Here is a 560,246-nt window from a genome sequence, read left to right as displayed (position 1 = left end):
AGAAACCAAATGAAAAACTAGTTGAAAACCACACGTGTTTGGAAACAATTTTAAACCGTGTGTAAAATGTTCCTTAATCTGCATATTCCAGGCAATTTGATACTTTATATTTTATATAAGTTATAAAGTTATTTAACTTACATTTGACTGCTTTCTTGTTTGTTTATGGTTATTATTCCAAGATGGTAATCTTTGAACAAGCCACGTGGTTCCAACGTTGGCGCACTTTTCGCACCCCTTGCCATTCGAAAAAAAGAATTGAAGCTACTTATTTCTTTTCCGGGGTAGACTCGGGTTTGGTTATTTCTCCCAGCAAAACTCTTATTCTCGGTTTGTCTTTGCTAGTCTGAATGCTTCGCCAATGCGAAGCAAAGAACTGCTTCAATTAGAGTGATTTCAGTAAACCCGTGAAATAGTTATTAAACTTTTAGATACTATTACACACAATTCCATTGTTTTCTTTTGTTTCCTTTTGACTATTACGCACAAACTGGTAGATATTGTTTCACGGGTTAAATGAAATCACTCATTAAACGACCACGAAAGTCACAAAACGGGAGATACTGTATTAGATAACCCAGCAAGTAGGTGATAGGATCGAAATTCCAAACAAATATAACAAACAAAAAACTGTCCCAATAGATCCGCTAATTACAAAGAAAATTTCTAATTGCATTTGTTGGAAAAGTACACAAAAACGTACACATGAAAGAACATCTGAAATAGTGGGGTGTTATACGGTGGCCACAAGGCTACAAGGTAGGTGCCCCGTACAACACTACTCTACACATTGTCTGTGCATTTATCGATAAAAATGAATCAGAGCCAGAATTATGATTAATATTAGTTTATTATTAATTTAATAAGCATTATCCAAACCCAGTACACAGTAAATGGTTTAAAAATGTGCATGCACCCTCTCTAAAGTGATCATACAGTATGGTCCAAACACACTATTTATACTTTATAACAAAACCCCAAATACCACAACAATTGAGACATTATCCTAATTTATTTCAAGTCACAACTGTTCAGACAAAGTAAATGGGCCTGTAGCACATATGTAGCTGTGAAAGACTGGAACATTAAAAAAAAATTCACATTAGCACCAAAACTTTACACACAGTATGATCACCTTTGCTTCATATAATGGAGAAACGATGGTTTTCAAGCACTCATTTGATTCTTGTTTAAAATTGATTAAAAAAACTCGAGGTTCAAATCAATTTTAGTTCTCTCCAATCAAATCCATCCTTGTTTCTTTGGGAGATACCAGTAATTTTCTTTGTTTTGGTGTTTGAATCATATTTCCAAAGAGACATGTACTGCACAATGGTTTTAACACTGACATTGCTACAGGCCCTAAATTGATATTAGTCTTTGAAATCTACTACAGTAAATTAATTCCATTTGTACAGGATTTCACACAATACCAATATGGACTGACAAAAAGAATGAAAAACTATCTACATATGATATCTGTTTTGGGATCATTGAAAAAGGCAAGCTTAAAGTTGCCAGTACAACTGAACAAACCAAATTCACCCACAAAAATTTACAAAGCTACTTTATAGTCACATGATTTTAAATACCGCTACAGCAGTAATTTTTAATACCTCCCTGGGAGTTATGTGACAATATTATCCTACACCTCCCTTAATATAATGGCAACTAAAAAGAATTGTGAAACATTACATTGATCTGATATTTTTAGCAGCTGTGCTCTATGAAACAAATAAGAAGCATTTAGGCTCCTACTGATCACTTCTTGTTGCCCCAAAACAAAAGTTAGTTGGGAAATGATGTATCAACCAAGCACAGCCTTGTTGAGTAACAGTTTTACTTTTAAACAAATAAGGATATACTAAGCACACTCTAATCAAAACTATGTACTATATATTTACCTGTACTGTTGAGTACACTTACATGATTGTGGTCTACTACAAACTTAACACTTTCAGTCCCAAGCTCACAATGTTAATTCTCCATACATGTGTTACACATTTCTCTTAATAATAGTTCTGAGAAAATAGTGGTATATCAAGAGAATATCACAAATGATTATTTTCTTGCATTTTGTCTGTTTATGATGCATTAATGTTGCAAGGAGAAAAAACATCATGCTTGGAGTTAAACTTGCAGAATATTCTTTGGGAGCATGGACCTCAGGGAAATGATCTCTTGAATCATCTCATTTACTTGAAGCTTTAATGACTGGTTTTCTTGCTCCAATTTTGATGCCCTTGCAAACAAGGAATGGTGTCTTTCCTTTCTTGCGCGACGGAACTTTCTGGAAGCCTTGTTGTTTCTCATTCTCTTCTCTGAAGTTTCGTCACTACAAGAACTTCCAGTTGAGGAAGGAGAACCTTGGGAAACATCAAACAGTGCTGTCGCCTCCCCACTCAGCACACTTGAATGCTTAAATGTTTGTTGCTCAATCATTTCTAAATCTTCGCATTCGGCATCACCATCACCACCACAGATACCAACAGCCTGTTTCCTGTCTTGTTCCTCAATCGGTCCAACACATTCTTCAATTGCCCCTTCACCATCATTGAACAACTCTGCATTTGAACCCCAAGATTTCTCTAAAACGTTTTCCTTGCAACTCTCCCCTGGTATCAACTTCTCAAGCTCAGCAACCTGGTCAAAGAACAGTTCTCCGAGACGTGTCTGGTCCCAACTGAGATCCACAGACCAGAGGCTGCCATCTTGGTCTAGTAGTGGGCTCTTGAGAAGATCTTGCTCTTTTTGTGGGGAGGCAAGGTTGGCAACCCCTAATGTAGGAAAAGAAATTTACAGTAAATACAAAAATTACTTGTACACAGCTGCCACTCAGCCTCAAGTCACCTGTTGTTTTGATCGTCACACCTGTTTCAAATGTGTTACTTTGTGGGTTAATTATACATACATGTTTCATCGACAGGCAAGGCCCCGTCAAGCACATGCAGCCATTACAGGTATTACAGGTTACAGCCCTTAATGACAGCCCTACTTGTAGGTATATGACCTCAAATGAAATAAAAATCAGTTAATGAAGTAAAAGAATAGATCACCTTCAAGAACAGAACCTGATACACTATTCCAAAGCTGAGCAGTTGTTGTAGCGAGTTAAAAAAAAATTAAAATAGAACAAATATCTTTAAAAAGCTTCATCTTAGTGGAGTGGATTTGTGAAACAAACTGAACACTATAATCTAACAAAAAAATGTTTCCCTTTAAAGATAATTTGTATGAGATGTTTTACAAATTTAAATAGAGAAAACACTATGGAAGCTTTGTAAAACTACAACAATTAATCTAAAAAATTAATATTTTAAAACTGTCCGTTCAAAGTACAACTTCTCAGAGTTCGAATTCTTCACGTAAATATAACCATGAACTAAGGAATTAAACTTAGTTTGAGATAGACTGACAATGTAGACTCACCATTGTCAAAGACGAGGCTTGGATTCGTACAGAGGCGACGCACAGAAAGTGTAGCCGCTGGCAACGGTGGTTTCCACGTGGCCGGTGAAATTGACTTCAGCCGCCATGTTTGCTTTCTTGTTCGTCAAGTGGTTCAAAGACGATGATACCATACTCTTACACTTCCCTTTCGGACGCCCGGCAGAACTCTTCAGGTGCATTTCTCTTTTAAAACTTCACGCAAACCAGAAAATTTCTGATTTTAGATATCCCAAACCGTGAACGAATCGTTTGAGCAAGAGAATTATAAACTTCTCAGTCAATATGGTGCAACACTGACACGATATGCAGTGTTGGACGTGAAGTACTGGAACTAGTTCGGCGCTCTTACATTGCGCTGCATGATGGGGGAAGTTTAAAACACAGGTTTGCAATGCGTACGTACATACGCGTCAAGTTAGATTTAATATAGTTTGAATTTAATTTTGCACGTGCTCTAATTTTAACCGCATGGTAACCGGTAATAACGCTCCCAAGACAAAACGGTCCCTTAAAGGAATATAGATCACGTAAAAAAATAACTTGCCCCAAGGAAAAAAACTGGCTGTATATTTATGAAGTAAAATGTTTTTGAAGCGTTCTCTGGTTAAAAATTTGTTAAAAAAAATAAGCTTTCGGCTACCAAACTACTGCCAAACTACAGCCTACCCCGTTAAAGGCTGTAGTTTGGCAGCCGAAAGCTTATTTTTTAACAAATTTTTAACCAGAGAACGCTTAAAAAAAAACATTTTACTTGATTATGAATCCTGGTTACTCTTCCATTTTTAATTGTATATTTATTGTTCTTAAAACGTGTCATACCAAAGGTTTTCGAAAACAAGATAACATATTGAGTGAAGAAATTATTCTACATGACACGAACGTGGGTCAAAGAAAAAATCTGAGTCCCCGACGGGAATCGAACCCATGGCCATGGGTTCGATTCCCGTCGGGGACTCAGATTTTTTCTTTGTCCCACGCTCGTGTCATGTAGAATAATTTCTTCACTATTTATCACCGAGCTTAAAATCTACCATCTTTATTATTTACTAAGATAACATATTCTAGGTAAAATTCATAGGGGCGTAATGTCGGGGGAATTTTTTCTAGGATAGAATAAAACTTTATTTAATCACGGTTAAAACATCAGTAAAGAAAAAATGATACAAAAATATCTATAATATTGTTTTACGTGATTGCCATGTGGGTGCCCGTTGAGGCGTAAGACAGGGACCGCGGAGAGGGAGGCGCCCCCCCCCCCCCCACACTTTTTTTCAGCCTGACAAGAAAAAAATTATAATGAATTGAAAAACAAACGAAAAATATACTGAAAAAAATGGTTTCTAGACGCCATATTATTGATTTAGATTGTAATTGAAGGACGAAAGTAACAGCAAATACTATTGCCAAAATAGACTCGCCTTCAACTTAGATACATAAAAAAAACAAGTAAATGCGGACAATTGTCTTAAACGTTTTCAGTTATAATCGAAAAATGTAAGGCTACTGTAGGATCATACCCTTTATTAAAAACTGGCCTTTTAAGGGCGAGTGGACTTCTCATTAAAAAGGCCCGTTCCATCATTGGTCAGTTTCGATCCGAACAAATGGTTTAAGTTAATAAGACAATACTGTTTGTTTTCGAGCTCGATTTAAAGGTTATTCATTTTTTAACAATGAAAGTGAAATTGTCTTTTCTGTTTTCATTCGTTCCGGTAACATCTCAGTTGTGGGCACTTCAACGTGGTGAGAAACGTTCGTGTCTTGATGTAACTCGGTGCGTGGTTAAATCGAACGTTTTGTGGAGCAACGACTCCTTATCGCAACGTTTTGTCGTTTTACTGAGCAATACTCATAAAATTATTTTAAGCGTATTTTCTGGTATTTAACAGAAATTAAAATCCAAATTTTCCCGGAGGAGCATGCCCCCGGATCGACTTTAGCTCCCCCCCCCCCCCCCCTCCACTCAAATTCTTAAATTCTTCCTGCCAGGTCCCTGAACACACTTTACTCTCATGGTGCCTCTCTTCACCCAGGTGTATAAGTTGGTAGCGGCTAGCTAATGCTGCTAGCTAACCCTTCGATTTACTAGCATCCCATCCAGGGGGAGTGAAATACACCTGCTAGTCGCTTCATGCTACAGAAACCGGGATAAAATCAGGCCTATTATACATAGGGCTACGAGGCTCGACGCAGAATTTTTTATTACTCAACGTTAAGACGAAAACGGAATGCTTTGTAAGCTGTTTTGTAAAATAGCTTTTCGAATTTCATTACTGATATTTGTCGTTCAAAAATTAAAGCGCCCGCATTCACACTGCATTCTAATATAGACGTCAAGTTGATTACATTTGTGATGTAATAAGTTGTTGTCAGCTGTAAAGGAGCGCAAAGATGGGAAATTGTTGTTCAGGTTGTACGGAAAGCGACGATAGCGCATCCTCGTCAGGACGAGAGAAGAATGCCAAAGGAAAACGAAGATTCAAACTAACAAGAAGAAAAAACACCAAGGCTTCTCGAAAAAACTCTCCATCGTCAACACCGAGAGATGACCTCTCCATTACTTCAGTAGAGTCATCTAATGGTGCCGGTAATGCTGATACAAAGAGCGAGTGCTTGAGTAAAGGACGTCAGTCAATTGAGGATTTAACGATCATTGGACGTGCCCTTCCGATTCAAGAAACACCAGAAAGTCCTGGGATCGAACCCGACGCGTCAAATGCGAGTATTATCGTTGTGCAGCCATCCGCGACGAGCGAGAATTCCTCGAAGGAAACTTTTCCCGGAGAAGGCATAAAACGGCCTATCACCGGTAGCGAATCAAACGCGTCCTTGTCGTCTCCATCACCACTTGAAGAACCCAAATGCGACGCCGATCTCGAGGAGCTCAGTCTTGACGAAGAATCAAGTTCAGCACTTGCACCGCTCCGCGTATCTGAGAAGCCCGAGCGGAGCAGCCACTTGCAACTTCTTGAGTTTCTCAAGATACGTCTTGATATGGCCGTTAATAACATGGAAATCAACACGCTGATAGCCAATGTGGATCGCGCTTTAGACAGAGCAGCACGAACTCGCGAGCTAGGATTCCGACGCATGCGTGCTGCTGCAGAGGCACGGCGAGCTTCACAAGACAACCGTGAAGAGACTGGTACTGCATCTAGTGACGAAGAAGAGACTGAAGATGAAGACGACGAGGAAAGTGACGAAGGGGGTGGTACTCCTCCCCCACCCATCCCTAGAGTCTGTTGGCAATAAGAGTGTCCTGAAGAGGGGAGAAGGGGGGGGGGGGGGCAAATTAAATTCCCATTTCCCTACCCTTATTTTTCCCAAATCCCATTTCCCAGCTTAAATTTACCCAAATCCCATTCCCAGGTCTATTGTTCCGCCCCGAGCTCTAACCCCTTACCCTTCCTTGTCCCGGTGCCCGAAACCCCATTTTCCCAATAAACATTTGCCCCCAAATCCCAATTTCAACTTTACTCCTTCATGCCCCTCCAATAAGCCAACAGATTCTAGAGATGATTAGTTGAAGCTGTGGAATCGCAACTTACCGACATGCTGTCTTTTGGATGGCTCGCCTACTCCTCTCTCACAGACTGTGATGCGTAAAGGACAATTTATGTCGTCAAGACTTTTGACTATCGGTACACTTCTTTTAGGGATGCAAATGACAATTTCGGAACATTTGCTTTTTATGCACTTTGTATGGATTATTATTTTTGTTACCGATTATGAAAAGTCATTTTAAAGTTCGTTTTTAAATTTCGGACCTTGCAACTCTAAATCGTACTTGTACTTGACTGTAACTACAGCTAAATCTGAGAAAGAAGAATAAATTTGGAACAATGTGATGCATAATATCTCATTTAGCTTTACAGAATGAGAAAAGTTTATTTGGGACCAACTATATGAAATGGGCAGGGACCGCGGAGAGGGAGGGGCTAGTTTCGATCCGAACAAATGGGTTTAGTTTAGACGATACAAACTTTTTTTTCGAGTTCAGTTGCTAAAGGTAATTCACTTTTAAGAATGAAAGAAAAGTTGTCTTTTCTGTTTTCTCAGTTACCAGAACTCAACCATGATGAGAAAAGTTCGTGTCTTTATATAAGGTTAAAAGGGTCAGTGAGTAGTTTTATCGAAAGTTTTTTGGAGCAACGTTGCTTTATTGCGATACTTTGTCGTTTTAAGCAAAATTTTTAACACTGAATGTTTAAATTTATAATTTTTAATGCGTTTAGATAATTAGTTCTTGGTTTAGGTACTTGCAGAATGTTCTCAGAGTTACGGATACTGTCAGTAGGGAAACCTACGAGCGGAGAACACATCTTGCATGTAAGAGGGCGCTAGTTTGTTTAGTGTTTTGAACATGATAACTGCCTTTGTTCGGCTAACTGACACCCTGTCCCATCCAAGCATATCAAGGAGAGGATCCGCACTAGCATCATAGCTAGATTTCGTCATTATCCTTGCAACCCTGTTTTCGTAGTTTTTACAACTTATCACTCAAAGTTTGGCTGAGACAATCCCATGCGCTGCTGCAGAACATGAAGTGAGGCTCGATCAAGGCTTGATAAATTTTTGCAGCGGAGTGTGTGTTAATGAACGGTCTCACATGCTTCAAGGCGCCTGTTCCTGAGCAAATTTTCTTGGATATATTAATGATATGCTTGGACCAGGAAAGGGTCTCATCAATTGTACGTCCAAGAGACTTCAAGGAGTCAACTCTTTTGATTTCGTTGCCCTCGATATGTGCACGGATGGAAGTCCCTGCTTTGGTTTGCAGCCTCTGCCGTGACCGGATCATCTTGCGCGCATTATGACCGGCATTCGGCTGCATGCAGATGTCTCTCATTTCCTTTACTTCATTGCAAAAGCAAAGTTGATAGGAGACGCCTACATGCAGGCTGGCTATGGTTGGTTATGACACTATTTTCATCTGGATGTAAAACTAGAAAACTCAGTTCTGTTATCCAACTCCGCAGTCCAGGCTTCATATTTCTGTGTAGATTATGCTGAAGATCTTCCATGGATGTTATCAAACGGGGGAAATATAAATTTACTGGTAAAACCTGTGACAGAAGTAAATCACTTCCCATATTGACTGACCATTTTAAACAAAACAAACAAAAAACTACCAAGTAGATATTTAATACAAACTTTATTCTCTCTTTCTTATGAAAAATACAGTGACTTTTGAAAAGCTTGTTTCCTAATATTTCCATTTAACTCAGTGTTTTCTGTAAAAATCAATGATCAATTATAATACATAACATCTACTGTGGGCTGCTGGTTCAGTCATCAGTATCAGCTGTTAGTACTTCCACACCTGTATCAGTTATCAACACTGTGTGTTCAAACTGTGCTGTCCTGATAAGCAAATAAACAAAAAACTAAAATGAACTAAAACTATTAACAATAATCTTGTATGCTCAAACTGAGTCACTGACTGTAAAATTACTTCAGCAGAACCACGACATTTTGAGCCTCCAAGGGAAATAAAAATTGGTTCAAGAAATCTGGGGTCAAATTTCCGTGTTCGACTTGAGAATTTCGGAGTTCTACTGTACTTCAAAAATGGTAAATTTTGTTGTTGTCTTAATTTAAACAAAACATTGCAGTGGCGGATCCAGACCTTCAGATATGGGGGGCCCCGATGATCCAGACCCTAGAATAGGGGGGAGGGGGGGGGCGCTCTCGAAAAAAATGTTCTTGGCTCTTTGGGCCTCTATTTGCTCTAAAAATAAGGTCCCCTGGGCCCCTCCCCAAGATCCGCAACTGCCGGCATTAATAAATGTGGAGACAAACATTACTTATGAGCATGCATGTTCTATATAAAACTATATAAGAGGTGAAATGTTTAGGAGATTACATGGTTACATGGCTGGACTTGTATTATAATCTGAAGGTCCCAGGTTCAAATCCTCCTCCCTGCCGCTGGATGGATTTGTGTTCCATTGCCACGAATTCAACTCCTCCATGCTTCGTAAATAGCCAACCGGATGGATTTGTGTTCCGTGGCCACGAATTCAACTCCTCCACGCTTCGTAAATAGCCAACCGGTCAGCTTCCTGCCAGTGGATGGATTTGTGTTCCGTGGCCACGAATTCAACTCCTCCACGCTTCGTAAATAGCCAACCGGATGGATTTGTGTTCCGTGGCCACGAATTCAACTCCTTCACGCTTCGTAAATAGCCAACCGGTCAGCCTCCTACCAGTAGGGATTTTTAACAAGTTTCTCTTCCATTTCCAATTGGTGCAGCAGTGATAGGTACATTGGCACTTAAACAAACTGATTTATTTTTTTTATAGCTACATTAAATTAACTGTACCTTTTGCCATCTTTTGTAATTACAGTCCATCCATCTTCTAGAATTTCTATTTTTGGAGATCCTTCACAAAGGACAGGTTCTGAGAAAATCAAAATAAAATAATTAAATTCAGACACACCACTACAGGGATAACAACTAGCACCCATCTAGTAGGCCAGTCACAGTTGCTTTGGGAAAGTAAAAATTGCACATTTTTGGAGAATTTCTGATCACAAACTTGTCAATCCCCTGCATGGTGAGTAATTGGGATGCTAAATTTAATGCTAATTAGCATTAGCATTAGAATGCTAATTTATATAAATAATCCATTGCAAGCTATTGCTCTTTGTTTGTCAGGTATCCATTTACACTTGAGCAGTGAGCCACTATGAGAGTAGCAGGCAAGCAGGGTTAAAGGGACACTTTCACCAGTTTCACTTAAAAACTCAAGAGTCAGTAAATTTAGACATATGGAAACTACGAATAGTGGTCCAATTTTGTTAAAAATCACCTAAAAATGATTATGGTTCCCTTCTTGACCAACATTTTACTTTATATCTCCATCTTGATGCACTAGGTGCATTTCGCCAATAATTTTCAGTAGTTTTTACCAAAAAGCTTTAAAATCCCAGTGACAGTGTCCCTATAAAATTTGGGAATATACATGTACACACAAGTGGCAAAGCCAGAAGAAAGTCAAGTCAGCAAGATAAGAATGCTGGCAAGATGTGAGATCTAAAAGTCACTTTCTCTGTGTTTCTGCCTAAATACTTCTCCTCACCAGCTTGCTTAACTCGCAGACTCGCTCTCATGACTCCAATGCTCGTGCATGTATTCCTACACCAGAGCCTGCCCACAGTTGCTAGTATGAGAGTAAGTCAAATATTTACCTATGGTAAATGTCATTCCTGGTGCCATTTTTCCAGGTTTATTGTTTGCTATAAGAAATGAGAGAACTATGATATTAAAGTTGAGATGACAGTACCCCTAAGGGTTGAACACCATTTCTTTTTTTTTTTAATGTGTAAGGATTAAATTCACAAAGCTTGCTAACTGATTAAATTAATGTTGCAACGATGGCTGGGAAAAGGTTTATTACACTGGTTAAAAAAATAACTTCAAAACAAAGTACTTCCACTGATATATAAAATAGTCACTGGTAGATCTACACTTTGCAGAATATATACTAGTTATGCAACGCTTTCGAGTGGTATACTATGGAATATCCCACGAGTCACTGGTATTTTCTCGGTATACACACGAGCCTTTAGGTGAGTGTGTATACCAAGAAAATACAAGTGACAAGTGGGATATTCCATAGTATACCACGAGAAAGTGTTGTGTAACTATTTTATACCATGCCATAGAAAATACGCTTACTAAATTTCGTCGAGAATACAATCGCAGCGCACGATGGGAAGGTTGGGTTGAATACCGTCGAATATACAACGGCTTTCCTGTATTCTGATTGGCTGTATTTTCTATAGCATGGTATAAATACATATACATACACTCAAGCCAATACAGTTCCCTGACAACAACACACCTGTATGCAAAATCTCTGGAGGACAATGAAATATGGATCCAATACCATGACCAGCTAAATTAGGGCAAACTGTGAATCCATCCTTCCTGGCCATGAACCTACAGACAAATAGAACAAAGGCAGAAAATTAAAGGACCCCTTGGCTTTATAGATACTGAAACCTTACGTTACTGCAGTGATTTAATGCTATTTTAACCTAAGTCACTCCAAATGTTAAACATATCTCACTTACTCAATTGTATTACCAATCCAAGAAAACCTTATGCCAGGTTTACAGATATTAATAGCTGCATCGAGACATCGTTGAGAGCTTTCTAGCAATCTTTGTCCTTGTTTATCAACAGAACCCACTAAGTAGGTCTCACACATGTCACCATGTACACCTCCAATGTAGACCTGAGAAAATTGTTGTTGTTCAGGTAAACAATAATATTTTAAAGAAAGATTTGCTGAGTTAAGCCACAAGACATAAATGCTGCTCTCAAGGACAAAACGACTAGGAAAATTGCTGCTACTCCTCGATTGGATTTCTGACACACAAACATTCCATTTGAAGGCACGGCAGCAAGAATGGCATTTGGTTTTTGGCTTTTTAAGAAAGTGCTCCAAAATAGCTGAATTTGGCATGTGAACTTCCTTTTACATGAGAAACATTATTACAAAGTTTTTTTCTGCTGGTTTGCGCTTTGTTTTGGAGAAATAAAGTACGCAAAAAACTCCGAATTTAGAAGCCGCTTTCTTTTCAGTGTTTTGTATTCATTAATAAGAAGAAAGCTGCTCCTAAATTCAGAGTTTTTTTGCATGCTATATTTCTCAAAAACAAAGTGCAAACAAGCAGGAAAAAAACTTCGGAACAATGTTTCTCATGTTAAAGGAAGTTCCCATGCCAAAATTCCACTATTTTTGAGCACTTTCAAAAATGGCCAAAAAACCAAAGTGTCATTCTTGACGCCATGCCTTCATTTAATCTTTTATCAATAATTTAATTCTAGGTTGTTGTACCACTGGCCAGGAATATCTTTCCAAACAAGAGGGTATGGAGTGTGGCACTGCAGGACAAGGAAATTTGAACCCCAAGTGAGTGGCCTGTGGTTTAACAATAATCTGAGATTTATACAGAAACTGAGAAACAGATAAATGCTGGTACACAAGTCCATTCGAAAATCAGTCTAACTGACTGAGAAACCGAGACAAGACTGGTAACAACTTGAGCTTACGCAGAGGCATCCTCTTTTGAACCTGGTAACAACCTTGCATGATAATTATAATTATGTAGCAATATATCTTACTCGATGCATGTCAGATTCAATGTATTTTTACACTTACTGATACATCCACACTTATGATATCACCATCCTGCAAGGGTCTACTGCAATAGTAAAATGCAGAGTACAGTCACTGTTTGTATTTATTAAGATATTCCCACAACCTTGGGCATTTTTAAGCATTAAAGTTCAGTCAACTGCCTAAAGACTTCCACGCTTTCCTGCATTATCTTAGGAAATGCCATTGGATCATTAATATTGGATGCAATGTGAAGTGTAATGAAAAGTTAAGACTTCAAATAAGAGATTATAATTTCCCAAATGAAGTGGGTGTGTAGGTTGCACATGCAGTCCCTTGGCCCTCCCTCCAAATCTGTCTATGTTGGCCACCTTTTCAGTTACCGATCTGTTAACTGTGAGTAAAGCAGCTACTTATAAGAGTTACTGGTAAATGAGAATCATCACAGAAAGACATCTGTGTGCCTTATAGTTATGTGTGGTTTATATGAAACATACAAAAAAGTGTTTAATTATTAATTGTATCAGTTCTATCACTACACGTACCTATCAGGTATTCCATGAACAGCCACGTTATTAACTGATGTACAAACAGATTTGGGAAATCTTTTGTAGTTCAGAGGAGATGGATAAGCTCCTAATGAAATGGCTGCCTGATGTACAACTTTGTCAATGTCTTCTGTTGTGACTCCTACCTTAATAATAATAATCAAAAAGTTCAAGGTGAATCTTCTCCACTCAATATATTGTACTTGAAGTTTTGTGTTACTGTCTCTCATACAATGCAATGAGTGAAAATGTAAAGCAATTGAAGGGGTGACGGAAGTAAAGCCCTAAGTGACTACTGATAAATTGCTATATTCTTCTTTCAATTTCCCTGTGTAACCTTGTAAATCAAAGGGAGAATTTCATATGGGAACAGGAGCCACTTAAGGCCCTATTCCAAACACCCCTTCAATTAAACTTAGGCTCGATTTTTGATGTCCTCTCTTGCCCGTCTCTGTTTTAGGGAGAAGTGAGTGCTCATTTTCCAAATACAAACTGTACAGGAGGACTTCAGAGGACTTATTTCACTACTGGTTTAAAATTGACCTAGTGAAAAGAAATTTTGATAAAACTGCATTGATTGCACTCATAGTTTTTTTTAGTGTTTTGTAAACAACATTATAGATCTTACATGAGTCTTGGTCTTCTCATCACTTCTCTCACCTTGACATTATCTCTGGCAATGTTAAGGACTTTCCGTGCTGTTCTACATGCTGTTCTCATTGCAGCAATTTGCATGTCTGTTTTTATCTCTATGGATTTGGACACTACTGGAGGTACACCACTGTCAGCATAAGGCGGACGTTTGATGTGTTCAGGCACATAGCCTGGGGGAGAAACTTTGTGGCATAGCTCTGTGATGACTTCAAACGAAGTGTTTGTTGAAGAATTTCTGCAGTTAAAAGTAGCATAACATTAACTAAGAAGTTGACAACATGACTGTCATAAAGTTTTTAAGCAGCAGTTAAAATGAATTTTAAACAAATGAAAGATCATCACAGTAATGTACTCAACTTAAGCAGTTGAGAAAAGCAAGCCTGAAAAAATTCAGGCTTGAACGGGAATCAAACCCATGACCTCTGTGATACTAGTGCAGCGCTCTAACCAACTGAGCAATCAAGCCAACTGGGAGCTGGTCACTTGTGAGTTCGTAATATACCCGTGGATGGAGAAGATATAAAATGAATATATGAAATTCATATATTTGTACTGCGGATATACAGTTTAAGCAAATGAAAGATTATTGCAGTAATGTACTCGACTTAAGCAGTAAGTTGAGTACATTACTGCGATGATCTTTCATTTGCTTAAAATGTATATCCGCAGCACAAATATATGAATTTCATATATTCACTTCATAGTTACAATGAAGTTATTAACCCTCGCATTTTGCTCTCTACACAAGTGTAACATAACACCAATGGACATCTTCACCCGTAACATTGAGTTAACTCAGCCGTAACAGGTTTTACACTAGGTTACGACCCTTAATGACAACCCTGGACACAGCTGGTGGATACTTGTTGTTCCTTATCTTATACTGCCCAGTCTTTTGAGTTAAAAATACTAATGATATACAAGTCTATTATCACATGATATATTTATTACTCCACAAGAAGCCTTTGGGTCCATGCAGCTGGCACTAAACTCAAGTTTTAATGACAGCTTTACATAAAATAGTGCTTGGAGAATCATACATCCAGATTGAATACTTCCAGAATCACATCCGTTCATCATACTTCCAGATTGAATAAGTTCTACTTATAAACAGTTCAGATTTTTTCTAAGTAACACACAAAGAATGAGGTGAAAGTGGTAGTTATAATGTAAAATTATAAATATAATAAATTACAAACTTACCTATATAAACACTTATTTAGTATCCTTTTAAACAGTTGTACTTCTTTATCTGGAAAGCAAATTACAATCCAAATCAGCACGGAGGGTACCCTGTTTCACCTCAATGGAAATATACTTGACTTGTGTACGATTAATGCTTAATAGATTTTAATTTTCACCCCTGTAGATAATGAAGTGGTAGACAAAATTTCAATCTATTTTGTTTCAATCTATTTTGTTTTTGTTTTATTCCTTTTAAGGTAATATTTTCCCTTAACCTCCAAATTTAAAATCTGGTGAATCCCCTTTCCCCAATTTTTCACACTTCTAACAAAGTCCTGAGTCTTTCTCTACCCCACCCAGGGCACCAAGATTCCATGCCATGCCCCTCTATTCCCTAACATATCCCTGTTGCTGTCCTAGGGGTCAAGCCAGTAAAATTACCAAACAGTCTTGGCACTAATGTGTGGTTCCAGAAAATATCCATACTCCCCCCACAGAAGGGATTGGAAATTCCGGGGAGGAGGGGGGGGGGGGTTGTCACAAGGACCCAAAACTTTAAAGTAATGTATGAAGCTAAATTGGAATTTCCAGAAGGGTGGGGGGGGGGGTCATAGGGCAAATCCCTTCCGTGGGGGGTATGGATATTTTCTCGAACCACATAATCACAATTATTTATCCATCACTTTATGACATAGAGGAAATTGAGGGTACCCAACTCAGACTGCCAATGGTGGACAGATGCAACATGTTTTTCTTACAAAAATGTTTATTCCAGTTCCAAAAAGAACAGATTAATAAAGCAGGCCTTTACAATTTAGCTGGAACAGCTTGTGTGTGTGTGTGTGGGGGGGGGGGAGAAGAGCTGAGGGAGGGGAGGATGGGGAAGGAAGAACTGTCCAAAAATAAAATACCCAGAAGCAAGGATGTTGACAAGTCAAACAAATCCTGTTAAATCGACTTATACTAGCTAGGATTTAGTTTCTTGGAAAACACCATCAAGAAGCTAATAGGCGATTTAAGCTTTAATACATGCAGTTTAGCAGAAGCATATCACTCAGCTGAAAAAGCTATGCGGAAACTATCTGTATCACAGGCTAGATATTCCAGCAACATTTTGAGAAACTTGTAAAAACTTACACTTTAACTCCAACAGCCTTTTTGCCCACATCACAAGCAGAGCATCCGCAGTATATAGGAATTTATTTTTGTGTGGTGTGCGACCTGTTTCACCGATTGTTTTACCAAAATATGGCGTCCAAATCATTCTTGGATCCATGCCCCCGCGAGTAATCAAGACCGGAAGTAACGAAATCCTTCTACATATCAGCGCGCGATGAAAACAGGGAAGTAACGCGGTTGAAGAATGCGAAAGAAAGGTGAACCTTGAAGTTCAGAAGCAACTAAAATCCCAGGAAAAAATGCTTCAAACTGTTCAGTGATTATAAGCAAGTCGTGACTTCTTTTTTTTATCAAGGCGCCTTAAAATACAATACTTCAAACTGTGTACCGTAAAATTCCGGTTATAAGCCCTCCCGCTTATTAGCTCCCCCGGTTATAGGCCCATCTATCTGGCAACAAAAAAATACATCCGATTATAAGCCCTCCCGGATATAAGCCCCCCTCTGCCGGATGACAGAACTGAACAGGGCTAAATGTTGCTTTATGATGCATTTTAAACTTAAAAACGTATTTCGATCAACACTTTCGTGGCTCGTTTCGAAACGTTTTTTTCATTCCGCTTATAAGCCCTTCCGGATATAAGCCCCTCCGTTTATAAGCCCACCCAAAACCCCTTACGAAGTTGTACAAGCCCAGGGCTTATAACCGGAATTTTACGGTATGCGGAGTCGATGCAACACCTAACTTGTTCCGGTATTGTTGAAAAGGAAATAATAATGAGATCTATGCCCGATAGTGTTCACTTCCTCGTTTTACATCTAAAAACAGAAAGATTTAGAAGTATAGGTAAGCGAAATAAAATCTAACGTGTGTACGTGATGAGCGCTGTTTCAATACCCTTGACCGAACAACCCTTCAGGGAAGAATTTTAAACTTGTCAAGCATCCACTCATGCGCATCTGTAGTTTATTGCTACGCGACTGCTTTCAGTTTCTTTCAGCGTCTTTCATTCTGTGGCCAAAAAAGTCAGCATTAATATCTGCTTTCAGCCAGAATATAAACACGAATGTGAAACTAGGTTCGTTTTTTTATTTTTATTTTATTTTTTTTTTTCATTAAAAACGCACGCTAAAGGCTTCTATCAGTCCTTGATTGGTGTTTTTGAGGGAAAGAGTGACCGGCGTTTTTAACTAAATTAGTTTTAGCATAAAGTAATAAATAAACATTGAGATTTTAAAACTTTGGTCCGAGAATGACTCAGCATCTCGGAGGAATAATGGGATTAATTATTCAACAGTATTCTTGGAAGGGAAACCGGATGTTGTCTATTACGTCAGTGGGTGCTGCAATCTCCATTATAAATTGCGTTTGCCTCAGACAGAAATAATAAAACAGCCAGCTCGCAACTGTTGAGCACTGAAAGTGAAGCAGTATTCTGTTTATTGCGCTTCGTTATACGTAAAGAAAAGAAATGGCCACAACTGGACTTCGGAGAATAACTTTTTCAATGAGAGGGATTGTGAATTGTTCTTCTTTTGTAAAACAAATTAATGTCACGTTTGCTGAGAGCGATTCTATCAGATTAAAAGGAATTCTTCATCCACAACGGACAGCGGTAAGTCGATTCTCATTAGACTTAAAAATTTTAATATGCAAAATGATATTTGAAAACAATTTTTTCCAGTGCGCGAATTAAATCTCAAAGACCGGTACAAATTTTATAAAACCAAAAGAACTGTGAAATATATTTTGAACTTTATAGTTGCTGGTACATGTCATGTAAGACTATCGTAAGCTTATCATAAATATTTTGACTGCATTTCTACTAATCTGGCTGTCGTATCTATTTGACTGTGCTGATATTTTGCACACGAACGCTAAACGTGCTAAATTTTTGATTATTTTAACTGTTACGCATATTTTCTTGGCTCCTGCAAACCTTCCTCAGACTTACTCGATGCGGTTTTTGCGGAAAAAGAAATTGTCGCGACCTACTTCCTTGACACGTTTAAAATTTAATAATGTGGCGAGAAAATTGTGGTTCCAGAATTCTATAGTATTAATTAGTAGTGCAAAATAAGAACATCGATTAAATCGCGGCAGTAATGGTATTGTTTGAATGCATGCTTTGGAAAACAGTATTTCCAAAACCAAAAGTTAAAAATACATGTATGTAAATAGCACAGCTGCCAGGGAGTTGAGACGGAAAATTTGTTTTTCTTTTTACGTCAGCTGAACAGCTATGAGGTAAGTGATACTGAAAAAAACTTAACAATTTCTAAGAACAGCGGAAGAAGAATGATTTTTTTTACTCAAGCGCGCAATTTTATTAAATTAGATCCATTTTTCAAGAACAAGACTCTTTACGTACTAAGAAAGAACAGCAGAGAAGTCGCAATTTTTCCGAATGGTAAAACAGCAGCAAAATTGTGTGAGGAAAGGTGAAATATTTGTTTTTGTTTTAGCTTACCTGAGCAGCCATAAGGAAACCGAACTCACAATTTCCAAGAAAAAAGGGAATTTCTTACTTAACGGAAGGCCAGTTTCTGACCGTGTAACAGTAGGTTACTGTTATCTCTAAGGGTCTGATCGAGTTTCTTGTTTTTCAGGTATCCTTGCTATCAACAAAGGCCATCCAAACAGAACCAGCTGACACACAGCAAGCGCCACATTTTACCACTCAGCTCAAGGAAATCGAGATCGATCATTTTGGAAAAGATGGAAACACAACAGGAGATGAAGAGTACAGGATGCCACACCCTGTCTGGTACGTAAAACCTCATCCAGCATGCACCACTTTCAAGTGCACGGTTACGCCCTAACCCCTCACCCCCCCCCCCCCCCCCACCACCACCACCACCAACACCCCCAACCTCCCAATTCCCCATTCCAGCTACCCAGCTTGAGAAAATGGAGAAAACCGCTGCGTGACAATCTAAAATGGCTACAAGTGTAACCCTAAATTTTTTCTAGCAATTGAAATAATTTTTACTATTTGCTCTCCTTTGGGTTAGGTCAGAAGAAGATGTGCACAGCGTTGAAGTTACCCACGAGAAGCCGGAAAAATTTGCAGACAAGGTATACTGCAATATATAGGAAATGTGCCAGCTAAAAACAATGTTAAGGTACATTAAAGAAAAATAAAAAATCACTCTATTTAAGCGTCAATGTATTTAGCACTGCTCTGCTAATTGGGAAACTGTAAATAAACAAGCAAATATTGTAAATAAACAGAAACGTGTTAAAAATCCCAACTGGAAGGAGGCTGACCAGTTGGCTGTTTACAAAGCGCGGAGGAGTTGAATTCGGGAGCACCGAACATTAATCCATCTAGTCAGGTAGGGTGGAAGATTGGAACCCGGGACCACCAGATTACAAGCCATCGGATCAGGAGGCTGCTTGCAGGCTTTAACCACAAGGTCACGCCGCCTTCTACAAAGCCAAAGTGAAAACTACATGATACCTGACTCGTCCCAAGTCGTCTTTGAGTCCGTCTTGAGTCGACTGCAGTACACGGAGGGAATCATCCATCTTTCACGCCTTGCAATTTTCGCATAAGAGACGACTGGGGACGAGTCAAACATGATACATACTAGTTATGCGACGCTTTCAAGTGGTATACTATGGAATATCCCACGAGTCACTTGTATTTTCTCGGTATACATACGAGCCTTTAGGCGAGTGTGCACACCAAGAAAATACAAGTGACAAGTGGGATATTCACTAGTATACCACGAGAAAGTGTTGTGTAACTATTTTATACCATGCCATAGAAAATACCAAATTGATTGCAAGGCTGGTACAACGGCAGGAGGGCAAGATTTATTGGCCAATATTTCAACTAGCAGAGCTAGTCTTCTTCAGGGCCAGTACTATAATATAAGGAAAATAACGGCTCTAAAATTTGAATTTGGATAATACAGTGTGGGTTAATGTTTAACTAATACAGGCTATATAAAGATATACGGTGACAAGATATATAATAATAATAATAAAATTGAAAAAAACAAAAATAATGAAATTGTCAATGTTCATTTCTACGGTTAATACCATTAGGCGTAAGTGTTTGGCCTCTGTGTATCAGGTAGGCCTCTCTAGCCTTTCTGCGGGATGCATTATTTGTCGGTTGGAGTTCCAGAGGAATGAGTGTCATGTCTTGGATAGAGTGATCAGGTAGATTAAAATGCGTAGGTACTGCTGCTGAAGCGTTAGCGTGTTTGGGATTGTTCGTGGCTTGTCTATGTTCAGCGAATCTTTCACGGATACTACGTTTAGTTTCCCCTATGTATTGTTTCTTACATTTGTTACATTCTATCATATAAGTTAAGTTTGAAGATTTACAAGTTATGCGATGCTTGATTTCCCGCACTTCTCCCGTGTTGTTGAAAGTGTATGTTCTTCTGCCATTTTCAATGTGGGGGCAGGTGAGACATCCGTGTTTCGAGTTGCAGCGGAAGGTGCCATGAGGTTGACTAGGTTGGTTGAGTGGGGCGTTTACTGGCTGCTTGAGTTTCGCGCGAACTAACCTTCGTGACCAATTAGTTCGCGCGAAACTCAAGCAGCCAGTAAACGCCCCACTCAACCAACCTAGTCAACCTCATGGCACCTTCCGCTGCAACTCGAAACACGGATGTCTCACCTGCCCCCACATTGAAAATGGCAGAAGAACATACACTTTCAACAACACGGGAGAAGTGCGGGAAATCAAGCATCGCATAACTTGTAAATCTTCAAACTTAACTTATATGATAGAATGTAACAAATGTAAGAAACAATACATAGGGGAAACTAAACGTAGTATCCGTGAAAGATTCGCTGAACATAGACAAGCCACGAACAATCCCAGACACGCTAACGCTTCAGCAGCAGTACCTACGCATTTTAAACTACCTGATCACTCTATCCAAGACATGACACTCATTCCTCTGGAACTCCAACCGACAAATAATGCATCCCGCAGAAAGGCTAGAGAGGCCTACCTGATACACAGAGGCCAAACACTTACGCCTAATGGTATTAACCGTAGAAATGAACATTGACAATTTCATTATTTTTGTTTTTTTCAATTTTATTATTATTATTATATATCTTGTCACCGTATATCTTTATATAGCCTGTATTAGTTAAACATTAACCCACACTGTATTATCCAAATTCAAATTTTAGAGCCGTTATTTTCCTTATATTATAGTACTGGCCCTGAAGAAGACTAGCTCTGCTAGTTGAAATATTGGCCAATAAATCTTGCTCTCCTGCCGTTGTACCAGCCTTGCAATCAATTTGGTTTTATAAGCACTTAGAGTGACGTCTGGTACGAGCATTTCTTCAACAAGAGATCCGGCAGCAGAGAAGCCAAGCAGTTTTTTCTTCGTTGCGTGGTCCCCTGCATCCAAACTGTTTTTATAGAAAATACGCTTACTAAATTTCGTCGAGAATACAATCGCAGCGCACGATGGGAAGGTTGGGTTGAATACCATCGAATATACAACGGCTTTCCTGTATTCTGATTGGCTGTATTTTCTATGGTAAAAAAGTTAATATTACTATATCGCTTTATAATCTGTGTCTATCTTTACTTGCAGCTTGCATACAAAAGTGTACAGGCCTTGAGAGCAGCGTTTGACGTCATCTCACTGTATCATTTCATGGAGCTGGACGAAAACCGCTGGCTTAAGTATGTTGGTCAACTGTAACTCTGATGACTGGCAAATAAAGGAGAAAGTAAAGCCTTTTAAGCCTTAAAAGCTCAACTGGCTATAGATCTCGGCAGTGAGCTCTTGTTTCTTTAGCATGAGTCTAGCGAACTAACCATTGGGCCACTGGGCTTTCTTTGACTGGCCAATGAACCGCAATAAAAGCTAAACGTTCCTCATTAAATAAATAAGTCGCGGAGTTTTGTTATTTTATCAGAATATAGTCTTAAACGAATAATTCGAATTCCCTCTTCATTTACTGCTCCTAATCCACATTCCAGTCCTTTCACCTTGCTCGAAAATTTCGCGCAATGTTTTGGATACAAGAGATACAGATCTATCAGATCATATAGTGACCCTATAGTCTCCTTCACGGCCGAGTTCTTTTAATTTCTGCCGCTAAATAATCTCAATACCATAACGATCGTGCTACACGGCTGCTAAGTTAGTCATTTCTAGATCGTTGCGGCAATCACATCATGCCGCAAATATAACCAGTGTTCATCATTTTTGGGTTAACATGGCGAGTACTGGGATTATTTTAAAAGCTGTACAATTTGCAAATGGGGATATTCTCAGTGCCAGCTCTTACCTACAATGCGTTTGGATCAATCCACAGTCGTATCATCATGTTGGAAACAATAGCTGGAGTCCCAGGAATGATCGGTGCTATGACAAGACACTTTCACGCATTGAGGAGGCTAACAAGAGATAATGGCTGGATACACACATTGTTAGGTAAGCTACTAAAGCAAGTCAATCCGTGAAACTTTTGGTAAAAATAGATCTGGAATAAAGACGTAACGCTCGAAACGTCCATGTGGTATGTTTTTAAATGGCGGCTTATTCGCAAATTTCAGGCTGGTAATATACTAAGAGGGTATCAAGCCTTTTCACGTTACCATCGACGCAGAGCCACAATTCCTAGGGCCTCCCAAGGGGTTTGGGGAACAAGAAAACACAGTCACTTCTTTAAAGGGAATAAGGAACATTGCTGGATTATTCTGAGGGAACAAAGCTTTTAGGAAACAATTGATGGGTTGCAGTGATTCCGTGCGTTCATCATATCAATCGACAAGGTAACATGTTTGTTTGATCTTTAGAGGAAGCTGAAAACGAGAGGATGCACTTGATGACTGCTTTGGAAATGAAGCAACCTGGAGTTATCTTTCGTGGTGCTATCCTGCTTGCCCAAGGTATATATTTACAGAGAATGTTCCTGTTACGTTTTCTTACCTTACTCATGACTCAATTACTTATGACGACCGCATTAACCTGCGATTAGGCGTTCTTTTTTGCGGCGATCGCAGGTTACGAACACATCATACCATTTAAACTGAAACAGTTTCAATATTAAATTTGGAAGAGTATCTCAAAATCAAACTTTCATTGTTATTGGGTTTGCTACAATCGTAGATATGTTTTTGTGCCTCTAGAATCGCCAGATGACATTTCCCTTTAAGATTTAAAGCGCCAAAGGAATCCTTTCTCGCATTAGATTAACTGAACTTGAATCGCAAATCTTATAGGTGAAAGAGTAACCGCTTACTTCCCTGAAAGCTTCCAACTGAACCTGTTTTCTTGATTCTTATTTATCTTAGGTACGTTTGTAAACCTGTTTTTCTTGGCATACCTGATGAGCCCCAAATTCTGCCACAGATTTGTTGGATATCTGGAGGAAGAGGCAGTCAAAACATACACCCACTGCCTTGAGGTATACTCCGGAAACGTTCAAGTTGTTTTCGATTTAACTGTAGAACCCAGATTATGCGCATGCCTTCAGCAATCATGCAAAAAATTCAATTCCCGTCTGGTGGGTAGGGGCTTATAAGCATCACAAGGAACATCCCCATCGAAACATACTGGTTTCGGCAAGCCCCTCTCACCCCAGGTAATGAGTGCATTACGCGCTTCATCTCAAAATCCTCATCAATGTTGTCCAGTTCATTTTACTTACCAAGGTGCATTATTTTAGAGATTAAGATCTTAAAAGTCTTGTTATTTTCTCTTTAGTGTATTGACAGTGGAAAGTTACCTCTGTGGAAAAATCAGCTGGCCCCTAAGATTGCCGTCAATTACTGGAAATTGCCGGTAAGTGTTTGACTGAATCCATTTGTTTAATACAGTTGAATCCCGATTACTCGAGCCTTCAAAGGAAATCGGTTTAAGTTATCAGGCGTTCGTGTTATCGAGGGTAAAATTAGAAAGAAAATGACCTGAAGGGGAATCGAAAAAGGTTCGAGTTTGCGGTTGGTTCGATTTTATACCGAGACCTCAGACCAAATGAAAACAAAGTGTTCACTGACTCTTTGCTCGTTGTTTCATTATAGGAGGGCTCGACAATGCGTGACGTCATATTAGCCATCCGAGCTGACGAAGCGCATCACCGAGTTGTCAATCACACGCTCAGTTCCCTGCCATTGTGTGCTCCGAACCCATTCCTACCCGGCGAGAAAAAGCTGTGAAAAGACTGAGAGGAATAAATGGATCGGGGAAAAGAACGGGCGTATAGTGCAACCCTGAGAAAGCGAACAAATCCGGCCATTTTGCTGAACTTAATCGGCATGTATATGATGAACCACTATATAATGAACTCCTTTAGATAAATTTACTTTATAAAATTAATTAACTTGGATATTGAATTATGACCAAAGGAAAACGGTTTTCAAATCAACCAATCAAAACTCGTAATAAAACTGTGCAACTGGTACACTGTTTTTAGTTTTCAATCTAATTGGCCGTGCAAACATCTTTGATATGATTGGTTAAAGCACATTGCACGAGTTTTTATAACCAAACATGGAGCTCAACCAACGCCAACGGGTAATTACTCGTAAAAAGACAATTTGCTCAGTTTGTGGACTAGCAAGTTGAGCGAATCAATCACTATGTATGACGTAGTACATAAAAAACCGAAACATTTAGCTACAAGGAACAGTTGCACTATCAGATATAAAACAGTTTGGCATGCATTGTTCAAGTTCTTAATGACGGGGTAGCACTGTATATTCGGTTTGCTGATGGCCGGAGTTAGACTATCCGCATCGACTCGTGGCTTTTTTGTTGAGTACGCTTAAAAGAATTAGCTTCCCAACAATAACTCATGACTTCGCATTAATTACAGAGAAATTTGCTAAAAGCTCTTATTTTTTGTATTTGAAACTGAATAAATAAACTTATCAATTTGGGTAAAATGTTATTAATAAATTCACGTTGTTTTGTGAGAGAGGTTCCATGTTAGCACGCACGATGTTAGAGTCACAAAAAAAAAAAAACAGGTATGTCGGTCGTGAGGCCAAAACGTAATTTAATAGCCAAAGGTCCCAATATTTTCTGTCTTGGCCGAGTCCCGCCTTTTTACGACCCTGCAAATCAGTGTTGCTTTTGGTGTTGGTAAAAACTAGAAAACTGCAAAAAAATCAATTGTAAAGCACATAACAGTGTACAGCAAATAACGTAACATTGACGTAAATTATTTGAGAGAACGTTGTGTTTATTTATTAGTACGTAAGTTATTTAGATCAGAAAAATTGCACTTTCTTTGCAAGACAGTGCATTAGTTTCGGCTTCATTGTCATGTAACTAATCTGAATTATCAAATAAATTTTGCTTGTTCAAAAACAAAACTCCGAGTGTTGTGGTTCAATTCCCCCTCCCCCTCCCCTCCCTGAGTTTTACAGCTTGGTACGTGCCCAAGTATAGAGAACAAGAAGACTAGTCTAAAAGTTTTCTGTAAAAACATTTCAGAACAATTTTTATCCCTCGTTATAACCCTCCCCCCTCCAGAGATAAGCCCTCTCCAAACCCATAAGAAATTCTCTTGAACATCCCGAGGCTTTCGTGCAGGACTAAACGAACAGTGAAGCTAATACAGAAATCTTTGGTGCTGAGGGAAAGAGAGTTTAAAATGAAAATAATCCATTATTGACGCTATCGAGGCAAAAAAATAACACAACTTCGTGAAAACCATTTGGAGTAAATTTAATAACCGTATAACCGTTCAATTCTTCACAAAAATAAATACTTCACCTCAACGAATCTGAATATAAATATAAATTCTTTGCACTGAATTCTCAATAAATATCACTCAATCTATACTCAATCAGCAGTACTTCATTTGATGTGTAGAAGTTCTGTGATAGAAATTCTCTTCATCCGTATACTCGGAGTATCTTGATAACGCCAGCGTCTTTCAAGTCACCCCTGAGATGCTTGCAAAGCTTTACATCTTCAACTTTCTTCAGCTATGATGTTAGTCAGATTGGACAAAGGAGCACGCTTCCTCTACAAAGGAAAAGTAAATTGATGAAGTTAGTTTGGAACTGAAGCTCTATATGAGAAAAAATATAGCAAACCCTGATCGGAGTATATGTGGAGTTACCGATTTCTTATTAGGCCTGGTTCACACTAGCGACATAATGACATGGACATAACGACATAAAGAAAAGTTTAGTTCGTTTCTTATGTCGTTATTGGTGACATAAAACATCAACGTGAGATGTTTTTTGCATTTGCGTGACCTTGGCGTTATGTCTTTATATCGCTACTGTGAACCAGGCCTTACACGGCTTCAAGTACCAATAACTAAAATCAATCATTCAACATGCTCTATTGCTGGTCCAAAATGTTATAAGTGCAATCAAATTCACTAAGTACTGTCTATCTGTCAAATAATACAGGCAGTGTGCAATTTTTTTACATATTGTCTAATTACAATTATTAAAACAACCTCGTTGAGTGGTAAGTATTTTGGCAAGAGAAAGGTAATCGTTCTTAAGATCCTCAGGAAAGTGATATAGCTTCACTTACTGTGCCTCCCATTACAGGTAAACTTTTCTTCCCTAAAAGAAAGAAAACCAAGTTAGTCCCTGGTAATAACTATGTCCTAGAGAGGAGGTGGACTCTCTGCATATCACTGACGCAATAGTTATCGTACCTTTTAAGGAGTAAAAAATCAAGTTTTGGTACCGTTTACGGTTCCTTTAAGGGTAGTACTACGTTTTTCATTATAAACAGGAAGTGGCTGTCAAAAGTGATTTATTGACATTAAATAGTCTGTTTTGTCTCGGACATGACTCTTGGCCAGTCAGTGTTACTTTTAAAAAATATCGGTACCTTTAGAGCGGTTTTCAAATGAGTGTCGTAAAACCAAACCAAAGTTATCACCGTGGCCAATCACAAAGGACACAGACCACCAAGTGAACCAAGCAAACCTTAAAAAAATACATGTAGCTGACGCGAAGCGCGCGAAAACGTGTGCGAGCGAGTCATGACTGGTTTTGGTTTTACTTCTGATTGGATGAGTAAATAGCGGGAGATTTTTACACCAATAACAAAGTGGAGTAGTGCGAAACCAAAGCAAACGCGATTTACTTTCGATACTCAAGTGAAAATTACTCTAAGGGCTATAACGAAATTAGTACATTTTGGTATTGTGTAGGGTCTTTTACAGAGCGTTTCACAAAACTTTTGACAAGCGGTTTGCGAAGTTCGTTTGAAACTTCCGAAGTTCGCCGCGAACTTGGGAATTTCATTACGTAGTTGTCAATCAAATTGCGAACTTCGAAACGAAGTTGCGAATTTCACGTGCGACAAAGTTTGCAAGTTGCGAAGTTCGAATTGCTTTCAACGAGACAGTTCCAAGTCTTCCGTCTATTTTCGATTGTAATGGCAGACTTGCCGAATTGTATTGCTGTGTTTAGGGGCAAAAAGGACGAAAAACATAGCAGCTAATGTTTGAATTACTCTCAGCGAACGGAATTATTTACAAGTAGACTTCAGCTGAAACGTCTCACTTCGGATCAAGTCGATATGATGTTTTCAAAGAAACTAAGCTTACCTTTCGATGCAAAACACTCGCTGATGTATCAAGTTGATTTGCTGCAGGAAGAATCACCGCTCCCAATTAATTCGAGGTATTAAAGACTGCAGAGCGAAGAAATATTTGTGAAACTAAAACCAGCGGAGAACTGCAGTCGAAGGTGGAAATGCGCAAGGTAAGTTGTTTACGTATTTTTTATACCACCGAGAAGTTTCCTTCGTTTTTGACTTCAGTCTATGACAATTAATTTTCTTTCTATTGTGGCATTTCAATCGAAAATAGACAGAAGACGTACTTGAAAGCAACTCGAACTTCTCATCTTGCGAACTTAGCTGCACGTGAAATTCGCAACTTCGTTACGAAGTTCGCAATTTGATTGACAACTACGTAATGAAATTCCCAAGTTCGCGGCGAACTTCGGAAGTTTCAAACGAACATCGCAAACCGCTTGTCAAAAGTTTTGTGAAACGCTCTGTAATATGAGAACAATGTGTGAAAATCATCGAAAGTAAATCCCATTACGAAAGTTAATCGAAAGTGAAAAGCATCAAACATAGATTAAAAAATCGACTTACTTTTCCGCTTGTTTATCTGCGATTCTTCACCAAACAATGTGCTGTCAGTAAACGGGTCCCCTCTACGCAGCTTGCTATTTAAACAGAACAAAGAATGTGGGGTTAGAGAACACTTTGTCACTTAACGCTTTAAGCCCAGATCCAAATTCTCCTAACTGATAACCATACATTTTCTTATAGTATTAGTTAGGAGAATTTGTTTTTTGACGATTTTTTAATTCTCATATAACCTTTTCTTGATTAAGTATTGATATTGTGAGAAGAAATTTAATGTTGGTTACTCTTGGGACAAAGCTTTCAACAATAAAAGTAGACTGTGACCCTATTGTTGAGGTAAGCAAACGTCTTAACAAAATTTCACAGCACCTTGGGAGTTACAACTTAATAGATTAATTAACTATGGCCTTTGCAACTTTTCATTGAGATAGAAAAGGTGTTTTAAGCCTGGTTTTCACTAGTGACGCAAGCACAAGTGCAAGGATAACAGCTCTTATTTCTCCGTAAAAATGGCTTCAACTGAAGCACAAGTACAAGCGCATTGCATTTTGATGCTCGTGCGGCAAGCACGAGCACAAGGATTAACATTTGTCCTTTTTGCGTGATCGTGCTTGTGCTTGCACTTGTTCTTGCATTGTTAGTGAAAACCAGGCTTTAAGGCAGCCTTTGTGGCCTTGAAAGGTAACGTCCATATTCAAGGCTAATGACTCATAGGACCAACACTTCACTCCAGTTTCCTTTGCATGTATTTCTACTACCCTGGGAAAAGATGCTAGTCCATCACAGGCTACCCTCTCAGCATTTAATTTGCTGGTACCTTTTTATACACCTGGGTGGATAGAGGCACAGTTTGTCAAAGAACGAAACACAACCACTCTGGTCAGAGCCCGTCAATTAGAGTCCAGTGCACTAACAATTAAGCCACAGCCCCTCTTTGTGATTTTGTGGTTTTAAAGATTGGATATATGATCTGGTCACCTAGACTGAACAGCAGCTCAATGCTAGAGCAAGGCCACCTGTAGTTGTTGTTCCCAGGCCCTCTCTAGTATGGATCAACCCTTTTTACAGAAAGTGTGTGCCTAGTTAGCATGTGCATATTGTACAATCATAATGAAACAGGATTGGTTGAAAGGTAGATTGTTCTAATAGGCTAAAGGTAGCTACGATATAGCTACGATAATTGCATTGATACCTGCGAAGGCCTGGCTCTACGTAACTAATATTTGAGCAGCTTTTTCTCTTTGCACGTTGGCTAGCAAGTTGAGACTGGCTGACTTGCATTGCTTTTTTGTTGTTTTCCACCTTTCCATCAATGTTTTTTTGTTCTGAACTAAAAGACAGATTTTTCTCTAAACCTGTTAAGGAGAGGACAAAGTTTTATTAGCAAACATTTATTTGATAATTTTATAGTACCTCTGATGTCTCTCTCAGTCTAGGCAAAAATTAGATATAATTAGACATAAACATTAATACTATAATCAGCTTTTAAACAACCAGGATTAGAAGTGTTACAATCATGTATAGCCAATGACTTCTGCTGTTGAGGTGAACAGAAAGTGTTTAACAAAGCTTGGATACTGTGCAAACCAAGAGAAAAACATTTACACATTTATAAGTGCATTATTGCACATGCAGGCTGCACAATGTGGTCAGGGGGCTTTATAGTTATAGCATTTTGCATGCATTGCTGACCTATGGCACTAAGAGCATTAATTACTATAAACTGACCCCTGTCCAAGTTTTTCATAATGGTGTCATTGGTCTCAATGATAATTGATTGAGTTGCAGTGATCTCCATTGCTGATGGCTGATCCGGAGGAGGGGTGGTGCATACAGCGATGGATGCAGGATCCACATATGGTGACACATTGTTGTAGACTACATGAGGGGAAGTGTGCTTCTGTCCTTTGCTTGGAGTAAGAAGAGAGTCGACAAGATGTATTGCATCTGACAAAGACTGGGAGCCTTGAAGAAACTGGGCACAAGTCTGGTTCAGGAGCTTGTACACATCATGGAATATGGCCTAGAACATGTATGAAATGGTGGATAAATTAAACACTTACATAATTTATCATTGTTTTATTATCTAGCTTCATTCAATTAAGTACAAATAATAATAAACAATTTTCTTGCAAATTCACACAGAACATTGCCTAATAGTTTGCCAATGTGGCTGTATGCTGAGTTTACAAGCTAACATCAGACAATTTCTACAAGATTGAATCAGATTTTTACAGCAAGGTAAACAGCGGTTGCAAGATGCCAGATGTGTCTTCTTATAAGCACACTTTCAAGTACTGTACAGCAAACAACATATTTAACAATTATCCTGCGAAATCGCGCGGAATATCGCCTGATACTTAGCCGACGAGGCCGTAGGCCGAGTTGGCTAAAATCAGACGATATTCTGCAAGATTGAGCAGGATAATTGTTTTATTATTCGACAAATTGTCAACGAAACACATTTTGCAGAAAGAAAAACGGTAATTATGCAGCGCTTTACGAGATTTCGGACGAATCTTCGCAACCTACGTATACCGCAGGATATCTGTTATGTACGGATGACAGATATCGTTAACATTTTGACCATATATGGGCAGCGCGCGCATGTGTTGAATAATAATACAGGATATCTATTATGTATGGATGACAGATGACAAGGATATCGTGGAGGGGGACAGGGAGGCGGGTGACCGGGAGAAAAGGGGCGGGAAGTGGGATTCCTAAGGTGGCGGGAAACGGGAGAAAACGAGTAAAATTTCGCAATGTTTTGTTATATTTCACAATAGATATGGGATAAAGAGGAGGGCACTACTACGGAAAGGGGCGGAAAGCGAGAGTAAAAGGTACAGGAAGTGGGAGTAAGAGGTACAGGAGGCAGGAGGTTCAGACCCCCCCCCCCCCCCGTCCCCACCCACGATATTAGCATCTTGACAATTTGGTGAAACTGAATGTGAGCTATTTGTTCGATCACAACAAGCCATTTACCAGCCAAGGTTAAGGAACATGCATGGATGAACTAGATTAACATGATTTCACCTGAGCTGCTTTTGGCATGTTATTTTGAGAGAGCTGTTCTTGAGACTGCAGTTGCCTTTGTAGTTCACTGGTCTTCTCCACAAATAACTGATGACTGTTGGAAAATTGCTTCTTCAGTTGAACATTTTCAGACCGAACTAAGCGCAACTCAAGTTGGGCATCCTCTGTAAACAAAATATGGCGAATGGTTACTTTACTTTATTATTATTTTTTTAAAAATATGAAAAAAAGTATTTATTACAGTCTTAACAGTTCTCAATATTCAAGAACATGCATGAGGACAGTCACTTAAACAGCAAAACTGTACCTAAAGATGCTGCAAGGGCTCTGTTATTGGCCCTAAGAGTGGTATAGACAGACGTCTTGGACTTATCTGCAGAGAAAAATAGTGGGGGCCCATTTATTAAGTTAGTTTTGATAGACATAGACATAGTCATAATTTATTTATACACGAAGAGCTTAGGAGCCGTAGCTCGTTAAAACGCTCTCGCGAAATGAAAAAGGTTTAAAAATTACAAATAAAAGACCGTTAAAAAGGTAAAAAGCGTATATATGTACAAATTGTGATTATGTCATGAATAAATAGAAATCTTTATAAATATAATTCTAGGGACTGGTTGCCGAAAAGAGCATGCCATGCTTCATAAATTGGATCTATATTAATTTTTCAAGCAAACAGATGAGAAATCATCAAATAAGAAAAGACTAATGAATGCGTCAAGGAGAATCTATATTTCCAACTTGGTACTATAGTGCTAATGAGGGTCAGAGTTTACCTTGTCGCACAACTCATTAGAAACAAGGGAAAGAACGAGCTACAAGCTAGCTGAATTCGATTAAGTGGCAAGTATAAGCATAGTTAGTAACTATGGTATAAGCCACCAATCTGATTCTAAGGCAGACAATCTAACAGTTGAGCTTCACCTGTTCTTGGCTCCTTTGCCTTTTGAGAATTGGGCGGCTCTTCATTTGAAAGTGAACATGCGTCTATATCCATGCTCTCCTCCTCCACTGTTTTGCGACAAGTGCTATCGCGTTTACAAGTCACGCTCAATCTTCTCGGCTAAGTGGTAAGAAATAGTATGGAAAATTAAATTGACATGTTTATAAGCATCTCATAATCTGGGGCAAAATCAAACCAAACCTACAGAATATGAGACTATTTTCAATAAAAGCTTGCTTGACGCAGGCAATGAAAAGGAAAACAATTAATGAATCTGAGCATACCTTGGATTTTCTTCTTCTTTTATCGTTTTCCTGACTTTTTCTCCTTTCCCTCATTGTGGAAACAGTTGAAGTAATCCTTTTAAACTTGGATATACAGTAACTGCTTCTCAAACCGATCCTTCTCAAACTTTGAAAAGTGAATGCGCCATTTAAATACTTGGTAGCCTCGCCAACGCGCGAAACTTCATTCTCGTTCCCAGAGCCCATCGTTTCCCTTCGTCTTGGGGAGGGAGGGAAATGAAGCAGGAGCGTTTTGACGGTCACAGAGAAACGCCGCCGATTATAACACCAAACCAGTGGCACTTAAGAGTCTTGACAAAATTTACTCTTCCAAACAGTTGATATGCTTGTCGCGCAGCTTTCGACTTGGTGTTTATAGTAGTAAGAAAACTCCTAAAAACTCTAAGAAAATGTGATTTTCTCTCATCTTAATTCCTTTTTCATTCCAAAATCCTTCTGCCCCCCTGCACGGATCTGTATCGGTTGTGTGGGCTCCAAAAGCAACATTTCTCAAGTGCTTGTTTTCTCAATCAACTTTATATAGGTATTTTATTTAAAGGGAGTTGTTGCCCAATCTCTCGAGACAGGGGCTCATGTTAAAAACGCACGACTACTGTATTTACAATAAAACTACTTACATTACTACAGTACATTAATAAAAAAAAAGCTGGAAAAGCAAAAACCTATTAGTATCTATAAGCCGATGGGAAGGGGTATCTTCCACGTTTTCATATACTCGTCCTTTTCTTAGCTAACAAACGCTTGATCTAAAATTTTCGTCTTGGTATAATTATATCACTTACGTGGCAAAGCAGGAATTGAACGAACGTTAGCGTGAACAGTAGCAAATTGTGCAATAGTACATCAGTGACATCAGGTATATTTTGACCTATAACGGTGCAATCAATGCATTACTTAAATTCTTGACATACTCACTAATCATATTTAAAAACTTGGCCTAGCCAGTGCATGCTAGCATCGACGTTTAGATGAGCTGAGCTGTGCAGTGTTAAGGAGATTGCAAGGGCCTTACATACAGACACGTCCGTGTTTACTTTTTAATCATTTTGACGCAAACATGGCGAGAAAGACAGTCCTTGTACATAATAATACAGCGTCCAAGAAAAAGATCCGTGAATTCAAGTGTCAAACTTTAGATATCTGGAGAAAGAAATTTTAATATTTTTTTATTGCGGTTTCTTGTTTCCTATTTTTATGTTACAAGAGCGAGTCAAAGTCAACAGGAAAATCACGCGACATGTCATGCATCTTGGACCTGCCTAAGCTGCAGCATGTACAAATCTTTTGCCATTTATTAGTTCACAAATTAAATTTATTCGGAAATTATTTGGCATCGGACCGGATATTTAAATGAACACTGTATTTCGTGCCATCATAGTTTGCACCCTTCTCAAAGTGGCGGGGGGAAAAACCGCGAACGAATGGTTAAGATTTGTACCTTGGTCGCTTGCGGGATTCTCCAGTAAAGATACTTAATGATTTACGGCAAATTCGAAGGAGACAAAGAAGGTGACAAAGATTGCCCAAGGAGTACCCCCCGGAGTACCCCCATGCGCCGACCACGAGGACGCGAAAAGGAAGAGCTACCTTTTTAGAGCAAAATCTCGTAATTCTTTCTCGGTGTATGGTCTTGTAAAGTAAAAGGGAGCGTTTACATATTTAAACACGAGATAGTTTATGACAACATTTGAAAGAAAAGAATGAAAGAAATTACTATTGTGCAACTGAGTAAATATCTTTTTTTATGTATAAATTTTTTTAACATCTAAACTGTGTAAAGATGGGCCAGAGATAGATGAAGTTTGCAGACTGGGTAAAGTACTTCGCATTTCCGAAAGTAAAAATTTCCAACTTACAGTGTTTTAATTCCTTGTTCGTAATAATGAAATCAAATAAATTCCGTCTCCAAGCGAAGTATTGTTATCTTATTACAATAACTTATTCAAAGTATTGCGCAAACTCAAATTTAACTGGTTCCTCGCTCCACTCGAGTAACACCACGAACAATAAACACTCTGCATATGTTATGAGGTTAGCACTTACGAAAGGCTGGTGTTGCAATCTCTCAGTGGTTCCTCGTGTATAGAAGATCAACATTAGAGAGATAGCGGAAAATCTGCCAAAACAAATAAGAAAACAAATCGATCGGAATCAAGAAGTTCGTAGTTTATCCTAAATGTGGTTGACCTTTTTGTGACGCGCGATCGATAATCGCTTGTTTATGTGCGTAAATTGCATTCGCCTACTCTACGGGATCTCATTTCAATCTGACCCCGGCACGCGCAGCATCAAAAGTAGCAGCGAGTTATAAAGAGTCAACTGGAAAAACTGGTTTCATTCGAGCGATCAAAAATCCTGGCGCTTCTAACAGGAAGGCAATTACACCATCACCCCATGTGCTGAGTTACTCTCCGTACACAGAGCCGCCGCTAGAGAATAATGGCTAACCCGACCGACCATGGAGAGGATTTTGAGGTAAACAATAGCTTTTACTCCGTACGTAACGTAGCTAGTACTGTGGTGTCTATAATATAAATCGGATACTAAGATCACTGTTATATAGCCAACCTGTTGTAGTTGTACCGGGTATAGCTAAGAAAACAAGGAAGTTTATCCTATGTGAGAGAAATCTTTGTTGTTATATTTATTAGTTACTTTGTGTTGCCTCCGAGTCTTGGGCAGGAAACAAGGAAGGGATATAATCGGACAGACTATAGAATTCAGCTCGAATTAGAATGGGCTCGATCAGTGACCTTAATTGTGGAAAATAAACCTGACGCTCGACGACCGTACGCCAAAGCACGTTAGAAATGGAAATCGTAAGCCTGCTTGCATCTCGTCAATCGAGTATGGCAAGCTTTACTGTTGTGACTGACGAGTTCAGTTACTTTTAAGTACCATTCTCCTTATAAAATCCACAAAGCGTTGCTTTAAACGCGGTGTATTTCTAACCATCAGTCGTTGACGCGGCTTATAGCGACCAAAATCCTCAGCTTTTTTTTTAATATAATAATATTTTAATATTTTTCTATTGGTATATTGTATTGATTTTCATAGTTAAAATGTCACCCTAAAGGAAATAGTAAGACAACGTTCTGTCCCATCCTTTGACTTTCATTCCTTGCGCCGGGAGCCGCAAAACTCCATAGCACTGGAACTAGCCAAAATCAGTTGTTTCCCTTTAAATTTGGATTTTCAAAAAATTCCAGTCGACATCCTGACTGAATTTCGAGACTGATTTTGTTGTTTGTTATGCAAGAAGGCTAATACACTTTACTAATTTAATACTGAGTTTGTAAGCTGAATTTTCCCTCACTTAGAACAAGAACACTGCGGTTTTCCAGCGTTCGGAATATTATTAGACATACGACCCCCATAATATTCATCGCACATTTTTCTTGGGCCCATCCGTACCCTTGTTTCCATGTATTTGTGCATACGATGTACAACTGTGCGTATGCTGTGACAAGACGAAAACAAACCGAATTCGATATTATCCAAAAGATAAGAGGTCAAGCCTTGTCGCCAGAATAAAATCTTTTCATCAAAAAACATCAATCTACATAGTCCTTTATCTTAAGATATTGGGAATTGGGAATTGCTTGCAGCAGTAAACGTGTTTTTAGCCATGCGACTATACCCTGGGAGCAGAGGGAGCTCGGCTCGCAGGGTATATGACTTATGCAACATGACAAAATTAGAAGAGTGTTTTGTAATGGTTACTTTGTGGCTGCAGTGCGAGAGATCAACGCCAGAATGTCAGAAAATAGAAATTTATTTGAGCATATACAGCCTGAATATAGACCAATTTAAGCTGTGTGTTTCCTTTGTAAATCAACATCTGATCATAAGTGGTCACGTCTGTCTGGGACAGTGCGCGTGTTGGAACCAACGACTGGCTCCTGACGCGTGACAATCTTCACGAGCAACACAAACAAACTCAAAATGCTAGTAGACACTGATTCTTTTTATTCAAGACAGCTTCATTTTATTTAAGATGGCTGAAAAAAGGAGTAAAAAGAGCAGAATTATTATGATCAAATACTGTTTTGAGATCACCGCTGCACTGAAAGCAATCACCCATGTCACCCATACAGACCCCATCCCGGGAGTAATCAAAGCGTGCAATGCGTTGACTCATTTGCTGCCACGTGACAATGAAATTTGGAAGATCTTTGAACGAAATTGGCCTTAAAACGCATCAATTCGTGAAATGGAAAAAATGCAGGCCAGCGAAAGATCTACCTAATCTCTGAGAGTTATTCCCTAACGCAGTGATACTTGAACGCCATTTTATTAAAAGCCCAACAGATGCTGTAGTGTATTGCGTTACCTAAGTGTTACTACTGTAACGCTATTTCCTATTACACAACCTGTACATGATTGTAAAAGTACTTTCCTATATAACGAAAGTAGAATTACTGATTCCTAGTATTGTAGTGTGAATATACTCTCTTGATCTTGTAATAAACTTCAGTTGATTAATAGCAATGAAAGGTGTGACTTGAGTCGATTCCCACGACACTATAGATGCAATAACCCCTAACCCATCTAAAGAGAGGGCTCCCATCATCCCTCGCGTCTATAATTTCAGTTCCGCAATCTAAACATTGTTTCCAAAAGTTGTACGCGAGGATAGGCGCTCAAACAAGGAATTTCTATTACGGAAGTAAAATGTGATGCTTGAATTGAATGCCTGTCAATTCAAATTGTTTTGCCAGCTGGCTTAAATTTGTCATTGAAAGAAACTGAATAATATTTCTGGAAGTTTTAGCGTTTTCTGTTCGTATGTCAGTCTGTCTACGGCGGACAGTAACAAGATCAAACAGAAAGACTGTTCAGTTACAGTGCGTGGGCTGCGCGTGAATTGCATCATTTTTGAAAGCATGCGCAATATTACACTTCATTCTCGCCTCAGTTGTTATCAGAGTCTCAGTTTCTTGGTTAGGTTCTGGGATCAAAAAGAACGATCCTAAAAGAACTAAACAGCATGGCCGTGAGAGAGAATTGCACTTCACGTGTATGTATTCCAAAGATAAAATATCGCGAAAACCATTTATGACATGAGAGGGCAAGCAATGAATATTTTCAGTTCTCTTTATGTAAACAGGTCTAAACAGTGCAATGTGTTCTTTTTTCCAGTTTATTTCTATTCACGTTCGAAATCCTCGCACCCATTTAGTACATGGATGGCCAGTGTATACAGACTATGAGATTGTAGTTCTGGTGAGTAAAGTCACTTTATAGTTAATGGTCTTAATTGTATTTTTACGACGCGCAAAGAGCGGGCTTTTCAAGTTTGCGTGACTTAACTAAATATTACGACGAACGCAAGTTTATTAAGTTGTTGACAGAAATGTTTTACATATATGGAATTTGATTGGTTAGAAGCCGTGCCTCTAAAATCATACAAAATCTTCAGTATGCTGTGGGTATTATCATATTATCTAAAGGAAAAGGAGTTATATAGAAATATTTGCAAAACTTTGGGAAAACTTGAACAAGCTGTGGAAACACACACAGAGAGCTCTGACAGCTCTGTGTTTGCACAGCATTTCTCGCGCGCTTTTGTCGATAAGTTGTATTAAGTTCGCGCCAACAATTCAAGCAATAAAGGTTCCCAGTGTAGTCTGTAGAAACATTAGAAATTTTTTCTGTTTCTTAAGTACTTCATTTTTTATTCACAGACAAACAGCATGATCTTTGCAAAGCAAAAGACTCAAGTCAGAAGACGTTTCTCGGAGTTCGCGTGGTTATGGAAACATTTATCAAGACACAGCTCACTCGGACTGTAAGTACACGAAAATCGTGTTCATTTTGGCGTAGACAGTAAGTTACAATTGCAACTGGCAAAATCTTATTGCGCGTACGTGGCCGTAACGTTAAATGATCGCTGAAACACTTGAGGAATAAGGAAGATATATTGTGCAAAACGTTCTGTGTGTCACACACTCTGAGACGATGCGGTTTCTTTGGTTGCTTGGAGACCTCCCCTTCCTTTGTTTAGTGGGTCGGTGAAATTTACATACTGTAAACAGTCTAAAATTGGCATCAGTCTTGTAAAACGAGCTTTGTGGCGTGTATCGCTCGCCACTTTGGGATACAAGCTATGAATTGTACGAGACAGGATAATTCTAGACTAGTAAGTTTAATTGAATGTCTATATTCATAGAATCGAGAATAGAAAATCAGTTATTGTATCAATAATCCGATCCCCTGTGCTTTTATATATATACATGTTTAATTCGTGTTTGCTTTTCGGCTTTGATCACTTTCAGAAAGCTGCCATCTTTGCCAACGAAGAGAAGAGTTTTTGGCCGATTTAGCAAGGAGTTTTTAGAAGAACGCCGCAACTGTCTACAAGAAGCCTTGGCTAGGTAAGTTACTTTGCCGAAACAAAACATGCATGTAACAAATGCGAACACCATGTTCGTATCATTGTTCATAACGAGGTCTGCCCACGCTGTTCTTTAAAGGATTTTACGTGAATCGATAACTTTTGAAGTTCAAAACATTTTCATTTACGGTTTAGAATAATATTGTACTATCACATGTGTGTCGTTTATTGTCATATCTTTCTCGGGATTTTTTGGACGATTTGACATCGTGACTAAACTGTCGTGTTGATCTGCATAACTTTTACGTCGTTATGATCAGTTTAACGCAATTTCCATCTGCAAGCATCCGGCATTTATGTTAGAAGCTGATAGACCTGACTGTTTAAAGCTCTTACATGACACTGTACTTATTCAGATTTTTAATTTTTAATCTTCACTGACAAATCTTCACACTGTTTTGGATGATGCAACCTGTCACGCTAACCCGCGCTTTATATTACGATTGCACGTGAACAAAACGTTCTGTGATTTTTTCCGAACGATAAGGCTGTGTGTAAATAGTCTAAAGTACAACTCAAAACAAAAGCGCGCCTTTTTCTTTATCCTCTCTTGCTTTTGTTTAATACTTGGTATTGTTAGCGTGGTCCCAGAGGCTTTGAAAAATAGGCGAGGCCTTTCTTGCGTTTGTATCTGCCGCCAACTTCGTTTTGACTATCACAGACCAGTTCGCTGGTTTTCCGCCATATTGATTGAATGTGCAAACGTGGCATGCCATTACCGCCATACAGTGTTTACATGGGAATAAATAATTTCCGTGCAATTTGATTTTCTGTACATTCGCAGTCTATTAACGCAATTGATGAAACTGGTGAAACAATACAGTAGTTTCAAGAGAACGTGAAGTATTTTCTTGGTAGTTTAGGCGGCTGATGTGCTTGGAATTGAGTGGTAATGATTGGCCATGATAGCCCCCATTTACAGTGTGAATCAGAAAATCGTAAACACCTCAATCTATCTCGGATATGTAAATTTCTACAGAAAAAAAAAAAAACGAATGACAGCTCAAACTGCAAGAAATATAAACAAATGGGCGCACTAATGGAGCCAATAGGTTATTTCATGCGAATAATTTGCCAACTGTTTTCTCTACTTTATCTTTCAAACTATAATAAAAGTGTTCACGGTTTTCGTATTCCCACTGTAAAAATTGCGGATAAACCTCAAAGAAAAACTTCAATAAACGCGGAATCCCTTAGGAGGATCATGTTATAGTTTGAATGGTCAAATAGGACCCTGAAAATATATTAAATGTTACTTTTTTAAAAAAGTCAATTTATTAAAAGAGTGTTAAAGGGTAAAGGGACTATGTCACGGGGATTTCAAAGTTTTTTTGGTCAAAACTGTTCTGAAATAAGTGGTAGGCAACTTAACCCACAAAAAACATTATCGTTGGATAGAAATCAAGCTACAGCAATAAATATCGATTTTTTGAAGACGCGAGGAAACAATTTGAAAACGTTTGCCTAACGTTTACAAATTGCAATCCGTTTCCATCCGAGGCATCCGCAGCCAAAAATGCTAGTTAACAGATTCAGTGCTCTAATATAGCAATTTTTGATAAAAATGGACTTTTATTTTTAGGTTTCATGCGACACAAATATAAATTATGGTGGTTCAAAAATCTGGTAAAATCCGTGACATAGTTCCTTTAAACACCTCAACCCTCCGTCTCGGTGTTTTCCATACACCCCGGAATAACAGAGCAATGCTGCTTTCTTTTCAGTCTAACACGAATCACGCCAGTACTCGCGGACTCATCGTTCCATCTATTCATCCAAAGCAGCCTCACTGTAAAGGAAATGGAGAACTTCATTAGTGGAACAGACAAAAGAGATTTAGTCGAGATCATTGATCCTGAAGGTGCCGCCGAGTATCGTGGAAATAAGGACAGAAGATGCACCTGCCATTCCACAGGGGACAGCGGTTTCTCGGGCAGTGTACAGCCTGATGACGTCGAAGAAACAAGAAGAATATTCGATGGTAAGTCTTATTTTGCACTTCTTGTTATCGGATTGGAAACTGATCTTAGCTCTGTTTATCTCCATATTAATTTGATGAAAAAATATAATCCGCACAAAGCATTTCCCATTACGCACGCAGCAATTGAACCGCGTACCTGGCACGTCCATTCATGCGCGCTACGCGCACGCACTGGACGTGACAGGGTTTTCGTTATCGTTGGAAAATTTATCATGAGAATGAAAACGTAATTGATGCACACACGAGAAGGTTGCTTTGCTCTACCCAGTTTCAGTGGTTCTTTTCAACGTTCTTCTTGACATGAACCCTGCATGTATTTTCTCTTTATAACATCAATACGTGATCAAACAGAAAGGTGATGAGAACTGAGCAAATGATCAGCATTAATTTGTTCACAGTCTTGTTGTATTATCGTGGTGGGCCCCGTAAAAGTACAGTAGATTTTCAGCGAGAACAACTGGATTTTTAAGTTGTTAAAAGATCTGTCAAGGTCTGCAGGCAAGACACTTACGGAGAGCTCAGTAGATAACGGTATATTAACGCACAGTACGTGCTCAGTCGTTACCTTGATCGTACCATGTAAGATTATCATCACATAATGTACCGTAACACTATGGTCACACACTATGTAATGCCCTGGTCACAAGTAGCTCTTGTTTCTCTTTCAGATGTTTCAAACTGGGTAGCCTCGCAACAGAACTACGCCTCGAGTGCCCTGATGGGAAATGGCTGGAGCTCGGGATACACTTATCAATCATTACGAAAATCACGATCGAGCTCACAGCTTCGTGCTTTCTGTCCCGGATGCTCGGACAAACAGTCAAACCGAAGATTGAGTCTTTCTCACAATGTGGCATCAGTGCTACCGGGTGGGCAGCTTATGATTGCTCCCACGGGGGTGAATAACCCTAGGGATAGTGAAACAAATGGGGAGAATAGCGATGGTGTATCGGGAGATTCCAGACCTTACGAAGGTGACGACGAAACAGAATTGGATTTGTCAGACTATGATATTGTTAAAAAAGAACCTTTTATCCGCGTACGGGACTGGCTAAACTCTCAAAATGAAAAATCTCGCACAGGCTCCAGACTCGACAGTAGCGACGACGAGGAAGAAACTGTGGGAGCTTGTCCAAAAGACGTTCGAACAAAAGAATATGACATTATTAGCGTTCCTTGCTCTGGTCAACCTAGCAATTGTCTATCAACTGCAAGTATGGGTTACCATAGCAACGAAGAAGCGGGAAGTGAGGTTGCCAACGAAGATGAAGGAGACAATGATTCGGAATTTACTGTTCTTCATTCTTCGATTGGCGGACTTGATTGGAAAGACCGTGATGAATTGTCATCGTCGTGTGACAGCTTACATTCAGCGGCTTTGTTCCTGACTTATGATGTCGTCGAGATGATAGAGCTGCGTTACAATAATGTTGTGTGACCAGCTAGCCTGATGAAGTGTCGCGTGACATAGTGATCAAAACGGCTTGATGTCATCGTAAGGAGTCGGTAACGCTGTTTAAAAAGATCCAAACGTGCGAGAATGAGGAACAACACCATACCATCAGACGAAAAAGGTTGAAGAAAACCGTTGAGTGCAGCACTTGTGTGGCCCTTATTTCGGCAGAATGAGGTTGAGCCACATAAGACAATTTTATGTTAAAACATTTCATAAATAACATCTAAAGTAATTCTTTAGGCCATTGAACAACAAATAAAACTACAATCGTTTTCGGTCAAATTTAAAGAATTGAAAGACCTTCTCGTGTAAGGCTAAAATGTTTTGTTACTGAAAAAGATCAGATAAAATGCGCATAAAATTAAATGATATTGTGTGATGCAATTTCCATTGCACAGCCTCAGAAAATGTAATATTTGCATTTCAGTAATTTGAAGTAAAATGTGGAAAGGAACTAGAACAGCCACAGAAACACTGCAAACCACAAACATTGATTGCCGCTGAAGATGTTAAAGGTAATTTTACGTGAGTGTCTAGATAAACAGGTCAGGATATATATTGTTGACTGGTTTGTAAGTTCAGAGAAAAGAGCGTTTATTGGTCACTGCTCTCTTTACATTTGAAAGAAACACTAAGCTAATATGTAGTGGGTGTCGGACTCGTGTGAGTTTTTTTTGAAGAGGATTGCGAAAATATCAGTATTTTTACATCGAAATCTTAATTTGGCTACACAGAACAAAAAAGATATTTTAATATATGAAAGCGATGTAACTCGTCTAAAGATGTATTATTATGTGATCATGACTGCATACGTTAAAGGCGAAGTGTCCTGCCTGATACAATATAATAAATTGTGAACGGAAGTAAGAGTCAATTTTGTTCTTTTTTAGTAATAAGTTAAAGTCGAAGAAAATGTAGACTTCTGGTAAGAGCTGTCCTTCTGCTAATAGGAATATATTATTTATTTTTCACCTGATTTGTGTACAGTGAAAACTTGTCATAAACAGCCCCTGTTACTGTATAACAAAGGATATTCTTCAGCTCGGCCAAAGTTACCCCGGTTTCGTTCATGCTCTCTTGCCTACTGACACCAACCAGGAGTAATGCACTCCTGCACCAACCGAATACTGACATTCTAAGTTAGTATCAGAAAACATTTATTTCGACTGAAAATCACGAAATGGGCCCCTTGTTACCGAAATGATGCGATGAGCAGGGGGTAACCTAACCTGAGATCATGCCCTCCCTCCCTACTTACCACTCATCTTTGCAAGGGAAAAAACGCCTGATCGCAGGTTAGGGGTAACCTGCAATGGATTTCCCCGTCACCCCCTCCCAATTGACACCAAACCCTTTCAGTCCCATTTGTTTTGAAGGGGGCTGGGCAGTGGAAGGGTTCTTATCGAAAGAAAGATGCATGAAAAAATCTACTTTGTTTAGCGAAGTAAAATGCTATATATAAGACGCAAAAAGAAGTCTGGTACACAGAATACTACTAAGCATTACTTATAAATATACTGCGAGCGTGACGTATAAGACGCCCTATCGGATAAAAGGGTCGAGGCCACCGCAAACAAACGTCTTACAGGCTCTTAGTCTATGAACTGTGTGGCCTTGACGTTCCGGGGATTTGCACAAGGTTCTAGAATCGATTTACGAAATGAAATCAATTGATGGGAAACTTGGTCAATAACAGCTTTTACAGGGTTTATTTGCACAAGGTAAGACTCTAGGGTCAGTCAAAAGACTACTAGATAACGTCCCCGAAAAGCCAGTCTTCAAATTTATTTCTCGATCGTGTTTTTTATCTTTAAAAACCTTGTTGTGCATGTGTTTTACCGGCTACACACTGCTTTTGGTACGGATGAGAGTCCAATAAGAAACACTTGGATTTTCTAATACTGAACACTGTGGTGATTTTCAGTGTGTTGTACCTGAGAGTTGACAAATCAACGAGTTCTATTATCCATTACCTGCGTGTGGGCGGAAACCGATCAAGTGTTGTTTTGATTGTAGCTTTTACAAGACGCCTTGTATCGGTTTCACGCACTATATCTTTTAAAGCCTTGAAATTGAATTAACATTCACAGCAGACAGTTTTCAGAATATATTCAGTGAATAAAACCAGCAAATTAGTCTTGAGCGGTACTGAAGATAGATTGCACAGAGCACAGTCGTGGCATAGTAACTGCTGCTGGAATGTTCCAAAATGTTCATTAGTTACAGACAAAATGTATTTCCAGTTTAAATCAGCGCTTTTTTTATTCCCAAGTGCTCTTTTGAAGGCTAATAGTTCAACTTTCTGCTGCGTGTCATACGGTTTTCTTTGACCTGAGATCTAAATATGAAAATCTACTCAATCGATATGGCGTGACTATGCTAACATCGCGTGTTGTAGATTTTTTTTCAAACCAGGGCAGACTATTCTTCAGCACGGGATGTTTTTAAGAACGAGTATCGTTTTCTCTCATTTACTTTCTTTTTTCTTTTGAACTGTGCTCGTTCCGATTCAGATCTCTTCGATCTTAGAGGATGAAAAGTATTAGAAAATTCTGTTGAAATCGACTCTGAAATTTCAGTTTGTTTGTTGCGTCAACTGGCTTATGACGCTCAGTGGAATTATAAAACAGAACATACACATTTTTAGCTCATTCTCAAGAATGAGGTATTAGAGTCATACAGATGTTGACGGAAGTTGTTTTGCACGCGTGTGCGTGTACAAAAATTGTGTGGACGGAAGTTGTAGAACGGAAGTAATTTTACATGCTACCCCTCCCCCCTTAGTAACGTCAAAAATAACTTCAATGAAGCGCAGATGCAAATGTGAAAAGAAATTAAATCCTTGCATAGGGTAATAAATAAATTTAGATGAAATCACAATTTCGGAACTGTCTACAATGAACCAAAGATAAAGCTACGTCAACTCTTTTAATTGTAGTAATGCACGACCCGCACGCGTCGTTATTACAAAAATTTATCAATTGTATATTTTCATTTTTTTTTTCTAAGACCCCTCAACATGTCCTCGACCCTGACCCCGATCTGTCTACGTCCAAGAGAAAGTATAAAGAGCGATCTAAAAAAAATATTCAATGGAATTTATTTGGTACGTTTGAAGTAGAGTTGGTTTTGGCTCGTGACGTGACGCAGCTGATGTTCACCTGCACGCGACCCTGCACGCATTTCTGTGCATGCACAATGAACCAAAAATAAAGATACGTCAACTCTTTTTTTTTAGCTCTTTCTCAAAGAATGAGTATTATAGTGGATCAGATGTGGACGGAAGCGGAAGTCGTCCAGCGCGAGGGCAAAAAATGTGTGGAAAAAAAATGTGTGGATGGAAGTTGCAGAACGGAAGTAATTTTACATGCTACCCCTCCCCCCTAAGTAACGTCATAAATAACTTCAATGAAGCTCAGATACAAATGTGAAAAGAAATGAAATCCTTTTATAAAGTAATAAATAAATTTACATCAAATCACAATTTCGGAACTTTTAAAAAGGGAAACGTGTATCACAAAGTCGAAATGTTGACAACCTGGGGGTTCATTTTAACGTGCGCTGTTACACGCAATGAAGTCCCGCCAGGCATCCGAGCAGCACGTTTTTGTCTCCTGTCACGTCATCTCATTTCCCGTGACTCACGTCATCCGTTTTACACGACGTGTTCATGCGCATCTTTCTCTCAAATCTCATTCGCTGCTCAATCCATGAACAATGATTGTCACTGCCCGGTAGATGCGTGCTGACAGAAAGGTAATCTAAAACGGTAACAAATATTCATTTCATTTCTTTTCACATGTGTATCTGAGCTTCGTGGAAGATGTGAACTATTTACACACTATCCAACCAGAAGAAAGCTCGTAACCACAATGTCCACACGTTTTAGCAGTAAAAACATGGTCTTCAAATATGGAAAATATATTTGTCAGAAGGACGAAAAGCTATGAAGTTTAATTACAAATAGAAATACCAAACGGATGCGACCCTACGATCGATTATTAAAAGCGATGTATTGGTGAAAATATTGTGAAAGCCCTTTCCGTGTTTAATTGTTATGTAAATATTCTAGCTTTTCTGTCTATTTTGTTGTTGACTTTGTACATTTTCCATCAATAATAGCGCTAAGAAGAGCAAACAAGACTGGATGTCTTCGGATGTCTTGTGTTTGCTGGCACGGAAGGGTAAAGGAATGTGCATACATGTAAAAAACTTGACTGTTTCGCAATTCCTCCCCGCGTAATACTGATTCTCGACCTAGGATCTTCTCCTCTTATCAATTATATTTTTATTATGCTTATCGTTCCGCAATCCGGAAACGAAATACTATTTCTTTTTGAAATAACTGCTTGTGGACTTTTACGTAGCGGGGAATGGGGCCATGTCCATGGGACCCTAAGGTCTAAACAGCTCGGCAACTTGATTCACGTTGCACCATTTTTAGAAGATGTGAAATTGTGATTTCATTTCTTTTCACATGCGTATCTGATTTTGACTTTACAGGGGACTGTACTTGACTTAAGTGGACTGTACCAGTACATTTTCATTACCCACCACCACTCCCAAACCCTACCACCCCCCCCCCCCCGAAAAAATGCAGAAGAATGAGCTGGCTCTAAGGGCCCTTTGATTCACTTTAAGTTTAATTTAATAGTGATGCGGGCCATCTCCTTCACTTGTACATGAATAGCAGGCCATCTTCTAGGCTGCTTTTTTTGTCGGAGTTCTACAATTTAAAATTAAAAAAAGAATTTATTAATTCCTACGAAATTAAACAAACTGACAAAGAATGTTTGCATAGTATTGCATAATCAGTTCCGGTTATTAAGATTCAATTTATTTCCCGTGCAGTCAGGCACGTTTTGTAATTCATTGTTTTAAAATTAGCAACGAGTAATTTTAAGGTGAAAGGAGGCTTAAATTGGCTAATTATTCTATTTAATCGCCACTAGCTACTGATTTTTGCTTTTATATTACCGTAATAAGCCTTTCTAGCAGATAATCAGCGTGTTCTAGATCTACTGGAAATCTGCGAATCTGATTGGTTCTCCCATTGCTGTATTTGCTGATAGAACACGCTCGTGGGCGCGCTGCTCTGTAGGGTTTCTATTTCACTATTCGCTCATAGAAAAGTCGGCGGTCTTGCAGACGTATTATCAATCAATCAATCAATCAATCGATCGATCGATCGATCGATCAAGCAATCAGTCAGTAAGTTAGTCAGTCGATCAGTCATTCAGTCAGTCAGTCAATCAAAATTATTAATAAGTAACTTCATTTTTAAAAAATAATAAGAAATTTTTACCTCGATTGAAGTTTGTTTTTCTGACATGGTAGAGTTACTATGTTCTCCCTTCTAGTCCCCTGTCAAATAAACTTCTTCGTACGTTTGAAGGTTTTCTTGGTAATAAGCACTTGTTTTCTGGGGAAACTCGTCCAGTTCCTGTATACGGGTAGAGTTCGTCCAATTCCTAATACTCAAGGGGCGAGCTGTCTCATCGGTTTTTGTAGCACGAAGAAACTGGGAGCATCGTTTTTTTCGTTATCCTACAGTGCTTGGTCAATCTACCCTGAAAATTGTTTACTTTGGGCAAATACTAGAGCAATCCTCTTCCTTTCTTCAAAAAGGATACACCCTTGAATTATTTTTCTGGCACAGCGGTACCGGAACAAGACCCAAAGTTCTGCTTTGTCGTTGAAGACGTAATAACACGATCATAAACACGATTGCATCACGTACTTTAAAATAAGCTAAAATATTGCTCAGCGAATTTTATCGAACTGAAACCTCTCTTCGACAGCCTTATTCAGTTCCAGTGCTTACGTAACTGTTTGTTTCTCGGTAAGTGAAACAGTTTTGCTAGCAGCTTGTAGACATATTGTCTGTAGATCTCTGTACGCTCTTCGGTTTATTGTGCTTTGTTGTGCTGGTATAAGTTAGTCCTTGTAGTAACCCAGAGGTCCTTTATACAACACCATCTCAGGAAACTACATGTTCAAGTTTTACGGCAAGCAGATCTTCAGACTGTCTAGCCTGTAATAAAAGAGAAGAGAAGAAAAGGGAAGAGAAGGGCAAGGAAGAGAATGGAAGGGAAGTGAAGGGAAGGAAACGAAAGGAAAGGAAAGAAAAAGGAAGGCAACAGAAACGAAAAACCTCAGGGTTGCCAGGTAGCTTCGTGATTGCTCGTGTTGCCTGCAAATGACATGAATTTATACCAATTTGTTTTAATTCTTAGAGGAGATCAGGAGCATCGCCCAGTCATTTTCTCTTTCCTTTCGAATTCGCATATGAAGTCATCATGACGACAAAATAATCTCTTACACGTGTGAAGGAACCAATTTTAATAGATCAAAGGCGGCGAGGACCCCCTGCCTACCTAAAAAGAAATAAACACGTAACGCAGTTACGGTGGATCGCTCTTCGTTGCGGGACGCGAATGAGAGGCGGCTGTATTCGCAGGCTAATCCTTTTCCTAAGAGGGATTTAAGAGAACACACTCAAGTAGTTCAACAAAGAAGCGACCATAAAAATTCAGTTCTTCTATTTATTAGTTCAGCTTTGCAGTAGCCCTTGGACTTCTCGTTTTTTATTTCAAGTAAGTTTGATAACTGACATTGGTCAGGAGCCAAATACCAGGCAAAGACAGAAGCAATGACACAATGATGATCATTCCTTGCCCGGGTTTCTCGATGGCTAGGGATTGGACCTATAAAATTGTAATGAAATACAGTAAAAACCCGCGTATAAGAACACCTATTTTGGCGGTTCAGGCTGATTTGGTTCTTATATAAAGGGTTATAATCTGCAAAATCAGCCTGTAAGTGTTCTTAAGTGTTCTTAAAAAAAGTTTCTTAAAATAAGGAACATACTAGGCTACCAATAGGTGAAATCAATATATATGCACACAATTGTATTTTAATTTTAATAAAATTGATAAATCAAGGCAATACTGTACTGTAATTGGGGTGAAACTATTATGTGTGCAATGAAAAGTAGTGTTGATTTTTGATATTTTTCCATATAAGAACAACTTTCATTTTTCAGGCTGAATGTGTTCTTATATAAATGGTACTTTATTTCCTAAAATCAGGCCTGGGTGTTCTTAATCCACTTGTTCTTATACGCGGGTTTTTACTGTAGGTATGAAAGTGCCAAAATTGAAAAAAAGAAAACAGAAAGAAAACAGACGTTTCGGGCAATAACCCTTCTTCGGTGGTAAATAACGTCTGAAAGTTGCCTGTGGAGTGTGTTTGGGATACGGTCACCTTTATGGCACGTGTGACACGTGTAGCGTGACACATGCTTGACTGAGTTAAGTTTCCTCCTTGTTTTGCTAATAATGTTGCTATTATGATCAGCAGCACCACTTATATCGTATCCTATTTTGCTTTAAGAAAGATCAGAAGCCGATTATGGCTTCTGGAAAGAAATTATGTTTATAAAGGAAACCTTCCCGCCGATTGTGTTAGTTCCGTAACCGACAGAGAAAGCCTGGGTCGAGTAGGTCGGGTGTACAAAATGGCTGGTACGCAATCATTTTTAAGCTGCTCCTTGTATTGCTGTTCTCAGATCACATCGTTTAGGATTTCACTGGAGAGCTGATACAGTTTGTTGTTGTTTTCAGGCTCCTGTGTCACGTATGTATAGAAGACGAGGTTACAGGCTGTTCAGGCCACGATATGACTGGACTATGATTAGAGATCAAGTGAGAGAAACAGCTTACGGAGTGAGTTCGATCGAAAACTTTTTGGCTTTTTCTTGTGACACTAAGCTCTGCGTCTGAGCTTCTTGTCTTGTTTACTGATCCGTGGGCTCTTCTCATTTTCACTCATGTTGTCCTTATTCGTTTGCAGTATCTAGAAATTGAAGTGAAAAATCCTCGGACTCACATCGAGAACGAAAAGGCACAATACACAGACTATGAAATCGAGTTGAAGGTAAGATCACACACATGTTTTGTTGTAAAAGGTCAAGTTTTCAAGGTCAGTTGAGTTTCTTACCTCGAAGGACTCAAATTTCTAGCGTATTTAGTAGTCCTCAACGTTTGAGAATTACCAATCTAGGTCAAAAATTACCGGATTTGGTCGATACTATAAAGCTTCTCCTGTCTTCTGGAACTCTTGTTATGCTAATGATGTTCGTCACAACGCACACTATTGAGAAATGATCATTTATATTTTGGAAAACAATACTCCCTCCTGATTCATAAAGAAAACAATTGCTGTTTATTTATCGCGCTGGGTAAACAACTAAGTAAGGAAGAAAGACTGATCAATTTGAGCCAACTTCGTCAAAACTAAAACTATATCGAACCTACTGACGTGATGTCGCAGGCGACTCTGATCGATCGATCTTTGTTTTGAGCTGATTTGAAGAGTTATATTTTGTAATTCCCATATTCTAAATGAAATGTAAGAGCGACTTGTAAGGGAATCATCGTTTCAACCAATTTTAGTTTATCTATGTCCAAATAAAATCAAACATGAAAAATAAAACCCTGAAAGAGAAGATGTGTAAGTGTTTCAAGGGTGGAGGTGTGTTAGAGGTGTGACCACATCTTATCAATGGAAGTTATTTTGTTGGATCCTTCACCAACTCAATTTGTGGGAGGTACAGTGGCCTAATGGTTAGAGCACTGGACTCCGGATCGAGCACCTCTGAGTTCAAGCCCTGGCTGGGGTCCTTGTGTTGAGTCCTTGGGCAAGACACTTTACTCTCACAGTGCCTCTCACCACCCAGGTGTATAAATTGGTACTTGCAAATTTAATACTGGAGGTAACCCTGTGATGGACTAGCATACCATCCAGGGGGAGTAGTAATACTCGTAGTCGCTTCATGCTACTGATACTGGAATAAGCTCTGGCCTGATGGGCCACAAAGTTCAAATGCAGACTTGAACTTACCTACATGTACCTCACCAACTCAGTTTAACTTTCTTTATATACTGGTATATTACAACTGCATACATGTGTAGAAATCGTTAGCAGTTTCATTTGATTTGATTTTCAGACAAATCATCCAGCATTTCCACTGTTCCATTCTCGAGTACGAAGAAGATATTCTGAATTTGTTTGGCTCAGAAACAAGCTAGGAATTGATGATATGGTCATGGGGTAAGTGTTTGTTGTTTATTATTTATAACTCTCTGATTCTACATGATATTACCCCTGACTAAAATGCTTTAGAACAGGTTTCCTCATGATTCCACATCTCATTGATAATTTTAAAGGCAAAGTATTACGTTTAGATCATTTTCCTATTTGTACATGAAGAAGATGATTTTTAACATTTTTAACTTCATTTACCATATTATTTTATACCTGCCAACTTTTTCTGGGTCAAAGGCGTGAGATTTTCATCCTGAGAGTGCTAGGATTTCCGAAGACGATACAACAATTTCCGAAGTTTTCCGAAGACGTCCGAAGTATCCCGACGACATACCAAACATCTCCCGATCCCAGTACATGGACGTGTTTCGCTAAACACGGCCTCGTTCCCAATGCTTTTTTTGTCAAAACTCTGTCATTTCGGGGAAGGTATCGCCATTTACTCATTTTACCAGGAGTTTTATTTTACTGCATTTTTTTGGAAAATGTGTCGTTTGTGGTTGTAACAACTCACATTTTTCGACTAGGCGTGAGAAATTAGTTCCTAAGCGTGAGTTGGCGTGAGATCGAAGTTTTTAACTTGCAGGCGTGAGAGTTGGCAGGTATATTATTTACTTGCACACATTTTAATGAGACTTGTCGCTCCCCTGTGTGGCATGGGCAAATGAACTATTGTATTGTATTACTAACCCAAAGTTTGAGTAAAAAAATTGTAGCTTATCCATCACTTTTTGGTATAAATCTTTTTAGCTTTGAATTAATAATAATAAGCTCAACAATTTGCCTGTCCTATTTATAGTCATGCTCCACGACTGCCGAGGAAGCAGCTTATTGGTCGCTTCAAGGACAGTTTTTTACAGCAGCGCCAGCAGGGATTGGAGAGATTTATTAATAGGTTTGTTTTAAAGGATGAAAATAATTTCCTGGCAAACTATGATATTATTAATAAGAGCTAGCCATAATATTTATTTGGCTAGCTCTGTGCATGCAAGATGAACCATCCTATGTTATGTTCTCTGAGAGTAGTGAACTTCTAAAAGTATCAAGTGGAGGGGACAGGCGGATGGAAGGCCAGTAGAATAGGAGGAGGGAGGGAAAAAGGAGGCAAGAGAAGAGAGGGCAAAAAGCAGGATGTCCATGGTTGTGGGAACCTGGAGAAATTGAGAAAAAGTTCTGCAACATTTCGAAATATTTTGCAACAAAAATAGCACTGATAGGCAGTCCTGAACCACTTACAAAGGGGTGGGAACCAGAGTTTAAAGTACAGGTATTGGGAAGTTCAGATTCCCCCTGTCCCCCTGCCCCCACCTAACTAACAAGGGTCCATACATTTGGAACTTTCAGTATGAAAAAAAAAATTCAGTTAAATGACCTCTAAAATTAAATATTTTTTTGTTGGGAGAACTCCGAAATATTTTGTTTCAAGCATGATGGTGCCAGTGCTGAAAAAAAGTATTTCTTTTTGAAAAAATACATAAAAGTGGATCTAAGTTAGTTAATGTTTTATTTGTACTCTACAGGCTTGCAAGCATTAATATGTTTGCCAACAATCCAGCCATGCTTATCTTCCTACAAACGGGTTTGAGTAAACACCAAATGGATTATTACCTAAAAACACGAACCCCTGGTGGGATACGATCACTTATCCTGAGATTACACGACAAGAAACTGAAGAACGACGAAGTACAAAGAAGACCAAGGACAAAGACATTCAGTGCTGAGTATCCACCTACAGAAAAGTAAGTTTAATTTATGATTCTAAGCACCCAAAAAAGTTTAATGTTCAAGACGAATTTTTCCTTCACACAGGTCTGTTATTAGATGATCCTTACTCCAAAGGCAACAAATGCTCGCACTCACCCATACAAAATCCTGCCTACAGCCATGAAAGTAGCAAGAGAAAAAAGCTGCTAAGTCACAAAACAAGGAAGGTCATAACTTGAACTTTATGGTATTTTTAAAAAGGCCTTTGACTAAGGAAAAAAATAACAGTCATATTGTTCCTTGTATACTTGAAGATCAGAAATTGTAAAAGTTCACTTGGTTGCACCGTGGTTAATGATGTTAACAGTTCAATGTTAATTTTATTGTTTACTTAAGGTCCCAGACACTTGCAAGCAAGTCTTACGGTAAAGGTTGGTCAAGTTATCACAGTGACGATTTCTTTGGTTTTGGTGGTGGTCACAGATCAGATGTGGATATTCCAAGTATGCAAATAATTATGTTCAGTAGTTTTTGATTATGTGATTGATGATATGTGGTTGAATTTTACCCTTCGTACAAATTGGTATTTCCCTTTGTTCTGGTATTTTAATATGATAATGAATATAAAACAAAGGAAACTACTAGATTGTACCAAGGGTAAAATTGAACCACAATATAATTATACACATTGATTTTGTAAACTAGGAGAAATTTTGATACCTTCCACTTGTGAGGGTTAAAGTCCCATCAGGACCAAAGGTTAAATGATAATTAAAGATTGAAGCACAACCAGGATGAGACATAATGTAGAGCGACAGCCGAAAGCTCATTATTTTTAATATTTTTAGCCAGTGAACGTTTTTTTTTTTGTTTTAAAATGATAATTATTGACTAAATATTAGAACCAAAGTGACTCAGTCAATTTTTCTGCAGCATACAAAGACATGAAGAAATGCCGGAGTATCAGTTGTACGGCATACCCTAGTGGTCTGTTAACCCTTCCTACAATTCCTGGTAGTAGCGAGGATGGTTTAGAAAGCATGGGCAGTACTTCAGCTACAGATCCAGAACCACAAGTCGAGGAACATCCATTGAGTCGCAGCTGGCATGGAACACCTAGAGATGAAATAGACCTTGTACTGGAGGATTATGAAATAATTCCATTTGATTCTATTGGACAAGTGGGAGTTAATATCGATGACTCAGAGGAGTTCTTTGACATGGATTTGGACTATGTGGATATCATCAATCCTGATATGGAAAGTGCCGCAAGAGAGCATCGGTTTGATTATTAATAAATAATACTGGTCAATAATTAAACAGTGATCAATAATACATAGGACAACAGATTTTCATGAATTGTGGGTGACATGAAAATAATATTGTCATATGATTTTTTGCTGGTTAAAAAAAAAAAAAAAAAAGGTCTTCTCAAAAAGTGTCCTTTTGACTCATTCTGGCTAACAATTACTCAAACTCAAACAGAGTTTGTTTGAGAAGTGAGTTAGTCGGGATTGCGAAGGCATGAGCAAAGCCTTACCAAAGTGTCTAATAATCAGACATTAAGTGCCTTATGCATGCAGTAGACATAGTAAGGTCTTGGGACCGGCTGTGATTCCACCTAAGAGGGGTGCAGTAGTTTAAGTTTTTCAGGGGTGTACAAACTTCAAGCTAATGACACAATGGAAGAGGAACAAAAATACAACAGATTATAACTCCTAGGATATGGAATTTCCAAATTATGCTGAAGTGGCAAACTTGTGTATAGTGTACAGTCTTTAATATATAGTGTACAGGCATTGCAGTTAATGAACAAATTTGTCTGAATCTTAAGAGATATATAATTTATCAGTTTGAAATGTAATGCAAGGGTGAGCTAATGACATTTTAAAAATTATATTTTATCAACCCTCCAAGTTAAGACCATTTTAGTCGCCATGGCAACTAAAATTTTGGGGCTGGCGACTAAATTTGAACCAAGGTCGCCAGCCTGGCGACTAAAATTGAGAGGAATGATTGAAAGCATCAGCTTAAGTTGGTGACTAAAATTTTTCACTGGTGACCAAAACTTGAGCTTACGGGGGGGGGGGGGGGGGGTGGGGTGGGTAGGGTTTGGGAGTGGTGGTGGGTAATGGAAATGTACTGGTACAGTCCACTTAAGTCAAGTACAGTCCCCTGTAAAGTCAAAATGAGATACGCATGTGAAAATAAATGAAATCACAATTTCAAAACTTCTAAAAATGGTGCAACGTGAATCAAGTTGCTGAGCTGTTTAGACCTTAGGGACCCTAAACGTATTTTCACGTATTTTAACAGGCGCTGACACAAGCGATCAAGTCCATTGAGGCAGCCGGAAGTAATTTTACATGGCCCCATTCCCTGCTACTAAAAGTCCACAAGCAGTTATTTAAAAAAGAAAAAGTATTTCGTTTCCGGATTGCAGTACGATAAGCATAATAAAGATATAAATGATAAGAAGAGAAGATCCTAGGTCAAGAATCAGTATTACGTGGGGAAGAATTGCGAAACAGTCAAGTTTTTTGCATGCATACACATTCCTTTACCCTTCCGTGCCAGCAAACACGAGACATCCGAAGACATCCAGTCTTGTTTGCTCTTCTTAGTGCTATTATTGATGGAAATTGTACAAAGTCAACAACAACAACAGACAGAAAAGCTAGAATATTTACATAACAATTAAACACGGAAAGGGCTTTCACACTGTTCACAATATTTTTCACCAATACATCGTTTTAATCGATCTTAGAAGGATCGCAGTTGTTTGGTATTTCTATTGTGTAATTAAACTGCAAAGCTTTTCGTCTTCTTTACAAATATAATTTTGATATTTGAAGAACATGTTTTTACTGCTAAAACGTGTGGACATTGTGTTGACAAGCTTTCTTCTGGTTGGATAGTGTCTAAATAGTTCACATCCGTCCACGAAGCTCAGATACACATGTGAAAAGAAATGAAATGAATATTTGTTACCGTTTTAAATTACTGAATTGTGTTTTGAATAACCTTTCTGTCAGCACGCATCTACCGGGCAGTGACAATCATTGTTCATGGATTGAGCAGCGAATGAAATTTGAGAGAAAGATGCACACGAACACGTCGTGTAAAACGGGAAATGAGATGACATGACAGAAGACAAAAACGTGCTGCTCGGATGTCGTGTTTTTATCAGTGAGCTTTATAAAAGTTTATTTAAATGAGTCATATGGCTAGCCTGCAGAACAGGCGGTTTATTTTGCGGGTCGAAGCGTGAAGTGCTAGTTTTTATTTTGCGGGTTTTTATTTTCCCTCGCGCTTCCCGCTCGTGGGATCGCGCTTTGCGCGACCTCGCAATAACCCTGCAAAAAATAAACCGCCTGTTCTGCAGGCTACATATGGCAAGCGTAACTCCATAGTAAAAGTTAAAAATAAGTTCCATGAAGAAATCTTGGTGTGATATCTCTAGATTTTTACCGACCAAATTAAATGTAGATGTAGAATCTCAACAATAGGAGAGGGGTAGCGTATTAAATTTACTTCCGGCTGCCTGGCGGAACTTCATTGCGTTTAACAGCGCACGTTAAAATGAACCTTAATTACGTGTGTCAGCACATGATAAAATAAACCCCCAGGTTGTCAACATTTCGACTTTGTGATACACGTTTCCCTTTTTAAAAGTTCCGAAATGTGATTTGATGTTAATTTATTTATTACACTATACAATGATTTCATTTCTTTTCACATTTGCAACTGAGCTTCACTGAAGTTATTTTTGGCGGGGGCAGGGGTAGCATATAAAATTACTTCCGTTCTACAACTTCCGTCCACACATTTTTTGTACACGCAGACTTCCGTCAACATCTGTATCACTTCCGTCCACACAATTTTTGTACACGCACACTTCCGTCAACATCTGTATCACTTCCGTCCACACAATTTTTGTACACGCACACTTCCGCCAACATCTGTATCACTTCCGTCCACACAGTTTTTGTACACACACACTTCCGTCAACATCTGTATCACTTCCGTCCACACAATTTTTGTACACGCACACTTCCGTCAACATCTGTATCACTTCCGTCCACACAATTTTTGTACACGCACACTTCCGTCAACATCTGTATCACTCTATTACTCATTCTGGAGAATGAGCTAAAAATAAACTTGGAGGGTTGTTTATAATAACACAACACATGATCTGATTGCTGGGTAATATAATACATGCTCTGATTGGCTGGTTATATAACACGTGATTTGATTGGGTGGTTATCAATATACTTTACAAACCATGAACTGACCTCCAGCCTGGTATTCTAGGTATGTGGAGTAAAATGAAAATGTTCTCTGACACAGGGCCAAGTCTCAAAACCACAGCTTGCTAAAACTTAAATGGCAGTTGCATTTTGGAGGTTTTATTCCCATGACAATTTTTAACTCTACAAAGAAAGCGTTGAATAGTTTTTGATTATCAACAGTCGTGCTAACACACTATGCATTGAGGTTTCAAAATAAAACTATTACTAGAGAAATTATATCAACACTTACTGGGATAGAGTTAACTATTCACAAACCTGTGGTCTGCAATGACATGTCCAACGAGTTTGTAACTTAGTTTTTACAGTACAGAAGCCTTTAAACAATCCGTTTACCAAGAGGGGGTAAGGTGGGGGATCTATTTTATTAAGTTTATGATAACGTTAATGAAAAAGTGAAATATCCAGAGTATGCAATGGGAAAATAATGCTAAGTTGAATATTTAACCTGTAAAAGTTTTTGTGGGGAAACAATCAGAAAGGAAAAAGGAAAAAAGCACCATTGCATTATTAATCGGCAAACCAAATTTGCAACAGCTTTCTGGCTTTCTGATTGGCTGTATTGTTCCTGGGGTAAGAAAATATAATTTACACTTGGTTCGGGCTTGTAAGGTTTGTGGGGGGGGGGGGGGGGATGGGGATGTTTTGTAATTACAGAGTTGTTAAGAAAGTAATGTGTACATCTCAAAGTGTTTTTTTTTTGTTATATTCTAATTGGACATAAAAATTACGACCTTGAGAAAAAGGCCTTAATTTAAATTAGTGCAATTCATAAATTTGAGACTAACTCCAAATTTGATCATTCTGAAAATTACAAGTTGCTCTTTCTAGCAGCATTAGTATTTTTCTGTCCAATCTTACACTAAAATTTGGAAAATCACAGTTTAAGTAAGTTGGGATATTGAAAATAAATGCACGTTTTATTCAGGTTAAAGGGGTTCTGGTCTAATCAATAATTTTTATTTAATAAATAAAGATGTATTAATTAACATGTGTGGCTTTACTTTGAAACTAACAATTTAGAAAAAGTTTGTCTCTTTTGCAGCCGTTATGGGCTCGTCACGCAACACTTGACCTTCTTCTTTTGGGTTTAGGAGAAGCGTTGCGTGACGACCCAAAAATGGCTGCGACAGAGACTAAGGAGACGTCTGCACGAAGGCTACGATTCAGTATGGTGATAAACCAATCAGAAATATAAAAAAAAAAAGAACAAAGCGCGGGACAACCCGCCACGGTTTACATTGATTCTGCTTAGTTAAAACGGAAACATCGTGTGTGCCGTTAATTAGTAACTAGTAAGGTCTTAGCAGATGGAAACAAAGTAAACAATTTTAATCCTGAGGAACAGGATAGACCTGAGTCACATTGTAAATAATTAACATGTTTAAGAGTGAAAATGGACTCACTACACTCAGTTACCCACAAGCCTAGCAGTGAGACAGCTGTTTCCTCCTTCATGGGACTCATAAGCAATGCGTCAGCCTATTGTTTTCCCGATTTTTCAAATCCCAGTCCAAGTTTTATTGTTTATTTGTTTGTGACTCCCAGCCCCAGTGACCCAAATCCCATTTTCCATAGTGGTAGAAAGTTGTTAGTTCTCCCACCTCACTGGTCCTACACATGGTGGATCAATGGATCAGTGGAAACACTTTCAATGTAATGACCCACCATGCACCAAAGGACAGTTTATAAGGGACATAACCAGGTGACAGGAAACTAGTGAATTAGCATTTGTTATATATTCATACATGGTTCGACATTTCCTCAGTAATTCATATTGCGACGATTTTTGCTCAACAGATGTCGACCAGTGTCCTCTAGACCCTAACTTAATTCTTGTCCAGCTGGAAGCACACGAGTTTGAATCGCAGTCAAACGCACACTCGCCGGAGGATTAAAGCGCAGTTACTTTATTAAAGGAATAGGTCAAGGGATGTATTTTTTTGCTTTGAGAAAATCAAAGCCCAAAGTAAAACTAGACAAAAAGGGCTTAAAAAACTCACCAGTTTCATGCCAGTCACATGCTTCCAAACAACTAAATTCGGAAGGCCTCTTCAATCACTTACATTTGATGACGTAATGTTCTTATATTAGTTAATTAGCATTAGAAATTTATGACGTATTTTTAATTGTCCACTTAGAACTAGCAAGTTATTATAACGACCACTAATATATGACAAGCTAAACAACGCGTTTTCTTTGTAATGTTTTCAAAAAAGCATTGAACAAGGATTGTATGGTAGAATGGTCTGATAGTAATTGGCAGAAAGGTCTTGAGTGATAGCCATTGGTGAATCACAATGTGGCTGGGTGATTTCAAAATGCGATCCAATAGCGCGCCACCAAACTACGTTTTGAAAAATAATATCTGGGGTCCTGCGCCTCCTAAACAGCTATGCTCGGTAAGTATTGAGCAGTTTTAACCGGAATATCACGCCTAACCATCTCTTCGGAAATCCATTCTTTAACACAGTTGTGACGTAATCAAGAACGAACGACTTATTCGGTTTGTTCTAATTTTAATATAACTGTTTAGTAATACAATCAGTGCGTTCTATTACGATCTGCAAATCCAATTGGTTCTCCCGTAGTTGACCTTTTTTGAGAGAGAGGCGCGTCGCGTACGAATTTTATTTCTGGAGTCTGAGCTGATGAAATGTTTGACTTTTTATTCGGGATGAATTCCTACTTTGCGAGAGGCCCGAAGCTTATGTAATCTCGCCGACATTCCCACCCCTCTCCATAAAAGGTTTGAAAACATGTATGAAAAAGGTGAATTTGGAGGGCAGTCCTTCTTTTTTCCGTAGGGGCTATTTTTGTAAAAAAGTGCACATGAATGACAGAAAAAACGCGTGGATATTGAAAAGCGAATCTAAAGCGCGCGCTGACCCTCTTTTTTCACTTCTCGAATTTCAATTCCTTCCTTTTTAAGGAGTCCTTGCAGAGGAGAAAGGAGTGTGCTATTAATTTTATTTGTCTTAATTCCTGATAGGGCGAGACTTTCCGTTCGTCTGTGTTCTGTCCTGTGTCGAATCACGCTTTAAAACCATCAAGATTCTGGGATCCCTGGAGTAATGGACACAACAGACAGACTCTGTTTCACGTCAACTCAGTCCATGGTACTGAATTATAGTTAGAATTTTATTCTTTTTTGTACAATTCTAGAATTCTAGGGGTGTTGTGTTGCAAATGCTGTAACCTGATTGACTGAGCTATCATACGCTATCAGCTATCCATAACTAGTACTCAATGTAGGGCGTTTACCATTTGTTAAAAACATGCGCGATTACACTTTTTAAACAGTAGAGAAATAACTGGCATTCGTTATTTGGAGGAAATTTAGTTAGATTTCTACTAAAAAAATTAGATTAGTTGTTCTCGATATGATAGTTTATTCGGCTATCTGCCTGTATATCAGCTATCACCCCTAACCTGATTGGCTGAATGGATGTTTTATTGACTTGCACTGGGTTACCTCGCACTTTTGATTTCATAACTCCTTGTTGTGATATTAAATGATAATGATGGTGATGATGATGACTGGGTTACTAACTGGTAAATAAAACGTTTTCTGTATTAGAAAGTCTTCACTGAGAACTCAAACATGCTGTAAAGACTGTTTTGTCTTTAGCATTTTGATTGTGTCACAGGAATGTCCATAAACTGACGAAATTTATTTTTTATATGCATGATGGAAGCAGGACAGGCCCTTTGATAAAAATAATATCTATCAAAGAAAAAACAAAAACACCTTAAGGTTTCCCTTCATGTACCACTGTTCCTGCACCTTTCCGAACAAAGCTTTTGGGCCCATTTGTTATAAGCTAATCCAGCTCTTTTTTATTTCGGTTTTGAAACTTTTCGGGATATTCTATATATTGTTCCAATATTTTTTACTATGACTCCTGTCAAACTCCACTTCAGAAAAAAGGGGAAGACGATTTTACACAAGAGAAATTAAATCAGGTTGACTTACGATACGTGTACTGGAAACCGTTTTATTTTTTTCCGACGGTGCATTGCTATAAACACACAGCAACACAGCAACAACAACTCAAATAATTGGCTCATAACAGTTCTGTAATGTTCTCCTTCAAAGCTGGCTTTAATTTTTCCGAAATCGCCCGGCTTTAAATCGTTCATTGTTTAGCCACGTTTGTTTGCAACTTGTTTATCGCTCAAGGGGCTTTCTTTTGTCCTTCGATGTTGTCATAGCAACAACTTGTGTCGATTTCACGAAGGAGGCATTTCGTTCCAGATGGTTGTCTAACCAGAGGCACGTGAAAATTTACTCCAATTCTTTATCCAGCTTCAAATGTAAGTGTTTTTGTATTGTCCATGGTATTGAATGAACCTCATTTATCGTCTTTATTAACTATAAACATCAAAGAAGTCAAAAAGTCACTGAAAAGAACATTTCATCGAGGCGCGCAAAATATGGCACGTAATTTGGCGCGATGACAATTTAACAACCATCTTTTATCATGGTTTTGTGGTAACAGACATGGCATTACTGCAGCATAATTATTAAATTAAGACTGTAGTTCACTAAGTAACTCAAGTATTGTCGAATAATGCAGGGGTTCTCTTTAATGTTTAATTATTATCGGCTTACTCCTCGAATGTAAAGAATGCCTTCCTATTTGCCTGCCCGCATGCCGGTTTCACACCGACTTCCATCGTTGTTTGATCTTTGATTCCATTCTGATTTTGTAATTAATCTATCGTATTAGAGTTTGACGAAGTGACTAAGCATTCAAGAACTATGATAAACTTATCTACTACAACTTTGTACTTGCTTCAAATATTTATATTTGAACAAAGAAGGTTTATATCTGTTTGCTATCCAGACTAAGACTTATCCATGGAACGTTCAGTGCAAAATTACACCGGATTTATTTAGTTGGGCGGCGTTTTGTCAAGTACAATGTTTAAGCTTATGCATAATATAAAGTGTTTGCATGTTTTTGCATGCAAGTTAGCTTTTATAAATTCTAGTGTTCACATGCAGTATGAGTCAGTATGATGCACAAATGCCATTTTCATCAGTAGTGTAGCAGCTCTCCTTAACTTATTTTCATGCGGTATAAGCTATGTTATCATTTCCCATATACCGGTATTTCCATTTTGAGATTATTGTGATTGATTTCGTGAATTAGGACCAGTGATGATCTTGTTTTATTTTGAAACAACCATTTTCATCTGATACCTGACATACCTGACTTGTCCCAGTCGTCTCTATGGGGTGCAGGAATCGCATGCAGAGGACGGAATGTGAGAAGGGTGACTGAAGGGAGCACAGGGGGTGTAGATCTGATACAGCTACTGGAATAAACTGATCAGGAGTAAAATTTAAAAGTGGGTATCACATGTTAATAAAATAGGGGCAACAACTCAGAGTTGAAACCATCAGCCAGAACTTGTGTAACTTCAACGTTTACCCCCCAAAAAGATGATCAAATGTCCCTACCCTAGGGCAAACACGATAAAAATGCCAGGAACAGAAGAACTATTGGGAAATGTAATCTAGCTGAAATATATGACTATTAAAGATGGGAAAATGCATGTGGAACGAGACTGCTGATATACAGACAAAGTCAAAAGTTCTGGGTATTCCTCCAATTTTTTCAAAACTTATGTGTAGTGCTCTAAATATTTTATTTTTACAAGCCAAAAAATATATGCATTTTTTCCTAGTAATGTTTTGAGTCAACCAAATAATTTCTTATTCTTAATATTCCCCCCCCCCCCCCGAAAAAAAAATCTGATCTCCCAAGACAGCTGTTTACTAAGAACGTTTTTATTTATGGTGGCCCTTTTGATGAGCACAGAAGTTTTTTAGGGCAGCTGGGAAATAATCCTTCAAGAAAAAAATATCACAGAATTTTAGGTTTTATTTTAGGCTCTATCTTGAAGTTTTTCATCATACCAAGTTGGAGTGTCAGTTTCTTTTGCAAGTCTGGCAAAGTCTTGTATTTGCAGAAAATATAGTATTTGTTTCCTTTCTTGGAAATTAAGTCTTGAATTTACCGTGCGTCACCTCCACATCTAGCCATTTACTGTAGGTTTACAATGGGAAAAGCAACATTTTACATGAACACCGTATATACTGACATGGCCTTGCTTAATATAACATGCTGGTCAAGTACCGGTTTGTGATGTCCAAGACATTGTACATAATTAATTATTGTCATCATCAAAACTTTGAGAGTGTTTTCAGATTCTTTTTAATTTGCATATCAAAGGTAGAGATCCCTTGAGAAATATTAATTTTGAAGTAAATTAAGCATCATTTCATGGCAAATTTTGTGCTTTCTTTCACTGACACAACAGGGTGTTAATTAAAGCATTCATAGAAATCATTAGTGCAGCGATGCAAACAATGCCTTTGTTTAAGATCATTAATTATATTGACCTTCCATAAAGAAATCCATTTTCTGACACCTTTCAATGTGATAGATAGGAAAGGTTTTTGTGAAATGAATGAGTTTGAAACAATGAAATGTCCTTTGAAGGAGTGATTGCTAGGCATGTAAACTGTGTCATAATCAGGCATGTAGATAAAAGGCGGAAGGCGGAAAAAATTGGGGGCTAAAAGACTGTGTCTGCCGGTTAGATCTTCCTTTAAACATTACCCAAATTTTTCGCTTGTAAATATCAAGAAAATTTCGCCTGTTGGAAATCTTAGCTTCATAATATCAGTGAGGTTTATTGTCACTGGAAAAATTCCTTGTCATCAATTTTTGGTATGAAAAGGGGTAAGCATCATGTTTTTGCGTGGTACAGTGTAGTGGGCTTTCCACTGTTTTAAGATGTGATATTGACCACTGACTAAATTAGATTGAGAGCATGGTGTTTTTTCATCTGAAATTTAAAGTCGTGTGTACATGAATCATTAATCTAGGGATGGAGTTAACCCAGGGTATCATCACCATAAAACTCAATGGTTTCATGATGGCAAAGTAGCTGGTGGTACATCTGGTGCAGGGTTTGTGTACGGTTCACAACAAGGACAAAATTATGGCTCTGCTGGTAAGAAAGAAATATTTTTTTCTTACAGTCTGCACTGGGTAGCACTGTGACCTGCACTTGAATGTGTTTTTAAGTCATGCACATGTAATGAAAATAATAAACAACAATAAAACAAACCTTTGTCAGGTATTTATTAGTTACACAGTTATAAAAAATACAGTTATTATAGGACCTTCACCAACAGACGCCCTTCTGTAAGAAGACACCTTCTATAAGTGAGCACTTAGGCGTGGTCCAAGCCACATACAAACTCTAGCAGGGATGTAAATAATAGGCGGAAGTTTCTTGTCATTTTTATGGACAAAAATAACCACCTTAAGACTTGATTTTTCCGGCTAAAAGACCATGTCTGGTTAGATCTTTCTCCCTTTAATATGACCCAAATTTTCCGCCTGGTTAAAGAAAACCCTTTCGGGCGGAGCATGTTAGAAATCTTTAGGAGCTACATCCCTGACTACGGACCCATAAACAGTCACCTAGATCTCCTGATAATTTCTGGTCCCTGAAAGGTGTCTTCTTACAGGATGTGTGATGGTACTGTATGTGAAAACTGTGTGCTGTAAGGTTTTATATGCTCTTTAAATATATCTCAATTGTTCTGAAGTACTTAGCTGCACATTACAGCATATGGTTTAAGCTTCTTTGTAGTTATGTATTATTGTATTATACCCAGTAAATATTACAAATAATAATTATGATACAGGTTATAGATTTGTAAAAATATTTAGCATTTTCTGTGTTTTATTGGATCTGACATTTATTAGTCCATCAGAGTGTTAACAGTATCCCATCTGTGTTAAAATATGAGCTAAAGAACAGGCTGCAAAAACCTTCAGAGGAGACACCATAAAGACCTCTGTTTTGCAAGTCTCAGACATTTATCTCACTCGAAGAATGATTTCACTGAGTCAGATCAAGTCTGAAGATGTTATATGTTATTGCCCAAAAATTCAAGTTAACAAATTTCTGTTTTCAGTTTTCCCTGTGGAGCCCCAGAAAGTAAATCCCTCATCGATGCAGGAGACTTACAGACCATCCAGCAAGCATTATCATTTAAAAAATGCTCACAATAGTGGCTTTGAGTTGGGGTTAACTTCCACAAATGATCCGCTGAAAGACAGATTCACAAAGAAGCAGCATTTTATAAGAGGAAAGGTACGTCAGCTCTTTATGTACAGGGCATGTAAGCATTGAGTATACCTGCCAACTTTTTCTGGGTCAAAGGCGTGAGATTTTTATCCTGAGAGTGTCAGGATTTCCGAAGAGATATGACAATGTCCGAAGCCTCCCGAAGACATCCGAGGTATTCCGAAGAGGTTCCAAACATATCCGCTCCTAGTGCGTGGCCTTGTTCAAAATGCTTTTCTCATTAAAACTCTGAGATTTTGGAGAAAGTATCGTGATTTACTCATTTTACATGGAGTTTTTGTTTCTCACATTGGTTTGAGTTTACATTTTTTGGGAACTTGTGTCCGTTTTGGTTTTAAAAACTTACATTTTTCGACCAGGCGTGAGAAATTGGTTCGTAAGCGTGAGTTGGCGTGAGATTGAAGTTTTCAAGTTGCAGTCGTGAGACTCGCGCCCAAGGCGTGAGAGTTGGCAGGTATAATTGAGGTACATGCATGTTGCTGTACCCGTGCACTATGCAGTTCAAAGACTGAAATAACCCTATCCATCACAACCAAGGTCACAGAGAGGGAGTGGGCTTCAAAAGCCACACTTTTTGTGTGGCTTACACAAAGCGCAAAACCACACTGTCAGGGACCGCAAACTTCATTCAAGGAATGTATGAAGTTAAGTGTAGAATTTCCAGAGGGGAGGCGGAGGAGGCCGTTCGTACCAAACACCTTCCGTGTGATGGGTATGGATATTTTCTGAAACAATATTAATAATGGTTGGTGTGACTGTGTGAACAAGGTGTAAATCTAAACCCTGATCACATGTATGCATATATACGCCTACCTTGGAAAAAGGAGTTCAGCACCATGAACGGGGTGTGTTGAAATCTCAGACTTCAGAACCTAACCCGTTCGAAAGACAGGAGGCTCTGAGTATTTTTGGGTCAGAATTTTTGAGGTCAGAGTTTTTGACACTCCGACCAGCAAATATGTGTCCAGTACACAGGCTATTAATGTCTGCGGAGGAAATGCATCAGCATTAATCATACTCATGACTGAACACAGAAATCTGTGCATTATAATTTTTAGATACCAGGTGGATCTGCAAGCAATAAGATGATATATGGTACAGATGAACTCCTGCGACAAGCAAAATTAAAAGAAGAAAGCAATCCTTCTGGATTTCTTTATGGGACTGAAGCAGCAACTAAGGTTGGAAAACCTGCTCCAGCACCTCGTCCAAACAACATGATATGGCTGGAGGAAAGAACGTAAGTACTGACTACCGGTAGTTATATTTGTGGAGGTCAAACATTTTGTACATGTATGTACATTTTAACGGCTGGCATTTAATTTTTTGCGGCAAATCTTTATTTCAGGGAAAGAGATGCCATCAAGAATAAAGAACTAGCCATGTCACAAGGTTACTACCATACTTTGTTTCTTTTCTTTTCCTTTTTTTTTTCTTTTTTCTTTTTTTTTTTTATTGCAAAACACACAGAACATTCTTACAAGGTGACATGTTCACTACTAATTACTTACTACACAAGGCTTTACTAATAACTTACTATACAAAGCCTTACTTATTACTTACTATACAAAGCTTCACTCTACTTACAGTACAATACACTGCTTACACTACCTACATGACAATTAAATTGTTTACAACACACTACTTACAATACAATACTCAATTTCTTAAAATTTAATATTTATACTTATAACAGCGCAATACAATTTATCTCTTGTAATACATTTACAAAAAAACTACCAACTACTTTTGGCTTATTTTTTGATTGTTGGTAGTTTTTTGTTTATAATTGCATGTGTTGATAAATTATTTACATCCAGTTATTTAACAATTATCCTGCAAAATCGCGCGGAATATTGCCTGATACTTAGCCGACGAGGCCGTAGGCCGAGTGGGCTAAAATCAGACGATATTCCGCAAGATTGAGCAGGATAATTGTTTTATTATTCAACAAAGTGTCAACAAAATACATTTTGCAGCTAGAATAAACTAGGGTTGTGCAGCATTTCCAAGATTTCGGACGAATCTTGACAACCTACGTATATCGCAGGATATCTGACAGTCATGTATGGATGACAGATAACAATCACATTTTGACCATATTTGGGCAGTGCGCGCATTTGTTGAATAATAAACTGCAATATGTGGACATGCTTTTAATATGAAAAATGTGAAAAAAACTTTGTTCCTTGTTTACAAACAGATGAATTTTTAGCAAGACATAAGGAAGAGAAACAAAGGATGCGTCAGGCACTCCAGGAGGAGAAAAGAAGGGTATTGTTTAGTCAGTTATCTTGTACTCATTTAATTTAAAATATTTCTGAATAATTATTGAATGCCTACAAGATATTTTTCTACCATCCCTGTTTGTTGATTTCCAATAATCTGTCATTAGTATTTTGCAAAACAAAACCTGCATGACCAGTTAATTTACAGAAGAGATCATTTTCCCGAAGGGATAGGCCTATGTTTGTTTTGTTAAAAAAAAACAACGTTTTTTCGGAGAGAGCATGCCGACAAAAACTTTTGCGACCCCTGTCTCTTCAATTACCAATAATCCACCATAAAGTATTTTGCAAAAAAAGTTCTTTAGCATGACCAATTAATTTACGGTAAAGAAAATATTTTTCCCAACATGCCGTTTGCTTAATTATTAAATTAATGCGCAGTTCCAGAAAATGCCCATACTCAGTCCATGGAAGGTCATTGGAGGTTCAGGGTGCTGGGGGGAGGGGGCGTCTTAAAAGCGAAAGGAACTGCCAGGAATTTCCAGAGGGGTCTCCCTTATGTTTCCTATTTTCTGGAATACCATAAGCTGTCCATCAGTGATACCGTAGAATTCCGGTTATAAGCCCTGGGCTTATACAACTTCGTAAGGGGTTTTGGGTGGGCTTATAAACGGAGGGGCGTATATCCGGGAGGGCTTATAGCCATTATAAGCTGAATGAAAAAAATGTTTCGAAAAGAGCCACGGGAGTGTTGATCGAAATACGTTTTTAAGTTAAAAACGCATAATAAAGCAACATTTAGCCCTGTTCAGTACTGTCATCCGGTAGAGGGGGAGCTTATATCCGGGGGGGGGGGGGGCTTATAATCGGATGTATTTTTTTGTTTCCAAGTAGATGGGCCTATAACCGGGGGGGGGGGGGGCTTATAACAGGAATTTAACGGTATTGTATCTGTGCTATATAAAGTTCAGTTTTTGAAACCTGCTGTGGTTCTGTTATAAATTTTTTTTAGGACTTGGAAGATCTGAAGAGGTACAACCCCTGGGGGCGGCCTGGCAATGGAGCCCCTAACGTAAGTTACTTTGTTTTAATTTTATTCCTACTTGTATTTCTGGAGGGTCAAATGGCTAATTTTTTAAAGACTCCAGGGGGAGGAATACTCAAGAAAGACAATTATTTGAGGATGCATTTTAAACCAAATTGGAAAAAATCCATAATTGGACACAGATACATGTACTCATATAATTGAAAAATGATGCAGAAACAACAGTCCTTGCAAAATGCCCACCCCCCAATACTCCCCCTCCCCAAGTCTCTACTGAGTAATCAACATGCAGAAACATGGTGAAAATAAACTTTAAAATCATTTTCCATTTAAGGAGTCTTTCCATGCGCAACCATAATATTATTTTTGCTCCAAACAGCATGTGATTGTGTGTAGGAATGACTTGTTGAATTATACTTGCAGTACTTGATACTAGGTAGTCAGACCACATGCCTCCCATTGCTTCTTAAACTTCCCCATAATTTCTTTTTTCTTTTATTAATGTTTATTATCTTTTGTCCATATTTTCAGATGACTGATCAGGCAAGTGTTACCAATCATGTGGTAAATAATTAAAGGAAACATTTAAAAAGTATAACAGTAATTATGTAGTTGTATTTGCTTAGCAGCTCTGTCAAAACATGCCTGCAGCCAGCAATTTGCCACAGTGGAATATTTGCCACTTACTCACACTATTTATCAGAAATGCAGAATGTATGAAATGTACTAGTTCAAATTGTAGCCAAAACATATTAATTAAATTAGGCTAATTAGTATTCCTTGTGGTTATTTGAAAGGTAAATTTACAAACATGAATTGACCTTGTGCTCTGAGTACAGTCAACTCCCACCTTGCGGACACCTCGATATTATGGATCTCCTGTTGAACATTACAGACAGGAGTTGAAGTCCTGGCATATAGGAATTACTGAAATTTATTAACTCCCCACTATGGGCTTTCTGTTAGGTAGGTACCCGAAGGTGTCAGTTATAGTGGGAGTTGACTGTAGTTGGGAGACCGGTGCTCAGGATAGGAACATCTTGTTAAATTTATTTGTAATAATAAATTAAAATTATCTTGTTTGCAGTCTGGCAGTGAAGAAAAACCTGAGACAAAAAGAACAAAAAATGTCAAAAACCTTGTTCAAGAGGTATGTTTTAAAGTTTGTTTATTAAATGAATGAGAAAGTCGGACAAGTTGTTGAGTACAAGAAAGGCATGACAATTCAGAATAATTTTCTGCACGCTGCAAGCATTGGCCCAGCTTTTCTATTTTCGCAGCTAAAATCACACTTCTTGGTAAGAAGCCACAAGCCACAATTCTTTGTTTTTCAGCGTGTTGAATACGGAAACCACTGGCACTCATTTTGCCCTGAGGCGAGATCAGTAATTTCTTGCAGAAACGGCAAATCCGTTCCTGTTGAAAATACCCAAGTGTGCGCGAATGTAATGAGGGCCGATGCATTCGAGTGTAAAATACATAATTTTTCACAGGTCTAATTACCTTTCTGACAGGTTTGTTACAGGATACATTAATTTATTATAAGTGGGCGGATGGGCGGAATCAAACAAAGTCTACAGGCTCACCCTCATGCCCCGCTCTTCCGCTTGCTTCGCTCGCGGCAACCCCACTCAGGCGCCTTTTCGCAGGCTATGTCTTTAGTTACCTTAACATGATTATATTCTGTTTTAAAGTCTTATCAGCCATTTGGAGGCCGGCAAGGTGGAGGAGGTGCTCCAAACAGGACAGAATCAGGAAGAGTCGCTGCAGGTTTCCGTTCTGATCCTGAACTAAGATTTCCCAGGCATGCATCTAAAGCTAATGTGGAGCCACTCCTGGTGAGTGTGGCAGGTTCACAAATTTATGGGTAAAAGTTTATATCCCTGAGTACTGTGTACACAGATTGCTCTTATTTCCTTTTTTACTGAATCGCTCACTCTTTTTTTACTTGCAGAGATATGGGGGAAGAGATGAACGATACAAGCAAGAATTAGGTAATGTTTTTACTACTAGTACTAGTACTACATCCAGTTTTGTTCAAGATTAGTGGTGTGGTTCAAGAAAATATCCACACCCTCTGCACAAGATTTGTGTGGTTCAAGAAAATATCCACACCCACTGCACAAGATTTGTGTGGTTCAAGACGAAATGTGTGGTTCAAGAAAATATCCAACCCACTGCACAAGATTTGTGTGGTTCAAGAAGATTTGTGTAGTTCAAGAAAATATCCACACCCACTGCACAAGATTTGTGTGGTTCAAGAAAATATCCACACCCACTGCACAGAAGGTCACTGGAAATTCTGTGAGGGTGGGGGTCTCAAAACTAAACCCAAAATTTTTAAAGTTAAGAATGAAGCTAAATTAAACTGCAATTTCTGGAGGAGAGGGGGTTGGGAGGGGGTGGGGTTCACACCCAAAATTCCTTCATGGGGGAGGTATGAATAACTTCTGGAACAACATCTTGACAATGTACTTCAGGCGATTAAAAGTGTCTTGTAAGTGAATTACAATATTAATAAAATTATTTTATTGTTTTTGTAGACTCTATGATCGAAGGTTCAAGAACTAGAAAACTGCTAGAACGAGAAAAAAGCATTGAGGATGAACTTCATCATGTGAGTTGTTAAAACCATAATCAAAGTTTTCCATTCACTGTTTTCAAGTCCTTGTTGAAGCAAAGTGGTTAGCCTGTAAATTAACTGTCTTGCTGCATGAATTGGCAAGGGAATCACTGCTTGATTAATTAGTCTTAATGCTGAATGGTTAACGCTGGAAAATTATGTCAACCAAACAATGCCTTCTCATACAAGTTATAACTCTTATAAATTGAGTATTTTTTAATCTCTTTTTTACAGCCACAATTAAGAGTTGATTTTCAAAACAGCTTCAGTACATTCCATTGTTGTGAAAGGTCACCAGTACTTATTATTAAAAATAATTATTAAAACTTTTCTATTTAGATAAACACAGATCCCTTTGGAAAAGAAGGTGCTGGGGCTCCAAGGAAAACAGGCTCAGGTACAATCATTGACTATAAATCAGGGATTCAGTAAGGTTTGGAGTAGGTGGGCATCAGGGTTTTGCACCCGGGCAAAGTATGAAAACAGCCTGACAAAGTCGTGTTCACAGCCGATCAATTTACCTGGTGGCTGACCCTTAATGAAACCCCTGCTATAAATGTGTTATTCTTTTGTTTGATTATTATCTTATTATGCTATGCAGTGGCCAAAAGGTAGCTTATGGTTTTTGAATTGACCAGTCCAGTTTTGATTTATTTCTAGCCAGGGTCATTGTGTATGTTGTGTTTTTGGGCAAGACACAAAACATTGTGTTGCAAAGTTTTTAATACCACGCTGTAATTAACATGCCGATTTTCTGTGTTCCTTGTTAGGTACAGTTAAAGCTAGTTTTCCCACAACACTGTCAAAAGATATTGAAGAGCTCCGACAAAGGACTCACAGAAATCCACAAGCCTTAGGATTGAATCAAACAGGTAAGTTTTTTTGTACTCAGTTAGTTGACTCATTTACTTTGACACTGGTGCCCATTGTTACAGCAGGACAGGATGTTTTTTTAAGTGCCACTAAACAGGCCACTAAAAGGATAACTTTTGTCACTGGTGGCCTGTTTAGCTGCCACTAACAAAAGGCTCCTGTACATAACAATAGAACACTTACATTTGTGTCAGTAATTTCATCAGACATAAATAATTTCCATCACTAACTTACGGTGTACTATTTTTTGTTTAATTTTCAGATCCAGATGAACCTCAGGTGAGAAAAATTACCAATGGCATAATTTTAAAGCAACAGTCAGGGGAGCAGGGGTGGTGCAGTGGTGACAGTGCTTGCCTCCCAACAGTGTGGCCTGGCCGGGGAACAAATGCTGGACTTGACCTCCTGAGTGACTGAATTTGTTGTTGGTTATTGTCCTTGCCCCAAGGGTTTTTCTCTGGGCTCTCCAGTTTTCCTGCAGCCATAACCTACACTCTAAATTTCTAATAATTTGATCTTGAGGCACACACTTCATAACAAGCTCCTGAGAGCTCTTCTATGTTACATGGGTAAAGCCTATTACAATACATTACATTTTTCATGGACTTCTGAGAATACCAAATGAATTTTATAAATCTGCGAGCCAGCAAGCCATGTGAGGCAGCAAGTATGCGAGCCACGGTGTTTAATATATGCTTTAAGCATAAATATATCACTGTATGATAGTGCTGACCCAACCAACAATTGAAAGCTAACTGCAAGCAAACCAGGGTGGAAAGTTCTGACCGCAAGCAAACCGGGGTGAATTAATCTAACCGCAAGCAATCTGGTGTGAAACTTACTGCAAGCAAACAGGAGTGGAGCTAACCACAAGCAAACAGGGGCAGAACTAACTGCAAGCAAAATGAAGTTGAGCTAACCGCAAGCAAACCTGACAATCCTGTCCATAATTCCAACTCAAAAATTTATTTTGACATCCAAGACCAATCAAAGATAGAGGTTTGCAAAGCGAGGTGAGCTGGTATTATTATAATTTTATCTGTCATGGCTCGCATGCCTCACATGGCTCACATGGCTCACATGGTGGCTCGCTGGCTCGCAGATTATGCAAACCCATACCAAAGCAAGGAAAAAGAGCGCAACAAAAGAACTGCAGTGAGCTTGCCTTAACTCCATTGTAGCTGTTATTTAGAAAAGAAGTGGGTCACTAGACAGCCCAAAATACTATTACTTTACCACCACCCAAAACCTTATGCACACATTGTGTGCCTTTTTTATTGCAGTATAATCCTTGGGGTAGGGGTCACGGAAACCCACCAATGTTTGATCGACAAGGAAGAATAATTAAACCTGCTCGTGGAAGGGAAGAAAATGACTTGGTAAGGAATAAATATTAATATGGTTAATTTTGTTATTTATTAAAAGCCCCAAGAGTTTGTGATTTGTTATTTCTTCTTATAATGTCAATGCGTGATCAAACATGTGAACTGGAGACCATATAATGCATGATAGTGATGTTTACTTTACAATTTTTTTTTTAATTAACTGCGCTGCGCAGTTCTTGCTCTGCACGGGGTTTATTATTATTATTATTATTTTTAGTTTTGTCGGTGACCAGACGCAGACCTCCACTCGGTCGAGGTTATGTCACGCGATGTTTAGAAGCTATAAATCAGTAACAAATGGAAACAAATGGTTATTCTTTGTCTTTACAAAGAATGTTTAGTGTGAAATATTCGAATTTGAAGCCTTTGACTCATGAAAAATACTGAATTTCCACGCTTACAAAGAGAAATATAATTCAGCGGGCCAGAATCTGTGAAAAAATACCATTACGTTGGTGTAAAAGAATGTGCTGACATGACAAGTTTCACTTTCGATCGGCTAGTTCGAGTCACGTAATTTTTTAAAGCTATTTATATCAGCTAGCTTTCAACTCTTTGCGAATCCTTTGGTCTTTATATAAAATGGAAAAAGAATTCTGACTTATTTTTTGTCTTTACAAAGAATGTTTAGTGTTATATATATATTCGATTTTGAAGCGTTTGACTCGTGGGGAATACTAAATTTCCACGCTTTCAAGGAGAAATAATAATTCAGCGGGCCAGAATCTGTAAATAAATACCATTACGTTGGTGTAATAGAATGTGCTGATATGACAAGTTTCACCTTTGATCGGCTAGACCTCAAGTCACGTAATGTTTAAAGCTATTATAAGCTACCTTTCAAATCTTTGCGAATCCTTTGGTCTTTGCTAAACAAATTTATTGCGAAGTATTTCGCTTTTAAGGGTAATCTATTTTTTTGGGCTTGTGTCACTGAAAGGATTTTAGAGACATGAAGAAAAATTCCTTTCACAAACATGCCATGACTTGTACCGCTTTCGTCATTCGGTATGCTACGGAAATACCCTCTGTGCTAAAAACAGCTTCATCGTCCGCACGTGGGAATTCGGCCAGAATTTGCATATAAGGAAAATTCTTAATCGCGGCTGGATCAAGACAACCATGAAATGTCACTCAAAGTTTGTCAGATGCTGAATTTTTACAACCGCCTATTGTAATACGAAAACCGAAAGAGGGGCAAAATTTTGAACTGTTAAAGAGGTTCAAAAATAATACTAACAGTATAGAAACTGCGAAACATAGTCACTGGGTCAGTTTTTATTTTTTTGCAAATGGGGAATATTGTCGAAATTCTCACGGATACTTACGTTCCTGGCGTGAAGCCAGACGTACTTATGAATTGATCTTACAGACCCAGGGGCAGTTGTTGTAAACTTTCGCCCGAAAAATGGCGACGTCCCGATAAGCGATTTTTTTTATTTCACGGATCAGGATTGTGGGAATTAAATGTGGCCAGCATTAGCATATAAGAAAAATATTTAATTGCGGATGGAACTATTCAACCATGAAATGTCACACAAGGTGTTTTATTACCATTTCGTTTGTCAGTCGCAACATTGTTTGACGCAGGTAAAGGGGATAACGGGTGGGAGGGGGGTGCATTTTTTGTCCCCTACCCACATGGTTCCCCTAAGGTGGTCACGTGACCAGCGCAGTTTTAAGCTCTATGAGCTTCTTGTTTTTATTAATTTCTTTGTGACACACCTGGAAAGAGGCCCTGCCAGGGGGGATCCCGTGTCGGTTGTCTAAATTTAAAAATGCCCTGCGTCGCTGTTTAATCGCACTTCCCGTTGCTGTTGGAAGTTGAATTGAAAGAAAATTGCTTGTCCTTGTCGGAATTTAAGTTTTTCCATAAGGGTTGTCGTTTGTCGCGATTTTAATTTATGTGCTGTCGTTACTTTTTGGACCATGTCGCTTGTTGGAATTGACCCCGGCAGGACCTCTGGAAACTGTTCTACACTCTATCTTTATTCGCTGTGTGTAATTAAGGATTTATTATTGGGTGACTAATTCAGAGAGCAAATGTATATGTTAATCTTGATGGCCTTCTTTTTGGAAATGTAAATAAAGCCCAAACATCCCCTACTCTTTGAGAATATTAATATAGGCTCTGTAGCATCCCTTACTAGTTAGATATGACAGGATGTCAAGCTGAGCACAAGCAAAATGAACCACTGTTATTAAAAGTGCCCCCCCCCCCCCCGGTTGGTGGTCTGACCAGGATTTGAAACCATGAACTTCCATTCTGCAATTTGATGTCAATCTGTCTGAACTAACAAGACAGCCAATAATTTGTTCCTTTATTTTGCAAATTTGACTTTATGTTGTTGTGCTGATTTATCTTAACAGGAGGGCATTGGTATCGAAGTGAAACGACCAGGAGCTGGGGCTCCTAACATTGACAAAACTGGAAACTTGAAAATAAGAAAAGGACAAACATTGACAAAAAGTTCCAACGGACGTAAGTATTCAACAGCTTGCCCCTTTGTCATGCCTGAGGCTTTGTCAGGTCGAAAGTTGTTTTTCTGTTGCAAGAAACTTAAAGTTTAGGACCAATCTGGTTCCCAGAGCCTGCTTCACCTTGACCAGCAGTTGGGAAACTCAATGGCTCTGGGCTAAGCTAAAACCAGAAATCCGGTTTGATTGTGGGCGTGCACTGAAGATTGTGGTGAAATGAACAAGTTTTCAACAGCCAATCAGATTTGGCTGTCTTTTTGGCAGGCTTTCAGATTAGCCCAGAGGTCCCGATCCCTGGCGCAGGTCTACCAGAAGGATTGCTGCCTCGGGAAATGAGTTTGGAAAAGTACTGTCTCATTCTTCAACAAAATATTGGCTGTCATTTTGTCCACATGACATGACATGCACAACAGAATTATGTTTTGTACATACATAAACCTATATCGCAAAGTTTTTGTGGTAAAACACAAGAAGATGCCGATTATTTTTCTTCAATCAGGGAGGGGGGAGGGGATGAGGTTGAGTTTTGCTTGTTTGAAAATATCTCAATGAATCATTCTTTTCCAACTTCAGAAACAATTCAACGTGATTTCAGCCCTGTCAATCAACGCAACGTTTACGACCCCTTTGGAAGACCAGGGGCGGGAGCCCCCATAAAGGATCCCGAGGGACAAATTCAAACACGTACAGCAGGCAAAGTGGCCCATGATTCAAGTGTAAGTATAGCGGGCGTCAAACACATGTACACCTTTTGAACAGATTTTTGTTTGTTTACCAAATTTCTCCCTCAAGGCCTTGTGTGACAGCTAGTCACAAAAGAGATATAGGAACAGGTACCAAATTCCTTTGCCAATCAAAGAACTATTAACCATTCTTGCAACATTTTACCATTCTGTTGTTGCCAGACCTCTCAGTTTTGAGAGCACCATGAAGGGCACATGCTTCAGATGGTTCTAGTTTTGTGTTGTGATAAGGAAGCTGGACTTTGTAATACATGATCTACCTTCCTGTGTGACCACCTCTCGTGAGCAACCACTTAAAATTCCAAAATACCAAACCGCATTTTCCCATTAAATCACCATAGTATGTCAAACCCCTCCTAGGTGACTGCCTTTCCTAAGCATTCACCTCCCACAAGCGACCACAAATTTTCCGCAGTCAAATCACTATAGTCTGGACCCCTCGTAGCTGGGCGACCACCTCTTGTAAGAGACTGCCACCACTTTTAGGGTCGATGGGTTGAAATTTTCTAATTGTGTTTAACCCCCGGTAAGTGACCACTTCACTTGATCCAATACGAGTACCAATTAGGTAACGATATGTTTTAAAACCCTGATAAGAGGATAAAGTTTTTTTCTTGCATTTGAACATTTTGTAAATAAACCTCATAGGCAACTGTTACATTGGAGGATAATGCCCGAGTATGAAAGATTGCCCAACATTTGAACTGTTGGCCAAGAAGGAAAACTTTGAGGGCAACTGTGGAAGACAATAAATGCACTAGAAACTTTAGTATTAATCAGTTCTGTTTTCCATTTTAGGCATACTCACCAACAGGCAAGAGGGATGTAGCAGCTAAACAGGAATATCTTACCACTTTACGTAAGTTTACAACTTATAATCCCCGCTTTAAAAGAAAGGGATTTGACTGACACACAGAATGTCCTTGTAAGAAAAAGAGGTACCGGTAGTTTGTGGCTGGTTAAACTATATTAATGCATGTATGAGGAGAAGACATTTGCTGTAGACATTTGGCTTACACGGTTTGTTCTCATTATGCTCATCAGAGAAAATGTCAGAAGGAGAAAAACAAAGGCGAAAGGCTGAGCATGAAGACCTATTAACTGTAAGTATTTTCACCTAGTAGCTGTTATATGGTTGTCACGCAACGCTTCTCTCTTGGTGGGGGAGGGAGCGTTGAGTGATGAGCCCAAACAACAGCTGCGAAGGAGACTAGTTTGAGCCTAGTTGTATGGCCTAGCTCATCACCTACAACACAGTGATCCAGCGCACTGTCCAACTGATGTGGGGAAGTTCATAGGTTTTACATCTGCTGGGAGAACTTAGAATTTTTTACCGTCTAACTTTTGTGACAGTGACTGAATAATATCTTTCTCACCGTCCATGTTTCTACTGACTTTATAATATACCATCGTTTCTTAATTTTGTCATGTATATTTCCTTTGTGTTGAAATCCTTAACTCTTAAGGGTGTGTTCTTTAATTTGCGATGATTCGGATCAGGATCAATGATCTAAGATCTGTCGGATCATGGTGCGTCAAAGGAACTGTGTGAATCCGCACCGGGCAAGGATTCATCGCTTCTTTTTCTTAATCGCCGCAAGTGTTTTTGCATAACGTATAAATGAAAAGACGTGTATGTTTTTTGTTTTCAGAGTGAAAAAGACGTTGCTTCTTGGCTGAGGTCAGGTGTTGTTGGGCAGCCAAGTTATGATGCCACTACCAGAGAGATAATCGCTCAAAAGAAACACACTTCAGATGTCACATCACAGGTAAACATACATGTAAAACACAATAAAGTACCGTTAAACAACGTTCCGTTAATAAAATAATTTCCCTTCAACATCACATTTACTAGTAATCTCCCTTAATGCAGTTTTCCACTGAGGCGCAATTTTTTACGTGTGTTTACGTGCGTGAAAAAAAATTAGAGACAATGTATGAACGACTTGCGTTAACGTGTACACACGTCGTTCATACATTGTCCCTAAATTTTTTCATGCACGTAAACGCACGTAAAAATTACGCGTCAGTGGAAAATATCCACTTTTAAAGTTGTAAATTTAGGTGTCACAAATTTCGTAGTGATTTTGCTTGCGTCATAACTTGTACATGCGCAGTACCGTGAAAATGTCCCTTTAACTGGACTTGAAAGTAGCAAGTAATGGAGGCTAATTTATGCAGTTGGATCTTATGTGAATCTATTTTCCAGCATTAGCCTCGATTGCAAGCAAGCGGCAGTACAATCCCGAGAATGCGAAAAATGTCATTACTGTTAATCAGCTGTAAGCCCGGGGGCGATAAACCAACCTTCCATCCTTCTCATTCTTAATTTCTTCATTCTTGCGAGCAGGCTTTAAACATCAGAAGACTGAAGAATGAAAAAAGCCGTGAATACCATACTGACCTGGAGGCTCAAGCACAGGAAAGATATCAAAAACACAAACAGAGCCAAGAGGAACAGAGGGTCAAGTCAGTTGAGGTACGTGACTGTCATGTATAAATAATAATAATAATAATAATAATAATAAAATATTTATATAGCGCCAATATCCTAAAAGTTCAAAAGCGCTTTACAGAAGTAACGTTAAAAATATTAAAAACACTATTAAAAAAAATAAATATAAAAATAGTTAAAAGGTTACAAAAAATGCTTAAAATCTTAGACTAATAAAAAATGTTGCTAAAAAGTTATTGTACAACTTTATTGAAAAATATTTACCTGACTGTCAGGCAATATAGGTAGTAATACTTGACTGTCACACCTACAAAGTCTTTTATGCACAGCACTTAAGGTCGCGGGGGATACCAACAGCATGAATAAATTCATGAAGGGAAATTTTGCTTGACCTGCATCTTTTAAAACGCTTATTTCTCGGCTGTTATGGGTGCGATTAAGCTCAAAATTTACAGAGACATAACGAAATGATGAAAGATTGTGAATGTCATCTTTTATTTGGTAGATTACATTTTACGGCGATGTTATAGCCTCGTTAGTGCCAAATTGGGAAAAACATGATTGTGTGGCAGAGTTTGTGGAATGAGTAGAAGACAGCACACTGCGATTTTGTCAAAAACTAATCAGTCAATACCTCTAGAGTGTCATAACAGAAGCGGATTTTTTAATTTAAAGTTTGCCAGCAAGTTATGGCGGTTTAAGTGCGCAAATTTGAATTTAATGTCTTCTACCTCTTTCTAAAAGCGCTCTTTTAAAATTCCGCTTCTGTTATGACACACTACAGTATTCATAGTTTACCTATCTGCAGTGGCAAGTCATGAAGTTCTGTATCCGCGCTGTATTCTCTGCCACAAAATTGTCGGAAAAGTCCAAACTTTGAGATTTCCGAAGGTGTCCCGACCTAAATACGATCATTTTGCCAAGGAGAGATGTAATTATGGTAATTATATTCCACGCTTTTATGGTGAGAACAATGCGTTTTCAAAAAGGACACGATTGTTTATGCCGAATATTTTTGTGATTACTCTGAGTACAATAGTTGCAGAAATAGTCAAATTTAAATAAAAATAAGCTCAAAGACTTCCTACAATCTATATGAACGTATGTCGCTAAGTGTTGTTTTAAATTGGTTAAAATATCAAAGAAACAGGGATTTTTTACAAATCACGCGCACGCGCCCATATTTTTATCCAGTCATAAATATCTCGTAAAGTTGTCGATGTGAGTCGTTGTACTTCGTGCATACGCTTTAAATAAATGCATAATGATGAGCCTAAAGTGTCCCCCGCGACCTTAATGTGAAGGTAATTATGGCTGAAGTGTCCGTTGTGCCTGGTTTGAACCCAACATTGTCAGCACAAACTGCGTATAGTTTGAATCTGCTGTGTCATTTTTTTTTAATACTGCTAAATAATGTGTCGGTTTTTGTTTTTGTTTCAGCATGTGAAGACTATGGACCATGTGTGGGGAAGGCCTGGGGCGGGTGCTCCCCTCAGACGGGAACACATGGATTTTGCCAGAAAGCAGAAACGTAAGTAAATAGCACACTGTTTTACATCACTAGCAAACAGATTGCGGGCCGTCAAAGGATCTGCTCACGGTATTGTATCCAATGATGTGAAACCTGCAACTTACATAAACTTTTACATCATTAAGGAACAATTGTGTTATGAAAATGATGCCAGAAATCACAGGCATCCCAAGCGTACCATGTGAGAGAGTGGAAGCTGTTAGTAATAAAACAAAAATTCTTCCCTTTACTGTCTGTTCAGGCGACTAGCTAGCTCAAGTAGTTGATAAAGGAGGTGATATACTCATTTGTGGCTCGAATTTAAAGCACTCACATGAACTGTAGTATTGAGATTTTCAATGGGCCAAGAAGCAATATGGAAAAAAATTATAATTAAAAAGAACCTATGAAGCCTTCTCACCTTAATCTGATTATCTCTTCGTCTACTAGCTGATTTAAATGCTATTTCACCAATTTTGTTTCGCCTGAGAAAAGGGAAGAATTTATGTTTTTATTACAATTTCCATTCCCTAACATAGTACAGTTGGGCTGACTGTGCATGGAATCTGCCTCGTACCCAGACGCCTCTCTCTTGTTTGGGGACATGGGCGCGCAAGGGAGGAAGACTATGGTCCCTCGCGCTTCGCGCTCGTCACCAGTCACTCCCGCTTCGCGCTCGCTTTGTTCTCGCTTTGTCGGAGAAAGAAAATTGAGGCGCCTGAGGAGGAGGCAGGCATGGAATTATTACAATTGTCCCCCTGCAATTGTCAATATTTTGTGGTGGTTTGAATGTTTGAAAAAATTTTAGGAATTGAATTAAAAAATGTTGCACATGTGGTAAAAATTCCCCTTCTTTACACATTGCAAGCCTACTTCTGACTGAGTTTTTTATTTTTCTAGTTGGTCTTGTGCCTGCCGATTCATCATTCACATACAGAGATGCGTAAATCACGTCATTCTCCCAATTTGTATTAAACTAAACAAAAATATTTTTGTATTTAAAGCCGACTAAGCCTCACTCTAGTCAAACCTTAATGTATAGAATGAATCTTTGTATTGGTTTTTATAAGCAGTATTGTATGTACAGCAATTATTTTTTTACTTGATGCATTGTTTTTAACGTATAAGAAGTGGAAGTTTAGCTGCAAAAACTTTCCAGACCTACTTTCCGACCTTATAAACAGCAGCGTCCTCTTTTTTAATTTTATAGAATGTTACAACAGTATAAGCTCTAATGGGTCTTGAAGGGCAAGTTCTGTCATAAACATCAATGTAAAGTTTGGATTTTATTTTGTAACAATGCACAGTATTGGAGAATCAAATATATAATAGTCGTTAGGTCATTTCTTAAGTTAACATAATCCAGCTTTTACAACCGTAACCATAAAACAGTTCTCATATCTGTTTATATAATGGTAGTAATAAAATATACTCTCTGAACCACAATGAAATAAACTGGACTGCTGAGTTCACCTGCTGTGTTATAATGATTTGTGCCCGTGAAAATGGGATGGGCCACGAGCAGAGACCAGAAATCATGCAAGGAAAGCCTGACTCCCAGGATAAGCTAGGGCCGCCACAATACACATTACAGTCGAACCTCTCCATATGGACCACTCTCTAATACGACGACCTCTCTATTGCGGACAATCTCCGATGTCCCAACAAAATTCTTATATATTTTCTTTAGAAAAAACCTTTATAATACGGACCCTCTCTAATACGGACATCAACAGACACTAAATCTCGGCCCCAGGGAAGAAATTCATTTAAACTTAACCTCTTTATCACGGCCACTCCAGTTATCAGGCAATGATATTTTGTGTTGGTAATGCAATTTCCTGTTTGTGGTTAATGACAACAACGTTTTCGGATTTGTGCTTAGCGTTAAATTTTTTACCTGCAGCATTGCGTTGCAGAACATTTTGAGTTACTAAATACTTTAAGCTGTCAATGAAGTCAAAAGTGACGTCGTAGTGGAAAAAACGAACACTTTGCTCTGTCCTTTCGGTGCCTGTATTAGAGAGGTTCAACTGTATATACCTGATTGAAGAAACGTTGACCCGTGAAAAGCCTAAACGATAAAGGATGCGACCCAAATGTTTACTGGGAAATCGGCAAAAGTAATCGTCATCTGTGACAGAATGAACATTATCATACGACAGGTTGCATAAATTATGCTCTTAAAGCTCTCAAAGAAAATATTTCCTTGATTAAAAAATAAATGGGATATTACTAAGCTTACCAAAGATGTCTACCCATAATTCCATTGGGTCTTATCGTTCATGGTTTGAGCTTTTCACGGGTCAACGTTTCTTCAATCAGGTATATACCAGACATCATTGCCCAGAGCAGGTCGGGTGAGCTTATTAGTGCCCAGTTCCTTCTGCGAGATACACCTGCAGGGAATCATGGTAGTTGTATTCACCATCATCCCGCAGTCCAGGAATGTTTTGTTAAATACAAGCACCAGTACTCCTTGTACCTGCATCTCAAAAAGGAAATTTAGCATTGGAGGCTAGGAGGGGCAGTTTCTTGGTTGTTCTTTTGGTATGTCTTGCTTGCTCATATTGAGCCTGCGTGGTCAACCTGTTTTGTGGTTTCTTGATGGCAATTAAGATAATTTCGTTCCCAGATCTCGCGGCTTGTCTACCCGCGAGATCTGGGAACGAGATTAAAATCAAGACTTTTAAAATTACAGTATCACATCACGTCACCAAATAGTCTTGTTGTCGGCTTCAAAAAAATCACTTTTGGACATATTACAATACTCCCTATAAGTTTCACTGTCATTACCAATGGAAGAGGGTGGGGATCTGCATACACACAATTTCGTGTTTGTACAAATTGGATAACACTGAACTAGATAAATCACTAATTTAAAGTTAACCATGCTATATATCTAGTGGATAGTGCTGTCCAACGTTTGAACTATTGGGGCCTGCTGTGTGCTTGTGTAAAATCCATTTGATAGCAGTAAGTGCAGTGGATAGAGGACAAGCTGTGTCAACTTTTTTTTGCAGTTTTCAGTGATATGCGAACTCTTAAATTCTATCCTCATCCAACAGTTTACGCTTTTTGCTGCCGTCAATCATCTTAGCAGACCTGTCTGGAACAGAAGTTCACTTCAACCGGGTCAAAAGGTCACGTCCCCCAGTTGTAATTGGTAGATTTTGATCCATTTTGTTGTAATCTCATTCCCAGATCTCGCAGGTTGGCTAGCGGGTTGGCTTGTTGGTTTCTGTCTTTCATGGTTCGTTGGCTGTCACAATAATTATGATGAATGGCAGCGAAAAACGGAATTGTTAGTTGGATTTTATCATCCTATTGTAATTTTAATACTTGTAAGAGCATTGAGATTTTCATGTAATGCGCAAGAATTAAATTATTATTTTGAATTTCATAGTTTGCATTTCACTGAAAACTGCAGTAATCATCAGTTGGGCATTATCTTTTCATAAATTTCTCGTAGCCATTACTGTTAATAGTGATTACTTTGTACCACATTGGATTGACAACGTGCGTCTCCTGAATATACATTTCTACCAAAACCTCTCAATATCTGACCATGTATTAACTCAGTTTAAGCAAAAATTTACTTTGGTTTGCTCCCAAATAATGACAGTTAATTAAAAAGGAAGATTATCCATCAAGGCAAGCAGGGCATTAGTCAAGTAACTTTTATTCCTAAATATTCAAAAACCGGAAACTTAACAAGTGGTTGGCAATTTTATTGTCTAACATGTTTCTTGCTGTATTGACTGCAGATGTAATCAATATTACTCCCACAAGGTCAAAAAACATGGAGCCAATCTTACTATTGATAGCAAACAGTCAAGACAACTTGGTCCATGCTGTGCAAATGATTTGGTTACCAAGACAACCAACAACCAATCACACCACAAGGATTTCCATCATGCTATGTCATCAGCATGGCATTTCTTGTTTCAAGCACTTCCCTGGCTGGGGACTGAATGAGCATGCAAAAGATATGTCTGTTCTTTCAGCATATCAGGAATCGTTCCTGCCCAGGATGACTTTTGCAAGCACATATACATACACAAACCACGTTAAGCTACAGTAACTTTTAGTAATAGGCAAACAATTGATTTGCTGTCCTTAAAACTTTGCAGTCCTTGATTCTTCTTCAACGCATACATGGCTAAAATAATCACATCTGTCTCTCCGCAGTAAATACAAAGTTCGGCCTGTGCTGTTATCCGTGGTGCAGTGATAGCCTGAACATGTCATTTAAAACATAAAGTGATCCGTCAGGGTTAGGCATCAGGGTGAAACATTGACTGAAGCCATGAGGAGGGTCGTTGTCTGTCTGGATAAACAAAAAAAGAACAGATATCATAAGGTTAACTTATCAAATCAGTGTACATCTGACCTCTACAACTTACAGGGACAAAGCTAGCTTTTTGAGGGGATGCCCTGGGATATGCTCCCCTGAGGATTTGTTTTTAGATAAAGACCTTTAGAAAAGGCTTTTTCCTTCACTTTTTGGTGATGTGTATTTCTAAAGGCCAGTTTAAATGTTATGATTTTTCGGCCTGATTTGGCCCAGATTTGATAAGAAAATGAGTGCGCATTTTAAAATAGGCCCGATTTCTTAAAAATCTGTTGCAGTGTAACAGATTTTAGAAATCGGGCCGATTTCTATCCTTTCAATTTGAATAGGCAAAGAAAAGCCGGCCAAGGAATTGCAGCGTGTAAATTTGCTTGGAACAAATTGGGCCAACAAATCATAACTTGTAAACCAGCCTTGTAAAATTCATTAACTATTCATGAGGGTGCAAACCAATCCCAGCACTGTATTCAGATCACATGTACACAACTATAAACCCCAATACAAATCAAACAATAGAATTAACTTTTGATACAGACTCCTGCTCAGCTAATTGCGGGCCCAAGAGAGGCCCGCAACCCTAATCTTGACAGTGGCCAGCGGATTGCGTATGACGCGTGCGCGCCACGTTAATAGAAGACTAGCTGCAAAGCGGAAGTTGAAAATTTTGTTCTTCCACCAAGAACGATCAGAATGCGAAAAATGTGTCAATCAGAACAGTTTGTCGAAACACCGGAAGTTGAAAATCTGTTCATCAAGACGATAAGAATGCGAAAAATGTGTCAATGTCAACAGTTTGTCACATAAGATTGAGACTTATGTCACATGGAAGAAACATAACGATTTGCAGACGTTGTTCAGGCGTTGGTTTTGAGAAGATTTGCTGTGATTGTATCACAGATAAAGTAAAACCAGAGTCCAACAACAGTCATTTAATCTCGAAAAATTCCTTACAACACTGACAACATAGCGAGTTCACCGACAGAGGAAAATCACATGTTAATTGCACCGCGTGCTCATTAAATCATGCATTCCTCGCGTGACGCGTTACTTTTGTCCAGTGATTTGTCAATTATCAATCCGTAATCTTCCACCATGAACGGTTAATGCAAAAGGATCCAAAAATGCATCGTTCAAACACTGGGAAGTTGAGAATTTTTTTCCTCCACAAAGAACGATTAGAATCCGAAAACAAAAGTTTGTCGAGGCCCGCACTTTCTAACCTGTGGTTACCACTAGTTAGTATTCATTAACTTTTGATACAGATCTCTACTGATTCGCATAACAAAACTTTGCATTCAATTTATTGTTTTCATTTCACAAGTAGAATAAAGTATTCGCGTCCGATCTGTATGGGCGTTTACAATGGCGAGCCGATGTATGGCCGTTTACAATGGCTCGCCTATCGGCTCGCCATTGTAAACGCCCATACAGATCTCCCGCTCATATTTTATCTACTACTTAACACTTCATAACAGAGAATGGGCCAATTTTCACTAATTGCAAAAGGATAGTTATGAGATTTATAATGCAAAGATACTTTTGTTAACAATAATTATTGCTTTCTTTAAGGTTTTTCTATTGCACATTTTGAAAATATTAGTGGGGTGGGTTAAAAATTTGACGGCCCAGGCCTATAGGCCAGGCTAGCTGTGCCTCCAACTTAAAAGTGTCATTTATTTGAAACCAGTTTAAATCCTTTTTGATGACATTTATACATCTAAATAAATTTCACTCTTGATCAATGCAAAAGCAACATGACTGAACAACTTAAAACATTTAAGAAGCATGTGACCCCTGTGCAAACAAGCCCACTGAAATTATTAAGGGGGTCCCTAATTCCCCCCTTCCCCCCCAGCTATGGCCCTGCTTTATCCCAGGAAATTTGAACTTCATTCTATACCTTCAGTTGGCCAACTACAAATACAATCACTCCACTTCCTACAGTTGGCTGGCAGTCTGTTGTGGTTATTATGTGGGCAACATTTGTAAATGGTAATCCCTGAGAAGAAGTAAAACAGTAAATTAATAAGAATAAATTAGTAATAATAATTATAATTATAACAATAATCATTATTATCATAGTAATAATACTAATACTAATAATCATAATCACAAAGTAGAATGGCAACTCAAGGATAAACAAGGGTACACTATCAAGTTGAATTTCTAAGAAAAAGAAAATTCTGAGTCCCAAGTGGGCATTGAGCCCATGACCTTCTAGAATACTGGTTAGATGCACATTGTAACTACTAAGTAATGGAAGAGACATGGCAGACACTTCCATTATATAAACACTCAGCTCAAACCCTTCCAGTGTCTGTATAAAAGAGGTTTCACTGTAACTTGAGTGTGAACATCACATCTCTATTTTGTCATAAAAAACCTCACATTATTTCAATCTAACCAGTGTTATTAACATTAATTTTTAAACAATACAATCACTGAAATGTTGAAACTTACTACAAGTTTCTGTGTTATTGCTTCAGTTCCTTGGAGTTGTTGCCCTTCGAATGTCAACATGGACTGCGCAGTCTTCAAGAACAACATAAACTACATTAGAATATACCAAAACAGTGGATAGCGTTTTTGGCACGCGCTGATTGACTACTTAAACTCGGAATATCCTTTGCTATTCACCTCTGAGCAACTCGCTCGAGATAATTGTAATTTTGAAGGAAAAGAACTGGTCAAAAGTCATTCTTTCGGGCTATTTTATCTCACTGTTGCAGCTCGGCAAATATCCACCATTAGCCACCTCCACTTCAGTGAATAGTTGTTAAAAAACCAAAAAAAAAAAAAAAAAAAAAAAAAAATATTAACCACATTAACAAAGAAAAATATTTTTTCTTATTTAATTGAAATTGATACATTACTGCCAAAAATTTTGGACGTTAAAATTTTTTATGTTTTATTTCAGATGTCTAATTTTCAACACTTTTTATCTCATTTCTGACAAAAATTTCAAACACTTTGCTGAAAAATAGCTTAAGTAAATTTACGCCTACAAAACATGAATTAGACTGAAACAACATCTGTGAAAATGATTATCATAGTTTTACTGCACCCACAAGATTTTACAGATACATTGACGCAAAAAACACAATCTAATACTATCCAACCCATTACATATCTCAAGCTGTGTCTCAACTAGAGTTCACTCCATTAATGAAACTAAAAGATAATGATCGTTTACAAGATCTTCAAAAGGATCATCTGGTTCTAGGTACTTAGTTACAGCTCCCACTATTTCTGCCATCTTAAAACCCTTCCTTGTCACACCAGGTCTGTTTGTGAAATTTAAACAGTTGTACTGCACAGTAAATATTTCAGACGCTTAAAAATTTTGGAAGGTTTTATTTTAGGACACCTTTCTTTTGTCGCAAATAAAAATAGTCTGAATTTTTTTTTCAAGTAATGTAGTACCCTCCAAATACAACAAACAATGAACAAGATAATGTAAACTCAAAGCAGATACATGTAATCAGCGCAGAGACTGGGAAAATTCCTGTGACCAAGTCGCAACCGCTTTTGTTTTTGCATCTGAGGGTTTTTTAGAGAAAAAAAAAAAAAAAATTTTAAAACAACCAACAAAAAAAAACCCCAATCAATATGTTTACAAGTCAGAACTTACGTGACTGTGTCTTGGAAAATTTAATGTGTTTGATTTAAAATGCAAATTGATGTCCGACCAATTTTCTAATATGTCTGTTCAAAATAAAAGTTTGGAAGGACACATGTCCTTTTAAGTAAGAAAAATTATTTCCAGCACTGGTCCTACTAAGACACCATCTTAATCGGACAAAACAAAATTTTGGTCGGACGTTACCAAAAACAACAGTTGAATATTCATTGTTGCTGTAAAATGATTTACACACAAAAGATCTCAAAAAATTTTGTCCAGACATCATGTCTGACCACACTTGGAGTATTGTCAGACATGAATCTTTTAAATTTTTAAAAAAAAAAAAAAAAAAAAAAAAAATGAGCAATTTTAGTCGGCCAATGTTCAATGACTGACTGTTATTTGCAGCCTTGGATACCCCTCCCATGGAAGTTTTTGGGTTGGAATCAATCCACCCCTCTGGAAATCTCAATTAAGCCTCATACTTCCCTTTACAAATTTTTGGCTTTTGAGACCCCCTACTCCTCGGAATTCCAATGACCTTCCATGGGGTGGGTATGGATATTTTCTGGAACTGCACATTGCAAAAAACCAAACCTAATCATTGTATTGTTGTACATTAACGTTGTTTTAAGAAATGTACTGTTGCATGAGACACAATACAGACATGTCAACTTTACTTTGGCATGTAACAAGATACCCAGGCTCCATGTATGAGCTCTTGGAAATTATGCACTGGGGGCATACTACACAAATCTGTCAGCAGACTGATTATTCCAACCCCATCTTAGCCATAATAATTTGTGGAAAGAACGAATCAACATAGCTTTAATCAAGTTATACATCATGTTTGATAAATCTGTGCATACTTAGTCCTGTTGCGAACTTAAAAGTGCTTTGGCAAAGCACTTTTAAGTCAACATTAAACTGTGCTAAATGACCAATAGATCGGAGAGGGAATCACTCAAGCAAGCACAGTGTTATCAGCTGGTTAGAAGTGCTTAAAAATCTGAAAGTTTCTATGTGAAGTAGATTGTCTAGCCGAGTTTACGAAAGCTTATCATGTTACCTAGTTTATACTGATCAAGACCTAAGTTGTCTCAGGTTTAGAATTAACTGTCGAAAAGAAAACCATCTTGCAACTACCTTGGCAGCTATGGCAGCTTTTAAATATGAAAAGGTTATTCTTCGTTATATAAAGCGAGGAAAAACACAAAGTTTTAACATGAGAGAGCCACTAAATGCGCAAAATGTAAGATTCCAAGCTCACTGTAACCGCAAGCTCAGTTGAGCTAACTTATAAACAACAGAAAGATACTTACATAAAACTTCGCCAGTTCTGCTCGGTTGGAGTCGAAAAGCGGGTAGTAAGTCTTCACAAACGTTTCTCCTATCGCGATAAAATTAGCCATTTTTGCTGTTTGAATGATAACAAACCGCTTCGAAAAAGCGCTTGTATTCCAAAACTCCACATGCACACCCCGAAACGAATGACGCATACCCAGTCTCTCGCGGCCGATCCTTGCCGACTCCATGTCCAGAAAATTAGAAATGGAAAAAAAAAATGAAAAACAAAAGGCGGGAAAAGCAGAAGTTGGCGAGCAATTTTTAGGCGACTTTCTCGCTTTCTAGCAACTTTTGTTGAGAGTTTTTTCTTTTACCAACTTCCATATTTGAAAGCAACGTTTTTTTTAAAAAAAATGACCAATTTTACTTAATTAGTAGTAAAGTTTTATTTTGAGTTGAAAGCACGATGTGCATGTGCACGTAAAACATCACATAAAGATATCTGACTACCTTACCTTACCTGATTGTGTGAATCATGGGGAAGCCCTCTTCTCATCCGCAGTTACGCAGAGCTCAAGGATCCTTCACCCGGGGGGGGGGGGTACTTGGGTAAATTTTTGTTGGGTATGTGCCGCTGGCCTCTCAGAACCCCTACCCCATTATAGTCATATTCTATGGCCAATTATAGACCCCATCTTAGTCACTTTTGGGTAAATTTACGACCCCAACTTAGTCACTTTCTGGGAGCCGTTTGTCAAATATTGAACAACAGCAATAAATACGGTAACATTTTTTTCGGCGAATATTTCCGTTCATAAATCACAACTTGCCAGATTTTCGTACTCTCAAAATCCCGGAAAAGTGTGACCCCATTCTAGTCACCCTATAAAAAATGCTTGAAATGGCGACCCCATTATAGTCAGTCCAGTCGTGAAAATGCGACCCCATCCAGCGGCACATCCCCATTAGCCCATTTATAGGAAGTGCCCCCCCCCCCCCCGGGATCCTTCAGTAAAACGGAATAATACGGAGCCCCAGATGTTGCCCCTGATAAGATAAGAGACTCCTCTCCCCAGTCCCTCCTCTGGCAATTTTTCCAAATAAACCGTGGCCGTGGTTCAAAGAAGCCGATTAAAGATGATCGTGGGTTCAATTTCTCTTGTAGTGTTTTTATTGCCTTTGTTTCGTGGAGTTTAAGTTAGGTCGACCTCAAAACTGAAGGACAAAAAAATATAAACAGAAAGACTCACCCGGCCCATAGGGACGGCCTCACCCACTTATGTAGAATTCAGTACTAGTAAACTAATGAAATGCCGCAATCTGTTTGGTTTAGCTATCGTCGATATCGTTAGTGTCTAGGTAATTGATCTGCTTTCCCCTGTCAAATCACTCAACTTCGTCAATAATGATCAATTATAGTGCATAAAAATAAAATGTGTGGTATTGGATTTTGTGATTTCTCCAATGACAGTGTAATACGTTGCTACTCCTCCTTAATCCCGAGGAGAGAGATGAGGCGGAAATGGTGGAAATGAAAACGGAGGAAATTTGCGCTTCAAGTTGGCACTACACTAGTAAAATAATATTTTGTTATATTTTATTTCATTGTATATTCTTCGTTATAAGTTTTTTCACTTCAAATAGTGGATATAACCTTTAGTTACAAATTCATATTTCCATAATATAGCTTTACCTAAGTACTGGAATTCCGTTAATTTACAAGATTTATACAGTCACTTTTAGTTCACTTGTGTGTATTGTGATAATAAAAACTATTTACAACCCTCCTTTCATTACGATTAGAAGGCTAAATGTCTTAAAACTGTCGTCAACTTACTTAAAGTTCCACGCGCTTTATCATATAATAATTTTTGTACAGTTTTTGAAAATCTATCTGAAAAATGCATGTTGAGTTCCCATTGCTTGGCTAATCAAAAATCACATGTGTGAAATACAGAGATGTGCGCGAGTGGCCCACGTGGTTTATCATAATGATTTTTTAATTATTTTCTTGTACAGTTTTTGAAAATCTTTCTGACAAATTTATGTTGGTTCCCATTGCTTAGCTAATCAAAAATCATGTGTGTGAAATACAGAGATGTGTGCGAGTGGTCCGGGGCGAGTGCAGTGTTTTTTCGTCCTTTGTTTGGCTGAGAAGTTCGGAAAACCAATAAAAAGCTTTCAAAAAGTTGAAGGTGCGGTTGTTGTTGATTTGATTGGCTGAGAAGTTTGGGAAACCAACAAAAAAATGTCAAAAAGTTGCAAGTGCGGTTGTTGGTGATTTGATCGGCTGAGACGTTTGGAAAAGCAACAAGGAGTGTACGCGCAGTTGTTTTTTTTTTTCTTTTCTTTGATTGGCTAAGTTGTTAAAATAACAACGATGTCCAAAAGTTGTCAAAATCATAAAAAAAACTTAAGCGAGTGACGCTGTAAGTTTAAACTATAATTTCATTTAGATTTTTATGAACAGATTTGAAAATCCCTTTTCTTCAAAGTTCCTTCACGTCACAAATAACATTTGATGTCGTGCCAATCAAGTAAAATATACAGCAAGGATTAAAATGTGCTATTCTGAGATCATCTCAGCGGTTCGGAGGTCCCTTGCTTTTGGAAGGAGTGTAGTCTGCAACGTATCCTCTCCAGAAACCGTCCCTGACATGTTCCTTTAATTCACCGGCAGAAGACACAAGGTTGTGTCTTTATTGTGGTCAAAGGTTTATCCTGTTTTAGGGCACGGTGTTCTTAAGGCAAGAGACACTCCATTTAATGGTTTCTGTTGGTAAAAGTGAATGAGCTGATGCAAGGTTTCAAATGCTGGTCCTTTCCCGAGACTAAAGAACAATTTGGTACCTTCACCAATGTCCTGAAATAAGAAGAACAAAACACTTGGTTTAGTATGCAATTTAGACTACGAACAGACTGATGTCTAACTTCTTAGTCCGCCGAGAATGAAGCGATACAAAGGGCGAGAGGAAAAATTGCGAAACGGGTGACGAAACGTACCGACGTGTTAATAACGCGCCTTTTTTTAGCGCATCTCGCTCCCAAGTTTCCCGCATGCGCTTTTTATCACTTCACGCTCGATTGACCACGAAAAAAGAGTGGCTTTTCGTAGTATGTAGAAGACTTTTCAGTTCTTATTTCCAGTGCGCAATTCTCTCGCATATACTTATTCGTTTGAGGATCAAAGCGAACAGAGCTTGTAGTCTAAAAAACATTGATCGCGAATTGACAAACTCACCGTTGCTGTACATTTTATGTTCTGATTATTTATTTACAGCTAACACCACATACCTGAACTAGTTGGCAGTGGTAAACTTTTCTGTTCATGCAAAATGTCAGCACAAACACACCAGCTACACTGCTACTTTCACGAACAAGGAACAATCTGCAAATTAAATAGGTCAAGTTTTATAAGGTAACGAGACCGTTACAATCGAGTTATACATAGCTTGGGGCTGGTACCTAACTTTCGGCTTGTCATTCTTCGGACAGTCAGTGTTTTTTGAAGGTAGTAAAATTCTGTCCTGACAAACTTGTTTAAATAATCAGATTGCATTGGTGGAAACGTTCTGTAGACGTTTTATGCTTAAAACATGACATATTTATACTGGGGTTATTGTGGTAAACGTGTATAGCGTGTAACAATATAGGAGAAGGTTTCATTTCAGAAAGAACAATTGCTTTCAGGGATGTGTTATTTTCAGGGTCCCATCTTCAGGATCTCCCAGAGTCGTACCCAGATGAACTCTTTAAGCAGCTGTTTAAATTAAGTAACAATTACGTCAAATACGCGTCCTTACCCGTCCTTTACTCCCGCAGCCATAAGTAACTCGAGCGAGCGTTCCCTTGTAATCCTTCCGTGGTACCAAGGCTCATTCACAAACTGGTGCCCTGCAGGGAACAGATTACACAAGTTCTGCATTAGTTATACTTAACACTAATTCTCTTGTGGTCTTAAACTGGCTAGGTCACCTTACCTTACGTGACTGTTTAGCAAAAAACTGGCGTTGAAAGGACAAGGTCACGTGGTTCTAGGTGTCACGCTATTGTAGGTTTTGCTATATATTTTCAAGGGGTTAGGTCACGCTATCTTAGGTGATTTTGTGACATACAAACTGGTCTTAGCTTGAACGGTCCAAGTCACGCTAATATTTTTGATTCTGTGACCAACAAACGGGTCTAATGGGTACTAGGTCACGACATTTTTGGTGATTTTGTGACACACAAACTGGTCTTCAACGGACTACGTCACGCTATTGTAGCTGATTCTGTAACCAAGAAACTGGACTAATAGGAGCCAGGTGACGCCACTTTTGGCGGTTTTGTGACATAGAAACTGGTGATTCTGTGACACACAAAATGGTCTTCACGGAACCACGTTACGGTATTGTTGGTAGTTCTGTGACCAAGTCACGCTACAGTAAAAACCCGCGTATAAGAACAAGTGGATTAAGAACACCCAGGCCTGATTTTAGGAAATAAAGTACCATTTATATAAGAACACATTAAGCCTGAAAAATAAAAGTTGTTCTTATATGAAAAGATATCAAAGATCAAACTACTTTTCATTGCACACATAAAGTTCCACCCGAATTACAGTACAGTTTGCCTTGAATCATTTTATTAAAATAAAATAAATTGAGTGCATATATTATTTCATCTATTGGTAGCCTAGTATGTTCCTTATTTTAAGAAACTTTTTTTAAGAACACTTAAAAAATTACAGGCTGATTTTGCAGATTATAACCCTTTATATAAGAACAAATCAGCCTGAACCGCAAAATAGGTGTTCTTGTACGCGGGTTTTTACTGTATTGTTACAAATAAAGTAACCATAAAATTGAATTAAATCTCCATTGCTTTTTTGAATTTCGAGAAGAGCGATTTAGTAAATAAGAAAGAGCCACAAATTTACTTCTAATTCCTGATGGAAACTGAAAGGCATTATGGGTAAACAAAATAAGTAATTTTCTTTCCACATACCTGGGATCCCTGTGTCTGTTGGAATGAAGTGCTGAGATGAAGTGCGACGACTAAGTTTCTGTGTAATAAAAAAATGAAACGTGAGAACCTTGCCTCAGATCGTTCCGTGACTCTACCCGTTCTATCCTTCTTCTTCGAAAATTTCTAAATTCTTGAAAAACCCTGTCCTAGGCAGAGATGAATGCTGACACTTACCACTTTATTCCTTGTGTTGGTCAGTTGCTGAATTTCTTTCATATCCGTGATGACTTTTCCTCTTTCACCACTAAAATCCATTGCTACTTGGCCTTCCCTCGTCATTATTTGAATCTCTCCTTCCTCCCGGCTGTCGCTTATAACATTCTACAAGTTAAGAAACAAAAGTACAGTGACAAAGATTACAGTACTGTCATTTTGTTTTTCAAGGTGTCCAGTGCCTTGGAAGGCAACACACTGTGTATTCTCACACAACGGATACACTCGTCAAGGTGTCATGTAAACGACAGCGATGTGACGCCATTCAAGTGGGACAAAATGTATACTAGCTTTAAAAAAAAAAACACCAAACATAACTAAATACATTATATATGCCTCACTCAATTGTCATCACCCATTTGCCACAAATGCCACCACAGAGCTGCGGTGGATGTTGATAGGGGAAATTAGTTTCCATGAATTACGATGGGTAATTATTCCTCTACATGAAACACGATTTATACCGTAACAGCGGTGAACAAAAAACGAAAGCGAGTCTATGTTAATAAAAGCCGCTGTTTTGTGAACCCGTCTGTTATTATTACTTTTCTTAGTTGGTATTTTCCGTGCGTGATTCGTGACAATATCAAGATAGCGATCGCTCGAAAATGAACACACACAAAATTTATAGGAACGATGAAATCGGCAGGTGAGACTTACTCACGAGGAACAATAAACTGATTTTACAACAACTAAAATTAATTGTAAGTATTATTGGAAATTGAATCAAAAAGAACAAGTACATTTTTAAAAAGGGAAATCACTAATTAACCTCAAATAATTACCTTGAATGGCATAATGATCTTGTACCGCACAAAAGAACCTTTTCACTGGAAGTCACTTTTCATTCCATCCACATTGTTATAAGAAGGATTTAATTCCTTATCACCCGTTTTTCCGTCAGCTATTTTGTTCACTGTCACGAGATTTATCGAACTGCTATGCACATCAAGGCCTTGTGTTAATATTTGTTCATTGCTAGTCGACTGAGTTAATGACAGTTTCCTTATGTCTAACGGTTAGACTATATATCCACGTAAACAGACAGGCAATATTAACGGAAATACTTCACACATTCTGTCACGATCGTTTTCGTAAACAAGCGCTTATGACATGAAAAGTCTGGCTGTATGTTTCTCACAACACAGAAGCAATATAGCTTGGCCGGTTTCTGATGTCTTAAATACCTCTGAGTAGAAAGTCTGGCAATAAAATGTATTTTATTTCTTAACTTAGCTAAAGCATCATCATCTAAAACAAATTGCAAATTGGTAAGTATTATCGCCGAAGCGCAAGGATTCGCGTAAAATATAATTAACGAGATACTTGAATTCTGTTCTACTATAAATAAAGTAAAACCCTTTATATCTTAATTCTATATATAAACTGAAAAGCAATTTACTTAAGGTACATTCCAATTTGCAACAAGATATTTTTGCAGAATTTCAAAGATCTTCCACGACAAATGTGATCCTATCGTTGGGAAGTTTGTCCCGGGTTATATTGAAATTCTTTTTACATCTTCGCCACGGTTTAGTTATCCTCAATCGTAATGGCATCCTAACACTTGTCGAAATCAAAGTATCACCGTTGGGTCTATGTCTGTGTTAAAAATCCTGATAAACTCTATGCACTCACTAGTATAATATGTTCAACATGCTTCGATAACTAACCGATGTATACAGCAAAAATAAGTTAAAAAAACATTCGTCGGAAATGTTCTAGTTTCGGAGGGTTTAAAAGATGGGAGTGACGTCACAAATCGATTACATACTAGTTATGCAACGCTTTCGAGTGGTATACTATGGAATTCCACGAGTCACTTGTATTTTCTCGGTATACACACGAGCCTTTAGGCGAGTGTGTATACGAAGAAAATACAAGTGACAAGTGGGATATTCCATATTATTATTCAACCAAGCGCGCGCTGCCCATATATGGTCAAAATGTTGTTGATATCTGTCATCCGTACATAACAGATATCCTGCGATATATGTAGGATGCGAAAATTCTTCCGAAATCTTGTAAAGCGCTGCATAATTACAGTTTATCTTTCTGCAAAACGTGTTTCGTTGACAATTTGTTGAATAATAAAACAATTATCCTGCTCAATCTTGCGGAATATCGTCTGATTTTAGCCAACTCGGCCTGCGGCCTCGTCGGCTAAGTATCAGGCGAATTCCCGATTCGCAGGATAATTGTTAAGTATACCACGAGAAAGTGTTGTGTAACTATTTTATACCATGCCATAGAAAATACGCTCACTTAATTTCATCGAGAATAAGATCGCAGCGCACGATGGGAAGGTTGGGTTGAATACCGTCGAATATACAACGGTTTTCCTGTATTCTGATTGGCTGTATTTTCTATGGCATGGTGTAAAAGCTGATATCAAACTACCGTAAAATTTCGTCAATAACCCTGGGCTGATATTTTTTTCAAAAAGGCTTGCATCCGGTTGTTCAAATGAAGATTAATGTTAATCTTGGATTAAAAGTCGATTAAAGCTTTTATTTCTGTTGTATAAAAGTGTTACCGAAGTCAAAACTGAGGAACAAAAAAGATATTAACAGAAAATCTCACAGAAAAGTTACAAAATTGAAATAAAAACTAACGCTCGCTAATCCTGGATTAGCTCAATCGTGCTTTCAACAATCGGGCCTTGGTGTGTGTGTGTGTGTGTGTGTGTGTGTGTGTGTGGAGGAAGGGATAGGAAAGGGATTGGGGCTTAGTACCAGTCGTTGGGACCTTTATTTGGAAGGACTGTGGGGTCTGAAAATTACAGTAGTAAAAACTGTCCTATTATGATGATATAAAACACAAAACAAGTAATAAACTGGTGAACTGAACCTCGCAAGTCTCTGAGTTTACTGTAACGACGTAAATTCTACATGCTTGGAAGGGGGGGGGGGGAGGGGGGAGTATAAAATCAAAAAAATCATTTCTCAACCCTAAATTTCTCGAACCTGCTGATAACTCGAACCAGGTTTCCTTTTCTCAGCTGAACATTCACCCTCGATTTCACGAGCCAACTTTCGTTTCCCTTGGAGGTTTGAGAAATCAGAATTCCACGAAAATCTAAATATAATCTATAATCTGCATCAATCTAAATATAAGTCCATGGGTTTTTACACCGGGGAGATGGCTTATTGGTGGAAGGATTTTTGCGTCCAAAATATAGGGGGGGGGGGGGATTATCGGAAGTTTACTATATTTCTGTAGCTCTAAGAACAGACACTGTATGTCAATCGATATTCACGGGCATTAGCTAGTAACTTTTGTAAATCTATTAGCACATACATGTAACACTGATAAAACTGTCAACTGAAAGTGACCCATGGCCGCATAAGTATACAATCTTGCTGACTAGTGAACCTGGTTTTATTCTGAGATGAGGCAATGAGTAAAACGCTCTATGTATTCAGTAGAAATTTGAAACAACTGCCGAATTCAGTTCGCTTACGATGAATTTAAGTCATGCCTTGTTCTCAAGGGGAAAGCTTTAACCTTTTTGAATGTAAACGTCGCACAACAAAAGCAAAGCGAGGAATCATAAGTGAGCTTACCTGACTATCCGAAGTTTGTTCGCGATACTTCGTTAGCTTCGCAAACTTTCGGATCATGTCGTCGTAATTCTGCCGGAGTTGCGGACCGAACTGAAAAGAAAACGACAAGAAAATAACTTGACACCACTGTTACACTTCAGTAACCTGAACACAATGATCTCAATTTATACAATCGTCCTAAAGGTTTTCATTCAATTCATTTGCATGTCAGCAGTGGTTGATCAGACCACCCATTTGCCTTAGTTTTCACAAATTATAATATTTGGCTCGGTGGCAGAAAATCTTTAACCGTTGGAAGAACACCAGATTCATAAATTTCAGAGTTAAGATTAAAGGGTTAGGGTTACACTAGTTAAGTTAAAGACATCTTGCGTATCCGGTATGCTAGACATGGCAACAGCTATTATGTCTGTAGGGTATGCGAGCTTTGCCAAACGATTTGTTAAACTCTGTTGGTGTCCAAGAAATTACTCTCAAATTAGGAAATTCCACTACTAAATTAACTGGCTTCCTTTCCGTTCAAAACAAAAATAAAAATTTCGAATAAAATTGAGGGGGTCCAATGATTCTTTTAGGGTATAAATTAGCGCAAACATCATACGCCCACACTCGTTGCTAACCGTTATCTAATCTGGTTGTCGGTGTTTTCAGCTCAGCTGTGCTTCACTGATTACAAGAACACTTAAGAATAAACATCGAGTAAGTTCATCACAGTTGGTCGTATAAATCTACAACTGTGAAAATTAAAAGTATGTCATGTTCAATTGTTTCTCTGCAAGACAACAACTTCACATTTTGTCCCTAGCCAAATTGGAGACATTATTTGGGTAATTCAAAGAAATTTTAGCTGTCCCTCATAACGTGATCCCAGAAACATATGCTCACAAACAAACGGCGATCTTGAAATCTGTTTTGGCTTAATCCCATATTGATATACTACAAGAACACGTTTCTTGTAATTTTTGCTCTGCAATCATCGAAACTATTTGCACGTTAATTGTCGCCGAAAAATAATTTTTTAGGGAAGTCAGTTTTCACTATGGCATATCACGACATCGTTGCTTGTGGCCAAACCTTCCAAACACACCCGCTTACTAGCATTTTGTCTGGTTTAGGGGGTTTTGAGATCAAGTACCGGTACATTGACGATGGTTTCACGTTTGTGTCTGTTTTGTACTTTGCGGACCGCCAATTATTTCAAGAACCCTGCGAATTTTAATGGATAACATTAGCTAAATAGATAAAACGTTAGCACAGTTGCGGGCCTTTGTTTACCATAAGAGCCACAATGAATTACAAAACGTGTATGAACAGGGAATTATGGCCGCTCCTGGTATGAAACATGCACGGACTGAAAAATTGGAGTCGTGTTATTCTTAATGCTCCCTAGAAAGCTTCAACTGTTAAGTACAGTGTATATATACAGTAAACATTCAGTGGATTAATTAACTTTAGGTAACATCTGGCGAAAAGAAGACAGAATTGCAAATGGTAACAAAAAAATAATTCAAGCTGTACTTCTATGTACCCTTTGCCGAAGATTCTTTGAACTGCTACCGACTTCTGCCGCACTTGCACACATCCTTACAAGAGATATACACGAAACAGCTACGCAGAGACATACCACGGTAAGCCGATTGTATAAGGATTAGCTTGGTACATTTTCCTTATAAGACCTCTGTATAGCACAGGAAGTCGATAACTTAAGACGTAGATGACGTCACGTGCTTTTACTGGAAGGAAGTCAAGAGAGGTCAAGTTATAACGTTAGCTTGGGTTTGTTCTCATTTCCGTGGCTCCACTAGATCTGGTTTTCTTGAAATTTTGCCCAGCACGTCAGGTAAACAACCGTTTGGTCACGTCTAAACTTTTTCTGTTATTTTAACGAGTATGTAAACCCTTCACAAACACAATGAGGCCAAAAACTATGTTTCACGAAAGTCGCAGGCCTGACCGCAAGTGTCACGGTGTTTTGTTCTTGGGAAATAACTTTTCTCTCACAATTCCTCTTTCGTCAGTGCTACCCAGGAACATAAAGCCTAAAACGGGTTGTGGTGAACAAAATGCTAGAAAGCAGTATATTGTAGAGGTCAGAAACCACAGTAACTGAGGCATAAAAACGTCGTTTAGAATTCTCCAAAACTCCCATTTTGTTGCAAAACTACCACTTCCCACATTTAAAAATACATATCTCCCTTTTTTTCTTATTTAAGTTTAGTCCCTTTAATAAGAAGGAAACAGTTACCCAGCCTTGCCAAGTCCTTCACACTTGATTGATGAGGAAAAGATTAACTTTTGCGCCGTCATGCAGACCAATTTAGATTGGTTACCTAATGCTTAATAAGGCGATTTACCCGTTAAAAATAATCCGGCCACGCCAAATTTCGTTTCCTCTCGTTTAAGAGCTGAGTAGCTAAGTAGCTAAGTAGGGCAATGTTTGTGACTGCTATACTTATATAACTAGTAAGAAGTCAAACAACTTGTCAAATAAAACTGAATAAATCGTTTCAGTTTGGTAAGAAATATAAAAAACTATCACTTTTCGTCAGCCGGTTTGCTGACTTCAACAGATAAAGATGTGTGATAAAATCAAGCGTTAAAAAATTGAATATGACGGCAATTCGCATATATAAATTAGAAAATTAAAAATATATGTATAAAAAAAATGCTCGTAAGAAGGTTGAAAGTGCTAAAATTAATGCTTGCTTAAAAGAATGTTGTATTGTCTCGGAAGAGGGCATGAATTGTTGTTGGCCTCAACCGTTTTCGCCGTGTACAAAGATTTAATAACGTGTTTTTCTGGTGCGATTGTTTACTCTGTCAATTATCACAGAAAGGCCAAAAAGGGGCATGGATAGCTGGCATGGATGGGCAAAATTCGAGAAGATTAAAACGGTTTGCGTTCGGTAAACGTCGCCCTGACTTTTTCAAGTTTATCTCAATTTGTTTGAAAGGGTCATTCACAATGCTCGAAAATATCCTTGTTTGTTGTGTAGCCGTGATTTTACCAATAAATGACTTTTGCTCTGCCACTTTGAAGTTTACAGCTCTTAATTAACGAAAATAAATAGAATTACCTGAAATATTTGGAGTATATATATAAATATCATGATGTGCAGAAGCTTACTAATGACTTGAATGCCATGTCTTTTGTGGAATGTTACTTCTACAAGACGAAGTGAGCTACACAGAAACAAAGAAAAACTTCGAGGAATATAGACAAATCTTCTTTATAGGCTGTCATAAACTTGACTCAAAGGCAGATTATATCGACAAAATAACGCCTGCCCTTAAGTAAAAGAATTTAAAACGACCTTGGCCGCTCCAAATTGACAATTTCCTCGTCACTCAAGAGTTGAGTAGCTACTGAAGTAGGTTGCTGATTCATGTCTGTCTTCTCTAATTAAGAGATCCGAGCTAAAAATGTCAATAAAATATTTATCCAATTTTTAGCTGCAGTTACCTATGCAACAAGCATATTACCAGCTAATCAGTCTAAACTCCAATTTTTCGATCCCCCAAAAGTGGCCGTTATGCTATTCGTAATCGGTTTCCAGCTTGATCCTGTACTTATAATAATCCACACTGCTCTACAATATTTCTTTTTCGTGTTTTTATCAATTTAACTACTATTCATTTAGGTTTGTAACAGAATCGCCTAAAACAGCCCTAGTGCTCAGAGTGTTATAGCAGCTTTTGAAAAATCACTCGTTGATTGAGATGTTTGGTATTCGGTGAAAAATGTCTGAGTTAAAAAGATTTATCAACGGAAAAAGAACTGAGAATCCTCAATAGCATGAATTTCTCCCGTCACTACTTCCCTATCGTTGCTCGTTTCAGCAGCAAAATATCAGTTCGATATCAATGTAATACTCCTTCACAAAAATTAGGCAAAACGTCAACATAACCGAACTTCAAGACACGCAGAGTCTGGAATCTAATTCTAGGTAGACTGCGAACAACCTAGAATCTGGACCAATATTCACAGCTGATCCGCCTTCCACTGTTCTTTAGAAATCCGCAATTCCACTCAACTTAGCACAAAAAAAAATCCGCAATGCGCTTTTTAAGGGCAAATCCGTCGATCCTCGAACTTCTGGAGTAGGCCGGGGGGGGGGGGGGGGGCAGCAACCCATCAGGTGGGAGTAGCAATGCTCCTAGTCGCTTCTAGCCTGCGATCAGGCGGTTTTTTTCCCTTGCAAAGATGATCTCAGGTTAAGTCGCTTCATGCTACAGAAACCGGAAAGTTAAGAACCTGCACCAATTAGCCATCTGACTTCTACGATCCTTAGGATCAAAATGCTTACTGACCTTGGACCGTGATTTTTTAGAAGGAATGATTCTAAGAACTCATTCTGTTCCCCTGTCGTGTTCTTTAAATAGCTGGTCGACGATTTTGCCAAAATTAATGTCAAAAACCCATCACAAAAGTTCAGACTGTAGTAACAAGACCTAAACATTACTTGTGTGGCTTGGTGTGTTGCTTACTTTACCTTGGCAATCCTGACAGCCATAATCCAGCTCACTAAAGATTTCTCATCGTCTGTACAAATACACTTGAGTTCCTTGAGCTCTCGCGCTCTGTAAGGCTGACAGAAATGTGAAAGTAAGGCTGTGTTCACACTTGGTGCCAGTTAGGGCACGGTGTCGGAGTACGATTTTCGCTGGGCATTAGTGTGAACATGTTATTTTTTCAAGTACCCACTTGGGTACTTTGGTTTTCTGTGTCTGAACACGACGCTAACATTTAGCAATGCACTGACGGTACGATAGTCAGAACAGATAATTCAACATTTTACTATTCAATTCTCTGGGGTGTAAATGAGTTTGGTAGAAAGAAACTTATTTTTCAGGTCTTTAACATTTTATTTTTCCTATAAGACCTTGACAAACCTCGTGCCAAGTTTACAGACAAATGGCAAATGTGAAGAAAATCGAAAAAAAGTGATTGCGCAAGCTTTCTCAGCAAAATTATTTCTCGAACTAGACCAGTAAATTTTTTGTCAGGAAACAAAAGTCTCCAAACTGAAAGCAGAAGTCAAATTTAACCAGAATTTCATGATGAAAGGTAAAAGCTTTCTGTACAACCGAGATTGTACTTCACGACACTATTGTGCCTCATTCAAATGGTCAAAGAAACGTTTATTTTGGCCTATGAAAGTCCCAATAACGATTGATAATGTGTACACTGTCCGTTACAAGCACATGGTCTTCTAAATAATAAACTCTGAAAAAATAATTAAAATACCACTCACGTACCACGATACAGAAGCAGAATTCTGTCGGCGATTTGTGAGACTTTTTAGGGTTAAGAATGTTGTAGAGGTTTGCTCCATCAAATTGCACATAACATTCCAAATCTTTAGAAGCCTAAAACAGAAATATTGGAGACATTTGCACTTTGCAGACAAAAATTTAAAGGTGAAAAATAAATATAAGAATAGCATACAAGTCATCAAGTGCAGAGAAGATAAGTCTCTAATAAAAAGTGATGTGCATGGTTATCAAACGAACATGTTTTATCATTATAAAGGACAGGGGAGGGCAGAGATTTCGGCTAAAAGTGGCCTGTGAAAAGGATTAGATAAAGATTCGTGCTCTGCCAGTCTACATGTCCATATGCTCTTAGATTTTTCTTAGAATGCGAAAAAATCAAGTCTTAAGAGGACGATCTGTCGTGCTCCGAAAATTTTAGGGCTACATATTTTGATTTGACAGAATCAGTAAATAGAATAGGCTCTCCTAAAAAGGAGGGCAGAAATTTTGGCTCAAATTGGTCTGAAAAAAAAAGGGGCCAGAATGATAAAGGTTTAAACTCGGCCAGTCTTCATGTCCATACACTACAGATTTTTCTTAAAGGAGGAACAGTTATCCGCCTGAGAGTTTTGGATTGAAGATGTTGGCGTGAGGGGGGCGGGGGTCAGGGGAAGAGGAGGGCCGGGGGGATTATCCTATTCTTATTAACAGTACTGAGCAGATTATAGTGGTATCACCTAGATGATTGTGATACCTTCCTACCTTTGATTTTCCTTTACTGGAGGAATACAACCCTGATCCTCTCAAGAAAATAAATTTCTTGCTCCAGGACTTCTTTCCAAAATCCTTACAATGTAAAGTGCCTTCTATTTCAGGAACTCTGGTACACGTGCTAAACAATTTCTGCAGGGATAGAAAAAGATGAATGAGACGAACACTAGGAATTGTGCTCCAAAGAACACGCTTTCAAAAAGGCTCTCCCGCTTTGCCCTTCTTTCGTAAAGCTGTCCACTGCATGATCACTTCGGACAGGTATTTTAACAGGTCTCATTTAACAGCTCACTCTTACAGGTAACTAGAATTGCACACCCAGACGAAACATGTTTTCACGGATGACGTCTTTTAGGTCTAGGCTGGCTCCATTCGCACTGTTAAGACTATTTATGGCAAATATCTAGTGACCTATGACTGACCTTTGGAATGTCAATCTGTAAAAAAGCCACCTACCAGATAACTTCACTTCGAGTTCTTTCATTTGACTACAAAATGTTGATGATTGAATTCACAACTTGTGATTCATTCATTTGATGTTATGATCTTGCCCGGGGGGGGGGGGGGGGAGACTCCCATATGAAAGGAACGGGGATGCTCGTCGTCTCGCTTAGGGTGTAAATTTCGGACGTTGGATCTCATTTAGGGTGTTTGGGGGGAAATGGCAATATTGTTAGCCTTCAGGGTCTCGTTTAGGGTTACACACGATAAAAAATTACAAATACAAGTTCTTTTTTCAGAATTTTGGTATCTTTTAGGGGTCTAAAAAAGCTTGAGTCACGCCCAGATTGGTCTCTTTTAGGGGTTCATTTCAAAATTTCCGACGAGCATCCCCATCCATTAAATATGGGAGTCCCCCCCCCCCCGGGTGATCTTGTAAAAGTCAGTTATTATAATTCTGCACATTCTAAAGTTTAATAGTAAACACTACCTGCTGTAAAATAGTCTTGGCCCTCTGTGCTTTCTCTGTGACTGCCTTGTCTGAATGTTCAGAGTCCAACAAATGAGAAGGAAAATAGTTCTGCAAATAATAAAACAATCAAAATTACAAATAGTTAAAAAGTAAAAGGGGCACAGACCCTTAACAGACAAACCCAGGTCAAGCAATGCAATCCTCTTAACATCACGACATGATGTTCATTACATCTGGCTTTATGGCATCTTTACTGACATCTGCCAGGCACATTAGTAATTGTCAGGTTTCCCAAAATTGAGAAGGTCACTGGCATTTTTCTTCTTATTTCTTCCCACACTGCTCACTTTGTGTGCTGACCCTGGTCACTGGAGGTTAACCATGTGTGGCTACTTGGTCTGTGGAACTCACCCCTCACATTTCAACTCCTTGACCAAGCAGGACGACTGCTTCACTAAAAGAGTTAAGTTGTTACTTATATTCATTATCATTTGTTACATTGATAATACATGCAAATATTGATATTAACAAGTAATGGTAACTTACAGATGTATGTGAGAAGAAGTGATATTTTTTGGAGTCTTTTCTAAACAACAACTTGTTGTTAGAACCAGGTGCCCATGTATTCAATATAGCCATGACATTTTCGTGATCCTCTAGATTACGTTCTTGAGAAAAGGAAAAAAAACAAACAGGAATTCATACATGAAGAGTACAATGCAAGGTAATCAAAGGCAATAAAATATAATAGCAAAATACCGGTACTGCAGCAGCTGTGTCAAAAATGGATTTATAATTTACAACTGGTGGTACACACAAAGATCTTGATGTTATTGTAGGCTCGCAATTTAAATTGCCTGGAGAGTGGGACAGGGACCTTCTTTATTTAGCACTAACTTGACACTTGTTTTACTTTTTAGGGATTAATATTCTTGGCGGGAAAATGAACCAGCTGGCAACAACCAAAATATATAAATAAAATTATATTAAAAGACAGTCTGGTCAACTGAAGATTAGACTTGGCATTTTATTACTAACTAGTTTTGTACCGCACAACTTGTACGGCACTCATCAGATAAAATTGCTGAATGTATTATTAATAATTATATATAAATATAATTATATATGTAAATTAATTTATATTATAAATCCCAGTACCATTCCTGAAGCAGTGCTTTTCAAAGTTTCTGACGAGCATCCCCATCACTTTCATATCCGTATTTCCCCCACCCCACCCTGGTAAGACTGATGTACTTACCTAGCCCTAAGTCAGTCAGATGTTCTGTTAACACCCAGTGTGGGTCGGCATCAACTTTGTTTAACAGTGCTAACTTGTGGCAAGCCTCCCTGGCCTTCATGTTGGAGGAAACTGTTAATCCAACAGGATTGTTATCCTCATTAAAGACCGTCACTGTCACTTGCTGCTAAAAGGTGAAACAACACACCATGTGACGAATAAGCCAGTGATTAAAAAGACAGTGTTCAGGAAGTTTTCAACACTAAAATTTACTGTTAGTAGAGACAAAAAGCTTCAGTCTGTTAATTCTTTCAATCCCCAATTAATCTCTGATAACCAGTTTCTTTTTAAATTTCATTGATAGTACATCAAAAGCACCATACATTATAATTCTAGTAAGTAAGTAAGTACCGGTAAGTACTTTATTTAGACACATATCACCAGTGAGCCTGGGGCTCGTTTCAATGTGAACGTGTATGCTAAAATTAAAACATAAAATTTAAATAATTTATGTAATCTATTCAGTAAAAATTTAAAAACTAGACAATAACAATTTAAATATTTAAACTAATTGATACAAAGATTACAGAAACAGTTGACCTCCGTAGTCAGGTTAGCAGTAAATTTTTAAAAATTTTAAGAGAGGACACTCCTCGTAAATTTTCAGGCAGGTTGTTTCATAAACGTGAAGTAATGTAGCGATAAGAGTTATGTACTAAATACTTTGATTTAAAGGTAGGCTGATTGAGCTTACAATAGCCTCTTAAGTCATAATTGCTGGAACGCAATGAGAACAATTCCATGATGTAGTTTGGCCCCATAATAAATAAAGATTGATTTTAAGTTACTTTGTAACTCTTTTATTTACAATATATTTTTCTTAGATTACTTATCTATGATACCTCCAGACACTTCCTGAAAGTAGACACTTTAAGTAGTCAATTGGTCCCACTCAGGTGTGAGATACAGTAGAATCCCAATTTCTTGAAGCCTCAGCTTCTTGGAACTCCCAATTTCCTAAGCCAATTTTCATTTCCCTTAGGTAGAATTTCTCTGTGATTTTACCCCTGACTTCTCAAACCTCCCAGTTTCAAATCTTGGAATTATAGGTGAAGTCTGGTGTCTGCTTATGGAAGGTTCTACTGTATTTAGGGTTACATTTAAAGAACACAAATCATCATATTTTTTGATCAGTTGAACTTGATTATCTACCTGTGTAGCACATTTTTCTTGTCTTATCTGTTGACAGCTGCTTGGAATGCCATTTGTACCAGCACCTGGTTTCGCGTAGCCATGACTGGATTTCTGTAAACCCAGGCCACTGTGTGTGACATAATGATTAGGCTCTGCCTTGCTATGAGAAGCTGAAGCATGTGCAGTATTCTTCTGAGCTGCAGCAGTTGATGGTCCATCGCTGACCTTTTTAAAACTTCCCTGCAGGTCCACGCTAAGGGCAACCTCCTTGAAAGCTCCTTTATGACCACTCCTGCTTGGTGGAATGGAATTGTCATGATGTTGTGCCCTTAAGGAAGCAGAGTTCATATTTTGTGATTGTAGGAAGAGAGGGTGAAATGAGGTCATTGGTTTGGCACCACCCACCGCACCCTCAGTACAAAGTGAATCACATGGCTTGTGACTGAAGTGGCCAGGTGGTGATTTACGTACTGGTGAATTTTCACGAGGAATGAGGTACTGATGATCATCATCCTCAAACTCATCTGTGTCAGCTAGCAGAGCTTCCAAATGTACATCAGCTGTATTAAAACAAAGATAAGTAATGAGATAAACCTTGGATACATTCCAGCCTCTGTGCATCAGAAGATACCACACAGCTGACTAAACACAAAATTTATCATTATTTGTAAAATTCATTAACTATTCATGGGGGTGCAAACCAATCCCAGCACTGTATTCAGATCACATGTACACAACTATAAACCCCAATACAAATCAAACAATAGAATTAACTTTTGATACAGACTCCTGCTCAGCTAATTAGTATTCATTAACTTTTGATACAGATCTCTACTGATTCGCATAACAAAACATTGCATTCAATTTATTGTTTTCATTTCACAAGTAGAATAAAATATTCACGTCCGATCTGTATGGGTGTTTACAATGGCTCATTGTAAACACCCATACAGATCTCCCGCTCATATTTTATCTACTACATAAACTGCAGTGGTATAGCAAGTGGTAGCAAATCGATAAAAATGGTATCACACATGTGTTAATAAAAATGATATTCACACGTCATGTGTGATATCAATTTTGACCACTCACCTCGCAGAGTTTGCAAATTTTCGGAAACGTTCAGAAAATTTTCGGAAGCATTCGTACGACCTTAGGACAACATTTTGAAAATCTTCGGAAATCTTCGGAATATTGTCAAAAACCTCGTTTTTAGTAGGTTTATTTAATAAACAAAATAATACATGGTTGCTTGGAGAAGATTCATTCGACAACGATAAATTTCATATCTCTGCGCAACTATGTATTTTCCTCCATATAATATACTTACAATTATGTTGATTGCTTTCCACTTCATTGACAATGGCCTACAATTAAAAGAAAATAATTTATATTTATCACATTAAAATATTAAAGGCAAAGAAGTATGAAACATTTGTCTGAAATTATTTAATTCATACTGCTACAGTATGTATACGGTTATGTACAGTGACGTATCTGGGGTCTAAAAAAAATGTGAACTAAACTAGTAGGCTTATTCAACCTAAACGATTTAATAATTATAATAATTTCTTAAAGAAAGGCTTATAATTACCACTAATGGTTCACTGGCTGCTTTTTGCCTGAGGATATTTTGAAAAGTCGACATCCAGAGGCCACATGCGTAACCCCCCAATAACTACAATTTTTAAAACATGGATTTTGTGTGATATTTTTCTCTAAAAGGTAAAGTGCAACCATATGACTTGCAACAAAAGGCCCAGGTTTTGACTAATAGTTTCAACTAAGGGATCTCACTGCTTTGCAATATTATCACTGACCTTCTCATCTTGAACTTCTGGAACACAAGCATCTAACTCTCCAATCAAGCTTCCTAAACTTTCCAGGACTTGGCTGATATCTGTTGGATCACTACTGTTGTAGTTTCCTTGAGCTGATGCCATTGTCAGATGTTCCAGGGAATCTTCAGTTGATGTAACAGCATTATGATAAGAAATTTTTTACAGGAATCAGTTGGCTGTAAATTCTCTTTTGTTATTTATAATCACATGATCTGTAAAATATGCAAAAGACAGAAAACAACAGAATATTAGATGTCATACTATGTTTGCAGAGCAAACTGCTGTATTTGTTGTCATATCATCACTGTCTTGAAACCTTGTCAACACCTGACCTCTGCTGTTTAATAAAACCTGTATTTAGTAAACTTTTCTTTTTCTTTATTTGTACAAAAATACAACTTGGTAATCTGGTTTTATTAAAAAATTAGCAATGTATCAAGGTGTAAAATGGCTGAAAACCAGTAGCAAAAAAAGGGCTTTGTTATGAATAAATAGGTTTGTGAGAAGGCAAGGCAGGGAAAAAAGAGGGTAGAAATGCCTTCAATTCATCCACACGTGAAATCTTGAAGGATCTTTAATGTAAAGATCTTCAAGATCTTCAAAGACCTGTCAAAGGTCCTTACTAAAATCTTTGCAAAGATCCTCAATGATGTTCCTTGATCCGCAATAATCCTCAATAGGTCCTCAAATTAAAACATGTTATTATATTATCTTTATTTAATGATAAAATATTCTAAGAACACTTCTCTCCATCAATATCAACCCTTGCATACAAAATTTGAGTATTATATTTTACATGTAACAACAACAACACAATCCAATAACATCAATAACCAAGCCACCTTGCGAGTTAATTACAAACTTTCGTTTGTTTCAACTATTTGATACAAATTAACTCATATCCATGGTCAGAAAGATGCTAATCAAACTACAAAGAAACCGCGGCGCAAGTAAAAACACAATCTGAGCGGCACGTATTTATACTTTACTTGTAGATGAGAATGATACAAATGCAGCAGTCAAAATGAAAGCGGTTTACACAGCCGTGTACCTCAATATCATTAACCGATCGCAAATTTGGCGTGTGCAGCTGCATTCGATTCTCACCTGAGATGATTTACTGATGTGGAAAAGTAGCAGCACGACCGCGTATAAACACATCTACTTTTTGCATGAATACTTTTAAAAGTGGGTTGGCCTAATTTCCGCAGGAACCTAACCTCGACACTCTTATGGTTAATGTTTAAGACACTTAGTTATTACAGTAAATAAATAATCTAGCTGAATTATTATTACTCGGCGTTCTGAAGAACTGCAGACATCACATCCGCGCGTGTGATCGCCATTTACTGAAAGGCGTCCACGATTTGCACTGCGTTATGAATTATATTTTCAGTGTGATTGCATACCTTCAAAATCCAGTTTATTTCCTTGACAAAAGAAAGCTGTTGATGAAAAAACACCCTCTCAAATTCAACTTTCTTTTTCTGACAAACTGACAAATATTTATTTTTCTTTGGTTAATTAGCCCGCGATTTATTGCTGTCAGCGATATTGGTACCAGTCTCCATCGTCTCCACCATCCTCCTCACCAGTCTCCACCTTTCCTGTCTCAGCCGTCACGTCTCTGTCACGCCTGGCAGTTTTCATCAAAACACTTGCAGCAATGTCGAGTTCAGAGAGATATTTTGAGAACAGATTCGAAGATTACGATGGAAGGACAAGCCTACAAAGCCCAGATGGTAAGGTAAGAAGATTTATGTACCATATGCAATAAAGATGACTACTTTTGCATTCCGTCAAAACATTATTTTTTTTTAATTTGTTACTTTATGATTGTAAGCTTGTTTATTCTGCAGATTGCTGAGCCATATTACTCAAAGATAAGAAATGAAGCTTACAAATTGTTGAGACAGTGTGAAGAAGGTTTTGACCACACTAGAGATGAACATGACTGTTCTGTGTACACTGGGACTGGAGGTAAGATTTTCTCATTGTATAAATTTATTTTTAAATTCCAGCTTTATATTTAAAAAACACCCTCTCAAATTCAAATATTTATTTTTAAATCAATTTTTAATTTTAATTTTGATTTTTTGACACTTAAAAGAGTTTTTTTCTCAAATTTCTTTAATATTATCCGTGTTTTGTTTCAAGGCATGGCCCTTTTGTACATGCATTTATCTGAAACATTATTTAAGGATGATGAAGCCCAAAAGCAGCAGTACTTGAAAAATGCTTTAAGGATTCTTGAACACAGTCAACATGCTCTCAGAGGGAAAAGGTTGACATTTATTTGTGGTGATCCAGGTGAGATTAATTATATAATTTTAAAATCTGCAGAGTAATCTTTACTCTGATTGCCATTTGCGGAGTGAAAATAATTATGTTAAGTCCATTTCTAACAAGGGTATAAATGGTAAACATATTAGCCTGGAATTTAACTCTAGTTTTGTAATATCAAGTGACTGAATCAAGGACTTGACTGAATATTGCTACTCCTCCTGTAGTCGACCGGTTCAACTACACTGACACATACATACTAGGCTTCTATACAACACCACCCCCCCCCCCCCAACTCCAGGATAAGATACAACATTCTTCCTATAAGGTCAGCTAAACGAATTCACTTTTAACCAGCACTTGGATAGAGGAGAGCCCCAGGGTCCACCGTCTTATAAGAACTTGTGAGCATGTTGTGGTTCAATGAAAGCTGGGTGCATTATTACTGGAAAATCACAGGCTGGCTGGAAATCTCCTCTTGCTGTTGAAAGATACACCCCACAAATGACATGCTGTGCCAGTGTGCATGCACTCCAAGCCAACCTCAGACTGCTAGCACTGTTGGCACTTATTGTTCTTAACTCCTTTTAATTGCATTTAAGGTCGCGGGGGATACCTACAGCATGAATAAATTCATGAAGAGAAATTTTGCTTGACCTGCATCTTTTAAAACGCTTATTTCTCAGCTGTTATGGGTGCAATTAGGCTCAAATTTTACAGAGACATAAAGAAATGTAGAAAGATTGTGAATGTCATCTTTTATTTGGTAGATTGCATTTAACGGCGATGTTATAGCCTCGTTAATGCCAAATTGGGAAAAACATGATTTTGTGGCAGAGTTTGTGGAACGAGTAGGAGACAGCACACTGTGATCTTGTCAAAAACTAATCAGTCAATACCTCTAGAGTGTCATAACAGAAGCGGATTTTTTAATTTAAAGTTTGCCAGCAAGTTATGGCGGTTTAAGTGCGCAAATTTAAATTTAATGTCTTCTACCTCTTTCTAAAAGCGCTCTTTTAAAATTCCGCTTCTGTTATGACACACTACAGTATTCCTAGTTTACCTGTCTGCAGTGGCAACTCATGAAGGTCTGTTTCCGCACTTTATTCTCTGCCACAAAATTGTCGGAAAAGTCAAAACTTTGAGATTTCCAAAGGTGTCCCGACCTAAATACGATCATTTTGCCAAGGAGAGATGTAATTATGGTAATTATATTCCATGCTTTTATGGTGAGAACAATGCGTTTTTAAAAAGGACACAATTGTTTATGCCGAATATTTTTGTGATTACTCTGAGTTGCAGAAATATTCAAACTTTAATGAAAATAAGCTCAAAGTCTTCCTACAATCTATATGAACGTATATCGCTAAGTGTTGTTTTAAATTGGTTAAAATATCAAAGAAACAGGGATTTTTTACAAATCACGCGCACGCGCCCATATTTTTGTCCAGTCATAAATATCTCGTAAAGTTGTGGATGTCAGTCGTTGTACTTCGTGCATACGCTTTAAATAAATGCATAATGATGAGCCGAAAGTGTCCCCCGCGACCTTAAATACATTTAATCTGATTTTACTGCTAGGTGTTTTGTCCATGCTGGCTGTTCTTTATTCAAAGCTGGGTCATGATGATAAGAGTGGAAAATGTCTGTCCAAGCTGCTACGCCTGTCAGATCATGTGTGTGGAGGGGACCCTTCACTACCTGATGAGGTGCTCTATGGTCGAGCTGGTTACTTATTTTCCTTGTTGTATGTACAACAACACCTGGGAGCTGAAAAAATCAACCATGGTATTATTAACCAGGTATATAATAAATTATATTAAATATTATTTACTCAACTGAGGTAGTCAGAAGGCAGATAACTATAAAATAAACCAATGCGATTGCTCCATTGCTGGTCCAATAGTTTCTAAGTATTTGGACTGGGATTGATTCCTTGCAAATTTTTGACCAAAACACCCAGTGAGTCTGTGGCCAGAACACTGGCGGATACATGAGGGGGACCCAGATCCCACCTTATTTTTAGGCCAAAATGAGGCCCAAATGGCAGAGAAAAATTAGTTTTGAGAGCGCCCCTCCCCCTCCCCTTATTCCATGTGGTCTGGATGATTGCGCCCCCACTTACCTGAAGGTCTGGATCTACCACTGCAGAATCCTGTTCATTTTTTCTTTTGTGTTTTTTAGGTACTTTATTCAAACTGTTATTGTATTTGACTTACTTAAATGACTTACTTAATTTATCAATTTTAATGTCATAACAGGTGTGCGAAGCCATTTTAGATTCTGGTGAAAAACTTTCTAAGCATGAGAGGAGCAGATCGCCACTGATGTACACATGGCATGACAAGCATTATGTTGGTGCAGCACATGGTATTGTTGGCATCATGTTCATGTTACTTCAGGTTAGCTCAGAGACAACCTAACCTACAATGGTATAGTACCATCATAGCAAGAACTTCTAAACTTCTCTGATCTTAGTATATTACACAGACAGACATTAGTACAGTGCTTCAAGAACTACATCTAAGTTCTAAATCTGTTGAGGTTAGGGAATGTACCACTTACTGGCAGACCCAGAGGTGTACAAAAGGGGGAAGGGGGAGGGGACAGTAAATGTTGATTATTTCCTTGCTTCATCAAGGTTGGAGGGGGAATTTTTATTCCTTTGGGTTTTTTAGCAGTCGCTGCCCCCGCTGGTCAGGTCCCTCTCCTAACTAGATCTTCCAAGTGATGCATGTAGACTTATGTTAGATTTTTCCACTTTCAAGATTATCACAAAATTTAATTATTATGACAAATGTTTGCCTTTTTCTATTCCTAGACATTGTCAACCCAATCTGTACAATCTAACTTAAGGAACATAGAGAGCTGTGTTGAGTTTCTTATGTCGCAGCAGTTTCCGTCAGGTAACTTTCCCTCCTCACTCGAGAGTGAAACAGACAAGCTCATTCACTGGTGCCATGGGGCTCCTGGAGCAGTTCATCTTATGGTCAAAGCATACCAGGTAGATTAATTTTTAACTGGTAAATAAATATAATTATTATTATTTGAAATATGCAGGTTACATGATATAACTTGTGTGTCCGTTGACTTGGTATGTGTATAAATAATAAATATTAATAAAGGGCAGGGAGGGCACAGTGGTGAGAGCCCTCGCCTCTTACAGATGTGGCCCAGGTCCCATTCACAGACCTGGACTCATGTGGTGGGAATTTGTTGTTGGTTTTTGTCCTTGCTCCGAGGGTTTTTCTCTTGGTTTTAAAGTTTTCCTCTTTCCACAGTACAAAAACCAGTACTTCTATAAATTCCAATTCGATCAGAAATGGAAATGCCACTAAAAATGCTTATTAAATAAATTAATTTTTTAAGAGTAGTTTTTGATTGAGTTCAAAAAGTGACAAATAAGAACAAATGTGACTTGAAGTACTACTCTTACTATAATTATATAAACTAAACAATTTGCTAATTAATTATAGTAAGCAATCAATATTTATAATGCCTATGATTATAGGTCTTTGGCAAAGATAAGTACTTAAGCACAGCTCTCAAATGTGGTGAAGTAGTTTGGAGCCATGGCCTCTTAAAGAAAGGCTACGGCATATGTCATGGCACTGCAGGGAATGCATATTCATTCTTGTGTCTGTACAAACAGACAGGGGATCCAAAGTACCTTCATCGAGCCATCAAGGTCAGTTTCCTGCCACTAAGATTGCACCTCACAATAGCTGGACCTGGATCTAAGAGGCGCACGGAGTAGTGGTTAGGGCGCTGGACTTGTAATCCAGAGGCCCCGGATTCAAATCCTCCTCCCTGCCACTAGATGGATTAGTGTTTAGTCTTCTGAATTCAACTCCTCCACACTTTGTAAAATATAGCCAACTGGTTAGCCTCATGCCAGTTGGGTTTTTTAACAAGTTTCTGTTCGATTTATAGTATTCAGCAGTTTGTTTATCTATCCACAGTGTCCTTAATACGCACAGCAGTGCTAAATACACTGACACCTAAATAAAGTGATTTTTTTTTGGAAAAATGAAAAACTCTCAAAATGAATCATAACTTTCCAGGCTGTTGAATCAAGGGTTAAATTTGTAAAAACTAAAATCAAGCAACGTGTACAGCCTAATGTTCAAATAAATTATCTTTTTTATATACATTTCACTTTCAGCTTGAAAGTCTGTCTAAACTTTGGACTGCTGTTTGTTAATCATATGAAGTTATCCCAGGATACCAGCCAAACATAACAAAGTTCTGAAGAATATATTTTTTAACTTTAGTTTGCAGAATGGTGTTTTGATTATGGTAAGCACGGTTGTCGGACCCCAGACCGCCCTTACTCATTATTTGAGGGTAGGTGAACAAACATAATTTATTTTCTTCATGCGAGTCAAATTTAGAGGGCTAGGTATCTGCAACCCTTTGCATGCATTATGGACCTACGATACTCTGCACTCATAACAACAACAACAACAACAACAACAATAATTCTTATTCTTTTTATCAACATGTGCATTTATTAATGGTTATGTGAAATAAAGTTATTGACGTATAATAAAATTTTATAATAATAATAATACTAATAATACAACAATTATTTCTTTTTTTCTTTTGCAGGAATGGCTGGAACAGTTTACTTCTTAGCTGACATGTTGGAACCTAAATCATCAAAATTTCCTGCATTTGAGATTTAGCTGCCTCATTCTCAGTTTCTGATAAACTGATTAGATTGATTGATTGATTGATAGGAGCAGGGAAAGTTTAGTCCAACTCTTATTTGCACTTTGCAAGAGACAAGAAGCCGTTTGATGAGATGGCAGGATTTTTATGTGATCTTTATAGATGACCAGTACTATTATAACCTTTTCCATCAAATGGAAGGATCAAACATTAAAAAGTACACAAAATAAAAATCTTAAAATATGAATCATTGTTACTGTTTATTAAATATTTTTCACAAGAAGTATTTTTTGACTACTTAGACCAATTTTATCAGCCACACTGACAATCCTTGACCACAAGTTTTCTAGCTCAGTAATTACCGGTACTGTCCTAGTTGCTTCCAATGTACCACCAGAGTGGCTGGTTAATGCAGGCATAGCTGTGTCCATCAAGTCACTTCTTGTTTCAACTTTCTTCTCAGTTGTCTTACATTTGACTGTTAAATCTCGAGTGTCCTTAGTTTTATCTTGTATATGAAGCATTTCAAATGCTGAAGATAGTTTATGTTCATCACTGCTGGTAAGCGCCTTGTGATGATTGACTGGTTCAGTTTTCACTTCCAAAGGTTCCAAAGAATGTTGAGTCTGGTTCATTCTGCTTTCTAAAGCACATTGCATAGCTTGTATGTCAAGAGCATGCTTCTCCATTTGACTGACTAGTGCAAGTAGTTCTGTGATTTCAGCAGTGACATTTGGATTTAAATCATGGATAGATTTTGCACTTGCAAATGACATCAGGGCACTGTTAGGGTGAAACCATAAACAAGAAGTATAAAAAATTATTACCGGTAATAATCTAACAGAGCGGGTGGGGAAAATCATGTTCCCATTCTTGACTGTATGATAAAAAAATTTACCTCAGAACTCCTCTCAATTTTCCCCATTCCCTTGAAATGTTGGCACCATAAATAAATCCCTGGTTGAAGCCTTGTTGTAAATTAGTTTCTTTTCCTGATTCCAGACCCTCGCGGTAGCCAGCCTGAAAGAAACATTGACATCATCAAAAAGGGGTGTTGAATGGTATATGCAAGACAATGCAAGGCGACAAGACTGATATCTTTTCTGCGAGCCTGAGACCTTTTTAGCCTTGCAAACGAAATTGAGGCTCTGAGAAGGCGTCAAAGAAAAATTCGAGACCACGAGTCCCCTAGATTTTTGCTGTCGGTACCTTTGAAGTTTGCATCCAAGGGGATAAAATTTTATTGGTTTCCAACAGGCTTTGTGAGGTTGGAGGTTAGGGGGGGGGGGGGGGGAGGTGGCATCAGCTAAAAAATAAAATGTCCCAACAGGATAAACTTTCTAGTCTTCAATTTCTCATGATCAGATAAGGACGATAAACCATAGGTCCCATCCCCTGCATGTTCTCTGTCATGGTTTAGTAGAGAACGTTAAAGAACGCACATCACTGTTAGAAAAGAGATAAGGGTACTCTCGCTGGTGATTATTGTGGTCTGTCTGAAAGGTTGGTGCTTCATGCGATCACATGGATTAAAGAATTAAACTTTGCACCTTTACCTCGTAGACAGCAATTCAAAAATTGTCCCAGAAGCATTGCAACAAATAAGAAATAGATCAACTAGAGATACTGTCTTGATGGAGAACTTAATTCTCAAAACTAACATAAAAAGAAAATGTATGTCAATCAGCAAGAATTTTCATGTTGAAGCTTGCGCTAGCTTGGGAATTAATAAATTACTGAACAGTTAATGTCGGTAATGAGCAATGTAATGTTAGCAAAACATAATTTTATAAGCAGTATTGGATGTTTCTTCTAATGTATAACTTGTCTTTTACCACTTCATGAGTTTGCTTCATCTTTCTGAAGTCCATCTCCGCCTCGTTTGCTCCCCATATTTCTTCCTGTTCGTCCGCCATATTGGAAAATTAGTATGCCGAATTGGCATAATTTATGCAAGACACATGCGCATAACAATTTGCGCCAAATGCCTGTACAATCCAAAATGGCGCCGGTGCCAGAGCAAAACATCATTGGAAAATCCACTTTCATCTTGTTTCCTGCACCATGAAAATGCGTTTCTCATAAAAGCTCTTTATCCCAATTTATTTATCTTTTATTTTACGGGTTTAGTTCTCAATGAAGTGAAAAATGTAGTGACATTTCAGCCAAAATTTAACATCAAGATGCCCAGTTCCCGAAATCAAAAGGAATCGAGCCCTTCTGCTCGAAACCATAGCAAAAGCAAAAAGTCATCCCATAAACAAAAGAGACATAAAAAACGTCCCAAACCTGATGCTTCGGCTGAAAAGCTAAAGGGACAATATGAAGATATTTCCTCAGCTTCGGAAGAAACCGAACAGTTGCCTGTTCAAAAGTACAGCTCGATCTCACGGAGCCCCTCGCCCGTAGCGTCGAAAAAATCAAAGACTAATGTAAAGAGAAAGAAGTCAAAAAAGGATAATTCAATGCAAGGATCAAGCAAAAAGGGCAAGAAACGAGGCAAGTCGCCCATGCATCTTCCACATCCATCAGAGGAAGCTACATCGCCAGTGTCGAGATCGAAATGGAAAGATGTGAGGTCGCCATCTCCAAAGCTGCCACCGAGCAAGGACACGTACCAGCAATACTCGCGTTCTGTAACAAAGAAGCGAGGCTCCGAGTCACCACCTCGTGTTCCAATAGCTTACAGACCAAAGTCACCGAGTATGAGTCCAAAGAGGTCTCCTTACAGTAGAGGAAGGTCTCCTTTTAAAAGCAAGTCTCCTTTTAAAAGCAAGTCTCCCATGATGAAAGCCTGGTCAAGATCTCCTTATAACCACAAGTCAAGATCACCATCACCTTCTTACAAATCAAGAGGGAGGTCACCCATGAGAACTTATAGGTCTCAGGAGAGATCTCCTTATCGATCGCCGGTAGGACGCTTCTCACCCTATGGTCGCAGCAGGCCCTTTACATCGTACAGTGGCAGGAGACGGTCCCCTTCACCTTATGGGCGTCACTCACCCTCACCTTCATTTAGGAATTCTGGACAAAGGAATAGGAAAAACCAAGGAAGTAGGGCACGTAGTAGGTCTTTGTCACCACTTCAGCCAGTTAGGACAAACAATCGAAGTCGCTCACCTCCAAAGAGGTCCCCACATAGGGGAACACCACATAGCCCAAATGTACCTCAATCGGGATACAAATCTGGTAACAAGAATTCGTCATGGCAAAGATCAAATTTGTCAAGAAATGATACAAGGCAAATGGAAACCAAGTCTGCAAATAGAGACTCTAAAGAGAAACTATCCACTACAGAGGAAACTTCGTTTAAGGGTAAAAACAGGATTGAAACTGTGGATGGTGTTAAAAAGAATTTAATGAAGGATGCTGTCGGCAAGCCAACAAAGCAAAGTTTAGAACCTAATGCAAAGGCTTCACCAGCAAATGGACCTACAAAGGGAGTTTTGAATTCATCTGGAGTTAAAACCGAAACTCAAGAGACCAAAAAAGTAAATCAAAGTAAATCAATGCCAGCACTTCCTCTTCCTCCTTTGAATGAACCTGTACCACCACCCCTCCCAAGTGAGGAACCTCCTCCATTACCTCCAGATGAGGAAAAACCGCCACCACCTCCTGCGCCAACATTACCACCGTTACCTTTACCACCGGAACTTCCTGGTACCCCAGGTGAATCTCCTACTTCCTACTCACCACGCTCTCCAGATGGAAAACCTCCTGAATCCCCCAAGTCAGACCAACAGTCCCTTCCTGTATTACGACCTCTAAAGGATGCTAATGGCTCTGGTATACCGTCAATCTCTGGCCCAAGCAGTCAAAGTGGAACACCACTGTCGACGCCAGACACCACACCAAAGACACCAGCAGAAAGTGAGTGGGGGGAGAGATGTGTGGACATGTTTCAAATTATTGACCAAGTGGGAGAGGGGACATATGGACAAGTGTACAAAGCTAAGGACAAGATAACAGGTATGACATGTGTGTGTTGATAGTATTGTATTCACCATGTATAATGCAGCCAGCATGCAAAGAAAGTCCTTCCCGATTGCCCGGGGCTAGTAAACTTTCCTGTCAGGCTAGTGGACTTTTTCATTGACTTGCCCAATGGGCAAGTTACTTTTTTGGATTTTTCTGTTTGCAGATGAAGTAAGGCCAGCAAGAAAGGCTTAAGACGGGCTAGCACACAATGTCGCCAACTTGCCCGAAGGGCAACCTGGAAAATGTATTTTGTTTGCACCCTGTGCACTAGTAATTTTCAAGACTTTTCAATAAATTGAAGAAAAATATTTTGTTGAATGCCCTGAAAAGTGGAATCTCTTTCCACGTGAGAAAGAACACAACATACTTCATGCAAACAGTTTAATTACAAATAAATTAAAATAGTACATTGCAAAATCCAGGTTATTTATATTGCAAGATAAAGAGATCAAAAATACAAACTTCCTCTAGTTTGCTTGGTTCTCATCTCTTGATTGTTTTCCTGATTTGTTTTGTATCACTTCTTGTCAATTTAAGTGATATTGTTCAACTTACATGTACATGTACATTGATCATCACAGACAGTGATTTCCTTTCTTGCATAGGGTTTTTATTAATTTTCATATTCCTTTACCAGGGGAGCTAGTTGCTTTGAAAAAAGTACGAACTGACAATGAGAAGGAAGGCTTCCCTATTACAGCAGTGAGGGAAATCAAAATTCTTCGGCAGCTAAATCACCCCAACATTGTTAACTTAAAAGAGATTGTGACAGACAAACCTAATGCTCTGGATTTCAGGAAGGACAAAGGTCAGTTATATTTTTAATATATAATTTTAGCACATGTATACATGTAAAAGTTTATTTTGTTTAATAATTTTATTGTGATCAATGTAATTGGGAAGGAATTTTTTAGTGGTTTCACTAAAATGTAGAAAACAAAGGACTTGCTGTTTAGTCAAAAATGTTAATTTCAGCCAGAAAAAAGTGTTAGACTACACAGTTTACAGTAACATGTTACAAAATATATAAAAAAAAACAGTTTTAAAGTAAAATCAGACTGTCTAATATTATCCTTATCTATGGAATATTTCCTTGATGTGCATGTACTGTACTCACCAAATATTAGTATTTAAAGAGAATTGTACTTTAGAAAGGGTAGATCTACACTGTAGCTAACTTTTGTCTGCAAATTTAAGAACTTTTTTTGGTCTATTGCAGGAGGGTTTTATCTTGTGTTTGAGTACTTGGATCATGATCTTATGGGTGTACTGGAATCTGGTTTGGTTCATTTCACTGAAGACCACATCAAGTCCTTCACAAAACAGCTCTTGGATGGTCTTAACTACTGTCATCGCAAGAATTTCCTTCACAGGGATATCAAGTGCTCCAATATTTTACTCAGTAACAAGTATGTATTCTTGTTAAAACTGATTGTCAAGATTTTAGAAGGCCAAGCAATAATAACAGCAGACTTAATTTGAATTTATTCTAACTTTAATTTCAAAAAAATTGGGGTTTTCCAAAACAAGCCCCTGTAAAAAGAGACGGATCCCGCCAAGATTTTGCCAAAACCGTGATCCCGGCAGGATAGCAGACTTCCCGCCGGGTTCCCGCCTGGGTAGAATTTCCCGCCATAATCCCGGCTGGATCCCGGTCCCGTCCCACCAGGATTCCGGCAAGATCCCGGTTGGTTTTTACAAGGGAGTCACTTTTAATATTACCATGATTAAACAGAGGGAAAGGCAAGTGGAAATTTTTTAACACAGTGGCCTTATAAGATACAGTGTATACTTTGATTTTGATTTTAATTTATTTATTTATTTATTTTTGTAGAGGAGAAATAAAACTGGCAGATTTTGGATTGGCAAGATTGTACGAGGCAGATGAAAGGTGTGGTCATTTTTAAAGTATACCCCAATGAATTACACACATATGTACATGTACCGGTATACACAATAATGTTATTCATTAGGTTCATCCATTTTTTAGTCAGAACAGATGTTGCGTGATACAGTATGGCTAACAATTGCCGCATGGTAGACAAATATTTATTGCTCAAAATACATATAGACTCAAGATTGGATTTTAACTCCAAGAACAAACTTGCTAACACAGAAAAGTGCCTAAAGTTATAGAGTGGTCACCACTAATCAGGATGGGTCTGAGTAGAGTTAGAGCTTGCTTAAATAATTTATACTTCTTTTATATGGGGAACAAGGGCTTTTAAAACAAAATGAGGCTTTAATGACATCACTGAACAATAGCTTTTACTGTATTTAATTTTATAATGCTTGATTTTAGGAGGCCATACACAAATAAAGTTATCACACTGTGGTACAGACCACCAGAACTACTGCTGGGAGAGGAACGCTATGGACCTGGTATTGACATCTGGAGTGTGGGGTAAATACTGATTATATCTGACTAGTGCACTCTGATTGGGTTGTTAGATGAGTTTGGCTAAACAACAAATTATTGTATTATGTCAGTTACATATATTTCATTTAAGCTTCATTATCTATTACAAGAAATTGAAAACTAAAACTCAGCATTTTGTCCAATAAGTATTTTGTTGACTTGATTGCCAATCAACTGGGCTAGGTTAGTTTTAAGAAACACTCATCTGGTGCAGGTAGCTACTCAGAACCTGTTATCTTCAGAGCTAAGGCAGAAATGTCTTCATTTTGCAACCAGTCCTTTACATTCTTGTTCTAGTTTTTATTCTTAGTTAGCTTACCGCATAGGTTTTGTCTTTTTATTGCATTTTAGATTTTAATGTATTTTAAGGTTTAACATTTATTTTCTCAGGGGACCCTCCTGAAAACCACCCTTAGGTGATTGGAGGCCTCCTCTTAAAGTATTATGTATTATGTATTATGTATACTGTTTCAGGTGTTGATGCACTCAAGTGCTTTCTGCCACACTGATATTGTTTCTTTTCTTAGGTGTATCCTTGGAGAATTATTCACCAAGAAACCAATATTTCCAGCCTTGCAGGAGATAGGACAGCTTGAACTCATCAGGTGAGAAGGACAAGCCTATAGCTAGATCAAGTAAAACAAAAATATAACAAGGTAGCTATTTTGGAGTATGAATCCTGAATCCTTTAACCATCGACTGGTTAGCTCAGTTGATAGAGTGCCAGATTACCGTGCGGGAGGTCTGGGGTTTGAGTCCATGAGCGGACCATTGCTCAGGGTCTTAAAATAACTGAGGAAAATATACTGCCTTTGCAATGACATCTGGAAATGGTTAGATATTCTAGTCTTCTCTGATATGGATGATAAACCGAGGCCCCGTCTCCTGCATCTTCAGTGTCACAGTCAGCAGGGGACGTAAAAGAACCCCCGGGGGGCACTCCCATACATGAGCTATATAGGTATGTGCCGCTGTGAAGGATATGGTTTTCAAGCAGTTTAGTCTGGGATAGGGTATAGAAATCAGAGAGATTTAGTCTAGAAAAGGGTAGCATTTGCCGGGAAACGGATCGATGGTATGATGAATATAGTCCAGAAACTCGGAAGAGAAAGAGGCTTTCCTTAACGTAAATGAAAATCATCGCGGCATCGTTGTTCACAGATGGTTTTCCATTAAAACACTGATAATGATACAGTTCTAACAAAATGCAAGTCTGGGATAGGGTAGGGATTTTCAGTGTCTAGTCTAGTATAGGGTTGCAAAAATCAGCTGAACATGGTCTGGTATAGGGTAAGCGCTTCAAATTCCCAGCGGCACACCCCTACCCAAAAATATACCGGGTGCCTCCCCCCGGGAAAGAACCCACATACTTATTGTAAGGAGTAGGGCATGGAGTTCCCGGTGTTGTAGTCTGGTCTTTGCCCATTGTACTGTTCATACTGTTGAAATGTTTGGAAAAATTAGCTATATAAAGCTATTCTTCAAATCCGAGGGTGAGTAAATAGGATGTAAGAAAGTGCTGTACAGCCGAATCTACGCAGGAGATAGGGACACATGAATGTCACTCCTTTGTATCTTTGGGAAAAAAAAACACCCTGTGTGTTGCCACTAGTGTCAAATGTACATGCATTTTATGGTTACTATTATTATTGTTATGCCATAATGGCGTTTGCTTATTTTTTTCTCCATAGTCGTATCTGTGGGACTCCCATGCCTGCAGTATGGCCAGATGTTATCCACCTGCCCCACTTTCACACAATCAAACCCAAGAAACAGTACAGGAGACGACTGAAAGATGAGTTTTCCTTGTAAGTACATAAAAAGAACATCAATTCTTAATGGTTTAGGTGTTACAGCTGTACATGTAGATTTTGCCTCCAGAGGTCTGGCTACTGCACTTGTTGACTTCTTATCAAGTCGTCCCTAAAAATAAATTTGTTACTTTGTACAGTACATGAACATCTCCCATTCTCCTTACAAGTGTATAAAATAATTAATGAGTACTTATGTAGAAAATTGTTGCAGCAGGACTACAGCTGCAGAAACCCATGCAGGGAGAGCAGAAATATTCCTGGTAGCTCACATCAAGGAAACTGGAATTTTGTGCTTCCTGGTGGAGCTACTAGGATTAAAACACACTTAATAATTGCTCCTTTTACTTCCAGAGAAAGACCGTGAGTTATAAAGCAGCTTTATCTTTGGGTGAAACCATAGAACATTCAAACAAGAACAATTGAGCAGTATTTTCATGTCATGCTCCTTGTTCTCCAATATTTGACAGAATGAAGTTTACTATAAAATTAGCAAAATTAGGCCACAATGTTTCGAAGTCATCTTGACTCCATTATCAAGTAGATAAAAATAACGGTGGAGTTTAGAGTTTAATAGAAATTAAGTTGACTGACAAGTTTTGTTTTTATTTCTTCCTAAGTATGCCAGCTGATGCACTGGATCTGTTTGATCGTATGCTAACGTTGGACCCTTCAAAACGAATTACGGCAGAAGAGTCACTACAACATCCATTTCTGAAGGACATTGTCTGTGAGAACATAAGCCCTCCAAGGTAAACACTTATTTCTTACCAAACAAGCATGCAGTGTCTTGCCATTGTCCTTGTTGGCTTTTGGCAAGATGTTACATTAGGTCGACAGTAGGGATGTTTCTTTATTTTAGATGTTGTCAAAAGTTGCCAAACTGTTCTTTCCTTCACAAATGGTGGTAAAAAAGCAAGTTCACAGCCAAAATAACTGAAGCACTCCAGAAACTGCTTACAACACACACTACAATAATATTTATTGCATTACACAATGATCTTGATATGTGTAAAATAAATCCACTGAAGGTTTAGGCCAACATTAATCAGTTGAACATTCAAGCTTTGAATTAAAAAATTAAGGGGAAAAAAGTATTTTCCACTTTCTGTCGAAACACAAGTGGATGTTCTGAAGAACAAGAAATGCTGAGGGAACTCAAACCACAGGCTAATGTTTCTACAACAGGGATGTCGCTAAGGGCTGGCTGCCGGCTAATTATAAGAGCTGAAAGAGAACTTAAATCTGGCAGAAATTAGACATGAAAACAAAGACTTAGGTCAACTTTTAGAGCTGTTAAGACCAGAAAAGCCTTCTGGGCTTGTTAATGAGCGGGCTTTATGTTTTCTTAGCTACATCCCTGCCACAGCTAATTTCAATCCTCTTAGGCTTTCACAACTGTTTCAATAACACTGCAAGAAAAAGAAAAGATTTAATCACTCATTTATTTTGACCACAAAATGAAAATTGTCTTTGTTTGTGCCATCATTACATCAGCAGCTTATGTTAGTTCTGTGTTTGTATCAAGTTATAAAAGTACAGCTTTTAGAGCACACCTTATTACAGGGTTTTTTTTAAACTTGTTTCTTATGCAAAACATTAATAATTTACTTGTATCAATGGTTTATTCAGCTTACCAACATGGCAGGACTGTCATGAAATGTGGTGCAAGAAACGCAGGCGCAAAGGAGAAGGGAAAGTTGCCGAGGATGGTGGCTCAGCTAAACAAACAAGAAGAGAATCTGTAGCTGACAATTTGGAACCTTCAGACAACCTCCCTGTACTGCCGGCAACAGGAGAGCAGACAGAGAGCTCATTAGCGCCTCTTGAAGCATCAACATTTCTGCGTAGACAAAGCATTGAGACAGTTGAGATGGAAACAGAAGATACAGCAGCAGCTAATGCTTATGCTTCTAAAGACAGTCATTCCTTCTACGACAGAGAACAATCAACCCAGTATTCATATACTGGAGAGAACCCTAAGGCCACGTACTTAGAGGATTCGTATTATCAACATGATGAACGAAGAGACTATCCAGAAGGCTCTAGCAAGAACTCTTATGAGGCCTCTCGGGATGATTATTCGCATCCATATTCCAGGGAGGAAACTGATAGCAGAGGAAGAGACAGGTACTCGCAATCTAGTGTGCACTATGAACAGTTGTCACCACCTACAGATCAAGGGAAGCAGCGTTCATATTCTGATCAGTATAGACATTACAGTTACACGGAAGGAAGCAGTAACAAAGAGTACAATGAAATGTCATCAAGATACAGGGAAGAATCAGCTTCATATCTTTATAGGGAGCGTTATCCAGAGGGTTTTTCTCAAAAGCGTGAAGTGTTTGATTATAGTGACTCACAGTATGATCGCTATCCTGTTGCTGCAGAAAACAGAAGATCGAGCCCGCAACGTGGCACAGAATCTTACCCAAGGTGGTAATGAACATGTACCAAGGGACTTGCAAAAAACAGCAAGTTCTTTTGTAAGCAATGACCAAAAGTATGTCACTACATTACTAGTAACAAGAGATAGTCAACAAATTAATTTCACCCAACAAAAGACTTGTACATACCGGTACTTTAATTTTATTTTTAAGAGATTAGTAGCGATAATTTTGCCCCAAGGAAAATTATCTTTTTCTAGCCAATATGAAATGTTTCTAACAAGGCAAACAAGTTTTTCAAAGTTATCAGTGTGCAGCAATCATGATAACTTGGTTGATTTGATGACGTTTTACTCTTGCAAAAGAAATTTCATTTGTTAAGTTCTTGAACTTCAGCCTAAATTTCCTCTGTCTCCTCCAGTCGCGTACTCGTCCCAGGGGGGGGGGGGGTACTCCGGGATCAAAGTGACGGGGATGATCGAATGGAGGCAAAACTCAGGACCCAAAAAAATCCCTAAGTCTCCCGACATTACCCAAAAAAATCCCTGGACCAAAAAAAACGCCCAAAAAAATCCCTAGTCAAATTACCCCTCAATTGCCAAGGCACTTTAGTTTGATTTTAATACCCAAAAAAATACCCTATTTAAATCAAGTCACCCAAAAAATACCTGCCAAATTCTCCTACCCAAAAAAATCCCGGAATCGAAAATTTCCACCCCAAAAAAATCCTTCCCAAATCCCGTCACTTGGATTCCGGAGTACTCCCCCTGGGGTACTCGTCAAAGAAAGCTGAAATTCAGGCTTGCTTAAGGCTGTTGATCTCTTTTATTCCCTAACCTGCGATCAGGCATTATTTTTCTTGTGGCTGGAGGGTCATCAGGCGTTCTTTTTTCTCGCAGCGGGAGGGTCAAAAAAGAATGCCTGATCGCAGGTTATTAATTCCCATAAGGGCAAGATTGATTTGTCAAACATCTTTTGAACACAACTCATAAACAGAAAACAAAACTAAGACATTAAAAACGTCAAGAAATTGCATAGTACATCTTATTCAGGCAAAACTTTCCATTTGTAACATAATCTTCTGGAATGAATTTTGTATAAAAATAAACTTTTTGATGGTTCAAGAGAACTGTTGTATTATTCCTTGCACTGGAGTGAGTGTGTGTGTGTATTTCTGACACTGTTGGGTGAGGGGTAAGGATAGAAATGACTAGTGCATCTTCCTTCCTAGTTCATTGAGTGTCCGTGAAAAAGTTCTGAAATATGCAATTTTTGGTAATAAATACAGTTGAACCCCTGTTATAAGCACCCCCCCCCCCCCGCTAACCCTTAAAAAACCCAATAAAGCGACCATCATTTAAGCAGTCACTCCCTTTAGCAATCCCAATGAGGGTTTTTCGTGCTAGAATAAAATACAGTGGAGCCCCAGTAACTCAAATTCAGATAACTCGAACGACCTGCTAACTCGAACTAACTTCCATTTTCTTTGGATTTGACCCAATTGTTCAGTCATACTTGACCTCGGATAACTTGAAAACCCCGCTAACTCTAACTAAATTCCGTTTCTCTTGATCAGAATTTTGAGTCAAATTTACCCTAACAACTTGAATTCCAGTTCCCCCCCCCCCCCGCTAATAAGCCACCCCCCGGTTATAGGCCCATCTACCTGGAATCAAAAAAATTCATCTGATTATAAGCTCCCCCGGATATAAGCCCCCCTCTGTCAGATGACAGTACTGAACAGGGCTAAATGTTGCTTTATTATGCGTTTTAACTTAAAAATGTACCGTATTTCGATCAACACACCTGTGGCACATTTCGGTACATTTTTTTTTAATCTGCTTACAAGCCCTACCCAAAAACCCTTATGAAGTTGTATAAGCCCAGGGCTTATAACCGGAATTTTACGGTATAATTTGCAACTCATCATGGATGCCCATTTATTAGAGTAATGAAGTTGAACAGATCACATATTTGACAACAATTTTTCCCTCTTATAAGAATTTATGATAGTGTTAGAGTTTCTGACGAGATACCGTAAGTTTAATTTGCACTGTACTGTATACTGAAGTGCTGAAAAATCAGTAAACTATCAATTATTAACTTGGCAAATTAAATATTCAAAATTATCGACCCTGGTAACTCGAAACCCCTTTAACTCGAACTGGTTTTCGTTTTAATTCAGAGTTCGAGTTACCAGGGTTCTACTGTATACAAAGTTTGGCTTTGTTTTTAACAAGCTCTTTCCTGACGAGTCTAAAAGAGAAGGTGACAAATGATAAAAATCAAAAACACAAGTTTATTGTCATCTTCATGTGATTCCTTGATTCCTTTCCAAGCTATTTTGCAATGAAATAACGTGATGCTTCTAAAAGGCCTTACACTAATTCTGATGAGCCCCAATCACAAAGTAATAAGTGGCCACTTTCATTTCCCCTAAAGGGTTCTACTGTATTTTGAACAACGTTTGGCACAAAAGAAAAGTGTGGGGCATGCAAATTTTGTGAAAACAGGCCTGACTTATTCATCAAACAATGACAAAATGTAACAATGGAGAGCTCAGCAGATTTCAAGCATGCATGATGCTGCCCTAACCCCCCCCCCTCCCCCCTCTGAGGAAAGACTAGACTTGTAACTTCAAAGAAACAAGTAACCCACCACTTTGTGATAATAACATTATTGGTTTATTTCAACAAGATGTTAACTGAAATAAAGTGCTCAAACTCACTGAGGTTAAAAAAACTAAAATGTCGCATTTAACTATTTGCACCCATAGCAGATTCTATGAGTAAATGAAAGGCCTTGGACAATAAACCTTTGAAATTCAAGTTCACTGATTAATATTTACAATGTCACTGTTATTTATAAACACTTTCAATACACCAGGAGTAATCCTTTAACTCCCAAGCCCATTATGTAAATTCTCCTCTGTGATTCACATTCATTTCACTGAGGTTAGTTATGAGAACATGATGATAGATCAAAACAAGAGATCACTCTTGGGAATTCAAGGAAAAATATTTTCCAAATAAATCTAATTAAATTTACATGGTTTAATGTTTTCAATTTACTACAGAAAACTAAAAATATCTCTTTGAACATGCTTGAAATTTGTACATAAGCTTAAACCTGGCTAGCTTAAAATGGTAAATCACTTAAGCATAGTCCAAAAACATTTCCGCAACATTTTAAATCATACATGTAGAGACACAAATTCACGTCACTCAGACACAAATCTACAAAATTACACACTTCTTTTTCTTCTTTCCAGTTTTTTGCTTTACCGGTTTTAAACCATCTTCTTTCCGCAATTTTATTTCCCTCATCAGATCAAAGAAGACTTTGTCAACGTTCGCTTTGGTTTTCGCTGACGTTTCGACACAATCTACGTTCCATTCCTTTGCTTTTGCTTGAGCTTCGTCCGCTGTAACTTGACGTTTGTCTTCTAAATCAGCCTTGTTTCCAACCAGTAAGAAAGGAATATTTTCATCGTCTCCTTTCACTCGCAGGATCTGCTCTCTAAATTCCGATGTGGCTTCAAATGACTCCGGTTCAGTGATCGAGAACACACAAAGAAATCCCTCGCCGCTTCGGAAATAATTGTCGCGTATCGCTGCGTAATCTTCTTGCCCAGCCGTGTCCAAAATATCAATCTGGCACTCTTCACCGTCTAGAACAACCTTCTTTCGATAACTATCTGCTTTTGTGGGCTCATAGTCTTCTACAAACTGGAATCAACAACGACAAAATCAAACACTTCAGTAAGTTTATCAACAAACATGGCATATATGTGATAGCAACCAGCACAACTCTCTAAAAACGCTGATAATTTAAAATTTTTACAGGATCACTATTTCTTGTTACAACCTAGCATTTTATGCTAACCGTATTAAGCTGAACTACCAAAGCCGAGTTTGAGTAAAAACGGTTTTCTCTAAGTGGTGTTTCATACCCACCTCGTCATACATGAACTGTAAAGTCAAGGCTGATTTTCCAACCCCACCACTTCCCACCATAATAACTTTATGCAAGCCCAATTGCTTCTCCTTAGCATTCGACATCTTGGCAATCTTTTTGCCGCCTAAATTCGTCTAAATCTTCAAGAATATACACCGATCTACAAGCACCTTTCCTTCCTCTGCGAGTTCAACACCCTATGACACTGAGCAACCGCGCCTAAAATCTGTTTGTGTGACGTCGTGGGGAGTAAAATCTAATCACGTGATCACAGAGATGTCATGGCCATTTCAAGTAAGCTTGGATATATAGGAGCTGCATTGAGGAAAATATCTGTCTAAGCAGAAACCAGGAAGCTTAAGAGGCGTTTTTATGAGCAGCGTCATCAGGCAGAAAAATAATAATTTATTAACAAGCCTAAACAGGATACAGCTTTTTAATCGGGCGTGGCCGATTTAAGGTTTACCCTTTGGTCGTCCTAGAGCGTAGTCTCCTGGCGCGGCCAAAAAGACGGGGATAGCTCGGGGTTGCTACAAAACCGCTACGGGTGACGCATACCGCAATGGTTTTCATTTTAGTTTTGACAGGAAATCGTTGCAGGCACACTTGGTCGACTTTTGGGTTAATGTGTAATCAGGTTGTGTTTTTTTGCTTCGGCGGAAGGACAGAGAAAAAAGCTTACGGTGCAAAGTACAGTATGGGGCCCAGTTCTCGGCCACTTTTGACGTAAACTTGTATTTCTTACCTCAGAAGAACCGCAGGAACTTGAAATTTCTCGCAGAGCTAGCTACATTATTCAGCTTTTTGGTGTAAAGCTATCGACCGGTCAAAAATTAATTTGCCCGAGCAATAATAAAAATAAAAGCTCCATTTGTGGGCCCAGTTCTCGGCCACCTTGGCCCAGTTCTCGGCCACTTTTGACGTAAACTTGTATTTCTTACCTCAGAAGAACCGCAGGAACTTGAAATTTCTCGCAGAGCTAGCTACATTATACAGCTTTTTGGTGTAAAGCTATCGACCGGTCAAAAATTAATTTGCCCGAGCAATAATAAAAATAAAAGCTCCATTTGTGGGCCCAGTTCTCGGCCACCTTGGCCCAGTTCTCGGCCACTTTTGACGTAAACTTGTATTTCTTACCTCAGAAGAACCGCAGGAACTTGAAATTTCTCCCAGAGCTAGCTACATTATTCAGCTTTTTGGTGTAAAGCTATCGACCGGTCAAAAATTAATTTGCCCGAGCAATAATAAAAATAAAAGCTCCATTTGTGGGCCCAGTTCTCGGCCACCTTGGCCCAGTTCTCGGCCACTTTTGACGTAAACTTGTATTTCTTACCTCAGAAGAACCGCAGGAACTTGAAATTTCTCCCAGAGCTAGCTACATTATTCAGCTTTTTGGTGTAAAGCTATCGACCGGTCAAAAATTAATTTGCCCGAGCAATAATAAAAATAAAAGCTCCATTTGTGGGCCCAGTTCTCGGCCACCTTGGCCCAGTTCTCAGCCACTAAAAAGCTTGTGCGTAATTATCTGTAAAAAAATGCTCAATTAATTTTCACAGTCATAAAATCACTCTGTAAACCTATTTATACTATATCGATCCCAAATTATTTTTATGATGCTTTGTTTTACTTTAGAAAAGAAGGATTTTAACGCGCCTAGTTGCCTATGTGCAGGTTCTGGCAAAACCGCATTGTGTGACCCGTGCATTTAGATGGTTTATTACTCCGGCTGGAGGCCAGGAGTAGTAAAATGGGTTTGATTTCTTTGTAGTCACAAATCTGCAAAATTGCGCAATCGAGTGACGTAATCCCATTGTGCTTTGCGTACCATCTGCTTGACCTCGACAGGGAAAAGTCGCCATTGAAGTGAAGTCATTGATGCGGAGTCTTTTGTGCCACGGAACGGATTACAAACTTTCAAGGTCTTGTTTGTTATGCTAAACACGTAAACTTCCCTCTCTGGGGAAAGTACAGATTGCTAAAACCTTGGTAGTGTTAAGAAATCCATCTTTCTTTCGTGGCCGCGAAGACTGTGTCGCGACGTACTTTATATCAGTGTGTTTTGAATACAAATCATGGACTTGATCAAGGACTTTCTGCGGCTTCTCGAGACTTCAGAAAGCAAATGTTATGTATATTATTGCTTTGAATTTTAGATGACATTTTTACAAGGATCAGTAAAAGAAGTCAAGTAAAAAATTATAATGCAAAAGCCGTCCGCTGCAGTACAAGAAATGCTTTTGCGTGAATAAATTTAATTAAGCGTGCAAGGGTTGTTTCACGAGTTTTAAAATTGACGCTTTTGAGACCTTTTGAATACATTTCTTTGCTTCACCTTCTATGAAAATTAATCTGAAATAACGTTTCTTTCAAGTTTCTTTCATTTGTCCATCTTTAGTTCGATATTTTAGGTTTTGAAGATCTAGACATCGATCTGTTTCGAGACAGACGCGGTGTTATCTGATCATCTTTCAACGGCGACCAGACTTTTAGTTTTGTGTTTTATAAAAGATTTAAAAAATTACTCCAGTACTCCAGAAAAATGCAAACAAGTAGTTTGATTAATAGTTAAGTAAATGAAGAGCGTAGAAAGTATTACCAATTCAGTTTTTGGAAGGAACCATGTAGTTTCAGAGTTGTGTAAACAATATTCCAGTCTCCTTCGCAGCCGCTATTTGGTGGTCACGCAACGCTTCCGTGATTCGTAAATAACTCCCGAAAAACGCTTTTCTGCACCAAGAAGTACCACATTGAGATGGTTTTATATTTTGACAAGTCTTCATTAGCGAGTCCTTACTCCAGCGGAACGAAATCCCGGTTTAAGACGTTTAACGATTCCCCGATATAACGATATGGTTTCGCCAGTCCCTTGGTACATCATTTATATATCGGGGTTCCACAGTATTGTCTAAGTTTACTGGTCATTTTGTTTATTTGTTTGCATTTAAGTCTTCACACTGTAAAACAACGTCTATATTCCTAGTTTTATCTAGGCAGCTTTTCTTTATTCTTTATAGGGAAGATATTTGTTTACAATCATTGTCTCTGTTATTTAAATGTTCGATAAATGTCCAACAAGTTTACACAAAAGCACATTAATAACGATAGGTGACGTCAACGATATCTTTGCTATTGTATTTTATGTTTTATTTTAGCCTCTTATACCCGGGAGTTCCGATACGTACCCAATCCCCTCCCTAATCCTCCACCCCTATGTCACTTCCAGGGCCGGAGTGAACGCTCTGCTAGCGTCTTGTTTTGCAGTGAAAAGGTCTTGAAATATTTAGGTGTTGTAGAAATAATAGACAAGACAAGAGTCAGCTCAAAACTTAGAGATAAGATTGAACTTTATTTTTAAAACATTTATTTCTTTCATTCTGGCAGCAGCAGATGAAATTATATTAAAAACCAAGCGCTAAGCTGTGATAGCGAGCAGGGTGGCCGAGAACTGGCAAATACGCAAACGTCGCAAGAAAAAATTTCGAAGTAAATTAAGACCAAAAAATACAACGGTTCAACGAAAAGTTAACTAAAGCAGAAAGCTGAATTATTCTACGTTTCACATGCCAAAAATTAGCTCGTATGGTGGGGGCTTTTGGATAAAATACGAATTTAACTACATCCATGAATTTGGAGCCGTAAACAAACAACTACCTCCGCGTAAACTCGACGTGTGAGCTTTCTATATCGAATTGAACGATCAAACTCAAGATACTTAAAGCACATGAATCAGTCTATCGTTTGAAGGAAATACCTTTTCTTTTTGATTCAACTGGAGTGTGAAAAAACGCGTTAAACACAAAGTGGCCGAGAACTGGACCCGGCCGAGAACTGGGCCGATATATTCACCATTGTGAAATTGCACTTACTTTGACAAGTTAAAGTTATTTTTGTAAATGAAAAAGGTAACGTCATTGATGTCACGCAGTGTTTTTTTTTAGCAAACTAGATGGTTTGCTGGTTTCTGACTATGAATGGGGGTGTGATCTTGCGGTATATTTTTTGAGCCTGACTCCGCCGTAAAACTTTTTTTTTATTTAGGAAGAACTGTGTCGATTTTCATTTCGAACAATTGGTCGTCAAGTCGTTTGTCACAAAGAGTAGAATGTTTGTACAGCATGTTTTGGAATTATTTTAGATTTGGTTAGTAAGACGCTTCTGAAGACCTGAGCAAAACATTGGGAATGTACAGTATTAATAGGAACTTGAATGGAATTTTTCACAAGTTGGATAAAGGTATCAACTGAAAAAAATGGAATTCAAAATGAGAACTTTTGGATTTTGTTGTAATTAAATTTTATCGCGGATTGGATGCATAATATCACGGCTTTGAAAGTCTTCAAATAATTAGAAAGGTTCCTTTCTTCCTTTTGATCTTATTGTTATTTTCATGTATTGATTATTCGAAAGTGGTTTTCGTTGATACGAAAAAAAAACGGGTTTTCACTGAATTGCTTGAAGTATTTTTAGACGTGATAATATTGGCTTAATCAAATTACATTGTGCACGAAATATTTGTTATTCTTTTGTCTTGAAACTTTGAGGAAATTAAAATTTTTGTTTGACAGTAGTGTATGAAAGGCATTTTATAGAACTGAACAAAAAATAAGAAACATTGATAAAGGTTATTTCAAAGATTTATTTTGCCTGATTTTGAAGGGTTTCAGGAGTTTTAAAGAGTGCTGGTAAACGGCTGTATGTTGTTTGTGATTACGGATCTTATTTAGTTTCGAACGCTCTAATTTTTGAAAGGTTAAAACAGGTTAAAACCGGGCGGTTTCATGAGTTTTTTGGGTAGAAAGGTACGGTGGTGGTAAAAAAAAAAATGTTTAGAAAGGAATGACTGTAGTAGCACGTAAGTCGGAGGTTTGCGTGAGTCACGGGGTATAGTATGCGTGAGCTGGATTTCCGGCGTCATAACGGCATGTTTTGTTTACTGAAAGATACACTCGACGTTTAGTTAGCTTAGTCGGCTTGGGAAACTATTTTAAAAATGAATGTTGTAATAGTTAATTAATAGTAATCTAGAATTAACCCACGCTCGATTGGAGTCTGTTCTGGATTCGCGCTACCTTTTCGCCGCGAAGGAATTTTGTAAAATTTCGCTAGTGGAAAGAGGTACTGTAAGAACAGTATCAATAACTCAAAAGGAGGAACTTCTTTGTAGCTCTGAATTAAGACGTATGATAAAATTTTAGAATAAGAAACTTTCGATATATGGTTTTCATATTGTTTTTGTCAATTTCCTTTTGTGGCAGATTTTTTGAGAATCAGCTTTTCTTTCGTGTGATGACAGACACAGGACAGAACGAGAGGTGGATGAGAAAGATGCCGAAGATGAATAGGCACCGAAAAACGACAAGAACCGTCAAGGACTTATCTTTAGAGGGCGGGGAGTTTTGGCATACTGTATTTCGAGGACTGGACTGGACTAGTAAAACGCGGACTAGTAAAACGCAGACTTGTAAAACGCGGACTAGTATAACGCGGACTAGTAAAACGCGGACTTGTAAAAGGCGGACTAGTAAAACGCGGACTAGTAAAACGCGGACTTGTAAAACGAGGACTAGTAAAACGCGGACTTGTAAAACGCGGACTTGTAAAACGAGGGCTTGTTAAGCACGGACTTGTAGAACGCGGACACTAAACGGAAACTAAACGGTTTAGCGAGCGAAACAATTTGTGTTTGAAGCTCTTGTGTGTTTCTTCGACGGCATATTTCTAGCTTTTTTGAGCACTCTATGGTCTGTTTTAGCGTGGAGATGTTTTTGCAGTATAGCACATGTTCGTTCTGCAAACCCCTACTAAAACAACGGGATTGATGCTATGAGTTGTGTGCATATGTTTCTTTCTTTCCACTACTTGACGTCTGTTGAGTGCAGTCGTTTGTATTGCTCGCACGAGGTAGAACGGGGCCCGTCCAGAAATCAACAGTCAATCGTAAATAAAGGTGACGGGCCTACACGACTCAGGACTACGTTCGTGACATTAGAATATTTGCTGTTAAATGTTTAAATTCGGTCTTTCGACCTTATTTGCTTCTGACTTCTTTCTGAGGGTACTGTTTTAATTTGGGGGCAGTATGTGGTAAATAAAGGTGACGGGCCTACACGACTCCTACGTTCGTGACATTAGAACATTTGCCGTTATATGTTCAAATTCGGTCTTTCGACCTTATTTGCTTCTGACTTCTTTCTGAGGTTACTGTTTTTTTGAGACATTATGTATTGAAGAGAGCCGTAAGATGATTGTGGCCAAGGAATTCGAAGTGTCTAGAGGCGTTTTACAAGTCCGCGTTTTACTAGTCCAGTCCAGTCGACAAGTTAAAGACACATCAAGACCACCCCACTGTGAATTGCCATAGCACAGACAAAATTATAGTCAATATCTTATGTGTTTTTAAGAGAATTACATAAGAACCAAGGCATGTCTTGTCTTGCCTTACATTGACATGCAATAATTTGGAAATACTAAGCTCGTAACAGTTTAAGACAGAATCCATCAGGAATTTGAGTAACATTAATTTTAGTTACGCAAAAATTGAGCACCAGAATAATTTAAATCCTTGTGTTCTTTCATACCTTGTTAAAGGCTTGACATGTGATAACACCAACATAACACCAACAACAGTTCTTTATCAGTGGGGATTGAAGAAAAAAATGGAAACATCATCACACAGTTGACCCCCATGCAAAAACACTCCAGGATGTCACGGGACTGTTTGGTGTCCGTCTGCCAATTTCTAACTTCAAATTCCAATGTTAAATTCACATTAAATTTTCAATATTTCTTAGTTGTCTAAATTTTACTAATTCTTTTAAAAAAAACTATCACCTGCCAAACATCCCCAAAAATCACTCAAAAAATTACAAAATACCGCAATACATAGATACATGGGATGAGTGAAGTTTCCTTGTATTCCTTGAAACACCAACAAGATATTTCCGTTTAAGGTGGCTGATAATGGGTTTCAGTATTTCCCAGTCCTTATACTTTGGTTCAGTACTAAAAGCCTTCATCAATTGCTATTACAGTAATGGTATGAAACAAATGTTCAATCATTCATCAACAAGTTGTGATCATTTTCTTGACAATAGTAGTTCCCCGGTAAACAGTTGTAGTACTGTCCCATCAAAGTGCAATGCCTGGAAAATACCGAAAAGCACACGACCGTCAGGTGAAACCGCACCTTACAGTATTACCAATACACTGCACTTTGCTAAGTCAAACTTTACATTGTCTAGTCGTCTACTTCAATCTTTTATTTGTATTGTGTGAGATACATTTATAAATTGAAACCATCATGTCATTAAGTAATAATGCAATCTCGACAACGTTCTAGATATTATATTATGCACACTAATACAGCTCATGCAAGCCCTGTGACTTACACAAACACAGTCGGACTGAGTGCTACTTAAGTGACTGCTTCGTGGTTTCTGCTGTACTGAACCCTGCCTTTCAAGGCAAAGCGCCCGATTTTAAGCTTCTCAAGCTTCTCAATGTTCTTGTTAATTTATAAATAAGGCAGTTCCAGGAAATGTCCATAAATGCCCCAAGGAAGGTTGTTAGAAATTCCAAAGGGGAAGGGGGTGGGAATTAAAAGCCAATTTTGTTAACAGAAAAGTGTGAAGCCACACTGAAATTTATATAGCGGTGGGAAAACCTTCTGTGGGAGGGGTATGGATATATTTTTCTGTAACAGTCACAAATAAGTTATAGCAATAAATAGAAGCCATTCAGAAAACAAAAAAAATGGAAATTTTAACACTACTTTCCAACTTCTCACAGAATGATGCCAACAAAATTTTCACCCTCCCATCTGTATTGACAACTACAAAAAAAATTAAAATCCATTTATTGGGGAAAAAAATTAAGCTACACTGGCTTCTGAAAGGGCACAGGCTGAAAGTCCTATAAAATGCAGCAAAAAAATTCTGACCAAAATATGCATACACTGCTAATTACATAAGCAGAAAAATCCCCACCAGTGCTCTTTTATCTAAGTTGTATGACTTCTATCATGAAATTCAAAAATAGAAAGATGAGTCAAACACTTGTGCAAGTAAAGCAGAAAATTCATATAGGCAATAACAAATTGACATTTTTGGCAAAGGACTGCAAATTACAGCATGGCAAAATCAGGTCAAAGGACATTAAATCAGGAGCTTATCAAATCCAATTTTTATAACGGGAAAAAGTTTGCAATCAAAGGAACTTTATAGAAATCAACAGCTACAAACTGGCCCAGGGGGGGTACTCCGGCTTGTAAATGACGGGAATGATCAAAGGATTTTTTGGGTTTGAAATTTTCAATTCCAAGATTTTTTTGGGTTGGAAGATTTGGCAAGTATTTTTTTGGGTGACTTGATTCAAATAGGGGATTTTTGGGTATTAAAAGCAAACTAAAGTGCCTTGGCACGGCCTTGGCGTATTTATGGTAAGATGAATCATCAAACTCAAGCATTATTGCCCCTCCTGGCAATTTAGGGGTAATTTGACAAGGGATTTTTTGGGGGGTTATTTTTGGTCCAGGGATTTTTTGGGGTAATGTCGGAAGACTTAGGGATTTTTTTGGGTCCTGAGTTTTGCCTTCATTCAATCATCCCCGTCAATTACAAGTCGCAGTACCCCCCTGGGCAAATTTGTCTATGGGATTCACACACATGACTTTCACTTAAACAAGTCACTAGTAAGTTCAAATATTTAATTATCTGTTGAATTCTATGCGGAAAAGTGGAAAGAAAGTTTGAATGTTCGCCTTGGTTATTTTGACTTCACCAGTGGATGCTATGCCAGAACAACTTAAAGGCTACCAGTAAACAACAGTCCTAACTATCTTTGAAAAGTTTAGCTTTATCTAACAAGTCAGCTACACTGGCAGTAAAATAACTATCCTTCCAAACTTCTTTGAGTTTTCCAAGCATTTTTCCAAACTCTGGTCCTGGCTTGACTCCTAGCTTTTTCAAGTGTCCTCCATTGATGGGAAACTCTGGAATGTGCCATGCTTTAATTTCCTGCGCATGATCATGTCTTCCTTGGTAATGCAAGAGTTCTGCTACATGGCTTTTTACAAGATTCTTTGTCTGTGTATTAGGTGCTGAGACTATCATGTCCTGATATGGCTTCAGAGCATGCTCATGGGATTTGGGCTGTCTGTGCTCCGTTGTAAATTTTCCCAAGGCTTTTTCAGCATTGGAAAGCTTCCATCGTTTAGCTAGGTCTTCAGCTTGCTCTGCAGTCTTGACAAGAGTACACAACAGAGTTTCAGGTTGGAGTGGATGGATTTTGTGTTCATTCCATGCTCTGGTCAACTCCTGCATGCTTTCTTCAGAATAATCAGGAAGGCCTGAAATTAAATAAGCAGAATATCTTAAAGATATTGAGAGGGTTTATCATCTAGAATAAAAAAGGGTAACTGCATCATGCCAGTGTCCCATACAGCAGGAGTTTATCCCAGTTTCTGTAGTATTATAAAGCTGTGTTCACATTTAACCGGAAACATGTTCGCAATAAACATGTTTCAAGAAAACATGTTTCACCTAAACATGCTTGTTATTGCATTGTTCACATTAGGTGTCAGTTTCAAACACATTTCATGCCTGGTGAGTAATTTATGCAGTTTTACAGTTCATGCATAAATCTTGTACACTTTAACCAAAAAATATACATGTCGCTCAAAATTACAATAAACTTTCCATTAAATCTTTGTCTTTCTGTTTATTTTCAAGCCCTTCGATGGAGCAGGGTTTTCAAGGAGACAGTATTGTCAGTGTTTGCGGTATCTTCAGTAAAAGAAGAATTTTTTATGAAGTTTGTTTTTGCATTGCAATGCTGTGCGCTTGTATCTGCCGTTGTAAACTTTTGTGGCTATGTTCTGCCAAATATTCTGCTTTCTACCCATCGCTGATAATTCACAACGAAACATGTTTCATTCGTGATCAGACTAATCATGTTTCGGCCTAGTGTGAACACAGCTTTAGTGACTAGGAGAATTTCCTCTCCCCCCTCTCAGATAGGATGCCATACTATTGCAGGGTTACCCCCAGCATAAATTTGCCGGTACCCATTCATACACCTGGGTGGAGAGAGGCACTGTGAGAGTTAAGTGTGACTGTGTCTTGCCCAAGGACATAAGACAAGTGACCGAGAGCAGGTTGAGCCTGGACTCAGACTGCTCAATCTGTGCCTCCTTCATGTAAATGGTTCCCTTCAAATTAAAGAGATGAACAATTTTCTTTGGTATAGACTCAACAGTTCATATATGAACTCACTGATATTCATGACTTGAAATTTTTATCCATCACTCACCAATGGACTGAGAAACATTCAGCTCATACATTCGGCGTAAAAGATCAGATGTGTGATTCCCAGTCAAGATTTTTGAGACTTCCATCCAAATACGTTCCACAGAAATATTTCTCAATCCATCAGAGCATTCTTGAATGACATTCAAAGTTGTTTGGTCGTGATTGTCTGCTTCCAAAGCTATTCTCCCGTAGAAACGAAAATATCTCAGAATTCGTAAGTAATCCTCTTTTATCCGCAACCTTGCATCACCCACAAATCTCACGCGACGTTCGAATAAATCTTTTCGTCCACCAAAATAATCGTACAAACTCCCGTCCAGCCCCACACTCATGGCGTTAAATGTAAGATCTCGCCTTTCTGCATCTAGCTTCCAATCATGAGTAAATTCCACTTTTGCATGTCTGCCGTCAGTTTCAGTGTCAATTCGCAAAGTTGTCACTTCGAAATCTCGTTTGTTGACGTGTGCCGTGACGGTACCGTGTTGTAAGCCTGTTTCTATGTAATGGATCTTGTGCTTTTGGAACAACTCAATCATTTCCGGCGGCGTAGCATTTGTACTGAGGTCTACATCTTTTGGTTGTATACCCAAAAGAATATCACGCACCGCACCGCCGACTATTCTTATGTCAAATCCGTGCTCTTGGAATGGTGCTGCAACAGTAAACAGTTCTTGAGTAAGAACACTTTTGAATTCGGGCGAGTCCAGTTTTTCAACCGCAACGTTAGACATATTCCCACGAAATGGCTGAAAGATGTGACGCGAAATGAACGGTGATTGCTTTAAACTGATTCTCCCTAACAGAAATCGTAGAGAGTAAATCGTTTTGAACACGGTAACAACCATGAAACTGTTTTAGTTTCACCTTCGCCACATTCACGTTCACCTTCAGTAAACCGCCATTTTGATACTGCCGCTGATATTTTGAAAAGTACCTCAAGTATGCTTCATGAAGATTACACCAATGCGCGCGTGTCGATCCGAGTCACGCGATGTCACATGCACAAAGAATAAATACCTATTATCCGGGGGGGGGGGGGGGCGTATTACTACAAGCGGTTCCTTCGTTTTTCTAAGTCCGAAAGAAAGCTCGATTTTTTGCTTCACACTTGACGGACTAAGAAAAAAGGGGAATGCTCTTCATCACTTATTGATTTTTTAAAAAATATATTTATGAATTATTTATGTAAGTGATGGAAGTAATAAAGTTGAAGATGAAGTAGCCCGGGTAAAATCAGTCTGGTCGCTGATCAAGCCATCTATCGACCGAATAGTTTACGGAAAGTTATATCTTCCAACTACAAATGACTTGTTTACTAAGTAAACAGTGGCAATTTATTTTAATCAACTAATGACACTAATAGTCTCTTTAGTTATTTGGTTGCCTCCGTGCAAAAGAGCCGAGGAGGTGCGAATGAAGCAGTCACTGAAATGATAAACAAACCCCAAACTTGCAATGTCGCAAACTTTAAATCTCAAATCGCAAGAATTTAAGAAAACTATGTGATACACATTAATGGGAACAACTCACCCAGAAAATACGGGCAAACAACCCAAAATATCAAAATTGCTAGTTTTATGTGCACAAAAACATCTTGATCTCCTTCTTGTTTTCGTTTTATCTTAGAATAACACTCTATGACAAATTTACAACACCCGAAACACTCGAGAAACACGCAAAATTGAAAACAACAACAAAAAGTTGACGGAATTATACACCGGCGTATATATAAGATATCCATCTAGTACAAATGTTTTCGCGAGTAATCTTATAAATGGAGTTCTTCTACAGTCTGTGTTTAGCACTCGTTTAAATCAAAGCCTGTAAGACAGGATTTTTAAACAAGGCTCAGTATCGTGATAGCAAACCACTGCATGTCCGTCAGTGTTTATTCCGATGCTAACAGGCGCCTCATCCAGAACTATCTTTCCAACAAATGCGCCATTGCTGGTATTGAAAGCTTGAACGCTGTCAGTGCCTGGGTCTGCGACCAAGATATTTGCCGTGCTTCCGTCAATAGCTATTCCTCGAGGGCATTCTAGATCCTCGCCAATTTCACGCTGACAAGCGCCTTTTGCGTCAAACACTTTGACAACTCCATCATCCCGATCGCAAACAAAGAACTCTTTGTTGTAGTAAAGCGCTTTTCTGGGGCAAAGGAGGTATCCTTTTCCAAAAACAAAATTGTTCTTTTGTTGGCTGGTCGGCTGAACATTGATGACTGCAACACAACTCTCATCCAGCGCCTCAGAAGTAACAATAATTTGTTGGCCGTCAGGCGTGGTGGAAACACTTGAAAAGTTCCCTTTTGAAAACTGCGAACTGAAGACGCTCTCATACATGCTTGAATAGAACATCGGAGAAAACCTTCCACTTTCCCGGTGGTAAGCCAAAAGACGGTTGTGTGAGCGATTCACGACAATAACACCGTCAAGATATTTATCATGCTGGAAGGCAACGTCGTACAGATCGCCAAATTTCACGCCAAATGATCGAAGATAGTTGCCGCTTTGTGTTAAAATGTGGACTCGGTTGGACTCGTCGTCTAAAACAGCCATTTCTCCCTTCTGAGCTGACAACGCGATCGTGTAAGGATTGAAAGATGTTTCACCAATATCGTCAGCGGTGATGGTTTTCACCACAGTTACCTTTGCCAGATGCTTTGTCGCTAAACTTTCTTCGCTTTCTTTTGCCAACTTTCCGAACCATTCCGCCTTCAGCCGCTGCTCGAGGTCTTCGTTTGGAAAGAAATCCAAGTCAAAAGCGTGTGAACCTTTGGAGGGCATCACGTCAAAATGACAGCTTGCTTCCAACATCTTTACAATAGCCGCTTTTGATTGCACTTTCTTAGAGTTGTTTGGCTGTCGAAGAACTTCTTCTGCCTGTTTAACGGACAGCTCGAGCCTTTCAAGCAAATGACTAATTTCCTTGACAGGATCTTTGTCTGCGTACTTTTTTACGTAATCGTTTACCTTTGCAATCATAATCTCCTCTTGCGACTTTATCATCTTTGTAATCTTGCTTGCCTTGTCATTGATGATGCGCTTCAAGGCTTCTCCTTTCGCTTTAACATCATCATCAGCAGCAAAGCTTTGACCAGGCTTCTGCGCCGATTTTCGCAGTGCTTCTATCTTTTCCTTGCTTCTCTCCAAAGCTTTCATAATTTCTTTCTCAGCTCGTGGGACAGAAGCTTTCTCTAGCAATCGTTTGATCATAGTGTTGGTTGGTATTGCAGATATTCCTTCACGCGGAATAGGAACATTTCCTCGGCAAATTGGGCAATTGATGTGTCTTCTATTAGACGGTCGTGCTTTGATGATGTCCTCTAAGCAACCTTTACAAACGTTATGGGCACAATTTGGAAGACATTTGGGTTCCTCGAAATCTTCTAAACAGATCGGACAGGACAATTCGTCCAACACTGCATCATTGAACGGAGAGGACGACATCGAGAATATTTCCCTTGGCTTCTCGCTGACTAACGACCACGAAACACTTATCAATGCGAGAGTGGAGTCTGAGGTTTTATACAAAATTCTCGCACATTTTGTCGCATTTTTTCGCATCAATTCCTTCACCCGATTGGTTAATTATAGCGACTTTTACTAAGTTCAAGGAATGTCAACGTAAAAATATCCGTTCGACGTGAATTACGCTAACGAGAAGCTGCGATTTAAACATTCTTTTTCACAATACGTCTTTTTTCAGCAAAACGAAGAAATGTTTGAAACATGTGAATATTTGGTACTTAAAAAAGGTCATAGCATGAAGAATATTTGCGGCGCATCTGCATATGTGCATAAGAACGAATTATAAAGCTTTACACATTAGAGTGCAAATAACGTGCCAAATGGTCAATTGCCTAATGTTTTACGTGTGATCAAAAACATTTCCCTTTTTAAATATTTCTAGCGCATGACTTTTAATTTTAGGGAATTTACGTTTTGAAAATGGCTATTTCTTTTATTTTTTATCACTTAAAAGCGTGTTTGAAGAACCCTGGCCATATCGTTTCACTTCCCGAGACGCCGGCGTAGAGAGAACCATCTGAGGGAGCGAAATGACATGCTATGATCTTTAACAGAGCCTAATGATAGGATTTATTTCTTTTTTGAAATTGCCAAGGTATATATATTATATACAGACTGAGAAGCGAGGTTATGGCAACACACATGTATTTTATTTGCGCGCACAAGAACTGAAAATTTGCGCTAACTTATAACCGATACAAGATACGGAATTTATCTTTTTCTGATAAAAAATTAATAACTTTTTTCTGTAAGAAAGATACCCCGAGAACCTCAGCTATTATATAACAACTAATACAAGTTCACTTCTTCATGAAAGTTTTTAGATATACACCTAAGCATGTATTGTGAGGAATTTTTTTTATGGGAACTTAAATCTTCTAGCTTGGTTAAGTAGATTTATCGAAGTTTGATTTCCTGTAAACAAAATGAACTTTTTTCATTTGGAGTTCGATCTGCAGTGCCCTGGATAACGCTCGCCGTGGAACCTTCTGCATGCAGTTTATGACTCTTCCCAAGGCTCCACACGCGTTGGTCAGTCGTGATTTGAAGAGACTGGTTCCAAGCTAGTTGTTTGCATACTTAGTACACTTTGATTGGCAATTGTTACCATTTTCGTGTGTCGGCGCTGACGTTATTGTCTCCTAAGCACAACGGGAAAAAATGGACGGCCCTCAATCTTCATTCTATTCATTTCTGAAGGAGCCCATGTTAGATCTCGAGCCAGGTGTCTCTGAAGGGCATGATAATCTGGCCAGGTTTAACGTTGAACTGGAGCAAAGCATAGCACAAAACCTCGGTAAGTTAGTAGCTACACTAACACTGCTTTGTCGCGGCGTGCGGCGATCTGAACCTTCGCCGGCGCTCATTTTTTCACAATTCAGTCACTTATAATAACTTTGACGAAACAAAGGCGTGGGAGCGTATGAACAAACTGGCCACCGAAACACTAGTGGTCCAAAATGACAAGAACTTTTAAATCTCAAGTTTGTCTGCTCAACGGATGTGTAATACAAGAAATGATTTTTGATTTTTGCGCCATTCAATTTTCAGGAGCACCCAACGAGAAATGTTTCAGTAAAAAGTGTTGGAATCCCTTTGTTCTGTTTCCCTGTATCGTTTAGAATCTTTTAAAGGATATCCGTGTAAATTAACGCACTTAGATCTTTTCGCTGAATATTTAAATGGAAGAAACTTTTTGAGAACAAAGTCTCGTAACCCAAATTTGCGAGCTGTTGTTTCCTTTTCAAGAATCGTAGCTGTCGTATCCCTGTACCAAGTTGTTTAGTGAATGATTTTTATTTAGTTCAATATAGCTCCTTAAACCTTTTTTTTCATCATCTGGCCTTGAAGACCAAAATCTTGACCAAGAACAGTTGATCCACACTCAATTTATTGTCAATTCTTTCCTTTTGGGTGCAGGAAATAACGAATAGATACAGTTACAATCTGATCTGAGCGGTTTTCTCTGAATTAATACCAAAAAAAAAACATTCCAAATTTACACTTAGGCTACCTAAAAATTTACAAGTAAAACTGTGTCGAGTAAATTTGCATCAAAGTTTGAACCAGTTCCGTGACTCGTAAACCGTCAAAATTGGCTTCCTTGTGACGTAATCTCTTCTGGCTCTCTCGCAGCCAATCAGCTTCTTTTCGGACTGTAAAAAACAAGCTTGCTATAATTCCTGCTGAAAATTTCCGCGAGGGATGAATGAAAAGCTACCGAAAGTTTCGGCAACACAAAGTTACTATATTTATTCCATTAGGCGCCCACCCTCGAATAAGCGCCCACCCTTTAAGTAGCTCGGGGATGGGGGTTGGCATCCAACCCTCCCCCTTATACGTTCGATGGCTAAATCCTTCCCTGAAGAAGTAAAGAGAAATTTTGTTACAATGACATTTTTAATTTTCGATTTTTGAATAATATCAGTCATAGCGGCCATTTCTTTACATAAACTTCCTTTTGTTTCTTATCAGGATCAGCTAATGCCAACACTCAAGACCCGAAAGAAACTGCCGCGAAGGACGAGAACGAGTTGAAACATGTCCGGCCAGTAAAACGTGCTGCAGTGCGAACAAAGATATCTTTGCATCAGAAGCTTGAGCTGGAGTATGCATTTCACCGCAATCCATATCCTACACAAGCAGTGCGGGCTCACTTGGCTTACAGTCTCGGACTTGGCAATCAAACTTTGGTGATAAGCCTGGCCGAATCGAATGCTGTTTTAAAAATTAAATTTGCATACAAAGCTAGTAAAACTGACTGCATTAGACAATTCCATTAATGCCCTTTCGCATTTTTCAAACTCTTCGCCCTTTTTGCCGGGCATTAACTATTTTTCGAACAAGAATTAATAATGAACAAACGGAACTTGTAAGGATGTGAGGTGTTTTACTGAGGTCAATAAGCAATTCAGTCAGACGTGATGGAAATACAATTAATTTCATCAAACGCTTCATCCCTTAACAGTTAATTTTCTTTTTGCAAGGCCGCGATTTAATTATCCTTTCAAACATTTTATTCAAGTAGAATTTCGTGTTCCTAAATCTACAGAACTGGTTTAAGAAGCGACGGTACCGCTGGCGGAGAGAGCCACCAAATGCTGGTGAGCCTGTGCCATTTCCTTACTTCTCACCAGAGCAGGTCCAAGTCTTGGACCAACATCCCGCACCACAAGACACATATCCTTGCTGCTTCCAAGAAACACTGGCCCGCCATCAAGAGAGCGTGCAGTTTCCATTTTATTGAGTGTATGAGCCGGGCTAGACTTGCTCCAAGTCGCTCGTTTCGTGACGATAGAGTTACTTGAGTAAGGGACGGACCATTATTTTCTTGGAGGAGGGGGGGGGGGGGATGAAAAATTTTCCTCTGCAAACTTTTTTTTTTTAGTTTATGCACCTCTGCAAACATTTTTTTTCGAATTTCTTACTAATCTTTGTTATACATATCGTGTTTGCAAACAATTTATTTTGTCTTTCCAGGCCCTGCAAACAATTTTTTTCAATATTTTTCATCCCCCCCCCCCCTCCAAAAAATAATGGTCCGTCCCTAAGCTCGCTTTGAAATCGCACGTGAGAGACCGCGCGAAATTCATTTGTCTGTGCGTCGATGAATGGCTCGGAAAGAGGTCGCTCGTTCCGCCACGATCGCCGCCATTTTGATTTTTATGCCCGCGCGCGCCCTCCGTTTCCGTATCCAGTGGTCTCCTGCGAATCAAACGAGCGACTTGGAGCAAGTCTAGAGCCTGTGTCACAGCGGATTTTGTCCCCCCCTCAACAATTGTTATTTAAGCTTACTCTCTCAGTCTTAATCAACGTCGATATGAAACAAATTCTAAATTCTTACTTTTAATTACGCCTTAATATGAACAAAAACAGTTGCAACTAACGGTAACACAAAGTCTTAGAAAAACGCGAACTCCGTTGTACTCCAGGAGTACGATAGCGAAGTATGATCACTTTTGACGGGGGATCAAAATTCGCGAAGGGGGGACAAAATCCGCTAGCAAATATTGACTCCCGGGGGTCAAAATCGGCTAGGACACCGGGCCAGCTTGCGCTATTTCTTAAAACAATTCGTTTCCAGAGCCTTCGTTCCTCTTGTTACCTGATCCGAAGGCGGGCTCTGAGGACAAAATTGTTTTTTAATTGGGTTAATAAAACTCCGAAACTTACGTATGTGTCATCGAAGATTTGCCAAATACGGGACTTGTTCCTGCGATTGTATATGCCAGCATTTTTTAATTTGTATTTTCAACGGGAGCCATATATAAAAATAGATCGGGTACGTCCCCGATTATGGCTCCTGATTTTCAACAAATTGATCACCGAGTTGAATGTAAGTGATCATGAATGTGTAAAATTTATGTACGTCCATAAAGCTAATAAATAAAACCAAAAGAAAACAAAAACAGAAACCGTAAAAGTTGAACGGACTGTGTAACCTATTTTGAATGTGTTTTTATGTTTTATAGTGTCAGGTTAAGCTGTTTGTCGTTTCATGGTGACGATATTGTAAAATGTTTTGTCCAAATAAAACTGTTGAAAAAAATTAATGGAGTCGTCAAACAATTGACGGAAATTTTCCCATTTGCCTTCATGTCTTGTAATTTCATATTGAGCTTTTTTTGTTTTTAACAAATGGATGTTCCTTCCTACCCACAGGGCAAAAATTAAATAGCCCTGATGCATGTTTACGTCAGCCTGGCTAGTTTCACCACCAAGCCTCGCTTTCGAAAGGAAAACTTGCAAATTTTATCATGAACAAATTCCCAAAGCAGCAAAGATAAAAAGAATACCCACGTGAAAACTGCATGAAGGTGGCCGAAGGTCGAAAATAATTCGCGTAAACGAGGCTTGGTGGTGAATTTTGAGCATATGACGTTACCATGCATAAGGCCTATTGAGTCCCGCTGTATTCAAAGTCCTTTTCCCTGTTAAGATCTGGTAAGCCCGGGGGCTACCTCTGGGAAAGCCGGCGACATAGCCCAATCGTGAAATGGGTGTGGGGTGCGTTTATAAGATTTGAGGCACTATGTAGAATAGGGGCGTTTATTACAAAACTTCTCTCGACTTCCTTTTTTTTTATTTGGGGGGGGGGGGGAGGCGAATTTCATTGAGGGAAGGGGGAGGCTTATTGGTACGCGGGCGCAAAATCGAATCAGTATGGCATACCTGGAAAACACCCGCCCCCTCCCCTCGCGGGAAACAAAGTATTGCGCAAACCTCCCTGTCATGTTGTACACAAATCGAAAGATGAAATCAATGAAACGACCTTTTAACCTCGAATAGCTGCGTTTAATATATTATTCTTCGCGGTTTGATTACATTTCAGTAACAAAATACATCAATTGTCACACAAGGTCCATATACGTGTTCGTTGATAGCGTCATATCTAGAGCTACAAGTAGCTACACGTGTTTAATGTTTCTCTTTTTGCTTTGAGCTCGCTACAACAGTTTCTCGTCAAATATGTTCTCTTCGAGAAGAAAATAAGTCTTTCAGCTTCAACTAACATTTGTAACCGATAACAAACAGCTCGCTCCAATCTTTGTGTTCGCCACTTGCAATGCTCTTCTTGCCTTCAGCGTGCACCAGCTTCACTGTTAACTTGCCGTCTCCCATCGGAAGCCACATGTTTGCGGAGTTTACAGCTTTCACGCCTTGTCCGGTGGCCACATTCATGTACTGCGTGTACTGTTTGCCTCCCTTACTCGTGGAAATCTCGTAGTAGCCCCGCTGAAAGTCGCCCTCTCCGTTCGTAGTGACGAATGTATACACGAAAACTTTCTTAGCTTCAGCTGGGACTTGACCGCCAACTTTGAGATCATAGCTCTTCATTTCCTCGTGGAATTCTGGAAGAGTGCCCAAAGAAACCTTCATGGGCTCGTACTCGCACGGAGAGCCTGCCATGGTTAAAACAGTGAAGGAGCGAAGCTTGCAAATACCCTTCCTCGGTCGACTGAAGTTTATTTGTGAAAGAAAAACGTGCCAAGTGCTTCTTTATATAGGGCGGCTTCGTGCCCAAGCCGTCATGTGTTGCATCCAATGAAATTCCGCGCTCGTGTGCTGTAGTATTTCCAGATGATAGATTTTGAAGAGGCTTTACAAATCTCAACAAAGGTCATGAGACCTTTCGCAATTCTATTTTCGCAAGGCGTTAATTACTGGGCAAAGAGCAGATATCATTGTTTGTCGTGATGGCATTATGATTTTCAACACGTACTAGCGAGATCGAGTAAAAAAGGTTTTCAGGAAAGCATTCCAGGTCGTGCGAATTCTCCCAATTAGGTATAGATTACTCTAAAAATCTTTGCGTAAGGTCAAACTTTAAGGGAAAAAACACCGCATTTTACCCCATCACTGAAAAATGATTTTGACGAATGGAATAAACAAATTGCTGTTAATTATTACGCAAACAAACACGCACCGCTACACGCACCTGATTCTTTCGGTCCCAAAGGGGGCTCCCTGGAGACCTGAATGGTTGAGTTTATTTCGTAACCTCCGGGAAATAATGTTATCGAGATTTGGTCTTCTTTTTTCTGTCCTGCAGAGCTATATTTTTTTAATTCGGAGCCAAGTACCTAAGCCCTACTGGGACCATCTTTTCTCAATTAAAAACACGCCCCAGTCACGTTTGGAAATTTTAAAACTGGTATACGGTAAACGACAATGCCTCAAATTTTCATTTGTATAAGTGGTGCTGTTGCTTTGAATGTTGTTATGAAATTAAAGGTTCTCAAAAAATGCACCTGCCATGTGAAATTTGCGAAGAGAACCTATTAATCACGATTTGCATGAGGTCGTGCGAATGTTTATTTACAGTACGCTATATTCAGCAAAATTACGTAATAGAGAAGATTTCGTGATCATCGCAAACTTTGTGTACGTGTCTCTACATCGATTTCGTGCCCTGACGTTTTTCATGCATCGTGAGCACTTTGGAATAACTCTTTATTTGCTAAAAATAAAACCATCTACATTGCAGAGTAAAACCCATCAAGCGTACAAGCACGTACAAGTGACGTTTTGAAAAACACAAAAGTGCACTTCGCATTGAAAAATAACAGGTATTCCTAACGGAATACATTGTGGGATTAATAGTACTGCCCTCGACCAATCAAAATTGAGTAATTTTGTCATAAGCGTACTGTAAAATTGTTGTTGTGAAATCTGCTGCAGTGGAAGAATGTGCAATACTGTATTCCCAAGAAACATAATTAACTTTGAAGAACTGATGGTTACTCAATTCAGTCAAGTACACTACGTGCATATTTTTATTAAAACGACAACAATAACTCTTGCAAAATCCCGCGATTTACCGACAAGGAACATTAGACGTTAATTAGAGGCACTGATCAAAACACTTAAAAAGAAAAACAGCGATGGTTATCATATATATGCTGCTTGTCGATTTTATCCTGAATGTTTTGAAATACGACTGAGCAAAGTCCTTCTATTTTTAGCGCTGGATTAGTCCGGCCCTCACGTCCGATCTTGAACATGTTGAAGCAGCTATCTTGAATAATTTCGCGCGTGAACTGGAGGACTGAAAAAGGACAATATCACTCGGCGTATGGGGGGGGGGGGGGGGGGGGACTGTTTATAGCCTAAACGGTATTTTCATTTTCACTTATAACGAAAAATGAAAAGTTTAAAACAAACCATAAGGCATAACGGCGAAACAAGAAAGTTGATGAACATGGGGTTTAATGACTTGCTCGGGGTCTATGTACATCTTGGTGCAATTTATACCGTCCTAAGCTCTAAGAAAACGACATGGTGAAATGACTAAATTCTTCAGCTTTAAGAAATTTTAAACAACTGGAGACAAACTGAAGTTCTGACATGGCGGCCGTGATGTGAAAAATATAATCAATAGTTTGAGTTTTAAAAATGCAAACCTGCACGCACACACGACAGCTTTACGCCAGATCACTAGCGTGACCATGAACATACTAGTGTGACTATACTAGTGTGACCTTGAGCATGACGTCACGAATGGCACTTGCCAGTTCAGCACTTGCATTTTCCTCTCACAATTCTGACCTTTGTACCATGGGTGTATTTTTTTCGTAGAATTTCGAGGCCTTTATCTTTTTTTCGGTTTAAATTCTCTTCGTTCTTTAGGCTTGACCTTGCAGTTTACAACATTGGAATCAGGATGCCAACATGGATTGTGAATATTCGAATACTGCCGATCAAAGCAGAGGAAGGTCAATAAACACCGGCCCGTCATTCAAATGAGTCCCGAATGAAAAACAGTTCCCTCCTCCGCCCAGAACCATGATGCCTTGCGAATCTTCCCAGCAAACACTGCGGTGATTATGAAGCATCAAAGGCATCGAAGGTGCTGTGCACGTCTTGAAAGAGAAGAGAGCAGAACAACATTAAACACGAGGCTATCATTTGTTAGCATTTCCCAGTGACAGACTATTTGAAAATCACAGTCACCTACTATATTGATCGATAGTAGGCTATCGGAGCGCGCACGTTAATGAATCAGCTTTAACAGTTCTATGTTTAATAGAACAGCCTCTGGGTATGCTAAAACAATGAGACTGCTTGCTCTCCGTTTCTAACGACTTTGATAGTTGACTCTGGGATTCGCCCTTCGCCAACCGACAGCCGATAGAAACCTTGAGCACGCAGCTTAATTTACAAATACCCCATTTTACACCCATTCAGAACAATGTGAGTACGAAAAAGACAAGTTAATAAGGTTAAACTAACCGGTAGAGTATAGGATTTCCAAGTTAGGGACTTCAGATGAAGAACAACCACCCCAGGAGGGTGGCAAGAGTTTGGCGTTACACCACCAACAAGTATAAGGCTGTCATGAATAACATGAGCTGTGTGTGAGTATCTGAAAGAAAAACAGTACACCAGGATTATTAAAATGTAAACCACTTGCTCGCAGATCCAGAACACAGATTCAGCCTTAAATTCTATTTTCCAATAAACACACGTTTAAGGCTTACCGTAATCGATTTCTTACGAAAAAAAACGCCATAAAACAAACAATGTAGATGGTGGGCAAAGTTTTGTTTCTATTGTTTTACATAAAGTAGTTTTCAGTATATACTGTGGGAGAAATTACATATAAATGTCACTTATTATCGCATGTCACAAATGGCTCAGCCAATCAGAAAGCTAGAAAGCTGTTTCATATTCAACGTATCCCACTAGTTGTATGCAACGGTGTTTTCCCGCCACAATTTGCGCCCGTCCTTTTCCCGCCATAATCCAAACTGCCGCGTCCGTCACAACTATTAGTAGTTGCAATTGTTTCCCGCCATAATTTCCCGCGTCGAGGATGTAACACTTCCCGCCAAAATGCGCCGCGTTTATTTGTACCTCGGCTTTCAGTAATTTCCCGTGAAAACCTGACATGGAATAAACTACTGACCAATTGTTTTCTCGTGGTATACCATAAATATTCTTGTATTTCGTCTCAAGGTTCATTTCCAAACTGAAAATTCGCTTGTAAGCATTTTCCTGGCATACCCTACAAAAGCATGTATCTATGATGACGTATTACCTTGGTGGTAAGGGCGGTTCAATCTGTAACGTCCGTAGCGTCATAGAGTTCATCTGTTAGAAAAAAAAAAACGGATGAATTGTTTGATTTAAGGTGCTACGTCACGCTTTTGTCAAACTTCTTTTAACATGAAATGCAAGCATAAAATCTGAGAATGAAATATTTTTTTTTTGACCGATAAAATTTTGGCAAACGTTTTTGCACAAATTGATCTAAAATTAACTTAACTTGACATGCAGCGCAGATTACTTCCTTACTTGCATATCTATTATCTGAACCGTGTCAAGGGCATGAAGACTAGCATCCAGGCCTCCCGCCAGTACTACATGGTTGTTCCACGCACATGCGGTATGGGAATGACGCGACACAGCGGCATCTCCACTGAGAAAAACCTGAGGATTAATAAATTCAATAACAAATCTTTAAGTTGGTGAAATGGTTTGGATATGTTGGCACGAAAACAATATTACCGAAAAACTTGCCAGAAACGGATTAACCACAACCAAATGGACTATAGGACAGCTAAACGCAAGCTCAACTCTCGAAGTAGCTCGAGAAATGTTAATTTTAGTTTCAAAAAACCATTTGAAACTACGTTTCTCGTTATGTCCTGTTATGAAGGTACCAGTGTTGCCATATCACAGGCTATTGCTCGATCAAAAGGATTGCATCAGAATTCGATATTTTTCGGCGTATCGGCCTTTTTGTAGCCTGCGAACGCAGATGTATTTCCGGCTGTTGTTTCTCTCCGGAAATACGTCTGCGTTTACAGGCTAGCCTACTTGCTTCTGAGAGAGATCTTGTACCAAGTGTACGGAAAGTGAAACAAGGAAATCAAATAAATCCAGCAATTACATGTAAACCTGCCCTTAAGACAATAACAATACCTTACTCCATGTTCTTGATTTTATATCAAGTAAATAACAGTCTCCAAGGGCGAGGCACGTTGAGGTACGTCCGCCAAATACTAGTATGTTTTCGCTGCCTAAGAACAAGAAAGTAACATTATGGAAAAACGAGGTTATCAGGGGGGGTCGGAGGGCCAGGGTTTGCTGGAATATCTGCTACTTTCTTCTTAGTCTTCTCTTCCTCCGGCTAAGCTCAGCATTGTACACTGTTAGGAACCCTCAGAAACTCTGCTTCCAATGGAAGCGATTTGTAAAGCATCGAAATGATTACGGTACGGTTTTATGGTAAAAAATATATGTTATCGCCCAAAACATGATAATGTATGTTGCTTACTTAGTTCAACAACAAAAAGAAACTTTCCAATCTCCGAAGATTGGAATTTGCCGACGACTAAGAACAAACAGGTAAATATCAAGTAGTCTATCTCACCATGGATTGCGTGTTTGTTTAATGATACTTGTTTAAGTGCGTTGGTATTCTACACACACAACAGAAAATTGACGTACCATCAGGAAAGACAAAAAGTGTTGCACTGTGTCGCCATCTTGGTTGTGGAATATCTCCTTGACAGTTTAAAATCGAATACTTGTAACTCTTTTTCACTTCATAAGAGTCTTGGATGTCCTCACTTCTTTTATGTTCATTCTCGGGACAGCAGTTATCACTGCCGGTTGTACAATTTGAAGATTCTAATTCATTGTTCTCCTGTAGTGATAGCAGAAGTGTCTCTGCGCATGGTTTTGACGGGGATGTCCGACCACCGTATATTAAAATACTATTGTTGTTTAATCTTGTTGCAGTGTGGAAGATTCGGCCACCTGAAATGAAACAGATAAAACAAGTTGTAATGAAATTCAGTTTCAATCGCCGCTTTCGTCTCGTCGATGACGTCACCCTCATCGTCATCGTCATCATCTTTATCATCGGAATAACAAGTGGTAAACCTTTATTTTAACATCTTTTATTAGCCCTATCTATGCTTTATCGCTTTTCAGTTGACTTCGGTCGAGTTTACACAAACCTTTTTCGTTCAGTGGACGTTTTTTGTGCAAATTATGTAGATATAAATAACGCCCTTCGGTCATGACACAGTAACTCTTTCTTCTTTTCTTACCAAGTATATTGTCTGAACCTGATGTCACGTCCGTACAGTGCCAAACGCCTGGAAGAAAAATAAATAGAGTTATCTCGACGAAGCAGTCACTGTAGTCACTTCTTGTCTGAATAGACCTTTTCACCGATATAGCGTTTAAAGACATTATGAGATCCACAGGGGGGCACATTAAGCAGTATTAGCTCCCTGGACATCCCATAATAGCTATTTGAGACAATAGAATTCCAAATGGCCACCGTATTGGCAGAAAGGTCTATTGCAATATACAACTAGTGACAGAAAAATATTTAGTGACAGGAAAAAATACAACAGATAGTAAAGGTTGGTGTGAAAACAATAACTTCGTTACCTCAAAAAGAGGGTAAGGATTGTTAAAAAGTTACCTTGCACAGTCCGCAGTAACTGAACGCCATTAAGTCGCATGTGTTTTCCATTATCGAGACCAAATCCTCCAGTTAGAAGAACTACATCGTCAGACAATGGCGTGGCTGTGTGACCAAACCTGGTTAGGGAAAGGAGAGGCCACTCAGCAGGTAAAGTTTGGGTGAAATAGTATAAACATCTCCGTTCTGCATTGATTTCAGTCAATTAAATGAAAAACGCGCTTTTGCGTCTTGTTCTCCTTCAATAAAACTAGCAGTGAGTACCTTTTGAGTCTATCTCGTGAAGGTAAAACATCCACAGTATGAACTGTACACGGGCTGTCTTCAAGAAGTGGTGATTCGTCATGCAGTGCTGTTGACAGAATAAACAGAAATGAAATGAAAAAAATTCTTGTAAGACATTAAATGGACACTGTCACGGGGATTTTAATGCTTTTCGGCAAAAAGTACTAAAATTGGCGAATAGATCTTTTCGTACATGAAATGCACATAGTACATCAAGATGGAGATATAAAGTAAATTGTTGTTGAAGGAATAAGGGAGCCATAATAATTTTTAGGTATTTTTCCACTCCCCAAGGACAAAACTTGAAAAAATCAGCCTGACGTTTTCAAGTTGAGATCTCAAGTTCCTGATGGCATCACAATAATAACACTTGTTTATCGCTTCAGAACACTTGCATGGTGATTTTTAACAAAATTGGACCACTATTCGTAGTTTCCATATGTCTTTAGGCTCTTGAGTTTTTCATTGAAGTGAAACTGGTGACAGTGTCCCTTTAAATAAAGTGAAAGTTCGTCGTTGGTTAGTTGGTTGGTTGAATTGTTCGTTATAGTTAGAGTTAAATTAATTTCAATACTGGTTGGTAAAATATTTACCATTTTGCTGATAAAACAGCTCATCTTTGATATCCTGGCAGGATCCTTTGAAAGCTGAGAGGACCATGTAGTGTGAACACATCAGGTGCCATTCCTAGAAAAAAGACGAGAAGAAAATGCTACAGTCCGGGTACAATAATAATAATAATAATTTTATTCAGCTCATATTATTGACGAATAATACAAGGAATAGGTACAGTGAATGTTCAAGAGTCGTGGGCCTTTAATAGGCAAGCCTTGTTTCACAACCAATTCAGTCTAAACAAACCCTGGCTAATAGCGCAGCTAGCGACTCATCTTCGAAACTGTTATTTTGGTCGTCACACAACGTTTCTAGCCCGACTGTGATTGGCCGAATGCCGTATTGCGGGTAGAAGGAGCCGAAAGTAGAGAGTAGTGTTGCGTGACAATGCGAATACGTGAAGAGGTGGGCGAATGACAAGCTACCTTTACGTTTAGCGCCAAGTTTGATTGATAGGGTCGCGATGGCATCAGGTTTTGCTAAGAAACTAACTGTAAAGCAATGTGCTGTTTACTTCAAAATTGCTCAGTAAAAAGGAAACAGGACGTAAAATCAACACCTCAAACTCATCAAAAGGTTCCAAATCTTCCAATCGAACTTTTTCCTCCTTTGGTAACGTATCGTAGTAGAAGAAGTTCAAAGTGGGACAATGGACTAAAGGCCAGCCCTACAGAGGACGTGAAAGTTCGTATATTAAATGATGTAAGAAAAAATAAAAGAAAACTTCATAACTGTAAAGCTAAGAGAGTACGAACGTTTTTATTCCGAAAATCAAGCTATTTAATATTTACTCTGAAGTTTTTTTTATCACCGACTGATACACAAGGAACACATTCATCGCGGAAAAAAATAAGAAATAACTAATATTAATCTTTTTTAACTAACCTCTTCCATGAATCGCTGGATTTGACTTTGTCGAGTTGGAAAAGCTTCAGTGGCATGCAGAGGTGCACCAACTGAATGTTTAAAATGGTTTATCCTGCGAACCATAAAAGTCGGTCAGTTTCTACCATTTTCAGGTTTATTTTATGTAAACTATTAAAATCATATTACATTTGAACTGCAGATCCACAAACAGTGCAAGCTGTGGCGGCCCCAGGGGAGGGGCCTAGGTCCAATCTTTTCGGTAAAGGCCGAAACATTTAGTCGGGTGTAGTTTCTATCCGGGCCGGCCTCACCTTTGCACTCCGGGTCCCCACCACCCCCGTAGTTTAAATGATGGATAGATTTATTCAATGAATAATGATGACTGCCGGGAGTTATCCTCCAGTTTAAGTTATTCCTTTTTTACAACTGGGCCAAGTGTTTCCCAGAAATTAAAACTATCCAATTATGTAATTATATATTAAGCAATCACAACTGTGTTATTCGTAATTTGGCCTTGCGAAATTTAATTTCATGTCTCTGGCCGCGTAAATGACGGGAAAAAATAAAATTCGATATAACTCGACTATTTTTTGTTTACACGTGATAATACTTATACCACGTTACGCAATTGGGAATGCTTACGCGATGTAAGGCCAGATTGCACCATCATTTCGACGCTAGCGGGACTTCGAACGCGATGTTCGACGAGTTAGCTTTCACCGAAAGGTCTCTGATGAGTCTCTTGGCGGAGACGAAACATGCGTGTCAGACCAGCCACGAAAATATTAAACACAAATTTAAAAATCTGCAGAAACATGAAAAAGGTAAGCCGCAGTGCACACCCTCGCTATTTTGGTTTCCTTTTTTTATTTTTTTTGTAGCAGTTTTCTGGAACTTCCGGTTGATGGCGACATCACTTCTCCAAGAAGTGACTGAGCCCGCGGTTTTCGTCCCAGAAGTTGCTAAGCAACATAACGTATTTGCACGCGCGAAGGCTCTCGGAGTACTCGTGAGCGCTCGCGCAAGTTTTTGATTGGATGAAATAATTCGGAAATTCTTTAGTGCTTCAACAAAGATTTGGAAAAACTGGCACTTATTTCCCCGACTGGTCCAGTGATAACTTCCAAGAAAAGTTCACCCAGCTGAGACCTCTTACTGAGAAAAGACTAAATATTGTCCCTTGCTTGTGAGTGTGTAAACACCAAAACAAATATGAAAAATAATTAGGGATAGGCCGTTTCTAATAGCAAAATTGAGAATAAAAATTAACCACTGAGAAAAACGTAGGCAGCTAACATGAAAGGGGGTACAAAAAGCGAGACTTCACAAAATCGATCGCATATCCTTACAACCCACAACCGCAGTTTCTCCACGAAACATTCGCTAGTTCAAATTTTAAAAAAATCGGTCACGCACAAGACCCAGTAAACTGTCCACAGCCTCTCGATTTTTCAACGCAAAAAAGCAAAAAAGCAAACATTTTGCGCCGGCGTCCAGTTCTTTCGGCATTCTCATCGCGCGCTCATCGATCGAAAAAACACGAAAAATAGAGAGCTGTGGACAGTCTAAAGACCCAGAGGCTAGAAAATCACAAATGCCGGCGCGATTTTTTTCTTCGTTCCCCGAGACTGCAAAAATTAAATGATAGTCGTTTAGTAAATAGTAAGATTAAGACAGGCTGGGAAATAGTTCTTTCGCCAATTGCGGAAATATCTGCCAGCAATTAGTCAGTTAAGGAAATGGAGTTTTAACGTTAAAATTTTGCAGTTCAATTTTTAATGCGCAATTATAACTAGTGTTTGACATCTTCGCTTCTTTGAAATTAAATTCTAGCAAGACAGCTGTCTAAATACGACTAATTAGTATGCTCTGGGTATTAGAAATTAAATTAAGAACTTATGAAAAACTGCAAATAAAGTGTCATGTTACGGCGATCTCAATATGGGTTGCCTCCTTAAAAACAAATATTGTAAGTAAATTGAGACCTAAAGAGCAGATGGGGATATGAAATCTATTCATTGCAATTTGAAAATAGCAACAGAAACAGATTCTTTTTAATCAACAGAATGCCTGACACTTTAGACAGAAAAAGAAGCATCGAGGAATCACTCGGAAACAGAGAAACATGGATGATTGCTGCGGAGACTACTGGCGCCTTTATCATCGTAATATTGGCCACGATAGGAAATATAATTCTTTGCTTGGCGATCTACAGATGTCGGGCGCTTCGTAAAATTCAGAACTACTATATTGTGGCATTAGCGATGTCGGACTTAATATTGACTGTTCTTTGTGTTCCTATGGGTTTAGCTGTGGTGATTCTTGGAAGATGGCCGTTTGGTGATGCGCTTTGTCAGATACAAGGCATCGTAACTTATTACTTTGCGTGCTTCTCGGTGCTGACTTTTACGCTTATCGCACTAAATCGTTATGTAAAAATGATCCGGTCGGTCAACATCTATCAAAAGGCCTACACACGGAATTGCGTACTTCTGTCTATCGCAGCATGTGCCATCTTTTCTGGAGTGTTCGTAATTCCATTTGTATCGCAGAGGTTTTGTTTTCATCCCGGAAAACTAGCATGCTTCGTTTGCAAGAGTCGAAACAAGAAAGAGCAAGCCCTTATCCTCGGGCCGTACTCGGTTTTAATTGCTATGACTTATCCAGTCATAATATTTTGCTATTACAAAGTGTTCCGCAAAGTTCGTTCTCATTTTACGCAGATTGCAACTTCTAGTCTCCACGAAGACAATGCGAAATCCTTCGCGGAAGAGGTCAAAATCACGAAAATTCTCTTTGCTGTATTGATTGCGTTTGTGATTTGCTGGACTCCTGGATTCACAATCGAATTTCTGGACACACTACAAGGAGAATACAGTCTAGCTCGTCAAGTTTACCTAATTTTGCCTTTTACAGGCGCGGCAAGTTGCGCGATTAATCCTCTGATCTACGGTGTTATGCAGAAACGGTTCCGAGATACTTACAAAAAAATTCTAACCTGTAAAAACTAAATCAAAAACTGTTGGAAGCCTATTAGAGCAAGGCAAAAAAACGTCTTTGAAATCGTATGATGGGGAATTTTTTGACCATCGAAGTTTTGGAGACATTTCGGGAAAGGAATGGGGAACATAGTGATTTCGATGGGTTGATACAGTTTGTTTAAAATTAAAGCGGTTCCATGACGGAACGTTTTCTACGGTTCAAGAAAAAAAAGAAGGATGAACTCCATTCAAACACAAGCGTTAGGGTGATTTTATCAGTGGCCAGTTGTAGAGAGCTGTTACAAAGAATTATGTTCCAGTTAGAAGAAAGGCGAAGTTTTTTTTTTCTCATAAGCGTAGAGATCTGAACCTGTACCATTATTTCAGAGAATTGAAAAAAAAAAAAGAACAAAACAAACAAAAGCATAAAACGATACCGTCAAAAATAACGTAAGACAATTTAAAAAAAGAAGTGGGTTGCTGCCAAGCTCACTTTGCCCAGTTTTCGCTGGAAGTTATTATGCCTGAACAGTCTTTCCATGTGGCTAGCAATTTCAATTAAGTGAGCAGTTCCAGTGGCAAGCTGTACACAGAAAAACTCATTAGTTCTTCCTTTTTTTATTTGCTTGTCTTGCTTTAAACAAAGAAACGGTGATCAATATGACAAAGACCGACAAAGACAACTCTGAAAACAAAAATAAAATAAGAAAATATCGGAAATGGACATTCTTTGTTTGACAAAGATATTACGCCACAAACACACCGTTTGTTCCTTGCTAAGCTTCAGACAGACCCTTTGTTCGAGAGATCGAAAAGTACATCATTTTATTTTTATGTTGTCTATGTATTAAATGCCTTATGAGGGAATGTACATAACATATTTTACCGCAAGCGATTATTACAATTACTGGCACTGCTCGCAGCTAATTTGTTTTTGCGGCGACAAAGACGATATCTAGTAAAAAACTCAAACCAAGAACACCAAGTAATTGAAAACTGCCTTCGCATGGCGTGGAGTTGCGATCGCGAAATTTAAATAACACCAAAATAATGCCTCTACGTACAAAGCTAAAAAAGAGTCGATTAAGGATCTAACTGTTTTCAAATTACAACTTTATGTACTTACATTTTTATTCCAAATGGGTCACAAGGGGATACCTAGAGACAACAAAAACGAATTTATTTTAAATGTTAAATAGATTTCTTTGACAATATAAAAGATTTTTGCGATCGAAATAACTGTACATATTCGTACACATGTGAGGCCATATCTTACTATTAAAAGTATTGTAACCTACAAATAAAACAGTCCCACATTTGCACGAGCTTGGAGCAAGTCTGAGCACGAGCAGCCTGCTAACTTGCTTGAGAGAAAAGAGCAACTGCTTTAAGCTTATATTCAACTTTTCTGTGTTGCTGACAATTATACAGGAAACTAAAAAAGGGCGAATGCAGGCTTCCCAGCACATTTACAGTTTTAAATTTTGATGAGAAAGGATATTTTTAACACTGTATTCTAAAACACATGCCCCTCCATACAAGATGGCGCAAAACTGCGAAACTATGCAGTAAACAGCTTGCTAAACATAACAGATCCTTCATTCACTCACCTGCTCAAACATTACAAACATTGCAGATGTGAAGAACTGTGCCGCCCATCCAATTATGGCTGTTGAACTTCATGTAAGAACCAGAAAATTACACAGTGATCAACGTCTTATCTCTCCTTACAATATGAATACTTTGTCAAGCAGACAGGTGATGAGAATAAAGGAAATCATCAACAAGGGGGTATTGTCTTGATGTGGCACCAAATTCTTAAAATTAGCATTTATTTAATTATTCCATATTATAGAAAAGGGTAAAGTCTGTGTTCGTGCCTAGTGGCCCATCAGGTCGGAGCTTATCCTGGTTTCAGTAGCATGAAGAACCTAGGAGTATTTCTTCTTCCCTCTGGATGGGATGCTAGTCCATCACAGGGTTTCCTCGCAGCAATAAATTCATTACATACACCTGGGTGGAGAGAGGCACTGTGAGAGTAAAGTGTCTTGCCCAAGAACACAATGCAAAGACCCCGGCCAGGGCCCCAACCCAGACCACTCAATCCTGAGTCCAGCACGCTAACTATTTGTCCACCATGTCTCCCTCTCTATATAATAAATCTCTCTTATTTTACATATGTTCTGCTGTTTAAGTGAAATGGAACAGTCTGTGGATACCTTTGTGGAGGGTCCATATATGTCAGCACAACTTCAGACAGTAGCAGAGTAGGTAATGAGGTATTTAGTCCACATTTCTGTAGGCTGCTCTCTAGTGCTGGTCGATTCTTCAGGTTGCATCCCAGTAGAGAGTACTTCTCACTGTCAATACCTGTTCATTAGAACAAAGCAAGCCAAATTCATTACAAATCAACTTCATTAAGGTTACATCAATAAATAGCAGCAGTGTAATAACATAAACTCACTGGTACATGACTTAGTTTTTCTCTCAAGCAGTTTTTAACTAATTTCGACTCATCTTGTTAATGTAAAATGTAAATGTTATTTATTTACCCATGTGACCAAAAGAGCTCAGGAGTTTGTTAAGACGTGTACGTGCATCCAAGGTCCAATTGGAATTTGGAGTGTTGGTTTTTGTGGAGGGAGATAAAACCGGAGAACCAGGAGACACAAGAGATCTGGGAACAAGATTAGTTTTCAACCATTAGGAGGGGAGGGGAGGGATAAGGCAAGGAGAGGAGAGGAGAAAAGAAGAGAATCTGAGAGGGGAGGGAGGAAGGGGCAGGAGGGAGAGGAGATGAGTTACTCACCTCCCCCGAGCCACTCTTCATTTCTTGAAGTGATTGTTCCAAGTGCTTGGGATAATTCTTTGTGTTGTAGAATTAAAGAAGCTTTCTGTTTGACAACCTCTGGAAAATCAACCTGTGGATATTATTATTAAAAGTAAATTTATAGTATCAGATGAAGAAGAGATATCAACTAAATGTAAATTCAAAATTATTACCAGACATGTGATTCTACTGTACGATGGCAGTGGTAGCTTACCTCAAAATATTTTGTGTCTTTCAAAAGACCTTCACTGACAAGTGAAAAGAAAAGTGTGTCAAATCCTGCTCCCAGAGAAACAATCTAAGATGAAGAAATTGACAGAGATTAAAATGTCAGATAAAAATATACCATTGAAGCAGGGCATGACTTTGTACATATCTCTGAAATGTGCTGCACAACTCAAGAAATCTTTCAAACATTTTTTTATCCCATTTACTAAGTATTTGACAATTTTTGAGCAAAATTTCATAACTGGCTGGTATAGTTGGAGAAAAAGCCTCCCCCCCCTTTACCAACTAATGGTATCATCCAATATCTTAGAAAAGTAATGTGAATTTGGATTGAGCATGGGCCATTCACTTACACCAAATTCAAACTCTCTTAGCTATTGGGCCACCTGTGCAGTGGCCATGAAATGTCAAGGTGCAGCAGATGTGGGTGACCCTAAACTACTCCATACCTAAATAAATATTCTTTCTTTTTTTTTTTTAAAAAAAAAAGAAGTTGTCACATTTAGTTTTTTTTGTGATGACCAGCTTCAACCTACATCCCTAGAGACTGTCACATATTTGAACTTAATAAAATGAAAATGGCCTTATATATACCTGTTTGTGAGAACTTTTAAGCCTTAGGCTCCGTAGAAATCCTTTCACCATATAATGAATTGCCTTGGTCCTTATGTAATATGACCTGCAACAGGGTAGATATCAGAACTTATACACAGGGAGAGGACTGTACCTGTTACTCCATGGGGGACTATAATTTTCTTTCCCAGGGGGAAATGTGCCAGAATATACGGGGAGATTTTATGTATTACTGACCGTTTCCTTGTAAGAGTTGCCTACCCGTGGTGATAATCAATTAAGTTTGCTTATATCCTAGCTGAAATTGACATTCAGTTACCGGTAATTATACAACAATTTAATTATTGGAATGAGTCAATATTAAGTTAATATTAATTAAATACCAATAATATTAGTTATTATTGATCTCCACTAACCTATGAATAATAGGTGCTCTTCTAGAAGCTTTGGAGACAAAATACTGGAGGAACTTGTCTTCATAGTATCCTTGTGTCACAGTGGAGAACTTGCTTAATGTAGCACGATCATTTGTTCCTTGGACCTGTAGCAAGATGAAAACAGTGCTTTAGTTCCAGGAAAAATGCTCTAATCTGATTAATCATTAATCTAATAGGGCCATTCCATTTTATATCCATACACCCCCTATAGATGAGATTTTCTGAAAAGGGCTTTGAAAGTCATTTCTGAGGGGGTAGCCCTGTCGGCATTCTTTGATCTTTCAAAGATTTTTGAAGGGGTTACGGAAAAGTTGCCTTTTTTTCTGAAGGGCTTTGAAAAACCTGGGTTATTTCTGAAGGGGGGGTATCATGTCGGCACTTTGATCTTTTTTTCTTAGGGGGTAAATATTGACTTACCTCATCAATAGGGGGGGGGGGGGGGATGGATATAAAATGGAATGGCCCATCATAACAATACTTCGTTGAATAATGCCAGGTGATTAATATCTATTGATATTGATTGACTACGATGGGCGGAAAAACTGGTTTTTATAAACTTATATCGTCTAATTTTCATTCATTCAGGTTTTAAAATTAGTAAAGCTTTTATAACTCATCGTCATAGGCTAGAAAGGAGTCAAATGACGGAAACTGTAAAATATGCACGTTGGCAAATTTATACAAAAAAGATATTACTTCCTTAGAAGGCAACAGAATTTAATTGCAAAAACATGGAATCAATGTACCTGAACGTCTCTCTTGCCTTGAAACTGATCCATGTTAGAAAGCTGAAGTTGAGGAAGATTCGTCCGCCATATTAACCGCGCGAGCTATAGGAGACTGGTACTAATATACAAGCCGCTGACAAGTGGTAATCTGACACGTAGAAACAAAGGAAACAAAATGGCGTAATTCGCGGAGAAGTAGGAAGTGAAAACTTCTTAGTTTCGATCACTTGCCATGAAGAACATTACTTTTATTGGTTTATTTCTCCACCTGTGCATTTTCAAGTTTATTTTTGCCTTGTATTCCTCAAAAGAATTAGAGATCTACAGTGTTTTTTTGAAGCCTTATGGAATCAGTTTTAAAGATGACATCATCTTGAAAGTTTCGCCGGATTTTGGGAAGTGTGCAGATTTGAACAAGACTTATCAAGACTGCAAATCAGTTGCCGCTAACCTTATATCTTCTACATCTGCAAATGAATTTGCGAAACTTAAACTGTTGTCAGGAAGCTGCCCCAGTGGAAGTTATAATTGTTTTTATAAAACAGTGAAATCAGATTTGATTTTGAAAGGATGGTTTAAAAAAGTGCAGAATACAGTGAGGAACTTGTGCAAAAAGCAATGCTGGAAAACAATGCAATCTGTTGTCGACAGGTGCATTCATTCAGGACAATCAGCCGTAAAGGTAATCAAATGTTGTCTACCAGTCACATCAAAACGTTGAGTACATGGTGGGTTTCCTGGGCGTTGGGTTCCCTGTGCCTTGCCTGGAGGGAATTTGATATTATGGCTGTGCTTGTCGTGGAGAATATGACAATATGACACAAATAAGTTGTCTGAGAAAATGTGCTTCAGAAACATTTTCTTGCTGCAGAAAAGTACAATTACTTCTGAACTCTTTTTCCTGCAAGCTAAGTGGTGAAAGAATTGTACAGTCCTTTTGTGATAGGTAACACAGCTACTTACCAGCCAAGAGACATGACCCAGACAAAAAAACACAAATAACAAAACAAAAACGATAATGCTAACATTGCAACCTCTTTCTCCTCGCCCCCCAGAGCTCTCGCTGGATCTGATCTTGGGGGGGGGAGGGGGGGGAGGAGAGACCCTGGGAATGAGCTTGCTAACATTGTTGCGGAAACACTTGGCACAACAAATCTTTCCCCATTTAGCTGTGTCAGAAACCGTTAGCAGACAACTTATTTGTTGCACGTTAAAGTTACATCTTACACACTTATGGGTAAAAATTCACTTGAACCAAACCACTCAAATTGGATTGGAATATTTAAGGGTGTTGCTGTAAATTTACAGCAAGCATTCCTGATACTTTTATATGGGAGTTCCCTCCCCCCTGATAAATAGAGAATCAAAACCTTGAAACTATATTTAAGGGCCTGAATACATTAGACAAGCTACCCTGGTTAGGTAAATTTAGCTGGCTTAGTTTGCTGGGATATACTCAGCTGTGGCTATAATAGTTGCCAGTAGTGGTTTTGCATGGAAGGGATTTGCATGGATGTTGTTACTTATGTAGTGGCTGTTGATCAGTGACAATGCATGGAACAGTTTAGTAATCTTAACTTAATATGGTCTGCTTTTCTTCTATGCTTCTCCATTTTCACTGTTAGTTTCGCACATAAACCTATTTATTTGAACTTGGTCTAGGAAAGTGACAGAATGTATGTCCATTTTGTGAATGAAGTTCTCAAGTCACTGTGTATTGAGCAAGATAAATCCTCATGCGCTGACAAGTTTGTTAATGGACTACTGAAGAATTCAAATTCAAGTATACAGGTAATGTAATGCATAAAGAGAAAGTTGAGAAATATTATTAAGATGATATTATGTCTGGGGGAGCTTACTGTTTAACTTATAAACATCTGAAAACTTTGGTGGGATTTTGCTATCAACTGGTCTAGTACTTTTTCCTTGACTAACAATATTGTTGTTAAGGGATAATTTGTCATTTGCTTAGGTGACTCAGTGTTGTACATAAGGAATTCACCACAATTATAAGGCAATTCCATTTTATTCTAGACTACCATAATTTCTAAATCCTGTGATATTTGAAGTTACCAGTATATATATTTTCTGTTGCAGGTGTGTGATGTTGCCAAGAATATAAAGGACAATATGTGTTCTAGCAATTGCCACCAGGTAAGCTTCAATATCCATGTACAAATTCTCCTGACTGATCTGCACACATTTTCTTATGCTATTAGTTGGGAGAATTTGTTAAAAGAACAAAGCAATCTCCCTCTGGTGATGATTTTTTAATTCTCATAACCTTTTCTCTTAATTAAGTATTGCTAGTGGGAGGAGAAATTTGATAATAAATATAAGATGTTCAACATGACACAAGCATGGGACAAAGAAAAATTCTGAGTCCCCGACGGGAATGGAACCCATGGCCTCCCAGATACCGGTTGGGCACTCTAACCAACTGAGCTACGAGAGACTCGTTGTGAGCTGGGCCATTTACTAGGTTGATATGTGACACGCGTCCTGCACACTGCTAGGTTCTGCAATGTCGCAGCTCACAACGAGTCTCTCGTAGCTCAGTTGGTTAGAGCGCCCAACCGGTTTCTGGGAGGCCATGGGTTCGATTCCTGTCGGGGACTAAGAATTTTTCTTTGTCCCATGCTTGTGTCATGTTGAACATCTTATATTTATTATTTATTACCGAGCTTAAAATTTACCATCTTTATTATTTACGAGAAATTTGATGTTGGTCACTCTTGGGATTTATTAGGTTATGCATGGGACAAATAAATTTGATAACCCAAAGTCCCAAACACTTTGCCAACATATTCCAGAATGCTGTTGCATTTTAGTTGCAAAGTGAAAACATTCAAAATGGCATTGTGACTCTGTTGTAAGAAGTGTGAGGAGCTGAACAAAGATGACATCAAGTCATGTCCTGAACATTCTGTGTTCTGCTGTCATTTTCTTTCCTATATCCAGCCAGTGTTATATATTATAGCAGATACAATGTACCTCTCATTTAAATGTGTACATAAAGACAAAATTCTACAAAGGCAACCCTGTGGCTGAACATTACGTGGAGGTTTACATAAGAGTTAAGTGTATGGATCAGTGCATGGTCGGGGCAAAAAATCCCGGTTGTGGTAGAAAAGGGGCCACACTAGAGGAGGTTCAACTACAGATCATCAGGACGTTCTTATCCTTGTCCTTTTATTGGTACTTTATTTTATTAAAAGGTGTTCAAGTCTAAAATATTGTTCCCTTTTTTTCATTTAGGATGTGTGGGATTTTTATAATAACCTTGGATGCTGCATTGGGTCAGTTGCCAACATTTTGGATTGTTACAGGTTGGTAAATATCTTTTGTCTACTGAATAAAAAAACTTACGGGATCAAATGTCTCCTATCAGACACCTCCCATAAGTTGCCCTGGCTCTCTTGTGGTCAGTGCTGGACATTGTCTTTAAAAGAAACCTTTTATTTGTTCTTTAATATATGTGTAATCATCAGACACTGAGTAGAGGTTCAGCTATAATAAACCCCCCCAATACTTGGGTTGGGGGGGGGGCTACAATCTTCTCAATTTTTTTATATTTTTTTTTTTTTCCCTTCTTTGAGGGGTTAGAATTTTTTTTTTTTTTCCCCCCAAAAGCCCCCGGAAAAAGGAATATCAAAAAAAAATAAAAAAAAGAATAATTTAGGTTAAAAAAATGTAAAAAAAAAAAAAATAATTAATTATATGATCAACAAAAAAAAAACCGCGGGCCACAAACAACCCCCCCGGCGTTTAAATAAAAAAAAAAAAATTTGACCCGGCGGTTATACGAGGCCGGCGTTTAAACGGGGTCCGGCGTTTAATCGAGAAAATACGGTATTTCTTCCATGGCGAGCAATAATGAATAGTATCACTACAACATGTCACACTTAGATGGGACACCAGTTCATTAAAAGGGATCCCAGACCAATGTATATATACCTACTGAGAACACCCATAATTATACCAAAAATGGGTTTTCTTATTTGTACATTTGGCTAGGTAAGACGTTTCCTTTTTGTCTCCATGATTACCTTCTTGTGCACACATAACATCCTGGAAAGTGTTATGCCTACATTGAAGCACAAGGAGGATATAGAACTCTGGGAAGTTTGTGACAGTCCCACCAGTGGCATAATGTGACGTTTTGATTTTACTTAAAAGTGTAAATAAATAAATGATCTTTATTTTTTAATTTTTCCAATTTAGTTTTAAACCACAGAATGACAGTTATGGAGTTTTTGTTTATTCAAGATGTAAGTTAAAAGTGCCGACTGCATGTTCAACAAGTCCTGAGGTAAGGTTAACTTGCTGCACTTCTTGTAGCCTGCATAGCAGGCGCCTGTGTAGTTTTTCAAGCGCGTGTATTAAAAGGGCACTAGATCACGAGAAGAGGCCTCGCGTGGCCGTCTCGTCCCTTTAGCGTTTCCCATATGCGTGCTCAAAACTACACAGTCGTCAAGTTACGCACGCTCACACCTTAAAGTTAGTAGTAAAATTGTTAGTGTAAATGTTTTTTATAGTGGTCATACACTTTAATAGCTTCATTTCTCTTTGAGATAGCTAGTTTACAGGCCTGCCACTGAAACAGAGGAAACAAATATTTGAAATGTACATAACAGTCATAACATAGTAGCAGGACTCTAGCAGGAGGCAGACCAGTTGGCTATATACAAAGCGTGACCGAGGATTGGTCAGGAATTTGAACTCGGGACGACCGAGAACAAATCCAGCTAGTGGTAAGGGTGGAGGGTTTAAACCCTGGACCTTTGGATTACAACATCAGCGCCCAAAACAACTCAGCTCCCTACACGTAAACCACTGCCTCCTTATATTATATTACACTTATATTTTATGATCATTTGTGAACTTCAAATATTAATTGTAAATTTGCCTAATAACGAAGCATTAGATTGTATTAAAACCGTGGAGACAGAAAGAACCGGCTGGGGTAGTGTTAGTGTGGGGCTGCTGTCGCATCGGCGGCGGACCGGGATGGATGGCGCGTTTTCTGGCCGGCCTCAGAGTCCTCATGGGCCCGGAGGATAAGTAGTAAGTAAGTAGATTGTATTAAAGTTGACATTATTTTTTTTTTTAATATTTTCAGTGCCCATTAACACCAACTACCCAAAGTTCCTCTACATCTCCTGTAAGTTCTTCCTCAAAGGGAAAACAAATTGCAGGAATCGTTATTGCTGTTCTCATCTGCCTCGGCATGGCTCTTATTGCGGGAAACTATATGTACAGGCGAATAAAGAGAAAACAAGCGATTCGATTTGAAGATTATGGCTACTCCAGACTAAAGATGCTTGAAGACGACTTTTATTATGATGTTGAAGATGATGATGAAAATACAGGATTAGTACAGGCTTAGCTGTTAAATTGTTCACTTAGCATAACTGTTAGTTGGAAATGGAAAATAGTTCATAGGAAAAGTGGATACCTTTTTTGTAAAAAAAAAAAAATGGAAAATGTTATGTCCATGTTTCTGTTTAGTTTTAGAAACACTCGTGAGAGCTTGATACTGTTTTGCAAAACCACAGCATTTTAGACTTCTCTCAGATTTCCACAACATGGCAACGACGGAATTAAGTATCCGTCAAACCCGATTTTTTTATAGAAATATTTTGACTCACTTTATTATCAGTTTTAGTAAGAATTTATATGTACTCATTGTGATAATGACCACTTGAAAATTATGACCACGCGATTATGTAACGATAAATCATATGTAGAACAAAATTTCTTGAAACTAACTGGTCAATCCATACGCCTTCAAGTTATTTTCTCCAAAATTGAGTGGAAGCAGTATCCCATTCAATCTTGTACGGTTTGAAATTGATCATTTCTGAAGTGCACTATTACTCAAATAGTTTTTGGCTTTGTAATAACCATTTTTTTGGAGAATCGCTTCCAATCCCCAGATGCTTATGAATGTTCCGGAATTGTTCAGGAGAGATCCAAAATTAAGTCAGGGAACAACTTTAGTTTTTCGGGAATCTTCGTAAGTTTCCGAGTTTTACTGCCCAATAATGCAGAAAACAGTACGAACAGTGCGCTCGTCTCCAAAGATCCACCTTGTGTACCACAAGTGTTGGATCACTGAGGTGGGAGAAATAAGAACTTGCACCCATTATCCACATGCCTTGCACATTGCTGACGAGTCCCAAAGAGGAAAAACAGCTGTCCACTGCTAGGCTGGTGTGTTACTTCAGTCTTGAGAGGAGCAAAGTGCACATACCTGAGTGTAGTGAGTCCATTTCACTTGTCACCATCGAAACATTACGTAAGGCTTCTATCGTCTTGAAATAAATATTTAATGAGTAAGGACCAGAGAGGTTTTATATTTTTAAATACAGTACAATGGAATTATGAATAATTTGCTTAATATCTTTTTTTATATAAATACAGAGTAAGTGCATGTAGCTTATATATACATAAGAATTGTATTATTGAAAAAATAAATTATTATTAAACGTGAACATTTACACAGCAATTTCTCTTTCGACACTTTATCTTGAAGACCTTTCTTGTTAGTCCAAGGCTATGTCTATACCACCTAGCACGGCAATTGTCCACAATAAAACCTAAAATATGATCGACTCGGAAATCTTTTAAATTTTCGTATTAAATACTGTCTCTTCGTGACAACGTAAATGAAAAAGAGTGTAACAATTGAAATGGTAAAAGTTTGAACGTGGCCTCTGCACCACAAAAAGAGGCTAAATATTAAATAAAGAAGCGTTCTCGAGTCGAAAAAAAAAAAAGGCTGAGTCCCCAACGGTAGTCAAACCCATGACCTTCCAGATACTGGATGGACGCTCTAACCCTTGAAAAAGGGTCTCAAGTCCAGGTTTGAGAACGTTTCTTCATTTATAATTGGGGTACTTCAATTACTAATAAGCTGTTATCTTTGAAACCAAGGAGATCATCGAAAAAGAAAGGGCGGCGCAACTCATAAATGTTTTCCCTCGCGCATGTAACGGGCTGAAACAGCTGTAGTTATCTTACAAAGCCGATGCATGCGCCGCCAAGTTGTCTTACCCTGAACAGTACCAAAACCAACCTGTCCTTAGCGGCGGCACACCTCCCTCCCATCCTTCCAGGAAAACTACTCTAATGAAGGACGTCACATGGTCTCTGTCCTTCAGTCTTACTCGTTGCCAGGCAGGAGCAGTAATAGACTCGTGTTCCCAGGGTTTTCCTTCTGATCAGCGCTCGCCGAGACTAAGCTGAGTATGAATTATATTTCTGAGCCTTTCTTTTGGTATTCATAGAGTTTGACTAAGCACCCTAGGTTTACAAGAAAAGAAAGAATGAAGCCTTTATAGAAAATAAAGCACTTTTAATTTATTTATCGCTATATACCAATCATTGCAAATGATACAATCGTTATAACCCTTAGAGTGAAAAATGTTAGTATCAAACGATCACTCTGTGCTGATTACACAAAATCTCATATAATTCAATAAAACACAACGCTGAATAACTTAATTTTGGGAAATATGTGTACACCATAAACTTGAACACTAACACAATTTTAAAACTATACAATATATGACAACCATGAGAAACATTTGACAACCTTTTCGCATTTTAAAACCACCCTCAATATAGATACCCTAAATTGTAAAATGAAAATTGTAAAGAGGTTATATTGCAGAATAAAAGATAACATCTATGGATTGAATTTCGTTTCATGGAAAAGTATTCTTCAGCAGCTTGTGTAGCATATCCAGTCTTTAACTGTGATATCCAGTCTAATGAACGATCGAAATCGAAGTTAAAAGCTCCTTGACACTAATCAAGTAGTTGTTTCTTTTGACAAACTCGTCCACTGTTCGTTCACACAATCCCTGCGTCGTCCCTGTAACACAAAATACAACGTCAGTTTAAATTATTTTAAGAAAAACAAAATTCCTTTAAAAGAAAATTTGACATGTACCAACCAGTGTTTACTGTTTACAAATTAAGCACAAACGCCCTTTTTGCCCTAGTTATTCACACGTTGAGAAATACAGAATATATATTTTTTTTGTTTCTTAAAGATGAGACAACATAGTGCACGATTCACATTAGCTCAATACTATTCCTGAAATTTGTTTGCGCGTTACGCTTCAGGAATTATAGTTCACCTCTTCTTCGCACACACGAGCCACTATTTGTGTCGTAACGCAATGTACCTGGGGCTATCCAGTGAACAACCTTAACAAAAGTTGCACGCAAGCTGGGGACTAGTAATTCGCGTACTGTTTGTATACCTTGACTGTTCTGTTTCGCTCTCTTCTTCAAAAAGCTGAGCGGATGTTGATGGCTGCTGTTGCTGCTGTTGTCTTGTTGTCGTCGTTAAGCTGGCAACTCGTGGTGCTCCAGTCTGTTCAACCTGACGATCTCGCAGCTGAAACAGATTTGAAAAGTTGTGTCATTGAATGGAGGAATAAAGCCCATCAGCGAGTTACTATGGCTAACTGATTTCTGGGTAAAATCTCCTTACCTCGTGCATATACATCATGCTGGAATTCATGAACATTTCCCTTGCTTGAGCCTGCTGCTTTGGTGTTACAGCGGTAGTCCCCAGTGGAGTGAGTGACGGATCGCTGAGGCTCATGGGATTAATGTAAGGCAAGCCTTGAAACTGAAGGTATGACACAGAGGAGAGAACAATTCATGAATACCTTTTACAAATGTAACATTTGACAAACTCTATATCTATTAAAAACAGCACTTACACTGCCTGATCTGTAATCCGGAAGAGAGTTTGCTTCAGACATAGCAGCGCTGTGGCTCAGGTTCAGACCTTCTTGGACCGCTGAAGTAAAAACAACGTTTATACAGAATTAAAACACAAAATAATACAGTCTGTCACCTTAACAATAAGCAAAACGTGTCAAGAACCGAAAGACAAGGCAACCAAACACCTTGAAACGTCAAACTTTAGCAACAGTTTTCCAATCTGTAGCGTCCCGTAAGGTAAGGCCTCAAATCATTCAAAAAGCCTTTCATAAGCCACTTACATTATCCTACAATTCACGAGGTAATCTTTTGTTAAGTTTCCATGGAACGACGATGAGAATTTCCACTCTCTTAGCCTATTCTTTGACTTGCCGACTGATCCTAACACTCGAGCGTTCGCTTGGCGAGGGACGCTAGACAACTCATCCTTCTTAACGGGCAGAGTTGGAGTTGGCCCAGCGTGATTGCATAGAAATAGTTCGATTGGAAACCAATCTAATCTACTAGTAATGCAAATAACTTCATACTAACCATTTTCCCGAATTGTGCTGATAAACTGAGCGCCTTGTTCTGTTGGTTTCCAAGTCGGGTTCCTTATCTGCAAATCACGCAGAATTTGCGGTTAATATTTACGGCAAACTCATTCAATACACAAAACAAGAAAGACTAAAATGAACACTTACAGAAAAGTGAACAAGAGACAGTTCTGTTTTTCCGTGCTCAGCTTGTTCATATTGTGTTGCTTCTGTTAATCCTTGAGTTAGCCACTAAAAAATAAGCAGAAATAAGCATTAGGAACATGTAGATAGACAAAATTATTCTCAAAGTTCGCGAGTAATGTTTAGCGCAGCAGTCAAAAAGACAGAAAAGTTTTCATTTTCGATCTTGGGACTTACCTCTGGGTTTCCATGCCTTTTCACGTCCATCTGCGCAAACGAACAAACATCTCCAACACCCACAACATCAACAGTGAAATTTCTGAAGAAATCCACGATGTCGAGAGATTTGTAGCGCAGATTAAAACACAGAAGGAAGGGCGTCACGATAGGACTGAATAGCTCCTGAATCACGTATTCCTATCACAACATCAATAACAGAAAGACAATAAGCGTGGAAATGTTCAAACGTTCAAACGTTCAAATTTAAAATACATAAAAAACAACAATCTTTGCCCAGGATGGATCTCAACCTAAACTTAAGCACATTAAAGACGCCAGCTTTATAAATGCATCAACTTACCGCTTTGTACTGAAACACTTGAGAAAATTTTTGTCGCACCTGACAAAACAATTTGAAAAGTACATTGTACAACATTGGAAAGAGAATTGATAATGAATTACTAAGTTAGTAAGGCACTAAGATACAATACAACTGAAGACAGAGGAGCAAACTCGGTAAAAGCACTCGCCCCACCCGGCGCCTCATGGAGGCTGTGGATTTTCTCAGATGAGCAAGCTTGAAATAAACACCGGGGGCGTTTAATTGAGAAAATACGGTGTTTGCGTTTGTTTTTTAAATGATGGTTAAAATGATTATGTGCAGCATGCAGCTGATGAGATCAACATTGCATTTTACTATGCGCTATTTGTATCTCGTTTATTGAACAAATGCAAAGCTATTACAAACCTCTCTGGTGTGCGCCTTTCCTTTCCACGAATCAGGAATATAATGCGTATGGGACACAATTTGCTTTAACAGTTGTTCAGGGTCCCATACAGTATTCTAAAAAAATATTTAAAAAGTGAGATAAGGTGGTTTTTAGTTGACTGTCTAAAGTGAACAAAATCAATCTTGACTTCTTGACTTTGCTTACGTAGGTTTTCCCGCGCTTGGCACCAGCTACCTGTTTTGCTCAGTTTTTAGAGCAATTTTCAATATTGAGTGTCGTAAAACCAAAACCAAAGTAATTACTCTAGCCAATCACAAAGGATACAGACAATCCAGTGAACCAATCAAAACTCGAGGCAAATACATGTAACTGGCACGAAGCGCGGGAAAACGTGCGCGAGCGAGTCACGATTGGTTTTGGTTTTACTCCTGATTGGCTGAGAAAGTGGCGCGAGATTTTTAAGCCAATCACTAAGCGTAGTAATGCAAAACCAAAGCAAACGCAATTTACTTTCGACACTCAAGTGAAAACCGCTCTAGCATAATTTAATAAGTTCTTAAAGTAATTTGTTTTCTTTCTACAATGGTCACTGCCCATTTTGAATGCAACGAAAATAATAAACCAACCTCGTCAGGTACAAATATGTAACATCCTCGTATTATTAAACCTGAAAAAAACAAGCGCAATAACAAAATGTAAGTGATTTACGCTCGCTTTGAGAATCGAAAGGCTCTTGTAGGAGCCTGGCCGCCATTGTTCTTGCGCGAGACACGACTCGTACAGTAAAAAGAAAAGAAAATGACATTTGTTTACCCTCGGTCGTAGCACAAGTGCTAATGGGGCCGAGCATTCAAATATTGCACTGTCCCTGTAGTATAAAATGGAGCAAAACACTAACTAAATGTCGGGAATAACCTCTGATGGACTAGCATCCCATCAGGGGGTGGGTGTAAAGTAGTAGTTTATACTTGTACTTCGATCTCTCTGACCTCACCTAATATTGCTATAGCAGTGAGCACGTGTTCCGCTAGGAGAACATCCCTGTCCAGGAGTGTAAATATCGTCAACACAGCGAACAGTGCTCCAGCAAAAAATGCCAAGTTCCTGCGGAATATTAACAACATTGATGTATTACACTTTCTCCAAAATATTTACAGATTCGCTATTTTATGCTCCATATTAAATTTGTTCAGTTAGTTGTAACTCGAGGATTTCTAAAGCGCTTCAGGGCCATCTCAATAAAACGTTTCGTTGAATACGATCTAATTGGTCTAAAATGGGTCGGTCGGGCGATGGGAAACGAAACATTTTATTGGGATGGCCTTGAAAAAAAAAACGAGGTTTATCTTCTCTTATTTGCACGTTTTTTCCACTTCCAAGACTAGGCTGTATGAGCCCGCTATTTTTGTGAATGAGTTTGCCAAGCAACATGACGTTACCTAAACCCGACAAGCTGACGCAACATCTTTCGAGTGCTCGACCTATCTTTTTTGATTGGACAGGTAGACACAGGAACTCTTCGGGTGCTTCTCGAGGATCTCCGGAAAACGAAACTTGACTGTACGAACAAGCACGAAAAAACTTACTTGGCTATGATGGCCATGAAAGGAGAGACGAAAAGATTCATGTATTTGGATGCTGGTTCGTACGCTCTACTCAATCTGGAAAGCAAGAAAAAATATAGAAATAGGTTAAAACGTCGCGTGAAAGGAAAAAAAATATAAGAACTGAGAGGAAACGAGGTTTCTACACCCGTTTCAATACGTTCGATTATTGGTCAAATTTCGACAAATTAGTTATTGGCTGGTAAATTCAACCACCCAACTATCAGTTCTTGTAATAACGATGCATTTTTTTCACTTACCTTGCCTGGAGTTCGTGGTCCAATTCATTAAAATGTCGAAAAAACAGTCTGCCATAGGAGGACCTGTAAAATGTCAATAATACAGTCAGTTGGTTTTCTTTGAGAGGTTCGTCGAAAAGATGCAAAACAAATTGTTGGGAGTCAAGGTTTTCAAATTTCCCACGAGCCGCCTCAGAAAACGATATTAATAGCTCTTGTTGTGTAGCAACACGGGCAATCATAAGACATTATACCCTCCAAAATAGCAACATCTTTTGCTTCCAAAGAGACTTGAATGCCTATTTTATAGCTTACTACACAAGTAAGAACTCTTACCATTTGCGTGCTCCAAAAGTATCAGGTTCTCTTTTCACCATCTACAGACAAAAAAATACAGTGTGAGGAACATAAGACAAGCACGCAAAACTCATGCAATTTGATTTAACCAATCACAAAATATATTGAGTACGAGCAGTCCCTCTTTTTTCTTAGTCCGTCTACCATAAAACGGAAAAAGAGTGGGGGTGGAAAAATGGCCTGGGGAAATCTGAGGGATAGATGCGCGTCTGTCCCACAGATTTCCCATGGACATTTTTCCACGAGCGCTTTACTTTGCTTCACGCTCAACGAACTAAGAAGAAAGAGGGACTGCTTATAGTGAACAAAATATTCCCCTATTTTTTTATTCAGCCAGTTTATCAGGAACAAAGTCAAACAACTCGTGATTTGGCTTCCAGTGCGATTTCCCGCGCTTAGCATCCGTTGCAGGTTTTTGCTGTGACTTTTGATTGGTTCAGTGCAGTATTTGGGTTTGTCGACAGCCATGATTGGTCAGATATGACTCTAATTTAAATTTTATGTTGCACTGTTGCACAACACAATTTAAATGTTCTAAAATGTAATCGCACAGCTTGCAACGTCAGGAAACACTACCAATTATTTTCAATGATATTTTTCTTTGTTGCTAGCCGTTTTCAGGCTGCTTTAAATCAAGAGTTTAGGTTCATAGTTCGGATACCTATCAAGTCTACATGTTACAGAACAAATATTTCAAAGAAATTACACCTACCTCAGCATAAGTGAAGAATGAATACAAAATAACCCAAATAATAATGAAAGGAGAAAGAACAAAGTTTGCTATTCCAATCCAGAAAATGCGTTTAGCCAACCTACAGTGTGATGCATGAAAAATACTTAGTAAAACAAAAACTGAATGCTCCAAAATACCATCTATTCTATGCTCACTGCGGCGCATTTAGTAGCACAAAACAAATCAGTTCTAATCTTAAATTACAATCTTAACATTTCGCTGTTTTCTAGTTCACAGACCTTCTTCCTTCCTGAACAAATAACTTTATTTCAGGAATATTTATAGTAATTGACATTTACAAAACCAATAGGCCAAAAGACTCGACTTACCGGTTTGCCAGTACAAATCTGCAAGGAATTAAAAAAAAAAATCATGATTACACAATGTTCCAATTTTTTATTTTTTTCTATAGAGGCATAACAGTTGATTTAAGCCAATAATATATAAATCCCTGTTCCCTTCTCTGGTATGGGGAATAGGGGCAGACAAAGCAGAAAATAGGATGCAATAATTTCGCAATGCATGTTTGACTTGGTAAATGATAGCAGCTGAACATGTGATGTCTGTGATTAGAGCTGATTTTAATGAAGATCTTGCTGACAATGTTATTTGCTGACCTGTTTGCTGGATTCCTGAATTCTTCTCTCAGTTTCCAGTTGTTCTGGAAAGGACTTCCTGGGCCCCAGAATAAAATCAGTTTTAGGTTGTACTTCATTCCCTCTGTTAAAAATGCCCTGTGGACCAATAACAACATCGTAAGGAATCATATTATGTACATCCACTTGGCAGGAGTAAGCTACAGACATAATTTTATTGAAACTGCAGTCTGCATTAGAATTCAAAAATCATGACAACTTACCTTTCACCAACAAATGGAAAACTGTATGTACAAGAAATCACTGACTTGTTCTGCATTGCCAACATGTAGTTTTTCCATCTTAGAATACGATGATGGATATCTGAAGAAAATAATGAACTTCAGTCATGAAGCTGTTTCCAGCTTAAATCTCAGGTCTATCCCTAGGGGTTCAGAACTGGTTTCCAAAGAGTGACAATAGTTATTAACATGATAACCTGTAGCTTTCAGTTTCAGTTGTGCTTTCAGTCAACTGATGAAGTAACAATGATTGATGGTGCGTGGAAGCCAAAAAAGTGTGCATGCCAATTCTACGATAACTATGATTGACTAGCTCATAGGCCTGCAATGCGCGAAAAGGGTTACAGCTGCAACAGGTACATCTGTGCTTACATTTTATGTCTGTGTTAGTCCACTTACAGAGTTTTTTTTTTTTTTTAAAAAAAAAAACAATAATGTTATAAGGTCACAAACCAAGTTCTGTCAGTTCTTCCTTGTGTACACACATTTGATGAACTTTCTGAACTTCTATTAATCTCTTCTGAACATCCTGCCACTGAAGGTTTGTTAGTTCACTCTAGAGACAAAACATATCAATACACATCAGGAAATTCATTACAGACTTAGAAATGTATTTGCATTGAGATGTGGATTATTGGGACTGTATATGCTTATAAATGGCTACAGCCTTACAGCATTCTGCATATCATTAACTAGCATCAAAGGCCTGCGATGTGGATTGGGAGATGTGGTGGCCAAATGGTTAGTGCACTGGACCCCTGGATCGAGCGGTCTGGGTTTGAGCCCTGGCCAGGGTCACTATCTTATGTTCTTGGGCAAGACACTTATAGAGCTACCCAGGAGTATTAAAGGCCGGGTACCGGCAAACTTAATGCTCCCCAGGGGTAACCCTGCAATAGACTAGCATCCCATCCAGAGGGGAGGAGAAATACCCCTAATCGCTAAATGCTACAGAAACTCGGATAAGCTCCAGTAGTATGGGCCACTTGGCATAATGCAGACTTGCGTGTGGGTGGTGAAAGGTTACACTGTCATGTCTGATGTATTTAAAAAGTTTCCCAAGGTATACTTTTTATCTTTCTACTTAATTAAAACATTACCTACCTCTGATATTCTCAGTGCATTTTTATAAAATGCCCGTATTTCCATAAGCTTAAAGAAATGGATCACAATTCTTGCCACACGAATCAGCCAGAAAATGAATGCTATGACGAGACAAACAACTATGGCAGGTTCCATACTGCAAAGCAAAACATTAATTGAATACAATTGTATTAAATACAATTTGAAGAATTTTACAGCAAGGCGCCCAAAAGTGTGACCACTTTTAATTTATTCACATTCTTTCGTGCAGATTTAATCCAATCAAAAGCCGTGGATAGCTTGCAGTTGACTTCTGATTGGATTAAATCTGCACGAAAGAATGTGAATAAATTAAAAGTGGTCACACTTTTGGGCGCCTTGCTGTAAAATACCATTTTTAAATTATGTAATTTATTGCTACAATAGTGCAAGCACATATCCACAGATTGTACAGTAGAATCCTGATTTCTCAGACGGTGAGACCTCTATGGGAAATGAATTGTTTCAAGAGATCGAGAGGTTTGAGAAATTGGGGGTAAAACTGCAGAGAAGTACGTACCATCCAAGGAAAACGAAAATTGGTTTGAGAAATCGGGAGTTTTGAGAAGCCAGGGGTTTGAGAAATCTGGATTATACTGTAAATACAAAATGTTAAAAAAGTATGTTATATATTAAGTAACTCACTGTTGTACTTTGTGAAGATGCACCACATTAGACCATGTAGGGTTCTTGTGGTTAAACAAGGTGTCATAATCAACGCATAGAATCAGGAATGATGTAAATAAAACCACAAACACAAATTGACTGCAAGAAATGGAAATTAAGAAACTCTTAGTTATATACTGTTCATGTATTTAGTTTTAAGCCTTAAATTAACATTATCACAACTCAATCCCTTAACTGTCTCTGTGCATGTTAAGTCCTTCTAATAATCTTACATGTAAACACAGAATTCTATTCAATTAAAACAGAAAGCAGTTAACAAAGTCACTTACATTAGCTCACAGATCTCATTCAGAAGAATACAAACAAATCCATTATTCCTGTGATATTCATATATGTAATAAGTAGTCAAGGATTACAAATGAGAGTTGTTTCTAGGGTCTTATAAAATGTGGACTGTAGAGGTTAGTGGAAAATAAGTCTACCAAAAAAATAGTATATTGTCAGTAATGAAGTACAAATTTTTAAGAGGCCACCATCAGCAAAAGGAGAAACACTTGACTGGTTCACAGGAGATTGTAGAGTGCGCAGTGGTGTGTAAAAGAAGAATACACAATGGGGTGCCTTTGGTGAAAAAGGAGAGAGAAGGGTATGTTTGCTTGTGTTCCACAGCCTTCCAAGGAAAAGGGAAAGCTGCGGACAGCATAAAGATTTTCACCTATGTATGTTTCACAGAAATAATATGAGAGACTTAAATTATGTACACACATGAAACCTATTTCACTTTTTGCATAGATTCTGCTACAGACTCACTGGTCAGACCTGCCAAGTTGTCCAGTCCCACAGGAAGACCATGGCATTTTCACAGCAAATTAAAGTCAACTCCTGCCTTGCAGACACCTCATTATAACAGACACACCATTATTACAGACAAGACTTTAAGTTTTGGCAAATAAGAAATTATTACTGAAAATAACTCCCGCTACTACAGACTTTCTCTATTGTGGACACCAAATTGTGGTCCCAAAGGTCACTGTTTCATAGAGGGAGTTGACTTGAGCACATTCAGCAGCTCAGAATTTTTATTTGTTACAATATTAATACCGGTATGTCTCTCCAGATTTCAAAACAGATCATGTGGTTTTCCCCTAAAATTATGTAGATTTCACTTCACACAGGTTGGCAGGTTTCCCTGCAGGGTCAACCCTTGGACTGGCCAGTGGGGTTGTAACAAGACTAAAGCAATCTTCAACTTTCAACTTTTCCCCTACTTATATATACCGGTAATATTCCATGCAATCCTCTGTATTTACAAACAAACTGTATTTGTGTTATTGGCACAGGGAAGCCAGTGAAACAAAGCACAAAGCTTATTACAGCAATGTAAAGAAAGGGAATTCTAAAGAAAGCTATTTATTTTATTTAAACAGCAGTGCAATTTAGAAAGGATATCCGTATGAAGAATTCATCAAGATTCTCTATGTGATTCCAACGTCCTGTAGATGAAATATCAATAAAGTAAGAATAAGTGAAGAAAATACACGCCTGACTGCTTTTTACTTAGTCTCGAACTATTAAAACACAAAACGTTTTATACAAATCAAGCCGTCCGTCTCACAAATCTAAGGATCAGTAGTTATCTATATCTTTTATACTCCATTCTCCGTCACGGCTTTTCGCAGGCTTGTGTTTCTATTTTCCAAGATTTCGTGCAGACCTTCCCGCCTAAAAACCAACGGTCATTACAACTGCACAAGTAAACATGTACATAGACTTATGTAAGCGAATCGAATGTAAACACAAATCAATTACCTTTCTCGACTTCCTCAAATCCACGGGCACCAATATCGAAACCTTGAGGAGGCAAGTCCTCTTCAGGATCATCTGAATTTGAGTTCAATCGGGTGTACTGTGTGCGAAATCCAGCCATGCCTCTCAATATTTCCTAAATGTCACGTTATGTCGGTGTAAACCTTCTCCGTCTTCTCATGCATAAAACGTTACAGCGTCACAGCTGTACTACGGCTAAGAATTCACAATGCACAAGTGCTTCTTCTTAAAATTCATATCTGTAAAACCATTTTGACAGAAACATTTTCAACCCAAGTTAATTCTTTGCAACATTGGGAATGCGAGTGATTTTACAACTACGCCATTTTCACTGATGCGTCATCGCGAACACAAACTCTTCCTTGCCAATGTCGAATCTTCTGTATCTTTGTATATGTTTTCAATGCTTCCAAGCTTGCTTTTATCAAGAGTAGTAGTAGTTCTTCCGTGCTGTGTTTCCAGGAATTGAAAAGGGACCTGAATTTTAACAAAATAGTCCCGTCTTTCGTCAGCTCTTTTTATGTCGAAAATTTTCAATACTTTTGTTTATGTTGTAAAGAGCATGCGCGGGCTGCTCCCGGGTCCAGGCTCCTGGCCACGCGGTTTCACTCTCTCATCAGCTGAATGAATTTCTTTTTTAAATGCTTGATATTTTACTTCTGTACATATGAGACTACGTACTCGTCCACAAAAAGGGTACCGTAAACTTCCGAAAATAAGCTTCCCCCTCCGCAAAAATTCTCTTTCCTGACACAACAGCCCTTGTTTTCCCACTCCCTCCCTGGTGAAATTTAGCCCTCCCCGCCTGGTGGAATATGAAAAACTCTCTGTCATGTCGCCCAAAAAAGCAATCACACAACCTTACATTTACGGTCATTTTGTTCCGACGATACCGGAGGCACTCTTTCGGTGCCTTCATATGTTGAAGGAAAGTCTGTTTTCGTTATCTGATTCTCGGGGTCCAAAAGCCACTCTGGAAACACTCCGCGAGGGAGGTTTGAATAGGATTCACAACAAGCCTGTTGTTAAGTTTGTTGGAGTATTATTTTTAAGGTATGGGTGGGTAATTATTGTTAACAATCTTTTTTTCCAACTTCAGGTCGTGCAAGATTTGTCTCACTTTGCACGATTTTTCCCTTCTGTTCTTGCTGTGCGAAGCTTTTTGGTAACCCCCCCCCCCCCCCCCCTCCCTCGCGCCAACGCTGCTGGGCCGCGGGCCTGCTTTCAGCAAAACCCGCTTCTGCCCACAAAAATATAACAGTCCGTCGTTGACAATTGACATTCCTAAACAGTTTCTTCTCATCAGTCATGTTGCACTTCAATCGCCTGCACACACAACTAACAATGAGTCAACTTCATCCCCGGGAAGGAGTGACGCGAATCACGCAAGCTATAAAAGAACCGAGAAAGTATCCGGATTATCACAAAAGGCAGGACTGGGTAATTGCTCTTTGTCGATCTTTGCGACTGTGTGCAGCGACAATTAAGCTTTAATACGGTTTGGCGCATGTAACGCTTCTTTGAACATACTTCGCACTGGCAAAAGAAAAATTTGAAACGAACTACGTGAAAGTGGAAAATTTTTACTGCACGCAAAGTTGCGTGATGACCTTCATGTACTAGTACGGTCCCCAGGGTTTGCAAGTGGTCGCCATTTTGGATTTATCTTCAGAGAAGAACCTGGGCCGAGTTGTTTTCTGTTTCTTTTGAACGCGCAGCGGGGTGGAGTGCGCTACCCGTTTGTGCCATAAAATTTACTAAGAGTTTATTTATTTGTTTACTCATTTATTTATTTATTTGTTTACTCATTTATTTATTTATTCATTTTTATTTACAAGCAAATCGTACTGCAGAACTGTCTGCTGTCTTGTTGACTGGTTGTGCTATCACAGATGGTTCTCCATTTTTTTTGCTACAGGGACAACCATCCTTGTGATTTGAAAATGTCAATATGAAATACTGCCAATAACTTTAGTCGGTTTGCGTGGAAGTATGCTGTGTCTACATTAAAAATGTCTTTTGTTTTCGAAACGATTACTTGCAGTTTCCAAATGAAAAGTACGGGGGAGGGGGGGGGGAAGCTGAATTTAATTCCTAGAATGACTAATAATAAATTCTCGACTAGTAGAAATCAGTATGTACTATCTTTGTTTTCTTTCTTGTTTTAAGTAAGAATACGATCATTAAATAACTACAAATAAGTCGGTCATATTTCCCTCCAGGTAAAATATGTATCAGTGATTCAGGTGGACAAATGGTTTATCGCCCTGGAAGCTGCCTATCGCTCTCAGAGTCGGTCCGTAAGTTCCAAGAGTGGTGCAGTCAAATTGTCCGAGTTAAAACTGTTGTAAAGAAGAGTTTGAAGGTAAGGCTCCTCAGTGTGAACGCAATAGTCGCTGTTTCCTTCCAGGCTGGAACTATCCGACCACATGTCTAGACAAGAAAAGACGAACAATGTTATAGGCGGTATATGAAGTCTTTTATCGAAACAGTGGCTCATTAGATTGGGATTAAGATGCTCCATCTCGGAGTACATTGCTTCTCCCTTTTGAAAAGATGCTAGTCCATCGCAGGCTAACCTCTCGTTAGCTACCCCCCCCCCCCCCCTCCCACAACGCCTCCAGTGTGCCCATTAATATACCTGTCATGGCCGTCCGCAAAACAACTGTGAATAAATTGCCGTTCCCCCCTCCCCCAAGATCAGACCAAAAACACATCAGATGGACACTAGCGGGGTACGTACATAGAAGTATAATAACAAGTAAGAGACACGTTGGCTGGGGTCGTAAACACCACACTTTCTAATCTCTATTATGTGAGGTATTAAGTAGCAGTTATCAGTCAAGTACGTGAACTGCCCTCCACTTGGCATGGATACAAATTTAAATAGTTAAGTAACAGTTTTAAATTTTGTCAGAAAGGGGCACTTGAAAACTTAAAAGATCAATTCTCTTGCACCCTTGCTATCTTCCCATAATATTTATAATATTTACGGTAATGCTATTAAAGGATGGACTTGGTTGGTCGCGTGCAAACAACATACACTCTTACCAATGTATAAGTAGTAGTGGCGAGATTTTGCTAGAGCGCTGCAGCTGCTCTCAAACCTTATGATAAACCGTTTATAAAAGTTCGCTAGGCTCAAGACTCGTGAAAATGTATAGCTAATTTCTCACCATTTCTCGATATAAGTAGTTTGACATGATAATAATTGGATTGCAAAAATCTGACGCTATCTCAAAGTAGGATAAAAATAAGCAAGTGCTAAATTGAATTAACAAGGCGTCCTAATGGCACGACCTGGCATTAACCTGGCACTCAGTTTTATCAGTAACAGTCAGGTTCATCGAAGAGAATGCAGTCATCTAAAGCATGACTGATATATTAAAAACACTTCACAACTTCACACTGCACACTGAAAGATATCTTTACATTAGTTGTGGCACGTTTCCTGGAAGGTAGATTCAGGCCTGACTTGATGTTTTGCTCCAATTCTTTCATTATCATTTACTGATGATTTCAAATAATTATGAAGTGCTTCTCAATCTAAGACGAGTTCTAAGAATCTTCTTTACGTTGATTATCAGTTTAATCCTCACTTTAGGCAGCTTGACGAAAGAAAGTATCAATAAAGTAATTACTTTATTAATTCAATTCATTTAATCAACACAGAGCAATCTGCCAAGGACTACATTTAAGTCCAATTTAGGGTTGAGTGTTAATCTTATAAATGTAAAAATATCCAATACTTATCTATAACGATATAGTTTCCGCTTTGCAAATGAGGTTATTTAACCAACACGAGGTCAATGTATATAGAATTTTGAGGTTTTATCCTTCGCAACTGAAATCTTCAGCTCTGGGAAAGCGCACTTAGTTTTGAACTGAACTGACTCATCTTAACTTTAGAGCCGTTCGGGAACTACTGATCTTCTTACTGGAGCTGGTTATAAGGTCTTATAAATTGATTACTCGAGAATCGTTACCTGACAATCATATGACGGCTTCGTAGACCACAAGCTATCCAGCATTTTTATTTTTTTTTTAAAAAAGTGAAACGACCTGTTACTCGGGGGATAGGAACTAAACTAAACTAACACGCCAATAGTAGTTTTAAAGCCTTAAACAACATGTAAGACAAAATAGAGTCTCTAAGACACAAACAAACAAACAAAAGAAGAAGTATTTTCGACTAGTAATAAAGTGAACTCTCGGATTTCATGGGTTATGTAATATCAGATTGAAATCGAACATGAGCTGAAATGGACCCAATTTATCAGTTTGTGAACATCTGTCTTGATGACGTCACTTCTGGGTTTGGTCTTAACATTTCTTTCTAGATCGTTCAATTTAAATTTTCGGGCAGTCATTGCATCGATTTACAATCATCTAAACTGAATTTCTGGGATTGTTTTCCCAAGAGCTTATTTACTTCTGGGATTTGTTAACAGTATATTTCTAGTCTTGCTCGACGGTAAAGTCAGCGATCCTCAGTTGGCTGGTTAAATCACGGCTGACCAAGAACGCGCAAGCCCTGGGGACGAGAATGAATTCTTCTTCAAAGATAAGTGTTTTGCACGTCCGTGGAAAGTCTGGAAATGAGTAGCCAGCCATTTTTATCATGAAATAATCACTTTATTAGCAGAAACTCGCTTGAGATCATTTAATACCATGCGGGAGGCTTCACCAAACCACTGGGCTTCACAAAACAAAACCTTTTTTAAAAAACAAAACTTTTTCTTCAGCTTCAGGGAATTCTGTAAAAAGCAACTTTCTCAAGACAAACTTTTAGATTCACCCCGACTGGCCACGGTGTTATAAACAGTTAATGTAACACTAGAGGTGTAAATGCGATGAAACTGTGTCCTGGACGAGAATAGTAATTAGCTTAAGAATCCATAGATAAACTACTTGACGCCCCTCAGAACTGACCCAGGTCTGGCGGTGTGGATTTCAGTGAACTTACAGCTTCAGGATTGCAGTCGAGACGTGCAAAATGTCATTTATGTTGTTTAAATAACGATACTGTTATAAAATGTTTTTTTTTATGATATATGATTGTTATATGACGAGTATGATGATACAGAGGAGATAACACAGCTGAAGAGAATGAGGGCCAGAGACGAGGCTTTGTGGGTTAATAACAAATGTATTTTATTTGTTCAATAAAAGCTTCAGTAGAGCTAGTTCCCAGATGCACGTCGCACAGTTATTCAAATTTACTATTCTTTTGGCTTAAAAGACTTTTTAGTAAAGGATATTCTCTAGTTACAGCTTTGTAACAGAATTTGCAATAGTTATCTGTTATTTCTTCTTAAATTGTTAATTTTCAGTAATCAAATAAAAACTTTCTTGGTACAAACAAACCTAGAAGAAGAGAAACTTAACTAGCTATGAAAAGTTTTAGCGCACAAGATCGTCCCATGTGTATCATTTTTCAAGTAAATATTTCAACATAGCAGACTAATCAGTAGAGACGTGATGGAATTGTCCTTTTTGCAAGAAAATATTTTAGCAGCTTATGTTAACTACGTTAGATGATAAGCAAAACCTGCTTTTGAAAATGAGATAGGAAATAAGTTTTTTTTATATAAAATTTGTCAGCTTATACCACCAATCGGATTGTCGATCCTTTGGCAGCACTAAGATAAGGTAGGGTGTGGACTCTCTTGGGTGGGCCAGCTTGATAAAATGGAACAAATTTCCTCATAATTTAGCTAGAGCTTTCATATCTGATTCAACCGGTTTGTTATGATATAAAAATAATATTTAATCTTGCAATAAAGCTAAATAAAGATCTACACGATGTTTCGAATAGAATGTTTTTGCAGTTATCTTAAAAACGAGAAGGAATGCTTTCAGTGATTTATTGCAGTTATTTGAACATGTGGCAGTAACAGACAGTTATAATTGACAAACCGTTTAACAAGAAAGATCTTATCTCCGACTCCAACCTTCGTTAAAGACCACGCTGTGTAGAACTGATAATAAAAATGCCTCATTATTTCCAGTGTAACTCAAACTGAAGATAGACACTATCTTAGTTTACAACATGGGATTTTTATTTCGTTATTTGCTTCTCTCGCTCATAAGAAACCGAAGCGTCACCGGAAATTAACGGCGTCCCGCGTTAAGATTCCTTAATTTGTATTTAGGTTTAGTCTAGCAAGAACTATTTTATAATTTGATTTTTATGGTTTTCCACTCTAAATGAACACTGACACGGCTGGAGACGATAAATACCAATTAAGTTCTTATCTCGGCTGTAAATCATAAAGGAATTTTTAATAAAGTTTTTTTCTTGACTTTGTCCATGGAATTTAAATATACTAAGATAGGCTAAATTGTTTTTTCATGTGACTTTTTTGTAATGACTAGAGGTCATCCAGCAGACATAGCTTGGTTAATAAACAATTGGACTTGTATTTTCTAGTAATTTCGTAGTAAAAATGTTATAGAGTAAATGATAAAAATATTCCAAACAATTAGAACGAGATTTAAACATAAAGGACCGTGCGAACTGAAATGGCCGACGGAATATTCCTAAAACCTTCAGGGCTTTGAATGAGCTGCAAACTCACTACTGAACTTTATCTGTTAGGTAGTAGACAGTTAAGTAACTTCGGCCTAGACTAGGATAATCCTTATTTGCCAAGCTAATCGAGTTTGTATAAAGCTTTCATAAAGAAAAGTGGTCTTCCTAACGGAAAAATCTTTGACCACAAAACACATCATATCAGTAGACTGAAACGCTTTTAATGGTCGGCGCGTTTGATGCATTTAGAAAGAAAATAAATCTCGACAACTTGATAAACATGGGGTATGGGTCATGAATAAATTTCACGGAAGAAGGTTTGTCTGAAACTAGAGCATCACTGAAACGTTCGGAAAAGTTGTTTTTGTTCTTTGATTATCTAGCTCTACAATTTCACAAACCGATCTACCAGAAAAACACATTAAACGTTTAAGGCAAAGCTTTTATGCTTCAACTTTCATTTTTGTTTACTCGAAGGATAAGTTTTATCTATCCGAAAGGTCGATTTCTGGTTACTGGGGCAGGAGTAGTTTTCACGCGATCCAGCCATATAAAGAAGCGGGAAGCTGAAGTGTCGAAGACTAATCCAAATATAAATAGCCCAACAGTAAAAATAACCGAACCTTAAATCCACATTTTGACATGAACTCGCTCTAAGGGCATATAAAAATACGCAGGTTTTTTTTTTCTGGCGAGCATGCGAGAAAATTCTATCAAGGAGTATTCTGGGTGACTATTTGCAGAGCAAAAATGCGATACTTGAAATGTAAGACATTAGGAGTACCTTCCTTATAAGGCCGAGGGTCAAAAGCGGGAAAATAGGAATGTGAGAACCGAGTTTGGACGTAATCGATCTAGCCTTGTTGAAAAGTCAATGAAAGGCCAGATTTCTTCGTTGTTGTCTTATTAAACAGCGTGACTGACTTTACTTTGGTACTTTTAACATATCCGGAAAAACAGATTAAAATTTTGGCACTTCAAAACTGAGCGCTCTTAGCAAGCGCGTCTTTTATCAGTATTTTTAAAATCTTAAAAACAACAGGCCATGCAGACATTTTTCTTCTCAAAACTGGGAGGATACAGATTTTGCCCCTTGCACTACACCGATAAGGAAAAAAAATAAACAAACCCAAGTTAGCCTACCTTGTCCTTGTAAAAAATAGTCCTCCTCTAGCTCTCGATCGTTGATGGAAAAATCCTCTCCTAAAAGTTCGTACAATTGAGGCTCGACAGCGTACTGTGGCTCTGTGTGTATCCTTTGGTCCTGATCTAATAGCTTACTCAGGTGGTCTATCCACTTCGTCGCAACTCTCAGGATGTCAATTTTAGAAATATCCACCGTGTTAGCCACGGGAAGCGCGTTTTTCAGCTCGATAAACGCGCGGTTGACACCTTGTATTCTCCGGCGCTCGCGTTCATTCGCTGCGCGCCGCTGACGACTAACTCCTGTTAGCATACGTTTTCTTCGCCTCTTTAGTTTTCGTCTGCCCTGTTGAACGATGGGGCTGCCAACATTCTCTATGTCTCCATCACCGCTGATTGAAGAAGAGGTCGGGGAGTTTTGCTCTGAGCAAGAGAAGGGACTCACGGCATCCTCGTCACAAATACACAAAGGCTCGGATTTTACTACTGACGACATGTTTGCGTGCCTACACGTTGCCGGTGTAAATTCTCTTTTGGCAATGACAAGTGAAAAACGCTTTTAAGTGATCATACAGCGTTTGAAAGACGATACCACAATCGCAGCCAATGGATGGCGAATGGCGCAAAAGTCAATGAAGAGAGCATTTGGGGTCGGGCTTCCATCTCAGTCAATACTGCAAGGGTGTAGATTGCAGTAGATTGATAAACCTTTTAAAAGCCATTAGGTGCAGTTTGATTGGCAGTCGGACCAGACATCACTGATGACTCTGTCCAAGCCCTTTTAAGTTCCAAACATTTCACCACCGAGCCAACCTCTTGTTGGAACGAATTTTTCTCCGACATATTTTTGTCGTTACTGACATCCGTCATGACAAAGCGCGACAAAATATGGCGTGGGTGCAGGGTGAGTCGTGGGTTAATTGTTTCGTCGCGTTTATCAGAACAAAGGCGGTATTTCAGCCTTAGAACCGGTACCGCTCCTCAATTGTTCTCATAATAATTAAGCCATTTATTAATGGCAGCTCATTAAAATATATTTACCCCTAACGGTGCTTTAGAAGTCAATAGGTTACAATGAAAGAGTTGTCTAATTTTGGAATAAGTCAAGCATGCATACCAGAGAGTTATTTCATGGCAAGTCAGTTAATACCCAAAATGGTTTTGTTGATTGGGCTGGGTTTTGTTGTCATTCCACAAACGATTTAGATGCTCTAGCGTTCGAATATTGAAACTATTTACGTCACAATCCTTCTTTTACGGAAATGGTTCCTAAACAAGATTAGCCTATTGACTGTGGTGTGAACAGTGAAGAATCATTCAATTAAATAACACTCAAATTGATTAGTCTCAAGTAGGTCTACTGTACACAATTTACAAAAATTTAATTTCTTTCGCAATTAGTCTTACGGAATAGAAGTAATTAAGGTGTGGTTATTTAAAAAGAAACCGGGTGAAAGAGTATTGAAGCTCATCTCCTGAAAATCGGATAAAATATGTTACACAAAAAAAGAAAAATAGAAGGATTCGAGTTATTTTGTCTCTCATGATTTGCGTTCTATCATTCTTCGGTACGAGACTTGCAAAGAGATAATAGATATTTCACTACCTGAACGCCGGGGTGGAAATGAGACCACAAGCATTAAAATGTACGGAAAAAGGGAAAATGAAGATGATAATTAACTCTACACCCAATAACATGGTATTATTTTAAGGAGGAGGTATTGTGAAAATTAATCTGATTAGGAAAAGTAAGTTGACCTTTTTCCGCCGGCTGCTAATACGTACTTTGAGATGTACACGAGAAAAATCGCTTAAATCATTAAAACGCTACTGGAACACTCAGTTTATTACAAACAAGAGGCATATTATATCTGCGATGGTGATGTAAAATATTAGACGGTACATGATGTCTTCAACAGACATTAAACGAATAATGTATACAAATTTAACCCATCATTAAAATAAGGGTGCTCAATTTGTAAAACTCATCTTATAATGAAGTCAAGGATCAAGAAGTCGCGTTTCTTTTATCGTAACAATTGTTTTTAAAGACGTATTGATCGACTCAGTTACGGTGAATTTTTTAACATTCTTCGTGAAACACTAGAAGTGTGGAAATCATGTTTTTCCGTAGCTGTCGACAAACACGTTTTGTACGTGCTAACTTTCAGACACGCTTTAGTTTTTTTTTTTTCAACCTGCATAAGAAATGTTAACCAATCGACATCAACAACGAGATGTTGAAATAATCGTTCCTTACCGAATGTATTCTGCGCTAGAAGATTTCAGATCAGCACCACTCGACCATTTGTAGAACATAAGGGGGCTATTGAGATCTTTAACGTGTTTTAGTCATACACCGCGGCATTTAAGGCGATAGCGCACAGGAAATCATTTTTCAGTGTATGTTAAATTTTGTCAAAACAAACTGACAGATTCAAGTGGTTTCTATCATAAATAATTATGTTATCATGCAATATGTTGTTTTACTGAATCATATCTAAACATAAAACTCATGAAATCTAGTGTAATATCAAATACTGGAAGGCCCGAAAAGTCCACATGGAGAAAATAAGCGGCGATCAGCAACTTATCACGCTCGCCGACAAAGCTTAGCGTGAAACCTCCACGTCTGCAGTGATTTGTGGCGGGTTATTAAAATATACCTCGGCGCAATGAGTAAACTTTTAAGAAGACATACACAGAACAATTAACAGTTGTAATTAATAAGGATCTCTTTTAATTAATTTTACACGCTTCAATTTGTTTTGACTGTGGTTTTAAACACTGAACCCATGGCGGTTTGTTTACGATATAAACAGAATGAACAAGCTGAGAAAAAAAAGACCGATGACTAACATTATTGCCGTGAAATAGAGTAACAGCGTAACTTTGACAATTGTAAATTACATGTTCTCAATGTTTGTAGTTTTAAGCGTGAAATATTTGTCAAAAGGATTAACCTTAAGTCAAGCACGCGATTCACCAATTTAACCAACGCTAACCCCTTATGTGTTACGGTATATTTAATTATTTATTGTAATTGCAAGACTGATTGCAGACCATTTTACTACTCCACTCTCACTCTAATTAAACGGAGTATATTTATTAGTGCACAGTCTTTATAGAGCTGTATTATACTGCGAGTGAAAGGAGCAGGCTCCCTAAACTATGTTATATTTCTCTTGCACGCCGTTTAGTCGCACGTTTTCCTAGTTTGCCAAGCTGAGTAGAGTTTCTGCTAAAGCTTGAATGTCCCAGGCACTGTTCTACATTGTTCTTCAGTCTGTTGGCACACAGCTTTTGTTCACGGATCATATGTGAAAGTATTTAGCCGGAGCGAATTTTTCGGAATAAGAGAGGGCGGTTGTGATTAAGGATTGAAAACAATTCGGAAATCGATAAAATATTTTTTTATTACAGCCCTACGAATAACATGACTCTAAATGTAAATCAGCGTTGAATGTTTTGTTTTTATTTTATAAGTCGACAACAGATAAAACCAGTCTTTCTTTTCGTGTCTCTTTCCATCGACTGTTTTTTTTTTTCTAGAAAAAGATTACTGCAGCATATTTCTCGTGACACTATATTGAGTTGTTGTAATGCTAAAAAAAACAATTGTGCTTTGAATAATGCACATGCGCCGACAATTTACGACAATTTATTTTTTAGTGACTCATTCTGGGACATTCTCTTCCTTGTTTAGTCGAGCCATACCAAAAATCCATAGCTAGGCTTTGATTTGTGAACCAATTGAATAAAAAATAAGACAAAATTCCTTCAAATGTCACATCGAAAATATCTAAACTTTATGTTTTCAATGCATGCTCTTTATTTTATGGTTCGTTTACTGATATGCGCGGTATTCAGCGAGGAATGAGTATTTTTTTTCAACTAAGGGATTTTTGCAACAGTTTGTATAGTCCAGTCCCTGAACTCTCTTTTCCGTGCGCTCTTTATAGGGGCTGAATCTCGCGCCAGGGTTCAACCCCTATAAAAAGCGAGAGGAAGAGAGAGTTCAGGGACTGGACTACAGTATGTACGGCTTGAGCGCAGAAAATGTAGAGTCTACCATGTTTATTTTCAGACAAAGTTTATCTTCTTAGGGGTTTTTCTACCTGTGATAACTAGGTTTGTCGCTCAGAACTCTAATAACGGGAAACGGGCGATGAGAGGCTTTTTCGGCTGAAAACTGAATCCGCTTGACTCGACTGGGGAATATAGCTCGGAGCAATCTCGCTTGCTGCGAGAGAGGAACTTGTCACAGGTTCCCAAGTACCGTCGGATCTGCTACAACTGGAATCAGGACACAAGAACTTGGCCTTTTCATGATTATTTTTCGTCGTAAATCGATTTTAAAGCAAAAACAACGCTCTTACGAACAAAAGCTAAAACACAAACATACATCTGTCGAATGTTTATTCAACCTAAAAAGCTGCCTAAATTTCGGTAATGGACAAAACGAAAATTGAAATTAACTTCTTTTTTAAATTTTCTCCTGAGTAAGACCTTAGTTTAAACAGCGACAACTACACGCGCGGCTATTTACTTTAAGTACAAAAGTAATTTACATAAGGTGTCATTTTATATCCCCACAACAATTTCAACCCAATTCTTATCGAGCTACTTTTTTTTTATTAATCCCTGACATACGTTAAAACCTGCTATTTTAAAGTTTCTTGTAATTTGAAAGTAATTTTTAACACCAAGGATTCATCGTGCTTTTAGAATTGATCACCGTTTTTTTTTACAGTAAAACCAAAAACTTAACATTTGCCATTAATTACAGTTTTTCTTTTATATACTTCGATCAGGGCCGTAACTCGCAAGAGGCAAGATAAGACACTTGCCTCGTTTAGATTTTAACTCAAAATAGAAATAAAAGAGCGTTTACTTTCTTAGATATTGATTTGGTTATAAAATTTAACGCTACATTTTCAAGTGGGAGTAAAAATATAAAATTAGCATAAATTTATTGTAAAAAGGGAAAAATGTCACGAACGCTAAAATGCAATAAAATATGTAAACATAAGTGACAAAATATTCATGAAGTTAAAATGTTAAAAAAAAGGCTTAAAACTACGGGAACAATTAAAATAATTAAAAACCGACCTAAACAAATAATTTCGCGCGGATGGAAACGCATTGTTTGTTTAGGGTTGGTTTCTTTGATAAAAAACATTTCGACTGCCTTCAGTTTTTGAAATGTTTTTTATCAAAGAAACCATCCCTAAACAAACAATACGTTTCCATCCGCGCGAAGTTATATGTTTTTTTAACCAAAAAACGTTTAGTTAGGAAAATAATCCCCAGTTGAAAAGGATTGATTTTTCTGAAGAAATACCTTATAAAAATGTTAAAAAAAGCCGTTTTAGAGCTTCTAGATTTTATCATTTTCTGAGGGCATGATCCCAGATCCCCTTAGCAAGATCTTGCCTCGTCTATGCCTAAATTCTGTCTACGTCCCTGGTTTCGATCCATCTTATTTTTTTTACTTTTTTTTGGCGAACCACTATCCTTTGGTAAAGAAAAACTTCGATGTGTCCCTACCCCTGCCCTGAAAAGACTCTTAGTGCCTTGACGATAATTTCTGCTGAAAATAAAGCAGATGCAAGGGTTTAAAGCACAATTTGAATGAGCCATAGCTAGAGCAATACGATAATAGAGAATCACGCTGCAAGGTAATCTAGTGTTGTAGTCCCACGCAAAGATATCAAGTAAAACAAGAATGCTTGAGGGAAGCCAGCATACTGCAAAACATGACACAATAGCAATGGCCAACTTAAGAACATTTCTTTCCCTTTTAACGCGTTGCTGTTCCCCGCTGACCGATTGATTGCCTGGAGTCTTCTGTGATTTGAGTTTTAAAAGGATGATGGTGTAAAGTGCGGTTATCAACACCCAAGGGGTGTAAAAAAATGTCACATACACTGCTAAAGTGTAACTTGAAGAGGAAGAAGACTCTCCAAAGACTTCCTTCCACTGTAGTTCGCACTTTAGCCCCCCTGGGTATTCAACGAGTTTGTAGGCGACGAGAAATGGAAAGCCATTGGCCATTGCGACAATCCAAGTGGCGAGAATGAAGAAGGGGCACAGCTTTGAACTGATGAGTGGGGAATGTAGGGGAAATACCACTGCTCCAAATCTATCCACTGCTATCAGAACAAGGCTCTGAATAGATACAACACCGGAGACATCTTGGAAGAAGGGAGCCAGCTTGCATAAGGCCTGGCCAAGAGGACCACTGATCAGCCAGGAGTTGATGTAGAAGAACTGTATCGTCGAAGGGATCACGAAAATTGGCCACAGCAGATCGGACATGGCCATGTTTACGATTAAAAAGTTGATTGGTTTTCTCATGGTTTTCGTCTTGTAAACAGTTATTCCGATGAGAGAATTTCCAAGCAGGGAAACCACTAATATCAAACAATAAACAAGAGTGTAACCAATTTTTGCCGCTTCAATATCGGCGTAGCAGCTCGTTGGCTGTGTTCCATTTATCGTTGTGTTCAAGTTTGCCGGCATTCTGGTAAAAGATTATCTTATGTAGTTTCTTCCTTGGCAACTTTTTCCTTCTGAAGCCCAAAAGAGAAACTACCAACTGAAGTCTACTCTATTTATGTTTTGATGAAGGCGGAGAAAACGTTTGGCTTGAGGTTGTTTGTGCGCGATATTTTAGCAGCCGTTCTCAAACTCATTAATAATTCATTAGCTTATGGTTCAATCAAGTTGCATCAATTAGGTCAGGTGCATGTATGGTATGTTGATACCCAATGAACATACTGATCAAGACACGTTCGATTAGTTCAAAAACTGATCAAGACACTGAACAAGACACTGAACAAGACACTGATCAAGAAACTTGAATTTTAATTAGTTTTGAAATTTTTAATTCCTTTCTTGAAAATAACATCCTTTAAGCCTATCAATTTATCTTTAATCCCGGCATTGAACAGGGAGGAAACACAAGTAACACAGACTTCGAGCAGAGCAGTTTTGCGATGAAAGCCTGCCGCTTGCACATTTCAGGCAAGACCTTATTTAAGCTGTTGACGGCCTGCGGGCAGTTTATCGAACGCAAACTCACAGGAACTTTATCCTCTCTCAACCTCGGCCATTCGGTTCACAGCCCACTCGTTGCTGTGAACCTGGTTGAAACTGGAACGTGTCATTCAACGAAACCTTTTCTTCAGAAGTCCGCAAAAACGTCAGCTGTTCCAGACTCGAACTCCACCACGCAGGTTATGTAAATTTGTAAAAAAATTCTAACTTTACTTACCAGCATCGCCGCATATTTAACAATTGGTTTATGCTTTGCGAGCGTACATCGAGTTATGGAGCAAGCAGGGAGTTTGGAGAGCACGAAAGAAGCGTAAGAGTTGCCCGAGGCGATAGCCGAGAGCAAATCTGATCTTAGCTACTTGAGTGCTCTCCAAACTTCCAAAGTGCACCATTTACCTACTAGAAGATGGTTTTCCATGTCCTATAAGAAAATAATGCACGCTTGAGGTCTAGAAAAGCTGCTAGTGGATGCCCGAGCCGTTAGGCGAGGGCATTCAGCTGCTTTTCTAGACCTCAAAAGTGCATTATTTTCTTATAGGACATAGGAAAACCATCTTCTAGTGGGTTTAGAAGATAGCATTAAAAAGAGCACAGAACAAGACTCGCGGCCGCTCACGGCATTTACAAACGCACGCAACATCGGTAAAGTGAAAGTTTAGTTTGTTCTTTTCTTTAGCGGCTTCTTCATAAATAAACCAAGATACCATTTCATTCATATTTCCTATTTATTGTCCTTTCTCCGACTACCAAAAGATTCTCACACAGCCGACAAATCTAGTTAAAATTATTAACGCATTCAAGTTTGGTTAAGCCTACTTCAATAATTCAATTTCATTCAAACGAAAAAATTTCACGCGTTAGTTTCGGAGCAAGTTTTTCAAATTCGCCTCTAATTTCAATTTAAAAAGAACAAAAGTGGAGTGTTCTGTCTCAGGTTGTGGCTAAAAAAAAGGTTTTTTACCTCAAAACGTTTCTAGAGTCCCGCTTGTTTTGCTAAATAATTTCCAATCAATTTCGGGCAGTTCACGGCAAAATAGTGGCGTACACAACTCCAAAGAAAAACAACAAATTTCAACGATTCTTTCTTCATCCGTCGCTTCCTTTGGCACTGTCTTACTTCAATTTAAGCAAGTAAAACGTTTCTGATAAAAACTTGCTGCTTTAAAGCATCATTTAAACAATAAAACAAGAGAATAGAGGCGAAGTTGTTCAGCGAAATTCGACAAACAATTCGCACATCCGGGGTACCGGGCTTCTATAGTTTTCAGCTATGTTCTATAAAAAATAATGCCCGCTAGAATTCCATCGCGTGTATACAGCGGCTACATTTTAACTTCCAATATACCAGCCGCCTGCAGAAGGGGTTTATTTACTAAATATAGACTGATTCAGGTAAAAATGTACTTGTTTTGCTTCACTCTTTCTACCATCAAACTAGGGCCGCCATCTAGCACGATTCCCTCGTACGACGCGCGCCCGCGAACCATGCCGCTAGCCAAGATGACCATGAAAACTCAAATGCATGGATTTATGAGTATGGGGCTCTGCTCTGCAGCCCTTCGGGCCGCTGGGAGCTCCGCTATAAATACGCGCGGTATTTTGTGAGGAATGAGTAAAATGCCGCGAGCACTTTTTCAAATAAGGGATTTTTGTAAGAGTATATACGGCTCGGGTGCAGCGAATATATTAACTTTTTTTTATGTTTCTATGCATCTTATATATAGCTTTTTTACATGATTGAAGGTGTTGAATACGTGTTTGGTAAATACAAGACATTGCATAAGGCCGACATCCTTAACTTTCTATAATTGCAAAAAAAAACTTTCTATCATTGCCTGGGGAGATGCGAAATAACAGTTCGTGATCATTGTTAGCAAACGATTCATCAGCCAAACCCTCTAGATTGTATAGTTTGTGGCCTTTTTTACCATATTCCACGTTAAATTTAATTTATAATGACTGGAAATCAGATTTCTCTTTTGCCTCTTTCAAAACATTACACGTTCACTGACTAGAATTTGATGCATTTTTTTGTCGAACCACTGCTCTTTTTAAAGGAAATCTATGGCGTGCCTTGATTACCCCTCCACTGATAAGACTCTTGAAACCTTGACGATAATTTCTGCAGAAAATAAAGCAGATGCAAGGGTTTAAAGCACAATTTGCACGAGCCATAGTTAGGGCAATAAAATAATAGAGAATCACACCACAAGGTAATTTAGTGTTGTAGTCCCATGCAAAAGTATGAAGTAAGACAAGAACGCTTAAGGGCAGCCAGCTTACTGCAAACGCTGACACAGTAGCGATGACCAACTTAAGAACATTTCTTTCCCTTTTCACGCGTTGCTGTTCCGCGCTGACCGATTGATTGCCTGGAGTCTTCTGTGATTTGAGTTTTAAAAGGATGATAGAGTAAAGTGCGGTTATCAACACCCAAGGGGTGTAAAGAAATATCACATATACTGCTAAAGCGTAACTTGAAAAGGAGGAGGGCTCTCCAAAGACTTCATTCCACTGTAGATCGCACTTCAGCCCTCCTGGATATTCAACGAGTTTGTAGGCGAGGAGATATGGAGAGCCAATAGCCATTGCGACAATCCAAGTGGCGAGAATGAAGAAGGGGAACAGCTTTGAACGGATGAGTGGGGAACGGAGGGGAAATACCACAGCACCAAATCTATCCACTGCTATCAGAACAAGGCTCTGAATGGAAACAATAGCAGAAACATCTTGGAAGAAGGGAACCAGCTTACATAAGGCCTGGCCAAGAGGACCACTGATCAGCCAGGAGTTGATGTAGAAAAACTGTATCGCCGGAGGGATCACGAAGATCGGATACAGCAGATCGGACATGGCCATGTTTACGATTAAAAAGTTGATGGGTTTTCTCATGGTTTTCGTCTTGTAGACAATTATTCCGATGAGTGAATTTCCAAGCAGGGAAACCACAAAGATCAGACAATAACCAAAGGTGTAACCGATTTTTGCTGTGTTAATATCCGCGTGACAGCTCGTTGACTGTGTTCCATTTAACGTTGTGTTTAAGTTAGCCGACATTCTGGAAAAAAGATATCTTCTTCCCCGTCAATGTTTTCCTTCTGATTTATAAACGAGGAAGCACCAACTGTACTTTATTTATGTTCTCACGAAGGCGGAAACAACGTTTGGCTTGAGGTTGTTTGTGCGCAAGAAATTAATATTTGAGCAGCCGTTACCATGCACGATTTTGAAAGGAGGACAAAATATTTTGTGATACTTTTAGCTTAGCTCACATTGTCGCACGCGTATCCGAAAATAACTGTAAATTACTTAGCTTATCAGCAAAGTCATAAAATAATCAATGTAATCAGCAAAATTTGTATTGAACTAACTTGTTCTGGTCTAAATTTGGAAAATAATGCTAATCGGAGTGTGGGTGAATGGACCTCGTCCACGGCTCCAACCATGCAAAAACTTGCAGAAAAAGGAACTTGGCCAATATTTCTCCATAACGCACCCCACGCTAGTCAAACAACATCTATTTATTCACCGTTGCTAAACACCGAGGGAATAACTATGATTTATTGACCTTGACATCAAAACAAGTATCTAGGGAAGGCGGCACGCAAAGACTGAAATAATTAAACGCAGTGATATTTCGGACGTGCACCATAATAAAGTTATGTCTCTACGAAAAAATTGCTGCATGCATAAACTGTAGCATTTCTGAGTAAAAGGCCTTGGATTTGGTAATTGCTTGATATATATTTTTGCCTTCATCAAAGCTAGAAAATCTAATTATAATACAAGGCAGCCATTTTGGTTCATAACGGAGTTTGAGGGCCGTGGTGTAGCAGTTGCCATGCTTGACGAGATCGTGTAAAAGTGAAAAACATCTGGATAAATTCCGTCTCGAGTTTTAATAGCAAATTGCCCAGAGCAAACTGCTATTAGAATTTAGTATTTATTAAAAAGGTAGATAACGCTGTTGGCGCGCTCTGATTGGCCGCTCAAACTCTGAATATCCTTTGCTATTCACCTCCGAGCACTTCGCGCGCGAAAATTTTATCTCACTGTTTAAGTATAATATACTAATTTTGCGGCTCGGTAAATATCCACCGCTAGCCACCTCCACTTCGGCGAATAGTTGTTAAATATTCTCTTACTGCTCTCGCACACTATATAATTGCACCGAATTATAAAAAATACAAGCGAACTTCGAAAATGTCAAATAATTTGGCAGTCAAAATGAAGCATACACAACGTATTTGTTTCCGCCTCGTTAATATTATACACCGGCTTTGTATTGGCCTCTTCTCAATGTTAATTAATTTTGCTTGCGGCATTTTATATTGCTCTCTTATCAGAAATAATGTAGCAGTTTGCTTCTATCTTCACTAAGCTTTCCTTGCCACTGGTGAAGGTTAGTTTTGCCTTACTGAAATAATGAGCCGTATTGAAAAAGAAAATTTTGTCAGCATTTGCATGATCAGTACAGTCTTGCATCTTTTTTTAAAAAAAAACATTTGATACGGGAAAAGTTAAGATTCAATTAGTCTAATCCTCTTATTTGCACTAAGAACTAAAACATCCTCAGATTGACTGTATTTTTACTGTTTTTTCAGTTAAAAATTAAGCGATTAAAAGTAGGCACTGCACTGGCCGGGAATCGAACCCGGGCCTCCCGCGTGGCAGGCGAGAATTCTACCACTGAACCACCAGTGCTTTATATATCTTGGTGTCGCAATGCAACCCTCAAGAGTTTGACCAAGTCAAGCAAACCTACAAGAAATATCTTCGGTCTTATTTTGGCAAATTGTCAGTCGTCTTCATGATCAGCCCAAGTCCCGGGCGAGAGGATGAAGATATCTCCGCTCTCTCCTCCCCAGAGGCTTCTTCGCGCTTTCAATAAAGCGTGGAAGATTGGGAAGAAGGAAATTTGAAGCGCGTGGTGGATGACGGGTAGAGAGAAAGAGAAAAGCGACTTCCCCCTTTCGCATCGCTCCCCGTGCGCCTTCCTTTCCTTCCCCTGGGGCCCTTCATATAATTTCCCTTCGGAGCCTCTGCTGAGGAAAAAGATAACACCGATTTAAACCCTGATTCGAGGTTCTTTAAGATTTGAATATTTCTCCGAACTGGTCATTGTTTTTTAGAAAAGAAACTCTCAAAATAAACAGCGCGGTAGAATCCTTATTTCTCGAACTTCTGAAAGAAACACAACTGAAAATTAGCTCGAAAAATCGGAAGTTCGAGTTAATTTATTGAACTTGGCATAGCTATTTCACTGAAGTATTGTTTTATCAGTCAGGACCAAGTAGACAAATCTTCATACTATAACCTATAACAACCATGTCATTCTTGATACAGGTCTTAATTAAAATAAAGACGTAAGCCAAATGGGCAGAACCCAATGGTTACAGGCTAATATATGATTTAGCCAGAACTTTCAACTGTGTATTAATTTATATAAGTTAGTTTTACAACGCAGCTTGAAATAAACATTATTTACAAGTTTCATGTTGACTGTTTGAGCGGATCAAAAGGATCGAGCTTGATCTTCATGTTTTTAAAGTAAAGCTATCAACTTAACAATTGTTATTAACTACAATGTTTCCTCTGTATTCGATTTATCTTATTACAATTTTTTTTTTTTTTTTTTTTTTATTATAAAAATTTCTTTCTGGCGCCCCGCCCTGCCAAAAAGGAGAAAAAACATTTTTTTCCCCTAATATTTTTTTTTTATAATATTTTTTTTTTTTTTTTTTTTTTTTTTTTTTTTTTTTTTTTTTTTTTTTTTTTTTTTTTTATTTTTTTTCTTATATATTTTTTTTTTCTCCCCTTTTTTTTTTTATTTTTTAAAGGCTGTTGTTTGGCAGCCGAAAGCTTATATCTTAACAAATTTTTAACCAGAGAACGCTTCAAAAACATTTTAACAATCTTTTCTGTTTTACATTAAAGCCATAGGATGACAATATCTTTAACTTGCCTGGGATGGTGAATCATTATTGAATGCTGAATCATTATAAAGTTACGGCGAGCCTCCCCACCCACCCCTCTTTACAAAGAGTGTTGCTGTTTGGCAGGGAATACGAACCACTACATTGAGTTAAAAATACTCACTATCAGCTGATGTCGTAAGGAAATAGAAATTAACTTGAGGTTTCTTATTTCTGGGGGCCACAAAGGGCCACAAAATATAAGAACCGTGTCAAATAAAAAAAGCGCTTCCCTGATCGAATGAGTTGTACATAAGATTCCATATATCTTTATTATTTACTAAGATTCCAAATAATCCCCATATTATGTAAGATTTATCTTACCGATATCATAAAAATAAATTACCGAATCCCTTAATTGGAGCCACGTTGCCCATGTCTCCAGGCAGCGTCCGCACTGTGTTACGTAGTGCAGTTGAAATACATAAGGATTTGTCTCGGGGGATATGCAGTTTTGATATAAAATAAAAAAAAAAGTTTTTTTTTTTCTATCCCTTTTTTTTTTTTTTTTTTGAAAATTAGGAAAAAAAAAAAAAAAAAAAATTTTTATATAATAAAATAAACCCAAACTTAATTTTTTTTTTATAAAAACCCCCCAAAAAGACAAAAAAAAAAAAAAACGGAAATAATAATATACCACCGAAAGCGTTGCGTAACTAGTAGTATCCTATCCCTAAAATCTTATCCTCGGCTTAGTTTATTATGAATTTTTTTCCTGTGTGGTTTCTGGGTCGATCTCTTTTCCCTGATGCAAATTATTATATTTCGACCATTACATAGTACACAGTACGGACGCTCGAGCTTGGGGTACCTGTGGTTAAGCTGATTAGGGCACTAGCCTTGAGTGAATGAGATGAATGAATATACTGCAAGCCTTCACTGACTACACTTTTGGTTTATGTTTGTTACAAATTACTGTCCTTATATTTAAAACGAAAATTACGGTGTGAAAAATAACCCCTAAAGTTCTTAAGAACAGCTGAGAAGTCCTTTAATACCTTGACGATATTTTCCACTGAAAGTAAAACAGATGCAAATGTTTAAAGCACAATGTGCGTGAGCCATAAACCTTGCAACGGAAAAATAGAGAAGGCATTGCAAAGGAAGTCTAGTGGCGGGATCCCATGCAAATCTATGTAATAAGACAATAATGCTAAAGGGTAGCCAGCATATTGCAAACCCTAACACAATCGCTATGGACACCTTAAGAACATTTCGTTCCCTTTTTGCGCGTTGCTGTCTCACACTGGCAGTTCCAATGCCTGGAATCTTCTGTGACATGAGTTTTAAAAGGATGATAGAGTAAAGTATGGTTATCAACACCCATGGTGTAAAAAGAAATGTAATGTATACTGCTAAGAGGAAATCTTTATTGGACGAGGAACTTCCAAATACTTCATTCCACCGCATCACACACCTTGACCCTCCGGGATAATCAACGAGTTTGAAGGTGAAGAGATTTGGAGAGCCAATGGCCATCGCAACAATCCAAGTGGCGAGAATGAAGAAGGAGCACAACTTTGAACTGATACGTGGAAAACGATGGGGAAATACCACAGCTCCAAATCTATCCACTGCTATCATAACTAAGCTTTGAAAAGACACAACAGCGGAGACATCTTGAAAGAAGGGAATCAGCTTACAAAAAGCCTCGCCAAGAGGACCACTAATCAGCCAGGAGGAGACGTAAAACTTCTGTATCCTCGGAGGAATCAAGAAAATAGGATACAACAGATCGGACATAGCCATATTTGCTATTAAAAAGTTGTTTGGTTTTCTCATGGCTTTCTTCTTGTAGACAATTATTACGAGGAAGAAATTTCCAAGCAGGGAGAAGACAAATATCAGACAATAAGCAAAGGTGTATCCAATTTTTGCTGCTGCTGTAATGTCAGTGTAGCAACTCGATTGTTGGGTACCATTTGTTGTTGTCAAGTTTGCCGTCATGCTCGTAGAAGATCACTGTCGTTTTCTACGTTCTCTACGTTCTAACACTCTATTTATGTTCTGCTAAAGGCGGAAAAATAGTTTGCCTGAGGTTATATATGCGCCAGGAAATTTTATTAACTTTATAAACAAAATAGCGAGTAAGCTGATGATACCAGCTATAAACGCGTAACAAAAATGACCATGCAAAACTTTTACGATTATGGCTGTTCCTCAATACCGTTTGCTTACATTGTCGCACGCTGCATGTTTTGCTAAAAATGAATGTTGTTTATTTAATCGAGTCATAAAAGAGTCAAAAAAAATACTGTTTTGAGCAAACTTGTTTTGTCTGTTATTGAGTATTGATTTTCTTTTCTTTTCGGTAAGTGTTTGGAGCTCGCATTGGACTCCATCCCTACTGAAACGTGCAACTGAAGGGAACTTGACCAATATTTCTCCATTAAGCATCCCACGCTAGCTCAACAACATCCATTTGTTCGGCGCCTTTGCCAAAACACTGAGAGAATATTTTTCAATAAGATGTGTCTAAAAGCGGAGGAAGCGGCACGCCAAAAGAAAAATTGAATGTAGTTATATTTTAGATTATGGGAAGTCCCACTTGTTTTTATCCGTCGAGTGGAAGCTAAAATAAAACGCGGTTGAAATAAATGGATTTTTCACGGCCATTTTCCGCTCCCACTCTTTTTCCTTAACGCTGTCGGACTTAGAAAATAAAAATAAAAGGGCCTACTTGAAGTCTTTGTCTATTATATTATGAGTGTACCTAACGACATAAATTAATACAAATTATATCTATAATACAAAAACTGCTGAGTCAAATATCTTTTTATCTGGCAAATTGCTTTATATTTGTTTTGCCCTGATCAAATATCGAAAATCAAACTTTTTAACAACTCTACCTTTTGTTTCATGGCCGAGTTTGAGGGCCATGGGTCAAGCAGTTGTTCGGTATGACAAGCCACGTGACTTCATATATGCCATGCTCGAGGATTCTACAACCTTCAATTTTATCACTAAAAACCACCAAAAAAAAAAAAGCGAACAAAACGATTCCACCATCCTAAAGGCTCATACTATTTTTGACGCAGACTTTATAAGTGAACAACTATTCGGATATTCTTTTACTGCCTAAGAGATTGCACCAAATTACTAAAACTACTTATGTCGCGTGTACAATGTATTTTTTTCCGCCTTGCTTATTTTCCGCATTAGTGTTTTTCGCCTCTTAAAGTTATATTCTAAAACTACACCATTTCCTGCCCTTAACAGCCCATTAAGCCTGGCTTGCGATCATTCATTCCCAAAGCATTGGTCGTCTAAGATACGACAAAACTTTCTCTCGGTTGACATTATGAGATATTGGTCTTGCAGAGACACGTCTCACGTACAGTCGTCGTATTCAATTAGTCACAGGGATTTCGCTGAATTTTGGTCTAAACTGTTCTGAAATTAGTGGTAGGCAACTTAACCCATAAAAGAACATTATCTTTGAACATCTAAAACAAGATATAACCTTAATTTGCGGTTAGAAATCAAGTTAGGCTATTAATATCGACTTTTTGAAGACGCGCGGAAACAACTTCCGTGTCCCTTTAAGCTCGAAAAGAGGAGAGACAAAAAAACCAAGCTTAGAATATAATGAGGATATTTGTATTCGGTCGTTAAATTGCGTGGTAAAATGAAATAAACAGTGTATTAACATACGTTAAAAGGATATCTTGTCTGTGAAGATGTCGTCTAATAGTACACCTTTAAAGAAAGAAATATTTTATTTTGTTGAGAGGAAAAGAGAGCAGTTGTTGCGAATTATTTTTAAATTGACTTGCCCCAGTGTTACGCTCGGCAAGAAAGGGATTGTCAATTTTTTCTAGCAAACACACGCTAGAAACGCAACTTGTTCGCTATTAACTGACATGAAAGTAGTTAAATTTTCCTTCAGCACTCAACAACCTTAGGGGAAAACATCCGGGCAAGTACAGTGCTGCACGTGATTAAATCGTGCGAATGATTGACAGGATCCCTCTGTTCAGGCTCCCACTCAGTCAACTCGTGAAAAAAAACAAACAGTAAAATCCCAGTTTCTCGAACCCTCGATTTTTTCCAACCAAAAGTCGATAAAAGTCGTAAGTAATGAAACGTATTACGAGAACAATGTAACGCAATGTACTGTATGTGATATTCGTAAATAAGTAGTGTAGTGTACTGTAAGTAGATTAGGTAATGCAATGTCAGTAATAATACGTATTGTAAGTAGGTAATTGTAGTGTATTAAAACCAACAATAGATGTGTCGTATCGAAAAATAAGCATCGTATAGTGCTATCGTAGTGTAAAGTAAAGTAGCAAAAATGTATTTTCATTAAAAATTAAAAAAAAGTCGATTCCCTTCCCTCAGTCTAACACTGTGGTTTTACTCCCGATTTCTCGAACTATACGATTTTTCGAACAATTTTCGTTTCCCCTTGAATTGGAGGTCTGAATAAATCGAGATTCCACTGCAGCTGTATATTCCATTAATTAAGGAGACTCAATAAATTTTGTAACTTTGTTGTACGTCAGGGGGCATAGCTCAGTGGTAGAGCATTCGACTGCAGATCGAGAGGTCACCGGTTCAAACCCGGTTGCCCCCTTAGTTTTTTTCTTTTTTTCTTTATTAAGCTTAGGCGTCACTGAAATGTAAATCCATTTTACAAAAATTACCCTTAAAGCTAAAAGAAGAATGATCGAGGTGTTCGAAGGTGGCCACTTTTAGGGAATTGACAACTATCAATACTTTTTAAATAAAGAGCGATTAAAAAGTCCTGCAAAATGGTCAAACATGGCTGGCAGGCGAGAATTCTTTAATTGAACCACCGGTGCTCTGTACATAAACATCGCGACTTTATTTGACCTGAAATCTTTATAGCGGATAGATCATGCAGGTAACTAAAACTGCAAAATGTCAAGGAAACTACTTCTGAAGAAAACACGTAGGAGAATATTTAAATTGAAACTTTGAATACAAACGGTCTGTGACTTTTATTAATCAACCCTGCTTACGGTCACACAATTCTGCCTGATTTGAGGGGTCCATAACAAGTTGGAACGGGCAAAGGAACCCTGGAAAGTGGGTGGAGGAATATCCAGTCACTGCTCTGGTCAAGGCCCAAACTGGGACCCGTGTTGAACATGAAACAAGAGATTCAAAAACGAGGTTTGAAGGGCATGGGGGAAAACTTTTTAACTCAAAAGTGAAAATTCTCTTGTGTTGACTCTAGTACAAATGACAAAAAGCAACTGTTTCACAAAATAATAGATTCGCCACAAGAAAGGTCTCCATTCGTTCCGATACACCGTGAAACGGCACATTTAACACGAACAAATCTCACTTCAGCCTATTTTTCAATACGTTTTAACAACAGCTTCTTTCTACAGAATGAATTCCTTTCCTGATCATGATAGACCTCAACTCTTATTTCCAAATCGAAGATTTCTTAGCAAATTTGTTCCACGTAAAACAAGCGCAGATGCTCTAGAGACAGCAGAGCCTGTAGCGAGTGTTCGTTTGTGTTAAAAAAATATACGTCAACTGCTTACTACTGTAACAAGTGCTATTCACGTGTTAGCTATTATAACGAATGATTTATGAGAAGCTAATTCAGCTCTTCATAACGAATTGTTCTACTTATACATTACAAGCATTTTAACTGTAATGGCGATGTCTGTCAGGCCGGTTTCAGTTCTCCATCTTGTAACTTGTAAGAGCAGAATGTCTGGGCGATAACATGGATAGTAAATTACTTTCCTTGCACATGTAATCTGTTGTTTGGACCTTCCTCTTTGGAAACCTTTAGTGAAAAAAAAAGACAAATTAGGAAAAGTCAATCCCAGAACTCCTAGCGCACCGATAACGTACTGAATACGACCAAGGACAACGCCTGGCGACGAGGCCTTCTTTGTAATACAGGCAGAAAAGTCAGAAAATATTTTAAGCACTGTCCATGACCTACTGTCCGAACTGAAAGCCATATTTAGTGGATTTTATGGACGTAAAGAAGTTCTAGATTATTGTTTTAAAGCACCCTACCGCGACGTAGGATAGTCAATGAGAAAATGAAGATGGCGTGAGGCCTGGTATGTGATGCTTTGTTTGCGACGCTTTTTCCAAGATTCTGTATTTATCAAAATAATCGTTTTAACATATGTTGGACTGGTGTCGATGTAGTTGCTTTTCAAAGAGTACCGCCTAGCATCACGCGAGCGGCTGCCAAAATTGATGTGGATAAACTGGTGTCTGAAGATGAAAAAACCGGAAAAAAGGCAATTATATTGCCATGTAATAACATACAGCACAACAACGCCTGAGACATTTGTACCGCTATACAAGGTATTACTTGCAAAATGTTTGCTCTTTCTTTTGACTAGGTAAAGAACTTGATACAAAACTCTTTACAAAAGCAGTAAAGAACATAATAATTGTTACAAGTGTTCAATTTAAAAACAAAAATGAGAGACATTATTCCATCTTGAAAGCGTTAGCTGAATGGTCGGAATGATCTCTGATCTTCTGCACAGACGAGTTCTATTAAAAGCACATTAAAAGTTATAAAATAGATCTCTTTGCATAGTTCACAGCAGTATATAACAGTCTGAATAATTCTGGCACGTACTTGAATTAGCATATCATACCAATACCGGCCAATCATTCCTGAAGTCTATTATCCTAAGTATTTAATTGTTTCGTAAGGCCGCTTTTTAAACTGACTGTTTGTCCACTTTTGCAGGGAAAGGAAGTTTAAGAGGCAGAAATTATTAAATATGTGTTTTGGTGGTCTAGTGAACAATAAAGTCTTAACCAGCTGCAACAAACAGGTCACGAACAATTCGGACTCTAGAAGAGCTTCGCCGGAAGTTATCATGTAAAAACAAAAATCTTTTCGCTCTCCACGAGAGCTTTGCTACTTTAACTAGATGTATAGATGTAAATAGTAAATAGATTGATATACAAGTATGTCAGATTTTAGTTAGTAAGTTCAAGAAAAATAGAAGTCTCCAAAATGGACGAAAATTGTTAGAGAATAATAAGAATGGACGAAAATTGGAGAGAATAATAAGAATTTTGATTAATAGTGTTTTGGGGCGAACCCCTACAAAATGAAAGAAAAGCGATAAATTTGTCGAAACAAACTAGATTTTTGTGTGTGGTCTAAGGAAATGTTTGACCATAAGAAACTGATTGAGTGGGATTATAATATTAATAAAAAATTTGGTAACTATCGAGTGTTTTCAGATACGAATAAAAATATTGGTATGATAACATAGTTCGGGTAAAGATTTCTTTAGTGGTATGGGGATCTCGTTAACTTTCGACAAAAGCGAAATCGGATAAAAGTCAACGCAAAAACAACAGAGATTATCCGATTGAAGGATTTGTGATAACATCTAAGGCTTTTGTTAGTAATGATTTTTTCGCCTAATCCGGTCGCCATTTGTTTTTTTCATTTTCTTTGGAAACTAATGTTGATTATATTGGTGGGAGCTATTTCTCCTTGTTCACAGCTCCTTAACGGATTCTCATCAATATTAGCGACCTCTTCCTTTGAAAGACAACGTGAATTATAGACTTTAAAAAAAAACAGAAACAAATTTTAAATATAGGTACTATATATACCATATCTTAACTTTAGATGGCCACCTTTTTCTCGTTCAGTGTGCTGCTTATCACTTGGCAAATTACACTGTGATTAACTCCAGTCACTTGCTCACAGGAAGCAAGCTATAAAGAGGATCTACAGCTATTGGATACAATTCATTTTAGCCAGATTCTCAGGTTTTTAGACCCACTGGGTGACAATGAATAAATACTTTTCGGAAATCCCTAACCGATTTACGTATGCAAATAATCTATTCCAGCACGCTGAGCCCGTAATTATTAAAATAATGTTTATGGGGCGTCTTCTCCTATAGTCTTGTAGAACCAAGCATTGACTTTTGTTACTGTGCACTCCAGTTGAGCGGATTACAGTAACAGTACACGACTTCACAGTGTTAAGGGATTAGAACTTCTTTAATCCGACTTTGATAATGAAAACATAAGGCAGTGTTGAAGATTATGATTTCTTTGCATTGAAGGTTTCTGTACCTCGGGTCTAAATTCTTTACCGCCATCAGAAAAATTCAAAAATAACGGAAGCACTAAGAAGTAGGAAACGTTGCCCCGAGATCTAAGATGTCGTGACTAAAGGAAATGACATCGCATTAAGCTATAAGAAGTCGTTTCTATGGGAATCAGGCATTTAAATGATGCACCTATTGGTTCATTGCGTTCCTACAATAGAACAAAAAAGCAGAAAGCTTTACAACCCAAGACACAGCTAGAACTCTTCAGCTCCGGGAAAAGAGTGTATTGTTACCAAATCCGATATACATTCAATTCAAAGATTCAAGCTGTCTGGAATGCCCCCTAATTTTGTCATTTCAAAAGACAATAGTCAAATGCTCACAATACAAGAAACACAGTGGAAGCAATTAGTTGTTTATACAAAACAAAACCAGTAACACTGATTCGATGTAGAGATAGAGCTTTAAATTTTCTGCTGAGTCTGAGGTTCCAACATCCTTTGAACGACGGGGAGCAAACAAAAGGTTTCCGATAGTTAATATCTTGAAAGGGGTGATAAACGATTGAAAAGCCGACGTAAAGAGGAGATATTCAAAATAAGGGTTCTGGAGATTTTAGGGGAACCAGTACAATGTACATTTAGAATACTGTAACAATTGTACAAAATAGTACAAAAAGTGTTATCTATAACGAGTAACGCTCCAAGTCTCACTTACCGCTTTAAGTAAGCTCAAACAAAATGTACACACTCTTGATGCCGAAGACTGGCGAAATGGACCCAGAGTGTTCAACAGCCTTTGCAACATTAGGGCACTGAGTTCCACTAACGAGCATTGAGCCAAGATGAGCGATGTAGCTTGAAGCAAGTCGCAATGTCTCTATTTTGGAAAGTTTTCTGTCTGACGGTTCTGTTGGTATAAGAACCCGTAGCGCGCTGAACGCGGAGTTTACACTATGAGTTCTACTTCGTTCTCGAGCGTTGGCGGCCTGTCTCTGTTTGCTGAGGCCAGTAAGACGAGGTCTTCTTCTCTTTCGCTTGCTGGTCTTGGAGTTTTCAACGTCTGAGCCATGCTGCTTGGGCGAGGAGTCATACTCATCAGAATCCAACGCCTCGATGTCACTCAACTTTGCTCGCTGTTTTCTCTTTCGTGTTCCCTCCATTTGAAATAAAATCACAGTCAGTACAATGGAAACACAGATAACAATATTGCCTTAAAAACTTCTCATTCAGTTCTGCAAGTTTACAACAAGGTGGCGAGCAATCTTTAGTGTAACTGGCGAAAAACAAAGCAAGTCGAAATTTTAAATAATAAGTAATCAGGAAGGGGTTGTATTATAATACACGGCGGCCTTTTTGACGAACCACGGGAAATCGGAGCTTCCAGACAACTGACCAATAGGAAGGCCGAGATCAGTTACATCCGAGTCTATAAGCAAGATTCTAAGACAACATCCGAGCTTGTTGACGAGATAATTACCGTTTAGACCTCAGAGGGCACATTGGGTGTCTTGTGGAATTTGCCATTAATTTCAGTCAGAGCTCAGCGGTTCGAAACTGTTAAGGGAGAACAAATCGATTCCACAACAGTCAAGGTGTTGAAGATACCTTTTGTGGGATTGCAAGTGAAAACGATCCAAAATGATCAGGAATTCCACGACAAAGCTCAGACGCCGACATCATGTGATATTTTCATCTTCACCGATATATTCTATAAACTAACTTCCTCACTATCAACGAATAATTGTAGCAAGGAGGAGTTTAAGGAATTAACAGGGAATCACAAACATTGAACGCGACTCGAGCCATGGTTTTCAACTTTCATTTCTTTAGTTGATCTAATTAGCCAAAGTGAATTTTACAACAGACGGGTTAATAGGAACACTTGAGAACGAAGCTCGAGAGCTTTCCACTTGACTTGAACAAACACATCTTTCCTCTTGATCTTGAAATTCAAATGCCTTCTCGTCTGAATTGAAAAAGTGCTTCGTGACCTATTTGCTGCTTATGTCAATGTTAAGACCGCCGTGCTTGATCGAGAAACGTAACAAAACTAATTTTTCAAGCAAATCACGCAATTTTGTGCTCTCAAAAACCGACGACGAAACTGTACAGGATATTCCAGCGCTTCCATTTATTTACCATTTTAAAACAACCTCTAATTTGTGCTTTTGAAACCCAAACATCACATTGCTAAAGACGACCGTGGCAGGCCAGGGATAAAACTGTAAACAATCCCCACTAAACACGCAAACGTGTTAAAACCTGGATTTAATATGGGAATACTGATTCCACAAGATGAAATCACAGAGGTTAATTTAAGACAATGACCTTGAAAAATAATATATATCCGTTGAAAATTGGAATGAATTTGTGCTAAGCCGCTTGACTCAAGTACCCACTTGAGTCTGCCATTCTGAAGATCTCCGCAGCGACACAATGCACTCTGAACGAAGATAATTGAGGAGCGTCAATTACTGTACAACAATTCTCTCCATAAAGTTGTCCATTTCTCGGGTTCTTGAGTGCTTAGCGATTTATAACAAGCATCAAAAGGCTTTGATCCATTGCTACGCATTTACATATAACTTAAACTACTTATTCCAGTGAGCAAAACACACTTCAACTGAACATACCTTTCTGACACGTACAACGTTTTCCATTCACGTCGCCAATGATACTGATCCAAAAAATAAATCGAACCAACACGACAAGATCGCGGCTAAAACAGCGCCTTCAAGGCTGTAGAAAAGTCTATAGATATCTGCTCTCTTTAAGAGAAGACTATGATACCCTACAGAGCAGAAAAAGATCTCAGGACGATTTAGCAAACGGTTAGAATTGTAAACTTCTTGCTGTCCTCATGCACAGAACGTCTTGATCAATCTTCATGTGTCGAGAAATCGGATATCATGTGCCGACTTCAAGTTAAATTGACGTCATTACCAAGTTAATGATTGCTGATTCCTTTTCATATAGCGATTATCACCTTGAATTGAGGCTGAAAAGAAAACGAAAACTGACAAAAAGGCAAGGAATTGGACGGATTAAGCAGGGGGCCGTCCCATTTTTCCTTCGGTTAGTTTTTTTTATAAAAAATGAAACCAACCGTCTTTCGAAAGTTTGTTGTGGGTATGACCGAGGTTGCTGCATCGCCGAAATGTTTTGGATCCCTCTTTTCTGAATTTTCTAGATCCGCCCCTGGGAACAAATTTGAGACAGTCCCAGTCCTGGGATATGGCTTCTTGTTTTGACTTTGCCATGACAAATAAACTGTTGAAGAATGAAGGTGAAAAATTAGCAATTCTCACGAATACAGGTCATTACAACTGAAATACCGCGCAAACACCTGGACTGGCTGTTGAAATGTACCGTTTGCACCTCTCAGGCTTGCAAGAGATTAAAAAAGAACACTTGATGAAAGAAAAAAAGCAGATTAACGTCTAAGATATTTTTAAAAGCGAGATGCAAATGCAGCCCGGCCCGGGCTCCGATCATAATTTAAAATTTTTAAAAAATTGGGTGTAAGATTAGCTGACCCAAATGTTAGACCTATAGAGCAGGATCTTTTGATGAGGGTCTGAATACGGACCTGTATACTCTGAAGTGGGCTAAAGTGACCCACACCACCACAACTCACCCCTGAGTTTCAATCCCTGACTCAGTCGCTGTTAATAAGCCCCCCCCCCCCCCACCCCACCCAGCATTTTGTCAGACTGAACGCCATTCATATGCTCCTGAGTGGAGAGACGCACTGCGAGAGTAAAGTGTCTTGCCCAGCAAGATATTCCGCTGTTCTGCAGGGAAATGAATTGTATCGTTGCGTTTGGCAGATGTTCTTTGTAGTTATATGGTGTTCCAAATATAACAATTCCAGCGTTCCAAGAATGTCGAAAAGCAGGAATACTTTTACTGGTGCGACGCTCCCGCGTTTCGGATTCCAGGCCTTCCCGTGCTTTGGAATTGAGTTCCTGCGTTCCTCTTTCGGTGCAAGCCCTAACATGTTTGGTTTGGTTTTAGCTGTGCATTTTTGTTACATTGAAAGAAATTAAATAACTCTGTCAATTTTTAATATTTAAACTGTTACATAACAAGACCAAATCGTTCAAAAGATGTTATTTTTAAGTATATACATTAACAACTAATTCAGTTGGTTGTTAAAGTCTGGATAGTTTAAATGCTTGCCCAGTCGTGTTATAATGCCTTTTGAAAAATGTTCATACCTTCTTGCGACCACCCTTTGCCAAATAGCCGTCTTACTGATAATGAATATTGATTTTTTCATTATTTCTTATTTTTTCATAATTTTTTATTATTATGCATGGCAGGCACAAAGAAAAGTTCTTTATCAGAAGATAAAGGCAATTGTGTCCCCTCGCTGTTCTATTCAATCAAGGTGAAGCATTTGCATTTATCTCTATAAAAAGAATTCTTACAAGATCTTTATTAAACACCTGTCCGCATAAAAGACGTTAAACTTGAAGCTATTCTTCATTGTCAGAGCAAAAATAGGCAAGAAAATGTACACTTTGGCCATTAACTCTACCAACAAGAATTGTGATTTCAACTAAGAGGCGCCTAATTTGGATGTAAGTTTTATATTAAATGGAAAGATTGTTTACTAATATTGACGTATCACGCTGAGTCGTTCAAGTGTATTTTTTAAAAAGGTTTTCAGATCTTGCAAGGACAATCAAATGACAATGATTGTACCTGAGGTTAATCCAAAAAGCTGATCATTTCTCGATAACACAAGTCCTCTTATACATGTGATAACAAGAACAGTACAAATCCTTTTCTATAATTAAGATCTTATCTCTATAAATATCATGATTTGTTTATTTGCTTATTGTTCAGAAGCACTATCACTTAATTAGATAACGTTTTCTACCTTAAGGTAATTGCACTATATAAACTTTGCCGGAGTATCGATCTTCTACGACAGTTTGAAACGAACTTCCCAAGTAATAAACAAAATTTAATTAAAAATCATTTATATGGAGTAATGCTTTTGTTTTCATGGAGGGTTTGTTGAATACAAACTAACACTAGGCCACTATTGTGTTCTTTCTTTGTAGCATGGTGGATGCCTCGCGTTCGTGGTAGTTTATGAGTTCGACTTCATAACAAGCTAATTATCACCTTCCAAACAACTTCTCACGCCCACATTAAAACCAATTATTATTCTCTTATTGTTTAATTACATAAGTACATTAAATAACTGTGGCTCAATTTTTGACTAAGTACATCGCGATGTACAGCTAAAGAGATTTTGTCCTGTCCATTTTTACCGCCGCACGTTGTACTGGCCATGGTTTGTATACAGTTCCCGATCGGACCAATTCTTGTCTTCATTAAACACATGCTGAGTTAGTGAGCGTGTGGCGTAGCCAAAACACGCTCTACAGGATAAAAATAAATTTAACCAAAGCCGAATTTTCTTTGCATTTATGGCGTGATCTAATAAACATGCAAATTTTAGAGATGTCCGTTGTATATAAATTTGTGTTTGTAACATTCCTTAGTTCAAGCAACGTTTGGCGTCGTACTTCAACTTAGGGGATTGAAAACTGAAATGCATATTTACTGACTTTTTTCCAGAACATGAACATATCCTGACATTGCAAAAATCAAATTGTGTTTTACTATCAAAGTCTTGGCGAGAAAATTTATGTTAAAATCCATTACAAAGTCGACTAAAATTTGATTTCGTGCATCACAAAAAACGCGTTGGAACAAGCTCAAACACGCGCCGTAAGGATCACGGAATAACCACAGGGGACAAACTCCTAACGGTCAGTCTTTTACCGTGGCTGACTGATGCGCCCTTTGTGTCAAGTCAAAAGACCCATAACGGCGTGACGGCGCGTGGCTACTCTCTTATGTTTACTCAAATATGTTGATATATCAAGGCCTGCCAGTCGATAAACATATACACACTGCCACATCTCGAGAATGGACGTAGCGCCCATTGGAAAAGCCATTCCGCAGCCCAAGAAGAGACCGCGGCGACGTGGGCCGCGGCTGACGGGCGTTAGCAAGCAGCGACGAGTAGCAAACGCACGTGAGAGACGACGAGTGGAAATTTTAAACATGAACATCCAGATACTACGACACATGATTCCTCTTCCGCCGCAAGACAAAGAACCTTCCAAGACTGAGGTGATTTGGTTAGCGGTGGATTACATCACAGAGTTAACCAAAATGCTGGACTCCGCTGATCGGTGGCAAGCTGAGTTGGAAATGGTCGATATTGACTCACTTGACAGCTTAGATGACAGTCCACTTTTTAACTTTGAAGGTTGGTACAATGGAATAAATGGGAAATAAGAATTGTTGAAATAGACGGTCAGTTCGTTAGGGTGTGTATGTGAGTCAGTACGTAGTTACGCCCACATATCAAATAGAGTAGACACAAGACTGGTAAAATGAAAGCGCATGAGCTCCTTTATTTAAAAGCCAGAAGAAAAAATATATATATTTAAAGAATTGAAGTCTTCAAATACTTCATCAGTCTAATGGTTTAGTGTCATTTTCTAACCAAGGCCGAATCTTGTCGAGTAATGAGATTGTTGCGAAATGCAATGAAACCCCGCGAAATACCCTTTTTCATTTTTAGCGAATACTTTCAAGAGGTTTTGCTGTCTTACAGTCAAGGTCGCAACCCAACCTGAGCAGCGGAGCCGAAAGATTGCTTAAACAATTTTTATTTTCCTTTGTGTACTTTGCCTAACGGGGTCCGTTCAAGACTACCTATTGTGCATTGTCAGTCGAAAGTTATATACTGCTGTTTATAGTTTGCAAACCAACCGGTTCATCGGAGTAGGACATAATGAGAGGCTGGATGCTTGCTGAGTTCGAGAATGTGTATAAAGAAAGGCACAGTCTTTGTTATGTTGTTTTCTACTGATTCTATGCTTACCGAATCAAATATTTCGGCTTTCTCTCCAACGGAAGCGAACCGTATCCGTTTGGCCAAACATACGATGTTATAATCAATACTCACGCTTACTATTAATTATACATTTCTATAATATTCCTTTTTGGAACTTAATAAATTTAAACAAACCACATATCTACCAGACGGTAGCTTTTGTCGAAAGGCAGTGATTAATCATCCCCTAATTTTTATGATTGATTGGCTGACAGTGAACTTTCCTTGTCTTTCAGATTGTGCACCATTGTGTTTTTGAGGACATAAGCAGTTCCGAAATTAGGAATCATCGAGGGCTAATTGATTGATAACTGATTTACCGGGACTGATAATTCATCCCATTTCAACAATATACAGTGTATTGTCGATTGCAAAGACAATCTTTTTATATCCATGATGAGGAAACCATTGCAAATTCAATGTTCTGTTAATGACGTAATCACTGCGTTCAATATCGTTGTGTATGTTTATAAAATACGGCATTTGACGGCATAGAGTCGTCAGCACAATATATTTACTTTCTTAATTGATATATTCTGAAAGTAACGCAGCTGTACCCATCATTTGTATCTATTTGTTGTTAAATACTGAATTATATCTGCTTGATATTCAAGTGTGAAAAATATATTTACTGATATTTGGGTGTAACACAATGGTATGTCTCTAGGCACTGAGTTGTTACTTAATAAAACATGGATCTTAGAGCTTACTCGAGTTTTTTTCTTTAATCGTAACTCTATCCCGTTAATCTATTTGTCAAGTTCACGACTGAGGTAAAAATCCTTTTTTTTTTTTTCGTGGACGACCAATAATCATGGTCGGGAAACTGTTCTAATGTTTACGCCTACAGGAACGCAGGGTTATCTTGTATGCAATAATTTAGATATTAAATCTAACCCCATAAAATACAACGCCTCTGGCTACGACTTTGGCAAAACATCATTGAAACAGCATACTATCGTCTGTTAGGGCCGTGTTATACACCCACTCCAAATGAAAATAATATGTCTGATACGTTTAGGTTTTTGTAATTTTAGGGTTTCTCTCTTGTGTTGCTTTGGTTTACAAAAAAACTGTACCACAAGTGAGAAATTACATGAAGCGTCTCACTTACAAAGTGAAAACAGTGTTTTCGTTCTAATTTGGACCGACATATCTTGACATCAGTCAAAATCAAATTAACTTCAAACAATTCAGTTTCTCCTAATCTGGAAGATCGATGTTTATATTTACATATTTTTGTTTACTGTTCAGCAAATTTGATTTGAAGTTATTAACAATGCCAAGCTGATGTCCTGTGGAGGGTTATATTTTTTTTCATAAAACTTCTCGGTTCGTTACAATAGCTACCAAATATAAATTTCCTTCAGAGTAAGGTTGAATTGCATCGCAGCTGTCAGGTGAAATTTTATGCGCATAAACTAAACATCTGATAACGGATTGAAAAGATCCTCGGCTGTGAATAAACTACTTTTTTTGAAAAAATCACAAAAGCCCTGACTTGGTACAGGTAGTATTTTGACAAAGGGCTTGCTTAAGCCTTAAAAGTATGTCACTTATGCAAAAAAGCTTATAAAGGACAAAAATGCAGACGACTAATTGTACACTTTCAGACAGGGAAAATTAAGGTGAAGTCGAATTAAAGCAGGCTATAATTACTCATTATTTTCGTGGACGTAAAACTTTAATTTAAATGTGGTAGGATCAAGCATATTGCTAGCGAGAGTTTCCGGTGTTTTGTGTTAAGTCGGCCAATTTCAATTGAAAAGGTTCAAACATGCAGAACGAATCACAGGGTTCGCTTCATTCTAATTTCTCCGGTATGTCTCGGTTTCTTTAATTGAACCTTCTTTTAGAACAAATTGACCGCCTGCCTAGCGACCTACGACGTAAGCTCAGTAATTTGTAAAATGGAAAGTGTTCCTAAAGAGAGAAAATCCTTGCCCCAAAAGAAGAGACCAAAACGCCGAGGTCCAAAACTGACAGGTATCAGTAAGCAGAGACGGCTCGCTAACGCGCGCGAGAGAAAAAGGGTCCACACTTTGAATAAAAACATCAGGCTTTTACGCCGTTTGATTCCCCTCCCACCACAACAGAAAGAACCTTCAAAAACAGAGATAATCTGGATGGCAGCCTCCTACATCAGTGGACTGATGCTGTTGTTAAGAGAGGAAGGGTCTGAGCCTCAAGTACAGATAAAGACTGAGTTCTAACGTAAGTAGAGCATTATCTTTAGTAAAGCATCGTAAACTACGAGGTCATCAAAACGTTTATATGAATGGTCATAATACGCTGCAACCCTTGATTAATTTCAGTATTAACATTTTTCATTTTGTTATTTTTGTGCTTATTTGGATTCTGGTTTTGTTTCCACGTTATTTTTGACTTGATGGGCTGACTGTTTAGACGAGCGATGACAAATAGCTTTCTTTTCATCTTTTTTACCTGCAGGCAGTAGCCAAAGAATTTGTATCATTTGTAAATAACAAGGGCCACCGAAGGATACATTGCCTTTGAACTCGCACACTTGGGCCTGTAAGCCAAGTAGTTGTAGGCCCTGATGGAGAACCAAGACAAGGACAAACTAAAGATGTTCTTTGGATAAAAGGATTATTTGTTTGCAATTTTCTTGAAGCACAATCACAATTTTCCTTGTGCGTAATACACACAAATGCACTAATTACTACGGAAATTTATTTAATTATGATGGATGCGAAAAGAACAAGATAAACCGCAAAAAGCGCGTGGACAAACTTAAATTTCTCGTCTTCAAATTTAGGAAAGTATTTCTCAGTTGTGCCGCACTATTCCGGCTATTTTATCACGTCCCCTCCCACAAAGTGTTTAAATCAGCTATATTTTTACGAATAAAGCCCCCTACTGTAAATGTCTTAATCAAGGATAGAGTGGTGCATATAAATATTTACAAATTCAAGCGTGGCATTGTTATGGACACTTGACTTGTCAAAGAGCTCTTGTATTAAAATGTATTGTTTTCTGAACAAGTCTATGGGTGTATATCATGTAGCTTTTAATAGAACACTCAATATTACTTTGACGTTTCCATTTGTTTATGAATACCAAATCCAGTCAATCATTTAGAAAGAAAAAACTAGAAGGATTTTGACACAATTGCAAATACTTCCATATAAACATTAATTAATATTACGAAAATTGAATAAGGCTCTTAACACATTAACGTGCATTAAAGTTGTACGGTAAAAGATAGAAAATTATAATAATTATCCACTACGGCAAAATTAAACTGAAAGTGGATTTAAAAACCACAATTCTTAAGCATTTGGCAGTGTTAAGCCGGCATTTACTGTTTTGTTTGTTGTGGTTTGTAACCGAAAGGTCTCTCAGCTAGACTTAAACAATTATCACAACTGGACATTCTTTAACAATTCGCTTTCATCGAGCCGCCAGAAAAATTAACATTCGAAAATTGATCTTTTCCGCTCACTGATTTCAAACTCGGGGAAAAAGGGCAGTTTGATACTCAGACGAGCTTGAGACAAGCCTTCTGTGTAAAAACTATGATTCCAATGCATATTGCTTCCAGGGCCGTTTCTTCTTAGAATATTTACAAAACATAACGTCTTAAACTCCAAACCTCAATTCTACCTTAAAGCTACGTCACAGACAATGCAGGTTGAAAAAATTGGCAATTTTTTTCTAGTTTGTCCTTCGTAATCCGTCTTAATCCTCGTCAGTCTAAACCATCCTTGTTTATTTTCCTTGTTAATTTTCCTTGGATTTCCTTCACTTAGCCAAACACTGCAATTTTATTCCGATTTCTCCAACCCAATGTCGTTTTCCCTCAGGCTTGTTGGAGGTTCGAGAAATCAGGCCACCACAGTAGTTTTAAGAATTTTGTGTTCAATCAATCAATCAATCAATCAACTTTATTAAAAGAGGGTAACGGCAAACAGTAAAAACTACTGACAAACAAGCGGCCCTCGGATTACAAATTACAACTACATAATATATACAATTTAAAATTTGAATTAAAATACAGAAATTTCTAAAAATAGGGATTAAGAATTAAAAAACTGTAAAATGATGAATGTCCTTAAGGCTAGATGCGTAAAAATCAATTAGGCCATTTTTAAAACAATGTAGACTCTCACTTTTCTTTAAGAAATTGGGAAGAGTGTTCCAAAGTCTAGTTGCTCTCACGCTAAATGATCGCCCTCCTTCGGTTTTTCGTTTGAAACGGGGGCAGGCCAAGTTGACAGAGCCATCAAGACAGTATCTCTTCCTCTGGTTGTCCGTTTTCTTCATATCGCCCCCTTTCTAAATGTATTGTGAGAAAAGTTAGATCACGGCTGATCAGTAATAGTATTGGGGTTTCAATCGATCATGTCAATTGTTAAAATGAGTTTTGCCGGGAATCATAAAGACGGGGGCGTATGCCCTGGAATGAAACAAAATATCTACGTCATGTGAAAAATTCAAAGCAAAACTACAAACCCACGAGCTATCTACCTCCAAAACATTAAAACACCCGATATTTAAGTCCTAGTTGGTTACATTTAGCATTTTTTGATTTACTCAAACCGGAATAACCCAGGACCGGCAATTGCATTATACGCATCGCTAGAAATCGCGGACATTGGTCGGCGTTTGTGCATCTTCTTCCCTCGCGAAACTTGGTTGCCGCTGATTCGGCCTGACTGGGCTCATTCATCTCGTGGTCACATCAGCCTACACAGAGTATGGGCCCTGGTCATTTCCTGTTGGAGGTCTTCCGTGGCTGCGGGGCGGCGATCGTGCTCACGCGGAGGGATGTGCTGCCGCCGGGTACAGTCATTTTGTGGTTTTCTACGGAAGAGTCAGGAGGGAGTATATTGGGGTGACATGTAGTTTCTTTTAATTTTTCGAGCCGTCCCCGTTTAAACTCGGTCGCCCTCCTCTCCCTTATAATTGTCTCACTGTTCGAAACGATGATGAAATCGAAGTCTGCATTCAATCTTTACATGGTTCTTACATCAATCTATTGTGTTCCGCTTTCACATTTTTACATTTGTTAATTGTGAAAATTTAATAAAATTTATTCTCCATACATTTTTTTGTTTCTTGCGTTCCTTCTCGGTCAATGTACCGCAGGACATACTATTCCGGACTCGGAGGTCCGCGATTTCTAGAGATGGGTATTCGGAAGTCTTCGGAAATGTCCGGAATCTCGAAGGTCTTCAAACTACTCCGATACAATTGGTATTTTGTATATTTCTTTGTAGGTGGCCTAGACACTACAAAAATAATCCTTCCTGTTCCAACCATTTTTTCCTTTCTCGCGATTCTACTGAGAAAAAAGGCAAACGTGATAAGTTTTAGGAGGCACTAGGCAATTCGGTTGTCATGATCAGTTAAAACAGTTTCAGCTATTAGTAAACACATTCAATATCTCAGCTGATTCGTTAAAGCTATCGGTTAAAGCCTTTCAGATCGGCCCTCTTGTAGGTTTGGTTGCAATTTCTGGTCCACTTCGGAGTACATATCATCAAAGTTCAGTTTGACTGTGAGTTTTTTCTAGTCCTCTGAAGGAATTTTCCCTGAGAATTTTCCTCTATAAGTGTGAAAGTGTCGGTCTTTCATGACGTTCTTCGCCTGTCGCGTACTTCACGACTGTTTGGACTTAACTCGATGACTTCTTTTACTGTGGTTCAGTTACTCAACGAATCTGTCAGGATAACTCTTCAGCGCGGAGTGAATCATTTGACATAACACTCGATATTGAATTGGTGGTAAGGGAGGGGAGGGAGTGGAGGAAGAGATAAAGACATATGCACGTAATATTAATGCTTGAGGACACCCAAGTTTCTAAAAGTACACTTTATTTACAAATTATTGCCCAACATGTCTGGAAACAATATTACTGCCTTTTCTCACACGGCAGTCTATTTCGGGTCTTATTTTGCTTTGCCGGATACCACAGAAGTACAAACATTCCGCCTTGATTAAAGAAATCCGCCAAAATAACTGGAATGTCGTGGAAGTTGATACTAAAATAACAAATTTGAAAGGTGTAGATAAAGTGATAAATACAATTGTTAGTGATCTCTGATTTGATTGGATATCACGCCAGGGTTTAAAGACTTTCTTGACAAGCTTTCAGTTCAATGTCCATCCGTGAGAAAACGTAGTATTCATGTGTTTAAAATACGACCGGAACAAAATCTGAAAAAGAAATATAACGAAAAATTAGTATGAAAACGTGGGTTTGGCTTCACTAAACGTTAAGTTTGATTAAGAGATAACATCAGGACCAGTGCCGCTGTAGTTTAACTATGTAAGCGGAATGCATTACACAAAGAGAACGACTAGAACATGTATGCGAAAAACTTGCCCGTCCATTAAGATTATAAGATGATGTTGACAGATGGACATCTTTACCAGCTCAATATGCCTGTCGCATTGTCCCGCTTAGAGTGTAGCCCTCTGGAGCGAAAAGATCATTTAGTGATGACAATCAAATACTGCCGAGCAAAGACAGCAAATGACATTGTTTTCAAATAATATTGCAAAATAGGATCAGAGGGAGATTCAGTCCATGCTTAAGTGTATAAGTGCAGCCCAAAAATTGCTCTTAGAAAGGCATTTGGCAGAAACCCGGTTTTTTGCGAAATGAAAAAGTTTTAAAATAAGGGCAAAGAGTTCCCTCAGTGACTCAGTTAGAACTCAGTGAAAACTTGGCACGTAAAATCTTCATAAAGAAATGGATCAGCCCAGAATATCCGGCGGAGCTTTACGTAAATACTAGGGTCAAATTATCCCTACTGGCAATACAAAAGGCGACGGTAATCTATCCCGTTAGAGGTCAATTGTACACTTACCGTCCAATTCAAAGAGTTTTTCAATATCTATACCCAGTATGGTATCAAAATCCAGCAAGTGCTCGCCTTCAAACTCATCCTGGCTTTGTGTGTTGTGTAACATTTGAGTTAGCTCATCGATGTACTCGGCTGCGAGCCATATCACTTCCGTTTTTGTGGGCTTTTTATCGCGTGGCGAGAGGGGTAGCAAACTTTTTAAAACTTCAATTTCCTCGTTTAAAACTTGCACCCTCTTTCTCTCTCGGGCGTTGGCCAGCCTGCGCTGCTTACTAACTCCGGTCAAACGAGGTCCACGCCGTTTTCTCTTCTTCTTGTCCTCGGCGAAAATCGAAGCTTCAAATTCTTCAGCCATGCCTGTAAGTGAACACTGCTTGATTTTGACTTGGCCGGGGTCTATAATAAAACTGATCCATCCCGTAATATTTTCCGCTTGATACCTTGCACTTTGTGAGTGGAGTGGAACGGGGAGATAAAACAACACTTATCGCCAATCTCACAGACATAAACCGCCGAAGTGTTTATATAAAAAAACAATACCACCAAAAGACGATTGAATTTCTTGAAGCTTTTCCTTCGATAGCACTTTTATCATTTTATTAATGTCCTTTTTGCTAGTAAAAAATCTTTGCGATCGTGAAGGTATGTCTAATGTACAAAGTTAATCACTTTAGCTTCGTCCCAAATGACTTTGTGAATATAAAAGAGTTTCCCTATCATTGCTATAATTACAATCGGGCATTTCTTAACACCCTATTACAGTTAAATGATAAATACAAATGTTTACAATCTTTAAGACGCACTTGTCTACACGGACAATCCAGTTACATAAAAAGATAAACGCGATAATACAGTTTGATATATTTATACCTAAATAGCCCATATTAAGACTGAAAACATGCCTTAAATGTATCAGAAAAACACAAAGCACCATAACTGCCTTTTGTTATTTCTTGTAACCCAGTTTTGCAACACCTTAAAACCCTTGCGATTGCAAGAGGCGTCGACACAGTGGCGACAATTGAGTGAATATTGAGCTAATCAACAGTCCCTAAAACAACATCATTTAGACTGGACATCCATCTGCCGCAAAAACAAATACTAAGGAGTCACTCCGCAAATACTAAGGTGTCGTAAATTTCGAGACTATTGATTCTTCTTTTGAAAAAAGTAATACAAGTAGCCAGACAATTTGAAATATTGTAACCCAAACTACTGCTTTTATTTGCATGATATTATAAAGGATGTTTTGGAGAGCTAGTACAGATAATAATCTTTGTTTGAGTTCCGTCAGTTCATGCCGTGCGCGGTATTATGGGAGAACTGATCTTTCAGACACAGTTGCAATCGGTGCATGCAAGCAAAGTCGTCACGCGTAACAAATCGTTTTAACTTTGAGAACTGCATGACTGGTGATGTCTTTTTATAGAGGTAAAACAGTGACCGAGTAAAAGCGGTTAACCTAATGATGTGAAAAGTTCACATTCCGCATTATCTCGAAATCTTTATTTGTTTGTAGTTGTTTTGCTTGGAAGGCGGTAGATATCCTGCAATTGAGATACGGTCTAACCTCTGCTAATGGACACCTTCCGCCTTCAAGTCGACGCCCACTCGTGAACCCGGCCATTTTATCTTTTAGTGCACACGTCTCGTAAACGGACACCTCTTTTCTAATCGGATACTCGCTCATTGTTCCGACCATTATTTAAAGAAATAACTAAGGTAGATTTAATGATGAAAGTTAGTTTTGTCTAACCAAATATTGCACCAATAAAAAAGAAATTTAGCTGTTTTTACTTCATGACCTCCATGGTGAGTCAAAGGCCACTGACGTTCTCTATCCATTTTACGGTGTTTGAAGCATGCCGAGTTGTGCCATCTATAGCCTACGTTCTTCATTGTTCACAAAATGCAAGACAAATCATCTAATTTGGAAGAAACGGCATGTTCAGGTGGGTCATCGCATCAACAAAGACGGTGATTTTACTTCCTCATCTTCTTTCCAATCCAGCTTGCGTTGCTGGTGTTGGATTTTTGGATTTAATCCGACCGAACTTTGTTTTGACTTTGTTGATGCGAAGACCAACCCGAACAGCCATTTCTTCCAAAGTAGATGTTTTGTCTTGTATTTGATGAAAGGTATAAGAGAGAAAGGCCAGATTAATGAGGATCCACCGAATAGCGTACCTCTTGCTTCGAGTAATGCCCAGTCTCATAATCTAGTCGATAGGAAGCAAGAAAAGAAAAGAGAAACAAACCACCCTTCCTCACTCCATTTTCAATATTTAATTTCTTTGTGATGTCTCCTCCATGCAGCAATGCCACTAGACCTTTTCCTTGAATGTACTCATGATGATCAGTTTACCCTTCACTAGAGCACCGAAGTATTCCATCAGTTTCCATAAGATGTCCCTATCCAAAGTTTCAAATCCTTTTTCAAAGTAGACAAAATTCATGTATAGAGAGAGCTATTTCCACTGCTCGATGATGACGATACGTAAGGAATAGTAGCGATATTAGTAATCGGCTAAGATCACTGCCTGGCTCATTCCCTGTGGTTATTCAAGGCAACCAGAACTTTGCCTAATTGCCATTGTTTTTGTCTATACAAGCTCTTCTCTGTCTGAACCCTGCTTCAGTGTTGGCCTGGCAGAAGGTTGTTCACCGGATTTTTCTCTCCCTGGTGTCGATAATAACATGATCTTCTAGTACCTCCTTCACTCACAGCGTAGATGCCCTTTCTTGGCAACTTTACGATATAGCCCTAGGCCTCCCTCCAGATAGATAGATAGATAGAAACTTTATTAATTATAACGTGTCAAAACCTTATAGCCTGGGAGAACTCCCATACTAATAAAAATAATAAATTAATTAACTTTATTTAGACACGGTTGTTTATAAACTCAGAAGCTTGTGTGGCCGTGTATTCGCGATCGAATTGGAATTTACAAGTGTTGGTTTTTGTGGAGGGAGGAAAACCGGAGAACCCGGAGAAAAACCCTCGGAGCAATGACGAGAACCAACAACAAACTCAACCCACATATGACGCCGGGCCCGGGAATCGAACCCGGGCGACATTGGTGAGCGGCGAGCGCTTTCACCACTGCACCATCCCTGGGACACAAAAACATGTAAAATGTCTTCTTTGATGCCAGATCGTGTTGACAATTCCACTTTTAAATGCTCCTGCTAGAATATTGTCTGCTCCTGTGACTTCAGGCTACTGTTTAATACTGGCGGTATTGCTTCCCTTATTCATATTATTGGACGAACCGTCAAAATAGTTCGAAAAAAAAATTTTTCTTTTTTCGTCACATTAATCGCTGGTCTGAGAAGATTCTTTTTTTGGTCCCTTCCGGGGGTTTCCCTTCTTTTTTTTCCCTTTTCCTCCAAACGGCACCAATTACCCGGCAGCCTCTATTTTGGGTCCAAGCTAGCTTAATTGCATCAATATCAAAGTATAAGGCAACGAAAAACTACGCAATTCAGCACACTAGACTCGGCACAATTCAAGCTGCATTGTCAGTTCCTGTTAAACGGTATTATCCGGGTTCAACAGTGCATTCATTCTCATGTGTAATCAAATGAAGGATATTACAGTGTCGAAGGATCGATCACGTCATAAGAGTCAAGTAGATAGTTCCATGATTGACCACCTATGAGATATAATAATAAAGTGTCCTCATTGATAAAGATTCAAATATGACGTAATATGAAATATTTTCATATTAGTAATATGAAAATGACAAATAATACAGTAGACTGCTCACAGCCTCTTCATTTGTCAACTCATAGAAAGAACGCGAAAGAAATAAAGAGCTCGGAGCGCGAGGGGGCGTGAGTCTCGCGCGTTCAACAATCGTGGGGAAGAAAAATACCAGAAAATAGAGAGCGGTAAACAGTCTAAAATTCGAACTAAAATTGGAAACGTATCCCGTTTATTTGATCGTTCATTATTCTTGGAAAGCTTCAGAAATGGTTAAGTTCGTCAAAATCATTTGGAGATCCTTGATGATGTTAGGTGTAAGGAATAATGTGAACTTTTCGTTCAACTATAAACAAATTGAAAAGATGATTCATCGAAGTAAAAAGAACAATTCATAATTTAGGCTGGGAAATACAGAATTTGATGTTCCTTTGGAAAAGACAATGACTATTGTTCCTGCCATTCAAACATAAAATTCCCATCTTTTCGTCATCGTGTTATGTCGTTTACTTCGCTTGTTTATTTTTTGTGTGGTTAAGCTCCCTACTGTGGCGCAAAGTTTGTTTTCCCGTGGAGACAGTGATCATTGTCAAGTCAAATACAAATTTTTAAAAAGAATCCAAAAAATTTTAACAGACTCTTCACATCAGACAAACTATTAATGATCAGTCAATGTCGATAAGATAGTATCAAAGATTGTTATTAGTTATTTAAACAAAAGTCCGCAAAAAGACCGTTGCGGTAAGTTAGGGTAGTCAGAACACCAACAGATGTATTGAGTCCTTTGCTTGCTTAGGACATGCTTTTTACGTACGAAAAATGAAAACATGGATATAGTCAACCAATAAAAGTGTGCAATATCTTTAGTCCTAAATGACGCACGTGGCTGGCAAGCCGACAAAGAGTGACTTTGATGAATTGACAATTTTTTTTTTCTAAAAAAAAAAAACGCCCTTGAGGCATCGTATGTACAAGGTCTTATCTATACACGACCCATGTACTTGACTGCCCATCTAAGTAAAGACTCGTACTCATGATGAAATCAACTCCAATTTACCCGTTTTTGTAAAAATGGTCGAATTTAGTTGTGGCTTTAAAAAATTCTTACTTTTGATTTAATTCTCGCCGGACCACCCACTGTGAGGTGGTTCCTTTTCAAAGTACAGTTGTTTTCAAAAAGTAGGTTAATAAGATAAAACAAGCAAAATACGAATTAAGCGTAAGGACAGTAACAGACAGAATGTGTAAGTTAGAACTTTCATTGAGCGAAATCAGTGTTCTCAGATTTTGTTGGCCAGTAACTAACTAAAAGGTATATTTAACTATACAAATAGGATACGTGCGGTAAGGCTTGAATTGTTCCTTTGTTTTAACATTGAAATGTTCAAGGTAAACAATGTTGCCTGGAGGAATCCATTACAAGCTAATGATTTATAAGCGTGCGTTTATTTTAAACTCACTTATTGTTGACCAGCTGTTGGATTGACCTGCGATCCAAAGGCCTCCACGCCAGACTAGAGGGTGCAAGCTTGAGAACGACTGCAAAAAAAGAACGCAAAGAGTCAGTCAATCATCTTAAACAAAAGTGTCAGAGCCAAAAAGTTCCTGGCAAGGATACATAATGCCTCCATCAACTACAGAGCGATTCACAGAAGAAGACTCTCCGAGGACCTGCAAGCGAAAAAAGCGTCGAGGTCCACGACTTACTGGCGTAAGCAAACAACGTAAAAAAGCAAATGCCCGGGAAAGAAATCGCGTGAATATCCTTAATAACTACATTCAAATTCTACGAACTCTCATTCCTCAATCGCAGAACACCTACAAAGCCACAAAGTTTGATGTGATAGTTGGTGCCACTTCTTACATCTCGCAGCTTTCATCCATCTTAGAAGAGGAAGAAGATTTCAGGGTCTGCAAAGAGACGGATGTTGATGGCTTTGTGGAAAGTTGGGATGGAAATCAAGACACTGCTTAACAACTTTAAAACGGTTTTATAAAAAATAACGATTTAAATGCACGGTCGTGCAGTTCGCGTGTCACTCAAGGCGATTTTGCTACACTTATAACTGAAATGTAACAGATGACATTTAACTGACACTCGCTTGCAGGAAACGTTATTTTTGAGGTTTAAAATGAGTAAATGGATCGTTTCTGCAACAGACAGAATTTTTTGCTTTCAGCTTCACCGGGTTCCTGATCAGATGCTGTTTACCTAATTCTTGGAAGCATCAGTCGATATGACCTGTTATTACAAACATACGAGGCTCGCTGAATATAATAGCGCTGAAAAAAACTAACTCCATCCCACGCCCCTTGAACGAAACAATCTCAACGTTGCAGCAGCCATGAATGTAAAAAGTAAAAGTTTAATCATTGTAAAAAAATAAATCACACTTCTTGCGAGTTGAGCTCAAGAAATTTTAAAACTGCATAAAAGGGAAAGAAAGGTATGATGTTACGACCGAAAAATGGTAAACACAAGTGCAACTAGCCATGAAAAATTTATGTTAAGACCATTCAGTTCCCCTCAGGCTAGTTTAAGTCTATTTTTAATATGCATTCTGTATAAAAAAGTTATTGATGAATAAAGGTGACATTTGCTGCATTTTGCCAACAAATTCCAGTTGTGAATGCTTTGGTATGATATGGCATAAATGCTGATGGGAACCTTCTTTCCTCAGAAAAACCAAGTTGTAGCAATTGACACAGTTTCTTTTCAGGTTCAGACCCAATTAAAAATGACTCCTTCGGCTTCTTTCAAAATCACTCAAACAGAAAACTCTATTACGAGATAAGGCTTAAAGTGAGCTATAAGTGATAGTTATATTATTAATCTTTATCGTCTAATAACCTCTTCGACTGCGTCTAGAAATTTAGGATTCATTTTACGTTCGAGTAAACATGGGACCTGACGAAATTAACGGTATTCGCAAAGAACGCTAATATTGCACAAGTCTAATTTGTTTTTAAAGAGTTTTAAATTCTTTACCCCCTAGTTTAGTTTTAGGTAAGTAACCCGCTGTGAGAATCAAGTCGAGCAAAGCATACTCCAGCAGAAGTTGTTCCCAGCTTTTGAACGAACAGGGACAATATTTCATCACAAGAGCTTCAATTAGGCAACCAAGGTTTTATAGCACGTAGATTAAACAGCGAAGGTAAGATCTTTGATTTTTGTCTCGAGAAGTTACTCTTCAGTGATTTAACCTTAATTCAATCGTTAAATTGTTATTTTGATGGCACGCGCTGGATGCACTCATCATTTTGTCGCAGTACATGTGTTAGTGTTTCAGTTGGTAGAAAGCGATTTAATTCATTTCCAATACTTCGATTCGTATAAAGTTTTATTACTTCCCAGATAATTCAGCTTGTCTGAGAGTTAGTAAGCTTCACTTATGAAGTTCCTGCATAAGTAGGCATTTTAATTCAGCCGCCACTAATTTCAGATAGCGTTAGACTGGAAGTTCCGTTTAAAAAAAACTTTGCCAACAACTCGAACTGTTTGAGCTATGCCAGTTCAGACAACATATTCAATAAAAACCCGCGGTTAGTTTACAGAACAAGTAATTTCGAGTTGTGCTGCAATTAGAGGTACTATAAAAATGCACATTGGCGACCCCTTTGTTAACCAAAGCAACTTGGCCCTGATATGACCATTATTGTTCGGGAACAATTGCACGCTGAGGCAGATACTGAATAAGCCTTGAGCCCCCTGAAGATAATAACTCATATATCCCTGCCGGATAAAATAACTGATGTGCTGTGGCACCGATGCTACATTGTTATAATACAACAGTCTTTTTTAGTGTTTTTAATTGAGCCTTCTTAACTAGAAAATAGAAAAGTCCCTTGGAATGTTCCAGATAGATCGTCGGCCGATTTCAAACTACAGCAAAACCTACCAAGGGTTACGGACGATTAAATTCTAATTACTTTTTAAGAAGATGAAAGAAAAAAATCAGTTTCGATATTAAATATTTCTTTCGGTTGTCCTTGTACCCACAACAGTAATCCTATTAATTTACGGCCGATTAAACTTGTATGTAAAGTAGACGGTTAGCCAATAAAATGGTTCTGAATATTTGACACTGTTGATGTTTTAAAACCCCTTATTAAGTGTGACCATTCAAATTCGAGCTTTATCAATCAGCACTGCATTTGGTACTCACGGTCTGTTTTTTAATATCTTGAGAAATTGAAATGGATTTTAGTTTTTCAATTTTTTGAGCATGAGCGCAATTGGAGATATTACTGATTTGTTGACATTCGTCTTAAAACTAAGACAAACTAAATCTCATTTTCTTATGAAATGCCTCTGTTGGTACAAAGAGGGATTCCTAAAAACATATCACATCGATTTCATAAACAAGCAAACTCAACAAAAACATTTAATTAACGGCCACCCACATGATAAACTCAGGAACAAAAAAGACAATTTTATTTAAGGGGTGCTGTCTTCACACGTGACCTTTTTCTGACAACTGAATAACTATTTCGACAACTGAGATATTTTTATTTAACAGGTTTTGAAAAATGGTCAATTCAACAATGGGAGGTGGCATTAGAGTTATGAGTGCTTGTGTTCCTGTGTGCAAGCTAGAGACACCAGCAGTACCCTCCTCAATGGTTCAGAGAAGAAAAAAGCACCGACGGCGAGGGCCAAGGCTAACTGGAGTCAGCAAGCAAAGAAAGTCAGCAAACGCACGGGAAAGAACCCGCGTGCAAGTAATAAACAGTGCCTACGAGACTCTTCGAGAGTTAATACCGCTTTTACCGACTGAGAAACGACCATCAAAGATAGAGACGGTGCGACTGGCTGCACTTTACATTCATCATCTCACGGAACTGTTGACAAACATTGGAAAGCGGGAACCAACTATCAAAGGAAAACCCGAGCCGTTCAACGTCGTCATTAAAAAGGAAAATATTGACGATGAATACTTTTGGAACAACCCCCATTGAACTAAAATTTGGGGGCCATTGCTTCGAGTTTCACTAGCCCTGAATTGTATAACCAGTTGGGAAAATACTGGCAAATTTGTTTGCTGTGTATTTGATTTTCTTTTCATACTGGAATTGGAGTGTTTCGCTATTCTGCCGTGCAGATAATTTTTAATGATATAATCGTGGAATACGCACAATGAGACAACTGATTTTTGTAAACCCAGGTATATTTCTTCAAATTGAAGTATCTGTATAAAAGGTTTTGAAATGGCAGGCTGAAATTGTCAGTCCTGTGAATAAATATTGTGGCTAACACTCATCTCGTTGATAAAGGAATTTCTTTGTTTGATAAGTTAAAACTGTAACATGCAAATGCATGTTAGATACGAAGAAAAAGTGACTCGGTGCGCAAGTAAATTATCACGTTCAACTGCGAAATTGCATCGGAAATGAAAGTTAATAAGATACTGATATGGCCATTTAAGATTTCGCCTTAACTTTAATCCTAAAAAATAAAAGCAAAATCTTTCTCTTCCCCCTAGTTCCACTCTGCTGTATGGTCACATAACGGCACTTTTAGTTTTTCTTGCACCTCAAGCCTTCTGAGCTCGCTCTCGTTGGTCTACAACTCCTTTGGAAGAAATGTAACTGCCCGTACCAGTAAAAATATTAGCTCATTAATTCTGTCTTTGACGTACAATGCTAACCTCGCAGTTTTTATATAATTGTATTTCTCTCACTAACAACCGTATATGGACATTTCACACCTTTCTCCTTTACTGGAACTGGTTTAGCCAACCACTGTAGCTTTTGTCAAAACGTGCTTCAATTACATAATCGATACCATTAAAGGATTAGTTAGGGGATTAGAAAGGTGGTTTTAACTAATGACCAACAATGCGCTTGCAAGTCTCACATGAAACAACTACCCTCGGCCGCCTTGATCGGGTATACACAAACAGCGAAAGCAAGAAAAGTGTCAAAGACCGAAATAGTCAATAGACAAACAGTCGTTTTTGATTTGGAATGTTGATCGTTGAACCTTCCAGTACAATGATGGAATCGATTAAATTTGTTATTAACAAGTGGACATGGTCTTGAGCATCGTCTTGCATTTGTCGATGGAAAATGTTATTTCCAAACTACACAAACAACCAACAAAACCAGTCAAGGAGTAATTTGGCGACTAATACGGAACACTGAAATGCTTTCTGCATGTAAATCATATGAAGGACTGAGCCTTTGGGTCCTTTGGTCATTTTCGATATTTTCTCAAACCCAAAATAGCACTGAGGCGGAATGGATTAATTAGTATTTTCTTTTATTTCATTCCACGAGCCTCCTGACTTCGTTCTCGAAAATGACTTTTTGCTAGGATCGGCAAAATGAGCCCGCCAACCCAAGCAACTGTTCAAAAGCAACTGCAGCAACTGTCCAGAAGGCTTGAGCAAAGAAGATCATCTTTCACCCCCTCATCCACCCAAGCTTTACCAGACGCCAAGATTACAAAGCACCACACCCAGGTAGTTAAGATTTCAACACATTACTGTCGTTTCGTTTGTTTGTTTTTTCAAGTAGACGTCGGCGTAATGATTCGTTTCACTTACAATGCTAACTATATATCATTCCTGATATTTGAACTTGATATTTTGCCACCGAGGTTACTTCACTTCGCCCCGGCCTTAGGGTAAAAATTCAGTTGACTTTTATAGAACTGACAAAGGTGTCGTAAAAGGATAAGGATAAAGATAATAAAAAATATACGATTTTAATCTGCGAGGCATGAAGTTTCTTGAAGCACAGAACACAGCAACTTTCAGATTGATGCCGATCAAAGCCTGGGTATGACTCTGTTTAATTTAGGATACAGCCGTGATCTGTCGATTTTTTTCGTATACTTAAAATTTTCAGGCAAGTTAGGAAGATTTTTCAAAAAGTAACAAAACGATCCAGCAAACAAAATGTCTTTATGATTCGCGTTTTAAAGTGTTATTATTATTATATATTAATTCTTCGGATTGGTGGAATTGGTGGGCATGTGGAATATGCCTTCTCGTATCGTGTACGTAAATTATAAGCCAGGAGTTTTCCCACGGATTTGAAATTCCCCGACTATGATTATCTTTGATCAAATCATTAATAGCTCACAGGACAAGCGGCTATCATGATAAGGAGAGAGTAGTAGACTACAACCTACTTTGACCTGGAAAAATGAGGAGAAAAGAAACTCATGAGAACACTATTTGGGATAAAAAAGTTTATCTTCCTTTTCTCAGACTCTACTCAGTTCATATCATGTTTGCGTGTTTTTCCACCGCGAAGAAGTCACAGAGAGGTTTCGTTTAATACATAATTAACTGTTGCTTTTGACACGGAAATGTGCAATTACGGTCAGCAAAAGGAGTAGTTTTTACACAGGTAAAAATATCCCTTTTCCACTACAAATGAGGTTTTTACTCATACAATCGTATCCGTTTCCTCACCTTTTCCCTCAGTTGTGGAGTTACTTAAAACGGTCTGTTGAAAATGTTAGGCGGCAATCACCGCGGCCGACAAAGGCGTTTACGTTTTGATAAAAACAGTTTTTACAGTAAAACTACTTAACAAGCGAAAAGGTCACTGTAAACAACGACGAGTCATCAGAGAATGGAAATCCTATTTTACCTCAGTTTATCTCTTAAAAACGTGTGTAGTCACCGAGTCATGCAGCATCTGCAAGGTATGCCCACTTTTACATGTGTTCAATGGCTTTTTGTTTGTTCTTTTGTAGACTTTTCCATCTTTGTTTTAAGCCATGTAACGCGGGGTTCTAACGCAAAGGAATTGGGTTGGAAGCTATTGCCAGACTGTTGCAAATGTGGAATGACTGAACCGATACGCACGGCAATTTTAGAATGGGTTTTGTTTTGTTGCTGTGAGAAATATTTTGGCGGTTGAATCAATACCTTCCACCAGAGATTTCATTCCAGTATTGGCAGCTGCTGTAGACATCACGGAGAATTTCTGATAAAAGAATTTGTTATCTTACTTCTCTCAACGCAGTGATGTTTAATTATCCGAACATATCCTTATACTCGTGAAGGAAATGCGTGTCACCAGCTAAAATAATCAAGTTTTTAAACTGAGATCGTTAACAGCGAAAATACTTTTGCTAGATGCAATATGCTTTGAGTCTTTCAACCGCACTGACTTGTTTTCCGTGCAGTTATAAAATACGTTTGTTATCTACTGTGTAAGGATGCACTTTAAGTTCCGTGATTAGCCAATTGAAACGACTTGTCATCGCTCGCTGGGTATATATTCTCAATAAAGCCGCCTGATTATTCCCTCCTTATTGGGAGGCCTGCGGATCCGCCAAGGGCTAAAAATATCTTCAAACTATTAAAAGACTTGGTGCATTTCCTTTTTCTTTAAAAACTGAAGACAAACGGTTTAGGTAAGAAAAAGAAAACATTAGAGCAATAATCCATGACAAGAAGAAACAAAAACAGCCTTGGTGTGTTTACTTTACACAGTCCTGTTTGTTTTTTTAGCTTTTCCCCCAAAAAAGGCGCACAAGGCTTACGTCGTTATCAGAGAAGACAACCGTTTTATGACTCAAGCTATAATTCAAGGTTTTATTTTACAAAATGCATATAATTACAAGCTCTTCAAACGTGAAATGGATCTTCCTCAAACTCGAAACTTTAACGTCATGCAAGGTCGTGGGCTATTGACGTCTTTGTCATTGTCATTAATTTCTAAATTTGACGAATTTATAACTCGGCCTTTTAACATTAATGACAAAACGTTTCTTGTTGTTCCAAAGCACTAAATGGATTTTAAGTTTATATACACACATCTCCGTATTATTTTTAAAAAGTGTTCCAGCCAGCTAAGTGATGAATTAATCGTCTGTATTGGATAATCATCAGCTACTTGTCTTCAAGTGGCTCTTCAAACGGTAATTGAGCTACTAGTCATCTAGAGGAAGTCAATTTTCGCTCAAGGATGCCTCAGAGTCTACAAACAACAAAATGTAAACAATATTAACAGCATGAAAAGCCAGAAGTTGTTTAAGATAAACGAAAAATCGCCAGAACTATTTGCACAAGGGCAACATTAATAAAATGGAAAAATTACCTGTAAGAAATAAGATTTCTTCGAGATCCAGTTCGGACACTGCTGAACACTCACCAAGACCAAAAATATCGGGCACTGTAAAGAAAACACAGCATACTCAGTTCGATACCGGGAATTTACAACAGCCAAACCTTTATCACACAGTTTTAAAAAATGTACCCAAACAGAATTAACATATAACGGAAACTTAACTGACCTGCCATATCTACAAACATTAGATCCAAACTCTCGGAAGTATCATCAGCAGTTTCGGATGTATTGTCAGCAGTTTTGTCGCTTTTTTCCAGCAAGTCTGTGAGAAATTTAATATACGTTGCCGCCATCCATATAACCTCGGTCTTGGTCGGTCGCTTTTCAAATGGTGATAGTGGAATAAGGTCGCGTAAATTCTCAATGCGCAAATTCAAAGCGTGAACTCTTCGTCTTTCTCGCTCATTTGCCATTTTACGTTGCTTGCTGACACCCGTCAATCGAGGTGGCCGACGCTTGGTTTTTCTCTTGATGTTCTTATCAGGCTTGATGTCCTTGTCTTTCTTTCCTATGCTACCCATTTGGAGTTTTACGTGACGTTTGTTGGCTCTGGTGATGCAGTTAGCATTACAGTGATGTGTGTTGTCTCATGGCATGCGAGATATAAACAAAAGCAAACAATGTTCCACCTAATACAAGATCAATACAAACAATCTCCTCCCACTTTGTCCAATGATCTCCTAGATCCAGTTACGCGACAATCTCGTGCGAGTTCAGCAGGATGGACTCACTAATAAAGCAAAATACAAACACTGTAATTGGCAGAACATGACCTTTACAAAGTGAACGTTCCCAAGTCAACAATGCAGTTACCTTTTTTAAGGAAGAAACGATGCAAAAATCTGAAAACGCAGTGTGTCAGATAAAAGAATTTTACACGACAACGCAAAATAAGTTTAGTTGTTCCTCTTAACTGTCTCGACTCTTGGACAAACGAAAGGTCACTACGGTTTATGAAATAGCTTCAGTAAGAAAAGAAATCATCTCGATTCCACGACAAATCACTCTGATTTACTATATAATGTCGTGATGACAGGTTTAACAATGGAATATTGAGTTATACGGATATCATCTCCGGAAATGGATCTTCCCACACCACTTTTACAATCATTATTTTCAACGAGGCTTACGGTGCTCGACTGAGTCGGCAAGAAAATAAAAGAACAACGACGTAATCTTAGACAATTATTTCACCGAAAAATCTAGTGACTATTTTGGTGGCCAAAAAGATTAATTTTTCTACGAACTATCAAGTTCTTTCGGCTTCTCTCTTCTGTTTAAGTTAAAATTAAAAGCAGGTGGAATGGAGTTTAGAAGTCTTTCTCCATTGCGGGATTATCCTGCTTAATAGGGAATTCTGCCTAGCTTTTTGCATCTAGCTTTGCCAAAAATGCGGCCACTACACTTATTTTTGTGTAAGATTTTTCTAGATTCACCCGAGACATTAAAAAAAGGGGGCGTATTATAGTGCGATTAACCGGAATCGAAAGAAGTTGACTATTCAGTTGCCAGCGGTTAAGTTAATTGCCTTATGGTTACGTAAATGAACACATGTAGAGACTACTTAACCCACTAGTGGATACTATTAAAACGGAGTTTACAAACAGACGGTCAACTTGACCTAAAAGTACTTCCGACCAGCCAGGTTAACAAGGCGTATTACACCATCCAATATCGTTACCGGTCTTTATACTATTGTATAAGATTATTAACTGGGCAAAGTTTGGAAACGTACACATTAAAACTTATTGTAATAAGACCATTTTGGGGTGTGTCTATATGAAAAAAGTAGAGATAAGTCCAGAACTACCGAAATACTGATCTACCGGTCCCGAGCAAAGGGTAGAGTTGGATTTTTACAACCGTTCGGCTGGCCCGACCAGACTTTACAGGATCTACGTCTTTATATAAATGAAGAATATCAATACTGAAAAGGAAGTGGCGGGAAATGATGCATATAGTACCAAAAGCATTCAAAATTTTTGTAAAGGGTTACATCTAGACTAAACGTCACGGTAAAATTCTTCATTGATCTTAGTTTCAGTTTGATTATACACCGTAAAATAAACGGTAAAATACATGAAAATCAAGAATACAAGTTTAATTGTCTGAGACCCACAGACAATCACTGAATGACTTTTATTTTGCCCAATAAAGACTGATTACAACTCTGATACGACCTTAAATTAGGTCAGGCGATCGTCTCAGCATGCAGTGCCGCTAATTCGTTGCGTGGGTTTGTTGAAGTACCCCTAGCATATGGATTAAGTTTCGATTTCTTTCAGTTATTGTGACCAATTGTATACCCAAAGGATTTTTGGTACATTAAGATGAGCTAACGTACAGTTTTTAATTCTTAGTTCCAAATTATGGAAACCTTTGAACCTGTCATCACTTTATCTTGCGGCCTGACTCGACGTGTCGGTTCACTATTTGCAGAAAGTATGCTGGAATTTTATTCCGAAGTCACCCCATCACTCACAGACTGAGCCGACAAACCTCAAGTAAATTAATATGGTTCAAAACTTTCAGTTGGTGGGCAAAACATTTTAAGTCGTGTCTGACCTTTGGAATACCGGAAAGGTACTGAGCATTACTTTGATGATCTACACACACTGTGTTGTGCAAGATCTTCCTACCTTTTATAATGCGTCTGTAAAACGCTATAAAACCTTAGAAATAAAATAGCCTACCGTCCAACAGCACGGTAATATGGTGTTGTTTGTTTTTTAATACTTTTAACTAAAGTGAACATCAATTCTACCATGATGACTGATTGTCCAATCAAATACCGGTAAATGGGGGCTGAGCAGAAGTGTCTGGTGTTAAAATTCAGGTAAAGCTAGAGTCTCGACGTTCAAATGAACATTAATCTTGTGTTTCCTAATTAAAGAAGATCTTAGAACCATGGTCAAAGGCAATTTTAGAACCTGTTCGCATGTTGTCCTTTCAAATTTTGTACGCCTGTTTGTCTTTACCACACATTTTCTTCATAGAGAAGTCGTAAAAACTGTCGTGAATAAAAGAGCCTGAAGGACGGAAGAGTTTCCCAGTACTTTTCTCAGTTATTTATCTCTGCAAAGAGGAGCCCAGTACCAAGCACTAACTATAGAAATATTTATCTCTGATGTTCGTGTTCGTATGAATTAAAATGTTCTGTTGTTGATGTTGTATTTGGAGGAGGGTGTTTGTTATGCTTTTATGACATTCATACTGACCAACGCCCTCTGTTCAAACTGGACCTAACGGAAATATGCCTATAAGCGACATGAAAGCCTTAGATACTGTATTTTCACATGGTAACTTATAATTAGGTCAACAGGCATACTGATCCACTGGGTGTTATGAAAATGGTAATGTCTATGCCTACATGGTGGCATAGTGCAAAATCCGTTATGACTTTTATACGATTCAAGTAATGCTTACTTTTATTACCATTCTGATGTACGGTGTAACGGAATACTCCAGAACACATTTGACCGATCCATTATTTAATGAAACCAATTAGTAAAGTTTATTTCATTTTATTGCGGATTGATTTTTAGCCAACTTGTGCTCAATTTTCATCAAAAACTTTATTCGCTTTGTCACATAGACCGCGATTTTTTGTTTCGCAACCGAATCCCCCTTAAAAAAAGACTTAAATTTCAGTATGGCATTTCGTATTCTGATAACAAGTCAATAAGTTGTAACATGAACACTTCCTTGAAGACAGATATCGCAAAATAAAACCGGGGTGGTTGACCATAATCAATCAGGATAAGGTAATTAAATATAGATATTTATATTCTTCATATATTTAACTCGTCTAGGTTACTTTTAGGTTGCCCACAGCTTATGTTATAGATCGTTTCGTTGGATAGCGAACAAAATAAAATTGTAACATGCCCCATCCAGCCCAATTGGGCGACTCTTGTATCGACGTCGAAAAGAGGGACAATTTCAAGGCAAGTTTGCACAAACAGATGCAATGTTGATGTCTTACGAAATAAAAATAAAGACTGAGAAACTTACCTAAATCTGTTGATTATATTATAGCGTGACTAATCATCAATTATACCTTTTACCGCCAGAAACTTCCAAATTTGACGGCGGCCTTTATTAGTTTATACTTCAAATATAATGAAGAATTAAACGCTCTATGACATCGAGAAATTAACCAAAAGGCATTTAAACTATCATTTAGTATTGCTGGTTTTCACTGTCACGCAATCAAAAAATAAATTCGAAACCATTCAACTACAGAAGCTATGAATTTCAAATATTATAGATGATAAATAGATAAACAATTTCTCCAATTTCAGGTCTGTGCGGTGTACCGTTCGCGAGTTATTTTCCGAACCTTTCCACGCAAATTTATAAAGCTTAGTATGGAGCCGCCATCACTGTGTCCTGCTGAGGGACACAGTAATGGCCGCCGTGATGTCAGAGAAACCATCTGGAACTCAATTCTGTTTACAACAGCGGCCATCCTTGGCTTAAGAGCTAGTACACTTTCACATAAACACCACTTATTATATCTGAAATGTTCATTCTGCACAAAATGGAAAGGAAAGGCCTTTTTCAAACAAAACAGCTTTGTCACGGCACTCAGCTTGATGTCACATACGACGGAGAACCCAAATATTCAAAATGCTCTGTTTTAAAAACGAATGACACTATCGATCTGGAAATTTGCAAAAATATATATTTTTAGTTTATCTTTCGCCTAATGACAACGAAAATTTAGCAGGCCTAGTGAATTTTGATTTCAGAATTTTATGACGTAACATGAAAACCAAGAATAAATCAGATTACGTTAAAGCAATATGTTTTAAAATTCAATAATATCTAAACAATACCAGATGGCTGTGAACGAAAGAAGACAAGACCAACGCAATCGTATCCGTAGGAGTTCTAAACTTGGTGACGCTGGAGGGTCAGACACGTAATTATTTTCTACTTATTTTTGTAACCAGAAAAAGTGATCAATTGTTGAAAAGTGTTCAATGTGGATTCACTTTTTTTCTACTACTTAACATCATTTTAATATAAGAGTCACTTTCTCTAATCATGATGAAGTATTTGGGGACCTTTGAGAGAAATTTACTGTGCATTGTACCTAGAAAATTTGTTCGTGCAATTGAAAGATCGGGCAATGGGTCAAACTTGGTACATTACAGCTTAGCTTCTCCCAATGCAGTTAATCAGTGAGAAAAAACCACGTCTTAATAGGTACGTTGAATGACACTTGGAAAAGTGACAAAGAAATTAAAAAAATAGTTTACTTTAATCCAAAACGATAAAAAGATGTGTCGCAATGTTGATGCTATGTCTAATTGCTGTTTTCACCTTGTTTTTCCTGCGGGCAAAAGTTTATGCGGTTTGTCCTTAATTCGATTGGCTGGTATTACTGGAATGTCTACATTTTAACATTCCAGAACTGAAAAAAACAAAAAGGAAGTTTTAAGAGCTTGTAGAGCACTTTACTAAAATACAAGGAAAATTACATTGTCAAACATCGCCGAAGAAGTAACAATTTTTGCCAAGTTCATCGTACTTTAACGCACTATGACATCACAGCCAAAAACGAAATGCGCCAAGTGCAGTACTCAACAGGTCTAAAGTAAAATTAAGGCAATGTGCATCAGGATTAATTGCTAAAAACCTATTTAAGCAAAGCATCTAAACGCTACATCACCTTCGGGCTATGGGCGTTCAATTCATGAATTAGGATCGTTAATCATTGTCATAAGTTACAAACACCGATAAAAATAGAAAAAATAATAGAAAAATAGTAGCTGGTAACTATTGCTTACACACAAAACAAACAGAATGGAAAGGAACTCCGTCAAAGAACTGCGTCATGCAAGGTTGGCGCTTATTGAATTGAAAAATTTGGCTGCATTTTTTTCAAGGTCATCGTTCGAAACCCGTCTTAGACCTTTCCAATCTTGACCATGTTATTTCCTTAAAAGTTCATTAATAACTCTTTGCCGTTTGTCAATCTTAATATACATTCGAAGTTTCGGAGGATTTTGAGGGTTTTAAAGTGACTAAGTTTATTTGCAGTATGAGATGACTGGTGATTGCTGCGCACTCGACCTGAAAGGAATTGTATGGGCTCCTGGTCGTCGCGTCCACACTGAGTGTTTGAGGATAAACACTGTGAGAGTAGAGTGTTCTGCCCGAGAAAACAACACGAAAATTCACAATGATCTGCCTTGAATCCTTGACCTCTGGCACGTCAATCATTAGTCCAACGCGAAAAATACCTCACCAACAAAATCAACAAACTGCAAAAATACCTTCAGGCAAAAGACATTCAATTCAAGCTAATTCATTAATTAGTATCGTAAGTCACTTTCGTACACAGTCAGGCCGCGATTTTTCAAAAAGAACAAAGGTAATTACGTACATGACTACTATTTACAACACGATAGGGATCATTTTGAAATCCTTGCGTCAGGCAAAACTGACTTCCACTGCAAGATTAAAGAGACCTTATACATTCATGAACTACAACCTTCTTTAAATGCCAATATCGGCAGTGAGAGGTTGTTACTTTATTTACCTAAATGTAAATATTAAGTTACTGCTGAAAATCAATTGTCTCAGTCTCGGTTCCAGACCCCTTTCATAACAATATATACATAGTTGCCAAAATTTTAACGGTCTTACTTTTGAAAATGTATGTAGCTTAGCAAACGAAACGTCAAGTTTATAAAAATGCGATTTTTCATAATGTTTATCACCGCTGTTTGTGTTATATTTTTAATCAAGTTACGATGGCCTTAAACCAAGAGTCTATACGATAGGGTAACCCTAACACCAGGTTTACCCTAAAATCATCCCGGGGGGGGCACCCGGTATATTTTTGGGTGGGGGTGTGCCGCTGGGAATTTGATGCCCTTACCCTATACCAGACCATGTTCAGCTGATTTTTTCAACCCTATACTAGACTAGACACTGAAAATCCCTACCCTATCCCAGACTTGCATTTTGTTAGAACTGTATTATTATCACTGTTTTAATGGAAACCCATCTGTGAACAACGATGCCGCGATGATTTTATTTACGTTTAGGAAAGCCTCTTTCTCTTCCGAGTTTCTGGACTATATTCGTCATACCGTCGATCGATTTCCCGGCAAATGCTACCCTTTTCTAGACCAAAACTCTCTGATTTCTATACCCTATCCCAGACTAAACTGCTTGAAAACCATACCCTTCACAGCGGCACATACCTATATAGCTCATGTATGGGAGTGCCCCCCCCCCCCCGGGAAAATCATTCAGTAATGTTACCCCAAGCACTGGTACTTTCAGCTTCGTATGTTATTAAATGTTAGCAAACAAGTCAAGGTAATCCTTCCTGACCGCTGGGGTTATTATTACCCTATCAGGAAGGCTATGCCTTGCCTTTATAAAGGGTTTGCTACTAATAATTAGGGGCTTCCTGGGCATCAGTACTTTATAAATAAAGTTGGCTTTCAGAAAACAAAATATTTACAAAATACCGACAAAAAATAAATGGCGAGTAAAAACCATCCTGTTCATTCAAACATTGTTTCATTTCGCTTTGGAAGAAAATCGTTTTCCTGTGAAATGTGTTCCATACTAAAGAAAAAATCGTGTCTGGGATGTTTAGTGAGCTTTGTAAATGAAATATAATTTTATTGAAACTAATATACGAAAATCGGTTTTGGCTCTAAAATAATTTTTCGTTTCGGGTTTAAATCACCAGGTTAACTTAAAGTAACGGCTGAGTTATCCGGTCTGTAGACAGATACGTAGAGTAACCCTACTTAAAAAAACCCGGGCTAAGCTAGATTTAGGCCTGAACGTCGCCCTGCCTCCTTGTACTGGGCCTTAGAAGTGGGTACATTGCCAAAAATATTTTCAAATTTTTGAGGGCCGGCCCATTCGCTCAAGATAAAAGGTGTAAATTAGGGCCAAGGGACCTCAGACGTCGTTCGAGATAGCAAGAAGCTCGAAAATACATGAAAATAGCCGCAAGTGATCAAGATAGCCCGTGGTGACCGTGGGTGTAAATAACACAAAACAATAAAAAAAAAACTGATCCACGGAAAACGGGCTTTTGTTTGCGATAGCAAGGAGCTCGAGATAACCTAAGTTTCTGATAGTGGGATTCTATTGTAGGTGAAATTACTGATAACTTTCATACACTCCTTGGGCGAGTTCCTTGAAATTGCAGGGGTTCTGCACACATATAGCGTTTGTAACCGTCTTCAGTTATGTGTTTAAAGGAAAAATGCGTGTTCAAGGTTGAACATAAAAGAAAACTAGACTTAGATAGTGTGATTAATTTTTTACGTAGTCGGGTCCCTGTACCTTAATCCCTGCCACACCCAATTCCCCTTTGCCCCGTGCTACTTTAATTAAAATTATTAAAACCACAACCACTGTAAGTACTTCCACAAATTAGTGGAATTAAAATGATATTTTGAAAGGTCTATGTTTTGGGTTCCAAGTTCAAGGTGAAAACAATTTTCCTTTCCCTTCATAAACAGGAAAACTCTAAGTCTTCTGACGTAGTCTGAGGAATTGTGTTTCGGCATTGCTGCTAATAAACATACCACAATTTATTATCAAGTAACACTTTGGATTAGCTGCTGATAGAAGGTTACAAAGTGCCACTTCCGTGACACCCCACAAGGAACATATCCAATAACATGGACACAAAATCTCGTAAACGGTGGTGACCCTTTGAGGTATGTTTGCTTAGATTAAGACTATGGAGGAGTAGATTTTTATCATTACTGCATGACTGCACGACTCCCAACATCCCCGCTGAGGTTTGAACCGAAGTGAAGAATGTGCAGATTCAATAACTGGATTATTTTCTCTTTAAGCAAGAGCCATTTAAATTATTGGATAATAATATCATCGAGACGCAGTCAAGAAGGCTCCAGCTATGACGTGTTTGACACGATGGTTAATAGCCCAAAAATGCTTTCTGGGCGATAGTGATCAACAATCCAGCTTCTGTACCGCTGTCTTCGTTTTAAAAGAAAACAGATCTTTTAAAGCAAATTAAGCTCCAGCCAGGCAACAACATGGACAGCGAAGTTACAGAGGACGAGATTCCAAGACAAACAACTCCAAAGAAGAAGACAAAAAGGCGTGGACGCAGGTTGACTGGACTGAGTAAGCAACGGAGAATCGCGAATACGCGGGAGAGAAATCGCGTCCATGTGATCAACGAGAGTATAGATCGCTTGCGAGATCTCATTCCACTGTTCCCGAACGAAAAACGGCCTTCAAAGACGGATACTATCCGACTCGCAGCGCTGTATATTTCGCATTTGACAGAGATCTTGGCCATGGAAGAGAGTGATCATCATGCGCTGGTGGGACAAGAAAGCTTGGACGAAGACATGTCAATGTCCTCTTTGGAGTTTGATCCGTTTGACGTAGAAACTGGAGGTAGAGTAACTATTGTGCAATTTAACTTGTTTCTTTGTTGTAAACCGGAAAATGCTGTCATTTTATTGAAACTTCTCGTTTCTACTGAGAACAAATCATTTACTATAGCCACAGAAAAGCTTCATTTACGGGAAGAATTTGGTTGATGAAGGAAATACTACACCGTTGTATAATTAAAATATATTGTATACTTGCTCGACTCTTACAGCAATTTAACCAGAGTGAGATAAGCTTTTTGATTTGGAAGATAATTAAAAACTGAGATTGTTTCTCTCTTTGTTTTGTCACAGAACTGACAGTTTTCTTTTGGAAAGAGGACGATTTAAGTGGCACCGCTGGGAACGAGTTATCGCCAGTATTTTGAAACATCAAAAGTCCAAAAAGTAACCAAAGTATCAGGTGTACAGTAGAAGAAGATCTGGATGGTCTAAACGCTTCTTGAGTGCATGGAATGCACCATTCATTCATCCGTGAGAAATATCAACGTTATCAAATACCTCGTCATTTTGAAGTCGTTATTTTTTATCAAGCAGATTGTTGACGTTTTCTGCCACCCCTTAGGTCTCAATTCTAGGAAACACCTTACAGATTTCACGAACTTTCTCACATAAGGATAATGTGCAACTGAAGTAATTTTGCACATTAGCGTGCAAGTAATTAAGTTATCGGATCAGGCTAGTGTTGAGGTTTTTTTTTTTAAACTGAACTATTAACTGTTTTAATAAATGATATCCATCTTACTTAAACAAGTTATCGTGACAAAACACCCCTCGCGCGTGAGAAAACGAAGGCTAAGTAAACAACATAAAGTAAACTCGTCTAAATTTACCAACTATTGCTATTCGGCGATAAACTTATGCTGCGGCGTAATTCTTGAAGAATACCTGAAGAAACATTATCTTCGACTGACCAAGTAGGCGGAACCACGTCTCGACGAAGTCAAGATATCAACAGCACAGCACGCTTGTATTTTGCTGTATTTTTTGTATTCATGTAAAAAGACTGGAAAATATTGTTCACAAACAAAGTAAAGATTGGTTATACGCCCTTCAGTCTCATGTTATGTTGTTGTCTAGTTTTAGCTTGTATTCTTTGAGCTGACCAAGTCACACATGAAGAACTCACAGCCCTTGTCCATTATTTGATTGAGCCATGCACCAGATAAGCGTAGTAAATTTTTTTAACGAAAACTATCCTGGAATCCGAGTGGATTATGAGATTCAGCTGATCAACCTTACAAATATCTCCACTACTAGTATTTCTCCGATAAATGTTGACATAGACATATTTACCTTCTTTGTGTGCATGCATGAGTTATTTTAGGAGTGTTTTGTTGTTGTTAAATTGCGACTTATGCTTTAAAGCAGATTTTGGGTGTTTTTCTAGTATACCACTTCAAAACACGTTGAACTGTTTGCAACTTATAACGGCTTAACAACACGGGAGCTGTGAGTGCAGGTATCGGTTGTAAAACGCTCATCTAGCGATCAAATCGAAACTCGACAGTTATTTCCCATAATCAATGCAATCAAAATGATAAAACTACTTTGTCAGGATTTTGAAATCGTTCAAATAAGAATTTTTGTACCCGGGACCCCTATCCTTAATGTCGGTTGCAGTTCATAATGGCCCGTTTTAGTTCAGTCGCAATTTCCGATCCCATTTTGCATTATTTGCTGTTTTCTTGCTGGGCGCAGTCAGCGCCTACGTTTGGTGGCCCTGGTTCATTCTAGGCGGGCTGAATCAGTCTGTGTAGTTAGCACACGGTTTGTCAGCATTGCATTTTGGCACTTAACCAAGATTAAGCAAAACAATATTGATCCCTGCTTTAGATCATGAGGTAAAAAAAAATCAACTACAACAACGATGACCGGATAGGACAACAACTTGATATTTTAAAAAATGTTGATTTTAATTCTTGTGACAAAACGCCCTTATTCACAGTATGACCTGTAAACATGGACTAACAAAATCAATGACGTCTTTTTCGATGTGTTTAACCTAGCATTACGAGCACCTCCAGGATACACAAATCTGCGGACAGTTTAATTGGTCCTTGCTCTCATTTTATTTATTTGTTTAGCTTGGGCACTTCCATTCAGCGTATTAACGCATTAAGCCAAATTGTGTTTACTGATGTTACCGCTGAATTCACGTGCGTATATTATCGATTTTTGATATTTTTGCTGAACTGGTATTTTCTCAGTCGGCCTTGGAAGATATATATGATGTAGTTGACACGTTGTTTTATTACGTAAGGGCCCTGACTCATTTTTTCCAAAGAAAAACGCCTGATTAGCTGGATCTTCTCAATCATCTTTGTAAGTGCTCATTTAACACTAGTCATGGGTACTTTTACACTCAGTATGATAATGCACTTTGTTAAATGTTTCGCAACAAGTTTGCATGACTGTACTTTGGTGTATGTCGTGATAATGAGACTCATTTGTTCACACGTCAGTGATTCTTCATTTAAGTGAAATTAAGGATTCCCCTGAAGTCCTTTTACCCTCGCGTAGCTCTCCGAGAACGAGATTCATGGTTGAAGAAAACAAAAAAAAAGGCAACAACAACAACAACAGGCAATTTAGTCGCGAGTAAGAGTCGAAACGTTCTAAGCGGTGATAAAGCCAATTTTCAAACTATATTCTGTTGACTTTTCGATTATTTAAAGTTAAAGGGTTAATATCGTGGAAATTTCTGGACGTTTTAAAATCAAACCCAGGCTTGTTGGCGTGTTTAATTAAACGTAAAGTGAAACTGTATGCGATATCTCTTATTTTGATTTTACAACAGATATGATCGTGAAATTAGCGGGGAATTTTGTGACCAGAATAACACACCTGCACGGAAGATATATTCCAAATGCAATCACATCCCAAAATCACGGGATGTTTTCAGGGTATTCTTCATCGATTAAAGTGCAACCAGCAAAGACTACCAACCTAGATAATCAACCCATTTGTCCTGAAGATAGCTTATTAATTAGAGCCTTTATAGTGTAAACTGCACCCACTGAATGACAATGGGTGGGATGTGTAAGGTTCATTTCCACAGTTTATGTCAACTGCGGTTTCCTGTAAAGCCAGAAATAAAACTGCCATAAATGACCGGTCATTTATATAGGTAACGAACGTTAAAAATCGTAAAGGGTTTGCCAAAATACAACCGCATTTTAATTTATAATAATCAAATGTACAACGCAACCTCAAGTTCTTCTTCGTATCACTTGGTTTGATACACATTTCAATTTGTCAGTTGTGTCTTTAGAATATCTTGGAAACTCGAAACAAGTTAAATATCCTGTTTGAGAAAGTGGGTACTATTGCTTTGCCAAAATTATTTTGGTTTATTTCTTCAATCTGTACTGCCTAGGTGTGAGATCCACTAAACTTCTGAGTGTAATGATAACTTGTATGTTCCCTTTTCTAACATGAACCCTTTCACTCACAAGAGTGGCCAAGTTGAAAATTGGAAAACGTAAAACCCAATATATATATTGAAACAGTAACAAATGACATACTGCTTGATAGCTTTCATTTGAATTGTCACACACGTAGACCTCAACCACAGACGTATAGAAAGAGCCCCATTTATTGCCAAATTAAAAACGGTAACCAATATTTCTCATGGAATATTGCAGAGTCCTACATGAGGTCGACCATTTCGACCACACCTGTGACCCGAAATTGTGCCACGATCTTTTGTTCCACCGCCGCTCAACGTTTTCTTGGCAAACGTTTCTTATCTACAATGACTACAAAGGCTTAAATCAAATGCAGAGAGCTTATCGACACATCAACTGGTACGATCCGAAATACAATTTTACGATAAGAGGCGAAAGCGATGGTCAAATTTCGTCGAATGCCAACTGTGGAAAATAACTCTAGTTTAGTTGGTTACTGAGTTTACAAAGAAACATGCAAAAAATCTTGGCACGTCTTGTTAGAAATAGAGAATCGTGCAACATCGTTTTTACTGTCTTATCAATTTAATAGCCTTAATATCTTCAGCTTCCATGGAACTATATTTTCAGTTTGTATCTTTTCTTTCACATTAAAAAAATTAACGTTTAAAAAAATATTAAAAATAACCTTTTTGTTTGCTAGCAGGTTCCGGCTTTCGTTACCTTGAAAAATTATGCAAAAATAGCTATTTCATTTCCAAAGTGCCCTTATGTTATCAATGTTTTTGTAGGCACCGAAACCTATACGCATCGAATCAAGATATCTAAGAATCTGGTTTACGGCAATACTGGCTCCTCAAGTCGGCATAGTATAAAACATGGACTGGACTCTGAACTCTGGACTCTGGACTCTGGACTCAAACCTACTCAAAAAATCTACTCAAAAAAAAACTATTACTCCACTACAAAAAAAAAAAAACAAAAAAAAAAAAAAAAAAAATACACCACAAGAAAATTCCCTTCGGTGCCACCCCTTTAGAAATATTTTTTAGGGGGTGTAATCAGGGCCAAACTTCACTACCCTTTCTTCTCCCTTTATTCACCCCCCCCTCCCCCATTGGGAGGGCGCAACCCAAAAACCCCTTCCTTCCCCCACTAATGGCCTCCGAACCTCCCCCCCTCCCCGCTTCCCCCCTCCTAAATCTTTCTCCTCCTTTTTTAAACTTTATTACACCCAAGAGTCTCGGGCGGGCTCCACTTACACAGCATCTGAGGATAAGGCAGTAGGCACTTCAGAGAACACTAGCAATTCATTCTTTCTGTTACAACAAACCTCCACACTCGCATACTTTGACGCGCAGTCTCCGCAGCATTTTTTGGGATGTCACACACGCTCCCCCTCTTGGGGAGCGTTCAGCGGTGTCATCCCTATACGGCTGCGAGAGAGAGACTAGAAGAAATAGAGTTTTGATAGAACAAAAATCGCCTTTATATTATCGCCTTAACACAGGTCTGTATTTCAATAAATCATCGTGTGGATAATTTAATTTAATTCCTTTTGTTTTTAATTTTTTTTTTTTCATTGCAAGTCCAGGTTTTTTTGAGTCCAGAGTCCAGAGTCCAGTCCAGAGTCCAGAGTCCAGAGTCCAGAGTCCAAAGTCCAAATCCAGAGTCCAGTCCATGTTTTATACTATGCCCCTCAAGTCTGGGTTCCATGGCTTACAAATAATCTCGCACAACACAGTCTTAATTAAACACATGTCCCCTGAAGGATCTTTCAGATTAATGTTACAGGATATTGTCCATTTCCGAAAGATAAACGCCGCTAAATTAAAACTGTATGGCAAAAGCCATGACCGTTTAATTTGAACAAGTGTTGAGCGGAATGTTCAAACAAATGTTTTCATCGCGCGTTTAGAAAATTATTTCTTTCGTTTCAGATACGTCTCGCATCCTAATCAGCCCAGAATAACTTTTCATTTTGCGAGATGAACAGTTTGGATAGCAATCGTTTGGACCGGCGAGAGTGCACGCTACATTAGAAAATATAACACAACCAACGAACTCTTTCAAACAAGAGTATTTTTTTCAGTTCAAACAATGTTTATATCATGCCAAGTTGGAAGCAACAGTTGTTGTTGGGCGTGTGCATCAGTTAAGTCATGCAAGGGAGTTTTTTTTCTTTCTTTTTTTCAATTTACCAGACCCTTTAAAACATCAAAGATCATCAAAGTTGGTGGGATTGTCCTACAGGAAACCAGTCCTACTTAAATTTATAATGGAATTTTTCTTAGTCTGACAATTTTCAGAGATGGTGTTTTGCGTGATTATAAAAAATCCTTTTAAACCTGGTGTTTTTAAAACAAATAAACACGGCAAGAATAAAACATAAACTTTGCAGGGTCAAAGAGTCACCTGTAAACGTGGTAGCATGTGTGTAACTTCAGTCGTGAGCCGTATCGTGACAGCGTCTGATACTACTGATAGAAATCCAAAGGGTTTTTTTCGATGGAGCTCATATAAGCGATGGCACAGATGTGCTTAAACGTGTAAGGGTTTCCAAACCGAAAACAAAAAGCTTGAAATATCGTTTTGTTTAAACGGCACGTTTAAGGAAAGAGATTTTAAAGCTAGCGATAACAGCAAGTCCGTAAGTGTTTTTTAATTATACTGCGGAGGAGTTCAATCTCGATTCCACACAATGCACGACCCACGAAACATCATCACCGTATTATCATCATGGAACATATTCACATTTTAAATTAAATGGAAGCAAAAGGGCCTACAGGCATCGAACAACAACTACAGGAAAATATTAGTGGATGTTAAGTTGCTGTCCTTGTACAGAAATGTGCGTAAAGGAGAGGAGTTTTAGCACGAGATGCACGCACGTTATTGTGGAACACGAAAAAAAGCGTTATCTTGGGTAATATCATGTGTTTATGTTTCTGGACTTTATATAATCGTGTCAGATGAGTTCCGTTTTGATGTCTCCTCAAAATGGAAACCCAGCTGACAAGCCAAGCCCTGGAATGCTGCGATAAGTAACTCGCTCAGAGATACCCACGCCTCAGTTCGAACACATATCACTAGTGAGCAGTTCATCACATAGCAGCTATCCATGGAGGCCACAATAGCAGCCAAACCTGACAGCACCCAAGGAAAAAAGAAAACTAGGAGGCGAGGACCTCGCTTGACGGGAGTCAGCCGGCAGAGAAGAATGGCCAACGCACGTGAAAGATCCCGCGTGCAAACTCTTAATGCACACATCGAGAGACTCCGGGATTTAATTCCACTTTTTCCTGGAGAGAAGAAGCCCTCGAAAACAGAGACCATCAGATTGGCTGCAGTCTACATCGACTGTCTTACAGAGATTCTGGAGACGACACCTGAAGGCCTGGAAAGAATAGCTACAGATGAACTTCTTCCAACTTTCCCAGGACTTGACGACGGTTTGAGTCTTGCAGGTCTTCCAAGATTTTGCTTTGACTCATTCTCTGATAATGAAGGTACACCTTGAAGTTTTCACTATTATTGTGTGACGGGGATCAGTGTCATCAGTTCCGATTTCTGGGAGGTCTGATAATTTTACATATTCCATCCTTTATTTTTAAAATATTTAGCGGAAGGCTAATCCCAATTCCTCCTGTTTCGTATTTTCCACCACAAATATTTCGTGAACTGCGAGTTAGGGAATTTTGAAGATGTGTAGAAAGATAACAATTGTCGTTTTGAAACATGTTTACAAATAATAATTCGCTTTCATTGTTAATGTAAACAACCTGGATTATCCAATTTAATACTTCCTCGCTCTGTCGCCTTGAAAGATCCGCTGTCTGAAATTATCTTTTACTCGACTCATTCGGACCACGCACTGCATGCAAGGAAAAAACTTTCAAAGAAATGTTCCCTGAGAGGCCGCTCGAATCGATCTCGTAATCTCTTATCACGGAAGGCTCAAGAAAAAAAATCCGTAAAGCTGTATTTGTTTGTTTTTGCTTTATGTTTTTATTAATGTATCATTTTTCCGCCCTTTTTCAGACAACTTGATGGATCTGGACCTTGGAGAATACATTTGGGAGGAGTATGAGTAGTGAGCTATTGAGTTTATCAGCACGAAGACGCCATGATACATGAACTGCAGGACAGTTCTATTTCAAATCTTTCATCCACATATGACAAGCCACTTATCGGTAAAATTATCACCTATTCTATCAAGTACAAAGTATTGGGGACTATCTCCGGAATGTATACGTAATTCATACAATGGTTCACGGTGCTGGGCCAGCTGAGCTGAGCAGCGTTAGTAATTCACGTACCGTGTACGGTTTATGCATAATCTACGAGACAAAAGAGTAGCTATTCGCGGTTGCTTTTGATTCACTTGAGTGACAAATCGTCATGTATCGTTTTTGTTATGTTTTCAAAACCAAATATAATGGAAAATCTATATTCTTAAGTCGAGAGCCCAAGAATATATTTATCACAGGACTTTCTAAGATACAACGATCGTAAAATGCGATTTTAAATTTAATGGTTGTGTAACTGAGGTTCGTTGTTAGCATAACTTCAATTTCATTACACTTAAAGATCCGTGTAAAAACGGCTATTTGTTTGATTATACAAACACGTATTGCATACTGTGTAAGTTTTATATTAAATAAACAACTGATAAAATATTTAAAATTATGTGCATTCATTGGTTGGGAAGGGTTTTGATTTGCTTATCTTGGTGATAAAACAGCAGTTAGCGTCAGCTTTTGTGCGATAGTCTTATCATAACAAATACATACCATGCACGTTCCTGGCCCAAATCCCAGTTAACGCTAGCCGAAACCCTTCCATCACGTATAAAATGTTTTGAAGATACTTTACCACTCTAAATTCTCACTACAACTTAATTTTGCGATCTCATACTTCCCGACACTTAATTTTCCCGAATTTGGAGAATTTGTTTATCATTTTCTTCGACCACCTTTTTTCGCGACCACAAACACGCAAACTTCCTTTCAGTTATAATGTACAGTAGTTCAAATTCAGAAGAATTTCGTTATTGGGTAGCTGCCAATCTGGATCGGAGATTAGGTGCCCTAACGCAAACCTTCATGTGATTGGTGTTGGTTTCGATGTTCAATGTTTGCTTTGTTGTCCATGTTGACGAGACACAATAGTCTGACATCAGTAAAACAGGAGATAACTTTTTAACAATGAAATTTTTGTTACCGAAGGAGGCAAGGAAATCACTTTCCTTTTCACTTCTGAAAATATATGGGTTCTTGGGGCCTGAACGATCTTTTACAAGAGAGCTATGGTATTATTTCATAATTCACGGGAGGTTCCTAAACTGCAGAGACATGGTTCCAAGTTACAAAGGCCGATAACTGTTTCGCTTTATGGGCACTGCCAGGGATTCTCCCCGTTATTAAGCTATATGCCGCTAGACAGGGTGTGGTTTTGGAGCATCGTACAATGAGCGCCAAAAGTGTTGAGACAGTCGGCACTTTTGTACCGACAAATTTTCCCCTCACCCCTTCAATACCCCCTCCCCAAACAATGTTGTTCATCTCAGCTTCCTCGTTTGAGTACAAATGAAAGGGGGAGGGGGAGGGTCTGGCAGCAGATTAAGGTGAAAAAATGGGAATTTTAAATTAGTATCAATTCATCCAACTGTCTCAAGGACTTTGACGCCCATTGTAGTCTGGTAAGGTCGTAAAAATAGCGGCTTTCGTGATCTGGTGCACGGTAGGGGTTGCAGGCGTCCAGGGGACACCGACACCAAGTACACCCAACTCTCTCAAGACAGACGCCTCTATGACAGGATTTGTTGTCCCAACCTGGCCAAATTTCACATGTTTGTTTGTAACTTAACTCTCGTTAAGACGGACATCTGTAAGACGGACAGCTACAGCTAGTCCCGAGGGCGTCCGTCTTAGAGAGAGTTCACTAAATTGAAAGGGTGGCTCTCCTCATGGGAAAACACGCTAATTTTCAGATCTGTCAATTTAGATTTGACTCCCGCTTGTCACCACCTAACTGTATTGCCGCACAAATTTGTCTTTTTAAAAGGGCTAGGGCACGGTATTTTAGGTTTTTAAATTTATTTTCGTTTAAGAGCTCTAAACCTCAATTTGGAAGAGCTAAAGTCTTTTATTGGCAAAATCACTGTCACATAATAAACAAGGATAACTTTCGAGCAGTGTTAATGACACTTTCATACAAATTGAGATAAACTTAAAAAAAGTCGGGCCGACGTTTTTCAAATTTACCCGAACAGAATACGTTTTAATCTTCTCGAAACTTGCCCATCCATGCCCCTTTTTGGCATGTCTGTGTTTCTTTTGAGTTATTCTACAATTTTAAGCCGTTATTGTGACATTTCAGTAAATTCAACAACAACAATTTATTGTTCACGCCACAAAAAACCCGCAATACTCACGCTCAAGCATCGCGGAACTCAACTCGCCCCTGCTTCTTGAGGCTTCAGCTCGCTCTATCTGAGGCCTCCCGCCGCGCGCCCCGCGGCGCGCTTCCGGCGGCTCCGTCCGCGCCGGGCCGGCGGGGCCGGGGGGGGGCTCATTTCGGCGTCGGCCGGGTCGATGGCCTCCCGGGCCAGTCTGGGGGCGGGGCGCAGTGGTTGGTGTCTTTCGGTTTGTCACTCTTGTCCTTTGGGGGTCCGGTCCGCCTCTCTGCTCTCTCTGGGGGCTTTTGGGAGGTGTGTTCTCTCCTGTCCTCCTTGTCTCTCTTTTGGTCTTTTTCTCTTATTCGGTCGGTGGGGGCTGGGGGTGGACGATTGATTGATCTGTTGTCTTTTGGTGTCCATATTTTTCGCGGTTTGTGCCTGCGGGTGTGCAGGGCTCCTCGGGGATCTTCCATTTTTCTTTTTGTGGTGTTTTCTGCTGGATTTGTAAAATTCTATGACCAGTTGGTCAGTGCCGAAATTGCCTAAAAATTGCGTGACATAGCACAGCCCTTTAAAAACGGAGGAGGCCAATGCAACAACGCCTTTTCTTGTCACGTGTGTACACAATTGTCCTTATATGATTGAAGATTTTAGTCGGCATTAACTGTACAAAGCATTCCAAAGAGGTTTACGGTAAGAGGTAGTCAAGAGAAAGGCTCTTAATGAAGTAAGCTGCATGTACAACGCTCTAATGACACTTAACTACCATTTCCGGAGCTCATTAACCATTGTAAACTCTTTCCGTTTCCACAGCTCAGAGTGATGCAATCCTCAGTAAATCTGCTTCAGGTTTGTAATAATCAACTAGAGGTGAGCGATAAAGGTCATACTTCAGGGGCTTTCGAATTTTTCTATCACAGTAAATCAGGCACTTCAAGAACGCTGTAAAATGATTTTCAAAACCAATGCAAGAGGCCGTACACAATCGAATTTGTCACGTTCGCTCTATAGAAAAGGTCTTGGCCAACGAAAACTAAAATAAAGCAAAAAAAATTGACCGTAGTGAGACTGTTCTACCAACCCTGACCAGCCCTATAGTTTTCCACGGCATTGTGGCTGGCCAAGGACTGGCCTTCATCAGGTTTATTTGACAGTGAATAAGACAAATGGTTACATGGTCTGTAAAAACTGTTTCCGAAACAAATGTTACGCTGACAGTATGGTTGCCCTTTTTAACGTCCATTACAAGATGCAGACAGCAACCCGAGGAAGCGGTTAAGTTTGTCACTAGCTATAAAACAAGCTAAAACAAGTTTGACATACGAGTTTGATGACCTCGCAGATAACCGCTATGGGAAATCATTGACCAAATGGCTTAATCCGTGGCAAGCGTGGGAAGAGAGAATGAAAAAAATTTCTGCAAGAGATAGTGTAATTACTTTATCTCACTGAAAAGTATCGATCTACTGGGCTATCTGGCATTCTTTTTTACGCACATTCTTTTAGACAAAGGCACTTTCAGAACAGGATGTAACCTGAGGGATATTAGTCCATTAAAGAATTTCTAATTAAAAAAATGTCAGTTGTAGAGTGGGGTGTTAAGTATATATTTCAAAATAAAACGATTTGATTTCGGGGCTTCAGGGTACTGAGTCCTGCCAAGGGGGTTCTTGATGTCGCTTTGTCGCTCGTTTCCAACCCACCTGTCGCCTATGTGGTGAGGGAAACGTTGTCGCTGTCCCAAAAATACACCCTTTCAGTCCCAGGGGGGTACTCGGGATTTCAAATGACGGGGATGATCGAATGGGGGCAAGACCTAAAAAAATCCCTAGGGCTTCCAACATAACGCAAAAAAAATCCCTAGATCGAAAACTGATCCCTCAAAAATCAATAGCAAAACACGTTTGTTTGTACTTTATTCGCAGAACTATGCAGCCAAAGCACTACCACAAATCTTCAGATTGTTTTAAATACCCAAAAACATCCCTACTTCAATCAAAAAATACTCGCTAAATTTTCCTACCCAAAAAAAATCCCGGAATAAAAAATTTCGAACCCAAAAAAATCCTTCGATCATCCCCGTAACTTAAAATCCCGAGTACCCCCCCCCCCCCCCCCCCCTGGGCTTTCAGTGCTAGTTTCTGTCGGCTGTCGGTGCTCTGGAACAAGATTGTCGCTACATTTTTAGTTTTTTTTGGAGCGATACTGCTCAAGACGACGGCTGCATACAACATCTGAAAGGTTTGTCCACTTAAAAAAGTATTTAGCAATAGACGAGTAAGATTGTACTTTCATCTGTAGTATCCGATCATCTGACGACATAAGTAAAATTTTGGCTTTAAATCTGAATGGTTGGCCGATTGAACAAAAGATACATCACCGGAAGTATCAAAGTTTGAGGAGTGGAGCTGTTCATTGTTCCTCGGATCACTCGCCCACTACAAAGATATGAAAAGAGAAGGGACGAGCACCCTTAACACAACCAAACACCAGCATCAGTGGCCACACTGACGTGCTGGGCGCGTGCTCATGCATCCCCACTACTCATCAGTCAAAAATGTGATCGAAATAAGTTTGCCTATAAGGGGATATTCAACCTAGCCCCCAAACCCTTATCAGTCTCCCACAACATTACTTGAATAGGGGGGAGAGGGGGGTTACTCTCTATAGTCTACCAAACGGAGAGGCTCCGCCCAAAAGGGGTACCTTTTTCAGGCTGTAGGCAAATAAGGGTAAGTAATTTACTAGTTGGAGTATACAACAGGCAGGGAAAACTAACATTTAGATAGTTTTTGTCAAAAATGGTGTATGGAAGAGTAAGGGTTTGGACCTCGGGGCGGGGCCTCCCTGTAAAAAAAAAATCTTAGTATCTCCCCAAGGGGGGGGGGGTGTATTCTTAGTAAAGAATAAACAAAAAGTATAAATGAAGACTTACAAAACAAATACACACTTGCATGTTTCCAAACTGTGACCCGGCAACCAATTGATTTGAACAAACATGATTTCATTTGCATGCCTTCAAGTTTCGATAGCAAAAATCGTACCTTCGTTGGCCATGGTTGTGTAAAAGTTCGTGATTCCCTGACCTGGGTCTCTTCCTGATCGCGTAGATCCCCAGCATCCCCTAGCGGGTTTGGCAAACGCGTCTAAAATTCATCCAGAGTTTCGTATGCAAATCCGATATCAAATCATTTTTGTAACTTGAATTACAAAAAAATTTATGAATTAGAAGCTTAAGACACTCTATAAAAGATTTTACTGGTTGAATCTGAGAGATATAGCCGTGTCCTGCAGTTGCCTCTTTCATACATGTATTTTTTTTTTTTTTTTGCGTGGACCGTCATCGTTTCACACTGAAGTCCGCGGAGAAAACTTTCAGACAAATTTACTTTTATCCTCGGCAAGGTGAATTTCTCGAATTGTAAAATTGTAGATCAGTATTACCAGAAATATGTCCTTCAAATACCTATAAAAAAAAAAAAAATTATTCACGCAAAAAAGAAAAAATTTTTTTTCCCCCCACCCGGAGGGGAACAAAAAAAAAAAAAAAAGGGGGAAAAGAAAAAAAAAAAAAAAAAAAGAGGAGAAAAAAAAAAAAAAAAAAAAAATTTTTTAAAGGGGTTATTTTCTTAATTTTTAAAAGTTATTCCCCCTTTCGCGTTAATTTCCTTTATTGGGAAGTAGCTTTTCCTTTAATTCGCGTTAATTTCAAATACCTTAATTAACACAAGCGTTAATTTCCTATAATAAGGCATTAATGAGATGCAAGAGGAATATGAATAATGAAATAAATAAGCTTACCTGAGAAAAGTTTATCGTGGTGGCGTCCTGCCAGGAAAATAATAATGGGTTCCAACGGTTCCAACAATTTTTCTAAGCCACGGCAATTGAGTTGAGTTCGTTCATCCGGACCACAGAAGTGTTGTTCGGTTCCTGATCCATGTATTTTCTACTTCTCAAGCAATTTCTTCTTCTACTTCACTTATACGCCAAAGAGGCTTTTGTTGCGGAAGTTTCCATTCGGAGGAAATTTTTTCATTTGTTGATTTGTCAGCTGCACAATCCAGCACTACACATGAATAAACGCTTAATTTTTGGTCATTCGCTTCTATTTCCACTTGCAGTAATGAGTAAATGTAAATTGACAAACACTGTCCGCAGAAAGCGCTATAAGTACCATGGAGAAGCCTGTTTTATAGTCAGGTTATTTGCAGCAAACCACTTGAATGGTCGACGTCTTGAATTTGCCGAAAGCTTCCCGCCGCCACACACAACACACGTGGATAATTTGCATAAAAGAGCATGGTTGTGAGGTTTGTCACGCTCTCTGTGTCACGCCCTATTTGTCACGCTATGGATGAAGGCTCATTTTGTAAAATGTCGACGAATCGCATTATTTCCAACTAAATATTCTCAATAATTAAATTCCCTTTTCAATCTTTATGACTAGCATCAGAAAATTTCTTCCATTTTTGTCCAACTCTGCTTCCAGAGTCTGAAAACATATACCCAGCCGATGATACCCAAAATCACGGCATGTTACTTCAAAATCATGCAAAATACCAAAATTTGGAAGAACACAGTATATTTTATACCCATAAAATATACAGGAATTGGTTATAGTAGGAATGAATGATACTCATACTGAACACTTAACTTACTGAACACTGAACACTTGTTGCACTCAGATTAAGCTTTGTTATCGTACCAGAGTATTTCGGCAAGCACTGGTGGTTCAGTGGTAGAATTCTCGCCTGCCACGCGGGAGGCCCGGTTTCGATTCCCGGCCAGTGCAATATCTAACTTTTTTTGCTGAATAGCCTATTTTGGGAGTTTTAAGTTGAAAAGTGCAACTTGGGAAAGATCTTTTAGTGCGAAATGTAAATTGGAAAGCCAGAAAATACCATGTAATCCATTTTGGTTATATCCGTTGCCGAAAAGTTTGATTTTTTTACAAACTAGACTGTTAGTTTCTTTTTAATTTGCAACCCCTGATAAACTGAAAAAATACTTCTGTTCAATCTAGGAGCATTTTTCCTAAACACAGTGGATACCCATTTAATTCATTCAAGGCTAAATGAGCTAAACAAAGCAGAAATAAACAAGGGTAGAAATAATATAACACATGTAATAGAATGGACAGCACAAAGTAGCAAAATGAATATAAGAAGCAACTGTATTATGATCAAGAAATTGTTTTTGACAACAGAATACCGGAAATAAGTTACGGCTAAATGATTCCCCCCCAAAAAAAAAAAAAAAAAAAAAAAATTTTTTTTTAATATTATTTTTTTTTTTTTTTTTTTTTTTCGGGCCCCCCAATAAAAAAGGGCAAAATTTAAATTTTTTTTTTTTTTAAATTTTTTTTTTTTAATAGTGAGACCCCCCACAAAAAAAAAAAAAAAAAAAAAAATTAATAAAAAATTTACCAAAAAAAAAAAATAAAAAAAAAAAAAAATTCAAAAAAAAATAAAAAAAAAAAAAAAAAAAAAAAAACAAAAAAACCAAAACGGGGGCAACCTAGTCCAGTTATTTCTAGTTTAAATTAGTTCGCCGGCATTTCCGTTATTTTTTACAAACGTAGGACGCGAGGGGGGCAATGGTTAGTTGGCAAGCTGGACTCTGGATTGAGCGGCCCGCGTTCGAGCGTTGTCCTGGGTTGTTGTATTGTGTTCCAGGGCAAGACACTTAAAACTCTCACAGCTCCTTTTCCCACCCTCTCAGGTGTATAACTGGATACCGTTTTCAAATCAGTACCTTCTAGTCATTTCATGCTGCGGATACCGGGATAAGGGCCGGAATTGTAGGCCAGTTGGAACCACTTAGACAAAACCAGGTCAAACAAACAAAGTGTACACAACAATTTGAAGTCTCACTTTAACTCTGTTTAATTAAGCACTGTTTAGTCGGTGAAAAAAGAGCTTTGAAATGTTAAAATGGGAAGCCATAACAAATTTAAATTACACAGAGAAAAAACAACATGTCGAAGCAGCAAAAATAAGATTAAAAAACGAAAACACGAGAGTAAAGTAAATTGACGCATGAGCATTTGACGATGCAGGACTCTGTTCTCTCGGCATACGATCAACATCTGTGTTATTGACAGATGAACCCGGATGTACCGCAGCTGAGGTGGAGACTTTTGCTGTGGGTAACGTCTGACTGCTTTGGTGTGCCGTGATGCTGTTGTTAGGATCACTACCATTACCAATCACAGACAAACTCGCGTATACCGCAGCTGAGGTAGAGACTATTGCTGTAAGTAACGTTTGGCTACTTGGAATGGCCGCTGAGGTGGCGACATTTGCTGTGGGTTTTGTCTGGCTGCTTTGGTGTGCTGTGATGCTGTTTTCAGTGACTTTAGAGGTTGGTTCCGGCTCTGGTTTGCTAGTGTCTGCTGGAATCAAGGTGACTATTTTGAAACCTTGCTTTTCGTGTTTTGTTTTGTAAGGCGATGGATAGTCCAGGCTGTGGTATGCGTAGACTAGAAGCATGGGTCCTGGCTGAAACAGTTAGACAAAATGATAAGCTGAATTATAAATGAAATTATTTTGAATCCTTATAAGCAAAGGTTTAGATATACACTAGGCAAGTAAAAATAAACGATAATAACGAACGACGTTTCGGAGTCGTCATGACTCCATTATCAAGTTCACAAAAAATGAAAAGAATAGGCTCTTACTTCGTGTAGAAGACACAGTTCACCTTTAACAATAGAGAACAAAAGGACAAAAGAACGAGGAATACAATAAAAAAAAAAGGTTTGCGAGGCAGTGTTCTATGTCTTCTATTGTGACGTGTCCTGTGCTTCTACACCAAGAAGGAGCCAAAAAATAACCTGTCAGAAAAAGTTCGCTTAAGATTAACATAATAAAATATGCAATGTCACGCAAATAGTTTGGCTCGGATTGATTCTGATTGGACATTTAGAGATGGTGACAATTCTCTGATTAGTAGCATTTCATGCTCTAAACAATCAAACTTATTCTTGCATGCGCACTTCTTGATGACATAAAACTGTTGTCAAGGTCTTTCCGGACAATACAGTGTTTGTCTCTATAGTGCTTGCCAATGGAAGATGACTTGTTGTTGTGCTCGCCCAGGCGCTCGTGCAAATGCCTCAGTGTATAAAAAAAAAAAAACCAAAAAAAAAAAAAAAAAAAAAAAAAAAAAAAAACAAAAAAATATTTGGGAAAAAAAAAATATAAAAATAAAATAATTTCTTTTTTTTAAAAAAAAAAAATTTTTTTTTTTTTTGATCCTTTTGGGCACGATTTATTTCGGACCTTTCTTATTATAATATTTTTTTTTTTAAAAAAAATAATTATTTTTCCGATTTCCCAGAAAAAATTTGGGTCGCATCGTTCGCGGTTTATGCTTTTCACGGATCAACGATTCTTCAATAAGGTATATACACTGAGGCATTTGCACCAACTGCTCTATAAAGCCTCACAGCCTGGTTATCTTTGTGGGTTCTAGCTTTCCCATGAAGGAATAGATGACAGAATAAATAGACAGAACCTAACCACGGTGAGAATCGTGTCAATTTTCTTAAAATAACCTATATACCCTATATAGGTTATTAGTTGGCAAGGTTACCCAAATCATAAATGCAGTTGCTAGGTTACCAAAACATTTCTCCACTCACTTATGGCTCATATTGCTACAAGTTTGAAGCTCTTGGAAATTTTTTTTTTTTTTTGGTGCAGGTGATAGCGTAGTGCAATGCTAACACGCGCAAGTTTGAAGCTCTTGGAAATAATAAATTAAAACTGCAAAGAAGGTATTAGAGGCGTGCTTTGACATGACCTGGAGAGGACGATCTTCACCCTACCCTTGATTAGGGCAATGTGATGAGCTTGGATGTGACCTGAGTTTTTGGCTCTCATTCTTGAAGCTGTCCGGTGCAGAACGTAACGAAGTGTGGGGAGGGTGGGGTAATGTTTAGTTCGGTCATAAAACAGTCCCGCTGATTTTTTTTTTTATATTTTCAATTGCTTTCCATGGCTTGCTGCTCGATTTCTACGCCCAAGTTCCATTGTGGATCAATCCTCAATGGAACAATCTTGTAAATGGTAAAACCACAGCACTTCTCGATTGTTCTTAACAATTGCGTATGTATTACTAATTCTTTAATAAAATGCTCCAAAATCGGTGCGTGATACAGGCATAGTGCTATATCGAGATATTAGAACTCAAACTGACCAATCGTAGCGTACGCAAGTCCTCGAACATTTTATAAATGCTAATATTTAAAAATAAACATAGCACCTGTCCACATCACTGGAAATCCGCGATTTTCTTGAAAACATCTTCTTGTCTCATGGTAAAATGTTTAAAAAAGTGAAGTTTTACCTTAATTTCAATGTCGTTGCTATCCCCTGTGTCTCTTTTCCTGTGAAATTCAAGAAAGGTTTTCCCATCGCTTTCATTAGAGGCAGTTAACGTACAATCCTGCTCAAGGTCAGCTAAAGGTTCTTTGTATCCAGTAGTGAAACGATCCTGGAAAATAAAGGTGTAACTGGGTTTTTTAACTTGCTTGTCAAAGCAGATTTTATCGGTCAAAGGGACTATGTCACGGATTTTACCAGTTTTTTAACAGCCAAAATGTATATTTGTATGTAATAGTCCATTTCCGGGAGTCCATTTTTATTCAAAATTGCTATATTAGAGAACTGAAACTGCTAACGAGTTTGGCTGCGGTTGGCTCGGATGGAAATGGATTGCAACTCTAAAAAGTAAAGCTCACTTTTTCAAGTTGTTTTCGCGCGTCTTCAAAAATCGATATGCCATAGCCGTAGTATCTTCCTTTAGATGTTCAAAGATAATGTTTCTTAATTTGTTAAATTGCCTACAACGTTGCCTACCACTTATTTCAAAACAGTTCAGACCAAAAATCTGCAAAATCCCCGTAAAATAGCTACTTTAAATCAGCTTTTATCAAAAAAGACTTAGTTATATATATTCTGTAGCTGCGTGACACCAGACTCTAAAAGGAATAGTAATAATAAGTGCCATGAATCACCAGTAACTGAATTTGTTCAATTTAACATCCTCAATATAAGCGGCTGCAATTTGTTCAGTTGGTGAAAACAATTGCTTTTTAATCTAACAGCGTATCGTCACTTACACCAGTTTTACCTGACAATGAAACCTGTTTATCAGATTAGAATCATAGAGCGCGAAAAAGTAAACTGAGCTGGCGTTGAGGGTGAAAAAGTAATTGTCAATGTACATTTTAAGTCGAAATAAATAAATGCCTGAATATCACCTGATGTAATTACTGTCAGACATTATAATACGTGCGGACAGCAACAACAAGAAAAAAACATAGATATTTAATCTAAAGTCGCAATGACAAAGACTTATAAAGATTTACCGTAAGTGACTCTCTTCCATTCTGAATCTTCCCAACAATCACATCGTAGTTTTGCATTCTGTGGATTTTGAGAGCAAACCCGAATCCAACCCATCCAAGCGTTTTGACCTCCAAAGCAAAATTGACGATATCGGTGCTTTCATTGTAACCCCAACACACTTTGAATGCCTTTTCTTGATCGAGATAATCACAATTATGGTTGACGTCGCTTTGAAGAACCGCGAAAGACTTTGAGAGTGCTATGAAAACGAAAAGGATAATTCGAAACATCCTCAGTCGAGAAACGTCTACGTAAAATGCAAAACGAAATTGTTATCGAAAAGGGATCAAGCTTAACTCAATATATTGACAAGATATTGTGCTTGTTCTATATCTAGTTAATCTTTGTGGCTATTTGAGCGATTTTTAAAGTTGTTTCCATAGTTTTTGAGAGACTCTTTGACTTTTGCGCATTTTCAAATTGCCGAGATTTCCACTTCATTGCTAGCATCGCTATCTTTAGAAATCTCCGATCTTAAAAAAGTCCGAATCGCCTTTTGTGGTGCTTTTTTGTGTTTTAGAACTTCGCTTATCCTGGTTGTTTACCCAATTTTCAGGCAAACTAATTTAAATGCCTAAGGCAGGAAAATCGTAATCGCTTCCAATGGTTCCGTCCATTTAAGGCAAAATTTAAAGTATTAAATTGACGAATCAGGCAAGCAACACGCAAGGAAGCTTTTGTCGAAAGAGAGCGTGCGTGGAATGGGATATTAATGAACTAGAATTGTCCAATATGTCAATATCCTAACCGCGATGGTGGTTATTGAAATATTGATCTACTGATAATTCATATAATGAGTAAACAGTCACTTGAAATGCTTACTATTTTAATTAAATGAATCAATCGCTCGTATCTTGTGAGATAAAGTACAGCAAAAGATTCCATGGACTAAATTTGCGACTTGCTTTGTAAAGAATGTCATACAAGGTTTCATTAGTGGTATTATTTGTGGCTTGTTTTTGTCATGGAATGGATGGATATACCACAAGCTTATCGTTCGATAATGGTAACTTTAATGTGTCGTGGATGTACAACACAGCCCGCGATGAGTTGCACTTTGAAGTTAATGTGAAGACGGAAGGTTGGGTTGGGTTTGGTTTCACGTTTACACCAGAGAATATGAGCAACTACGACGTTGTTATTGGTGGTCAGACGAGAGCTGGAAGGTCATACTTTAACGTAAGTTAATTCACGGTCAACTTCGTTTTGCAAGTTATAATAATAATTGATCAAAACAACATCTTTGAAGGTGATGTAGTCCTTTTCGGTAAGAAAAGACGTAACACAGTCATGAGCCATATAAGTGTTTATCAAAAGTTTAAAATGTAATCTTTACAGAGCCCGAATGACTTGTTTTGCGAAATCACTTCATACCTAATCGACAGTCCACTATACAAATTAAACCCCGGCACATAAAATATGCAGACGTTTTTTTCACAGATTGCATGACAAATTGATTAACAACCCGTTTTATTTTTACCAGGATTTCTTTACTGTGGGGCTAATGACGCCAGTATTGGACTTGAAGCAAAGCTACACTGTAGACAGGGCAACAGTGCATGACGGGATAACAACACTTCGTTTTCACCGTCCAAGGGATACAAAAGATCTACAGGACATACAGTTTAATGTAAGTCCTTATATGTTGATATTTTTGTTGCAGTGTGAAAAGGACGTACTATTATAAATTGGCGAGTTTATAATGTACCAGGGCATCTTGGGCGAGAATAGAATAGAGAAATCGAATCTTTAATGGATTAACACTTTAACAAATTTTATTTCTAATTTGTCTTACTAGCTTTCAGTACAAGAACATTCATTAAATTGTACAAAACATAGAAAGAAGGAATATCTTACACTTGTAAACATATTTTACTCAAACTCTTTTGTAAGCAATATGGATAGAAACTTTATTAATGTGTCAAAACCACATAGCTTGGGAAAATCCCATACTAATTTGGAGACACCTAATAATTATATACTAAAAAAGACAGTCAAAAAGTATTTAAAATTGTGTAAAATAACAAATAAGAATATAAAATTTAATACTGAACATACTAATCTAATTATCTAATAAAAGCTGGTCTAGAAATCAAGAAATATGTTAAAATGTAATGTGATTGTGGTGCCTCCCGATTCAGACTCCCGACCATAACAGCAACTGCACCCTGGCAATGTATTTTTGATGAAGTTTGTTTTCGTTCTTTTTTACGACAGTTGGGAAAGTGAAAGTATTGCAAAGTATGTATCTTTTTTACCACATCTGCAGATAAAAGTCCATTTTTTTCTGCAGGTGACAACCCGAGTGTTTCTGGTGTGGGCCTATCATCTCGTAGACGATGCAAGTGATCCACATGACTTCAGCATGCATTCTCGGAGGAGTCACACAAGTGAATCATATCGTCTCGTCTACGAAAATACTCACACAGATACCACATCAGATCAAAACAGCCAGGCTATCATGGCGTCATCCCCCGGGCCGAGCACGCCTGCGACAACAAGAACAAGACGAAAATCCTTTGGGTGTCAACTAGGCTTAAGCTTTCTGACGATCTCATTAGCAAATGTTCTAAGCATCTGTGTGCATTGACGTAACTGGAAATGGCTTCATTTCGCATATTTAGCAATTCCTTGAGTAGCGAGGTCTATATAGGTTTCTTTTTCATGACAAGTCCGATGTTTTGCTTACCGTTCTGCATATCATTGATGCCGGCAGTACAACATGTTACCAGTGAGCAACACAATAACGCAAATGTCGTCAAAACAGAAGAGGTGGAGTTGAAAAATAACTCTCCAGGCTGCCAGCAAATTCTGATAGGCTTAGGGCAGTTTTGAAACAAAAGTAAACATCATGTTGAAGGTTAAACACTGAAATTGCAGTCAGGAATATTCATAACTCAAATATTTGTCTGTCACTGACTATTATCAAACGTTTTAAACAACGTTTGTTTGAAACTTATTAAGACGTTTCGGCCGAGAATCTTTGGCCTTCCTCGGTTTTGAAAAAAGCCAACGGCTTACAACGGTTACAAATGTTGTTAACCGTTGTAAGCCGTTGGCTTTTTTCAAAACCGAGGAAGGCCGAAGATTCTCGGCCGAAACGTCTTAATAAGTTTCAAACAAACGTTGTTTAAAACGTTTGATAGTAGTCAGTGACAGACAAATATTTGAGTTATGTTGAAGGTTTTCTATTCGTAAATTAAGTCGTTTGAAAAGTGTACTACGCAATAAGTTGATCAATAGTTAGAAGCTATGGTTCATGCTAAAGACTGTACCAGTTTTGAAATCGATGGAAGTACTATAGATACAGTTTTTGCTGCTGTTGTTAATAATGCATGTCATGGCTGATATCAAAAGAAATAAGTTATGACAGGGGTTCGTATCGTTGTACCAGGGTGCTGTTTGAGAACAATGTACTGTTAGGAACTTTAGCAGGGCTGGCGAATATTGTTCGTCATCCCGGGACATCCTTGTAAAGGAGTTCATTATCATGATATCGGGGTTCTCGTAATAAGCATATGGTTTATTTCTAGAAAACATACAGACACTCATACCTACGTTTACCCAGAGCATCTTCAGTAAGTATACATAATCGATAATAAATGAAGTTTAAGGCAAATTAATTCGTTATGTGAGTTGGCTGATTTTGCTGTGGCAAACGGTTTTCCACCTGAGCCATAAGGCAGGGGCATAGCTTAATGGTAAAGCTGCAGGTCGAGAGGTCACTCTCTAACCCAGTTGCCCCTTTAAAAAAATGTTCTCTTCGAAAAAAAAACTAACAAGGGAACATTTTATCAAGCAACGAATCAATTATACTCTTTTTTCTGCCCTGTGAATTGAAGAACAACATTTGGCTCTTTTAATTTTTAATTCGGCAACTACGAAGATCTTCAGAATTAAAAACAGCGACTGCTCACTTCGGAAAGGTTCGGCGGAAAGCGCAAAATAACACGGATGATTCCAAAATGAGATCAGTTCTGTAAGTAGTAGACAAAGGAAAAAAGTTAAGTAAAGTTGCACTAGCCGGGAATCGAACCCGGGCCTCCCGCGTGGCAGGCGAGAATTCTACCACTGAACCACCAGTGCTCGACTACGAGTGTTACATTATTTTTTGCGTCCGCCATCTTGGACTATTTGGCGAGTGAAATCTGGACAGAAGACAAAACTACCCTGCCCCCGTACCCTGAGTAGTTTTGTCCTCTGCCCAGAGTTCACTTGTTAGATATTCTGAGGTGGCGGGCCCATGATCGAACGTGACGGTTGAATAATTTTAGCACAAGAAATGGAAAGATTTTTCACAGTCAAGCACTGGTGGTTCAGTGGTAGAATTCTCGCCTGCCACGCGGGAGGCCCGGGTTCGATTCCCGGCCAGTGCAGTTTTGCTAAACTTTTATCCTTTGACTACAACTTACAGAGTTTATTTTGTATATTCGGTATAAGCCTAGGGCGATTTTGACTTATAAAGAAAGTTGTAAAATTTATGAATAGAAATTGGGCATTTAATTTGCTCACGTGTCTGTCATATGCATAAGACGGTCTCGTAATAGAAACTTTGGTCTTTTTAGATCTCTATTCTGTACGCTCGCCTAGAAACAATAATTGCTACTAATTCCTGAAGTTCTATTTTCTGATGCACATCCAACGTTTACGTGACTTGTTCCAACGTAGTTTTGTTTACAAAGGGGAGGTCAATTCCTCTCCTGTTGGAATCAAGTGTCTCTTAACTGTTAAAAATACGGCGTCTTAAATAGAAATAAGTTGAAAAAAAAAATGGAAAGACATTAAAGTAATTAATCTATGAAAACAATCATGGATGTTATGGAGATGTGACATGTGTTTTCTTATTGTGAAAAACAACCGATTCTTTGAAACTGTTGACTCCTGGGCTGCATTGCTTGGAAGTCATGCAAAGTCATTAATGTCCAACCATTCTGTGCGATCCGAAGTGTAGTCGCCAAGCTCGTGCTGTTTAACTGCAAGTCGAGAGTAACTGTTTGCTGTGCTTGAGCATTCTTCTCCAAACAGTTTACGTCTTACATCAAGCGCACGCTGCTTAGACTGAAGAGCTGCAGTTGTGTCTCCAACTTCCTGTTGTGTGACCGCAAGTGAATAGTAACTGTCAGCTGTGCTTGAGTGTTCTTCTCCAAACAGTTTCAGTCTAATGTCAAGTGCACGCTGTTTAGACTGAAGAGCAGAACTGAAGTCACCTAACTTATGTTGTGTTGCTCCGACAAAATAATGACTATAAGCTGTGCTAGGGTGTTCTTCTCCAAACAGTTTGAGCCTGATGTTAAGCGCACGCTGGGTTGACTGAAAGGCTGACGCAAAGTCTCCTGTGGCATATTGTGTTGCCCCAAGTGAAAAGAGACAGTCAGCTACACTTGAGTGTTCTTTTCCAAACTGTTCTAGTCTCATGTCAAGGGCGCACTTCTCAGACTGAAGGGCGGAGACAAAATCTCTTGTGGCACGTTGGGCAGCGCCAAGGTCCAAGTAGCTCTTTGCCAGTGCGTCTTTGTGCATGTCAGAACTTGGGGTAACGTTTATCTTGTCATTCCTTTCGTTGCCTTTTTTGCACTGCTCAAGTGCTGCTTGGTGGAAATTGATCCTTTTTATAGCAAGTTCGATTTTTGCGTCCTTTGATTTCGTCATCAAAGACTGGAACATGATAACAACAATCCGATAAAAATTAAATAAACCAAGCGAAACACCTTTAGTGAGTGCTGTTTCAACGTCGCTTAGCATTTTGAATGTAATGTTAGCTAAAGTTTTTTCGATGTCTACATGAGTGAAATGCCTTGTCGCTTCCTTGACAAGAAAAATTACTTGTAGTTGGAGAGGCTGGTCGTCAAGCAAGGTATTGACATTGCTTCTATGCGTTATCTTTCTTTCTTCTGCTCTCATTGTGATATTTGGCATTGCTGGAATAACTAGAAGGTGCGCATGGGTGTCTCGTACAGTCCTGCATTCCTGAAGAGCCATGCTGTAGAAATAAGTTGAGCTGATAGAGTATTTTTGGAACTGGTAGTAAACAGCAAGGATTTGGAAAATAATTATTCTAAGAATTGTCTCCTCAGCGCTTTTGTCCATTAAGGAAAGAGCCTCCTGTAAAGATTGGACTCCATTCTGTGTTTGTGCAGTGACAAGCTGATAGAAGCCTTGATAACACAACCACTTTCCTTTTTCGCCGGCAGTAACTGTGGAAGACGTAGCTTGAAGTTGCTTAGCTTCAGAGAGAAGCTGCATTGTCTTTCCTCTTGTGCCCCACGCGATCTCACTGAACGCCCTGGAAACAAGTAATCGTCTGTAGAAGACACTGTTCTCAAGGTCATTAGCTGCCTTTACAGCTGAATCATAAAGTTTCTCGAAGTTAGCTGCTTCACTCAATAGCCAAAACAGTGAATCAAGAAACAGCTCTGCTTTCACTAAAATATCAAAGACACCACTCGCTGTCTCAGCATCATAACAGCTTTCAGTTAAACTTTGAATAATGCTTTCCTTTTCTTCATAAAAACCTATATATGCCGAATTTGAACGGCCTGAAAGAAAACCGTTATTGAGCTTCTCGAACAACGAGACATAAAATTCATAGAAGCGGGATTTCGATTTGAGAAATGTTTCTTTCATTTCATGTTCTCCCTTTTCTCTTGTAAATGATTGGATGAGGGTGTGCATCGAAAACGTCTCAGACTCGGAGCTTGAATCAAGAAGAGATTTTCTCTGAAGGCTTTGCAACACCTTCTTGGCCTGAATTTCTGTTTTACCCAGAACAGCTGCAGCAGTTCCTTGATCAAAATTCTCTCGAAGAATACACAGGGACACCAGGGATTCCTTTTCTTGTGCAGAGAGTCTCTGAAAAGAGGATTCAAAGAGGAACTGTAGTCTCAGATTGCTTGGATAATCTGGGTTGTCCAAAATTTCAGCTATATTGACTGTAGAATTTATGAAGTCGTCTAAAGATTGACTGACAGACAGAGCATTGTCGTCAGAAATAAAATTAGACATCAATTTAATCGATAATGGCACATTTCCGCATATTTGAGCTATTTTTAGGCTGTCAGAAGTACTGGCGTTAGGAAGTAAGTCATGTACCAGCTTTTGGGAAGAAATGTTGTCCAATGGTCTTATTCTTACTGCGTGGTGACCTTGGAAATGCACATTCAAGAATTCTAAGGACTCCCTCGTGGTAACAGCGATCTTCACTCTCTCGTTTCGTCTGAGAATTTCTTCAAGAAGATGGATTACCTCTTCCTTGACTTTTGGCACACCACTTGCGAACAGCTCATCCGCATTGTCTAGAATAAGCAGAAAGGAACCTGAAATTCCTGTTAAGAGATTACAAAGCTCATCTTCAAGAGACAGACGCTGAGATGATTGACCACTTATGACGGGCTGTCTCAAAATGCTAAGAAGCTTTGATGCGAGATCAGCTTTTGACTGAAGCCCTCGTAATGAGAGGAAATAGACTGGCAATCCTTGACTGTGAAAATGGTGTCCAACTGCTACTGCAACCGAAGTTTTCCCGAATCCTGGTGAGCCCCAGATCGAGACGATTCGGGTATCGGATTCGGAAGTCATGTGACTTAGTATCTCTTTACATTCTTCCTGGCGGCCAGTAAAGTGCTTAACTTTCGGAGGAAGGCACGATCTTGGTAATGATACTTTAGCACCTTCAAAAGATGAAAAACGAAATCAATGTATAATACATTAAGCAGCAGGGGGAAAAGCTGCTTTGATAATAGGTTATCCTAACTAAGAATAGTGGCCTTATTGGGATTATAAATTCTGGTTGCTTAAAGGGTTGCTGAGCTGACACAAACGCATTTGCCCTAACTGAACTTTTTATAAGCCCTCGGTAAGAAAACATAACCCATCATAAATCTCATCTCGCGAGACGAGAGTCTCGTCAGATTTTTTATTACCTAATCTCCCTCTCTCGGTAATTTCTTGATTCACTTCAGTTGACTCCTTGTATTTCTCCAAGGTGCTTCTGATCTCCACTTTAAACTCCTCTTGTAACTGACGTAACTGGTTCTCAAGAACGCGGAGTTCTTCCTTTCTTTCTATTTCCGTTCTCTTCATTCTATCTAGTAGTTCTTGAGTAGACTGAGCGATATATGGCCTAACTTCTAGCAAGCCGTCTTTCACTTCTCCCTGCAGAAACTGGATTTCTCTTTGCAACTCTTTTATGATGTCTTCCTCTAATGCACGAACTCTTTCTGTAGGGAAGTCGGGTCCAGTCAAAACGTCATCAATAGGTTCTGTCTTGACTCCAAGAGCTTTAAATGCATCTTTAGCGTGTTGCACCCACTTTTCAAATATTACTTTGTCAATCCCAGCACTGGATGAGTGACAAAGTGCATTTCGTAGACGTCGAAGTTGATCAATCGCAAGTGCAAACGTTTCCGCATTGTTTCCACCCGGGCTTACCACTGATGCATGGAAATTGCCAGGAGGTAATCTTCTTGGCTTAACGTACAAGTCACCGAGTGTCCCGTGATGCAAAGCAAAGGACCGTGCATAGATAGTGGCCTGGAACAAGGCGGTACAATCCCATTCATCATAAGAGAGATTTGTGGGAACTCTGGTTTTGCCACCCTCTTCACCAAGAAACAAATTTCTCACAATAATGGAGTCATCCCAGGGTTGGTAACCAGGAAGGTGTCCAAATTTCTTGTCCCACATGGATTTGAAGGTCTGACGTAGGGCCTTTGGGAATTCATCTATTACAACAAAAGCAAATCTGAAGTAGTTCAGCTGCTCCTCCCGAAACGGCTGCAAGGCCATCTCTCTTTTTGAGTCCTGGACTCAATCAGTTAGCGTCTGGGAATACCTGCAAAAAATGAGGAATTGTCCTTTTACCAACTCATCCTATTTTTACTTGAATGAAAACCGAAGTTGCTGGGTAGCACTCAAATTAATCGACAAAAATGGTGAAACATATGTTAGAGTGCTTCACAATAAACTTAAAACGTTCAGATGTTTCAGATCTTTTTCGCTAAGGCACCAAAAAAACACTAATGAAGAGGTTATTTTCCGACAAGTCTGGCTGTTTTAAGGGTGTTTTAACAGTATTTTAAAAGCACTCCTATATAACATACATTTCACCAATTTTGTCAGTTCACTTTTAAATTTGAAACCATGCAAACGTCTTTTCCAAATTGCCGCGTATGAGAAACATTTAACACTGTGCCAACCAACGAAGTTCATGGCGACGGCGCGTTTGTCGATAGTCTGTTGCTTAAAATTAACAAAGAAAGATTTCACCTCTGTTTAAAAACTTCGTGGAATCAGTCAATTATATTTGATTAACGGATATTTTCCCGTGAGCTAGAGGCACTTTTTCGTTAAGTGACATATTGTTAAAATATATAGTTAAAAACGATTTGGGCTTAGCCCTTCATCAGTTTAATCATAGCAACTTATAGCAACACTATAATATTTTCTAGATAGCCTCTTTGTAACACACATTTTAAGCTTCAGAGACAGAAATTTCCATTTCTAAACAGTTTTGCAGTATGATAAAATACTTTCACAAAGGGAAAAAACCCGCCACAATGTAAAAGAAAAATATCGCATGGAGTGAATTATAATATTCAATCACAATAAAAAAAAGTGACAAACATATGATTTATTATCAATTATTTACCTCTTTCGCTTGAATGAGCATACAGTTCATTTCCAACTCACTATTAGTTAAAATGAATATGAAAAACTGACCACTTTTTTTTCTTCGTCGACCGGTTGCAAACGCTTAGTGTGACTGAAGGTTTAGTTCAACTAGCTACTTTAAACTACTAGGCTGAAATATAAGGAGTAACGTTTGCATATAATTATCTGACTGAACATGCAACAATTATATTTGAAAAGATGATTCAGCATTTTATATCAGTCGCACTATTCTTTTGTAATTTTTTTGGTTGATGTGAGGAAACTTGTACAGATATGTGAAACATCTAAAACAAGCATCACTTGCTAAAGGATATATTTATAGAGTTTTGTTTTATTCAAAGAGTTCTTCGGTAAGTGAATGTGAAAAATAAGGTAGCTTGCTACCCGCTTATAATTAATATATGAGGTGCGTCAATAACTTTTTCCAAATCGTTTGAGTTCTGCATGATTTAGTTGAAACTCGCTTTTCGCTTTCCTCCACTGCAGTTGCTACATTGGAAATAATGAAAAATAACGATGAAATTGTTTGCCTAGTTTCCAGACTTTTTTTCGTGGCTTTCTTCAGTTTATACTCTTCATAAGTGTGCTTGCGACAATGTATTGATTTTGTCGATCGATATCACAAGGACAACATGATTGACTTATGTTTAGTTTTCAAGTTACCTCTGATTCTCGCGCTGATAAACGTTAAAGTAACTTGAGGTGGCAACTCGGAGCAATAAAAGCCGATGTAATACATGCAACAGAAAACAGAGTAAGACTGACTGCTCCTAGTAAAAACGCCATGATCGAAAACATCGGATATTGAGTGAATAATCAGTTTGGCTAGTTCCGCATTTACACAAACATGCGTCACACGAGCTAAACAGCAACCTATGCCTTTCCCGGTACAAACGTGCGTGCGATTAACTTTATCATTGCATACCTTAGAAGACCTCGAGCAATAAAAACTGTGTGCCTGACTCTCAACATCAAATCCCTCAAATGAAATGCTTCGGCAGCGTTATTTGTGTTTATAATATTGGACCGTTAACAGAGCAATTGAAAGAAATGGAGCGTGTGACAGCGTCAGGCAACTGCAATTTGCATAAAAACTTTTTGGTACTGATACCACACACTTGACTAACAACCACAACTAAGCAATATTGAAATTACTATTGTTATTAACAGTTATTTTAACACTCGCTCAATAACATATTGGTCTGCTGGAAGGAATGGCCTCCCATTTAAGGAGTCATCGTCAAGTTGTGACCCTGGTGTAGCCGTTTTCTGTTGACGTAATTTTAGTGCTGCCCATATTTGGAACGCCCGGGTATCACGTGTCAGATCGAATAAAGTAAAAGCACGTTGTGGTTGTTTATGGAAGTTCTAGTCACATTTTGACTATATTTTACCCGCTACATATCTGGTGGAGAATCCAAAAACCGAAATGCCTACAATAGAAGAGCTTCAAGGCATCGTATCAGGTCTTACGGCGGTCGTAAAGCAACAGGCCGAGGCACAAAAAGCCACCAATGCTCAGATCGCTCAGCTCACCGAAGCATTAATCGCACATGGCGGCGGACCCCCTGCGGCTGGTCCAGCGACTTCAACTTCGAACACTTCTCTCCGAATGCCTGCCCTACAGCTACCTCAATTTCGGTACGACCACAGCAGTCACGATGACATAAACGAATATGTGGAAACATTTGACGTTCAAACGGCCCATTTACCAGTGGAAACAAAACTCGCTCTTCTTCAACAGTCGTGCATTGGCGAATGGCCAAATTCAGTCTTATCCATGGAGAAGTCAAAATTCACTGAAGAAACCACAGCTCAGCAGAAGCTCGATAGCTTGAAACAAGCCTTAAAAACATCCTTTGCGGAACCGCCAGAAGTTCAACGCCGTCGGTTGGCGTCAGAATTTTCCACAATGAAGCAGCGAGCCACAGAATCGATCGATTGCTTCGCTTATCGATTCAAGAACAATTTACACCGATTATCCAAGCTCGGAGAAGCCGTTGAAACAAATTCGCCACAGTTCATCATGTCACAGTTTATTTCGAAGACGAAAACCGACATTCAGAAACATTTAGTGCTTAAAGCTGAGGAATACAAAGATCTGTCAGAAATCATCGAAGCTGCAAAGCGAATCGAGCGTTCCTTTAGCCCTGGAGGAAGTCACAGTGGTACCAACAAACCACCGCAAGACCCACTCAGCGCCCTCAATACCACTCCAACTCCTCCTGTCCCCAATGAACGCCGAAGAAAACCTTTTTGCTACAACTGCCGTTCTCCAGGTCATTTCAAAAGCAGCTGCCCTGACAAAACAGTGAAAACACCCCCTCCTGGCAATTCTCAGCGTGGTAATGAAGTGTGTCGCTTGTGGAACAAACATCAGCAGTCACCGTGCACCTTACAGAATCAGTCATGCAAATATGGTCGTGCACATAAATGCACCGTTTGCTCCAAACTAGGCTGCAAGGCACTCGTTCACAATAATGTACCACCACCTGTCGTTAATGCATGTGATCTTCAAGCACCACAGGGACCCCACCCTGAACCCAACATCTCAACCACACCGCCTACTCCTGCTGCTCATTCCCGGCCAACCCCACCTCTGTTCATGATGCCTACTCTTCCAACTTCTTCCAGCGAATTGTCCGTCAACCTGAATCGCACTATTTTGTCTTGTCAAGTCACTTCAGCTGGCACACAACTACAACTCCCACTCGACTCTTGTTGCTCAGTCACACTGTGTAGCCTCGATCATGCACAACACATTCATTCAGCAAGACCTGAGTTGAACTACAAGAAACTTGAGAAGCCCATTCCAGTACAAATGGCTGACACAAGTGCATCTCTAACAGCCGTAGCAGTCCAAGAGGTCCCTATTACGTGGCTTCCCAACAAGGAAACAATCCATGTTGCTCTTGTAGTTCCAAATATGTCTTGGCCACTTCTATTCGGTGAAAATCACCTCGCTGCGACTCAAGCCCTGTCAGATCACAGCAACAAAACAGTCACTTTCCGTCATCCAGCTATGAATTTTACTGTCTCATGTGATAATGCAACCACATCAACTAATCCTCAGGCTGCAGTTACCTGCCTTCTCACTGGGAAACCAAGTGCCCATCCTGCACCAACCAGAACCACTGTGTATCGTGGGTTAAACCTAGTAACAGTGTATCTTACCTTAAGTGTTGCATCCATGGGATTGTTAGGAAATGACTTGTGGCTATCAGGTCACGAACTTGAACCTGGTGTGAAAGTTCTCGATGGTCTCTTTAGCGCATCCGAAGCACAGTCCATCCTCGATTTCCCTTCTGCCACTGACACCCTGGATCGTGATCTTCCTGACTTCCAGGCCTCTCGGGCCATGAACGTTCTTGTGCATTGTACCAAGAAGAAAGCATCTATTGGTCAATCAAGCTTTGGTTACCTGTCACCATGTTCTGCTCAAAGCAAAACCGACTTTGACAATGCCCTGACACACACAGCTGATGCCCTTTGTTCATCACTGGACACCTTTGACTCACTCTTCTGTCACTCTGATGACACCCCACCTCCCCTTGTGGAAACTTCTACGCCTAATAGTCTGAGAGTTCCAATGCAACCGCATTGTCCCAAGCAAGCCAGTCAAGAAATGTTTAAAGCTGGTCTTACCCAAAGTTCTCGTTTACTTCACCCTTTCAGTCAGCCAGACGAGTCTGATGATCGAGACCTACCTCCTCAGTCTACCTTCACACTTGATCCATTTTCGGAGGAATATCATGCTAAACTGCGCCACGAACTGCGCCTAGACTCTGACGAGTACAGTCATGTTGACCCCGCAGTCCTTGATCAGTTCGACACCTTGCTGCGAACATACCCACATGCATTTCTCTTACCTGGCGCACCACTAAGGCGTATCCATGGAACTGAACACCACATTAACACTGGCAATGCCCCCCCTTGCTACAAGCCACCATACAGGATGTCACCCCCTGAACTCCAGGCAGTGCGTCACCAAATCAATGACATGCTAAGACAAGACATCATTCGCCCTTCAAAGTCCCCTTGGGGTGCTCCAGCGATACTTGTACGTCGAAAGGACTTACATGGTAAACCACAACCCCCCAGATTTGTTGTTGATTATCGTGCGCTTAATTCAGTCACTAAGAGTGATGGTTTCCCCCTTCCTCAAGTCATCGATATCCTGGACTGGCTTGGTGGAGGCAAAGCATTCGCCAAATTAGACCTTGCTAATGGTTATTGGCAAGTACCTGTTCGAGAAGAAGATAGAGAAAAAACAGCTGTAGTCACTCACTGTGGATTATTCGAGTTCATCTCCATGCCCTTTGGTCTCAAGACAGCCGGAGCTACCTTCCAAAGGCTCATGCAAGCCACATTTTCTGATTTCCTAATGGGAAACGTAACAGGCAGTAGTGACAAGCAACATGGATTCTGTATGCCTTATGTTGATGATCTGATCGTCCGAAGCATGTCTCATGTTGACGCTCTCGAACATTACAGACGCATATTCGAGCGCGCTACCAAAGTTGGCATGCAGTTTAAACCATCTAAATGTACTTTCTTCTCAACTCACCTTGAAGTACTTGGTCATGTTGTCACCCTTGATGGTCGTATTCCGGACCCCAAGAAAATCCAAGCGATCACTAATTTCCCCATGGTTAATTCCCAGTCCGCTGTGCAGAAGTTCCTTGGAATGGTCGGCTTCTACAGGCATCACATCCCACGCTTTGCTCAACGGACTTACCATTTGCGTCAACTTCTTCAAAAGAACAAAAAATTTCATCTAACCGCCCAAGTTGAAGCTGAATTCAAAGACCTTATTGCGGCAATCACTGGCCCTGACGTCTTGTTACACTATCCAGATTGGTCCAAGCCATTCCACGTACACACCGATGCAAGCAAACTAGGTGTTGGTGCTGTACTCATGCAGGAAGATGACCAAAACCATTTGCGCCCACTTCAGTATGCAAGCCAAGCCTTCTCACCCACCCAACAAAGATGGGACACTCGTGAACAAGAACTTTACGCTGTCAAATGGGCAGTTGAACAATGGCGACCATACCTTTTGGGACGCAAAATTGTCATTGAAACTGACCATGCTAATTTGAAATGGTTGTGCTCTATTGCCCCACACAAAGCAAAGCTGGCTCGATGGGCATCTCTACTGGCAGAATATGACTTTGAATTGTGCCATCGCCCTGGTCACACCAACGTCGTCCCCGATGCCTTGTCGCGTAACCCAGTTTCACAGCAACCCCAACAAGAAGATGATTGTGTATCTACTGCTTTCATTGACACATTGCCACCCTTGGCTGTCTCCGTTTACTTGGCAAGCGCATTAGGACTAGCACCATATCAACACGTGACTTTGTCTCCGACTATCCTAGCGAATTTGAAGTTAGCCCTCACCCTGGCAACAGCAGACACAAACAACACTTCCCCCACTACAATGGCTGGTACCTCCACAACCAGTCAATCTGATGAACCATTTGTTCACCTAGGATCCAACAGACAAGAGCTTGGCAATCTGCAACTTCAAGACCCAACTTTAAAGGACATTCATAAGTACCTGTCAGCTGACAGCAACAAGTCAGCTCTCCGCCACCTGTCGGCCCGTGACCAAACTCGCATCCTCAACCTGGCACGCCATTGTGTCATCCTGGACGGCCTAGTTATGTATTCAGATGAATTCCTTGATGACCCAGGCCACTTTCGTATCTTTGTCCCCAATAATAAAGATCTGAAAACCAAACTACTGCGCGCATACCATGACTCTCCTATTGGAATGCACAGAGGTCGAGACGCAACCTACCATGCCCTCGCTCAAGATTTTTATTGGAGAGGGATGGGAAAGGCAACAAAACGCTGGGTTGCAAGGTGTCTAGAATGCCTAAAGCACAAATCTGCTAACCAGCAACATGGTCTTATGCACCCACGTTTCTACGACAAGCCAATGAATGTACTTGGAATTGACTTTGTTGGACCGTTCCCTAAGTCCACCAATGGAAACCGTTACATCCTCACTGCCGTTTGTCCATTCTCTCATTTCCTGGTAGCAATACCAACCCCAGACCGAAGTGCTACTACAGCTGCAAGGGCACTATTTGACAATGTATTTCTTAAGTTGGACTTTCCATCCACCCTTCTCAGTGATCGTGGAGGAGAATTCTTAAATGCTGTCCTGCGGGAAGTTTCAAACCTGCTCTCCATTAAGCAAGTGTTTACATCCAGTTACAGACCCCGAGCTAATGGCTCAACTGAACGTGTTCATCGCTTCTTGAACTCCGCCCTAGCCATATTTGCTTCCAAATGGCAGAAACAGTGGGAAAACTACTTACAACCTGCTGTGTACTCACACAACACCTCCACTATTGATGGCACTGATGGCGTAACTCCATTCTTTCTCATGTTCGGACGCAATGCAACCTCTCCAGAGACAGTCGCTCTTCAGCTCCCCAATCAGCCAATCGACAAGAATGACTATGCAAAGTACCTAGTTCAGAGGATCACAGAGGCTCATAAATTATTCTGTAGCATCAAGAAAGACTTGAGGAGACGACAAAGAGACTACTATGATCTATCTGCTAATCCAAGAGAATTTACCGTTGGACAAGAAGTCCTAGTCAGGAAACCACCACCTTCAAATGTTGAGAAAGGATCAGCCACAAAGCTCATCAGGAGATATGCTGGGCCGTACATTATCACCAAACGCCTCAAGAATAGTGACTTGTATCGTCTGAGGCACAGCGTAACAAATGAAGAACTGCCCCCTACTAATGTTGAGAAACTGATACCAATCCCTGAAGCAGAACCAAATGACCTGAGGGAATCATCTACCGAGAGTGTTCCTCGTCCGGCTCAAAATCAAGATAAAGAGAGACAATACAAACCTGGCCAGTTTCTCATGTACCTGTCCAAGAGCAATGAACAAGCAGACGAAGGAATCTCACTCGAACTAGCTCGGTATCTAGAACCCATAGGCAAGGCTCCAGTTAGCGAAGCCTGCAAGCACTTGTACTCTGTTTTCCCAGCATCGAAACAACTTCTAGTTAAACTCGGGAGAATGCGTGGTCTCACAGCACATTGTCCATATCTCTCCCCTGAAGGCGACCCATCTGGAGGAGCCTACAATCTGGTCCTTGACAAGGCCGCCTATGAACGATTTAATGCTCGACAAGGACTCCTTGTTGGAGAGATAGCGGAAACTGATGAAGTGCGAGACTCGGTTGTCGTGCACACCTATGCTCCAACGGGGCGCCGCACAAGACTAGCTAAATCTCGCGTGTGGAAACCAGTATACAACCATGACTTGTCTAAGAAATCTGTTCCTATGGACAAAAATAAGCGTTTAATTGACTATAGCCCGGACTTTGAACGCATCGAGTTCAAGCAAATCGTTACAGTGCGAGATTCACTCGAGGAACTGTTATCTGTCAGAGACATGGATGAAGCAGTCGTTCATTTATTTGTTGACTTGAAGTTATAATTCGCTTAGATCTCGCCTGCGATCATAACATTGGACTTGTTGTACTCTAGTTGTAAGGTTCTTAGCCTTTGAGTTAATTTTGTCATGTTCACCTCGTTCCTGTTAGTAAGGAGGGAATGTAGCCGTTTTCTGTTGACGTAATTTTAGTGCTGCCCATATTTGGAACGCCCGGGTATCACGTGTCAGATCGAATAAAGTAAAAGCACGTTGTGGTTGTTTATGGAAGTTCTAGTCCCATTTTGACTATATTTTACCCGCTACACTGGGGGGGGGGGGGGGTATAGCTCAGTCACCGATTCAATCCAGGTTGCCGCGTATTAGTGTTGTTTGAAGCTTTCTTTTCCCACCGCTTTCCTGTTACAGGTTTTTTGATTCGTAGAACCATACGGTCTATTTTACAGCAATTAGAACATGCACAACAAGCTTTCACTCTTATTTTTAGCATATCTAATTGCTTGTGACGTGCCATCGACGATTGTCGCGGTACACAGAAGCCTTATGAACCCAACTCATACATGAAATTTTTTCGTCGAACGCCTTTAGTTTATACTACAGTGAATGTTGACAATGGTCCATAAATGACTTAATAATGGCGCCGTTAATAATCTCAACTGCATTTACGTGAGGCATTTCTAATACAATATTCAGTCATGAACAGCTGTAGACCTGTCTGCTAGACAGATTCATGGCCATTTGTACTTGTCTACTATTTTATCAGCTGCATTTTCGTTTATAACTACAAGTGACGTCGATTTTTGAGCATGCATTTTCTTTTTGGTTGTTTCTATAAGACGAATTGGATTAGTCGAACAGTCTGAAGCCGTTCGTCACGGCGAACGCCCATAGTTCAAAATTACGTGTATGTTGGCAATCGCAATTCGGCTAAAAATGGTCTTAGGGTACGATAATCCCAAAAATGGCCTAGTTATGAAATGAATTATCGATATGTAAAACTAACAAAGCGTAGATGCTTCATAACCTCTCACAAATGACTAAATTGGATCGAAATATTGTAAACAATTATTAAAGTAGTATTTATGGTACTAATCAGCTGATTAATTAATCTTTCTTGGAATTCGAAGTCAAGCAAGAAGTCACCAATCGTCACTAATTCCCAACCATTCCGTACGGTCTGAAGTGTGGTCTCCAGGGTCATGCTGTCTGACTCCAAGCGGAAAGCAGCTGCAAGCTGTGCTTGAGTGTTCTTCTCCAAACAGCTTCTTTTTGATATCAAGCGCATACTGCTGAGACTGAAGAGCTGCGGTTATGTCTCCAACTTCATGTTGTGTGATTCCAAGTCAATAGTAACTGTCGGCTGTGCTTGAGTGTTCGTCTCCTAACAGTTTCAGTCTAATTTTAAGTGCACGCTGTTTAGACAGGAGAGCGGAACTAAAGTCGCCTAACTGACCCTAACTTGTGTTGAGTTGCTCCAACAAAATGGTGGCTATAAGCTGTGCTAGGATGTTCTTCTCCAAACAGCTTCCGTCTGATGTTAAGCGCACGCTGGGTTGACTGAAGAGCTGATGCAAAGTCTCCTGTGGCATATTGTGTTGCTCCAAGTAATTGGTAACTGCACAGGTGGCCCAAGCATGAAATTTGAATATATTAAAGTAAAATGGCGGCCTTTAAAAATATAAGAGTTTATATGGGTTTTAAACGGAAAAATTTTGAGAGATAAATAAAAGCGCAAATTCTAAATAAAGTTGACGGAACATGAAATAGTGTCGTTTGCTTTTGTTACAGCGTAATTTCAAGCCATTTTGAGCTATTTTACGTCGATTTACTGTAACATGTTTATCGTACATAATAATATGACAAGGTAGGAAACCTTGGTCGCTACTGGCGTGCGACATGTGTTGAAATTGGCTCGAATTTCGCACACAAAAAAAGCTACCACTTATATTCTGACTTCAAATACCAATGATAGGATGATAAGCGAATGCGTTTCTAAAACGTGCTTGCTCCTACCTCGTCATTCTCAGCAACTAGCCGCTTTTGAAATTCCAAAACCAGCTCAAAATCGCCGCCATATAGTCCGCGACTCCCACGACAGTAGCGAAATGACCCAAAATAGACTGGACTCCAGTCAAATTGATCCCCAACGGAGAGGGGCACGCTACTTTTGTTCGCGCATCAAGTTATTTCCACTACCACACGGCGAGGACAACATTTGCCTCTCATCGCAGCATCCACGCGTGACAACATGGCGTAACGTGGATTCGCGTGTCTGGAGACGATGCTGTCAAAATGTAAACGTAGTCACCCGGAAGAAGCAGCAGAATACCCAGGAAGAAAAAAAGAAAAAACGTTTGACGGTTTCTTGCTATACTTCCATTCGAGCTTGGTAAGTTGCACTTTAATAATCTTCACTGTTCTCAAGGTCATTAGCTGCCTTTAAAGCTGATTCAAATTTTGTTGAAATTTGTGGTTTCACTCAATACCCAGAACAGTGTGTAGAGAAACAGCTCTGCTTTCGCTAAAACATGGAACACGCCATTTGCTATCCTGGAAACTGAATAATACGTCGCTTTTCTTCATAAAAATCGATATATGCCGACATTGAATGTCCTTTAAGAAAATCGTTATTTAGCTTCTCGAATAACGAGACATAAAATTCATAGAAACGTGCCTTAGATTTGAGAAGCGTTTCTGCCATTTCATGTTCTCTCTTTTCTCTTGTAAATGATTGGATGAGGGTGTGCATCATAAATGACCCAGGCTTGGAACTTAAATCAAGGCGAGATTTTCTCTGGAGGCTTTGTATCATCTTCTTGGTCTCGGTGGTGACAGCGATCTTCACTCTCTCGTTTCGTCTGAGAATTTCTTCAAGAAGATATGTTATCTCTTCCTTAACTTTTGGCACACCATTTTCGAATAGGATAAGCAGAAAGGAACCTGAAATTCCTGTTAAGAGATTGCAAAGCTCATCATCAAGCGACAGACGCTGAGATGATTGTTCAATTGTGGCGGACTGTCTCAGAAAGCTAAAAAGCTTTGATGTGAGATCAGCTTTTGACTGAAGCCCTCGTAATGAGACGAAATAGACAGGCAATCCTTGAGTTTGGAGATAGTGTCCAATTGCGACTGCAACCGAAGTTTTCCCGAATCCTGGTGAGCCCCAGATCGACACGATTCGGGTAGATTCGGAAGTCATGTGACTAATGATCTCTTCACATTCTTTCTGGCGGCCAGTAAAGTGTGGAACCATTGGGGGAAGGCACGATTTTGGTAATGATACTTTAGCACCTTAAAAGATAAATAAAAATTGTGTCAATGTGGAAAACATTTTACGAAGGTACAGGAGTAATGCTAAAGTAAAGTTTTGGATAGGCACGAACCTGAGTATAATATGTATGATACATTTAGTAGCATGGGAAAAAGCTGCTTAGATAGGTTGTCCTAATTAAGAATAGTGGCCTTATTGGGATTATAAATTCTGGTTGCTTAGATGGGATGCCCTAACTGAATATTTTATTCGCACACGGCAAGAGAACAACTGGAAAGGACCAACATCCAGATAAGGAGGCGAAAGTGGGGTTGGCTTGGGCACACCCTCAGCAAAATAAACGGCAATGTCACCAAGCAGGCACTGAGATGGAACCCACAGGGGAAGAGGATCCGAGGCCGTCCCAGAAACAGCTGGAGGAGGACGGTAGACGATGAGGCGAGCAGAGCAGGCTACACCTGGTGGCAGCTTGAAAGAATAGCCCAAAACAGACAAAGATAGCGAGCAATGGTTTCCGTGGACCTTTGCTCCACTGGGAGCGAAAGGGTCTAAAGTCAGTCAAGAGAACATCTTGTCTTAGTTACGTAATCCCCTTCTCTCGGTAATTTCTTGATGCACTTCAGGTGACTGCTTGCATTTCTCTATTGTGCTTCTGATCTCCTCTTTTAACTCTTCTTGTAACTGGTTCTTCAGAATCTGGAGTTCATCCTTTCTTTCTTTTTCTGTTCTTTCAAGACCGTCTTGTAATTGAGCGATGTGTGACGTGACTTCCAGAAGTCCGCCTTTCACCTCTCCTTTGAGAAACTGGTTTTCTCTTTGCAACTCCTTTCTAATGCATTCCTCTAATGCACGACATCTTTCTGTAGGAAAGTCGGATGCGGTCAACACGGCATCAATGAGCTCGGTCTTGACTCCAAGAGCTTTAAATGCATCTTTAGCGTGTTGCACCCTTTGGTCAAATGTTACTTTGTCAATCTCAGAACTGGTTGAGTGACAAAGTGCATTTCGTAGAATTCGAAGTTGATCAATCGCAAGTGCAAACGTTTCCGCATTGTTTCCACCGGGGCTTACTACTGCTACATGGAACTTGCCATCAGGCAGTTTATGGGGCTTAACGTACAACTCACTGAGTGTCTTGTAATGACCTTTGCTGTCTGGTAAAGCAAAAGACCGTGCATAGATAGTGGCCTGGAACAAGGCGGTACAATCCCATTCGTTAAAAGAGAGGTGTGTGGGAACTTTGGTTTTGTCACCCTCTGCACCAAGAAATAAATTTCTTACAGCACCGGAGTCATCCCAGGGTTGATAGCCTGGGAGATATCCATAGGTGTTGTCCCACATGAACCTGAAGGTCTGACGTATGGCCTCGGGAAATTCATTGATTACAACAAAAGCAAACTTGAAATAGTTCAACTGCTCCTCCCGAACAGGATGCCAGACCAATCCTCTTGTTGGGTATTGGATTCAATTAGTGTCCATTAAATATCTGAAAATACCTGCAACTATGATAAATAAAGAAAGGCTGTCATTTGTCTGACTCGTCCGCCATTTTTTTTTAATCAGACTTTCAGCTGGATAGGAGGTTAAGCAGTTCACTATCAAAGTCGATTGAAAAAAACAGCAAGCGGAGACATCTCAACAATTCTATGAGCACATCGATGTCGATCAAAAGTATCTATGATAACAAGTCTCGAGGCGATTTATATCCGAACACGTCTGTTTTTCAAAGCCGCATAGCTTATGGACTGGATCACTGGAGAAAGAAATGGCCTGCCATTAAGAAAGTCATCATCAGTCATCATCATTTGTAATTCTTATAACTGATATCATAATTGGAATATTGATTGTAATTAGTTCTTAGTTTTACTTTCATACTTCTAACCTGTTCTGTGGAAGAAGGGGGCATAGCTCAGTGGTAGAGCATTCGACTGCAGATCGAGAGGTCACCGGTTCAATCCCGGTTGCCCCCTTTAGTTTCACTTTTGCGACATAGCTGCCTTTTCGTTGGAAATACCAAGAGCGGTCAGTTGTTCATCATTTTATCGGCCTTTAACGATTTCAGTTTTTGTTGTTTACAGACCTTTCGTTTCAGTCATGAAATGTATGCATGTCTAGACAGACAGAGCTGGCGGTTTGATTTTATTTTGCAATTCTTGTCCAAATTCACCAATAAGCACTGGTGGTTCAGTGGTAGAATTCTCGCCTGCCACGCGGGAGGCCCGGGTTCGATTCCCGGCCAGTGCAATCCTTTTTTCTACGGTTTTTATTCATAAGTTTTATTGGCTGTTTCTTGGTCGAAAAAGTGTGCTTTGGTTGCTCTGCAAGGCGCAACAAGAATTTAACTTATTTCTAGAAATAAGTCTGCCGTTTTGTCCAAGAAGTCTCCAATTCACGATTTGCCAAATAAAAAGCAAATGAAACCAATTATTCTGAAGATCGCTCACCATTCATCAAGACTAATATGTAACTGACGTCTAACCGCTTTTCACTCGTCTTGAAAACGAAAAGACTGCGCTAAACCAAAGTTCGAAAAAAAGCTGAGAAACTTATAAAAATAAAACTTTAAGGGGGCAACCGGGTTTGAACCGGTGACCTCTCGATCTGCAGTCGAATGCTCTACCACTGAGCTATGCCCCCTTGAATGAAAAGTTATAGCAAAATTTTTAGCAATTATTGCATGAGGCTGAGTATGATATGAAGAATTATGCAGATCGCCATACGAAAGCCGAATTCAATAATTGTTTTATTATTCATTCAAAATATTCCCAGAGCTCCTAATGCACAAAATGAATTTAATAGGGTTTTGACAGTAGGCAAAGTACAGAAATGCACAACAACGTTTGCTTTTAAATTTGATTTAAACTTCAAAAACTCGGTTACCTTTATTAAATTTCTTGTCCTTTATAATGTCGATATTTAGCACTTGCTTGAAGTGTCTATTGAAGTTAAATCTGATGACACAAAGCGATGTTTTCGAGTACAGATTTCCATCGTTCTTGCTTACTTCGACGTAAAATTTTCGTAAAACCGCTCCAAGTCCTCCTCTGTGGCTGGATCAGGGATCTTTTCCTCTTGAAGATACGCTTTCAAAATCGACCGACTCCCCTTCGTTGCTTTTTCCGTATTTTGACTTTCCTTGTCTACTAATAACTTTAAATTTTTTCCTCTTCGTAATGCTCAAATCTAGCGGCCATTTTTAACCTGCTCGGTAGCAAAGCCGTTCAGTCGCGTGACGTCAGCGGTCCTTGGGAACGAGGTTGCGATCGGATAATCATCCTTGGGAACGAGGTTGCGATCCAATAAATTTTGTTATTAAATTCTCAACCTCGGATATTGCAATTCTAGCTTTCGGATTGGTTCACTGAATCCCGGTTATTAGCTCGTATACCTATGTTTGGCCTTATATGGGAAATGAGTGCGGCAAGTGCCGCTCAGAGTAAAATTTTTCTGCGGGAAGCGACAGTTCCATCAGAAAAATGGTTGAAAACAGCAAATTTGGCGAGCTTTATGAACAAGAAATAATCAGCGGTGCCTACAAAAACCACAGAAATGCCATAGTAAAATTAACTAGAAAAAAAAGGTTTGATGCGGAAAGTTCAATTAATAATACTTGTAAACGCACAACAAGAGCGAGTAAATAAAGTAGAAAAGCAGCAAATAATTTAGGAAAGAACGGCAAACTGACACAGTTTCATTCATTGTACGTCATAAAATTAGGCTCAGCACTTCTGTAAAGTTTGTTACCTTTTAATCTTGGTCTTGTCCTTTTATACTTCAATAAACCTGTTCCACTTTGAGCTCAATTTCGCTTTAAATAATATAGCAGTCTTGATGACAGCCGTGGAGCCGTATTATAAAATTACAAGTACAATGTAAACACTTGCTTCGTTCTACTTGCACAAGACGGGTAGTTTCCAGAAAAGCTTTTGCTTTGGATCATCCCGTAAATCTTAACTGTTGTCACAATTTCCAGGATATATAGACGACTTTAGAGGAGATTACTGGATGAAAATCTTGGGAAGAAAACTTGCTCGCTCGTTTTCCTTGTGTGTTTCATTCAACTCAAGAAGTGAACACCACGCCACAAATTTTCCCGCCTCATACTATCACTTCGTTTACATCAAACTGAAATGTCCAGTCAATTTAAACTTAAATAAGAATTTAATAAAACAATTATTCTATTCGCCCTTGTTGGATACGAGTCGTTATAGCCAACTCGGCGCTTCGCGCCTCGTTGGCTATTTACCACCTCGTATCCAACGCGGGCTCATAGAATAATTGTTAAATATTGGACGATTGACGTCCAATAATTGGAATTTCTTCCAAATTTGGTCGGCGCTAGCTGAATAGCTGGAATTAGCCGGGGATCGAAAGCCAATCAGAAACACAGAAATATTTTGAATGAATAATAAAGGTTCTTATTAAGTACAAGCTGTGTAATAATAAATCTTTAATGAATATTTAATGCAACTGACCCCTATATTCTTATCTTAATGTACAACAGTTTGGGGTCCAGTTCTCGTCCACTTTAATTTGACGTAAACTTGGATTTTTTACCTCACAATAACCGCAGAATTTGACATTTCTCCCAGAGCTAGCTTCAACACTCAGCTTGTTGGTTGTAAAGCTATCGGCTGGTCAACACTCAATTTGCCCCAGCAATAATAAAAATAAAAGCTCTGTTTGTAGACCCAGTTCTCGGCCACCTCACAGTCCCTGTATAAAAAGGCTCATTCAGTACTTTTCTCAGACATAAATCACTTTTAAATCGTATTTGTGTTATAACAATAACAATATTTGTTTATGGGGCTTCGTTTGACTTTAGAAAAAAGGGTTTTACGCGTGTTTTTCATGAAGCTACTCAAATTGCTTATGCACCTATTAATGGTTTGCCTCCGAGGATAGGGATGTAGGCACCCCCCCCCAATCCCCCCCCCCCCATTCATAGGTGCACTTCATCGAGATTATCGTCCGACAGAAAATGTTTAAACTCTCAGCTGTAATTGATATATCTCAAATGCAAGGGACAGACTAAAAAAGAGCAGACAGGACCGTTTTGACCTGGCTGCTATTCTCTCACAACTCATTCAAGATTTTTCTAACAAGCACTGGTGGTTCAGTGGTAGAATTCTCGCCTGCCACGCGGGAGGCCCGGGTTCGATTCCCGGCCAGTGCATTGATATTTTTGCTTGGCTTTCATTTGTCCTTCTAACTCGAAAAGTGCGCTCTAAATGTTCTGCAAGACGAAAAGGATAGACTTGTCGCCCTGATTTTTTTTTAGTGTGATTAAGTGTAATAATGATTTGCTAGTTAACATGAAAAATACCAAACCCTTATTTTACTTTTTTTTAAGTCCAAAACGAAAAATCAAAGGGATACGGCCGTAGCTAAATCATGACTAGGAAAGTTGAAGAAAAAAAAAACATGGAAAATAAAATCAAAGGGGGCAACCGGGATTGAACCGGTGACCTCTCGATCTGCAGTCGAATGCTCTACCACTGAGCTATGCCCCCTTGGATAGGAAACCCTGAAAGAAAATCTGGTGGTTGTCAGGTGCAAGCTGTGTAATTATTAATATTTCATGTTTCCACTTCAATTCTTGATTTTAACTTGATATTTAACCGCTGTCGAAGGTTTTAACTCAGCGTTATGCTGGAAACCACTTATTTTACACTTTTTGTTTTCATGATCGGAGTCATTTTCAAATGATAACATAAGACTTGACAGGTTGCTTGTGAGGTTTAACTAATATTCACTTGCTAAAAAGCGCCACATTTATTGCATTTTGTAAAATATGGCACCGTATTTATTCGATTAAGCGCCCTGGGCGCTTATTAAATTTTTGGACCTTGAGAGTGGGCGCTTATTCGAGGTGGGCGCTTATTAAATTTTCGCGATTTTCAGCAAAAAGTAAGTTTACTTTTGTAACAAAACAATAAATAATAACAAAACGTGAAGATGTACCAAAGAAGAATTCTAACTGTTCATTGAAAGTTTCTGAAAAATACGAAGACAACTCGGTCATGTGGGAAGTATTCTTAGTAGCACTTAGTCAATTTCAATAATCAATACTCCACTTGTGCACTTCAGTTTTCTTTGGGGTGGGGTGGGGGGTGGGCGCTTATTCGAGGCTGGGCGCATATTATAAACTTTTCCTACCTTCAGGGTGGGCGCTTATTCGAGGTTGGGCGCTTAATCGAATAAATACGGTATTTTGTTTTCTTCATATATGCGTTTGTCTCTAATTTTGGCATCTCGGCTTCCTTAAGTTAACAACCAGCTCATAAAAAGTGATGTTTGTACGAAAGTATAATCTCTCTCTCTCTACTGAGCGGCAATCTATGTCACACGCGGTTGAAGGTTTTAGAACTGAGCGGAAAACTTTGAATAAAATTGTTTTGCCAAAAAATTGTGATGGTTCATTCCACCTCTGCTTCTTATACTTGCAGGATTTTTGTGAGTATACTTTTTGACAAAACTGTTGTTTGCAAATGGCGGCTAACTTAGTTTTCCTTGCTCAAGATATCCGTCATTACAGATCTGTCTTGATTTAATAAAAGGTGTCTAAAGATTTTGACACAGCTCTAGTTCTAAAGACATATTTTTGCAAGAAGCTTTGCATGAATCGACTAGTTGTAGCTCATGTTCAACGTAAATTACTCTAATAAATCTCTTAATGAACCAAAAAGACTGCATTTACGGCATTTTGTTCAAATCATGAATTCTACCAATTTAATTAACTTGTTTACAACATGAAATAACATCAAATGAAAACCAATTTTTAAAGCGCCGGAGCGAGAGATGGACTAAAGCTTTCTAAATCCATGCATGGTCTAAAATGAACTATCAGAAAGCATTTTACATCGACGATCGCTTCATTTTCAACGAATTCGGGATTAAAATAACTAAATAATTCATGACTCAGCGAGACCATTCGGTCATAGTTCATGTCAATTCACGGCCGGAAACCCCGCATATCGAATTGCTGCTGACTATCGAATCACAGGCCGCTCTGATTGCTAGCTTAGCCAAACGGCAAAATAATCATCAAATGAAGAGAATTCTACTCACATAAGGGTTTGAAGTGATTTCCTTTCGACCATCAGCTGCGCTCTTTGCAACCTTTCCATCTTATTCACAATGTAATACCCCGGATGTGGAAAAAATCGTTATAAAGGGAACCAATACCCCCGGACATTACAACAGAATTTTTCTAAGTCTCCAGCCAAGGAAGAGTTCAAGCCCAATATCGCCATGACCGCCTTCAAATCAGCCCTAAAGTCTAGTTCCGAGTCCTAGTTGATGTGGCTGAAGACCTTTGCCGTCTAAAGCAAGCACAACGCTATTTGTACCTAGCAAAACTGTACCGAGTCAAGAGTTCAACCCGTTAAAGCTTTGTTCTAAGGTACAATAACAGCCGACGCAAAACTTGCAAATCGTTAGACTTCCACCTTCATAGGACTTAATGATGTCCTCCGGCAATATGCACATTCGACATCGACGAGTGATTTTTCTCTTGTAGCTCCATGGATCTTCAAAGCTGCATAGATTGGAAGAGGGCACTCTCTGCATCTTATATGGTGGGTACTGTGAGTGGTACCAAAAGCATTGTCGGATTTGTCTCGAAATCGAGATATGCTGTTAAAAACCAACAATTGAGCAACAGTAAGGCACGCCTGGCTCTCTGCTGAATCATTTTTCATCGCAGGGCCTCTCATTATCATATTTAGCAATGTTGTAAGTGAGGCTGGAACTGAATCTGGCTGGCAGTTGGGCGCATTAAAAGAGTTTTTCACCTGCAGTATTTCTCTCCTTACAATCATCGCTGCCTTTGCCAGGCAAGATGCCTCTGAGTCCCTATTCTTAACCTCGAGTAAAACACCTCCGATTTCATGGCTGAGGACGAAGAGAACCTCTCGTCCTTGAGTGTGTGCTGTAAGGTCTGGAAAGGCTGCAAAATGTGCTCCACGACGAACAGGTCATGCCGACGTCTTATAGTGTACATTTAGGATTTTTGGCATTAAAAATCATTCTTGTAAACTAAAACTGTTGTTGTGTGACATGTATTGCGTGACATGACCTCATTAATTCTTTGTACCTATTTTGCATACAACCGTGAGTTTGTGGTCGGCAGGTAGAGAAAAGTGTTTTTCTTACATTTTTCTTTCTTTCCTATTTTTTTTTTTTTAAAAAAGATCGGTTCATTCCGCTATTTAGTTATCTTTACTTAGCCACTATGCAATCAAAGCGGCTGTTTTGGTCACGTGACCCATATGGGGTTTCTGTTTGGTCTAGCCCAAATTGTGAAAAGGTTTTTGCTATCTTTAAAATAAAAAGATGACAACTGGGCTTTGAAAATTATTGATAAATATAGCTACACAGGCCTCTATTTTTACCATTCCACCACAGGAATCCCAATCACATTCAGTCAGTTAAATTGTTCGTCACGTGACCCATATGGAGTTCTTGATTGGTCTAGCCCAAATTTTATTCAATCGAATTGATTACCACCCAAATAACCACCTTATCTATTATCAAAGATAATCATAGTAGCGCATGCATTATTTTTACCATTCCATCACAGGAACCCCAAACCAAATTTGTAAAGTGTAAAGAAAGGTCACGTGATCACACTAATTCTAATTTCTGCTATAAAAATAGCGAAGAAAACAACAAATGTGATCAATATATCAGTTTTAAATGTATTTTTTTTTATCTGAGACCCATTTTGAAGCCATTTCATTTGCAGCCTCGTTCCCATGCTGAGCGTTTTAGGGCATGCGCACATCTCGAGTCCAGGGCTTAACTAATCTTGGATCCATATCGGAATTTGTTTGTTATATGGTTAGTAGTAATCATGCAAAGTTTCACGCTTTTATCACAAAAGTGAACAATTTGGGACGATAGCAGCCTGACTATTTAGACAGCAAAATGAAAAACTAGATCACCTCTGTTCTACAAGTCAGCGCGCGCCATTAGAATTCAAAGTTCGGTAGATATGGCGAGTTGGAGCCTGGGTAAACTAACCAAAAGTAAATGGAAAAGGGGGGGGGGGTAGGTAGGTAGGTAGAAGGGATAAAAGCCATGAGTATAAAATTGAAAGCACTTCATTTCCACTGAAAGTAAGCCAAATAATCTCCCATGTCCTTAAAAGAAAAAAAAAAGAAAAAAAAAAAAAATCTCAACCCCATTCAATTTTCTTGACAGCCAGACTGTAGCCACCTTTTATTAAATCAAGACAGAGATATGTGTCATCTATTAGGCCATACTTCCTCTTTTGAGGCCATGTAAAAAAGAAAGTGTTCAAAAATGTCACCTGTCCCTCAGCCAGAGAGACAGACTATCAAGGATTTGTAGTCACCGATAATCATAAGAGCTATGAAAACCGGATTTCGGGAATTTTCAAAGGCCAGACCACGTTTCATGACCATTCTGTGTTTATACGTGCCCTGTTTCTTTACACATCTTTTGTGGTCGGCTCTGCGGCTTAAAGCACACCAAGATGGTCTGTTCTAACACATTTACACTTTTACAAGACTGTTTTTCTAGAAATATCTGCCAATTAAGTTATAGCGCGGGCACTGGGGATTACTCCAAAAAGTTGTCACGTGGTTATGAGATCATAACATGTCTTGTTCCTTAGCAACGTCTTATCTGAAAAACTGCGGGCTCAATCAGTCCAAAAAATTAAAAAAAGATCCTGTTTTATCGGCTACCGTATGGTATTTATTACTTGTTAAAATATTGTGTGCCGTTTGCAGTTTATCCAGAAAACCTTTTCAAATAAAGTACCTGTAAATTCCATTTGTCAGAGATGCAACAGTCGCACGTTCGCGATAGGAAACTCATGGATAAAATTTTGAACATTTGGCTCGGTTTCAAATCCTTGCAATTTCAAACAAGGTTTTTCAGTTCATATTAACCCCACGGGTATCAAATCGCCCGTTCATTTCTAAAATAAATGCCAATTTGAGGCAGTGAGCCTTACGTCTGCTGGCAACAGTGGAATTGTTTAAAATAAAATAAATTTATTACAGATCTCCAAATCAATTGACATTCACAGAAAAATCGTTTGATCCCAGATAGGAGGAAATTAAGAGCGATCCTGATTTACAGAGATTATTTAACATTTCATCATTTTTCAATTTACGGGAAAAAATGACTTTAACAGGTGTGCTCAGGTTGATGTGGCTTTTCGTGGCGAATTTTGAACCAAATAAAAAATTTGATCTTTCTCAATACTAGGTGAAAATTTAAATGAGGAACGGACGAAATATTGTAGCATTATTGATAATTTTAAGTTCGTGAGCATTTTTGCCACTGCTGAGCAATGAATAGAACATAATTGTGAATTGCCAACAGTATTCAACAGCACATCATTTTTCAATTTGTATTAAAAATTGCTTTAACAGAAGTTTATCAAACCGTCAGCGATCTTGACGTTGAAATCTTACCGGAAATTTGCCTAACATACGAGGAAATTGAATAATCTTTACATTAAGGCATATGTTCAACTAGTAGACCGCATATCTTCACATATGGTATTCAAGGTTTGACTTTAAGCAGCGAATCGAGGAGTGACAAGATGAATAATTTAAGTTTTTTAAGCGATTGCAAAGTATAACATTGACTTAAAGCTGAAAATAAATAATTTGAACAATGAAAGGGTAAATCCACGTTGGAATGAAATCCTATCATTTCTCCACCAGCTTCTGGCATACCACATTAGGTATAACTCTCCTTGCACAAAATTTGTCTTTATCTGAGATGACTTATCAGCCCTTAATTTTCATTATCTCCCTGCTTTTATAAGTACTGTAACTTCACAATGATCTCAATTGAGGAATTAAAGTTGAGTCAGTCGGATCCTGGTAAAAAGGGCCCGGGATGTCGTTTAGGGGCCTTTTTTTAGTCCTCGAATCTCAGAACACTGGAAATTCTTTTCTAATTTATTTGGCTTTGAGGATTTGGTGCAAAAAACTGACAAAATTGTTTTGTGATCCACTTTGTTCGATATGTAATCAGATTGCATGAGATGTCGACTGAGCGACTAAGAGAAACATGAGCACGCGAGACATCATATTTTATGGCTTGCAGGCTAGACGAGGAAATAAGCTTACTTGGCATATTTTTGAAGAAAAAACTGTCGGCAGTAAAATCAAGCTGCAAAATACTGATAGATAACTGAGCTTTTTTTTTCCTCTCGAAGGTGTTTGTAAAATAAGAAGATAAGCCGTGCGAAACACCGTGCCTGCTCCAAAACTGGAAATAAACGGTTAGGAGAATCGCGCATGCTCAATGGTTCCCTTACTACAGTTTGAATAAACGAAGGGTGAAATACACGCTGTTTCTTTTTATAAATATCGTTTGGCTATTTCTAGTCGTCTGTATGTACAGATATCTAAAGCGTCCCTAAAATCGAACGCCGACATTGCTTCGCGATATAAGTCCGTTCGTGATTTTCTGTGGATTGTGCAGAAATATGCCCAGGGAGGTATTGAAACTGTATATAAATGATAACATTGTACATGCTATAAGAACGGAAACTTTAAAGAATTCATAAATGGACACAGGTAGTTGAGTCTGAAAGTGTCGAAATTTGTTTTAAATTTCGTTCCTTTATTTGGAGATGAACCAAATTCAAGACGTGTAGACTTGATTTTATTTTGTACTGTAGCCAACGCGTACGAATTTCCGAGACTTTTCTAGGCGAGACATTTCAATAAAAAACCAAGTGAGTGATGTGTTTAAACCCTCGGCGGGAGATTTATACTTAACTGTCTTAAATTTACGCAGATTTTTTTCTAGATTGTATCAGCTGTTTTCTGAATACTGTGAAAATTGCCCGTGAATGCTGCGGTACCCAGGAGGAAAGATCGCACGCAGGAGAGAAAGAGTTCCACAAATTACAATGTCATTAAAAACAAGACATGCCGTGAGGCATTGTCGCTCGGCGCGCACAAATACAATGATATTACTTTTACAGATGTGCCCTTCATTACCTAAGAAAATCGTATTTTAAGCAGTTAAAATAGCAGAAAATAAACATTCATATCGCACTCGAGCATACTGTGGAATATTAAGATTCCATGCACGCTGATGAATCGCTACCTGAAAACATTCGTTAAAAATATCAAAAAGAGAATGTTTGAAAGCGGTGACTCCCTATGTATACAAGGATATTGAATGTCCTTTCTGAATACTTCTTTTAATATCATTGACCTGCTTCAATGACTCAAAATGCTTGTGAAATAAATACGATTTTTTATGCACAAAGGACAAATAAAACCAGAAACCGCAATCACAATTTTAAAGGAAAGAAATCTGTACTAGATTTTTTTCCCGCAAAGAACGTTACATTGAACCCCCATCCGGACGGGAGTTGTCGAATTTTTCAAGTGAAAATGTTTGACCAATATTTCCATGAAGACAATAGCTGTAAATATCAACTTCATCAGATGCCGACATTAAATTAAAGCAAATAATTTGTCACATGCTTTTTATTTGAGACCAAGGTTAGAGGATCGCGAAGCAATTTGCTCCCAGTTGGAGAATAAACGTAAGGAACTTATCAAACCCAGAAGAAAACACTTGTTTTTTTATTTCATTCGTTCTAAATAAAACACAGCTATATTTTTGTTACTTATCTCCCCACCAAAACATGTCCGATACCATCAGTTCCCGAATAAGTTCTCTTAATTTATCAACGGAAAACTAAAGAGCTTTATCGGCGATATCAAGATTAAAAACACAATTTTGTTTCTGCGGTGTTTTCCGGGAGTTGCCATCATTTCCTCTAGGTTAAAAGGGTGGAAAATTTCTTTTAAATTGATGTTCGTATAACTGCGAGCTCAGATCTGTGCTTAGACCTCAAAAGAGAACCCGTTTTTCTTTGAGTTAAGATCAACAGGGATTTAACGTAGCCGGAGATAGTTCGTGTTTTCACGGTGGTGCTAATTGTGACCTTAAATAACGAGTGAAACATCGCTTTGGAATGGAGAAATCAGATGTATTCAGGCCGAGTAATTATGATGGTGCCCCGCAAAGCAGTTGGCACCTCATGAGCGATTTTCGACTACAAATACGGACGAAACACGTGTGGAGAATCTTTTTGATTCATTTTTAAACACTTTTCATTACAGGCTTCAGCCTCCTGTACAAAACAGGCGTAAACATTGATAAGTAAATCCATTTTAAGTCAGCATTTACGATTCCATGCAGCAGATCTACAGATGAACATGGAACTGACACAGAAACCACACTTTCAACACAAAGGCGTCGCCGTTGAAAAACAAATGAAGCTTCCTTTCTCGCCACCTTGGCTTCCAGTCATGTCCAGTTATCAAGACATACTTCTAAATAAAATCACTGACAGCTTTAAAAGAGCTCGCCATTACAGAACACTTGACTTAGCTCACTGTTAGCACCCGGCGATTAAACCGTCGAAATAGAACGGGAAGGATGATTAGGAAATAATTACAAGGTTATTGTTCCGCTGTATAGCGAACATATGCAATGGCCTAAATCTGATGAGTTTATAACAGATCTGAGCCTATTCACGGACCGCCTATATGTAGTTTGTTTTTGTTGACCGTGGGTTAAACAGGATGCCCAAAAAACCATGTGGCGTGAGACAGGGTTTAGCTCTTACAGTAGATGAACGAAGTTTGGCTTTGTAGACAAAAGAAGAAGCAAAAAAACTTAACCACCTTGATAAACTTTGTTTATTTTCCTGAAGTAAATTCTAATACAGTTTCACAAGGTTTATATGTTATTTTGGCCCTGTTATAAAAAAAAAGTCAACGATTTAAAGAAACAGACGCCATTAACTTAGAAGTCAAAGATAGCAGGAAACAAACGAATTTTGTGGCGTAAAAGTCGGAACAAGCCGTGATGATAATACTTGCGCTAAGGAATCTAACCTGACCGATTTAGACCAAACTGTGTCAGTATAAATAAACAACGATTTCAAGCCGAAACAGAAGACAAAGCGTGATACAATAAAGCAATGTTGGGATCCACCTTTGTAAATTAAACATTAATTCTTAGAGGATTTATCTCGAAAGGAAGAAAGGGAATTAGTAAAGAACTGTTATCAGTCTAAACAACAGGAAGTCATGTTGTACCCTCCTGTAGGGTGTAGTGAAAAACTCTTGAACAAACTTCTCACGCCTCGATGAAAAGATACTCCCTTCGTCCATAGAATCAACTTTCTATTTACAGAGTTATAACCCTGTACAGTTAAATGAAAAAGATTTATGACAATCAAAACAAAGGCTCACGTAACATTCAACTCGATGTGCATTTATTTCTATCGTTGACTTCCGATGACTAATACGCAAAATATTTCACTCTGCTGGACATGAAACCTATCTTACTTGGCTAATTACCGACTTACAATTACTATTTATTGCATGTACATGCAATGCTGTTGCTCTAAAGTCAAAGCAAAACCCCAGTTACAATGAAATCTACACAACAACTGAACGAGAAGGCATATTTAGAACAATAACACTACCCAAAGTAAATGTTCTTAAACACTCATTTATAATAGATATACAATGGTGCGATCATTAAAACGTCATAGCTATAGACTCTATCAATTATAAGCGAGCAAAATTTACAATAACTATGTGTAACTGAGTTTGAAAAAGACAACAGTGATCTTAGTACATTAGTGAGTTTATAAGCTGAAACACAAAAATGTTTGTACTTTGCCGCCAACGGCAAGTCCAACAGGCATGGCCCACACTGTTAACACGCCATTTAATGTCCGTGAGAAGATTTCTCCTTGATACAAAAAACTCTGTTGCTAAAAACACCATCGTTTATCACTATTCATTCCATGTAAGCTAGCGATATTATAATACAAGGTGTGGAACACGCTATAACCTGCGCAACATGAAATTTCGTTTTCGACTGCACGAGTTCACGGCAATCAACGTGTTGAGTTCATGGAAGACTGCTCTCATTTCAATTCAATCGACAGCGTACAGGGCGAATAATCTTCTCTGTTACTGATGTTGGAACCACGCTCCTTCCATTCTCCACACACTGAAAGCATAGCTTAGCCGTTCATGTGCGATAAAGCAGCTGCTTGCTGCAGAGTTCGGATGCTTCTCGTTGTTCCCCAAAACCTGACACAAGAAGTCGATATAGCGCGCGGCCAAACGCAGCGTTTGTATTTTGGAAAGCTTGTCTGAAGGCAAGGTCGGGATGATTTTCCTTAGCTTGTTAAAAGCCTCGTTCAGTGCTTCCGTTCTCTGTCGTTCTCGCACATTTGCCACGGTCCTCTGGTCGCCTTTGCTGTGGCCATGATCGTGTGAATGAGAGCCATCTTTGCGCTTTGACTTTGAACTGCTTGATGTTCTGTACTTTCTCCTGGGCTGACTCATGGCGAGAGTCTTCTCATAATGCGGCAGTCCCATGCTCAGATAACACAGCAACGCACTGCTAACCGTTCGATTAACTGAAGGATTAAATCAAGAAGAGAGAGACAGAATTGTCGTATGATCGACCCGAGTTCAAGCTCAGCCCACCGTCAGTCAACTTTGCAAACTAACGCAACACTCGCGTCCCGCGACAGTTTTGTACGCACGGGTTAAAATAAACACGGCTATCATCTTACTTCCCCGAGCCGTCAAGTTTGTCTAATTATGTTCACTCAGCCACTGAACCCTGCCAATGAGATTACAGCGCAAAGTGTCAATGGATACTTCAAATTTAATTAATAGTTTGCCTTATCTTTAGTAATTGGCAATAAATGTGATATTTACAAACAGTTTCGGCCGACAAGGTGAAAAACACCGGACTTAAAACGAGCCGGCATAGGGTGATGAAAATGGCTCAAAGAAAAACGGAACTCGCTGTTATAGGGCACATTTCTGTCCTGGAATTTTCCTCACTTCGCTCTTTATCTTCAATCCATCAAGTTTCATGGAAAAGTTTTTTTTCACCTCTCTAAAACCAATATTTTTGCCGACGTGGAATCGTCCTTCGTTCGTTCTGAGTTCGTTCTAATTAACCTCGAGGTGCGCGCTCCTTTTCCGGAAATAGACTCTTTGTCAACAGCGGGAGACAGCGCTTGAAGTTTGCCGAAAAATTTTCCGAGCCTTCTTGCAGCTGATAGACAAGTTTGTATCGGTTACCGGTGCTCTTTTAAAGGTCAAGAACGAATGCCCTCTTCAGAAAACTCTGAGTAGAGCAAGAATTTAACAAAGTAATTTAAACAACATCAATCAAAAAAGTAAAATTTACAGTGTTAAACTTTGTGAGCAGCAGAAGCTGTGATACCCAGGTAGCGCTGAATAGCTGTGATGACAGAAGCTACCTGTTTGTGGCTGATATGCGGGAAATTTTCCGCTCGCCGGTGTTCAGCGGTCGGGAATAGAATTACACTGCGTTGGAACAAGCAATTCATGCTCTCGTTACAAACTCTTCAGAGAAATTAACACATTCAAGGGCATGCTTATATGACTCCATATCCGACGAAGGGGTGTTATATAGTATTTATTGCCCGCTCTTGAGCGCCGTTTCTCAACACTAGAGTACATTTGGAAAACCCTTTAACGTCTAAAGTATACAAGCTTTGTTTAATCTATATGAATGGAATTCAAGTTAGATGCTATCTTTGAGGCTCAGCCGAGTGCTTTCTATTTAAAACCGGCACGGTGTGTGAAAAGGAGATATGTCTTTTGCAAAATTCCTAGACTAAATGTCATGGAAGTCAACAGATAAGCACACCTCGCCTTGCTGGAGAACACAAAAGTAATTAACAAATCTAAACAAGCACCGTTTTACTGCGTGGTGTCTCCTTTTTTTCGCAACCATCAGACAGCTGCTTTAGCAATTAGTAAAGAATGCGTTATAACACAAACAAACCATAGCATTATCGCGGGCAGATAATTACCAACCTAATAACCTCAGTCTTTCAATTTCGAGAATGCCAGTTGACATGCTGAACAAATGAAGGGAAAAAAGTGTTTGGATATCAGGTAAATCGCCAAAGAAAAGAATAGACGTTTGAAGTAATTGACCCTTGTCTTTTAAGCAGCCGGCGACACACACCCACGAACAAAAATAACTCACACTCAAAACACTTCTTTGGTGGCTTATTCGGCGTGGAATAATACAACAACATTTGTGCACCGTAAAAAGGGGACAATTTGCCACCCTTACATTTCATGTGATAATTAGAGAATTGAATCTTGAAGGTTGATGATGTTCTTGATCTTTGGTGGAAGGGTTCCTTAATTCTTGCTTCTCTTTCTGACGGTGTACTCTATCTTTTTACACACAGTAAATAATAATTATTTATCGGAGATAAGTATTAGTACAGGAACCGCATGAGTGTCAACATATTTGAATATGTAAATTTCTATTAGTTTCAGGCTTTTTTGCACGTAGCCTGGATTCAAGGCCTCAAAACGGCCACTGCTCACTTTGGGAGACATTAAATAAGGGTCTGATGAAAGGGTAAAACGTGGAGTGGGACTGAATATGCAGGAAACGCCCTATACTGCAAGTTTGCGATTGTTAGCACTTTAAATACGCTTTTGTAGAGAAAAGAGGATTAGGAATTGCTCTGCAGACTGTTTTTCGTCTATCTGCCCAGGAAGATTGCACTGCGCGTCGACTGATACACGAGGTTGATCCGGCAATGAGTAAGAAAGGTACTAATTAAGAAGAGCTTGCTGTTGCCATAAGAACACTTTTTTAGGTAATTTAGTGAAGTCGATCTCCCCACTTTTAAAATTTTTTTTCTAATAGTCCTCATAATAGGTGTGAGGTTGTCTAAACATTTACCTACAATTTTAACAGCTACAACACAAAACGCTAGCTTGTACAAGTTTGTTTTTATTGATAACATATGACTCTTGGTTATGGGCTGTGTTACCTAATATAGTCAACTAGCTTGGTCAATAAAGTCAATGCGGCTTAGCTGGTTTGAGCCGGTTTGGAACATTTGCCAGAGTTGGGTTAATGAGCCAAGCTTATCTGTGAGTCCAGGACAGGTTATTTACAAGTTGAGTTAAAATCGTACAGTTTGACTTTAAGGTCATTTCCCTGTACTGTATTGCGCATCCTTACTGCGCAGAATTTTACGCGTAATTAGCGCGCGCACATAAACAAAATGGCGGCTTTTTCTATACGGCTTAGTCCGCGAGAGAAGTAAATTGTCGCTTTCTTGTAAACGAGTCTTGTGACCTATCAACTTTTTCTCATATTTTGGGTGAAGCGATCAAATTCTTTCTGTAAAATGAAAACAGATCAATTCTTGTGTTTGGAAAATAAATTATCGCTAAAAACGTGTACGTTGCTAGTACTCGCAGAGGAATTTTAAAGGAATTATATGGAATATACAAGGTCTTCCCGCTCCTAAACGAATCTGGTGAACCCCCTTTTTTATTTCAAAATTTAAGTTCCCTTAAAGTAATAAACCAGTAGGCGAAATTTGGTTAAAATCTATGTTCAGTTCTATTTGGGACCTTAAACTGTCCCGACTGTAGGGTTAATTAAGGTACCATTAGTATTTCAGTTTTCGGAAATAACCCTGGAGAATGGACTTGTGGTCTGATTTATCTTCCTTTATTTAAAAAAATATACGAGTCATATACCATAAAAAAGAAAACGCTACATAAGCGTTGCATTTTTACGAGTGGAACACGTTTCATTCCCAGCTTAGTTAAGTCGAACTCAAGCTTTGGAGATGCACTCGGGATGTGTAATCAAGAAGCATATATATATATATATATATATAGAACATTAAACATATATAGAACTATAAATTGTGTTGTTTGTGAAAGTACGAAGGTCGAGTACTGTGGAGAATGACTACTATCCGACTATGAATCTCTGTTTATAGAGAGAGACATCTCTGTTTATATATATGAGAGGCAGTTCAGCAAACTAATAAATGAAAACAAACAGCTGTACTCGAGAACTTTCGGAGGAACGCATGGCAGATCACAGTATAGCACACAGTCAACAGATCTTCAAGGTAGGAATACTATGGGTTAGATCTCAATTGATGTCATGTTCTTCCGGGTTAGGGGAGACCCGGTGGCCTAACGGTTTGCGCGCTGGGGTAAGACGGGCAACTGTGTTGTGTTCTTGGGCAAGACACTACTCTCATAGTGCCTCTTTCCACCCAGGTGAAAACGAGCCCTGCGAATTAATGCCGGAGGGTAACCCTGCGATGAACTAGCATCCCATTGAGAGAGGAGTAGAAACACTTCCAGTTGCTTAAGGCGGGGGTACACCTGAAGGCCGTTTATCCACCGCTTAAGTTGGTAAACGAATCGATGTTTTGCGATGTTTTGTAATTTTTTGGGGTGATTTTGGGGGATGTTTGGGAGGAGATAATTTTCTCAAAGGATTAGTAAAATTTAGAGAAATAAGAAATCGTATTGGGGGTCAATATTGAAGATTAATGTAATTTTATGATATACCGTTTTCGTGTGTCTCAGTAGTCACAAAAGCCTATAAAAGAGCAGTAATTTAAGATAACAAAATAAGAGGAAAGAGGAAACATTAAATATTAATTATAACACTGCTTGTACCTGATTACTATTTAAATTTAGCTATATTTTGCTATGTAAGGGGGCATAGCTCAGTGGTAGAGCATTCGACTGCAGATCGAGAGGTCACCGGTTCAATCCCGGTTGCCCCCTTTAGTTTTATTTCATAAGTTTCTCAGCTTTTTTTTAACTTTGTTATAACGCAGTCTTTTTGTTTTCAAGACTAGTGAAAAGTAGTTAGTCGTCAGTTATATATTTTAGTCCTGATAAATGATGAGCGTTGAAAAGAATGATTCAGAATAATTGGTTTCATTTCCGTTTTTATTTGGCAAAGCGTGAATTGAAGACTTCTTGGTCAAATAGGCAGACTTATTTCCAGACACAAGGAAAATTTTTGTTGCGCCTTGAAGAGGAACCAATGCACAATTTTATCGACCGAAAAACGGCCAATAAAACTAAAAAATAAAAATTTTAGCAAAAGGATTGCACTGGCCGGGAATCGAACCCGGGCCTCCCGCGTGGCAGGCGAGAATTCTACCACTGAACCACCAGTGCTTGTTAATCAATAAAATACGAAATACAATTAAAGTTTTAGCACTGTCTCTCTACACATTTCCATGATTGGAAAACTTTTTCATGATAGAAATATCTATATCAATCACAGTTCCCGTATTTCATGGCTCTGTCATTTAGCCATGTTTGGGCTTACTCCGAGAGTTTAATTGATTCATTGCGCCTTACAGGAACGGCGAAAAAAAAGGTCTTATAGGAAAAAATCGTAAAACTGAGTCAATAGTCTGCTCCTTTTATTTCCACTGAAAGGCCACTAATAAAATATTAAGTGAACTGGTTTTGTGATCACTTATTATAATTATAATTTTTTTCTTTTTTTCAAAGAACAATGGACGTGACTGAAATGAACCACATTGAGAAAGTCTCAAAAGTAAAACTAAAGCCTGGTTTTCACTAGCGACGCAAGCACAAGCGCAAGGATAACAGGTCTTATTTCACCATGAAAACGGCTTCAACCAGGCTTAAAGGGGCAACTGGGTTTGAACCGGTGCAGTCGAATGCCCTACTACTGAGCTACTACTGAGCTAGAGTAAAATTTATGAAAGGCCATAGAATTACACAACCTGATGATGACTTCCTAAATGGCAGAAAAATAACTGTAAAAAACAATACTAACGAATAACAATATTGTTTACCTGTAGTTGTGGTTGTTTTACAAGTTTGCAGAATACCCAAAATTTTTATTTAGATTGCCTGACGATACCACGCGCTCCATTTCCTTCCTACATTAATTATGCATACAATTTTGTAACTCTTGTTCTGTGGCTCGTACTTCGTGTAGAAGACACAGTTCACCTATAACAATAGAGAACAAAAGGACAAAAGAACGAGGAATATAATAAAAACAATAGGTTTGCGAGGCAGTATTCTATTGTGACGTGTTCTGTGCTTCTACACGAAGAAGGAGCCCGTTCTGTTCATGACTGCCGTTCGTCTGTGAAGGATTATATGGAATATTTGTATGCATAATTAATGTAGGGTCCTCTGCGGAAATCTTTCCCCTTGTTCTGTCGTTGTCCAATATTTGGAACACAAATAACGTTATGTAAAAAAAAACCAGGGAAGATTTATCATTCGACGTTTGGTGTTTGTCATGACGCCATTTTCAAGAGAATAGTAAATTACATGCAAAACTCAAGAAAAACTGCAAAATAAGCATAATTACAATAAACTGGCTAAACAAACACCATGGCCTAGATGGAATCTGATTGGCCGTTTAGTGCTGATTTAAGCATGTGAATGTACAGTATTTCGTTAATAAGGCAATCAAATTTGTTGCTACATTTCGCGATGACGTGAAACTGATCGATAAAGCGCTCAGGCATTTCGCTTTTGTGTTTCAGATTTTAGTGTTTATAAATGGGATAAATCGAGGATGACTTTCTAGTGTGCTCTTCTACGCCCTTAAATGTCTTTGCTTTAGCAAATCCCTGCTGATCAAACACGGTGGCCAGATGTTCCATCCGAGAGATTCAAGTTTGTCAGCCTGTTTAGAGTCCATCTCGAGTCATCGTCTGAGGTTTGTAAGTGCTGCCACAGTGTACCTAAAATTGCATCTAATAATAATAATAAACCTTTATTTAACCACGACGTTAGGCAAATTTCCGGTAGGATTTCAACGTCAAGATCGCTGACGGTTTGATAAACTTCTGTTAAAGCAACTTTTAATACAAATTGAAAAATGATGTGCTGTTGAACACTGTTGGCAATTCACAATTATGTTCTATTCATTGCCTAGCAGTGGCAAAAAATGCTCACGAACTTAAAATTATCAATAATTAATGTTACAATATTTCGTCCTTTCCTCATTTAAATGTTCACCTAGTATTGAGAAAGATAAACGTTTTTATCTGGTTCAAAATTCGTCACGAAACGCCACATCAACCTGTTAAAGTAATTTTTTCCCGTGAATAGAAAAATGACGTTTAAATAATCTCTGTAAATCAAAATCGCTCTTAATATCCTCCTATCTGAGATCGAACGATTCTTCTGTGAATGTCAATTGATTTGGAGATCTGTAATAAATGAAATTTTTTTAAACAATTCCCCTGTTGCCAGCACACGCAAGGTTCACTGCCTTAGACTGGCATTTATTTTAGAAATGGACGGGCGATTTGATACCCTTGGGGTTGATATGAACTGAAAAACCTTGTTTGAAATTGCAAGGATTTGAACGTGCGACTATTGCATCTCTGAAAAGTGGAATATACAGATACCTTATTTCCAAAGGTTTTCACGGGTAAACTGCAAACCACGCACCGAATTTTTTTGGACTTGAATGAGCCCGCGGTTTTTCAGATAAGACGTTGCTATTTTAAGAAACATGACCTACGGTTACGGCCTCATAACCACGTGACCACTTTTTGGAATAATTCCCAGTGTTCGCGCTATTGGCGAATATTTCTTGAAAAAGAGTCTTGTGAATGTGTTAGAACAGATCATCTTGGTGTGCTAATTTAAGCCAGAGAAAAAGTGCGCGTCACGTACGACCACACAAGAAACAGGGCACATATCACAGAATAGTCATGAAACGTGGTCTGGCCTTTGAAATGCCAGAAATCCGATTTTCATAGCTCTTATGATTATCGGTGACTACAAAACCTTGATAGTCTGTTTCTCTGGAAAGGAACAGGTGACATTTTTGGACAATTTCTTTTCTACATGGCCTCAATAGAGTAAGAATGGTCTAATAGATGGCACATATCTGTAATGACGGATATCTTGTGCAAAAAAACTACTACTTAGTCAAACAACAGTTTTGTCAAAAATAACTCACAAAAATCCCTGTAAGTTTGATAAGCAGAGGTGGAATGAACCATCGCATATTTTCGGCAAAAAAAAATAATTAAAAGTTTTCCACTCATTTCTAAACCCTTCAACCGCGTGTGACATAGATTGTGTGACGGAACATAGATTTTGGAACAACACAATATTCTGTTATCGTAAAGCTAGTGTATAGGTGTTTTGCATCTGCTCTTAGAACAAAGCCTTCGAATAAAAGAGCACTGGGTTTAAAGGGCGTGAAAAGTAATATCATTAGACGTTTTCTATTGGCATAGCTTACATAAGTCAAACTGAGTTATCGCATCACTACATAGATTGTCGCTTAATAGAGGGAGATTATACTTCCCGTTCCGTACAAACTCCACTTTTTATGAGCTGAGATGTCGAAGTAAGAGACAAACGCATATATTAAGAAAACAAAATACGTATACCATATTTCGCAAAATGCAATAAAGGCTGTGACTTTTAGCAAGTAAATATTATTTAGACCTCACAAGCAACTGTTCAAGTCTTATGCTATGAAACATGACTCCGATAATGAGAATAAAAAGTGTAAAATAAGTGGTTTCCAGCATAACGCTGACTTTATAAAACCTTCCAGAGCGGTTTACATCAAGTTAAAATTAAGAGTTTAAGTAGAAACATGAAATATTAATAGAACAGCTTGTCCCTTATAACCACCAATTTTTTCCCCTACGATTCTATTCAAGGGGGCATAGCTCAGTGGTAGAGCATTCGACTGCAGATCGAGAGGTCACCGGTTCAATCCCGGTTGCCCCCTTTGATTTAATTTTCGCATGTTTTTTTTTTCAAATTTTGGTGATTTAGCTACGGCCTTATCCCTTTGATTTTTCGTTTTGGAAAACTGAAACCGAAAAAAGTGTTTTTTATTTTTCATGACTACCAAAATCATTATCACTCTTAATCCCACTAAAAAAAAAGTCAGGGCGACAAGTCTATCTTTTTCGTCATCTTGCAGAACATTTAGAGCTTACTTTTTCGAATTAGAAGGAAAAATGAAAAGCCAAGCAAAAACATAAATGCACTGGCCGGGAATCGAACCCGGGCCTCCCGCGTGGCAGGCGAGAATTCTACCACTGAACCACCAGTGCTTGGCTGTGTTCATTTTCTCTCTTCTTTTAATAATAATTTAATAATAAAAGGATTTATATTCCCCAATTACCTAAAGCTCAATGGCGTTTTACAATGTTAAAAATCTATGTAAAAAGAATAATAATAAAAAAGAAATCTAATTAACATGTAGTTCAAAAATAGACTAGACTAAAACATTTATACGAATCTATGCCGATATCCAATGAAGCTTAACTCTTTTGTTTTTTCACGTCATGTTCGATCGTGGTGGTGCCATCTTGGATTACAGTCAACTCTCTTAACGGACACCTCTATAAGACGGACAAAGAAGACCTAAATGTAATAATTGAACCTAAATGTAATAAACTCCTAAATGTAATAACATTTGACCTTAAATGTAATAAACTCCTGAGTGTGACAACATTAAGGTTTAAATATATAACGTTGTACTAGCGTCATCAATATAGGTATCAGCACGTCTTTACCCTTTACCCTATTCAGACCGGGCTTTTTTGCTGTTTTTGACCTTCTCTGACCGGGGGGGGGAGCTTCAAAAGCTGAACTTCGAGAATATTTAAGCAATCACAATGAACCTTATTAGATATATAGTATGTTCAAACATCTTTCTTTTGGTATATGTCACGTGGGTTAATGACGTCACATCACGTGACAATTACATCATGATGTCAAAACAGCCGCCATCTTGGATCCGCCATCTTGGATTTCAAATTTTTTCCAAAATGCCAGAAAACCACCCAAAATTACTGCAAAGTACACAAAATCAATAGAACTGTGCTTTTAAAACCGCAAAAAGGTAAAAATTAATTGTATTTAAGTTAATTTTCATTAATATGAACGGCGAAAATTACAAATTTGGGAAAACATGCTAAATACGGTTTAACATAGAAAAGTGATTTTTTGAGCCATCTTTCACACCATCGGACAAGTTGCTGTATTCATCATGAATCAAACGAAACATCAATCAAGTGACTTCAAATTAATGGTCTCAATGGGGTGGTGGCTTTTGCGGTTAATGGTTAAAATTTAGGCGTTTTTACGGCTAACGGTTAATTTATTTCCATTACAGTTAACAAAAGTTAATAACCGGCACGCATACATGCATGCACAGGCGATGACGCTTTACAATGATCCCAGAAATTGCATTTTTCTTATTCATTTTAATTTTTATTTGCCTTGACTACAAAACGAACCTCCAATGCAATACATTACAAACTTACAGTATGATAAGATAAATACATTAAATTAATTATGAACTTCGTCATTTAGCAACAGAAAGGCCCAGGATTGATTTCCACACCTAGTCGATACTGAAGATTGTGTGACACTACCGTATTGAAATGGTCTGAAATGTAATGAAGTCAACACCGCTTACTAGAAATAGGGTAGAAGTTCTTTCTTAATTTCTTAATTCTTAATTCTGGCTTCTCGTACAAATAGGAATACAGATACCGTCACTGTTTTGTTTTTAATGGCTTGAGATAAATACCCGAATAAATATTATCAAAAGCAGTAAAATGAAGATGGCGAGTCGCGAAGGGAAAAGAAAAGAAAATTAACTTAAACTTAAATATTATCGACAACAATGCACGTCAAAGGTTAAGCAAACAAAGATTTCAGATAGCTCACCTTTGCAATCTAATCAAGATACTGCTGCAATCGGTCTCCCTTTTGGAAAGGTTTCAAAAGTTATGACACTAACCGGCCTTCACTCGTCAAATTCAACATCAGTCAAGTTAGTCTGCCATCACGTATGCCGACTTCGGTAGAAAAGTTCTTTAAGCGAGCTCACAATTATCCAGTACATCATTCTCCCTTGAACCCAAAACTCTGTTTAACTGTACGTTAGAAATCAAACGCGTTTTGCCGATGGATGCTCTTAAAGTTGATTCAGTACTCATGACAATCAAAGATGGCGTACCAAAACTGAGTAAACAACAAAGTGCCTAGTTCCCAGTGCTACTCGGTTGGAGTAATCGTAACATTGCCCGTCCACGGGCCACAGCATATAGGCGTTGCGTCACCGCCTAAAAATGAATTCCCGTTGTATTTAAAAGTTGAAAATTAATTTCCGTTATTGAAAAACATATTTTAGGTCTCAGAGGGTCTGAATGGGGTTTAGTGTTTTTAAAGTTGTGTGTATTTAGCGTTCTTTTACACTAAACATTAAACATTAAAATTAAATATTAAGCATTAAAATGTTATTTACCCATATTTTTTAGTACTTGCTGTTAAATTGGCCAATTTGTTAATGTTTGCTGTTTCCGGAGAATACCCATAGGGAAAAATCCATAGTCTTTAAAATTTTAGCATTGTAAATTATTATCTTCCCGAACATTGAGCATGACATTGAGCCCGTGCTATATGTTCTCCTCGTAAATCTTCGTTATTCTTGGGACATTTTCTTGATCAAACGTAATAAAACGTTGCAACCCTAAAAGGTGAAATTTATTGCATTCAAAATAATTTTCATTAATAGGAACACAAAAACTACAAATTTTAGATAACAAAATCTGTCAAAATGCCGTTGTCAAAGTTCCTCAACACATCCTATCCTATCTTCTAATTCGAAAAAGTAAGCTCTTATTTGGTAGTCATGAAAAATAAAAATAAAAAAACCTTTTTTCGGTTTCAGTTTTCCAAAACGAAAAATCAAAGGGATAAGGCCGTAGCTAAATCACCGAAAGTTGAAAAAAAAAACATGCGAATATTAAATCAAAGGGGGCAACCGGGATTGAACCGGTGACCTCTCGATCTGCAGTCGAATGCTCTACCACTGAGCTATGCCCCCTTGAATAGGAACGTTGGGAAAAAAATTGGTCGTTATAAGGGACAAGTTGTGTAATTATTAATATTTCATGTTTCCACTTTAATCGCTATGAAAGGTTTAAAGTCAGCGTTATATATATGCTGGAAACCACTTATTTTTTACACTTTTTGTTCTCGTTATCAGAGTCATGATTCATAACATAAGTCTTGACCAGTTGTTTGTGAGGTCTAAATAATATTAATTTGTTAAAAAGCACCACCCATATTGCATTTTGCGAAATATGGTATACGTATTTTGTTTTCTTTTTACATGCGTTTGTCTCTTACTTCGGCATCTCGGCTTCCTTAAGTTCACAACCAGCTCATAAAAAAGGGTTTGTACGCGGAACGGGAAGTATAATCTCTCTCTATTGAGCGACAATCTATGTAGTGATGCGACAACTCAGTTTGACTTATGTAAGCTATGCAAATAGGAAACTTCTAATGATATTACTTTTCACGCCCTTTAAACCCAGTGCTCTTTTATTCGAAGGCTTTGTTCTAAGAGCAGGTGCAAAACACCTATACACTAGCTTTACGATAACAGAAGATTGTGTTGTTTCATAATCTACCTTTTCACCGAAAATTGTTCCGTCGCACGCGGTTGAAGGGTTTAGAAATGAGTGGAAAACTTTTAATTAATTTTTTTTTACCGAAAATATGTGATGGTTCATTCCAACTCTGCTTTTTATACTTGCAGGGATTTTTGTGATTTATTCAATTGACAAAACTGTTATTTGACTAAGTGGTAGATTTTTTGACAAGATATCCGTCATTACAGGTATGTGCCATCTATTAGGCCATTCTTCCTCACTTGAGGCCATGTAGAAAAGAAATTGTCCAAAAATGTCACTTGTCCCTTTCCAGAGAAACAGACTATCAAGGATTTGTAGTCAGCGATAATCATAAGAGCTACGATAACCGGATTTTGGGTATTTTCAAAGGCCAGACCACGTTTCATAACATTTCTGTGTTGTGTGTCCTGTTTCTTTACACATCTTTTGTGGTCGTACGTGGTTAAGAGACACTTGGTTCCAAAGGAAGATGCATTGACCTCCTCTTTGTAAGTGAACGTACGTTTAAGAAGTCACGTTGGATTCGAAGATGGAACGTCCTGAGTCAGCAGCCATTATGTTTCTAGGCGAATGACATAGGTATCCGAACAGACCAAAGTTTCTATTGTGAGACGGGCTTACGCATATGCAAGGTGTATATGAAAAGGCACATGATGTACAATTTCTATACATAAATTTCACCACTATTTGTGTTAGTGTAAATCACTCTTGGTTTATACCGAATGAACGAAATTTTTGAATTCTGTAAGTTGTAATCAAAAAATAAAAGTTTAGCAAAACTGCACTGGCCGGGAATCGAACCCGGGCCTCCCGCGTGGCAGGCGAGAATTCTACCACTGAACCACCAGTGCTTGACTGTAATCAATCCTTCCATTTCTTACGCTAAAATTCTTCAGCCGTCATCGTCGTAGTGCAGTCCTTGAACTCTCTCTTCCGCGCGCTCTTTATAAGGGTTGACCCAGGCGCGAGGAGAGAGAGTCCAGGATACCTTGCATGCACATGCGCAAATTTTTGCCCCCGAAATTGGGGAAAACCATATTTGGCAGCACTTTTGAAAAAGCGCGCACAGATGATAAGTTTTGATTATGCGACCGTGTACTAAGCGAGATCACCGCGAATAGCTTGGACTCTCTCTTCTCGCGCCTGGGTACGTTTAACCCCTATATAGGGCGCGCGGATGAGGGAGTTCAGGGACTAGACTATCACCTTTGATTATGGGCCCGCCATCTCAGCCCAGAAATAATATAAAAATATTGAGGGTACGGGGGCAGCTTAGTTTTGTCTCCTGCCCAGATTTCAATCGCCAAATAATCCAAGATGGCGGCCCCATGTTCGAACGCGATTTCTTATAGTGCAAAAAAATAACATATCCGTTCACAGTCAAGCACTGGTGGTTCAGTGGTAGAATTCTCGCCTGCCACGTGGGAGGCCCGGGTTCGATTCCCGGCCAGTGCAATTTTGCTCAACTTTCATCCTGTTCGATTCAATAGGCTTTTAATTTTGAATTGTCGTGTTTCAATTCGTTCTTTCCCATAATTTCTTCCTGTATTCCTAAGATGCTTTTCATCTTTCCCTTCTTCTCTACACATTTTTGAAAGAAAGAAAGAAATACAGTAGTAAAAACTTTAGACTTATTGTCTCATCTTCAGTTTTCTTCTAACAAAATTAGAAGAAATGATTTCTCCTCATTCAAGTTTAATTTTGCAAGCAAAAGGGAAGGCGCTGTTAAGCGACGAAGCGTTTTTTCATTTTTTCAACAAAAAAGTTGACAGGAAACTCGTTGGAAAATCCTCGTAGAACTGTCCCTCCGTCAACACATTTTCGAGAAGTAAACGACGAGAATATTCGAAGAAGGACTTGTTTTCTTCAGCATTTTTTAAGGTGTTCTACGGATATTCGTTAGCATGCGTCGAAGCCGGACATGTCACAAAATCCTACCGGGGCTTAGACTACCTGTGACGCAGGCTAGATATTCGTTAGAAATATGAAATGTTTTAGATTTTTCGCGTCTGTGAAAAAGAGGCACGCAATTCATTTGTACAGAAAACTGATTGAGCAGCAGACCAAATGTTTAACTGTGAGTGTACTTTATGGAGGTATTTATGTTTTCCAACTAAGACTACAGTAGTTGTAGCATTTTCAGATGGTATAACACTGCAGCATCTGTAATAGCCTGTTCCAGCGAAAAAAAAAATCGAGGAGGACGCTTTTTTCCTCGCTCGCCCGCGTTTTTCGCTCTTTCGGCTCTTCCCCAACTACCGAGAGCCTGGAACAGGCTACATCTGTAATAGCATCTGTAATAAACTGACCATGATAGCTAACGGGCTTTTATTGCTAAACTTTGATTTCAAGATGAACGCAGATTACAAAGAAATCCTAAGCGAATGTTTTATGGTGTAAGTCTCTTTATGCCGGCTGCGACTAGCTTAATTTTTACCAAAGCCTTGTTTAGTTCCTAACGTACTTTCAACCCCCCACCCCCACTCCCATAGTGACTTATTTTGCTGGTAGCGCCTCGCATTGGGGAGGTTCCTCTTTTGTCTCGTTCATCCGCTGGACGAAGTTCGCAGGCGTGCTGGTGTCTCTAGGATCAACGGAAAAATCCATGACAAAGGTGCTTGGGTCTTCACCATCGTTGTATTCCTCGTACGAGGCGAAAATATAATATTCCGAATCAAGTGTGAAATCAATCGAACAGCCAAACATATCTGTAATGGTAAAACTGCAAAATAAGCAGAAAAATGAAGTTGAGTTTGTAAGGAGATCTGACTTTGAACTGTCGGAAACAAAAGCTCTTTAAACATAAAGATGCCAAGCACTAAACAAACCCTCACTTATCAGATGAACATAAAAAATGATATAGAAATGTGAACGATTAAATTGTTCATCATGTCACGAGCGTGGGACAAAAAAACTGGGTCTCCGACGGGAATCAAATTCATGGCCTCCAAAACACCGGGTGGGTGCTCTATCCACTGAGCTACGGAGAGACTTATGGTGAGCTGGGGCCATTTACTAGGTTCATATATGATATGCACTCGCAATATTGGTGCCGAAGTACCGTGTTGCTGTTGATGATGATGATGATGATGATGAAAAGTTAACATCTTTTCTTATTTATCACAAAAATGATTTAGTCTCCGTAAGAGTTAAAGCTCATAGGCTCATACTCGGGAGAGCGTATTACTGGAAGGATTTGTGCTTCTAAGATCTTGGGGCATTTTCGGGAGAGTGGGGTGGGAGGGTTAATGTCAGAATTTATGGTATTTGCCTACCCGTGCTTTATAGAAATTTCTTGGTCTTCGAAAACAGTCGCAGGCTCATCTTGTTTGAAGATTTCTTTGACTATCACATTGACCTCCAAACCAAACTGAAACTTTACCGTAGGCTTTACCCTGGCAACTACAAGAAAAGAAATCAAATAAAATCAGTTTGAATCTCACAGGTCATGCAGCTTGCTCATTAGTGATAACACAAAAAATAAACCTTGAAATCGATAGAAAAACAAGGCAATATACCAGTAAGAGTTGGTCAAGGATTAGGATTACGCTGAAGACTGGGAAACAGTTAGAAATAGGGTTCGAATTAGGGATAGCCCTAACCCTATCCGTCGACCGTTTAGCTCAGTTGGTAGAGCAACTTTGTAAATAGTTTTTATAGTATAGATATAATTTTTATGTTGTTTTAGTGATCAGGGCTCCTGTTTATAGCAGGTTGCTTTTAAGCTCCTGAAAAGTCTACCCTGAGCCTCATAATTAAATAAAGGTGTCTGTCTGTCTGTCTGTCTAAGGCGCCGGACTACCGTGCGGAAGGTCTCGGGTTTCGAGTCCCAGACTGGTCTTCTCGAATAAGGACGATAAACCGTAGAACCCATCTCCTGCATCTTTAGTGTTATGGCCAGCAGGGGACGTTAAAGAGTAGGGCACGAGGTTCCCGGCGTTGTGGTCTGGTTTTTGCCCGTTGCATCGTTGTACTGCTGAAATTCTTGGAGATATTAGCTATGTTGTAAGCTACTCTACAATCCGAAGGCAAATAAGGTATTCACTTCACAAGTATATGTAGTTCTAAGCCTACCCCTAATCCCAATCATAACCTGAATCCTAAAACTGGAAGCTATTTCCCATTTCTCAATTCTTATCTGATTACACATACCTAAGTTACTGCCGCAAAACAGCTCCGTCAGATTGAACTCTGTGCTTTCTACAAAATAACAAAAAAATTATACTTTTGCGGATATAAACAGAACAAGGCCTTTTTTCGAAACTTGCTTCCTCTGGAATATCAGCTGACAACACTCAAGGCAAAGTGACAAAATACTGAGGGGGACGGAGCTCGAAGAGGTAAGCTGTGATAACTAGCATCCGATCCGCGTGTAAGAGTCCGCTGAAAACGCCCTAGTCACTTAATGATACACAACTCTGAAATAAGCGCGGGCATTGACGAGTCATTTGGCTCATCCGATCTTTAGCATTGGAACGGACATCACCTTTTCACCAATATGATGACAAGTGCCTTGCTTGATGGTTTTCTTTAACAGGCTTCAAAGCGATTCTTGATTCTCAATGGGCTTCGGAGTCAAGGATCAATGGATGAAAATTTAGAAAGCCAACAGACAAAAAATTCTAGTTTTGAACCGTTATTCACAAGTTGCGTGCATGAACTCGTACAATGTGAGCTTAAATTAGTAACAATTTCCATTCTTTCCTTTTACGCCCTACAATTTGAAAATAACAGTCTTTGTGTAAACGCTTCTACATGAGGAATTTATCTGAAGCCGGAAATCTCGTGCAACGTTTTTCGTTCACTTATGCGTCTTTCCAAATTGATTACCTCGCTCGCAATGTTTATTTTTTTAATACAACTTTTAATTTCACGAATTCTATTTGGTTTATTCCATGATTTAACGTCGCAAGTTATTATTTTCGCTACCGCTGTTTTGACAATTACCTTCGTCTGTTGCCCTGATCGTTGCCTGGAAACCAGTGGCCACTCTGTTGGTTAGGATGCCGGAGTTCAAAACAATCTGCATACAAGTTGAGTTGCACCGGGAAACAAAAATACCAGGTGACACCTTGGATCCACAATACTTTCTCCACGGATGACGTTGCTGATCGCACTCTGAGGAAACAAAACGTTCAATGTATTACCATGCGATTAATGATGCCACAAGTTTCAAAACCATATTGTTGTAAAAAGAGGGACAATTACAGTACCCTTATACAGAGGATTAAATTTCGGATAACCTACCGACAGCCTCATTCGCTGGGGAAGGAGGGGATTGCGGATGTACACAGAGTACAACCACCGTCAACAATAAGTATTAGTTAGGCCACTAGTAGAGATACTGCGGCCTAGGACGAATTACAAGATTGCATGTGTGCATTGTCCAGAGGCTAACCTCAGTATGTGACAACCGGGATTTAGGACACGCAGCACCAAGTAGCATGCTGGGATTGCAAGTACAATTTGGAATGGAATGGACTTCAGAAAAAAGGACGATTTGTGAGGATAATCCTTAACGTCCACCATTAATGTTGAGTAAACCATTTTCTGTGGTCAGAAGTTGTGGCAGCTATTAATCTTACCATTGACAATATCCAGTTTGTCAAATGTACGAAGGTCAAAGGTTGTAAAGTTAAACTCTAGCTTCATTCCTTGTGGAGGACACACTCGCCATGAACAAGACTTTGCTTTCCTGTATGGCCAGGGATACTCCGGGCTCTGTATTGTTGCTGTCGTGTTTTCATCGACTGCGACCAGGCCTCCGCACGATGTAGATACTGGAAGCAAATAGAATAACAAAACGCACATGGGTCACTTATAGAATGACGTCATATGTCGACATGCACAACTGTAAAAAAATTTGAATCCGATTTGACTACCTTATTACATGAAATTTTCGCGACACGTTAATTTCGCGATTTTGAGCAGCGCATATTTCGCGACACTTAAATTTCGCGGTTTGCGAAAATTTTGCATTTTATATCACTTTAATTTCGCGTTTTTGAGTAAGACACAATTTGAATTTCCTTTGCAATATTATTTAACATGCCTTTGAATTAAATAAAACGACTTTATCAAAGGAAAAATTACGTCGAAATTAACAAAAACGCAAGGGCGGGACTAAATTTCGGCAATAGCAACAACAGAGTAGTTCTTGGTCATGCTTGTACGTGCATGAATAATTGTCCTTGAGCCAATTGACAACAAAATACATTTACATTGAAAATTTCTTCCGTCAGTGACACTAAACTCATTCTTTCGTGATTATTGACATATGTGAGTCACTTAATTTTCGCGTCATGTTATGTTCACTCTAATTTCGCGATTTTTTTAGAAGCGCGAAATTCTCGAAATTAACGTGTCGCGAAAATTTCATGTAATAAGGTAACTTGCAAAAACATGACGTGTGAAAAATGACTATATACATCATACAGAACACTGTTTTTAAACAAATCAAAAAGTGTATTAGAATCCAGATTATTCGAACCTCCCGGCAAAAGTCTTTTTTTTTTTTTTGCTTAACGCTGTCGAACTGTAATTTTACCCCCAATTTCTTAAACCAATTTTCATTCCCCTTGGAGATTTGAGAAATCGGGATTCCATTGTTCATGAAAGTGATATCTTATCATCTACTGAGTTTTTCCCTTGAAACCTAGCCCTCCCCCCCCCCCCCCCCAAGCTTTCCCCTTACCTTTAAATATTAGTTATTAAAAAAGCCAACTCGCCTATTTGGCCGGTGGGGACTTAGGACCGGAAATAGTGTCGATTGTGCACGCTAAGTCCCTTCCGGCTAATAGATTTGAGGCGCTCTGGGGACAAAAATGAACGTCATAAAACAAATGACAGCATTTACTTACAGATCTGTACATAAGTGTCTGCTATGTCCTCCCCTGCGGGGTTTTTAACTGAGCAGGAATATCTTCCAGTGTCGTACATGGTAGCATCTGTGATTTTGAGCATAGTTCCTCGTTGTTTTTCCAGCACAAGCTTTCCTCCTCTGTACCAGTTTGTAATTATAGGCAAGGAACCGGTAGCCCGACAGTGCACAAAGGCGTTCCTTCCTTCTTGCACTCGGTTCATAGCCTCAAAGGTTTCTACTTCAATCTTTGGCGGCACTGCAAACACCAATAACAAGAAAAGTCACTAAAATAAGAAAAAAACCTCTTAAGCTTTGGCTCAGTTGTAAATCATTAAACCGGGAGTTACTTAGCGTTTTCTGCTCTTATGAAGAATCTCGTTTCCAGAGCTAGGGTTCCTTCGGTCATGCCAGCACAAAAATGGGGGTTTGGTCATCTTTACTGGACAGCGAACGCTCAGTCATTCTCGTCCCCATAGCCCTTTCGTTTTTCTTAGCCGGCTGGGCCCTGGCACGAGTAAACGAAGGGCTCTGGAGACACAGGATTTCCAGTCTTAGATTCTAGGACTTCCGGTCTTCATGTATGCAGTCATGATGTTTCAAAGCCCACTAGATTTTCTATTGGTTGTTACAGGAAGTCAAAAATTACAAAACGTAACCAAACACTAGCCTGCGTTCCAGACTTTACAACACAGGCTATCACACCCTTGCCAAACGAAATTTTGAAAGCTTGGTTTATAATAAAACAACCGGCTGAAACGGGATTGCCCGCATAGCTGGCGGGATTAGCATAGCGGGAGAAAAGCCCCCGTGCGTGAGCGGCGCAGTCGCGAGTGATTCAACTCGACTTCTCCCCAATTCCTTCGCGGATTCATAGCTCGATTCCGCCGTTCGTCGTAAACAAAGCACTCGCATTCGGTCGCGCATCCCGCCAGCAACGCAGGCTAAACCGGGAAAAAGGTGTTGCTTCAACGGTAGAGGCAGAAAGTGGAACTGTGACGAGAAGGAATACTTATATGAAGCGCGATCGTGAGAGGATTGGAGCTGAGAGGAGGCGCGCGAAGTGGGTATAAAGATCGGGGGTCAAAGGTCACAACCAAGTAAGTGGATGGTGAGAGATTTTCGTTTAAATAGCATAACAAACAGCCATGTGTCCCGTATTTTCAATTGACAGATCTTCTATGCTGGAGGTCTTTGCCTCTACCGCTTGCTCTGCGAAAAAACCCGCCAGCTTCGCAGGCTATGGCGCTTTCCAAGGCAGTGAAAAGTTCCTTTCCAACTTGAAAGGCGGGAGGAGGGAGGAGAGGGGAGGGAACACTTCTTTCCACTTCTCAACGATCGACTCCACTTAAATACCGAGAGTAGATACTTGGGGATTAAACTGTTTTTCACGGCCTAAAGAACCCAGCTTTATCAAAGCGCGTTGAGACAAATACAAAGCCTTTCTTTCCTCCAACAGGGTCCTTTGGATCTCAAAGATAAAATTTTTCTCACGTCTGTCATATTCAGACATCTTGTTATGAGCGCATTGGGTGGTCAGCATAAACAAAAACACTTTTTACAAAACATTTCTCCCAACTGCACTCGTGTCATGTTTGACAGTTCAGACAAAGTGCTCATAACTGTAAATAACCTGCGATCAGGCGTTATTTTTCTCGCGGCGGAAAGGGTAAACATTCGTGAGACTTTCCGTGAAGTCTGCTCGGTTCGCACAGATTTTGAGACGGAAAGGAATTCTTTGAGATTTAGAACTTATAGGTGTGGTCCGTAATAGCGACGAGTCTGAAATATGCCGGATTATAGCAAAATACCATTGCAAAAATTGGCTGGCTGTACGAATAAGAATTCTGCTTTGATTCTTTTTAAACTTCCTTACAAATGCAAAAACATGTTGGGACGGTATTTAGCCTAAAAGTCTTTATATGTTAGGCACACAACCTTCAATTCAAATCTCGGCATATTCCATCGAACGAAGCCTCCTCCAACCAAAACTTTCAAGGCAATTTTTCAAGAATGTTTACAACTGTAGACCCACTGTACATGTTTCAGCTCAGGTTGAAGGGCGCGACTTTTGATGAGTTTCTGTTATCACAACCGGCATGGCTTCATATCCCTTGAGATTGAGAATCATCACGAAGTAGATTTTAGCTCTTTGTACGTCTCACAATGCCGAATGAAACAGAAAAGTTATGTTCTAGATAAATCCTCAAACCGACTGTAATAATAGGATCACGCAATTGATCTGACATGACATTAGGTCGCGCCTGTCACTTCCGCCAGCTGAATAACACGACGCGAAAATGTGGCGCGCGGCGCGCGCTTAAAGAAACAAAACATTATTGAAAAGAAAATTCCGACATTTACAGATACATAAATATTTGCTTGTGGCTATGAAAAATAGAAAAGAATCTGCTGTTGATTAAAAAGTATATGGACACAAAACAGAAATTGTTTTTGCAGCACTTACGCGACGGGTGTGAATTCTGAGTAAAAGTTGACTAAAATTTTAAAATTTGTCATATGCATTATTTCCTTTTCGCTCAGTATGGAAAATTAGGTGACTGGTTATGTTAGTTTTAATTTGTTAGATTTTAAATTATAGTTGTTTAGCTTACCGCAGTTGTCATGTAGTGGTGGCGTTTCCCCTGAGCAATAACCGCGCTCCACTGCCGACACAAGTTCATCGGTAACAAATATCGCCGACACGGGGAAACCATCGTATCTGGCCGTGAAATCTTCATTCACAAAGAACACGTAATCAGACCCCTCGAAGACATATGTCAGGCATACCTCTTGTATTCCAAATGATCCAAAGCATAACTCTGGAGGAATTTCAAACGGTGACTTGAATATCCTCTCGATTCGGACGCAAGCATCGAAGATTTGACCTGTCGGATCGTCTAGGGTTGTTGTATTGAGAACCCTAGCTTGAAAAACAATTGGTGCTAGGATTGTACGCTGAGTTGGGCTGTAAAATACAGTGCCTGGGATCAATGAGCAAGTGTGGACAAGGGGTAAAAATACGCCAACGACAAGAACAGAGATAAAATACATTTCACCAGGCCAGCCTAGCCGGATGAGCATGGTCTAAATCATAATGTCACGGCAGATGATTGTAACGGATATAAAATTCCATTCACGCGGTGTTTTGTAAGGGGATAATCTTTCATCTGAAGAAAGTCTTGATCTGACAGCTTCAGATCAACAGCCTGGGTTTCGCGGGAGATTTCGCGAAGTAAGATTAACTTCTACAGGCATGCGAAAAACGTGAAATAAAACTTAAGATCGAAACTGGAAAATGGGAAAAATAATTGATGTATTTGTAGATGGTGTTTAATTTTAGCTACATTCCCGATTTGAACAGTCTCATTCATCAGTTGCGGTTTGTCTCCCATCACTGCCACTTCCGTTGCTAACAAAGGCTGGTTCTTCGCTCAATCATGCAATGTGAAAAATGCGGAATTCCTCACTGTAGAAAGATCTGCGCTCAGTCTTCAATGTTTGTGTATTCTTATGTATTATCCGTATTGCACCACCTTAACCGCAAATTCTTATTGTCAGTTACACAAGCTGCCCATTCACCACCCCTCCGTCAATGTTTGCAGCCTGGGGGTCTTGAGATCAGTCTCGTTACAGTCTCGGTCTCAGTCTTCTCAGGAGCTTCAGAGAGCAGGTGACAAAGGGTCAACTTATTACTGTTACAGAATTTTAATTTAAACAAATGTTATGCCGGACGAGCTTCCCTCTCCCAGCCTCGCAAAATTTAGTTGAATGGCTCGGAAATCATGCAGACCATTACTGCAAAACAGCCCTTATTTGAACAAGTGTTATTAGTAAAAGTGAATCCCCTTTCTAAATCGTTGAAAGCATACGTTGTTGTGGTTTTTTGGGCGTTTTGTCGCCAGTTTGTTGTTTTCAACCGCAAAACGTTGTTCAAATTTCGTAAAGAACACACACGCCCTGGGATGGGCCTGGCCTTCAAGCATTTTAATGTTACCAATAATCATATATTTGTCCTTCAACTCACTTTTGCAGCTGGTCTCAAAGCCACAGCCGAACAACAGCAACAACAACAACAACAACAATAATCTAAACAGGAAACACTAAAAAATGAAAAAAAAGAGAAAGAGAGAAAAAGGTTTTCGCGTATGCGCGTTGCGAGAGTTAACCATTTTAGTAAAACCCTCCTGGTTACCAGTTTCCACAGTTTTTGTGAAAAAGGCGCGAAATACTTAAACTCGTATAACGGCTGAGAAGGACACTACGAAATACTGCGCTGAGTGCTACGTTGATATTAGCCTGCAGAACAGGCGGTTTAGCATGACAGATTGCGGAGCGCGATATGCTTCCCGCTCGCCTTGCCGTCACGTGTGTGTATCGCCCTCCACGCACTGCACCGCTAAACCGCTTTGCTAAATAATCGGCGTCAAATTTGATTCCGATCCTGCAATATTGACGGACGGCAAGCTTTAATTAGATACAGCTGACTAAAAATTTTACTGTTCAAATTCGAGGGGCGGTGGATTTGTTTCGTTACTTTTAGGGTCGTCACTCAACACATCATTGACGTCGTTGCGTGACGACGTAGGATCGCACAGATCTTTGGGATTGACTGTCAGTGAGGGATCTGGGGTCGAAGAAAAGCTTTCTGTTGGTTTCCGTTCTGCAAATGTCATGAGCTTCTGGGAATTTGTGGAGAAACCCTCGGCGCAAGAAATGGCTAAGATCCAAGACAAAGGTCAGGGAATATCCGCCTGCTTTTACGCTTATTTCGTTCCAGGTTTACGTACAACGATTGTGAACGAAACACGACTACTTGGGGGTCAAGTATTCGTGTTTTTTCTTGCCTGATTTTGTTGTATTTCCTATCCTTTCATTTGCTGGAACTCATTTCAGATCAGCTGTTAATTGCGAGACAAGAGTTCTAATTTTAGTTCAAAGCTTTAAAGCTTTGTTACGATCAGTAAACAAGCTATATCTTAAAATCGATTTGAAAGGATGTTGAGTAAGGTAGCTATAACCTTGATGTTTTCCTAGTAAATGTTTTTTTATTTCGATTTCAGTTTTTGATGCACAATTGATGTACATATATAAGCTTGTAAAAATTTGAGCTCTTATTAGAGAAGCATTGGGATGAAATAGCTGCATGTGGATAATGCCAAAGCACACACAGGAGTTTAACACTATTTTGTACAATAAATTACTACAAAATCTTTTATTAGAGTTATGTCTGGGCAGATCTGACACAGTCTACCATATACAAAACAGAGTCTCACAACTACACTAAGGGCCTGGTTACATCAAACCCTTAGGCATGCTCCCTTGGTCAGACAGGTTTGGAGAATGTTGAATACAAAATGGATGCTTAGCTGATAATCAATGAAATTAGAATTATTGTAATCTTATCCAGTATTTTTGGTTGCTATTTTCAGTAGCCTTCCAATGTTGTCGTCTTGTGTGTATAAAAACTTGCCACAAATTGTTAGATGAATGTCGTATCACTGCAGACAATTTTTTCACCGACTACCGCGACCTACATGTAAAATTTGTAATAATCCCACACCACCTAGACTTGTAAAACTGCAATACCGCAAAACAGCACCAAAATAACGCAAAACCAATCTTTGCAAAGCCTAACGCACCCTTCTATTTTTTTTTCATCCAGGACTTGGTGGAGGGCCTAACAACTTTTCTACAATGTATTATAATGTCGAGGGAGCTCTTAACTCATTAAGTACGTCAAAAGATGGATCCCAAGTTGTAGTGGCTGGAAGGAATGGTGAGTGACACTGCATTTGCCTTTAGCTGCTAATTCTTGGAAACGGTACTGATGTGTGTCACTGCTCTTAATAACGACAGACCTCATTACTCCAAATCTCACCCTCTTTATTATAAACTTATTCTTATGTTTTTTTTGATTTAGTTTTCAAGATCATTGGAATTGAAGAGTCTGGATTTGCTGAGAAAACTAACCTGCGTGTTGGAAGAATTAATTTGAACTTTAGCATTACAGATGTACAGTGGCACGCAGTTGATGGTAAATAGATAATATCGATATGGGTGCTTTATAAGCTAATACGTATATCCATATTATTTATACCATATATCAAGCACCCTGGTCATAGGATGATCTTGAGAGTTTTCAATATAGCTATATTTTGAAAACAATTCATTTTCCCAGTTTCCCAGTCCCAGTGTATTAGAGTGTATTAAATTTTATGCCATTATTTTTATCTCAGGACCTCCCTGAAAACCAGACTAGTGAGTGGAGCCTCCTGATAAAATGTCATATTATTATTATTATTTTTATTATTATTATTATTATTATTATTATTATTATTATTATTATTATTATGATTATTATTATGATTATTATTAAAAGTATGTTAAGTTAGTAACATGAAATGGAAATGTTTGTAGGGGAATCTGAAACCAACCAAACAAACAGACAGACAGACTGACACCTTTATTTAACAATGAGGTTCAGAGTTGTCCTTTCAGGGGCTTAAGAGCAACCTGCTATCAGCAGGAGCCCTGGGCACTAAAATACTAAATTACATCTTCAACATAAAAATTATATATACTATAAATATAACTATTTACAATGTGATTATAAAGTAATATAATGTATAACAAATTATGTCAAACCTTCTAAAAAAAGAATTTTTTATTGATATATTAAATTTATGCTGGAGTGTAAAACATGATTCTCTTTTACAGATCACATATTAGCAACAGCAGCTGGAAATGGAGCTGTTGTCCTTTGGAATTTGAATAAAATTACCAAACAGAAACAAGGTACTTTATTGTTACTACTCTTTGACTCTTACTAGAACTGTCTACTTCATGTTTTGAAAATTGAGCAAATCTGTGAACTGTATATATCTACCCACCCCATGGAAGGTCATTGGAAATTCTGAGGGGGTAGGGGTTCTCAAAAGCCAAAATTTGTAAAGGAAAATTCTAGAGGGGTGAGAGGATTTAAACCAATTAACCTTCCATGAGAGGGGTAGGGATATGTTTTGGAACAACACAGAGTAAAAAAGGTTAAAAGAATGAAATGAAAGAAAAGAAAAGGAAGAGACCACTGAGAAAAATCATGTCATCAAAAAATGCAAGTCCAAATTTTTACCTGTGCATGCGAACAGAAATTAAAGCTTGCAAGTTCCTTTTATTTGATTTTGAAAGTGCAAACCTTGTGCAAGCAGGGTGTATGTATTGCTTAGTCACTAGTCCTTTTGTTGCGCATCTCGCCTCTCCCCATGTTGCCCCCAGATTTCATGTGCCCATTTTCCCAATCATGCTTAATATTTTGCCTCATGCTTGGCAGACTAAGAAAGAAAGGTGCTGCTCATATGCATGTTAATTATTTCACTTAACATTTTGGCAACATAGTGGTTGTATTTTTGTTTATTTTTGTGTAGAGTTGGTGTTCACAGAACACAAGAGAACAGTTAACAGAATTCAGTTTCATCCTTTTGAGAAAGATGTTCTGTTGAGTGGCTCGCAAGATGGAACAATGAAATTTTTTGTAAGTGTTTTCTTATTAGTTAGTGGTGTATAGTCCTGTCTTGTCAACAAATGCCTACATTCAAAGCACACAGACACACATTCCTGCATATTTATTTCATGTTATTCAGTACTTACTACATGTACATATAAAAGAAAAATTTCAGACCACAATTTTTTATTTCAGTTGGGCATCAGATTCATCATTTCCATCTCAATCAGTCTTATTAACAATCATTATTCCTTAATGGTTTATTTCTATATTTAATTCTATATTTAATTTACCGATTATCTGTTACAGAGCAAAATTTCTTCAAAACACAGCCAAAAAAAATGTGAAATGTTTCCATTTTGACCAGCTCCACACTGTGAAACAAATTGGCTGTGTCGAAAAAGTTTTATTTTGCATTCAAGTTTAACTGGATGGCCAGATAAAACTTTTAAAAGTTATGTTTTATTGATGGTTGCAGGTCCAAAAAATTAAGTTAACGTAGCATGACTTCATTAATTACCGGTACTTATATTAGCACTGTTCCGAACTGAAATGTTATGTTAATTGTGCCGCATTTTGTTTTCCGCGTGGGGACTAGTCCGAGTTTGATAGGCGGTGCTCGACGAGAGCGATGAAGGGAACACGTTGCGCGTTGGATAAATCGTTCATTCATGTCCTTCGCCGGATTGGATTGGGAAATAGTATCGACGGGCGGGAGTGTTGGATTCGTGCTGCGAGAGTTGGTTTCGCCGCGTGGCGCCAAACACGTGTATTGCATCGGCTCCTCGGTGGAACTTCTGTGAATGTGCAGAAACTGTGTTGTTGCGATTATTTGAGGTCGGAAATTTATGGTGTTTCAAAATGCACAGATATTATGTTTATCCCTGTAAATTTACCATCACAGGATCTGAGAAAGCAAAGTGTTGCATCAACATTCCATGGAAAAGCAGAAAGTATCAGAGATGTTCAGGTTAATGCATTTTCTCATGCTAGGTGTTTTTGCAGTAAATTGTTAGTACAGTCAATCTATAATTTAACACTTGCTGTCTTTCTTCAGTTCAGTCCTTTTGATGGACAAAAGTTTGCTGCTGCTTGTGAGAATGGAAATATCCAGGTAAACTAACATTTAACTTCAGAAAAGTCAAGGTTAAAATGCAAACTTAGCTAATAATATTAGCTATGCAAAATGATTTTTTTCTAATTTGGTTTCTTAGTCACCATATTCAGTTAACTTCATAGTGAAGCCAGTGTTAAGAGCAGTGTGTAACTGTCTGTTGAAAAGTCAAAACCCTTCCCAATACCCATGCAACCCCATGTGAAAAGTTCACTTGTAAAAGTTTTATGAAGCCCTGCACCATTTTTATGTGGTAGATAAAATATGAGCGAGAGATCTGTATGGGCATTTACAATGGTGAGCCGATAGGCGAGCCATTGTAAACAGCTAGTACGTGTGAAATGAAAACAATAAATTAAATGCAAAGTATTGTAAGTTATGCGAATCAGTACACATCTGTATCAAAAGCTAATGAATACTAGTTAGCTAAGCAGGAGCTTGTATCAAACGTTAATTCAATTGTTTGATTTGTATTGGGTTTTACAGTTGTGTACATGTGATCTGAATACTGTGCTGGGATTGGTTTACACCCTCATGAATAGTTAATGAATTTTACAAGCATACTTTCAAATATATAATGTTCTTTTTCATTCACAGTTGTGGGATAGTCGGCAGCCAACCTTTCCTATAAACCAATTCATGGGGCACAATGGACCAACATTTGCTATTAACTGGCACCCTGAAGAGAGGAACTGGGTAGCATCTGCTGGCAGAGACAAAATGATTAAGGTAGCAAGCAAATTATCATTTCCTTTGCTAGTATGAGTTTTATGACTTATTAATGAGTTTGAGACATGATTAATGGCCATGGGGCACAAAGGGGTAAAACGGGAACCTGTAATTTGCCTATTTTTGCTAGGAAAATGAGATCTGGGACACTGGGACTGGGATTCTGGAACTTCCAAACAAAAAAGTGGGAATAAGGCTGGGATTTGGGTAAAAGTAAAAAGGCTGGGAAATAAGATTTGAGCAAAATTTGGCCTGGGAAAATGGGATATACTCCTCCCCCTCCCCTTTGGGAGCCTCACTTCAGTTTTTCAGAATTATCAATTAATATAAATGATTGATTAATTGATTTTCTCAGGTATGGGATGTGTATGGTAGGACGCCTCAGATTGTGAACACGATTCAAACAATAGCTGCTGTTGCTCGCATCAAGTGGAGACCGCAAAGAAAATTCCAGATTGCAAGGTAAAGTCGTGTTCTGTCATGAAGTTTATGTTTCTCTTTCAATCCTTTTTAAGATGATGCCAGTCCTCTTAAACTAAGTATGTTGATGTGTGACCATTCAAATGATAGCTATCGAGCAGTACTTTAATGTGGTACTGTTTATTATGCTGTACAAGGTTGTTTTAACTTAAAAGTCTGTAAATGAAACCCTTGTGTGTGACCATTCAAATGAAAGCCATTGAGCAGTACTTTCAAGTGGCACTGTTTTTATGTTGACATTATGATTCTCACTTTCACTTCTGTGGATATCAAACCCTTGGGTATGACTATTCAATAAATGCTACCGAGTAGTACCTGCTTGCTATCTGCCGCTTTTTGTGAGTCTGACTATCATGGGCTTTGTTTTGGTTCGTCTGATTTTTTGCATTTTTATTTCAGTTGTTCTCTTCTTGTGGATTTCGATATTCATGTTTGGGACATCAGAAGACCTTACATACCGTATGCATCGTTTGGTGAACATAAAGACGTTGTAACAGGTACTGACAGTTTGAAAAGTGAAGTTATATGCTGCAGATCCGCAGATTCCCAAAAACTAACATCTAGCTAATCAAATACCAAATTTTTTCCCATGATCTCAGTACTACATTTCAGTGCCACTTGAAAAGAACCCTTCATGAATTAACCTTATATTTTGAAGTAAAACTATCAACAGCAATGGACCGCAAACGATAACGCTGCTAACGTAGGATCCAGCAAGAGATCTGATCAGCAGAAAAATGAAATAATAACAAAGGCTGATTATATTTTGCTTATATTTTGATTTTATATTGCTTTTATTTTGCGCTATTTCGTGTAAAAATTATTGCGCCTTGTGTAACAGGGACAGGTATTCACTTTAAAAAGTACCATCACATCAATTCACTGTGAAACGATAGTTTTGTTTTGCAATTGGCGTTATATTGTGGTGGAAACTCAAAGTAAAATTGTCTTTTTTATCCTCCAGCATGAACAAGTTTATTCTAGCTGTAAAAAAACTCTTTTTGTCAGGTATCCTCTGGAGACAATCACTCCGAAACAAGGACCCGTTTGTATTCTTGTCATGCGCCAAAGACTCTATGCTCTATCAGCACGTGTTCAGTGACGCCCAACTTCCTGCTGACCACGCCCCTAGAGTTGGGCTGTCAATCAATGTCAATGGTGACGTCAGTGTAGCTTCGAGTGATCAGTTGTCAAAGAGGTTTCCTCCACAAAATACGATACAGACGAGACCGTAAGTAAAACTCCACTGAGCTACAAACCATTCACTCTCTTTCTCATCCCTTACAGTATTTGGATCGTCTCACAATGCTCCTAAAATCGTTGCGTGATGCGGACCCCAAAAACGCGGGGTCCGAGGGTTTACAATAGCAAGGATTTTCCTTTCAGCGAGATTGCTCTTTATTTAGCGCTTTTTGCAAAGTCTACTTAGTAATTGTAAAATTGTTTTGAGGTGAAAAGACCTTGTTCTCATTTTTGTCTCCTTTCCTTTTCAGAGGGAAATATCGGGGTGTTGCAATTTTTCATGCGAAAAATTTAATCATGAACTGCGGTATTGCGGTATTATTCAAACCTTTGGGATGCGTATTCTTAGCGTTTTGGTCGACGATAGTCGGTAAAGAAACTATTTTCCTTCACGTTTTTTGAGTATATTCGGGTTTCTGGTCGTTACCGGAAACAAACTGAAACGGTCAGTGTTCTGGGGCACAATGTTTAGTAAACATGGGTTAAAATCGTGATTAGTGCAGAATGGCTCTTCTGCGTAAAGTTTATCCTCGATAAATTTCATTAGGTTCTACCAAACCACCTCGGAGACCCGATCCGGGCCCGCGTTTAATTGAGGAAGTACGGTACTGGGTTTCTGGTCGTTACGAACAACCGAACGTTTGTTTCTGCCACTCGTTTTTTGCCCCCGTGATAGCAAATGACTCTAGTTTATGTAAATCTCACTGGTCTACAAAAATATGTATATTATGGAAATTACAATTGTTTTCTCGTGGTATTTCGGTATTTGCCGAATTTTTTTGCGGCATTGCGGTGTCCGGCACCCCCAATGTCCTCATCTTTTCAACCTTATGAGTTCCAAGCTCAGAATACCAATTCTCCTTACTATTTCCAATACACTTCTTTAAATGTTAGTTCCGAGAATTTAGTTTTCCATCAAGGCAATATCGCCTATTTGATGGTTGTCTTTATTCTCATCACCTTTCTGCTGGACAATGTATTTTTGTGAGTAAGGAGATTTAAAAAGTTGATCACTATATTCTTTCTTCACTGACAGGCGTGGTGGCAATAGCCTTCTGATGTTACAAAACAACGTAGCATCTCATCGCAAGTTCCAGGACATGGCTGACAATGTGTCTGAAGTCAAGAGCACACTGTTTGTTCACCAAAATAGCAAGTCTACGGTATGTTTGTTATCAATGAGCCAAACTAAAGAAGGGGCTTAATTATGGAAGGCAAACGAAAACCGCTTTCCTTGAAGAATACAGGAAACAAGACCCTTTGTTGGTCCATATCCCGTTTAAATTGAGTGTTCTCGTGTTTTCACGCTGTGTTTAATTGGATCTTGAATTCTCCGAGTGCTATCACGAAAATTCGCCAAAAACGACGATTGTTTTATGACTGAGTGAGTGTGATTTAGTTCGTGTAGATAACCACTCTCTTTTGAACTTAATGGTTTTCTTTCAATGGTTTTATCACATACAAGATACTTGGCGAAACTTTTATTACATTGTAAAACTCGCATTCACTGTTTTCTTCCTTTCAGAAAGAGGATTGGTTTCGAATTCTTGCCAAGAGTTATCAGCTGACTGGACGAAGTTATTCTGATCTCTGTGAACACAACTTTAATGTAAGTCGATAAACATGTGAGGTAAGTCAGGGTGTGCCGAACATTGTTAAAGTTAGCTTGTTAAAGAGAAAAAAGAACAAATTTTCCGAAAATCGATTGAAAATTCACTCGGTATGACAAAAAGTGAAATTCGTCCAAGGCAACGGCGTGTACTTTAGATCTTACATTAAGCCGCTTTGTTATTGGGTTTCAGTAAAATGCTCTTTTACTGACTGACTGACTGACTGACTGACTGACTGACTGACTGACTGACTGACTGACTGACTGACTGACTGCTGGCTGGCTGGCTGGCTCGCTGGCTGGCTGGCTGACTGACTGACTGACTGACTGACTGACTGGCTGACTGATTGACTGACTGACAGACTGACTGACTGACTGACTGACTGACTGACTGACTGACTGACTGGCTGGCTGGCTGGCTGGCTGGCTGACTGGCTGGCTGGCTGACGACGCTGGCTGGCTGACTGACTGACTGACTGACTGACTGCCTGGCTGGCTAGCTGGCTGGCTGGCTGGCTGACTGGCTGGCTGGTTGACTGACTGACTGACTGACTGACTGACTGACTGACTGACTGACTGACTGACTGACTGACTGACTGACTGACTGACTGACTGACTCACTGACTGACTCACTGACTGACTCACTGACTGACTGACTGACTTACACAGTTTAGAGAAAAAGAGTCATTCACTTGTATTGGCCGGCGTTTAACCGGTGTAAGTTAGCTTGTTAAAGACGAAAATGATCGGAAAAAGTTGAATATAACGAAAAATGCGTTTAAGAGTTTTTGCACCATGGTGTTACAATTCGCAATATCAAACAGAATTAAGAGAGGTTGCCTTTTGAAGTATGTTTTTCTGTCTTTCAGGTAGCAAGTAAACTTATGATGCACGAGCACGCACAGACTTGGTCCGTGTTGAAAACTCTTTATAGCAGCACGGGAGGATCTGGAACTACATCTGCATCGCTGGCACCCGGTACTAAGAATGCTCTTGTGGCAGGGAGTCATGGGAGTGGTGGGGGACTGAGCACGACAGGAAATCCTGAACCAGCCACTGGTAAAAGATAAAAATAGACGGGTTACTTAACTCATTATTCTAGATTTTTGAAATTGAAATTTAGGTATTTGAAAGTTCAGAAATTTTAATAAAGTTTCAACAATAATGAGAGCGGGAGTTTCTAATTTGTGAAATCGGGGACACTATAAGGATATGAGAAGGACTTAGAAGGAATTCCTTTTTTAGGAAAATGAAGACCAGGGGTGATTTTGTCCGGTAAGATTTCCCTATCCCTGGGAAATTCAAGTTCCTTACACAACAGCCTATTAGCATTCCTTGGGCGTCCCAATATTACACCCTTAAGGCTGGTTTTCATATAACTGCCCCGATCGTTTCTATCGCCCCTGTCACTTCAAAAAGTTTTCTTGCGATCAGGGCGATCATATAAGAACATTACACAGAAAATCGCTAACGTCTGTGACGATTGGGGCGATCGCTTGGATCGCCCGTGTGCTATCCTTCTAGTCCTTCTAGCTTCTCTTTCCCTTCTTCGCCGTAAATCTGCAATAACTGGGAAAATAGTAGGTTACGAGTTTTGCCTGTTTCACTGAGGGCTGCCATTGTGTGGGACCTAGGAATTAAATGATTGTATTTCGTTGGTCTTCGCTCACTGACCAGGCGATTGGAATTAGATTTATCCTTCTTCCTCAGAAAAAAAACGCGATGGAAACGATAGGATTGGATTATTAACGCCTTTAGGGATGCTATCCATGCGTGCATACAGGTCATGTTTATTCTCTTTGCAAGGGACGAATTATGCCTCTGAGACAGATAAGTCTTCAAACTATACATGTAAGCAGATTAATAGATGGGTATAATCTGTCTGCACTTGTTTCATTTGATCGTAAGCCTCTTAGGTGTCTTACCGGTAGATAATTCGACAAACATCGATAATCCGGATATAGGAAAATGTCTGCTGTTTTTTCTTGTTGTAGTTGGTGTAAGTACGCAGAGTAACGTTCAAACCACATCAGCGAACCCCAAGTCATCAAGTGAGCCTGCAGCAGGACAAAACACTGGGCCAGCGCCTGACACGCAAGGTTAGTAAGGCGTCATGTTATACTCACATATGGCGTCCACCTATCAGTAGTCGATCCATTATTTTGACTTGTAAACTGTGCATACCTTTTGATCGGTTTGTTTGCTGTTGTTGTTTTTTTCAGACGAGAATGATGAATCATCGTCCACAAGCAGTGAAGCTGGAAATCCAAAGTTGATGAATTTTGACGGCGGAGGTATTAGAAAATGTAACTCTTGTTTCAAAAACAGACAAACAAAGAGGCTACAATGATAGCATCACTTCCAAAAGTCGGCAAGAGCTTGTTGTCCAGGCGTAGCAGACACAACTCGCATTTCCAGCCATTTAAGAGTTTTTTTTCCTTTCACAGATTTTATGTTCAATGAAGATCAAGACGAAGTGCAGTTCTTTTATGATGACACAGTCCCCCTCGGAGATGCGCCGCAAGACTGGAAACTACGCAGCGTGAGTACCTTCTACACTTGGTCCCGATGTATCGTTGTTGGTCCAATAGTATCATACCGTATTTACTCGGATGCTCGGAAACAGCCATGAGTAAATAACACGCCAAATTTGAATTAACTCATGTTTTGATATGGTTGTTTCAGGAGGCTTTTGAACCAAGGGAAGTTCTAGATGACAGGTAAAAATACTGAAATCATTAGACTGTATTGTCCCTATGTTATGACGGTTGTGTTTGTCATTTTCGATGCAAGTTATAAACATAATTCAGATAGGGAATGAAGTAATTTATGTTGATTTTATGACTTATTTTTGAAAACGTTTGGAACTGCCCCAGAACAGAAAATTAAAGTTGTTGAATGGGTCCCAAAAATACGAGAGAGGAGAATATATTCTCTTGTTTAACTACTAATGCGTCACCTAATAAAATATAGCAAGCATTCCTTATATTGGATAGATAAAGATATTGTATGTGTGAAATAATACTGAATTTCCTTGATTTGTTTTACAGACCTACGTCTCCATCACTTGATCAGGACACAGACAGACCGGAGTCACCCACCAGGTTTGTATGTTCAATATCGCAATTCCCATTACCGGTCTGCTTTGGATGCCTATAATACTACCAGGGAGAATTGCGTGTTTCGTCAAGACACTGACAAATCAGTTCTCTTTTTCTGCTTGACTTTACCTTAAGGTTACTATTTTTAGCGGCTACTAATTTTAGCGATTTTTTCAGATCAAGATTTAGCGGCTATTAAATTAAGCGATTTTCCGAAAATTTTAAAAAGTAAGTGATGTTGTGTAAACGTGTTTGTAATGAACATATAGCTAAGATGGAAAAAAATGTTCAGTAAAGAACAAACTCACATGAAATTGAACGAACATTTGCATTGCCAGAAAGAACAAAGTTACCGGCATCTATTTAAAAGGAATTTTTCAAGTCGACTATACTTTGATCAATCCATAATTCTAGGAGGTGGACACTCTATCTTAAACTCTCTTGTTTCTTGGAGTGTGTAAAGCATGTGTTTTGTTCATTATTGAACTTCAGTTGTGTTCTTTTTTTTTTCACTTTCCAGTAATATTGAGTCTGAAACAACAAGTGCCACGAACGCCAAGTCGCTAATTGATTCAAGTATTGAATATCAAGGACCAGACACCTCCTCCAACAAACCTTTGGTAAATAAATGACGTCACAACAGAAACTCACCCGCGCGAGTGGTTATGGGATTGTTTGAAGGGCGTCGGAAAAATAGTCATTAACTTTGCGAATCACTTGGTGGAGGTCAAATTTATCATCTGAAAGATTTCATTAAAGCAGACTGAGGATAACAATTTACAGGCTTTGAATAATAATGAAAATCAAGTATCAGACGGCATTTTGTTGTCCCAGATATTCATTCTCGTCCCCACAGCCCTTTCGTTCCTCTTAGCCGGCTGGGCCTTGGTACGAGAAAGCGAAGGGCTCTAGGATTTCCAGTCCTAGATTCTAGGACTTCCGGTCTTCATGTATGCAGTCGGGACGTTTCAAAAGAATGTTCGAGAGAGTCGTTACGTTTTTGACTTCCGTTTAGGGAATTCTTTGTTCCAAACAGCCAATCAAAAAATTCGATTTAATTTAAAAATCCTTTGTTCCCAGAGCTCTCCGTTTTCTCGTGCCAAACCGGCTGAGAGAAACGAAAGGGCTATGGAGACGAGAATGCCAGATATCTTGGTAGAATTATCTGCTGCCCAGTCTCCTCAACGCTTTTGGAAAGGGCCCGGGATAACCGTGAAACGCCGATCTTTCAGATTTGTGTTTTTTGCTTTTTAGCGCGCTTTTGTTAAATTGCAATAATAATACACATCTAACGGCTTTTTTGCTTTCGTTCATTTAACAGCCGCTTCCAGAGTGGGATTTTACGACACTGGTTGTGGAAATGCTTCATCACTTAGCAGACCAGGTAACACTTTCTATAATTAATTATTACGGAATCCATCTTTTTTTAAAATTTATTAGCTCGTTCTCATCAGGCATGTTCGTTTAATGTTGTCCTGAAAGGCATGTTCACCAGTATTACTTAGGTAAGGTAAGGAAAGGAAACTTTATTTAACCAGGGTGGCCCATTCAGCAACGAGGCTGGTATGCATTGGGGCCCTGGGACAATAAAATTTTTAACAAGATAAAATATAAAAAATTTGAACAAATGTTTATAAAAACTTTAAAAAGCATTAAAACTAAAGATAAAGAACACAAACTCTAAAATACAAGATTTACAGATAAAAATGCCTAATTATCATACTTTAAAAATTATTTAAGGACGGGACACTTTTAACATAGGCGGGTAATGAATTGTAGTATATCGTTCCTGTGTACTTAACAATTTTCTTGCCCATGTTGCGTTTGGGCTTTGGTGGATGTAGATCGTCACTCCTCCTAGTTGTGTGTTTGTGCAGAGCCTGTTTTTTTTTAAAAAAAACTGGTCAAGATATTTTGGTACCAAATTATTTAGACACTTAAATACTAAGATACATTTGTGCAGTTTAAATCTATCCAGTTAAGCACGTGGAATGTTTCTTTTGAAGTTTTTCTTTCAATTCTTTGAAGAACAATTCAAGCAGCACCGTTTTGTAGGCGCTGAAGGTCTTCGTTAACTTGCACATTTGTTTGCTTGCGTCTTTACCTCAGGGAGACGTTCAAATGTGTGTATCAGCGTTGATTGTCCTTGGGGATAAAATTCGTCACGAAATAGACGAGCAAACTCAAGAGCAGTGGCTAATGTCTTACATCGGTGAGTACTGTGATTTGCCATATAAAATGATGGATTCAATCGAAACTTAAATCTTCTGATCGTCGGATAGAGGTACCCATAGAAAATGGTTTGAACCCAGGAATATCAGTAGTTTGTAGAGTGTGATCGTCCGGGTGACAGTAGTTCTGAAAAGAACTGTTGTTGGTGACTGACGTTTCGCAACCTGACCGGAAGTCATCGTCAGATTCACGTGATTAGCTGCTGTCGATGATGTTATAAGTCTGGTGTGTTGAAGCTGATTGGTCAGTTTTGCCATCTGCGCGAAATAGTGGCTGATGTGAAACGTCCTCTTTACCTTCTCTACCCCCCTGTTTTCCCTTCTCTTCTTTTAAGGCTAGTTGATCCGAATGGGAGCTGCCGACAGGAGGGGGGGGGATGCAATAGAAAAAAAGAAGAAGAAGGCAAGGAAGGAAAGAGAGAATTGAGACTGATGGGTAAAGAGCGAATGGTGAAATTTGTAGGTAACATGTTACTTTATATTTTCTTTTAACAGATTTACTCGGCCGTCTTCAGTTGTGGTCAGTGGCGACTCAGATCATCAAGCTATCCAGTCTTCCAGCAGTGAGCTCATTAAACCAGGTAAACATTAAGGGCGCAACAGGCCTAGGGGTACTCTAGGGAAAATGCACGGAGAGGTGCGAATCACACCGGTGATAAACATAAATTTCCCATTAAACTAATAATTATGTTGAACTGGAACCCTCTCCCCCAAATACATCGAAGAACACCACTCTCCTTCCTCTCCCTCCACAAAAACTCTTTTATCTTACCTGAGGTAGAAACCACACTGAGTCCGACTAACGTTCTGTTCAGGAGAGGTTTCTGTAACCTGAGTTCTGGAGTTCTAATTTTTTCGTCCTTTCGTTACCAGGCCTCCACAACTGTGTACACGTCATGTGGGCGATGTTCCAAACCGCTGACCAAGTCCGGCTGGTACTGTGAAAGATGTCGGAGTCTTGTGTTGCCATGTTCTCTGTGGTAAGTATTACTCATTCTTGAGCAGTTTTGCTGAACCATGACAGTTTCTGGAAAACGGATAAGCGGATGACCTTAAAACGACGTTTGTCCGTCCATGGTAGGGATGGAAAATAGTAGGGATGGAACCCCGTTGAGAATTATAGGAAAACGTACAATGCCATAAGAAAGTACTTGTACAGACTAAAAAGTTAGAAGCATTGATCAGCATAATAATCGCTACCACAGTACCACAGAAAAGTACTACTCAATAGGTACAAAGTCACACACTAGGGTTAAAATTTAGAGCCACCTTGTACATCATAATAAACAGTACCATATGAAAGTACTGCTCAATAGCTTTCACTCACTAGGACTTCCACCAGTACCACAGAAAAGTACTACTCAATAGCTTTCATTTCAAGGTACAAAGTCACGCACTAGGGTTAAAATTTAGAGCCACCTTGTACATCATTATAAACAGTACCACATGAAAGTATTGCTCAACAGCTTTCAATTGAATAGCTTCAATAGCTTTCACACACTAGGACTTCCACCTTACACGGCACAAAAAAGTAGCACGTGAGAAGTACTGTTCAACACCTTTCATGCGCACGGTCACACTAGAGTTTTATCTGCAGGCTTTTAGCTAAAGCTTCATTATATCCCTCGTGTTTTGATATGATAACAGTTAGATATCCGAAGAGGAGACACACTGTATACTTATTTTACATCCTGAATTTTTTGTATCATATAATATAGCTGGTGTAGCAGGCGCCTGTCTATTTCGGGCGCGTATTTGGAATACGCAAAAGGCGAGAGACGACCACGCGTGGCCGTCTCGCGCCTTTTGCGTTTCCCAAACACGCAATCAAAAACTACACAGGCGCCTGGCCGTCTCGCGCCTTTCGCGTTTCCCAAACGTGCGCTTAAAAACTACGCAGGCTACATATAATACGACATTGCAGCAAAAGACCAGCGTCTCACTTTTCTCTCTCCTGTCTATAGTCACCTGATGGTGAAAGGACCTAACGTGTGGTGTCAGGGCTGTGGTCATGGCGGCCATCTTATTCACATGCAGGAGTGGTTTTCAACACACATCTGGTGTCCCGCGGGATGTGGACACATGTGCGAGTACACGTGACAAGAAGAGGGTAGACACGTGATAAGATGGGACAAGACACGTGATGGAACGGGAAAAGGAGTCGAGTCAAATACAAGAAGATTGGTCGAGTTCACGTCACAGTTCACAAAGGGAAGAAAGAACAGTCAAACTCCTTGGAACGTTTGATGCATGGATCAGTGTAACTGAACCTCAAGCGCAGGTTTAAACTGATACAGTGACAAGTTCCATCACAGATGGCCAAAGTAAATGCGTCACTTCAAGTCGCGCGAGCGTTTCTGGGATCGTTTGAGTAGAGGCGATTCAATTCAAAATGGCGACTAAAGAAACTAAGAAACTGTTAATTAAAGTTAGTTAGTTTGGTTTGGAACGCTTTTTGCGCAATCAAGATAAAAACAATTCAGTGGCTACGGCGTTGTCTTTGGAAGAAGACGTCCCCCTCGACCATCCCTGACATTTTAGCGCGCCAAGTTACGGTGGTGCCCAGGTTCTAGAGCGAGGCATTCCTTGCCTTGTTCTCAGGTGACATTACATTCGTCCCCATAGCCCTTTCGTTTCTCTTAGCCGGGTGGGCCTTGGCAAGAGAAAACGAAGGGCTCTGGGGACACAGGATTTCCAGTCCTAATTTCTAGGACTTCCGGTCTTCATGTATGCAGTCATGACGTTTTAAAAGAATGTACGAGAGAGTCGTTTCGTTTTCGACTTCCGTTTAGGAATTCTTTGTTCCAAACAGCCAATCAAAAAAATTCGAATTAATTCAAAAATCCTATGTCCCCAGAGCCCTTCGTTTTCTCGTGCCAAGGCCCAGCCGGCTAAGAGAAACAAAAGGGCTATGGGGACGAGAATGGTGACATTATTAAACGAATAAACGGCCAACACGTAGGTAGGAAAAAATAAGGGGAAGGGAATTCCGATACGCTCTAAAACTGTGAAGGCACGAGCCTTTGGTGTCTAGGGATAAAATCACCAGGACATGACACACTAATGAAATAAAAACAATTATCAATACGTCTTTCAAAAAGATAACGAGTAGGTGAAAACTAATATTGTGTATAAAATTTTGTACAGTAGCAAATAAAACGTTTTTCAAAGTCTTGCGTGCCAACATTCGTGTGAAGGATTTAAGTAGACTGTTCACAGCCCTCTTTTGTTCGATCGATGTGCGCGGGGAAAGAATGGTGAGAGAACTCTGACTCTTTCTCTCCACCGCGCTCATGCTCGAATCGCTCGCCGACTCTCTCGTTTTTTTTTGCGTTGAGAAACAGAAAGGCTGTAGACAGTCTGGAACTAGCTTGCAATGGAGGCTAATGCGGGGGAATAGTTCCAGTCCAATATCGAGAATACGAATATGGTCTATTAAGATGAAGTTTCAATAAATCGACGAATAAAGAACAATATCAATAGAAACTTCAACAGCTTTTTTATTCATTGCTTTGTATGTATCTAGTAGCACAAAATAATTATTTTCATCTGTATCGGATCTATACAATTGTAGAAAAATCTAAATCACAAATCTTATAATTCTTAATTTTTACAATCAGTGACAAAAATCATTAGCGCATAAACTTCGTACAAATAATTCTTTTTCTCCTCCAGCATGTGGTTAATAAATTTTTATTTCAAATCGATGTCTTACATGCCTAAGCCATCGGGGGAATAAGTACCAGTTGATGGCGAAACCGGACTGAGCCCGCAATTTTCGTCTCGAAATTGCTAAGCAACTGATCACGTCATGATGGCGTGTGAACTCTCGGAAATCCTTGCGCTAACGTCGGAGTACTCTCGAGCGCTCGCGCTGATCTTTGATTGTATAATAAAACTCTACGAAACTTTACGAGTGCTTCAACACAAATTTGCCAAAAACGGCACTTGGTCCCCCTACTGCAAGACTGGAATTTGCGTTTAAATGAAAAATGGTTAAACAAAATAATTATCTTTATCTGGCGTTATACAATGGTAGCAAAATTAATCACAAATTTCATTCCACAATTCATACAAATGTCGCTACACTTGCCTATATATGTCAAAGTTTCATTGAATAATGCATGGTGAATTTACCCGATATAGGATTTCTTTATAAATGAAAACTGGATAAACTATGAAATTTCAAAAGAAAACAAACAAATTTGCGTTCTACACCCCTTTGCCGTTTCTTTTTCCTTGATATGTATAAGCAGTTACAGCTACTGTATATGATTCCCCTTCAGATAACAATGCCATGTGCATTCTTGCAAATAACATTCATAAATAAATTCTTAACTCATTATTGTCTTGTCTATCTACTTGCTCAATGATTTGTAAGAAGATAAAAAGCGTTCTCTGGTAAAAATGTTTTAAAAATTATTAGCTTTCGACAGCCAGACTGCTGTCTTCGACGGATAAAAATGAAGTGATAAAATGGCCTAAAAATTTAAATATGACTAGCGAATCGCATAAATTAAAAAGTTAAAAGTATGTGTAAAAGAATGTTAAACGGAATGCTAAAAGTGTATAAATTAATGTTTGTTTAAAAGAATGTTATATTGTCCTGGCAGAGGGCACGAATTGTTGTCGGCCTCGACCGTTTTTGCCGTGTGCCACGATTCAAGTGTCTTTCTAATGCGATTGTTTCCCTTGTCAATTATCTCCGCGTTTTCAAAGTCGATGGCGTGATCAAGAGTCCAGGCATGTTTTGCTACATTGGAGCCTTTAGCGCATTGTTTAGTATTCCTGATATGTTCTTTTCGCCGTGTGCTAAACGATAATTTTTAAAACATTTTTACCAGAGAACGCTTTTTATCTTCTTACAATGAATCCTGGTATCGGATCTTCAATATTTCAATGATTTGTATTTACATTTGTCATTTGCTACAACAATTTTGATTTCTTTACACCCATCAATTAATTGATAAACTTGAAAATTACTTACTACCCCCAAATAAACTTGAAAGTAATTGTGTTTTATCAAAGGCCATGCATGGCAAAAACCATCTTAGCAACCGCACCCCAACCATGAAGTCGACGTAATAATAACAAATAAGGATCATCTATCTAAGAGGTTACCGTGCAAGATTATAAAACACATTTCGAGTGATACACCTTTCCAAGAGCTGAAATACTGTAACAAAATATTTATTGCTTGGAAATGTTCCCTCGCAGAAAAAAAAAATTCTCCGTCTCCTCTCCATGAATGGGAGACGGAACCTTAAAAGGCTGCAATGTTGCAACATAATTGGCATATAAGCTGAACCTCATGTGGCTTTCTACACCGGACCACCTTTGCTATCAAAGGAACGCCACAACCGTACTCTATACTTGAAATGTCAGCTACATTTAACAAATTCTACAATATAACCCACGCCCACAATTTTAATGTTTTACGCATAGTATTAATACACATGTACCAAAAGCAGCTGTTTTGAAAAAAAAAACTTAATTCGAGCAAAATATATTCTTTCTTCCGCTATCCGGAATTTAAAGTGATTTTTTACATAAAACTTCTTTGTTTAGAAGTATACTAACTATTTCGGCACCGTTTCGTCTTAAAGGACAGGGCATCAACTTCTCGACAACAACAACAAAAGCTTTGAGCTTTCAACCAATGCTATGATTCACATACCGATTCTCCCTTTTATTTAAGGAAGTAAGGAAGATGCCCTTTTGCATTACTGGCTGCTTTTTCGACCGCATTCTATAAGCGAAATGGAACTGTTTAGCTTATTTTATAAACTAACACACTGTGTTGATTTCTTGACATGCTTTCCTGATGTGAACGATACAGTAGAAAGTGTGATACTTTTCAGATCCACTGTGTATGTTCAAGATCCAAAACGCCTTCCTTAACACCTGCAACGAATCAACACAAAATACTGATTAAAAACAGGTGTCAAAAACCCAAGTCACAAACCAAGAAAATGTGAGCTTTGAAACTGTTCCAGAGTGTTAGGTCTGGTTTCTACATGGACGCAAGTTATTTTTCCTAGACGTCTCTCTTAAGTCGACCATTCCCCCTTCCCCTTCATTCTTCATTCTCAGTTTCCTTCCTTGCCTCCTTCTTGTTTCCTATTGCCCCCCCACCCCACCACGCACGCACACACACCGCCCTCCTGTCAGAAGCTCCCTTTTGATTGAAGCGTTGTGTAAAAGGCGAGAAAGACAGTATCCACAGTTAACTGTAAGTGTATTTTCTAAGCTTTCACGCGTGTCCCAGAAGCTGATTGTAGAAAGATGGGACGGCGTGTGTTAAGACTGATAGGACACAACGAAAAAGACGTTCATCAGTAAGCGAGTTAGTTACTTGCTGAAGAAAATCGTTATCAAAGTAAAGAAGTAAACCTCGCAGTGAAATTGCAAAGAAAGAAGCCTGGAAAAATTCAGGGCTTCAACGGGATTTGAACCCATGACCTCCGCGATACTGGTGCAATGCTCTACTAACTGAGCTATGAAGCCACACATTGGGAACAAGGTCAATTGTAAGTTCTTATTTCCCGTGAAAGGATAGAATGACGTGTAGTTTATGAATTATTTCATATACTACACGTCAAAATCGTTATCATTGATAAATTAGTTGATCATAACTCTATGGAAAAAAGGTTATGATAAGAATGTAAATCAAAGGAAACTCCACAATAATGCATGGATTACTCTGAAAGACAAATACAAAAGACAAACAAAGAAAAAAATTGTCACAAGGATGGTTACGATGTGGAAGTCAGTGCATATTATCGGGCAATATTTCAGTGCGTACTTAAGTTATTGTTTAGTTTTGTTAAGAATTAACCGTTATTAAGTTAGTCTTTTTACTACTTATAACAAATACGAGAAAACGCGTTTAGTAGAGAAATTACGTTAATAAGTATGTTTAAATTAGGCGTGGTTAAACTTGTTAAATTGGTTAGAATCTCTCACATATGTTATTAAAAGCACCAAAGAGCTGTAAGTTTCTTGATATACTGGTGGTGGCAATCCCTCGAATGAATAAGATATCTACTTGGATATAAAGTTAAATTAAAATGAGTCAGTGGAAAAATGGATACACGAGGAAAGTAAAAGATTTTTTCACTTCAAGGAATTGGCTCATCAAAGAGTCTGCCAGAAAAAAAAAAACTTTATCATGCATGCACTTACATCATGAGATTCAAGGACATTTTCCTTCAGTCTCCTGGCAAATAAAACAGATTTCCTGAATTCTTACTAAACACACTTAAAAACAGCCGATCAAACGGCTCCTAAGTGATACAAGTTTACATTACTTAAAGCTTACAACTTAAAACATAAACAGAGCAGTTTTCAAGTGACTTAAATTGTTCCCGCTCTTTCCACTGGTTACGTAAGAGAGTTTTTTCCCGCGCTTTCCACTGGTTACGTACGGGACTTTTACAGCTCTTTGCACTGGTTACCTACGATACTTTCGCGCCCTTTGCACTGGTTACGTAAGATACTTTCCGCGCTTCGTTTTGGTTACCAATGAGACTTTCCCACGCTTTGCACTATTCAAGAACACGACTTTTCCCGCGCTTTGCACTGGTTACCTACGAGTCTTTCCCGCACTTTGCACTGTTTAAGAACACAGGTTTTCCCGCGCTTCGCACGGGTAACGTACGCGATTTCTCCCGCGCTTTGCATTGGTTACATACGCAACACTTCCCGCGCTTGCCACTGGCTGCACCCTTCTTCCTCGAGAGTGTTACGTACGAGACTTTTTCAGCTCTTTGCACTGGTTACCTACGAGTCTTTCCCGCACTTTGTACTGTTTAAGAACACAGTTTTTTCGCACGGGTAACGTACGCGATTTCTCCCGCGCTTTGCATTGGTTACATACGCAACACTTCCCGCGCTTGCCACTGGCTGCACCCTTCTTCCTCGAGTTCTGATAAGCTTGTAACAATTTTTACCGCCAAAGTGTTTTGCTTTCTTATTACTTTGGTTAAGTCAAATGAAAACCGCTCTGTTAACTTATTTTACGTCAGATACAGATCTGTACAACACTTAGGCCCCGTCAACACTGACCCGGGTAAATTCGAAAACGGAGAAATTTGAAAACGCCGGGTAAAATGTTTTCCGTCCACATTAACCCGGGTAAATTTGAAAACGATACCCACTTTGGAGAGCGTTTTTGAAAAGCTCCGTTTTCGGTGACCAAAAACGCCGTTTCAGTGTGGACGGTTGGCCTATCCGTGTAAAAAAAGATGCGTTTTCAAATTTACCCGGTCAGTGTGGACGGGGCCTTAGTGAACAATACTTAGTGAGTTTCTCTTACATCTTTTTATTATACACTGTACTTCTAATGGTATTTAGTGCGTAGTTATATTTAAAAACAACAAACAGTTCGTCTTTGTACAATTATCTTCCATGCAAATTAAGTTAGAGAAGTTCTTTCTATATGCACGGTATAACCCAATATATACAATAGGCCATTTTACAGTTGTCTTCTGAGCGACCTGGCCTCTGAATGACAGCGAGGCTGGAGGTGACCTTGCATTGATACAAACTTCTTTGCTTTTCTCATGTAAATGCAAGATAGTTAGCATCACAACAACTTGATTTACACAACAAATACAGTGAGGTCTGTATCAAAACAAAGTAACCTCCAGTCTCGCTACTATTCAAAGGCCAGGTCACTGAGCGGACAACTGTAAAATGGTCTATAGTGCAACAAAATTATAATCTGCAACTAAAGGCTGGAATTGTTACCTTCCGCCTCTCTCTTTTTCTTCTCCCTCAATGCTTTCATGGCTGCAACAACTCCTTGAGGTACCACAGTAGTGTCTCTCTGAACCTCCTCCACGATGAAATTAAACTGGAAACAACAAAACATATTTTTCCATTAGTGCGTGGAGCGAGCGAGTGTGTGCGTGTGTGTAAAAAGCGTGAACATGTGTCAGGGTTTGTACTCTTTTGAGTATTTAAAATTCAATGACTTTCCATGACCTTTTCCAAAACTTTTCAATTCAGAGTTTTCCATGACCTAAATTTGACTATTTTCTTGGAATTTTTCAAAAAATTATCTTAATATTGGATACGTTTTACCCTTTTCTCCACAAAAAATAACCTACCTAATTTAGTTTGTACAATCAGTATCATTTTCCATAACTTCCCAGGCCTTGAAAATGAAATTCTAAAATTCCATAACTTTCCAGGTTCGATGACCTGTGCTAAATCTGTGTGTGAGTGGTGCGTGTGCGCGTGCGTGTGCGCGTGAATGGGTGATCAAATTTTGAAGCAGAAATGTAACTTTAGTTTCGTTTTTGTGGGGAAAGGAAAGAAGAAGGGGGCAGGTACGGGACCGGTTTTCTTGCCTTTCGGCTTCAAATTTGAACTCCAAAACCTCAAAATGACGAAAAAATTACCCAGACTGCCTATTCCTTGTATAACATATAAGTAACAATCTATAAGATGTTCAAGAGGGTTCTTACATTGCCATCCTTGCTTGTGGTTGTCTTGACGGGTTGTTTGCCATCAGCTCCCTCGATAACGTAAGTTGGAAGAGAATGCCTCTTGGCGGGGTCCTGCTGTTCCGTCTTAGTTCTCATCACCACAGCTGGGAGAGGCTTACTCTCTGCTACTGCTGGCTTCACTTGGGGTTGCGGTTTAGCTGCGGGTTGAGTCGACGGCACGTCCGGCTTGCTGCTACTGTGGTCAGCCGTATGCTGTTTTAAAGCGAGTTTCCAAGACGGACCTTTCGGAGGGACTGTAGCAGTCTTTTTATTATCAGCCACAGGAGTGTTACTTTGAGACTTTTCATCGGCAGACAGAATCTGGAATTTGGAGCCACTTACAAAGGCTGACTGAGGCCTGCTACGCGTGACTTTGTTCTGGGGCCGTGTTTGGTCACGCAATATCTGGTCACGTAATGCAGCAGCATTAGCCGATTGCTTAGAGAAATTATGAGAGCCGCTATCAGTTTTGTCGGTAGGAGCTTTTAAAGCGCCTTGAGATGTGGGAGACTTGTCAGAGTAGATTATTTCATATTTTGTCTTGCCAGGATCTGTTTCCTTCGTTAGGGGATTACTTAATGTCCTCTCCACCTTCGAGCTCGAGTCAGCCTTCAAGGGTTGGTGACTGGAAGATTGTTCATCTCTGGGTAGTAACGAAACCGCAGGAGCTGCAGATTTACCTGCTGTAATAACTGAAGGCTTTGCTATGACTGACGGAGCTGGAATTGAAGGCTTCACAACTTCTCTGTCCGTGCTGTTGTCCACTTTGGAGCTCGGGTCAGCCTTCACCGGTTGATGACTGGAAGGTTCTTCATTCCTGGGTAGTAACGAAACCGCAGGAGCTGCAGATTTACCTGCTGTAATCCCTGAAGGCTTTGCGAAGACTGACGGAGCTGGATTTGAAGGCGTCACAACTTCTTTGTGCGTGCTGTTGTCGGGTTGCTTTGCTCCAAACGTTCCTGACACTGGAGCTTCGCTATGAACTGAAGCGGTCGAGTTTACATCTCTTGCTGATGAAGCAGAGGGTTTTGGAGCTGTGGGCGGCGCATTAAAGGACTTGACTTGGAAATCAACTGGTCGCACGCCTTTCTTTCCCTGTGCATCAAAAGAAACCGGTTTAAATGCTGAAGACCACGTCCTGGGTCCTTGCTTTGTCCCTGTCTCTGGTCCCACCCAGCTCTTTGGCCTCTCCACAGCAGCAGCAGTAGCTGAGGTTCTCCTCAGCAACAGATTCGGTGGCTTCGGAGGAACCTCTGCTTTTGATTCAGCATCGTTCGCTTTCTCTGCTGCTTTGGCTGCTGACGAAATGAAACTTAAATCAGCTGCAAGGTCGGAGTAGCGGCGGAGCGGCGGAACAGTGAAGGGTGGGGGCTTAGGCATATCCACGGTCTCTGTTGTGGTCAGTTCAACAGGAGATGACGCCGGTGAAGGCGAGGAAATACCACTGGACTCAGACGAAGTGGATGCTCTTGAATCTGATTTTACTGTTGTGTTTTTCTCGGGAGCAGCATCACTCTTTCTTGAATCTACTTCTGCCGATTTGCTTTTCTCTTGAACATCGCTCTTAAATTCTCTGAGAATTCCCGCTGGCATACTTAGCGGACGCTGAAGTTTTAAAGAAACGTTAGGGGGTCTATGTGCTGTACGTGGCTTTACAGGTTCACTAGCTGTTTGTATAAAGTTAGTAACAGCAGGCTTCGATTCCTTTTGTTCAACAGATGCTGCAGTCTTGTCTACTGAGGTGTTAAACGAGCTTGGCCCAGACGGTTTACTGTCAGGTGAAGATGGGTTCTTTTGCTTCTCAAGGGTCGCAAACCCAGAATCAGTTGATCGAGCACTGTCCAGTGCTACAGGGGAAGGCAAACTGGACGCGCGCGGTGAAACAGCTGGGGGTGAAGAAGAAGGAGGACGAGGTGGTTCAGGAGATCGTCTTAAAGATGACAAATCCAAACTCAGCTCTGGATTGGCCTCTACATGTGACGTAGAACTCTCCGGTTGAAACTGTTGTGATTCCTTGTGCTGTACTCGTGCAACCTCTTTGGAAGGTGTTTCTTCAGTATCCATCTTCAGCAGCGCTTCAAACTGCTCATAACTTGAAAACTCAACTTGTTTTGTTGCAGCCACGATCACATCTTCCGAGAAGGGGTCTTTCGTTTGGATCGCAGGTTTTTCTTCCTTGTATACCGCAGGAGCTGTCTTGGCGTGCAGTTTATTCAAGTCACTTGAAGACGTCACAGGCTCGTTATCAAGCTCCTGCAGCCTAGCTTCTAAATCCTTCAGCTTGTCGTCTGCGCCGGAAGTAGGTTTTGTTTCTGGAGTAACAGGGGCTTCTGCAACAATATCCTCTTTTCCTACATTGATAATTGCTATAACTGTCTCCTGAACAGGCGCATCAGTACCAGTTGGTGCTTCTAAAGAAATTACCTTATCATAAGTTTTCTTGAAAGAGCCGTCTGGAAGATCTTGCTGTTCCTCTTGTGGTATTTTCATACACAGTTCTGGTTTAGGTTTTGCCTGTGGAGTTACAACTTCATCAACTGGTTGCATATTACACTTTTCTGATATTTCTGGTTGGACTTGTTCCGGTTTTGCAGGTTGAATCTCTGGCTCAGGTCTTACTGCAGTCGGATTAAATGACGAAGGTCCAACTTGTTGAACATCAACCTTAACTTCCACTTCTTTGACAATTGTAACTGGCTTGACGTTTGTTTCTGGTTTTTCAGGTTTAACTTGCAAATCCGGTTTTGCAGGTTTAACCTGTGGTATGGGTTTAGCAGCTTCTGTGGATGGATTAAACGAGAAAACTGGCGGTTGAACGTATGCTTCAACTTTAACCTCTGCTTCTTGGACAAGCGGAACTGGTTTAACTGAAGTTTCTGGTTTTTCAGGTTTGACCTGTTGTTTCGGTTTTGCAACTTCAACTTGTGGTTGCGGCGCTGCAACTTCCGAGGGTCTAGGCTGCTGGATATCAACGTTAACCTCTGCCTCTTTGATGACCGTGACTGATTTAGCTATTGTGTCTGGCTTTTCAGGTTTGACTTGTTGTTCCACTCTTGCAGGTGCAGGTTCATATCTTACAGGTGGATTAAATGACGAGGGTGGAAGTGGTTCAACTTTAACTTCCGCTTCTCTGACAACCGCCACTGGCTTAGCTTTGGCTTCTGGTTTTGCAGGTTTAACTTGAAGATCCGGTTTTGCAGGTTTAACATGTGGTTCCGGTCTTACAGCTTGTGTAGATGGAGTAAACGACGGTGGTGCATACTGTTGGACATCAACTTCTGCCTCAACCTTAACTTCTGTTTCCATGACAACCGGCTTAGCATTGGTTTCCGATTTAACCGGTTTTGCAGTTGTGTCCACAACATGTTGCGATCTTGTTTGTTCGTTGTTCTTGGAGTTCTGACTCATAACGATGACGTTATTGGTTCCAATTTCGTTTGATTTAGTTATGTCTTCCTTTTGCAGTGAAACAGATTCCTTGTTCTGGTCACTGGATGAATTATGTTGTAATTCCACACTTGGCTTCGCTTCTACTCTTGGTACTTCACTGACCACAGCTTTTGCGTTGACTTTAGGATTTCCTGGTATAATATTCTGTTTGATGTTCAGTTCTGGCCTTGTGGGGTTATCTACTCTCCATGTCTCAACTTCACGAGGCACTGGATTAGAAAACACTTTAGTAGCAATCGTTGTTTCAGTGGGGTTTCCACTCACAGGAGGTGTTTCCTCAATATTTATCCTTGTAATCATCGCGTCACTCTCTGTATCCTCAGATGGTTTTTCCAGCGGTATTGCAGCATTGACAGGCGCTTGAGGCTCGTTCATCCATGGAAACAAATTTTCGCTGATGTTGAGTTTTTTCCGAGGCTGTTCTTTCTCAGGCTCCTCCTCTATCTTGCCATCTTCCGAATTAAAAAACCCAACAGGGGGTGCCACGGTAGCGTTAGCAAACTGACAGGGAGGGGTGAGTGGACGCGTTTCAAAATCCGCCGGTGGTGGAATGGCACTAATGACATCTAAACTGGACCCAGTATCAGGATCCTCCCAGCGTCCCTCTGGGACATCATGCGACGGGTCCGCAGGAGGAGTTACAATAAGGTGCTCAGGGCTCTGATCGAATCCTGAATCATGATCCTTTTCTTTGACCTCTTGGCTTGTTTGTATCGTCTGTGTTTCTAACAAAGGAGGTGGAATGTCAGTTAAGCCTGAAGACTCGGGTTCAGAATAAAGTGGAGGCGGTGGAACAAGAGGGAAGGAATCTTTTTCAGCAGGAATGGAACCTTGTTCAAGAACAGTCTCAAGGGAAGGTTCTTGTCTTGACTTGATCACAGTTTGAGCCTGCGAGTCACTAACACCACGACCAGCATACATTCCAATGTTCTGCATGCCTACATAGCCGTTAACTGTTACAGGGAAGTCATCACTCCCAGATCCTGAAAAACAAAACAAAAGAAGTTCTTTATATCACGGCAACATTACAATTCCAAGCATACTTTATTATGAATCTGTGGAAGCGCTTAAATGATACCTTCACACGAATCGCCGCCGCATCGAGCACTCTACTAACAATATATACATCAAGTATTTAGGTTTTAGGACTCAGGACGATGATCACCAATGGGGAAATCTTTTATCCCAATTAGTATCGGAATAAATTGATGAAAACCTTTTTTTGTGCGCTAGACTCATCCCACGCCCAAAAGACGTCTGAGATTAAACCCAAACGTTCCACATGAATTTTCGGGTAAAATCTCAGACATTTCTAGAGGCGGAGAAGAATTGAGGGCGCAGAGACGCCTGTTTACTTCCAATAATTATAACCGCGTAACAATCTCACTTAGTGGAGTTTTCAACTTAACCTCACAATCTTCACCTTCTAGTATGTCTGCTTCAAAATCCGTCAATGGTCCGACGGGGGTCTCACACTCATCTAGCGGGGGAGGCAAGTCGTCCGGTGGGGGAGGGGGTATAAAGATGGGTATACCCCTCAAATCACTCATGCCATCCTCGTCAAACACCTCCTCTAGGCTATCAGAGTGAGGACGCGTGTCTAGATCCAGTGACAATGCAGCACGATCAACACTTGTGGCTTCCGTATCCTGCTTAAACTGAACGCTAATTTCCTTCTCTCTTCCAGTTCCATTTACGTCTTTATTCTCCACAGATCCCTGCTTAGGAACCCTTGGCGCAGGTTGTGGGGGTGGGGGACGGTTGGGCCGCGGGGGAGCAGGTCTTTTCTTCTGACTCGGCTTTAATTTAACCTCGCTTGCAGCTGGTACTTGGGACACATTTGAACCAGCCACTGGAGGAAGGCTGTTACTGTTTTTGACGGGCAATCCAGCGCCATTGACTTGTGCATCAGATTTCACCTCAGTGAATAACGCCTTGGGAGCTGCTGGACGTGGGGGAGGGGGTGGGGCTGCTCGGCGTTTTCTCTTAGTATCTGGTGTGGATGTTTTTATGTCAGGAGAATCGTCTGATTGCGATGAAGCAGTGCTCAGATTCGGAGTAGACGCAGACATCATCGCATTCTTTTTAATTGGGCTGAGACCCTGATCCCTCAGCCCTCCATTTGACAAATTACCGGGCTTTGAAGCGTAAGGTAGTGGAGGCACTGGTGGCTTTTTGATCGCAGTTGCCTCAGAGGAGTTTCTTCTCTCTGGCTTTTTGATCGTGTTTGCTTCATCCGAGTTTCTTCTCTCTGTTGTTGGAACTGAGCCATTAGACGCCGAGTGCGTGTGAGAATCCTGAGGCAAAGAAATCAAATGAAAAATAAGTAGCTTAGGAGTGATCGCAGTAATAGCAGCAAGAACAACGCAGAAAGATATGTCTGTATAAACATGGAATAACAATGTAAGGAGAAACCATTCCTAACAAAGACTATTCGAAAGAAATCTTTTTTTATGCGACTAAAACTAGAATAGACGGCCTTATGCGCCTAATGGCGCGAAGAGACTTGATGATGATGATGATGAAAACTAGAATAGGTAACGCCCGAGAGAGAAAACAGGGTAGACCTGAAAACGGCCATTGTTAGTCTTCAACGGTTCGACACCTCTTGACTCTGAAGATCACACTAGACGAACTTTACTGAAGCTGGTTTATTTTACCGACCTTCTTAGCCACGCGTCCATCGTGCTGTGGCTGATCTGCAAGTACATCTAATGACTTGCTTCTCTGCTGCCAAGACATCTTGTTTTCTTTATCTCCCTCGCTTGCTCCAGAAGAATCTGACTCCAACTCATCACCACAGCTTTTTCTGTGGTCTGCAGAAATAAATTAGAAAAAAAAACTAAACAAAGAGTTAACTTGAATGTTAGGACCGTTGATTTTCAAGGAGCATGAATGTTGAGCTTTGTCAGGAAAGATTGGAAGGAGGAAAGCTAGCTTGAGTATTAGCGATACTGCACTGACGAGGCTGGCCTGTTCCAGGCGTTCGGTTAGTTGGGAAGCGGCGCGAAGAACCCAACTAACCGAACGCCTGGAACAGGCTATGACGAGGCTGATGAAGCCACCTACACATCAGCCACTCGAGGGAAGGGTCAGGGGAGGCCATGGTCTAGAAAGTTCTTTTTGGTTTACCTCACATTACCGCAATGATCTAACTAGAGACACCGGCTGAAAAAGGTCAGACAGACAGACACAGATGAAATCATTGAATACAAACCAGTCCAAGCTTTTGTTACCCAGTATTTTTCACAACAGACTCGCAGAACAACAGAACGTGTGAAAATGTGTGAATTAAAAGGATAATTTAAGATTTACATGGTGTAATTGCTGATTGAGGCAAGGTAGTTCCTTTTGAATATGGATAGCCTCCTTTATCTTGAGTTGAAAGCTGGTAGAGGCGTGATCTAAAATATGAATGTGAAATATGAAATGTGAAATGAATGTGAAAATGTGAATGTGAATATGAAAGCAATGTTATAATTACAAGGGTATTAGTGTTAGAGTACCCACGACGGTTATGTGGGGAATTAGATGGCAAGTCATCACTCTTGATTGACGTGACGCTGTTACGCTTTAAAACTGCATCAGGGATTGAAGTAATAAGTTAGAAATTCAAGTTAAAGTGTAACTCATACACCATAAAATCATACCATAACATAGTTATGTCTCTCATAGACAACACCGCATTTTCTCAGTGAGAGAAATTCAGAAGTTTGATATGGGGTTGCTTTTCTACAAACCCCATTTATTTATTTAGTTGATTAATGCTCAAGTAACCTGTTGTTGTGTTGCAATGGGTGAAAATTTAACTTCTTTCTACGGCCCTTGTATTGTGTTAGTAGCAAAAGCATTAGCAACAGCATTAGCGTAATGTTAGTGTTAGCGTTAGCAACAGCATTAGCGCAGTCATCAATGTTAGAGTTAGTTAGTTCAATAGTGTTAATATAATTTTCTTTCGCCTATAAAACACAGAGTCTATGTTAAGTTTAAACACTTCACTGCTGTTATCATGCCACTACTCCTGCTTCTTTACAATCACATTAAAATCAAGGTTGCTAGTCATGTAAATTGTTTCCTGGTAATTGCGATGAGTACCGGTACATATCATCATGCACTCTGATTCAAACTATTCTTTCTTCTCTTTCAGGACCCAGAGTGTCTGGTGGCACATGGGGCTTCTGTGAGGGTTCTCCACTGCTGCCAGTCTTGATTCAAACTATACATTGGCTTGTTAACCTGAACCCCCCAAAAATCCCACTTTAGCTGTCACATACAGTCAATAACACCCAATATTTACTTCTCCTTCTTCAAACTTTTCAGTTCTTACCTCTTTTGTCCATTAATCTAACTTGACTGACTCCAATCTCATCAACAGTGGTGCCTGCCTCAAGGAATTCATGTTTAAAGTCTATATACTGCAGAGAGTGATGACGAGGGTTGAGGCTCTCCCGTGAACACACTCGCATAACAAGCTGCTTCATTGTCATGTCTAAAGACACACGGTAAGACTTCTTTGCCCCACTTGGTAGGATTAGTTGAAGAATTTTATTCTGTCAAGGAAAGGATATAATATTTTATTAACTCCGATACAACAACAAAGGAAGAACAGCCACTGACAATGATTCAATGATCATGAAGAATTAAGTTTGTACGACCATAGTTTCTTAATAACATCTGGGGGTGTTTTAAAAAGACTTAGAGACAACTATTTGTGAGAGTTGGGTTGAACTTAAATATGTTTTGAAACTGTAAATTCTGTTGTTACAAGTGTGGGACAAAGAAATAGTTCCGGGTATCATGACCTTCTGCACACCAATCAGACGCTCTAACCACTGAGTTACATGTAAAGGGGAAGTTTGCATCGAGCCTAGTGCCCATACCACCCAGAGCTTATCCCAGTTTCTGTAGCATTAAAAGGGGGTATTTCTATTGGATGGGATGCTGGTCCACCGCATGGTTACCCACCAGAATTATTTTGCCGGTACTCATTTTATACACATGGGTGGAGAGAGGCACTTTGAGAGTAGAGTGTCTTGCCCATGAACACAACACAGTGAGAAGAGATGCACTGTCTGATTGGGAGTCCAGCATGCTAACCATCAGGTCAGTGCATCTCCCATTCTCTCCTTCATGTACATTACTACAATTATTATTGAAAAAAATTAAGAAAAATTTGAAACAATCACCTCCTCTCCCTCTATATCAAGTAAGTTCTCCACAGAGTCATCTTCAACCTCAATACTTCCAGTACTACTGTCTGAGGTCATTGTTCTTATAATAGCAACTTCCCTGATCTTCAGGGATCCAATGGCTGTGCCAGAATCAAATGTCACTTTTCTTGTCCCTGTTCTCGGCAATGACAGCTGATGCTCGGCAGGATTGAGATTTTCCTTTTCACAAATCATATCAAACAGTTCACTCATCGTCAAACTAAGGAAAAAATATCGGCAAATTTGCATTAAGTACAAGCAAAAACTATGAAATGTGTTATAAATTGTAAAATCTTCACTATGCTTAGCTCCCTGAGTAACAATAATATTACAATTACACAGAATGATCCAGGAACAACTGAACAGGCAGTTTATTTCAAAAGGACTGGAGGGCAAATGCTAAACAGTAAAAACAAAACTGTAAAATACAGTTTAACCTCTCTACAATAGTAACCAAGGGGCCAAGTTAAGTGGTCATTGTAGCAAGGTTTTAGTAACAGTAAAAAGTATGGATTGATGCAGTTTTCAATTCAGTGAGTGTCATAAAACCAAAACCATAGTAATTACTCTGGCCAATCATAAAGGCCACAATCAATCCAGTGAACCAATCAAAACTCGAAGCAAATACATGTAGCCGACACGAAGCGCGGGAAAACGTGCGCGAGCGAGTCACGATTGGTTTTGGTTTTAGTTCTGATTGGCTGAGAAAGTGGCGCGAGATTTTTAAGCCAATCACTAAGCGTAGCAATGCAAAACCAAAGCAAACGCAATTTACTTTCGACACTCAAGTGAAAACCGCTCTAGTCGGAACAAAAAAAAACACTAAGTCGTGGAGAAGTGACAGTAAGTTGAAGTTTGACTTTATCTTACTTTTCCCTGTAGACTACGAGCATTTTCTCTTTTTACTAAATTTATTGTGCAAGAAGCAAAAAAGAGCACATTCAAATAAATTATTGGAAAAATGGTCGCAGAAAATCTGGAGGATAAACATGCATCTAGCCTCCAGATTTCGCACAGCTATTTTTCCACAAGCACTTTAACCAAAGATCTCTTCGAGATATCGACTTTTTTTTTGAAGTTAGTATGAGTAGAAGGTTTATCCTGGGCATTGTTGTTCGAACATATCATGGAAGAATTCAAACGTCTTTCAGTTCAAGCTTGGTTAAAAATGGTAAACTTTGACGTTTGCCTTTAATCGAAATAGTTGTTCCTTTCGAGTTAGAAAGATTTCTACTCGGCTTAATGCAGGGTTCCCGATAAAGGTTACGCACGACAGAGTTACCTTTTGTCTCGTCACGCAATCTTAACCCCACATTGAGAAGTTAATTTTCTTTTGGATATTACCAAAAGCCGCTTCTCCTCGCGTTATTCTTTACCTTATGGCTACACATGCCATTTCTAACGACTACATTTCCAGTAAAACAAAACTTTGCTGTTTATTTTTCTAATGGCGATGCATTAACTTCTGAATAGAAGCAAAAAGGTTTAGGATTTACTGCTTCCACCGGAAGTAATTTCGCAACAGGCTACAAAAACACTTGTAAATATCACTTAACACATTTAATGATGTTGCAATTCTAAATTTTTTTTAACTATTAGCAACGTTTTAGTGTGTGAAAGACTTGTTCCAGTACAAATTTGCGTTGTTAATCGTTTTAAACTTCGCTGCCTTCCAGCGCTGAACCCCTTACATTCTTAATTGGTTATGTGACGTAAGATTTGGGCTACTCACGTTTTTGATTGTTATATAACGTTTGTAAATTTGACAAGTCACGTTTTTTCCACAAGAACGGAAGTGCTGAAGCATAACTATAGAGTGACACTTTACAAGTCACGCGCTTTGATCACCCACAGCGGAAAGTATTCCCTTGAGAAATTAAAACGGTCCCTTGAGAGTTAACAAGAATGTGGTTCCTTCCGGTTCCAGATTTATACCCCACATAACTGCTATTCTCCTTCTTTTTGCTTGTAAATAAGCAAAAAAAGTCGAAAAAAGGGGACTGCTTGTAGTCTATAAATAATACATCATTTGTTAACAAATAACAGTTTGACAGCTGCGATGAAACTTACAGTCCAGGGACCGACATGATTGTAGATTGTTTATCTGGTAGTTTGATCATCAGTGATACTTTGGTGTATTGTATGTTACTTGATGAGTCAGGATCAGACATCTTTCTTATCATGGCCTGCAAGCAACACACAACTCAAAACATCAATTCTCCTTACTCATTTTCAAATGAGGTCAGTTCTGAGAATTTAGTGGTACATCAAGACAATATCCTCTAATTGCAGATGATTATTTCTATATTCTCATCACCTATCTCCTTGCTAATGTATTGATTTTGTAAGGAGAAATTTCATGTCAATCAGTTGTAACAAAACACAACTTGTCAATAATGAATACTACTTTACAACACAGCTTGACTTTTCTCTAATACAGCACTACAGGGTCTGATTCATGGAACAGGAGATAAAATAAGATTTCTCAAATTTAGAACTTACATGTAATAACATACTAAAAGCAGTATGAGAGTGAGTATTGTTCATACCTTCCTTTCAGGCTGCTTCATAAGTAGCGCAGTTTTGTTTAATGTGGAAGCCATTCTCTTCACTGTACTTAAGAACTGTGAAACAGCATGGAAAACAAATGGTTACATTCTAAATTTATTGTGGCGCAACAACCAAAATAGAAATGCAGAGGACAGCTAACTGCATGACCTGAAGGAAAAGGTTGCAAAATGTGAAGAAGAATTCACAATCATGAATTAAATAATGCAGCAGGAGATTTATAATTATGACAACAGTCTACTAGTCAAGCACTTGAACAGTCTGCAATCTATGTAAACATGAGCTCAAGGTTGGTAAATTGATTGTCAGATTTCTCTGAACAGTGTCTTCAACTGATGGATATCATAAAACAATGCAATGCAGGTTAGCTAATAGAAAACTATATTGTACATCTCTGTTTGGGACAGATTGAACTTCAGCTAGACCACAAAACTGGCCTAGCTCCAGAGTTAAAATGGTCCTAACAATGTGCTTCCACTCAATCATATAGCTGTTTATTTTCTTTCAAATGATAATTAAGAACGCTGATAGTTTTTAAACCTGATGTATTAAAAGCAAATTAGAAATCACTTTCTTACCAGCTTTTATTAGTGATACTAAGCATTTTTCCCTCATTCACTGTTCTTTCACTGTTATTATTATTTAATTAATCAAATGTCCGCCGAATATCAAACCTCTGAAAAATGTATTTATGACAACACATCGCAAACATCCATGTATACTTGGCTTACACTGAGTAAACTAATTAGGAACCCAGGCCAATATTTACAGAAGCTGCATTATAATAAAATAAATTCTGAAGAAATGGATGCCAAATACATGTACCCACTGTCATGACATGCCGACAAAAGACCAAACACTATTGTTTCTTTTTATGTCAGATGTGATGGAGGTAGAGAAAGAAAGGAGAGAAGGGGAGTTAAAAATTAAGCTATTACCAATGAAACTATTTTTGGTTTTAAAGCAGTCAAGTTATGCCTTGTTATTTAAAGTGGTTTATTACACAGAGGAAAAAAGAGTGTGTTGGCCAATACTTGTCACATCTTTTTACGTCAGTGCCAATCAACTTTCATACTACCTGCGTGGCTATGCAAATTACATGTATGCAAATCTATTGCTTTAGTGGCTAGTGTATGGATTAAGTGTTTTTCAATATTTTGGCAATTATTTCATTTTTGGGGGTGTCTTGGCATGGGGATAGAGAAATAACAAACTGTTGAGTGTTGTGAAATTACTGACAATGTTTTGTCGGCAAGTCAATGTGTTCTGGTTTTACCAATAGATGATTTTATACCATGATAGAAACTGAAAGATGAAAGGAAACTCAATAAAAAAGCTAAATGTAAGTTGATCAAGAGACTATTCTGAAATGTTTATTCTGTTGCTAAAAATTGGATGTATGTGAGATGACACTGCGACTGTCGTAGTAAATAAAATTAAAGTTTTTCAAATGTAGTTTTCACTTTAGCTACTGTAGGGGTCATTTTTTGACCCAAAGGTCTGAGATGGTATCTCAATTTCATCTCATAGATTGTGTTATGACTGGCAGTAAGGAGGTAAAATAATTTAAATATGTACAGTAAAACTTGTAAAATATCCAAGAGTTTGTTAACTATCAGTAGTTGATTTTGTTCCAAGAAAGGATAACAAAACAATAAATATTATTGTTTTCCTAATCTCTTTGTGACCAATACCTGTTCTGCTTGATCTTCTTTAGCAAAACGCACACCAAACATCGACATTCCATCCTGCCACTTGACGAATGTTTTGTTTCTTGCACAAGTTGTGTTAACATTCACTTGATACTCCATTATCTAGAAAAAGAAAAGATGGAATGTGCAAATAATTATTGCTTAATATACCATCCTGGATATGATAAAAATTCCAAAACAACATGTATAAAGAAAATTGGTTTTTATGCAAGTTTTGATCACAGCTGAAAAATGGAAATAGTTATATCTAAAAATCAACAATTCCGTTTAATTAAATGAACTTTCTTACTTGAAAAAATATTTATTTGCAGATGAACAATCATAAGTAAACAAACCAAGCTCTGCTTAAGGGTTAAATATTTTGTAAATTATAATCATGGAAATATAGTATCTAAAACAGTAACAAACAAATTTTTTTAATCCACATTTTCTTATTGTTAATCCCAAATTACATTGTACATTACATGTATATACACCTGCTAAATAAATATAATTTAATTAAAAAAAGTTTTAAATGTGTTGTAGTTTGCCTAATTTAGATTCATTTGTTGAGTTATTTTTTCAAAATAGCTCTTAGTCACCGCGATGTCCCGTGAATCAGTCAGTGGGTGGGTCAGTGGGTCAGTGAAGTATGTTTGTTTGTCACACCAATCAGATTTCAGGTACTATCAGAGCCAATCAAATTGCAGTTTATAAAGGCGAAGTAATCTGACGAAATTATGTGTTGCAGTGTGTCGCAGTTCGTTTTCGTTGAAAGATTAATCGGTGAGTTGTGAATTATCATGGATTTGAAACGTATTCGTAATTTGCAAATCAAATTGTGAGCTTCGATACAAAGTTCCCAACTTCGGCCCAAATTTATTAAATCCTTCTGTAGTTATGTTATCAAAAAGGGTTTTGCTACGCTAAACTGTTGGAAACAAATGTCATAAAAATAAAAAACTTCTATGTTCAGCGAGCCGTAAACATGTTGTCTCGAACAAATTAGTCTTCCCTGTCGCGTCGCGTCGCGTTGGCTTCGATTAAAATCAATTTTACATATGGGTAAACCATCCAGTTTCATCCGGTTTACAAACGCAGAAGACTTGAAATTGAAGACAGTGAAGATTATACCTCACAGAAATCGTTAAATATGTGTTTTCATACAAAAAAGTTAAAATTTGACCAAATTTCTACATGCATGAAATTTATTTATCGGCAAATCACTTGCGTGATCGCTGATGCGAAACGTTGTTTTGCACTTCAAGCTACTTTCCTTGACAAGTTCTAAAATCTTCGAGTTCAGAAATCGCCATGACTTTCGAGCAACATGTCTTGTTTCTCCTCAACTACCAAACTTGGAAAGTTCAGTTGGGCCGAAGTCGGGAAATTTGTATCGATGTTTGCAATTTGATTCGCAAACTCGCACTGTAATTGGCAACTTCATAACAAAGTTTCCAATTTCCCAACAAACCTCGCAAAGCGGGCGGCCAAAGTAAACTGAAATCAACTGTAAAACATTTCGTTCAAACATTTTATAATGAACCGGTACAAGTAACTTTACTGTTAAAAGCAACTAGGATTGATAGCAAAAACAGAATAAGAGCGTGCCATTTCGTGACAACTTGATAACTCAATTAGTTCTTGTTTGTTGAATAGAATTTACGTTGTGAATGAACGAAAATCTTTGTTGAACAGTTTTGACAGGAAACAAATACTCCAGGTGTACTGCGCTTTAAAGAACTTTTCCGAAGAGAGTGGTTTTTTTTTATTTGATTCGTTTATTACTTCGTTTATTATAGTTCTTTTCGTTCAATGTCTATATGGAGACGTGGCGTTTTCGAGAAAAACAAGAGTATCGTGTTACGTTCGTTTTAAATAACAAAGGTATCATGTTGCAAAAGTGAGAAAAACAACGGTATCATGTTACAGTATTTGGCAAAAAGCCAAAAGTATTCCGTAACAAACAAAAGTAACCCGTTACGGTTGCTACAAAGCTAGCAACAAAATAACCGCATTAAACAGAATAAGAACGTGCCATTTTGTGACATTTTGACAATTGAATTAGTTTTGTTTTTTAATTAAATGATGAAAATTTCCGTATTAAATAAAACAGTTCTGATGTATCAAAATGCATGTAAAAATTATTTTGTTTGCAAGCAAACTTTATGCAAAAAAGTGGCTCCGTGGGGCGCCATACACAAATAGCTCAACCCATGGCATAAACCATCACAACAGGACAATCACCCAGTTTCACCCCAAGCTACCCCATAAATTGAAAAAATAACTCCTGCACGCTTAGCGTGCCTATGTTTTATATAGTTAAAAGAAGAAAAACGAAAAAACATTACACTGTTTGGAAACCAAACCATGAAAATTATCACAGCACTGGCTTTTATGCACACATTTTTTAAAAGATTAAAATAAATCAAAAAACTTACCCTTCTTGACTTCTCAACTGCAATAATTCTAAATGGCTTGTTAGCATTTCCCTGGACCTGAACAAAGCAAACTGGAATAAAGCTATCCACCTCAAGCTTCCAGTCCTTTTCAGCGCCATCGTTAGTGTAAAGCATTCCATAGAACGTTGCTAAGAGATTTTCACCAGAGTGTGCAAGTGATACTTTAACATTTTTGGATTGTGATGCACCCCCCTGAACTTGTTCTTGGTCATCAAGCTTTCTAAACACCAGAGCTTGTGGTTCTTTGGCTTGGTCCTTTGACTGTTTAAGTAATGCTTTCCGATGCGCTGTACTCAATGTTCGTGGAATATCATCTTCTTGGATCTCGGCATCTACTGGATCACATTTTATGACCTTCTGGGGTGGGGGGAGGGGCTCGCGGCTTTGAAGAAAGCACCCTGTTATAAAAAAAAATATACATTTATATTAACAAGTTTGTTGAAAACATGTCAATAACAAACAAACACAGGCACACACAAAGAAACAAATAAGAAAAACAGAGAGATGGCTATCAAGCAAAATGAATGTTAGCTACTAAATGAATTTATTCAAGTTTATATCCAGCTCATGATTCTAAAGGTAAGTCCTGTGGTATTTGCATGTTTAAGCTGTACATTTTCAAAGCTATTCTGTACTTTCTACACAAATTTCATTTGACCAAAGTACATGTAGATAACATACTGGCAACTGATAAACTTCATCATGATTTTGAAATAAAGTATGAAGCATGTTCCATTACTTGACTGTCTTGCAATATATGAAATGTTGAAATACAGAAATGCTGATCATCTTTTATACTAGTGTTATGAAATAGGACTACAAACTGTACTGTCCAATTTGGCAAGTAATTCTAATTAATGATTAAGTCCAATAATATTTCCCAAATTGGGCATTACATAGCACACATTACGTGTTAATTATATTGTGCATGGAGCCATAATTATACTGTCTAATTTGGAAATAATTGGATAGTTGTTTGAGCTTGATTTTCTACATTCATGAGCAATATGGTTACCAAGCTCCATAAGTGGAATAAGATGCTTCTTTACATATTGCTTCTAGCAAGGTCAATTGATCTCAATATTTTTTAGAGCTAAAAATGCTTTAGACTTCAAGTGTTTACAATCTTGCATGTTTCTGCTTAATCGTAAATTATCCTTACTTAATACTATACCCCAGGAGCAAAAGGATCATTGCTTTATTTCTCAACAGATTATCAAGTGAATACAGTATTGTACAGTATTTGCACTGTTGCTATATAGATCATAATGATCTATATAAAGCTGTATGAAGTTGATTAACTACAGACATACTACATGTTGATGCCAGTCGTATGCATTTTCCCAGCTCTATATCTGAAAATATTGTATTCTAAGGCAAGCACTAAAACGCAGTAAAATAGAGATTTACTGTGTGGGTAAGAAAAGAAAGGAAAAACTCTTCCAACACTCTGAAAAAAAGATCTATGTTTGAAAACACTAGTGACGTAAATACAGCTGAAGACGCCCCAAAATAACATGACACCGAGGTCAAGGAGGGGTGGCGGCAAAAAATAGTTAACAACTATTCACCAAAAGTGAAGGTGGCTAGTGTTGGATTTTTACTGAATCATGCCAGCACTGTATTAATCGGCATTGCTTAATTGACCAATCTTATTTATTGTTGCTGGTTTCAAAGGAACTCTGAATGCCTGCTGAAGTGAAAAGAAGACAGTCAGACTATTTTTGCTGACTCCGATCCTCAACCCATAAAGTGTTCCCTCATTAAATAAAATTACTACTACTACTACCCCATCCGGTATTCCCTTTGTCACAATATTCAAGATGGCAGAACTACAATCAAGCATATAGAGTCATTTGATGATTTGGCCTTTTAGTCTTAACTTTTAGTCTTAAATTATTACTTCAAATTTTTTAATATATGTACAGCTGTAAATTTTGTTCAGAAATAAAATATTCCATACCTTTATACAATAGCTTTGCCATGTATTTTAAAGGCAAGAAGTAAAGGGCCCTCCTGAGAGGTGTCTGCCGTATCGTAAAACAAGTTTATACAAGACAGTCAGACAGTCTATGTGATGCCCCCCATTGGCAGTCTTATGCAGAGTGAGTCATTGTCATTTCTTTGAAAAACTAACACCCTAAATGTAATTTATTACTGCCTTGGAATTTCCTGTTAGAAATTAAATTTTTAAGTCTCCTTTTGTTCAGCCTTTAGGGCACTGCATTGTGTGCTTTGGTTTACAACAACAAAAGATTGTGTTTTATTTTAAAATTAAAGTAGCACATTTTTAAAGGCGAGAATGAATAAACACTGAACTAATTATTAAGAATTGTACATGTATATTGTTTTGATATGAGCTATATTTAAACTTCTGTAAACTGTAGGCAAGCATAACACATATTTAAGAAACCTATCCAAGCATTAAAGTTGTCTCGATGCAATATAATTTTTACCTTGCGTATAAAAAGAACTATTAATTCGAAGCTCCAAAATAAACACTGTCTACAATACATTTTTTGTGTGTTTTTCGACCGGAAATTGTGGGAAAACTTGTTGAAGGATTACTGATTTAAGAATCTCGAAAGTCTAAAAATATTAAGATTTACTTTTGCTAATTGTTCGCTATTCTTATCCGCACAGTGTGAAATTCCAAGTTTCGAAGCAACCAACAGATTTCCCACGATTAAAATGAGCTCATATACTAATCCAAAAGTAGATATTGACCTATAGCAGGAAAAGAACATGTAATGCCCTCTTAAACCATAGCACGCTTAGATGGTTAGTATATTGGTATCAAGGGATAATTTTAACTCTTCAATTGAGCCTGTATCGTCCAAATCGAATCCAATATCTTCACCGCTTGACGAGGCTTACATTAAAATTCATGGATGAAATTGTTTTGGTAGTATTTCAGTAGAATGCTATATTTAAATGCGAAATCTCTGTATACGAGGAAAATTTACGAAGCCTAAGACTTGAAACAATAACAACATGTTTTTAGTTCGGGTAATCTGAGAGCGAAATCTAGAATAAATGTAACGATTCAAAGCCTACCTTCCAGAACTTGCGGCCACAGAGTCCATGTTTAACGATTTTGAGTGCTTGTTTCGTACATATCTTCTTTTAATGATTAAATCTAATCCACCTGACAAATGAAAGAAACAACAAAATTATTTCAATGCTGCCTTGAGTCGTGGTTTGTTTGCTCGCTTTCACGTTGTAAAACAACACAACATGAGCAAGGCGTTCGAGTTGTCACCAGATACGATGTCCAAAGGTGTTGCTATACGGAAAACAACTGTACGAGCAAATGCGTTACAGAGAAAATTAATACAAAAGCAAGTGAAAAATTCCATTACCTTTCCTCCTTTATAGTCCAATCGTGAATGAATTTTCATTGAATTAGAAGGCAATAAATAAACTGCGCGAACACAACTACTCGATAAGTGCAAACTTGACCGTCCTTATTGTTTTAACATGAACAGCCTGTTGCCTTCTTTTCAGGTAGCATACCAACGTATTATGCATAACACGAATGCTACAGTCATAAGCAAAAGGCCATTTACGTCCTTCTCATTTCTAGAAAACTCCACGGAGCAAGAAAATATGCGGCGAGTTAGACAAAATGAATGAATCAGCGAGCCGTGAGCCGCCGACTGAAAACTGTTTACCACAACTGAATCCCATGGGGCAAGTAGCGCAATACTATTTGCATAGGGGTGGGGAAAGGTGACACCTTGTCATTCAATTAATATTCACCGTTTCATTTCCATTTCATTTCGTAAAATTAACGCTCGGGTTCTAAATTTAATAAAGAAAGCCAAGACGACTTAAAATAAAGGCAAATCTCATCAAATGGTAGGTCTGAATTTACCCACCCCACCCTGCTGTCAGCTCAAGAAAGGTTATTTTGCAATGATCAGTAAATGTTCTGCCCTCCATGGGTGGGAGCCCAGGAAAAATGGGGCATGCAGGAGGCGGGAGAAGAGACGGTGGGAACCGGGATTCCTAAGGTGGCAGGAACCAGGAGAAAACGATAAAATTTTGCAGCATTTTGTTATCTACAGTAGAACCCCGGTAACTCGAACTCGAATAACTCGAACAACCCCGCTAACTCGAACAAACTTCCATTTCCCTTGGATTTGACCCCACTTTTCAGTCATTTTTACTCGGTTAACTCGAACTCGGATAACTCGAAAACCCCGTTAACTAGAACTAAATTTCGTTTCCCTTGAACAAAATTTGGGTCAAATTTACCCCGATAACTCGAATTCCTGTTCTTGCAAGACGCCACGGTTGCCCATTGATTAGAGCAACGAACAGATCACGTATTTGACAGCCATTTTCCACTCTTATCATTAGAATGTATGGCCGTGTTAGAGTTTCTGGCAAGATAAGTTCAATTTGCACTGTACTGTATACTGTAGTGCTGAAAAATCAGTAAACTATCAATTATTAACTTGGCAAATTAAGTATTCAATTGACCCCGATAACTCGAAACCCCGCTAACTCGAACTGTTTTTCGTTTCCCTTCAGATTTCGAGTTACCGGGGTTCTAAGTACTGTATTTTGCAATAGAGACGGGACAAAGAGATGGGAAGTGGGAGTTAAAGGTACGGGAGGGGGAAGGTTCTGACCCCCCAAAAGATAACTGGAACAAAATTTGTTGAAATTTCTTTCGTGTTAATTATCAAGCTATGGACTCTCATAAACATAGAACAATTCAAGTATAAATTATACTCCTCACTTTAATTAATAAGAGTTTTTTCGCATAAATTTCAGTCACAACAACAACACTTCAAAGCTAAATAGCTTGCATACTGACATCTCGGTATCTCCTATATCTCTCCTGGATCGCGTGCAAGTAGACAACATTTGAATTGTGTCCAGCCAGGCTATTAAGAAATTGCTTACAATCCTTTTTTAAGTGACTCTGGTATCAGCCAATGTTAGAAATGTAATCTATTTGTGTTGCATTATTTTGTTCTAGAAAACAGTGAGTTGCAGTTTTAATCTTTACTTTGTCAAAACTGAACAATCTGAGTCAGCTATTATTTCTTTTTTCCTTTGGAAGTTTTCTGTTTCTTTGGTTTGCAGTATTTTGCTTCCAGCCCAGCTATCATATCATCCATTGCTCCTTTTCTATCCTGCTGTCTCTTCATTATCAGCTGCTTCAAGCTATCGTCAGATTTGTCATTCAAGCCAAGCTCTTGTGCCATTTCTTCTGCCTCAGCAGCTTCCTTCTGAGCCTGTTGTAGGTAAAATAAAGTTTATTTTCAAGAGAAGTTACTTAGGGCCGGTTATTTAAACGAAGTTTAGACCGCGGCTAAGAAAGTCATCGTCTAAATCGGGATTTAGCCTGCGAATCCAATTATTTAAACAACGTTTATCATAACCCGCGTCTAGATAAAGTTTAACCGTTGACTAACAAACAATGGCAAGTTAGACCTGCTCCTGAGTAGGTTTAAACGTCGTTAAACTGTTTATTTTCACTGATTCTGGCCTGTTGCAGTCAACTTGTTTCTTGATTTGTATTTTGTATGCGCTTCCTGAACCTCCGAGCTGGTTTAAAGAGATATTTGATTCCATTTGTTTCATTTCCTTTAAAAAACACAAGTACAATTTCTTGAAAATATTTCCACACAGCTCTATACTACATTATGTCTGCAGTACAGTCCTTTTATTAAAAGAAAACAACAGCAAGACAATAGTGTTCCTTTGGGAGTAGCATGCATGCATGATGTCAAAACAATAGCTACACTTGTTAGACGTCGTCTAAACGTGGTCTTCGTGAACTTCGGCTCATCGGCGTTAATGCAATTAGTATTTAGACTCCGGTTAGCCATAGTTTATGGAGTCGTCGTCTAAACCTCGATTTAGCCTTAAACCACGTCTAACTTAGGCTTCGTTTAAATAATCGGCCCTTAGACTCTCACTGCAAGCAGTTTAATTCTGCATGTATATGGTCCTTAGGCTCAGTTTCCACCTGCGGGTATTTCAGTGCACCATGGCTGCAAATTGAGTCTATGTGGTCCTCTACATTCAATCTTATTTTATTTTTCAAAATATCTGCAAAAATTGTTTCATTGGCAGTGTAAAACCATGTGAGAAAAGATGCCTTCAGAAGCAACATTTATGCAGACTGTGTGAGAAATTTTTAAGTGTCTATTTACACATTTGGGAGGCCGGAGGGGGCAAGTCTGATGGTCCAGCCCCTCCACTTTTTTGTGTTTCCATCACTTGTATACCATTTATCCCATTCAAAAAAAAGTACAAAAAATACTCAAAATGGCAAGAGACTCCTTTCAAATTGTGGCTTTTAGTCTAAGTCCTTGGAAGGGTAGTAGAGCATAATTTTGAGGATTTTTACCATTTGGGGGGGGGGGGGGGTTGTTTAATAAATATTTTGGGACCTTTATATACATTTCTTTTTTTCTTATGGGCCTGAAGTTACTACAGTTTTTATGGAATTTCGTGAAATGGGAAGACGGTTGGTGAAGGATTTAATATTGGCATAGGAAAGTGAATTTTAACTCACTTTTTGTCTTCTTGCCTTCTTTTTCTTTTTCCCCTCATTTTCAAAGGCTGGGAATGTTGGTAAATCTTCTTTAGAAATTAACTCCTCAATGATTCCTCTGAACCTTTCATCGTCCTCGATTGTAGCGCAGAGCACATTTTCCAAAATAACGTCCATGTCCCCTTGATAATCCAGATAGGCCGACCTCAGGTCATTAACTTCCTCCTCGGAACCTTTGTAATTCTTCTCAAACTGCGCTATATCCTCCACGGTTATTTTCTGGAACAGCAATCTCCAGTATGCGTCCCAGTCGCGTTCTTGTACAACAACATCGTCGTCAACTTCACCACTTTCGTCGTACAATGCCCTCTTGTCTGAGTCTGAGAGAACCGTGTACACTCGGCTCAAACATTGAAACTTCACTGTAGCTGTTGCTTTATCTTGCTCGGCCACTCGGTCAGGATGGACTTCAAGCGACTTTTTTCGGTAGGCTCGTTTTACCTCCGATTCCGACGCGGATTTTGTCAGTCGCAATACTTCGTACAAATCTCTGGTTCCAAAAAGCGACTCCAATGATTCAAAGAAAGACATCTTTTCGGAGAAGAAATATGGCTGCCGCCACCCAGCCCGCCAATTTTTCAGACCAGTCACGTGGGACATGTCAGGCCAATGGGCACTTCCGGTTCCCCGTGAAAGGAACCGGAAATAAACTTACTCAAACAAAAAGAGGCGTTTTGAGGGCGTTTGCCGGAAAACTGTCAAGATTTTTTATCCGACCACCAAAGGAGATTGCACTTAAGGCATTTTACGTTGTCAAATAATTTATTACAACCACAGAAATCTTGTTGTTGTCCTCAAGGGTCATTTGACTTTCACAATTTCGACTGATCATTCTGACTTGATTTGACTTTCACATGTAATTCCCGGATTTTTCACCCCCAAAATTCTCTGTTTCTGTGATATTTGACCTCCCCCAAACTATGTCAGTTCCCTTTCCTCTGATTTTGTTTTTGGTTTCCATCTGTTACCATTTTCCTCAACTTTCGGTGCAATGTAATAGACCAATTTTTAAATATTAACATTCCAACTTGGCTCTGAGGCTTGGGGAAGTGAAGCAAAAGAAATTATTCATTCATCCCTCAACCTCAAAGTGAAATCTTTTGTTTTATTTCCCCAAGCTTCAAAGCCAAGCTAGAATTTTAATATTGAGAATGGTCTATTATTTTGCACCAGAAACTACAATTGGAAACAGAATTAGACTTTGAGCACTGGGTTGAACAATTTTTTTTTTTAGTTCTGTGTACAGGTAGTAGTCCATGACTCATCGCCAGAAACCCATAAGGGTTTTCAACCCGTATGGGTTTCTGTCATCGCTCAATATATCGCCCATTTTGGCCTCACAGATTAACCATGAAAACAAAAGAAAAAACTCAAGCTCCTTCTCGCTCCTTCCATCTAGTTCCTGAGTTGAGTGGCTGTTGACTGGTTATCCCAAGTGGTGATTGGAAGTGCCAATCCTTGAAATCCAGACTGAATTCCTTTTGCAATTTGACAAAGAAACTTTAGCACAGTCAGGGTGGTGTTAGTGCCACTTATTTTTGATTTCTTAACTCAGAAACAACACATTGTTTACAAAATGCAAACTTCCTCTACTTTATTATAGGTTTCTGGTACTCTCCATGTGTTAAATTTGATACGGTAATTATTTAGTTTATCTTAAAATAATCTGATTGCAATCAAGTTGTTATAATCTTTTCTACATTTCTATATCACTGATATGATAGAAAGAAAAACAGTGCTACACTACTGTGTGAGCTCTAAAATATTAACACAACATCTTTGCAATGAAATATGGTAAGGCTAAGTATCTGCATGACTTATAGATCCCCTTGTGCGAAATAATTCTCAAAAAAAATCAATTTGTGTTGCAAAGTCTAAAGTCAAGCCAGCTGACTTCTTGCTCAATAATAACAATAATTTGTAATAAGTATCTACTGACATTGCCTCTACGCATTGATAAGGCCTATTTACGTGAGTGATTTTTTAAGTTTCACACAGATTCGAAACTTCTGCGATATCGCAGCGATGAAATCGGCAATTTCATCCCCACAATACCAAAGGAGTTTCAAACCTGTTCAAAACTTGATGCAACTTTGGCATAACAAAAATTGCATTTTGTTGCATGACAAAAATTGCCTTTGTAAACAGGCCTATAATTTATAATTATAATTATGTACATTGCAGTAATATTTACAATAAATAAATCTTTTTTCCTGCTACAACTAAATAAATGAAAGGGGCATTTGTGTTGTCTCATGTTTGCATGTTTATCAAATAAACTCAAATTGCTTTGACACCATACTAATGTATTATTAAATTAAAGACTCCAGGAGTTGAAGGACTTTTTGATATGATTTAAAAGCTATCAATCCATTGATGTTGCTCCATTTCTTTCCTATGTCACTATCTGGTTTTTCATATTTTATTTCACATTTATCAAGACTTGCTTTGTCAAGTTCCTTTGTTGTTGATTTCAACGACATTGCATCACTGTAGGCTACCACCCCTCCCCCCATGGAACAAAGTATTGCATGTGCTGCACAGGTGTCCCACTTAAAGGAGGAGGCATGGGACAGAATATAGAAATCTAAATTGTCATCAATTACGTGAAGAAGTTTGTGGCCAACACCAGAAATTGGATATAATTTAGCACCCGAGGACATAAGATTCTTTTTCATTCCTTCACTTTCACTTCCACTTATAGCTATCTTAAAACTTCTAGGTTTAATATCTTTTTTAGCTTCGTTTGTTTTCCGTTTTTCATTTCCAAGAAAATAGCAGCAATGCCCAGCATGTGCGACCCCCCATAGCCTTCTCCCACTCCACTGTTTGTTGCTTGAGCTGTCCTGGGTTAAGGTACAGAAAGGCTGGTTTATAACACCAGCCACAGGCAGACCAGTGTCTCGATGAAATACACCAATGAGAACAGTTGCACAAGGCAATCCTGAAACAACAATGCCATCAACTTCCTCTCCAGGAGAATTTGACATGTATTCTGCTGTGGAATCTGTCAAAAAAATTAAAATTAGACAACAATGGCAAACACAAATTTTATGGCTGGGATCTAAAAAGATGATGTGCTTTACTGTGGTATTGGTCCATCCTAGCCTAGGGTGGGAGGTATCTCACATGAAAGAGGTGGGGATGCTTGTAAGTAATCTTGAATTAGACCCCTAAAAGAGACCAACCTGGGTATGGCTCATACCTTTTTGACCCCTAAAAGATACCAATTTTCATGCCTACACTGTCAACACAGTATCATCATCATCTGTCCTTATCGCATCATTGGACGCATAAGGCCTCGTCAACACGGTACTTTTTTATTTCTTTAATGTGCAACCCTTAAGACCTTGACAGCTAAAAAAATTTGGCATTCTGTTCTGAACATAGTAAGTGAGACCAAAAATATTAAACCACAGTTTATACCTCTGAGCAAGATGAGAAGAATCTTAATCCTTTCATATAGGAGTCCCCCCTCCCTCCTGAAGCCCTGGATAGTCCATGGCTCTGAGTTTGAATAGACTCAGGGCTAACTCTACATAACAACATATGAATTTCAATAATTTTTCAAGATGGGACTTGACCAGACCAGATCAGCTGTTTACACGGCACTGTTCTGGGACCAGTTTGGAATGGATCCAAAATTGGACCTGCAAAACAGCAGGTCCAGTTTTGGATCCATTCTGGACCAGTTCCAGAATGGTCCCATGAAAACAAAAGACCTATTAGGTCCAAAAATCAAACAAGATTCATTTGGACCTGTTTGAAACCAGTCCCAGTGTAAACATAGCCCTAAATCAGGTGCTTTGTTTAATTTACATGCTTCCTACAAATGAATATGAAATCCTACCTACTTACCAATTGGATCTATCCAAATAGCTAACTCATTCAATGGTAGCTCGAAATCTAACTGATCCTCCAAGGCTTGAGTTTCTTCTGTCTCCAAGACAATGTCAGTATGAATAAGACCTGCCAGCAGATGAGAAGCGGTCTCATTTCCACAAAGAACCGTGGACAGATGTTTTGACGTGGCAGAAGAGTCCTCTTGCACTTCTATTCTAATTTCCTGGCCAAAGCTGTTGGTAAATGCGTTTGATTCCTCGCCAAAAATATAACCACTGAAGTCAGGAAACTGCATGATTAAACAAAAGAAAGAGGTTTACACTTCAAAAATTTAAGGATCACTCTTTCGGCAACTGTATCCCGAGCTTGCATCAAACTCAACTCACATTCTGTGTAACATCATGTTTCACGACTTCTTGAACAAGAACATCGGCCAGTGTTTTAAAATCATGCACAAATCGTTGGTTCTTTTCTATCTGCGTTTTCTCTTCAACCATCAATTCGAACAGCTCTTCCTGACAGCGCCATGCTCGTGCAATTTTGGCTGATTTTTCACTGACCTGCAGCAAAACTTGCAGAAGGTGTTTAGCGGCCATTAGGGAGTCGATCGCCGGCTGGATAAACAACAGTGTCAAATCATTGAATGGGAAGGGAGGGACGAGAGGATGGGCAAGATAGACACGGAAATAAGGCTATTTCTCTTTCTGCAAATTAAAGGTTTCTTCTCCTCGTTTTAAAGATTTTTTAAAGTTTCCAACGGCAAAATTTATAAAAATTTATGAATTCCTGATTTTATGAAAACTTTTCATAATTTTCGTTCCTGTCCCCCACCCCTCCCTTACTGAATATGAAATGCCCAGTAACACCGCTGACACATTTCATAAAATTTGCCGCCATTTTCGACTGCCATGAATTTCTGTGTTTATTTCGATTTCGATCAGTTTTAGCGCCATTTCACGTTTGTATCAACGAAGTAAAACAAGATGCCTCGTGAAATCATTACTCTACAAATTGGACAATGTGGAAATCAAAGTAAGTTTTGTTTGGTAACGTTTATAAGGGAAATTTCTGAAAAAAAAATCACCACCGGAGTTGAATGTGCATATTGGCTGTAAGAAGCAAGGAAATATGCTAACTGCTACTTAGCTAGTCTAAGCTTTTTTTCTTTCTTTAACAAAGTTTTTATATTTTTTAACAGTTGGAATGGAATTCTGGAAACAGCTTTGTGCTGAACATGGAATAAGACCAGGTAATTAATATAAAGTTAGTGCTAAATCAGTTTTAGCTTCTTTCTTATTTTAAAATTCTCCTTTAGTCACTGATTTACATATTCCTTGTAGTAGTTTTAGTTCTAGAAATTTCGGTCTGGTACATCAAACAATAATCTGAACAGCCCAGGGGGGGTACTCCGGCTTGTAAATGACGGGGATGATCGAAGGATTTTTTTGGGTTTGAAATTTTCGATTCCGGGATTTTTTTGGGTTGGAAAATTTGGCAAGTATTTTTTTGGGTGACTTGATTTAAATAGGGGATTTTTGGGGGTATTAAAAACGAACTAAACTGCCTTGGCGCGGCCTTGGCGTATTTATGGTATGATGAATAAACATGCAAACACGAGCGTTCAATTTTTTATGGTTTTCTTTGTGTTATATTATTGCCCCTCCTGGCAATTTAGGGGTAATTTGACAAGGGATTTTTTTGGGGGGTTATTTTTGGTCCAGGGATTTTTTGGGGTAATGTCGGAAGACTTAGGGATTTTTTTAGGTCCTGAGTTTTGCCTCCATTCGATCATCCCCGTCATTTACAAGCCAGAGTACCCCCCTGGGCTGACCAGTTAGCTGATGATTTTCTTTAGTCTCATCACCTGTCTGCTTGAAAACATGTTGTTATTGAATGGAGAAATGTGATGTTGATCAACTTCATATTTTTATGCTTCCAGTGTCAAGTGCAGCTTATCAATATGAAACGTTTTGAAAGTGATAAATGATCGTTGCAGTGAATTTCCAATTTAAGCAATTGGAATAAAGAAGCCTGAAAAAAAAATTCAGGGCTTCAACGGAATTCGAACCCGTGACCTCCGCGAATACCGGTGCGATGCTCTACCAACTGAGCTATTGAAGCCACACATTGGGAGCGAGGTCAATTGTGAGTTCATATTTTACCCGTGAGAGGAGTGAAATGATGTAATGTATATGAAATGATTCATATATGAACTGCGGATGGATATGAAAGTGATAAATGATCATCGCAGTGAATTTTGTTTTGTTTCGTTTTGTTTCAAATCTCCAGCATCTCTTATAGGAGATGCAATTGTGTTGTGGCGAGAGGAATCTGTTTACTGCAAATGACTCACCTGCATGGCAGGCATTCAAAGGGGCAAGAGAGGGGGAAATGAGAAGCTTGAAGCTTTTCACTTCTCCTTTTTCTCTCCTTTAACCCTTTGAATGCCTGCCATGTAGGCTAGCAAACACTTAAAATGCATCAGCTTGCCATAGTATAGCAGCTCTCTTAAGCTTGTTATCCTGCTGGTCCTCTAGCGTAGTAGTTGCTATTTTGGGCCCGGCTAGGGGCATTATTCCTGTTGTTTGTTCTATTGTTTTCTCGGAGGGTAGTGAGGCATTCATGTGAGACCTCTGCTTGACAGAACCCAAAGGACAAAATTTGAACTCTCACTGCAAATCAGATTCTTTTAAGTTTGTAGTTCTCTGGCCAAAGTCACATTGGTATACAGTCAACTCTCTCTAAGACGGACACCGTCGGGACCGGCCCCAACTGTCTGTCTTAGAGAGGTGTCCGCCTTATAGAGATTTGAGGTAACGTGATACCAGAAGTTTTGAGATGATGTCAAAGCTAAACAGCTATGCACAACGAATACACGTCTGTTTTAAGTCGCTTACTTTAGCAAAACCTATAACGTGAAACAAAAATAATATCAGAAATTCAACTCGTTTCTTCATTACAAACGGTAATACTGTAAGTACTAAACTACCTCTTTGGTGCCCATACACTTATGCAGAGAAGTAACACATTATAGCAGATTGTTTTTGATAAGTTTGGTATTCTAAAGATGCTGACTTAATATGCTATATGTTGATACCAAGTTTTGAAGTATTATTCACTATTAAAATAACTTTTTGTGCGTGTCCGTTGGCGGTTTCAAAGCGTCCATTGTCCGTCTTAGAGAGGTGACTGTCTTACAGAGAGTTTTGTTACAGTGAAATGACTAAAAAACAGCAGGGACCAGCACCAGGTGTCCATCTTATGGAGGTGTCTGTCTTATAGAGGTGTCCGTTAACAGAGAGTTGACTGTACAAACATCAAAACATTTTCAAGCGAGTTTATTGATTATGACTGTAGTATACACCAAACATATTGCTTTCCTTCTGATATTTTAGTGATGTATTTGTTGTGGTTTAATTTATTCCAAACTAGTTTGATTTTTAGTTCCCTTCTGTTATAGATCATGGTAATGAATATGAGACAATGAAAAATAAAGATCAAACTGGCTTGAAAAATTTTAAGCCAAAGATTAATTTAAACCACAACATATATGTGTTATTGATCTGCAGATGGAATTCTTGAAGACTTTGCTACTGATGGGACAGACAGAAAAGATGTGTTTTTCTTATCAGGTAAAGCTGTTATAAACTCACAACCACCACCATAACTCAGACTTTAAAAGGTAATACCTTGGTGATTTTTCAGTTGATAGTGATGATTCAACTTATATTTCCCTAGGCTGATGATGAACACTACATTCCCAGAGCAGTTCTGCTGGATTTAGAACCAAGGGTAAGTGGATTTGTTACAGGGTGGTCTTAATAAGGTCTATATTTGGTTATAGCTGACTCAACATATTTCACACCATGCAGGTAATAGATGGGATCACATCTTCACCGTACGCCAACCTGTACAATCCTGAGAACATGTACACTTCAAAACATGGCGGAGGTGCTGGTAACAATTGGGCCAGTGGATTTTCACAGGTTCTACTCTAAGACTTGGTTCTTCTGAAATTTTTAACTTAAAAATTAATAAAAATTGATGTGTTCCTTCATGTAAAGTGGGAGGCGCGGTGGCCTATGGTTAGTGCGCCGGACTCTGGATCGTGCGGTCCGAGTTCGAGCCCTGGCCTGGGTCACTTGTGTTGTGTTCTTGGGCAAGACACTTAACTCTCATAGTGCCTCTCTCCACGCAGGTGTATAAATGGGTACCGGCGACATAATGCTGGGGGGGAACCCTGCAATGGACTAGCATCCCATTCAGGGGGGAGTAGTAATATTCCTAGCCGCTTAATGCTATGGAAACCAGGATAAGCTCCGGCAGTGTGGGCTTCTTGGCTCGTGGCTTCTCCTTTTTCATGTAAAGTAGTGATTTTAACTTGAAACTCAATCATTTTTCAGGCTGAACGACTTCATGAGGAAACATTTGACATCATTGACAGAGAGGCTGATGGAAGTGACAGTTTAGAGGTCCAGTGAGTCTGTTCTGTTTGCCAGGTTTCAGTTCACTGTACTTACGCTGTATTTCTAGTATAAATGAAAACATAATTTAATGTTTTTATGAATGAATTTCCAGGGCTTTGTGATGTGTCATTCTATAGCTGGTGGGACAGGATCTGGTATGGGCTCATACCTCTTGGAAAAACTTAATGATAGGTAATATTAATTAGATTAAATTAAAATAAATTATTTCTGTTAGCACACCCCAACATACATGTGTGTGTACTAGGAAATAAGCCAAAAAAGATATTACCGGTAAGACCGATTATAGAAATTCAAAACTTGACTTTCTTTCATTTCTATTTTTAACAGATTTCCAAAGAAGTTGATTCAAACATACTCAGTGTTTCCACAGCAGGTGAAATTTCTTTATTCTTTCTTTTCCATTTCTCTCACTTTTGAGAATACCTTCACTTCACTTCACTTTTGAGAATACCTTCACTTCACTTCACTTTTGAGAATACCTTCACTTCGAGAAGCTGCAGAACCGGTGTCTGGATATAATTGGCGTGCCTAGGGACACTGTTGTGCCGCTGTCCATTCGTAGAAACTATCTAACCGTCAACGAAGTTAAGAAAATCGCTGAATCAGATATACATCCTTGTAAGCACTTTATAGACCCACTTAAGGAGCACGCATATTATTTTAGATCTCTCAACCCTATATGTTTGCCCGTTTCACGTAGAAAGACTTCATTCATCGTAAGAGGAGGGAAACTTTACAGTTAGTCATTATTTAAATGTAGTTTTCTATCATATTTTCATATTTTTGTATATAACTTTTTTACTATTTTTAACATTTTTTGTAATACTGTTGTAATTCTTTTTTTCCCTAAAACAGTAATGAAGTCTAAATTATTATTTGGCTATCTGTACTGCTTTTGCAAAACTAAGGGCCTGTTTGCATGATTCCAGAATTACTTTCATTCCGGAACGAGTTCATTCCATCCCCATACATTTCTCTGTATCCGTTTACATGATACCGAGACGAAAGTCAAGTCATTCCGGAATGAGTTCATTCCGGTTTTCATTCCAGAATGAAGGTTCGTTCTGGAATGACATTTCATTCTGGTATCATGTAAACACAGAACCAATTTCGTTCTGAGATGAAACCGCAACTCGTGAAACCACATACAGACTCCACAGTTTGAATTCAGAGCGAAAAAAGGAATAGCATTTACTGTTTAGCCCAAAGAAGCAGCTATATGGTCAAATTACTCGTTAAAATTGCAGATACAGCCATACATGGGCACAACTTCATGTTTGCGCGAAACATGTGCCATCTTGTTTTGATCTCGCGCGAAACATGCGCCACCTTGTTTTGATCTCGCGCGAAAACCGCACACGTGAAAATGCCTTTGGTTGAACGGGTCGACTCTGTCATGTAAATGCAGAACGAACTTCATTCCGGAATCATGTAAACAGGCCCTAAATCACACACTTCTGTGGATGGTGATTCTTACAGTCTGGTCAATTACAAAGGTCATAATAAATTTGAATTTCATATTTTTCTAACCACCACTTTACTTCTGACACTGTCCTGTCTTTTTGTTTTATAGGAGGACATCAGTGATGTTGTAGTACAGCCATATAACTCAATACTGACGCTCAAACGACTCACTCAAAATGCAGATTGTGTGGTATGTGTACTGATTGTATGAATTTTAGTACTAGGCAAATTTGCTTGTCTGAACAACTTTTACTGAACAACTTTTATTAATGTGTCAATATAGTCTTGCCGAGGATAAAAAAAACCTTCTACTAATAGGGGACACATATAAAAGAAATAAAATCAGTTATAAAAATTAAAAAAAACACCTTAATTTGATATTTACTGACACAATAAAAAGAGACTAAAATTTAACTACATTATTTACAATAATTCTAAAATAAGTTATTTGTAAGTAGATCATGTGCTACATAAAACACAATTCTCTCATTCATGTTCAATTTTCGGTGAAAGGTTAGTTAAAGTGATCTGTCTTTTAAAAGATTGCAGAGATGGTAAGCGACATGACACTTTGGGATTTAAAGAATGTATCATGATAGAAAGTTACAATAATCTAACCTTACATCATCGGAATTAAATCTTAAATTAAATTAGATTGGCAATCAGTTGATATTTAAGTTATAATTGAAATTAATATAGTTTATCTAGAGTTTGATATTTGACAAATGTCATTAATGTCATGTTGTTTATTATTTGCTTAAATTGAAGGTTGTACTTGACAACACGGCTCTAAACAGAATAGCTGCAGACAGGCTTCACATTCAGAATCCAACATTTTCTCAAGTAAATCAACTGGTAAGTCAAGACATTTATTTGATTTTACATTAATTAATACTTCCTTATGCCAGTATGCACAGGAAACCCACCTGCTAATAAGTAAATCCCAGACTGGTAAGCATTCTCCGCCATTTTATGTAACTAGGGAATAAAATCAAAGAGCTTGGAGGGAAAGAAGAATTGGAATGTCTTGGAGAAGAGGAAAATATGAATTTCTTTTAATTATATCAGGTATTTTTTAATTAATTTGATAATTGTTCACCAGGTATCCACAATAATGGCAACAAGTACAACAACTCTCAGGTATCCAGGTGAGGTAGCATGGAAATTTACTTACTGTCGGAAATTTATTCCAAGAGGTGTACACTGTATGTTAAAGAACAAATGAATACAAAAGTATCCCCTGTACTTCAACTATTTTTAGACATCATGACAAAGTACTAGCAATTTAATTTGTTTTCATAGTTCAGGATGAGGATGGGCTGGGACCCTCTGGTAATTGAAATAAGACAATGAATTAAAAGTTTATTTGTAAAGAATGTTGTTCTTGTTGTTGTTGTTTTCAGGTTACATGAACAATGATCTGATTGGCTTGATTGCATCACTTATTCCAACACCTCGCTTACATTTTCTGATGACTGGTTACACTCCACTTACTACTGATCAAAAGGTACTCCACTTGTTTTGGCCTTAATTTGCTACAAGTTTTTATATTAAAAATAGTTGTGTTTCATAATCTTGCAAACACTTAAAATTAGAACTGGTGCTATAGCTGGAAATGGCTTTTTCCTCTTCTTAAGTACTGAAAGAGTTATTGCTAAGAACATGTAGAAAACGTTTGTGAACTCCTTTATTGTATAAGAACCAAACCTGTTTTGTTTACACGCACATACAACACAACTTGAAATATCATGTGAAAGGAACATAAATAAAATCAACTGAACATTAGATTTTGAGCATTCCTTTTTTGGAAGTGAAGACAAGAACACGAGATCACTTTTCATATGGAGTTTTCAATACAATAAATTGTTGTATATAGGGACGTATATCAAATTTAACGTAATCAAGCAATACCCATCTTGAAGTTTATTACAGAACCTTTTGACAGCTATGCTTCAGGGTGTTTAGTCATGGTTTCTTCTTTGGCAGGGGGGGGAGGGGGGTGCAAGGTAACTTAGCCTTCAGGATCATTGCCCTTATAATGCATTCTTGGGCACTACCACTCATACCTACAGCTGTAGGTGTATAAATGTGACCTTAGCAAATCCTCATTCTCACCCCTTCCCTTCCCTTCCCCAACCTTCTTGATCCTTTTACTTTCAAACCTGTTTTTTATCATTTTCAACTAATTTTTAGGTTGCTAATATTCGTAAAACAACAGTGCTTGATGTCATGAGAAGGTTGTTACAGGTAAGAGGTCATATCAGAAAAAAAAAACAGGATTGTGTATTTAATTCCTCGCGAAGCGAGGCCGAAGGCCGAGCGTTGCGGGGTGTATAATTTTGTCCCTCAAAGGGCTCAGGCGGGATGAAATCTCGTGTGGAGTTTACGGTCATATATATATATTTGTGAGCTTGGTGTCTGGCGGAAATGACGTCACACGGCCGCGCGCTGGTGGCGTAATGGCGTGAGGCGTCCAACTTGAAATCAGATCTTCGGGACTGAGGGCGGGGGTTCGAATCCGGCTAGGTATTTTTATTTTTTTTTTTTTTACTATTATTTTTTTTTTTGTGGGTTCGAATCCTGAGCCTTTCATTTTTATCGTTTTTCTTTTCGGATTAAAATAACAATGATTTCCACATAATACTCCCTCAACGCCTATTCAGGCTATATACTGCTGGGTCTGTAATCGTGCAGTTCGTTGTTGTTCAGTTTCTGTTTGTATTCTGTCTGCTGTATTTTGTCGAAGTCTCTGTAATCGTGCAGTTCGTTGTTGTTCAGTTTCTGTTTGTATTCTGTCTGCTGTTTTTTGTCGAAGTCTCTGTAATCGTGCAGTTCGTTGTTGTCCTGAAATAAATGTCCAAAATGCGAATATCCAATAATTTGTCGATGATTTTGAAAATAGCCTGCGCTTCCCAACGCTTTATACCTCTTTACGAACCAGAAAGAGCCGCCATTTTTAAAGCGGAGTAGACCCTGGGAACGAGGGTGTCGCGGCCATGTCCGTTACTAGGCAACAATAACAAATCACCGGTTCAAACCGGTTATCACTCCTTATTTATAAGACCCCCCCTCCCCCCCCCCCCCAACCCAGAGCTTCGCGAGGCCCTGCAGTCACGTATTACTAGTTTAATTATGTTTTTGGTTATCAGTAAAGAACTGAATCAGTATCAAAATCGTCTCTACATTGTTTGAAACAAAATAATTGAAACTGCTCTGAATTTATGAATAAGCCATCCTTATTTTTAAAGCACATCACTTCATGCCAAATGTGTCCCAAAATTGGATCTACAGTTTTAAACGAAAAAACATTTTTGTTAGATGTAAGGCAGTAGAGCTGGTCGAAAAAAGAAAAAACTCTACCTGAATTTCCAATCTAATTTTGCACCAGGTATACTTCATGCCATTCTGACTGTTGTGGTTTTGTTTGTTTCAGCCCAAAAATGTCATGGTATCAACCCTGCGAGACAGAAAAAATAACCATTGTTACATCTCCATTCTCAACATCATTCAAGGCGAGGTTGATCCCACACAGGTACATTGGTGTAGATTGATATGATGTCACTGTGAACTATTCCTCTGTGTTTTGGTGAATTCATATAGGACTGAGTCACAAGTAAATGGCGCTTTCCTCTTTTCATTCAAGGTTCACAAGAGTCTTCAGCGCATCCGTGAGAGAAAGCTTGCAGAATTTATTCCATGGGGACCTGCTAGTATACAGGTGATAACCACAATCACTATCAAAGACTGTTTTAGTGTTCCCAAGTTGCTTTACAGCTAAACACTACTGACAACAAGTTTGTTTGTTTGTTTGTTCGTTCGTTCAGTCATTCATTTGTTCAAGAAAAGAAAGCTTACATCTTGTTACAGTACCACCTTGAATGTATGAGTAAACACTGCATCTTCATTCAAGAGAATAATATATTACACATGAATTTTCTGGAACACATCTACTGGTATCTATTTTTTATCGAGTATAAGAAAAATCAATCCTTAGCCGTTTTTACCATTTTCAGGTTGCACTGTCTAGGAAGTCTCCATATGTACAGACGGCACACAGAGTTAGCGGACTGATGTTGGCCAATCACACCAGTATATCAACTGTAAGTATAACTCCGAATCAGCTCATATTGCGACCAGAAGAAGGTTTCTTCCTAGGCATAGGCGGCAGGGCAGGGGAGGGGGGCTGTTGCCTTCCCCCCCCCCAAACAAAAATTTGGGGGGCTTAGCCTCCCCCCAGGTTTTGTTGCCGAAAATTTTGCGAACGCAGCATGAAATTGGTTTGTCAAGATATTCCGTCTCGTGAGTGAGTTCAAACATATTCAAAGCTTCCTTAGAAGTCCCTTAGGGAAATTTCGTTTATCTTGGGAAAGCTCAAAAAACGATTGGAAACGTTCGTATGGGCTTCAAACAGCAATTGGAGAATCTTCGGAAATCGTCGGTCTAGAAACTGCTCAGAACGAAAAAGTTGCTAGCAAAGAAAAGGTTGCTCCAAATATGACAACCTGCCGAGTATTTTTAGGACAGTCCTAGCCCCCACGTTTCAAAACGCTCCGCTGCCTCTGCCAGGAGAGGTCTTAATGCAAGCCAGAGGTTAAAAATGTGGTCTTCAGATAATGACCATCATAGCACCATAGTGCTATTTACAATCCAAATTCAAATAAAGTTTATGTATGTATGTAGTAAATTGCTTTATATTGCTTTAGAAAAATGATGTCTTTTCCGTTCCTAAATGCCTGCTTAAAATAATAATATTGTCATGTTGTAGAAAACGATCATGTTTTATTTGTTCAAACTTACGTTAACTTGAAACAAAAAAAGAAAAATACTCAGTCATTTGTTTTTCAACAGGTTTTTGAAAAGAACTGCCGACTTTTTGACAAACTTCGTAAGAGAGAAGCTTTCTTGGAAAATTACAAAAAAGAGGAGATATTCAAGGACAACTTTGATGAGCTTGATGCATCAAGGTGAGAAAATAATGAGACTTAAACAGAAATTATTTGAGTCAAGGAAAGGTTTTTAAGACGCAGTTATGCAGCTTATTGGAAGGACTGATCAATTGTAACTTCTTGTATGGAAAGAAAAGTGGTGGGACTTCATGTGCTTCCTCATTTGTGCCTGTTGATAGCTTTATGTAACTTATCCAAACTTCTTTGACAATCAAAGGGCAAACTTGTGCATGCACAGTTTATTTCCTTGGAGTTTTCCTTTCATAATAGCTTGGCTTTTCATTGAAAATCATTTAGTTACTAGTTAGAGCGACACGCACCCTTCCGTTGGTACTCGAGAAACGTTTTGATGTTAAACTATTGACGTTGATTTTCAATGAAAAGCCAAGCTATTCTGAAAGGAAAACTCCAGGGAAATTAACTGTGCATGTGAGACTAAAGTTTTTATGAGTCAAATGAGTCAGTGAGTCATGAGTCAATGAGTCAAATCTTAAATTAGAGTTATAAATTTGAAAATAGTGCTACCCTTACAAACAAATTAAAGCTAACCGCAAGCAAACCAGAGTGGAACACAAATAACCGCAAGCAAACCAGAGTGGAACTAACCGCAAGCAAACCGGAGTGGAACTATCCGCAAGCAAACCGGAGTGGAACTATCCGCAAGCAAACCAGAGTGGAACTATCCGCAAGCAAACCGGAGTGGAACTAACCGCAAGCAAACCAGAGTAGAACTAGCCGTAAGCAATGTGAAGTGCTTGTAAGCTTCTTTGTATAAAAAGCAAACCATGGTTCAATAGATAATATCCAACTTTGTGTAAAAATTAGCTTGATTCATTGACTCATGACTCATAGACTCATTTGACTCATAAAACAGGGGACCTCGTGTGAGCTAGACTGTCCACAGACCTCTATTTTCTGTTATTTTTCTTGGATTGTCGCCTTCTTTTGTGTTGAAAGATACAGTATGTGAACAGCCGTGTCTGCTTCAATGAGGTACAACCTGCTAGCTGGTATTCTAGACTCGAATTTGAGACGTGTCTCTCGACTGCACCAAGTAGGTCAGTTTACTCAGATCTATTTGTTGTTTTGTTTCTTTTATCAGAGAGGTTGTCCAGCAGTTAATTGAGGAATATCAAGCGGCTACAAGAGCTGGTTATATTATGTGGGGAACTCAACAACAGGTCAGTAAACGTTATTTCCCGTATGTTTGTCAAATCTCTGGGGAGGTGGGGGTGCACGGCTGTCAAAATAATTTACCTGTTTCGCCCAAAGATGTATGATTCAGTTTTTCAGCCCTAAAATAAATCTAAAGGATGCTATCAAATCCACTAACGCATTGTTTGGTTACCTTGTTTTCTTTTCTTTCTTTCTTTCTTTCTTTTATCGCGTTTTAGAATTTAAGTGTGCCTACTTCAGCATCAAGAGAGTAAAACGGGTTGCATGTACAGTCCGATCAAGCAGTATGATTTCAGACCAAAAAGGCAAAATCTGTTATTTTGTTTCAGTCTTGAAAAGTTCAACTCCATTCCCCTTGGTGTCATTTTTGAAAACCTACCTTCAAATACAAACAAACCTAAGAATAAGAGTTTAGAAAGGGAGAAAAAACAGCAGTTTTTTTTACGAACGGACGAATAAATGAATGAAATAGCAGTAAAAAACACTAAATGGGGACACCATTTGAATTAAAATATTAAGACACTAAAATAAGGATTAAATAGTTACTTCTCTAGCCTTGTAAGTCAATTTTATATTTTGTCTTTGTTTTCTTACAGGGAGCGTCTGCGTCAGAAAATACGAAAGTTTAATTTCAAGAACATGGGACATTCTTTTGGTCCGAGCATACGTTTCCCTGGTACCATGATGTCACGGCACGATAACTTTTGGGAGAGTCATGCACCAGGATATGGGAACAGGGCCCGTATGGTCGCACATTGAAATTTCTTGTCACTATGCAAAATTTAGCATAAGATAACACGGGTGAAACAAAAATTCTAAAACAAAAATTCAAAACCTATCAGGCGGAAAACGTTCGTATAAAGGTTCGCAAACTCAAGTCAGTTAGAAAAAGAGCAGTCGCTACCCTCCCCACGTTCGTCGAGCGTGAAGAGAAAAAAATGGAAATGGCCGTGTTTGTTTCACGTTCAACAATCTAATTAAGAAACAGTCTGTAGTCTGTTAGTCAGTGGAAAGTTTTGTTAACGAGGCTTAAGTCGATAAAAGCCACACTATTTTCGCTAAAAAAACGTGGTCCCGTTGCTGCTGAGCAAGCCTACTTGTATATAAACTGAAGGACACATTTGTATGGTTGATATTTTTCAGTGGTTGGTAAGTAATTAAAGAAATTTAAAGCTGTAGGTTCTCGTATTCTTTTTGAGTTTGTAGGTGGGGGGGGGGGGGTGCTTGGTAGTATTTGATGCCTTTTTCCCGTCTCAAACAAGCGAACCTAGCACTGCCTTGGGGGGGGGGGGGGGAGATGGAAAGAACAGGCCCCAAAGTCTGCTTGTTTCGCGGCCAAACGATCTAGAGAGGAATTTTTATTTACAAGATTTGCCTCATTAGCATATCAATCAATCAATCAATCAATTCAATCAATCAAACTTTATTTATAGAGGGTTACACGTGATAGTTTTACAACTAATAAATTTGTGGCCCTCTCTAATGTACTAAAAAATTAAGAATCTACTATAAACAACAATCTAATTTAAAATCTAGTTAAAACCTAATTTAAAATCGAAATGTAAGTTAAAAATTTAAAAGCTAAGCTACAATGTTAATCCAAATTTTATTACAAAATATCACAATCTAAAAATTATTATCTAAAAAAGGAGTAAAAATATTATTCTTGAGCTGACTTAATTTAAAATATTTATACAAAGCATTCCTAAGGATATTTACAGATGAAGAGGCACGCAACTTAAAGGGGAGATGATTCCAGCATTTAGTAGTCGTTGCGGAAAACGTGCGACCTCCCTCTTTCACTCTATTAAATTTCGTTGGTAAAATGGTAAAATTAGCGCCCCGTGTATTCCTATTGTGCTGGCTGTTGTTAAGTCTTAATAAATCGTTTATGTATAACGTGCAAGCACCCATAATCCTTTGGTGAGCTATTGTACATCTTTTTATACCATGCCATAGAAAATACAGCCAATCAGAATACGGAAAGCCGTTGTATTTCGCGGTATTCAACCACCTTCCCATCGTGCGCTGCGATCTTATTCTCGATGAAATTTGTGAGCATATTTTCTTGGCATGGTATAAATAGTACACAACACTTCTTGTGGTTCTTGAATTCCCACTTGTCACTTGTATTTTCTTCGTTCACCTCGCCTAAGGCTCGTGTGTATCCGAGAAAATCAAGTGACTGTGGATATTCCATAGTATACACTCAGTTGCAACTAGTATTTACATCAGCCTCGATGTAATATGGTACTCATCCATAAGTGCTTCACTTTCTGGTCGAGCTACGAAAATCTCAATTCTGAATATTGAAAGTACATGGTACGATTAACTTTCGCTATAAATTTGAGCCCGATGTATACATATTACCGGTAAATACTTTTCTGTGACGCACGTTTGAAAACTTGATATTTTACAAAGAATGTATGGGCTTATTTAGGGCTGTCCCAAAGAAGCTCGAAATTTCTTAAAAAGTTGCTCGAAAGTTTCTCTAAAAGATCCAAAACGTTGCTTTTGAAGAAGAAAAATCTTCAGATATATGCTAATTTCCCTTTGAAGGTAAGATTTCTAAGCATTTTCATGCAATTCGTAAGTCCTTTTTCCTATTGTTTATTTTTAATCACCTGCTATCCATTCTATTGATAACATTAATTGTACAGGAAGCTAACTAGAAAACCTACCAGTTCATTTAGCTCCCCAGCTAGGGCTTTCCACAAGTTGCTCGAGATTTCCCAAAAAGTTGTTCCAAAAAAGTTGCTTCTGATAATAAAAGTTGTTCGAAAGTTGCTCCAAAAAATCCGAAACGTTGCTTCCAATAAAGAGAATTTTTCTAAATATAAGCTTATTTCCCTTGGAGGGTAAGATTTCTAAGCAGGGTTATGCATTTTTACAGCAAAAGAAGTATCTATTAAATAACATTATTAATATAACAAATTAATGGCATCAAATAAACTACACTTAGATAATTGCTGTAAAATATACTAGTTATGCAACGCTTTCGAGTGGTATACTATGGAATATCCCACGAGTCACTTGTATTTTCTCGGTATACACATGAGCCTCTAGGCGAGTGTGTATGCCAAGAAAATACAAGTGACAAGTGGGATATTCCATAGTATACCACGAGAAAGTGTTGTGTAACTATTTTATACCATGTCATAGAAAATACGCTCACTAAATTTCGTCGAGAATACAGTCGCAGCGCACTATGGGAAGGTTGGGTTGAATACCGTCGAATATACAACGGCTTTCCTCTATTCTGATTGGCTGTATTTTCTATGGCATGGTATAAAAGAACATAGGTAACCAGTGGCTTCAAGCAGCTGACAGTATAAAAACGCAAAAAAGTCGATACAAATTTCTTTTTAACAAGTTCCTCTTAAAACGTTTATGCAAGCCAAACAGTTCATCTAAAAACAACAAACTCGTCCCGGGGTCCTCACGCCTTGGTTTACTTCAGTAGTGCCAGGCCCAGGGCAGCGGAAACGGTCATCAGGAACACGCTGAAGGAAACAGGGGAGCCCGCGTTACACAGGTCATCCCTACAGCAACCCACTATACATTCTCCCTCGTCAGAGTCCTCACAGTCTCTCACCGCAGCATCACATCTTCCTAAATTGCTGCAGGAGGAAGCAATTGATGTTTTAAAGTGTTTTTTGCGCCAGATCCGCATGCACGTATCCAACTGCGGTTGACAGGTTTTCTCCTGACTGCTGCCCAGGTTATCTTTAGCGCACTTGTCTCCTTCGCCGGTGCAGTCGTAGCACTTGAGACCATAAGCTGAAATAAAAGATGCAATAAAAAATGAGGCACTTTCAAGAAAACCCCATACTTTTGTTAAATGAATCATGTATCGACATTGCTCCTGCTGTTGATGTACTAGGGAGTTACTGTAGGGGGGGGGGGGGCAATAAGTTTTTTTGCTTTGTTAGGGGGGGGGGTGAAAAAGTTTTGGTTCACCACATAGTGGCAACTGATATAAAGCTAGTAATTTAACCCAATTCAAATTTGCCAGAGAGAAAAATTATGGAATTATTTTGTACTATTTTAACAGAAAGTAATAGCTAAATATGAGACTGGTTAATTGTGCATATAAATGCACTGCAGGAGCAGGTCTACAGCATTGTGGCAAAGAATGTCCGAAAAGGAAAAATTCATGAGCACTGTCCGAGATTGTGCACAATATCACGCGTTGTTTAGATAAAAGGCTAGATAATTGCTGTGACGTGAACCAAAACGGTCTTAAGAAATGTATTGTAAGATTAAAGAATATATTTACATTATAATGAAAGTAGTGTGTTAAATACATACATACATACATTTTATTTCACATTCCCACAGGGCTTTTCAGTGAAATATTTCAATAAAAATATATAATTAAAAATAAGTGAGTGAATGAATAAATATATAGGTAAATAATAAATATTCAAAATTAATTACAAAAGTTAATTCCTAAAGTTAACAGTTCATTAAAAGTGTCTTCCTCAAATTGTTCCTGAATTGCGCTAACGATTGGCTTAACTTAAAATTTTGCGGCAGGGCATTCCAGATCGATACCATTCTATAATAAAAGGTTCTTTGTCCAGCTGCAGTTCTAAAAAGAGGAATGTTTAACAATTGCGAGTTTCTGGTTATGAACCCTAATGATGCAAAACAAAACTTAAAAACTATCATGATTGTCTTTTCGCAAATTTGTTAACACCTTCGTGTTATTGTACAGACAAAAAATAAAGCAAGAGAAAAAAGACCAAGGTAGTTTATTCTTGTTTGTGGACAAGCAGAGAACTTAAAACATTACCATTTTAATTGAAGTTGATATGGAAGGTAAATTAATGTTAATCCATGCTTCGGGGGAGGCGTCCTTCAGAAAAAAATTCAAACACACTCAACTATTTAGGAAACTGTCACAAATAAGAAATCAAAAAAAGTTTTTTGGATGAAATTTTTATTTAGGCTAGTTCTTTTCTTAGGTGACTGAAGCCTATGAACACCAGAATGGTCGTTTGTCAATCCAATGAATTAACGGGTTTTAAATGCATGGTTGCAAAAAACTTCTCAGACAAACAATTATTATCGTACAAGTATTATATCCACAGTCTCACACTTTCGACGTCCGCCATTTCACATTTTACCAAACACGCGAGCGGGAAATGTTAGTAGCATAATTTAGCAGTGATTCTGTGTGATTGCAATGGCGAATTTTCTCTTTGGCCCAGAGCAACTATAATTATTTTACCAGCTCCGTTCTGTGACATGCGTGACATATTTTAAAATTTTTGGGGACTTCAGATTTAGTACTAAATTGACTTCCAAAATAATTTGGGCTGTGAAGGGTTAAGAAACAGGAATGATTTTTTCTACAGAATCATGCTTTTTGTGGAGGTGCTGTTAATGTGTCTGTATGGCTTTTAAAAGTACTCTCAGAAATATACAGCAAAATTGAATTCTGAGGACACTAAATTTCAAATTTTCTTGAGGAAACATGACCCAACCCCTTCTCCCCCCTTAGTTAAGTTGGTACAAATCATTAATCTAAAATCCTGGATCCACCCCTGTAGGCAAACCGACCACAATTCGATCCTGTCATGGCAACCAAGAGGTCTAAACACTGAACACATTCATTCTTGACCCCAGACCTCTTCTCTTTTGCGCATGACTGACGGCGAGAAGAGCTCTGGGCAACCCTGGAACAGAGCCAATTCTCATTTGAAGTTCGTTGAAACAATGAAAACACCTCTGATTGGTCGATCTGTAACGTCCCAAAATTTGAACGTGCCTCGGATGGTTGTCCTGGCCCCTGGGGAATTGAATGTCTGTACTTTATGCAAATCAAAGATTGTGCACGCAATCGTAATAAATTATGTGCTGTTTTTGGATGTATTTCTGTTTGGAGATAACATCAACAGTCTTGGAGCAATTCTTTTTCACTTAAATAAGCATGTTTAATGTGAAATGAATATATAAAACTCATATATTTGTACTGCGGATATACATTTTAAGCAAATGAAAGATCATCGCAGTAATGTACTCAACTTTGGCAGTTCAGAAAAGCAAGCCTGAAAAAAATTAGTACATTACTGGGATGATCTTTCATTTGCTTAAAATGTATATCCGCAGTACAAATATATGAGTTTCATATATTTGTTTCAGATCTTCTCCATCCACGGGTATATTACGAACTCACAAGTGACCAGCTCTCAGTTGGCTTGATAGCTCAGTTGGTTAGAGGGCTGCACTAGTATCGCAGAGGTCATGGGTTCGATTCCCGTTCAAGCCTGAATTTTCTTCCGGCTTGCTTTTCTCAACTGCTAAAGTTGAGTACATTACTGCGATGATCTTTCATTTGCTTAACATGTTTAATGTATAACGATGTTTAACAACAGAGAATCGTCCGAAAACAGCACTAATTACAATTACGTGACACGATCTGAATTTGCATAAAACCGCAGACATGTCTAGTCTCTGGTGAATGAATGTAACGGTCGAATGACTAAATGAATTTGTGTATTTCGTTTGCGCAATTGCCTTTGTTTGACTCAAAAGCCGATCGAAATATAGCTTTCGCCAGCCCTCTTTGCTCTCTTCACGCCATAATCCTGGTGTCTTTAGAACCACTAAGTACGTCATTTCCGGTGAAGCCCGAGCGTTTGGCCGCGCTCGAAAAGGACCCACTTCAAATTGCGAAATCCAAACTTCGAGGCTCAAAAAATACTAGAAAAAAGCGCTTTTGATCTCTTAAACACGCATATTCGTGCTTACTAAGACATAAACAAACAAATTGAGCAAAATTATTTTTTACTTCATAGGCACTTTAAAATTAAATATACATTTAGAAGAACTACCTTGCTGATTTTGACTTTACTGGGGCTTTACACGAGCTAAGACTGTAACATTGATTTTTGCTGAAATTTTCAACAAAATGCTTCTGCTAGTAATCGTTGCAAGAGCCATTTTTTGTCTCTGGAATGTGGAGCATGCGCAATAGAGTCATCGTAGCCAGATTTTGGCTACGTTTGCATGGAGTTTCCCAGAGCTTTTGTCGCCATCAGTCACGTGCAAAAGACAATAGCTATGGGGTCGAGAATGTGAACAAATTCCACTGAACTTATGCACCTATCAATGTTAAGCCCGAGAGGGGGGGGGGCTTGGGCAAGGGGTGGGGATTTTGACATTTTCTATTAAAAAATGTCAACTTCCCCACCCCCGGGACAAAATAATTGGTCAAAATCCCCATGAAAGGTGGTCTGATGTCCTTCAAACCTTCATATATGATCAAAATCCCTACCCTGGGGACCTACCTCACGATCAAATCCCCGTGGTTAGCCCGACCCCCCCCCCCCCCCCCCCGCCTCGGGCTTAACATTGATAGGTGCATTAACTCAGCTTAACTGCGCTCTTGTTTTGAGGTTTGGAGTTGTAATAAACAAAGACATGAACTTACCAATTGCTAGAACTGTAAAGAAAACGAAAATACTCAGCAGAGAACCTTTCATTTTGCGTGTGATGTAAACTTCGCTGTATCTTGTACGTACGAACTTCCGCAAACTAGCGCCGACAAAAGAGATGCACGATCTGATCTGACGTAGGCGTATACAGCTATTTCAGTTGCCCGGAAATGACTCAACACAAGAACAAAAGATGACGACACGACGAACACGAATTGGTACGTTTTCATTGTCTTCTAACATGTTCGCATACCCTGGGAACCAGAGGATTTTTTCTCGCACGCGGTAGACTGTTCACAGTCCCCTATTTTTCCGTGAAGTCGTAGAGATCGACCGTTCAGTCCGACGGGCCGCCATCTTGGTTTACGAACGCGAGCGAAAACTGGGGAGAGTGCAAAAACCCCGTGGGTGGTGGGCGGGATGCTCATAGCGTGGGGGTGGGAGAGCGAAAAAATATTTCCCCCCACCCACGGGGTTTTTGCACTCTCCCCAGTTTTCGCTCGCGTTCGTAAACCAAAATGGCGGCCCGTCGGTCTGAACGATCGATCTCTACGACTTCACGGAAAAATAGGGGACTGTGAACATAACAATCTCGTTCCAAGAGTCCACGTTGCCCTTGACCAGCGGTCGGGAAACAAGCGAACGGGAAACGGGAACAACCAAAATGGTATCACGTGATCAGTGTTTTGCAAACCGCAGAGCCACAAAAACATTAATTATCACGTGACCAGAATTTTTGAACCGCAAACTAAAACCAACGGTCCGTGAAGCGGGTCGAAAAAAAAGCCCTTGTCCACGGACGTCTGAGACGAATAGTAGCGACCGGTAGAAGAGAGAGAGAGAAGGGAGAACAACAACAACAACAACACTTTATTTGCATTCCCAGTTACAAATGGTATTGCAAAAGTATAGGACAGATTTAAAAAAAAAAACAAATGATAACAATACGATCTAAAAATATAAAAGGATACTCTAAATTTTCGATCGCCTTCTGCAGTCTTCTTCAGAGAATGAAGACCGCAGAAGGCGATCGAAAATTAAGAGTATCCTTTTATATTTTTAGATCTGTTTTAAACATTTTTATATTTTAAGCTATGACCACAGATCGCTCCAGCAGTTTTATTTATAACAATACGAAATACATCTAAAGATATGTAAAGCCCGGGCCAAACGAGGATGAGAGTTAATGAGAGTTGAGTCTCATGAGAGTTTTTGTCAAATATCATCAACTCGGGCCAAACGAGAGAAAACTCTCATCGACTCTCATGAAAAATTTGAACACGTTCAAAGTCGATGAGAGCGCACGAGAGTCGATGAGAGTGCATGAGAGTTCCATGCCAAACGAGAGTGAGAGTTTGAACTCTCTTCAACTCTCATCTTCGTTTGGCCCGGGCTTAAAGGTAAGTAATAAAATCAACTAATTGACAATTGTTGCGACTGTCGACTCATTTCTTATTGTAAAAGCTTCATGAATGTAGTATCCTAATTTTTACAGAGAAAGGCATCTATCATTATTAAAAAGAAATATAATTTTGTTATTTGCATCTAAAGAACTAAATATAGAGAGTTTGTTGAATTCAATTCCCAGGTAGGTGTAATCTGAGGTATTAGCGATTTGGCATCCGATCGACTAGATATTTCTCTGTCCTTGTGTCCTTTGTATGACTATTTGTTGTTACACTAAGTGTGAAAATATTTCAGTCAGATATAGTTCCGCAGGATGTACGTTACTAATCGCTCGTACCTTTGAAATTGTGGGTTTACCTCGGTGTAAGAACCTGTGATATTTTTCTTTGTTTTTGAGCTTTAGTATTTCTGCTCTGTATTGTTTCGAGGTTCTTTGTTGTCTCGGTCGTGCTTTGTTTTACGTCACCGGTGTGCCGGTGAGTTTCACAGGTTCTTACACCGAGGATGAGCCGAAATTGTGGTTATGTCGTAATTAAGTTGTTTATCCCAAAGGAAACTCCATGTATCCTCTGTAGTTTCTATCACGTATTCGTTAGCTACCAAAATGTATATAAGAACGTTGATTTAAGAAAAAAAAAGATGTTAAGTAAATTGTACAGCAGTTTAGTGTGTTTCACTCGGTGAGTGTGCTCCGATAAGCCAGCCCAAGCATCGCAACAGTTCGACCCTATCAACCCTCGGCCGTAAAAAGCGTGACATACAGAACTATATGAATCGAAAATACGGATCTTTGTATGACCCCTTGTTGCCAAACTAAGCGTGAAAATATTTCAGTGCGTGCATGCGTGTCGCGTGGATTATCAAAACATAGTTTTTTCCGTCTTAAAACATTTAGAAAGGCTAGCTCCTTAAAGTAACAAGCTTTAGCGTAGGATTCTGCTCGCATAAACGCGTAGTTCCGCAGGATTGTACGTACTTTCATTTCAACTTGTACTTAGGAATTTTTTTCACACATAGAAAGGTGTCACGCAACAATGTAGTGAGGTACAAGGCACAACAAGAGAGTAAATTAATTAAAGCCGAATAGAATTGTCCATCGACTCCAATAATTAATGGCATCAAATATACTACACTTAGATAAAAAATTGATATATAGGCGGGAACAGCTTAGTGAAAACTATTACTAGTTATTATTATTATTGCAATGTCACATTTTGAGGCAAGAATTTGTTGAATTACAACAATCGTGAAGATGCCGATGACGTCATGTTTGGTGATTAATGCTAAATGATCCGAAAGTTAAAGCATCTTCTGAACTTGCTCGGAAATCTTCGGCAAAATTCGTTAATCTTCGGAGAAGTTCGAAAATTGCTCGGAAAATCTTCGAAAATCTTCGGTCTTGAATTGCAAAAAGTTGCTCGAAAGTTGCGCGAAAAGAAAAAAGTTGCCCAAATGTTGCCGAGTATCTTTGGGACAGCCCTAGGCTCATTAGCGCTTTTGCCACCCAGAAATTTTGCTGTTTTTGAACGCTAATATCTCCTTGAATATTGCACATAATTAAAGAACTGAAAATTTCGCCGATAATTTCTGGAGTCACTTTGTATAATTATACAGTACCACGATGCCATCTCTACGCGAAGTTGTATGCTAATGAGGCAAAATGTAAACAGATGACGTCAAATATCGCCATATACCCTCTACCTAATCGCCACTAAAGCCCACTACTGATTACGCTCACAGGCTACTCATAATAAGTCAACTCTGTCCGTGTGCAGACTTTTCCAGCTTCCAGTTGGGCATCATATAAACAAATGAGAGAGAACATAACAGATAAGTTAAAAAGCCGAAAAGGTGCATCTAGACCTAGTGATGGAAGTATGACGAGCACTACGAGGACAACAAAATTTTTGCGCTTTTTAGTTCGATTTAGTCATAACGTCAAAACTCGTCAGCGTCAACTTCTTGTAGTAAATCAGACACTCTCCAAACTGAAACAAAATACAACAAAATTAATTCGATTTGTTTTCATTTCAATTCGCTCTTCGCTTTTGAACTGTAGTCAGGATGATTGACCTATACCGGCTGACGCAAAATTTTGTCTTTCCAAGTTCCGACTACTGCTCGCAATCAGTAAAAACACGAATCACGCAAAGACCCCCCCCCGGTTCATTTTGTAGTGAAAAGGGTAAAAATAAATCGTTGGCGAAGAACATGGGAAGGGCGGGGCTCTCCCATTCTGTCCATGCCTCATGTTTAGTTGATGAAACGCATTTGCTTTATCTTTTACCACAAGTGTAGCCCACACCCCCCGGTGTTACTTATTTTCCAGTATTGAGTATTGACCCAGCAAAAGCTTAGCCGGCGAAACGGACAATTAGACACGGCTTTTGAACTGACACGCAACAAATTTTGAATTTTTTAAAACTGAAGTTCTATGTTCTCTGTAAATTTTAGAACTTTCATAATCTGAAGCAGGGTGGGGTGAATGGAGATAAGCGCGCAACATAAGAGCCTGGTACACAAGTACGATTTTGTTGGGTCGAGTAGCAGTTCTCGCAAGGTCTGACTCTCACATCATCAGGGTGGGTCTCACATGAATGGCTCGCTATTAAACAACAGGAGTAATGCTCCTAGCCCCCTAAACAATGGCAACTGGCCGGGTACACTAGAGTAGAGGGCCAGTAGAATCACAAACTTTCGAGAGCTGCTACACTACTGATTTTCTTAATTTCGTAACCTTACCCTGGAGTCTATGCCCCATGGGAGATAATACCTGTCTTATTTAGCTTGAGGCCAGCAGCGCCCACAAAAATCCAACATCTGATCCTGATAGAAGCGAAAACCAGAGTTTGGGCGCTGATAGTTTTTCGCTCGGAAATTGACTAGTGGAAATAAATAAATATTTTTTGCTGTTTTTGCTGAAATAATATTTGTTGTTTGGTTATGAGCTTGGTAAAACGAGCCAATCAAATGTTCACTTTTGAGCAACTTTTGTGATATTGCAAAGAAATTGCAAAATGCAAATAGCAAAACAAAAGGATGAATTGACCAATCATGTGACGAGATAAACACTCAGGCCACTTTTGACCAGCGGAGGGTTCAGGTCTCGAGTTATTTCACGTGGATAAAGTTGTGTTTTGGAAAGTTTGGAATTAATCGATCGCTATAATATAGCATATTTTAAAATGTCTTCTTTGGAGAGTTGTTATAGGGGAGCTTTAGCTGCGACGCCAGACCCTGCCACGTATTATCGGAGAAAATATCTGAGTGCCTCTCCGGCTGGCGGAGGAGGGAAAGGAAAGCGACATCCAGGGAAAGCTATTCTTGCGGGTAAGGAACCATTGTTTATGATAAGTTATTTCCTAAATCCGTTTAATGTAAAATATTGTTTCATAATGCAGTTTTAAAGGCTGATATTTGTTTATTTCAACCAGTATCTGCCCAAATATTTGTAAATCAGCGTTAATACGGGTACCAAACCATCCCAGTGATAGTACTGCGATCGACTTTAGCTTGCAGGGTTATAACAAGGTTAAGTAGCGTAGTTCATTGATTAGGACAAGATTTAACCGAACAGCATTAAATTTTGATACTTTAAATGTTGTAGTGTTTAAAAGATACTGTAAGAACCCAATTAGCAACTGCGAATTCCCTCGTACTTTTGTGTTTGCCTATGAACTCACCAAAGTACAAAGGTCGTTCGTTCGTGCGTCGTCGATTTATAAAACGGTAGCTTGCCTTATTATGGAAGACTATATGAAAATTTTGGCGTAGAAATATCGAAAATGTTGTTTCGTGTTAAAAGAAACGAAAGATGCCTAATCATTACACGTGGCACGTATTTCTTAATGCTGCTTAATGGGCGATCAAAAATTTTTGTAGTCGTGTTAATGTTCACAATTCAACACATTTGAGCGTTGCTCCAACAACTATTGTGATTTTCAATCGACCACCGACTAACTTGCTATTGTTGAATACAAGAGTATTGCAAGTCTAATTTCTCTGAAGAAAAAAAATGGGTCGTGTTTACGAAATATTATGAAATCTTTGTGAATTCCCAGTACAAACATCAATATTGCAATACGTGGGGGTGTCTTGGGGGGTGTGTCAAACGGGAAATTGCGTAATTCCGTGACTGCCATTTGCGAAAACGTTTTTTTCTCTCTTTTTCTTTTGGCAAGGCACAAAATATTCGTCAAAACCCTAAAATGATTGTTTTATTGCTAAGGTAGATGAATTTTCAAAATTTAAAAAAAAAAGGAACAAGTATACTTCCAGAAAATTAAAGAAAAATATCAATTGGAATTTTATGGCAATCATGACTTCTGTCATGCCTGCTTCAACCTTTAGTAAATATTCTCTTCCCCCCCCCCCCCTCTATTTTTCAGCACTTTTAAGCTGTAGCTTCTGTTGGCATATGCCCATTTTATTAACAAAACTTCACTTTGGTAGCAAAATTCAATTTAGATTGGGAAAATTTACAGGGCCTGAGAATAATAAAATAAATGTTCACCTTTATATGAATACCTATGAAGTAAGATGATGTGGATTACTCCAGGGTTTTTTCTGTCATCAAGAAAATTTTATAAAACTAAGGCTGGTTAAGGTTGAGAAATGAAAATGTGAAGTTTTAGACTGTGTCCCTGGCAATCTGTTAATTAGTTGCAAGAAAATCTTTTCCAAGAAGTAAATAAATCTTCTTATCTTTTTGTCAACAGGCGGTATCGCCGGTGGACTTGAAATCTGCTGTACATTTCCTACTGAGTATGTCAAAACCCAGGTACAACTTGATGAACGAGCTGCTAAACCAATGTACAAAGGTCCTGTCGACTGTGCTGTAAAGACAGTGAGAAACCATGGATTCCTCGGACTCTACAGAGGTCTTAGTTCACTATTGTATGGTTCAATACCAAAGGCGTCTGTTAGGTAAGAGAGATTAAGATGCCAAGTTCAGTATTAGCGCCATCCCAATAAAATGGTGGGTCGGTCTATCGGGTCATAAAACATCAACGGAATGAACACTTTATAGGGTCTTCGGTTTCATTATATAGAATGCCAGCGAGATGCAGAACCAGGCCTTTAGATGTTAAGATCCCTCTACGGCTAAAAATGATGGAAGCAATCGTTAATGCACTTAACGAATTGAAGTACTAATCTATTATTATAATTAGTATCATTTTACTATTAGAGACAAGTGTACATCAACATCAGACCAATTGATTTCAATAAGGACTTAAATTTTCCTTGCTTAATAAAAGTAAATGCCTCTAAACTAGTAACTCTGGAATTTTTTTCCTTGTGGCCATTTAGACACCGAAAAATAAGTTTGGTCGGGCCTGTGAAACGAAACATTTTATTGGGATGGCCTTAAAGTTAAAGCTCAAGCTTTTCTTGCAAACCATCTTTTCTGAATGTAAGTCGTCCAGGCTGGTAGGACTTTGGTTTTAATTTGTTTCTTAGCTTCAAAATTTTAGTCACCATGGCAACTAAAATAGTCTTAACTTGGAGGGTTGTCACCTCTCCCTTTTTCAGACACCAAAAATAAATTTTTCCTTGGAGGGTTGTGAGCCTCTCCCTTTTCTTAGACACTAAATCATAAATGTTTCCTTGGCTTATACCTGTTTATCTAACAGCTGCTTAACAAATATTTATACAGCCCTCACATGTACTAATCACCCAACAATATCTTTTTCACACTGTAGATTTGCGACATTCGAATATCTAAAAAACAACATGGTAGATGACAAGGGTAAACTAACACAGGTGCAGACGCTGTTGTGTGGGTTAGGTGCTGGTATGACAGAGGCTGTTGTTATAGTGTGCCCCATGGAAACTGTCAAAGTCAAGTTTATTCATGATCAGACGCAGGCAAATCCAAAATTTAAGGGATTTTTCAGTGGTGTTTCAACAATAGTTAAAACAGAAGGTAAGACAGCATTTGTGAAAAAGGTTGAGCATGCTTATTACCTCCTTAACTTCATTTATTGTAGAAACTGTTGCATACAATTTGTAATGTTTCCACATACACTACTGAAAATCAGTAACTCGGAAAAGTGCGCTGTAGATATCAATCCTTTTCCAAGGTTTACACAATCCACCGTACGGAAAAAGATGGTGGCTGTACATTTTACCGCAATATACAAACCTAAGATAGCCAACAGGGCTCAAAGACAGCCACATTTCTGCAAAATTCATCCTTGTACTTAACATTGTCCATGAAGGGTTTGAAGATTTTAGAGTATTTCTGTGCATTTTTATGAGTTTTTAGCGTTTTTGCGGGCTAAGAAGGTTATAGGTAAATGTACATGTATCAGGCGCCATCTTTTTTGGCAATTTGAAATAGATTCCCCATTTTGGTTGGCAAATTGTGTAAATTATTGATAAAATGCACCGTAAACATAACATTTGTTGTTACAGTTGTAATAAATAAAAAAAATTACGGTTACATGAACTGTAGAAAATTGTGTTCTACATGTATGAGAAATGTCAGCTTGAGTTAGAATTGGATTGTCAGGAAGAGTGTTAGCTTCATAGAGCTGAACTGATTGACTTGAATGACTTGATTTGTACTCATGTGTACAATGTCTTTTAGGATTGGGTGGAGTATACAAGGGTTTAACGGCAACAGTGATAAAACAAGGGACCAATCAGATGATCCGTTTCTTTGTGTATACCAACCTGAAGAGTTACCTTCAAGAAGGAGACCCGAGTGTGGACATTGGTTCTATAAAAACATTTATCATCGGTGGTATAGCTGGTGCTGCTAGTGTCTTTGGTAACACTCCAGTTGATGTCGTAAAAACGAGGATGCAGGTTTGTTGCAACTCATTTATGTGATACTCTGCTGTGGTAAGATGGGAGGTTTGGTGGCCTAGTGGTTAGCGCTACTGGACTCTGGATCAAAATGTCCAGGTACGGTCCTAGCCCTGGCCAGGTCATAGCCTTGTGTTCTTAGGCAAGGCACATAACGCTCACAGTGCCTCTCTCCAGCCAGTTGTATAAACAGCTATTTCATATTTGATGCAGTACTGACCCTGTGATTGGCTACAGAAATCAGGATAAGCTTCAGCTGTATGGGACCCTTAATTAGCACACTGTACAATGTATATGCAGACTTCGTCAGTCCTTACTTGCTGTGGGTGAGAGGGGTGGGGGTGTGGGTTGGGCTGGGGGGCAAACTACACATTGCCATTTCTTTCTAACCCTTTTGGCAAAAGTCAGAGCTTTTACGAAACCCGTCATCTTGCCCATCGCTGGTAATAATAATAATAATAATAATAATAATAATAATAATAATAATAATAATAATAATAATAATAAAAATAATAATAATAATAATGATAATAATTATTATATTATTCATTTTAGGTGGAGTCACAGGTTTTGTGTTATATTATGTGTCAGATTTTACCCTCTCATTTAGAGCTTCTTGTTTAGTGTCAGAGTAGATTCAATGTTAATAAATTGTTAAAATTAATTTGGATACAATTTGTCATTTGTGATGAATGAGAGGATTAATGCAGTTCCTTGTCTTGGTTGCAGGGCCTGGACGCTCACAAATACAAGAACACTTTAGATTGCGTTATGAGGATTATCAAATATGAAGGGCTGAAAGCGTAAGTAGAAAAATATTATTAGTTTTTTCCCTTTTCAAAATTTGAGACAATCCTCCTTTCTTTACTAATCAAAAATTATAGTCAAGAAACTAAAAATGTACTTCCTCTTATCTTTGCATCAATGCTTAAAGTGGGGAGAGGTCTGAAGAAATTGAATGACTAATAGTTTAATTTGAACAAATAGCCACACTTGTTGCTGAAACAATGAACATTATATGTATAATAATTGTAAACACATCTTTGTCAACTTCTGTAATTTCTGGATTTTAAAAGTACATGCATTTTTTTAAACAGATTTTACAAAGGAACAGTGCCCCGTCTTGGCAGAGTGTGCTTTGACGTTGCCTTTGTCTTCACCTTCTATGAAAATGTTATGAAGCTTTTGGATTATGTATGGGTGACGGAATGAATAGCTCAACAAATATGATGATCACATCTTTATTTTTAAACTATTTTACCAAGGTATTAGTCTCACAAACAATGTTGCACAAGGAATGTACAAGTTTACATGTAACTTTCTAGGAGCAAATTATTTAAGGTAAAATAATCCCAAATGTTAAATTAATTACGTCAAAGTTTCAAATGAGCAGAAATACTCCAACATATTTTTAAGGTCTTTAAATACTAACTTAAAGTTAATTAAATCGAAAACTTCCTTTAAGGTTTTCATGTAAATTAAGGGCTTTCTACAAGCAAGAAAAGGATTACAAAAATCATGACAGTAGAAAATGAAATTGTGGACAACGTGAAACAGTCATCTTACATTGTAGCTCGTCATTAACATTATATACCATGTATATGAATAAAAATTTAACCAGGGATTCGACTGTGTGTATGATTTCTTTTATGTCATAGTTGCAGTATAGTGGAACCTCGATGATATAATAAAGGGCCTAAGGGACTGGCAAATAAGTTGTGTTCCAACGCTATAAAGAGGGTTTCATTGTATCGGGGTTCTTACCTATTTAATATTTAACTATTACTAGGGTGAAGAATGTTCCTGTTATACCAAGACTTTGTATTTAGAAGTTTGTTAATTTGAGGTTCCACTGTACTGTTGTTAACAAGAATTTGTGTGATTTGTTACCAAGACATGTCCCTGTGACTTGTCGTGTTGTGTGGGCACTGACGTCCTCAAACAGGCATTTGGCTTATCTTCTGGAATTTGATTGTTTTAAGTACACACGGCATGAGGACATTCTTTTGGCTAAAAGCTTGCCTAGCTACTGTTTCAATTACATCACTAGAATAAAGCATCTGCTTTTTCACCAACATTAAATGACCTGAAACAAATTGATGGGAATAATAGACTGAAGCAAAATAAAGAGGCCTTTGAACATGAGTTTACAGAACTCCTTCACTGTAACATATAGACTTATAACATATATATCAAATATAAAATAAATTACTGTACAATACTAAACAGTTTAACTGTCTGGTATGACTGCACCATACTCTTCATCTGTTTCAATACCGATGTCTTCCTGCAAGGCAAGCAAATGGAAGATTGTGTCAGTTATAATGAAGTGGTTTTTCCACTCAGGGATGGTTGTGAAGCAGGTCAGTTGTTCAAAGGGTGGATATCGCTATCCACTGCTGGATAAACGGCTGTCATCCAGTGGATAAGTGTTGACAAAACATACTACGCTATCCACTGGGTAACAATTTATCTAGTGGAAAGCATTAACCACCCTTTGAACAACCGGGCCCAGTATTTTGCTGTAAATGTATTTTTGAAATTATCTTCAACAAAATAACCAGGCTAATGGCAGAGACTATTATTTTGAAAAAAAAACTTTACACAAATAAATTTAAACTTACAATGAGTTGTTTCTTTGGTTTGGGATATCCTTCAAGGATGCCATTTAAAATATCAGTTGCCTATATGTTGAAGAAAAATGACATCAGACAACAAAGTGAATATTAAAAATTAAAGGTAGTACTGTAAGCCTGAGAGCTGCAGCTACATGGTCGTCTGCATGCATTTTATGCCTATGATGCTAGGTAGTTGAATGGAAGCTGTGAAGAAGGCAATTTGCAACTGTGCTGTATTGCTTTTGGTTACTGTGAGAGAAAGTTGCCCCTAACATACCCGCTTAAAGAAAAACAGCTTAGTTACAAATTATCGATCTTGTTATAAGAAGAGAAACTACCCTACCATTCGTTTTCTTTTTCTCCACGTCTGTACAAATTGCTTGTGCTCTTTGTAGATCTTTATCAAAAAACAAAGTAAATTTAGAATTGGGTTTAAATATAATGAAAATAGCAAAATTACCATTTAAACTACAGTGGAACCCCATCAATCTGGTCACCAAAGGTTAAAAAAATCTGGCTGTATTGACAAGGTTTTTTAAGTAAGGTAATGACCGAGCTTTGGTTTTTGTGAGGCAGGCCATAACTAAGGCAGGGTTCCACTGTAGTTTGACAGACAAATGTTTACCAAAAATGGAAATAAGGTTGCATCCATGATCTCACCTTATCTTTTTCTGCTGGAGTGACGTGATTTGCCGCTAAGAAAAAAGATCAGTTACCGGTAAATACACATGAATACATGTTTACAGTGAAGTATAAAACTGCAACAATAAGATATACAATTTATTTTTGCTTTTTAAATGCCCTTGTAAATTCTTCAAAACATTACTCAGTTGTACAGAAAAAAAAACCATTTGACAGCACAAACTCTTTTCCTTTCAGAATTCCCTTATTATTTTTACATTGTTACAGAAGTTTCCTTTCACTTTGACATCTATGTGTGGTTATGTCATTTAGGAAGACAGTATAGACCAGAAGTTGGCAGGTCTGAAGCCTATATTTCTCCTGGCTGTGCACAGTAACAATTTACCTTTTAACCTTTTTCTGGGCTATTGTCCTTTAGGACACCTACAAATTATCCCCAGCAAGTTATTCAGTTGTGATGTTCATTCTTACCAGACTTGATATTCTTGATTCGTTCCTGGTATCTGTCACACTAAAAGTGAAGAGGATGCATTTCTTAGTTTTTACTTCAAGTGTTGGCCACAGATTAAAAAGACTCAAAATAAATCCTGAAAAAGCCTTCAACTGCAGCTGCAAAACCATTTTTCCACCTTGATATTAGTGCACTGATGTCAGAACTAGTATTTATTGCTTCTTTGATACAGAAAGAAAAAGGTTGTCTTGAAACTGTTACATGACTGTAAACCAAGTGTTTAATGGTGAATGGATTATAATTAAGATATTGCTGTACATGTACAACAGAATTGACCTTGAAAAGATACTTCCTTCCCGGCCCAGGCTATAACTTTGCCTAATTCATAATGCTTAGGGGGGGCAAATAAAAAAAACAGGGGATTTTCCCCAAAACGGGGGCGGGGGCGGCGCTTATCGAGTAAATACATGCTTATTATCATGCTTCTGAATACCTGTGTGGTCAGTTCTGCCAATCTAGCTTTTGCATCCTTGGTTGTCAATGTACTGTTGACACTACGCAACTCTAGGAACAAGGTCACAAACAACATGTAATAAATAGAAATATAACACTTAAAAATAATTATTATATCTGTTGTATATTCTGAGAAAAGGAAGATGACTGGAGGCCAAATCACAGTTGCTGGCATGTTTGACTCCAGAACAAGTGGTCTAGCTTTATTCACTGGCTGAAGTCATTAATAATAGTGTTGTGTTTTTTGGCAAGAGACTTCATTCTCAAAGTATCTCTCTGCCCCAGCAGTAATTAATAAATGAGTACTAAATAAAAAAGTATTGGGGCAGACTGACAATAATTCATTGCTACAGATATCAGAGATAATGTTGACAATGATAAGCCATCTGGCTACTGTAATTCCTATGTTTGGAAATGGATTTTATTTTTACATTCATCTTAGCCTGCATAGCAAGCATTCCCACATTTTGGCTGCATGAAAACTGAGGAACAAGGAAGGGATAGGAAGCCCCTCCCCCTCCTGTTTTATTTTTTTTTCCTTTCGCTCCAATTTTTGCATAGCCAAAATGTGGAAAACTCTTCATTTGTACAGAAATGCTTACTACACTAGCTACCCATACACCTTCACTTCACTTTCCATCAGTAATTATTTAGTACTTCCTGGTGCTACAGTGACATCACAAACTCATGTTATTGTTTGATTTTCTTTTAAATTTGCTATTTTACTATCTGATAACAAGTTAATTACAAACCCACTGCAGAAATACCTGACTCTTGATTTTTCAAAGTTTCCTGTAATTTCTTTAACTTTTCTGTGGATATAGTGATGTTTCCATCAATTTTCTTGATCTCATTTTCATCATAATCTCCAAACTGATCCTGGAATTTATTTTAGCAAAACAAAACTATTGATTAGAAATAAATCAATGCTTAGCGCTATTCTTGATTTACTTCTTTGTACACTCACACTTCCTCTCAACGAAAAATCTATAATATGGACACCTTCATAATGTGGACACTCGGCTGTGCCCCTTCAGTGCCCAGGGATGAAGCTAAGAAAACACTAAGCTGGCTCATCAACAAGCACAGCTGGCTTTTCTGGCCTTAGCAGCTCTAAACGTTTACCTAAGTCTTTGTTTTCATGTGAAATTTCAGCCAGATTTAAGTTCTATTTCAGCCGGTTAAATAAGCCGGCAGCTGGCCCTTAGTGACAACCCTGGGTGTCCATAATAATTATGGGCACCCAGGGATGTCACAAGGGGCCTAACCCTAAGGCTGAAATAGAACTTAAATCCTGCTGAAATTAATAAGGTCCAATAATAATTTATATTAAATTTCAGGATGTCTCACCTGCTTAGGTGCATAGACTTTTTGTTTTCCATTAATCTTCTCAGTTATAATGCCTTTACTTGCAAGTTTTTCTAGACTCCTCTGTACAGCCTGGCAATAAGAAGCATATAACTATTATAAATACAATTTATTATAATTATTAAAGGTTTATAAATTGTGTTGCTGGGAATATTACTAAGAGTTGACTTCAAAGTCCACTGATTGAGTAATAGACCTCTTTAGCTACCTATGAAAATTGCCCATTTTAGATCACGTGATATTTTCCAGAGAACTGTTCCTTTGTCCATCTGAAAGCAGTTGTTCATTCATTTACACATGAATTTGTTTGAATTTGAAAGAGATAATTTTCAAGTGTAGCATCACATGGTCTAAAATGAGACAGCAAACAAACCTAACTAAAGAGGTCTGTTACCATTCTTAAGGCTGATTTACATGGTACGATTTTGTTGCATGCAACATGGTGGCAACATGCTTACCACATGCCTATGACACAGGATGTGTTGTGTAAATAAAAATAATGGTCCTAAGTCATGTCATAGGTGTGTCGTAAGCTTTTCGCATGCGACAAAATCGTACCGTGTAAATTGGCATTAAGAAATCTATTAAATCTTCAATAAAAAATAAACAAAATATTGGCAGTGGTAGCAGTGGTCAAAATTATGGCATTCTGATGCCTTATAAGGAGCAAAAAAGTGACATGTAAGAGAGCTTTGTGATTATGATACAAAGAGAAACAATTCAACGCTCACCGTTTTCCCATACTCTTTGTGTAGATTTGAGAAAATGTCAACTGCAAAAAAAGCGCATAAGGCTATGTTCACCCTTGGTTTATGAGCTTGGTGCCAAAGTATCATTCTAATGCTAGTGTGAACACAACACTTTCAAGTACCCACACCAGAATTGGAACACAGTGGCAGTACCCGAGAACAAGGTCAATGCCCTGTACTAGGGCACTAAAGGGTACTTGGGCGCTTGGATACACTGTGTCTAAACGTTCACACAGCACCACTCTGATTGTACTAGCCAGTGCCCAGGCACTAGTGCTTGGTTACCAAGTTTGAACGTGGCCTAGAAGCACTAACATAGCTAGACTAACATAAACAGACAGGAAACAAAACTGAAAAGACTACTGCACTACGTAAAGTACAAGATAGAATCTTATCTTAGAATAGAGCTTGTGTAAGAGCTTGCGTAATCTTGTTTTTTGAAGCGTATCTTATCTTTACCTTGAAGCAAGTATTAAAGCAAAAGATTGACCAACCTGCGCTGTAGGGTCTGTTTTGTTTTGTGAGATAAGCTAACACTGCATCTGATGCTGCAAATAGTGCAAAATTCTTAGGTTGAAATAGATCTGTATTAAAAGTAAACAGGTGAACTATTCAATTCATTTATATATACCTTCCTCTTCAGATTTTTTACTCATTTTGGCAAAAATTTGAACATAACTCGTTTCTTTGTTTTTCCCCGCCAAAATTTGTACCTCGCGCCACAATATTTCATGAAGTCGTAAGTGACTTATATGTCAAACCGCTGTTGCTGATCGCAGGCGTTTGTATAAAAGTGAAGCGAAGTTCCCGTATAATCCTCTCTCTCCTCTTCTCACAACTCTGTGAAACCTTCAGAAATGGTGAGCTGAAATCCTTTCTTTTTTGTAAGAAAACATGACCATCGAGGCGAAAAAACGATTTTTCATAGCAGCCGTGTTATTCATTGATTAGACTGTACATTTATTACTTTGCACTTCTGACTTGTTCGGCTTGTTTTGCCCCTCGTCTCTCCGCAGGCGAAGAGAACCAAGAAGGTCGGAGTTGTCGGAAAGTATGGCACACGTTATGGTGCCTCACTTCGAAAAATGGTTAAAAAAATGGAAATTACACAGCACTCAAAGTACACATGTGTATTCTGTGGAAAGGTAAGTCTAATACTAATTTCTATTATCTAACTTGTGGTAAAGAACAACACGAGATGTTGGAAGAATACTCGAAGATTGAGCTGTTGACATGTCTAAAATTGGTTTATGCAGTTATCCCAACATTTTTTGTGGATTTGTTTAGTAAATCGTTGAAATTTGTGGTTTGTTGCTTGCATACGTGCAACAACAAGAAATTAACTGCCATAACGAGTTGCTCAAAGTATTCACAAAGTTTGTGTAGTAGACACAATAGTATTTTTAGGTAGTGCATTTAAACATTTTAGATTTTAGATTATATATTTTTACATTCTTATAGATTCTATTTTAGTTTTCTTTTATCTGTTATTTTAGTGGAACATCTGTAAACTAGCTATTCTAAGCTAAGCATGTTTCCCACTTTAAATAAAGTATTGTATTGTATTGTATTGTGTACCATTTCCAGAAACTTTTGTTGTGCGACATTGGCACATTACTACATGTACAGTAAGCTTATATGTTTTCTACAGGAAGCCCTAAAGAGAAAATGTGTTGGCATTTGGCACTGCAAGGGATGTGGAAAGACTGTTGCTGGTGGAGCCTGGGTTGTCAGGTAAATGGATTTTCTTATTGCTGATGGAGCTTTCAATTCATACAATGAACACAAAGTACCAGTTTTATTTTACTGTCATGAGATTTTCTTAATTTGAAAAAAAAAAAACTAACTTTTACTTTCTACACACTAATTTACCTATGCGATTTATAAATCTGGTTTCGTCTAAGGCTTTGTCAGTTGATCGCCATACAAAATTCAATAATGCTGATGATGTTTAGTAATACTTTTTTGGCTTCAACGAGCAAAATCTCTCAGAAACATAGAGGTTTTGTTACAGCAAGGCGCCCAAAAGTGTGACCACTTTTAATTTATTCACATTCTGTCGTGCAGATTTAATCCAATCAGAAGTCAACTGCAAGCTATCCACGGCTTTTGATTGGATTAAATCTGCACCAAAGAATGTGAATAAATGAAAAGGGGTCACACTTTTGGGCGCCTTCCTGTAAAGACATTGACGCCAGTCAGGCAGCCATGTCTGTCTGTTAGAGCTGTCCACATTGCAGTGATGTGGCTTTGAGGGAATTCACTGTATTTTCTTGCTAAATTTGATTCCCACTGAAAACAATAGTGATAGAAATGAGTATTGCTTGCCCCTTCATGTCATTAATAGACATGTTGCCTTTCATTTTAGCACAACAGCTGCCGTCACAGTTAGAAGTGCTGTTCGTCGACTTCGCGAGATGCAGGAGACATAACTTGCTTGTACAGTCTGACAATAAACCAAATAGTTTCCAGTTTACAACTTGAGTAATTTGTGTGATAAGTTAAGTTGGTGTTATACTGTTATCATGTTCTGTTGTTGTTCAGTGTTCTCTATCAAAATGGGTCAGCTAGCAACTCTCGTACAGTCTTGCATGAATGACTCGCTACCCATTACACCGCTTCTTATAAAACCGTGAACACTTAAAATATGTCTGGAATGTTCTTTGTCTTTTAACCAATCACATGCGAGAACTTCAGACCGCAGAAACCACATGGGTTTCCATCGGTCACGGAACAATATTTGGTTCTCGTTTCGCTCCAATTTACAAGTAAACACACTAATTGTAATTCCTTCCTTTTTGAGAACATTCACTGCTCCACTGAAGAATAGGTTTGAGTGATTTTTTTTATAGAAAAAGTTGAAAAACCGATGCGCCCGACGCTACGATTTGCCCCAGTTGCCGCCAATTTTAAAAAATTGTAACGAATTCGTATCTGCAGTTACCGTTCGCCTGATGGCACGTTACAATTTGTACTGAGAAAAGCTTGCATTTTCCGGTTTTTATCTCACCCCAACTATTGTAGCAGACCTAAACACTGATAGAAGGAAGGTTTGTTTCTTCGATAACAGCGAAACGATAGCGGGAAGGAAAAGCGAAAATCAAACGATTGAGCGATTGAGGTGTTTACTTTGCACCAATCACGCCAACATTTTGAATAATTTTCGTCTGGAGCCTTTGCAGTTTGCAGTCTTACGATCACGGAACCTCTAATTGCCTAAGGGTTGAAATCGTTTGCCGAAATAAATCGAATCCCTTGTTCTACCGAAAAGATTTACAATCAGTAACGAAAACTCCACAATTTTGTATTTTATATTCGGTTTATCTTGTTTACATCTTATGTCTAGACATGTCTACAACATACTGCATGCACTGAACCATGTCGTATATCGTCGCTAGAGAAACCGTCCTTTTTTTCTTTCAAAAATCCCTGAAACCATGTTCTGGATGTGGCCCTCGATACGAAAGAATAGCAGTTCTTTAAATTCTTAAAAAAGACAGAGCGTGTATCCTGAAACAAAATAAGAACTAAAGTTGCTCCGTGACCGATGGAAACCCATTTACTGTTTGTGGTTTCTGCGGTCTGAAGTTCTCGCATGTGATTGGCTAAACACAAACATTCCAGACATATTTTTTAGTGTTCACGCTTTTATAAGAAGGAGTGTAAGAGAACAATAGAACAAATAACAGTAACGATACCCCTAGCCCCACAAACAGTACAGACTGCTACACTACTGGTCAAAACAATGGTTGTCACCCATGCCAAAAAAAAAAAATCTGACTTTTCACAGAAAAATTAATCTGCATTCACCATAACAAGATGGTTGTTTTGAACAAAATACCATAACATCGTAAGTTATGATTCATAACACCCCAAAACAAGGTTAGTCTTTGATGGGTTAGCATTTTATTGGTTTATAGCAGGTCTATGTGTTGCATGCTGTTCTGGGTTTCAGAGGTTAATAATGGATGCTATTTTGTTCAAAGGGAAGTGTGGTAGTGTGGCTACCACATTCCAAAGTCTACAGATCAGAGTAAGGTCAGTTTCCTCTTGTGATACTACAAAAACTAGAACAAAAAGACCAGCTTTTATTAGTCATCACCCTGATGATAATATTACATTCTCCCGCACACTTTATGGTACATTATAAACCCTCGCTTTACATTTTCATGATTATACAAATGATAATAATATTATTATGATACATATAAAAATCCTGGAAATCTGATTCGTCCCTTAAATTGAACAATGACCTAAAATATGTCCCAGACAAAGTGTTGAATAAAGGCTGGAAATAATGAATAAATAACTTGCAAAGGTTTCCAGAAAACCTTGCTAGAAAACTGTAACTCATATAAATGCTAACTACAGTCAAAACAGGCCAAGCATTCCTTAGCTCATAATAATTATTGTAAACTTGATTCTGCTCTTGTTTCAGAAGGCATTCAAAAAGTGTTGACTGCTACATTACTCATAATTATGGTGGCTTCTGTGTACCATGCACAAATTTAGTAGGTTTCCAAATATATCCCCCATGATTTTGAAAGTATAGAGAAGCTGGTCAACTTGTACGCAATCAACAATTTTATGTAATACCTAATATTAAGGTTATTCCCTAGAAATAGAACTGCTCATAGATTTCCAACCAAACTTTGCCAGTTGGTTGTTTACCTAAAGGGAAGTTAAATTTTGAAATAAAAAAGTGGTGTCACCGTATTCGTTTAGGAGCAGGAAGACCTTGTATTTACCTTATAATTCCTTATAATTTTATTTCCTTTGCGAGTACTGGCAATGTACCGGTACACGTTTTCGGTGATAATGTATTATTCTGCCATAGAAATTGATCTGTATTCATTCTATAGAAAGAATTTGATCACTACTTTCGAACTAAGAGAAAATCAAAGGCTCTTCGAGCAACCTCATGGTAATTCGATGAAGTGGCGTCCTTCGCTTTGTTTTTCAAATAAGCGTTCAAGAATGTAACGGTCTCACTTCATTTGCCTTTAAATGCTTTTTTTTTCATGTGAGTTGCGTCAATGGGTCACTGATGCTTTGTGCTCTCCGGCTTCGAGGCGCAAATTCTATTTTTCACCACCACAATAAATTGTAACCTTTGAATATGGTTTTTACTGTCTTAGATGCGATAAATTGTGTGTTCAATTACTTTTCTGTCAGCACATATATAATATACATACCGGGTAGCGACTAGCCTCCCACGCAGTCGTTCTTAGGGGTGATCGCGTTACACGGTGTGGAACACAATCGCCCCTAAGAACGACTGCGTGGGAGGTTAGGCAGCGACAAGCGTTGTTATTTTTTGAACAGCCGATGAAATTTGAGATCTGCTCGCCTCAAAAAGATGAAAAACGGATGACGTGACACGAGGTGACGTAGCGCGAAACAGAAACGTGCTACGCATTTGTGTTTTTCCAGTGAGCTGAAACGTTTATTAAATCACGTCACATGCAATAATAATTTTCTATAACAGTTTAAGCGTAACTATATGTAGTCCATAGGTGCTATCCAGACGACGTTCGAATAGTATCCCATGATGCATTTCGTTTCATCTTATATTATCACTGCGTACGTGACCTAATCAGTATTGTTCAGCTCTCGCGAAGCGAGAAGAAGCGTTCGCCATGGCGTGTTTCCGGACTAGTTTTGATTCAAAAGCTGCTGCTTTCGAGATAAAACGACTGATTCTACGTTCACTGCGTTTCAAAGGAGAATTTCAGTGTCACATTGAAGGGATTTACCTGTGTTTCGCTAGTATACAGAGAAATACATGTTAGTATTATCGAACAATTGGACGAACGTCGAAGAGCTCTCGTTCCTGTGACAGTCAAAAATTCGGCTATAGATGAGCTATTTGTTGCTGGAGTGTTAATAAAGAAGTCCTGTGCTGATCCGAATCGGTTTTCTTACATTTCTTCTTACATCTCTATCGATCTCTAGTCTGTCCGCTTCGCAGTCGGCGGGCTCGTTCGGCGTTGTTTACATAATCTGTGAATACATATTTGAGCTTATTATTACGGTTATTTTTCACCAGTTGTAAGCATTTCACTTATTTGAAGAGTACAGTTTTAAAATTACTTTCGAAATTAGTCATTTTGAATGTAAATATAAATGGCAATGATGACAAAGCTCACGATAGAGCCCAGCGATTGTTGCCTGAAACAGACATCACACACGCTTCGCAACACGCGGCGCTGCTTTTCGATCGAAATTTCAGTCATCTTTGATCGCTGAAAAAGTCGTTAAGATGCGGGTACTTCTGGGTACTTCTTTGCAAGTAGAATAATACGGCCTTCATTAAGCAAGCGTGAGACCCATATTTAGTAGAAACCTGCTTATAATCCGAAGAATCGTGAATATTTATGACCTTGTCGCGGGTCAGTGAACACTTTGTGAAGGAGAGCTAATCAAAATAATCAAAATTGAGGGCGTTTTTTAACAAACCACGGTCATAGGACAATTGCAAATCAATGAAAGTATGACAAACAACAAAATAATACAATTTTCTTGCTTTTGACTGGATAAAAATACGAAATGTGCCGTAGAGAAAGCGGCGTTATTTTACGGTGGAATCCGCCATAACTTCGATATTGCGTGAAGTGCGCGGAGAATTGCACCATGGGATACTATTCGAACGTCGTCTGGGTGCTATCAGTAATGTCACAATCTCACTTAATTTGCCTTCGAGTGTTTTCTTGCGTGAATGGGTCATTGATAGCTTTTTTTCTTCAAATAAGCATTCAATAATGTAACACAATATCACTTTATTTCCCTGTGAATGTTTTATTTTTCCATGGGAATTGCATCATTGATGGTTCGTGCTCTCAGGCTTCGTAGCGCGAATTCTATTTCATCACAAAATATTTAAGTGTAACCTTTGATCCTTTTAAGCATTAAGTAAATTTGTTTTTTAAATATGTTTACTTTTCTGCCAGCACGTATAGCGTTATTTTAAGCAGCGAATAAAATTTGAGAGAAAGATGCGCGTTTTTGCACGACTCAAAAAGATGAAGAACGGATGACGTGACACAAAGATGATGTGACGCGAAACAAAAACGTGCATGAATGTTGTGTTTACTAAAACGCGTCTTTGAATGTTTTCTTACGTGAATGGGTCATTGATAGCCTATGCTCTGAGGCTTCGTTGAGCGAATTCTATTCTCTTTTATCACCAGAGGATAAGTGTAAATGATCCTCTTTCGATTTGTTTTGTGAAATTCAGTTTACTGCCCTGAAAGAGAGAGACCCTGGAACGAGGTTGAAGAATAATTTGTTTCTGATTGACATGTGCTGAATGCGTTTAAAAGACCTTTCCATCAGCACGTTTCTCGTTTAATGATAAATTAATTGCGGTTTGATATCAGAATCGAGTGAGTGAGTGAGTGAGTGTTCGAGTGAGAAAATGCGGCCCATAACATAACCTCATTACCATTCGGTAAAAATGATAGGTCACCGAACTTGTTTACGAGAAAAAGATGATTTCTCTTTCTCGCGAGCCAAGCCGCATAGAAAAAAACCGTCATTTTGTTTATGTGTGCACGCTAATTACACGTAAAATTCTACGCAGTAAGGATGGGCAATGCAATACTAGGGAATCACCTTGTGTTTCATCACATTGCAATACACTGAGAAGAGAGTTAAAAATATGATACACAGCCAAGTTTTTTTTTTTTGACGAACTTCAAGGTGTTTGGAAGTGTGAAGAAACACACTTTTTCTCAATTCTCAATTCAAACTAAAAATAAAGACTAAATGGATAAATGAAATTGTAAAAATTATGCTTATTAGGATCACATCTAAACCACCATCACAGCTGTGATTTCCTTTGTTTTAATTTGATGAATTGCTAATGAGTTTGAGAATTTTCAATCAAGTCTTGTTTTAAACATGAAGTTTTTCACAGAAGAGTGAAAGTGAAAGTTAAAATGTAATCAGATTTTCTGCTGAACTATAATATTTCTAGTTCAAAGTTGAAATACTTGACCTGTTTTGACTGTTATAATAAGGGAAGTGTTCCACGTGCTTTACTCCACTCAGCAAAGGGATTATCATCTTTCTGTGCTTGCAGCCAGTACTCCATGTATCTTCCACAGCTGCATGTACAGTACTTGTCAATGTCATGTTTTTAATTTTGTGAAACGAGTGCTAAAATAAGTAATTGAGTACTCTTTTCAACAAAGTGACACTTCCACTTGCCTTGTGATAAGGTGGATTTCCACTGACGCGTAAATTTTTACAAGCGTAAAAAAATTAGAGACAATGTATGAACGGCTTGCGTACACGTTTACGCAGGCCGTTCATACATTGTCTCTAATTTTTTTCACGCACGTAAAAATTTACGCGTCAGTGGAAATCCACCATTACAGTATTTCTTAAAATTTTAAATAAGAACTAAAATGCTAGTGTAACATTGCTACAACATAATTATATTATTTTTTTAAAATGTTGAAAATAACGGCTACTACTGCATTGAAATTATCGAGAAATAACCACTGACAGCAATCTCAATTAGCCAATTTCTGAGTTGTCAGGTGTATGGATCACTTGCTGGAAGGAAGTGAGAATAATATATAATAAGGGAGCAGGGCACACATTCAAGCAGTGACAAAGTACAAGGACTTTTCTTGCTTACAGTGGTGTCATATTTTACAAGTTACCCTTGTGCAAATAATGCAAAAGGGCGACATAGCGCAAGAAGTGGTTTTCTTACAGTGCATTGTGTTTGCACCAGTCCACACACATTCCATGTGGCAACTCAGAAATGGGCTATTCAAAACATGGCATTCGACATTAATAACCCAGCCACTTTCCCACATAATTTGTCATTGATCCCAACCTGGTAGAATCAACAGTGTCTGTTTCATCAGTTGGAGTCATGCCTTCAGCTTCTGACTGGTCAAGCATCTCGTAATCTGACACATCTGTGTTTCCTGATGAAGTCATGATGCTCTCTGGTGTCCCAGACCCCTGCCTGTCACCTTTGGTTTTTGGGTCCTCAGCTTCCCCTGTTTGTTTTGGCTGTGTCGGTTTATTGTCCACTCTTGACTTTCCGATTGGATGAATGGCTTCTGAGTCTGATTCAGTATCTCTGTCAATGTCCGGAAATTCTAACCCCGCCATAAATTCACCTTCTTCAAATTCCAAAGTATCTCCTCCTTGGCTTAAAGACGAAAACTGTAGATCATCCAGAAACACAGCAGAACTGTCAAAACTTGGGCTTTCAACTTCAGGAGTCTCTCCTCCAGAAATGCCTAGATAACAAGAAAAACAAAAAACAAGTCGAGGTCACAACAATGGAACACACTGATAAAGCTGAAGCTGCTGTAGTCTACAAAATGAAGAGACTTTCTGAAAACCTATGTCATGAAACAGATGGCAGGGGTTTCATTAAGTTTTGAATTAGGAAGGTTCCAGAAGGAGAGAAGGCGGGCAGAAAAGAACATTTGAAGTGAACTTCTTTAGGTACTGACTCATGAGAATCCTGGTACTAGTACCTGGGTCCCACCTTCTAACAACAACCATAAGAGTTTATGCACAACTTAAATCTAATAAAATATTATTGGAATGAGTAATCACAAGAGCAAATATAATGAGCCCTTTAGTGGTCACTCCATTAACAAATGGCTCTGAGTTTTCAGTGGGGTGACGTGTATTGTATTTAGATTACCTTTTGTTTCATGGGAATCTTGACTGGTTGCGATTGAGCTCAGGCCCTGAGTAATAGCTGATGAAATAATTCCTTGAAGAAGTTTGGCTTCTACAGACTGCACAGGAGATGATGGCTCTGATGAACTGAATTCTTCTTCTTGTAAAGGAATGGCGTCTTGATTGACAGGTGTGTCATCAGTGACTGGATGGATCTCCTTTGCAAATTCATCATCACTGTCTGCTGGCGCTCCCTCTTCTGTTGCTTTGATATAGGAAAAACAATTTATAATAAATTAATTGTCTAAAAATATGACAACTCCAGAAAATATACAATCTGGAGACTGCCAAATTTTGAGGAAAAATGAAAAAGAGTTTTAATAGTAACTATTAAATAAATATAAATTTGAAGATCAGTGGTCCTTGATACTTTGTTCAATCAAATTATAGAACATCCCACCCACAAAGCTGGTTAAACCTTCAGACACCTAAGAAGATAGAAGAAAAATAACAATATTCTTATTGAATCAGGGATATTGAACCACATCCACACAAATTAAGCTCATTAGTTGTGATAACATTAAGATTCTAAGATAAAGGAAAAAATATTATTAATACCTTTTGTCAAGACATCCCTTTGTCGCTTAGTCCTACTGTGTTGCCATTGAACAACAAATGGCCTGTAGAATGGTTCTATGGCTTTGTTAACTGTTCTGTGTATCCCATTGTGTTTTATAACAGGCCCAAAGTACAATGCACAAACTAAAACAGAAAGAGAGTCAAGAAATTTTCCTTCACTTTAATCATCTTACAAACAAAAGACACAATAAAATGTGGATATGACACAAATAAACTGTTTTTGTCCAAAAGCATCCCAACTAGCCAAAAGAAACCATTCTGTTGTTTTTGTGTCCCCTGTGGTTGTATTTTTATATACCGGTACTATCTTTTGATCTCTCTCTCTACCTCCTCTCCTGTTGAAAAATTATTTTGTCTACCCACTGTTAATACTGTCAATCAAAACGGCACCATGGAAACAAGATAATACTTGTGTGCATGCTGAATTCAAAACTTTTAAATGGTAATACAAGTGAAAATAATATACCTGTAGCATAAAATATCTGCAGCAAAGGCAAGTACTGGTAAGCAAAGACTGCCACCAATAACAGTCCAAATAAAACACCATAGTACTGCAAAAAATAAGGACCTGAATGTTATAATTATTGGTTTAATCAGTTCCTGTCCACATATGCATGTACCATGTACAAGACCAATCAAAAAGACAAAAATTATACATAAAAGCTAAACAGTGATTCCTAAACAAGCACATACAACATGGCTATTCCCAGGACAGAGCCAGTTAACCATGAGCATAATTTACAAACAAATTTATTCAAGAATCAAACTTAATTAATGGAGAAAAAGACAAGAAATCATACCTTGTAAGTGTTGTCAGTTTTCAACTTATTCAGTTTTTCATTCCAAACAGCAAAGGTACTCCAAATCAGTGCCAGTCTTTGACACAGACGATTAAATGACAGAGTGGTTTGTCGGCTGGAAATACGACAAAATAGCTAAGTCCCTGGTTTAGTCTGTTTTTGTCATTAAAAATTAAACATATCAGATAAATTACAAAGAGGTAATTTGAATTTGGTTGTGTAAGCTCATTTAAGTAGTCCCTCAGGAATACCAAAACAATGTTTAACTACAGTATTTAGTATTCAGTATTTTGTACAGTATTCAAAGCCTACATATGGTGACATGGTGTAGATATTCAGCTTCCAACGAATTAAATTTCTTTTACATTTATTCTGTGTTAGGAATTATTTTAGCATTCTGCTTGCTTGCTGGCTTACCTATCTACATCGCTGACTGCTTCAAATCCACCTATATTGTCGAGTAAAAAAATCTTGATTATTGTTTGTTAGGATCACTGTTATGGAAATAAACATCTCATCACAAAGATCCACAAACACAGGACTGCTAAGCAAGTGCAAGCATAACTAAATTATGTGACGTACCTTGTACAAATTGCCACACCTTGCTTCTAATGTCCTCCATCAGAAGCGATGACGCAATTATTACTACAACCAGCAGCACAAGACGGAATTTGCCACTTGCCATGAGCCTGTGAAACAAGATGACAACAAATGAGCGGCCCGCAATTTAACGATAATGTCTTCTTCACACTTCAGCTTACCCGACAAGAACTGTCAACGCAATGAAATAGCACAACGAATGTGAAGGGTTTTCCCACAGAAGAACACTCTGAATGTAGTCCCATCTTTTCTCAACAGGCCTCAGAAAATTTTTGACTCGTTCAATGTATTCTTGATTATCAGCATATTCAGATTCCGCTGAATTTTCCGTGGAATCCCCTGCAAGTTTGTCGGACGCCATGTTGTTTTGAACTTGTGCTTTGCCAAGGACATAAAATGTGACGTCATGGTAAACATTCTTGACTTGGCCCCAGGGAAACAGGGTCGGCCCCAGGTCACCTAATCTTCTCGAGACGTAACGTTAGCTATGCAAAAAAACAGCCCTTGGTCCGAAATTTTGTGAATTATTGTTTCCATCTTAGCACTGTAGCATGAAAATGCAGTAATTTAAGCCGCTGATCATTCGATTCCCGCTGTAATAACACTGAACGAACAAGAAGCCAGCAGCAGGCTTCAAGGTCCCTCACTTCCGGCGATTTGTCAGTGAAGGAATTTCCGGTTGTACAGCTGCATTATGGGTAGTTTCCTCTTGGGAAAAGAACCAAGATATTGAAGTGTCTCTGAGGTGAGTATTTTTAATCCCCTGACTTTTTTTCTGTTTACAAGTTCGTCCAATATCGCCAACAGCTCCAAAATATGAGACTCTGTGGTTTCTTTGAACTCCGCGGTTTTTGTTGTCTTTCGATCTTCGGAAGGAATGTGCTTTCCCGGCCTTCTCAATGTGTGAATGGCCGGCTGGCGTAGAGAGTATTTTACTCCAGACACGGCTCGACAAAATGAATTCAAAAGTTGCTTCTCGTAAGAAAAGTAAACGAAAAAGCCGACAGCTGCAGGCATTGAGAGATTTCACAGCAGCCGATACATGTTATAGTGATGGAGCAAATCCTCTGTCTTTCCATATAGGCGAAATCTTCACATTTCTGAGTCGCCGGGACAATTATTGGGTTAATGTCGAGCGAACTGTTTGGAAAAACAACCCTTTGCTCAAGACCAAGGATTACCCTGCGATTGAGCGGGGTATCATTCCAATGGACTACGTAATTGAGATGGACACCAAACAAAATGAAGGAATGTCTACTTCGCCCAGAGAAGATGAAAAATGTCTGGTTCCTAATGGTGACGAAAGTCAAGAAAACATATTCACGGTAAGCTATTGTGTATTCAAAATTCATGTGTTCGTCGACGACTTTTGTGAGACATCGTTCCGTGACCACTCCACTGTTGTACTGTATTGCTAAAGTAATAAATAAAGTACAACGGTGGAGTTTATGATCAAAATTGTTCTAATTATTTTAATACAGATTCCTCAAATGGGCCTGTTCTAGAACGGATGTCAAAAGCATTCGAATATCGCTTTTGTCAATTTTACTTTATTTCTTTTCCTTTGTACTGTTTGATAAATAAGTTTTGAATATAACGGTTGCCTAATACTGTTTTTATTTATACTCGTTGATATTTTCGGTCAATTACTATCTTTTCAATCCAGACTATATGAGATTAATTTATAAATTCCCCCTCTTTTAAAGTTTTAAGTCTTCTGTTTAGAAGGGGGTGATCTCGAAGTTTTAGAGTTTATAAATAATAAATGCATTGTGGTTCTGACTCTAAAGTAAATATTTGCTTTTTTCGTGATATTATATTAAATTAAATTTGGTAAACTAGAAACTTCGACCAAAATCGTTTTGAAACTTGAACATCCCCTTGGTAACTGACCATATCTCAGAAATATGAGAGTTCCCATTGCATACATTCAAAACACCATTTTATGGAGTGTCAAATGAATTTATACATAAACTGAATTCTGCAATATTCAGTCTTAATTATCCAAATCCACTAAGTGGAATATAAATAACGTTCAAAATGAGTACAAATATCCCTCAATATTTTGTACTCGTTCTGAAAAAGAGCACAAAAATTATATGGTTCCAAGTCTGTTTTTAAGGTTAGAAAAACACGTGATAATAAATCTCTTATAAGACATTCTTGAAGGTAATACCATAGACTTTCTCAAAGTCCGTTTCCGATAATTAAGTCGTCTGGCGGAAGACGGACTTTTCTCGCCTGCAGCGCGCCATTTTCTACCGACCAGTTTTCTGGTCGGCGGTGTGTCGGGGGTGTGTCAGCGTTGATAACCAATCAGGAAAGAAATGTGCTTAACTTCGATTATCCGGGAAATTTCGGTTGCTCTCGACGTGAGCAAAGATGTGACAATAATGAACGTGAAAGAGGCAATAAACGCTAGGTTAACGAAGCTTGGATTCAAGGAAATTCGCGAAATTCAACGAAATGTAGTGGAGGCGTACGTTACTGTATTTCGGTTTTTTGTATTTTGGTCGAGATGTTTTAATGGTCGCTCCGACAGGCTCAGGAAAAAGCCTAACGTTCCACATCGCGCCACAGCGAAAGAGATGTTATTGAAACACTGAGTTTGCCTTGTTATTTTCCCTTTGGTGTCAAAATAGTTTAAGTTAGGATAAAACAGGATAAAACAATCGTTCTTTGTCTTATAAATTTGAAATCATTTATTTCCAGAGAAATCATTTATTTCCGGTCGAACAATAAAAAGCAAACTCCAAATTATTAACACTCTAGTGATATTTATTCGGTTGTAATCAGTGCACGCATGGCAAAACTTACACAGTGATAAAAGTGAAATCTATCCGGCTATTTTGCACTCGTGGAAACATTTAAAGCGTACTTATAATTTTGTCTTATAAATTTGGAAAAATGCGCGACTATTAGATTTATTATATCAAGTCCAGACAAATCATTTATTTCCGTTCGAACAATAAAAAGCAAACAGTGCACGCGTGGCAAAACGTACACAGTTATGAAAGTGAAATCTATTCGGCTATTTTGCACTCGTGGAAACATTTAAAGCGTAATTACATAAACAGCAGACATATTAGAATCTTCCGGCCATGACAATGTTTGAGTCGACTTTTCTGTTGTCGTGACCAAGGGAATTGGTTGTGCAGTGCTGGTTTCTCCGAAGGTGAGAGCTTTCCGTTTACTGCGAACTTGAACAGTCGAGTCTTTAGTAAGTCTTTTCACCGACTCGACGGAGCCGCGGTTTTCTGCTAATCTCTCTTGCGATGATGACAATTGCTGTCTTACTTCAAGGACCTTCTTAACAACGTTCTCGTTGCTTCGAGCACAGTTTTTACAAATGATATCTGTCGAGCAGCTTTCTTTGACTATCTTCGCACCAACAAGAATTTTCAAGTTCACACAGGCTGGCGACTTAGAGAGACCCGTAAAAAGCTTTCTGCGATAGCTTGTGTTAGATATAACTTCCGCGCACAAGATGCAGACTGTCTCTTTCGATTTTGGGGATACGCTGACACGGGAAACAGTTTTTGTTGGGGTCAGGTCATCCTCATTCATTGCGAAATTCACGCGCGTATCCAGTCATTTGAGAACTGTTTATTTCAACGAGCGATCAGAGGGAGAGCTGTCAAATTTACGTCACACCCATGACTTTTCGCGCCAGCATTATGCAAATTAAATTCAATCTCCTGCAGGCGGAACAAGTCGACTCGCGACTTGCGTCGCTCGTTGATCGCGACTTCGTCGCTCCAGAGAGTCGACTTGGGGCAAGTCTAGTAATACCACAGTCTGACTGTACCTTTTTTTTTCCCCTAGAGGCTCCCTAAAAAATATACTGCAAGACTCAGAAATATACAGCAATACTACATATTAAAATGTCTTATAATTAAGATATAGGCTCTAAACCCTCAGTGTACACTTTCTAGTTGCATACCGTAAATGATTTAATAAACGCCCCGGGCGTCTTTCAAATGTTGGGGGTTTTAGGGGAGACGTTAAATATGATATGAGGCGTTTATCAGAGAGAGGCGTTTATTTCAGTAAGAACATCAACAAAACAAATTAGGATGGGTAGTGTTCTAGTGACTAGGAGACTAATCTGGGCTAATGCAGAACCTAGAAATGTTGTTCATGGTTCGGTATTGACGTTTTTATCGTCATCAGGGTCAACCATGTTGGCGGTGTTGGCCGGCCTCTTCGATGTCCATGTCAAGCAAAAAACTAACTTAATTGCGTGATTTTACTCTATGGAGCATTTCCTTGGTTTTTGAGATGATTCTTGGAGGGGGTGTCTATTAGACACGGGGCGTTCATTAGAGAGGGGCATCTAATACAAACTTTGCACTTCAGGGGAGGTGTTTATTAGATATGAGGCGTTTATTTGAGAGTGGGCGTTTATTAGATCAATTACGGTAAATATCAGAGTCAAATCCAAGTGGGAACATCCTCCTCCTCCTCCCCCCCCCCCTCCCCCGCCTCATTTTTGTTTCTCTTTGCTTCAGATTATGGTTATATTGTAAATATCTGATTCTTACCACCCCCTCCCCCCCAAACCTTGTCAGATATCATACCCCATCATTGTTCTGTTGGGAAAATAACGATATTTAAATACTTAAGTTTGTCATCCAATAACAAGTAAATTTGATGTGTCTTTATTAGCTCAAGAGTGAAAGAGATGGACTGGTAGAGGAAGTGGAACAATTAAAGAGAAAGCTTGATGAAGCATACAAAGAAAATGCCACCCTTCAGGAAAGGTTAGTTAGTCCTATAAGTAGCTTTATACCAGCTTGGGACCATTATGTCAACTATTAGTAAGAAACCTTCAGGGACGGAGGAGCATTTTTCCAGGTTGGAGGGGGGGCTGACTAGTGACTTGAAGTGGGGGGGCCTTAAGAGACTCTTCTCTTAGTAAGCCTTTATTTTTTCAGAAAAAGTGGGGGGGGATAAAGCCCCCCCCCCAGCCCCCCCGGCTCCGCCGTTCCTGACCTGTGGTGTTTTCACCCCCAAAACAGTGTATAATAAAAACTTCAAATAATATGATAATGACCAAGGAATGATCCAAGTGTCTACTATAGTGCAGTTTCTGTCTTATTGAGATGTCTGTATTGAAGTGTAATAAACGTTGATAAATACTGTAAATTTTCTAAATTTACTTACTATCCATTGCTATGGATACCCTGATCAGTGTTAAACCATTATCTGGAAAACAACTTGTCTGACGTGGTTTTTTTAATAAATAATATTAAATTTAAAACCTTGCCTAGACTTCAGCGAGTGCGTGTGTGGAGAAGTTTTTACACTGTTTTGGCCTGAGTTTTGGATAAAATCATCTTCAAACGTGATTTCATTGCTTGCCTTATAGACTTAAAGTTACGTAGGTGATATATTTATAAGAGATTGAAGTTTGTATAAAAGAAAATCTTGGCGAGGAGTCGATTTGTTTTGTAGTAAGTACCGTAGTACAATGAAATACAATGTTTATGAGTCTTATCTGTTTTAATCGCTTTCTGCGTCGGTTTTACTTCTGTGTTTACTGCTCAGTTTTTCAGTAAAATGTCTGTTTTGGGAAACTGTCGGTAACCTGTCGGTGGGCTGTCGGTGGCCTGTCGGTAGTCTGTTGGTAACCTGTCGGCCGACAGTTGACCGACAGTCGGTTAGGGGGAGCTGTTCTTCACAATTACCTGCAAATGTACACACATTTCCGGCTCTCACTTCTTCTCTCCACCGAAAAAAAATGCGTCTGCGTTCGCAGGCTAAACCTTGCCCTGCACAAGAACAGTCTATATAAGCTTAGTTTACACTATGTCTTGTGAAGAAGAATAAAACTAATGCATGTGCAAGAACCTTAATATAGATACAAGAAAAACTTCTCCAGATTTTTGCACTTGTTTCACAAGTGAAATTGTTTAAAAAATTTTCTTAAAAGATTGTATTAGAAAGTCTGATAATCAGTAACTGCAGCTAATTTAAAGATGTACAGGTCCTCTTTCAGTAAATAGTGACTTTCAGGCTAACATTGCTATTGATTTTTAAGGTCTGCACAGGAGTACAAGCACAATTTACAGCTCGTTCATCAGCTGTTACAACAGTAAGACATCAATAAACCACTTTAAACGTGATGAGCTGCAGTTATGCATACGGTCAATGCCATTCGTGGTTAACAAAGTCTTATTGATTTAACCTGATGAAAGATGCTAACAGTGCACTTAATTCTTTATTACATACTAAGCTAAAACAAGAAGCTAATAATTATTTAAAAGTATGTCCACTTTAAGTAATTTTACTGATGACTGAGTTTATTAATAAATAACAGTTAAATATAATTAAAGGAAATAATATAAATTATGTAACATAAACTTATTTTTTTATTAATAAATAAGAATTAGAAATATTGTAACCAATGATTATTTTATTAATAATTATTGTTTAATATTTATAATATTCTGTCTATGATTTTTTTGTTTTGTTTTTTACATCATCTACACAACAGAAACACTGAGTAATGTTGTGACTTAGTTTGTCAACTAGTTCAACACAAATATATTTCATTCTTTCATGAATCACGTGTAAGATGGCCTTCCTCAGTGCCAAGCTTGGAATACGATTTCTCTTTCCTAGCTGCTGTGCACATTTTAATTATTTTAATTTTAATTTTGAGAATGTAATGCATGCTGCATCAAGACAATGCCTTATAAGCATACTAACAATGATTTCAATTGGTTTATGACAATTTTACAGCAGTCTTCTTTCTGCAATCAACAGTTCAGAACCCTTATTGGTGCTCCTTGTAATAGCTAACCAGTTTAACTTGCTTTGTAACAGCATTTAAGGTGGCTCCATAGGATTTTGAGATATTACGGCGCGCGCACAAGTGATACCCATCAAGAGATCATTTTCGCGTTATTTTTTAAACTAGTTACATAAAAGCTGCCGAAATATTAAAAACAAGGACTAAAATATGTTGTGCATTATTCTTTTTTAAAATAACGGCCTTTGTTTCGACGTTTTTGCTTGTTTACAAGCTAAAAACGTAGAATAGGGGTTAGTGGACAAAATTTGGAACCACATATTTGTAAACTCTCAAGGGACTTTTTTAATTTCTCAAGGGATTACTTTCCGCTGTGGGTGATCACTTGAGATCTCGTGAAAAAAACGTGACTTGTCACATTTACAAACGTTATATAACAATTTTAAAAGTGACATGTCAGCTTTCTTATCTCAACGCACGTGTGTCTGAAAGGCGATCTATAAAAAGCGTCGCACAAACAATGGATTGCGTAACTAAAACACGCATAAATAATCACTAGCACTTACATCGTTTAAAAATTACAAACGTCAAAAATAAACCATACCAAAAAACTCGCTCTTTTCAAAGATATTATTGAAGTTAAAACAAATGCAAGAGATGGGTGCTTCTTTTAGCTTAGGAGCGGTTAAAAATTAGGCCAAATTTGGTCGCTACATGCAAGCGCAACTCTATTTCGTCATCAGGTCGTTAGGGACGAGACCTCGCGTTGACAGGGAATGACAGCAATGTTGCATGAATCGGCTTTACAACATGCGATCATATCTACGCAGTTCGAGTGGAATTTCAGTCAAAGACAGCAAAATTCTTTCTTATTTCATCTTCAAATATAATTCGAAAGCATTTACTGTATATATGGCTTTTGTTTAATCCTGGGTCTTGATATCCGACCCTCGCAGAGCCTAGACAAAACGCAGCTTGAGTGTAACGATTTGTTTACGCTGCAATTATATTTTGCTGTTTCATTTGCTAATTTCGCTGCCGTAATCGACTGCCTCGAAAGGTCCTTGCAATTTTAAAGTATAGAATTGTCAGATCTCGGTGAAATTTGCACTGTTTATTTGTGTAATGTTAAGGAATATGTGTATAAATACCCAGCGCGGACGAGCCATTTTTGACAAAATGATATGGCTGCATTTCCTCCGCGAAGATAGGAAATTGTTAAACTAAACTACAAAGAAACTGTAATGATAAGTTTGAAGAACAATGCACAGGATAAACCTTCGACTCGTACTTCATGCAAAAACGTCGATATCTCGAAGAGACTTTGATTTTTGAGCTACATCTACTCAAAAAGTCCTATTTTTTGTTGTTTTTATGGCTTTGATCTTAAATTTCTTTAATTTTCTTCGGTGAAAATTTTTGAAATTCTCCCAACGGATTGAATCTGATGACAAGTAACTTTTAAAAACAAAAAAGTAGGGGTTGTCCAGGTCGTTTTTGCGTTTTTGGTTATTTTGTGTTTTTTTGACTAAGCAAAAAAACTGGCTTACAATTTTTTTTTAAAAAACGGCAAAAAGGGCAGTTAAAAAGGTATCACATCTATGCCAAATTTTAAGGAATTTCACCGAAGGAAACTCTAGTAAATACCAGGGGAAATTTTCTATTTTCGCCCGAATAACAATTACGTCATCAGAATAGAAATTGTCCAAGATCGCTATTTGAGCATGCGCGAACTTTCGAACCATACGAGTTGATGTGTAAAGACGAGCGTTCCCCGTTTTTGTCAGTTTTTGTGCGAATATCTGTTAACCCAAAGGTTAGTTAGAGACATACCTTAATCCTTTATGTAGCAGAATCTCTGAAATTCTACTCGAAGTATCTCACATTCGCGGAGACTATTCTTTATTTTCTCTTTTTCTTTCGATCGTACGAACTTTACAAAAGCGGCCAGAAGCACCGCGGACGTTGTAAACACCTTTTTAGGGTGTTGTAATCTCTTTTATCTGCTCAACACAGGAAAGCTCGGGTGTTGTTTCATTGGCAGGAAGCAAGTCTCGCGTTTTCTCGCCGAAAACTTCACGCTCGCGTGAAGCCGCCATGTTTGTTTTGATTTGCCGGCATTTCAAGCTCGCCCTTTCGTACCCATTCTTCGCGCGGTCAATAAACCCTATGGAGCCACCTTAAAAGATGACTGTTTACAGAAAGAGGGGCTACTGATTACGTAAATAAATTTGCGTAGAAATCAGTATTGCATGTCACTGAAGAATTTCTTTGATCAAAAAATTGCTTACACAATTATCAAATAATGATATTATTTTTTCACCTTGATGAAAGTTCACCAGGTTTGATGTTTTTAGGATGAACAGAGACAAAGTTATGGACCTTGAGAAATGGTTCAAATTCCATACAAAAGTCTCTAATTTTGAGACAGTGGCCCCCACAATCATATAAACTCTTAAAAAAAATGATTATTTCGGTAATACTCTTAAATTAATATGAAGAAACATAGCGATTTTCATCTTACATGTACATGTAGTTTCTTTCAAATAGTAGGTCCATGGCAGGATTTTACAGCTGTCACAAAACTGATGAAAAAATTTTAAGAGTTTATATGGTTTTGGTTTGGTAGCACTTTTGTCATGGATATGATACTGATAACTACTTTTTCCCCTCATGATTAAATCAGTTATGATTTGATTTTCAGATATTACGCTGTTGGAGAAACAATGGTGTCCACCAAAGAGGAACTAGCAATTGCACAACAATCTTTGATAGAGGTAAGTTAACATGCAGCTGATTGATACACTTTTTTTCTCTTTGATAGTATTTTTTAATAGTTAAATTAAGTTATCACATTATTCTGGCATTATGTAACATGGCGTTTGTTCCTTTCCTGTCATTTTTAGGAGCAGGAGAGAAGTCATAAATATCAAAAGCAACTGGAAGATATCAAGACTCAAATAAACAAATCAGGCAATAAATCAGCGGTAGGTACCAGTGTTAGTCTCATCTATTACGATGCTACAGAACCTATTCAATAATTTACAGAGTATACATATCATGTACTCATTATAAAATGATTTTATGCATTATGCCTGCTAAATAAAGCTACAAATTGGCTATCAATGATAAGCTCGGTTTGCGATTAGATACAATGTGTACTATTTGCACTTTATTATTAAATGATACTGTTCATTAAATGACAGTTGCAAATATTATTGATTGCAGATTAAACTTTTGGACAAAATTATTCAAAAGGAAATGAAATCTCAACCAAATGGGTTAATACAGAGGGTAAGTGATAATGTCATCTAATATGGATAGGAAGCTTAGTGACCTCATGAGTTAGCTAAGGGCATTCAACAGTGAATCAAATGTTCTGGGTTAACCCTGGGAAATACAATTACCATGTTACTACTTTTAGGCAACATGCTTTAATCTGAGTGACAGAGTTCCATTTGGTCAGCCTAAAAATAATATTAATAAAAATTTATGTCTTTTAAATTGCAGTCAAGATCTGAAAGTTCATCTGATGATTTGATGCTTTCTTGTGCACTCTGTCATGAAAAAATGAGGTAAATTAATCAAAATGAAATTAATTAATAAAATACAGTAAATTAGGGGTTGCAGCTTCTTTGGCTGAATCTTTCCTGGAGAATGTTGACAACTGGTAATGATGCAATCGCTACTTTGCAGGGTGGATGAACTTGCTGCACATTCCAAGGTGTGTTCTCCAAAGGATAAAGGCAAGCCACCCACAACGTAAGTCTTCGTCCACGCAATCATCTAGAATATGTACCGGTAGATTGTATCTAATAATGTGTTCTTGATAATTTTCTTTTCCTTGAGTTTGTGATTACATTTAGATTCATATAATACGACAACTTTAATAAATAAATAATTTAAATTAATGTAATTATTTTGTTTTCAGTCCAACTACACCAGGCACAGAATTACTTCGTGTCACAGTAACATGTTCTGAAACAGATGAGAAAAATGCTACATTTAAAGTTGTAACAAAGGTGAGAAATTGGCCAAAAATAACCATAACTAATGCTGGTGATATTCACAAGGTTCATACAGTCTTAAATAGTCTTTAAATTGTAGAGAAATCCTTGGAATGTGTTTAAAAAATGTCTGTTGTGAGTAATTTGGAACCATGATGTATAAACACAAAAATCTATAAACACAGTACATGCAGTTGAGTATCACATTATCACTAACAGGTTAGTTGGTACTAATCAGTCATACCTGTATCGCACCACTCAATTCCACATGTTAATGGTACTCTTATTTCTCTTAATTTATGACTGCCACTTAAGTGGAGGGGCATTGCCCTGTGTTAGATGCAGTTACGCAGTCATGTAATTAATGTATTTTTTTTTTAACCTGTAGACTACTCAAGAAAACTTTAAGTTCTCTGATTATGAGGTTCACCGTAGTGAAGGTGACTTTGAATGGCTTCAGTCGGCATTAGAGGAAGCTTGTCCTGAGAGAATTATCCCACCCATGGTGTCACACTCATCATTACATGGTAAATCTTTTATGAAAGTTATGGATCAATTTAGGTTTCTGGGAAACTGCTCACCTACCCCTCCCCAGACCTAACATTTTGCCCAAAGCGATAAGTAAGGGTTAATGTTAGGTTTGGGGAGGGGTAGGTGAGCAGTTTCCCAGAAACCTAAATTGATCCAAAGTTATTATTTCATACATACATGTACTACTATTAGTTGTCACTATATACATGTTGAAGCACATCAGCAGTTAATGTGACGTCAAACCTAGTATAAATTTATCATCATTTCTTGAATCAGATGCCTTCAATTTACATGACCACCTGCCACTCTATTTGGGAACCCTTGGACTATTGTGGCAGTTTTGTAATGCTAATTATTCAAGACCTAAAGCCAACTTTAAACGTGCAAACTGACTCCATCCGCGCGAAACTATTTACATAACCATACAGCAAATGTCTATTATTTTCCACAAACTAATTTGTATTCACACCACGATACAACATTTTACCTTGATAATGATGTTAGCAACATCGAAACGTCGGACAACTTTAATTTTAATATTTCTACTGAAGTTTTTCAGTAAACAGTTTTGTAGCCATTGTTGGTAATAATAACAGTAGACACGTACACATGTATTCACTGATTCTTACTCATTCTCAAGCATATCGATCTGATTGCAGAAGTAAATTGAGTGTGCCAGACATTTTAAGGCAAATTTAAGATTGAGTGAATCATTGATTTCAGGCAAGATGAGAGAAGTTCAAAGATTTTTATCAAGAATTTGTGCTCATAAGGTAAGAGGTGCTACATAACTGTTGTTGACTTCTTTTTTTATGTTATAGTCAGGAAACTGGCTTGTACAGGGTGCAAAAAAATGAATACCGTATTTATTCGATTAAGCGCCCAACCTCGAATAAGCGCCCACCCCCACCCCCTTAAAAGAGGACACAAGAGGAGTATTGACTATTATTGACTGATTAAGATTGAAATTGACTAAGTACTACTAAGGGACTACCCAGAAGACCGAGTGTTCTTCATATTTTACAGAAACTTTTAATGAATTGTTAAAATTCAGCTGTGGTACATCTTCACGTTTTGTTATTATATATTGTTTTCTTGCAAAATAAACGTACTTCTTGCTATAAATGGTGAAAAGTTAATAAGCGCCCAGCCTCAAATAAGCGCCCACCTCGAATAAGCGCCCACTCTCAAGGTCCAAAAATTTAATAAGCGCCCAGGGCGCTTAATCGAATAAATACGGTATTCCAGGTTTCCCTTTGGGCAAGTTGGAGTCACTGTGTGCTTTATCACTGGCCTTACTTCTTCTGGTTAAACTTAGAAGTCCACAAGCCTAGCAGGGAAATCCACTAGCCCTGGGCTATCAGACAAGACTTTCTTTGTAAAAAAAAAAAAAAAAACACACACTGTTGTAGTGAAAATATTCATGTTTTGTCTCTTCAGGTGTTGAAAAAACATCATCTTCTGAACATATTTTTAACTGGTGAGGGTCAGGTGAGACACTTGTATGAAAATTGAAATTCTTTCCAATATGTCTGCCACTTACATGTAATATCTTCAATTTTTAATAAGCTATCTCTACATTAATTGTTCAAAAAATTTAAATGTGTTCTTCAAGCTTGACAGTTGGTAAAATCCAAACCACCCTTTTTTTGTTGATTCGATTATCTTGGTGTACAGAGTACATGTTGTGTACAAGCATTGCATACAAATAGATCATGAAGCATGTAAGGTTTGACTATAGGACATTACATTTTTTGACTATAGGACATTACTTTCTTAGGTTTTGCTGTGTAGTAAGGAACATAATTCTGATTAAGTTTCAACAGTAAGATGCATGTTACTAAGTATATCCTGTTCAAAGTTATTTAACAAGCATTATGCATTGCTTACAGGACATGCAAAAAGCTAAAGAGGAACTTGAAAAGAAGAAAAGGAAAGTCAACTCAACAGATGATAAAGTTATGAAGCAGGAAGCCTGTGATCAGAATGCTCCTGTCATCAAGTGTCAGGTTGGTTGATATGTGACACTGTGATTGACGCCATTTCAAAAATTTGAATTAAGTATAAATATATGCAACTATAGTTCGTATAGTGTGATCGTCCGGGTGAGAGTAGTTCTGAGAAGAACTGTTGTTGGTGACTGACGTTTCGACAACCTGAGCGGAAGTCATCTTCAGAGTCAAGTGAAAAGTTTTTGTCAGTCGATGATGTTATAAGTCTGGTCTGTTTAAGCTGATTGGTCAGTTAAGCCGTGATGTTATTGGCTGTAAGACTCGTGTAAAGTTTGTCATCAGTAATTGGTCAGTTTCGATCCGTCTATTGTTAGTCTAATTAAGTCGTTCTGTTCCATCTATTGTTAGTCAATAGACTGGTAAGCCGCGACAACAACAAAATACGAACTACAGTGTACAGAAAACCGACGCATACCGACAGATTACTGGACGAAACATCCTACAACCCGACTTCACACAAAGCTACGACTATCAAGACTTTGACGAGACGAGCGCAACTAGTTTGTGACACACCAGACAGTTTATCTGACGAAAACAAATACCTTGACCGCGTTTTCCACAAGAACAACTACAATACTGACTTTATTAGACGCAACACTCACAGAACTACTGAAACTGACAGAAATCTGACATCTGTTACTACAGCGACTTTACCCTACATCAAGGGCACTTCTGAGACTATTGCGAGGATCCTACAACCCTACAATATCCATGTAGCTCACAAACCTATAACTTACAACGTTACGACATTTACTGACCAACGTTAAAGACAGGGACGAACCTAACAACAGACAGGGAGCGATTTATAAGATCAAATGCTCCGTTTGCCAGGCCTCCTACATCGGAGAGACCGGTAGAAACTTGACCACGAGACTGACTGAACACAAACGAGCGACGAGAAATGGTGATGTCAACAATCACATTTCTGAACACCACCAACTTACTAAACACAAAATCGACTGGGACTCTGCTGAATGCTTAACCTACAGTACTAACTATTTTCAACGACTGACTCTGGAAAGCTGGTACACAAACTTAGAACAGACGCCTATCAACAGATGTCAACAACTACCGGCACCTTACAAACGACTTATTCACGACGTAAAGAGAAGCGACAAACGAACCGCCAACAGAACGACTTAATTTGACTAACAATAGACGGAACAGAACGACTTAATTAGACTAACAATAGACGGATCGAAACTGACCAATTACTGATGACAAACTTTACACGAGTCTTACAGCCAATAACATCACGGCTTAACTGACCAATCAGCTTCAACGGACCAGACTTATAACATCATCGACTGACAACAACTTTTCACTTGACTCTGAAGATGACTTCCGCTCAGGTTGTCGAAACGTCAGTCACCAACAACAGTTCTTCTCAGAACTACTCTCACCCGGACGATCACACTATACGAACTACTGATACTCCTGGGTTCAAACCATTTACTTTAATATGCAACTATATTGTAAAACAAACAACAATGGCTTGATTTTGCAATGCCCAACAAATGACAGGAAGAAATGTGGTTAAAAGTAACCAAAGACAGAAATGGAATATTTTCTGGGAAAACGTAAAAACATAAGGTTAACATTTGATTCAATCTCTGGAGGGGGTGCTTGGGAGCGGAACCCTGGAGAAAAGGGGTGGGAAGCGGGAGAAGGAAGGGTGGGAAGCAGGATTCCTAAGGTGGTGGGAACCGGAAGAAAACAAGTAAAATTTCACAACATTTTGTTATATTTCACAATAGATATGGGACAAAGAGGAGAGAATGGCTAAAGAAAGGAGAGGGAGGGGGGAGGGAGCCGGGAGTAAAAAAATACTGGAAACAGGAGTAAAAGGCAGGGGAGGCAGGAGGTTCAGACTCCCCTGTTCCCCTCCACACTTCTGTTTGAACTGCAAAATTTCCATTAGATGAAAGTAATACAGTTTTGACCAAAAGCATTATTTCACAGTTGATTTGTTTGCTCTCATCCCACAATAGAGATACCTGGAACAGTTTGCAGCAAACCTTGAAGGCTTGATTACTCACCTTGAAGACAGTTTAAACAAGAACACAATAGGTAAGCTCTCCCCCCCCCCCCCTTCCAGAACAATTAATTATTAATTAGCTATTACACTGACAAATTCCACGGTTATATTGTTTTAAATCACTGACAGATAGTTGTATCTGCATTTAAATAATTGTTTTTTAATTGCTTATTATTTTCAGATGGACCTGGTTTTTGGTTCAAATCCTTTGCAGACTTTGAACCTGCTGACACATATTTAAAGGTATCTGCATGTATTGTTTGTCCTAGGAAAACCTGATTCAGTAAAAAAAGGATAAAGGTCAAATATCCAAGTTAATGCATTGTGATTGTTCCTACATATAGGTATATAGACAGCAAATTATACAAAACAAGAAACTTAATATCAGAATTATATTTTGGTACAACTCTATACCATCTTCCATCTACAGATACCATCTACCTTATTTTTATATCATGTGCTTTCATCAATTTTCAGGTGGCTACAGCTGCTCTCAGTAAAATTTGTATTGAGTTGGAAAATAACCGAGTGAGTGCTTATAGGATAATTACATAACAATAAAGCAGTGACGGACAGTTGGGAGGTGTAATTATGGATGTACCGATGGGAAGGGCAGACGGATGAACAGACTGACTGACTGACAGATTAACTGATCAAAACATTTGTTATTGATATAAAATGCATGGTCAGTTGTGAAACTTATTATCATGAATAATGTTCTGGATAATAATTTTATCATGTTTCTAGGAAACTGCAGAAGAAAAACTTATTGTGAATGATCTGAAAAGTGTTTTGCACTATGTGAAAAGTGCTGGGGTATGTGCAATAAAATTTAAACATGTTTTTTTTTTTGATAACTTTTGCTCAAAATTTATCAGAGCCCGTGAACAAACAGGAAAAAATGCTACTATCATTCGTCCAATTACAAGTCCAGTGCTTTAGATTATATTACGGTACCTTAATCTTCAATTGCCTCAATAATATCCAAGACACGAATACCTCTTCTAGTAATAGTAGCTGGACAAGTGACAACATGCTTTTTTTTCCAGACAGAACGTTGTCATTCCCGCCTAGCAACGTCTGTCATTTTGCCTCACAATGTAATCAATCAACCGTGAAAACGAACGCGACAACTGAGATGGTCAAACTCTCAACCTGAATCGCTGTAATATGTTCGCTTATTGCGTAAATATAAAAAATAAATCAAAGCCTTTTAGTGGTACAAATAAAACAAAAGTTAACATAGTTGTTTAATTTTAAAGGGACTTCTTCAAAGAGTACGAACTGCAGTAGAAACGTTCTTATTCTGGGATGAAGAAGTCAAAGCTCATGAACAGGTGAAGGTTTGTGATCAACTCTTTTTTCTTTTTCTTAATAATGACAGTTTTAATTAAAATTAGACCCACATTTACAAACGTTATCAATATTGACTAAAAAAAATGTACAAAATAATTAAACATCCACCAGAAAGAAAAAAAGTACAAGGTAACATAAAATGTTAAAGCATGGATTACAATAGTACATGAAGTAATCTAAATGAAAAATACATGTGATCAACACACTTCACTTGCTATCAGTGTTGAAGTTTAGTTCTGACCTAGTTTGGCACGTGGCCTAGTTAGAAGATTTCAGACTTAAACCTTACTTTAAAAGCTGTCTGTAAATACATGTACCTTAAATTGTGCTTTGATTTCCAAGACCAGTTCATAGTAAAGAGGTGACAATGTACCTACAGTCAGAAATTAAGTTTGTAATTTTATTTAATATTTTATTGATATCCACAAGCAATAAGATGTTGTGTTAGGTTACGTCTTTTGCTGACTTCTTCATTCACATTAAGGGGTGTCAAATGGGAAATGCGGGACTTTGCGAGACAACAAGACTGATATATTTTCTGCGAGTCCGATAACTTTTTTGCCTTGAAAAGGAAATCGAGACTCCGAGAAGGCGTCAAAGAAAAATTCAAGACGACGAGACCCTTGAAATTGGCTAAAATTTTGCGAGACACATTTTTTTGAAGGACCATTCACCACCCCTACATTAATATCATTTGGTTAATTACAGAATCCCTCTTTGGAAGACAATACAGACAACAACAGCTGCAGTGAAACACAGAAGTGGGCTGAGGTGAGACAGAAATTACAAAATATGTTTGTTTTTTTACGGAACAAGTCCTTTCAAGCAATACAAAATTATTGTTGCTTAAAAATAGAACAAGTGACTTTTGTATTATTGTTAGACCTCTTTCTTTGTTTTCAGGCAAATTCCAACTCTGCAGATGCCAAAGCAAGCCTTGAGTTTCTTTGCAAAGACCTGTCATCTGAATTAGCACACTTTGATTGGAGAAAAGAAGTAGAATTACGAGAAATTTTGACTGAATACTCAGCACTCAGATCAGAACATTTTGAAAAGGTATTTCCTACAATAAAGCAAGAAAACAGAAAATTGAAATTGATAGTAATGTATTTATATTTTAATTTAGCAAGTATACCCTCCCAACATGACATGACCCTGAATACTGGCAACACAGAAACATTTTAACAGCGACAAGCGATATCATTATGGCACTGAAATGCGGCAGCGACACAATTCGACAGCAACACAATGGGGGGAAAATGACAGCGTTATTTACATCTGTTTGGTAGGCAAAATCGGTTCTCAGAAAGATGTTACATTGCGACACAGCTACCCCCCTTGGAAGGCCTCACTTTTGAGGGGGGAGAAGTGGGGATTGCCATGAATCTCCCCTACCCACCCAGGTATATATGTGTAATTAATGTACGGTTCTAGGAGATATCCTTGCTCACCCCACAGGCAGCTTTTTATTTTTGAATGTTTTTATCCATTTAGTTACCAGGTTTTGTCCCAACTTACAATATAATTGTTGTTGTTTTTTTATTTGTAGGTCCAGAGTAAATGGTTTGGTGTTAAGCTCATGGTCGAAGCACCAATAGCTGCTGAGGTGCGTGCAATCAAGTGCATGGAGGATTCTTGACAACAAGACTTGGCTGACCTGTCTGGCATCCAGCTCACAAGTCTTTGGGAAAATTTAATATTACAGTAATAATATATACAGTGCTCTTTTATAATAAATAATGTAAAGACGGGTTTAGTTAAGAATACCTAAGAAATAATGCTGGATAATAATTTTAATTAATATTAGATAAGAATAGCTAGGAAGGCACATAAATTTTAATCTGTTAAAAAATTATACTTGTAAACTGTAATATTGTTTATTTCCAACCAAACTTTGAATCAAATGACTTCACGTTCAGTTCCTTTTAGCATAATTTTCTCACCACTTTTACAAATATTCAACCTGTTTATGCTAAAATTTAGTAATCATATCGGTTGCCATTGGTCTTGGGGTCTTTTATGATGTAGAATTATATGTACTGTATTGAATGTCAACAAGATTTTCTCATGATATTACATTTAGTACAATCATGCGGGGCAATGCCAAGGAGAAAAGAGTAGTGGGGGTTATTGTCTGTCTTGCCAGTCTTAAAAGCCAATCAAATGTTGTACACAGTAATATTACAAAAATATGACCAGCCCAGTCAAAGTGTTTTTTAGTAGAAGGGCGATGGCAGGAGTAGTAGACAGTTTGTAACTGCAATAGCACTCACTGCTGGCCATTCACATGGCTCATTTTCCCATGAAATGTTCAAGGTGTTCCTAGGTCCCACTCAACATGCAAGGTCCATTTGTATGTGGCTTGATTCACAAGATACAGTATTTATTTTTTGGTTGCAGCTTGAACTATAAGGGACCTTGTATTTGTTGTTAATGAAATTTAGGGTAATGTGAGTGGCAGACATATCATTGTAGGCACCAAAAAAAGCCAGCTGCCAGCACATATTGACTTAGCTGGATAACAGAGAGTAGCCTTGATCCAGATCAAATGTTGGTTTTTGGGAAGATAGTAAAACATGTCTGTTTGTTGTGATTTCATTGTTAGGTTTACAGGCAGCACAGCCTGTTAGATTTGACCAGGGGAATGGGGAAGTAGTTAAATGTAAGGCAAATTAATTGCCAATAGTAGTTAAGAAATTGCAAATTATTTGTACCTACACTGTACAGTTTTAAATGAATTAACAACCAAAATTTATAATATATTTACAAGTATTTTGCATAATTTTAATTATTACACTCAAAAATAATAATATTACATTAAATGTTCCACATTTTCATTATTCTTGTCATCTGTTTTTAGATAATTTAAAGTGTACACATCTTATATCTAGTTTTGTAGCTAATTTTATTTTTATTTTTTTCACTATATTTTAGTTCTTAATATTTTGTTAGAAGAATACCAACAATGAAAAGCTTAAAAAGATAAAATAATATATACCATCTTTTATTTCCATAAATACTGTTATGTTACATCACGTCATTGTACCAAGTCTTAGGTTGATTTTTTCTTCACTCAGCCAATCCAACACCATATTCATTTGGAACATGTTGAAATCCATGTGATCTTATGGTGATTAACTGCACATTTGCGTGTGTGGTCTATGATTAGCTGATCAGTATGGAAAACTAGCAGAGATGGCTTATAATATAATTGTCAAACAATAATATAAAAGTGTAATTTATTACAAATAGGTAGCATAAAACAGTCAATTTCACCATAATGTTAAAAAAATCCATTTTATTAATATTCACAGTCAAAAATAAAAGCAAAATACTTTTTCATATTTTTGTGTTTATTATGACTTATACTAATTATTATTGTAAAGTGCAACCCTGATAAAATGAACAATCGCCTTTACTATCTTTGGGGACGACCTTGAAAGCAAGTGAGCATGATATACGAGCAATGAAGCCAGGAGTAGTGCAGGTGGCAGAAGAAAAGCAAAAAGGGAGACTGCCCTGGTTAGAACTTTACATCCAGACATAAGAAGGATTGACCTTCTGTCTTACTCCTTGTATCATATTGACTTGAGTCTTCAAATTTAATTGATGATGATGACAGCCCTTTTTGTGCAAAGTATCAAAGGCCTGCAATGCGTGCAAAGGTTACAGCTACAAAGTCCTCTGCACCAAAAAAACTGTAGGCCTTGATTTCTCCCTCCCTTGAGTCTGGTCTTTGGCTTATTTTTTTATCAACAGCAGGTGGTGGTTCTGGCTTAGAGATTGGCAGGTTATGATTTATTTTGGTCATATTTGAGTGCAGCTTGCCATAAAATTATGATATAACCAGAAAAGAGTTTTTACATAACAAGCAAAGTAGGACACACATTCAGGCTTTCAGTTTTCCTCTAAGCAAGCGTGCAAGCCCTCAGTGCTCATGCTATAGCCTAAACAACAGAGCCTGCTCACAGGGTAGCTGTCAGTCATCTTTGTTGACATGTTTTTTATTATCAGGGTTGTGTTGTATTATCATTTTTCGTTTCTGATGTAACCCATAAGCCCCAAATCTGTTAGCTGTCTCAAAGCAATGTCACTCCACCCTGAATTAGCTGCTGGGCTAGCTGGACTGGGGTGCATAATTGAATATATTTGAACATCACTGTCTTTTAAGGCTTTACGAGCTCTTTCCTCAGCAAACTTTCCAACTCCCACAACAATCTTCACTCCATTCAACTTCACAACATCTGCAAGAGACTTGTCGCAAAGTTCAAGCAGTTCTTCTCTTTGCCCTTTTGGCAGTTGAGGAGGGGTAATGTTCTTGCCACTTGATGTCATAAAAACAAGGGGACAATAGTTGTGAATGAAGCAATTGTGGAAAAAAGTCTCAGGAGATTTACTGTGTTCTTTGAAGAAACCCCAAAGCCGGCCTCCACTGACTTCAGCTCTAGTGCAGTCAAGGCCATAAATTAGTCTTTTGGGATGCTCTCTTTCAGGTTTATTGATGCAACCTTTAATTTTTAGCCAGTCCTTGACATGTTTTGTATCTCCAAATGGCACCTGAAAAAAATAAGTAGACCAAAACAATAAATTTAGAAATCTCTTGCATACATTAATAGTGCACTTTTTTTTTCAGGCTGATTCGATTCCACCCCTCCCCTGCTAACGTAGCGCTTTTGGGATGTCCTTCTCTCTCCGAAAAGAAGGAGCGACCCGATGCATCTGCATTCAGGCTATTCCACCCTCAGGCCTCTACAAACCACAATGAACATCAAACTGCCATAAATCTACCCCATAAGGCATCTGAATAAAAAAATCTAGTCCCTCACCACACTTAATTATTCTCTACGAAAAACATGAAAAGGTGTTTTTAAATTCAATATACATTCACGTAACTAAAGCAGTCACGTGACTAAAGATCCCCCCCCCCCCCCCCCCCCACCACTGGCATGTGACCAGGGGTATTTCGCCAAACTACAATCTGCAGTCATATCCCGGGGGGACTCCTTTCGGGTGGGAGGTGCGGCCCGGCCTCCTTCCTGCCCTGTTTCACACCTCTTTTTTCCTCCCTGTTTGCGTGCCAATTTTGTCCCCGTTCACAGTCCTCACTTCTTGTTGTGTCGTGTTGCTGTTCATGCCGATCACGCATCGGAGATGATCGGCTGTTCCTCTGCGTTGTCTTCTACTGTCCTCCCCTGTTTGGTGGTGTTTACCCGTTCAGCAGCCTACCATCCCTTCGGGCCGCCTCCCGTTGCCCTTGGGTCCCCCCGGAGTCATATCAACTCATAATTTAGCTTACCCCATTTTGAGCCATCCCAAACGGACCGGGATTCATTCCCAGGAAGAGGACATTTTGTCCAGCCTTGCAGTATTTTCTAACGTAATCTTCATGTGTTTCTTTAGCATATTCAAGTGGGTTATAAACGTGTGATACCGGCGAAGAAAAATTTAGGGAAGAAAGTTTTCGACACAATTCGTCTTCAAGCTTCAACAGTTCCTTACAAAAATCACTTTCTGGGTCGATTTTCCTCCTTTTAACAGATATAACTGAGTCAAGTTCCCGTTCATGTTCATCAAAACCGGCCGCCATGTTTGTTTTGTTTGTATGCAAGTCCAAATTAGGAAAAGCGATTGTTACTTTTCGAACACGTGGTCTGTGTAATTAGCGTTTTTGGCGTCCGCCATTACAGCAAATGTCTGATAAAAGCGCAGAGGAAGACCAAGGAAAGATCATGTCTTCAGAGCCTGAACAACTTCGAAAAATCTTCGTTGGTGGCCTCAACCGCCGAACAACTGAAGAAACTTTGAAAGAATATTTTTCACTATGGGGAAATATCGTAGACTGTGTTATTATGCGCGAGGGAAAAAATGGTCCGTCGCGTGGCTTTGGTTTTGTGACATTCGACAACGCTAAAGCTGTGGACGATTGCTTACAAGTTAAACAGCACAAGATCGATAACTGGGAAATCGAACCGAAGCGATCAGTCCCCAAAGGAGAGGCTCAATCAAGAACGCGCAAGATTTTTGTTGGTGGGCTAGCAAGCACTGCTACGGAAGAAGATGTCGAAGAGTACTTCACTGGCTTGTGCAAGAAATTTGGCAAGGGAAAGGTGTTAGATGTTGATCTGAAGAGAGACAAGGACAACCCGAATCGGCTACGAGGTTTTGCCTTTGTTACGTTCGATTCTGAAGAGGTGGTGGATAGTGTTTGCTCGATCAGTTTTCATCAGATTAAACTCAAGCAGTGTGAAGTGAAGAAAGCTGAGTCCCAAGCTGCCATGAGAAAGAAGGAAGAACAAGAAATTATTGCTTCTGGAGGCTCTCGTCATTCTAACTCAGAACATGATTCACCTAATTTTGGTGGTAAGATCTATATAGTTATTTGGGAGGGGTGGTGGCCTACGGAATAGGACGCTGGACTCTGGGTTGAGTGGTCCACGTCCAAGCCCTGGCCAAGGTCACTGTCCTGTGTTTTCGGGCAAGACACATTACCCTCATAGTGCCTCTATCCACCCAAGTGTATAAATGGATGCCGGCAAATTAATGTTCTGGGGGGGGGGATAACACTGCGATCGACTAGCATTCCATCCAGGGGGGGGGAGTAGAAATACTCAAAGTGACTTCATGCTACTGAAACCAGGATAAGCTCCTGTTGATGGACCACTAGGCTCATACCCAGTCTTAACCCCCCTCGCCCCTCTATATAGCACTCTATCACAAGGAATCTCAAGGCCTTAGATTTTTAAAAATCATTAGGTTTATAACGTTTCCCACAAATCTAAGCTTCTAGGATCTCAGGTACTTTTACAGAGTGTTCTGAGTCTTGGAAATGATAGCCTTTATATTGAGATGGGGCCAAGACTAAATGCCAGAACATCATGCTTATAGCCAAGTGCTACATAGAGCAGTATACGTACCAGCCAATCAAACACTAAAACGAGTAGATCTACACCAGTTGATTAGAAGTTTTTTTTTCGGCTTTACTGCACTTTTTATAGGTGGAGGGGGAGATAACTTAGTATGTATTTTTTGACTCAGCGCTATGGCTTTGACCAACCATAGCTTCACATTACCTTTTCTTATATTTTTCTAATGGAAGGGCTCTCTTATTTCCTTGCCCCCGGGTGGGGGAAAGGGCCGGAATGGAAGGGCAGTTTAGTAAAATTAGAGAGTTAATACACTTAAAATATGCTGTATTTTCATTTGTCGGCAGGTTTTCCTGGCTGGGGTTCCAGTGCAGGTTTTGGTGGAATGAATGCTGGATTTGGAGGCTCAGGTGGAAGAGGTGAGACATATACAAGCACAGCTTCCAATCACAAGCAATATTCATACATACACTTGTAAAAAGAACACACAAGTGACTATGCATGCCAGTAAAATTTCCAAGTTGGTGGACAGAAATGGATCCCCTTGTTTTTATACTTATACTTACATGTAGTTATAATATATTTCATTTCAGATCCTCCAATAAAAAAACCTAATAATCCAACTTGTTCTTCAAAATATTTTATATAATTTCTATCAATCATATTCTTTCAGGAAACTTTGGTGGCAGCAGTGGTGGTGGTGGCGGTGGTGGTTTTGGAGGTGGAGGTATGGGCGGAGCTGGTGGCATGGGTGGCTTTGGAGGTGGTAACTTCAGCAACCCAGCGGCAGCTGCTGCCCTCATGGCTGGTGGATTCAATCCAGCCGCTTTTGCTGCATTCGGTCCAGGAGCTATGGGCAACTTTGGTCCTGGTTTTGGGTTTAACAGCATGGGTTTTGGTGGGTTTGGTCCGGGTTTCTTTGGCTTTGGAGGGTTTGGCCCAGGTGGATTTGGTGGAGGTGGCGGCGGTGGAAGTGGGAGTGCCGGTGTAGAAAGTGGATATGGAGCTGGTGGAGGGGGTGGCTACGGCAGAGGTGCTTCTTCTGGGCGTGGTCTTCCTCTTAATAGCTCTAGTAGCTATGACAAGGATAGTTACAGTGAGCGTCCGGGTTATGGTATGGCAGACATGAAGGCTGCTGCTGCTGCTGTGGAGCGTAACCCCTCTTCGGTACTGCCTGGTGCATCTGGTACTGGTAGTGCTAGCAGTGGATATGAAGGCTTGACCAACCCAATGGCTGCTGCTGCTGCTGCCTACGGCAGCTATCCTGGATTTGGAGCGGGATTTGGAGGCTTCCCACCCATGGGTGACTGGAGTCAGTTTGCTGCTGCCGCTGCAGCTGGTGGAGGGTCAGGTGTCGGGGGCGGAGAAGGCGCCGGTGATTATCAGATTGGTAACTACAGTCAGATGAGTTCAAATTATGGCCCAACCAGCCGTCTTACTAGCCGCACCATCAGTGGAGGTGATAAGAATAACAGAGGGTACAGACCCTACTGAGGTAATGTGATTTGCACCATTATTTCACTTTGTATTTCTCGCATTTATATTTGCAACATTGATTACTTTTTTATATATTTTTATCAGCATTTCTAAAACATTTGAATTTTACCTTGTACAGGTGTTGGCACAATTAAATTATACTTCATCATGAGTTGTAAAATGTTTATTATTTTACTAACAATTTGGATGATTTATTACAGGTTACTAAAAGTGCAGTAAGTATATATCACTTTTTTTGGGGATGACGCAGTGGTGAGAGCGCTCGCCTCCCACCAATGTGGCCCATGTTCGATACCCTGGACCTGGCATCACATGTGGGATGAGTTTGTTGTGCTTGCTTCTTGTCCTTGCTGCAAGGGTTTTTCTCCAGGTTCTCCAGTTTTCCTCCCACTTGAAAAACCAACATTTCCCAATTCTTATTCAACCCAGATAGAGGACCCACATGAAAAACCAGCTACGGCTGATGTGGCTTCCTTTCTAAAAATGCCATTGCGACAAATGCCATTGTTCAAGCTGTTTTGCATATGTTTGGGAAATTTTTATTTAATTTTAAATGAATTATGAGCTTTTGGGGGTGAAGAGTTTTTTCATCCACTAACATTATGTACTTTTAATGCAGGAATTGTAGAAGTGAGTAGCAGACAGTAATCAGCAAGTACTTCACAGTTGAAACGGCAGAGTAGACAGGCATTCGCAGCAACGGCATCTTATTCAGTTCCTTGCAAGTGTCTAGAGTACGAAGACTAGAAAAGCTGTTACCCTAGACATTGAGATGTAGAAGTACAATAGCAACAGTTGAACACTTAGCTTGTGTGAATTTTAGTGAGCTGAACTTTTTTAATGAATCTTAGCTATGGTATCTGTAAAATTAATCATTGCACTAGTCTAGTGTATACATCTATTGAATCAAATAGCCAAAGTTAACAGGCATATGTATTTTAAATGCACTCAATACATCAGCCTTACAAGAGAATCACCTTAGATTCCCACGTAAATTCCATTCTCCTGGCACAGAACTACAGAAATCCATGTAGCGTCTATGATTGTCATCGCTTGGTAATGGATTTTAACATGCAAGTAATGCAATCAAAGGAGATCTACAGTGATCTCTGTTAGTTTTGTCATCTGTATGGAATGTTCTGGATTCTCTTGTTCACTTACGTAATTCCTTCATCGACTTTAAAAAAATAAGCCAAACACCTATACTTAAGGTAGAAACTTGTCAAGAATTAAATATAGATCAGTGGGTATGTACTCATGCAGTGTAAATAAGGAATAAAGGTGCTAGAATTCTGAGAAATAAGTCAGGTAATTCAGTCCTACTAGCTGTAACTAAAGGAAATAATTATTTAGTCTTGGAAAAAAGAGTTTTCATCAAACAACTACTACTTATTAGGAAATATTTAGGTATTAGGAAACAGAGATATTTTGGTAAATTTACAACTGGTTTGTGTTAAAATTGGTAGCATAGCAAAACGATTGATATTTATTGTAAGAGAGTAAGGAATAGTTAGCAAAGCTGTTTCGTAATAATGCAGTCATCTCCATTAGTTGTGTATTAAAAAATATAAACTTGGAGTTTTAGAATCAGTCTCTTTTTAAAATTTGGTCTAGGTTTTAGACTATTTGTTGCATCAAAACTTAAAGCATACCTACACTAGAAGCTATGTGCTTGTATGCAGGGAGTGGCACAGCAAGTATTTTAAATTGAAACAGGATATGATTAACATATTTTGGTCTTAAGGAAATCGGGGAATGGAGATACATGTAGTGGATTTAAAGTGTAGTCTGTGGGCTTGGGGAAGGGGATCCAACCTCCTCCTTATTTTTTTTTTTTTTTTTCACTCAAGTGTTTACTTTTCGCACCGTTCCTCACTAACCGAACGCCTGGCACAGTCTAATTTATATTTTAAAATGAATTTTTTAACACCTGAACAAAACGAAAACCTGATCGACTAGGGTTGCTTTTAACCACACCCCAGTTCAGTCGGGAGTAAGTACAGCAGTGCACACCCACCCAGTGAGTTTTCATGTGAGGGGTGGGGTCGGGGATCTTGGTACAGTAGTATGTATTATCAGATTATGCGGTATTGCTAAAGCAAGTCGAAAACGCTTTATATTTTGAGTTATATAGTTCATTACAGACTAGCACAGTGCTGGGATACAATTTCCAGTTTGTTGAAGTCCAGTAGTATTGTGAGTTATGGCATTACCGGTAGACTTTTAGGTGAATTTTCACCAAAAATGTCCCTATCTTGGGGAGATAAGGACTGGGGGTAGCCTGGGAATACAGCCGCCTCTCCACGCGGCTGTATTCGCAGGCTAGACTGGGGGTGGTGTCTCAATCGAATGGCATTATCGTTATTCGCGCCATCATGTGAACGGGCCGGGGTGGTGAGGAACTTGAGTGCTGTTAGAATTTGGCTTCATTTGCAAAGGCAAGGGAAAAGAGCTGATCGGCTGCTAGCTAGCTGGAACTTGGGGTTGGGTCTTTGTTCCTCCTCAGGGAAGTTGCGCTCGCGAAAACCAAATCGGCCGGGCGTGATGGCAGCTTTCTTCGAAGGCTACTTGAAGTAAAGTTATCCAAAAATCATACCAGTCTGGCCGGGTAAGGTGTAACTACCCTGGATGCCAGAGGCTTTTCCTGCGCACTGAGTTTGTGACGCCCGTCAAGGCGAAGAAAGAAACTCGTATAGGATAAGGTAAAGAAAGACTAAATAAAGTTATTTTTAGAATAATATCTGAGAGTCTTTTAAACCTAGAGAAGGTAGCGCTGATTTCTTAGAACAGTTAGCAACATCAACAAACGACATGGTACGGTGAAGGGAAACGCGGCAGTCAGACAAGGGCGATTATAAAGGTTTTTTAGAAGTTTCCTTTGTTTAAGCCAGGAGTGATTTGGCTGTCAAAGTCTTCTATGACGTTTGCAGGTTGTAAAAATAAACATGCACTACGAAGTATCGAAAAAACGAATTGGTAAGTTTTTCATCTGTTTTGTAGATGCAACTTTTATGAAAAAATAAATTTGCTTCTTTCAATAATTGTGTTGACTTTTTTGTTTCTGTTTTTAATGGATTCCTTCCTTGCATCGCTACCTATGGTCTCTTTTTAGATGAAATACCGTATTTACTCGAGTAAGCGCCGCGGCGCTAAACGCGCCTCAAGGGCGGCGCTTATTTAAATTTTGGCCGCCAGTAATTGAAATAGCGTCTTTTGGTTTTCAGTATTCGTCTTTTGCTGAAGAGAGTAGTGGCACTAGGTGTCCTGGCAAAGTTCGCGGCCTTAACAACATTTACAGAACTGACGCATTGTCAGAATGTTCGATCGGAAAAAACTAAATGGGCGAGCGGTAAAACAATCATTTTCAACTGCAAAACGTCGCTTTTGCCGGAATGAAATGTCAAAGTATGTTTTAGAGTTGCTTTGTAGGACTTGAAGTGCTGCGGCGCTTTTTCGAGGGCGGCGCTTATTCGAGTAAATACGGTATTTTTGTCCTAATGTCAAAACAGAAAGTGATCGGAATTATCTTGTCCGATTTTCTGCTGAGATTGGCCAAACCAGCCTGACCTTGAACATAAAGTCAAAGGCAATTTTCTCCCGCAGTGCAGAAAACGAAGGTGAAATTAATATCGTCAGGGTTTGTGAGATCTATTGCAGCTTAGCAGCATCGTAATACGACAAAGACCAACTCGTTGTCTTTCACCAGCTATGTTTGATTTGCAGTCTACACGCCGGGGCCGGGAGGAGGGGGACGTTAACATAGTTAAACACAGTTTCATCCGCACCTCGACCTCGTCTCTTCCCAGAAATCATTAGGGATGGGACGTGCGTAACGGCATCAGGTTTTCTCCCCCACACTCCTCCCCTCCCCCTCACACACTTTACCTTTGAAGCAAGAGATGACCAGAGATATAATCCCCGGCACCACAAGAGACAGATGATAATCCGATTTTATGAAAAAAATACCATATGACATGCAAACGTACAGTGTTCAGATATTTTTTGTACATAATTGCTGCGCTTACAAAAATCATTCGACAAACGGTATACACTTACATCATTATTTTTCACGGGCATGCATTTTTGACACTTTCGAACACTTCAATGTTTGCACTTTGAATTTGGCCTGGATTCGGCCAGGACAAAATTATACTCTGTTACGACTATCAGTCCACGTAAATTAATGCAACATTTGTTACTTTTACAAATATCTGCCTTGAAAATGTTCACCGACAGCACAGACTTTACTTCTGAAATTGAGTTTGTTATTATCAGCAAAAACCAGAAGACAGGCACGTACATATGATAGCTAAACATGATCCGGGGGGTTATGTCTTGTTAAGGGAGGAGTCACTAGAAACGCGAATAACTGGCACCTGAAAAAGTATCAAATGTACGAGATATTCCCGAAATCAAAGTTATTAAAACGTTGCCAAAACTTTTGGAAATCCTTCGTTGTTTTGCTACTGTGTTTTAAGGAATGTCTAAGTTACGTTCGCCTTGCAACTTTGTGGAAAATTTCAGCAGGGCTCCCTGTCGCATCAACTGTAGATCTTGAGGAGCCAAGGGGCGGGAACTGAACAATACCGTAACAATATAACGTATGCCAGAGTCAGTGAGCGATAAGAACTTAAACGATGACGGCTTGTTGACATTTAGAAGCAAAACACATCCATTGTGCTACAAAAACATAGGGAGCGAGGAAGTCCGGTCTGTTATAAGGTGGTTTATAATGTTCTGACAAGCTACCATAGAAAAGGTAAGTAAATAAGTGCGTTATATAACTGTGTTTAGTAAAGAAAATAAGCTACAAAAAGGTTACTTTGAATAGTGTTTCACAGTAGAACGATTTTAACAATTTGTAGGCAAGTAGTTCGGGATCGTTGAACACAGTTAACGGTCTATGGATTTTTGGAAATTTTTACCAGGGCAATTCTTCCTGACGGAAGCTTGTTTGGGGTCCACCACCGAAGGACGTTTGTTTCGTGGTTTATATTGGGGGATATTTTCCCGTGTCACGGGGAATCGAGGAACAGACTTTCAACTCTCAAGCTGTGCTCGATAGTGCGCGAAGTTTCAAAATACAAACCAGTAAACGTTCTAGAATGAACAAACTTCAAAAGGTCGCGGAAAACATGACCTTACTGCAATTAACATAAACTAAATTCTTTGGGCTATTTCCAAGCTTTAAAAGAAAAACAAACAAAGATGTTTGATGGTAGCCTGGAGTCGGCGCATGGATAATTTTTTGCCGTTTGTAATTGTAAAGTATTAACGTTTTTAATATTTAATGGCTCGACACACCACAATATCATAATGGAGTGTTCCTGGGTTTCTAGCTTCCCTCCCTTATTGTTAGATCACATTTTATATGTTTTCATCAAATTCATTACTGAACCGTTTTAACGGAATGAGTGGTCCGATTGTAGACAGATAAAAAATAAGAAAAGCCCAAATTCCATTCCATCACCAATTCAATGATTGAAGTAAACAATATGAGCTGGTTAGCGTCTGTCAGATCAGCAACAAGCAATTTATAATGCATAATTTAACCTGAACTCACCGTCAACTGACTCGAGTACATTTAGTCTGTAAGAGCCTTTCAGCTTCCAACTGCCATGTTGCAGTGTAACTGTGGGATAAGCTGTTCTACCTTTCTTGCAAATTATTCTTTGCATCAAGACCGGCCAAGCTAGATACCCTATCCATGCCCTCCCTACCGTGATCAGCAGTCTAACAGATACCATGCATACATTTTAATCCCGGATTATCGTTCCAGGAACTTTTTCCCTTCATATTGTCCAGATTTCTTGATATTCAAAACCTTTCTGACATGTAAAATTCATCAGCAAGAAAGGTGCATTTCGTTCCGTTATAGACCTTATGCAAAAATGGTTGCCATTCATTTCTGTTGTTTGGTCAAGTTTCTTAAAATGCTGATGGTGGCACTTAAATACATATGAAATATTATGCTATTCAGAGAAGTTTCAGTGTTTTGGGTTAAATGGCTGCAAAGTTATGGCTCATTCAAATTTAAGAGATTTGTATGGAAAAAGTCACCCTGGCCTGCCTAGCCTCGTTTCCATGTTTTTGGCAATAAAAATGTCCCTGTAACTTCCCATTAGATGAAAGTATAGCCTTTAAACTTCATACACTGATTTACATTGAATTTACCTTTAAATTAGAGTAATTTAATTTTGTTGACAAATTATTCTTCTGGAAGCTGAAAGTTAAAAGCCGCCATATTAGCATTGGGCAGGGACCGCGGAGACCCATTTAAAGTGGTAGGGCTAAAAACGCTGGCCAAGACAAACAAGCATTAGGGGTAACTTTTCCGCCGTTTATCATTCATTTGCGCCCCATCATATTTACAACCCCAATAAATATAACACAGCCGTCCACACTTGGTATACCATCCAAAACAGTAAATATGTTAACTAAAACTACCTAAACCTGCTGTTTTTTTTGAAGTTGCAAAAGTTTGTCTTGCGGTTTTCGTTGTGAAAAAGAAACTCCTGTGCGACGTCAGCTACATAGACAATGTCTGTTCTCTGCTTGTGGCCATTCAACACGGATAGGTTGCTAAAGCTTTCATCACCCATCCTGGACCTATTAAACTGATTAAAGCGATGTCTTCAGGTCCTTGAGACGTCGGGCAGATGAGAATAAACACTCGAAAGCAGCGCTGGTAGCAGGATTTACAGCAAGCGGCAGCTTACAGATAGTTTAGACTTCTTGAACCAGCTTCTTCTCTGGTTCTGGAACCTTCAACCTTTCTCCTTCAACTTAACTTCCAAAACACTTAGCTGCCTAGGTAGCGTACCAGTATCAACATCTTCGCTGTATGCTGCTTCAAAAAACTTGAATTCTGATCATAGCTCATAGTCGTCACCATTAGCAGCTTTAACCAAAAGGATCTCCTTTCCTGCTTTCTATAGCACTGACGATTAGATCAAGGGCCTCACCCTTCTGAAGTAATCTTTGGCAGTTTAGAGATAGCCGGTTGGTGCAGTAGCACCAACCTTCAGTCTAGCCAGAAATGCGCCGCTTTGTTAGAAGTGGGCAACACCAGTGTAGAAAAGGTCGAAGCTCTGATCAGTGCACATTTTTATGAAGGCTTTCTTTGTTAGATTTGCCAGGCGTAGTCCACTAGCAGCAGTCATCCTTGTCCCTTGAAGAGTCTTAGATAGATGATCGGTGTGAGAATAAAGCCGCTCTCAAAGATACAAACCAAAGAAAAAGTCAAATTGTTCCATTTGGGCCTTGAATCCAGTTGACTTTGTGATCCTGATAGCGCATATGCAAGAGCAGACACGTTTTGTTACTTTCAAGTGGTAAAATTCATACATTATCCATGTCATCTGGAGCCCTAAAAAATCAACCCAAGCAAAAAAGTGGTAGGGCTATAGCCCTACCAGCCCCTCCCCCTCCGCGGTCCCTGTTGGGTCTATGGTGCGCTACTGTAAGTGATATGTACGTGGCCCTGCACAGTACGCACCTCTTGAAATTCTGGCAGTGCATGCAACGATCTTTGCCACTAGGTGACTAGGGCAACGGTTTGCAGCTACAATTTTATCATTGAAGGGCGGATTCGTGGCTTTATTTTTGGCACCCGTTGCCAGGATGAATACTGAAAGCCACGAAAGAAATGGTCCTTTTATTATTATACTTTCACTCCTCACTTTTATTTAGAGATAAAAGTTTTAAAGTAAAAAGCAAACCGCGTTTTTTAATACATTTCGTGTTATTTTAATGCATTTCGTCTGCCCTTCAAGGATAAATTGTCGTTACAGTTTAAAACCTGAATTCCGGCCTTTCAACTTATCTTTGAAGTAAAAGTGCATAACTGAGAAGATGAGTGAGTCCATTTTCACCTTAAGATCTTGGATGCGCGAGTTATTATTTCGGAAAAAATGGTCAAATTATAAATTGAGATTAAAAAAGGTAGCATTGGTAAATTTTTAAAGCGAGGAATTTTCGTCTTTCAGTTATTGTTTGTTGACTTTCTCATGTCATTTACTAACTGTCGGGGTTCTTGTTTTCTAAAAAGTAGTAGTTTTGCAAATCTCACGTTGTTGTTTTACAAAGGACGGCTTAGATACTCCTGCAGATTACAGCTCCCCTGCCCCCCCCCCCCCCCTCCTCTTTGATTAGTAGTGTCGTTCTCGCTGCGTTTCGATCGTCATAGTGCTCTTTCGGGCGCCATACTTGCCCAGGGGTTTTTGTCAAAATTATCAAAACCATCAACATGCAGAAAATTAAACCCTAAGGGCTTCGCGTTGATTGGTTACAGTTTAAAATTTGTAGTCCCCTTTTAACTTTGTTTTGATCTCTTATTCATTGCAAGGACTTTTGTTTTTATTGCGCTTGTCTCATTAGAATTCTTTCTTGAAGCGATCAATTTACATTTTCATAATAGCAAGCGTTTTGCATAAAGCTGTACATTATCGAAGGCTCTGTGTTTATTTTACGATATTTTTGGGATTGCCGAAGTTTTCGCGCAGGAATAGCTCTGTTTCGGTGAGTGCTTAGTTCGTTTAACGAATTATAAATCCAATGCAAAGCATATAACCCGCTTTAAATCTGTCACTAGAAGATTTTTGTTAAAATAAGGCATTCTATGTTTTACTTTAGCACGCTCTTTTCTAAATTGAAAGCTAGCTGAAGGGTCAACAAGTCAATTTATAAATACTTGCAAAGCTATTTATGATGTATGTTCTACTGCGGACAGCTGCATGCGTTGTGTAATTTTTTAAGTCCTCGTTGCAGAATTTTCCTATTGCGAGCTCAGTCAGAAAGATAAAACGTTCACAAGGAGGTTTCATATCATCAATGTTGACAATTGAGAGCTGAATCTGTAGTGGTCAAATGTAGTAATGTGCGTTGCGCAAAGACGGAAGGTGTTATAAAATATAAGATTCGCTGATGGGTAATAGAATTTGGCTGAAAAAATTGGAAGTTAAGCAGCTGACAAAAGCTTGACTAGCATGTCGGAGTATCAGCGAAGGTTTGCGTGTAAAAATTGCCGTCATAATTTACTCGATAATCCAAAAGAAAACATAAGTGTGTGAAGACCGTACGCTGTCATCTTCGAATATCAACTGCGAAGTACAACGTATTGTACAAGCTGTAACCAGTATTGGACCGCTTTGGTGCATTGACGGGAAACATTTTACTGAATTGCATGTTCTTCATGCTACGATCCGCTACGATCTTAGAGGATTAAAAACTGAGCTCCGCTGTGACTTTCGTTTTAATGAGCAATCTTTACTGCTAGGTAAGATTCAGTGGTGATTTCGTTTATTCTTTGCCTAACACCTTTGTACAATGAAGGAACAATACCTATTCCATTCACGTTTTTTTATGAACTACTACTGGTCGTACACAGTTATTTGGTTATTCGTGCGTCACGTTCTAATTAGAACACCCTTCTTTTCAGGTGTTTACGAAAGCACAAGCATCGAGGAAAGGTATGGCTTGTTTGTTTGCTGTAAAAGACCACGAAGAATTATTTGTTTTTTGCACAAATAACATCCTTTCAAACGGTTGGTTTCTGTTGAGACAATTCAATAAACAGATTTTGCCAATATCTGTTTGTTTACTCTAGTCGCTTTACAACGAATTCACAAAGAAGGTACATTATCTCAACAATAATCTCGAAGGCTCGTGTAGCTAGGCCTTAATTTTCAAAAAAATGGAAGAGGGGTGGCTAGGGAGGGGAGGGTGGTGTAAATATGAGAGTGCCTGCAATCTGCGTTTCATTCCCGCCAGTTTTAAAAGCCGTACAAAAATGTACGTGAACCCGAACGATAACCATGTCAAATATCAATAATTTCTCCAATGTCCAACCTTTTCTTTTCTGTTTTACTTGCAGCGCTTTATAACTAACGTTTCTGTAATTATTTGCAGTTCGTAACCGACAAAATGACTCTGAGCGTTGATGGCTTCCTTGCCAAGATTGGCAGCATGGGTCGGTTCCAATGGACCCTGGTCTGTGTGGTGGGTATCATGCTGGTCCCTGTCACATTTCAGACCCTCATTATGACGTTCCTTGGTTTGGAGCCTCCCTGGAGGTGCGTCCATAACAGCTCCGTTTGCAACTTCACTCGTAAGTATCCATTAAAAAAATTGAAACAACCATTCTGAAGTCTGACGATGTGCGCTTTGCTTCCTTGTAGAGGAATTTAGCCCAACGGGTGATGATCCAAACAAGAATTTCAGATGTGACATTGACGAGAGTGAATGGGAGTTCACCAAGCCCTACACATCCATCATCACAGAGGTACGACACAATCTAAACCCCAATATCCACATACAAATTCTCCTGACTGACCTCCATATATTTTTTATAGAATAAGTTGGGAGAATTTGTTTAAAGATCAACGCAATCTCTCTCTGGTGATGATTTTAATAATTCTCAAAACACTTTCTCTTGATTAAGTATTGATATTGCGAGGAGAACTGTTTGATGTTGGTCACTCTTGGGACATTTCCTTGTCCATGAAAACGAGCCCGGGATACCAAAGAGTATTTCCCAGGTTATTGAAAATAATAGTCGCAAACGGGATTTCCGGTTGAGAAAAACGTTTTTTAAAAAGTAAGCAAAGTTTTTCCGTTAGATTTCTAACTCCCTTTTCACATTTGTCTCAAGCCCATAAGTAATTATCCCTTTCTTTGAATACCCCTCTTTGGGTACACACTAAAAAAACCTCTAAAACAATTATTCATCTGTATTCTTTTGATTTGGAACGTCTCCATAACGGTTTGTAAAGTTTTTTACAAACTCTACAACAGCAATTAAAACGGAGCTTTAAAGTCTGACGGTTCTATTGAAAGACAATAACTTGCCAGCAGCTGTTTCTATATGGACATATTTCATGTTTATTTATTAATAATTTTTTTTTAATATGTGTTTTTCTTAACAGTGGCGTCTCGTGTGTGGCAAATCCACTCTGGGCTTCCTGACCAACTCTATCATGTTCCTGGGTTGGCTGATTGGTAACGTGGTGTTTGGAATCTTATCAGACAAATATGGCCGCCGAAAGATTCTCTTCTTCTCTTCCAGTCTCGTGTGCTGGGTGGCATTCGCCAGTTCCTTTGTTCCATGGTACTGGCTCTACGCCACGCTCAGATTCATTATCGGGTTTGGTCTCGGTAAGTAGAACTGATAGAAGGAGCATTCCAAAAGCAGACTGCCTTTAAATGTCGTCCAACAAAATGTCTCTCTTATAATTATATGGTTGTATAGTAAGAAGTTTGTGGGCATCGAACAGGTATGACATTGATAAGAATGCGGACTGGAAGGCTGACCACTTGGCTATTTATAAAGTGAATTTGGGACCGCTGTACACAAATCCTTGGAAAGGGGGTAGGGGGTAGGGGTAATTTGAACCCAGAACCTTCAGATTACAAGGCCACTTTCACCCTAGACCACTTGGCCACGTTGCCTGGTCTTGCGTAATATGGTTGAGGTTTTTGGCGAGTCAGGTTTAAGTTTTTGGAGCCTTAGGTAACATTTCTGTGGAATAAACTGTTAATCATGGGACCAACTCCTAACCTGAAATCTGGGTCTTTGAATCAGTAGCGTTTGTATTGCGTGCAGTCAGGAGGACTAAGACCGATGCACTGCTTTCTGTCTTCAGGTGGATCCATCGTGTGCCTTTTCATTATGGCCACTGAGTACGTGGGTCCCAATCACCGTGCTATGGCAGGCACCTTCACATGGTACTTTTGGACCGGGGCCCTGATGATGATAGCGCTGTTGGCTTACCTGATAAGGGACTGGAGGAAACTTTCCATGATCACATCTGCCCCAGGCCTCGTGCTGTTCATCTTTTGGATGTAAGATGAAGATATCTCCTGCATAAACTGATTAATTTACGCTCGCAATATCACACTAGAAGTCGAATTTACTAAACTCGTAAATATTCCAGTGAAACTTCCAGTACGCGTATTTTTAAAATGCCGTTTAATCCCGGTTTTAAGTTAAGCCTGGGCCTACTCGTGTTCGTAAGGAACTTTGAGTGCTAACAGGTTATGATTAAGTCTTTTTGGTAGACCGTTAAAATTTCATCCACAGACATATGTTCATAAGATCCTTCGTTTGTCGGTTGACGGATAATTTTAATATCGGACCTTTTTCTTTTTCCTTTCCCAGAATTGTTCCTGAGTCAGTTCGTTGGCTGATGACGCACAAAAAAATTGGAGACGCGGAGAAAATTTTGAAGCGAGTGGCAAAAACTAACAAGAAACCAATGCCCGAGGAGGGCCTGGGTCTACCGGAAGCTCAAAAAACCACCGAACGGGAAGCGGGCTTCATGGATTTGTTTGGGTCCCGTTCAATGACAAAGAAAACTGTGATCTCCTGGATTTCTTGGTAAGCGATGACTTAAAATTTGCAATAGATTCTATCTTAGTTTTTCTTGTGTTTTTCGTGCTCTATTGGCTACTGAATTATCGAAGTTGAATGAATCTCGTACCCAAGGCCAACGTTTGGCGACAACCTCGGTCTAGGGTCGAGGTCTAGGGTTTATAGCGGAGCTCCAGCGCGCGAAGCGCACCAGCGGAGCACCACGATTAACAAATTTTGGTAAACCCATGAAGCTGAGAAAATTTGGTAGTCACATGAGCGTACGAGCTTCCGTACAAACTCCTGGGAATGGGTCAGCGGAGTCACAGCGCATTCCGACACTGGGGAAGAGTATGTCATCTTATACCGCCTTACATCTTAAAGGATCGATATTGGACACCAAATTGCAGCTGTCAAAACAAGGTATCCACTGACTAGTATCACATGACCATATTGCGGGCTTAGGTTTAGAGCTCATCGAGGCCACGTGTTTTTTGAAGTGATCGTTTGACCTTGGATCGTGGGCTCAAGTCTAATTCTTTTTTGTCTCGGGTAACAACGGAAATTTGTAAGCGGAATTTCTGCGATTGGATTTGACTATTTATCTCGGCTATGGATTATTTCTTGAGAAGTTACACACACTAGGTGTATTTAACCCGGGGTATTTAATAACTTCAGTGACAGTTTATATTCTCAATGAGAGTATTTCACAATTTATTAAGAAGCAGCAAAATATGTATATGTGGACCTCTGCTTTTAGACTTGGCTAAATCTATATATTATTCTTTCCACCTTGTTTGGCGACTGGAAGAGAAGAATCTGGAAACATGAACGTCCTTAGCAAAGATTGCTACAGGTATTCAACATCAAAGGAGGTTGAATGTTGTGCTTGACCTTCATGTAAGGCCAAACATTTTATCCTGAGTTTAGAACTTTGTTCGTCAGATGGTTTCGTTGAAATCCAGAATGACTTTTAAAAAATGAAAATAAAATAAACTCGTGGACTGTTTTTGTATAGTCTAACCGGTTTTTTTCCTGTTTCTTAACAGGTTTGTTAATGCCCAAGTGTACTTTGGTGTGTCGTTAGGTTCTGTAATGTTGGGTGGTAATATATATCTCAATTTCTTTCTCACCTCGCTGGTCGAGCTGCCTGGGAACGCCTTTGCAATTTACGCCATGAACAGGTTGGTCCGGTTTGTCAAGTTACAGACTATTTGTTTTAAGACGGAATCCACTAGGAGGTCGAGTATTTATTAAAGTTGGACAAAAATCAATTTCCAGAATAATTTAAATCCTATTGTGTTATTTCCTAGCCTTGATAAAAGGTAAAGATGTAAGTAATTATCCGTGATAACACCAACAACAGTTTCTTATCAGAGTCTGAGAAAATGAATTTCAAAGTTTACAAGGTAGGGGCAAAATCTCACGTGTAGCCATTTTGTAAATTCGTCTTAAGCGATTTAGTGGAATTCAGCGGAACTTCAAAATGTGTTTTCGATGTGTGGTGTTGTTAGAAAAGGTTTCTTTCGATAAGATATTTGAAGCAGTAACACAAAAGCTTGCAATCAGGTGGAAATAGTTTTGGTACATAATTTTGTCCAATAACTACTCGAAGTCCTGGCGGATTTCCTCTTAAATGTTTAGGAATGTTCCGTGCCAATCGCAAGAAGGGGTATCGAATGGTCTTTGTGAGCATGCGAGCACGAGCATTGACAAAAGTTAAATTTGCGAGCAACGAGCACTGTTCAAAAAGCTACCTCCACTAACATTTAGCATTTAGCGAGCATTCCGAGCAGAAACCTAACTTTGCGAGCACCTAACTTTAGGAATGTTCCGTGCCAATCGCAAGAACGGGGGTATCGAATGGTCTTTGTGAGCATGCGAGCACGAGCATTGACAAAAGTTAAATTTGCGAGCAACGAGCACTGTTCAAAAAGCTACCTCCACTAACATTTAGCTTTTAGCGAGCATTCCGAGCAGAAACCTGACTTTGCGAGCACTGCAAATTATGGGGGACCATTCATGACCCCTACAAGAGATGGTCGAAAATTCCACTGTTAGCATAAACGGTGTAGTAAGCACTTAAAGTCAGAAGAGAAAAAAGCCAAATATGGATGAATACAACGCGCAAAGAAGACGGGGGATTGAAACGAGTACCATGTCGTTACAGCCCACGCGGTTGTCGGTTTCTTGGTCATGGTCAGCGCTAGTAAAATCACGTTTTCTTCTGTTTGGGAAAATTGAAAAATAGCTGGGTATTTTTTCCGACAATCGTCTCGGGTACTCTTTCAAGAACTTGATCAGAGCCAAGTGAATAAACCAAGCAAATGATTTGTGACTTTTTTTGTTAGGTTTGGGCGAAAGAAAGTCGTTGTTATTGGCTTAGTTGTGGCCGCCATAGCTAATCTGTTAGTAACGGTCGTACCAAACGACAAGGATAACGCTGGTGAGCTAGATTTTATTCAAAATATTTTTTCGTCATATGTTCAGGTCGTTCTCTATGCGAAGCTCAGGGGTTAGTCTGTGTTCGACTGCCTAGTGTGACCTGTTAGGCCGGCGCATACCTGGTCAAGAATAAAGGGACTAGAAGTATTTCTACTTAGCCAGCGAGCAGGCTCACGTTTCGGAATACACACGCGAGTGGTAAAGCCGCGAGAACAAGTGGTTGAGCAAAACAAGCCGGTGAGGAGAATTCTGGGGCAGAAGTGCGACTTTTCTCGCGTCTCACAGGCTGACTTCGTTCTCCAACTCGTTCTCGCGGCTTCGCCACTCGCGCATGTATTCCTAAACGTGAGCCTGCTCGCATCGCAGGGTTACCCCCAACATTTAAGTTCGACAGTACCCATTTATAAACCTGAGTATAGAGAAGCTGAGCGATTTAAGGCGATTTTGGGCGACTTTGGGCGATTTTGAGCGACTTTAGGCAATTTGGTGACCTTTTAGGCAATTTTAGGTGACCGCCTAGTACTGTGGTATACATGTACATGGGAATCATCATGGTACACCATCGATTGTTACAGAAAAATATGAGCGACTTTGGGCGACTTTGGCGATTTTGGGCGCTTTGGGTGATTTTGGGTCCCAGGTAGGCCTGTAGAGTGTTTCGTCCTAGTACACAACACATTGATCCTAACCATGCTAACGAGAGCTAGAAACCGGACTACTTGATTGCATCCGTAGTCAAGTTCACTAACCATAAGTCACCTTGGCTCTGAAAATGCTTTGCTTACTACCCTTTCTAACCTGATTGTGTTCTGTAGGCTTTATAGCAGGTCGTATCATCTTCGCCATGATTGGAAAGTTCTCTGTAATGAACTCTTTTGACGCCATTTTTGTGTTCTCGGCGGAGTTGTTCCCGACCGTTGTGCGGTAAGAAAAAATGTTTGAACCTACATAACCTATATAAGAAAAAAATGTTTGTTTTATTCTAAGCACTTAGTGGTGTTTAAGACCCTAATCCCTCTGACCGTGACAAGGGTCTCGATAGTGTTCAGCGTTTTCAAACGGTGACTACATATGACGCTCACAAACAAAGAGGAAATGTTTACAAAAAAACAACCCTGCCTCCGCCAAGTATTACCCCCACTACCCCGCTTGTTTGGACTGCGGTGTGCGTGAAATCAGTGTGAGCCTGTTGCACTTAGAAAACTGGACCCGCCTAACCATCATGCCCCGCACTCCGTGTTTCTCGCCTTTGCAACTGCGCCTAAAACCGAGGCAGATAAGAAGAGAAATGAAACGTCATATGAAAACTCTCTGTAGTCTCTTGCATGGTAAAGTGGAACGAATACAGTGCATTTTTTAATTTATGATGAAGAGCAAAACAAATAAAAAAGATAATAAGCGGTTTGAAGAACGAAGAATCCTTCTTTTTATTACAGAAATGTCGGTCTTGGTACATCTTCTGCCGCAGGGAGACTGGGTGCCATAACATCTCCATTTGTCATCTGGCTGGTATGTGCAAACTTTCCTATTTTCAACAATATCTCAGTGTTAATAAATATTACATCAACTGGAGCTTGTTGTTTGAGTGAGTTTAGAACTAAAGCCGTATATACGAACATGTCCATTCTGGAAAATCTTCTTCAAGAACATCAAAGTCGCTCATTAATAGCATGCTACAGGGAGGCTCACTAAAGAAGTGCTGTGTAGCCCCGCCTTACAGCAACGCCTTTAATACGACAAACAAAAAATCTACCACTTTTCGGAGTTCCCGATCTTTATTCTCGCCACACATTCACCTGCTTATACGACCTCTTGAAATACCCAAAGAGATAAGTGACAAAACGTAAATGAAAATTGAACAGAGGACCCGCATGAAAACCAGCTAGAGCTGATGCGGGTTCCTTTCTAAATATACTAATTTATTTTAATCAGAACTCAACCTCATCTTAATGCCCCAACGGTGGTCGTATTAACAAGATTCCATTGCCATTATGAGAGGCGCGGTGGCCTAATGGTTAGTGCCCGGACTCCGGATCGAGCTGTCCGGGTTCGAGCCCTGGCTGGGGCACTGCGTTGTGCTCTTGGGCAAGACGCTTTACTCTCATAGTGCCTCTCTTCACCCAGGTGTGTAAATGGGTACACTCGAATTTATTGCCTCGGGTAACCCTGAAATGGACTAGCATCCCACCCAGGGGGGAATAAAAATACTCCTAGTCGCTTCATGCTAAGGAAACAAATAATATAATAATAATAATAATAATAATAATAATAATAATAATAATAATAATAATAATAATAATAATAATAATAATAATAATACTTAATTGACCACTCCCCCAATGGGGCTTTTCAGGGCCAATGTGAAACAAATATTTTAAATGAACATAACATAACATGGTTAAAAATCCCAATTGGCAGGAGGCAGACCAGTTGGCTACTTACAAGCGTGGCCGAGGAGTTGAACTCGGGACTACCGAGAACAAATCCAGCTAGTGGTCAGAACGGGACTTGAACTCGAGACCTCCGGATTACAAGTCTGATCACTCGGCCACGCTGCCTCCAAGGGAGGGGTTGGTGGACGCGGGATAAGCTCCGGTCTGATGGGCCACTAGACTTGAACGCATACTGTTGCAGCCAAAAATGTACCCTCTGTTTATTTTACCCAGGGTGCCCAAATGGCCCAGTTGCCTTACATCATCATGGCAGTTGACGCATTTGTGGCAGGCATTCTGTGTCTGCTTCTGCCAGAAACTAACAAGGCTCCGACTGCTGAGACGCTGGGAGGAGGTGAATCACCCGCGGAACCAGCTCTGCTGGCAGAAAAAAATGAAGACGAAGAAGAAGATCTTCAAAAAGTGACAGCAATGTAAAGATACGACTGTAGCAAGGGAGGGGTGGGTGGACGCATGCTTTTAAAAAGTCCCGCGCTGGTCAGCGGTGCAAAGTCTTCCACAAGGGATTGTTTCTTAGCAAAAAATGTCAATGCAGAAAACGGTTATCACTTTTATATTGCTATTTAGGAATAAATAAGGTTAACATCGAAGATGGATTGTTTTTAAAATTTTACATTTTTATACTGAAATGTAATTTTCGCATTCTCTCAAGCATATGCTGTAAATATAAAGCCGATCGCAAACTTAGCTTATTGTTGTTAAAAAAGAAACAGAATGCACCAGTTATTTAAAAGAAGTTAAAGTTAAGCCTTGGTTTGTGGCTAAATTAAGGTTTACAATGGGTCACTGAAGGGGCTAAATCAGTTGCACGTGGATGAAACGCTCTTCATGTCAACTACGTTTAGACACGGTGTAACAATAATGGACTTTGGTTCAAACTGGTTTAAACATAGGGCTTTCTTAAACTTCATTTAAATAGCCGACTTAGTTGGATTATCTCTCCAAATACTTTTAAGTTCATGGGGAAGCAAAGCGAGTAATACTAACCTATATCTAGCGCATCCTTGTAAATGTGTTCATGGGGAGACACCACTGTCGCAGTCTCTTCCTCTCTCCACTCGCATAGGGGACGGGACAGGAGGGGGGGGGGAGGCAGGGGAGGGGGCATTTCAGTGCCGAAAGTCTCGCTAGTGCAGCAAAAAATTGGTTTGTAAAGATTGTATTTGATATTACCTGTCGCATCAGCGACTTCAGAGCGAACATTCCGTTCTGCCCTCTGGCTGACGTCTAAAGAACAACCCCAAAAGTACCATGAACCAGGATCGTCTGAACTGCCCAGTTTTGCATTGTCACAAATCGATTACGGACATACCGAGCGTTTTGGGAAATTTGAGTAGCGGGATGCGCCCCTCCGGGGGGTATGTGCTTGGCTTGGAGTATGATGGCCCTCCTCGCGTTTCCAAAAGCTCCGCCGCCTCGGACTCAGGTATATAGAAGAGTACCGCGTAACTACAAAATGCTTGGCAGTAGCTAGCAATGGACAAGCAACCCATACAGGGATTAGCAATCCTCTTAGTTGGTTCGTGCTATGGAAGGTTAAGAGTTAAGTGCCAGCTTTGACTTATAAATAAACGGCATATATGAGTATTGCAGTACAGCAGAGAAACCGACGCCCGATGCGCCATCTTAAATCTGGCGAACTCGAAGAACTGGACAAAACTCCACTCACCCGTACCCTGAGTAGGTTTGTCTTACTTTGATTTTCAAGATGGCAGATCAATGTTCGATCAATGCACGACCATCAAGTTAGTTTTATTAGGCTAAAGTCAGTTTCAGATTAGGCATTCTTGTTCTAGAGAACAGTACAGTTAGACGAGTAATATTGTAATAGTAGTCTATCGTTACATAAGTACTAAAGTAACGTGCTATACATAAAAAAACTGAATAGTCAGCAGTAGAAAATTGTTCATACCCCCCCCGTACGGCGAAAATGTTATATTCTTTTACGCTGAATTGGAAACAATGTGCGTGGAAGGGAGCCTGGGCACGAACAACAGGAAAATAAATATGGGTTATTAACTGAAGATTTGTTATAGCCCTCTCTTAAAACTTATTTTTTCTACTACCCCCTTTCGAGACGTTACGGAGTTTTTGTGAATGTCTTAAATCTACGTTATAAAGGGCTTCGTTAAGCCAATTAATCACTCGTAGCAGACATTCGCTGAAGACAGAAATCTACAGAAATTCGCCCTACCCAAATGCGCAATGAGGCCAGCAAGAAGCCTTGTCTACTGTCCTGATTTTATGCGATATCAAGACACTGACCTAATATCGCCGGATTTGTTTGGTCGAATCTGGTTAAGATTAATACCTAAAAGTACCTTTCTGATACGCTTCGACGGCATCTCAGGCTCGTTTGGTCTCGCCATGGTTAGTTTGACTCGATAAAACTCCTCAAACTTGATATGGTACCGAAGCATGCCAAAAAGGTACGATTGAGCATAAATACAAGCAATGTACATGTAATTCATGGCTGGGGAGGTGGTGGGGATGGGGTTCCGGAACGTTAACTATGGACTGGTCCTTAGACGATACAAGTTCCACAAAATGGAGGATAATTGTTTATTATTCATCAAATCGTTAATAAATTTTTAAGTCGTACTTTTAAGTCTAAAAAAAGCGATTTATTGTGCAATTACTTTACTTATCTCATTATTGTATATTTTACTTTTTTATGCAGTAGAAATAATACTGTTAGACTGTTTGCTTCCCATGTTTACAAGGTTTGTCAGAGCCTTCAAAAACTAAACTCAATTTAAGGTAAAAAATATACTATTCTCAGCAATATATGGGCACTAATCAGGATCCCAAACGGAGGGGCGCCTCTCATGAGCTATGGAGCCCTGGCTGTTTTTCTTTGTTGCTTTTGTTGCCTAGAGAAGTACGGACAAAATGTTGATTCTCTTTCGTTGGACAGCAGAGTCAATACAATTGGGAAAGAAGCCCCTTTCTTTTGTCCCTGGGCCATGATTTTAAGGAGCAAAGCACCCTTTTAGGACCCTGACGCTCAATTACTATAGCATGCCGTAAGAGCTTGCCAAATCCTTTCCTTCTTATTATTCTTATATAAGACTACAGCAATTATAGCTAATGAAATTTATGAAATTGTTTTAGACTAATAATTTGTGAAGGTACGTTTACTGAGCACATCACCCCGCTACATTGGCTAATATTCGTGAAGTAACTGCTATGCAAAAGTTACATGTAATCTCTAGTCCGGGTCAATTCATATAGCAGAAGGATCTTTCTCATCCACAAGTACTGCTTTTGTATCCGTGGTGTCCTTCACTGTGTCAGCCATAGTGACGTTTCCATTCTCCTCAGCATTCTTTTCTTTGGAATCTGTGGACTGTAATGCAATACATGCCTCTTCAACGCTTTCAGTGTCCAATGTCTCGGGGGTTGGTATTCCCTTTGTCTCTGGCAGCGACTGACACAACAAACCCGCCAACAGCGCATTAGCTCCCATGATGCCGTACGGGAGCAACGGATGCACAAGGCGCTGTGGAAAAGTAAAATAAAGTTTAACTCGTAATTTGTGTTAAATAGGTTAAGACAAATAAAAGGTTTCACTAGGTGTTGATAAGACTGAATGTTAAGTTATATTTCCCCAGATTCGTACCCAGTCGCTTGTCTTATTCGCGGCTTAGTGAGTTCGCGGTGCATCAAGTGAAGAAAGGAAAAAAAGAGAAGTCACTTTTCCTCTCCCTTCTTCCCACCAAAATTCCAAAAACACGTTTCTCATTGTTTACATCAACAAAGCGTCTTTGTTCCCACATTCATCAGATTTCTTAAATAAGTGACGACTGGGTACGAGTCTGATATTACTCACCAGATGGACGATGTAAGGAGAGCAAAATGAGCCAACTCTCGCCGCTGCTGTTGATGTTCCCATGCCTATGTTCCTACACAGAATAATGAACCAAATGATCAACATAGAATTTCTTCCCACAATACTTATACGTTATTATAAGCAAACAGGTAATGAGAATAAAGAAAACAATGACTTGGTGTACTTCCAAATTCTCAGAAGCTACATTAAATGGTAATCAGTAATGGAAATAATGTTGTCAGGTCTGTTGCAATGATGGCTCATCAGTTAAGGCGTTTATCTATAAGCATAAAGCGTTGTGACTAGGAATTTATGTAAAAACGACTAGAATATAGCTAGACCAACTGAGAAGACAAGTCAGAGGAGAAAATGTTCAACTGATTCTCTGGCGCCTGTGCTTGTTTCACGTGTGAACAAAGGCGGTGTTACAAGCGCAAAGGCAAACAAGAAAAACGCCGCCCTTTAAAACCCACACAAAAAAATCAATCAATCAATCAATCAATCAATCAATCAATCAATCAATCAATCAATCAATCAATCAATCAATCAATCAATCAATCAATCAATCAATCAATCAATCAATCAATCAATCAATCGACCCACTAGTTAAATGTGTGAACATCGCTTGTATTTGCTACATTCATGCAATCAGATCAATGGTGTAGCCTTCTTTGCAGCAGTGGGGAGGCTAATGGCCATACGTACAGATGTGCAGGCGGGGCGTCCCTAAAGGGTAAAGTTTTTTAGCCCGTTTGGTCTTTAACAGGGCGAAGATTTTGAACATTTGGTCTAAAATAAAATATGGTTTGTGCACTCTGGTCTGGAATTGAAATAGGAATTAATTCTAGGAGAATTTTTTTTCATTATTATTCATCCCTTCAGTAGTCCGATTAAATTAACATCGGGAATTTGAAGCCATTCTCAAACGTTAAAGAAGTGTCTAAAATGTGTGGATGAGGGGAAAAGTCCCCTCTACTAATTGTGGACACATTACTAAAACCTGATTACAACTATTTACTTAGCTGAAAAAATACAGATATTAAAATTACGTATCTTATGCTAACGCAATGCAAACCGAAGCAGTTTCTTGAGATAGAGGATTGGCCTGATTTTGGGTCAGGTTTGCAGTAGGCTAGGGGAAATCACATATTTTGGTCTGAAATAGAGGTTTAGGGTTTCAAGAAGCGCACCGCACACCGGCACTAAAATTATCGAGGGAATACCCCCCCCCCCCCGGGCATAAATCTTACCTGATGACCGTGGGGAAGAGTTCCGCAGCATACACATACACGGCATCAAATGAAATGAATATAAAGAACTTGGCTGACAGCGCCATTATGATACGGCCAGCCATGAAACCTGTAGACAACAATAAAGTGCATGTTAGGTGCATGCCACCATACGGTCCGCGGACGCCATCTTATGCATTTAAATGCCGCACAATACTTACCTACATCATACATACATCACTTTTCTTTACCCTCGGATTTGTAGAGTAGCTTATACAACTAATATCTCCGAGCTTTCCACAGTAAGCACAATACAACGGACAAAGACCAGACCACATCACCGGGAACTCCATGCCCTACTCTTTACGACAAGTGTGTGGGTTCTTTTACGTCCCCTGCTGACCATAACATTGAATATACAGGAGACGGGGCCTGGACGGTTTATCGTCCTTATCCGAGAAGACTAGAATATCTAACCATTTGCAGATGTTATTGCAAAGGCAGCATATTCTCCTCAGTTATTTTAAGACCCTGAGTGTTGGTCCGGTCTGGGATACCACAGGGTAACGTGTGTAGAACCAGACGGGTTGACCTGTGCCGGTCCTAAAAAAGTAGTCCGGCTCTACGCACGTCAACGGACTGTTCATTTAGCGTGCATAATTGCGAACATTTACGAAGTAATTTTCCCAACCCTAAAACGGGTTCATGCTCAGTGAGGTATTTCGGGACGGTTCGGCCGGTTTGGCCGCTCTCGCCGCCTGGTTATCTCAGTTGGTAGAGCGCCGGATTGCTGTGCGGGAGGTCGAGGGTTCGAACCTCAGACCGGACCAACACTCAGGGTCTTAAAATAACTGAGGAGAATGTGGTGCCTTGTTAAATGCATCTGCAAATGGTTAGATATTCTAGTCTTCTCGGAAAAGGACTATAAACCGTAGGTCCGTATCCTGTATCTTCAGTCTTGTAACAGGGGACGTTAAAGAACTCACACACAATTCGCAAAGAGTATAGTAGAACACGAAGCTCCCAGTGTTGTGGTCTGGCCTTTGCAATTGTGTAGTAAATTACAGTATGTGTACAGCGATTTGAACATATACATATGAAAAATGCGCTATATAAATGCATTATCATTATCATTTTGAGTCTTGTTCTTGCACGCTTTGTTACAAGTAAAAATGTTTGACAGATTAAATGGAACTAACGTACCTTTGTCTTCCCCCGGGTCATACATTGTACACAACACTGCACCGACCGAGGCAATAGCAGCAATGATCATGCAATAAACCAGCGGCTTCTTGCGGCCAAACCTAAAGCAGACAACGCATTATCACCTTAATGAATAAACAAGTTAAAAGGGAAAGCTGGATTTGTTTCTAGTTTATCGGTTTTTCGTCTTTGTGTAACCTACTCTTAGTTGCTTACTTAGCATAAAGTTGATATACTTCTGGTGTGAAATAAAGTAAATTAGTTGAACAGAAATTTCCCGCCAAAACTATCTGCGCACGGAGTACTCACCTGCCCATGGCCCAGATGCCAGCATAATTGGCGGGAAACTCGATAATGGAGCTCAAGAAGAAATTCAAGTACATGTTGCCACCCAGTGTTGGAGTGCTGAACGCCACACCATAATAAACCATGCCGTTTACAAGCCTGTAGTAAAAATGAAAACCACCATTGTTTAATCCGTGTGAGCTGAAGGATTTATAGCCAGGAAAATCTGTTTTAACATTAAGAGTATTCAGGTAGGCCACAAAGACCTGAACGATATTTTAGCTAATGCAAATGATTTCTAAAAACCTGGGCAGAGGTAGGAAGCATAGAAAAACAAAACAAAACAAACATTGTTAGAAGGATGTCGGTGAGAGCAGCACTTGGCAGGTAGTACAAACCCTTTATTTCATGTCTTTAGACCGACCAATTATATTCGTCTATTTCAGTGACTCAAACAATAAAGGTCGGGACACACTAGGCGACAAGTCGCAGCGACAGGTATCTGCGACAAGTCACTCCGTGTGTACTGCTTCAAAACAAGACTCTAGGCACACAGCAAATTCAGTTTGAAATAGTGGGAATGTGAACTAGTTTAAACTGGTTTGAATTCGTGCGACTGATCGCGGCGGCAAAATTCTGTCGCAGCGATAAAGATTGGCGCAGAAATGACCATGTCACACAAGGCAACATGTTGCATCAACTTGTCGCAGCGACATGTTGCCGCGACTTGTCGCCTAGTGTGTCCCAATCTTTAAAGTTTGAAACAATCCCGCTGCTGCTTAGGATTGCGGGATGTATTTTTGTTGCAAACCATATTTTCAGTCCGCTACGGTTTCTCATCTAAATTTCGTCGTTTATCAAACACCCATCAAAGCCTACTCTACTCACCAGGCATACCAACAAACAAGGGTCCTGTGCGTCATTCGTTTGGTTCGAAACAAATCGAGGACGTTACCCATACTCTGTACTTTTCCTTGTGCTTTCGGATTCGAGAGAGGTTCCTCTGGATATTCCTTCTTGTTAGTGGCAGCAATTTTTCGCAGGACATTTTCGGCATCTGCAATCTTTCCTTTCAACAACAAATACCTCGTAGATTCTGGAACAAACCTGAAAAAAGAAGAGTAATTGCTTAAAAGTCCATGGGAGAATTTAGTACTTGAGTAGTAATGCTGCCCAATCCCCGGGGCCCAATCTAAGTCAATCAAGGTAACAAGTGACTTTTTTGCTCAATCGTCGGTGAAATGTTGGCACTGGGATTTCTGTGCTAGGTACCAGCTTCCTAGCGAGTTACCGTATACAGTCACCTGTTTTGTTGAGGTAACAAAGCATGTCAACAGTTCTACGGAAGTAAAAATTGTCTTGTATTAGCGGCCATTTTGTAAAGTACGGATAAACGGTTTGCTGATTGTAATTGCTAGGGTTCAAGCACATAACTGGCGAATTGAGTGTTATAATTGTCATTGAGGGGGACATGGGGGTTTCTAAGCACTGCATTACCGAAAAAAACCTCGTCAAATATCAGAATACCGCAAACAAAAATCAGAAACTACCTCAATTTCATAGTAAGCCTGTATGCCCTGTATGGCTGCCGGATTCGTTGAAGCGAGGGCGAAAGATGAGATAAAAACGAGCGGTGGGACCGTGGAAACAATGAAGGCTTAAAACTGGTTGTTTAAACAGTCAAATTGTTAATTAAAATGTCTAGCAAAGCAAGGCTGTTTCAGGTTGCTTCCGGTTAAAAAAGTGAAGGATACGTTTTCTTACCGACTGTATAGTCGACCAAAACGCTAAGAAAGCGCACCCCGCAGGTTTGGAGAATACTGCAATACCGCAAACCCCACTGTCTCCCTCTGTCATTGTCGAAGCGTTTTCTGTGATGGCGTTAATAGAGCGGTTTTTCACTTAAGTGTCAAAAGTAATTCGCATTTCTTCGGTTTCGCATTACTATACTTTTGGTTTGAGGCTTGAAAAACTCTTCTAAACCAATCAGAAGTGAAACCAAAACCAATCGACTTGCTCACGCATGTTTTCCCGCGCTTTGCACCGGCTACCTGAATTTCCTTCGAGCTTTGATTGGTTCACTGGATTGTCTGCGTCCTTTGTGATTGGCCAGACTTATAGCCTGCGTTGCAGCCGGACGTGTCACAAAATCCTCGACTATACCAGGGTTTAGTTCGTCTGAAACGCAGGCTACCAGAGTCGCAACTTTGGTTTACGACACTCAATAGAAAACTGCTCTAACCGAAGACTTTCGATTCAGTTACTTACCGCCATATAAAGATGGCGGCGGGTAAGCCAGTCGCAGCACATATGATTGACAGAATTCTCCAGTCACGCACTCCATAAGCCAGACCTGCTAACATCACGAGTGCTAAGGTCCACGAGTACCACAGTGACGTGCCAGCCACGTGACGATGCCTCCTGCCTACAAACTCAGTTGCCAACACGTACAGTCCCATGCCCCCGCCGCCTGAATGAAGAAATTAGTCACAAAAATTAATCCAGCTTATGACGGTAGAACTCAATCCAACTCCAACGGTATATAAAAAATAATCTACTTCTTCTCTGTTAGCTAAACACTACTACGTTTACTTTTGACCAAGGAACTGATTCCCTGATGATGCCGGTGAAAGCTCTGAATAAAACAAAATACATTAGCTTGACCCGTTTTCTCACTACTACTAATTTTAGCTGCTTATAAATATCGTGATTTCCTTTCGGTGCGTAAAGGGCTGCAATTGTATTAGACTAGGTTTACAAAAAAGAAATAACATCGCATGTCCCACTTGGCAGCTTTGTAATTACTGATAACCGTTTCAGAAATTTCTTATTACTCATTACTTTAACGACGAAAATGTTCGGATGAAACTTTGGACAACAAACTTTCGAACAATTTTTCTTTAAATTTCGGACATGAACTTTGAGACGGCACAACGGGCAAATAATTTTAAAAATATTCAAAATAGCTCCTCTAATAATAATAATATTTGAAAAAACAGTTTGGATGCAGGGGACCTCGCAACGAAGAAAAAACTGCTTGGCTTCTCTGATGCCGGATCTCTTGTTCAAGAAATGCTCGTACCAGACGTCACTCAACTAAATTGATTGCAAGGCTGGTACAACGGCAGGAGAGCAAGATTTATTGGCCAAATATTTCAACTAGCAGAGCTAGTCTTCTTCAGGGCCAGTACTATAATATAAGGAAGATAACGGCTCTAATAAAAATTTGAATTTGGATAATACAGTGTGGGTAAATAATAATAATATAATAATAATATAATATAATAATATAATAATATTTTGTTAGTGAAATATGTAACTCACCGATACTCAAACCAGTCAAGAGCCTGAACAGCATAAAAAGCCAAAAATGATTGGGAAAGGAGGCAAGAAAACCAAACAATGCACAAGTGAAGGAACATACGAGCACCACGGGCTTACGACCAATTTTGTCTGACAAAAGACCTCCTACAAGTGCACCGAACAGCCAGCCACCGAACACCAGAGACGTGGAAAGAGAAGAGAGGATGGCATTGTCACAAACCAAGTCAAACTGAAAGAATTAACAAGAAAACACTGAATCAATGTTACAAACTGACACACAAAAATATCAGCAAAACTGCTTATAAACAAAAATAAACAAAAATTAGTGTACAAACTAATAAATATAGACATTAAAGACAACAACATTACAGACTAATAAAAATATCAGACAGACATCTGCATGAACCAATTTGTTTTCTATTTATGTAAAAGTTAGCTGTAACAATATCAAGGTTACGTTCACTTTTGTTCCGGCAAAACAGAAACGAAAAATTTTGCGAGTTGATAGTCCACTTTAATTACTCTTTCCAATCTTTGCTATCCGCGCATTTTTATAACAATTATCAGTTTTCTTGACATTTTTCTGCCGTTCCTTGGTGTTCTTCATTGTTGCAATCCTTTTCTATTTCTATGCTCTTTTCCACACCCTCTTTTCCAGCCTTCCCAGACTGTACTACCAAGAAAGCGGACGATGGTATATATAGAGCAGTTTTCAATTAAGTGTTGTAAAATCAAAACCAAAGTTATCACTCTGGCCAATCATAAAGAACACACCAATCAAGACTCGGAGTAAATACATGTAGCCGGCACGGAGCGCAAGAAAACGTATGCAAGCGAGTCACGATTGGTTTTGGTTTTACTTCTGTGGCGCGAGAGTCAGGTTTTTAACCAATCACTGAGCGTAATAATGCAAAACCAATGGAAACGCGAATTACTTTCGACACTCAATTGAAAACTGCTCTAGTTATCAGTTATATAGGGACCAGTCAACTGCAGCAGAATTCTAATAGCAGTGCTCTAACTTAATTAACAAGATTTTGAACGTTTAATAAGTTTTACCCGTGTTACAACGGAGGTAAAATCATCGGCAAATTTCCAGGCTTCCCTCGGCATATCACACCGTCTATCATCCACTGCAGTGAATTCCCCAGTGAAGTTACAAGCGGTGTTATTGACATGAGAGACACACGTCCACTTGGGTTCCGCCGCGAGGAAGGTGGGTACCATCACTTGGAAGGTAATTACAAACCATTCTATGTAGCTGATTATCACAATAAGTCGGATTTGGTAAAACCCAAGACTACCAATCTTTTCCAACACCTCATCCACGGTCAGTCCCATTTTAATTTTGGGTCGAGCAAGCCGGAGCAAGAGTTCAAACAGGGGGCTGAAACAAGAATAACAACTATTTAAGTATTACCATCCTCACTTTTGCTTGAGATTTTATACGGTGGGTTGAACAGTTCTGAGAACGGGATTATTGTCGCTAACTGAAGGGACTGGTAACTGGTACAGATAAAGTACAAGCCTGCAGTGCAGACGTTTTCCGTGGTCGTGCGAGAGTATTAGCTCGCGATCGACTCGATTCGACGAGGGTGGAGAGAGGTTTGTGCAGTCAGCCATACTCCTACTCCCTGAGACACGTTATTTTGCCTCCACTACACAGAAAAACATACACAACAGCGTAGATATAGGGGCCTGTAGGTCAGGAAGGACCTCAAAGCCAGTATGTTGCAAACCTGAATCCAAGATGGCGCTCACCCAAACAAAATACGCCTGCATTGCAGGCTAATAAAGTACCAAATGAACAAACGAGATCAAAGAAAAAAAGGTCCTTTGTTAAACTGAAAGTTCAAATAAACCTGTTGTTGTATTGCTAGCCTTGTAGCCGGTTGATATTTTTATATCGAGTCATTGCTTTGTGATTCTTTTACCGTTTGGATCAATCACAGAATAAAAATTGTGGGTTTGGTTTGACGAAAAGCCGTAATGGAGGAAATGAGATTGTAAACGGAGATAACCAACCCTACTAGCAGGTTATTTAGGACAGACAAAGACCACAGTGGGGGTCATGAATGGTCTCTCAAAATTTTGCAGTGCTCGCAAAATTAGGCCTGCTCGGAATGTTCGCCAAAATTTTAGTGGGTGCTCGTTTGCTCGTGCTCGCATAAATTAACAAGTGCTCGCATGCTCAGTTTTTAGTGGAGGTAGTTTTTGAAAAGTGCTCGTTGCTCGCAAGGCTAACTTTTGTCAATGCTCGTGCTCGCAAAGAAAAACGCTGTGCTCGCATACTCGCAAATGCTCGCAAAGACCATTCGAAACCCTTCACAGTTGCTTTGGGAATGGAGCTTGAGTTAAAATTCGAGTACGAAATTTTTGGTTCAATTAAATTTCTAAGAAAACTGGTACATTAAGGAGAAGAATCTTCACTAGAGATCTAAGTTTTCTTCAATCCCTTAGAAATGTGTACCTTATAATAGGAAATTAACAATTTAGTTTATTCAAACGGGTCTCTGTAGAAAGCGGACCGGATGGCGGCGGATGGCGGATGGCGGATGAAAAAAGGCGGATGAGAAAGGGAGGATGAGAAAAGGCGGACGAGAAAAGGAGGATGACAAAATGTAACCTGAGTATCAGGCCTTCCTAAGGGGAAAGGAGGGGGGGGGGGGGGAGGGAAAGGAAGAGGAGATCGACCTCGAAGGATTAAGAAGATATAGAAACCCTTTATTGTGTGCGATATATTTACGGTTTGCTTTTTTGTCTGTCCAGTTTTACGTGATAAAGTCGAGCAACCATCCACAAACAATACTGCGGCCTGTGTAGGAGAAACGGAAACAAAAATATGGTCTGCTGATTCTCAGTTTAGTAACAACCCCGGTCTTATGATAAAGGAAAGTCAAGGGTTTTTTTTTATCTCTGTTTCTTTCGTCTTGTCAGACATCTTGTCTGGACTGAATGTGCTAATATTTACTTGATCAAGTTATTGAGTTATTAAAAAAGTTCTTTCTATATTTTTTTTAAATTTTTTTTTTGGTATCCGCATTTTGTCATCCGCCTTTTCTCATCCGCCTTTTCTCATCCGCGATCCGCCATCCGGTCCTCTTTTTACAGAGACCCCATAAGACCGCTATGTTCTCGACACTTGTAAAAAATTTGGCTCAGCCCGAAAGTAAGAAATATTGAAACAGAAAACTGCAGAAAACCTCACGCAAACGAATGAATGGATGAATATCTCATTTACTTTAGTAACCTAATGAGAATATTCTATGCCTGTTTAGAAATACCAAGCGATTCTTAAAATTATTTTGCTTTCGAAGCTTTCGAAGTGGACGAATTCAGGGCGAATTCTTCGAGCTTGTGCATACCGGCATGCCGAATGTCGAGAACGTAGCGATTTAATAGTATGCACAAGCTCGAATAATTCGTCCACTTCGAAATTAGAGGGCGGCAGATAACTTGACAAGTAATTGTATCAGGCTTTCCTTTTTTCGCCTTCCCTCCGCCGCGAAAAAAAAAAGAAAGCCTGATCGCAGGTTACACAAACTCAAAAGTTTATTCCCTGGAACCTCGTACTGAGGTCTATTGTTTTAGGCTGAATTTTAATATATCAAAATTGGTCTATTGTTCCTTAAAATTTTCTCTTGCCACGTGCCCTTTAATGGCAGAGATATTTCTTGTTCCCTCAAAACCTCTGATAATCCAACATAATCCCCTGGTAATCCCTTGAAACAAATGACCGTGTACCTTGGTTCCTAAAACCCCTGGGAGCCCTCATCTTTGAAGCAAATTTTTCAAACCTGCTCTGCATATAAATTTTTCTGCATAATGTTATTCCGCCCTTTTAAAACTGATACAGCGACGAAATCAATATTTTGTCATCAGTAGAAAAAGCTCCGTTTTGCACCTCTTCGTAAAGCGTTCGAAGTATTTGATCCTTTGTAATTTTAATGAAAGCCAACGTGTTGTTGACGTGCCTTCTCGACTCTCGCCGGAGGCGGCATTTTGCAGCTGCAAAGGGAAGGAGCAAGAAACTAAGTCTTATTTCTCTCAAATGCTCCAAGCATTTGCAGTTTTAAAACACCAGTCATAATACTATCATCAGTCTATGAGCTGAGCCTAGTTCCGCCCGTGACAGCTGAGCTTGTAAAAATTAGCTACAATTAAAAGCACAAGGCAAACGTGACTTTCTTCGTGCATTTGCGGTCGATTCGCTTCGTGCAGCTTCTTATCCGCAGGAATTACGAAAATAAGACATTGTGAATAAATAGACAATACATTTTCAAATCTCAATGCGTCTTCGTTACCGACTTGTGTATGTTTGTTTGAATCTAAGAGGTCTCTTACCTTAACTTCTCCAAAAGGCGTTCAAAATAGAGAGAAAGACCCTTTCTGTTGGTTATTCAATGAAGTGGAGACTAGGCCAAGGGTGATATTAAAAGCCAACATATGTTAATATTTCGAAGCTGTGTCTCATTCAATGTTACGCTCCAGTGTATGCACCCAACCAGAGACAGGGCGGGCGGCATAACAACACTGCCACAAAAGCTGAATAGACCATATTCGTATTCTCGATATTGGACTGGAACTAGCTTGCAATGGAGGCTCATGCGGGGGAATATCATTAAAAACAGCTTCATGTCATTTGCATTTGAAAAGATTACCCGCATAAGCCTCCATTGCAAGCTAGTTCCAGTCCAATACCGAGAATACGAATAAGGCCTATTTAGTGTTCATTTGAACATTAGGCGATATGTCCGGAGGGGGCAGGAGGGGGGGGGGGAGAGGGGGTACTCCTTTATATAAGCTATATAAGTATGTACGGCGCCAAATGATATGATTTTCGTGCCGTTTTAATCTGAAATAGGGTAAGATTTTAACAATTTTGGTCTGAAATAGTCTATGGTTTGTGCACTCTGCTCAGCAATTGTAATTCTTGAAAAAAAAAAACCACTTCTTTTGTGATCGTTATAATTCATCTCTTGAGAAGTGCGATTTTACGACATTGGAAATGTAATGCTTTTCTCAAATGTTTTCGCAGACGAAGCAGTTTCTTTTTATAGTTATATACATTTTAAACTTTTTTTAGCTTGTGAATTCAAATTTTAAATTTTTTAGCGTTTTTTATTTTTTAATTATAGTGTAATGCGCAATTGAAAATTTTTAAATTGATAATTGCGCAATGTAAGTTAATCATTTATTATTATTATTATTATTATTATTATTATTATTATTATTATTATTATTATTATTATTATTATTAGGGTCTGATCTGAATAGCTAGGGAAAATCGTATATTTTGGTCTCAAATAGGGTAATGGTTTTAGGAAGCACGCGGCAGACCCTTACCCATATTTTCGGAAAGTACCACCCCCCGGACGTTATGCTTCGCAGCTTTTCAATGAGAGCAGTCAATCGAGGAAAGAATGCTAAATAATCATATTTATAGGACAATGAAGCTAACGGATGAACTTTGCATAACAGTGGAAATGTTAATAACCCTGCAAGGATAACAATAATAACTTTATTATTTCTATAGCGCAAAAATCCATGCAAATATGATCTAATGCGCTTAAGGGCCTGTTTATATGGAGGAGAGTTGTCCCTGGTAGGAGGGCTACCCTCTCCCCCGAGCCATCTTTTGCCGAGCGTTTATATGAAAAAGTTGTCCCTGTTGACCGAGCCAAAACTTGGCCCTCTCGGTTCAAAAGACTGGCGAGAGTTGTTTTGAAACGTCTATTATGTCTGCAATAAGGAACGCTGAAACATCGACCACGACCATTTTTTGGACAAATTAACCGCCGACTTCGATTTCAATGTATCTGCAATTTTGTTTTGGTCGACTGCAGCGTTTGCGCATGCTCTGTATGTGTCAACTTGTCCCTGGTAGGCGAGGCGAAAATAACCAAACTGTTTATATGGAAAAAGTTGGCTCGCTCCCCAGGGTCACCCTACCTTCAAGGCGAGTGACCCTCCACCCAGGGTCACCCTGCCCCCCGAGCCAACTTTGCAATTTCTCATATAAACAGTTCGCAGCTATTTATAAAGAAACGTATGAAAAGCTCTCTCGCCCGGGGTGGCTCGGTATGGAGGGTAACCCTCCTACCAGGGACAAGTCTCCTCCATATAAACAGGCCCTAAGGAGTCGAAAGACAAATAAGACCTCAGAATAGAATAAGCAAGGCTGATACTACGTAGAACGGCTTACTAGCTGATTAGCGACAACGGCCTGATTGCTAATTAGATCTTTCACAGTTCCAACGTAAACTACCGTGTAAGAGCATTTTTGTTCACGGTCCCTTAACCTTTTGGTTGAGCGGTTGCTTTATCAATGTCAAGCCGAAGGATCTGTTAACTTCAGTGTTAAAATAGCGATATCATGAATACTCCTTGTACTTTGGATAAGGTAAATGACATAATGTTAAAATTAAATCTTATTTAGTATCTTGAACGCTATGTTTCAGTTTGCATGTATTTCAACTTTCCGCCAATGTCATGCTTCGCAGTTTCTCGATGAGAGCAGTCGATCGAATCAGGAATAATCATACTTGCAAGTGAATGAAGTTTATTGAGGGTACTCAATAGGATTCTTCAATCCCGCCATCTCGACCAAAATTTTCCCTTAATCGCGTAGTCCCTATAACCATAGGGATAAAAGGCCCTTCCATTGCAAAACATATAATAAACGCTTTGTGCGGAAATTTCTGACGTTTATGAAAACGACAACTTGATTTTCTTTGTACATATTTATCACCGGTTCTTTGAAGTGACATTTCCCGATTCCCGCCTCGTAAAATCACTTAATCCCGTGTCCCATTCATAATTGCAATCCCAAATCACTTTCCTTTTCCTCCAAAATCCTGGATCCTGGCCTTTAAATAAGCCAAATCCCGGATCCCGAAAAACCTACTGGGGACCCTCTATATTATCCTTGCCGCTCGTGATCGAACACTGAAAAACACTGAACTAAGGATCCTAAAATTGAGTATTGCGCTCTTTGACATCATCCTTGAAACCAATCTATTCTGCTCCAAGTTGTGCCCGTCAGCAGCTGTTACGCTGTTAGAGAAATTAAAGATTGATGTACAGCCAGGATGAGATATAATAAAAACTACAGTAAAGACGTTCACTGGCTTAAAATATTAAAAAGAATATGAGCTTTTGGCTGTCGCTAAACAGCCTTTGACGGATAAAAATGGAATGCAAAATGAATATAATCTATACAAAAAAGGCGAGATGAAAATAAGAACAAAAGCGAAGTGAAAATGTACGATTTAGGCAAATATACAATACAATACTGGTTTGGAATCGGCTTAGAATTATTGTCAGCATGCTTAGTAGGAGAGGTGTGCCAAACTTCCAAAGTTTTTCTAATGTGAAAAGAGCCTTTGTCAATGACGCTAGAAAAAATTGTTGCCAGCCCCTCCCCAACCCCGAAAAATGGCTGCCCTACCCCCTCCAGGAAGTCTGTCCAGTTTTGAAGGAAAGAAAGGAGCGCACTAAAGAGTTTCATTTAAATCAGCATTTACTTGGAAACCTTATTAAAGGAAAAGCTTAATTGGAATTTTTTCTTGGCACAAATTTTAGGTGAATCGTTTTACACTTGGGATGTTGTGAGAACACTCGAAAAGCTTCTCTCGTGTTCTCCCAACATCCGTGTGGTTTTATTTCGACGGTAAACCTATAATAAGTACGATCTATTGCTTAAAAAACCTTCTTATGCTATAGTTGCTTGCTCTAGCATGTGAAGGTGCGATGCAGTAAAAACCCGCAGGTAAAAACCTAATTTTTAGAACCTCTTAGGGATAAATATGCCTGTAAGACGCCCTCTATATAAGAACCGGCATTTTTTAAACCAATGACACTTCAACACATTTTTCAATGCTAACCCAATAAAACGATCCATTATATGGAAAAATATGAACAGGAACATAAATATAACAACGAAGGTTATGAAGCTACTTGGCAAAACAAGTTCACTTAATACCCACCGTTTTGCGCGCAATCTGCCTTTTTGACCTCCAAATAGTAGATGGGAGTAGAAAGTTGTTTAAAAATATTTCTATACACGCATTATACAGGCGCTAATGATATCGCTACATTAATATGATCTGTAGCGTTAGATCACCGTTTCAGATACAGATGAAAATCAAGAGAACAGCAGGTGCAAATCAACACTTTGTAACACAGACAAGAAAAAATAATTTGATTAAAGTGCGATAACTTCAACTTCAGTTCAATTGCTTTGAATGACCCTAATGAGGGGACATCTGAGTGATGATGACATCTTCACACGTTAAAAGGAATTACATATTTAAAGGAGCTTTGTTACGAACAACGCATCTTGAAAAAACTGGCAAGTTTTTTCAAGTTTGTCGTTCGTAATCCTTCTTAACCCTTAACATGCTAAGCATGAGCTATAGGATAAGTGGAGTTTTTCTAAGTTAAAAGCTAATATCTTACCACTAAAGTCTTTTCTTTAGACTTTACTACTCTGTTTACTTCTGTCGTTGTTTGATCACAATACATGGGTAACCAGGCTTTTATTCAACCGACAAGACCTGGATGCTAAACTAATTTGCATTTGGAGTGCCCCTGGCCACTCCCCGAAGAAAAGCACCATTTCATGCCTTTGGGGGTAGGCATTCCTACATGTGGACCACTAAGCTAATTTGCATTTGGGACTATGTGTATAATACCATGGGTAGGAAGATAATCCCTTCTTTCGTGTGAAGCTCGTAAGATCCAAAGGTGGCCATTTTCCTTATAAGGAATGTAAAGGTGGCCCACCTGGGGGTTATACAAAGGAAACCATTCATTCACACAGGGAGTGGGATGAGGTGAACATGGGTTTACCCGAAGTCGTTGGAGTCTTGCTTAATTAAATGGTTGAATTTTGCGACTATGAATTGGAGTTAAGAACTATTTACATCACCTTTGAAGTAAATTGAAATAATACGGGCTCGCCCACTCTTACTACTTTTCTTTATTTTACTGCCATAATCTGGCGTTATAATGTTGAGAGAAGTAGTGAGTGGAGGAAATAAAGTTTTATCGGCTACATTCCAGAAACAGTAGTGGATTCTCCGACGACAATAAATTGCACGCCGCATGTAAATAATAGTCCATTTTACAGTTGTCTGTCAAGTGACCTGGCCTTTGAATGGTAGTGAGGCTGGAGGTGACCTTGCATTGATACAAACCTCTCTGTATTATTATGTAAATGTAAACTAGTTAGCATCAAAACAACGTGATTAACACAACAAAAGCAGTGAGGTCTGTATCAAAACAAGGTCACCTTCAGCCTCGCTTCCATTAAAAGGCCAGGTCACTGAGCAGACAACTGTAAAATGGTCTATTGTATTATATATACGAGTCGAAAACATTAAACAAAGAAGCGCTCTTACAAGCTTAAATTCGTCAAAAAACCTGCATAAAAACTAACTCACCCTATGCGGAAATTTTTCTTATTTATTTTATTTCAAAACCTCAGTCGTAAAAGCCGATTTTTCGAAGCTTAAATATTCACAACAACAATTAGTGAATAGATTTGAATATTCATATTTGTAAGTTGTGACCACACAAACACACGCATAGAGTTCAACGCCTGTGTTTTCCGGCTCATGCTGCACCGGTAAAAAGTCACTCGTTGCTTGTTTAGGCAACTTAAGACAACTCCAGCTTACTCCATAGCGAAAGCCTTCAAAAATAACGACAACGACCACAAAACTATCTGAAATTTACATTTTTTCCACCGTTGAGTTGCGAACACCTCCAAAATAAACCAAAATTCATTTCCGGTTGCCAACCTTTCTTCGTCCATGTGGGGAAAGGCTCAAGTTTGTCGCCTTTTTCATACCTCACTAGGGGATTGAGAGTGCTCGTAGATCTTACGAGCTCAACACGAAATTAAAAAACAAAACCCATTGTTTGTCCGGTTTAGTGATTGGCCAAACACCAAAATCTCCTAGCAACAGTAAACGTTTTTCCTACCCAGTGTTTTTATTATTCGCCGTAACACCAAATGCAAATTAGTTTAGCATCCAGGTCTTCTCGGTTGAATAAAAGCCTGGTTTATAAAAATGCGATTTTTCATAATGTTTATCACCGCTGTTTGTGTTATATTTTTAATCTGGTTACCCATGTGTTGCGATCGAACAACCAAAGTAGTAAACAGAGTAGTAAAAAGACTTAAGTGGTAAGATATTGGCTTTTAATTTAGAACTGAAAACTCCACTTATCCTATAGCTCATGTGCTAAGCGCGGATTATTCCGGGATTTGGAGGAATAGCCAATCCGTCAGCAGATTTTTGTGATTTGCATCTTACAGAGCTTGAATAGATCTTTCCACAGGACTGTCCATCTTCAATATTGACTGCATTCCGACAGAGCTAATCGAAAAAAACGTGATCAGTTTTTGGTGTAAAACAGGCCAAAATACCCGTACTTGATCATGATCTCCTTTCCAGGGTTTTCCATTGATTCAGATCAAAACTTTTCAGGCCAGTAGAAGGGGTGCACAGAGTAAAAGATAAAGAGAATAAGAAAGCAGAGAAAAAAGAAAAGGAAAGAACCAAGGAAAAAAATAGAAACGGTTCAGCAAAAAAAAAAAAAAAGTTCAAATTTTGGGTTATGCGCATGCACCAAAGTAAAATATTGTACATTTTTACATGGAAATTACATCAAAATCTTCCTGCATTGTCAGAAAGTGCATTTTTAGCAAATTAAGAGGGATTTTGGACCGTAGAGCCAAGAAAATCGATTAACGGCTAAAAAAACGCGTTTTGGGGACAGGAAACCCACGCACACAAACAAATATCTCGCCTTCGAGTCACATAGTCCCGCGCAAAGCAAACGAGCTGTAGTAAAGACAATAATGGATCGTGCCAAATATCTTCCCTCGACCTCTCAGCGTAAACAGAGCGAAAAACAACAAGTAATCGGTGATCTTAAAGTCAACGGATACCCCCAAAGTTTCATCGATCGTTGCCTTGTTTCGGCTCAAGAAACCATACAGCCAGAAAACCAAGAAAGTCAAGAGAGTCCAAGGGGTTACGCTTCAATCCCTTACATAAAGGGTGTTTCCGAGAGAGTTCGACGTGTTCTTAGCAGAGAAAACATAAGAACCACTTTCAAGCCTGTTAAAACACTGGGCAGTATCTTTAAGAAACCAAAAGACCGCCCCGCCACAAATCAGATCAAGGGAATTGTGTACAAAGTCAAATGCAAACACACAAACATACTACATACAAATTTTCCCCCCCTCTGGGGAGTTAGTTCGGGTGTCAGAGAGTTGCCAAAAACATGTGATTTTGCCTATGTGGGAGAGAGCAAAAGATCATGGAATTCGCGCGGCGCAGAGCACAAGCCTGGCACAAGATCTAATAACGAAAGCGCAATAAGATTTCACGCGGAAACAACAGACCATGACATTCATCCGGATTATGTAGAAATTTTAGAAAGAAATGTCAACAATAGGCAACAACGCCTATTCCTAGAAGCGCTACATTCTATCCAGGACATTAACTGTGTGAATGAGCATGTGCATTTCCCACAAGTTTATTTAACATTGGGAACATCCCTAGAGACCGGCGGTGTATAAAATACTTATTATGCAAAAACTGAACCAATTTTAACTCTGATGAAGGTAACAGAGAGTTACCGAAAATTCAGTTTTTTATACGTTTTTACCAACTTTTTTAAGATCAGATACAAACCAAATTTTATTAATTTCAGCATATTAAGGGTTAATCTTCGTCGGTCGAAACCACCCTTGTGTATTTTCGGGTTTTGATTACTCCTTTAGTGTTGTTTTTCTGCATAAGAAAACTATTATTTTGAGGTTTCCTTCCGGCTTTGAAAGTAATCAGAAAAATCGTGACGCTGCTTCTTTAAGGTCACTTTATCACTACAATCGATATATGAATTATTTAAATAAACATAAAAAAATATCAAGATAATATTATGTTTATGACTCCTTACTGCTTCCGGAAGAAAAATCGGAAGGACTGGTAGCATGTGTGTGTTTATATGTATATATTTACCTCTCTACTGTACAGTAAAAACCCGCGTATAAGAACAAGTGGATTAAGAACACCCAGGCCTGATTTTAGGAAATAAAGTATCATTTATATAAGAACACATTCAGCCTGAAAAATGAAAGTTGTTCTTATATGGAAAAATATCAAAGATCAACACTACTTTTCATTGCACACATAATAGTTCCACCCCAATTACAGTACAGTATTGCCTTGATTTATCAAATTTATTAAAATTAAAATACAATTGTGTGCATATATATTGATTTCATCTATTGGTAGCCTAGTATGTTCCTTATTTTAAGAAACTTTTTTTTTTAAGAACACTTACAGGCTGATTTTGCAGATTATAACCCTTTATATAAGAACCAAATCAGCCTGAATCGCCAAAATAGGTGTTCTAATACGCGGGTTTTTACTGTATTGCGCACAAATCTTCCGTTTTGTCTCTCCAATCGTAGATGGAACAGAAAGCTGTTTAAAAATATCAGGTGCTATATCACCTAATAAGATCTTTAACGTTTGATCACGTATTCAGACAATGATGAAAATCAGAAGAACTGAATGTTCAAATCAACACTCTTCAAATAAAGAAAAGTGAGTTTGATTTTAAACTCGGTAACTACAACTTTGAATGGCTCTAATGAGAGGGACATCTTTCCAGAACTGACAATTCTTAGTGAAGATGACAATTTCACTTCACTTGAAACGAAGAGGGTTCAATCCCTATAAAGGGCGCGCGGAAGAGAGAGTTCAGGGACTGGACTAGTAAGTACCATATCGCTACAATCAATCATTTGAATTGTTTAATCAGACAGGGAAATATAAAGATAATATTAAGTGCATGAGTTACATTTCCTTGCTGCTTGAGGAAGAAAAATCGGAAAGAGGAGGGGTGGGTGAGGGGGGGGGGGGGGGGAAGAGGGGGTACGCAAACCCGCCGATCTGTGCTACTTATGGCCAAATCCGCAAATCCACCGCAATTTTCGTTCAAATCCGAATCCGCATTACTTAAAAACTTTGTGTGGTATAGTTTCACTGTTTTTATGCCAACTTTTTAAGAAGTTTCGTTTTAATGCTTGTTTTTGCGACAATTTTGCCAACATCCCCACAAAGACTAACCAAAGTGATCTGAACTTCGTTTATTATCCACCATCAGAGCTTCCTGACATGCATACATATTTACTCGATTTCCATACAGGGTATTGTATATGAAAGATCATCATAGAACTAATATTTACGCGAAAAAGATTCGAACAAGATAAGACTACGAGCACCGCCCTTGTTTTCTTAGTCCGTCGGACAAGAACCGGAAAAAAGAGGGCGACTGGAAATATAGCCGTGGAAATCAGGGATCCACGGCCCCAGGGGGGGGGGGGGGTACTCCGACTTGTTAATGACGGGGATGGTCGAATGAAGGCAAAACTCAGGACCCAAAAAAATCCCTAAGTCTTCCGACATTACCCAAAAAAATCCCTGGACCAAAAATAACCCCCCCCCCCCCAAAATTCCTTGTCTAATTACCCCTAAATTGCCAGGAGGGGCAATAACGCTCGAGTTTGATCATTCATCATACCATAAATACGCCAAAGCACTTAACTTGGTTTTTAATACCCCCCCAAAATCCCCTATTTGAATCAAGTCACCCCAAAAAAATACTTGCCAAATATTCCAACCCAAAAAAATCCCGGAATCGAAAATTTCAAACCCAAAAAATCCTTCGATCATCCCGTCATTTACAAGCCGGAGTACCCCCCCCACCCCCCCTGGGTCCACGGCCATGTTTTTACTCGCCTTCTATTCAGTTTCACTTCACGTTCGACGGGCTAAGAAAACAAGCGACTGTTCGTAGCCTAAACAAGTTTGTTCTTTGAAGGTACATTATTTGCAAAAAATATCGTACGATTTTAATTTCGGACAAGAAAAGTGTCCCGAAATAAAACCGTCCGAAATTTTTAAGCGTCCGAAATATTTACAGTATAAAACTTTAAAGTACAAAACAAACCCGATGTGACAAGGAAGGTTATTGAGATGGCAGAAATAGTGGAAGCTGTCACTAAGGAACTAGAACCAGATGATCCTTTTGAAGATCTTTTAGGCTTTGAAGAAATTTTAACTTCAAAGCTTCAACTTTCCTTTATGGAGCGAACTTTTATTGAGACACTGCTTGAGTTACGTAACAGCTTGATAGTATTTCTGGTATTTTCGCGTCGTTGTATCTGTAAAACCTTGAAGGTGGAGTAGGACTATCATTTTCTCAGTATAATTCATGTTTGTAGGCGTAAATTTACTTAAGCTATGTTTCAGCAAAGTGTCCGAAATTTGTTAGAAATTAGAAAAGAAGTGCCCGAAAATTAAACGTCTGAAATTTTTGCAAGTAATGTATATGGTGAAGTTTAACTAATTTCCTCGAGATATTTTCGTTGTCAGTTTATATAGAAGCAGGATCTTTATTGTCCACTAGGTTCGCCCTGCTGCTCGTGGTATCTTTGACGGTGTCAGCCATGGTGACATCTTTCATCTCCACAGCATTCTTTTCTTTGGGGTCTGTGGACTGCAATGCAATATATGCCTCTTCTGCGCCCTCGGTGTCCATTGTCTCAGCGGTCGGCATTCCCTTTGTCTCTGGTAGCGACTGACACAACAAACCCGCCAACAGCGCATTAGCTCCCATGATGCCGTACGGGAGGAGTGGATGCACCAAGCGCTGTGAGAAAGTGTAAGAAAAACAAAATGACCATCACACGTACGTAACAACTTTGTTTATCCCTTTAAAGGGACTATGTCAAGGATTTTACCAGATTTTTGAACAGCCAAAATTGTGTCGCTGGAACCCGAGAAATAATAGTCCATTTTTATTAAAAATTGGCTTATTGGAGCACTGAAACTGTAAACGAGCATCTTTGGCTGCGGACGGCTCGGACGGAAACAGACTGTAACATGAAAAAGTAAGGCTTACTTTTTCAAGTTGTTTCCGCGCGTCTTCAAAAGAATCGATATTAAGATTCACGCAAACTAAAAATGCCGTGAGAATGTTTTGATGACTTTTGATCTTATGTTCCTTTTGGTTTATTATTACCTTTTCGTTGTTTTCTTTCTTGGCAAAATAATTCACTTTCCCCAGGTTTCATTGATTTAAAAACAAATTTATAAATCGCAAAAGTTCCCAAGAACTTTCCCCCCTCCTCAACGCAGAAAGAAAGAATAAACGCGAGATTCAAACCCAAGCTTGGGCTCCTGACCTGAGCCTGCGTCGCAGACGTAATCTAACCCGTTAGCAACGTCCAAGCTTTCAGACCTTTCTGACGCTGGTGGGAATCAATGCCTTTCTGGTAAAGTTTTTCATCATTCTGGCCAAAATAATTGACTTTCTAAATAGTCAGCGGTATTAACAACGTGGAAACTCCCATTACAGCATGATTCAGAACTGTTTAATTTGAACATAAATATAGGATTACGATGTAAGAAGTACTGTTCCACTTTATTTTACAAAAGTTGAAATGAACACACAGTTACCCACCAGGTGGATGATATAAGGAGAGGCGAATGAGCCAATCCTCGCAGCTGCTGTTGATGATCCCATGCCTATGTTCCTACACAGAATAATGAACCAATGATCAAGGTCTTACTTCTCCTTGTCAAGCAGACAGGTGATTAATGAGAAAACAATGTTGTGTTGATGTACGACCAAGGAGAATTGAGAAGTAGATAATTCGTGAAACATTGTGGAAACTGAAATCTTATGGTTTAGAGGCATGAAGAGACAAGGAATATGCGAAAAGGACTTGAATATCGGGGCAGCAGCTAGCAACAGGCGAGCTGAGGCACTTGCTTCGGCAAAAATTTTGATTTGCTTTTTTTTCATGTTCTTGTAAGAGATAGCATTAATTGTAAGTAGATAAATATAAAAGAAGTGTTTCTTTTTCTGATATTGCCTCGGTAAGATTTTCCGTCTGGCTACAGCCCCGATTATATAAACCAACTGCATAGACAAGAAGGAAAACAATTTCTTCTGATTTCTCTTGTAGAAAGGAAAAATATACGCAAAGAGAAGTAAAGGAACGCTAGCTTGAAAAGTGAAAACAAGCGTAGATTCCTTGAACTTGCTTAACTCTAGTCCAGTCCCTGAACTCTCTCTTCCGCGCGCCCTTTATAGAGGTTGAACTCTGGCGCCTATAAAGGGCGCCCGGAACAGAGAGTTCAGGGACTGGACTAGCGTAACGCATGTGATAAAGGCATTAGCCTTGGCTTATGGCAACATGGTTGTACTACTGATGAGTGGTGAATCATACCTGATGACCGTGGGGAAGAGTTCCGCAGCGTAAACATAAACCGCGTCAAATGAAATGAATATAAAGAACTTGGCTGACATCGCCATGATGATACGGCCAGCCATGAAACCTGTAGGCAACAATATAAAAAGAATGTGAGATTTCTGCCACCATACGGCACGAAAAAGCCAACGACAAAGTAAAAATCAATGTGTTTGTTTGTAACATTGTTTATCGTACCACCGTGGTACCCACTTACACAGCATCTCCCCACGTGCACACACAAAACAAAGACGGAAATTGGCAAGGTTTGTTGGCAGGTGAATAACGTAGACCTGGATCAACATTGCTTGGTTTAAGGTTAAACGTGTTATAGATGGAGTGAAATTAACGTACCTTTATCATCACCCGTGTCATACATTGTACACAACACTGCGCCGACAGAGGCGATGGCAGCAATAAACATGCAGTAAACCAGCGGCTTCTTGCGTCCGAACCTAAAACAGACAATGTCACTATTACTTAAATGAAATAAGCTGGTAAAAAAAGAATAAGAAGTTAAGTTGCTTCCTGCGTGAGGTGAGGCAACAGATGAGAAAATCGTATGTTTTCGTTGGATAATGAATTGATTGAATGAAGTAAATTAGTTGGAAAGAAATTTCCCGCCAAAACCGTCTTTGCACCTTCACTCACCTGCCTATTGCCCAGATGCCAACATAGTTGGCGGGAATCTCGATAATGGAGGCCAAGAAGAAATTCAAGTACATGTTGCCACCCAGTGTAGGAGTGCTGAATGATACACCGTAATAAACCATGGCGTTTACAAACCTGTAGGAGAAAAGAAAATTACCATTATTGCATTAAAGTTTATTTGGTTTTGCACAAACAGAGTACAAGATGGCGCTACAGTAGAATGCAAAAACCCAGCCTTTTGATTTGTCTATTTTGGTCACGTGTACCGAATACGCCTCTTGATTGGCTACCTCCTATATCATCCCCCTATACTACTATCGGGGTTGTTGCCAGTAATGTTTCAAGTAAAAAAAATGGAAGCCTGTTTCAACGAGCATGGATATTAATAGGCCAAACGAGAGTAAACTCTAGAAGACGTTTTCACGAGAGTTCACGACAGTCGTCGACAGTGCATGAAAGTTTCAGGTCAAACAAGAACAAGAGTGTAACATTTTTCAAGTCTCGTTCTCTTTTGGCCGGGGCTGTATCGGTAGCCAAACAAGCATGAAAGCTTAAAGAGAACACCATTCCCCTGCCACTTACCAGGCATACCAAGACACAAGAGTCCTGTGTAGCATTTTCTTGGTTCGAAACAAATCCCTGACGTCGCCCATTTGCTGTACCTTTCCTTCAGCACATGGATTGTACAGAGGTTCCTCTGGATACTCCTTCTTGTTAGTGGCAGCGATGTCTCGGAAGATTTCCTCGGTCTCCGAAACCCTGCCTTTCAGCAGCAAATACCTCGATGACTCTGGAATAAACCTGAGTTGAAAAAATAAAAAGACAATTGCGGAAAGCTATAGTACCGGCGGAGTTGTTGTTAACAATGTTGTCAATCCTCGACTGTGTTCAAAAATAGCAGGGAAGTGCCATTTTTATAAGTGGGAAATAACTTCGTCTACTTCTGTTCTTACTCTTTATTCGGTTACTGAGTAACCAAAGAGTATCTGTTAAGACAAGGATGGATAAAGTGTGCAAATTTAAATAACATACTGAAATAAAAGGTTGGAATTTTTGTAATCACTCTTGACGAAACTTGAGGAAACTGCTTCAGTAGTGCATGCCCCTAAAATAACTGAAGACAATATGCTGCCTTTGCAATGACATCTGCAAATGGTTAGGTATTCTAGACTGTAAGCCCTGTCTCCTGCATCTTCATTGTAACAGTGAGCCGGTAACGTAAAAGAACCTACTAAATTATCCTAAAAAGTGGGCATGGAGTTCCCAGTGTTGTGGTCTGGTCTTTGCCCACTGTGCTGTGTACTGTGAAATTCTTGGAGATAGTAGCTGTATAAGCTACTCTGCAAATTCCGTTGGTTAAAAAAGTGATGATGATGATGATGATGATGATGGTGATAAACCGTGAAAAGAGCTACAAGGTAAGTAACAACCGAGCAAGCCGACACTATACTTCTGATCTGATTACCACCTAACTCATAACGCTCCACCCTCTATAGGGAAGGAAACACCTATCCAGTCACTTACCGCCATGCCAATATAGAAGGTAAGCCAGGCGCAGCGCATATGATTGACAGAATTCTCCAGTCACGCACTCCATACGCCAGACCAGCTAACATCACGAGTGCCAAGGTCCACGAGTACCACAGTGACGTGCCAGCCACGTGACGATGCCTCGGGCCCACAAACTCAGTTGCCATCACGTAGATTCCCATGCCGCCTCCACCTAAACAAATGACGTCACAAGAGTACCGAGTGAAAAACGTTTGGATATACTACACTTTAAGGTATAAATGAAATAAGCAGAATGTAGTATGTGTTGTCTTTTTGGTATTTATTTTCTAAGGTAAAACCCTTTCAGAAATTCCGTCTTGACTCTCCTTCACTTTTGGACACTTGGCCTTGATGGTTTACCCAACAATCATGTTTTCAAAGGCTACCCCCCTCTCCCCCCCCCTTCCTCCCAAAACAACTTTTATAAAAAAGAAAAATTGGCGAAAGGTCAAGCTAGAAAATAATAATGCAGTGGAACCTCGATTTAACGAAGTGCAAAGGGACCGGGGACATTTGTTCGTTATATCGAAAACCTCGATATAACGTATTTACGGAAAAAACAACCAACATGTTCCTTATATCGAGGTAACGTTAATCAGTTCTAACGATGTTACGCTGCACTACGCACCCAGAATTTCCGGATGTTAACGATTTTTGAAAATAACATCTATAATGTCTTTAGACAAATGTGCAACTCACCGATACTCAAACCAGTCAAGAGTCTGAACAGGATAAAAAGCCAAAAATGATGCGGAAAGGAGGCAAAAAGGCCAAACAAACTGGCTGCGAACGAGAACACAATCAGGACCGGCTTCCGGCCAATTTTATCTGACAAAAACCCGCCAACAAGTGCACCAATTAGCCAGCCAGCAAACACAAGAGACGTGGAAAGAGAGGAGAGGATGGCTTTATCACATACCAAGTCAAACTGAAAAGAGGAAGAAGAAAAAATGTCAATGTTACAAACTGATTAACAAGGACAGCAGTACAAACGGGTCGGCAAAACGTCAGGAAGCAGAATGGCTGAGTGGTTTAATTTAGGGCGCTGGTGTTGTAATCTTGAGGTCCTGGGTTCAAACTCTCTACCCTCCCCCTAGCTGATTTGTTCTCGGTCGTCCCAAGTGCAAATCCTCCTTAGGATCAATAATGTTCAACGATAATTAACTTGCCTACCCGTGTGACAACGGAGGTAAAATCGTCGGTAAATGTCCAGGCCTCTCTCGGCATATCACATCGCCTTTTGTCCAACGCAGTGAACTCTCCAGTGAAGTTACAAGCGGTGTTATTTTCATGAGAGACACACGTCCACTTGGGTTCAGCTGAGATGAAGGTGGGTACCATGACTTGGAAGGTCATGTTGAACCATTCAATGTAGCTCAGTATGAAGATGAGCCTGAGCTGGTACAAACCCAGGCTCCCAATCTTTTCCAACATATCGTCCACGGACAGCGCCATTTTTCGGTCGAGTAAACCAGACTGAAGGTTCAAGGAAATGGCTAAAATACGAAGACAAACGGGCCTGTCAGTATTTTATCCGATGTTTGGTCAAAAAGGGCGATGTTGCTCTGAAAGAACTAATTTTTTGTTTTAAATGGAAAATAGCTTATTCCATATCAAGCCCATGCACGCGCCCACGTGCAGGAGAAGTAACAATACAGTGTAGACGTCTTAAACATAATTTTTTTTTTCGTCGCGGGACTGACAGAAAACTAAAAAGAAACGTTACCTTGTGAAAAACGAAAGGAATTTAACAAGAAAAATAGGGTTTTTGATCGGTTGATAAAGTTGTCTGCACATCTGCGTGATTCTAGACTTCAAAATGGTCGTATTTTTTTGCGAACGCGCGCGGTCTTCGTACGAAAGATCTGGAACGAGTGTCAAGAAGAAGAGTGAGACTCACGCCCCTCTTACGCCTGCGACGGATCCATGCTTTTGGCGCTTTGGAAAAACGCCGGACTGTTTTACTTTCTAGTCTATTTCTCGAGTCTCTCGTGTATGGCTTGATTTTCGTTATTCACAGGATTCGCTCTCTCTATATATATCCTTGCTGGTACATTAGCCTGTTCCAGGCTCTCGGTAGTTGAAGGGGAAAGCGAAAAACGCGGGCGAGCGAGAAAAAAACGAGGGGGGACGAGCGCGCATTATTCGCTCTCCCATAACTACCGAGAGCCTGGAACAGGCTACTGGTACATGGCCTGTCTTATATTTTTCTCTGCCAGCACATACGCGACGCGACTGTGACGATAAACATGGAAAGAAGGGGGAGGGGAGAGAGGGGAAAGGAGGGAAGGGGAGGAGAGAGGAGGGGAGGGGAGGGGGTATATTCTGGCATTAATGGAGTTGATAACTCGTGAGCTTAACTTTTACGACTATCCGTCTGAAGTGTTACCACTCGAATTCTCTGGAAAATGCCGGCCACTCTGATGATATTGAAACATATGTAATTGTAATATAATAATAATATATGATAATGTCCAGCGCAATAAATATTTACAATGAACGCATTAAATCAATTTATAACATTGAACAGTATTAGCTACCTGAATCTTACCACCTCTGCTCAGGTGACAGCCGACAGCTAGCAAATCCGTAAAGCAATTTGACGGATCATTGAAGCGGATTTTACTGATAAGATTAACTCCTGACATACCTTACTATGTAATTCTCCGATGTTTTCGTTTTTTGCGCATCGCACTTCGTTCTTTTGCCACCGAAGTTGCACAGCCGAGTAAAGTTTAAGAGTTTGACGGAGTTTTGATCACAATGACAGTCATAAACAAAAAGTGGAAAGGTTTTTATTTGCTGGATAAATACAACAACAGGTAAAATTTATTGCATCATCACAACATTGGCCAATCAAATACAAGCCTGCGGACAGACTACCAAGTGGAGCATAGACTGTCCACAGCCTCTCGATTTTTCAACGCAAAAAAGCAAACGAAGCGGCATCCAGTTCTCTCGCCGTTCTCAACGCGCGCTCATCGATTGAAAAAAACCCGAAAAAATAGAGGGCTGTGGACAGTCTAGTGGAGCAGGGCGGAAAGTTAATTGGCGAGCGAAGCTCGAATTCTCCCAGGCCAAACTCGGCTCGCTTCGCTCGCCAGTTTCTTTTTTTTTTTGCCCTCTCCTACTAGGGAACCTGTTCGCAGGCTAATTAAATACAGGTTACACAAAATAACTGTTCTTAGTAAAGTACGTATCAACATAAACATACACGAGTGTTAATGTGTGAGACCTAACCCGAGAAAGAATTATAGAAATCGTTCTAATATTTCCTCCAATGATTTCTAGGGCTGAGCAATTCGATTATTTAACCCAAAAGCTGGTAGTAATATATCCTGGCGAATGGTCAGAGTAAGATCACTTCTAATGAACTAGTAGAGTCGTCGAGGAAAGATTTGGAAAAATATATGGAAATTAATGTCGAAAAGAACAGTAACCAAACAGCGCCTGAGTAGAACTTAGACAAATGTTTTGATTTGTTTCGAGGGGGGTATAAATTCTGCCTCTAGGGTATTCTTGCTGTATCTTTTCGTCTTTTTCTTTGCTGTTTCAGTTATAAATACACATGAATCACCGAATTCCTTGTCGCCGACGGTCTAATGAACTGCAATGATCTCAAGTAGCAGCGTATGGAAAGCAAGATTCCACTTCAAATGACTCCAGGACCAAGAAACGAATTGTAAGCGAGCCCGAACCACTATGCGAAAAAGTAAAAGTAACCTGACCTCCTACGACAATGCCTGTTCGAGATTTTCGCCGCAAAAATCTCCAAACGTATGCCCTGTTAAGACGCTAAATAGTAAAAATGTATACTGCAGAATTCCAGTTATAAGCCCCCCCCCCCCCGCTTATAAGCCCTCCCGGTTATAGGCCCATCTACCTGGAAACAAAAAAATACATCCGATTATAAGCCCCCCCGGATATAAGCCCCCCTCTGCCGGATGACAGTACTGAACAAGGCTAAACGTTGCTTTATTATTCCTTTTTCCACTTAAAAACGTATTTCGATCAACACTCCCGTGGCTCTTTTCGAAACGTTTTTTCATTCCGCTTATAAGCCCTTCCGGATATAAGCCCCTCCGCTTATAAGCCCACCCAAAACCCCTTACGGAGTTGTATAAGCCCAGGGCTTATAACCGGAATTCTACGGTAGGTCAATAAGGGAGAGGCCTCCCCACTTTCCCGGGCTGGGACTACGGCTTTTTATTTATATATAGTGTTTGTTTTCACTTTAGAGGTCACGAACTTTCACCAAAAATATCACTTTCGTGAGAACGCGAGGCTTCAATAACACACAATAAACAAAATACTTTTCCTACTCGTCAGAAAGCAAAGTGGGAGTAAAATACTGTTAAAATGGCGGTATAATTGTAAGACGCGGAGCAAGTAGCAACTGGGGACAAGTGAGCTAACTTTATTTAATAAAGAAATCGGCGCAGCCTGGCGAGTGTTGAGTTACAGGTCAAGGGTGGCAAGCAAGATAAAATGCTACCCAAGCTCTGTTTATGTTTTTGTTCATTACGAGTTGTTAACTTAAAGACCCTTGCATATAGTCAGGCTAAGAAAATTTGGAATATGCGTAAGAAGTTGCTAAAAACCCTTTCTTTCGTCTCTCGTAGTTCTGTCGCGTGATAAATGAAAGTAAAAAAAGTTACTTATTTACTTATCCTATCCGTCTGCAGGTGCTATCGTGTTTCCGCTGTCAGTTCGGGTCGTGTGAATCTCGTTCGAGATATCTCTAAATGGTCGAAAATTGACTACATAAATTGTATATGATAAAAACTGTCCATTAGGTAGCAAACTCTAACAATAAACGCACTTTTAACTTAGCCATTACCGTTAGGAAATAATCGTAACAAAACGGCTCTTTTTATCATCAAGAAGAACTGATATACGATGGCATATATATTTTTAGTAATTTTGAGGGCGATCGAATGATCGGTGAAGCAAAACCAAAACCGTCTTGCCATCTTAATAAAATATAGAGCACTTGGAAACTTCAACTATACATGTTAGAGAATAAATAAACCACTCATTTGGTGACTTCAGTTGAGTTCCACCTTGTTTGTTGAACATGTGCAAAACGAACGCATCGACTCCCGGGATCGACGTTATACTAGGCACCAAGAGCTATGAATCATGAAAAGTACAGATCATTTACTGCATTTATTTATTTCACTGGCGTTGGCAAGAATCAGAGAAAAGAGGTGCGAAAGGCGAACTTTAGAAACTTCCTACCGTATTTCACTTCAGTTGACCGTTTCGCGCGATTACAAGTTATCTCGCTATTGCGTTCATAACAGTATGAGAATCTCAAGGGTAGAATACCTGGTGCACTCCCGGGGGGCATAGCTTAGAGCAGCAGAACATTTATATGCAGATTATGAAACATGTGCATTAAATTCAGTAAATACACATGAAGTATTAACTGTTAGTCAAAAGGTCGTTTGTTTAGCTTATTTTCAGAACGCTTTCTGACAGGATATATATAGGAGGCGACCATTCAGCACAAATGGACGCATCAGAAATGTGAGTATTGCTACTCCAACACTAGGATGTGCCACTTAGTTATGCTTTGTGTGATGCACAAAACTATAGTAATTAACTTACCTTTGAATTGCTTTCTTCTCCACAAATGTTCTTACTGTTCGCTGTTTATTGTTCACCTTGTACCACAAAAGCACTCGTACAACACAATGAACAATACACCTTTTGTGTTCCAAGCTATCATATAATCGAAACTTGAATTCCTTGGTCGATGATTGACAGATATAAACGAGTTGTCCTGGTTTTCTTTTCTCGATATTTCTGCAGTGAAAGGCGTCAGTGTTTTGTCAAGCTAATCGCATAAACATTCTATAATCAAAACAAAAAAGATTTGTCTCATTTTATTTTGTTCGAAGTTGAACTTTTTCCCTATGCACTAAAAAAGATCATAAAAATATATGATTGACATTTATCTGACCTCTTCTGCGTGACAGTTGTAACGACCACGCATGGCAACCAACGACGCCAACGAGGGCGGCCGGCGAAAGGCTAAAGAAATCGTCTTTTCTCGCTCGTTTTCGCCGCCTGCCGTAGCTGGCATAGCTGACGGTTTCTTTTCGCCATATTCTTTTGGGCTACCCCTTGCTTGCGTGACACGTGAAGGGCGACCGGCCGCGCCGACCGAGTGCGCGAACTGCAGGACGCGAGTGCGCGAAGCGCAGGAAGAGGCCGGTTTACACGTTACGATTTGTCGGCCCGATTTGGCCCAGATTTGATAAGACAATGAGCGTGCATTTAAAAAACAGCCCGATTTCTTAGAAATCTGTTGCAGGGCCAGGTTTTAGAAATCGGGCCGATTTTCATCCTTTCAGTTTAACTAGGCAAAGAAAAACCGGCCGACGAATCGCAGCATGTAAATTTCCCTGCTTGGAACAAATCGGGACGACAAATCGTAGCGTGTAAACTGGCCTTTACGCGTCCTGCATTGGTTCGCGCCCTATCTTTAGAAGTAGTTTTTAATAAAGCAATCAAAAGTGGAAGAAAAAGAGTGGTATTACAAAATGATAAAAAACTAAAAAACGACATTTACTCAAAGGAACTATACAAAGGATAAGGATACATTGAAAGAAAGTTTCTTTTTTGACATTGCAAACATTAGTAAAAATCTTTTTTAACAATCAGAGAAAGTTGCCCTAAGTAAATCTGAATGATTAATCATTTTGTCTGCCTCCCATGCTACATACAGTGGAACCCTGATATAACGATCTTTGATATAACGATATTCCCGATATAACGATGAATATTCTATGTCCCGGCAAAAGTTACAGTAAAATCCCGGGGTATCCAATCGAACGTTCGGTAATCGAACTCAATCGAACACCAATCGTTCGATTGGGTTCGGTAATCGAACATAATCGAACTCACAATAAAATTTGGTCAATCGAACTCAATCGAACGTTCGATTACCGAACAGTGAACAATCGAACTCAATCGAACGTTCGATTACCGAACTCCTGTTTCGGGGATGGAAGAGGAATTATTGGAACTGACTTATTCATTATTCCTGCACATTTTTCACGACTTTTTCATTATTCATTTTTAGACTTTCCTTGTTATTCATTATTCCCTATTGCCTAAATAGGCCTTAAATGTATGATAACGTCATATGCTCAAAATTCACCACCAAAAGGTAATTATTTTGAGTGTCCCACCCTCTCTTTGGCCTGAAGATAAGAAGATAATGTTTGAGCACAGTGAATAACCACTATTCATTATTCCTTTACTGGAAATGACTTATTCATTATTCCAAGCATTGAACCTTAAATATTCCTTATTCATTTTCTGTTTTAGCCCGTTATTCATTATTCATTATTCCCCTTCCACCCCCGATCCTGTTTGTTTATACTGCGTACATATTGTACGGTGCACCGTTCCCCTAATCCTTTTTTGGCGATTCGCCATACCCCGGGATAGGACGATTGTCTGCACAATAGCCACGGGCACACCAGCGACGCGACGTTAATTCTGCATCGATTGATTTCAAGAGCCACTGCTGGGGCAGTCGAACAACGTACTCGTCCGAAACTAAAGTCAATTTTGCATGCAAGTTTTTTGCTTATTACGATGATTTCGATCTTAAGAAAAAAATTGTTTTACTTGTTCACTTGTTATTTTTGTCATCCATGTTAATAGTAAGCACTTCCTCCAATGTAATTGTTGTCATGCTGGAAATTGCTCTTCTCCTGTCAACGTCGCTTTTGGCCGCCCTCGAGGGCTTGGACAGACTGATGGCGGCAGCGTTTTGGCTATACTTATAATGATTCTTCACATATTGAACACAACTGCCTGTGTTGCAGTGAATGAAATGGCCGGTGCAACTTCTGTTTGAGTGTAACGGTGAAAAGCAGGACAGAAACCATATCCTTCCTTCTGTATAGAAATGTAAACAATAATGCATTTCAGTTATTTTACCGTCGTTTTGTTCTCTTCTACCAAATATATTTTACTAAACATTGACATTCAGTTCGATATTTGGACGTTTTTATATTTATTCCATTCAATAAAAGTTGATTTTGATTAGTCCTGCGTGATTTACTTATCAAGAGAAAGATTCCGAACAAAATCGAACCCGATTAAGTTCGATTGTGTTCGATCGTGTTCGATTGTGTTCGATTATGTTCGATTGGTCCGATTGGTTCGAAAATCGAACTCACAGCAAAATAGATGTTCGATTTTGTTCGATTACCGAACCCAATCGAACGATTGGTGTTCGATTGGGTTCGATTGATTTTTGGTTCGATTTTGTTCGATTGGATACCCCGGGTAAAATGTATGGGACGGAACTCCGATATAACAATCTTCGATATAACGATATTCCCGATATAACGATGCGAATTTAGCAGACCGAACGCAAAATCTTTCCCGATATAACGATATTATCAGTACACAGTCACAAAACATCGAATTTAATGCAATAACATTACAGTAATCGAGTAATCTCTAACGTTTCTGTAAACAGACTTGCACGATGATATACGAAAATGATACTGTGTCCTAAGCCTCTTTATCAACTTTACCCTCCTTATCCTCCTTTAACATGCACTAAAAAGTACTTTTAGGTTTACCCCGATATAACGATATTTTCGGTTATTTTACGGCCATATCGTTATATCGGGAGTTTCGATATAACGATTCCTCAATATAACGATATAATTTTACTGCTCCCTTGGCATATCGTTATATCGGGGTTCCACTGTATATTGTTTAACCCACATACAACCATAACCTGAACAACAAGGCAGGCGGTGTAAAAAAGTTTACGAGATTTTCGTGATAGATTCAAGCGAAGCGCGAAATAGTCACTTTCCATGAAAAGTATTTAAAAAGCAGTGTTAACTGAGGAATCCTCAAAAAGATTTGCACGACTGTTCATGACGTCACCATTCACATCCTCCTTTTTCTCTTCATCTTTTTCTTTCTCGTCCTTTAGCTCTTTGTCATCCATAGCGATGTTTTGTATGCCCAGCTCTGCGCCCTCTTCTGAATCCATGATTTCAGCGGTCGGCGTTCCACGTGTCTCTGGTAGTGTCATGCACAGTAGGCTTGCCAGCAGCGCGTTCACTCCCATGATGCCGTACGGTAGGAGAGCATGCACGCGAGACTGTAACAAAAAAAAATCACAAATCAACCACATTTTTACATGAACTACGGTACTTACCCGCTTATAAGAACCCATTTTTTTCAAATTTAGCCTAAACGGGTTCTTATGTAAATGGTGCTTAGTGGAATTTTAGGCTACGCAGGTTCTTAAATAGGTTCTTATTTAATGAGAAATATATACACCTGTGAATGGTAGAAAGGTGGCATGTATATTAATTTAATGCCAAAACAGGCCTGGCCTTTAGACAGTACAGTATGTGGCCATGACCCATTTTAGTAGATATTTTAATTCTCAGTATCAGGCTAAAAGTTGATTTAATGATATATATCTAATGAAATATATACATATATGAAGATTTTTTTAGGTTAATTTCTATAAGAACCTTTCTATAAGAACCTGTTTCAAATTTTAGGCTAAATAGGTTCTTATGTAAATGGGGTCTAAATTGATATTTTTAGGCTAACAGGTTCTTAAATTGCAGGTTCTTATAAGCGAGTAAGTACTGTATTATAGATCATTATAGACCATAGGAATGTCGTTATAAAATATTCAAATTTAAATTGGGACCACGAGCCGTTAGGCAAGTAAATAAACCACTAACACCACTAACAATGATGTCATCTCCTGACCACAGTAAATAAACCATTTGAATGCAATGGTCACGCAACACATCTCCGCGGTTTGGCCAGAGTCTGGACCTATGCGCACAGCCTATTGGTGGAGTGGCAGCCATGGACAGCTGCTTCGTTCCTGATAGGACTCATCAGCATGGCATAGCCAGGCGTAAGGGTCTCATAAAAAATCAACGACCCCGCCGTTTACTCCGACCCTTCCGCCTGGCTACGCCATGCTGATAAGTTCTAATAAGGACGAAACAGTAACAAAATTGCAATTAAATAAGGAGGTTATATCTACTGAATGCTTCTTGATAACTGGTATCAGAAAGGAGATATTTACTTACCAGATGAACAATATATGGAGAACAGAATGAGCCAATCCTGCCAGCGGATGTGGAGGAACCCATTCCAATGTTTCTAAGATGAAAAAGCGACAAAAAACGAAACTTAAAAAAACTTTACAAAGGACAAAAGTCACGAAAATGATGAAAATGTTTCTAACCTGATCGTTGTTGGGAACAGTTCGGCGGAGTAAACGTACACTGCGTCAAACGAGATGAACACAAAGAACTTAGCGCCAAGCGCCATGATGATCCGACCAGCCGCGTAACCTGTATCAAAAAAGGAAACACCCAAATTATAATTCCCTAAAAACATCGGACGGTGCATGAGAGTGATACAGTCAACTCTCTCTTAACGGACACCTCTATAAGACGGACACCTCTTTATGACGGACACCTGGTGTTGGTCCCGTCCCTTCTGTTTTTCAGTCATTTTACTGTTACTTAACTCCCTATAAGACGGACACCTCTCTAGGACGGACAGTTAGAGCCGATCCCGACGGTGTCCGTATTAGAGAGAGTTTACTGTAGTCAGGTGTAATATTGGTTGTCATTGCCAGCAGTTGTAGACTGCTTTGTTTTCCTACTCAGCAAAGATGGCGTTTGTTGTAAACGTAACAACGTCGATGTTCAGGGGTAATGTCAGTCTCGCCTCAGTTCCTGTTTTTTGTTTCTGCATTGCTATTCAAGCGATGGGATGTTAGTCCATGGTAGATACCTAAATTGTAAGATTGCCCTTACGATTCACAACATTTATACACCTGGGTCGGGTTGTCCGAAAGGCGATTAACGCTAACCCAGGATTAAAAGGTGATCGAGGTTTTAATTTCTCTTGTTAAGAAGGGTTTTCCGTAGCTAATGTTTTGTGAAGTTTGAGATTGGTCCACGTCAAAACTGGGGGAGAGAAAATATAAGCAGAAAGCCTCAAAGGAAGTTTAAAAATTGAAACCAAATTTCACGCTAATCCTGGATTAGCTTAATCGTGCTTTGAACAACCGTCCCCCGGGTGTAGAGAAGCACTGTGAGAGTAAAGTGTCTGCCCAAGAACTGAACGAAATGACCCTGGCCAGGGCTGGAATCTGGACCTCGAGATCAAGAGTCCAACCCACTAACCACTGGGCCACCGCGCCTCCTGACATTAATTTTACCGTGTAGATCGATAAAAATATAAATTCAGTTTAAACTTACATTTGTCCTCGCCAGGATCATACATTGTAAGCAATACTGCACCGACCGAGGCAATAGCAGCAAGGAGTAAGAAGTAAATGAGGGACTTTCTACGACCAAACCTAAATATATATAAAAAAATGAAAACATGTTTCTGTAAAAGTTCAAAGATGGATGCTTGTCATTAAAATTTTAAATCGATCAAGTCCATGTGAAAGGCTAGTCCCTGACAGAGACTTGTAAGACACGTAATTTAAACAGAAGAAAGACCTGGAACACTAATATAAAAGAAGTCAAAACGGATTAAAACTGAAGAAAGGTACATAATCTAGCTAGGTTATGTACTCCTAAACTGAATTGAACTGATTTTTGTGGGGCTAAAACCTGCCTAACCGAAATAATTTATACTATAAATGGTCATTAATATTCCTGCCATCTGCCTTTGTTCCTAAGCGTTCCTGGCGTAGGGGAGTCTGGAATCTATCGTCGGAGCGGTGGCAAAAGCGAACAGCACCGCCTTCCCGTCCCAGTCTTCGCACGGTCATCTAAACAATACAGAACGCCTAAGGCCTCATTCCCGCCAAAAACGGACAGCGCCCTGTGGACTTACTTGCCCATGGCCCAGATGCCAGCATAATTGGCGGGAATCTCGATAATGGAGGACAAGAAGAAGTTAAGGTACATGTTGCCACCCAGTGTTGGAGTGCTGAAAAATACACCGTAATAAACCATGGCGTTTACAAACCTGTAGGAGAAAAGGAAACCCCTATTATTGCATATCATGTAATTGCCTCTTTTGTTTTAAACGAATAAAGGAATAAACGAACGAACGAACAAACGAACGAGCGAACGACTCATAGGTTCGACTCCTGTCAGGAGAACTCGACATTTTTTCCGAGTAGCTTATGTCACTGACTGAATAATAACTTTCTCATTGTCTTTCTCCGAGAATAAATATACCATTCTTTATTTCCATACAAAGGACGAAACTGGTATTATTTCAATCCTTTACTCACCAGGCATACCAAGAAACAAGAGTCCTGTGCAACATTCTTTTGGTTCGAAACAAATCCCTGAAGTCACCTAACGCCTGTACCTTCCCTTCGGCATTAAGGTCCAAAAGAGGCTCCTCGGGATACTCCTTCTTGTTAGTGGTGGCGATCTGTCGCAATATTTTTTCGGTTTCTGTAACTTTTCCCTTCAGCAACAAATACCTTGATGATTCAGGAGTAAACCTGCAAGAACATGTCAGCAAATTACAGCAATACGGTCAAAAATATCCCTGCGCTTGAGCCCTATTCGCGGAGCCTGGCTGCCTTCCATGAAAAAGAGCCTTAGGTAAGAAATGTTTTCTTTCCCGACAATAATAACGATTAACTAGTTCCTATTGTTTTTATACTCTATTTTAATAATTGTCATGCGCTTTTTACACGAGCCTCTGGCTGGGATAGAGAGGCCAACCTCATCCCGCGCCACGACATTAATAATTTGATTGATTGAACGAGATTAGAAACAAATTACAGTCGCGGACTGATAAACTTGTGGACCTCCATAAAATACGCGCACAGCTACTTTGCCTGAGACAAGCTCTGTTGTCGATAAAACAGTTCTTTGACTTACCACCAGCCCGCAAAAGAAATAAGTCCAGGTACAGCACAAATAACCGACAGATGTCTCCAGTCGCGCACGGCATAAGCGAGTCCTGCTAACATGACTAGTGCCAGGGCCCAGGCGTACCACAGTGACGTGCCAGCCACGTGACGATGCCTCACGCCCACAAACTCAACAGCCAGCACATACAGTCCCATGGCCCCGCCACCTGATGGGATTTATAGTTTGTTAGTATAGTTTCAAGTAGAATAGAAAAGTAAAGATTATAAAAAGTACTAAGCGACACAGTGCAAATCTACTGTCCATCGACTGGCTAATGTTGAGAAAGAGAAATAAAACATAGGACAAGGGATGAAACACTTTCCCTTCAGTTTTCTAAAACCCCAAATAAATGGTGCAAAATAAGATGACCATTGCACTAGCCTTATGTCAGACGACTTCTACCTCAAAACAGGTCTATGCTACATTAGTGCTTTAAAAGCTAGTTCCGAACGTTTGTAAGTTGTAATTTCCAGTGCCAGGTTTATTTGTCACAAGGGAGAATAAACCTTAAGGGGGGGGGGGGGGGGTACCTAAATTTGAATGAAATTATGAGAGGTTTAAAGAAGGGATCTAAGAAAGAAAAAAGATTTTGAAACGCCACTAGACAGTTGACCCCCACGCCAGAGCACTCCAGGTTTTCAGGGGGACTAACTGGTGTCCGTCTACCAATTTTAAACTTCAAATTCTAATTTAAAAATCACATTAAATCTCCAATCTTTCCTATTTCTCAAATTTTACTAATCCTTTGAGAAAAATTATCTCCTCCCAAATAATCCCAAAAATTGACAAAACACCGCAAAGCATAGATATATGAAATGTGTGAAGCATTTTCAGATTCCTTTAAACGCGAGCTAGATATTTCCGTTAAATTCATATTGATTGAGCATTAGAAAAACGGCCTTCAGGTAAAGTCCCATTCTCATCCCCATAGCCCTTTCGTTTCTCTGAGCCGGCTGGGCCTTGGCACGAGGAAACAAAGGGCTCTGGGGACAAAGGATTTCCAGTCCTAGATTCTAGGACTTACGGTCTTCATGTATGCAGTCATGACATTTCAAAAGAATGTACGAGAGAGTCGTTACGTTTCCGACTTCCGTTTAGGAACTCTTTGTTCCAAACAGCCAATCAAAAAATTTCGAATTAATTCAAAAATCCTATGTCCCCAGAGCCCTCCGTTTTCTCGTGCCAAGCCGGCTAAGAGAAACGAAAGGGCTTTGGGGACGAGAATGGTCATCCAAGACCTGCGTGGAGAGAGGTATTGTACCCGGGGTATTGTGAAAGTAAACTCTCCTCTCGGCAAAGAGCACAAGACGAGACCGATGACCAACTTGGCCATGGTAACTGCTATAACCAGCGTGCAGACAAGTTAGAGATATTATACATACCGATACATATACCAACAAGAAGCCTGAATAACATGAAAAGCCAGAAGACATTTGGAAAGGCAGCTAGCAAAGCAAACAAGCTGCACGCCACAGAAAACACGAACAACACTGGTTTCCTGCCAATCTTGTCTGATAAAACTCCGCCCCCTATCGCACCAAACAACCAGCCTGCGAACAGCAGCGACGTTGAAATCGTCCCAAGTAAAGCTTTGTCACAGACCAGATCAAACTGCAAAATAACAAAGCAAACAGATAATTAACCGAAGAAAAACTCATGGGATTTCAGTTGATTCTCTCAGAAATAGGATCATCTTACTTGAGGGATAAACAGTCTTACATACTCTACTGCCCTTTACTTAGGTCATTCCGGGCTTCCCTAATCATTTTCTCGCCATCGCATTTTACTAGGGTCTCCACAGAAAAAGAGACCCAAAGCTTACAAGGAAGACGGGGAAATCGACGGGAGTGCGGGTGGACACAAGACTAAATCGACTAGCCTCGTCCCCAGTCGTCTCCGGTGAGTTGGGATGTGACGTCACCCGTTAAGCTTGTCAGGAGAGTTTGCCTGTATCGCGTTCGGTTCCAAGCCTTCTTCACTCACTCACATAGCGCGAATTGTAATGTCCATAGATTTAATTCAAGCAAATGAACACATTTTTTCAGTGAAGTTCGCAAATTTCGCATGTCACGCTCGACCTCACCTACCAGAAGTACATAATTTTCAGTATGGACTTATTACTAATTTCTTGCCTGAGTAACAACGGAGGTGTAGTCATCAGCAAACTTCCAGGCGTCCCTCGGCATATCGCATCGCTCGTTGTAAAGTTTATCTCCAGGTTTAAATTCCCCGGTTAGGTTACAAGAGCTGTGATTGGCTGCACACATCCAATTGGGTTCCGCTGAGATGAAGCTTGGTACCATGACTTGAAAAGTGATGTTGAACCATTCAATGTAACCCAGAATGAAAATGAGGCGAATCTGATAGAACCCCAGGCTACCAATCCGATCAAGTACTTGGTCCACAGTCAGCGCCATCTTGTAAACTATGAATAAAAAAATCATTAATCGGCTGTAAGACATTTAACAAGATCTGAGTCTTTTTTCCCGCGGGGGGGGGGGGGGGGCTTCTCAAAAAAAGTTTTGTACGGGGAGGCTCCCTATTATATACCATTTTGACAGAAAAGGCACACCTTTCGTATACCTTTTACTGAAAAAAGGTACCCCTTTCATATACCAAATAGACATGACATATGCCTAAAACAGGGAGTCTTTATGGGGGGAGTAGTAATATTCCTAGCCGCTTAATGCTACGGAAACCGGGATAAGCTCCGGCAGTGTGGGCCGCTTGGTTCGTGGCTTCTCCTCTTTAATAAATTTAAATGATACAACCATAAGGTGCGTCTGTTCGAAATATTTTAATTGAAGGCCCTTTTAAATACCTAAATGGCCGATATCCTTACCCTTTCATATACCTAAACTTGTAAAGTCCCTACCCTTTTATATACCTGAAACATGAAAAAGGTACCCCTTTCGGCGGAGCCTAACCCGTATAGGCCATTGTAGGGAGTACCCCCCGGGTATTGGTTTGAAAATCTTTAAGTAGTAATCATTCATTAAATGGTTTTAACATAGGAGGATCCTCGTTTTTAAAACACAATCTTAGCAGCTAAATCTACAGTTGGTCACACGGGTGTAAACCCCGTTGATTGGCTAAAAGAAGTCGCTCGGAAAACAATATCTTCCTCGCTTTTATTGGTCGCGTGACGCCGGTTTACTTGACTATATGCTGAATATAACTAATCAAGATTTATTTTATTGCCCCCGCAGGGTTTTGGCCCAGAGGCCAAAACCCGAGGAGGCACCCTAGGACTCCCCGCGTGTATAACAAGGACAAAGAATATTTGTTGAAAAAGTAAGAAATGTGTTTGTAATGGGCGAAGCGTTCTCGATTTGACAAAACTAGGCGCGCACGGTCGTGACGGGTAATATTTTAGCAAGCGCGCACGGTGGTGTCGGGTACTTGCAACCACGAGGTCGCGTTTGGTCACCTTCGCGTTTCGAGCTTCGCCATCTGCTAGCAGCGTTTTGTTTTCCGGTTTTGGCCTACGCGTGTTCACAGATTTGTTCGAGCGGTTTCTCTGCTTTGGTTGTGTTAAGTGATATTTGAAGCAAATGTTAGTAATACGTCGAAAGATTTCGAGCAATTGGTTTCGTGTTCTTGGCTACGTGCCGGCTACCTATGTTCCAAGCGTTACATTTGTAAGGTTTGCTTTCGGAGGTTTGTTGTATCGTATACATCTTACAAGTTACAACGAGTAATAAACAAACGCGTGAACTTTGTCATGTAGTACAAGGTACAACGTAATTCGTATCGCTAACAAACTGTCAGATTATTTGATCCAAAGAGTGGGTTGTTTTCTCGAATCTTTGAATGTGCCATATTTTGTTACTCGTGGAATTTTTTATGCTTTTTGGCCTGGAAATTATTGTAAGTTTATTTTGAATGTTATAAGCCCGGGAATAAGCTTGTGTGTTGTCATCACGAATAATGTGTTATGTGTTATTTCCGCTAGGTGTTATTTCCGCGCGCTAGGTAATATAATTCGACTTGAACTTGTGAATATTTTTAGGACGCAACGGTGTCACACAACAAGAAATTCCGCATGACACAGTAAAAAAGTAGCCTAATTGTGCAGTCCATCGGCATTAATAATTAAAGGCGACAAAAAACAAATTATAAAAAGGCGGGGGCAGCTTTATAGTGAGAACTATTACTAGTTTTAATAAACCCCACGCATCCTTAGGTCTGGATCAGGGTTTAATTAGGGTTCCCTATACCTCTTTGCAAAATCGAATCGCGTAAAAATATTTGGCTTTTCACGCGCACGAATAATTCTAAAAATGTTTTCACGTTCACGCAAAAATCATGGCGATCCCTGTTTAGAATGTTTAGAGGCTCGGAAGGTGTAAGACCGGATATTGTGTCTCGCACGCGCCAAAATAGCTGACAAAAGTTTAATATCTTAAAAACCCAAAGACAGAGCTAAAACAAATACGTACATTTAGAACTACCAAAAAACCCAGAAATGAAGTCACGAAAAAGAAGTCTTATGATTCACAATTCACGTCTTATGAATTCAACTCTTCGTTCACGGGTCACGTTTAACCTAAAAAACACGTTCACGCGCACATGAATAAATCGAAAAATTGGGAATCACGAAAAATAAAAGTCCAATTCACGCTTCACAGCAAAAAACATAGCCTCAATCACGCTTCACGTAGAAAGTATAGGGGACCCTGTTTAACGTAACGTAGAACACAAAAGAATTGTGAGCAAACTGAGAGAACATTAGCGAATATAACTGAGATCAGACTCAAAATTCCGACCTACACGATTGTTGGAGTCAAAAGACATTACAACAGTGCCCAGACAAATTAAGACTGAGATGTTCGGCTTGTTTAGATCCGGTTTTGTCGGCTAAAATTAGAAATAAAGGTCATGATTTCCGGTGGAGTGTTCATCTGGGCGGTGTGGATCTATGGTTACCTTTAGTAATCACCAGCTGCTGAAAGCCACATTTCTCACAAAATATTAAGTTTAAGTCATATTAAACTCTGGATGAAAACCAAACGACTATAAATGTATCTTGATGATACTTAAAGTCAAGGATTTTTGTTGTGAAAATTGTTTTCATCAAAGATATTAAAACCAGGCGGAATTCCCAAGTAAAAAATTAGATTGGGACGCTTAGGTGGCATTTTAAAGATTAATATATTTAAGATGTCCACCGTTAGAGTTTTCGTGGTACCATTATGGGAGTTGACCCGAAAAGTATCACAGGATTTATTTGATTAGTTAACAGTTTTTGTTTCATTTATGATACAAATGCATCAAAAATAAGGATCAAGGTAAAAAGAAATTTGAACCACGCCTATTAAACGAGATTCTGGTCTCTTTTACTGGTGTTTTCTAAAATTTCTGACAAGCACTCCTGTCATTTTTATATGCAGACCCCCCCCCCCCCCCCTTCTCCACCATCCCGGCGTTTGTCCTAAACACAGACTTTGAGGAATTCAAACATACACTGTGTCTTCAATGCTTCATTCTTTTAATCTCAGTGTTTTCTCGGCGTTTGAAACGGAAATTGCTAATGATGTTGATAATATTAATTTGGGTTATCCGCAAACTTTTATCAGCGAAGAAAGACAAACGTTCATTGTAAAAGACCTCCGTGGACTAACAAATTCGAGCGGCATCATTGATTCTTATTTTAACTACGGACAGACTCGAGAAGCGCAATTATTAATTAGAATTGCTAGAAGAAAACAAAGAAGGAACACTTTGAATTTATGCGTTTTTATGAATTTCGGTGGTGTGTTTTTTTTTGGCTGAGGAATATAAAACAACAAAAACTATACCTCTGATTTTAATACCTCACGGAAAAATAACGAACGTTTCGATTCGGAGTCTAGCTATAGTGTGCTGTATTCGCCATCCCGAGTTAAACTCAACTCATTCACTGAGTAATTTGTTGTTCTAAATTAATATTCCAACAATATTTAGGTACCAATAAGAAGTATAACCAAAGTAAACAGCCAGTGGAGTCCTAATCCAAACTTTCGGAAATTAAAACCATTTTTCTCAACAAGTTCTCTTTAATACATCGACTTAAACCGAACTGAGTCATGGCCTTTACTAATCTCTAACTAAAAAGACTTCAATGTTGGTGCTATTACGACCCCAATTACAATCACGATGATCTTATTTTGATCTGGTTCTATGAGTCTTTTAAAATGAAATGGTCTGCAATTCAAAAAGTCCATTTGAAATATAAAAATAAATATTCCTACAAGACATTGAGTCCTACCTTGAACAGAGACAAAAGGATTTCTATTCCACCCTCTTTCCTGCCTTGACGTACACTGTGGCTACCGACTACCGAATGTGATCCTATGATTTTAGGCAAAACACATGAAATTTTAAACTGTTGTCAATTGAAGAAAGTCAGACAAAAGTGCCCCGAGGCTAACTTTAGAAATTGATCAACTAGCTTCCACACGCAATATAGATATCAGACAACTATCTACATAACACATTGCTTCGTTAAAAAAGAAAATTATCAAGGAACTTCGCTTCAATATTTATTCCCGCATCACGTCAAATGATTTACTACTATTTTAACGCGAAAACTTCAACAAAACTGAAATTAAAAGCTATGATATAATTGCAGTAGGAGACATAACGGAAAGAGGTTAAAGCAATTTAAATCGAGACAACTCAAAGTCCGTTTTGTCTACACTATTTTTTTAAAACCTGTTTTGATTTTCTGCCCTCTGAGGGAACTTCACTGACTGAATTCAGGTCGAAATTGCAAGGAGAGAATCACGAAAAATTAAACTAAACTTGCAAAATGTAAAAGAAATGAGGGATTTAAAAAAGTAAGGAAAATCATTTTTGAAGCCAAATAATGATGATTAGTATAATAATAATAATGACTCTAAAATGATTACTGATCAAGTATGAGATATGCTACTGATCTATCTTTGTTTTCAAGGACAACCGACAACCCTTGACTGTGCTAGTAATGTGTCGCAGCTCTTCAATACCCCATAGCGCGAAATTTTTGCGTGATCCAATTATTGTCATATTTAATGATTGATCAAACAATTTAGACTTAAACAGCCGGTTGAGCTCCGAGACTGAATTGGAGTGAAAAACAGATTGTTCTCTGATCGAATTGCGGTTGTTTCGCCTCGGTTCGCCGACCGTTCGCTCGGTGTCGTCGCTCGTCTGTCGCTCGGCTGTAGGTCGTTCGCTACGTGCCGTCTCTTTTTCTTTCTCACTCTCACCTCCCGCTCTCGCTTCCACCCGCCCCCGGCACAGCCGCCCGCTAAAACCCCACCCCTCTCCCCCCGCCCGGGTCCTGACCTCTCACATCGCTACACCCCCGCCCTCCCCCCCCTCCTCCCAATCCTCCATTCCCCTCGCCACCTCCCCACCCCCCCCCCACTCTTCCTTACGCCCCCTCCCTCCCTCGACCCGGCCTTTCTTTTTCATTTTTTTTTCTCCCCTCTCCTCCTCCCCCCGACTCCCCCCCCTCTTCCGTCACACCCTCCCACGCTCTTTTTTGCGGGGAGCGTGAGACGCGACATCTTGTCTCGCTCTCGTCTCTTTTGTCTGCACGGAGTACGGTCACCGTTGTTCCAGGTAGTGACTTGATCATTCTCTCCTGTGGGGTGTCGTCGCGAGTGTCCAACAATACGTCTTGTCCTTAGGGCTGTCGCGCAACCTTGTTGGGAGGGGTGGGGGGAGAGGGGGAACTGGTATCACCCATGTCCGAGGTGTTCCGGCTCGTTCCGTTTTACTCGTTGTACCTGTTGTACCGTTGTTCCTTGTTCCGTGTGTTCTCGCTCTGCTTGTGGTCTCCTCCTCTTCGCGCGCTCGACACACCCTTTCGCGCACCTCGCTAACTTCGTGCCTGCTTTTCGCTCGCAACTATGGTCGCTTGAAAACCTCGCCAAACCGCCGTTGACAACATCGCTAATATGTATCTTGGTCGCGTACTTTCTCACCGTCTGTGAAGCTGGGTGAAATAACTTTTGATGACGATGTAGTCACATTTAGTCTCGACGCAGAGGAGGGACTTGACTTCAGTCCTTTTTCGGACAAACATGGAGACATATTATACGGTATGTTTAAACTGTCGTGTTTACGTCGCTGATTTGATGTTATCGTCAAACTCAACGGGTCTTTAATGTGGATTGTTATGTTCTATTGTACATATTATAAATATGAATCTTCGTATACGTTAGCGAAACGACCACAGCTCGTTAGCGAAACGACATAGACGTTAGCGATCGCCTAACTCGTTAGGAACTGGTCGAGCGAAACAACTCGTGGCGAAACAACCGGTTACCCTCTGATCAAAGTCCAACCCGAACGCCTGGAACAGGCTAAGTCCAAGGTTATCAACTGATAAAGGGACTATGTCGACATGTCATGGGGATTTCGCAGTTTTTTGGTCTAAACTGTTCTGATATTAGTGGTAGGCAACTCAACCCTAAATAAACATCATCTTTCAACATCTAAAGGAATATATAACTTTAATTTGAAGATAGAAATTAAGCTACGGCTATAAATATCGATATTTCAAAGACGCGCGGAAACAACTTGAAAACATTTGCCTAACTTTTTCAAATTGCAATCCGTTTCCATTCGAGCCATCCGCAGCAAAAGGTGCTAATTAACAGTTTCAGTGCTCTAATATAGCAACTTTTAAATGAAAATGGACTAGTATTATTAATATAAATTTTGGCGGTTCAAAAATAAGTCAAAATCCGCGACATAGTCCCTTTAATGAAATGCAGCGCCCGGGGGTTAGGTGTTTTAGGTGGGGTTTTCCTCTGGGACGTACAAATCCTTACTTCAACGGTTCAACCTCCCTCCCTCTCTCCTCTATTTATGTCTAATACACCAAAGTCACTTCTTGATGCAATAGAAAAAGATCTAAGAATAAAGCACCAAAAGAAGCTCAATTTCTTTTGTTTGGTGGTTTCCTTCCCTGCTGAAACACAAAGTCTGATTGTTTTTCGTCTAGATAAAATATTTTTAAGTGAAAGTTACTATACCTTACGACTTTGAAAACTATGCAAAACCCAAGCAAAAGAATTAAGCCTTCTTTTGTTGAAATTGATGTGACGTGAGGCTCTAAATTGATTTTCCTTGTTGCAGAAATGAAGAGTGCCGCACGTTTAGTAATACACTGCAAGTACGTACAGTTATATGAAGAGAATGCAGCGCCAGCGAGTAGTTATAGCAGGTGCCAAATTTGGTTTCCTTGAGGAAATAACATTTCAACTGTTTCAACTAAGCCAGAGAAAAATTTTCGCAAAACAACACGGTGAAATAATAATAATAGCCCCATATATGGAAAGAACACAACGATATCAGTACCGAATATAAAGGCCTTCTCTGGGACCCAAAGTCGCCGTAGCTTTGGGCGACTTAACGAGATTTTAGGCTATTTTAGCTTATTTTGTCCAAAATTCAGGGCGATTTTTGGGCGACTTTGGAATTTTCGGTCACCTTAATTGCCTTTAGTAGAGATGCCAAGGTGAACCTATAGACAGTACTGGTTCATGGAAATTATCTTGGTACACCATAATGCATTGTTCCAGAAATATCCATACTATATATAAACTATATACAAGCAATTTTTTTTATTTCCTTAAGAAAATAATATTTCAGTTGTTGCGGCATACGCCCTGGAAAGTATATGGTGTTCACAATTGCAAGGTCACTTATCAGCGAGGATATATAAATAAATTTTATAGGAAACTGTATGCCATTAGGCCAGCTTTCTGTGTGTTGCAAGTGTCGCATTTACCGGAGTCACTTTGAACTGAAACCAAGTGATTTCGAAGCCAACTCCGTTGTCACGAATAGACTTTTCTTGAGTCGATTCGACCGGTGGAATAGTCGAATCGACCCTGTTTGGGTGTATGGGACAATCCTCCTTTTTTTGGGGGGGGGGGGGGCGGGGGGGGGGGGGGGGGCTGGGCAATTACCGAAACATTTCCTGTACAGAAAAAAACCGCTAAAAAGAAAATCGTGCAAGGGCAGCCATGGCAAAAAGATGAGAAAATCTTGGAAAAAATTATTGCACAACTTGAAGGTGAGAATATGTTCTTGCCAAGAAAAATTGCCCCCCCCCCCCCCAACAGAAACGCGTGACGACCCCCTCAAAAAATAATGGTCCGTCCCTAAAGGGGTTACAATGGACGATAATTGTAGCTTTTTTGAAATGAGATATACAAAGCACGATTTACATTTCCTTGGCAATATTATTTTACATGCCCTTGAATTAAATAAAAACGACTTCAAAAATAACGTCAAAATTATCAAAAAAGCAAGGGTGGGACTAAATCTCGGCAATAGCTACAACAGAGCAGCTAATGTCTACAAGTAGGTTATGCTTGTACGTGCACGAGTTGTTGTTCAAGTCAATTGACGACAACATCCATTTAGATTGATAATTCCTTCCTTCAGTGGCACTTAACTTATTTTGCTTAGTTATGGACATAATGTGAATCACTTAATTTTCGCGTCATGTTATGTTCGCGACACTTATTGTTCGCGTCACTTTAATTTCGCGATTTTTTTGGAATCGCGAAATTCGCGAAATTAACGTGTCGCGAAAATTTCATGTAATAACTGGTAGAATAAGGAATTGGAGTTTTTAATTAATTTTGGGCGCAATGTCACTTGTTAACTTTAAAGTAATTAATAAGTTTACACCTTCTGCAAGGAAAGCTTTTTATTTATTTACTTACTGGTTTTAAATTAATATTTGCTGCGGTAAACAAACAAGGGACCAATGCTGAGGGACTGAATAAATCAAGGAGAGCCGAAGGCATACCAGCGTGTTCAGATCGAGAAGGAAATAACTTTTTGGTAGAGCTGAGATAAGAAGTTGATATAAACACAAGAAAGTCTGAGAAGAGGCAGTGCATATTATATAATCGTCACACTCCCAATTTCAAGTGGCATTGTAAATTAGTTTGCGCATTCCAGAACAGACATTTGGTATCTAGTACCCGTACCATACAAAAGACATCTTGAATCGAAGGTAAGTACTTTTTACCTCGTTAATTGTTCCTTTTACTTTCTTATGCCTGTTTGGGACAGACAATAATAGCAGCTTTTCCTTGATCAAATCGAAATCGATTTGATTTAATTTGTTGAGCTTTTAGAAGACTTTTAGAAAAGATATCTCACTCCGAAAGCCGGAATGTCCTAATTAAAAGCGATGTTTAGGTTATGTCGCTGATTTTCTGCTTTCAAATTCTGTGTTTCTATCGATGGTAATAACGGCGATGAATCTTCTTCAGATCCCGGTCACCAAAGATTTTTTCGCACGCTTTCGTGGGGGTCTCGAAAAGCGTGGAGTAAGCACGATTCATTCTCGTCTGGTTCCTTTTTGTAGGTTTTATTCTTAATTCTAAAATGTGCCACATTCCTTTTTCACAGTAATGGCGCTGGATATTGATCAAGTATTGGAACAGATCGGCAGCATGGGCCGATACCAAATCCGGCTTCTGTGCGTACTTAGCTTCATTGGTTTCTTTGTGACGGGATTCCAAACAATGCTCATGACCTTTATCACAATAGAACCCGGATGGCGTTGCGTGACTAACAGCTCCCTGTGTAACGCAACTGGTGTATTCCATCCCGGAGAAGATGGTTACAATTTCAGGTGTGACATGAAATTACCGCGCAGTGAATGGGAGTACGAAGATATTTACACTTCAACAGTCACTGAGGTAAGAGGCCTAGGGCAGCTTACCGGTATAAAACAGGTCAAACGGGTATTTATAATAATAGAACAACCAAATACAATGGCATTCTAGCTAACCTGCGATCAGGCTTTCTTTTTTTCGCGGCCGTTGACCCCTCCGCCGCGAGAAAAATAACGCCTGATCGCAGGTTACATTCTAGCCTGCGTTGCAGACTAACTAAACCCCACGTCCGGCTGCGACGCAGGCTTTGGCATTCTAGGTTGTTTGAAAATAAGGAAAATAATAGGCTTTTTATCCAATCATAAATAAGGAAGGACATTGTATTTTATTACTAGCCTTTATAAAAAAACCCAAAGGAGCCCAAGTTTTCTATGTGTGAATAGTTCATTCATGTTCATTTACGAGGCGTAGCCGAGTTGAATTGACTATATTGCTCATAAAAACGAGGACGAGTAGTCAAATTGTTTTAGTAGAACCTTTGAAGGTTTGCAGTCCAAAACCTACAATTTCATATATTTTTAAGCCAAAAACCAAGAATAACATTCCGTTGTTAGACCAACACAATGCATGCGCGATCGTGTTTAGCCTGCGTTGCAGACGAACAAAACTCCGGTATAGTCGGGGTTTTGTTTGTCTGCAACGCAGGCTAGATCGTGTTCTATCAGAAAAAGTGGGAGAACCAATCAGGTTCGCGGATTTCCAATAGAACAAGACTGGATGTATTAAATGTCTCTGATGGCTATAGTTGAGTACATTTCTTGTTTATTTGTAAGTGAAAAATATATTTTTCTATTTATCTGCATATTTCAGTGGGATCTCATTTGTGACAAGTCAATTCTTGGCAGCGTCTCATCCTCGGTAATCTTCGCCGGATGGCTTCTCGGAGTCGTTATCCTCGGCTGGGTCTCGGATAAGTTCGGCCGCCGTGAAGTGATGTATTTTAGCACGGCCCTGGCCGCAGTATTTGGTTTTGCTAGCGGATTTTCTCCGTTGTTTTGGCTGTTTGTGGCAGCCCGATTTGTTGTTGGTTTTCTGCTCGGTAAGTCAAAGTTTCTCAAGTTTCGCTTATACTTTTCAGATCTTTTGCTGGCAACTATTTCCTGGTTTTCTTTCATTATTTCGCTCGTTTCGTTTATCAATCAAGACTGGTGTAGGGCTTTCCCACAAGTTGCTCGAGATTTCCCAAAAGTTGCCCGTAATTTCTCAAAAAGTTGCTCAAAAGTTGCTGCAAAAAATCCAAAACGCTGCTTCTAATCAAGAGAATTTCTCTAAATATATGTTAATTTCCCTTTAAGGGTTAGATTTCTAAGCAGTTTTCCGCAATTTTACAGCAAAATAAGTATCTAAATAACATATTACTTAAGGGGAAAAAATTGTTAAATAACAAGGTTTTCTTTAAATGAGAAAAATCGTGAAGATATCGATGACGTCATGTTTCCTGACGAGTTTTGTAATGTTTTAATGCAAAATGAGCCGAAAGTTGAAACGTCTTCAGATGTTCCTCGAAAATCTTTGGCAAACTTCATAAATCTTCGTAAACGTTCGTATGGCCTTTGAACAACACTCGGATAATCTTCGGAGATCTTCGGTCTGGAAAGTGCTCAGAGAATGCAACAAGTTGCATTTTAAATTAAAACGCAAAATGAAAGCTTATCTTTTAAATCAGTTTTTAATGTCATAAACTCCTCGCGCAATTAGTTTTAGCAATTACTTTTTATAGACAATTTTTAGCATTTTTAAGATTTTTATTCTATCATTGTAAATAGTTTTATCAATTATTTTTATAGACTATGTATTATATTTATATTGTATTTTTATTTATTATTATTTTTTTCATTGTCTCTGAAAAAGCCCCCATGGGGAGTTGACAATAAAATTTGTATTGTATTGTATTGCTCAAGAGGAAAAAGTTGCTCCAAGAGAAAAAAAGTTGCTCGAAATATGAAAAGTTACCAAAACGTTGCCGAGCAACTTGCGGAAAGCCCTAGACTGGCGTGACTGATTTACCGCTGCATAACGCTTACGGTGGCGTGGTGTCTACATTTTCATAGATGTAACAGATCAGTGGTGTATCCAAATAAAATGCTCAAAAGGGAGGGGGGAGTTAGCGATGATTAAAAGATGAGTTTTCCTTGTTTGAATAAGAAAAGGGATTTCGTAGGGAATTGGGACCGGGGGGGGGGGGGTGAAAGGAAAAAAATGTTCGGCCCTCCAGGCTCCTCCAGGCTTGATATCTTAACAGAAAACGAGAAGAATGGGTCCTGCTCTTCGCAACCCCTCCCCCGGCCGGCCACTCCACGTCTCCCAGATCCTCCACAATAAATACGAAAACTTAACGATTTTCTTTCTTGCCTTAGGCGGGGCTTCGGTGTGCCAATTTGTTTTGGTCACGGAGTTTGTCGGTGTACGTCACCGTCACTCAGCAGGAATCATTTGTTTCTTTGCTTGGGCCTTTTCTCTCATGACAATACCGCTGTTCGCTTACTTTATTCGAGACTGGAGGACGCTGACCATTGTACTGTCGGCTCAAGGCTTGCCAGCGATTTTCGTTTGGTGGTAAGTTCTCCTTCTTCTTAAAGATTTGGTAAAAACCTTTTTGATTAAAGACACAGTGTCACCAGGATTAAGTGCTACTTGAAAATGCCATGAAGGCGTTGGTATTAATTGGAAATTCACCAATAGTGGCCTGGCATTGCTAAAACATACTGCACTAGTCCGGAAAATTGTCACAAGGTGGTTTGGATACGGACAGATAGGACAGTAAAGGCCTAAAACTTGAAAAAGAAGGGGCTACGTTTTCAAGTTTGACAGTGTTACTTGGACGAAATTTTGTTTACATTTATTTACACCTTGGAGCGTGAATTTATGGCTTCCTTTTTTGTTCAAAGGTTATTTTGTTGATCACTGAGTGCACTCTCAATTCTATCACAGTTTACACAAAAAACGTATAAGAATTCTCGTGGTACTGCCCCTTTAACTATGCTTTATCTGTCTCAAAATTCAAGTTTTCTGTTTTCTGCGGGAAGGAAATCTATACATTCCCCGTGGTAACCTGTCCCAAACGTCAATAGCAAAATGGAAATTAACCTAAGCCTTGCTAGTCCGTGTTGATGGTGACGTGGCACTACCTCGTCCCCAGGCGTTGTCCACCTTGGTCGTGCACGGTTCGCTTGGCGTTGTGGACCTAACTATCAATTCCTGTGCTCCCTGTTTTCCTGCCTTACGGCCTTAACCGTCCGGCAGTTCGGCGCATGGGGATGAGGCAGGACGTGGCAGGGTTTGGGGGTATAAGGACTTCATCCTCTCTACCCATGATTCATCATTTAATATCACACCTCATTACCCCCGCTGGAGAGGGTGATTTGTACACATACAGTTGAGTCTCGATAACTCAAACGTTCAAAGGAAATCGAAAAAGGTCTGAGTTAGTGGGGTAAAATTAGTAAGGAAATGACCTGGAGGGGAATCGATAGCTGGAGCTCCGTGTTATTGAGGGTTCAAGTTATTGGGACTCAACAGTACTCAAAACTCAAAAGGAGCTCTTTCTAGAATTAAGCAAACAGCTAGAAAACTTGACTTTATATTTCCTTACACACAGGCTATTACCAGAGTCTCCAAGATGGCTCTTAGTGAAGGGGAAAGTTGACAAAGCAGGTAAAATCCTCGCAGATGTCGCTCGATTCAACAGGAAAGAAATGCCCCAAGAACCGTTACTTGCTCCCAGGTCTCCAGAAGATGGCGATAACTCGGCTGGCGGTTTTCGTGATTTGTTCGCCACCGTGAAAATGTCTCGAACAACTTTGGTGTGTTGGTTCGGATGGTAAGCAAAGTTCTCTGTTGTTTGCTTGTTATATGTTCGTGTTTTCACAGACTGAACACTTTGAAGTAGATCGTTTCCAGTCAGCAGGGTGGTATTGTACATATAACCATTTGTAAGCTTTCATAAATTCTTTTGCTTGAAGAAAGTCACTTGTCACAAGTTCTTGGGTGGTTGATGTAACAGTTTATCATTTGCCATCCTCATTATTTGGTTAAGAAGATCAGGCAAAATGTTAATGTCAACCGAAGAGAAGGTTTTGTCTTATTTGAGGGTGTGGATGTAGGTTGCTAGAATCTCGGTTAGCAGATATAAATTTCGGCGATTTCTCAGCTATCGGTATATTTTACAGATCTCTGCTAACAGTTATAAAACGTATTATCACGAGTGATCTCAATTTTGACCATTTTCCAGCTATCAGTTTAATCCCATCCACAGCTTCTTATCGGCCATTCAGGTTCAAAGTCAAAAACAATTGATATCGCATAGCTTGGCGTTTTCTTGCGCTTGTCGTCTGTCATATGTTTTCCCGCCCTCCCACCAGCGACGACATGTTGTTCTGCGCTTATAGCGCGCGGTAACAGATTTTCCCGCGCTTTTCACAGTCACATGTTATATTGCTTTGAGTTCTCTTTGCTGCAAAAGCGGTTGAATCCGTAGTATCTTTGTTTGTTAGTTTTACGATGCTCATTAGTGAAACGCTTTTTTGTTTTCAGGTTCATGAACTCCATGGTGTATTATGGCGTAAGTCTAAGCGCTCCTGTGTTGGGCGGCAACATGTATCTCAACTTCTTTCTCATCAGCGCACTCGAGATCCCAGCTAATTACGCCACCATTTTCTGCAACAAGAAGTAAGATTTATCTTTCAAATGAACCATATTGAGCTGTTCTTTCATGTGGCACTGTTTGCTATGCTTTATAACAGAAGGGGTTCTTTTAAGTCTGTAAAACCCTAGTATGTAACCATTCAAATGAAAGCTACTGTTTATAAGTCTGCATAAGGTGGTTCTAACGTTCAAGTCTGTGAATAAAACCCTCTTGTGTAACCATTCAAATGGAAACTATTGAGCAGTACATTCATGTGGCATGTGGTACTGTATATCGTGCTGCATGAGGTGGCACTATAAACTTTCAAGTTTGTGGATAGAGCAGTTTTCAATTGAGTGTCGTAAAACCAAAACCAAAGTAATTACTCTGGCCAATCACAAAGGATACAGACAATCCAGTGAACCAATCAAAACTCGAAGAAATTACAGGTAGCCGACAGGAAGCGCGGGAAAACGTGCGCGAGCAAGTCACGCTTGGTTTTGGTTTTACCTTATTATAGGAAATTAACGCGTCATGAAATTAACGCGAATTTTAAACATTCGCATTAATTTAAGTCGCGTTAATTTTAGTTAACGTTAATTTCCGCTCCGTTAATTAAGTGGAGCGTTAATTTCCATGACGTTAATTTCCATTATTTTGGCTCCAATTTCTCGTTGCAGTCCAGAAGTTCTTGACTCCAAGGAAAAAGCATTGTTTTATCTGCCACTATCATTGATACTGCGAAGAACGCTCAAAGTGGGAAAAGTACCACGAACATTGTTTGCGTTTAAGATTATACGCCTGCAATTGTTGAAATAAACTTGTTCCAGTTGTGTACGTCGCGTTAATTTCCTTCATTTTGAAATTTTATCCCCTCTTTCGCGTTAATTTCCTTTATTGGGAAGTAATTTTTCCTTCAATTCGCGTTAATTTAAGTCGCGTTAATTTCAAATACCTCAATTAACACAAGCGTTAATTTCCTATAATAAGGTAGTTCTGATTGGCTGCATGCGAAAGTGGCGCGAGATTTTTAAACCAATCACTAAGCGTAGTAATGCAAAACCAAAGCAAACGCAAACTACTTCTGACACTCAAGTGAAAACCGCTCTAAGACCCTAGTGTTTCACTTTGACAATTCAAATGATAGCTATTAAACTCATACGTTCTAAAGTGATACTGGTACTGTTGAACAGGCGTTATTTTGGTCCTTCGAACGTACAAAAAATATTATAAATGAAAGTAGCAATTTCGTTTGTTTAAATGGTGGACTTTTGATTGAAAAAGGAATCGAAAAACACTTATGTTTAAAAGAAAAATCAACGCTAGAACATGACGTTCCGGCGTCATTCTGTCGCCATTATCAAATGAGTGGTCGAGAGTTAAAACGAAGTCGTTTTTATTAATTGTTTTTTGCCTTGAATTTTTCATCAGGTTCGGGCGAAAGAAAACTGTTATTTTTCCCATGATTCTTGCTGCGCTTGCTTCGACGGGTGCAGTACTGCTGACCAGAAACAGCGACGATAAAGGTATCAGTATAGACCATATTCATGATAGCCGCCAAGACTTTTTTCCACATTATCAGGCTGTTTGTTTTTATAAAAAATACCGAAATTTTCTATAGGATCACAACGTTATGGTCTGTTTATCTTAAACAGCTATTACAAGGCGAGGATGCAACCTCGTCCCCAGGGTTGTCTCCGCTTTGCAAAGTTGTGGGCGGGAAGAGGAGACGAGGTTGGGCGTTGAGGTTGGGCGACGGTTAGGAGAGGGCTGTGTCATGGCAGTGGGGAATTAATAGTTTGACCATGAGACTGAAACAGTCGATCAACCTAGATCATTTCGTGGGTAAATAAAATCTGTAGCCAATATATTGTGCTTTTTTTTTAAAAAAAAAAAAAAAAAAAAAAAAAAAATCCACTTTTAGGAGACAATCTATAAAAGCCTAGTACGTGTTGTGTTGCAGGTTTTCTGGCCGGTAGGATCATCATGGCGTTGTTAGCCAAGTTTTTCATCACAGTTTCATTTGATGCCATTTACGTTTTCTCCGCGGAGCTGTTTCCAACTGTTGTTAGGTATGCCAATAAATATTGATATCATGGAGGTCTGGGGCTTTAAAAGGTTTATTCAATGAAAGTATTGAGCGATATTCTTTGGACTACTGTGAAACTAAATATAAAGTAATTCACAACCCCAATAGCTAAAACTAAAGTAAATACATGAACAAGGCGGGTAAGGTAAGAGCCTGCCGGTTTACAAATTAGTGTCGATAGTAATTTTGTGATCGCGTCGGTTTTGGTGGGTTCTTTGGCTTGGGGTGGGGAGAAGGGGGGCTCCCATATGAAAGGGACAGGGACAGGAATGCTTCCCCTCTTATTCAGGGGTGTAAATTGTGGATTTTGGGCCAGAACGCCACTATTTTTAAACCGTCAAGGTCTCGTTTAGGGATGCACGCGAAGTAATAAAAACACCGTCATTTTGTGTTGGCGGTATAGACTGATAAGGCATGAAAATGGTCTCTTTTAGGGGTTAAAAAAGCTTGAGCCACGCCCAGTTAAATTTCCGGGTCTAATTCAAATTTTCAAATTCAAATGTTGTTGGAATTTTTTTTTTTTTCCGGGGGGGGGGGAGAAAAAAAAAATGGTCCCCCCCGGGGAATCGACCCCGGCCTAACCCAACCCCCAACCAACGAGCACGGAGACCGCTGTGAGCTGGGCCATTTACTAGGTCAAATGTTGTTGTTGTTGTTGTAAAATCAATCGTGACTTGACCCGTTTTCCGGTGCTATGCACTGGTTGCGAGTTTTCCCGCGCTTGGAACCTCGCTTTGCATCGGTTACAAGTGCTTGCCTCTGATTGGTTCCTTGAGTTATTTCCGTTTTCTGGAAGCTCGGTTTGGCCATGGCGGTTAATTTATCAGATCAGTTCCCATATCAAGAAGGATGCAATGTTAATATAAAAAAAAATAGGCTTTTATAAGTAATATTCATTTTCATGAGAGCAAAGCTTTTTTCATCCTTTCCTTTAGAAACACTGGTATGGGAACAAGTTCAGGAGTAGGACGAATCGGATCATTTTCGTCTTCTTATATCATCTGGCTGGTAAGTTACAGTCTCTTATCAGTTTGATAGTTTGATGGTATTAGCTGTACGTTTCGTGACTCGCGTGAGACCCAGTGTGTCACGGTGAAAACGGTCTTGGAGGTGTTTTTAGACACCGTTTTAAGGCTTATTCAAACATTATCTTCATAAAAGTCCACCGAGGTTGTGGACAGTAGAACTGCGTGTCTATTTTGCTAAGTCTTATTCCTTGCTTTTATTGCCAGACCCGAATCCATCCTATCTTGCCCTATGGCATCATGGGTGTTGGTGCATTCATAGCGGCCGTGCTGTGTGTCTCACTTCCGGAGACTAAAGACCAGCCTACAGCCGAGGTTGTACGCAACACAGGAAATGATGTCATAGTTAAAGAAGGCAAAGAAGAAGAAATCACAGAGTTTACCTCGAGGCTGTGAAGCAAACTAGCAGTGCTGAGACTGAACAAAATGTTTGTAGATCTTTACATTTATATTTGATTTTTAACGTTAGCTTGTAAAGGTTGTTTGAGTGATTTTACGCTGTATCTGTACCAATGTTCATTTTAGGTAATATTGTATATTTTGACTTCGAAGTGCGCTAGGTCTGTCTCCTTAGTACTTGTGGACATTATGGTAAAAGTAGTTGACAATTAATTTAGCATTTTAGTTGATTGTCTATTTTAATTGATATGTATATTTTTTTGAAATTAATGAAAGTTTTGCCGAATAAATTGTGTTCTTTTCAACCATAATCCTGGTTCATGTTAATTTAATTCAGTATCGTATGTCTATTCCATGAAACGTTTGGTACATGCACATCCTTGATGACCCAGGGACAGTTAGCCGGTGCGACACAAAGTAACCTGAGGACCAAATTTGGCAAGGTGTTTTCGGAATATTTTGAATCTAGAGGCCCGGAAATGCTATTTTCACATTGTGTACGTCAACATTTCAAACTCGATGGAGTGTAAAATAACAGGTATTTTTAGTCATACAACAATATTTCCGGCGTTTTGTTAACTTGATCATTCATACATACATACCGGCTTAGTCACTAACGTTTTACAAAAGCTTGACGTGTGCTGCAAGGTTGTCCCCACCCGGCTCCACCTTCAATGTACTAAAGCGGCGTCAAATCGTCAATTCACTATCACCATAGTTAGTCAACTATGATGCACGTATCACCTGGATCCCCAATTGTTCCCCGCATTTTGTTTATTGTCTCCATTTATCATCCGACGCCTGTAGGAAACTTTTTAGCGGGATATGCACTATCTGGGCACTAAGATCCATTCTCCTACATTTATCTTTCCCGATCTTTTAGCGTTTTCGTGCAGGGTAATAAAACGCAATTCTCAAATTTTTTTCCATTCCCCCACTATTTGCTAAGCTGAAAATCAACAGTTTGTGTTTTCGGTCCTCCATTATTGACCTCCAAAGGGGGTTCGTTCGAACCCCTCGAACCCCCCTCCTACGCGCCTGCGATAAATCATCATCAGGCGCACGCGTGCCTGTTTACAAAAAAGAACACGTTTACCCTCGAGAAACGGCTAGGTTACCCGGAGGCGAAAAGATATGGTTAACAAATTAACCTGAGAGTGAGTGCACGAGTGCCGATTTTGCTGCCCGTTTTACTTCCTCTTCTTTGTTTTTCTTCTCTTGACGAAGAGTTGTAGAGGCTGAAATGAGGAATTGGGGCCACACTTGGACCACTGGGAAGGCTGGCTTAGGACAAATAGAAACCTAAGATCGTCAATTGGCCTATGCTCCACCCGGGGATGAGGGCTTGAGTGAGTGAGAGTTAACTTCCTCTCCCCCCAACTACCTGCCCCTTAGACTGTCTCTGAGGATGATATATGCAGTTTGTTTGGATATATAATCATTTAGTCAGAATGTTTTCAAGCGGTAGCCCAGAGTACAAGATATTGTGCACTGAGTCAGCCATGCGTGCACGCATCCTGGCGAGGAACCATGTCGCCCTCGATTGAGCTCGCTGTTCTCATTGTCGTGTCCTTTTCCTGCATTGAAGCTTGTTCATTTAATTCTGATTGTCTCAACGGATATGCTGATACTTACGATTTTCAATGTTGCAATGGCCAATGCATCGACAAGCAGTCACAATGTCACTCGATCCTACCGATAGTGAGCGCTGTGTTCCTCTCTGTGGGTGTTGTAATTGTCTGTACCATCGCTTGCTGTTGTTATTATCCGTTCTGTCCATGCTTCAGGCGAGACCGCCGACGCTCAATGCGCACTTTTATCGTCGAAGGGGAACCGCTGTATCAACAGTTCACCTCGGATCCTACTGCAACCGACATGACTGAACCTCCCTGCCGCCAGTTCTACCCGCAGTTTATTACACCGCTTCAGCATGGATGCCCGGTACGGCAGCAGGCTATTCCTGATCATCCGTACCCACTACGGCGGCCCGAGGATCAGGGGTGGTATGCGGCAAAAGGTGTGGGACAAGACGCCGTTGCTGCGCCTCCTTATACAAAATTTGCAGACTGAGAAAAACGATATCAAGAACATAAGAAAGTGGACTTGCGTGCAAGATAAAGTACAAAATACATAACCGATGTGTTTAAAGACTCCACTTTGCTCAAAATACCAATCACTAAGAACGCAGTTTAACCGTGCAACAACATTGACAACGTGTTAAACGCAGTACTGTCAAGAAAATCATGTTGGACTACCTTGACATGTTTCAAAGGTTTTAAATCTAATTTGCAACAGGTATAAATACTCAAGGGTTTTCAGTAAACAAACCTCACGCAGTTGTACGAAATTCCTGTCTATAATACTGGGAACTCTTTTCTAGTTTTGTATGTGCTGGCTCGAGAACTTTAACGTAACTGAATCGGAGACCTGATTGATTCTAGCAAGTTTTATTGTCGTTTTGACTGGTTATAACTTTGGAATAAGAGAATGTATCACCGGAACAGTTTTTGCGGTACACGCGTAATATCAGAGAAGGTTATGCATGTGAATGCTATCAGTAGGCCTTTTTAAGATTTTGCATATTTTGTATTAAACTATTCATTTAATTGTTTTCTTTCTCGCGACTGTTCATTAACTTGCCCGGAATGGAACTCACGCTCTTTGCAAAATTGTGTCGCTGCGCTTAATGACCGACAGAGATCGACTTTAATCTGTTTTACTGGGTTAGTTTGTAGTGCATAATTCATTCGATATTCCATTTTACTAGCACAGTACTGACAGTATCAAACCTGTCCACTCTTTATGTGATTCTTTATGTAATTTTCAAGTTAAGGAATTCTGCTAATTTTTAGGGGATCTTGGCAATTATTTCGCCCCCTGGCCCCGCCTAAAATGGTCACCACAAGACCACTTCAAGTTTAAACATTTTCAAAACTAAACCTTTTTTCTAAACGTGGCGATTCCAATGCAAACCTATAAGGTCCTATAAATTGGTTTAATTCTCATTTACCCTTTTTAAAGTTCATTCTTATCAATTGCAACATTTGATACGAACTTTTTTACTTTATCATCATCATCGTCGTCGTCGTCATCATCATCATCATCATCATCATCATCATCATCATCATCATCATCATCATCATCATTATTATTACCCTGGTGCTTTTCCATTGCTTTCTTTTGTGCCTACAGATTGCTGTGATAGCGCCAGTCACGGAGTGACGGCCCAGACCCCCGCAGTGAAAGTGAGCGCCAGTCCCCAAATAGTCACGCGATATTATAAAATCGATAACAAACCGCGCGATCGCGAACAAGCACGTGTAAATATTGTTATGGATACAGACGAGATCCTGGAAGAGATTGGAAGCTTTGGATTATTCCAAAAGCGAAATTCTCTTCTTCTTGGTCTGATTATTTTCGTGCTGACTTTTCAAACGGTTTCAATGGTGTTCATTGGAGCTGAACCAACATGGCGGTGCAGAGCAAACAGTTCGGTTTGTACACAAAATGGAACGATCAATTCAGACAACGTCGACTACTACAACGCGAGATGTAACATGAGTTTTGATGACTGGGAATTTACGACTGAGTTAACATCAATAGTCACTGAGGTAGGTCGTTTCAATCACACCTGCATGCAGAGCTGTTGGTTAGCGGGCAAATGCCGATAGGAGGTGACAAAGGTCGCGGCCACTTATTTGTATCGCACATTGTATTGTTTTTTGTCGCGTTCTAAAGTGTTCTTTATGATTTAGTGTAAACTGTGTTACACAAACGTGGCCCTGTTCAGTATGCTGTCACAGCTTGTGCACCTAAAATCTTAGCATGAGCATGTGTCCATTCTCCCTCGCCCCCCCCCCCCCCCACCATGTTTTAAATATCTTTGGAATTTGAGTATCTTGACCGGGGCTCTCTCCTCTTCAACCTTTCCTATTATGCAATTAACTGAGAAAAGAGGTAGCAGTTATCTAGAGTTATAGCTGTACCTGTATTTCTAGTCAACGGGAGGCTGCAGGGGAGGGGCCCTGGGGGGAATGGCCCCCTCCTTATTTTTGGTAAAAGACATTTTTCTTTAAAAAATTTCTTCGGGTGTACACACACCAAAAAGTACCCCCCCTCTTTGTTCAAGGTCTGGATCTGAGCAAATAAATAATGGACTTGCATCCCATTCTTTGAGGAGTAGAAATACTCCTAATCGTTTTATACTACTGAACCTGGAGGTAAGAGCCAGCCTGTTGGGCCATAAATTTTAGGCTCAAGTGCAGACTTGACTTTATTTTCTAATCACTGATTGCAATAATATTTTATTATATATTTTTAGTGGAACCTGATTTGTGGGAAGGAGTACTATGCAAGCCTGTCCCAATCAATGTTGTTTATTGGATGGATTCCAGGAGCATTTGTTATTGGAAGATTATCAGATGAGTTTGGTCGTAAACGCGTTTTATTCCCTGCAATCTTTGGTGTTGCTGTTGCTTCATTTGCAAGCTCATTTGTTCATGTATTATGGTAAATATTTATGTAAATATAATTTATACCATCTAATTTATCTGCACTCAGCAAATCTACACCTTGTGTCAACCTTTAAAACCAACTTTAGTTTTACTTGACTGAAAGTCTAATAATTTTTGGCAAACAAACTTTCATCGTAATTCTCTTAATACTAACATACCTTCAGTGTGGCTGTTAATTTTTCGGGGGGGGGGGGAAGAGAGGGTGGGAAGGGGTGGAGCATTGAGTGGCTAGCTCCATTAAATATAATTTCTGAAATTTCATGAGTTTACGATTCTAAGAAGAGCTTGGTGTGCCCTTAAACTGTTTTTAAATATCAATGTCAATGTAGCCTTAGCAATATTAGGTATTTAATTTGTGCAAATAATGTTGTATAAGTCATGATGGCTATGCAGTTTGGACATATGTTCAGAATTATTCAGAGATCAGGTTTGTAAATCATTTGTTTCTTACTGCAAATTACCGGTATCTAAAACCTTAGTTTTTTATTTTGTTTTTGACTCTAAGGTTGTTTCTGACGTTGCGGGGAATAGCAGGTTTCTTCCAAGGAGGAGTCTACATTACTCTCTATGTGCTTGTGACAGAGTTTGTTGGGCCTAAAGATCGAGGTTTTGCTGGGACACTGGTTTGGATTTTCTACACCTCATCTCTGATGGTCCTGAGTGGTTTGGCTTATGGAATACGGGAATGGAGAACTTTGTCAATTGTCATTTCAGCCCCAGCATTTCCTTTGCTGATTTTTTGGAGGTGAGATGAACCCTAAGTATTACATCATCCTTCCCCCAAAAAAGGATGCAGGATTTGATTCCAAAATGGGGAGGGGGAGGGGCAGGTGTACTGAGGTGGGGAGGGGGGGGGGGGCAGAGACTTGTGCCTTAGGAAATGTAACATGTGCAGATGAAAGGTGGCATTTGTGCCGCAGGGTGTGTAGCATTTAATATGCCATATGGGTGCACTTGTCACATAAAAAAGAGAAATTTTTGTGGAGGTGGTTTCTGAGAGGGGTATATTTTTAAAGAAATGGACATTTTTGGGAGGAAGGGGGCCGTAGAATAAATGTGGTTTACTGTATCTTATTTGGACACCTCCATATTTTAGTTAATTTGTGACTTTTGATCCTTAAGGTGGGTTCCAGAATCCTGTCGATGGCTGACTGTTCACAATAAAGCTGATGAGGCCGAGAAGGTGTTTTCCTCAATTGCCGCATTAAATAAAAAGCAGCTACCCCATGATAAACTTGTGCTAGAACACAATGAGGAAGATGTAAAAGAGGGTGGATTTTTTGATCTGGTTCGTACCAGAACGCAGCTTTTCAAGACCCTTATTCTCTGGTTTGCATGGTAAGAGAAGTTGCTTATTACATTATCTGTTGTTCAATATTCTGGTCTATAATTTCCAGTGACAATTTCAACAATCCAGTCATGCCCTGGGGTTAATGGTTAGATTAAGAGTTCCATATTTGTGCCCAGTCCATGGCCAGCTGGTGGGAGGCGCTGTGGGGATGTAATGTAAAAAAAAATGTAATTTATTTACCCACGTGACACGGAATAGCTCAGGAGCTCATTAAGGCATGTATGTGCATCCAAGGTCATATTGGAATTAATGGAGTGTTGGTTTTTGTGAGGAGAGGAAAATCAGAGAACCCAGAGAAAAACCCTCGGAGCAAGGATGAGAACCAACAACAAACTCAACCCACATATGGCACTGGGCCAGAATCGAACCCGTGCCACATTGGTGGAAGGCGAGCGCTCTCAACAGTGTTAATATAGTGCTCTCAAACATTGTTAGTGTGTTGGACTTACTATTTGAGCTTATAATATTTTTTATTGCAGGACTTAAGTGATATATTGTTGTTTGACCTCCCCATATTTTTAGGTTTACTAATTCCATGGTTTATTACGGAGTACTGTTGAGTGTTGGGGTGCTTGGTGGAAGTCTGTATCTGAACTTTTTCCTCACAAGTGCCATTGATATTCCCAGCAACTTTTTTGTGATTTGGTTCATGAGCTGGTAAGTAATATGTAATTCTCAACTGTGATTGGTCAACCAGCCAGTAAATAACAAGCTGTTATTACATATCAAACAATACAGCAGGGCTAACATTATGTGAAAAAGTGGAAGTGTTGGTGTCTTGCAAAGTCTACTCTTTCATATAGTATCAATCAGCCTTGCTTATTGTTTGTTACGTGATTTCTTTTTTTTTGGCTGATTAGATCTCTTGTAGAGATCCTACAAACGTTAGCAGTACCGTTGTTGGTTGTCCCTTGTTGTTTAAAGTTTTACTTAAGCTGTTATTTTCTCTCTGTTATTTTTTAGGCAGAAACGATTTTTTTGTGACAATTTTTATGGCAGAAAGAGAGCATTGATTCTTTGCATGTCTCTGGCAGCAGTCTTCTGTGTCATTGTGTCTGTTAGCCCCCCAGCTTCTGATTCAGATAAAGGTATGTTCGACAATATGCTGGTGCATTATAGGCATGCAATGCGTGCAGAATTCTTTGTCGCTATAGTTTTTTTCATGTGTTACGGGCTTAATGATATTAGGTTATTAAGCTGTCTACATCATCAACTCTTGGGAGGCACGGTGGCGCTATAAATGTTTAGTGTGCTTGACTCTGGATTGAACGGTCAGGGTTTGGGCCCTTTCAAGGCCACTGCATTGTGTTCTTAGGCAAGACACTTTACTCCCATAGTCCTCTATTCGCCCAGGTGTATAAATTAATGGGTACCAGGGGGAAGTAGAAATACTCCTAGTTTCTTATGCTATGGAAAGTGGGATAAGCTCCAGTTTGATGGGCCACTAGGCTTGTGTGCAGACTTAACCTTTATCATCAAGTCAAGCCTCAAATGTTATGTCTGCCCAATTGTAATCCATTTCCACATCCACATCCTAATGAGTTCCACTTACCATAATTGCAAGGTGTGCTGTGATTCTGCAGTTTGCTTGTTAGTTCCTACAAAAGTGCTAAAAAAAACAGCCAATAGGTGCCCTTTTATAACATCATATTCAGGCCTTCAAAAAAGTCCTGTCTGGTTGTTGCGAACTTAACTAGGACAAGGACATAGCTGCTTAATTCAGACAAGCAAAATTTGAGACAGAACTATATGAGATTATTTGCACAGCAGAGAGATTTAAACGATCCTCACAATAAGCGCACTAGTTTGACCAATTGGGGAAGAAAAGGCCTGAGAAAAGAAACAGAAAATTCAAGAATTTGAGCCAGTGACCCCCACGATACCTGAAGTGCAATGTTCTAGCTACCGAGCGAGCTATGAAGCCGCACAAAAGGCAAGCTGTAATTCAAGATTCTTTCGAGCCCTGGCTTATATTATTTCAATTTCTATTTGCAAGGTGCCACAGCTCTCCGTGTTATTTTCGCAGTCCTTGGGAAGTTCTGCATTAATGCGTCGTTCAGCACAATCTATGTGTTCTCTACAGAGCTTCTTCCAACTGTTATCAGGTTTGTTGTTAGACATCTTATTTCTCTCTAATTTGACTTTAAACATCCAGCGGACAAGGATTGACTGATCATTTAATTTTGGGTAGAGAACTTGCTAAGCAATGCGAGGTTACCTTGGACGTCACACTGACGTGACGATTTTTTGAATCAAATTTGTTTTACAGTAAATTAACTCTCTCTTACAGGCACCTCTATAAGACGGACACCTCCATAAGATCGACCCCTGGTGATGGTCCCTGCCATATTTTCAGTTATTTTACTCAAACAAAACCCCCTATAAAACGGACACCTCAGAATTACTGGTGTCACGTTACCTCGACTCTCTATAAGACGGACATCTCTCTTAGACGGACTGTTGGGGCTGGTCCCGACGGTGTCCGTCTTAGAGAGAGTCAACTGTATAATAGATTACATTTGGTTTTCAAGTACTGGTAGTTATATCAGTCTTGTTAATTAGGCAGTTGTGGAAAGTTATAAAATACAACACTTTCTCTACACAGAAATGTTGGAATGGGAAGCATGGCGGCGTTTGATCAAACCGGTGCTAGTATTGCTCCATTTATTGTTTTGCTGGTGAGTTATTAATCAACATATAGCTGTACGAAATAAAGCAGTGTGTCCGAGAGATTAGTTTTTTTTGTTGAGAAAGAATCCTGCTAACCGTGGGTGGTCTTTTCCTGTTTTTACTCGGAGAAACTGGGGAATAGAGAGACTGGTCTGAGTTCTTGCGTCCGTGAGCACGGTGAAATACTAAGCTTATTGTCACCTTGAACAGCTAACGTTAACGTTTCCATCGCCAGTTCTTCGTTAGAGAAAATAAGGAATCGTGGGTTGCTTTTCTATTGTGAGAGTCAGGAGTTGAATCACTACAAATACACTGCGGAGAGTCTCTATTTGCTTCGGCAGTGTTAGCCTTCCACGCAGTCGTTCTTAGGGGCGATCGTGTAACGCGATCGCCCCTAAAAACGACTGCGTGGGAGGCTACGGCAGTGTAGACTGCAAAAAGATATGTGATTGGTTAAATGATTGGGCCCAAGGAGGATTGGACCCCAAACCCACAATGCTTTACATTCAACTATATTATCGCTTTTTTTTTCGCTCACGCGACCAATTCATTTGGCCATGGATTTCATCGAGGTCACGTCGCAAACAGCGATGGATGGGCCGATTGAAATGAAACAACAGGATATACTCTTGTTGAATCTCATTTTTGTGCCATAAGCAAAATAAAGAAAAGGCATTACAAAAGAGCATTACAAAAAACTCGAATGTAGGAAATAAAAGGAAAAGTTAAGATTCGTTCTGTAATTTGTTGCAATCGTTTCCTTTCAGGACAAAAAACATCCAGTGATTCCATTTGCTGTGATGAGCGGTTTCGCTTTTGTGGCCGGCTGTTTATGCGGCATTCTCCCAGAGACCCTTGGACGGCCGACACTTGAGACATTAGAGGACGCGTCTGATGAAAAATCTCAGTATAAACCGCATGGCATTGAAGAACCTCTTACTACTTCATCTGTTTAAGCCCTAGGGGTATTTTCTTGATCCCAGGGATATTCTCATTTCCTCAAAAGTGGATGATGGATCTGATAGAATTTTACAACTCAAATCCAATGGCCTTGAGGAACTTCTTAATTCATGTGGTTACCCTAGGGGTATTTTCTTGCAGCCCCTGGTATTCCCCCACTACAAAGGGTAGCAAAACCAGCTGCCTATCTTTTTTTAAAAAAAAAAAAAAATTTATTTTTATATGCATAATTTTTAATAATCAAGAATATCGTTCGTTATATCGAGGTTCCACTGTACCGCATGAAAATGATCGAAAATTGGCCAACACCGCAATCCGGAAACCCTAGTGTCCCCCTCACAACTTTACCACACTCAAAAGCGCCCTTTATTGCCCGAAACGTTCTCACTGAAACAAAGATTTTGTTTTTAAATTGTACATTGGGAGTACACTGCTTTCGAGCTCATTTGCGTCGCTGCTTGTAGTGGGATGTTTTTAATATGTATTTTTATAATAGTGACAAATAATAATCACTCTCGATATGGTGTAAAAATTAAAATGATTATTAAGTAGTTAGGAAAGGCTATGTCAGATTATCTTTGCCAAAAAAAGATAGAAATATATACATCGTCTTAATAAAATGACCTTGATCATCCGTAGTCCTCTGCGCGCTTACCCTGTGAACTTCGCCATTTTTCCGTCATCTAAATTCAAGAGATTTACACGGTGACTTGAATTCGGACGAAATCTGACGAAAGTACGCTCGTAACCATGTGATTACCCATACAAATTGTACACACATAGTACGCGCGTCACTTAATTCTCTCTTTATACTCGGTGTTTTTACCGGTGGTTAAAATAAGCGCCGCTCTCGAATAATTGCCGCTCTCAAATGAGCGCCGCACCTTTAATAAGGAAAATTAAATAAGCGCCCCGGCGCTCGCCCTGCGAGCAGAGCCCCTTCTTTTTCCACTGATATCCTCTTTCTACTTCCCAAATCTCAACCGTAGGGAAGTTAAAAGAGGCTCTGCTCGCAGGGTGCCCGGCGCTAAATCGTTTATTTACGGTTTGTGCGCGGAGAAAGTAGGCGTATGAATAGTGAAACTTTTTATAGCACAAGTCAATCAATACAATTCGAGAAGGAATAAAGCTAGATTATTTTTTTTTCAAATCTTTTTGGAAAATGCGATTAGTTCGCGATATGATAAAGATATTTCAGATAAATTAAAATCAGAAAATACTAACGAAACGGTAGAAAATTGTTCCAAATTAAACCGAGCAAGTTTGTGCAGCAACTTTTTCAGATATAAAAGCTCTTTTCATTTACAACTGCTGAAAAAATAAATACAAAATCTATTTCTGGCATGCACTGAACGCGTGTACATGTGAAGTTGCGCTTATGTTTAATTTACCTCTTGATCTGACATACATGCTTTTGCGAACCACTCTTGCACAAGTTTAACCAAAGTTATAACTGAAAAAGATTTTTTCTTGTTTTACAGTAAAAATAGTAAGTCGGCGAAAAAAAGTAGTGAGCGATAAAATTCTTTTTTTAAGCTAGTCACTCGGACTTCTCTGAGAACCAATCAAAATGCTGTTTCTCAACGTCGATCACTTTGCCGTATAATAAGAATCGGTATAGTCGAGATGGCAATTAATGGTTACGCAAACGCTTTCGTTAATAAGGTCATATTTACTGGACGTTATTGTAACAACCACTTCGCGAATTCAATCAGCGAAACTGATCACCTCACGGGTAAGGTAAATTTATTAAGTTTGCAACAATAATCCATAACCATGGCAAATTAATTTTCCGAAAAAAATTGCTACTTATGGGAAAATAATTTCAGAAACATTTGCACACTCAAGTGTCGGGGTTATTTATCTTCTCTTTGAACACGACCTTTAAAATCCATTCACGATGAAGTAAATTTAAATCGCTTTCGATCGTCCACAGGCATGGATAGGCCCGTGGATAACTTCTCTGTTTCGAATGTTACAAACATTTCAAAAACGTTGATCATGGAAGACAAGGCAGGGAATTTCGTGCCACTCGACCTTTGCACTATCATCACCATTATCATTTTGTGGTTATCATTAATGGTATTACTTGTCCCTTGACAGTTTTGCTCAACGTGCTGGTGATAATGGCCGTGAAAAGAAGACCAAGGCTACAAAGTTACCCCAACATCTTGCTGGCCTGTTTAGCGGCAACTGATGTCTTAACTGGTCTTGTGACTCAGCCATCGTTTATCGCCTGGCAAACATCTCGGTTACTTGGTATGACCCACCAAGAGACGTTTACCATTCGTAATTTTCACAGCTCTTTCCTACGCGCGGTGTCTGTTTGTTCATGTCTTCATCTGATGTTAGTTACTTGCGAGAGGCTTATAGCGATCTAGGTTTACTATGCGCTATCCTTACATTGTTACAACGCATAATATCAAACCAGCAGTCATCGCGTTTTGGATCTTTACTCTTGCTTGCGAGGTACTTCGACAAATACTGCCCACCGCAAAAGTGATTTTAAATTTGGTCGTAGCTCTTGTTTTGTTATCGTGTATTCTTTTCGTTGCGTCAGCTTACGTGATTTTGTATCGTGAAACACTTCGCCACCAGAAGAAGATCAAAGCCCAACAACTCCCGCAAGAAGAAGTGGAAAGATTCAGTAAAGAAAGCAAAGCGCTCAAGACAACTGTGTTTGTAGTTGGTGCTGTTGGGTTATGTTTCTACAATACTTTTCCAGGGTCCTAAAATTTGGAATTCTCTACCAGAATCTATCACTGGTTCGAGTAGCTTCTCTTCTTTTAAGAAAAAAATGATTAAATTTTTTAATAAAATGAGTCTGAAATTGACCTAGCTGCACATTCACAACGAAATTACAAACTTATTGCTAACCCTAGGTGGCCTCCCCCATAAGCCTTGCGGTTTCTTGGAGGTCTCCTCGCCCTATCTTTTTAAGTTATTCTAATTCTGAAGTGGCAAATAAATGATGATGATGATGATGATGATGATGTTTTCTTCCCATTGTTTTTATTATTTTCTTGGATGTATCAAACTTGGTAGATGGTCGCTTGAAAAATTCCTGTTCTCAGCCTTGGATCCGTACGTTTGGTATGTTAAACTCTCTTCTCAATCCGCTGATTTACTGCTGGCAACAGAAAGAAATAAGACAGTTTGTATTTCGAACTTCACCTGCCGCTGTGGTACCCGCAGTTGAGACAGCAGAACACGAACAAGTTTAAATTAATAAAGATGAATTTTTTCAACAATGACACGAGCATAGGACAAAGAAAAATTCTTAGTCCCCAATGGGCGTTGGACGCTTTAACCAACTGAGCTACGAGAAACTCGTGGTAAGCTTGGCCATTTATTGGGTTGATATGTGACACGTGTCCTGTATACTGCTAGAATCTGCAATGTCGAATTCATCAAGTTTGTAGTAAATAATAAAAATGGTAACTTTTATTTACTAAGTTTAAATTAATTATCTGCTTGCGAGCGATCGTTGACTTGATGATTTTTAACCTAAATCCTTCTATGATCTTATAAAGTACATGTATACATCTCCAATGGTTTTTCCTGATCTTGTCAAAAAAGGGTGTGGTTTGGCTTTTCGTGAAAGTTATTCAACCCACGCCATGCCTTGCGGACACCTCGCTAAATCAAATCGGAACACCCCATTATTACGGACGGGAGTCGAAGTCCCGGCGAATGAGAATTACTGAAAATAACTTCCACTACTACGGACATTCTCTCAGTGCGGACACCAAATTGTGGTCCCGAAGTTGTCCGTTATAGTGAGAGTTGACTGTATACAGATATACCAGGAGGGCTCCTGGATATACTAGTTGATAGAGAACGTTCCAAGGACCTAGCTAAGCCGCTAATTTATCGTTAATTTTAAACCAATGGCTTTGTTTGTAGTTACAGTCGACTCCCGATAACTCGAACCTTCAAGGGAAATTGAAAATGGTTCGAGTTATCGGAAGTTGAGAACAAATGACCGGAAATAAAAAAAAACGGGGTTTAATGACTTTCTATCCATACAGTGTTGACCAGTGTACATTTTAAACAAATTTAATTCGAGTATAGAAAAGGAAAAGGAACAATATATTTCTAAATCACTGTATAAACCAGAACGTGACGTAAAGTAAAACAAAGCGAATCAGCTGCGAACGTTGTAGGTTTCAAAGAGAACAACGCTATAGGCTGCTGCTGCAGAGTTTATGCGATTTACTTTTTCGAGCAATGGTCAGTTGATTCGTCCAGGCGATTATCATTATATGTCTTCTAAGGGTGGATATGAAAGAATAGGTATCAACCTCCACAAACAAACTGAACGTTTGTAGCACGTTAATGGCGTGGCACAGTTTGTGTTTTGAGGAGCGTTTCGGGAACGTCTCTGACTCGTGTACGTTTTTATTTAAAAATAAATACAACGTTTTGTACGTTGTTTGTTGATTTGTCACGTGTTGACAGACGTGGTTCGAGTTATCGAGGGTAAAATTATAAAGAAAATGACCTGAAGGGAAACGAAAATTGGTTCGAGTTAGCGGGAGATTCGAGTTATCGAGGGTTCGAGTTACCGAGGGTAAAATTACAGTAAATGTATGACGGAAATCCAGGGGAAATCGATTTTGGTTCGAGTTAGCGCAAGGTTCGAGTTAGCGAGGGTTCGAGTTATCGGGAGTCGACTGTATTAATATTTGTAGCTCAGCTTGCCAGTTTTTTTTTTCGGCTCCCACGGCTCGCCGATTTTTCTTTTCGCTGTTTACCCCCCTTAGCGCGGTGTTGGTCAAAGTAAAATAAATAAATAAATAACTGGACTCTGATTAAAATACAGTCGAAACTCTCTTAACGGACACTCTCGTAAGCGGACAGCTCTACTTACGGCCGCCTTGTTTGAAACCCCGTTTTAACTCCCATACAAACTCTGTATTTTTACATTCTCGTAAGCGGACATTCCCGTAAGCGACCGCGGGCACTTTCAGAGATTACGACTTAGACTTTTTCTTTGTTTTTATGCTCCCGTAAGCGGACACCCCAAAGCTCTCTCCTCCGCAGAGGCTCCTTTAGTGGGGGAAGGCGGAGTGGCCCTCGAATCCACTATCAAATTTAAATTTGGAAGTGTTGGTTTTTGTGGAGGGAGAAAAACCGGATCGCGGAGAACCCGGAGGAAAACCCTCACACTTGAAAAATAAACTTGCATAGCTTTGGATTGATGGATGCTCTCTTTATGGAGAACGAAACATACTTCTTTTACAGCTTTCGATCGAACAGGCGCCGGCGCCAGCAAAAAGTCTCTATTCTGTACGTCGTTTTTGCCCTTCCCTCAGAAGCCTGTATTTTGCCCCTAGAAGTGTTACCTTTTTGATAGCATGTTTTTTTCAATTACGTTGCGTGACATTTCCAGGTCGCCCCACCCAGATTCATTCAAAATTCAAGTAGTTATTGGCCAATCACATTGCGAGCTTTCACCACGCTCGTCCAATAGGAAGCCATAAAAGCGCATCACAGGATTGTGTATCTTGCTGCGTCTGTAGGTGATCACGTGATCAAGGTGAGCGTGGTTTTGGTTGCCTTCATCCACCATCTTGCTTTGAGCAGATATGATGGGTTTGAAGAGTTTAGTGTCGGTTTTGTGGTTGTCCCACTGTTTGGCGATCGCGTTTGCAGGTAAGGAAAATATTGTTTTTTGCAGCGATGGTAATTTGCGTGTTTGAAGCGCGAAAATGCTCGAGATTTGCAAGGAGCTGGCCGAGGCGGGAATCATATTTACCGGACCCACCTACATATCTACCCTAAATTATTCGTTATGTGGTTATTTTACAGTAATAACTTGGGTATGATACCCTAATTTTATTGCTTCCCCTTGCAAGAGCAGATCAGATCTTTTTTAGTTGTCATAAAATGGATATTTGACGGAAGTTGAACCGAAGAAAATAGGTTTGGAATTTGCTCGCCAAGCGAACTTTGTGATGCGAATAAGCTTAGTTCTTGATTGCTAACGTATTAACCTTAGTACACGTGTATTACGACCCATAATGTTTCTTTACTTGTGGTTTTACTCTGCATTTGCTAATCTCTCCACAAGGCGTTCGCTTGAAACGAACGATTTGCTGCGAATTCGATATGATCAAGCAACTTCTTGATATCAAAATTCCAAGTTGATCGAGTTGTATTCTATTGTAAGCTCAGCAGGCGCAGGCAAGCAAGCTTCGTTTCCCTTTGAAATTGCTGTTTGTCGTTTAAACTATAAACTGTACCGCTGATATATTTTGCATATGTGTTTACACATAACCTCTCGGTTGATAAATTCCGCCAGCAGAACGCGTGCCTGACATTCTCTGCGATGTTCGTTTCGGTACTAAATAAATGTAAATTTCACTGCGGATATAAAATTCACTTGTTCTCGTCTGTTTCACGCATTCCTGTATTAGTTCTAAAACAATTAGGGAAATGCTTTCAAATCGTAAACGTGATCTCGTTAAACGAGTTTGTTTTTTTGCCTCTTCGGCTTTGAAACTGTTCGATCGATTCATTGTTGTGTGACTATCTCGACCAAACGAACGTTCGTGTGTACTCGCATACTTCCTCGAGCTGTTATTAAAGTAAAATATAAATAATCTATCAATGCCTGTTACAATTTCAAACCATTAAAGTAATCTTTGTGGTTTTGTTAACTTTGTTACGTCTCTGTTTTACTCCTAAGTAGAAATTGGACTTTGTATTTGTTGTTAATTTATGCTCCGTAGAAAATATTTCATTAAAAAAATATTGATGATAAGCAGCACTTCAGCACATCAATACGCAGCAGCATATTTTCTAAGTCTGGAATTTTTCCAAGTTTCTCACACTTCCTGTTCTATGAATGTGTGGCTGTTTTGTGGAAATTAGCAGCAGTAAAAACATTTTTAATTTTAGACCGACAACTCTGTAGCTGTATGCAGTTTATTGCCAATTTTATTACTGACACTTCTTTATTTTTGGTTAGTTAGATGAGATGTTAACCAGGCTCCTGTTTTAAAAATTTCTGCTTACATGTAACTTAGTTATTAGCAATTGCAAATTTTCTTTCATACAATGATGTTTGTTACTGTATATGATGTGTTTCTCATAAAGCTTGGTCTGGTTTTGAACTCAAGTACACAAGAAGAGTTAAAATATTCTTTGTATTTGTCACCACTATAAATATCTTTTACATAAATTTGGTAAAACAGTGAAATAGACTGCTGTCATACATGTAAACACTGAACATGCAATACCTGATTTATCTTCTCATCCCACATATTCCTTAGTTTAGGTTATTTTATCATTACAAGGAAGTTGAAACTTTATACAGACCTTCTTTGTAAGATAACAGACAATACATCTGGCCAACATGGTACTGGGTATAAAGCCACATGTGGATATTTGTTGTCAATATTGACAGGTTCTTATTCCTTCAGTGTGATTTTTGAATGATTTTTGGGGAAAGAGGTGAATTTCTAGCAATTAGCACATTTTAGTCAAAATTTTTAGCTTGCATTGACATTGTTTTTATCACAGAATTCAAGCTTTATTTTAATTTGTAGTTTTTATTTATACGCTCACTAGAATCTTCAGAATTGAAGGAGGTGAGTCGATCAGGAAGAAGATGTACCCTCTATTTTTTCGATCAAAAGTAATAGGAAGATTTTGACTTTAACAGAAATAAAACAGGAATAAATATATTCTAAAAAAAGATGAAATGAAGAGAAGATTTAATTACCTTTTAAGTACCTTCTCGTTGGCAAGGGAAATGCCTTTAGTTCTTTACACGGCAGGTGCATCTAAATGGACTGTACATTTATGCAATATTCAGTTTCAAAGTAATTATTCTTGTTTGTGTAATGAATAGTAACAGGGTTGATCAGATGGTAAGACATTGATAAGAATGAGGCCTTGTAGATTGTGTGGCAAAATGACACAGGGGAGCAATGGTAGCAAAGTGGCGAGAGCAGTCTCCTCCCACCAGTGGGGTCCGGGTTTGATTTTCGGACCCGGCATCATATGTGGGTTGAGTTTGTTGTTGGTTATTGTTCGTGCTAAGAGGGTTTTTCTCCACGTTCTCTGTTTTTTTTCTCCCTTCACAAAAACCAACACTTCCTAATTCCAATTCAATTGGGAATACACGGCCCCACAAGCTTTTACATGAAGCTTTAAATTTTACCGTGTCTAAACCAAATTTCATGACAAACTTTGCTAGGATTTAACTTTGAAAATTTTTTCATTGAAAGTTAAGACAATGCTGACTGCTAAATATTTAAACATCTTCATATAAGAAAATTATAGGCAAGTTTTTCTCTTCATCTTAAAATCTTTAAGTGCTTTACTCCTCAATTCTATTGAATTGGAATAACAAGACAATGATTGTATGAAGCCTTTTGATTAACAGACAAAATAAACTCTGTCTAAGTACAGTACCTCCTGAAATCATTATGCTTATTGGCCACGGGTTTCATGAGCTGGATGCATGGGTAGTGCATGCAGTTTTCCTGTGCGTCCACCTCGAGAGGGATGGATGAAGCACAAGACAAAACCAAGAGTAAACCAAGGAAAGCATTCTTCAAAAGCGGCATCTTCATGCCTTTAATTGCCTTTTTTAGCTTTATTGCTGCTCAGCATTGTTAGATATTAGACATCGACACTCGAGAGATTTTTTGGGAAACCTATATAGTGATTAATTTACACTGTATATTTTCTTTTGTAAAAGAGTTGCACCTGTATTCCAAAGTATACACATGTAATAATAATGTATAAAGATTTTATGATAGTCCAATCTTACTGTAGTTCTACATTGTAAATGACCAAAAACCTTTTGGGTTGAAAGTCAAAACTACATTGTACATGTGCAATGCTCTTTCAATGTAAATAAAATATTTAAATCGAGTTGCCGGATGAAAATTACTGCAAAGATTGTACAGGGTGCTCCATGTTTTATTAGGATTATAAGTTACCTATTTATTAACTTTTCTCAAAATAAGTTTTTTTTTGTGATATTCACAATCATTTAACAATTTTACATTCATTTTTTCACCAAACTATAAATCAGTGTTTTAGCTTTACAGTAGAATGAGGGGAGAATTTTTTTCGTGAAATTTGGCCTCTGAAGGTGTTCTCCTCAATCCTGACTCTCCTTTCGGAGAATACATGTAGGGCCATACCTCTGAAGGTCTACAGTAATTTTAATGATAAACAACCATACACTCTTTGAAAGTACTGGTACACAAAGTAATTTTGTTGTACCATGAAATCCGTACCCATCCCACAGAAGGTCATTGGAAATTCTTAGGGAGTGAGGTATCAAAACCCAAAATTTTTAAATTAAAGTGTGAAGCTACACCTGTTGACTAGAATTTCTAGAGGGGTGGGGGTCGGGAGTTTCAAACCAGAAAGCCTTCCATGAAGATGATACACTACACTGTTTGGATATTTTCTGGAACAAAACATTGAATCCCAGAATTACCTTGTTTAATATCAAATGTGGGAAATCCATCTATTTTATATGCAGTCATTTGCTTTTATTGAAATGTTATTCCACTGTTCTTTCAGTATCCCGTGAATTTTCTGGCAGTGGTTATTTGAAGTACGACATCTCAGGGGATAAAGATAACGACGCTATCAACTCTGATGTCGACAAGTTAAGTCTTACGTTCCAGACAGTTCAACCCACTGGGCTGCTGTTTCATACTCAAAACTCGGGTGGTAACCTTGGAGACTACATCACTCTTGAACTCATTGGTGGAAGATTGAGGTACATAATGTATTGTCATCATGAATATTACATACATTGTAGTCTTTAACAGTGTCCCAAAAAAGTAAAAAACTTTCAAAAATAATAAGAACCTAAAATTTAAGAACCTGTTAGGCTAAAATTTTCATTTTAAACCCCCTTCTCATACAAATCTATTTAGACTAAAACTTTTAATAGGTAAAAGACCTGTAGCCAGACTGTGAAGATATTTTCAACATGTGGAGACTAGATTTATTTCTAGTATTATAAAATACTAAAATAAGTCATGAAAATATGGATATACGAAAAATAAGTCACTATAATATGGATATCTGAATTGCGGGAAAATAAGTCAGAAACACTTCACAAAATACTGGACTAGAGTTATGGAACAATAATTATTGCGGGCCCAAGAGAGGCCCGCAACCCTAATCTTGACAGTGACCAGCGGATTGCGTTTTACGCGTGCGCGCCACGTTTATACATGTAAACCAGGACCGAACCGGAAGTTGAAAATTTTTGTTCTTCCACTAAGCACGATCGGAATGCGAAAATGTGTTAATCACGACAGTTTGTCGTAACACCGGAAGAGAAAAATCTGTTCTCCAAGAGCGATATTTTAAAAACAGCTTGTAAACCTTCTGTGACATTGAAGGTGTTATGTGTTGCTTTTGAGAACATTTGCTGTGATTGTATCACAGATAAACCACGGTAAAGCGAATGATTCCAACAACAATTATTGTTGTTATTGTTACAGTTATTAGCGAGTTTACCGACTGAGAAAAATCACATCTAAATTCACACTGCATCGCGTGCGAAAAATCCTTGCGTGACGCGTTACTCATAATAATTGTCTATTGTCCATTTGATCATTTCAGTCCTCCTTGTTCAGTCGTTTATTTATAATTATCGGCACTGCCTACCAGTACCTTGTCTAAGTGCGTCAAGGCCCGCACTTTCTAACCTGTGGTTACCACTAGTTTATCATTTATTGAGTGTTTCTGTTAGATTTTTCTGCTGCAAATTTTGAAGTCACACCAAAAGAGTATACAAACAACTAAATGGAATTAACACTTATAATATTAATTTCAAAACAGAATATCTGTGAAAGTTACTAAATCGTGTATGTTCATGTACACCCTGTTAAATGCTTTTTTTTCTTTTTCACAGATACAGTGTGCGACTTGGAACTCGACAAAATGGAGATGATGATGAGGAGGTGTTCTTAGGCAAAGACTTAAGCAACGGCAAACCACATTCAGTATTAGTGACACACAATAAATTTACTACAGAAGTTGTGTTAGATTCTGGGTCATCGACAGAAGAGAAACGTGATGTCAAGACTCGCTACGCAAAGCTTGATGTTGATGTGGCTATATTTATTGGGGGATCAGCAAGCTTCCAGAATTTGCAGGGGGTCAAATCAAATGCACCCTTCATGGGCTGTCTGACTGATGTAGAATTCAAACCTCAAAATCAGCCAATCATAAAGTTCCTCGCCAAGGGTGTTGCTACTGCCGTGAAGGTTGATATGGACAAGGGGTGCCCAGCAGTGTCCAGCTTTGAACCATACACTTTTTATGACCCAGACTCAAGCTTCTCTTTTACCATTCAGAAAAAGGCCTCAATGACAGGAAGCTTCAAGTTCCGAACATACAAGAAAGCTGGAAATCTCTTGAAGCAAGATAATGGAAACAACAAGTTTCTGATATCCTATAGCGATAATTATATTGGATTAAAAGTGACCATTGGTGGTACCGAAACAGATGCCTCCATCCGTTACAGTCCTAATGAACAAAAGGTAAACAGCGGCAACTGGCATTCTGTTACGTTTCTAATTAGTGCTTCCTCCATCGACTTAACAGTTGACGCCAAAACACCAGACTCAAAACCTCCAGGAGAATCTTTCCCAAATAATTTTTTCAGTGACAAAGTGACAGCTGGTGGTTTTACTGGTTGCATGCGAGATCTGAAAATTAACGATCAACTGAAGAAACCAATCAAGGGAGTTTCCACCATTAATAAGGTCGAGACAGAGAGCTGCAACATCACCGACTTGTGCATCTTTTCCCCCTGCTTGAACAAAGGCAGTTGTTCTCAAGATGGCAAGAACTTTGAATGTGATTGCTCTTCTTCAGGCTATTTAGCCCCAATGTGCCAATTCCGTAAGTATGCTCAAATTGAATACAACAACAACAACTTGCACTCTTACTTGCACCCTTAATTAAATTAAATTTACAATACAGACAAGAATTAAAACAAAATAAAGTGCATGGCTGCCCAAAAGAACCACTCTTGGCTAATAAGGTTGGGCAGCCATCCTTAGTGTTTATTACAAAATTTTTTAAAAGGGTCAGGTGTACTAAAGATTTAGATAACAAATACAACAACACACAAACACTACACAAACAAAATCTAAGTTTACTTAAGAAATTTGGTGAAAAAGGTGGAACGTAACGTACATGTATATGGGCAGGTTAAGTAACAGAAGGAAGGAAGTCATGAAAATTAGAGTTATAAATAGTGCAGTTAATATCTTGCAATAATGCTTGACCACAGTATTAAACATTGCTCTGCTTCCTTGAATAGCTGGAGTGCTCTATGCTATCTTGAAATCACCTGAGGTACATTGTACACCTGAGAGTTTTGTGCACTTTTGCAGAAATTAAAATTTTCAAGCTGTGGGAAAAACTAACCCAATGTGCAGTGAATAAACAAAAAATTGGCTCTTCAAAACAATTATTTCTTCTCAAACTAGAATGCCTAAAAAAATTAATGCAATGCAAAATATGTGTTGAAGAGAAAAGAAAAAACTTTATTTCTGGTTCTCTCACATACACATGTAGGAAAACACATTGTACATTCTTTTCTCTTGGAGGAATACTCATCCTTCACTTCTATGAGTAACAAAAAGTAAACTCCATCGTTTGTCATCTGGAGAACTTGCAATCCATTTGTATCTGGGGTGCGTGTGAAAGCTTAAGAAAAAATAGCACGCAATGCATGCAGAAGCGATGACGTTTCACAAGTTTGGGGGGTCTAAATTATTTTCAGGAAATTTGTCAAAAAAATTACGTTAATAAACATAGCCGACAACTTGTGCGTGAAAGAGCGAAAGATCCCATCCACTCATACCATGACATTGAGCGATCGTCATTGCTTAATTAATAATGTGTACTTGTGCGTATTGTGCATGTAAAGCACAAGTAAAACATCATAATGCACACTTTTTATGCTTGTGTAAGTGCTGCAATCCACTTAAGCTCTACTGTAGCACTTGGATACATTCTGCCACTTCACACTGCACAGTGAAAGCGCATACATACCTTATACCTCTGGGTTCCAAACCCTTATCTGGTGCAAAGAGACATTTTTTATGCCTGTCTGTGAATTTAGAATGAACATAATAATATTATTTGTAATACTGCAATGCTCAAGAAAAGACACACATAGTTAGCTTGGGGTTTTCATGTGTTCTATTTATGTTGCCTCATTAGCTGAGTCCCTCCCAAACTGCGAGGAGTTGAAGAAAAAGTTGGGTAAGAATGCAAAAGATGGCAACTGGACCCTTGATCTTGATGGACCCGGTCCGCTTAAGGCCAGTACCGGAATCTACTGCAACTTTACAGCGGATCCTCCCATTACAGGAGTTCACAGTTACGATCTAAACGTGAAGATAGTCACTGACAGCAAAGGAGGAACCCCTGAACGGCCTTATGTTGCTGACATTAGATATTATCCCGACATAGGATATGCCAAAGCCTTAGCCATGAGGAGCGAAAACTGTAAACAGTTCATTGAGTTTGGCTGCAAAAAGGCCAAGCTTCTTAATATCGGTGGAGATAAAAGACTTGGCTTTTGGGTATCTGCCGATGGGGTGTACCAAAACTACTGGGGTGGAGCTCCGCCTAATTCAGAATCGTGTGCTTGTGGAGTGAACACTACCTGTCTGCCAGATAAAAAAAAAGAAATGTAACTGCGATGCTGGAGCAAACATCTGGACGAAAGACGAAGGCTGGCTGACAGACACAGCTGACCTCCCTGTTTCTCAATTGGTGTTTAAGGATGTCAATCCAGCGCAGTCCTCAGAAGCTAACTTTACAGTTGGTGATCTTTACTGTACAGGTTAGTGAGGGAATTTAAGCATTTTATTGCAGGCCCAAGAGAGGTCCACAACCCTAATCTTGACAGTGACCAGCAGATTAGGTACATGTACCACATGTGCGCACCACATTAATTTTATTACATGACTTGTGTGTATATATAGCAGCTCAGAAACGGAAGTTGAAATTTTGTTCTTCCACTAAAAACAATCAGAATGCAAAAAATGTGTCAATCACAACAACGCGTACCGTGTCCCAACCGGAAGCCAACAAATTTAATTTGTTTTTCCAGATCCACCAAGAATGATTAGAATGCACTCGGGTAGTGGTAGTTTATTGCATGAAATTGGAGCCTTTGTCAATCCCCTCTATCACAATGGAGCTGGCACAATGGTTGCCCATTGCCTGCTAATGTTTATGCAAGCAAATGCATTAAAACAGAGTATAATTATTTTGTAGAATTTTGGTTGAGTTGAAGCAAATATTTCCTCCTGAATTTTGTAGAACGATTGTACCTTGAGTTGTTGTTGTAATCCCACAATGAGAGATCATTAATTGGGGTTCTAACATTTGAAATCATTGGAAATATTGTCTCAAAGCAAAGAAATTGTAGGAACAGACTACAGCTGTACAGCCGTACTTAAAATACATATATATTCTATGCGCAGAGTTTCACGTCTGCATGTACTGTACTGTAGCATCATAATTTTAACCAACTGTTAAAATGGCCGTCTCACAAACATACATATACATGTGGCAAACATTTTTGAAATTACGTTTTTCTTACAGGTAACGTCAGCAATACGGCAACATTTGTCAATGAAGATGGGATGATCAAACTCGACAAGTGGGCTCCACCTTCACATGGAGTGATCTCACTCTTCTTCAAAACGCCTCATCCTAAAGGGACAATCCTATACAATGGCATCATAAGAAAGGAGTATTTCTGGCTGTACATCATCAACGAAACCACAATCACCCTTAAGTACGACATTGGCAATGGCCCTCAGAGGGTGGAGCTAAAATTAAAAGACAACAAGAAGCTTAATGATCGATCGTGGCACAAGGTGGTTATTTATCGCAACATGAAGCAGTTTGGACTCAGTGTGGATAAAGAGGAAGAATGGGGTGTAGAGGGAGTGAACGAAAACCCCTTGTTCTTGAAGAAAGATTTAGATGTGGAAAATCAGCTATATGTTGGTGGCTACCCCTATGATGTGTCAAAAGGATTTGTGGGCTGCATTCGTGGACTGGTAAGCAACTAATCAAGCCCTATGTATAATTAACAATTATCCTGCGAAATCGCGCGGAATATCGCCTGATACTTAGCCGACGAGGCCGTAGGCCGAGTTGGCTAAAATCAGACGATATTCCGCAAGATTGAGCAGGATAATTGTTTTATTTTTCAACAAATTGGCAGCGAAACACATTTTGCACATAGAAAAACTGTAATTAAGCAGCGCTTTACAAGATTTCGGACGAATTTTCGCAACCTACAAATATCGCAGGATATCTGTTATGTACGGATGACAGATATCGTTAACATTTTGACCATATATGGGCAGCGCGCGCATCTGTTGAATAATAATAGGCTATATTCGTATTCTCAGTATTGGACTGGAACTAGTTTGCAGTGGAGGCTAATGCGGGGAATATCATTAAAACGAGCTTCATGTCATTTGCATTTGAAAAGATTACGCACATTAAAGATGATTTCCAGTCCGTACTGCGCAATCTCCGCCTGCAATGTTTGTGAGTCTCACAAACAGAAGAATGTTTACAAGCAAAAATAAAAATTCCGGGACAAAACTTACCTTTTTCTTCATTATTAACGCCAGATATCCTTGCAAAACAATAATAACGAGTAAAAGAAGCTCGACGGTATTTTAAACGGACGTTTTAGCTCATCGTGAATTCTTGAACGAAACGATCCGTAATGGCGAACTAAAAAACTTCATGTACGCTATCACCGAAGTGTAACGTTTCAACAAATTCAAAACAAAAATGAAAACAAACCCTGAGTCTGCGCAGTACGGACTAGAAATCATCTTTAACCTTCATTGCAAGCTAGTTCCAGTCCAATACTAAGAATACAAATATGGCCTATGAATTTGTATTTGAAACTGGTAGGTACAAAACGTGGGGTAGGCCATGTGGACTAGGCCAGGTGGACTAGGCCATGTGGACTAGGCCATGTGGACTAGGCCATGTGGACTGGGCCATGTGGACTAGGCCATGTGGACTGGGTCATGTGGACTAGGCCATGTGGACTAGGCCATGTGGACTAGGCCATGTGGACTAGGCCATGTGGACTAGGCCATGTGGACTGGGCCATGTGGACTAGGCCATGTGGACTAGGCCATGTGGACTAGGCCATGTGGACTAGGCCATGTGGACTAGGCCATGTGGACTAGGCCATGTGGACTGGGCCATGTGGACTGGGCCATGTGGACTGGGCCATGTGGACTGGGCCATGTGGACTAGGCCATGTGGACTAGGCCATGTGGACTAGGCCATGTGGACTAGGCCATGTGGACTAGGCCATGTGGACTAGGCCATGTGGACTGGGCCATGTGGACTGGGCCATGTGGACTGGGCCATGTGGACTGGGCCATGTGGACTGGGCCATGTGGACTAGGCCATGTGGACTGGGCCATGTGGACTAGGCCATGTGGACTGGGCCATGTGGACTAGGCCATGTGGACTGGGCCATGTGGACTAGGCCATGTGGACTGGGCCATGTGGACTAGGCCATGTGGACTGGGCCATGTGGACTAGGCCATGTGGACTGGGCCATGGCCTACCCTATGTTTTGTACCTACCCATTTGAAACATTATATAACTACAGTAGAACCCTGGTAACTCGAACTCAGATACATGTAACTCAAACTCCCCCTGCTAACTCAAGCTACATGTAAGTCCTATTTCCCTAGGATTTGACCTCACTTTTCAGTCATTTTTACTTGGTTAACACAAGCTATTGTAACTTGAATTCCCTGCCAACTCGGATTATAATTATTTTGTTCCCCCTTGAGGTCCATGTACACTGTATACCCAGGAGGGGTCAAATGGGGGGGGGGGGAGCTGCTTTATACATAAAATTGCATGCAGACTTAGATGTGTACAGTATACATGTAGTACTTAATGCCCTTTCAAAACCTAGCAACTTGACAGGCTGTACGTTTAGCTGTGTACATGTAGCTCTAGTTTCCACAGCATTTAGAAACTAGCCGTATTGTGGCTGGCTACACAAGCAGGCAAGATTAGGTAAACCTTGCATTGTGATTGGCTATCTGAGCAATGGGATGATCTTGCCCACTGCGATTTTCCCACAAATCTGTTGTTGTTTTTGCAGCTGGCTCTTGAGCTGAAATTTTTCAGCAAAGAAACATAATTTCATTCTTCAAATTTGTCAACCAATTAATTAAATCAATGCATTTTATCCAATTGTGACGGAAGTTCTTGCAGTCGTTCATGCCTTGAACTGGCTTCCTTCAGGTGACAAAAAGAGAGTCATTTTAATTTATAACTCATGAGTTAATTCCCCATTACAATAAAATTTCATCATTTATTTACCAAGCTATGGAACTTGACTTTGTCTCAGTCCATTAAGATGCAAAACTAATTAGTGATTTTCTCTTTTTACAGACCATCAATGGCGAGGTCATTAATTTGAATAAGAAAGCAGCTACTGCTGATTACGTTGAAGGTGGCTGTGGAGCGGCTTGTAAGAACAATCATTGTAAGCTCGGCGGCAAATGTCTGGATAACTACAATGTGTATGAATGTGACTGTAGTCTGACTCCATTTTATGGCTACTTCTGCCATAAAGGTAAGCAGTTCTGTAAAATTATAAAGGTATAGCTTCCTGTCGAGCCGAGTGGCTCATCAGGCCAAAGCGTATCCCGGTTTCTGTAGCATGAAGCGACTAGGAGTATGTGTACTTCTACTCCCCCCTACATGTACAGTAGATGGGATGCTAGTCCATCACAGGGTCCCCCCCCCCAGAAGTTAATTTGCCACTACCCATTTATACCCCTGGGTGGAAAGAGGCACTGTGACACACACAACGCAGCGCTCCGGCCAGGTCTCGAAACCACACTGCTCGATCCAGAGTCTGGCACACTAACCAATAGGCCAGCGCCCCTCCCACAGGCAGCTCTGTACGTAATAGAAACAGTAAGCACCACTTAAGAAACAAACAGGATTCAAATTTTAAGTGACATTTGAAGAGCAAATTTGTACCCAACATTCTGAAAAGGTTATGACATAACTATTCAAGTGGCAAATAATACAAAAAAAAAACATGTAATATTTGGGAAAGCGTGGAACATCAATAATTCCCAGTTAATAATAATTATTATTATTCATTCAAAATATTTCTTTGTTTCTGATTGGCTTTCAATCCCCGGCTAATTCCAACTAACCAGCTAGCACCGACCAAATTTGAAAGAGGCTTCTATTATTGGACGAATGACGTTATTATTATTGGACGATTGACATCATGCAACAATGGCTTTGTACAGAGCTCAGCCAAAGGCGAAAATGGTCCCTAAATTTCAACATTGCGATGAAAAAATGGCCAAAATATTAGATGATAAAGATAGCAAAAACATCAAAAAAGATTTGAAGGGAAGTCACTTGATTTTTAAAGCTTATTTCAGGAGAGAAACATCAAAAAACCAGCGACACCGGAGGGATTGGCCACTGTTAGCGAAAATTATACGCCAAAGTTGGCAGTCATTTTAATTCATTTTGTGTTTTTAAAGCTCTTGACCATGAAAAGCATATTCTTTGAACATCTTAAGGAAGATATAACCTTAATTTGCAGATAGAAATCAAGCAATGGCTATAAATAGACCTGCAGAAACAACTTGAATAGCTTTATTTTGACCTGCAGAAACAACTTGTAAAGCTTTATTTTTTTCAATCCATTTCCATCCAAGCCATCCCTATCAAAGACGCTTGTGTACAGATTCAGTGCTCTAATATAGCAATTTTAAAAATTGGTTAATTTTTTTAGGTTTTCTGTGACACAAAATATAAATTTTGGTTGTTCAAAAGTCTGGTAAAATCTGCAACAAAGCCCCTGTAATGGGCGGGCTCAACAGGAACAAAATTTGATATTCAGTTGTGTCTTATGGAATTCTTGACATCTACATTGTATTATTATTTTGGTTGACTCCTTTGCCTTCCCTTGTTTTCAGATTTTGGTGCAACCTTTGGACAAGACAGCCAGTTAACCTACACATTCCCTGCTGCCGAGTCTGTTCCTGGGGTGGACATTGTAGTCGGATTCAAAGTAAAAAACAAGGATAGCTGTGGAGGTGACATAATCGAAATCACCAGCCAAAATACGGATGAAAATTTTCTGCTAAGGTTAGATCCCACCTCTAAGAACCTGAAGTTTTCCTACAAAAGCTTTGGAGGGGACAGTTCCTTTGAGATTACTCCACCAGCTGGCAGCAGCTTCTGTGACGAAAGCAGGCACACATTTGCACTAAGCCGCAGAAATGCGAAGGTCAATTATACAGTTGATGGACAAAGCAAAAAGCGTCCCGATGACAATCGGCTTGATAAACCGTTCCCCAGAATGGAAAAGATAATTGTTGGAAGGAAAGGTGATGCTGGATTCAAGGGCTGCATAACTGGCGTGAAGGTCACACGGGTTGCATTTACGAAAGTCTATCCCACAGCAGAACCAATCAAGGATTTTGTCTATGACGGTGATAAAGATGGATTTGACGGCTCTGGACTCAGTAAGGGCAAATGCGGCCCAGAGCCAGACGTACCTAAAGAGATTCCGACTCCACGACCTGTTGGCGCACGTCCAGTTACTGCCAATACTGGACCTACAACTAAATCACCTGAAGAGCAAGCTGATGATGATAATAAGACTGCCATCATTGTGGTGGTTGTGCTTATCCTTGTGCTCCTGCTGGTAGTGTTGCTTATTGTAATCTACTGGTATTGGGCGCGACACAAGGGAGAGTATCACACACATGAAGACGACGAGGAACCAAAGAGCACCGATCCCTACATCGGCATGACTGCGCCCAGAAAACCGCTAGCCGAGGACGACTCAGAGAAGAAAAAAGAATGGTACATTTAAGGATTTTTTACGCTGTATGTATGACTTGTATTTCTACTGCAATAATATTATGCCTGTTACTAGTCGATATTTTAAGCATTGAAAATCACTGTACCCAGAACAGTGCTTGATTAATCCTCGCCTGAAGTCAACTGTCCTTTGGTTGCTTTGAATTTATTAAGGCTTATTCCATTGGTACCAATACCTTAAACGCACTCTTAGCTAGGAATATGATATATGTGCAAATTATTATAGGGCTGTGAAGATGTTAGATGAAACAACACCCCCTGTCCCCCCTACAAAGTCACTTCCTTCCCCACCAGGGTCATAATGTTCCCTTGGGGGGGGGTCCCTTAAGCATTACCCATGGTCTGGGAGGGGGGCAGCATGTTACCTTGTTGCAACTACTAGCATCTTCCAGACCAATGTTTGTTTTTTAAGGCTGTCAAGCTAGTTTTATTCAGGGTTACAATTTAAGTTGTTACATTTAGTCATAGTTTTTTTGCGTGGCAGTGAGCATTTTTTTCTGATTTGCTCAGCTGCTCAGTTTACTGTATTTTATCAAAAGTGATGTACGTAATTTTTCTAAGGTGTAATATGCCATCATAAAAATTAGTCCATGGACTGTTTTCAGTCCCTTTTTTCTCCACAAGATTGTTGAAAGCAAGCGTCAAAAAGCTAAATGCTTTATATCAGCCTTTGCTTCACTTAAAGGCCTCACTGCGCAAGCGTACGTTGCTACTACGAATCATCGAGGATCGTTTTGGCGGGATCGTCCCCAGTAACCCATGCTTGGTTTTGCTCGCTCGCAGTCGTTGAAGATCGATTATAATATCGCAATAAATTGAATTAATTGAGTTTTGTTTAATGATATGCGCCAATCCAGAGCGCTTCTTAAAGAAATAACTACAACAAGAGTGAATGTGTGTTCTGTTAAATTTATAATTAGCCGCCATGTGTCGTAAAGTGCATCTATTTTATTAAACATTTTAGTGTGTCAATTCTCTGCATATCTTTACGAGTTGTGCTGTATTTTTGGCGAGTCCTTAGGGCAAGTCAAAATTCAATGACGAATAAAAATGCACAACGAATATTACACACAAAAATGCAATTCCTAATACATGTACGAGATTTATTATCCAACATTTTTCTTTCCTTGAAACCAGACTTTGAACTTTGTTTTGAGTTGAGTACTACAACTATTCTGTTTTACTGGTTCCTATGGTGGAATGAACACCGTGAGATATAAATTGTAGTCGTTTTGCGCGTTAATCGAACTCCAATGAGTGAAGTTGGATAATAATTCTGTTTATTCGCTTGTGCATAATTTTACTTGTCATTTTTGGGGCGTAATGAAAATGAAATCTCTTTACGCCACCTTTGAAAGAAATACAATTTTTAACAGAGCTAGTTAATTACCTGGCTTAATTTGATGGTGTAAAGCTCTCGTGTGGTGTCCGTCTTGACAAACCTTTTTATGCGCGGGTTTTGTGTTGGTTCCATAAATTCATCAGTCTAGCAGCTCTCGTTAGCTTGTAATTCAACTGGTCCTCTAGTATAGCAGTTGCTACTTCTGTGTGTAGGGCAAGGGACATTGTTCCTGTTGTTTGTTGTATTGTTCTACCGAAGGGTGGCGAGTCATTCATGTGAGACCTTGCTAGATCTGCTACCCGGCGCAAAAAATAACTCTGTGTTTTTTCTTTTCACTTTTGACGTCGATGTTCAATTTCTCCCTACCGGTCTCCATACATTTCTTAAAAATCTAGTTAGGAGAATTGATTGTATATCGAGAAAACGTCATTTCAGTGATCAACTTCTTTATTCTTCAAATCTGCAACTTGTATTTGTATTAATATTGTAAGGAGAAATAAGATGCCAATCTCTCGAAACAGTGCTGTGTTGGGAGCTTTACACCCTCAAATTCGCGATAAAATTAAATGTAATTGTTATCAAATAAGTGTATTTTTAGAATCATTACATTAGTTGAGATAAGGCCAAAACAAAGAAGTTTCTAACTTAAGTCTTAAGGCTGAATCCTAAGATGTTGCCGATTCTCTCGATTTGCAACAGCTCTTGAAATTTTTTGACATCCTTGGAAAAAAGTTCTCGGATATCTACACTGCTCCTGGGAGGAAAGATATGCTTTATCTTTCACTCCTAAGTCTGATTTTTTTGCAAACACAGGCACAATAGTAGTTGACATGCAACAAACGAAATGAGATGTACCAGCTCTCTAGCTCTGACTTAAGACGCCTTTTAAGACGTCTTGTAAGTTATATTTTGCGATATCCATCGTCCTTTGGATTCCAGTCACCGTTTTTAACGAGAAACAAATTGTTTTGGCCTTGAACAACTCTTGAACATATCGTAGGTTTTGTATCCCTTTTATTAACAGCGAATCATAAATAAAGCTTTTTAAAGGAATGAGTTGTTTTAACTTAATGAGGCGCTGCCGAAGCGGGCTTTGCATAAACAAGCGAGCAAAAGTCCTCAGTCCCAATCGATTCGTTTAGCCGAAGGGGCCTAGGATCGATTGGCTCGGGTTCACCTTTGTTTTGAATTGGAGTCAAGCTTTGATTGGCATAAGTTAATGTGTGTGCCAAGCCTCGGCTTAGCTCTGCCTCGTTCTCAATCCGATTCCCTTTCTATTCGCGCGCTTTCGTCGTGCTGAATGAAGTGTGCGTTTGCAGTCCGCTCGCAGCAAGCAGATTTTTTTGTCTCCCACCCTACCCTTATCCCCCTTTATGAGGGAAATCTTAGCGACCGCATCTTATAGCGACAAAATGACATTCACCCGAGGGGAGGGTCACTACTTTTGCCCGCTTGAAAGATGACACCGCCGGGGGAGCCGGTGCGTGTAATTGGAACTGAAACCACACGCGTGACCTGTCACTTGAAACCGCAACGGGTTTCATTTGATACAGTAAAAACCCGCGTATAAGAACAAGTGGATTAAGAACACCGAGGCCTGATTTTAGGAAATAAAGTACCATTTATATAAGAACACATTCAGCCTGAAAAATGAAAGTTGTTCTTATATGGAAAAACATCAAAGATCAACACTACTTTTCATTGCACACATTATAGTTCTACCCCAATTACAATACAGTATTTCCTTGATTTATCAATTTTATTAAAATTAAAATACAATTGTGTGTATATATATTGATTTCATCTATTGGTAGCCTAGTATGTTCCTTATTTTAAGAAACTTTTTTTAAGAATACTTACAGGCTGATTTTGCAGATTATAACCCTTTATATAAGAACCAAATCAGCCTGAACCGCCAAAATAGGTGTTCTTATACGCGGGTTTTTACTGTATGTCACTGATTTATTTTTATACCACGGGTTTCGTCCAAATATCGCGGACTTTGAGAGAGAGAGAAAGTTCAAAACAGCAATTTTAAAGAAACACGTCTATTTTTCGTACGGAAACCATGGAAAATGACTGCACGTTTTTTAGTATGAAAATGCGTGGAGAAGGTAGTTTCTTTCGACGACAACTACACTCTCTTTCTTTTTTTTTTTATAAGAATCTAGTTTATAAGAATATCGAGGCTGGAATTTGCGAATTTTTAAGAATATTTTAAGAATAAACCCAAAGCTGAGATTCTGAAAAGAACATAGTTTTTGGTTGAAACAAAATCAGGTATTTTCATTTCCGTCACTTATCTCTGTGAGGAATGCTTTGTTTAAAGCCAAAACGGCCAGGCTGCAACGAAAAGCAATGGTACATGTGCACAATGTAACACGATACAGATCTGGACACCATACACTTGTAATTGATTACCCAATACTTGCTAAGATGTCAAACTGTATTTTCTAAGAATTTTCATAAGAATATTTTCAGCCTAAAATCGGCAGAAAAATAAGAATATTCAGCCTGGGTCGGAAAAACTGTATTCTTATAAAAAAAAGAGTGTAGTTGCCAGGTGTGCCAGATAAAAGTGTATTTTCTCGTCAAGCCAAAAACAAAGTTTCTGTAATAAAAATATAATGCTTAAAAGGATTTTTTTAACGTCTTATAGCGTGCTTTGAGCAGGAAATCTCAGCAGGGTCCCTTGTACCTTATTCTTACTAATTTTCGCGCGTACTTAATTTCGCGAAAATTCGGGAGGCGAATTTCGCGAGTATTAATTTTCGCGATTGCAAGAAAAACTGAACAAAAGTGTATTAATTTTCAGGATTGTGTCAGTGTTTTATCGATCAATCGTCAGAGTTCGATTATCCCGTCAAAGTTAAACTCGAGACAAGGAAGGATAAGATCACTCTACATTGATATATTTATTGGATTTATGAAAGATCTTACAAAACCGCGTTGACTGTTCCAATGAATGCGAATGAAGGCAGTTCTTCAGTCAAATTCGCATCATATCGGAACCATCAACGCGGTTCTGTAAGATCTCTCATAAATCCAATAAATATATCAGTGTAGAGTGATCTTGTCCTTCCTTGACTCGAGTTTTACTTTGACGGGAGAATCGAACTCTTGACTCCGGTGGACAGGAAACCACGTTTCATAAATATATGGTGCGCTTGGGCCGCCTGTGCTTTATTATGCGTTTTTAATTACAAAACGTATTTCGATCAACACTCCCGTGGCTCGACGCTCGTTTCTTTTGTGAAACGTTTTTTTAGACCCTGGTTACGAGATCTTACAGTTTTTAAAGCTCAGCTTCCCGCCAAAACTGTACCTCTTGCGCGCGCAAAAAAAAAAACGTGTAGGCCCCTGGCCGCGCGCGGTAGAGACATCTTGCCGGAAGTAAGTAAGCGCGTTCGTCTTCCTTTTATCTTCAGGCGTCATTATGCATAGCCACCTAGTATGGTTTGGAGTATTGTTTTACAGCAAGAATGATATGAAGTTTTTTCGCAGTCAATCCGAAGTAG

The 560,246-nt window shown here is 39.0% G+C and overlaps 57 protein-coding genes, 3 long non-coding RNA genes, 17 other non-coding genes and 1 pseudogene across 103 annotated transcripts; 34 read left to right on the top strand and 44 right to left on the bottom strand.

Moving 5' to 3' along the window:
• Positions 1-831: 831 nt before the first annotated feature.
• On the bottom strand, positions 832-3,536 carry LOC144659390 (uncharacterized). Its single transcript, XM_078519798.1, has 2 exons — positions 3,473-3,536; positions 832-2,777 (listed from the first exon to the last, which is right to left on the bottom strand). Exons 1-2 carry the CDS (start codon positions 3,534-3,536, stop codon positions 2,131-2,133), a joined length of 711 nt encoding a protein of 236 aa, XP_078375924.1. The 3' UTR covers positions 832-2,130.
• Positions 3,537-8,588: 5,052 nt separating this feature from the next.
• LOC144660095 (methionine aminopeptidase 1D, mitochondrial-like) lies at positions 8,589-16,461 on the bottom strand. The gene is made up of 10 exons (XM_078520652.1): positions 16,110-16,461; positions 14,991-15,039; positions 13,794-14,022; positions 13,131-13,279; positions 12,628-12,670; positions 11,534-11,697; positions 11,302-11,399; positions 10,646-10,693; positions 9,777-9,855; positions 8,589-8,814 (listed from the first exon to the last, which is right to left on the bottom strand). The coding sequence occupies exons 1-10, from the start codon at positions 16,246-16,248 to the stop codon at positions 8,739-8,741; spliced, it is 1,074 nt and encodes a 357-aa protein (XP_078376778.1). The 5' UTR covers positions 16,249-16,461; the 3' UTR covers positions 8,589-8,738.
• A 984-nt stretch (positions 16,462-17,445) lies between these two features.
• Positions 17,446-25,410, top strand: LOC144661374 (uncharacterized). The gene is made up of 9 exons (XM_078522103.1): positions 17,446-17,706; positions 18,701-18,858; positions 19,106-19,169; positions 21,674-21,765; positions 22,404-22,522; positions 22,888-22,980; positions 23,386-23,498; positions 23,798-23,875; positions 24,115-25,410. Exons 1-9 carry the CDS (start codon positions 17,563-17,565, stop codon positions 24,247-24,249), a joined length of 996 nt encoding a protein of 331 aa, XP_078378229.1. The 5' UTR covers positions 17,446-17,562; the 3' UTR covers positions 24,250-25,410.
• Positions 25,411-25,744: 334 nt separating this feature from the next.
• Positions 25,745-32,665, bottom strand: LOC144661373 (uncharacterized). Of its 2 annotated transcripts, XM_078522101.1 has the most exons (9): positions 32,444-32,665; positions 32,141-32,279; positions 31,524-31,589; positions 31,217-31,380; positions 29,906-30,200; positions 29,370-29,532; positions 28,181-28,254; positions 26,594-26,625; positions 25,745-26,068 (listed from the first exon to the last, which is right to left on the bottom strand). In XM_078522101.1, the coding sequence occupies exons 1-9, from the start codon at positions 32,648-32,650 to the stop codon at positions 26,015-26,017; spliced, it is 1,194 nt and encodes a 397-aa protein (XP_078378227.1). In that variant the 5' UTR covers positions 32,651-32,665; the 3' UTR covers positions 25,745-26,014. The 2 variants fall into 2 exon arrangements, with proteins under 2 accessions (XP_078378227.1, XP_078378228.1); XM_078522102.1 differs by lacking the exon at positions 31,524-31,589.
• A 970-nt stretch (positions 32,666-33,635) lies between these two features.
• On the top strand, positions 33,636-43,165 carry LOC144661138 (uncharacterized). 2 transcript variants are annotated; one of them, XM_078521844.1, is made up of 6 exons: positions 33,636-34,939; positions 37,607-37,690; positions 38,152-38,255; positions 38,743-38,841; positions 40,586-40,842; positions 41,511-43,165. In XM_078521844.1, the coding sequence occupies exons 1-6, from the start codon at positions 34,904-34,906 to the stop codon at positions 42,278-42,280; spliced, it is 1,350 nt and encodes a 449-aa protein (XP_078377970.1). In that variant the 5' UTR covers positions 33,636-34,903; the 3' UTR covers positions 42,281-43,165. The 2 variants fall into 2 exon arrangements, with proteins under 2 accessions (XP_078377970.1, XP_078377971.1); XM_078521845.1 differs by lacking the exon at positions 33,636-34,939 and adding an exon at positions 37,114-37,484.
• A 606-nt stretch (positions 43,166-43,771) lies between these two features.
• On the top strand, positions 43,772-58,789 carry LOC144661139 (uncharacterized). 2 transcript variants are annotated; one of them, XM_078521846.1, is made up of 10 exons: positions 43,772-44,019; positions 49,924-50,025; positions 50,153-50,236; positions 51,309-51,412; positions 52,206-52,301; positions 52,927-53,145; positions 53,507-53,613; positions 54,044-54,513; positions 54,596-55,211; positions 57,263-58,789. In XM_078521846.1, the coding sequence occupies exons 1-8, from the start codon at positions 43,972-43,974 to the stop codon at positions 54,403-54,405; spliced, it is 1,122 nt and encodes a 373-aa protein (XP_078377972.1). In that variant the 5' UTR covers positions 43,772-43,971; the 3' UTR covers positions 54,406-54,513; positions 54,596-55,211; positions 57,263-58,789. The 2 variants fall into 2 exon arrangements, with proteins under 2 accessions (XP_078377972.1, XP_078377973.1); XM_078521847.1 differs by lacking the exon at positions 43,772-44,019 and adding an exon at positions 49,792-49,824.
• On the bottom strand, positions 46,961-59,487 carry LOC144661140 (uncharacterized). Of its 3 annotated transcripts, XR_013572221.1 has the most exons (4): positions 59,427-59,487; positions 54,091-54,226; positions 51,203-51,386; positions 46,961-47,024 (listed from the first exon to the last, which is right to left on the bottom strand). It is a non-coding gene; the product is annotated as an uncharacterized LOC144661140 (long non-coding RNA). The 3 variants fall into 3 exon arrangements; XR_013572220.1 differs by lacking the exon at positions 46,961-47,024 and having other exon boundaries at positions 50,846-51,386; XR_013572222.1 differs by lacking the exons at positions 46,961-47,024; positions 51,203-51,386 and adding an exon at positions 53,176-53,282.
• Positions 59,488-59,601: 114 nt separating this feature from the next.
• On the top strand, positions 59,602-82,416 carry LOC144661155 (uncharacterized). Of its 4 annotated transcripts, none has more exons than XM_078521860.1 (24): positions 59,602-59,825; positions 60,416-60,542; positions 65,432-65,610; positions 66,663-66,844; positions 66,953-66,996; positions 67,808-67,878; positions 68,845-68,904; positions 69,409-69,441; positions 69,965-70,027; positions 70,572-70,715; positions 70,832-70,871; positions 71,421-71,494; positions 71,840-71,897; positions 72,271-72,372; positions 72,636-72,652; positions 73,657-73,752; positions 76,129-76,240; positions 76,810-76,952; positions 77,778-77,838; positions 78,024-78,082; positions 78,632-78,748; positions 79,330-79,458; positions 80,875-80,965; positions 81,845-82,416. In XM_078521860.1, exons 1-24 carry the CDS (start codon positions 59,724-59,726, stop codon positions 81,889-81,891), a joined length of 2,151 nt encoding a protein of 716 aa, XP_078377986.1. In that variant the 5' UTR covers positions 59,602-59,723; the 3' UTR covers positions 81,892-82,416. The 4 variants fall into 4 exon arrangements, with proteins under 4 accessions (XP_078377986.1, XP_078377987.1, XP_078377989.1 ...); XM_078521862.1 differs by lacking the exons at positions 59,602-59,825; positions 60,416-60,542 and adding exons at positions 61,639-61,740; positions 64,328-64,455; XM_078521861.1 differs by lacking the exon at positions 69,409-69,441 and having other exon boundaries at positions 68,845-68,916.
• A 2,194-nt stretch (positions 82,417-84,610) lies between these two features.
• Positions 84,611-90,411, bottom strand: LOC144661156 (uncharacterized). Its single transcript, XM_078521864.1, has 4 exons — positions 90,243-90,411; positions 87,759-87,830; positions 87,199-87,297; positions 84,611-85,274 (listed from the first exon to the last, which is right to left on the bottom strand). Exons 1-4 carry the CDS (start codon positions 90,330-90,332, stop codon positions 85,161-85,163), a joined length of 375 nt encoding a protein of 124 aa, XP_078377990.1. The 5' UTR covers positions 90,333-90,411; the 3' UTR covers positions 84,611-85,160.
• Positions 90,412-92,075: 1,664 nt separating this feature from the next.
• LOC144660318 (growth factor receptor-bound protein 14-like) lies at positions 92,076-111,730 on the bottom strand. 3 transcript variants are annotated; one of them, XM_078520922.1, is made up of 16 exons: positions 111,615-111,730; positions 110,185-110,417; positions 109,695-109,731; positions 108,383-108,924; positions 107,192-107,357; positions 106,480-106,601; positions 105,952-106,041; positions 105,012-105,152; positions 104,253-104,363; positions 103,487-103,582; positions 98,994-99,083; positions 95,389-95,535; positions 95,194-95,251; positions 94,011-94,101; positions 93,502-93,595; positions 92,076-93,070 (listed from the first exon to the last, which is right to left on the bottom strand). In XM_078520922.1, the coding sequence occupies exons 2-16, from the start codon at positions 110,305-110,307 to the stop codon at positions 92,924-92,926; spliced, it is 2,055 nt and encodes a 684-aa protein (XP_078377048.1). In that variant the 5' UTR covers positions 110,308-110,417; positions 111,615-111,730; the 3' UTR covers positions 92,076-92,923. The 3 variants fall into 3 exon arrangements, with proteins under 3 accessions (XP_078377048.1, XP_078377050.1, XP_078377049.1); XM_078520924.1 differs by having other exon boundaries at positions 107,192-107,354; XM_078520923.1 differs by lacking the exon at positions 111,615-111,730 and adding an exon at positions 111,313-111,488.
• A 76-nt stretch (positions 111,731-111,806) lies between these two features.
• On the top strand, positions 111,807-117,409 carry LOC144660319 (lanC-like protein 2). Of its 3 annotated transcripts, none has more exons than XM_078520927.1 (9): positions 111,807-111,952; positions 112,065-112,185; positions 112,363-112,515; positions 114,070-114,290; positions 114,750-114,890; positions 115,385-115,492; positions 116,000-116,176; positions 116,763-116,835; positions 117,100-117,409. In XM_078520927.1, the coding sequence occupies exons 1-9, from the start codon at positions 111,872-111,874 to the stop codon at positions 117,174-117,176; spliced, it is 1,152 nt and encodes a 383-aa protein (XP_078377053.1). In that variant the 5' UTR covers positions 111,807-111,871; the 3' UTR covers positions 117,177-117,409. The 3 variants fall into 3 exon arrangements, with proteins under 3 accessions (XP_078377053.1, XP_078377051.1, XP_078377052.1); XM_078520925.1 differs by having other exon boundaries at positions 115,310-115,492; XM_078520926.1 differs by having other exon boundaries at positions 111,827-111,947; positions 115,310-115,492.
• Positions 116,971-119,179, bottom strand: LOC144660320 (uncharacterized). Its single transcript, XM_078520928.1, has 3 exons — positions 118,998-119,179; positions 118,061-118,182; positions 116,971-117,945 (listed from the first exon to the last, which is right to left on the bottom strand). Exons 1-3 carry the CDS (start codon positions 119,076-119,078, stop codon positions 117,426-117,428), a joined length of 723 nt encoding a protein of 240 aa, XP_078377054.1. The 5' UTR covers positions 119,079-119,179; the 3' UTR covers positions 116,971-117,425.
• A 91-nt stretch (positions 119,180-119,270) lies between these two features.
• Positions 119,271-128,886, top strand: LOC144660317 (uncharacterized). The gene is made up of 9 exons (XM_078520919.1): positions 119,271-121,131; positions 121,778-121,948; positions 122,360-122,549; positions 122,975-123,031; positions 123,443-123,544; positions 124,087-124,164; positions 125,251-125,367; positions 125,991-126,122; positions 127,003-128,886. The coding sequence occupies exons 1-9, from the start codon at positions 119,346-119,348 to the stop codon at positions 127,811-127,813; spliced, it is 3,444 nt and encodes a 1,147-aa protein (XP_078377045.1). The 5' UTR covers positions 119,271-119,345; the 3' UTR covers positions 127,814-128,886.
• A 1,150-nt stretch (positions 128,887-130,036) lies between these two features.
• LOC144659588 (ras-related protein Ral-A-like) lies at positions 130,037-131,929 on the bottom strand. The gene is made up of 2 exons (XM_078520056.1): positions 131,714-131,929; positions 130,037-131,485 (listed from the first exon to the last, which is right to left on the bottom strand). Exons 1-2 carry the CDS (start codon positions 131,816-131,818, stop codon positions 130,994-130,996), a joined length of 597 nt encoding a protein of 198 aa, XP_078376182.1. The 5' UTR covers positions 131,819-131,929; the 3' UTR covers positions 130,037-130,993.
• Positions 131,930-138,107: 6,178 nt separating this feature from the next.
• LOC144660011 (CCA tRNA nucleotidyltransferase 1, mitochondrial-like) lies at positions 138,108-142,939 on the bottom strand. Its single transcript, XM_078520553.1, has 2 exons — positions 142,023-142,939; positions 138,108-141,060 (listed from the first exon to the last, which is right to left on the bottom strand). Exons 1-2 carry the CDS (start codon positions 142,864-142,866, stop codon positions 140,543-140,545), a joined length of 1,362 nt encoding a protein of 453 aa, XP_078376679.1. The 5' UTR covers positions 142,867-142,939; the 3' UTR covers positions 138,108-140,542.
• An 896-nt stretch (positions 142,940-143,835) lies between these two features.
• Positions 143,836-145,536, bottom strand: LOC144659389 (uncharacterized). The gene has a single exon (XM_078519797.1). The coding sequence runs from the start codon at positions 145,468-145,470 to the stop codon at positions 143,836-143,838; it is 1,635 nt and encodes a 544-aa protein (XP_078375923.1). The 5' UTR covers positions 145,471-145,536.
• A 5,288-nt stretch (positions 145,537-150,824) lies between these two features.
• LOC144660250 (uncharacterized) lies at positions 150,825-151,537 on the bottom strand. Its single transcript, XM_078520853.1, has one exon. The coding sequence runs from the start codon at positions 151,459-151,461 to the stop codon at positions 151,060-151,062; it is 402 nt and encodes a 133-aa protein (XP_078376979.1). The 5' UTR covers positions 151,462-151,537; the 3' UTR covers positions 150,825-151,059.
• A 1,712-nt stretch (positions 151,538-153,249) lies between these two features.
• LOC144661578 (tRNA wybutosine-synthesizing protein 4-like) lies at positions 153,250-167,161 on the bottom strand. Its single transcript, XM_078522381.1, has 20 exons — positions 167,061-167,161; positions 166,294-166,418; positions 165,899-165,983; positions 165,291-165,374; positions 165,056-165,167; positions 164,466-164,616; positions 163,857-163,923; positions 163,373-163,404; positions 159,284-159,377; positions 158,958-159,065; positions 158,377-158,470; positions 157,763-157,850; positions 157,499-157,617; positions 157,116-157,163; positions 156,508-156,819; positions 155,980-156,077; positions 155,350-155,484; positions 155,093-155,145; positions 154,285-154,417; positions 153,250-153,914 (listed from the first exon to the last, which is right to left on the bottom strand). Exons 1-20 carry the CDS (start codon positions 167,091-167,093, stop codon positions 153,753-153,755), a joined length of 2,133 nt encoding a protein of 710 aa, XP_078378507.1. The 5' UTR covers positions 167,094-167,161; the 3' UTR covers positions 153,250-153,752.
• On the top strand, positions 161,270-162,966 carry LOC144661580 (histamine H2 receptor-like). Its single transcript, XM_078522383.1, has one exon. It carries the CDS (start codon positions 161,332-161,334, stop codon positions 162,274-162,276), a length of 945 nt encoding a protein of 314 aa, XP_078378509.1. The 5' UTR covers positions 161,270-161,331; the 3' UTR covers positions 162,277-162,966.
• A 21-nt stretch (positions 167,162-167,182) lies between the features above and the next one.
• Positions 167,183-173,620, top strand: LOC144661579 (uncharacterized). The gene is made up of 6 exons (XM_078522382.1): positions 167,183-167,724; positions 168,705-168,833; positions 169,140-169,196; positions 170,301-170,371; positions 171,267-171,354; positions 172,165-173,620. Exons 1-6 carry the CDS (start codon positions 167,275-167,277, stop codon positions 172,429-172,431), a joined length of 1,062 nt encoding a protein of 353 aa, XP_078378508.1. The 5' UTR covers positions 167,183-167,274; the 3' UTR covers positions 172,432-173,620.
• A 761-nt stretch (positions 173,621-174,381) lies between these two features.
• On the bottom strand, positions 174,382-185,363 carry LOC144660327 (autophagy-related protein 9A-like). The gene is made up of 24 exons (XM_078520938.1): positions 184,768-185,363; positions 184,408-184,451; positions 183,288-183,352; positions 182,977-183,096; positions 182,314-182,449; positions 181,663-181,765; positions 181,192-181,291; positions 180,950-181,066; positions 180,662-180,679; positions 180,312-180,411; positions 179,579-179,619; positions 179,264-179,326; positions 178,986-179,060; positions 178,394-178,503; positions 178,026-178,066; positions 177,417-177,512; positions 177,030-177,068; positions 176,687-176,866; positions 176,474-176,557; positions 176,322-176,388; positions 175,787-175,866; positions 175,552-175,692; positions 175,319-175,455; positions 174,382-174,924 (listed from the first exon to the last, which is right to left on the bottom strand). Exons 1-24 carry the CDS (start codon positions 184,883-184,885, stop codon positions 174,903-174,905), a joined length of 2,097 nt encoding a protein of 698 aa, XP_078377064.1. The 5' UTR covers positions 184,886-185,363; the 3' UTR covers positions 174,382-174,902.
• Positions 185,364-186,202: 839 nt separating this feature from the next.
• LOC144660836 (uncharacterized) lies at positions 186,203-193,361 on the bottom strand. Its single transcript, XM_078521562.1, has 2 exons — positions 192,464-193,361; positions 186,203-187,218 (listed from the first exon to the last, which is right to left on the bottom strand). Exons 1-2 carry the CDS (start codon positions 192,957-192,959, stop codon positions 187,073-187,075), a joined length of 642 nt encoding a protein of 213 aa, XP_078377688.1. The 5' UTR covers positions 192,960-193,361; the 3' UTR covers positions 186,203-187,072.
• A 4,485-nt stretch (positions 193,362-197,846) lies between these two features.
• On the bottom strand, positions 197,847-199,090 carry LOC144660992 (RYamide receptor-like). Its single transcript, XM_078521715.1, has one exon. The coding sequence runs from the start codon at positions 198,986-198,988 to the stop codon at positions 197,885-197,887; it is 1,104 nt and encodes a 367-aa protein (XP_078377841.1). The 5' UTR covers positions 198,989-199,090; the 3' UTR covers positions 197,847-197,884.
• A 2,439-nt stretch (positions 199,091-201,529) lies between these two features.
• LOC144659388 (QRFP-like peptide receptor) lies at positions 201,530-202,582 on the bottom strand. The gene has a single exon (XM_078519796.1). It carries the CDS (start codon positions 202,580-202,582, stop codon positions 201,530-201,532), a length of 1,053 nt encoding a protein of 350 aa, XP_078375922.1.
• Positions 202,583-204,158: 1,576 nt separating this feature from the next.
• On the bottom strand, positions 204,159-204,229 carry Trnag-gcc (transfer RNA glycine (anticodon GCC)). Its single transcript has one exon. It is a non-coding gene; the product is annotated as a tRNA-Gly (tRNA).
• A 2,043-nt stretch (positions 204,230-206,272) lies between these two features.
• On the bottom strand, positions 206,273-207,226 carry LOC144659471 (substance-K receptor-like). Its single transcript, XM_078519914.1, has one exon. It carries the CDS (start codon positions 207,082-207,084, stop codon positions 206,470-206,472), a length of 615 nt encoding a protein of 204 aa, XP_078376040.1. The 5' UTR covers positions 207,085-207,226; the 3' UTR covers positions 206,273-206,469.
• Positions 207,227-210,007: 2,781 nt separating this feature from the next.
• Positions 210,008-210,079, top strand: Trnac-gca (transfer RNA cysteine (anticodon GCA)). Its single transcript has one exon. It is a non-coding gene; the product is annotated as a tRNA-Cys (tRNA).
• Positions 210,080-210,272: 193 nt separating this feature from the next.
• Positions 210,273-216,455, bottom strand: LOC144660016 (protein twist-like). The gene is made up of 3 exons (XM_078520557.1): positions 216,184-216,455; positions 214,266-214,704; positions 210,273-211,276 (listed from the first exon to the last, which is right to left on the bottom strand). The coding sequence occupies exons 1-2, from the start codon at positions 216,208-216,210 to the stop codon at positions 214,270-214,272; spliced, it is 462 nt and encodes a 153-aa protein (XP_078376683.1). The 5' UTR covers positions 216,211-216,455; the 3' UTR covers positions 210,273-211,276; positions 214,266-214,269.
• Positions 216,456-219,441: 2,986 nt separating this feature from the next.
• Positions 219,442-221,180, top strand: LOC144660017 (transcription factor ATOH7-like). The gene is made up of 2 exons (XM_078520559.1): positions 219,442-219,848; positions 220,718-221,180. Exons 1-2 carry the CDS (start codon positions 219,503-219,505, stop codon positions 220,738-220,740), a joined length of 369 nt encoding a protein of 122 aa, XP_078376685.1. The 5' UTR covers positions 219,442-219,502; the 3' UTR covers positions 220,741-221,180.
• A 5,139-nt stretch (positions 221,181-226,319) lies between these two features.
• Positions 226,320-227,811, bottom strand: LOC144660791 (transcription factor 15-like). Its single transcript, XM_078521515.1, has 2 exons — positions 227,321-227,811; positions 226,320-226,664 (listed from the first exon to the last, which is right to left on the bottom strand). Exons 1-2 carry the CDS (start codon positions 227,670-227,672, stop codon positions 226,642-226,644), a joined length of 375 nt encoding a protein of 124 aa, XP_078377641.1. The 5' UTR covers positions 227,673-227,811; the 3' UTR covers positions 226,320-226,641.
• Positions 227,812-231,969: 4,158 nt separating this feature from the next.
• Positions 231,970-233,676, top strand: LOC144660276 (transcription factor Atoh7-b-like). The gene has a single exon (XM_078520884.1). The coding sequence runs from the start codon at positions 232,645-232,647 to the stop codon at positions 232,996-232,998; it is 354 nt and encodes a 117-aa protein (XP_078377010.1). The 5' UTR covers positions 231,970-232,644; the 3' UTR covers positions 232,999-233,676.
• A 186-nt stretch (positions 233,677-233,862) lies between these two features.
• Positions 233,863-236,267, top strand: LOC144660915 (pancreas transcription factor 1 subunit alpha-like). Its single transcript, XM_078521639.1, has 2 exons — positions 233,863-234,178; positions 235,544-236,267. The coding sequence occupies exon 2, from the start codon at positions 235,554-235,556 to the stop codon at positions 235,980-235,982; it is 429 nt and encodes a 142-aa protein (XP_078377765.1). The 5' UTR covers positions 233,863-234,178; positions 235,544-235,553; the 3' UTR covers positions 235,983-236,267.
• A 3,285-nt stretch (positions 236,268-239,552) lies between these two features.
• LOC144660274 (protein lin-32-like) lies at positions 239,553-262,391 on the bottom strand. Of its 3 annotated transcripts, none has more exons than XM_078520883.1 (4): positions 262,299-262,391; positions 240,283-240,846; positions 240,087-240,161; positions 239,553-239,966 (listed from the first exon to the last, which is right to left on the bottom strand). In XM_078520883.1, exons 2-4 carry the CDS (start codon positions 240,635-240,637, stop codon positions 239,938-239,940), a joined length of 459 nt encoding a protein of 152 aa, XP_078377009.1. In that variant the 5' UTR covers positions 240,638-240,846; positions 262,299-262,391; the 3' UTR covers positions 239,553-239,937. The 3 variants fall into 3 exon arrangements, with proteins under 3 accessions (XP_078377009.1, XP_078377008.1, XP_078377007.1); XM_078520882.1 differs by lacking the exon at positions 262,299-262,391 and adding an exon at positions 240,930-241,799; XM_078520881.1 differs by lacking the exon at positions 262,299-262,391 and having other exon boundaries at positions 240,283-241,799.
• Positions 248,702-250,594, top strand: LOC144659774 (transcription factor 21-like). 2 transcript variants are annotated; one of them, XM_078520277.1, is made up of 3 exons: positions 248,702-248,827; positions 248,969-249,542; positions 249,833-250,594. In XM_078520277.1, exons 2-3 carry the CDS (start codon positions 249,173-249,175, stop codon positions 249,904-249,906), a joined length of 444 nt encoding a protein of 147 aa, XP_078376403.1. In that variant the 5' UTR covers positions 248,702-248,827; positions 248,969-249,172; the 3' UTR covers positions 249,907-250,594. The 2 variants fall into 2 exon arrangements, with proteins under 2 accessions (XP_078376403.1, XP_078376402.1); XM_078520276.1 differs by lacking the exon at positions 248,702-248,827 and having other exon boundaries at positions 248,872-249,542.
• LOC144659940 (T-cell acute lymphocytic leukemia protein 2-like) lies at positions 255,457-257,628 on the top strand. The gene is made up of 2 exons (XM_078520473.1): positions 255,457-256,457; positions 256,990-257,628. The coding sequence occupies exons 1-2, from the start codon at positions 256,070-256,072 to the stop codon at positions 257,040-257,042; spliced, it is 441 nt and encodes a 146-aa protein (XP_078376599.1). The 5' UTR covers positions 255,457-256,069; the 3' UTR covers positions 257,043-257,628.
• Positions 262,392-264,072: 1,681 nt separating the features above from the next.
• Trnag-gcc (transfer RNA glycine (anticodon GCC)) lies at positions 264,073-264,143 on the top strand. The gene has a single exon. It is a non-coding gene; the product is annotated as a tRNA-Gly (tRNA).
• A 1,077-nt stretch (positions 264,144-265,220) lies between these two features.
• On the bottom strand, positions 265,221-269,120 carry LOC144661222 (uncharacterized). Its single transcript, XM_078521917.1, has 3 exons — positions 268,728-269,120; positions 267,704-267,850; positions 265,221-265,851 (listed from the first exon to the last, which is right to left on the bottom strand). The coding sequence occupies exons 1-3, from the start codon at positions 268,995-268,997 to the stop codon at positions 265,309-265,311; spliced, it is 960 nt and encodes a 319-aa protein (XP_078378043.1). The 5' UTR covers positions 268,998-269,120; the 3' UTR covers positions 265,221-265,308.
• Positions 269,121-269,552: 432 nt separating this feature from the next.
• Positions 269,553-273,063, top strand: LOC144661223 (DBH-like monooxygenase protein 2 homolog). 2 transcript variants are annotated; one of them, XR_013572238.1, is made up of 4 exons: positions 269,553-269,946; positions 270,251-270,397; positions 271,061-271,627; positions 271,951-273,063. XR_013572238.1 is itself a non-coding variant. In XM_078521918.1 (3 exons), the coding sequence occupies exons 1-3, from the start codon at positions 269,683-269,685 to the stop codon at positions 271,355-271,357; spliced, it is 708 nt and encodes a 235-aa protein (XP_078378044.1). In that variant the 5' UTR covers positions 269,553-269,682; the 3' UTR covers positions 271,358-272,292. The 2 variants fall into 2 exon arrangements, 1 of the variants encoding a protein (XP_078378044.1); XM_078521918.1 differs by having other exon boundaries at positions 271,061-272,292.
• Trnag-gcc (transfer RNA glycine (anticodon GCC)) lies at positions 272,783-272,853 on the bottom strand. The gene has a single exon. It is a non-coding gene; the product is annotated as a tRNA-Gly (tRNA).
• A 9-nt stretch (positions 273,064-273,072) lies between the features above and the next one.
• On the top strand, positions 273,073-273,143 carry Trnag-gcc (transfer RNA glycine (anticodon GCC)). Its single transcript has one exon. It is a non-coding gene; the product is annotated as a tRNA-Gly (tRNA).
• Positions 273,144-273,563: 420 nt separating this feature from the next.
• On the bottom strand, positions 273,564-279,479 carry LOC144661221 (uncharacterized). The gene is made up of 3 exons (XM_078521916.1): positions 279,362-279,479; positions 276,687-277,597; positions 273,564-276,434 (listed from the first exon to the last, which is right to left on the bottom strand). Exons 2-3 carry the CDS (start codon positions 277,549-277,551, stop codon positions 273,670-273,672), a joined length of 3,630 nt encoding a protein of 1,209 aa, XP_078378042.1. The 5' UTR covers positions 277,552-277,597; positions 279,362-279,479; the 3' UTR covers positions 273,564-273,669.
• Positions 279,480-291,040: 11,561 nt separating this feature from the next.
• Positions 291,041-291,112, top strand: Trnac-gca (transfer RNA cysteine (anticodon GCA)). Its single transcript has one exon. It is a non-coding gene; the product is annotated as a tRNA-Cys (tRNA).
• Positions 291,113-291,315: 203 nt separating this feature from the next.
• Trnag-gcc (transfer RNA glycine (anticodon GCC)) lies at positions 291,316-291,386 on the top strand. The gene has a single exon. It is a non-coding gene; the product is annotated as a tRNA-Gly (tRNA).
• Positions 291,387-291,707: 321 nt separating this feature from the next.
• Trnac-gca (transfer RNA cysteine (anticodon GCA)) lies at positions 291,708-291,779 on the bottom strand. The gene has a single exon. It is a non-coding gene; the product is annotated as a tRNA-Cys (tRNA).
• A 2,468-nt stretch (positions 291,780-294,247) lies between these two features.
• On the top strand, positions 294,248-294,318 carry Trnag-gcc (transfer RNA glycine (anticodon GCC)). Its single transcript has one exon. It is a non-coding gene; the product is annotated as a tRNA-Gly (tRNA).
• A 265-nt stretch (positions 294,319-294,583) lies between these two features.
• Trnac-gca (transfer RNA cysteine (anticodon GCA)) lies at positions 294,584-294,655 on the bottom strand. Its single transcript has one exon. It is a non-coding gene; the product is annotated as a tRNA-Cys (tRNA).
• An 8,508-nt stretch (positions 294,656-303,163) lies between these two features.
• Positions 303,164-304,691, bottom strand: LOC144660393 (twist-related protein-like). Its single transcript, XM_078521007.1, has one exon. It carries the CDS (start codon positions 304,568-304,570, stop codon positions 304,157-304,159), a length of 414 nt encoding a protein of 137 aa, XP_078377133.1. The 5' UTR covers positions 304,571-304,691; the 3' UTR covers positions 303,164-304,156.
• Positions 304,692-308,743: 4,052 nt separating this feature from the next.
• On the top strand, positions 308,744-308,815 carry Trnac-gca (transfer RNA cysteine (anticodon GCA)). Its single transcript has one exon. It is a non-coding gene; the product is annotated as a tRNA-Cys (tRNA).
• Positions 308,816-309,146: 331 nt separating this feature from the next.
• Trnag-gcc (transfer RNA glycine (anticodon GCC)) lies at positions 309,147-309,217 on the bottom strand. Its single transcript has one exon. It is a non-coding gene; the product is annotated as a tRNA-Gly (tRNA).
• Positions 309,218-312,728: 3,511 nt separating this feature from the next.
• On the top strand, positions 312,729-312,800 carry Trnac-gca (transfer RNA cysteine (anticodon GCA)). Its single transcript has one exon. It is a non-coding gene; the product is annotated as a tRNA-Cys (tRNA).
• Positions 312,801-313,060: 260 nt separating this feature from the next.
• On the bottom strand, positions 313,061-313,131 carry Trnag-gcc (transfer RNA glycine (anticodon GCC)). Its single transcript has one exon. It is a non-coding gene; the product is annotated as a tRNA-Gly (tRNA).
• A 2,717-nt stretch (positions 313,132-315,848) lies between these two features.
• Trnac-gca (transfer RNA cysteine (anticodon GCA)) lies at positions 315,849-315,920 on the bottom strand. Its single transcript has one exon. It is a non-coding gene; the product is annotated as a tRNA-Cys (tRNA).
• A 1,372-nt stretch (positions 315,921-317,292) lies between these two features.
• Positions 317,293-317,363, bottom strand: Trnag-gcc (transfer RNA glycine (anticodon GCC)). Its single transcript has one exon. It is a non-coding gene; the product is annotated as a tRNA-Gly (tRNA).
• A 533-nt stretch (positions 317,364-317,896) lies between these two features.
• On the top strand, positions 317,897-317,967 carry Trnag-gcc (transfer RNA glycine (anticodon GCC)). Its single transcript has one exon. It is a non-coding gene; the product is annotated as a tRNA-Gly (tRNA).
• Positions 317,968-318,831: 864 nt separating this feature from the next.
• LOC144660300 (uncharacterized) lies at positions 318,832-326,494 on the bottom strand. The gene is made up of 7 exons (XM_078520907.1): positions 325,987-326,494; positions 323,373-323,630; positions 322,098-322,292; positions 321,460-321,630; positions 320,665-320,712; positions 319,788-319,914; positions 318,832-319,234 (listed from the first exon to the last, which is right to left on the bottom strand). Exons 1-7 carry the CDS (start codon positions 326,453-326,455, stop codon positions 319,009-319,011), a joined length of 1,494 nt encoding a protein of 497 aa, XP_078377033.1. The 5' UTR covers positions 326,456-326,494; the 3' UTR covers positions 318,832-319,008.
• Positions 326,495-327,989: 1,495 nt separating this feature from the next.
• On the top strand, positions 327,990-345,590 carry LOC144659131 (GATOR2 complex protein WDR24-like). The gene is made up of 25 exons (XM_078519577.1): positions 327,990-328,109; positions 329,037-329,150; positions 329,295-329,408; positions 330,092-330,169; positions 330,796-330,902; positions 331,777-331,842; positions 331,930-331,986; positions 332,584-332,715; positions 333,071-333,177; positions 333,595-333,692; positions 334,204-334,426; positions 335,474-335,600; positions 335,963-336,046; positions 336,916-337,105; positions 338,041-338,145; positions 338,269-338,340; positions 338,494-338,588; positions 338,732-338,766; positions 339,097-339,150; positions 339,668-339,767; positions 340,469-340,531; positions 341,257-341,359; positions 341,874-341,959; positions 342,252-342,358; positions 343,343-345,590. The coding sequence occupies exons 1-25, from the start codon at positions 328,046-328,048 to the stop codon at positions 343,476-343,478; spliced, it is 2,517 nt and encodes an 838-aa protein (XP_078375703.1). The 5' UTR covers positions 327,990-328,045; the 3' UTR covers positions 343,479-345,590.
• A 690-nt stretch (positions 345,591-346,280) lies between these two features.
• LOC144660326 (uncharacterized) lies at positions 346,281-369,354 on the bottom strand. Its single transcript, XM_078520937.1, is given in 14 exon segments — positions 346,281-347,282; positions 350,130-350,235; positions 350,852-355,305; positions 355,746-356,619; positions 356,987-357,138; positions 357,833-357,901; positions 358,650-358,872; positions 359,509-359,752; positions 361,603-361,718; positions 362,082-362,156; positions 363,795-363,914; positions 366,233-366,622; positions 366,624-366,651; positions 369,311-369,354. Coding segments are annotated over 14 exon segments (6,927 nt in total). The 5' UTR covers positions 369,340-369,354; the 3' UTR covers positions 346,281-347,235.
• A 1,630-nt stretch (positions 369,355-370,984) lies between these two features.
• LOC144660816 (dnaJ homolog subfamily C member 9-like) lies at positions 370,985-373,423 on the bottom strand. Its single transcript, XM_078521543.1, has 2 exons — positions 372,795-373,423; positions 370,985-371,505 (listed from the first exon to the last, which is right to left on the bottom strand). Exons 1-2 carry the CDS (start codon positions 373,362-373,364, stop codon positions 371,308-371,310), a joined length of 768 nt encoding a protein of 255 aa, XP_078377669.1. The 5' UTR covers positions 373,365-373,423; the 3' UTR covers positions 370,985-371,307.
• A 960-nt stretch (positions 373,424-374,383) lies between these two features.
• LOC144659550 (inositol polyphosphate 1-phosphatase-like) lies at positions 374,384-377,462 on the bottom strand. The gene is made up of 3 exons (XM_078520019.1): positions 377,063-377,462; positions 376,692-376,965; positions 374,384-375,840 (listed from the first exon to the last, which is right to left on the bottom strand). The coding sequence occupies exons 1-3, from the start codon at positions 377,270-377,272 to the stop codon at positions 375,146-375,148; spliced, it is 1,179 nt and encodes a 392-aa protein (XP_078376145.1). The 5' UTR covers positions 377,273-377,462; the 3' UTR covers positions 374,384-375,145.
• Positions 377,463-377,578: 116 nt separating this feature from the next.
• On the top strand, positions 377,579-389,927 carry LOC144659566 (tubulin gamma-1 chain-like). The gene is made up of 19 exons (XM_078520034.1): positions 377,579-377,708; positions 377,875-377,925; positions 380,246-380,316; positions 380,415-380,468; positions 380,549-380,662; positions 381,080-381,148; positions 381,255-381,334; positions 381,491-381,536; positions 382,737-382,817; positions 383,396-383,482; positions 383,730-383,775; positions 384,031-384,134; positions 384,821-384,874; positions 386,061-386,159; positions 386,271-386,345; positions 386,641-386,727; positions 387,476-387,591; positions 388,676-388,754; positions 389,346-389,927. Exons 1-19 carry the CDS (start codon positions 377,660-377,662, stop codon positions 389,376-389,378), a joined length of 1,395 nt encoding a protein of 464 aa, XP_078376160.1. The 5' UTR covers positions 377,579-377,659; the 3' UTR covers positions 389,379-389,927.
• A 1,045-nt stretch (positions 389,928-390,972) lies between these two features.
• On the bottom strand, positions 390,973-396,621 carry LOC144660562 (uncharacterized). The gene is made up of 2 exons (XM_078521217.1): positions 396,191-396,621; positions 390,973-392,529 (listed from the first exon to the last, which is right to left on the bottom strand). The coding sequence occupies exons 1-2, from the start codon at positions 396,240-396,242 to the stop codon at positions 392,201-392,203; spliced, it is 381 nt and encodes a 126-aa protein (XP_078377343.1). The 5' UTR covers positions 396,243-396,621; the 3' UTR covers positions 390,973-392,200.
• A 4,065-nt stretch (positions 396,622-400,686) lies between these two features.
• On the top strand, positions 400,687-406,036 carry LOC144661226 (tricarboxylate transport protein, mitochondrial-like). The gene is made up of 6 exons (XM_078521922.1): positions 400,687-400,931; positions 402,320-402,527; positions 403,304-403,527; positions 404,194-404,414; positions 405,144-405,217; positions 405,512-406,036. The coding sequence occupies exons 1-6, from the start codon at positions 400,787-400,789 to the stop codon at positions 405,624-405,626; spliced, it is 987 nt and encodes a 328-aa protein (XP_078378048.1). The 5' UTR covers positions 400,687-400,786; the 3' UTR covers positions 405,627-406,036.
• A 151-nt stretch (positions 406,037-406,187) lies between these two features.
• LOC144661227 (homologous-pairing protein 2 homolog) lies at positions 406,188-411,637 on the bottom strand. Its single transcript, XM_078521923.1, has 11 exons — positions 411,387-411,637; positions 411,250-411,303; positions 410,738-410,778; positions 409,989-410,078; positions 409,406-409,517; positions 408,619-408,689; positions 408,146-408,185; positions 407,693-407,727; positions 407,376-407,429; positions 407,039-407,098; positions 406,188-406,701 (listed from the first exon to the last, which is right to left on the bottom strand). The coding sequence occupies exons 1-11, from the start codon at positions 411,409-411,411 to the stop codon at positions 406,645-406,647; spliced, it is 639 nt and encodes a 212-aa protein (XP_078378049.1). The 5' UTR covers positions 411,412-411,637; the 3' UTR covers positions 406,188-406,644.
• On the top strand, positions 411,534-413,234 carry LOC144661228 (large ribosomal subunit protein eL43-like). Its single transcript, XM_078521924.1, has 4 exons — positions 411,534-411,615; positions 411,772-411,900; positions 412,407-412,489; positions 413,124-413,234. The coding sequence occupies exons 1-4, from the start codon at positions 411,613-411,615 to the stop codon at positions 413,185-413,187; spliced, it is 279 nt and encodes a 92-aa protein (XP_078378050.1). The 5' UTR covers positions 411,534-411,612; the 3' UTR covers positions 413,188-413,234.
• Positions 413,235-414,823: 1,589 nt separating this feature from the next.
• Positions 414,824-418,980, bottom strand: LOC144661229 (uncharacterized). The gene is made up of 2 exons (XR_013572239.1): positions 418,200-418,980; positions 414,824-415,642 (listed from the first exon to the last, which is right to left on the bottom strand). It is a non-coding gene; the product is annotated as an uncharacterized LOC144661229 (long non-coding RNA).
• Positions 418,981-419,136: 156 nt separating this feature from the next.
• LOC144660303 (reticulophagy regulator 3-like) lies at positions 419,137-422,856 on the bottom strand. 2 transcript variants are annotated; one of them, XM_078520908.1, is made up of 8 exons: positions 422,616-422,856; positions 422,437-422,543; positions 422,272-422,302; positions 421,855-421,969; positions 421,521-421,605; positions 421,034-421,177; positions 420,438-420,680; positions 419,137-420,021 (listed from the first exon to the last, which is right to left on the bottom strand). In XM_078520908.1, the coding sequence occupies exons 1-8, from the start codon at positions 422,813-422,815 to the stop codon at positions 419,561-419,563; spliced, it is 1,386 nt and encodes a 461-aa protein (XP_078377034.1). In that variant the 5' UTR covers positions 422,816-422,856; the 3' UTR covers positions 419,137-419,560. The 2 variants fall into 2 exon arrangements, with proteins under 2 accessions (XP_078377034.1, XP_078377035.1); XM_078520909.1 differs by having other exon boundaries at positions 420,438-420,674.
• Positions 422,857-423,061: 205 nt separating this feature from the next.
• On the top strand, positions 423,062-442,499 carry LOC144659546 (uncharacterized). Of its 4 annotated transcripts, XM_078520015.1 has the most exons (22): positions 423,062-423,199; positions 423,538-423,779; positions 427,123-427,217; positions 428,498-428,551; positions 431,916-431,988; positions 432,118-432,198; positions 432,440-432,505; positions 432,722-432,786; positions 432,908-432,973; positions 433,143-433,233; positions 433,607-433,745; positions 434,473-434,522; positions 435,190-435,240; positions 435,642-435,758; positions 437,753-437,831; positions 437,981-438,042; positions 438,277-438,327; positions 438,547-438,615; positions 439,062-439,142; positions 439,864-439,926; positions 440,059-440,211; positions 440,705-442,499. In XM_078520015.1, the coding sequence occupies exons 2-22, from the start codon at positions 423,663-423,665 to the stop codon at positions 440,792-440,794; spliced, it is 1,713 nt and encodes a 570-aa protein (XP_078376141.1). In that variant the 5' UTR covers positions 423,062-423,199; positions 423,538-423,662; the 3' UTR covers positions 440,795-442,499. The 4 variants fall into 4 exon arrangements, with proteins under 4 accessions (XP_078376141.1, XP_078376139.1, XP_078376138.1 ...); XM_078520013.1 differs by lacking the exon at positions 423,062-423,199 and having other exon boundaries at positions 423,212-423,779; positions 439,062-439,136; XM_078520012.1 differs by lacking the exon at positions 423,062-423,199 and having other exon boundaries at positions 423,212-423,779.
• Positions 427,147-428,468, bottom strand: LOC144659567 (uncharacterized). Its single transcript, XR_013571925.1, has 3 exons — positions 428,145-428,468; positions 427,450-427,728; positions 427,147-427,283 (listed from the first exon to the last, which is right to left on the bottom strand). It is a non-coding gene; the product is annotated as an uncharacterized LOC144659567 (long non-coding RNA).
• Positions 442,482-444,814, bottom strand: LOC144659554 (single-strand selective monofunctional uracil DNA glycosylase-like). The gene is made up of 2 exons (XM_078520022.1): positions 444,452-444,814; positions 442,482-443,712 (listed from the first exon to the last, which is right to left on the bottom strand). The coding sequence occupies exons 1-2, from the start codon at positions 444,740-444,742 to the stop codon at positions 443,185-443,187; spliced, it is 819 nt and encodes a 272-aa protein (XP_078376148.1). The 5' UTR covers positions 444,743-444,814; the 3' UTR covers positions 442,482-443,184.
• On the top strand, positions 444,804-450,556 carry LOC144659548 (uncharacterized). Its single transcript, XM_078520017.1, has 4 exons — positions 444,804-445,515; positions 446,366-446,437; positions 446,692-447,513; positions 448,135-450,556. The coding sequence occupies exons 1-3, from the start codon at positions 444,846-444,848 to the stop codon at positions 447,510-447,512; spliced, it is 1,563 nt and encodes a 520-aa protein (XP_078376143.1). The 5' UTR covers positions 444,804-444,845; the 3' UTR covers position 447,513; positions 448,135-450,556.
• Positions 450,557-452,147: 1,591 nt separating this feature from the next.
• Positions 452,148-466,667, top strand: LOC144660048 (organic cation transporter-like protein). 5 transcript variants are annotated; one of them, XM_078520603.1, is made up of 12 exons: positions 452,166-452,274; positions 456,955-456,985; positions 457,425-457,623; positions 457,694-457,797; positions 458,441-458,669; positions 459,158-459,356; positions 459,673-459,891; positions 460,914-461,048; positions 462,216-462,310; positions 463,125-463,233; positions 463,746-463,818; positions 464,976-466,667. In XM_078520603.1, exons 3-12 carry the CDS (start codon positions 457,440-457,442, stop codon positions 465,177-465,179), a joined length of 1,551 nt encoding a protein of 516 aa, XP_078376729.1. In that variant the 5' UTR covers positions 452,166-452,274; positions 456,955-456,985; positions 457,425-457,439; the 3' UTR covers positions 465,180-466,667. The 5 variants fall into 5 exon arrangements, with proteins under 5 accessions (XP_078376733.1, XP_078376729.1, XP_078376732.1 ...); XM_078520604.1 differs by lacking the exon at positions 452,166-452,274 and adding an exon at positions 455,968-456,035; XM_078520607.1 differs by lacking the exon at positions 456,955-456,985 and having other exon boundaries at positions 452,148-452,274.
• A 53-nt stretch (positions 466,668-466,720) lies between these two features.
• On the bottom strand, positions 466,721-483,144 carry LOC144661446 (organic cation transporter protein-like). 2 transcript variants are annotated; one of them, XM_078522219.1, is made up of 10 exons: positions 483,096-483,144; positions 475,695-476,022; positions 474,636-474,864; positions 473,580-473,781; positions 472,200-472,418; positions 471,336-471,470; positions 471,027-471,127; positions 469,845-469,953; positions 468,595-468,667; positions 466,721-468,264 (listed from the first exon to the last, which is right to left on the bottom strand). In XM_078522219.1, exons 2-10 carry the CDS (start codon positions 475,974-475,976, stop codon positions 467,989-467,991), a joined length of 1,626 nt encoding a protein of 541 aa, XP_078378345.1. In that variant the 5' UTR covers positions 475,977-476,022; positions 483,096-483,144; the 3' UTR covers positions 466,721-467,988. The 2 variants fall into 2 exon arrangements, with proteins under 2 accessions (XP_078378345.1, XP_078378344.1); XM_078522218.1 differs by lacking the exon at positions 483,096-483,144 and adding an exon at positions 478,980-479,154 and having other exon boundaries at positions 466,722-468,264.
• A 5,306-nt stretch (positions 483,145-488,450) lies between these two features.
• On the bottom strand, positions 488,451-499,313 carry LOC144661447 (organic cation transporter protein-like). The gene is made up of 10 exons (XM_078522221.1): positions 498,799-499,313; positions 494,359-494,681; positions 493,885-494,113; positions 493,159-493,357; positions 492,217-492,435; positions 491,635-491,769; positions 491,338-491,438; positions 490,963-491,071; positions 490,191-490,263; positions 488,451-489,377 (listed from the first exon to the last, which is right to left on the bottom strand). The coding sequence occupies exons 2-10, from the start codon at positions 494,638-494,640 to the stop codon at positions 489,102-489,104; spliced, it is 1,623 nt and encodes a 540-aa protein (XP_078378347.1). The 5' UTR covers positions 494,641-494,681; positions 498,799-499,313; the 3' UTR covers positions 488,451-489,101.
• Positions 499,314-499,675: 362 nt separating this feature from the next.
• On the bottom strand, positions 499,676-512,455 carry LOC144659618 (organic cation transporter protein-like). 2 transcript variants are annotated; one of them, XM_078520088.1, is made up of 10 exons: positions 512,365-512,455; positions 508,247-508,539; positions 507,497-507,725; positions 506,082-506,280; positions 505,478-505,696; positions 505,072-505,206; positions 504,483-504,583; positions 503,456-503,564; positions 503,298-503,370; positions 499,676-502,336 (listed from the first exon to the last, which is right to left on the bottom strand). In XM_078520088.1, exons 2-10 carry the CDS (start codon positions 508,529-508,531, stop codon positions 502,055-502,057), a joined length of 1,632 nt encoding a protein of 543 aa, XP_078376214.1. In that variant the 5' UTR covers positions 508,532-508,539; positions 512,365-512,455; the 3' UTR covers positions 499,676-502,054. The 2 variants fall into 2 exon arrangements, with proteins under 2 accessions (XP_078376214.1, XP_078376215.1); XM_078520089.1 differs by having other exon boundaries at positions 508,247-508,531; positions 512,365-512,400.
• A 5,073-nt stretch (positions 512,456-517,528) lies between these two features.
• Positions 517,529-526,237, top strand: LOC144660834 (organic cation transporter protein-like). The gene is made up of 9 exons (XM_078521561.1): positions 517,529-517,819; positions 518,606-518,834; positions 520,153-520,351; positions 521,394-521,615; positions 522,329-522,463; positions 523,851-523,945; positions 524,383-524,491; positions 525,444-525,516; positions 525,741-526,237. Exons 1-9 carry the CDS (start codon positions 517,529-517,531, stop codon positions 525,927-525,929), a joined length of 1,542 nt encoding a protein of 513 aa, XP_078377687.1. The 3' UTR covers positions 525,930-526,237.
• A 2,982-nt stretch (positions 526,238-529,219) lies between these two features.
• Positions 529,220-535,987, top strand: LOC144659549 (solute carrier family 22 member 15-like). The gene is made up of 9 exons (XM_078520018.1): positions 529,220-529,543; positions 530,254-530,441; positions 530,952-531,191; positions 531,569-531,784; positions 532,320-532,454; positions 532,761-532,885; positions 533,794-533,902; positions 534,403-534,475; positions 535,235-535,987. Exons 1-9 carry the CDS (start codon positions 529,265-529,267, stop codon positions 535,421-535,423), a joined length of 1,554 nt encoding a protein of 517 aa, XP_078376144.1. The 5' UTR covers positions 529,220-529,264; the 3' UTR covers positions 535,424-535,987.
• Positions 535,988-537,406: 1,419 nt separating this feature from the next.
• On the top strand, positions 537,407-538,677 carry LOC144659387 (histamine H2 receptor-like; annotated as a pseudogene).
• Positions 538,678-540,933: 2,256 nt separating this feature from the next.
• Positions 540,934-557,781, top strand: LOC144659545 (EGF and laminin G domain-containing protein-like). The gene is given in 8 exon segments (XM_078520009.1): positions 540,934-541,085; positions 544,983-545,184; positions 546,334-547,328; positions 548,661-549,121; positions 549,123-549,288; positions 550,056-550,519; positions 552,915-553,098; positions 554,474-557,781. Coding segments are annotated over 8 exon segments (3,444 nt in total). The 5' UTR covers positions 540,934-541,018; the 3' UTR covers positions 555,379-557,781.
• Positions 557,782-560,246: the final 2,465 nt, after the last annotated feature.

This window comes from Oculina patagonica, chromosome 7 (genome assembly GCF_052425735.1).
Source record: "Oculina patagonica isolate OP01 chromosome 7, crgOcupat, whole genome shotgun sequence".
Classification (NCBI taxonomy): domain Eukaryota; kingdom Metazoa; phylum Cnidaria; class Anthozoa; order Scleractinia; family Oculinidae; genus Oculina; species Oculina patagonica.
Note: the sequence above shows the minus strand (reverse complement) of the source record. Positions and strands in the feature narration are given on the sequence as shown.

Excerpts from the sequence above, each read along its gene's own strand:
- LOC144660992 (XM_078521715.1), bottom strand. The coding sequence starts at position 198,988 with ATGCCGGCAAACTTGAACACAACGATAAATGGAACACAGCCAACGAGC.
- LOC144659588 (XM_078520056.1), bottom strand. The coding sequence starts at position 131,818 with ATGTCGAATGCTAAGGAGAAGCAATTGGGCTTGCATAAAGTTATTATG. Across the intron at positions 131,486-131,713 it reads TACAGTTCATGTATGACGAG|TTTGTAGAAGACTATGAGCC; the intron begins GTGGGTATGAAA and ends TGTTGATTCCAG.
- LOC144659548 (XM_078520017.1), top strand. The coding sequence starts at position 444,846 with ATGTCTGATAAAAGCGCAGAGGAAGACCAAGGAAAGATCATGTCTTCA. Across the intron at positions 445,516-446,365 it reads TGATTCACCTAATTTTGGTG|GTTTTCCTGGCTGGGGTTCC; the intron begins GTAAGATCTATA and ends ATTTGTCGGCAG. Across the intron at positions 446,438-446,691 it reads TGGAGGCTCAGGTGGAAGAG|GAAACTTTGGTGGCAGCAGT; the intron begins GTGAGACATATA and ends ATATTCTTTCAG.
- LOC144661228 (XM_078521924.1), top strand. Across the intron at positions 411,901-412,406 it reads CATGTGTATTCTGTGGAAAG|GAAGCCCTAAAGAGAAAATG; the intron begins GTAAGTCTAATA and ends TGTTTTCTACAG. Across the intron at positions 412,490-413,123 it reads GGTGGAGCCTGGGTTGTCAG|CACAACAGCTGCCGTCACAG; the intron begins GTAAATGGATTT and ends CTTTCATTTTAG.
- LOC144660017 (XM_078520559.1), top strand. The coding sequence starts at position 219,503 with ATGGACGTAGCGCCCATTGGAAAAGCCATTCCGCAGCCCAAGAAGAGA. Across the intron at positions 219,849-220,717 it reads TCCACTTTTTAACTTTGAAG|ATTGTGCACCATTGTGTTTT; the intron begins GTTGGTACAATG and ends CTTGTCTTTCAG.
- LOC144659774 (XM_078520277.1), top strand. The coding sequence starts at position 249,173 with ATGGACAGCGAAGTTACAGAGGACGAGATTCCAAGACAAACAACTCCA. Across the intron at positions 249,543-249,832 it reads GTTTGACGTAGAAACTGGAG|AACTGACAGTTTTCTTTTGG; the intron begins GTAGAGTAACTA and ends GTTTTGTCACAG.
- LOC144660816 (XM_078521543.1), bottom strand. The coding sequence starts at position 373,364 with ATGTCTTTCTTTGAATCATTGGAGTCGCTTTTTGGAACCAGAGATTTG. Across the intron at positions 371,506-372,794 it reads AGAAGGCAAGAAGACAAAAA|GCTCAGAAGGAAGCTGCTGA; the intron begins GTGAGTTAAAAT and ends TACCTACAACAG.
- LOC144661447 (XM_078522221.1), bottom strand. The coding sequence starts at position 494,640 with ATGGCGCTGTCCGTGGACGATATGTTGGAAAAGATTGGGAGCCTGGGT. Across the intron at positions 494,114-494,358 it reads TTACCTCCGTTGTCACACGG|TTTGACTTGGTATGTGATAA; the intron begins GTAGGCAAGTTA and ends TCCTCTTTTCAG. Across the intron at positions 493,358-493,884 it reads CTTGACTGGTTTGAGTATCG|GTGGAGGCGGCATGGGAATC; the intron begins GTGAGTTGCACA and ends TCATTTGTTTAG.
- LOC144659618 (XM_078520088.1), bottom strand. The coding sequence starts at position 508,531 with ATGGCGCTGACTGTGGACCAAGTACTTGATCGGATTGGTAGCCTGGGG. Across the intron at positions 506,281-507,496 it reads TCTTGTTGGTATATGTATCG|GTGGCGGGGCCATGGGACTG; the intron begins GTATGTATAATA and ends AAATCCCATCAG. Across the intron at positions 503,371-503,455 it reads CTGTTCCCAACAACGATCAG|AAACATTGGAATGGGTTCCT; the intron begins GTTAGAAACATT and ends TTTTCATCTTAG.
- LOC144661446 (XM_078522219.1), bottom strand. The coding sequence starts at position 475,976 with ATGGGACTGACCGTGGATGAGGTGTTGGAAAAGATTGGTAGTCTTGGG. Across the intron at positions 471,128-471,335 it reads GGCATCTGGGCCATGGGCAG|GTTTGGCCGCAAGAAGCCGC; the intron begins GTGAGTACTCCG and ends TGTCTGCTTTAG. Across the intron at positions 469,954-471,026 it reads TGACCCGGGGGAAGACAAAG|GTTTCATGGCTGGCCGTATC; the intron begins GTACGTTAGTTC and ends TGTTGTCTACAG.
- LOC144661374 (XM_078522103.1), top strand. The coding sequence starts at position 17,563 with ATGGCCACAACTGGACTTCGGAGAATAACTTTTTCAATGAGAGGGATT. Across the intron at positions 17,707-18,700 it reads TTCATCCACAACGGACAGCG|GTATCCTTGCTATCAACAAA; the intron begins GTAAGTCGATTC and ends CTTGTTTTTCAG. Across the intron at positions 22,523-22,887 it reads CTGGATACACACATTGTTAG|AGGAAGCTGAAAACGAGAGG; the intron begins GTAAGCTACTAA and ends TTTGATCTTTAG.
- LOC144659389 (XM_078519797.1), bottom strand. The coding sequence starts at position 145,470 with ATGTCGTCCTCTCCGTTCAATGATGCAGTGTTGGACGAATTGTCCTGT.
- LOC144660320 (XM_078520928.1), bottom strand. The coding sequence starts at position 119,078 with ATGGCGGACGAACAGGAAGAAATATGGGGAGCAAACGAGGCGGAGATG. Across the intron at positions 118,183-118,997 it reads TGAAGCAAACTCATGAAGTG|GCTGGCTACCGCGAGGGTCT; the intron begins GTAAAAGACAAG and ends TGTTTCTTTCAG. Across the intron at positions 117,946-118,060 it reads AAATTGAGAGGAGTTCTGAG|TGCCCTGATGTCATTTGCAA; the intron begins GTAAATTTTTTT and ends TCACCCTAACAG.
- LOC144661221 (XM_078521916.1), bottom strand. The coding sequence starts at position 277,551 with ATGGCCTTGCAGCCGTTTCGGGAGGAGCAGCTGAACTACTTCAGATTT. Across the intron at positions 276,435-276,686 it reads TACCGAGAGAGGGAGATTAG|GTGCTAAAGTATCATTACCA; the intron begins GTAATAAAAAAT and ends CATCTTTTGAAG.
- LOC144659549 (XM_078520018.1), top strand. The coding sequence starts at position 529,265 with ATGGATACAGACGAGATCCTGGAAGAGATTGGAAGCTTTGGATTATTC. Across the intron at positions 529,544-530,253 it reads TAACATCAATAGTCACTGAG|TGGAACCTGATTTGTGGGAA; the intron begins GTAGGTCGTTTC and ends ATATATTTTTAG. Across the intron at positions 533,903-534,402 it reads CTTCTTCCAACTGTTATCAG|AAATGTTGGAATGGGAAGCA; the intron begins GTTTGTTGTTAG and ends TTCTCTACACAG.
- LOC144660319 (XM_078520925.1), top strand. The coding sequence starts at position 111,872 with ATGTCGAGTTCAGAGAGATATTTTGAGAACAGATTCGAAGATTACGAT. Across the intron at positions 112,186-112,362 it reads TGTGTACACTGGGACTGGAG|GCATGGCCCTTTTGTACATG; the intron begins GTAAGATTTTCT and ends TTTTGTTTCAAG. Across the intron at positions 116,836-117,099 it reads CCCTTACTCATTATTTGAGG|GAATGGCTGGAACAGTTTAC; the intron begins GTAGGTGAACAA and ends TTTCTTTTGCAG.
- LOC144659131 (XM_078519577.1), top strand. The coding sequence starts at position 328,046 with ATGAGCTTCTGGGAATTTGTGGAGAAACCCTCGGCGCAAGAAATGGCT. Across the intron at positions 329,409-330,091 it reads ACAGTGGCACGCAGTTGATG|ATCACATATTAGCAACAGCA; the intron begins GTAAATAGATAA and ends TCTCTTTTACAG. Across the intron at positions 339,151-339,667 it reads AGACCGGAGTCACCCACCAG|TAATATTGAGTCTGAAACAA; the intron begins GTTTGTATGTTC and ends TTCACTTTCCAG.
- LOC144660276 (XM_078520884.1), top strand. The coding sequence starts at position 232,645 with ATGCCTCCATCAACTACAGAGCGATTCACAGAAGAAGACTCTCCGAGG.
- LOC144660095 (XM_078520652.1), bottom strand. The coding sequence starts at position 16,248 with ATGGATCCAAGAATGATTTGGACGCCATATTTTGGTAAAACAATCGGT. Across the intron at positions 15,040-16,109 it reads AAGGCTGTTGGAGTTAAAGT|ATAAAGAAGTACAACTGTTT; the intron begins GTAAGTTTTTAC and ends TTTGCTTTCCAG. Across the intron at positions 10,694-11,301 it reads TCCAGAGATTTTGCATACAG|CAAACAATAAACCTGGAAAA; the intron begins GTGTGTTGTTGT and ends CATTTCTTATAG.
- LOC144661226 (XM_078521922.1), top strand. The coding sequence starts at position 400,787 with ATGTCTTCTTTGGAGAGTTGTTATAGGGGAGCTTTAGCTGCGACGCCA. Across the intron at positions 400,932-402,319 it reads AGGGAAAGCTATTCTTGCGG|GCGGTATCGCCGGTGGACTT; the intron begins GTAAGGAACCAT and ends TTTTGTCAACAG. Across the intron at positions 405,218-405,511 it reads AAATATGAAGGGCTGAAAGC|ATTTTACAAAGGAACAGTGC; the intron begins GTAAGTAGAAAA and ends TTTTTTAAACAG.
- LOC144661373 (XM_078522101.1), bottom strand. The coding sequence starts at position 32,650 with ATGGGCTCTGGGAACGAGAATGAAGTTTCGCGCGTTGGCGAGGCTACC. Across the intron at positions 32,280-32,443 it reads AAAGAAGAAGAAAATCCAAG|CCGAGAAGATTGAGCGTGAC; the intron begins GTATGCTCAGAT and ends CTTACCACTTAG. Across the intron at positions 31,590-32,140 it reads GGCAAAGGAGCCAAGAACAG|ATAAGTCCAAGACGTCTGTC; the intron begins GTGAAGCTCAAC and ends TTTTCTCTGCAG.
- LOC144661222 (XM_078521917.1), bottom strand. The coding sequence starts at position 268,997 with ATGTTTCGAATTATCCTTTTCGTTTTCATAGCACTCTCAAAGTCTTTC. Across the intron at positions 267,851-268,727 it reads ATGGAAGAGAGTCACTTACG|GATCGTTTCACTACTGGATA; the intron begins GTAAATCTTTAT and ends TTTATTTTCCAG. Across the intron at positions 265,852-267,703 it reads GCAACGACATTGAAATTAAG|CCAGGACCCATGCTTCTAGT; the intron begins GTAAAACTTCAC and ends TAACTGTTTCAG.
- LOC144661138 (XM_078521844.1), top strand. The coding sequence starts at position 34,904 with ATGGCTAACCCGACCGACCATGGAGAGGATTTTGAG. Across the intron at positions 34,940-37,606 it reads ACCATGGAGAGGATTTTGAG|TTTATTTCTATTCACGTTCG; the intron begins GTAAACAATAGC and ends TCTTTTTTCCAG. Across the intron at positions 40,843-41,510 it reads AACAAGAAGAATATTCGATG|ATGTTTCAAACTGGGTAGCC; the intron begins GTAAGTCTTATT and ends TTTCTCTTTCAG.
- LOC144661227 (XM_078521923.1), bottom strand. The coding sequence starts at position 411,411 with ATGAGTAAAAAATCTGAAGAGGAAG. Across the intron at positions 411,304-411,386 it reads TAAAAAATCTGAAGAGGAAG|CATCAGATGCAGTGTTAGCT; the intron begins GTATATATAAAT and ends CACTATTTGCAG. Across the intron at positions 406,702-407,038 it reads AACCAAAGAAACAACTCATT|GAAGACATCGGTATTGAAAC; the intron begins GTAAGTTTAAAT and ends CTTGCCTTGCAG.
- LOC144661580 (XM_078522383.1), top strand. The coding sequence starts at position 161,332 with ATGCCTGACACTTTAGACAGAAAAAGAAGCATCGAGGAATCACTCGGA.
- LOC144660562 (XM_078521217.1), bottom strand. The coding sequence starts at position 396,242 with ATGAAAGGTTCTCTGCTGAGTATTTTCGTTTTCTTTACAGTTCTAGCA. Across the intron at positions 392,530-396,190 it reads CTTTACAGTTCTAGCAATTG|CTTATGGTCTCAAGTGCTAC; the intron begins GTAAGTTCATGT and ends CTTTTATTTCAG.
- LOC144659390 (XM_078519798.1), bottom strand. The coding sequence starts at position 3,536 with ATGGCGGCTGAAGTCAATTTCACCGGCCACGTGGAAACCACCGTTGCC. Across the intron at positions 2,778-3,472 it reads TGCCAGCGGCTACACTTTCT|GGGTTGCCAACCTTGCCTCC; the intron begins GTGCGTCGCCTC and ends TTCCTACATTAG.
- LOC144660318 (XM_078520922.1), bottom strand. The coding sequence starts at position 110,307 with ATGGCATCAGCTCAAGGAAACTACAACAGTAGTGATCCAACAGATATC. Across the intron at positions 106,042-106,479 it reads ACTTCTTCTCACATACATCT|AACTATTTTCCTTCTCATTT; the intron begins GTAAGTTACCAT and ends TATTATTTGCAG. Across the intron at positions 103,583-104,252 it reads AATTCTGCTTCTGTATCGTG|CCTTACAGAGCGCGAGAGCT; the intron begins GTACGTGAGTGG and ends CATTTCTGTCAG.
- LOC144660327 (XM_078520938.1), bottom strand. The coding sequence starts at position 184,885 with ATGGCTGGATTTCGCACACAGTACACCCGATTGAACTCAAATTCAGAT. Across the intron at positions 182,450-182,976 it reads CATCTTCACAAAGTACAACA|TATGGAACCTGCCATAGTTG; the intron begins GTGAGTTACTTA and ends TTTGCTTTGCAG. Across the intron at positions 181,067-181,191 it reads TTTCCATTTGTTGGTGAAAG|GGCATTTTTAACAGAGGGAA; the intron begins GTAAGTTGTCAT and ends ATTGGTCCACAG.
- LOC144659388 (XM_078519796.1), bottom strand. The coding sequence starts at position 202,582 with ATGTCGGCTAACTTAAACACAACGTTAAATGGAACACAGTCAACGAGC.
- LOC144659554 (XM_078520022.1), bottom strand. The coding sequence starts at position 444,742 with ATGGCGGCCGGTTTTGATGAACATGAACGGGAACTTGACTCAGTTATA. Across the intron at positions 443,713-444,451 it reads TTGGGATGGCTCAAAATGGG|GTGCCATTTGGAGATACAAA; the intron begins GTAAGCTAAATT and ends TATTTTTTTCAG.
- LOC144659471 (XM_078519914.1), bottom strand. The coding sequence starts at position 207,084 with ATGATAGCAGTGGATAGATTTGGAGCTGTGGTATTTCCCCATCGTTTT.
- LOC144660300 (XM_078520907.1), bottom strand. The coding sequence starts at position 326,455 with ATGCTCATCCGGCTAGGCTGGCCTGGTGAAATGTATTTTATCTCTGTT. Across the intron at positions 321,631-322,097 it reads CAAACTGGATATTGTCAATG|AGTGCGATCAGCAACGTCAT; the intron begins GTAAGATTAATA and ends TTGTTTCCTCAG. Across the intron at positions 319,915-320,664 it reads GTTTTGCGGCAGTAACTTAG|TTGCCAGGGTAAAGCCTACG; the intron begins GTATGTGTAATC and ends CTTTTCTTGTAG.
- LOC144661223 (XM_078521918.1), top strand. The coding sequence starts at position 269,683 with ATGTCATACAAGGTTTCATTAGTGGTATTATTTGTGGCTTGTTTTTGT. Across the intron at positions 269,947-270,250 it reads CTGGAAGGTCATACTTTAAC|GATTTCTTTACTGTGGGGCT; the intron begins GTAAGTTAATTC and ends TATTTTTACCAG. Across the intron at positions 270,398-271,060 it reads TACAGGACATACAGTTTAAT|GTGACAACCCGAGTGTTTCT; the intron begins GTAAGTCCTTAT and ends TTTTTTCTGCAG.
- LOC144661578 (XM_078522381.1), bottom strand. The coding sequence starts at position 167,093 with ATGGATCAGTTTCAAGGCAAGAGAGACGTTCAG. Across the intron at positions 159,066-159,283 it reads TCCAGCGATTCATGGAAGAG|GGCTGGCCTTTAGTCCATTG; the intron begins GTTAGTTAAAAA and ends CGTCCTCTGTAG. Across the intron at positions 158,471-158,957 it reads AACCTTTTGATGAGTTTGAG|GAATGGCACCTGATGTGTTC; the intron begins GTGTTGATTTTA and ends TCTTTTTTCTAG.
- LOC144660836 (XM_078521562.1), bottom strand. The coding sequence starts at position 192,959 with ATGTCGTCAGTAGTAAAATCCGAGCCTTTGTGTATTTGTGACGAGGAT. Across the intron at positions 187,219-192,463 it reads CTATTTTTTACAAGGACAAG|ACATGTGGTCGGATAGTTCC; the intron begins GTAGGCTAACTT and ends TTTCTTGTCTAG.
- LOC144660317 (XM_078520919.1), top strand. The coding sequence starts at position 119,346 with ATGCCCAGTTCCCGAAATCAAAAGGAATCGAGCCCTTCTGCTCGAAAC. Across the intron at positions 122,550-122,974 it reads AATATTTTACTCAGTAACAA|AGGAGAAATAAAACTGGCAG; the intron begins GTATGTATTCTT and ends TTATTTTTGTAG. Across the intron at positions 123,032-123,442 it reads TTGTACGAGGCAGATGAAAG|GAGGCCATACACAAATAAAG; the intron begins GTGTGGTCATTT and ends GCTTGATTTTAG.
- LOC144661579 (XM_078522382.1), top strand. The coding sequence starts at position 167,275 with ATGAAGAACATTACTTTTATTGGTTTATTTCTCCACCTGTGCATTTTC. Across the intron at positions 167,725-168,704 it reads CAGGACAATCAGCCGTAAAG|GAAAGTGACAGAATGTATGT; the intron begins GTAATCAAATGT and ends AACTTGGTCTAG. Across the intron at positions 169,197-170,300 it reads GTTCTAGCAATTGCCACCAG|GATGTGTGGGATTTTTATAA; the intron begins GTAAGCTTCAAT and ends TTTTTCATTTAG.
- LOC144660915 (XM_078521639.1), top strand. The coding sequence starts at position 235,554 with ATGGTCAATTCAACAATGGGAGGTGGCATTAGAGTTATGAGTGCTTGT.
- LOC144661156 (XM_078521864.1), bottom strand. The coding sequence starts at position 90,332 with ATGGCTAATTTTATCGCGATAGGAGAAACGTTTGTGAAGACTTACTAC. Across the intron at positions 87,831-90,242 it reads CAGAACTGGCGAAGTTTTAT|ACTGCGCAGTCCATGTTGAC; the intron begins GTAAGTATCTTT and ends TTGTTCTTGAAG. Across the intron at positions 87,298-87,758 it reads CAATAACACAGAAACTTGTA|GGATTACCATTTACAAATGT; the intron begins GTAAGTTTCAAC and ends ACTTCTTCTCAG.
- LOC144659550 (XM_078520019.1), bottom strand. The coding sequence starts at position 377,272 with ATGGCCGCTAAACACCTTCTGCAAGTTTTGCTGCAGGTCAGTGAAAAA. Across the intron at positions 376,966-377,062 it reads AACATGATGTTACACAGAAT|TTTCCTGACTTCAGTGGTTA; the intron begins GTGAGTTGAGTT and ends TTAATCATGCAG. Across the intron at positions 375,841-376,691 it reads TATTTGGATAGATCCAATTG|ATTCCACAGCAGAATACATG; the intron begins GTAAGTAGGTAG and ends TTTTTTTGACAG.
- LOC144660303 (XM_078520908.1), bottom strand. The coding sequence starts at position 422,815 with ATGGCGTCCGACAAACTTGCAGGGGATTCCACGGAAAATTCAGCGGAA. Across the intron at positions 421,606-421,854 it reads AAACTGACAACACTTACAAG|TACTATGGTGTTTTATTTGG; the intron begins GTATGATTTCTT and ends TATTTTTTGCAG. Across the intron at positions 420,681-421,033 it reads AAGGGATGTCTTGACAAAAG|CAACAGAAGAGGGAGCGCCA; the intron begins GTATTAATAATA and ends CCTATATCAAAG.
- LOC144661155 (XM_078521860.1), top strand. The coding sequence starts at position 59,724 with ATGTGGCTGGGTGATTTCAAAATGCGATCCAATAGCGCGCCACCAAAC. Across the intron at positions 71,898-72,270 it reads TCCAAGGAAAACAGGCTCAG|GTACAGTTAAAGCTAGTTTT; the intron begins GTACAATCATTG and ends GTTCCTTGTTAG. Across the intron at positions 79,459-80,874 it reads AGAGGGTCAAGTCAGTTGAG|CATGTGAAGACTATGGACCA; the intron begins GTACGTGACTGT and ends TTTTTGTTTCAG.
- LOC144660250 (XM_078520853.1), bottom strand. The coding sequence starts at position 151,461 with ATGGCAGGCTCTCCGTGCGAGTACGAGCCCATGAAGGTTTCTTTGGGC.
- LOC144660791 (XM_078521515.1), bottom strand. The coding sequence starts at position 227,672 with ATGGCTGAAGAATTTGAAGCTTCGATTTTCGCCGAGGACAAGAAGAAG. Across the intron at positions 226,665-227,320 it reads AAAACTCTTTGAATTGGACG|ATTTTGTTCCGGTCGTATTT; the intron begins GTAAGTGTACAA and ends TTTCTTTTTCAG.
- LOC144659566 (XM_078520034.1), top strand. The coding sequence starts at position 377,660 with ATGCCTCGTGAAATCATTACTCTACAAATTGGACAATGTGGAAATCAA. Across the intron at positions 381,335-381,490 it reads TTGGAAAAACTTAATGATAG|ATTTCCAAAGAAGTTGATTC; the intron begins GTAATATTAATT and ends TATTTTTAACAG. Across the intron at positions 384,875-386,060 it reads TCATGAGAAGGTTGTTACAG|CCCAAAAATGTCATGGTATC; the intron begins GTAAGAGGTCAT and ends TGTTTGTTTCAG.
- LOC144660011 (XM_078520553.1), bottom strand. The coding sequence starts at position 142,866 with ATGGTTGTTACCGTGTTCAAAACGATTTACTCTCTACGATTTCTGTTA. Across the intron at positions 141,061-142,022 it reads GAATGTTTCTCAGTCCATTG|GCCTTCCTGATTATTCTGAA; the intron begins GTGAGTGATGGA and ends ATTTAATTTCAG.
- LOC144660016 (XM_078520557.1), bottom strand. The coding sequence starts at position 216,210 with ATGGAAAACGTTGTACGTGTCAGAAAG. Across the intron at positions 214,705-216,183 it reads ACGTTGTACGTGTCAGAAAG|GGAACACGAAAGAGAAAACA; the intron begins GTATGTTCAGTT and ends TTTCAAATGGAG.
- LOC144660834 (XM_078521561.1), top strand. The coding sequence starts at position 517,529 with ATGGCGCTGGATATTGATCAAGTATTGGAACAGATCGGCAGCATGGGC. Across the intron at positions 521,616-522,328 it reads TTGGTGTGTTGGTTCGGATG|GTTCATGAACTCCATGGTGT; the intron begins GTAAGCAAAGTT and ends TTTTGTTTTCAG. Across the intron at positions 523,946-524,382 it reads CAGAAACAGCGACGATAAAG|GTTTTCTGGCCGGTAGGATC; the intron begins GTATCAGTATAG and ends GTTGTGTTGCAG.
- LOC144660048 (XM_078520607.1), top strand. The coding sequence starts at position 457,440 with ATGACTCTGAGCGTTGATGGCTTCCTTGCCAAGATTGGCAGCATGGGT. Across the intron at positions 462,311-463,124 it reads AAACGACAAGGATAACGCTG|GCTTTATAGCAGGTCGTATC; the intron begins GTGAGCTAGATT and ends TGTGTTCTGTAG. Across the intron at positions 463,234-463,745 it reads TTGTTCCCGACCGTTGTGCG|AAATGTCGGTCTTGGTACAT; the intron begins GTAAGAAAAAAT and ends TTTTTATTACAG.
- LOC144661139 (XM_078521846.1), top strand. The coding sequence starts at position 43,972 with ATGGGAAACTTGGTCAATAACAGCTTTTACAGGGTTTATTTGCACAAG. Across the intron at positions 51,413-52,205 it reads ATTGATGATATGGTCATGGG|TCATGCTCCACGACTGCCGA; the intron begins GTAAGTGTTTGT and ends TCCTATTTATAG. Across the intron at positions 53,146-53,506 it reads GAGTATCCACCTACAGAAAA|GTCCCAGACACTTGCAAGCA; the intron begins GTAAGTTTAATT and ends TGTTTACTTAAG.
- LOC144660393 (XM_078521007.1), bottom strand. The coding sequence starts at position 304,570 with ATGGGACTGCCGCATTATGAGAAGACTCTCGCCATGAGTCAGCCCAGG.
- LOC144660274 (XM_078520883.1), bottom strand. The coding sequence starts at position 240,637 with ATGGGTAGCATAGGAAAGAAAGACAAGGACATCAAGCCTGATAAGAAC. Across the intron at positions 240,162-240,282 it reads AATGTTTGTAGATATGGCAG|TGCCCGATATTTTTGGTCTT; the intron begins GTCAGTTAAGTT and ends TTTTCTTTACAG. Across the intron at positions 239,967-240,086 it reads AGAAATCTTATTTCTTACAG|ACTCTGAGGCATCCTTGAGC; the intron begins GTAATTTTTCCA and ends TGTTGTTTGTAG.
- LOC144659940 (XM_078520473.1), top strand. The coding sequence starts at position 256,070 with ATGGAGGCCACAATAGCAGCCAAACCTGACAGCACCCAAGGAAAAAAG. Across the intron at positions 256,458-256,989 it reads CTCATTCTCTGATAATGAAG|ACAACTTGATGGATCTGGAC; the intron begins GTACACCTTGAA and ends GCCCTTTTTCAG.
- LOC144659546 (XM_078520012.1), top strand. The coding sequence starts at position 423,354 with ATGTGTGAATGGCCGGCTGGCGTAGAGAGTATTTTACTCCAGACACGG. Across the intron at positions 423,780-427,122 it reads GTCAAGAAAACATATTCACG|CTCAAGAGTGAAAGAGATGG; the intron begins GTAAGCTATTGT and ends TGTCTTTATTAG. Across the intron at positions 428,552-431,915 it reads GTTCATCAGCTGTTACAACA|ATATTACGCTGTTGGAGAAA; the intron begins GTAAGACATCAA and ends TTTGATTTTCAG.